The sequence below is a fragment of the Notothenia rossii genome, assembly GCF_949606895.1.
Source record: "Notothenia rossii genome assembly, chromosome: 7".
NCBI classification, from domain to species: domain Eukaryota; kingdom Metazoa; phylum Chordata; class Actinopteri; order Perciformes; family Nototheniidae; genus Notothenia; species Notothenia rossii.
The window spans coordinates 39770530-40347245 of record NC_136905.1 but is presented as its reverse complement, the minus strand read 5'-3'; the positions used below and the strand labels follow the sequence as shown (position 1 = coordinate 40347245).

General features: G+C 42.3%; 14 protein-coding genes and 5 long non-coding RNA genes across 29 annotated transcripts; 12 read left to right on the top strand and 7 right to left on the bottom strand.

The window, feature by feature from the left end:
* The first annotated feature begins 44672 nt into the window (after positions 1-44672).
* LOC307047212 (uncharacterized protein) lies at positions 44673-57860 on the top strand. Of its 2 annotated transcripts, none has more exons than XM_079694006.1 (2): positions 44673-50256; positions 57488-57860. In XM_079694006.1, exon 1 carries the CDS (start codon positions 47377-47379, stop codon positions 49084-49086), a length of 1710 nt encoding a protein of 569 aa, XP_079550132.1. In that variant the 5' UTR covers positions 44673-47376; the 3' UTR covers positions 49087-50256; positions 57488-57860. The 2 variants fall into 2 exon arrangements, with proteins under 2 accessions (XP_079550132.1, XP_079550133.1); XM_079694007.1 differs by having other exon boundaries at positions 57462-57860.
* A 23508-nt stretch (positions 57861-81368) lies between these two features.
* Positions 81369-89825, bottom strand: LOC307045615. The gene is made up of 3 exons (XR_013809958.1): positions 89447-89825; positions 85696-88133; positions 81369-85003 (listed from the first exon to the last, which is right to left on the bottom strand). It is a non-coding gene; the product is annotated as an uncharacterized lncRNA (long non-coding RNA).
* A 13661-nt stretch (positions 89826-103486) lies between these two features.
* LOC307046863 lies at positions 103487-109307 on the bottom strand. Its single transcript, XR_013810252.1, has 3 exons — positions 108815-109307; positions 107935-108021; positions 103487-106429 (listed from the first exon to the last, which is right to left on the bottom strand). It is a non-coding gene; the product is annotated as an uncharacterized lncRNA (long non-coding RNA).
* A 204-nt stretch (positions 109308-109511) lies between these two features.
* On the top strand, positions 109512-117216 carry LOC307046862 (uncharacterized protein). The gene is made up of 10 exons (XM_079693518.1): positions 109512-109661; positions 112500-112554; positions 112638-112756; positions 112864-113275; positions 113443-113665; positions 113960-114133; positions 114281-114492; positions 114563-114648; positions 115298-115407; positions 115956-117216. Exons 4-8 carry the CDS (start codon positions 112892-112894, stop codon positions 114569-114571), a joined length of 1002 nt encoding a protein of 333 aa, XP_079549644.1. The 5' UTR covers positions 109512-109661; positions 112500-112554; positions 112638-112756; positions 112864-112891; the 3' UTR covers positions 114572-114648; positions 115298-115407; positions 115956-117216.
* A 10192-nt stretch (positions 117217-127408) lies between these two features.
* On the top strand, positions 127409-133297 carry LOC307046227 (uncharacterized protein). Its single transcript, XM_079692505.1, has 4 exons — positions 127409-128381; positions 128654-128931; positions 129054-129388; positions 129524-133297. The coding sequence occupies exons 1-4, from the start codon at positions 128197-128199 to the stop codon at positions 130331-130333; spliced, it is 1608 nt and encodes a 535-aa protein (XP_079548631.1). The 5' UTR covers positions 127409-128196; the 3' UTR covers positions 130334-133297.
* Positions 133298-145326: 12029 nt separating this feature from the next.
* On the bottom strand, positions 145327-560740 carry LOC307047028. Of its 2 annotated transcripts, none has more exons than XR_013810323.1 (4): positions 560391-560740; positions 151596-151717; positions 145744-145865; positions 145327-145482 (listed from the first exon to the last, which is right to left on the bottom strand). It is a non-coding gene; the product is annotated as an uncharacterized lncRNA (long non-coding RNA). The 2 variants fall into 2 exon arrangements; XR_013810324.1 differs by lacking the exon at positions 560391-560740 and adding an exon at positions 179382-179809.
* On the top strand, positions 148926-168348 carry LOC307047024 (general transcription factor II-I repeat domain-containing protein 2-like). Of its 2 annotated transcripts, none has more exons than XM_079693731.1 (3): positions 148926-150849; positions 150964-151004; positions 161887-168348. In XM_079693731.1, the coding sequence occupies exon 1, from the start codon at positions 149341-149343 to the stop codon at positions 150847-150849; it is 1509 nt and encodes a 502-aa protein (XP_079549857.1). In that variant the 5' UTR covers positions 148926-149340; the 3' UTR covers positions 150964-151004; positions 161887-168348. The 2 variants fall into 2 exon arrangements, with proteins under 2 accessions (XP_079549857.1, XP_079549856.1); XM_079693730.1 differs by having other exon boundaries at positions 148927-150849; positions 161898-168348.
* LOC307047026 lies at positions 183439-187695 on the bottom strand. Its single transcript, XR_013810321.1, has 3 exons — positions 187207-187695; positions 186330-186416; positions 183439-186104 (listed from the first exon to the last, which is right to left on the bottom strand). It is a non-coding gene; the product is annotated as an uncharacterized lncRNA (long non-coding RNA).
* Positions 189834-193624, top strand: LOC307047022 (zinc finger protein 862-like). The gene is made up of 2 exons (XM_079693728.1): positions 189834-192170; positions 192535-193624. The coding sequence occupies exons 1-2, from the start codon at positions 190938-190940 to the stop codon at positions 193231-193233; spliced, it is 1932 nt and encodes a 643-aa protein (XP_079549854.1). The 5' UTR covers positions 189834-190937; the 3' UTR covers positions 193234-193624.
* Positions 196424-200539, top strand: LOC307047023 (uncharacterized protein; the record flags this gene model as incomplete). The annotated part of the gene is made up of 7 exons (XM_079693729.1): positions 196424-196939; positions 197107-197329; positions 197624-197797; positions 197945-198156; positions 198227-198374; positions 199024-199133; positions 199682-200539. The coding sequence occupies 7 exons, from the start codon at positions 196424-196426 to the stop codon at positions 199991-199993; spliced, it is 1695 nt and encodes a 564-aa protein (XP_079549855.1). The 3' UTR covers positions 199994-200539.
* On the top strand, positions 210289-214023 carry LOC307013038 (G2/M phase-specific E3 ubiquitin-protein ligase). 3 transcript variants are annotated; one of them, XR_013800829.1, is made up of 5 exons: positions 210289-210908; positions 211061-211235; positions 211369-211541; positions 212015-212229; positions 212390-214023. XR_013800829.1 is itself a non-coding variant. In XM_079640272.1 (5 exons), exons 1-5 carry the CDS (start codon positions 210590-210592, stop codon positions 212644-212646), a joined length of 1116 nt encoding a protein of 371 aa, XP_079496398.1. In that variant the 5' UTR covers positions 210289-210589; the 3' UTR covers positions 212647-214023. The 3 variants fall into 3 exon arrangements, 2 of the variants coding, with proteins under 2 accessions (XP_079496398.1, XP_079496397.1); XM_079640272.1 differs by having other exon boundaries at positions 211084-211235; XM_079640271.1 differs by having other exon boundaries at positions 211054-211235.
* On the top strand, positions 221855-222818 carry LOC307047029. The gene is made up of 2 exons (XR_013810325.1): positions 221855-221978; positions 222501-222818. It is a non-coding gene; the product is annotated as an uncharacterized lncRNA (long non-coding RNA).
* LOC307013438 (uncharacterized protein) lies at positions 284498-286738 on the top strand (the record flags this gene model as incomplete). Its single annotated transcript, XM_079640837.1, has 2 exons — positions 284498-284762; positions 285101-286738. Exon 2 carries the CDS (start codon positions 285212-285214, stop codon positions 286736-286738), a length of 1527 nt encoding a protein of 508 aa, XP_079496963.1. The 5' UTR covers positions 284498-284762; positions 285101-285211.
* LOC307013652 (uncharacterized protein) lies at positions 430543-437703 on the top strand. Of its 2 annotated transcripts, XM_079641121.1 has the most exons (7): positions 430543-430970; positions 432482-432676; positions 434046-434206; positions 435032-435844; positions 436106-436173; positions 436675-436718; positions 437594-437703. In XM_079641121.1, exons 3-7 carry the CDS (start codon positions 434107-434109, stop codon positions 437643-437645), a joined length of 1077 nt encoding a protein of 358 aa, XP_079497247.1. In that variant the 5' UTR covers positions 430543-430970; positions 432482-432676; positions 434046-434106; the 3' UTR covers positions 437646-437703. The 2 variants fall into 2 exon arrangements, with proteins under 2 accessions (XP_079497247.1, XP_079497248.1); XM_079641122.1 differs by lacking the exon at positions 430543-430970 and having other exon boundaries at positions 431552-432676.
* Positions 442719-445834, bottom strand: LOC307047406 (uncharacterized protein). Of its 3 annotated transcripts, XM_079694363.1 has the most exons (6): positions 445723-445834; positions 445204-445321; positions 445033-445124; positions 444483-444600; positions 444284-444385; positions 444018-444185 (listed from the first exon to the last, which is right to left on the bottom strand). In XM_079694363.1, exons 1-5 carry the CDS (start codon positions 445813-445815, stop codon positions 444369-444371), a joined length of 438 nt encoding a protein of 145 aa, XP_079550489.1. In that variant the 5' UTR covers positions 445816-445834; the 3' UTR covers positions 444018-444185; positions 444284-444368. The 3 variants fall into 3 exon arrangements, with proteins under 3 accessions (XP_079550488.1, XP_079550489.1, XP_079550487.1); XM_079694361.1 differs by having other exon boundaries at positions 444284-444600; XM_079694362.1 differs by lacking the exons at positions 444483-444600; positions 445033-445124; positions 445204-445321; positions 445723-445834 and adding exons at positions 442719-443142; positions 443370-443546 and having other exon boundaries at positions 444012-444185; positions 444284-444400.
* On the bottom strand, positions 445950-450246 carry LOC307047405 (uncharacterized protein). Its single transcript, XM_079694360.1, has 9 exons — positions 448948-450246; positions 448686-448818; positions 448510-448584; positions 447946-448341; positions 447654-447758; positions 447313-447545; positions 447055-447233; positions 446372-446465; positions 445950-446290 (listed from the first exon to the last, which is right to left on the bottom strand). Exons 1-9 carry the CDS (start codon positions 449014-449016, stop codon positions 446051-446053), a joined length of 1524 nt encoding a protein of 507 aa, XP_079550486.1. The 5' UTR covers positions 449017-450246; the 3' UTR covers positions 445950-446050.
* On the top strand, positions 458710-469087 carry LOC307013397 (uncharacterized protein). Of its 3 annotated transcripts, XM_079640786.1 has the most exons (8): positions 458710-458985; positions 463319-463441; positions 463568-463774; positions 463887-464044; positions 465242-466232; positions 466520-466675; positions 467988-468086; positions 468336-469087. In XM_079640786.1, the coding sequence occupies exons 5-8, from the start codon at positions 466128-466130 to the stop codon at positions 468513-468515; spliced, it is 540 nt and encodes a 179-aa protein (XP_079496912.1). In that variant the 5' UTR covers positions 458710-458985; positions 463319-463441; positions 463568-463774; positions 463887-464044; positions 465242-466127; the 3' UTR covers positions 468516-469087. The 3 variants fall into 3 exon arrangements, with proteins under 3 accessions (XP_079496912.1, XP_079496913.1, XP_079496914.1); XM_079640787.1 differs by lacking the exon at positions 463319-463441; XM_079640788.1 differs by lacking the exons at positions 463319-463441; positions 463568-463774; positions 463887-464044.
* On the top strand, positions 551116-553955 carry LOC307047512 (uncharacterized protein). Its single transcript, XM_079694522.1, has 2 exons — positions 551116-551714; positions 552222-553955. The coding sequence occupies exons 1-2, from the start codon at positions 551150-551152 to the stop codon at positions 553448-553450; spliced, it is 1794 nt and encodes a 597-aa protein (XP_079550648.1). The 5' UTR covers positions 551116-551149; the 3' UTR covers positions 553451-553955.
* Positions 560741-561636: 896 nt separating the features above from the next.
* Positions 561637-563421, bottom strand: LOC307046385 (zinc finger MYM-type protein 1-like; the record flags this gene model as incomplete). The annotated part of the gene is made up of 1 exon (XM_079692780.1): positions 561637-563421. The coding sequence occupies one exon, from the start codon at positions 563419-563421 to the stop codon at positions 561637-561639; it is 1785 nt and encodes a 594-aa protein (XP_079548906.1).
* Between the last annotated feature and the right edge of the window lie 13295 nt (positions 563422-576716).

Sequence of the window (576716 nt, the reverse complement as noted above, 5' to 3'; positions counted from 1 at the left end):
TCAACAGAAAAAGGTTCATCAAATTATAATGCTGACTAATCTGGGAATAATATAACTTTGTGTACTTGTTCTCACACACAGCCAAGTGACTCACAGTCAATATGTCATAGCATCAGTTTTCTATATTTTTCTCAAGATAAAGTATAAACAAACCATGTTTTCCTGATGCACATTGATGTCTACATTGCACTTCACTCCCTTTCACAATCTCTTGCTTTTCTCCAATACCAGCCTGCAGTCATTGCTTCAGGCAGCAGCCATCACACCCTGCTGTCTCCTCACTGACCCCAGCTAAAGTCCATGCTTTGACACCTGTATGCTGCGACACAGCACAGTATCTGGCTGTGATCGCTCCCTGGCTGCTCACAGCAGGCTATTACCCAGCCTAATTACCAGGCAGCCAGCTATAAGTCAACAGTGGCTGGGAATAACCATTCAAGTCCACAAGATAGAGTCTCGCCCGCCCCTGAGCAAACACTGCCATCCATTTTAATAAAGATGTCCCCTCTGGCAACCAGGGGAAGATGATGAAAAAAAGCCCTGATAAGGACAGGTGATCTGAAACATGGACACAGAGAAAGACATCATGAACTTCCTCAATAGTGTCAATAAAGTGACTTTTTTTTGTTTAGTTTTGAGGGTTTTTAATGTTTTGATAAGATCTGGGATCACAGTCAGATGGTTTTAGGTTGGATTGTTGATGGAGTATTTTGTGAGGCAGTTTCCCTAAGCGAAAATACACTGCCTGTCTCGTTACTTGGGCGGTAGCATCTCAGTCTGTAGGGACTTGGCTTGAGAACCAAAGGGTCGCCGGGTTAAAGTCCCCAGTGGACCTGATATAGAGTGCCGACTGGTAGCTGGAGAGGAACCAGTTCACCTCCTGGGCCCAGCAGAACTACGGTAACACTGGCAGCCACTTTGCCCTGACACCTCTCCTCTAATGCATGTGGATAGGTCCTATGTGTGTTCATGTGAGTATTTCCACCTTTGACTAATGTAAATACAAACAGAGTGACTACATTTCCCCACAGGAGTGTCTTTACAACACAAAGAAGTAGATAACATTAAAACATTTGACTTCACTACAACACATCAATTGTTGTGCTGCAAGAAAAATGTGTTGTGCAGCGCTTTGGTTTAACATTACAGAAGGGTGATTCCATTCAAGGTTCAAGGTTCTTTATTGTCAAACTAACATAGCTACAGAGTAATTATGTCGTTGAAAATCTTATGTCACAGGCTTCTCCAGCAATGCAACACAATAATACAGATAAACAGACAATATTAAAGCAATATTAAAGTATATTATATTAAAATAATACAAAAAGAAAAATAGTTCTAAAATAAAGTGAGAAAAAAAAAGTGGAATAGTTCAATACGAGTCTATAGGAATGATATATTTAAGCAATAGCTCACGACAGGCCATGGTATATGCCCATTATATCAAAGCAAAGGGGCGTGGTTCGGCCCGACGCGAAGCGGAGGGTCGACAACCCCCTTAGCATATACCACGGCCTGTCGTGAGCTATCGCTTTTATAAAACGGTTACCAAGTGTGGCAATATGAAAGAAAAATACACACTCTAATTAGGGTCTGAGACCTAGGTCGGCGAAGACCCTATTGAAATCGGTCGCGCAGCAACCGATAAACCTGCGAAACACACACAAAACAGGGAAAACGACCGGCAAAAGCACAGAAAAGGTTCGGAAATCATGACGGGTGATAGGCCGCGTGAGCCCAGTCACGTGGGCGAAGCTGCAACTCGCATGATTGATATCGGTAGGATCAATTTAGTCGCTCGCAATGCGAGCGATAACCATGCAAAACCCACACAAAACAGGGCAAAAGACGGGCAAAAGTGGCCTAAATCATGACAGTAGGTAGCCCACGCCAACCGAGTCACATGGGCGCTCGCGCCATCCGCGCCATCCTAGGCCGTCCATAAACATGATTGATATCGGTCCGATTATTATTATTATTATTAGGGTCTGAGACGTAGGTCGGCGAAGACCCTATTGAAATCGGTCGCGCAGCGACCGATAAACCTGCGAAACACACACAAAACAGGGAAAACGACCGGCAAAAGCACAGAAAAGCCCAGTCACGTGGGAATTTGGCGTTGGAAAAACGCGATTTATCGCGTTTTTTCGTCCTCCGCACTTTAACGAACTCCTCCTAGGGACTTTATCCGTACGACTCCAAATTCGTCGGGTAGCTTTTCGACAAATGGGCGATCTAAAGTTATCACGGAACTTCTTTTCTTTCGCACGGCGCAGCCGTGATTAGGCGCCAAAGTTTGCGTTCGCTAGATGCTAGGCCATCCCTCGCCATGGAACACGATGATGTCATAATTCAAACTGACATGCTCAGAACGCCACCAAAATTCACATGATGATTAACACTGCGGCCTTGAACAGCTCTACGTCAAATCCGATGTTACTTAATATGGCGTTACCATGGCAACGGATCCCTCGCCATAACACACGGTGTCGCTGTAACTCCAATGGACACGGTCCCATCGTCCCCCAATCTTCACTTTTATATCACCGGTGAATGCCTCAACAGCTCTACATGAAATCTGAGATCTCATCGTATGCCGTTTCCATGGCAACGAATCCCTCGCCAAAAAACACGATGTTCTGTTAACTCAATGGAAAATCGTCCAAACGGCACCAGACTTCATATGATGGGTGATGGTCAGGCCCTAAACAGCTCTATGCCAATTATGGGATGTCATCGTATGCCGTTTCCATGGCAACGCATCCCTCGCCATACAACTCTATGGTGTCGTAATTCAATGGAAAATCGTCCAAACGCCACCAGACTTCATATGATGGGTGATGGTCAGGCCCTAAACAGCTCTATGCCAATTATGGGATGTCATCATTTGCCGTTTCCATGGCAACGCATCCCCCTCCATAAAACCCAATGTTGTCTTAACTCAATGGAAAATGGTCCAAACGGCACCAGACTTCAGATCACAGTTAATGGTCCGGCCCTCAACACCTCAATGTAACAATAGTGAGTTTTCCTCAAAAGCTGTTGCCATGGCAACGCATCCCTCGCCGTTAAGCACGATATTGCTAAAACTCTTGTTTAAATGTTCAAAAAGTGTTCAAATTTCACATGTGTGCTAACGGTCAACCCCTCGAGACATATATGTGTCAGTTTTGAGATTTCGTCAAATGTCGTTGCTATGGTAACTAAATGGTCGCCGTGAAACACGGTTCTCTCATAACTCCAGTTAACTTCCTCCAAACGGCCCAAAACTTCACAGGTTTGATAACGATGCAGCCCTCAACACATCTAGGCGTATTATGGGGTGTCATCAAATTCCGTTGCCATGGCGACAGATCACTCCCCATCAAACACAATGTTTGTGATACTGCTGTAACTCCTGTGTACGTTGTCCGATCGGCCTGAAACTTCCCACGTTTGCCAACGGCCGAGTCCTCGAGACATCTGCCTGACGTTGACGTGCAGACAACAGCCTGCGGAGCGTCGAAGACCCGCTCAACGCTGCTCGCAGCTTTAATTTAAATAGTTTTTATTAGTAAATAATGATGTTCAAAATAATAATAATAATAATAATGCATTTATTTTATAAGGCGCCTTTCAAGGCACTCAAGGTCGCCGTACAACAAGGTTAAAAACAATTTTTACAAACATAGTTAAAAGCAAAACACAGTTTAAAAACATAACTACTAAAAACATACAGCTTGCAGCACAGGTCAGCCATACGCTTGCCTGAACAGGTGGGTTTTGAGGTGAGTTTGGAAAGTGGTGATAGTGTCCATGTTTCTAATATCAGGGGGGAGGGAGTTCCAGAGGTGAGGGGCAGAGCGGCTGAAGGCTCTTGACCCCATGGTGGAGAGACTGGCTGGGAAAACTTTGAGAGTGATGGAGGAGGCAGACCTAAGAGACCGGGTGGGAATGTTGACATGGACAAGGTCAGACAGGTATGGGGGGGCGAGGTTATGAATGGCTTTGAAAGTATGAAAGAGGATCTTGTAGTCAATGCGGTGTTTAATGGGAAGCCAGTGGAGTTGGTGTAGTACAGGGGTGATGTGACTGATGACAGGGGTTCTGGTGATGATACGGGCAGCAGCGTTTTGGACCAGTTGGAGTTTGTGTAGGTGTTTGTGGGGGAGACCATAGAGAAGGGAATTGCAATAGTCCAAGCGGGAGGTGACGAGAGAGTGGACCAGGATAGCGGCACTGTGGGGAGTGAGTGAGGGGCGGAGGCGGTTGATGTTTCTGAGATGAAAATAGGCAGACCGGATGGTGTTGTTGATATGGGTGTGGAAGGAGAGGGTGCTGTCGAGGACGACACCCAGACTCTTGACCTGAGGGGAGGGGGAAACCGGGGAGTTGTCGATGGTGAGAGTAAAACTGGGTTGCTTGGTGAGTGTGAGTTTTGAACCAATGAGGACTACCTCAGTTTTATCACTGTTGAGTTTTAGGAAATTTGAGGTGAACCAGGATTTGATTTCCTGTAAACAGGTACAGAGGGAGGGGGGTGGGAAGGTGGAAGAGGGTTTGGAGGAGACGTATAGCTGGGTGTCGTCCGCATAGCAGTGGAAATTGATGTTATGTTTACGGAAAATCTGTCCAAGGGGGAGGAGGTAGATGATGAAGAGGATGGGGCCAAGGACAGAGCCCTGGGGGACACCGGAGGAGATGAGGGAGGGATGGGATGTGAATGATTTTAACTGAATGAACTGAGTACGGCCGGAGAGATATGAGTGAAACCAGTCTAGGGGTGTGTCAGATAAGCCAATGGATGTAAGTCGGTCAAGGAGGGTGGAGTGGGAAATGGTGTCAAAGGCTGCACTTAAATCAAGGAGGATGAGGATGGATAATTGTCCAGAGTCAGCTGCTATCAGGAGGTCGTTTGTGATTTTAATGAGGGCTGTTTCTGTACTGTGACGGGGGCGAAAACCGGACTGGAACTGTTCATAAAGGTTATTGTTGGTGAGGTGTGTCTGAATCTGTGATGCCACTGCTTTTTCTAGTATTTTAGCGAGAAAAGGTAGGTTGGAGATGGGGCGGAGGTTGTTGAAGATGTTGGGATCTAGACCAGGTTTCTTTAATAACGGTGTGACAGCTGCAGTTTTGAGGGCTGAGGGGACAGAACCAGAGGTGAGGGAGGAGTGAATAATGGCAGTTATCAGGGGCAGCAGTGAGGGGAGGGAGGCTATAACCAGGGAGGATGGGAGGGGGTCAAGTTGGCAGGTGGATGGCTTGGAATTCCGGATGATTTTGGATAAATCCGCAGCAGAGGGGAGTTCGAAGCAGGAGAGAGGTAAAGAGAGGGGGGGGTGGGGGACAAAAGGAGGTGGACAACTGGACGTGTGAGGGGTCAGTTGCTGGTGAATGGTGTCTATTTTTGTGTTAAAAAATGACATCAGGGAGTTGCAGTGGTCAGTGGAGTAAAAGTGTGGGGGGAGGGAATCAGGGGGGCGGAGTGATTTGTTGACCACTGAGTGCAGGGCCCTGGTGTTTCCAGCACCAGCAGTAATTTTTGCTGTAAAATATTGGGATTTGGCTGAGGAGAGGGCATCTTTGTATATGAGGATGTGGGTATGGTACATTTGTTTGTGTATGGTGAGTCCGGTTTTGCTGAAAAGCCTCTTCAGCTGACGACCTTCGGCTTTCAGCTGACGTAGGTGGGGGGTGAACCAGGGAGCAGAGTGGGGGAATGAAACAGTCCGGGATTTGAGGGGGGCAAGTGAATTTAACAGAGTCTGGAGACCATTGTTATACAAGAGAACCAGCTGTTCCGGGGTACATGGGGGGGTGATGGTGGGAAAACAGTCAATACCAGTTGTGAGGTCGGTTACATTGATGTTTTTGATATTACGGAAGGACATAGTGCGTGACAGTTTGATTTTGGACAGTGACAGACTTAAATTAAATTAAATGAGCATGTGGTCAGAGATGGGGAGACAGACAGCAGAACAGTTTAGGGGAGTGACACCAGCACAACAGACTATGTCCAGAATATGACCTTTCGAATGAGTAGGGAAGTCAACATGTTGTTGAAGACCAAAGCTGTCCAGGCATGAGATGAAGTCCTTAGTGAGAGAAAGATTAATTTTGTCCAAATGAATATTAGCATCACCTAACAGAATGATATTGGATGAGAGTGAACAAATGTGAGTGAGAAGTGTGGTGAATTCATCAGTGAAGTCCTTGTTAGGTTTGGGTGGGCGGTATATAATGACTAAAATAGTTGGAGTAGGTCCATTTAGTTGTATAGCCACGGACTCGAATGAGCGAGACACTGGCACGGTGACAGCTGAGACCTTCCAAGTCTCGCGGTGTAATATCGCGAGACCGCCTCCTCTGCCGGTGAGACGGGGTTGACAGGTGTAAACAAACCCAGGGGGAATTGACTCGTTTAACTGAGAATAATCATCAGGATGTTGCCATGTCTCCGTTAGACAAAGGAAGTCATACTTGCAGTCACGGAGGAGGTCCTGTAGAAGTAATCCCTTGCCAGTGAGGGAGCGGATGTTAAATAAGCCAAATTTGACGTCGGACTGCTGGTTGGAGAAGCCAACGTTAACCGACCTAGCCAGGCGAGTTAACGAGCTGTGATCCACCTTCCTACGGATGGTTCTCCGAGGGCGACGGCGGGTGGAAGACCAGATGGAGTTGATAGCAGTGGAGTCATCGATGTGGACACTTCGTCCGGCTCCGCGATGGGTGTACCTCCGATGAGGACGGCGGGCGATGTCCGGGAAGTAGTGCAGTACAGGCGGGGGATCAAGCCGGAGGAATCGAAACTGGAGGAGCTCCGTGCTCATATATTGGATCAGAGATGACGCTGGATAAATCACTATGGACAGGATAGTCCACAGGAGCACAGAGCTCACAGCGAGTTTGTAGATCCACATGATGCACGGGCAGATGTACGTTCACCGAACAGCAGTAGCAGTGGCCAGGTAACTCAGGTGAGTAGAACGCCAACACGCTAAATTTGAACAGTCTAGATCGTTTTGACAGTAGCCCAGAGTAGAGACCACCAGTATCCCGTTCGCCACAGATAGGTGATCTGCTGCAAGCTATACAGAGAATCGTAAAAACAATAAAAAAAAGGCAACCGGAGAGCAGCGGCAGCTAGTCGCGCCAGCGTACACTCATGATAAAAATAAAATTTTATAAAATAAAATAGTCCCTCCGTTGCCTTCTGCACAACACATAGTGCAAGGTGGTTGCTATGCAACAACACTAACAGCAAGCGAACATATTAGACAGAGAGCGTTGATCCATTATTTGGCTGTTTATTTACATTAATGTATATGTTGCTGTTTATTGTGCATCCACTGAAAAACTGTCCAGCATCAGTAGCATGGCTTACGTGGTCACTTGTATAGGTTGAGGTTGTTCGAGGCTGTTGCTTGGCGTGGCGAGAATATTGCTCCACTTTCTCCGGTCCCCGAGATTGGGCTTCCAGTAGCTCTGGAGAGAGCTTTCACACCTGTGGCCACTAACGGTCATATAGTCTCTGCTTTGTTTCAAGACCCGCATCAGAAAGCTTTTGAATGGTGGTACTTTTCCAGTTGGTCTACCTGCTCTTCACGTAGCTCTGCATGTCGTAGTTTAGGTGCTTTTTTTTCTGGAGATAGGCACTGCTCAATCCACTCCTCCATACTATAGTAAGACCCCCCCGGAGGTCGAAGTTAATCTTAAATGTTTCCATTTTATGCTTTGTAAGTTTGTTTCGTAACGGAAGGAATTTAAATATATTTATAAAACTGACAAGTCAAATCGAGCAATCTGTTTGGTCGATAGCGTTTTTGCGGACCTCTTTGATTACAGATTTGAAAACATCGTTGCTTGCTTTAAAAGTAGCACAATTCATTATATGTTAAACCTTCAAAAGTATCTAGATATCCCTGCCCTAATGCCAAAGGAACTGCACACTGAATATATTTTTTGCCGTTTGATGTCTATGTCTGGACCGCTGCGTCAAAAAGGAGGGCTTCTGCCCCGTTACTTCTCCGCTGCTTTCTTGTTCAGCCCAACGGTATACTGTTTTTCTCAGACGCGGAGGGATACTGACTTGTTGTGAAAAGTAACTTACAATTCTACCCGTGGTATACGCTCAGTATATCACGGCTAAGAACCAATCAGATTGCTTGATTTGACTTGTCCGTTTTATAATAGATAATAGATAGATATTACTAAGTAGCAGATGAATGTTATGAAATTCTTTCAGCAGTTCAGGTGTTTAACATTCTTATTGCCTGCGGGATGAAGCTGTCCCTGACTCTGGTGGTTTTAGTCCTGATGCTGCGGTAATGCCTGCCAGATGGCAGCAGACTGAACAGTTTGTGGCTGGGGTGATGGGGGTCTTTTATAATCCGGAGGGATTTTTTCCTGAGCCGCTCGGAGTAAAGGTCCTCCATGGATGGCAGCTCCGTCCTGGTGATGTTCTGAGCAGTTTTCACCACCCTCTGTAAAGCCTTACGATTGAGGACGGTGCAGCTGCCGTACCAGGCCGTGATGCAGCCAGTCAGGATACTCTCTATGGTGCACCTGTAGAAGGTCAGGGCACTCTCTATGGTGCACTTGTAGAAGGTCAGGATACTCTCTATGGTGTACCTGTAGCAGGTCAGGATCCTCCTTATGGTGCACCTGTAGAAGGTCAGGATGCTCTCTATGGTGCACCTGCAGTGTGAGAAAAAGTTTTTAGAGAGTACTTGTCCATGGACAAGTGAGTTTGGCAATTTACTTGTCCGAATACATTTTCACTTGTCCAGAATGGACACAAATTGGGGCCACTGGAATCTTCTTCTTCGCCATCGTATTTCACATTTTCCCACGGTTTTTACGACACCGCTCACGTGAGTGAGCGGTAAGATTTTACTGCATCACACATAGGGCTGGGTATCGTTTAGATTTTAACGATTCCGGTTCTGCTTTTCGATTCCAGTTATTTTCGGTTCTCGATTCCGGTTCTTTGAGAGGGTAAAAATAAGTCCCATGACAAACTGGGAGAAAAATATATTTATGAAAACATTAAGTCAAATCTGTATTCCTATTTACAAATCAGTTCATACTGTTAAATGTATTACGGTTATTGAATACAATTATATAAACATAATCTCTGCATTGTTTTGTTAGTTCTAAGTGGTGCAGTTTAAGAATGTACAATTGGCCCAGTCTCCTCTGATGTTACACTGCAACCTGCCTGTGAGACAGAGTCCAACCACACAATCTGTGTGTCCAACACATGTCCTGCAACACACATGCTGCAACCTGCCTGTGAGACAGAGTCCAACCACACATGTCCAACACATAGGCCTAATAATAATAATAATAATAATACATTATATTTATAGCCTATAGGCCTAGCGCTTTTCTAAAACTCAAAGACGCTTACACATGTCCTGCAATACACATGCTGCAGCTGCCCAGCTGTTCACTGTTTGTAAAAGTAAATAGATAGTATTTTAATTTCAATAATTTCTATACCCTGCCTTATAAACAATACTGACATCCCTGTGCTCCTCCGAGTATGGGGGTCCGGGGATATGATTACAGCGCGAGGACACAGGGAGGCTGCTTCACTTCATAAAGGAAATGGCGGTCAATATTAACAACAAAGGAGCTAAAAGTCCTAATAACCTTCATTACGTGTTAGAGAAAGAACATAAGAAAGTTTGACAAAGATGAGGCTGTTAAACGGGCAGTGAATCCGCTGTGTGTAGAAAGAGAGAGAGAGAGAGAGAGAGAGAGAGAGAGAGAGAGAGAGAGAGAGAGAGAGAGAGAGAGAGAGAGAGACGCTGAGCTGCACCATGCAGCGATCAGCTGATCCGGAGCAGAGAGAGGGAGCTGCGGTCCGCGGGGCTCGGCTTCGCCTCCTGTCCTCACAACTCTTATCAATCCCGGGAACGGACAATTGTTATTTGTTCCTACTCGGAACCGAGTTTTGCTTCCCAACCCTGCCACTGTGCTACACTTCCCGCCCCGCCCCTGCACAGAAAGCGGCGAGATGCATTTCATTAGGAATCGACAAACAGAACCGAAACTAACATTTCTAAACGAACAATGGCGGACACGTCCAATTTGCGAATGAGTTCTGCCTTTTGTAAACTGAATCTATCAATAATATAACAATAAATCCGGGCGAAAAACGTCACTTGTCCGCCGGACAAGTCAATTGAAAGATCTACTTGTCCGATATTGTAAATAACACGTCCCGGACGGTGGGACGTGTACTTTTTCGCACACTGACCTGTAGAAGGTCAGGATCCTCTCTATGGTGCACCTGTAGAAGGTCAGGATGCTCTCTATGGTGCACCTGTAGAAGGTCAGGATGCTCTCTATGGTGAACCTGTAGAAGGTCAGGATGCTCTCTATGGTGCACCTGTAGAAGGTCAGGATGCTCTCTATGGTGCACCTGTAGAAGGTCAGGATGCTCTCTATGGTGCACCTGTAGAAGGTCAGGATCCTCTATAATGGTGCACCTGTAGAAGGTCAGGATGCTCTCTATGGTGGACCTGTAGAAGGTCAGGATCCTCTATAATGGTGCACCTGTAGAAGGTCAGGATGCTCTCTATGGTGGACCTGTAGAAGGTCAGGATCCTCTATAATGGTGCACCTGTAGAAGGTCAGGATGCTCTCTATGGTGCACCTGTAGAAGCTCAGGATACTCTCTATGGTGCACCTGTAGAAGTTGCAGAGTATCCTGGAGTCCATGTTGAACCTCCTCAGCCTGCGGAGGAAGAAGAGCCGCTGTCGAGATCTTTTGGTGATGGTGGTGGTGTGAAGAGTCCATGTCAGGTCCTCAGTGATGTGGACCCCAAGGAACCTGAAGCTGCTGACTCTCTCCATCGCAGTCCCATTGATGGCGATGGGGGCGTGTCCCTGCTGCTTCCTGTAATCCACAATCAGCTCCTTGTTTTTGCTGACGTTTAGACGGTTCTACAGACCCTTCTACGGTCTCTTGCGGTGATTAACCCCCTCAACCTCCCCATTTCAAGAACTCAACGGAATCAGCAGAGCTTTTACAAATTCCAGCTCAATCTGATACATATATATGGGCTCTTTAACTGAAAGATATTATTAGAAACAGTCACCAAACATAAAGTAGACACACCATCTGTGGACTTCAGAATGTTTACTATGATAATTATAAGGAGGTTGACAGGCAAAGTTCCTGTAAGGGTAACTGGAAATGTGTGTTGTCTGCCTCTGTATAGTGCGCTCTAGAGCTGTCCCCAGTGTTTCAGAGCACTGTAGGCCAATTTAAAAAAAAGCTTTGGCTATACAAGGTTAAATGCTAAAAATGGACTTATATTTTTTATTCTTAGCACTTTATCCAGTCTTTACGACCCCACAAAGGGCTTTACATACTACAGTACAAGTCATCACTCACCCATTCACACCTCCTTTATACAGAGAAATGTGACATTTTTCTCAAGTAAGCTAACAATCATACACCACATCCATACAACGCTGGCCATGCCAATTGGTTAAGTACAAGATACTTAACCAATTGGCATGGCCCGCGTTGTACACATCGACATATTGAGTTGTCCTCATGAAACCTAAAATAATTGATAGACAGAGTGAATATATACATTTATTCAGTGTTAAAGTCCTTATCTTACATTAAAAACTTTTTTTGGCAGTTGATTTCTGGGGGGTGTATGCAACAGATAGTCAATGTATGTTTCTTTATTTCATACTGAATAATATGTAAAAAAAGGAAAAATATTAGGTCCAATAAAAAAACTTTGCTTCTGGAAGCAGGCCATTTCGTGACGTCACGTGTGGTTCCCGGCTGCCGCTGTCTGGCTCCCTGCTGCCGTCCGGATCGCACAAATCGCTCCCATTTCTCCCATAAAACCTTCTCTTTCGGGAACAAATGAACGGTAAAACCATCCCGATTGGTGTTGCTACACCCGCCAACGACACACCTCTTCACCATGATCCGGAAAAAACAAGACAAACTCGGAGATAAACACTGATACACAAAGTTGACATGCGGCTATACCAGCAATGCTACACTGTGTGATGCTGGGACGGGCTGAACTCACCAGGATTCGCGGAACCACACGTGACGTCACGACACAGCACCAAGCAGCGGCAAGTTTGAATCCAGACTTTTCTGGATACCTCTGAATTTGACCCATTTTCCCGATATTAACAAGTGATTTACAGCAAATAGGAAACGATATTCGATCTATATCACGTGTTACTGGAATAAGACCCAACAAGTTAATGCATTTTGAAACAGTTCTATGATCTTTCAGCTACAGTAAATTACGCAAGATAAGGACTTTAAATGTTGGTTCCTGACTTTATTCACTGATGGGTAACACATATTGGACCCATCGTAATGCACTATGGAAGATCCTTCTCTTTACACTTATGAAACGCAGTGTTTGTTCATCCTGACTGCTGATGGTGAGGAGACAGGCTACAAATTAATGACGTTTGGTATCGCAGTGTATGATGAAAATTGTCTAATAATCCCTATGTCATTTTTAATGAGATTTGTTTCCCTCCAGCAGATACATGATGCAGCCATCACAGGCCTTTATAAACCAGCCAATCCTCATGCATGAGGACAGTCATGTGACCAAAAGATGGCTAAAGCCACCGCACACATCATCAATCATCAGTGGATATAATCATTTCCAACAGGCTGCCGGGTTCTCTCACTGCTGCTGTCCTCCAGGAAGTGGACGTCCCCGCACTGAACAGTCAGAAAGTGCTGGGTGAATCAGTCCTTAATCAAAGTTGTACTAATTAACACTGTGAAAAAAGAGCAGGGCTTTGATAGTACTAAAGTAATCACAAAAGAGCTCACTGATGTGAGTGATGTCGTACAGGAGCTGAATGCTGATAGCATCTCCAACTATCCACCCATGCATTCCTCTGTCTAATCCTATTCTGGTAAATTGGTTAGGGAGTGATGGCTGCATGTAAACCCTTCATAATGCAGCAATGTGCCGATGTGCACAATCATGTTTTGAAAAGTAACAAATCATTTGGATGTAATGTTAGATTATGGTTTGTAGCTTCAAAAACACTATATGTAAAAGTCTGATATTAGCTTCCTTAATATTTTATATCGTTCTTTGGTGTTCTCAGCAATAACTGGCCAAGGTATAATGAATGCCTTAATGAGTACTCTATGTCTCCATATGAGGATTAATAAAGGGACAGATTCCCTCTAGTCTACCAGGCCAAGACTTCCATGTTACCAGAAATTGATCATTGATGATGAATTAAAAAAAACAAATCTCCATGATTTCCTTCATCTTCTTGATAGTCCTCAGATCTATTTTTGTTTTAGGCTTTTACTGCCCTCCTCAGGCCAAAATGTTGAGGCTTATTGCTTCTCAGAGGATGAATCATTTATGTTTAAGACCAAAGAGTTTCCCCTCAAGATAAAACGTTTCCCCTGAAATGTTCTGCGTTCAATGTGTTTCCAATACGAGTTCTAACGATCTCATGCGGTACTAGTTCCTCATCTGTAGAAAAAGGTAAGCACTGATGAGGCAGTATATTCGCTAAATCATCTGCATCCTGGGTTAAAATCACTGATACTTGGATGCCATTTTTTTGTTATGTAAAGTTCCTGGCCATTGTAATAATAATAATAATAATGGGTTCCATTTATAAAGCACTTCATATTTGATTTCAAATCCCGAAGTGCTACAAGCAGTGAGCATGAACAGTATAAATAAACATTACACAACACGGTAGAATTAATAAAAAGCAATACAAAAATAAAAAATAAATAAAAGGGTGATAAAAAAGGTCTAGGCAAAGGCTCTTTTGAAGAGATGGGTTTTGAGGCCTTTTTTAGATAGAGTTGTCGAATCTTGTTCTGTTTTCTGTGACTATCTTCCTCACCCTCTCAAACTTTCAGTTGTGCGCGCTACTAAAGAGACGCGGCAAGTATGACACACAGCCGAGCTTGAGTTAGAAGTAGGGCGACCAGGTGTCCCGCTTTGTGCGGGACTGCACAGCATCTTTATAATTTGTCCCGCGTCCCACACATTGAGACTATGTCCCGCATTTGAGTGACAGTCGCGCAGAAAGGCCGGCTCGGTTCGCTGACGGCCAGCACCGCCCTTTATTATTATATATTTTAAACGGCACGATGTAAAATGACACGTTACGCTCGTGTTGTGTTCAAGGAACCTGTCCTTGGTCAGGAAAAACAGGCAGTCACTTGTTTAATTCTGTTTCGGTCTAGATTTCTTTAATTTGTTGTTGTCTCCTTCTGCTGCGTTGCGTGCATGGCTTCCTTCTGCAGGTAACGGGGAGACGCGCTCTGGCGCTCTCGTTCAGGATCCGAAAATATAATTTAAATATTTTGCACACTTATTCCTTGTGTTCCACTGGTTACGGTACCGCGGGTTGCCGACCACTAGTAAACAGGGGAGACAGAGGGGAGGACTGGTTCAGGATTCAAACTGGCCTATGAGGCGGCAGTGACTGCACATGCCCCCCAGCTCTAACGCCTGAGCTATCAGGTGGCCCTTTCATGTGATTCTTAATAGCTATCATGCATTCAGTTGTCCAAATATTCACACTAATCAACGGAAGATGGCCTTATGACTAATGTCAACTCGTTGAGCTTTAGCAGTATATCCCGGAGTGACATTTTTGTTGAGAAGTGACAACAAAAGAGCACTCTAATGGTCCGAGATTGAAAGGGAAGCTAATGCAGATTCCCTTAATTGGGCTAGAATGGTATACCATGGTATATTGAAATGGTACACATGGCTGATCATCTGCTCCACAGCTTGAATATTGACGTTGCTTATTTTTGAGTTAATTTGTCCAACACCCATTGGTAGCTCTCTTCTGGAAAATCTCAACTTTTGATTGCCAGGAGAACATATGGATTATACTGTATGTTGCTGATACAAAGCCAGCTTAGTTCCTATAGCACAGATGTTCAATTTGATCTGAGGTCATTCCTAAAGCTGTTTTATCCCATTTCTTGTCGTCCAAAGTCTGTATATCCTACACCTCTTTTCACAATAGTATGACTTAATCAGCGTTTGCTGAAAGAGGCTGTAAAATCAAATATTTTTGGAAAGGCTTGTAGGTAAGACATAAGTTTAGATTGATAGTGTGTTTTTAATATATATGATGAACTGAATGTTTTTCCGACATCAGTACCATGAATCCAAAATACGTAAATAAATAATAATAATATCAGTTGAACTTTACTTTGAGGCGGGAATTTTGCTCTGCAGTTTCACAATTTAAACAGTTGTTTAGTGAAATGTAAAACTATCCCCCATGTTTAATCAAAGGTACTTGCATAATGTATGGTATAATGAATTTCTAGGAGCAAACAAAACAATATAACAAAGACAAACAGCCAGACTAAACAAAGTAGGATATTCATTATTTTTGTGTGATTCAATTATAACCGGGTGCCTTTGCATTTGCAGTGTAACAAATTACCTCCCACAGCATAATAAATGCCAGACATAAATCATTTGTCATATTTCATTATGGCACAAATCCGGAATGGATATGCTCTGATTTCCATGCTTTGGACTGATTACTATTTCCACATTTTGTTTCTGTGCAGCGGTGACGGAGGGCATTGTGTTTTTGTGTTCTCGTGGAGTTTTGTTGAATCATATCTAACAGCCAATTATTGCTGTGCCAGTTTACAACTGATAACATAAATGTTTCTATGCGGCATTCACCTTTGAAAACTCCTTGCACTGTCAGGACAACAGAAGTCACTGTGGACTGAATTGTGGATCACTTTTCATTGCTTTTCATTCGAAATACATGAACAGCTCTCACTCAAAACATCCACCCTGCTTTTAAAGAAAAAAAAGTACCAAAACCTGAGACAAATGTGAAATAATCTTCATAAGCCGTTAGTCAGTTACCCGCTCCACCTAGGGTTTCTCCCTGAACATCGATGGCGATATCGTTATCACCTCCACTCACGTCCATAACCTTCATAATCTAAACAGACAAGAAGAGTAGGCTATGTGTCAGACAATAATAGTCAATTCTAATGTCTAACATTTAATGTGGAGAAAGAGATGTCCTGTATGGATTGATTGTGCTTTGATCTGTTGGTAAGGCCTCTGGTTTCCGGTGGGCATGTAAAAAAATGGACAATGCTGCGCTATACTTTGCGGCCTCAACCGGTTGCATAGCGACGCTTATTGTTTATTTAACACTTCTTATCTTGGGCTATGCTATCCGACTCGAAAGATTCTGAGTTCTACTAGAGTTGATAGACAGATAAGTAATTAGACCAGAGACCAGGTGGTTTGAATAGCCGGCAATTAACTGACGAAATAGACGAAACATTAAACATAGACAATGAATATTTTCTGCAGTATGATCAGAGGTAAATATTTCACCTTTCCCTTGTTTTCTGATTTCTGTGAGTAAATGGTATGGATAAAATAAAATAGGTTATTTTAGTTTAGACCGGTCTACTAAGTATTATGTATAGGTTGTTCCTATTTTAATCTCTTTAATATCCTGAGTTAACTCTTCTTCTTTTCCATTTTCACGGGTAAGATATATCTAATTCAATGAAAAAACACAATTGTACCATTAATGAAATCATATGACAAATGAAAACCTAGAGTACAACATATAGCAGGGGTATTCAACAAAAATTCAACGAGGTCCAGTTAGGGAAAATCTCCCCATGCAAAGGTCCGGAACTTCAACATGTCTAACTTGCTTTATGAATTAATGTGATATATATTGAAGTAGCCTGTAGCTTTATCAACGTCTGCATGTAATCAACAACTGACTGCCAATCAAATAAAGAAAGTACAATTCAAAAACAACAATATTTAAGGTCAATTAACATTGAACTATACAGATATACAGTAAATACTGTGTAATGTTCCTCTCGGGCTGCATTTAAAAATAAAATAGGAGAACATAAATAAAATAGCTTTTGAAAATATTTGCATCTTAAAAGTGCTTAATTTTAGATAAATAAAATAAAGTGTAGCAGCAGCTTGAGTTTCCCTTTGTCTGGCTCTGTGCTCCCAGTGGGCAGGATGAACATGAATGAGTCTGTCCACTCAGGGTTAAAAGTTCTCACTGTCCACTTTCCTCTTCTTGGAGAGTGCCATGTGTAATTATTTGTCTCTCCCTGTCTGCCGTTAACACGCCTGTTCACTCTACTCTCCGCTTCTCTCTGCCGCGCTCTCATCGCTTCTTCTGTGCTTCTCTCCCTGTATCGCTCACCCTGTCGGCGGCGATTAAAATAGAATCGCCCCGTCAAAATTGAAATCCCCTGTTAATGTATTGATTATTGGTCCGGGTCCGTATAGGTCGGCGTCTGGGTCCGGATCCGGACCGCGTTCGCCTGTTGCCGACCCCTGATATATAGTGTCTCTTTCCATCCAGGTACAACTTAAATCCAGTTCCAACTTTATAATTTCTTCAGTTCTGATCAAATAAAATAAACTCCAATACTCCTACCACTCTGGCAGCGAGTTCACCTATTGTCTCTTGAGAAACCAGCAAGTCCTCTCACTCGCGCGAAGATCAAAGCAGTCCGTGGGTCTGGCTCGCCATCTTGTATCAGAGCGTGTGTGTGTTGTCCTCTCACTCGCGCAGCACAACTTGTAAGAAATTAAAATCAATATTGAATGACGTAACTCAATTTAAACAGAGTAAGCTTAAAACTTTTATTCTGAAAACATTTCCGGTACAGTTTATTTTGAAAAGCTTTATTGAAAGGCGTAAACATTGTCAACAGTAACCACTTCCGGTTTTACGTTAACGACTACAGCAGTTAAAATGCATTAAATAATAAAAAGTCATGAATGAGTGTATGAGGAGAAAAGGTGTGTGGAGTTATACAATGAACACACAACGTCTAAATCCTCTGTTATGCGCGATATCGGACACAGAAGAAAGAGGAGGGCGGACCCCCATCATCACAACCGCCATTGAGAGGAGGAGCCAAGGAATAGATACAGACTGAGACAGAACGTGATCTCGCTCTCTCTCTTCACGTAGAGATGGCAAATCCGGATCCTTTTATGGACTCGGAGTCTTATGAGTCAGTCATTGAAGAGATCCGGATCATACGAGTCATTTGAGTCATATGAGTCAGCATCACCAAGACAGTAGAAATCCTACCGGTGAAACCGAAAAGTGGTTGTATTTCACGAGCATATTAAACTGACGTTATATTAACCTCCGCTACACAGTGCCTTTTGCTTTAATAAAAAATGTTGATCACCAAAAAAAAGGGTTATTTTGCGATTTGGCGAATCTGAGTCTGCTGTTGACTCAGGCATGGGGACGAGTCTGCTGGATCTCTGGATATGCTGCTATACGGTTACGGCTCTGAGTCCGCACGAGTCTGCAGGAAGTTTCACTGATCCGCGTCCCCTCCCATGAGCCAAACGATAACTTCTGGAAGCTATCCTACTTGCTAAAGGGTTGGCAAATGGACTGGGGTACGATGTAATGTTATTTTACATGTTATAAAGAGAGTAGCGAGTAACGCAATTGATAGTTTTAATTCGTACGTCACACCAGGTGTAGGACTCAAAGGACTCGGGTTAATGGAGAGGGGAGACTCGTCACGACCAGCTCATTTCTAGGATCCGGGTTAATGATCCGGATGAATCAGGACTCGCCTATCTCTACTTCACCGCTGCCGCCTCCCCACCACAGCTTTTGACCCTGTACCGCTCTGTTTGTTTCAGAACCACGTTACTTAATTAAAGTACCAATTTGAACCTTTTCAGAGACTACATTGTCTCTTATTTTAACTTCCTCCTGGACGTGAGAGAACCAGCACAAATCAACAAACTCGATCGATCAACTTTCTTATCCAGTTCAAAAAACCTGACCTGTACGACAGGTCATGAAAGAGTATAAATATAATATAAACAACAATATAAATGATATAATTACATGTTCAAAACTACTGTAAACTTAGCTCTTTTGTCAATACAGCTTACAATGAGGCTCAAAATGGCAGCTTTACTCTCCTCTAATTGTTTCATTTATCCAAAACAAAGTTGGTTCATGTTCTATACCGTTTGGGTTTCCCGACCGTCTGGATGGTATTTTTTATCTTTTTTAAATAAACTTTGAATCACTTTTAATATAATTTACTCCGCTCGTCTCATCTGCTTCTCGCTCCGTTTTCCTCTCTTTTCTCCTGCTACAACACACTCTCACTCCATAATTGTCCAGGAGCGACGTTTGGTCAGGGTCCCATGGCGTGCAGTTGTGACGCTCCTAGGCTCCTTCAGCTTCATAAAGGGAGAACATAGCTTTCAACTGATTGCAATATATTCCCATCTGCGGCGGGATTTGACGCTCATGGAAGCACGGCATTCGTTTGTGTCGGCTGCCCTTAAAGGCAATGTGAGCATCCATTCCCATTGGATAACGGAGAATTGTACACCCGGAAGTAAGTATTCCCCTTACTGTCGATTGATTTTACAGTGATATCTGCACTACTCATCGACTAAAAAACACCAGATTATCCTTGTTAATTACACAACATTGATTGGTTTAAATGGTGTGCAATGCTTTTGTATTTTTCCCCTTCGATTCGGAGAAACAAATATTTTTTCGGAGTAAAGGATGGCAGAAGACACTATACTACCCAGAATCCCCAGCTATCGTTTAGGACTACACCTTGTGCTCTGTTTGACAAACCCCGTTTTTTTTCACCATTCATTCCAATGGCTGGCGTCTATGTCACGTGATCTTCAAATTTCTCCCTGCAGAAAAAAAAAACATGGCCGAACTTCGTTTTATTCTCGGTGGAAAATGCCTATTTTAAAGTTAGTTTGGCCATTAAAATGCGTTTTGATGTCATTTGTTGCGAGAAATATGAGCTTTTATTTCAGATTATGTGTGCAGTGGATGTACATGATCTTTAGTTTGCTAGTTATTACGAAGATTACTTCAGGAAATTGCGTCCATAGAACGTTTTCATTGTTACCAAGGTGGTTGCCATGGGACGCTGCTATCGATATTATTTCTGTTATGTTGTGTAACTGTTTAAAGGTGTTATTTTTATTGCTACCCCCTTTCCCGTCAATAGTGTTGGTCCACAGCGTAAACGTATTAGTTTAACAAAATCCGCATCTGAAGATACGTTATTTTCCGCTGTGCAATTCCAGTCTCACATCTCACATCACATCGTCATTAACAAATAGACCGAAAACATTAGAAAAAAATTAAATAATACTTTATTCCGAGTTTGCTTGCTTTTCTCTTTGAAAGTCATCACATAACGGCATTGTAATACATGGTTCGGATGCATTAAATATTACATATCTGCCGTAGTTCTCTATTTATAGAGCCCTGATGAGAAGACTTCCAGACAAACATGAGGAACTGCCGCCAACACTGAAAACGTGACGTGGATCATAAATATATCAGCAATAACAACATCTTACATTTCTTTTCACACAATACTTCTCTTTGCAGGATCAACACTAATTCGGCTGACTTTTATATTTGATCCAATTGGTAGATAGGCTGTATTTACACCATAAAGGTGCACAGCTGATAGAAAGGGACACCTGGTGGTGAAAGCAGGTTATTGAATTTCATTTTTATTATTCGATATTAATAGGATCCCTATAAAGTGTATTCATTACTCGTTATTCTCTACTAATAGTTAATTAAAGACTGCATATAATGACTATTTTGCACATCCCTTTCAAGATTTCAAGATTTTCTAAGGTTTATTCACAAACGGTGTAGTTATGCAATGAATGAAAAACTTGGGTCGCAGGTTCCTCAATAGTGCATTACAAGACATCTATCAATATTTGTGCATACCTCCAGCAATGTTAACTATGTTGAAGCACTTATTTTAACTGATATTATATATGTGTATTATACTCTTATAGGATGTATATTTAAGTTTATAATGCGCATAAATCACGGCCTGTCGTGAGCTATTGCTTTTATAAAACGGTTACCAAGTGTGGCAATATGAAAGAAAAATACACACTCTAATTTAAACAGTTTTTATTAGTAAATAATGATGTTCAAAATGAAATAGTCCCTCCGTTGCCTTCTGCACAAAACATAGTGCAAGGTGGTTGCTATGCAACAACTCTAACAGCAAGCGAACATATTAGACAGAGAGCGTTGATCCATTATTTGGCTGTTTATTTACATGAATGTGTATGTTGCTGTTTATTGTGCATCCACTGAAAAACTGTCCAGCATCAGTAGCATGGCTTACGTGGTCACTTGTATAGGTTGAGGTTGTTCGAGGCTGTTGCTTGGCGTGGCGAGAATATTGCTCCACTTTCTCCGGTCCCCGAGATTGGGCTTCCAGTAGCTCTGGAGAGAGCTTTCGCACCTGTGGCCACTAACGGTCATAAAGTCTCTACTTTGTTTCAAGACCCGCATCAGAAAGCTTTTGAATGGTGGTACTTTTCCAGTTGGTCTACCTGCTCTTCACGTAGCTCTGCATGTCGTAGTTTAGGTGCTTTCTTTTCTGGAGATAGGCACTGCTCAATCCACTCCTCCATACTATAGTAAGAACCCCCCGGAGGTCGAAGTTAATCTTAAATGTTTCCATTTTATGCTTTGTAAGTTTGTTTCGTAACGGAAGGAATTTAAATATATTTATAAAACTGACAAGTCAAATCGAGCAATCTGTTTGGTCGATAGCGTTTTTGCAGACCTCTTTGATTACAGATTTGAAAACATCGTTGCTTGCTTTAAAAGTAGCACAATTCATTATGTTAAACCTTCAAAAGTATCTAGATATCCCTGCCCTAATGCCAAAGGAACTGCACACTGAATATATTTTTTGCCGTTTGATGTCTATGTCTGGACCGCTGCGTCAAAAAGGAGGGCTTCTGCCCCGTTACTTCTCCGCTGCTTTCTTGTTCCAGTATGAAAAGCAAACTGCAGGCAGTTTGCTGTTCAGCCCAACGGTATACTGTTTTTCTCAGACGCGGAGGGATACTGACTTGTTGTGAAAAGTAGCTTACAATTCTACCCGTGGTATACGCTCAGTATATCACGGCTAAGAACCAATCAGATTGCTTGATTTGACTTATCCATTTTATAAAGATATTTCATCTCCGGCCTTGTCAGGTATTGAACAATCAATAAATAAAGAACACAGAATTATTAAGTATAAAACACAGAATTTGTGTGATTATACTAAATGATTTACAAATAAACACCACGGCATATTTACAACTGTTACACATGCTGATGTAACGCAAATGTTTCCAACTTGGGATCAATAAAGTATATCTTATCTTAAGATGATCGATGGCTACTGCCATATTTGCAAAATGTGCCTCTGAACCTTGACAAGTGCATGTTTTAGGCTTATCAATTAATGTAATGTAATGTAATGTTATCAATTAACAACAGGAGGGGTCACAAACATAAGACCAGCTGTTAAATAAAGCTCTTCTGACCTTAGCTGGCATGTGGGTATATATATTAATGCTGCCCATTATGGGCACAAGCAATTTTCACCCATTTATTAATTATATGTTTTAAATTTGAGTGTTTCCTATCCCCTAAACCTCCAGGGATGTACACAGTATACTGGCAACTTCTTATTATGGGAAATACGAAAACGTCTTTTAAAACTACAACTCCCAGTAGAGACGTGCCATAGATAGAGAACATGTTGCGAAACACAATATCGATAGCAGCGTCACTAGCAACAAGTAACAAGTAGTTAATAATAATAAAAGACATTTAGAAAAAGGCATTTTAAACAGTCATTAAAAAGCAACACAATCTACCTGCATTGCATTACTCTAAACGTGTAATAACGTGCTTTAACCAGTAGGTGGTTTGGGTTAAAAAGCTGTCAAGTTTACAGTGTTAACAAAATAAAATATACTGCTGTTTCTGGTCTAGTTTACGACGGATATATTTAGTTATTGTTTTGATATTTGTAACACAAAAGTGATGGAAAAAACCCACAGCAACACAGAAAAGATGGTCTTAACATTACCCAGCGGTCTAGTAGTTAATAAAAAACAATAATATCAAAACAAAATATTACTACTAACTTTATTGTGAAATTCAAACTGAACGATAAATGAATAGTTTCCGGTCTATTCTGAGCCCGATCTCTGGAGATAAATAAAAATAGTAAATAAACTACGACAGATGTGTAATATATTTAATGCAGCCGAACCATTTATTACAATGCATTCATGTGATGACTTTCAAAGAGTAAAGCAAGCACTGTTGAATAAAGTATTTTATCTTTTACGAAACGTTTTTTTTCATATGGAATGCAGTTGGAGGTCAACCAATCACAGAGCTTGAGAACTAATCACAGGGTTTGTCAAGCAGATCACATGGTGTAGTCCTAAACAATAGCTGGGGATTCTGGGTAGTGTAGTGTTTTCTGCCATCCTTTACGCCGCAAAAATATTTATGTCTCCGAATCGAAGGGGAAAAATACAAAAGCATTGCACACAATTTAAACCAATCAATGTTGTGTAATTAACAAGGATAATCTGGTGTTTTTTAGTCGATGAGTAGTTAGACCCTCCAGAAAAACGCGATTCTGCCATCGCAGAATTTACCGCATAATCAGCAAAATGGCGCAGATTTTTAAAAAGCCGCATATTTATCAAAAGGCCGCATAATCCCCGCATTTTTCCACACAAAGTTGAGGGAAAAAAAGTTGACTCGTCTTGACGTGACGTCATCAGCTCGCGCATCACAGAATGCAAACAACAATGTATAGAGTGAACGTGTGGAGCTCACACGATAGAGAAAACACCAAGATGAAAAAATCTAATCCATCTCATTTACCAACGAACATTTCTACTAAAGACCGGGCAAAAAGTGGGGGGAAACTATTCTGCACCCCGTGCAACTGTGTGTTGGAGCATAAGAGAAAATCGACGGGGACGACCCACTTTGATTCATTCAAACATTCGAAAATGCTTTCTGCTGCTGCGGACAAGAAAGCCAAACAACTCACGTCCAGCGAGGCATCAACCTCCAAAACCCTTTCGAGGGCTACAAGAAACGAAGTGAGTAGCCTACAAGATTGAAGCTGGTCAGATAACGAACGAGTAAATGAAAACGGAATGAGGCGGAGAAGTGTGTGTGTGTGTGTTGGGGGGGGGTGTGTGTGTGTGTGAGATTAAAAAAGCCCAATTGCTTTTACAATAAATAAACATTGAATGTGTTTAATTGAATAGTAAAGGGGTTTAACGTTAGTGGCAGTTTGTGTGTGAGAGAGAATAAATAAGACAGCCCAATATTTAAAAAAATTGTTATTCTTTTTCCCCGCATATTTAGCAACTTTCCGCATATTTCGCAACTTCCCGCAATTTCACCGCATAAAATCACATAAAAACCCCGCATGTTTAATCGCATAATCAAGGATTTTAGCCCGCATAATCAAGCAATTTAGCCCGCATAATCAAGCAATTTAGCCCGCATAATAAAGGATTTTTGCCCGCGTTTTTCTGGAGGGTCTTAGTAGTGCAGATATAACTGTAAAATCAATCGACAGTAAGTGGAATACTTATTTCCGGGTGTACAATTCTCCGTTATCCAATGGGAATGGACGCTCACATTGCCTTTAAGGGCAGCCGACACAAACGAATGCCGTGCTTCCATGAGCGTCAAATCCCGCCGCAGATGGGAATACATTGCAATCAGTTGAAAGCTATTTGCGTCCCTTTATGAAACTGAAGGAGCCTAGGAGCGTCACAACTGCACGCCACGGGACCATACTTGTCAATCCTCCCGATTTTCGCGGGAGACTCCCGATTTCATTGCCCTCTCCCGGTTTCCTCCCGGGGTCATATTTCTCCCGCATTTCTCCCGATTTCTGACAAAATCAGATTTACTCAGGACTGTTTCCACTCGGACTTTAATACAGCTACACCATTGTTTGGTTTCCATGCTAACACGTCTCTTTAGTAGCACGCGCAAATTAAAGTCTGAGAGGGTGAAGCAGATAGTCAGAGAACAAGAATCGACAACTACTCCACTCTCTGCTCACTCCTTTCCTGTAAAATACAGGTCCAGCCCACACATATGCTCCATCAGGGATGGTGCTTCAGGCCGCAAGGCATTGAACTTAGAACTACAATAAGCATGTTAATGTTAATCTAACAGCTCCGGCGATCCACTAGCATTCTGAAATGCTCCCGATTTCTGAGGTCTCAAGGTTGGATATGCACGGGACCCTGACCAAACGTCGCCCCTGGACGATTGTGGAGTGAAAGAGTGTGTCGCCTGCTACGCTGAGTTGCGCGTGCCCAGTGAGCAGAGATCCTTAAAGGAACAGTACCTTGTAATTTGTCATACTACTTTTATTTATTATATTTTTAAAGGATGATATCATTGACCAATTTTAAACGTGTATCTTTTAATTAAATAACTTTTTAATGACTTTATGCTTACTAGTTCTTAATATGGGTTACATTTAGGTGTCTTGATAATGTCACAAACGAGATGAGAACCAAAATGCAACACACGGGGAACCAGGTATAGTCGGCAACCAGCTTTATTGTAGGCAAAGGGCTGGTCGGGGGCAAACCGGCAGACAGGCAAAGGGCTGGTCGGGGACAGGCGTGGGTTCCAGGAGTAAGCAAGACGGGAGACGCAGGTACAGGCAGGGTCAGGGAGCAGACAAGGCAGAATAATCCAGGGACAGGCAGGGTCAGGAAACAGGCGAGGCAGGCTGGTCAGGGTCAGACGAGGTCAAAACCGGGAGAGCAATCTGGAAGGTAATGCGGGAAAGACTGGCATGCTGCAAAGTACGATCTGTCACCAGAGATGGGGTCGTTACTAAAAAAAAGTAATATATTACATATTACTTTTTAAAAAAGTAATATATTACACTACTTCGTTACTGTCTACATACGTTACTTTACTCGTTACTTTATTCGCAGGGCCAGCCCGCCCCTCCCTACAGGCAGATCACGCAGACTGCGGCGCACCTACAGTGTAAGCGCGCCACAGTTTTGCCTCTGCGAGACTCCACTTGCACCCCCAATTACTATTGCATTAAGGAAGCAAGTCTTTCTTTTTATATGCTCTTTAATAAAATAGGCTACCAGCCTACCACAACAAGCTAACAGTAAAACGTAAAGACACTAATTAATGAAACCAGTTCAAGACGCATTATTCTTATTCTTATCATTCTTTATGAGCGCAGTAACGGTAAGGTATCTAATTACTTATTTATTTAGTTTTCCATAACTTAGTAACAGAGATGGTCCAACTAAAGTGGTAGAGACATGGCAGAATTACTACAATGAAGCGGGACATTGAACTGTTCACCCGTGAGAGGGCAATAAAGAAAAGAGAGCGAGCGGCCCCGTTGAGGAAGTTTACAGATGAAAAGACTCAGCCATGTTTATGCGGCACTGCACGTGGAGATGTGGACGTGCAAATCGCGCAGATTACGTAGCCTACATGTATACAAACCTGCGGCGGAAACCCCTCTTGTCTGTCAGTGAGTGTGATTATTTTATAAAAGTAACGAAGTAACGCGTGTCGGGGCAATGTTTGTAACTGTAGTGTGATTACTGAATTATAAAAGTAACGCGTTACACTACTCCGTTACAGACAAAAGTAATATTATTACAGTAACGCGTTACACCCAACTCTGTCTGTCACTGAGGTGAGAGTGAAGTAGGCCTATATACAAATGGAGCTGATGGGTGTAACAGAGTGAGAGAGAGAAACAGGGTGTGACTACCAGGTGACTAAGGAATGCTAATGCAGAAAATAGGTGAGTGAGGGAGCAGACTGTGACAGATAAGCAGGTACAGTAGTCATATCATTAGCTAGAACTAGCTAGATCTGATCGATATGGACATAAACGTGAGTGAAGTCTAATCTGACGGAAGAGAGAGATCAGCTGCTGCTGATGAGTCCACACGCAGCTCCGCATGATCACCTGCAGTGGTGAGCGGAGCAAAACACACACTTCAGGTTAGAAAATCACACTTAGCTATTTTAATTACCTCTCAAACTACCTAAACTAGTTATAGATATGTTTATTCTTTACTGTCGGGTCACTCATTACTGGATCAACAAGCTGCATGATACTGACGGGCTGTCAGGAGAGAGAGAGAGCGCTCCGTTTATTATTCCCGTGTTATAAGTTACTGTACACTTTTGAAAAATGTAGTTGATCTACTATAATTAGTTTGTTTAATATCGAATCATATCAATTAGTTTTAAAGCTCAATAAATAACAAAGAAGACCTTTGACCAGCACTTTGCTAATTTTTCCGGAAGACTTAAACTTTAATGGACATGTTGACTGGCAACAAATTATTCTAATGGAAACTCTGATAACTGGACCCTCTGACCCCCCTTTCCCTCGAAAAAAATAAATTAAAAGAGTTACGTCACAGCGTACACTTCAGCGGAATATCAAAACAACATCCTAGGGTACAAAACGCATCAATGACAGCGACCCTCTACCACACAAAACATCACCTGTAAATAACCCAATTTGTGTTCTTTGAAATTGAAAAGGATATTGCATTGTGTTTGTTACTTTCGTTGCAGTTGTATATATTTCTTAAGTGTACTTTGGCATGGATTCCTATTTTGTATGGACATGCTTTTATTTTGAAGGAGAGTTTACGCTGTTGACATGAAGTTGTTGTTGCTATGGAAACAATGTGACAGAGAAAAGGAGTGGAGATTAACGGAGAAAAGTAATATCTACATATAAAGACGGAGAAAGTAAAGGATAACGTTTATATTTAAGTGTTAGCACCCCCCAAAGAGGCACAAGCTCTTACTGTAGCATTTCCCTCCGAATAAGGGTTGAAGACTTGACTGTTGATATTGGAGATTTCAATAAATTCGTATCATCAGTCAAGACTTCGACCATTATTCAGATTTATATAAACAACTATCATGATAAGGCACCCACAGCCAATTAACAATTAAAAAAGAATTAAGTTGGCACGGTGGCCCACATTGAAAATTACTTAGGCCTACCTTTGATGATCAAATCACTTAAACACAAAGCCCATCCTCCTGTCTTTTTGGATGTACTTGATGGCGGGGTCATGCAGCTGATCCTTTGCCACTCCAATTTATCATTGTAACTCAATCTTGAAAATGACTCGGTTAACATTTTCGAAACGATGTCATTACTATCACTGACGTGAGACATCATTAACACATTTATGCTAATTAGCTACTTCGGGCCTAGTTTGACCCGTTGTTATTATAACATGCATAAACTTCAGAGCGGGCGGAACTTTTCATAAAGTCCGCAATGATAAAGCCCACCCATTTAGGGGGAAGATATGATTGGTCAATTGTACTGTCATTTGACATTACTCTCTCGTTGAGTTACTATAGCGGCCCCTCTGTGAATTTATAGCTGGACCACCAATCAGCTCCTATCTTCACAGTAACTCGCAGAAACGCCCAAAGGAGCTTCTTTCATTTAACCCTTCACATTCCAACAGAACTGAATAGGCAGGTTCAAAGGATTTATTTCTTTGGAAATGTTTAAATACAATTAAATCAAGATATTTTGGTAAAACTAATGACAAATATAACTAAATAAATATTATTTTGTAGAATATCTTAGGCCCTCAGAGAGAGCCTAGAGGGCCCTGACGGCTCGCCACTGCGTTAACCATATCACAAAAACTGCCTTTTTTCACTGCTGCTGAAACTCTCATCCATGTTTTCATTACATTCAGACTTTATTAGTGGAAAAGCATTCTATATGGTTCATCTGCTAACATCCTCAATAAACTACAATATGTCAAAAACTCTCTCACCCCTATCTTCCACCACCTCCACAGGCTGCTCATTACACCATCAACTTAATTCGCCCATGTATACGAGTGAACGTGGATCGCTTTATTTAGTGATCGGATACGATCGGAAAAAAATTGACATTGGCTATTGATAGGTTGTCAAACTTGTCAATCTTATGTTTTTTAAAGTAGGCTAATAGATTAACTGAAGGGGCTGGGACGGGAGAGATGAGTCGTCTCTTCCAATTGGAAAGAGGGCGAGGCCCGCGTCAGAGGTCCACTCATCAGACTAGCTTCGTTTGATGATTGATCAGTAAGTTAGCTAGCGAAATTGAGAAAGGCAAGATGGAGAACAATAAAAAAAAGAAAGGGTGGGGCTGAAAAAGCCAGAATGAAAAAACGAAAATTGCTACAGGAAGATGCTGGACATTTTTCAAAAATCACAGAGCTGTTTAGTAGAAGCGCTCCCGCTCCCAGTCGCAGTAATGAGGAGGAGAATGAGAAGGAAGATGATATTAATATTCAATAATATTAATATTAAATTATAAGGACACAGATTTGTGGCCAATTCACTATTGCATTCATTTTAGTGATTGACATTACTGTGCATGATATTGATATAAAATGTAATTGATTGCTGATGTTCTTCTTATGAAGTTGACCCTGAGGAAAGTGAGACAGCTGCAGGGTCCAGCACAGGAGAACCAAAAGACAGGGAGATGCAGACTGATGAAGTGAGCTTTGATTACTTTGCCCCGGTCTCAGACTAAAGATATAAATAATTTTGTTGCATACCACCCTCAGCAACCCCCAAAACAAACTGTTAAAAATATCTACAACAACAAAGATGGAATCAATAGAAAGTGGCTTACATATTGTGATAAATCCAACTCACTCTACTGTACAGTATGTTTAGTGTATGCAAAGCCATCTGCAAATGACAGCTCATTCATCAAAGGAGAAATGACAGCTTGGAAGCATGTACATCAAAGAATAGAAGAGCACGAGAAAAAACAAGTCCACAGAGAAAGTGCAGAGGCATATTTTATGAAGGCTAGTAAAGCAGAGGTAGCAAGCCTACTCAGTGGCAAAAAAATCTCTCTACACAGAGACCATGTCAGAAAGAAACGGCAAGTCATGGAAGTAGTCAGAGTAATTGGAAAGCGTGGTCTAAGCTTTAGAGGCAAACAATTTGAAGCAGCATACATATGGGAGAAAATTGCTGACCATGGCAACTTCTTGGAATTAATCATCCTGCTCAGCATATACAATGTCTGCCTGCAGGAACATTTCACCCAATGTGTTGAAAAAAGCAAGAAGCTGCATGAGACTGGGTCTAAAAGCAGAGGGTCCTTTGTTACTGCTCTCCATAACTATATTGAACAAAGTGATCAATGTCATCAGCCACTTAATCCAAGAAACCATATCTAGGGAAGTAAGGGAGGCAGGCATGTTTTCTGTGCAGATCGACACCACACAGGATGTTACGTCTACAGACCAGTGTGCTGTTATCCTCAGGTATGTGACAGATGTGGTCCACGAGAGGCTCATAGCTGTGGTTGACTGAGTCATCAAATGGACAATATTTTGTAGAGCTACTGAAGAAAACTCTGGCAAAGGTGGACATTGATCTTCGGAATTGTGTGGGAAACTCAACCGATGGAGCGGCAAACATGCAGGGACAATACAAGGGGTTCACCCCCTTGCTCTCCGCAGAGTCTCCCAACCAAGTGCACATCTGGTGCTACGCACACGTCCTGAACCTTGTGCTAGGAGACACCACAGTCGTTGTGATAGCCAGTGCATCGCTCTTCTCACTTCTGAATGATGTTGCTGTATTCATCAGAGAGTCATACAAGCGTATGAACATGTGGGAGGAAGTGAGTGAAGACACACGAAACAGACGGCTGTCTCCAATCGGGGAGACAAGGTGGTGGGCCAAGGATCAGGCTCTGAGCAAGATATTCGGGTGTTTTGGCAAACCTGACCCTGCCTTGTTTATTGACTTGGTGTCAACATTAACAAGGATTGAAGAAGAGGACTCCATGAATCCACTTGTCAGAGCAAAAGCCAGGGGGTACACAGAGTCTCTCCTAAGGTTCGAGACAATACTGACCGCTCAGATCTTTCTCAGAATATTTGAAATCACGTCACCCCTCTCCAAATATCTCCAAACCAGCGGCATGGACTTATTGACTGCCCATCGGTTAGTAATAGGAACCCAAGAGAGCCTCAACAAGTGTGTCAGGGGTTTTGATGAGGTGAAAAGAGCAGCAGATGCATTTGTGGAGTGGGCCAATGCCAAGCTGCAGGAGAAGGAGAACTGTGAAGTTATGGTCCAAGCTGTGCTCCCAGAGAAACGGGTCAGGAGAAAGAAGGCCATGCCAGGTGAATTGGCTGAAGATGAGCCTGTGTCAGACGATGAGGCAGACTACAGGATCAAGGTCCACACTGTAATTCTGGACACAGTCACAGAGAGCAGTCAGAGTCGCTATGCTGCAAATGGACCACTCTGCGCAGACTTTGCATGTTTTGATCCTCGTAATTTCCCTAAAATAAAGGAAATAGGCCTTCCAGCAGAAGCATTGCAAAAGCTGAGTGAATGCTTGCAGAAGTATGATGAAAGAGCCACTGCTTGAAGGCTGCAGGCTGAGCTGTCAAGCCGAGCCAACTGTTGGGAAAGACTTAAAGGTCCCATGTCATGCTTTTCCGGTTATTACCCGTCCCCTTGTGTGTTATGAAGGTTTTTCTGCATGTAAACGGTGAGCAGAGTCAAAACCCTTAAAGTACACCCTGTAGTGAGTAAAATTCTAACACAGAAAGTACCTCCCCAAAACGCCTCGTTGGTGAAACGTCATCATCCATTTGATTCTTCCGGGTACGTGCTTATACGAAAGCACGTACCCAGAACTAAATGAGCCAATCCGTGGAGCCGTTACGTTACGTCCGCGGAGCCGTTACGTTAAGCCCCCGCTGATTGGTCCAAATTGACCAATCCACACATGCAGCTCTGCTGATCTCTCCTCCCTGGCTGCAGGCTAATAACAGACAGTTGGGATCGCGGCAAAATTCTCTCTGCAGACCCATTCTCACAGCGTTTATCAACCTATAAACCTTTTTCTTACTCAATATCAAGCCACACTTATTGTTTTTATTTCGGCTGTGACTTTGTGTGTGTTCAGGTTGAGTTTGGCTGTGTATCGCTAAACAAGGAAATCACACCTCCACGGAGCTCAACGCGATTCGTACCGACCAATCAGAGCACACTGGGGAGCTGCAGCGAGCCGTTTAGTGGAGAAAGTGAATACTGCTGAATACACATAATTAACAGAGATGCTGTATGCGAAACCAATCTGAGTTTGGAAAATTGCACAGTATTTTTCTATTTTAGTATACCTCAACAATGGAATTATGATCAGTGGAAATGGCCATGACATGGGTCCTTTAAGATGCCCCATTTGGATGCATACAATGTCAGGACAACCGGAGGGGAGGATGGAAGAGAAGAAGACCTGGAGCTAGAGAACAGTTGCAACTACTGCAAAAACTGTGCAATTTGTGTGCATCATGTCTTGTCACAGTACAACTTGCTGACTGATGCCTATCATGTCATTGGATTGGGCTACAAGTTCCTCCTAACACTGTCATTCAGTCAAGTTGCCTGTGAGAGGACCTTCTCCACACTGAAATATGTGAAGAATCGACTGAGGACCACCCAGTCCCAGGAGCATATGGAGGCATTGATGCTCATGTGCAGTGATTGACAGGGTCACAGAGACAAGTGAGCTGCTGCGACACCTGGTTGTGATGTAAGGTAGGACAGTATCTTTGTTTTGGGGTTTCTGAGAGGGTATGTGCCTGTTATATTCCTTGAAGTTGGTTATTTAATACTGGACAAGTGCTCTCATAATGACTATTAGAATCATTTGTTGGTTAGGGGTTCCCAATCCCCGGTCCGCGGACCGGTACCGGGCAGCGGAGGTGTTACTGCTGGGCCGCAAAATAGCTGTGAGTTTATCGTAATATTTGCAGAATTATGAATATATTAAAAAAATATATATATTAAATAAAAAAATTATATATTTTTTAAATTTTGCACCTATACCAGTCATTATTTCATCCAAAACATACAAAATAAATCAAAATTGGTTAGCATAAGGTCTCAGCCTCTCGTGCGCAGACAAAGTTACCGGTGCGCCAATAGGCGGCCCGATTATTCCCCCGTACTTGCTGTATGAAGGAAATACAGTCAGTACAGTGACAAAGGTGCATGGTGTGTGTGTGTGTGTGTGTGTGTGTGTGTGTGTGTGTGTGTGTGTGTGTGTGTGTGTGTGTGTGTGTGTGTGTGTGTCCAACAACGTCATTTGTTTTCAAATGACCATGAACAGTAATTTACACACATCTGGCAAACTTCATTATATATGTGGATGTTCCCAAAAGAAGTTAGTTTAATCTTAATCTCGATGTAGTGCTAAATGCTGTCGGAGAGCACCGGCAGCTCTGTGATCACTTGACACTGCCGGAACTAATGATCCGTCAAGCGAACTATTCCGGACACCAGCACCCGACCAAACTGGGGGCTGATGTCAGTGAGTGTAGAGGTGAGCGCAGGTGCAGAGATGAGTGGACCTCAGCAAACTTCCATGAACCGCTTATTTGCGGGCTATTCATATTTCCAATATCTTCCAATATCATATTTTTATTTGCCATGAAAAGAGACGGTGAGGCACAACCCTAAAAATCTACCAAAAAGGAGCTTTAATCGCAAATAAAATTCCTCGTATATCAAATATGGATTTGTTGCAACGGGCGATTCGTTGGCGCCAAAACCATTGTGTGTGCCGACATGCTTTGTAATGAAGCAATGAAGCCATCAAAACTTCAACGGCACTTGTCAACCAAACATCCTTTTCTGATTGACAAACCAGTTGAGTTTTCTGAAAGGAAAAAACGCGAGTCGGATGGGCAGAAGCAAGTGTTAAAGTCCACAACGTCAACGAGCGTCGCTGCAACAAGGGCTTCATATCTGGTTGCTCACCGAATAGCCAAAGCTAAAAAGCCCTTAACAATAGGAGAGGAGCTGATACTGCCCGCTGCCAAAGACATCTGCCGTGAACTTTTTGGAGAAAAAGCAGCTGGGATGGTAGGACATGTTCCACTCTCGGAGAATACTGTTGCCAGGAGGATCGATGATATTGCAGAGGATATCGAAGGGCAATTGTTGGACAGAATAAAAGCATCTCAATGGTAGGCAATTCAAGTGGACGAATCCACTGATGTGGAAAATAAGGCAGTTGTGTTTATGTGCGCTATGTGCATCAAGACGAGGCGCAGGAAGATTTGCTCTCTTGTCTTTCAAGCTCAACCACCGCCTCCAAAATATTCAGAGTGGTGAATGAATACATTGCAGGCAGACTGGATTGGGCGTTTTGTGTCGGGGTCTGCACTGATGCTGCTGCTGCTGCTGCTGCTGCTGCTGCCGGTTGTCGGGGTTCACTGCCAGGGTGAAAGAAGTGTCACCGGAATGCCTGCATGATACACCACGAGATGCTGGCAAGCAAGAAAATGTCCCCTGAACTGCACACAGTCCTGAATGATGCAATAAGGGTCAATAACCCCATTAAAGCCCATGACCTGAATTTGAGGGTGTTTGAATTATTGTGCGAGGACATGGATGCTGATTACAGACGCCTACTTCTACATACAGAGGTGAGGTGGCTGTCGAAGGGGAAAGCCCTGACGAGAGTGTTTGAGTTAAGAGACCAATTACAGAAATTCCTCTCTGACAAGCAATCACCTTTAGCCGCGCACTTTAGTGACAAGAGCTGGCTCACAAAACTAGCCTACTTGAGTGACATTTGTATGGCTTTGAACCAATTAAATCTGACAATGCAGGGGAGGATGGCTGATACATTCAGGCTCGCAGACAAAGTCGCCGGATTCAAAGCCAAGTTGGGAACCTGGGCACATCGCGTCAACCGTGGTGTTTTTCACATGTTCAGCAACTTATCCAGTTTTTCGGAAGAAGCCGAGGGACTTGGCGAGTTGATACACAGCCACCTGCTATCATTGTCTGATGCGTTTGAACGCTATTATCCATCTGCAAAGGACCCGAGGAATGGCAAAGGATGGATGCGTGATCCATTTCTAAATGGCAATGGTAGAGACCAGCTCCCTTCACAACAAGACGATGAGCTGATCGAGCTAATGAATGACGGAGGACTGAAAACACTCTTTAATTCAACATCGTTGACATCATTCTGGATCAAAGCGTCGGGAGAATACAAGGAGATCGGCACGCTTGCTCTGAAGACACTGCTCCCTTTCCCAACATCATATCTGTGCGAGGCAGGTTTTTCTGCCATGACGGCCACCAAGACCAGACTTAGAAGCAGACTGGACGTGAGGAATACCCTGCGCATATCATTGTCAACCATCACGCCCCGGTATGACGTTATTATGGCTGGCAAACAAGCCCAGGGGTCTCACTGACATTTCAGTTATATCAGTGGTCATAATTTGTTTTAATTGTGTCCTGGTTTTAAACTTTGTTAATATGTTTTGGATGCATATTGTTCTATTATTTATTCAGGCTGTTACATACAATTAGCCACTGTTGCCACCTATATTAGGCTATATTATATTATATGAATATTTGTAAAGCGGTCCTAATTTTTTGTTTTAATTGTATCCTGGTTTTTTAGGCTGTTAAATACAATTAGCCTCTGTTGCGACCTGCTGGTGAGTAAAATCTGTTAAAATTGAAAACTGGCCCGCGATTCTTTTTTAATGTATCTGCCGGTCCTTGGCCCAATAAAGGTTTGGAACCCCTGGGTTAGACCACATGGCATTGATTGAGCGTCAATGTGTGTGTGTGTGTGTGTGTGTGTGTGTGTGTGTGTGTGTGTGTGTGTGTGTGTGTGTGTGTGTGTGTGTGTGTGTGTGTGTGTGTGTGTGTGTGTGTGTGTGTGTTGAAGGATTATTTGAATTATTTGAAGTATTAAAGTAACGTGTTATGGCAGGAAAGTTCAATCTGGTATATTCATTTTAATGTCACCTTATATATATTCATGTGTGTTAAATTTGAAGGGACAAAGTATATTTTTCCTCCCCAATATATTGAGGTGAAGTCTTTGTGTTCAGAGAGTGATGTGAGCAGGGGCCATCCTTATTTGGGGATAGCTCCAAAACTGGAATGTTTCCCTCATAAAAGAAGAGGGTACGTTACACATGCTTAGGACAAATGTGTGTGTTTTCATTGCAGTAAATATATGTGCTACGTGATTACTGTTCAACTATACCTCTGTTTTTATTCTTTCATGTGTGGGTACTAAATGGCTACAAACATTGTGGAGAAATTAGCTTAAACATGTTTTATTACTCTATATGAAATGGAAGCAGCTTTTATGACAGGGACGAGAGAGCTGGAGGAGGGGACATTCTTCTTAAGATTTTCAGCATGTCAATTATCAGGGAAATCTACTTGTTTTAAATAGATGTGTGTGGTTAATTACTTTGTATTAATAATAACAGTATGTGTAAAGGAAGCTGGAAATATGCAATGTGAAACCTTTTATTTGAAGTAAAGATGTGAACAATAGCTCAAATGGCTGGAAAGGCTGCAGGACAAATGAGTGTGTTCTCTATATTAGGCCTGTGTGAAGTTTGACTATTTGAAAAGCATCTCTAATACTGCTTAAGAGCATAGGTAATGTGTTCCTCGTTATTATTGATATGAAAGTAATTTACATGTATTACGTATATTTAGCCAACTATAACAACTATATCTTAAAACATACTTTTAACTTGTGTGTGGTAACCTGAGGGGGGAAGATGGCCACAGAGACAAAGAGCCATACAGGGGATGTGTGTGTGCTGGCTGCAAGATGTGAAATAAGATAAGGAAACTTGTTGTTTAGAGCAGGTTGGTTCCAGACACCAAAAGGTATCTGGTTTTCGATAAAATTGAAAGAGACTTTTTGTTTCCGGGTTTCTTCTGCTGTGTCGCACTGATTGGGTGCGACAGGCCATGTGTTGGTCTCTCCCAATAAGATGACCTCTGGGGGAAAGCACGCACACACCTCCTCCTGTGTTTTTAGTATGAAAGCCTGTGTTTTCCTTTGGTTTGCTCTCTTTTTCTTCAGGCTGACCAGAGAGTAAGACAGGAGAAAGAGCAGGAAGTACTTCCATTGTATTTGTATTGTTACTTTGTACCGTTAAAACAAGATAATTGTTTAACACTTCTGGTGTTTCTTAATCCCTTCTTTTTTACGAATTTACCCAGCTTACCAAACGACACGCGGAGACGAGGTTGGTTTTAAACATCCTCCAAATCTCTAACAAATGGTGACCCGACGTGTCTGAATGGGGTGTTTCAGGGAAGAGACCACCAGCAGCAAGCGGACGAAGAAGTCCAGGGATAGCACCTCGGCCTTTTCTGACAACTAAAAACAGAGCTCTGTAAAATACAAGGTAAGCAGATACCAGTTAGACTCAAAATCTGTGATTTGACCCTATTCCAAATTTTAGAAGTTGTCGGAAGAGTGTACACAGTGTTTTTAGGATAACAATACAAATACGTGTTTTAGTTGTAAAGTAAGATATTGAGTTCCTGCAGCCGGAAGGGTATTGAAGTCCCTGGCTTAAAAAGTGGAGGTACAGAGTCCCCACAGTTATACTGTCTGGAGTAGTTAAATGGTAGTATTGATTCTCCATATAGGACTGACTCAAAATAACAAATCCAAAGCTCGACGGAGCTGGAGATTAGTTATTTATGTTATAAGTGATCCAAAGGAGAGTAACGCAAACTTCAGAAAGTCATTCTGAAGTGACCGGGCCTCACTATATCCTTTGTTGTGTTGGGGTTGAATCTATAAAGCCAAACGTCACGATAAAGAGTTCTGTAAGCCTGGGTTACGACTCCATGTCAGCGTCACATTGTTGAAAGACGGTGTTGAAGCGCGCTGAGAGGCTCGCTAAACTTGTTGGAATAAACATCGGACAATAAAAGCTGAATAGACTGTACGGGGAATTTTTTCTGTGAATATTTACTGGTAACAAAGACAGTAAGTCAGATGAATAGATACGAAGTCATAATGAAGGGAGAATTTGAACGAGAGGAGCGTGAGTTAAGAGCTTACGAGAACAGTGGGTTCAAGCAGAACAATTGAATAAAATGATAGCAGAAGTGTTAATTGTTGAAAGAAGCCCCCCTTCTCCTAAAAAGCCTGAGAGCTGCAGCGGGGGAGAGAGGGGGGTGTCAGTATTTGTCTGTGAGAGCCCCCCCCCCCTTTTTCCTCTCGAGAGCAGCAGCAGCAGCCCGGAGGGTGTCTGCTGGTTTTTTTCTCTAGTGATCTGAAGTTGGAGTGAAATACATAGAAAATGAACCGATCAAGGTGTGATTTGAAGTGGTAGATATATTGAAATAAATAAGAAACAATGATTTGCTGCTATTTAAACATAGTCTTTGAGAACTGATTGATACCGTTGCATTGCGTTGTGAATTTCATGGTATTTATCATTAACTAAGGATTGTACTTAATTATATTCCAAGGGAAAAATTATATTTAATACAGGAACGAAAGAGTAGAAAGTAAAAAGAAGGTTTTTGTACGTTTGTCAGAGGGAATCTGTCAATGTTTAAGCATGACAGAGGTCCTGCACGAGGTTTTGCTCCAGCCATCTCACACGGTTACACAAAGGGGTGATTTATGAGAAACTTGTGGTCAGGAGAAATTAGATGTTTTGGAAAGTAGAGAGAGAGAGAGAAAAAAGTAAGGTTGTTGGTAAAATATAGAGAGTAAAAGTTATATAAAGTTAACTACTATTCGGGAGAATGTCATATTGTTGAATGAGTAACCTAAAATAAATGAAGATGGTGAAATTGTTTGATTAAGGATACAACCGGTAACTACTGATTAAATACACAGTGATGGTGTACATGAACATTGAGAGTAGATTAAGTTGTTTTGTTCTTCATGCTTTTCACCAGAAGTCATTTGAATTGTTATTATTTTTAAGTAGTGTTGTTTTGTGTTATATTTCTAAACTATAATGTACCCACATGCATGTGGTTTCTTTGTCCCAGTTCATTTTAAAGTCAGCCGCCTCATGGCTAAATCTATTTGACCCCATGAGGTCAAGAGTCATTCTGTTAGACCACCATCTTGTGAAAGACAAATCATTGTTCTTTTGTCACATTTTGAATTAGAAAATAGTTCATTTTGTGAGATCAATTTATCTATAAATGTTGTAGTGGGAGTTTTGTGTTTGCTAACATTTTTAGGAACGACAACACCAGGAGATGAGTAAACTCAAGAATCCGTGGAGTGTAAATACATTGAGAAAAACACATTTTGATACTCTAACTCTTTGCACATCATAGACAAGGAATTTAGACAATATAAATAAATATTCACCAAAAGTAATAAGTATCATGGAAAGTAGACATAGGCCTACACTTGAGTCAAATTATATTACTGTGATCTGATCAGTGTGCTCTGCAGGTTTACTATTGTTCTAAGTAACAGTGGGATTTAAAATATTGGAGAAAGTATGGAGATGTTCTTTCGTAGTGTGTGAAATATGTGATGCTTGAAACAGGTATTTCAATTTATAGAAGAAAATGGTTTCCTGAAAGAGTCATGTTGGGTAGATATGTAACAATGGATGAAACAATTTATAGAGGGAGTTTTTGTAATATCATTAGCAGACATTAATGGTGTTGTTTAGATGGCATTTAGCAACTAAGACAGATAGTATGATTAGAAAGAGACAGAGTGGAAAGGGTTGGATTGATTTAATCTCAGTGTGCTAGATTTCTTATGGATAATGCGTCCCGGGACCTGGACTCCCCCTCTGAGTTAGAAAGGCTACGACCCCGTCCCTCCAAGCAGCAAAAGACCTAACCCAACAGGAGACTCCTCCTTCTCCATCAAACAGACAGAGAACCGGAGCTGAACCGTCTCCACCTGAGGCATCCAGAACCAAACCGCTTGCTGACATACAGAAATACTCTCATCAGTCCCTCAGACAGGGCATGAAGCTGAGCCACGAGATTTGGCACAGGAGCAGAGTGGGGGACATGAGAGCAGAATCCGCCCTCCATGAAGCAGCAGAGAGACTGTAAAGGGGAGATGAAATGCAAAGCAGTGCAAAGAACAGTGGCATGATGTGGGCTGCAGATGTGACTGGACCAAAGGCTGCCTAAAACAGTTACAGCGGATGGATTCAAGAGCTGATGGACTGAAGAAAAGACAGAATCAGAGGAGTTGGCATAGTCGATTTGAAGTGAGGAGGTCGGGGTCACGGCTTAAGACAACCAGGGGAGGAGAAAAGGAGAACGGGAATGAGTGAGTTTACACAGAAACACACTTATTCACAAAACGCGCATAGAAGACACCACATTTAAAGAACTTGAATTGACTTGATAAATAAGTAAAGATAAAAAGAGGTATTAACCATGAATTAATCGATTGGTAAATTCAAAATAGCAGTAAAGAGGAAACTATTAAAGAAAAATGAGAAAATCATCCTAAAAACACACTGAGGGTTAAAGGGGGAGACATGAGGGAAATATGCACTACACTTTAAGCAGGGGGTGTTTTGGAGTAGCACAGTGTAGAACCATATTCTTCAATCTTTCCATCATATTAATAAATCATTCTTCAAGAGATTTATATTCATGTGTGAATAAAGTAGTGATCTCATTTGTTACAATATTGATTTCAACATTGTGGCATAGTTATTACCATAGGACGGCTTTAGGATGGAAACTGTTTTTAATCATTGATAGAGTAAAGGGTGATGGTTGCATGTTCGGACACCCAAGGTTCCACACACTGCTAAAGAGTTTAACATTGTTTTTAAGTAGACCAGAATTGAAGATAAATGAATATAATGAGCTATGAAATGCAGAGCTACACAGATCCTAGTAATGTTTTGACTTAAGATAATAGTTATGTACACAAGTTTCTGAATTAAATGTATTAGACATTTTAATACTACTTAGGTGTAAATAAATTGCAGTCGTAGTAGTACTATTATGAAGTGAGTTTTGTACCAAGTTGCAGGAAATGTGGGAAGCAGCCGTCCAGATGACAAGTTAGAGATATCTGACTTAAAGTGTTAATCGTGAATTGATAAATGATGGCGCTCCATATATGACTGATTTTTGTAGACAGAGGATACTGACCTTTGCTGAAATATCAAAGTGTCTGCAGAGCACGACACATGGCCAATGAAACTGAGACCAAATGACCTTTGACCCTGACTGACAGTGTGACTTGAGAAAAGCACTATCAATGACTGACTCTGGGGCTGACCAAACTTGACTTTACAACCTGACAGTGTGAGTGTGAATGAATTTCTGCATGTGATCAGTGCAACTGCATGATTCTAAAACAATGACTAACCAAGCATGTTTTTAGACTAACACATTATTTTGGAGCTCCATGGGAAACACAGGTTTCCTACAATTCCACACATTTGGAAAAACGCACATGTGACCCGTTTCTAATTCCCACAGGAGTTGGCGGTTTGCAAATTTAAAACTCAAACTAAAATCTAAAGATTCTGTTTCTTTTAGGACTGCTAGCTGGATATAAACACTTATTTTCCCTGGAGTGTTTACTGTGAAAAATGATGGATGTACTTTTGTGAATGATGTTTGGTATTTTCTTATAACCACTGGTTACCTGAAGGTTTTCTTCCCATACAGAAGTTTGTTACACATGTGTACATGTGTAAAAAGGGGGAGTGTGGGATATTTTCATTTAGGGACTGGAAGAAACCTGCCGCCCCAACTCAGATGTTCAATCTGACCATTGATTGACAGTTTTAGATTTAACCTGCTCCATATCTGGGGATAAGATAATGTTTGATTAATGTTGACATGTTTCTAATATTGATTGAGTTATAACAGGTAACACAGATGCAGAATCAGTGGCCAAGGGGCTACTGAGAGAGATGTCATTCCAGAAGGGAATACCAGAGAAGTTGACCTGTGATAATGAAACAATTTTGTAATATTTCAACAGGTATTAAAGTAACTGAGGTTTGAAATGTAGAAAGAACATATTACAGCTAAGTTAAAACATAGTAATGTAATGAGATTTAATTTAGAAACATCTTGTAACTAACCTGGTAAAGAAGTAAAAGCCATAGACTTTATTGAGGTAACATTATGGGGGTACATTTAATTTAAAGTCATAATAGAAAGACATTTGATGACAGTATGTTGGATTTCTGTATTCATTTTTCAGCTTGATAATATCTAAGCAGTGACAGGTAGAAGCAGTCTCACCAGGAAATCATTCACTTTGTCAGTATCATGATTTTAGTTGTTTTTAATCCATTACATTAGTGTGTTTCTTTACCAGAGACATTAGCAGTTCATATTATATTTAGATTTTAAATAGGATCTCAAGGATTTCATTTAAAATAACACAGATGCTTGTCAGAAATTCAGAGCTATTGAGATATGTTATTTAGTTCACCTGAAGATGTTGGGGTTTATTTTGTTGACACAGGCCAAGTATTAAGATTCTGAAGCGGCACTGGCAGATAGGAGGTCTGCAACTAATTTAGAAAACCTGTTCACAGACAGCTGTTGTTTTAAGACACCCCACCAACAGGCTCCAAGCAGCCTACCAGTGGTGGGTCAAACACCTGAGGGCCCAGAAGCCCTGAGCGTAGACTTGAGGGGTGGATATCAGATTTCTCCACACAGGTTCCTGACGCCAAAAGGGGGACCCGAGGAGCAGGAGGCCGACACAGGGGAGTTCGTCTGGCTGAAGGTCGTCAGGCCTACGTGGCTCAACCCCAGGTTCTCCGGCCTCTACTGAGTGACCCAGAGGACATCTCATGCCGTCCGCCGAGGAGCAAAGGGGGACATCTGGTACTACTGGAGCCAGTGTGCGGCGAGGAAATCACCGGCTAGGACCGAGACACATCAGGACGGACCTGGCTATCGTTAACGAAGACATCCCTAAAGCAAACGACTCGGAAGCTGTCATCAGCGGACTGGAGGAGAAGGACTTCGCGGACATCCCTACAGCAGACGACTCGGAAGCTGGCGTCAGCAGGCTGGGGGACTTCTCAAGGCAGCAGAGGAGTCTACTTCTCTCTGATCAGATTCATCAGTTCCACCTTTGAAGGAAAGGCCGCATCTGAGGGGGGCCCTGAGGATTCAACAACACGCAAGGATGCTGCTTTCTGGCACTCAGGCAACCACTCTGATAGTTCCTTCACTGACATGAAAAGTTGTGTTCTGTTCCCAAAGGTTTAATGAAGGGGGACAGACACAGTAGCAAAGAATGACAGTAGTTATGTTTCAAATGTCTTATGTGTGTTGGTCTCGTGAGGCGAGACCAAAAGGGGGAATTTAAGGATTATTTGAATTATTTGAAGTATTAAAGTAACGTGTTATCGCAGGAAAGTTAAATCTGGTATATTCATTTTAATGTCACCTTATCTATATTCATGTGTGTTAAATTTGAAGGGACAAAGTATATTTTTCCTCCCCAATATATTGAGGTGAAGTCTTTGTGTTCAGAGAGGGATGTGAGCAGGGGACATCCTTATGTGGGGATAGCTCCAAAACTCTGGAATGTTTCCCTCATAAAAGAAGAGGGTGCGTTACACATGCTTTGGGCAAATGTGTGTGTTTTCATAGCAGTAAATATATGTGCTGTGTGATTACTGTTCAACTATACCTCTGTTTTTATTATTTCATGTGTGGGTACTAAATGGCTACAAACATTGTGGAGAAATTAGCTTAAACATGTTTTATTACTCTATATGAAATGGAAGCAGCTTTTATGACAGGGACGAGAGAGCTGGGGGAGGGGACATTCTTCTTGAGATTTTCAGCATGTCAATTATCAGGGAAATCTACTTGTTTTAAATAGATGTTTGTGGTTAATTACTTTGTATTAATAATAACAGTATGTGTAAAGGAAGCTGGAAATATACAATGTGAAACCTTTTATTTGAAGTAAAGATGTGAACAATAGCTCAAATGGCTGGAAAGGCTGCAGGACAAATGAGTGTGTTCTCTATATTGGTCCTGTATGAAGTTTGACTATTTGAAAAGCATCTATAATACTGCTTAAGAGCATAAGTAATGTGTTCCTCGTTATTATTGATATGAAAGTAATTTACATGTATTACGTATATTTAGCCAACTATAACAACTATATCTTAAAATATACTTGTAACTTGTGTGTGGTAACCTGAGGGGGGGAAGATGGCCACAGAGATAAAGAGCCATAAAGGGGATGTGTGTGTGCTGGCTGCAAGATGTGAAATAAGATAAGGAAACTTGTTGTTTAGAGCAGGTTCGTACCATACACCAAAAGGTATCTGGTTTTCGTCAAACTGAAAGAGACTTTTTGTTTCCGGGTTTCTTCTGCTGTGTCGCACTGATTGGGTGCGACAGGCCATGTGTTGGTCTCTCCCAATAAGATGACCTCTGGGGGAAAGCACGCACACACCTCCTCCTGTGTTTTTAGTATGAAAGCCTGTGTTTTCCTTTGGTTCGCTCTCTTTTTCTTCAGGCCGACCAGAGAGTAAGACAGGAGAAAGAGCAGGAAGTACTTCCTTTGTATTTGTATTGTTACTTTGTACCGTTAAAACAAGATTATTGTTTAACTTGCATTCTGTTGTTTCTTAATCCCTTCCTTTTTACGAATTTACCCAGCTTACCAAACGACACAAAGAGACGAGGTTGGTTTTAAACATCCTCCAAATCTCTAACAGTGTGTGTGTGTGTGTGTGTGTGTGTGTGTGTGTGTGTGTGTGTGTGTGTGTGTGTGTGTGTGTGTGTGTGTGTGTGTGTGTGTGTGTGTGTGTGTGTGTGTGTGTGTGTGTGTGTGTTTTACGGTTGCCCTTTTCTTTTTTCTCTCTTGCTTCTGTTAGAAATTAAAATCAATGTTGATATGGCGTAATTTGAATTAAATACACTATTTGATTTAAATCAGTTTTATTCTGAAAAACCGGAAGTTCTCACTATTAGCTTAACACTTTTATTCTGAAAATTCGTCACTTCCGGTTAGCATTTAGCATCTGGCGGAATCATACGATTTCAAACCATGAACCAAGTTGAAATGACATGTGATGTTGTACACTGAGCACACTGGGATTAGCACTCATTTATTGACGCTGAATAATGTGTAGCAGGGAATGTTTAAATAACCACAGATGCCAGAATGATGCAATTTAGCTACAGAAAAAGGCAGGAATTGCATTGGACCCGCCCCCCGACAACGCCGGCCAATAGGAGAAGACCTCAGATGACAACAGGAAGAGCAAGCCAAGAATTGATCTCTTCGACCCCCTGACCTGAACTGACCGGTCGGATGTGGAGAGCGCCTCCACTCGCACATTTCATTTTGTACACCACCGCATATTTTGTGTAATTAAATGCTGTTAACTTTTATAAGCTTCCCTTGACTCTTTTCAGTCTCTCTTGCCTTCAGGGTTCTAGAATTGCTTTCAATTTGGCGTCCCTGGGTGGACCTGAAGCAGGATAGAGCTGAGTAGAGGGGAAGGCTGCAAGCTAACTAGCATCACACCAGGCTGCACAAAGGGGAGGACAGGCTACAGACTCACTGCTGGAGTTTTTGGCTCGGCCTAAACGAAAGGTGAGACAGTTACCTGTTCAATTCAACAACTGTATAGTTAAATAACTTACATGATTAGGTGCAAGCGTTGGTAGTGATCTGTAGATTGATCTGTGGTGATAATGTGGTGATTGCGAGTGGTGTGGAGATTGTATATAGTGTTTCTATTCATCTCTGTTGTATCCTCGGCGCCGCCCGATTAATGTGAATATTACATAGTATTAAGACCTTCTGGGGAGGTACCAGACTTGATCTGGTTTACACTGGACTGGGTCCATTCATGTTAGTCTATATGTTTGATGTGTTAAACCGGCGTAGTCTGGTTTAATAAAGTATATTGTGTGGAGTTTTTAAGCCGAAAAGTATATTTTTGTGCAATGTTCTAAGCCGAAACGATTGTGTACAAGATTGGTATGAGATCAGCTTTTAAGGTCAGCATCGAAAGAATTTAGAGCTAAGATAAATGAAGATTGTGTTGTTTTGTATTGTCAAGCAGTGTGGTTTTAATCTGCACATGTTGAGTGTTCCCCTTCCCCAGTCACATGAGGTTTATACTATACTGCTAAGCTAGTTAGCTAGCCAGTTGGCATTACTAGATGATGAAGTAGTTTGAGTGAAGATACAACTGGTAATTACTGATTAAATACACAGGGATGGTGTAGATGAACGTTGAGAGTAGATTGAGTTGTTTTGTTTTTCATGCTTTTCAAAGAAAGTCATTTGAACTTTATTATTTTGGGGAAATAAACAGGAAGTAGGTTTATGAACCGGAAGTACTAGTTGATACATTTGAGAGGAGTTCAAAAATAAAACAGCTCCCCTAGCGGACATAATAAGTATTACAGTTAATACATTCTTCACCACACAGATAAAGATTACAGGAGGTTTCTTTGGATTTAAGTAGTGTAGTTGACTCATTTTATGACATTTGCATAATTTCATAAACTTGAGTATACACTGTACACGGTTTATTTAGATTTGCACCATATTCCTATTTTCATATTACTAAGTCAACTCCTGTTCATTTTTATTTCTTTATTCAGATTTTAAAATTTGCATAATTTCAAAATGTTAATTTAATTTGTCTAATTTTGATTTTGATTTTCCAACATTTTTATTTATTTGAAAAAAAAAAAAAAAAAACATTTTAAAGTTAAGTCCAGGTGACATAGGATATCTTTATAAAGAATACAAAGGTACTATTCAGAGGATTAGTTTTTCATCTTTGATAACTTAATAATATTATCCAAGTACTTAAACATGTTGCCAAAAGACACCAAGTTGAGACCAGTCGCAGAGCCAGGCTCAACTGCAGATATCAAGGAAAGGGTAAAAATCAGATCAGATGCTTTAACAGTTTCAAGTAAAAGACAGAGGATATGGAACCAAATGGAGAAACTGTTAGAACAGTGGCAAACGAGAGGATTGATTCCAGCAGATGATCAGCCTGGACCAACGGAAGCCCATAGAAAAGCTGTAGTTGAACATGAGAATGCTGAATATCTACAACAGGAAAAAGCATGGATCAAAGCCGGACAACCCTCTTGGTATGGACCTGAAAACATTGCTATGAACAGAGCTGAAAAAAGAAAAGCTATGGTTGCAAGTCTGGTATTCCATCTGGAAGATGCCAGCCAAGGATTGACAAACAGCTTACATGTGGAAGAACTCAGCAGAAGAATGGAAGAGGAGACCAACAGAAGAATGGAAGAACTCAGCAGAAGAATGGAAGCAGAACTCTGCAGAAGAGAGGAAGAATCCAACAGAAGAATGGAAGAACTCGGCAGAATAATGGAAAAGGAACTCAACAGAAGAATGGAAGAGCAGCTCAACAGAGGAATGGAAGAGAGACGAAAAGCAGATGAAGCACATAATGACATTATTGAAGAGGACGAAAGGCAGTTGAAGCCCATAATGACATTATTGCCGAAAAACAAAGGGAGGAAGATAAATACCAACAACTTCTGGCGGAAAGACGACAAGAAGATGTAAGATTTCAGGACATGAAGGCGGATAGACAACAGAGAGAAAGGAGAGAACAAGAAGAACGAAGAACTCAAAGAAAACGCAGAACAAACTACTCTCCTGACTATTCCGAAGGACAGGGAGGTGAAGATGACGACGGCGGTACACAGTCTGAAACCAGTAGACACTCCCCATACCATGAACAGTCACAGCAACAACGCGGTTTTGCATCTCCTCCTGAGAATAATAGTAGCGACGAAAAGCAACATTACCCTGGGAAATGCCCCAAAACGAGAAGAACCAAGAAAACTAAAAGATCCAAGACCGGTGCACATACCTCCATGCCATTGATAGCGGCTGGAAGAGGAGGATTTCAATACCAATCATGGACTCACAGGGACATGGAAGCATTAGTGGCAAAACTACCTCCACTCACGAAAGGAGGTCAGAAGTGGGTGACTGATCTGGAGAGATACACAGCCCAAGACCACCTGTGCTTGGGAGACATGAGGGCCCTGCTCGGACGGATTGAAGGACGACTGGAAGCAAGAGCAGTAGATTCCGAGGCCAATTGCACGCACGACCAAGATGACACTTCATTCAACTACATCAGGTCGAATTATTGGGCTGCTATTCGTCACATCTACCCGACAACACGCAGTTTACATGCCCTCACCGGCCTGAGGAAAGGCACGGAGGAAAACATGCATGCCTTCCTGAAGAGATGTGAAGGAGTGTGGGAGGACTGTACTGGAGAACGACATGACGTTTCGCCGGCTGTCACAATGCTGTGGAAGGACGCGGTCATTAAAGCCCTTCCCCAATCAGTGCAGGCACGCCTTAGAGATGTGGTGGGGTTAGAAGCTAAAATCCCAGAAGAATGGAGACTACATCTCATTCACCATGACATCAAATGCCAGGAAATAACAAAGGAAGATGATGAAGAAACAAAGAAACTGGAAAAAATACTTTTGAAGATGCAGGTGGCTGAGAAAGATACTGAAGCTAATCAGATGGCCATACTAGCACAGAAGGCAGGGTGGACACCTCCAACAGTTCAAACTCAGGAAGAACCAGAGAATCAAATGCAGAACCAACAAAGCGGAGGAGGAAGTGTATGTCCACAAAACCAAGTTCAGCAGATATCTGTGTATCTTCCTACGCAAGTACAGCCACAAGCACAGCAGTATCTTCAACAGCAGACACCTGTGTATCTTCCTACGCAAGTACAGCCACAAGCACCGCAGTATCTTCCCACACAATTCCAGCAACAGCAAATACCTGTGTATCTTCCTACACAAGTACAGCCGCCAGCTCAGGTATACACTCCCATACAGCATCAACAAAAGGGACAATGGAGAGGAAAGCAACGCTCAAGAGGAAGAAGAGATGGTGGCTGCTTCATATGTGGTGATTGTAGACATTTGGCCAGAGATTGCCCCACTCAGCAATATCCACCACAAGGTATCACCTCACAATACAGAGGAGAACCAATGTTAGATATGAGAAAAATTGAGGCGGAAGCATATGCCAGGGCCATGACGAATATTTCTGTTGGACCAGGGGATTGGGTAAATGTAAAAATCCACAAGATGAAGCTGTTGCAACCTGTATGGAGTGGACCGTGGGAAGTTGTAGAACACACTGCAGATGCACTCCGGATCAAAGTTAAAAAAGGAACATGTTGGCACCCAATTACACAGTGTGTAGCCGCACCGCTACATTTGCAGAAACGGCACGGCAGTTAGAACTGATTTTGGAAAACTGGTTCAAAACAATAAGGAATCGAACATTTTTACAACGACAGCACCAGGAGATGAGTAAACTCAAGAATCCGTAGAGTGTAAATACATAGAGAAAAACACATTTTTATACTCGAACTGTTTGCACATCATAGACAAGGGATTTAGACAATATAAATAAATGTTCACTAAAAGTAATAAGTATAATGGAAAGTAGACATAGGCCTACACTTGAGTCAAATTTCCTTACTGTAATCTGATTAGTGTGCTCTGCAGGGTTACTATTGTTCTAAGTAACAGTGGGATTTAAAATATTGGAGAAAATATGGAGATGTTCTTTCTTAGTGTGTGAAATATGTGATGCTTGAAACAGGTGTTTCAATTTATAGGAGAAAATGGTTTCCTGAAAGAGTCAGGTTGGGTAAATATGTAGCAATGGATGAAACAATTTTTAGAGGGAGTATTTGTAATATCATTAGTAGACATTCATTGTGTTGTTTAGATGGCATTTAACAACTAAGACAGATAGTATGATTAGAAAGAGACAGAGTGGAAAGGGTTGGATTTATTTAACCTCAGTGTGCTAGATTTCTTATAGATAATGCGTCCCGAGACCTGGACTCCCCCTCTGAGTCAGAAAGGCTACGACCCCGTCCCGCCAAGCAGACAAAAGACCTAACCCAACAGGAGACTCCTCTTTCTCCATCAAAAAGACAGAGAACCAGAGCTGAAACAACAACAACAACAACAACAACAACAACAGAACTGCAGCCAGAACTATCTCCACCTGAGGCATCCAGAACCAAACGGCTTGCTGACATACAGAGATACTCTCATCAGTCCCTCAGACCGGGCATGAAGTTCCAAGCTGAGCCACGAGATTTGGCAAGAGCAAAGTGTGAAACTTGAGAGCAGAATCCGCCCTCCATATAAACAGCGAAGAGACTGTAAAGGAGGAGATGACATATAAAAAGCAGTGCAAGAACAGTGGCATGATGTGGGCTGCAGATGTAACTGGGCCAAAGGCTGCCTAAAAGAGTTACAGCGGATGGATTCAAGAGCTGACGGACTGAAGAGAAGACAGAATCAGAGGAGTTTGCATGGTCGATTAGAAGTGAGGAGGCCGGGGTCACGGCTTGAGACAACCAGAGGAGGAGAAAAGGAGAACGGGAATGAGTGAGTTTACACATAAACACACTTATTCACAAACGCACATAAAAGAGACCACATTTAAATAACTTGAATTCACTTGATAAATACGTAAAGACAAACAGATTTATTAACCATGAATTAATCAATTTGTAAATTAAAAATAGCAGTAAAGAGGAAACTATTAAAGTAAAATGAGAAAATCACACTGAGGGAGACATGATGGAAATATTCACTCCACTTTAAGCAGTGGGTGTTGTGGAGTACAGAGTAGAACCATATGCTTCAATCTTTTCATCATGTTAACAAATTATTCTTTTAGAGATTTTTATTCACGTGTGATCTCATTTGTTACAATATTGATCACCATTAAAAGGATAGTTTTAGGAACCACTCTATAAGACACATCTGTATTTGTATGGATCATGTTAAAGGAAGAGCTCGTGCCAAGCCAAATATAGTATTCCAATCTGAAGTGTTGATTTCTCCATTGTAGCATACTTATTACCATAGGAGGGCTTTCAGATGGAAATATGAAATGACTTCTGTTTTAAAATCCTTGATAAAGAAGGGAGTAATTGTTACATGTTTGGACACCCAAGGTTCCACACACTGCTAAAGAGTTTAAAGGCCATGTAATGCATCTAACACAGGTGTTTTTTAACATGTAGTTTAGATATCACCAGAATAAAAATAAATAAAAATGTTTAAAGTTTGGTCATAATTAAATGACATATACGTTAAAAACCGATGTTGGTTCCGAAGTTTGCCGAGTACGCCCCCGATCACTCCCGAACGAGCGGTGACGTCACACGTGGCAAACATTGCCATTTGATCAAATCAGTCCAAATGGCAAGCAACGCGACAACTTCAGACAGCGACAGCGATCATTCAAGCTCAGATTCGGTGGGTTATCTGGATTCAGTTACAGAAGTAGAGAGTGAACCAGCTAGCCTTTCACTTCAAGGCATCTTGCCTTATCAGTACGAGCCTCCTGCCCAGCAATCGAACAACGAGGCAGAAACTTGTGAAAGAGAAGCGGATTCCGCAGCCGGCGAGACTCGAGTCGGCAATACTGAATGGTAAATTCTGTTTTATTTAATTTGACCTGCACTAAATGTCGATCTTAATTTGTCATCTGTTCCTCACACGTCCGGCAGATATTGTTTTTTTTTTAATGTTATGTACAATATTCTGGTGTACATGTCAATGCTGTGAAAGCATGCCCACTGCAGATGAATGTGTATGCTGCAGAGAGATCTGGCAGGTGATGGAACAAATAGACAGTTTGCAACCTACTGACCAGATAGCAGAGTCCTGCATCGGGTCGGGTATCCGCGGGTACCCGACGGGTGACCCGCAAAAAAGGTGATTTGCGGGTGGTATTTTTTCAAACGCTTTTTTCCGGGTTCGCTTCTGGGTAAAACAAAGATGATGCGGGTCCGGTTGCGGGTGTTGCATAATAAATATATTTAAACAATAATAATTTAGTTTAATGTTTAAATCCTCAGACCTCTCCTCCGCGGGACCGAGCATAATCATAACCTCTGCAGCGCATCTATCTGCTGCTGAGCGCACCACATTCTGAATGGCTGAGGTGAAGCTCTCTAGCGGAGAATACACCATTTTCAATAACTCTTCTTCAAGAGCGAAATCCAACGTCTGGGAGGCTTTTGGTGTCAACCTAGATGGAGAAAATAAACAACATCCCAGGCTTTTTGAGCCAAATATGCAACTGCGTGTGTTAATATAATTGCACGTTGTCACTGCTTATATATATGCGGGTTCGGGTCGGGTTGCAGTAAAAAAGGTAAAAATAATAAAGATATTCAGACGTAATTCATTTTTGGCCTTACTTATTTCACTTCAACTTTTATATATTTCAGTCACTAGGCAAGTTCACTGTACTCTGGTGACATTTAGCTCAAGCTGGCATAACACGAGTTTTGTGCACAATCTTCCAGCACCCATGATCAATGTTTATAGCAATCAGGAAACATTCACAGCTCACAACTACACATCGCTTCCCCATCATGAATTGTTAGATAAAAAAAGTTTAGCGAGGTCCGGTTACACATATGTTGAGCGAAAATAGCGGAAGGATACAAAACAAACAATCCAGACGAGGCTGGTGTTTGCCACGTGTGACGTCACACAGCTGGGTTAATGGCTGGCAAGCTTTTCGCTACCGGAGCGGAATAACACGGGAAAGTGGCTCACATTTCATGTTATTTGGGGGGTATTTATGGAAAGAATCATTGATGTTGATATGTCAAATGAAGCAGTGGAAAGTGATGAAGCGATTTATTAACACAGAATAACATTTATTTTGGACATTACGTGGACTTTAACGTTGTTTTTTTAAGTGGACCAGAATTGAAGATAGATGAGCTATGAAATACATAGCAGAGCTACACAGATCCTAGTAATGGTTTGACTCAAGATAATAGTTATGTACACAAGTTTCTGAATTAGATCTATTAGACATTGTAATACTAATTAGGTGTAAATGAATTGCAGTATCAGTAGTACTATAAGGAAGTGAGTTTTGTACCAAGTTTCAGGAAAGATGGGAGGCAGAAGTCCAAAAGGAAAGTTAGAACCATCTTGAAAATCATAGTTGAAATCGTGAATGAATAAGGAATGGCGCTCCACATATGACATATTTTTGTAGATAAAGGGAACCCGCCTATGCTGAAATACCTCTGAAAAGACTCTGCAGAGCACGACATGGCCAAAAGACTGAGACCAAATTACCTTTGACCCTGACTGACAGTGTGACAAAAGCACTGTCAATGACTGACCCTGGGGTCAGTCACCAAACCAAACCTGACTTGACAACCAGATAGTGTGAGTGTGAATGAATGCCGGCATGTGATCAGTGTAACTGCATGATTCTAAAACAATAACTAACCAAGCATGTTTTTGGACTAACATATTATTTTGGAGCTCCAAGGGAAACGAGAGGTTTCCTAAAAATTCCATAAAAAGGGGAAACCGGACATGTGACCCGTTTCTAATCTACTTGATGATATTTTATTCCCACAGGAGTTGGCGGTTTGCAAATGTAAAACTCAATCTAAAATCTGAAGATTTTGTTTCTTTTGGGCCTGAAAGACAGAGAGAAACACTTATTTTCACTGAAGTGTTTACTGTGGAAATAATAATAATAATAATGGGTCTAAAATTGTAAACAATGTTCGTTATGTCCCTAACCAATATTTACCTGAAAGTGTTTTCCCCCTCCCCATTACATGATTTTGTTACACATGAGTTCTTGTGTAAATAGGGGGGAGTGTGTATAATGTATAATGTCAACATGTAAATGTAAAATTCACAATTTAAATTTTTTCTTTAAGGATTGAAAGAAACTTTCCGCCCCAACCCAGATGTTCAAACTGAGCATTGAAGATAGTTTTAGGATTAACCTGCTCCATAGGGATAATATACTGTTTGGTGAATGTTGACATGTTTCTAATATTGATTGAGTTATAACAGGTAACACAGATGCAGAATCAGTGGCCAAGGGGCTACTGTGAGAGATCTAATTCCAGAATGGAATACCGAAAAAGTTGACCTGTGATAATGAAACCATTTTGTAATATTTCAACAGATATTAAAGTACCTGAGGTTTGAAATGTAGAAAGAACATATTACAGTTAAGCTGAAACATAGTAATGTAATGAGACAGAATTTAATTTTGACAACATCTTGTAACTAGCCTGGTAAAAGAAGTAAAGGCCATAGACTTTATTGTTTAGGTTATTATTATCATTATGGGGATATACATTTCATTTAAATTCATAATAGAAAGACATTTGATGACAGTATGTTGGATTTCTGTATTCATTTTTCAGCTTGATAATAGATAGGTAGAAGCAGTATTGCCAGGTGCAATCGATGGGATTTCTGCACACGATCCAAGCAGAGAATGACGTACCTTACAGGACAGACACACTCAGGAAATCATTCACTCTGACATCATCATGACTTTAGTTGTTTTTGAATCATAATGAAATTGTATTACATAACGTTAGTGTGTTTTTACCACAAACAGGAATATTTAATTGTTATATTAGATTTGAGAAAGATTACAAGGATTTTATTTAGTTCACCAAGAAGATGTTTTTTGTTTGTAACATATGCCAAGTAGTAAGATTCAAATATCAGCAGGTTCTGAATTATTATTCCTCTGTCCCAGAACCAACAAGAATGTGGATGGAGAGAACTATATCTACTGGAGCCAGCAGACATTCGTAAATTGCACCAGAGACACAGTAAAAGGATGACACAAACAGTTAGATAAAAACAGACCGATAGAATGGCGCTAGACTTGTTTAAATAAAGAGTAATATTTAGCTATTTTTAGATAGTTTAATCCTTCTTATACTTTGTAAAGGAACAAGTGCCTTTACACCAGATACAGTATGAAGATGATTTATGATGTGAAAGGAGGGCGTTAGACATTTTCCATACCAAGCCAATTGCTGCTATTTTGCGAAGTGACATTAAAGGTTTAAGATAGAAGTTATGCACAAATAAAAAACTTTATATTTATGATGAATATGTATTATTTGTATTTTTGACTTTTATGAGTTATGTACCACGCAATGTTCGGATGAAGAATGCATTGATTTCAATATTATTTATATACCTTAAATGGTATGTAAGGAGGGATTGTTAGAAATTAAAATCAATGTTGATATGGCGTAATTTGAATTAAATACACTATTTGATTTAAATCAGTTTTATTCTGAAAAACCGGAAGTTCTCACTATTAGCTTAACACTTTTATTCTGAAAATTCGTCACTTCCGGTTAGCATTTAGCATCTGGCGGAATCATACGATTTCAAACCTTGAACCAAGGTGAAATGACATGTGATGTTGTACACTGAGCACACTGGGATTAGCACTCATTTATTGACGCTGAATAATGTGTAGCAGGGAATGTTTAAATAACCACAGATGCCAGAATGATGCAATTTAGCTACAGAAAAAGGCAGGAATTGCATTGGACCCGCCCCCCGACAACGCCGGCCAATAGGAGAAGACCTCAGATGACAACAGGAAGAGCAAGCCAAGAATTGATCTCTTCGACCCCCTGACCTGAACTGACCGGTCGGATGTGGAGAGCGCCTCCACTCGCACATTTCATTTTGTACACCACCGCATATTTTGTGTAATTAAATGCTGATAACTTTTATAAGCTTCCCTTGACTCTTTTCAGTCTCTCTTGCCTTCAGGGTTCTAGAATTGCTTTCACTTCCTCCCAGGTGAAATCAACGCAATAGTAAACACCTGGGAGAGGCTGATATAAGGAGAGCCTGTTTTGACCTGTGGGAGCTGCATGTGCCTTGACACTTCTTTTTGTTTACGGCACAGGCAACAATTTTTGACTATACACATTTGCTTTACTTTTTCCTTAATCCCAATTGTACATTCACGTTACTGATGCCTCCATATCCACTTTGACACACTTCACACATGACACAGACATTTTTAAGAAAACTTAAATAAAGGAAAGTTTCATTTTGCACCTTACTCTTGTTGTCTATCTCTTTTATGTTATGGCTTGACTCTGGGGAATCTAGCCATAACAGTATATATAAGCATAGATGTATAATTTATCTGTAGGCTACAAGGGTGGCCTGCACGTGTGGGCGACGGGCCGGTGTGTGGGCCGGTGCGTCTGAACGTCCCGGGCTGAATTTGTGTCCCAGTCCACCCTTGCCCCTACCCGTCGCCTCAGGTCTGCTGATGATCTTACTACAGCCCATCCGGGTTACGCACCCTACACACGGTTCCGTCGCGTGGTTCTACGGAGACGCTTCCCATTCACTTTGAATGGGGTGACGTCACGCTTTGCCAAACTGCATTGTGATTCCGTTGCTTCGTATTGCCTCTGTTGCTCGCGCTGAAAGTTGAGAAAAGTTCAACTTTTCAAGTGTCGACGCGACGGAACCGTGCGTATACACTGTTTTGTCGCGTTGACGCTTGCCGGTGGGCGTATCTGGCTCGCGACCAATAACTAATCACATTAATCTCCCGCCCCGGACACACAAGCACGCGGTCTGATTGGCTAGTGCTTCCGTCAACGCTTGAAAAGTTGAATTTTTCTCAACTTACAACACGAGCAACGGAGGCAAAGCGACGCAACGGAACCACGATGCAGTTCGGCAAAGCATGAAGTCACCTCTTTCAAAGTGAATGGGAAACGTCTCCGTTGAAGCACGCCACGGAACCGTGTGTATGGTGCGTACAAGGCTAAGCTCCAGACCGGGGGCGACAGGGCCTTCGCAGCAGCCCCCCCTCCCTCTGGTACTCCCTCCCCAGCCACATTCGTTATGCCAACCTTCAAAAAAGCCCTCAAAACTCACCTGTTCTCTCTTGCAACCTAAAATTATCTGACCGTGTGTCAAGTTATCCCGGAAGTTTTTTTGTAAAGCGTGTATCGAGGTTTGTATAGTTTTAGGCTGGTGATGTCATTGTTGACATCTGAAGCCTCGCTCCCCGTCCAAACCACGTGACTGGTTCAGGAAGCGGTTCAGATCTTGGCGCGAGCTTGTGACATAAACCCATGGGATTCAATATGTGTGGTTACATTGAGGGGAGCTTTGGTCGTTTCACAGTTTTGGTCCTTGGATAATTTTGCTAGTGGCTAGGATGGAGCCAGCAAGGAAGAGAAGGACTTCCCCTGTACAGGAACACTTTGATCTGGTTTCATTATTACAGAAGCTTTTTCTTTTACTTTTTCTTTTTTATTCAATGTGTTTATTGTGCTCCAAGGAGTTAGATAAGAGACTAAGAGGTACTTTATTTATCCCAAATGTTTGCATTGCAGCAGCATAAAAAAGGCATTGCACATAAGTAGAAATAAACAATTCTCGAATTTAAACATCGCAAAATATAATTATAAGCAATAAAAAGTAGAAAATATACAATAGGGTTACAACAATGATACTATTTTGTAATAATATATTTTTACAATTTAAACATGTTAACTTTAATTAATCATGCAAAGAAAACAAAATTAAAAGATACTGAAAATAAGATCTGCATGAGGCCTTGGTGAATTGTGAAAGTTAGCCCTTTAGTGCTGTGGAGGATGTGGGGTTAGGGAGTTTGTGGCCAAATTAGATCCTACTTATATTCTCCCCAGACAGCAGGTGTGATAAGCATTATGTATAAAACACAATTATTATTATCTTTAAGGAAATTTACAATTAACCAGTGTTTTTTCCCCTTTGGGCTATAAAGGGCATGAAGGAGCCAAAGTGTGTCAAACAAAAGAAGCAGTCCAAAGCTGAAAGCAGAAGGTGGCTGCAGTGAGCCCCGGACACACACTGCTGGAAACTTGGCAAGAGTGGAAAACCCCCTCATGGAGGAATGGGGAATCAAGGACAAGGTGACCGGTTAGATCAGGGGTCTGCAACCTGCGGCTCCGGAGCCGCATGCGGCTCTTTCAGCCCTCTGCTCTGGCTCCCTTGAGCTTAGACAAAAATAAATACAAATATTTGTAGGACTATTTATGTTTTGTTGCATGGTTGAAAATGTTTCATAACTTGTATTTTGAGGTGATACTGTGACCAGGGCCGTATCCAGGATTTCCTAAATACCAGCGATGTGCAGTCAGGGGAGGCAGAGCCTCACCTGTCATACTCCAATGTAACGGAAAAACAACTAAAGAAAAACTAAATGGTAATAATAATAAAATGTCTCCACTAATCTGTGTTGTAAGTGTGATTTATGTATGATTCCAATCGCTTTTTATAGTCAAAATCAGCAAATTTGCAGAGCTCCGCTACAACTACATGGGAGCGAAGAGGAGTGAGGCAGGGACGTGCTCTGACTCACGTAAGCCCACAGTAACTGGCTGGAGCGCGGGTACTAATTTAGCATGGGCACTTATTTTGTGAGCGCGCTCAAGCCTGTTACTGTGTGGTAGAGATGAACTCTGCCTCACCTCAGAATGCGTCACCCCACAGAAACTGCAGGAAAGCGGGCCCTAAGCGCATGCCTGTTGCCATCTCACTGTAGATCAGTGGTTCTCGAACTTTTTTTGTCAGGCCCCCCCTTTGGAAAAAAAAAAAGTCGAGCCCCCCCCAACATAAATAGTCAGGCTCAGTGGCGGTGCCAGAGCTTTGTTTTGGGGTGCTGTGGGGTAGCTTGACATTTCATAGAGGGTGCTCAAACATTTAGGGTTTCCCATTAATGTACCGGTCGCTACAGTGGAACTTTCTACTGCAACAATCCCCACGCAAATACACAATGCACCCGCGACTGTTACAATGAAGGCTCGATAATCATCTCACGGCATATAGGGGTAAGCAGGGGTAAAGCGCTATTTTTATAGGTGGTGTGTGGACTTCACATAGGGGGGTCCGGGGGCAAGCTCGTCCGGGAAGATTTGTTTTTAAATATTGAAGTTAAATGCATCAATCTGGTGCACTTTGAGAGCAAAATGAAGAGATCTATGGACACATCTCTCAACACCCATTTGTAACAGAACTGTAAACAGATTTACATTTTCTTTATGGATATTTTACAAATCACCCTTTTAAACTTTATTCTTGTTTTATTGTCATACAGATGTAGCGATTCATTTCAGACAGTTTGAAACACGAGGGCCGTGATTGGAACGTGATCTACCCTCGCTCAAGGGAAAACCTCCAGTTTGACTTGAGACCGCCCCCGTGATAGATAAATGTAATTATAATGAAGCCAGCTACAATGGATCATTGATCCACCAGGAGGTGCAGTGGGGTTCCACACTGGAGCTCATGTGAAATAAAGTCAGATACAGTACGCTGGATGTACAGCGGAACTTTGTTAAGATCCATATGTCACGGATATCATACTCTGTGCTAAATAAGAGACATGTAATCATTTACAAAACATCACCATGTTGTTATTTAACAAAATAATGTTGTTTAGTCGAAAAAAACGAACAGGAGGAAATGCAGCCCGGCTCTCGATTTTTAATCCTAATTTAATCATCATCTTCACCACGATCATTTATGTTTATGTTCGCCGAATTGACATGAAATCACTGACACATATGAATATACTGTATTCAACTTCATTAAAACGTTATTAACGTGCCTAAACTCAGTAATTCACTAAAAATATTTATATTTTAATGGAGCCTCGTCGGCAGATCAGGATCCCAAAGCGGAGGGATCCTTCACATTGTAAAAAATAGCCTACTGTAAGTTAAGAAATCATTCCAATATGTACATCTTCTGATGTAACAACAATAACATTATAAATAGTAACATAGCTGAACATGGTATTGCACATTTAGCTTTGAGTGTTACTGACCTGAGATGTTAGGTGACTGAGGCTTTTTAACATACAGGGATGCAAACTCATCAGGTATGAAAAAGGTGACAAGGATCCGAGCCCCCGGCTCCCCCACCCCACGGAATGACAGAGGATTTTAGCAGTCAGAACAACTAAAGCAGCAGTGTTAATAATAACAGAAACGCCAAAGAGTCACATCTAATAGAAATATATAAAAGCATTTATTTTAAATTGTGTAGCAGTCAGTTTATAATTTTGGCAGCACTGTTGAGCATTTTGAAAATGTATTTTCATGCCTCTGTGCAAGGCTTAAGTCTTTCTATCTTTATAGCCACATGGTGTAAAGTAACTAAGTTCATAAACTCAACAAGTAGTACTATACTTGGGCACAATTTTGAGATACTTGTACTTTATTTAAGTATTTCAATGTTTTGCTACTTTGTTCTTCTACTCCACTACAGTTCAGAGGTACATGGTGTACTTTTCCTCCACTCCATGTATGTAATACCTTTAGTTACTTTACCATTGTGGATGAATGATGTGAAATATAATCAAGTGTTAATTCCGACTTTAATTCCACCTGGAGTAAATCCACAAGCTACCCTGCAGTATACAAAGTCATTCAAACTAGCTGCACCTTTACCAGCTTTGAGAACACTTTCATGATCAATCATTATAAAACCTATCATATCTATTATTCTGAAATGGACCAATCTGCACAATGACTACTTTTACTGTCGCTACTTTCACTACATTTGGATGAGAATACTTTTCTACTTTTACTTGAGGAACATTTTGAATGCAGGACTTTTACTGTAACAGAGTATTCCTACACTCTGGGACTATTACTTTTACTCAAGTACAAGATCTGAGTACTTCTACTTTTACTCAAGTACAAGACCTGAGTACTTCTACTTTTACTAAAATTACAAGATCTGTGTGCTTCTACTTTTACTCAAGTACAAGATCTGTGTGCTTCTACTTTTACTCAAGTACAAGACCTGAGTGCTTCTACTTTTACTCAAGTACAAGATTTGAGTAGGCTACTTCTACTTTTACTCTAGTACAAGATCTGTGTGCTTCTACTTTTACTCAAGTACAAGATCTGAGTAGCTACTTCTACTTTTACTCAAGTACAATATCTGAGTACTTCTACTTTTACTCAAGTACAATATATACTTATACCACCTCTGTTTATAGCCTATGAAAAAAACTATTAGAAATAGAAGGCTAAAGCTAACGTTAGCAGATAGTGACAATGTATGCTAGCTAGCTAGCTCAACGATTCCTTAAATAATATTGCCACAGAAAAACTTTTCAGTTCACATCACGCTCTGCCGCTCCGACAGGGAGCTCTGCTCTGAACACCTGAACGGCCCATTATAACAGCTGTTCACCAGCGGTCCAGTCTGTGCCACAGTGACTCCGGACGCACAGTTATTATTAACGAACGCACCCGTAGGTAATGTAGCTGCTGAAGCTAGACCATCATCTCGGAGCAGCAGAGCCTTATTATACATCCATGAGCAGAGCCGACAGGCAGGAAGACTCGAGCACACAGCTCGTACTTCATTATAATATATAAAAAAAGAACACCATGCGTGTCATGATGGCACATAACAGCTCACGGCCGCAGATTACTCCGGGTCCCAGACCCCCCCATACCCCAAAAAGATTTTTATTGCAGATCTACATGAATCACACAAACGACTTATTTTGGATTCAAAACGGCGAATTTCGCCGAAAGGTGACAAGTTTGCATCACTGAACATAGACAGAGCACAACTGAAACATAACATCTGAGATGTAACAACATAATACACTTTTTGGGGATGCTTGGGATGTGAGTGAAGGACACGGCTTAGAACGGGCGTGTCGCCTGGCAGGACAGGAGAGTGTGTGCACCAGTCTGCCTTGATCTATGAATTCATGTCCGTGACACTCACTGCTGCCCACAGCTGTTTTATAGAAGGAAATTCCCTCACTTCATGAAAGTGTTTTAACCACACACACCTCTACACACACATGACGGGTGTTATTTTCCCCATAAGGAACAAGTCGCTGCAAATTATCCCGCTTATTACACGGCCACATTCTCAACAAAGTAACGACATGACTCCCAATATTAATTGAAATGCTTTTATGGATGTAGAAAATGTTTTTATTGATTTAAAAAATAGTTGTATGTATTGATTTAAAAAATAGTTGTATGTATTGATTTAAATTGACATGCATCCGCTAAGAAACATAGTCCGTTGTTACCGTTTTTTAAACAGTCCGCAGTCGGCAGTTCTCAGCTATGTATTTACACAACTAATGGCCCATCAACCACAGCTCTCTCCCCCCCTCCCCCCTTGATCTTTCTTCTCCAGCAGCTAAATTAATTGTAGGTTACTCTGAGTGACAAGCTTACAATTAGACACAACACTGTCATTGCAAGTGACCCTCAGTTAGTTGACTTTTATTTTCAACTGCTAAATTCGTTACTGATAAAAAAAAGGGCTTCTACTGTACCTAATTACCTTAACACTAGAACCGCCAGAGGTTTTTGTATAGGCCTACCTAAACCCGTCAAATCCCGCTATTAGAATGCAATTTTTAACAACATAGGGTGCTACATAACAGACTTTCAGGAAAAGTCACGGACTGGGAGACTTTAATATTTTATTGAAAAAAAGTTACATTGCACACACACAACACACATCACACAAATTGACCCGATTGGCGGTTCTAGTGTTAAATAAACTCACTAATTAATGAAACCAGTTCAATACGCATTATTATATTCTTATCATTCTTTATGAGCGCAGAAATAGTCTTAAAATCAGATCAGTTTTTTAAATGAAATCTGACGGCAGGCAGTTAGCTCTGATCACCTATGATAAATGCGCCGCACCTAATCGCTGGCCATTCAGCCACAGACACTGTTCGAAATGGGGGGGAGCTAGGAGGAGCTTGGTTCCCCCGAAGAGGGAGGGAGCTCCCCTGAAGGCTGACTTTTAGATAAATAGGGGGAGCCCAAAACAATCGTGCATATTTGTGTCACAGATTAGAAATGTTGAGTTTCTGTAAATAACAGTTCTTGAAATAAATAATAGTTATTGTTCATTACAGTTTCTGAATATTTGTTTTATATTTGTGAATATGTCTGGGTGTTGCCATCTGTACGTGGCGGCGCTGCATTCTTACTTACGTTGCTATGGTTATGGCGGTGATGCCAGCGCGGTTTTTTAACTCTGGCTTTGTAATAAAAAATATGGCAAAACGAAAACAGCCAAGCGTCACAGCTTTTGGATTCACAAGCAAAGAAGCGAAGGAGTCTAAAAATGAAAACGTGAACGGAAAACAACTTTTAGTTGGCCGGCTGTAAGCGGCGTTAGGGTCGAGTTTGACAGCTCCACACCGAGGGAGAGGCCTGACGATGCGGAGCCTGAAGAGGCTTCAACAACGGCCACATCCGCCGGCATAGTGACACCGTCTGTATTAGTAGAGGAGTGTTTTTATAGCAATTGATCGCATCCGCGCTGCTGCGCCAGTCAACAGAGCTCGCGTGTGACATATTTAGTAGCAGGATGTGCTCTGAAAAATAGGGCTCCCCGAAAGCAAATGGGTAATTCGTAAACTGACAGAGCTCCCTCTATACAAATCAAACTGTAGACGGTGTGAAAGCACCTATTGTTTTAAATAATGGTCGGAATGTGACCTGTGAGCCTTCTGAATTACCGTGGGACAGCACATTCTAAACTAAAATGTTCAATCAATAAAGTAACATTTTATCTTATCTTAATATTAATAATAATAATAAATCATACAGTATGTGTCCGAAAGGGAGCAGGAGGAAGCAAACACAAAAATATACAAAAAATATACTGCATATTAAAGCAAACGATTGTAAAGGTAAAAGTATGAGCATAACAAATAAAGAAGTGTAATGTAAACATTTAGATTATAATTATGATTATTTAATATATAAAGACTATATATTATTGAATTACAAGATTAGATATACTTTAGTTGATCTAAAATATTGATGTGTTCAAATGCTCTTCAAAACACAACTGAAAGTCCATGAAACTTGTCTTTCTGTATTTGTGAACGAAGCGCCATCTCCTGGTTAAAACCTGAAATTGAAAATCTGGCAACGCCCTCTTGGAAAATAGTGGGAGGGCTTAACATTCCTCTATACTGGTCTTTGGCAGGTCGTAGGCAGGAAGCTGTAGGGTGGAGTCTGAAATTCAGTGCTCCATCTGTATAGTATTTCATACCTGTTTTTCATTTACTACTCTTATTTTTTTACAACTATAACGATCATTTAAATGTGTGCCTCGAAAATAATTGCTTACATTAATCGTGAAAAAAACGTTTGAGACCCACTGAGATAACTTAGACTAAAGTTAACTATCTAAACACTGAGAGAGTCCTTTAGATCACTGAGCCTCTCACAGGAGAGGACTCTCCTCCACCTTGTTGTTGAAAAAACTCCTTATATCCGTTAGCGTAGCTCGCTAGCACCAGAACAACAACAATCTCCGGTACCGGTGCGCTCTCTCTCTCTCGCGCACACAAAATGGCTCGTTCCACGCACACACACACACACACACACACACACACACACACACACACACACACACACACACACACACACACACACACACACACACACACACACACACACACACACACACACACACACACACACACACACACACACACACACAGTTTGTATTCAGTCTCCTGATTTAAAATGGGAATTAAATCATTTGAGTGTTCCCAAAGCACCAGTGTTCTGCAGTTTGTGTGGGCCTACTGTACTGTTGCACAGTTTATGCTGTAGAAAATATGTCCATGGGCCTCATTTAAAAAGGGATATACGCTCCAAAAATGGCGTACACCAGTTTCTAGGCAATGTTTGCGATTTATAAAATACTAACTTGACGGGAAAACGTGCGGTCCTCCACGCAAACTCTAACCCATGCGTACGCACTAAGCACTCTCCCAGGTGTGTCCTATTGCGTTGATTTCACCTGGGAGGAATCAAGAGAGAAAAAAGAAAAGGGCAACCGTAAAATACACACACACACACAAACACACACACACACACACACACACACACACACACACACACACACACACACACACAGCCCAACTTTAATGAAACACAGACGTAATAGTACTGTATCATATTATTTTAGAATAAATAATTGTTCTATTTATTTGTTTATTTTATAACCATTTTTCCTCCTGGTCTCTCGCGCCCTCCCTGGCATGCCTCTGCGCCCCGCAGGGGGGCGCCCCCCCCACTTTGAGAACCACTGCTGTAGATAGATAGACATACTTTATTGTCATTTCAACAAGACACAGAGTGTACTATTAAAACGAAATTTCGTTGTACTGGCTTACAGGAACAGGACAATATAATTTTTTTTACATATAAATAAATAATAGTGACGTAGTGCTGATAAAATTAAAGATAAAGTGTGCGTTTAAAATATAAAGACTTACTATACATATAAATAAAATAGACAGAGTATATAGAAAATATGTGCGCTTTACACAGCGTAATGTAATCTCTATGTTACTGGTCTACATTCAGCAGTCTGATGGCATGGGGGAAAAAGCTATTACAGAATCTGACTGTTTTGCTCTTAATGCTGCGGAACCTCTTGCCGGAGGGCAGCAGGGAGAACAGAGCATGGTGAGGATGAGTGGGGTCTTTAAAAATGTTCTGGGCTTTTGTCAGGGAGCGTTTCTGAGCGGTGTCTCTGATGGGAGGGAGAGAAACTCAGATGATCTTCTCTGCTGTCCTGACCACTCTCTGCAGAGACTTCCAGTCTTTGGCGTTGCAGTCTCTCGACCAGATGGAGATGCCACTGGTCAGCACGCTCTCTATGGTTCCTCTGTAGAACGTGGTGAGGATGAGAGGGGGGAGCTGTGCTCTTCTCAACCTGCGCAGGAAGTGTAGGTGCTGCTGTGCCTTCTTAAATAGTGATGTAGTGTGAGTGGACCAGGTCAGACTGCTTGTGATATGCAGGAACAGCATTCGCACATGGGTGTTCTTCTCCTCCAGGTGGGCCAGGCTCACATTGAGCGCAGAGGAGATAGCGTCCTCTGTAGAGCGGTTAGGGCGGTAAGCAAACTGGAACGGGGTGTTGGGGGAAGTATGGAGACGATATGGTTCTTTACCAGCCTCTCAAAACACTTCATCATGATGGGGGTGAGTGCCACAGGCCGGTAATCATTCAGGCAGGTCACTGAGGATTTCTTTGGCACAGGTACAATGAATATGTCTGTGAGGACATGGGCCAGCTGGTCCGCACAGTCCCTGAGCACCCGTCCTGGTATACTGTCGGGGCCTGCTGCCTTCCGGGGGTTGACTTTCCTCAGGGTCCTCCCAACTTCAGCTGTGTCAAGGTGAAGTCTTTGTTCCCCCTGCTTGGGGACAACTTTCATTGCAGTGGTGTTATTAAGTGCCTCAAAGCGACCAAAGTGATTTTTGAGGTTGTTGAGAAATATAGTATTATTTTCACAGGGTGGTGGAGCAGCCTTGTATCCAGTGATCGACTGAATGCCCTGCCACATGCGCCTGCTATCCATGGGGTCATGGAAGAAACTCTGGATTTGTTGGCTATGGGCGAGCTTTGCATCTCTGATGGCATGGTCCAGGTTGGCTCTTGCTGTTCTAAGAGCTGCCACGTCACCAGATCTGTAAGACAAGTTTTGTGCTTTCAGCAGAGCACGAACCTCCATATTCATCCAGAGTTTCTCATTGGCACGTGTGGTGATGTTCTTGAGGACAGAAACGTCTTCCATGCACTTCTGGATGAATGCAGATACAGTCACAGCATACTCCTCCACATTAATCTGTTGGTTGACAGTTGCGGCCTCTTTAAACATGTCCCAATCTGTGCATTCAAAACAGTCCTGCAATGCTGACATAGATCCCTCAGGCCAGGTCCTCACCTGCTTCACCGTGGGCTTTTCTCTGATGAGCAGGGGCCTGTATGCAGGAATTAGCATAACAGAGAGATTGTCTGATGATCCGATGTGGGGGCCGGGTGCTGCTCTGAAAGCCCCCTTAATGTTGGTGTAGACCAGATCCAGTGTATTTTTGCCTCTGATTGCAAACTGCACATGCTGATAGACATAGGCGGCGTGTGAGGCTCAGGTTTGGGAAGGCTAAATAACTTGTTTTACCTGACGCGGCTGCCTGCCTCCGGCGTCTATAGAAAAAAGTCAGTGAAAGCAACGCCTGATCAGAGCTCAGTGTGCGGAGTTTAAATCTATTAAGTATAAAGGAAATACCGTTTAAGATGCCGACGTGTCGTACTTATCATTCATATCACATTATCAATCAGATCATATAATATCATACTATATCATATATTTCCTTATCTGAGTCAGCTTCTCAAGCCGTATCTGGCCGTGCAACACTTACATTGTCACATACTGTATGCAGAAGTATTATTTTAAGCAACAAATTCAGTTTGACGAAACACTCAAGTCAAATGTAATTAAAGTCAGATCCACTCGTGTCTTAGACGGGGCAGTGATATCATAAAACTGTTAATGTACGCATTCAAACACTTTTTCTGTTACCAGCTATATTCACCTTGCAGGTGTGCTATATGTGCTATGTGGCTTGTATCCTGGATTATATGTTTAAGTTATGGGTGTTTAAAGTTCATATTTGTCTAATATTAGTTTACTTTTCATTAAATGAAGTATGACGCTGTGCTGTCAGTAGGCTACACTTGTTCCTGTTTGTGATTGGTCAAATGTTGCTAACCCCGCCCCTTTCACATGAACGCGCTCTCAGCTGGAGAGAGAAACCCTGGCTTGATTTACCGAGTTGATAACAAGCATCGTAGGACCGCTTAGCGAGAGCGCGTTTGTTAGGGTTAGTTAAGATAACTCAAACATATCCAGGGTCTGTTGAGCTGGCTTCGTAGTACAGGGCACAGGTGGCTGCATAGCAGCGCTAATGTCAAAGACACATTATATGTTTCTTCTACCAGGATGCAGTGACACAAATATTTGTTAGTGTGCATGTTGTCGGACGTCCACTGACTAATGTAGAGCGTTCACACAGGATCTGCTGGTCATATGATGTCCTGATGAACAGAAACTCAGATCTCTAGATACCTCATCACACCTCCGCTGCTCCTATACAAGTCCGAGCTGCGGTGGTTTGTTGATACATTTTTTGTGATACATTTTTTAAAATGTATACAACAAATGGTACAATCAATAACATCAAATGCAATACAGTACAAAACAGCAAAAAAAAAAATCTAAAGAAAGAAACAAAACCCAGTGACGTCCCCTTCCCCCCCCCCCCCCCCATCCAGATCACCATCCCCATTAGATAGTTATCCTAATATGCTTTTGAGGTTCACAATGAGCGAAGTCCACATCTCTATCGTTGACTCCTTCGCCCCATGTACCCGGGCTGTTGTTATTTCTAGATACGTTATGTCTTGATATTTTAGAACCCAGACCTTACGTGAGAGGCAATGGGGAGGCTTCCAGCGAGTCGCAACCAATTTGTTTGCTGCTGTAAGCTCGGCTAATAGTGCTCGCCTTTTGGTCAGGGTTAAACCCAGGTTGGACAGGTCGTTTAGGAGAAGTGTAACAGGAGAATGAGGCACGTTAGTCTCAAATATCGGCGAAAGGTTAGAGGCAACCATCTCCCAGAATCTGGCCACTGGCGGATATTCCCAGAATATATGTAGATAAGTGACAATAGCCTCTACGTCACATAGAGTGCAATTTGGATCAACAGTTATTTTCATTAAACAAAGCTTCCTAGGCGTAAGGTGGTTTGCTGATACATGTCGTCTTCTTCTGTTTGCTTTAATCGAGGCTACGTAGTTATGCAGCGCCCCCATCATCAGTAAATGGAAGTACTACAAATAACCCTATTTAGTGCAATTATTTCACAAGTTTTGTTATATACACAGCTCGGAAAACATTACCGAGGTCCGGGAAAGAGAAAAGGGTATTTTTCTCCATGTACTTCCTGGTTCCCAAGAAGACAGGGGACTTCACACCCATTCTGGATCTTCACATGCTGAATCAGTACGTTGCCTGCAAAAAGTTCCACATGTTAATACGTTACTTGAACTGGTACAGCAGGGCAATTGGTGCACAACCATTGACCTGAAGGACGCTTACTTTCATGTCGAAATTGCTCCAGAACACAGGAAGTATTTGTGTTGTGCCTTTCAGGGGATAGCCTACGAGTACAACAGACTACCGTTTGGCTACTCCCTGTCCCCACGCACGTTCAGTGTACACCCCCATCAAGAGCGAGGTGTACGCCCCCATCGAGGGAGAGGTGTACGCCCCATCGGGGAAGAGGGCAGGCTACGTCCCACTCTGTCAGAGATCAGACAGACGTCCCTGCTTCAGGCAGTTTTCAGACTGTGACGGGGGGCAACGATGACAGCCCTGACCATCATGCAGACCTTGGGTCTCATGGCGGCTGCTCACCACGTGGTACCGCTGGGGCTACTGCACATGCGTCACCTACAGAGGTGGTTTGCCAGCCTTCGTTTAGATCCCAAGAGGCACAAACGACATCTGGTGACCATTCAGTGGAGGGCAACCTCCGATACTGGGGGTCCCCAAAGCATTTGCTGAAGGGAAGGGACCTGCCTAGAGACAGCTATAGGTGGTGGCTGGCCTCTGACAGACACCCGGCACATCAACCTTCTCAAGCTACAGGCACTTAGTACTGGTCCTACAGCACTTCAAATCCTTACAACAGGGAAAACATGTGCTGGTGAGGAGCGACAACCGTACCACAGTGACTTACATCAACAGGCATGAGGGTTTTATTTGATCTCAACGACTCATAGTCATGGCATTGGCCAGGTCCAGGGAATGGGCAGATGTTGCACACAGCCCAATTGATCTTACACCTAACCAAGTTGGGGGTTTGCGGTCAATTGGAAGAAGAGCAGTCCCATACCTCATCAGCAGGTGAGGTATCTGGGGATTTTGCTCGATGCAGCCCCCATCAAGAGCGAGGTGTACGCCCCCATCGAAAGAGAGGTGTACGCCCCATCGAGAAGAAGGGCAGGCTATGTACCACTCTGTCAGAGAACAGACAGACGTCCCTGCTTCAGGCAGTTTGCAGACTGAACGTTGGTGCGAGGAAAGGAGTCTAGAGCCTCTGTCCGGTACATTGGGCTCTATTTGATCCTATCTACAGCTACTGGTGGACAAGGGGCTTGCTCATGCCACAGTCAACGTGTATGCAGCAGCCATTTCGTCCTGTCATGAGGGATTTGGCGGCAGACCAGTCTTTATCCAACCCCTTATGAAACGTTTTTTGCAGGGGATCAGGAGACAGCGCCAAGTGGTTACATGTCTCCACCCCGCAATGAGAACTGCCATTGGTGCTGGACGCTTTGGTTACAGAACCGTTTGAGCCTCTGGAGCTCTCCTCCCTGAAGGGTTATACAGCTAGACGGCTTTAGTCTTCCACCCCATACAGGGGTGGAAGGCTCTCCCCACTGGGGTCCGTGCACACTCTACACGTGGTGTGGCTGTGTCGACACTCTTGTTCGACGGCGTGAGTGTGGAGGACATACAGTATGTAGTGCTTCGTCGACGCCAAGCCCGTTCATAAGGTTCTATCTCTTAGACATGTCTGGCTCCTTCTCATCGTCTGTGCATGCTGGGACAACAAAGCAATGGTGAAAAGAGGGGGGCTGTGGGTCAGTAAGCTGCATCTGACCCCCTGGGACATAATACACTTACGTTTTCCCATGCTCCTTAGGGACCTGGGAAACGTGGTGCGCAGTGTGTAGTCACTTGCGCTGACACCTGCAGGGTTGAGCTATGGGCTTATTCAGACCGATTAGGCTCTACCCAGCCAGGTAAGCTGCGGCCCCGACATCAAACTAAACAGCTTTATTCGATTTTGCGTAACTTTTTCTGTGCGTTATATTGTTTTAGGGTGTTGATGTTTCGAACAGATCGGAGTTGGTTTCACTGGCTATGTTTGTTTCTATCCAACTGTCCATGGTTTTATTTGCTGACTTCTTATTTTTCGGCAAAAGTGTAACAGAATGGTGTCGGCCACTCAACTTTATTGTATAAAGTGACATGTCTCTTATATATTGTTTGAATGTTTTGTGTCAGAATGGACAAAAACAATTGGTACTGAGTGACAGAGACACGCAGTAGCCATTAAGCTATCAAAGTGATCGTTCTTTCTTCACAGAAGCTCCCTCTTTATTTTAGTCCTCCGTGGTGTTAGCATGCAAACCTTTACTACCCTCAGTATTTCTGTGGTCCTTTTATTCGTTTCTATTAACCCCACGGTGGGAGAGGAGGAGCAAATAAAACAAGATCTAAAAATAATCGATAAATGTTTCATCAGATTTAAAAGACGGCGTTAGCCTCAGTTTTATGGCTGCTGCGATACAGTTTCAGGGTGGCTAAGTCCTTGGGTTTAAAAGAAAGGTTTATGGTGCTGTAAACATAGCCCAATTCTCTTTTCCATTTCAACCACATAAACGGCTGACAGATAAGTAAATCTACACGGGAGAGTAGGAGCTCTTTGCCCTCGCTCCCTCTCCTCTGCAGATTTCTCGCCACTTTCTGCTTTTTCAGCGTCAAGATCACATGAAGGGTAAACGCCAGGATCAGCCATCAATTTAATTGAGAATTGTAGCAAAGACGAAAAACCCTCAGTAATGAAGTAACCAGGTATGAGCTGAATATACACCGTGGACCATACAAAGACTGTCGCTCCGTCAACCATGATATGCTGTAAAACTCAGCTGATGTAATTGTCAATATTTAAGGATATACATAAATGTGTTGTTTTGGTCTGAATATCAAAATAAATATGAAAATGAAAAGTAATGATTGCTTGCACTCAGCCTCCTATCAACACATATAATCCACATCAATCACAATAAGCAAGATTATATGAAAATATTTTAAATAAATACACCTTCATGCAATGTGCATAGTCGGTTATGCCCACAGACTGATACCTCTCATCCACTTTCCATAACAACACTGCACATATTTTACTTTATTATTCTAAGTACTTGGCAATAGTATATAGTATACTACAAATAGTTTATTTATTATATATCCAGATTACATGTAAATCATTTTTCTATATCTTAACGTATAATAATTTAAATAGTTTTTATCTTACTTTTTATTTTCTTTAACTGTGTTTATGTATGCACCATGTACACCAAGGAAAATTCCTCGTATGTGTAAAACTACCTTGCAATCAGTGGAAAATACCCTTAAGAAAATGTTGAGAAATGACCCCTTAAATGATGATTTCTGGTGATGTTAGAAGGGGGAGGAAGGACAAATTGAGGCTTAAAAATATGAGATCATCCATAATTTTCAGTGTGGTTAGCTATGAATCTTCCAAATACCTTGTCCAGGGAACTCATTTATAACGTCGTGCGTAGGATTCACATGGGAAGGTTGCTTACGTAAATTAAATAGGTACAGAAATGTTCAGATTCACAAAACATTGCATACCGGCGAGGGAAGTGCGTACGGCACTTCCTACGACGGTTTCCCTTTATAAATCACTATCGACTCGAAATGCGGTGCAGCTTTTGCGGGCTTCATGTAATGCCCATATTTGCCTATAAATAGTCAAAGAAACGCCCATTCATTCATTCATTTTGACTGACTGCATGGAGAAGATTGCAGGAAATGACGAAATAACAGCTCAAAAAGACATCTCACACTGTGTCAGATTTTGGTTATTTTGGGGAGGTTGAGATAAATCATATTGTTTGGTGGATGCAGTTTGAACCAGAGTAGCAGCATGGAGGTCGGATCGTCAACAAAATAAATAAATAAGTGGACTGAAAAAGGTTAATGACAACAAAAATACACATAGCCTTCCTCAGGCAGTGTGTTTGTACCGGGGACAGGAGACACCCCCTTGATGAGAAACTAAGAAATGATCGGGGAATTCCTCCGGAGTGGAGTCATGACGACTGGATCTTGTTAACTATGTTCGTTATTCTCGCGACCAGGAGAGAAGCTTTAAAATGAGACTAAATGGAGTCTCTGAGAAGATTCAAATGGGATACTTTAATTAAAAAGGCGCGGTAGCGTTACAGACAGAATATTGTTCTGGTGAGGAGAGAAAAGATGCAGCTCCCTCTCGCAATTGCGGCCTGAAGTATTATTTGAATTATTTGAAGTATTAAAGTAACGTGTTATGGCAGGAAAGTTCAATCTGGTATATTCATTTTAATGTCACCTTATATATATATATTCATGTGTGTTAAATTTGAAGGGACAAATTACATTTTTCCTCCCCAATATATTGAGGTGAAGTCTTTTTGTTCAGAGAGGGATGTGAGCAGGGGACATCCTTATTTGGGGATAGCTCCAAAACTCTGGAATGTTTCCCTCATAAAAGAAGAGGGTGCGTTACACATGCTTTGGGCAAATGTGTGTGTTTTCATTGCAGTAAATATATTACATTACATTACATTACATTTCATTTAGCTGACGCTTTTATCCAAAGCGACTTACAATAAGTGCATTCGACCAGGAAGATACAACCTTTAAGAAAACAGAATCATATAAGTACATCAGGTTTCATAGAGCCAAACATTTCAAGTGCTACTCAACTGGCATTTAGAAAGCCAGCCCTTTATTAGTATATAAATGCTTTGTTAGTAATTCTATCGCTCGAAGTGGAGTCTAAAGAGATGAGTTTTCAGTTTGCGTCGGAAGATGTGTAAGCTATCTGCTGTCCTGATTTCAATGGGGAGCTCATTCCACCATTTTGGAGCCAGGATAGCAAACCCACGTGTTTTTGCTGACGGGAACTTGGGTCCCCCTCGCAGTGCGGGTGCAGCGAGCTGTTTGGCTGATGCAGAGCGGAGTGCACGTGCTGGGGTGTACGGTTTAACCATGTCCTGGATGTAGGAAGGGCCAGATCCATTCACAGCATGGTACGCAAGTACCAGTGTCTTGAAGTGGATTCTAGCAGTTACTGGAAGCCAGTGAAGGGAGCGGAGGAGCGGTGTGGTGTGGGAGAATTTGGGAAGGTTGAAGACCAGACGAGCCGCTGCATTCTGGATGAGCTGCAGAGGTCGGATGGCACATGCAGGTAGACCAGCCAGGAGGGAGTTGCAGTAGTCTAGGCGTGAGATGACGAGAGCCTGGACCAGAATCTGCGCTGATGTCTGGGTCAGCTGGGGACGTATCCTCCTGATGTTGTAAAGCGTGTATCTGCAGCAGCGGGTTGTAGCAGCGATGTTTGCAGTGAAGGACAATTTGTTATCTAGGACCACACCCAGATTCCTTGCAGTCTGAGTCGGGGAAACAACAGAGGTGCCGATGTTGATTGTTAGGTCAAGAGTGGGACAATCTTTTCCCGGAAGGAAGAGCAGTTCAGTCTTGTCAAGGTTGAGCTTGAGGTGATGAGCAGACATCCACCGAGAGATGTCTGCTAGGCAAGCAGAGATGCGTGCGACGACCTGGGTCTCTGAGCGGGGAAAGGACATAATTAGTTGGGTGTCGTCAGCGTAGCAGTGGTATGAAAAACCATGCGGGCTAATGACAGACCCGAGCGAGTTTGTGTACAGGGAGAAGAGGAGGGGACCAAGAACCGAGCCCTGAGGGCTACATGATTACTGTTCAACTATACCTTTGTTTTTATTCTTTCATGTGTGGGTACTAAATGGCTACAAACATTGTGGAGAAATTAGCTTAAACATGTTTTATTACTCTATAGGAAATGGAAGCAGCTTTTATGATAGGGACGAGAGAGCTGGGGGAGGGGAAATTCTTCTTAAGATTTTCAGCATGTCAATTATCAGGGAAATCTACTTGTTTTCAATAGATGTTGTTGGAGATTTGGAGGATGTTGAAAACCAACCTCGTCTCCGCGTGTCGTTTGATAAGCTGGGTGAATTCGGGAAAAGGAAGGGATTAAGAAACACCAGAATACAAGTTAAACAATAATCTTGCTTTAATGATAAACAGTAACGATACAAAATACAAATACAAAGAAATCACGAAGCACTCTGCAGAGTACTCCGGGCTCAGGTTCTACCACCGTGTGAGACAGGTCTCAGGAACGGCCGGTGAAAAACAAGAGCGCGAACCAAAGGAAAACACAGGCTTTCATACTAAAACACAGGAGGAGGTGTGTGCCTGCTTTCCCCCAGAGGTCATCTTATTGGGAGAGACCAACACATGGCCTGTCGCACCCAATCAGTGCGACACAGCAGAAGAAACCCGGAAACAAAAAGTCTCCTTCAGTTTGACGAAGACCAGACACCTTTTGGTGTATGGTACGAACTTGCTCTCAACAACAAGTTTCCTTATCTTATTTCACATCTTGTAGCCAGCACACACACATCTCCTTTATGGCTCTTTGTCCCTGAGTCCATCTCCCCCCCCCCCCCCCCTCAGGTTACCACACACAAGTTAAAAGTATGTTTTAAGATATAGTTGTTATAGTTGGCTAAATATACGAAATACATGTTAATTACTTTCATATCAATAACAACGAGGAACACATTACCTATACTCTTAAGCAGTATTAGAGATGCTTTTCAAATAGTCAAACTTCACACAGGCCTAATACAGAGAACACCCTCATTAGTCCTATAGCCCTTCCATTTGTTTGAGCTATTGTTCACATCTTCACTTCAAATAAAAGGTTTCACATTGCATATTTCCAGCTTCCTTTACACATACTGTTATTATTAATACAAAGTAATTAACCACATACATCTATTTAAAACAAGTAGATTTCCCTGATCATTTGACATGCTGAAAATCTTAAGAAGAATGTCCCCTCCTCCAGCTCTCTCGTCCCTGTCATAAAAGCTGCTTCCATTTCATATAGAGTAATAAAACATGTTTAAGCTCATTTCTCCACAATGTTTGTAGCCATTTAGTACCCACACATGAAAGAATAAGAACAGAGGTATAGTTGAACAGTAATCACGCAGCACATATATTTACTGCAATGAAAACACACACACATTTGCCCAAAGCATGTGTAACGCACCCTCTTCTTTTATGAGGGAAACATTCCAGAGTTTTGGAGCTATCCCCAAATTAGGATGTCCCCTGCTCACATCCCTCTCTGAACACAAAGACTTCACCTCAATATATTGGGGGAGGGAAAAGATACTTTGTCCTTTCAAATTTAACACACATGAATATATATAAGGTGACCTTAAAATGAATATACCAGATTTAACTTTCCTGCCATAACACGTTACTTTAATACTTCAAATAATTCAACTTAATCCTTAATTTCCCCTTTTGGACTCACCTCACGAGACCAACACACATAAGACATTTGAAACACAACTACTGTCATTCTTTGAGACTGTGTCTGTCCCCCAACCTTAAACCTTTGGGAACAGAAAACAACCTCCAATGACAGTGAAGAAACTATCAGAGTGAGAGCCTGAGTGCCAGAAAGCAGCATCCTTGCGTGTTGTTGAATCCTCAGGGCCCCCCTCCTCCTCAAAGGAATACGCCAACAAGGGCAGCTGATAGGGAGGGGGAGATGCGGCCTTTCCTTCAAAGGTGGAACTGATGAATCTGATCAGAGAGAAGTAGACTCCTCTGCTGCCTCGAGAAGTCCCCCAGCCTGCTGACAGCCGCTTCCGAGTCGTCTGCTGTAGGGATGTCCGCGAGGTCCTTCTCCTCCAGTCCGCTGATGCCTGCTTCCAAGTCGTCTGCTGTAGGGATGTCCGCGTTGATGATAGCCAGGTCCGTCCGGATGTCGTCGAGGGTCCTTCCAGGTGATTTCCCCGCTGCACACTGGCTCCAGTAGTACCAGATGTCCCCCTTTGACGAACTCCGCTGTGTCGGCCTCCTGCTCCTCGGATCCCCCTTTTGGCGTCAGCAACCTGTGTGGAGAAATCTGATACCCACCCCTCAAGTCTCTCTCAGGGCTTCTGGGCCCGCAGGTGTTTGACCCACCACTGGTAGGCCGCTTCAGAATTCTAATACTTGGCCTGTGTCAACAAAATAAACCCCAACATCTTCAGGTGAACTAAATAACATATCTCAATAGCTCTGAATTTCTGACAAGCATCTGTGTTATTAGAAATGAAATCCTTGAGATCCTATTTAAAATCTAAATATAATATGAACTGCTAATGTCTCTGGTAAAGAAACACACTAATGTTATGGATTAAAAACAACTAAAATCATGATACTGACATAGTGAATAATTTCCTGGTGATACTGCTTCTACCCGTCAGTGCTTAGATATTATCAAGCTGAAAAATGAATACAGAAATCCAACATACTGTCATCAAATGTCTTTCCATTATGAATTTAAATTAAATGTCCATCCCAATAATGATCTAAACCAAAAAGTCTATGGCTTTTACTTCTTTACCAGGCTAGTTACAAGATGTTGTCTAAATTAAATTCTATCTCAATACATTACTATGTTTTAACTTAGCTGTAATATGTTCTTTCTACATTTCAAACCTCAGTTACTTTAATACCTGTTGAAATATTACAAAATTGTTTTCATTATCACCGTTCACCTTCTCATTCTCATTCTGGAATTACCTCTCTCAGTAGCCCCTTGGCCACTGATTCTGCATCTGTGTTACCTGTTATAACTCAATCAATATTAGAAACATGTCAACATTCATCAAACAGTATCTTATCCCCAGATATGGAGCAGGTTACATCTAAAACTGTCAATCAATGGTCAGATTGAACATCTGAGTTGGGGCGGCAGGTTTCTTCGAGTCCCTAAATGAAAATATCCCACACTCCCCCTTTTTACACATGTACACATGTGTAACAAACTGCTGTATGGGAAGAAAACCTTCAGGTAACCAGTGGTTATAAGAAAATACCAAACATCATTCACAAAAGTATATCCATCATCTTTCACAGTAAACACTCCAGGGAAAATAAGTGTTTATATCCAGCTAGCAGTCCTAAAAGAAACAGAATCTTTAGATTTTAGTTTGAGTTTTACATTTGCAAACCGCCAACTCCTGTGGGAATTAGAAACGGGTCACATGTGCGTTTTTCCAAATGTGTGGAATTGTAGGAAACCTGTGTTTCCCATGTAGCTCCAAAATAATGTATTAGTCTAAAAACATGCTTGGTTAGTCATTGTTTTAGAATCATGCAGTTACACTGATCACATGCAGAAATTCATTCACACTCACACTGTCAGGTTGTAAAGTCAAGTTTGGTCAGCCCCAGAGTCAGTCATTGATAGTGCTGTTCTCAAGTCACACTACACTGTCAGTCAGGGTCAAAGGTCATTTGGTCTCAGTTTCATTGGCCATGTGTCGTGCTCTGCAGAGACTTTGATATTTCAGCAAAGGCCAGTATCATCTGTCTACAAAAATCAGTCATATATGGAGTGCCATCATTTATCAATTCACGATTACCACTTTAAGTCAGATATCTCTAACTTGTCATCGGGACGGCTGCTTCCCACATTTCCTGCAACTTGGTACAAAACTCACTTCATAATAGTACTACTACTACTGCAATTTATTTACAACTAAGTAGTATTAAAATGTCTAATAAATCTAATTCAGAAACTTGTGTACATAACTATTATCTTAAGTCAAAACATTACTAGGATCTGTGTAGCTCTGCATTTCATAGCTCATTATACTCATTTATCTTCAATTCCGGTCTACTTAAAAACAATGTTAAACTCTTTAGCAGTGTGTGGAAACTTGGGTGTCCGAACATGCAACCATCACCCTTTACTCTATCAATGATTAAAAACAGTTTCCATCCTAAAGCCCTCCTATGGTAATAACTATGCCACAATGGTGAAATCAATATTGTAACAAATGAGATCACTACTTTATTCACACATGAATAAAAATCTCTTGAAGAATAATTTATTAATATGATGGAAAGATTGAAGAATATGGTTCTACACTGTGCTACTCCAAAACACCCCCTGCTTAAAGTGTAGTGCATATTTCCCTCATGTCTCCCCCTTTAACCCTCAGTGTGTTTTTAGGATGATTTTCTCATTTTACTTTAATAGTTTCCTCTTTACTGCTATTTTGAATTTACCAATCGATTAATTCATGGTTAATACCTCTTTTTATCTTTACTTATTTATCAAGTCAATTCAAGTTCTTTAAATGTGGTGTCTTCCATGTGCGTTTTGTGAATAAGTGTGTTTATGTGTAAACTCACTCATTCCCGTTTTCCTTTTCTCCTCCCCTGGTTGTCTCAAGCCGTGACCCCGACCTCCTCACTTCAAATCGACTATGCCAACTCCTCTGATTCTGTCTTCTCTTCAGTAAATCAGCTCTTGAATCCATCCGCTGTAACTGTTTTAGGCAGCCTTTGGCCCAGTCACATCTGCAGCCCACATCATGCCACTGTTCTTTGCACTGCTTTGCATTTCATCTCCCCTTTACAGTCTCTCTGCTGCTTCATGGAGGGCGGATTCTGCTCTCATGTCCCCCACTCTGCTCCTGTGCCAAATCTCGTGGCTCAGCCCTGTCTGAGGGACTGATGAGAGTATTTCTGTATGTCAGCAAGCGGTTTGGTTCTGGATGCCTCAGGTGGAGACGGTTCAGCTCCGGTTCTCTGTCTGTTTGATGGAGAAGGAGGAGTCTCCTGTTGGGTTGGGTCTTTTGTCTGCTTGGAGGGACGGGGTCGTAGCCTTTCTAACTCAGAGGGCGAGTCCAGGTCCCGGGACGCATTATCCATAAGAAATCTAGCACACTGAGATTGAATCAATCCAACCCTTTCCACTCTGTCTCTTTCTAATCATACTATATGTCTTAGTTGCTAAATGCCATCTAAACAACACCATTAATGTCTACTAATGATATTACAAAAACTCCCTCTATAAATTGTTTCATCCATTGTTACATATCTACCCAACCTGACTCTTTCAGGAAACCATTTTCTTCCATAAATTGAAATACCTGTTTCAAGCATTACATATTTCACACACTACGAAAGAACATCTCCATACTTTCTCCAATATTTTAAATCCCACTGTTACTTAGAACAATAGTAAACCTGCAGAGCACACTGATCAGATCACAGTAATATAATTTGACTCAAGTGTAGGCCCATGTCTACTTTCCATTATACTTATTACTTTTGGTGAATATTTATTTATATTGTCTAAATTCCTTGTCTATGATGTGCAAAGAGTTAGAGTATCAAAATGTGTTTTTCTCTATGTATTTACACTCTACGGATTCTTGAGTTTACTCATCTCCTAGTGTTGTCGTTCCTAAAAATGTTAGCAAACACAAAACTCCCACTACAACATTTATAGATAAATTGATCTAGCAAAATGAACTCTTTTCTAATTCAAAATGTGACAAAAGAACAATGATTTGTCTTTCACAAGATGGTGGTCTAACAGAATGACTCTTGACCTCATGGGGTCAAATAGATTTAGCCATGAGGCGGCTGACTTTAAAATGAACTGGGACAAAGAAACCACATGCATGTGGGTACATTATAGTTAAGACAAATACCATGAAATTCACAACGCAATGCAACGGTATCAATCAGTTCTCAAAGACTATGTTTAAATAGCAGCAAATCATTGTTCCTTATTTATTTCAATATATCTACCACTTCAAATCACACCTTGATCTGTTAATTTTCTATGTATTTCCTTCCAACTTCAGATCACTAGAGAAAAAAGCAAGCAGACACACTCCGGGCTGCTGCTGCTGCTCTCGAGAGGAAAAAGGGTGGGGGGAACTCTCACAGACAAATACTGACACCCCCTTCTCTTTCCCCCGCTGTAGCTCTCAGCCTCTTTAGGAAAAGGGGGGCTTCTCTCAACAATTAACACTTCTGCTATCCTTTTATTCAATTTTTCTGCTTGAACCCACTGTCCTCGTAAGCTCTTAACTCACGCTCCTCTCGTTAAAATTCTCCCTTCATGATGACTTCGTATCTATTCATCTGACTTAGGCTGTTTCTGTTACCAGTAAATATTCACAGACTTCATATCTATTGATCTGACTTACTGTCCTTGTTACCAGTAAATATTCACAGAAAAAATTCCCCGTACAGTCTATTCAGCTTTTATTGTCCGATGTTTATTCCAACAAGTTTAGCGAGCCTCTCAGCGCGCTTCAACACCGTCTTTCAACAATGTGACGCTGACATGGAGTCGTAACCCAGGTTTACAGAACTCTTTATCGTGACATTTGGCTTTATAGATTCAACCCCCACAGAACAAAGGATTAATGAGGTCCGGTCACTTCAAAATTGGTTTTTGAAGTTTGCGTTACTCTCCTTTGGATCACTTATAACATAAATAACTCATCTCCAGCCCCGTCGAGCTGTGGATTCGTTATTTTGAGTCAGTCTGATATGGAGACTTAATACTACCATTTGACTACTCCAGACAGTCTAACTGTGGGGACTCTATACCCCCACTTTTTAAGCCCGGGACTTCAATACCCTTCTGGCTGCAGGAACTCAATATCCTACTCTACAACTAAAACACGCATTTGCATTGTTACTATAAAAACACTGTAAACTTCGTCTGACAACCCTAAAATTTGGAATATGGTCAAATCACAGGTTTCGAATTAAATCGTGTCTGCTCACCTGGTGGCCTATTGTACAGAGCTCTGTTTTTAGTTCTCAGAAGAGGCCGAGATGTTTAGCCCTGGACTATTCCGTCCGCTTGCTGCTGGTGGTCTCTTCCCCGAAAACACCCCACTCAGACACGTCGGGTCACTATTTGTTGGAGATTTGGAGGATGTTTAAAACCAACCTCGTCTCCGCGTGTCGTTTGATAAGCTGGGTAAATTCGTAAAAAGGAAGGGATTAAGAAACACCAGAATGAAAGTGAAACAATAATCTTGTTTTAATGATAAAGAGTAACAATACAAATACAAAGGAATCACGAAGCACTCTGCAGAGTACTCCGGGCTCAGGTTCTACCACGTGTGAGACAGGTCTCAGGAACGGCCAGTCAAAAACAAGAGCGCGAACCAAAGGAAAACACAGGCTTTCATACTAAAAACACAGGAGGAGGTGTGTGCGTGCTTTCCCCCAGAGGTCATCTTATTGGGAGAGACCAACACATGGCCTGTCGCACCCAATCAGTGCGACACAGCAGAAGAAACCCGGAAACAAAAAGTCTCTTTCAATTTTATCGAAAACCAGACACCTTTTGGTGTCTGGAACCAACCTGCTCTAAACAACAAGTTTCCTTATCTTATTTCACATCTTGCAGCCAGCACACACACATTCCCCTTTATGGCTCTTTGTCCCTGTGGCCATCTTCCCCCCCCTCAGGTTACCACACACAAGTTAAAAATATGTTTTAAGATATGGTTGTTATAGTTGGCTAAATATATGTAATACATGTAAATTACCTTCATATCAATAATAACGAGGAACACATTACCTATGCTCTTAAGCAGTATTAGAGATGCTTTTCAAATAGTCAAACTTCACACAGGCCCAATATAGAGAACACACTCATTTGTCCTGCAGCCCTTCCATTTGTTTGAGCTATTGTTCACATCTTTACTTAAAATAAAAGGTTTCACATTGTATATTTCCAGCTTCCTTTACACATACTTTTATTATTAATACAAAGTAATTAACCACATACATCTATTTAAAACAAGTAGATTTCCCTGATCATTTGACATGCTGAAAATCTTAAGAAGAATGTCCCCTCCCCCAGCTCTCTCGTCCCTGTCATAAAAGCTGCTTCCATTTCATATAGAGTAATAAAACATGTTTAAGCTCATTTCTCCACAATGTTTGTAGCCATTTAATACCCACACATGAAAGAATAAAAACAGAGGTATAGTTGAACAGTAATCACGCAGCACATATATTTACTGCTATGAAAACACACACCTTTGCCCTAAGCATGTGTAACGTACCCTCTTCTTTTATGAGGGAAACATTCCAGAGTTTTGGAGCTATCCCCAAATATGGATGTCCCCTGCTCACATCCCTCTCTGAACAAAAAGACTTCACCTAAATATATTGGGGAGGGAAAAGATACTTTGTCCCTTCAAATTTAACACACATGAATATATAAGGTGACATTAAAATGAATATACCAGATTTAACTTTCCTGCCATAACACGTTACTTTAATACTTCAAATAATTCAACTTAATCCTTCATTTCCGGTGGAGTGCCGGATGTTGTCACATGCTACCCACGTCTGTAAACAATAATGTATTCAAATAAACTGTACCTTCATTTAAGATTCAGCATGGTAGTATCTCGACATCTATAGTTGTAGTGTTAAATCAGTAGGTTTCGGTTTGCACCACTCCACGTCATTTTGCTACTAAATTCACCTCTTTAGGAAATCGTATATTAGCCACATGCTACATGCTAACCGGAGATGAAGGATTTTCAGAATAAAAGCTTAACAACTGGTTGTGCACGAGAATTTCTGTTTTTTTCAGTATAAAAGAGCGTTTAAACTGACGGTATGTTTAAGCTAAATTATACCATCAAAACATTGATTTTAATTTCTAACAGTCCCCCCTTACACACCTAAAAGGTGTGAATAATACTGAAATCAATGAGTTCTTCATCTGAACTTTGCATATTACATATCTCATATTACAAACATGCAATCTAAATGGAATGGTTCAATAGCCCTAACTTTACAAAACTACAAAAAAATACTTTGTTCAAACATAAAAGTTTTTTCTTGTGTATAACTTCTAGTGTTTGCATTCAATATCATTCTTCAAAATAGCAGCAATGGCTTGGTATCAGAACATTTCTTCCTCCCTCCTTTCACAGAAACCGTTCTCATACCACGCTCAGTGTTAAGGCACTTGTTTTTACAAAGTGTAAAGAAACAAACCATTTTAGAATAGCAATGATTTATACAACATGAAATCTACCATATTAGAATAGTATAAAATAATAAAGTCAAATAAAATGGACTATCTTAGAATAGTGTAAAATTAATTGGAATAATAAAAATATACTATCTTGGAATAGTATGAAGTAAATTGAAATGGATTCACTCCATTTTAATTTTGCTCACTTCTTCACATGATTTCATCATTTAAAGAATCACATCGGCTGGACATTCATTGATCAATCTCATCTCCGAACATCCATATCATTTAAACTAACTCATCATTGTCATCAACATCTGTATACGGGGTGGGTCGTCTTGTTCTGCTAGCATTTGTAACTGTCTCCTCATGAGAAATGTACCCTCTCTCCTTTCATACCATTTAAGGTATGAAAGTAATATGTTCTCTAGAAGGGGCCGTTGTGTTCAATCGGTACGTTCTACTCTGGGGTACGGCATTCTAGACAGTCATTTCTGGGAGAAGATTTTGAGAACCGGTGGAATATCAATAACGCATTATACTAATTTATGTTAAATTATGGTCTACTTAAATAGCTATGCTAACCCCTTTAACAGTGTGTGGAACCTTGGGTGCCCGAGCATGTGATAATTACTCCCTCCTTTAACAAGGATTTTAAAAACAGAAGTCATTTCATTTAATGGTTTGTAGTTCAATTCCGGAATTTACACTTATGGCAGGTATGTTTCTCCTTTAAATAACATCTCTAAATGTCAGGTCATCTGGTGAATGGATGACCATTAGGAGCTGGTGGTGCTTGCCTTTTAAAACTCATACTCTGGTGCCGTGCGCTCCCTTCTTTGGCTTGGTACTAGCTCTACCTTTAACATTTTTCATACAAATAAAGATTTGTCTACTCTTATAGAGTGGTTCCTAAAAAAAACTGTAGATTTGAATTGTAACAAATTAAATCTTCCCTGGTTCACACATGAATAACAATCTCTTAAAGAATAATTTGTTCATATGATGAAAAGATTGAATAATATGTTCTACCGTGTGTTTTTAGGGTTATTTAATAGTTTCCCTCTTTCTTTCTTTATAAATTCACCAATTGATTAATTAATAGCTAATAAATATTTTCTTTACGTATCTCTCGTTGGTGAATAAGTGTGTTTATGTGTAAACTCACTCACTCCCGTTTTCCTTCTCTCCTGCTCTGGTTGTCAAGCCACGACCCCCTCACGTTCTGCCAGACCATGCCAACTCTTCCGTCCTGTCCTCTCCTCCGTCCACCTTCTCCTCAGTCCATCTGCTCTTGGATCCTTCCGCTGTAACTCTTTTGAGTGGCCCAACTGCTTTGCATTTCATCTCCTCCTTTACAGTCTCTACTTTGTTGCATGGAGGGCGTATTCTGCTCTCATGTCCCACACTCTGCTCTTGAGCCTAATCCCGTGGCTCAGCTTGGAACTTCATGTCCTGTGGGGGACCGATGAAAGTGTGCCTTTTTATGTCACCTGGTTTTGGTTCTTGGTGCCTCAGGTGGAGATAGTTCTGGATGCAGTGTTGGAGTTGTTGGTTCAGCTCTGGTTCTCTGTCTGTTCGATGGAGGAGGAGGAGTCTTCCGTGGTGAGGTCTTTTGTCTGCTTGGACGATGGGGTCGTAGCAGTCTGACAGGCGGAGAGAGAGAGAGAGAGAGAGAGAGAGATCTCGGGACGCATTTCCTATAGTTAATTCTAACACACTGAGGTACAATAAATCCAATCTTTCCCGTCCCTATTTTACTATCTTTCTTCGATGTTAAATGTCATCTAAGCCCAGTTAATGTCTTCCAATAATTGTACCATATCCCTAAACATTGTTTTCACCCACTGTAACATGTTTACTCCAATTAACTCTTTCAGGAAACCATTTTCTTCTATACATTTAAATCAAGCACCACATGTTTCACACACTATAAAATAACGTCCCCATATTTTCTCCATCCCAATTCAATCCCACTTTTATTTAGAACCTTAGTAACTTTTGTGACTGGACATATCTGCAATGTTGCCACTATCTGCTGGGGAATCTTGTTCAAAGAGTTTGTACATACAAAGCTGTACTTGTGGGTTAGTAGCTTGTCTCTACTGTAATCATTTTCAATAATTGTGCTCAGGTCACCGGTCGGTTGTAAATAAACTTAACAGGGGGTGTTTCTGGTACAGACTAAAACATGGATCCAGTGTATTTAGAGATTCCCCTAATCTGTAAATCCCCATCACTTACATATCCCGATCACTTAAACCCATCTCATCATTTGATACAAGAACTGCATATAGGGTGGGGGGGGGGTGAATCATCTTGATTATAACCGCCTCACCTTTGGGAACGAGTATTTCTAACTCCTCCTCTTGTTGCTCAGCTGATCTTTTGGCTCTGGGGATAAGTGAAAGTCTCTGAAACACAGCTGGAGTCTTGTTAGTGATGTGGGCATTCTATGAGTGAACTAATGGTTCCATGTTTTACTTGATATTGTACTCCCCTTCCAACCAGAAAGGTGCCAAGTGTAATGAGCACAATCGACAATGCTATTCTGACTCTTATCCCTAGGGGACCCCACAATTGGTTTGGCTTTGTTCTTGTCATCATCTCTATTGTATCCCTGGTTGTGTCCGTTACAGAATTTAAATAATGAGTACAAAAATAACATATACAAAAAATTTGACTCTTTTTCAGATGTAAAACAAAAAATAGGTTTTCACATTAATGTACAATCTATAAAAATCTATAGACAATTTGTCTTTTGAGCTGTTTCTATCTTTATCTTATTTCTATTTATTGTTTTGTCCCAGCTCTGCCAAATCAGTCCTAATTCCCAATAATGTTCTGGAAGTTGCCAGTGAAGGGTGACAATGTGTGAGATGGTGTCAATTTGCTCCTTTTTCTTTACCTTTAAACCGGAGCGCGTGTGAAGTTTGTTACAACTTTTCACGCTTCCGTTCACCGGGGATCAGCTCACTGTCTTTTGTGAACTTTCACTCTCACCCATTCACCTGGCCGAACAGGAGTCCCTTCTGGTGTCTCGTCTGGTATCTCTGTAGTTTTCCTAGCCTGTGTAGAGAAAACTTGCATAATATTACTCAGAGTTCTGACATATTCATCCACTTCTATTTGTCTAATATCTAAAACTGGACCACTCCCTCCTTGGAGAAGGCCCAAGCTTCGGCATACCTCTTGTTGTTATGAGACCTATTGTTGACTACATGTTATTATTTATTAAATACAACGTCACTGAAATCAACATATCTGTATAATCATGACACTCCCTCCTTTGAGCATAAAATGCTCAATTAATATTGCAATGATTAACCTATTATGAATAGGACATGTAAAACCCATAACGTTGCATTAAATTAATATAACTTCTCCGTGTACCCACAAGGCGTACAAAAATATCGTATGATGTATGGCTTTCTGATGGTAAACATCTATATTCACTAAAAAATCTGCCATTAGCACAAAAAATAGTTTGCTTCTTTTAATAATGGCTCTTGTCTTGGTATTATGCATCATCGTTGCTGCGAAAAACAATACCCCTTGTTTCGCTAATGCGTCTCAATAATTCTAGGATCAGAGGATTGGTTGACACTGCTGAATTAACATATGATAAAATAATATTTCTCCAAACTGGAGGGAAAATATGAACTATTCTCACAGAGGGTGACCTGCATGAAGGGCTGGTGCCCCTCACTCAAATGAGATATTGCCTTACGCACTACACTATAAATCAGTAAAGTTACTCAAGAATAAATAAATAAAGACTGATTCTTGAAACTGTTGTAAAAACCCTACAACTTCTTCATCCAAGCTCTCAATCAGTGTTATGTTATTTAATCTGCAGCTCATGCCTTAAAACAGATACTTCAGACCGATTATAAAATTGTGTTTATGAGAAAAATGTAATCTGACTCCATAAATCACATAATTGTTTGATGAAAAACTGCACTTCTGGCTAAGAATAAATGAAGTTCCCCTTTAAACACAGCCCCGGTCTTCTGACGGGGTCTATCTATGTACTGGCTGGAAAATGTTGGGCCAGTTTCTGTCGCTCCGTCACTGTTCTCCCGTTAACAGTCACTCTCTAGTTCTGCTGGGTTCTTGTTGACTTCTTCACTGGTTTGAGACAAGGGACCCTATTGGACACCTCCCTTTGTAGCCAGACTTCACCACAGCAGAATCAAGTTTCTGTTTTCAGGTCTGGACAGCTTCACGTCAGGTGTATCGCCGCCCCTTGCATATTTTGGGTGGAAGCCCATCGTCTTGACCTCACTAGCTGTGTGGACACAATAGTTTTCTGTTTGGGGGAACAACATCACTCGTAATGTATTTTCCTTCTCATAATTACAAAAATAGTCTGCTAAATGTTTAAATGTTCTAAATGTCTAAATGTTCTATCTTCCACTACTCTGTGGATGCTTTATGTGTAAATGCAATATGCTACTCACTATCTTTTAAATAACATTCAACCTCTCCCTCCTGTGGTGACATATGTGGCTCTATGTAGCTGGATTTCTAAATACCCTTGTGCTTAAGATGCATCACCTGGCGGTCTGGCCCTCTGAGCTTCCTCATTGTTCTGGTTGCTACCAGGCTGTCAGTGGCATTTGGTTCATGTTTGGCCCACCTGTTCGTCTTTGACATCCCTGGGACCTCCTGCTTCTGTCGTCATCATGGAAACCTCCCCTGGGGTAAATGCATGGATGGCCGTTGTTTGGTGCATTGTTCTGCAGACACTCTCTGGACCAATGTCCCATTTGGCTGCAATGGTAACATCTCATCATCAAAATGTTATGGTGTTTCTTCTATTTGTGTAATAATTCTGTACTACCACCAGAGTGTGCTATTTTCATTTCCAGCTTAATCCACTAGGGAATAGCTGTTGCAAAACTGACTTGTTTTTAACAAGGAGAAACTTATTTTCCTTAAAAATATCTTTCAAATAGGAAGAACACTACACTATGGTTAAACAACACAGCACATAACCGCCAAAACACATTTGCAAACAAGAATATTCACAAAACCGCCAATACACACTTGCAACCAAGAATATCCCAAAACCGGCCAATACACTTTTACCAGCAGAAGTACTTCCAATAGTTCTAACTCTGACAAGAAGTATGATGTTCTTCACAAGATGGAATGCCTAGCCTCAGTGTGTTAAAGCAAACAGAGTACTTCAATTAGCATTTCATGAAATGGCGACTGCCGTGTGGTTCACTGTGAACATGAGGTCAAGACAAGATGACAACTGGTTTTCCAACCATTGACTTGAAGAACAAAGGGATTCGAAAAAACACCTCGTGGCTCTCACAGTGGAGTTTAAGTAATGGCGGGGTGATATTTTGTCTAGTAAATTCAACACACAACACTGTAGTTTAAAATAACATTTATATTTAGTTTACAATGATAAATGGGCCTCATACCCTTACGTCATAGCCCTCTACCCATGTACGTAAATGTTTTGACTTTAAGAGCCAGTATGGTCATCTCTTCTGTTTAAACACGCTATTATGGGACAAAATGGGACGCTATTCAAACACAATCAGAAGAATATCGTCTATCTGACGCACGAATGTCGCTTTTTCTCGTCGTAATCCACATGCAATGTCTTTTTGAAAACAGAAAAAAGTAACCACTGAAAGCTTCAAACTCCTGACTTTTTTAAAAACAGCCTCACACTGTTGTTAACACAAACACTCACTCCAATAACCTTAGCTTCCAACTTTGGCTGTGTCTTTGCCTCAAGCAGTCCCAACTGCTTAATGGCCTAAAACCATTCACGTTAACTTAAAACGTAACAAGAGACACCTATTGAAGTTATTGGCCTCTAGCCGACATGTAATAACAGACAAACGAATAGCATGCAGGGTTAAATAGAACAAAAGAAAATGAACTCACCCTGCCTGTGACAAAGCAACGCCACCGAGAATACCAATGTTGATCAATTTAGGCATGTTTTAACTTTAATTTAGGCAGTCTTTCTCAGGAGTCCAACTTACCAGACAGATACATAATCCTATTGTTCACTATGTAATCTATTGAATATTTTGAATAAACAGGTACTTCTTTACCTTTTTGTATGGGCCTGAGTAGATGTCTGCCAGCATCGTTCAAGCTCCTTTGAAAACTGCAACTGCTCTCCCGGTGGAACGAGATCACGTCGGCTGGGTCACCAATTGTTAAATATGTTCGTTATTCTCGCATCCAGGAGAGAAGCTTTAAAATGAGACTAAATGGAGTCTTTGATAAGATTCAAATGGGATACTTTAATTAAAAAGACGCGGTAGTGTTACAGACAGAATATTGTTCTGGTGAGGAGAGAAAAGCTGCAGCTCCCTCTCACAATGGCGGCCGTGAAGAAGAGACACACAAGTCTCCGTACTTCCCGCTTCCTGGCTGTTCGCTCCTCCTCTCTGGGAGCTGTAGTGACGTAGGGGACTCCCCCCTCGTTCTTCTGAGTCCGATCCAATATTGCGTTATACGGAGGATTCCGACATTTTACATTCATTGCTTACTTCCAAATGCCTCTTCTCCTCATATTCTCTTTCATCACTTTTCATTTAACACATTCTAAACGCTGTAATTCATACTTTAAAAATACTGGAAATACTTCAAGGCATTTTGGTTTCCGGTGGAGTTCCGGATGTTGTCACATGCTACCCACGTCTGAAAACAATAATGTATTCAAATAAACTGTACCTTCATTTAATATTCAGCATGGTAGTATCTCGACATCTATAGTTGTAGTGTTGAATCAGTAGGCTTCGGTTTGCACCACTCCATGTAATTTCACTACTAAATTCACCTCTTTAGGAAATCGTATATTAGCCACATGCTAAATGCTAACCGGAGATGAAGGATTTTCAGAATCAAAGCTTAACAACCGGTTGTGCACGAGAATTTCTATTTTTTTCAGTATAAAATAGCGTTTAAACTGACGTTATGTTTAAGCTACATTATACCATCAAAACATTGATTTTAATTTCTAACAATCTGAATTATTTTTTTTTATTTGGTGGTTTGTGTCCCATTATTATTATTTATAATTATTTATTATTCTCTCCATTCTTCCTTCTGCCAACGGTGTCGCAGTCTCTCGTCTTTCCCGTTGTTGTGCTTAGTGCGTACGCATGGGTTAGAGTTTGCGTGGAGGACCGCACGTTTTCCCGTCAAGTTAGTATTTTATAAATCGCAAACATTGCCTAGAAACTGGTGTACGCCATTTTTTGACCGTATATCCCTTTATAAATGAGGCCCATGGACATATTTTCTACAGCATAAACTGTGCAACAGTACAGTAGGCCCACACAAACTGCAGAACACTGGTGCTTTGGGAACACTCAAATGATTTAATTCCCATTTAAAATCAGGAGACTGAATACAAACAGTGTGTGTTTGTGTGTGTGTGTGTGTGTGTGTGTGTGTGTGTGTGTGTGTGTGTGCGTGCGTGTGCGTGTGCGTATGCGTGTGTGTGCGTGTGTGTCAGTCATACTTGCCGAACCTCCCGATTTTCGCGGGAGACTCCCGATTTCATTGCCCTCTCCCGGTTTCCTCCCAGGGTCATATTTCTCCCAATTTCTGACAAAATCAGATTTACTCACGACTGTTTCCACTCTGACTTTAATACAGCTACACCATTGTTTGGTTTCCATGGTAGCGCGTCTCTTTAGCAGTAACTTTAGACATCGTAAAACAATGTTAAACGAGATTTTATTGTAGATTATACATTTGACTGATACCAACTATATAATATTTACCTTTAATTTTTTTAATGACAATCAAACATGTGGGAAGAGGGGTTGCGGTGCCCCTAGCGCCCCTATGGGCCGGGCGCCTCTATTTCTCATTCTGACATCTATCAATGTGCATATCACCATTCAAACATGTTGAATACAAGTTTTAAATAACCCCCCACACAACACAGTCATCACCTTGAAATGTTGACTTTACTTTATCATTTTACAGGAATAAGCCTAAGGCTCATGGTTTGCCTTAGGTTCAAAATACTGTCGGAAGTTTAAAACACATAAGAACTTCAAGTAATGACATACTTTGTTACAGGGCCGGCCCTAGACATGTTGGTGCCCTAGACGAGATTATGATTTGGTGCCTAGTTAACATTTATTTATTCATGCATTTTTTTAAATATCTCGTTTTAAACAATATTTTTTGTTTACTGTCCTATAGTATACATTGGGATGATTTCAAACCTGTTCTTATGTAACCGGCTGTGTCTGACTCTGCGTTGTGTTGTGTAGAAAGACGACGACCCAGACGTGTAGCTTCATTCAGGATGTACATTTATTTTCACTCCTGACGAAACAGCGACAGAAAGAAAACATTTCTCCAGTCAGTACTCTCTTTAACGTGCCCCTCTCCCACAGAGATCAGTATCAAAAGGGCATAACGTAAAAAGTAACACAACATACCTGACGAAACAGCGACAGAAAGAAAACATTTCTCCAGTCAGTACTCTCTTTAACGTGCCCCTATACAAATTAAACAACACAGAAATACATTGTGAACACCCGTGAGACACTACAACAAAAATAAGTAATAAAAAGTAACTTAAAGTGCATAAAGTCGACACTAAAACACGGAAATTGCTTCTGGCTGAAGAGCCGCCTACCTCTCCCACAGAGATCAGTATCAAAAGGGGAGAACGATGCATGAACCCCGCGAAAAAAAGGGGAACAGTGTCACATACATAAGGAACGTAGGGGTACACGCTAAAATTATAGTTCCACATACTGATGTGAGTCCTACTGCGTCAGGTATTAACACAAGATGAAACAAGAATAAACACAGATTTTGTGTAATTATATAGACATATTTACATAATATATTATATACAAATGAGACATAACTGTCCCTGTTACACTCACCCCGCTAGAATTATGCAAAATTCTGGGTCGCAAAACAATCCACATATAAACACACTGGCCATTACAACAAGCAACAAAACCATATGAAACAGCAATAAGAGCTTCCTACCTAAAGGATAAGAGAATGAGGGACTCGCTTGGGCCCAGCAAGAACCCACAGTACTCTACAGACAAGGTGAGGTGCAGTTTACACCCCACACCCTGGCCAAACGATGTGGATGAGCGAAAAATAAAATAAAAAAAAAGGCTCAATACAGCAGTATATCACCAGAGCACAAATAATGGCTAACACGCCACATTTCACACATTAATAACAGCACGCGGCCTTATCTCAACCCTCAAGAAGGGACTCAAGTTGTGCCATGGACTCAATGAAGCGGCGCACAGGTCTAATGACTCTGCCGAATCGTGAGGTAACCTGGCCATCTACATGTGATGCTTGACGCTTATTGGCAGGGGGCCGTTGTGGCAGAGGAGCTGGGAAAGCCATTGGGGTCTCTACAGCAGTTGCAGGGTCACTAGAAACGGGGGTGACCAACACAGAAGGAGGTGGTGGGTGGTCTGGATGAACAGAGTCATCAAAAGGGGACTGCTCAAGGACCCATGAGGCGGTGCGGCCATCCTCCCCGTCAACATCCGAGAGGGAACCAGCTAGGGATGGCCCAGCTATTGCAGCTGCTGTGTCTAACTCGGACACCTCTGTCCCATGCCAATCAGATGCCGGAGCGGTATCGGTCATGCTAGGGGTAGGTGCGGGCACAGGAGCATCATCTTCACCATCCGAGGCCTCCTCCAGCGGAAGGAAGTTGACTTGCAGCAGCAGGTTTCGGTGAACAACACGCTCATGTCCCTCTGGGTCCCTGATCCGGTAGATATGGAGGGCTGGTTTTGAGGCCACCACAGTGTGCACAACAGGCATCCACTTGTCAGAAAGCTTGCATTTTCCCTTGGCGCCTTTGTTCGCCAGCAGCACCTGGTCACCGACAGACAGAGGTTGGCCCCTGACCCGTTTGTTATACTGGTCACTCTGATGTCTCTGCTCCGCTGTGCAGTTTTTCTGGGCCAGTGCCATGGCACAGTGCAGGTCTTCCAAGAGGGATTTCACGTAGGCATTGTAGTCACACACAGTCACATCATGAAGTACATTCCTGAACAGAAGGTCCACTGGCAGCCTTGGGATTCTCCCGAACATCAAATAGAAGGGCGCGAACCCAGTGGTCTCATGGACAGTGCAATTGTACACGAAAGTCATTGTCTGTATTATCTGCGGCCACTTCTGTTTTGAGCGAAGTGGTAGAGACCTCAACATGTTGCCCAGGGTGCGGTTGAACCTCTCTGTGCCGCCGTTCCCCATAGGGTGGTAAGGTGTGGTGTGGGACTTGTCAACCCCTGACAACTGCAAGAGCTCAGCAATCAGCTCACTTTCAAAGTTTGCTCCCTGGTCAGAATGAAGGCGCTGAGGGAAGCCATAAACACAGAAAAAGTTGTCCCACAGCTTCTTGGCTACTCTCTTAGCTGTCTGATCCTGGCAGGGGAAAGCATGTGCCAACTTTGTATAGTGATCGGTGATCACAAGAACATCCACAGACTTGTTGTGACGGTCTTCAGCTGACCAGAAGTCGATGCACACAAGCTCCAGAGGGGCAGAGGTCTTAATGCTCTCCAGTGGGGCTCTTGCGGAAGGTTCAGGAGTCTTGCTGAGAACACATCTGTGGCAGTGCTTCACATGATTGCGGACATCCTTCTCCATGTCGTACCAGAAGAAACGCTGGCGGGCCAGAGACAGTGTGCGGGGCTGACCTTGATGGCCAGCATGGTCGTGAACACCAGATAATGCATCTGCCTTTAGCGACTCCGGCACCACGAACTGGGACCTCTTCTGTCTAGTCAAGGGATCTTTCGTGACCCTGTAGAGGACGCCATTCAGAAGAGTCAGTTTATCCCACTGCTTCAAGACTCTCAGAGTCGGCTGACTCTCATTGTAGCGTTCCCGTCTGGAAGGCCTGCGCTTCCTGTCGACATAGAGAGCGACCCTGGAAATTACTGGGTCCTGTTGCTGGTGTGACTGCAGCTCAGAAAGAGATAGGGAATGCAACGTGTCCTGGCCAGGTGGTTCAAAGGTGGTGAGGTGATCAACCAGGGAGGCTGCACGCTCCCTAGGAGCAGAGTCCCACTCGTCCAAGGAGGAAAGAAGAGAAGAGACCTCATCCTCAGACATTGAACCTTCAATGGCGTCAGAGTGAGATGGACCCTCCAGTGACTGTGGTTGGCAGGTGAGGCGGAAGGCATCTTGCACAGACCCATCACTGACGTCACAGACCTGGTCCAGTAGCTCCAAGTAGGGTTCACGCAGCAACCGTTCCCTCAAAGGTTTCACGAAAGGGTCTCTGCTGAGGGCATCCGCCACCACGTTCAACCTGCCGGGAATATGTTTGATTTCGAAGGAATACGGAGCCCACTCAGCAACCCACCGCTGCTCACAGGCGTCAAGTTTCGGCTTGGTCATGATATATGTGAGAGGATTGTTATCTGACCAGACGGTGAATCTGTGACCCTTGAGCCAGTGGCTAAACTTCTCACAAACCGCCCACTTTAGAGCCAAGAACTCCAGTCTGTGTGCAGGATAATTGAGCTGGCTGCGACTGAGAGTTTTGCTTGCAAAGGCGATGGGTCTTGCCTTCTCCTCACCAGCAGAAATTTGGGACAGTACAGCACCCAGACCATCAAGGGAAGCATCGGTGGAGAGGATGAAAGGCCTATCAAAGTCTGGGTGTGCCAGCACCACGCTGTTGAGGAGTGCGTGTCTCAGATCATCAAATGCCTTCTCACAGGCAGGGGTCCAATCCTGAGGAGTCAGTTCTCGAAAGGTGCCAGCTCTTCTCCGACCGAAAGAGCCCTTGGCTTTCCTCTTCTGCCCTGCAGTTAAGGCGTAGAGTGGCTTTGCGATGGAAGAACAGCCAGGAATGAAGTGTTGATAATACAGCACCATCCCGAGGAAAGACCTGACCTTCCGCTGAGATGGGGTGCAACCGTCGTCGTTCATGAGATCCTCCTTCCCGAAAGCTGAGATGACCCTCACCTTCTCTTGGTCGACTGAGACGCCACTGCTGTCTATCACGTGACCCAGAAACCCCACAGTCCTGCGAAGGAAGTAGCACTTCTTCTGAGACAGCTTCAGGTTGTTGGCTCTGAGCCGCGAGAAGACAGTCTCCAGCCGTTTCAGGGCTTCCTCCTCGGATGGAGCAAAGACAAGCAGGTCGTCCAAATAACAGAGGAGGCTGGAGAAGTTCAAATCACCAAACACACTCATCATCATCCGCATAAAGGACGCGGGACTGTTGCAAAGACCTTGGGGAAGTCTGTTGTACTCATACAGGCCTAAGGGTGTTGTGAATGCCGAGTACTTCCTGTCAGACTCATGGAGGGGGATGTTGTAGAACCCCGATGTGAGATCCATGGTGCTGAAAAAGGCGTTTCCACCAAGGGCAGCAAGACAGTCGGCCTGGTGAGGCAGCGGGTGGGCGTCCTTGACGGTCTTGGCATTAAGCCAGCGAAAGTCAGTGCAGATCCTTAACTCTCCTGACTTCTTCCAGACAAGGACCAGCGGCGATGCATACTCACTGACTGATTTACTGATGATGCCTTTCAACTCCATCTCAGACAGCACCTCTCTCAGTTTGTGATAGTGTGCTGGAGGGACACGGCGATAGGGTAGCCTGAAGGGGTGATCATCAGTGAGATGAATCCGGTGGACGAACTCTTTCGCTTCCCCACAGTCCAGCTTGTCTTTGGAGAAGACATCCTGGTAAGTGAGCAACAGTTCAGAGAGTCTCTTTTTCCATTCATCTGACACCGCACAGCCTTCGAGGTCGATGTCTGCCAATCCACAGTCTTTAAGCTGCTGAGTGTGGGTAGAGCTGGCATCTGAGTTGGGAGGAGGGTCAGCTGCCTGACTGGTCTGTGGCCTATTCACACCCTGAGAGAGGGGAAGGTCTTCCATCGCGACACAAGTAAACACATCGGCCACTTTAGCATTGCGGCGTAGTGTCACGGGACTCTTGGTTGGGTTAAGGACCTTCATAGGGACCCAACGATCTCCCCACATGGGTGCCACAACCCGTCCCACAATAATGTCTTTGGGGGCTGAACGGGAGGAGGTGGGCTCCACAATGACAGTGCTCCCAGGGGACACAGGAACACTGCCAGGTAGCTTTCCCCACACCAGATACTCCTTCTGTGGTGCTAGAGTGATAGCTTGCCGTAGCTTGACCGTGCCAACCTTGTCAGGCAGTTCAGGACCAGACCAACGAGTGATGCAGCTGAGCAACTGAAGAAACTGCTCACAGTCGGGGTCTGAGGTGTTGGACTGGATGAGCTCCCAGTACTTCTCATCAGACTTCATCCTCTGTAATATGGGCCTGATGACGTTGCTACCAATAATGAGTTCGTCTCTCTGCCCTGGGACAAGGAAAGTTGGCACAATGAATTTAGAACCGTAAACCTCAATCTCCAGGTCATAGATACATCTGGGTTGTGTCATAAGGCCACCACAGCCAACTAGGACCACCTTCTCTGGCACAGGCTGAGGACAAGGGAGGACACCAGCAGCTCTAAGATTGGACTCTGCCTCTTCGCTGAGTGTGCATGACATGCTCCCTGAATCAAGCATCCCCCTTAAAGTTGACTGACCCCCTACTAACACTGGGGTATAAAACAAGTCATTGGCTCCTTCAACTCTATGTGAACCCACAGCAATCACAGTTTTGTCATCAGGAAGATTACTACAGCAGTTCACATATGTTGATCTTAAGTCATTTTCCTCACTGAGGGTGTCACTAGTGCCGCCCATGCTATCCCTCTCACTGCACGGGCGGGCTAGTTTAAACCAGCATTGGAGGGAGAAGGTGGCATGGCTGAGGAAGGAGAGGCCTGTGGGCACTGATTTCTTATGTGACCAGGACTGAAGCAGTTAAGGCATAATCTGTAAAGCCTGCAGTGTGCATGGGTTGAATGGTCCCTGGAGCCACAAACCTTGCATGGAAAGGACTCAGATGCCTGCTGGTAACGGGGTCGACCATTCTGACGGTGGACTTGTTGGTGGTTGCCTGGCTGACCATTCTGACGGTGGGCTTGTTGGTGGTTACCTGGCTGATGGTAGTCTGGCCTTTGACTGGTTGTAAGGGAAGCGTTGCACATAGCCAGAACTCTGTCAAACATTGCAACTACCTGTTGAACACCAGCGTCGGTAGTAGGTGGGTTGACGGTGGTAGGGGCTGGGTCAGAGACAGCAGAGAGAGGCAGGGATAAGGGGGACACTTGGGGACTCACCCTAGCATGGTCTGGCTGAGGCTGACTGTAAGCAAGGGCAGTGGCCGGTAGAGAGTTGGGAGGGGGGTCTGGTTGGTGCGCTAATGAGGCCTGAGACATCCCCAGATTGACAGGGCGAAAAGAATCAGTCACAGGGCTCTGACTATAAACTGACAGACCCACCACATTATGAGACTGCGCTGCTGTTTTTCTCACATTTCTCATATGGGCGTCCAGACGCTCCTGAACCTCAGCCGTGGTCCACCGCTCAGGTGCCTTCAGTTGGAATGATATGGCGAGACTGGGGTCAGGACAGTGATTAATGAACATCAAGACCACTTCTGCACTGGGGTCATCTACACATTTACCTCGCCTCCGGAGGCACTCGTCCGCAGCATCTATTGACTTGTTAAGGCGTATCCAATAGTCCATAGCACTTTCACCAGCACGTGGAACAGTGCCGTAAAAATCTTTCATGGGCAAGTTAGAGTATGACAGCTCACTAAAGTTACCCTTTAATATGTCAAACACAGCTGTGGGCAGGTCGGTCGCACTCAAGTCAGGTCGGCTGCGGATTGACACTTTCACCACATCCCTGGCTTTACCTGTTAGTCTTGACATAATCAGATCAAACCTTTCTACGTGAGTGTCACATTTCACTCTATTCAGGTAACATCTCATCATGTCCTCCCATTCATGAATAGAAAATACATCAGCACGATCACCCCTGAAGTAAGGCGGAGCCTTGGTGTCTGACTGCACCACAACCTTCAATTGAGACAAATCAGCCTGGTGGGACGGGTGTGGATTGGTGGGAGACTGAGGCTGGGCAGCACTGGGCTGGTGCATGGTGCTTGATATGTTCTCACCTATCTGTTTAGCCAAACTTGTTATCATTTCCCCAAAAGCTTCAACAGATACTACTTGTGTAAGTTTACAGTCTGGCTGCATAATAGGTGTGGAGCTTGCAGCAGGTGTTAATGTCGGGTTGAAATCACTAGCGAACCCAAATCTTTCACTACCTTTAAGTCGCTGGCCCCTCCCCAACCCAAATGTGACATCATGCCCACTAACATCCATATTGTTAATGACAACAACAACAAAATCCCACAAAGCAATCAAAACACAGTTTAAAGCCACCCACAAGAGATAAAACACTAAAATAAAATAAAATGATAAAACACAGATAGACAGATATACTCAGTGGTAAGTGTCCTCTCAGACTCAGTGCATCTCTCAATTTGAATATGTACACTGTCCCTTTAACGCACCTGCCGTCGCAGCAAGAGAGGGGGGAAAAAAAAAAAAAAAAGAGGAAAAAAAAAAACACACACTCCAGTCTTTCCTTTTTCCCGCCGGTGGGCAGCAGCTTTACCCCGGGGACCAGACGGCGCTGGTCGCGGATACAACGGGTCGTCACGGCACCAAGTGTAACCGGCTGTGTCTGACTCTGCGTTGTGTTGTGTAGAAAGACGACGACCCAGACGTGTAGCTTCATTCAGGATGTACATTTATTTTCACTCCTGACGAAACAGCGACAGAAAGAAAACATTTCTCCAGTCAGTACTCTCTTTAACGTGCCCCTCTCCCACAGAGATCAGTATCAAAAGGGCATAACGTAAAAAGTAACACAACATACCTGACGAAACAGCGACAGAAAGAAAACATTTCTCCAGTCAGTACTCTCTTTAACGTGCCCCTATACAAATTAAACAACACAGAAATACATTGTGAACACCCGTGAGACACTACAACAAAAATAAGTAATAAAAAGTAACTTAAAGTGCATAAAGTCGACACTAAAACACGGAAATTGCTTCTGGCTGAAGAGCCGCCTACCTCTCCCACAGAGATCAGTATCAAAAGGGGAGAACGATGCATGAACCCCGCGAAAAAAAGGGGAACAGTGTCACATACATAAGGAACGTAGGGGTACACGCTAAAATTATAGTTCCACATACTGATGTGAGTCCTACTGCGTCAGGTATTAACACAAGATGAAACAAGAATAAACACAGATTTTGTGTAATTATATAGACATATTTACATAATATATTATATACAAATGAGACATAACTGTCCCTGTTACACTTATTCATCCTAATAATTATAAAGAAGTGCCTTGGAAATATTTGTTTACATAAATTGGGACCAAACCATTTGAGACCCACTGAGATAACTTAGACTAAAGTGAACTATCTAAACCCTCAAGAGTCCTTTACCTCACTGAGCTGTAGTTATCAGCCTCAATCCAACAACAATCCGCAGTACCGATGCGCGCCTTCTCTCTCTCTCTCTTGCTCGCTCGCACTTTGGCTGTGAGCTGCGGGCGCCTGATAAGTCCACATCCCCCACTTTAATCACTTACAGCGCCCATCTTACAGGGCAAATGCTAAATGTTGACTGCCCGGGGTGCAAAGGCTGTTTAGTTTATTCAATTATGAATGTAAATGTATTACATCAAGGGCAGAAAATTAGGCAGAATAACAATTTTAAATTCTGAATAAGCAGCGTAACTTACATGATCTGTTTGTCGGTCACGATCATCATTTCCAAACTGCATAGTAACAAGTGTAATAATTGCACCACACTAGCACATCTGCTGAAATACTTCACTCAGTCATCGACACTTTAAAGAGCCTGTGACACGAGTTTCCCCCATCATCCAAACCCATCAATCTGAGTAAATATTGTCCCCTTGAAAACCGTTACTGAACTGATTTTGGATATTTGTACTTTGATAACCATTAATCTGCCCTTCAATGTTGACAATATTCTGGATTTTCTCGGGGATTCTTCAAATGTGACGTCATTGCGGGCACAGCGCCCCAGCTGCACCGTTCAGGATCCCAGCATTTGCATGTAAACGCACGATGGCGCACACAGCAGCAAGCTCAGACAGCGATGACAGTTTAATTTTGAACGTGTCTGAGAGCTCATATGAGGCTGAAGGATCGGTTTATTTTGTATCTGTTAGAAGTTTAGGAATTAGGTGCGTCAATATGGGTGATAATACGGTCATGCAGCCAGTGGTGGACTGGGACTAAAAATCAGCCCGGGACTCTCGACCGGCCCACTTTGGTACCGCTAGTAAATTGTCAACGCGGGGAGAGGGGGATGTGCTAGTGACTTATCCGACCGGCCCACTTCGGTACCGGCCCATCGGGATTTGTCCCGATGGCCAGTACGCCACTGCACCCAGCCCAGGGGAGGGAACCTCACTGCGGGGAAACGGTGGACCTAGTGTCCCGATCGGAGTCGGAATAATCATAATAATCATAATCTGTGCATTTTATCCATTAATTTCCCCAACATTGTGGTAAAAAAAACACACGTTTAATCCATGTTGGTGTACTACAACTACAAAAAGCATCGGTTTGTTTTTTCATCAGGAAATGCAGACCGGCTCAAACAAAGGATTTTTAAATCATCCTCCTCACGATCATTTAATGTATTATGTTCGCCGAATTGACATGAAAGCACTAATAAATGTAGTTTCATCCACTTGAGTTTACAACTACAAAAATAATCGGTTTTTATATCACATCCGACGGGAGGAGATTCAGCAGCTCTAACTACCGATTTTTAATCCTAATTTAATCAACATCTATACCACGATCATTTATGTTTATGTTTGCTGAATTGACATGAAAGCACTGACAAATATGAATATACTGTAGTCAACTTCATTAACGTGCCTAAACTCAGTAATTCACAATTTCTACGCATGACAATACACTTTGTCCGTGTTTGGCTCTCTCACCGCACAGTGAAGCATTCCCGCATTGACGTCACTTCCGGCTTCCCCCAAAACTTCAAAATGAGTCGAAGGAATTTCCCCGCGATGTTCGAAATTATTGATATTTATCGGAACGGTATTGCACCTTCTTTTTTAAACTGACGGTTCGAGATTACTAGTAGCCCAATATTTCATTGCACAACAGTTGTTGGGAGGCTGTCACAGGCTCTTTAAAGGTCAGCGGGTTTGGTGGACTCAATCTAATCAAAACCCACGAGCTCTCAATTAAATAAAAAAAATATTACAACTCAATTTTCTATGATTTGTTATTTGTCTTTGTATGGTTGCAATGCTAGTGTCTGCCTTTTGAGTCTGCATCCTTCTAACACTGCTAAACAATGTAGGCCTACAGATGAGACCATATTTTATTTTTCAAATATCTGTCCCTGTTCATAAATATACAAACACTTGAGGCAGCAGTCATAAACAGAAGGAGCTCCTCTCCCTGGTTCCCTTGGAACACATGAATACCTCATTGTAGTTACATTTAGGTCAGCACTTTATTAAGTGTAACAGGTGCAGGGCCAGTCTACCCAGAGGTTAAGGAATTACATTTGTGGTCCGCCCTGAAAGAATAGCAGACAGTTATGATAAGAGAGTGGCAGTGTTTGAATCACTTTAACCTCCAACCACTGCAGAGGGAAGCCTCCAGGCTGCAGGAGGAGGAAGCAGAGACGGAGGAAACAGGTGTAGTCCAGTTTTCCCAGGTCAGGGAACACACCCGCCTCCAATTCATCACCCCAATTACTTCACGATTAACTCCACTCAGCTATTGCAGTGCCACTAGAAGCACGAGATGTGTTATCTGCTACACACAAACATTGTTCATAAAATCATTAACCCTTTTGTGATGTTCCGGTCAAATGGACCCATTTTATATTTAAACTTGTAATGCCCCTACACATTAATGTCATTTGCGTAATACAAATCATTTAAAGGTCCCATGACATGGCCATTTCTACTGATCATAATTCCATTGTTGAGGTCTACTAGAAAAGATTTACATTGTTCAATTGTTACGAACTCAGACACTTAGGATGTAGGACCCAATTGCAAGACCCGGGAGACAGAGGTAAAGTATTTGTAAGATACTTTATTTTCCAAAACAGCATTGAACAACAAAAAAGGTAACTATCAAATCTCTAGCCAAGATGATAAAAAAAAGAGAACAAAAAATGAAAGCGCTCACGTAGTGGGGAACCAAACTTTTCAAGAGTACAAGGAGCATAGACCTGACCATAGCAAGAGACAATACGAACACAGACCTGAACATGACAAGAGACGAAAACGAACTGACACTGAACACTGGAGAGGTTTCTCAATACTCAAATTTCCCCTCCTCGACTCCTCGGTCCTCCGGTAGTGACCCGGAAATGAATTTCAGCGCGCCATTTTGAAGGACATCTCATTTCTCTAAATGCACACAGAGGACCGAGCATCGAGCATCGAGGAGGCTCTCTGGAGGAGCTCTAACCAAGGAGACACTGATGCACCCTCCACGGCTCCTCCACGGATGCATTTCCGGGAACGGTGGAGGCGTGACGCACGGCCGGACTTATCTCAACCAATGACAGCTCTGCATGCATCCCTTGGATATTATTTTAGTAACTGCTTTCATCGCAACGCGATGTTTACAGTGAGAACAGCTGTGAGGTCTTTGCAGAAAGCAGAGCAGTGTGTAAAATATATATCACTCAGTATAACAGGCCTACATTACTTTCTGTATTTATATGCTGTAGTTTAGTAGATATCTACAAACAAAGAGTCGATATTTTTCTAAGACCATTTAGTGCTTCACATAATAAAATACACAACGGCTGTAGCTTATGCTAGGGGTAGTAGGTGTGTGTGGTACAGCTGCAAAAATTACTGATCTTGCCAAGAGTTGCCATCTTATATCTAGCCATAAATTCTTACTGGACTTGTTTTGAGAATAATGTACTATGCAAGAGCTGCTTGTGTAAGATGATGAAGCTTCTTTTAAGAACATTAGACTTCTGAATTCTTATTTGGTCAGCAAATCTTGAAATAAGGTATTTTACAAACAAATTAAGATAAATTACTGTCAGACACAGGTTTGGGTCACTGCCTCATATCAATTTTTTTTTTTTTTTAGCTGTAAGAACTTGTTTCAAGACATGTTACAACTTATTTTAAGAATCACATGGGATCCATTTAAGTCAGATTCATATTTATATCAGATGTTAAATCACAACATTAATTCCCAAAGCAATAACAAATCAAAAATATCAACTTGGAATGGGGCAATATATCGAAATTCAATGTATCACAATAGCTCAATTTAGTAATTATTTCATAGTAAATGATTCTGCTTAGCAAATAACATTGCTACAAAAATGTGTCTCAGAAAAAAACATAGTACCACACTGTCAGACTGAAACTTTTATTTAAGACATTTTATCATGGTTCTATCACATGTCAACCCTATATTGCATTGTCAATCACATTGAGATAATCTAATTGTAATCCCTATCAACTGTATCAGCTCTTCATATACACATCCTTACAATGCTCATTCAATGAACTTTCATTTCAAGGAGAACAAAAGTAGAAATAATAATAATAATCATACTTTCCAAAATCAAAATTCCCTGACTATACTATTTTGCAGGAAAAATAATGTTAGCTCAGTGCATTACTTTATAATGTTTTTCTCCCAACACATGTTTGTAAATAAACAAACAGTCAATACAACAACACAAATAAATCTGTATTTGGCAGAATTCTTTGTTGGATTAGACAAAAAAAGGTAATAAAATAAAATAGTAAAAAAGACATTTAAAAAAACACTTCCTACACATTTTCCTGTGTTCTCTCACTAAGCTAGATTTCACTCAAATTATCATGTTGCATACACAGGTATAACCTTCCAATGCTCATTCAATGATCATCATATTTAGGTTTTAAGTGCAATGACATCCCTAAGGTTATATTTGATCAAAATATACACACTGTTTTCAAAACTCATCGAATAATAGGATGTATAATCAACAAGCTTTTCTGCATCTATCAACTCTGTTGCTTGGGCAAGATTGGCCAATCTTGACAGTGACTTCATATGCTAATAAATCTTTGTTAAAACACACAGTTTCATAAAGCTGATGTTCAAAGCAATACAATGAAGAATCTACGACATAAATGTTTTTTATAAGTCCAAAGATAGGTACTGTATCATTTGCATTAGTTATTATCAGAGACTTTCCGCTGATGTACTTGTTACCATTAAGAATAAGCCACTTGACTGAGACTGCATGTTGTATGCCATCAATTCCCAAGAAATCTCTAATCTTTGCTGTGATGTACTCTTTATTTGTCACTTCTGAGACGGGGCCCAATTCTTTCTCATGTAAAAATATTGGATGCTCAATGCCCATTTCATTTTGACAGCATTCAAGAAGCTGGTTATGGTTCACCAACGATTTACATACATTTTTGAAGTTCAATTTAGATGATCACTGTTTAAAAAAACAGTGCTTTGACTCAAATCTCATGCACATATGCCCTGTCAAAGGACCCAGAGAAAGAATTTGGGTAGGGAGATGCAACATGTAATGTTGCTTAGGCGTTACATTTTTGTCAGGAAAAAGTTGCTTAAACTGTTTTAGATGCTGCTCAATCATTTGTTTAAGTCTTAATACAGTTTGCAGAGATATGACAGGCGCAAAAACTATTTGAACTATCTCAATTAATTCCAAAATAAACTTAACGTAAATATTTCCCTTCATATTGTTCAACAGAAAAGGCATGATCTTTAACAATATCAGCATTTGCCCAGAAGACTGTTTAAGTTTGTTATCATTAGATGACAAGGTATTGACACTGACAGGACAGGGCTTGTCTCGTACATCAATAGATGAAAAAGGAAAACTCGGCATGGCTGAATTGAAAATGTCCAACTCCATTTGTCCTGACAGAATAAGGTATTTTAACACACACTTAATTTCCATGGGTGCAACACCCTCAAGAATTATGTGCATTATGTCCTGTGGAGTTTGCTGAATGAGGTCAAAGGCTGGAAATTCAACCAGCTTGCTTTTTCTGTTTATTCCGTAGGTGGTTTTAAGGGCAGATTTCAAGAACTCTGTGCTGGCCCTTTCTATTTCAATGCACTGTCTAATGTGCTTTTCCACTGTCCTTTTAGTGAAACTTTGTTCGTTAAAATTGATTTGCATGTCCTCAAAGGTACATTCACAGTGCCTGCACTTGCTATATGCAAAATCAACTCCTTCATTAAAGCCAGCGAGCTCATGTTGCGCAAGTGTGTCACCACATAGTGAAATTAAAGCACCAAATAAATCCATTTCACCATTCTGTGTTTGTATTTTGACACCATTGTACAGCAATTTTAAGTCTTTATCAATTCTTTCTAAAACAACATCAACACCACACTGGTCAATATCATTCGCTTTTGCTATAGCAAGGAGTCTAATTGCTGCAAGCTTCGATCTAAACTTGGGGTCTATGTTTCCTAGAGTATAATAAACCATCAGTAATTTGTTTACAGAAGCATGTGACCCCAAGGGGTTGCATATCTCTATTTCATCAGTGTACAAGATCAGCTGCAAAGCAGTAGGTTTTATTGAAAACAGAGGGTGAGATTTAAAAAGACTCCCATCAACAATGTCATACAAAAACCCATCTTTGTTGCAGCTTTGTGGTGCAGTGTTGATTATATCAATGATTCTGGAGTTGGACAACAACTGTTGTAGACTATTAATTAGGGGTATATAGTAAAAACTTTTGTTTTTGATTACAAGAACTCTTGAGTCTCCCTTTTTAACTCTTCAAACTTTTTGAGACACAACTATTTCCTCTGGTTTCACTGGGTTAAAAAGATTCTGAATGGTGCTATCCTGCATGTATGTGGTGGCCATTAGGGTGAAAGGATCCTGAAAATGATCAAATGTTGCCAATGCTTCCTCTTGGAGCTGCGCCGTACTCCCTGAATGACTCTCGAAGACCCTTTTCATTTTGTCTCTCAAGGTATCCAGAAGAGCCGCTTGATACTGTTGGACCCCAGAGACAATATCGTTGACACTCCTCTGAAAGAGAAAATAAAAAAAATTAAATACATCAGAGTATGCATTTACAGTCCGAGTGTCCATAGAGCTCCTGCGGTCACGTGACTTTTGGTTATCAGCCACCATTTTGGCAGTAAACATGACGACCGGCGCCAGCGTTTTCCTACCGTGCGAGTATACATCTCATTTTAATTCAAGTGAAATTCGGCTTTATAGTACAAAATTAGAAAGATTAAATATAAGCAACCCATATAATGCACCCGGTGTGCTTTTCAAGAGCATAACCTCCTGCTCTGAAGACGATGTACCCGACTTGCGCTACGCGGACATCCACAGCTATCTTGTAAGCTTTCCATCAGTGTACTCAGGAGACTCCCTCAGAGCTTACAAAAGCTTGGAGGCTTACAAATGGTGTCAGTCCGGCTTCGTAAACAACATTCAACTGTGGAGTCTTACATCCAAAAACTTCGGCATCATCACTGCAAGGGTAAGTATTAAATTATTCCAGTTTGATAGGCAGTGTCACGTTAGCATTGTTTGTTTATTAGCTTGTCTAGCTACGGCAGTGTCACGTTAGCATGTTTGTTTATTAGCTTGGATAGCTACTGCAGTGCGTCTGAAACTAGTTTGTATTTTTGAACGTACTCAACCAAAGTGGCTGGCGTTTTTAACCTTTATTTATCTATTTTTGAATTTCATATATAGGTTAATCACTCCCAAAGGCTTAATGAAAGTCAACTAAAGCCATGGGTGGTGGTCAGGAACGACGGTGTTGTGCTGGGAGCCCACTGCAACTGCACAGCGGGACTCGGGGAGAGCTGCTCTCCCCGAGTCCCGAGGAATATTTTCAACACGGGTTTGTTTACCACTAGCTTGCTACAAGCTAACTGGCTAGGCTGCACCAGAGCCACACTTGTTGAGTTAAAAAGGGACATCACAGAGTCCGTTAGCTATAATAACTGGGTGCTAGATTCTACTTCGGTAAAAATTAAACTGACCAGAAACTTTTTGTAGCATTGTACTGTATTCCTTCACCCACCTGATATGAAGTGATCACTGCATAAGCGAAAGCAAACGGCCGGGGGTTCCCATCTTTCAGTCTTGTTCAGACGGCTCCTGGCTCTTTTAATCGCTGCGATCCACTTTTCCCTCCTCTCCGCGTCTTTTGGAATGCGATAATAAGATACACCTTTCTTCTTCCCACGCCTATTTGTGCAACCTGGTGCACAGCAGTTATCCACCATCCTCGACAGTCTGCCAGTGCCTGCCAATGAATTTACTGACGCGATTACTGCCAAAATGGCTGCCCCCTTCGTTTCTCGTCACGTGACCAGCATATGTGACATCATCCGCAGGAGCTCTATAGCTAACTAACATAAATAAAGTGCCCCCATGTCTGAAAACAAGGTTGAAAATGACATACAAAGATTATCACCACTCTTCAACCCCTTTGACTACAGGCACACTTACATTCATTATGTCACTTAGCAGACACTTTTGTACAAAGCAACTAATAGATGCAATACCTGGGACAGGTGGCATTTTTCACGGACATTGATGGCAAATGCAACTGCACGTCTGGAAAGATTTCCGCCAGATGTATCAGCTTCTTCCTGGAGACATATTCATAGTAATATTACACAATTAGAAGAAAGACTAGTTAACTCAATTGTTGTATGTTTGAGTAATATTATCATGTAAGATATGGCTTTTAAACCAGCAGCCCCTGTCCAATATGTCTTATTTAAATAGTGTCTGTGAAAATAATTACAGGAAGAAGGTCCTGTGTTCTGGCTAGTGAAAATTGCTATTTCAACCAGTGGCGGCTGGTCCATAGAGGCAGAGGAGGTTGCTCCTCCTCTATTTTTGAGAGGCAAGAGGAAGATCAAATCATCAATCAATCATTGTTTTACTGCTTAAGTTTTCATTGGACAGAATAAAGTAGAGATAAGTAGCCAACTAGTGTAGTAATAATAATAATTAGTATTTATATAGCAATGTCCAGATTAAAAGATTTCCAGAGTAAAAATAAAGAAACCCATATAAGACCCCCCTTCGCTACTAGTAACTAGGTAACTACAATTCTCAGTAGCTTGGCGGTAGCGTCACTATTTCCTGAATCAAGTAACTTTTCAGTAGCTTAACTCTTTTATTGATCAAGTAGTGTGGTAACGATCACTGAAGCTATTTTTTATATGGCTTAACACAGCAGAGATCCCATAGCACGTGAAGGCACCATTAAAGTAGCTTCACATGTAGTGAGCTACTTTTGCGGTGTTTGTGTAACTTAGCTTGCTACATTTGACTGGTTGGTAGCTTCTGTGTAGTGAAGCTCCATAATGGTAGAGTAACTGGTAGCTTAGCTCACTACATTTTCAAAGTAGCTTGCTCAACACTGCATCTTACCTGATCAGGAGGTTGAATCGGGAATTCCTCAAGCTCCTGCTCCTGCTGTGAAGGGACACATGTGCTGACTTGACTGTTGGTCCTTTGCATCCCTCGTGTTGCAGTGGCACAACCAGAAAAAATGGGCATATCAAAATGTTCAAGTCCAACTCTAGATGGTTCGGATGCAGTTGTCATCAACCCAGAAGGCGGGCTTCCATTTTCAAAATACAGAGCATGTCTACGTCTGATGTGGTAGTAGAAAGAGTTGAAAACTCTGTATTCTTCGGTACATCCATTAATTCCACATACAACACGGAAATCTGGACTGCGGCCATGTGCCTTGTTAATATGGCTCAGCAGAGACTTCAATGTTAACGCAAAAAAAACAAAGTAAATCACACACCGCCAATACGCCATGTTCCTCAAAATCTTCTGAACTGAGGAGGAGATGGAAGCTGACAGATTGATGTGACAGACAAAACATCTGCTAAAGGCAAACTTGAACCACAGCCTGCGCCAGTACTGTAATATCTCCTAGTTCTACTTTTTGGTGGGCTTTGGCACGTTGGTTGGGTCAAACCATATTAACAATGGGGGGGGGAGGTCTCTGATATATCATTTTTAGTATGTGCTGCGATATGAAAAATACAAAAAGCATATGTATTAGCAATTACAAACACTATCGTCACCTTTTTCCCCTCAAATGCTTAATTTTATCATCCCTATTTACTCAGATTATTATTTGTCGAAGGAGGAGTTCAACCCACTACTGTATCATTGTCAAGTAGCACGTTCACGAGGTTAGAAAGAAGAGGTCACAGAAGAAGAGAAGAGAAGAGAAGAAGGTCACACATTTGAAGAGAAGGTGTGTATTCATATTATAATAAAAGCGCATTAATTTGTCACGGTACTGTTGGAGATTTAGAGGATGTTGCAAACCAACCTCGTCTCCGCGTGTCGTTTGACAAGCTAGGTGAATTCGGGAGAAGGGAGGGATTAAGAAACACCAGAATACAAGTGAAACAATAATCCGGCTTTAATGATATACAGTAACGATACAAAATACAAACACAAAGAAATCACGAAGCACTCTGCAGAGTACTCCGGGCTCAGGTTCTACCACGTGTGTGAGACAGGTCTCAGGAACGGCTGGTGAAAAACAAGAGCGCGAACCAAAGGAAAACACAGGCTTTCATACTAAAACACAGGAGGAGGTGTGTACGTGCATTCCCCCAGAGGTCATCTTATTGGCAGAGATCAACACATGGCCTGCCGCACCCAATCAGTGCGACACAGCAGCTTTTAGCCAGCACACACACATCTCCTTTATGGCCCTGTGTCCCTGAGTCCATCTTCCCGCCTCCTGACTGCCACACACAAGTTAAAAGTATGTTTTAAGATATAGTTGTTATAGTTGGCTAAATATACGTAATACATGTTAATTACTTTCATATCAATAACAACGAGGAACACATTACCTATGCTCTTAAGCAGTATTAGAGATGCTTTCCAAATAGTCAAACTTCTCAGGCTTACCTATGGCCCTTCCATTTGTTTGAGCTATTGTTCACATCTTTACTTCAAATAAAAGGTTTCACATTGTATATTTCCAGCTTCCTTTACACATACTGCTATTATTAACACAAAGTAACTAACCACACACCTCTATTGAAAACAAGTCGATTCCCCTGACAATTGACATGCTGAAACTCCTGGAATGCGTCCCTCCCCCACCTCTCTCGTCCCTGTCATAAAAAACTGCTTCCATTTCATATAGAGTAATGAAAGATGTTTAAGCTAATTTCTCCACAATGTTTGTAGCCATTTAGTACCCACACATGAAAGAATAAGAACAGAGGTATAGTTGACCAGTAATCATGTAGCATTTATATTTACTTCAATGAAAACACATACACATCTGCTACAAGATTGTGCCACGCAACCCCCTTCTTTTACGAGGGAAGCATTCCAGCGTCTGGCACTATTCCCAAATATGGAGATCTCCTGCTCCCATCCTTCTCTAAACACACAGAATCCACCTCAATATATTGGGAGAGGAAAAGATACTTTGTCCCTTCAAATTTAACACACATGAACATATATAAGGTGACACCAAAATGAATATACCAGATTTTACTTTCCTGTCATACCCCGTTACTTTAATACTTCAAATAATTCAAATAATCCTTCAGTACCAATATTGCTGGGTTAAAAATGCAATAAATATTATGTCTGTTAGCTAGCTAGCTAGCGCTGTTAGCTAGCGCTGTTAGCTAGCTAGCTAGCGGCGATGCTAACGTTGTCGTTCGGGTTAGCAAATCATTATAGACTGCTGAATTAATCCACTAAAATTGTCAGTTGCTTCTTTTTTACACCGGCATAGTGGTACGTTTATTAAATAATGAATTAAAAACGACATGTATAACTTTTATTTGTATCGTGATGTGTTCACCGGTCCCACAACTTCCATTACGCAGTCAAAATGGTAACTAAGAGTGGAAAGTGTTCAGTGTTTTACACTGAACTATTTGACCGTTATAATGAACCATGCGGGTACTACCGGTAGGCCTATAGTGCACACAAATATTTCATGCTTCAGATTGGAACACATTTATACACTCAAAACAGTAAATGTAAGTACAGAAGTATGCAAATTGAGATACAGCAAGGGACAGATAGCTGTTTTGTCAGTATTGACTAAAACCAGTGTGCGAAATATGGGGTCCCTTCGTTCTGAGTCGGAGAGTAGCACGTTTAAGTTCGCGGCCAAATAGTAATTAAAGTAGTTTGTTACTATACAAGTTAAGCGCCTGTAACATCAGTGTTAAATGCGTATGTGCCGGTTGGTGTGTGTACCTTATGAAAGTAAGTGTTTATCGGTTAGCAGACGTAATGAGCAACATTGCAGTGGTCTACATGTAATGCGCACGTTCTATTGTTTACAATTAGCATGCTAAGCGGAGTTAGCTTTATTCACGTCTTATGTTGCCTTACTATGTAATATGGATGAGATTCATGTTGCTTAGTGTAATGCCCCATCCACCGCTTGCTTTGCATGTCCCGCAAACCAACCAGTGGAAGTCAGGGGAGGGCGAAATAGTTTCGGAAAGGACCACTCTACTGCGATGAGGTGGATTTGTTTATCGGCGTTACCATAGCGATCATGACGGTACTGAGCATAAAGTAGAAAGTAGATGAGACGATAGAAGGGTAAGAAACCCATATGAAGATAGGCTTTTTATTTCAGTTATCCTATTTTTGCACCGAAAATATTTGAAAACCATGAAAGTTTAAAAAGTTCAAGATAATGACCACTACACAAGCGAAGTTGTGACACCCCGTGTTCGTTCCCAGCGCCCCCCTAGGTTGTACGAACGCCCCCCACGGGGCGCTGACGCCCCCGTTGAGAAACCCTGTAATATAAAACAACGTGCATCCAAACAACTTTAGCCAATGCAACCTCCTATGTCAGTGTTGCGCAACAATCGGGAGATGGGACCCCCCGAATATTGACGGGTATTTCGCACACTGACTAAAACCATTATTTTTCAGCCTCTGTAGCAGATAAAAACATAAAATGAAAAGCATTTAAGAGCTTAAACCACAAGGAATGATTGTATTCACTGTAATATTCAATCACATGTTTGTAAAGCTGTTTGAAATCAAATTATGATAATTAATTAATATTTGTTCTTCCTACCAGGTTATAGATGGGACAATGGATAAACTGGATGATGTTACAGTGTCAATTTTTAAGGGTATGTCATTTGTGTTTGAATCAAAACGATAAATAATTATTTGGGATTGTAAAATGTTGGTAATGATGCTGCTGTCCTCATAGCTGCTAACATCGATGAGGTGTTGATGCACTCCCTCACTCGTGATGATTTGAGAGACCTTTTTCCTGGGCAAGAACACTTTCTTAGGAGAAAAAGAGTGTGGTCTTTGATCAACCCAGAGGTAAATGGTTACCTACTTTGGTCTAAAGGAAAAGTTGCACAAGACATGTTATTTCAGATTGTCGCCATTGTTTGACTTTGACTGTTTGACATTATCTGCTGTTGTAGGACGAGAATCCTATCTTAAAAGATAAAGATGGCCCTTCTGAAACAGGAACTCCACCTTGTAGAAAACAGTCTCCCCTCAACATCCACTCCTTTGGAGAAAAAACGCCCAAAGATGACCCTACAGCTACCTAGTCCACCAGAGTATGTGATCTACACGGACAGTGAGTTGGAACAAGCTCGTAGACATTACTTTGAGATGGCCCGCACAGGCAGAGAGGGGGAATGTGTAATGTCCAAGGAGTTGAGTTGCAGGCTAGTGAGGAACACACTCACCAGCATGATTTCCATCCTGAGAGCAAGTCCACAAGGAGAAGAGCTTCAGTACCCTTCCAAACCTGAACTCACAGCCATGGCTAAGAAAGTAGTGGAGTATTATCCCATGTTACAAGACAAAGATGAAGCTGTGAAACATGTAAGTCATTAAAATGTGTGGCTTTTTATTTCTTGCACTTTGTTGATTGTGAAGTACTTAATAATTATTTGAATTCACTGTCATCTCTTAACATTTTGAAAAAAAAGTCAAGGCTTCATCAAAATGATTAAGTCATTCTTATAAAGTTACTTTGTTATTTCCCACAGACAACCATTCACAATAAACTTAAAAAGAGGCTTCTGAACGTAAAGTCTCCGAAAAAGAGGCAAGGGCCTGCACAAGAGAGGGGCTGTCCAAAGAAGAGGCGTTGCCTTGACTTGTCAGCAAGTGACTCAGGAAAAGATTATGATGCTGACTCAAGTGACGCAGGTGGATCAACAATTATTTTGGATCAGACTCTTACCAGTTCTGATGAAAATGAAAGTACATGTAAGTAGAATTGCAACTTAATTTCCATTTATATTGTTCTCTACTCGAAAGGCATATCCACACATTGCTGAATGCATAACATCATGTGCAACATAAAAGTTGTTTGTAATGGACAGAGATATTATGGTCATTTTCTGTCATTCATTTTGTAGAGAACATTTTAACCTTAAAGACAGCTATATATAGTTGTGTGAGCATTTCATTGTCGTTTTCTGATTTATTGTTTGACAATTGTGGTAAGGCACAAAATGCATTTTTGAAAGGACAAATAAATATCTAAAATATCTTCATTAGCTTCCACAGTAGCCCGCTCGGGCCGCCGGCTGCCCAATTACACCGCGGACCAGCGATCCAGTATGGTCATCCGTTCTCCCAACTCACACCAGGGAGCCAAAAAGCAGCTGGTAAAGGCCCTCCACGGTACACTTTACCCAGCAGAGGACCCAGAGCCCGGGGAAGAAGAAGAGGGTAAGTCCTGAGTCTTCCAAACTTTTCTACTTGTGTGTTGTCTGAATATTTTTACAGACATCACCCAGCCATAAGAGGGCTGCTTCTAAAGGGAGACCATTTTTGACAGTCTTATGTGCACATAATCATTTTCATTTTTCATTTTAGTGGACAAGGATAGTCTGCAAGCACAGGCCAGGCATTTTAAGACTCTGCATGAGATGTACAAGAATAAAAAACAAAACAAAGATGCTGTCTCTCAACTCCTTGATCTCGAGTTTGAAGCAAGAAGACTGTTCATTGACAGTGATGTCCTGAAAGTGGAGGACAGGCACACAAAGGTCCTGGATGCCTATCCATGCTTCAATGATCTTCAGAATGTTAGTAAACTACTTCCCATTTTTACTTTTCAACAAAAGCTCCAGATTTTAATACTTATTCACTCTGTAGGTGATGTGACTTTGTTGCTAAAGTGCAGTTTTACGGAGTTTCGAAGAAGAAGAAAGCGATGAAACCACCTATGACCCTTGATGGTGGTAAGTCACCTCTTAGTGTCTACAGTGTGTTGGTGAAGATATGACTGTGAATAGGAGTGTGTCATTGATGCAAGGCTGACCAAATAAATCTAAAATGATAATGCTCTGGGGGCATTTTCACACTATTTTGTTATCTTACCATAAGTAGGATCCCTCTATCACACTTTAAGTTCCTAGCTAAAAGTTGTATTTTAAAACCTATTCACAAACTTGCTGAGATCAACTTTTCACTAAGGAATTAGGAGAAATCCAACTGGGTTGGCCCAGATGACATCGCAATTCCTGAAACAGTTATTGGCGGAATGACGGACGGACTTAAAATTTGTGCGTCATTAATGGCGTCTGATGCAACCTCTGCAGCAGTAGCTTACTAAGTCACAACACCAACCAACTAAACAACAGACATCGGCTACCTCCAGGGAGCATGTCATCTGATGCACCCAAAATTAACCTCACAGTGCATGTCTCCTAAACTTGAATAACTTTGACCTTAAGTCAGTTATATATTTATAGACTTTATATGCATTATCCTTTGTTTCATGTGTCTAAACTGTAGTTATGTTAATACAGATTGTGTGAGCAAAAAAAGTTAATACAGTGTCTGTCTTTCCATCCACCTGTTCGCGTTTTCTCTTCTCTCTTCTCATAGTGGAATTCTCGATTGCCTTGTTCAAGGCACTCCCTACACTCTTTCCTTCACCAGCTGCACCGCCTAAGAAATTGGGACATGCCAGTGAGGCATTGATACATGTTCTTCAGGTGAGCAATTGTGTCACATTCAAATCTTGATGTTTTTTTTACTTGTGTCTATAAAGCCATTTACTTCCATGCTTTATCCTTTTTGTAAGTCTATAATGGAGTCGCTTTTCACAATTAGGACAACATTTAACAAAATATGTTGCTGTTTTTTAAGCTGCCTTGTCATGAAAGGACATTCTCTCAGCGGCAATTGATAGTAAAGTTTAAATAATTTAACTTTAAGCGTAAGCACTGTGGCAATTTGGAGCTTGTTGGCACCGTTCCATCCATTGGAAGAAAGCGGCACATCAGTGCAGAGCTGTTTTACTGCTGGTCATGTAAGCCAGCTTTCAGCAGGAGGTTAAGCAATTTGTTTTCATTATTTTATTGGAAGACATGTTTTTGTATTTTCATTAGTACATAAAATGGTGCTGTCTTTGGATTCACAAACTACATGCAAAGCATTATAAATTCAATCATAGATGCAATATATACATAATGGTAGTAGAGGGTCTGCTTTAGTAGTTCTATTTTATGGATGTTTATTAGAGTTTTGCTATCTCCTTTAGCCTACAGAAGATCCCACCGTCTACCTCCAGAAGAGATCTCTGTCCAGCCCCGTCTTACTTGTTGATGACTCCAACTGCCTTGTCGCCATAGGAACCACTCCCATCACTACATTTGCCAAGCAAGACCTGCATGAGGGTTTGCTATATCTAATGGCCTATTACTACACAATACATCTCACTTATCCGAAGTGTGTTGCAACCATCCTTTCTGTTATTCAAACAGAAATATTGAAGGACACTATCCATGACCGAGACGCCACAGCCTCATACAAAAAAGCCATGGCTGAGTGGAAAGCTTTCATTGGGGAGTAGATCTTGGTGGTAGTTAGGTTCCCAACCTGTTTCTACAATGCTCACCCGCAATGTCTGTCGAGGTTGGGAGAGAATAACATCCCAGAAAACAACTCACGTACAAAAACAAAGTTGCAATATTCAGCCCATCATTTCCTTCCAGCCCTCCTTTCCTCAAACTGCAGGTAGCTGCACCTTCAAAGTAAGGGTCACTTGCCATAACCACCTCTCTGTGGGCATTGCCCACATTCAGCCAGCAGGATGCCCACCTTTGTTTTGAAGGTGCAACTAGCAATACAAATGTAATCATTGCACTTTACAAATGATCAGCTGAAAATTGCAACTTTGCTCTTTGTAATGTAATTAAAAAGCCAGAGTCATTTTTAGGTCTATATATTGAGTCGTGCCCATTTGCTGGGCACAACTCATGCTCGCTTCGACATATACAATGTGGGTGAGCTAGGTGGTAGTTGGGCTAGTTATTGTTAACAATTGATACTGGTACCAGTATCTGTTTTTGCATTGATACTTTGGACACAAGAGACATGACTTTCTATCATTCAGTGTTTGATAATTTTTGTTCAACAATAAGAGAAAACAGTAATATTGAAGCTCTTAAGTTATAATTCTTCAGTTTTGGTTATCTAACACAAAGTAATGTTGAGTGGTTTTCAATGTTATAATTTAAGTTTAAAATTATCGTCATGATTAATTCATACGTTTTGTAAAATGCATGCTAGGTTCTTGTTTTGAGATCTGTCTACTTGAATTCAGAAATAAACAAATGGTAAAAGAAAATTTGACAACTTGTTTTGAGTATATTTGGCTTATACCTGTGCATGGAATAAGTGTTTTTCTGCTTAATTCAGGACATTTGCCACTTTTCTAGCATCCATATATTTCTTATTTCCAGAATTATTATTCTTATTTTAAGAATTCTTATTTCACGCATTCTTATTTCAAGAATTGTTATTCTTATTTTAAGAATTCTTATTTCAAGAATTATTCTTATTTCAAGAATTCTTATTCTTATTTTAAGAATTCTTATTTCAAGAATTCTTATTCTTATTTTAAGAATTCTTAATAAGTCTAATTATCTCACTGCACTGGCAGATTATTACACTTGTTTCAAGTCTGTATAAACTCAAATCACATATTTTTTTTTTTTGTTATAAGATGGATGATTTTTGCAGTGCAAGTGCTGTGTTGATTTATTTTAAAGTAGGCCTGTGTATTTATTTGTATTCTCCTTATAAGAGTTCTTTGTTTCTTATTAGAGGTTAACAGTTTTATATAATTTAATAAATAATAAATGCAAAAAAACTGTAGTTTTTGTCTATGATATAACAATAAATACAACTTTATAAGCTATCAATCAAAATGGCTCTTTTGATCAAAAAGGTTGCAGACCCCTGACCTAGGAAGTAAAGGAACCTGGAATGAAGCATAACAGGTGAGTGTCAAAATAAAACAGGAAGTGGGAGAAAAGACAAATAATAACTAAACTATAACATGAAACATGACTAGACTCAAAATTTTTGACGGGACACAACCTTATTAGAAGAGAAAACATTGTTTTGCCTTCTTTTCTTTTAGATGATTTAGATAATCTGCCTACATTGATTTCGATTTTTGTTTAAGATATGTGGTTACAATTCAAGGGTTTTCTTTAATTTAAAATCTCTTAAAGTTACGTCTCTTAATGTGTGCACAAAAAGGACAAATTAATTCATAATTTTTAGGAATTGCTATTGTTATCTACAATTGTACCACTTTTTAAAAAATGTGTGACATGCTTGCAAGTAAGAGATCATACACCATCAGTGTATTTAGTAATCTAAATCAGCCATTATATTTTGATTTAGTTATTACAACAGAACAAAGTTTTATTGTGGTAATTGTTTTGCTGGTGAGAGGAGGTCTCATTCTTTTACATCCCCCTAGGTGACTGAGGAGAGCACACACAGTCACACACACACTCTGAACCACAGAAGTAGCCCCTACACAAGTCTCCACACACACTCCATTAAAACACTAACCTTCCTCCATAATTAAAGAGTCTGCTCGGCACAGTTGTCTGCGAGGCGCGGAGGGAGGGTGGGATGTTATAATGCAGGATTGTAAGTGACAGTTACACTTCCTGCAGCACATACACACACACCAAACACACACACACACACTGCAGCACTTTAAAAGTGAAGCTGGTTATGTACCAACAGTGTGGCTCAACAAACCTCCTTAACAGGACATTTAATGGAGAGCATGGAACATTACGCACGCACGCACGTGCACACACACACACACACACACACACACACACACACACACACACACACACACACACACACACACACACACATAGACTTACTCTTCGTAAAAGTTGAATGGGATCTGTCCATATTCAGTTGAATGATTATGCATTGTGCTTGAACACATACATACATATTTAAATACAAACAGCATTACGGTTCTTTTATACAAAGAAAGAACTCAATCCCAAGATGCTATCAAATGAATGTTTCTGTATTACAATAATTGGTGAAAACGATTACAAAAAATCCTCTGTATTGTTACTTCATATTTTAGATATATTTGATTCATTCAATGTTGCTCGAGTTTTGTTTGACAGATAATATGTTTTTTGCCATTCTAAAATGCAGTTCATCCTAATTTCTCTTCCCTCCATCGCCCTTATTTTGCCTTCCCGCTGTGACCCATTGGTCACCTGAGATCTGTCATCAGGCAGAGCAGTACTTGGTTAAATATTTTCCCCAATAGTTATTGTGAGGATCCAGCTCCTCTCCTTGACGGCCTCTCATCTGCACCTGCTAAACCCGCTTTTCAAATCCAGCATTCACCATTCCGTTGTGTAACAACCTGTGGTAAAACGTTTAGGTCGACTTTGCTTCTTGCATTGTTTTTTGATATTTCCGGTCTGATTTTTGCCGTACTAATCCTGCTCTTTCCCTGTCCAGATATACTCACCTGCTCCTCTGCCAGCCACCTCCACAACCTCCCTTTCTGCTCCTCGCCCCGGCCTGTTCTCCCAGTATTCCCCGGTCCCTGGATTCCCTCAGCTCTGTGTCCTAGATTTCCTCAGCTCTGCCCATTCCCCAACAACGGCCCCTACTCCTTGACCCAGCCCCAGTTTCACAATAAAGCCTGTTGATACTTCTAGTACAGTCCCTGACAACCTTATCTGGAGTTCATTTTAACTCACATGATAAATGCTCCAATGGCAAAATGGACAGCATTTATTTCATCCCACTGTTGAGGATCGGATTAATTTTTGCCTTTTTTCTTATTTATTACTGCGTTGGCTGATGAGGACTTTTTAATGTTCCACACATGCTTGACTGTGAGTACCCTGAGATTACCGTCTCACGGTTGACCCACTAGTTAGGCCAGTGGTTCTCAAACTTTTTCTGTCAGACCCCCCCTTGGGAGAAAAAAAAAAGTCGTGCCCCCCCAACACAAATAGTCACGTAATGGGCCAAGTCAACATTTATTAAAATACATCAATATGAACGTGAGCATTCCTTTGCTAGAACAGTGTTAATAAAACAATGCTTCCCCGGGAATATTTTTTTGAAGTATTGAAGTTAAAAGCATCAATCTGGTGCACTTTGAGAGCAAAATGAAGAGATCAATGAATACATCTCTCAACGCCTATTATGAAACAGAACTGTAAACAGATTTACTTTTTCTTTATGGATATTTTACAAATCACTCCCCTTTAAAACTTTATTATTTTTTTACTGTCATATAGTATTTCATACCTGTTTTTCATTTATTGTCTTATTTTTTTATAACTATAATGATCATATAAATGTGTGTCTCGGAAATAATTGTTTACATTAATCTTGACCAAAACGTTTGAGACCCGGCCACTAGCTCGCTAGCACCAGAAGCTAACAACGATCTCCGGTACCGGTGCTCTCTCTCTCTCGCCACACACACACAGAGAGTGGTCAAAATACTTGAGGCAAGAGGGCGTCATTGCAATGCCAATCTGACCTGACTCCAGACAAATAACGTGAAAGTAGAGCTCCAAAGACTCGAACAGAGTTTATTCCACAAAGTGACAAAATGGTGGTAAGGGTTTAGGATGTTAATGTAACCTGTTTAGGTTAAGAGAAAGAACTTGGTTTTAGGTGAATTAGTACTTTGTCAAAGTGAAGTGTTAATGTTTGTTGTCATGGTGAAAATATTTGGATCCCGAATGCTTGTTTCACCTGCCACAGTGACAGCCTTTATTGTGTACACAGGGGTGCTATTTGCCGGCATGCAAGGCAGGCAACTACTTTGGGCCCCGGAGCAGAAGGGGGCCCCCAAAGAAGGTTGATTAAATTGGTCCACTGCAATGACATGTCGAGTAACCCCCTCAAGGGGGCCCCATGCATAGCGCGGACTCCTCTTTTTGCGGCACTTCGATTTATTTATAAACAACGTAATTCCTAGTTATGTCGCGAGGTGCGTACATGATTTCAAATACCGTGAAATAATCTTTGACGCGTTTGTGTGTATTGTGTTTGTTTCCCAGGGAAATCCTCACAAGAATCACCGGCTGTTATGCCTGCTGTGACGTTAAGTTGCCGCTTGTAATTATGCCTTTACAAGCTTAAAAGTTGTATTTATCATCAAAAACAAGTTTAATTTTCTAAAAACCAAGACTTTGTTTATTTGAAGTCAGATGAAAACAAACTGTCACGGACTCTGCCGTGTTATCTATGATTACTACGCTTTTCATTCATAATTTCAGCCGGAGGGAGGGGGAGTGGCGCTGAGGAACAGCAGAGTGCGGGTTGACAGGTGTCTGTGTTGACATTCCCCTTATTGTGGAATAAGGGGAATGCAGAGACTGGCTACAAGTGTCTTAGGTTCAAGTTAGACAACTAATGTCTGGGTTAGTGTTCATGACTTCACGTTTATGTCATCTTAATGGTTAATCTGAATGCACACACATTTTCCGTGCTTTCCAATAGTTTAAAATAGTTTTATTCCACTGTTAAATAGCTTGTTCAATACAAACATGCCACTTGTAAAAAATAAATAACATTTCAGTGAACTGATATTTGTTTAGTGAGCTTATTAGAGGATGTTCCCTGAAAGATTGTAAAATGTCAATGAAGATGTCAGACTTAGTATATTTGTTAATAATTATATACAACACATGGAATTTTTGTGTGTGTGTGTTCCAAGTGAATCTGTGGCCCCCTGGTGGCCAGTACATCAATTATGTGGCCCCCACCACCATCAAAGTTGCTCATCCCTGGTCTAAGTGATTACTCTGAGAACATTATAACACTTCTACTTTGGGCTTCTATGTACATTTTTTGACAAGAAATGCTACTTTTATTTGAAACAATAAAAAAAAAATGCTTTAACCTGTTGAACCCCATCGACCCGCCCCCGGCCGGAAAAACGCGTCATCTGCAGGAAACAGCGTCTGAGGGCTTCTTAATATTTAATAAACTATGAATTTTTTATATCCATTTTTTTGCAAAAAAACTAGGGGTGCACCGAATGGGAAATTCTAGGCCGAAACCGATACCGAAAATAGGAAACAGTTGGCCGAAAACCGAATGCCGAAAGGCCGAAAATGATTAATAGAAATATATATATATAATGTATACATTTTTTACCAATGTTGTTCAGCTACCTGATTATGGAAAAAGACATGATTATGGCAAAACTTAACTTAAATAGTAATCACTATTATGGGTCCATAAAACATTTATTCAGCACTTTTGAATGCACACAGTACATTAATTCCAAGTCAAGTGCATTTTCTCTGTTGGATAACTACAACAAAGTGCATTCAGAACAAAGCCAAGGTGCATAAACATCTAGGCCAGTAGGCCTGCAACAAAATAGTGTAAATAAAGACTGTAACAGCCAGGCCTTCAACAACAACAAATGCATCTATAAGTGCATGCATACAAATGTGCAAGCTGGATAAATCCACATGAATGTAACTATTTACAAATGAAATTACAATTCAATTTCAAGAATCTGTAAATAAGGCTGTCTGTCCTCATAAACAAAGTAGTAAACATTGTATAAAGATACATAAAGTGAAAACTGGATACAAAAACCACAACCAATTACAAATTAAATTACAATTTCAAGAATCTGCAAATAAGGCTGTCTGTCCTCATGAGCAAAGTAGTAAACATTGTATCATTTAGATACCGAAAGTACAATATATTGAACACTGTGCTGCTGTCATTTCCCCCTAATGATAACCTGAGATGGTGAATTATAACTCACAATGAAAATTGTTCAGGAAAGTGGGTATAGACTAGACATGTAGAACTAGATAAGCTTATGATAAGCCAGCCTTGTCTACTTATTAAGGAAAAGTGGGAGGTTCTTTTTAATGAACAGTAGCTTCTCTGCTTTATCAGCCATAAGTCTGCTCCTCTTCTCATCAAGCACATGAGAGGCAGCGCTGAACAGTCTCTCGCTGTCAGTGCTTGTGATTTGATCTTACTCCGCATATTTGTCCGGGTGTTTTGATTTCAAGCGGTGGAGTTATCCCGAAGTGGTGAAAGTCTTTGCAGTTACACCCCCTCGAGAAATGTCAGCTGAACACGTTTTACAAATCGCAATCCGCGCCTCTTTCTCTGATATTTTTAAATATCTCCAAGCGGCAGACATGTTGGCTGTGAGCCAGCCGCGAGCATGGTCGCGCACCGTGCTTGTCGCCGCGTTTTGATTACGTCATCACAACAACACGTTAGCTTACCAACGTAACCCTGTTCCCTGACATTCGGTGATACCTTTCGGTGCTAAAACCCTTTCGGCCGAAAGCCGAAAGAGCCTTTTTAACCATTTTCGGCCGATAATTTTCGGCGGCCGAATATTCGGTGCATCCCTAAAAAAAAACCACAAAGCTAACGCCGAGCCTCTGAATTAGCAACAAGCGAAAAAACCTTAAGGCCGTTAGCACAGAAATCTAGCTATACCGATCGATATACTTATTGGATCTGCACAAACAAGCTTAGATAACACCCTGAGAGGCCACAGATTATAGAAATATAAGGATCATCACTGAGCGATCAGAACTCGTGACAGGGGAAGCAAATACAGACAACACACGACGTAGCTTTAGGTAGCAAAACACGGAGATATGCTCACCTTATTCTGATCAAAAGTCGTGTTCAATGGCATTAAAACGAGAAAAAAACGTGGCTGAAGGTTAATCCATAGGTTATAGCAATGTGTCTGTCACTTTGAAAAAATTATTGATAATCCATAATTCAATTTGTATGCAAAAATCAGAGAAGAAAAATTAGATGCTAATGGTAGCCACCAGAGGTTAGCGCAGCTTCTGGTTTTTCTACGCGTCTCTCTCACTTCTTATTTGGTAACCTGTGTGTGTATGTGGAACTTTCCCTTGATTCTATTGGCTCTATTGGTTAAAAAGAGACGACAATCAGCAAAATTGACCAAGGGGGGCCAGGGATATGGAAAATCCACCCAAATGACCCCAGAAGTGTTTTTTTTGTGCTAAATCTCTCTAAAAAGGTCAAATGTCACTTGTTTTGCATCGATATTGATACAGGGTAATTATTATATGTTGTACTTTGGATTCCTAAAGCTTTTAGTCTACCATCCCATCATTCAAGGGTGGTTTTCACTATAAGCAAAAACAGAATTTTTGGAAGGACACTATAATTTACAGTTTTTTACTATGTTCAATCTGAATTTTCTTTAAAAATGAAAAACATCTATATTGATTCTGACTTTTCTACATCCAACTCAAAAGTTTATCATTACTTTGAGAAAAAAAAAGATTAATTTCCCCCTTTTAGAAGTGTAGTTTTGGTAATTTGTTCTGGAAATGTCCTTTTCGAGCCTGAGACCTGAAAAACAGGCTTGGGGTCTAACAGGTTAAGGAATATGTCCTGTTTCTTAAGTACTTTTCTAATACACTTACCATGAAAAAGTTTGAGAAACACTGGGCTAGTGGATTGTCAAAGAAAAAAATGTCTATGCAAACGTTATTATTAATAATAATAAAAAATTTTTTTTAAAGTGTAACTTCTGCCATAAAACAGGACACCTTATTTCAGGGTGTCATTTCTTAAAGCGTAAACAACAATTTTCGTAACGCTTTCAAACGCCAAAAGGCATGGGACTCATTAAAGGAGTTTCCCTATCAGACATAGAAATGTCCCAGGAAGATGATGTACCTGATCCCTGCTTCAAACCCTTTATTTCAAAGGGCTTTGTTTCTTTAACAGGGGATCCTAAAGACCAGCTGCTAGTACAGGTACTTAGGGACACCGGAGGTTCTCAGTCTATTATTAGGGAAGGCATCTTATCTTTAACCTCCACGTCATCATGTGGATCAAGTGCTGTTGTTCAAGGGGTAGACATGACACTAGTTGCGGCTCCTTTGCACAATGTTTATATTCACTCGTCTCTTGTCAAAGGATTCTTTAAAGTAGCTGTCCTCCCTGCCTTGCCCATCAAAGGGGTTGATTTAATCCTCAGTAATGACTTGGCTGGAGGCAAAGTTAAGCCAGTACCTGAGGTCATTGATTCTCCTGATCTAAGTTTAGACGCAGATAAATCAGCTGAAGTACCTCCCGAAATCTTTCCTGCTTGTGTTGTTACAAGGGCCCAGTCAAAGAAATATGGAGAGGACTTGTCTGATTCTTTTCTTGCTACATACAGGGCAGTTTCTTGAAGACATGACTGCGACGGACCGACTGCCAGAGGAGGCCCGGTCTGCTGATGCTGGATCACCCAGTAACAGCTCAGAGCTTGTACAACTGCCTGCCACTCGGGAAGAATTCATGGCAGCCCAGTTAAGTGATGAAACACTTTCTAAATGTCTGTCTTCTGTTATCAGTCAGGAAGAGGCCAAGTCAAAGAAGATGGCCTATATTATGGAAGATGGACTATTGATGCGTCGCTGGATTAGTGATGCCTGTGAGGAGTCAGACTCCTTTGCAATTTATCAGGTTGTCGTGCCAACAGCCTATCGTTCTCAGGTGATGTCCTTGGCTCATGATCATCCGTGGTCAGGTCACATGGGGGTAACAAAAACGTATGAAAGAGTTTTAAAACACTTCTTTTGGCCAGGACTTAAGTCTGACGTAGTTCTTTATTGTCGAACGTGTCATGTGTGCCAAGTTGCTGGTAAACCAAATCAGGTGATTCACCCTGCTCCTCTCATTCCCATTCCAGTAATGGGAGAGCCATTTGAAAGGGTGATTGTGGATTGTGTGGGACCCTTGCCAAAAACTAAAACTGGAAACCAGTTTCTCTTAACTGTCATGTGTGCCTCCACTAGGTTCCCAGAAGCCATCCCACTACGGAAAATCACTGCCCCGGTCATCACCAAGGCACTTCTGAAGTTTTTCTCCACGTTTGGTCTACCGAAGGTAGTTCAAACAGGCCAAGGTACCAACTTCATGTCTAAAGTGTTTGCCCGGGTACTTGACACCTTAGGTATCAAGCATGTGACATCCAGCCCATATCATCCTGAAAGTCAGGGGGTATTAGAGAGGTTTCACCAGACTATGAAGTGCACGTTAAGAAAACATTGCCACGAGTCTCATAAAGATTGGGATGACGGTGTTCCTTTAGTGTTATTTGCCGCCCGTGAAGCTGTTCAGGAGTCTCTAGGTTTTAGTCCTGCTGAGCTAGTGTTTGGACATGAAGTCAGAGGTCCTTTAAAAGTTCTTAAAGAGCATTTGATCATGCCAATGAAAAAAGTTTGCAGTATCCCAGAGTATGTCGCCAAACTTAAGGATCGTCTACATCGCTAGGGAAGCTCTGACCTCTACCCAGGGGGAAATGAAGAAACGCTATGACCAGAAGGCCGTAGCACGCTTGTTTCAGCCAGGTGACAAGGTGTTGGTTCTATTGCCTGTACCTGGTTCTGCTCTGTCTACTACATTTTCTGGTCCTTATGTTGTAGATAAGAAGCTCTGTGAAACAAACTACGTCATTCAAACACCTGACCGCAGACGTCCTACCAGAGTGTGTCATATCAACATGCTGAAGAAGTACTGCACCAGGGATGACCAGTGCTTGAATTGGAATAAAAAAGGTGCCAGTACTCTAAATCAGCAACAAGTATTTCGCACAAAGTCATAGTATATCCTATAATGCTGGTGGGTTTGTCTCTTTACTGTTTTAGAAAGGCTCACTGTACTTAAACAAAATGACTCAGGGTGCATCTGAGATTAGAGGGGGTGCAGTGGTAAAGTGCTATTTTTATAAGTGGGGAGTGGATCTGACACCCTCTAGTCTAGGGGGGTCCGGGGGCATGCTCCCCCAGGAACATTTTTTTTAAAATATTGAAGTTAGATGCATCAATCTGGTGCACTTTGAGAGCAAAATGAAGAGATATATGTGACCCGCTCTATCGAAATCAGTCGGAAGTCGCAACGGCTCATTTCAAAATAAACGTGGATTTGAGTAAAAAACTAGTTTTTCGGGGTTTTGGTGTTTTGTTTGATTTCAAATAAACAACGTCTTGGCTTTCAGAATCTGAAACTTTTATTTCCAAAATCAAACGATAAATACATGTTTGAAGCTTGTAATGGGAAGATGACAGCTCTCACGCTGCTCTTCCGCAGCGCTGCCCCCCCTCCCTCCGGCTGACATTATGAATGAAAAGCGTATAGTAATCATAAATAACACGGCAGAGTCCGTGATAGTTTATTTTCATCTGATTTCAAATAAACAAAGTCTTGGCTTTCAGAATATTAAACTTGTTTTGCCAAATTCAGATGATAAATACAACTTTGAAGCTTGTAAAGGCATCATTACGAGCGGAGAACGGAGTAACGTAACGTCACAGCTGGCATAACAACAGCCGGTGTTTCTTGTGAGGGTTTTCCCCGGGAAACCAACACAATACACACAAACGCAAAATACACAAACACACACACACACACACTATATAAACCAACATTATTCCTCGCGACCTTCACCCAGTAAAACGAAAATATTTTTCCTCCGTACTTTGACAATTTATTAGCTGCTAATCAGATCGATGGATTCCAGAGAAGATCAAATCGCAAGACTGTTGAACTCCAACATTGTGAGAGGGACAGCCTCTGATGAGCAATGGGTTCAGCTGATCACTGATTACTTTTTGACGGCACCGGTTGAAGTTGCCCTGTTATCCGGCTCCGATTTAGAGTCAGACAGCCCTGACACTGACAGCAGCCCTCAGACCACGGATGCTGAAGAGGATGAGGACACCACAGAGGAACAACCACTGCTGAACGACCCGGTGGCTGAGACACTTCAGTCCGTACGGCATTATGTGAGCGAGGACAGCGCTCAAGAGATTGAGAGGGCCCATGACTACAGGTGTAGCTGTACATTTAATGATGGAGTTCCCTGTTACACCCGTTACACCCCTGAGGAGATGGTCAAGAGACGAGACCAAATGAATGAAATGACTAATGGTAAGTAACGTTATAACGTTATATTATTTAAATACCTTTGACTGTGGTAACGATGTGTGTGTGAGTATGGGTTAGTGTTAAAAACATAACAACAATTAAAATAATGCTCACATGACCACCTACAACTTAAAGTTGGCTAATACTCATTGAAAAATTATTGTGGTGAACATTTTCATAAATGTTTCAACCCTACATTTTATTCACATGGGGAGACATATTTTTTTGGCTACCCCTTAAATCACATGTGGCCCCAGCCTAATTATCTAAAGATGTGCAGAGATAGGCAGCTACAAATGTATTATCTCATGTGAGAGCAGTTTACTCTGGAGTCACTGCCAGACTAGCCTGTACTTATTATTACCCTTTATAATAGATAGAATATGTGTGTATGGGAGTGTGTTTAACATAATACTATAGGCAATGTGTGGGGGGTGGGCCTGTGTGTTCTGTTACACGTTAAAGATTTAAGTTGTGTGTGATGAGTGATTGACACAACACATTATGTAATGTTATATGATTTTCCAGGTGAAAAGCATTTGGTGCTACTTGGAAAGATAAGCTCCAACATAAACCTCTCCAAAGAGACCGCTTGTGCAAAGAGAGGACACCAAAAGGAGCGGAAACAGCAGAGAACGTCCTATTTCTTAGATGGGCACAAAATCTGCCGGGAGACTTTCAAGTTTCTACATGGGTGAGTTTGATTTTGAAAAGGCTACTTCACTTTTGGTAGTGTTACTATTTTCAAATGAAGTGGTAATAAGCCATGCATGAGTTGAACTGAGTTTGACAATAACTGAATAGAAGCAGAATTTACAGCAATAGTAATACATAAATAAATAAATATATATATATATACATGCTTTTACATAATGAAAAAATACAACGACAATGTATATACTACAATGCATACATTAAATAAAGCCATAAAAAACAATCAAAGACTGATGTTTTAAACCATTCCAGAATTTCTCAAGACAAGCTGACAGGCATCATCAAGTTCTACAAGGAACATGGCTTGGCCCCAAGGATAAGACGTGGTGGTCGTGTGGTGACCAAAAGGGTGTTGTCCTTTGAAGACATCCAGCGAATTGTACGGTTCATTACCAACTTTGCAGATGTCTTTGCCATGCCACTTCCTGGACGGATTCCAGGGTTTAAGAGGACGGACATCAGTGTTCTACCAACAACTGAGACCAAGTCCTCTGTGTGGCGGAAATACAAGGTTCAGATGCAGGAGAAGGGTGGGTATTTTCTTATATTTTAATCTTGTTTTTTTGGGTTTTTTTTACACGAGGAAACCTCAATGGAAAACTAATGATGAGTAATCTAACAATGCTATCTTTGTCTTTAATCACCTTTCCAGGTCACCGTGCTGCTGGCAACAGCACATTTAGGAAGCTGTGGAAGGAGCTGACTCCCAGTGTCATTATTGGGAGGCCGATGACAGACCTATGTTGGTTCTGTCAGAAAAACAACATTGCCATCTACCGCAGCTCCAACTTTCCCGACTGTGTCAAGTCAGCGAAGCTCAGGAAGCAGGAAGAACACCTCCGCACCGTGGGGGTGGAGCGTCAGGCTTACCAGGAGATGGTCGCCAGCTGTAAAGAAACAGCTAGAGAGCTGGGTGTCAAATTAGGACCCAACCAACCCTGTAGCAGAGACATCACCATCCACTACAGCTTTGACTATGCACAGCAGGTGAGGTGTGTGAATGTGATGAATGCTGTGATAATCCAGAATGTTTGGAATGTAACAATATGAATATTCACACATTTTTAGAATTAGAGTATAGATCACTCATTAGTTAATTCATCTGTTGGTCTGGTGTTACAGGTTCACTACCCCAGTGACCCTCTCCAGCCCGGGCCCATTTACTTTATGGTTCCCAGGAAGTGTGGACTGTTTGGTGTCTGCTGTGAAGGTGTTCCTCAGCAGGTAAACTACCTCATAGATGAGGCTCATTGCAGCAGCAAGGGTTCCAATGCTGTCATTGCCTACCTCCACCACTTCTTCTCTCAGTATGGGCTTGGGGAGAAACATGTTCACCTGCACTGTGACAACTGCTCTGGTCAGAACAAAAACAGATACCTCCTCTGGTACCTTGCTTGGCGGTGCATGGTGGGACTCCATGAAGATATCTCCCTCAACTTTCTTATTGCTGGCCACACCAAATTTGCACCTGACTGGTGCTTTGGCCTGTTTAAGCAGCAGTTCCGCCGCACACCAGTGTCCTGCCTGAAGGACATCAGCCAGGCTGTCAGGTCCAGTACCGTCACTGGAGTCAACATCCCCCAGCTGGTTGGCAATGAGTCAGGGGAGACCTTCGTCAAAACAGACGACTGGCACAACTTCCTTGCCCCCAGCTTCAGACCGCTTCCAGGTATCAAGAGGTACCATCACCTACGCTTCACCAGTGCCGAGCCTGGAGTGGTCTACGCCAAGGAGTTTGAAGGTAAAGAAGAAGAATCCTTCATGCTGCTACGCACAGGGTGCTTTACTGACCAGGAGGCACGTCCCACTGAACTGACTCCCCCTGGGCTTGATGAAAAACGGCAGTGGTATCTTTTTGAGAAGATCAGAGAGTTCTGCACTGAGGAAACCAAAGACATCACCTGCCCCAAACCCTTAACACCTCATCCTTAATGAGTGAGAGTGCATAATACATCAACACTATGTAATTCTTCTATAAATGCTGTAAATATATATTTCAAATTTGTTTTAAGTACTGTTAGCTACTCTGTTGATTGTTTGCTATTTTTATATTGTGTAGTATATTTATCTGTTCTGTTGCTTGCTTCTTTCTCTAAATTAGCTTTTGTGCCAAATGATTCTAATGTTGTTAGAGGTTAACATGCAATCAGTTCATTTAAGTATTTATTCATAGTGTTTTTCATAAAAATTGTATATTGATGATTCTGCACGTGGGTATGGGTGTGCACGTGAGTACGGGCGTGCACGTGAGTACGGGTGTGCATGTGGTCTGGGTGTGCACATGGCCATGTACATGGGAATAGATGTGTGCGCATAAGCATGTGCTCAAACAGGACCAAAATACATACATAAATTGATGAACGTGCACGTGAGTTCGGGAGTGTACGGGAGTGCACGTTGGTACGGCGTGCATGTGTATGTGAGTGCCTTTGTTCCATGTATTGATGTATGAAAGTGACAACAAGAGAACAGTATATTGTGTGTGTGTGTGTGTGTGTGTGTGTGTGTGTGTGTGTGTGTGTGTGTGTGTGTGTGTGTGTGTGTGTGTGTGTGTGTGTGTGTGTGTGTGTGTGTGTGTGTGTGTGTGTGTGTGTGTGTGTGTGTGTGTTTTTGTGCAAACAGCTCTAGATGAATTCGTTTTATGGTATGGTTCATTTGAATAAATACCTAAGAAAGTACTGCAAACTTTGAAGGCCTTTTTCTCAAAATCATGGTTCGATGACATTCATTATGTAAAGTGACGTATTTTGCTTAATATTTGGAGGACAAAAACAATATTGATATCATTAGAAAGCTAAGAATCTCATCTTTCCAACAGTGTATCAAACTCAAAATGTGTTTCAGGGTCAATGTGACTGAAAATGATAGAGCAGGTCACATATGGATACCTCTCAACATCCATAATGAAAACACTGTAAACAGATTTACTTTTTCTTTATGGATATAAAAGAAAGTAAAGCTTGACTCCTACTGGCTGGTTAAATGACTCCTCGTCCCTGAGGCCACTACCAGTTTTTTGTGCCATTTTGCTGGATTTATTTGTCAATAGCGTTGCTGCACAAAGTGATAGCCCTCTAGTTTAAATCTACTACCCAAAAAGAAACATATGGAGATGGGTTACTATTTTAAAAAAATTGCAAATCTATTTGGGAACAGTGGGGCTGGGCCTCAAATCCTATAGGGGGGTCCGGGGGCATGCTCCCCGGTAAGATTTTTTTTTAAATGTTGGACTTAAATGCATCAATCTGGTGCATTTTGAGGGGGAAATAAAGAGACTACACCCATATGAAACAAAAATGTATACATTTAAATAATCATACAATCATAAGTACATGGCCATAACCAATAACATACAATATCCAATATGAAAAAACATTGAAACTTGTTTATTTATTTGTTTTTGGTTCATTTATAGTTGTGAGTGTGTCTGGGCTCCTGAATCAGCCTCTCCTGTCTCCCTCCTCTCCCCCCTGCTCCTCTTTGAGGCAACAGCAAAGACTAGTTTTAGCTCTCAATAAGTTTATCTTACCTTTTTTCACCTAGTTAACATTTTGTTTGTATTATTCATGCATATTTTACGAATCACTACCCCCTCAAATGGAAATATGTGTTTACATAAATGGTGACCGAACCGTTTGAGACCCACTGAGATAACTTAAACTAAGTTAACTATCTAAAGACTCAGAGAGTAATTTACCTCACCAGAGCTGTAGTTATCAGCCTCTCAGTCTGACAGGAAAAGACTCTCCCTCCACCTTGTTGTTGAAAAAGCTCCTTATATCCGTTAGCGCAGCTAGCTAGCACCAGAGGCTAACAACAATACACGTAACCGGTGCGCGCGCTTTCTCGCTCGCTCGCGCCACACATACACCAACACACACCCTCCCGAGCTTGAGTGACACACAGAGACCAATCGAGGGCATTAGTATGATCTGTATGAAAGTGGCAATGTCGGCAGGCCACGTCATGTAGACAGCCAGTCACCCTCTGTGAGGCAGAGTCAGACCCACATTTGCGCTGCGTTGCGTTTACAATATATACGTATATTGCCGGCGGCTGAGTACCGGCATTTTAGTGAGTACCGGCACCTTGCCGGTACTCAGTAAGAAGTGCCGGTACTACATGGGTAAAAATCAGAAGTGCCGGTACTGCGTACCGGTGAGTACCGGCCCAATTCAAGCACTGGGGATGACCAAAGTGAGTCTTCTAAAGCTCACCAGGTGGAGACAACCGTCTCTCCTATGGCTTCAGTTTCAAAGGTGAGCTCAAATGAGAATGTGGGGGTGTAACGTGCCAGGCAGGCTGTACTTGTGTGGTTTTCCTTCCCTCCTGTGTTTCTCTCTTCTCCCTGTCTTCTGCACAGCTAATCAGCAGCTGATCGGAATCTGCCTGTGCACCTGAATCTGATGGCTGATTGGATCCTCTCACCCTCAGCTGGCCTATCAGCAGCCAGGGCCGACCATAAAGGAGGCACCCAGGAAGTCTTCTCTCTCTCTCACTCTGGGCCTGTTGCTGATGAAGGAGCCTGCAGTGTTTAGCAACTCATTATCTTTGTATTGTCTGACCTTTTTGAAAGTGTGTGTGTTGAGAGGTGGAGGAGTTAGGTAAGTCTGGGGTACTCTGTACATTTCTCAACACGTAGCTAACTAATGTTCAGACACACTAGGTTAGCGGATTGTTGCCACCCCTGTATATTGTTTTGTCAAATTCTTTGTAGTTTAGTTAGTGAGGGTTTTTTTGTTTGAGTTTTGGTTTCAAAGGATAGATGTAGAGATAGGCCTGGTTTTGTTATGCTTGTTTCTTTTCTTTGGCACAATCCTTTGACTCCTCTTCCTCACCAACCGAGTGTTTCAATTATATGTCTGTTCGATTCTGGGTTTACACAAAATAAACCTTTTGTCAACTGTTACACTGACTCCCTCATTTTTATTGGTTGTATATTATTGTCTCCAGGTCCCCTAGACCTTAGTGGGGACGTAACAAATGACTTTGGGAACCCCTGTTGTAGGTATAGTGGGCGGTTGTTAAAACTGTTTCGCTAATTCAACATCTTTCGTGTTCAGTCAAGTGGTAAAACGAGCCCGTGGGGAGGTTTGAGGGAGGATAAAGCTGATTGCCATGATGTGTGTGACTACGTGGCAGAGAGGCACTGCTGACATGGATATACATTGTGGTTATTCAGCACCTACTGTGTTTTAGTGGATTTACATGGTGGTTCCTTCTCATTGCGTATTTTTGAGACACCTGCAGGTGTTTTTTGCACTTTCCTAAATATAGATTTTATGACCCAAAATACTAATATAGCTAACCACTGATGTAACAAGTGGTGCTGTGTATACCTTTGTAATATTGCTTCAATGCAACATTGCCTGTATTCTGCCTAGGAGAACAATTCTTCCGTCTGCAAACTATCCTCTTTATGTCAGTGGCAGGCTATTGCAGTTGTTGTAACTCAATTTAATTGGCTGCCACAACCAGTGAAGCAAAAAAAGAAAAGGAAATACTTAATCATATTGATCCATTCTTCAAGGTTTGCAATAAAGCTTCAGGAAAAATGCAAAAAGATGACTACGATAACCGAGCCAGAAAAAAAACATCTCAGCCCGTGTTGTATTCTCATTTAAATCATGTTACATTATGTTCCCCTGGAGTTGAAAAACAACAGTTTAGGTCGTAACAGTGTGTTATGGCTTTAGGGGTAATGCGTAGATCACCACCAATGAAAAGTCTTTTTAATGAGAAGGCCTCAGGGGAGCCTCATCAAAAAGTGAAACAATAAGCAGCACCAGCCAGCTCTGAGAGTGTGCTGTCCCAAAGCCTCACCCTGTTTTAGCATCCAAATGAAATCATTTGTCAAATTGTGTTGGCATAAATGGTTATCTTTTTTTGTTACATTGCATTTAGCTGACACTTTTATCCAAAGCGACTTACAATAAGTGCGTTCGACCAACAAAATAAAAACTTGAAGAAAACAGAATCATATAAGTACATTAGGTTTCATAGAGCTAAAACATTCCAAGTGCTACTCAACTGGCTTTAGATAAGCCAGTCCTTTATTAGTATATAAGTGCTTTGTTAATAATTCTATAGCTCGAAGTGGAGTCTAAAGAGATGAGTTTTCAGTCTGCGCCGGAAGATGTGTAAGCTTTCTGCTGTCCTGATGTCAATGGGGAGCTCATTCCACCATTTTGGAGCCAGGATAGCAAACTCACGTGTTTTTGCTGATGGAAACTTGGGTCCCCCTCGCAGTGCGGGTGCAGCGAGCTGTTTGGCTGATGCAGAGCGGAGTGCACGTGCTGGGGTGTACAGTTTAACCATGTCCTGGATGTAGGAAGGGCCAGATCCATTCGCAGCATGGTACGAAAGTACCAGTGTCTTGAAGTGGATTCTAGCAGTTACTGGAAGCCAGTGAAGGGAACGGAGGAGCGGCGTGGTGTGGGAGAATTTAGGAAGGTTGAAGACCAGACGAGTAGCTGCATTCTGGATGAGCTGCAGAGGTCGGATGGCACATGCAGGTAGACCAGCCAGGAGGGAGTTGCAGTAGTCTAGGCATGAGATGACAAGAGTCTGGACCAGAACCCGCGCTGATTTCTGGGTCAGCTGGGGACGTATCCTCCTGATGTTGTAAAGAGTGTATCTGCAGCAGCGGGTTGTAGCAGCGATGTTTGCAGTGAAGGACAGTTTGTTATCTAGGGTCACACCCAGATTCCTTTCAGTCTGAGTCGGGGAAACAATAGAGGTGCCGATGTTGATTGTTAGGTCAAGAGTGGGATAATCTTTTCCCGGAAGAAAAAGCAGTTCAGTCTTGTCAAGGTTGAGCTTGAGGTGGTGAGCATACATCCACTGAGAGATGTCAGCTAGACAAGCAGAGATGCGTGTGACGACCTGGGTCTCTGAGCGGGGAAAGGACAGAATTAATTGGGTGTCGTCAGCGTAGCAGTGGTATGAAAAACCATGCGGGTTAATGACAGATCCGAGCGAGTTTGTGTACAAGGAGAAGAGGAGGGGACCAAGAACAGAGCCCTGAGGGACCCCTGTAGTTAATTGACAAGGGTCAGACTCGGACCCTCTCCAAGTTACCCTGTAGGTGCGGTCTTCGAGGTATGAGGTGAGCCATTCTTCACTTTCAGGTGCTGCATTAAAGTTTCTTCTCCAAGGTTGTCAGTCACTTCAATACATTTTTAAAAAATCTATTAAGAGATGTTTTTATTCTTTAATGATGTAATTCCGGTTCATAAAACCTAGTTTTGGAACTGTTCTGCACAGTTATCTGAAAACGAATCATGTTAATACGAGTGTACCTCCAAAGCTTTCACTGATCATTTAAACATGATTGATGCACTCTTAAGATCAGGTTGACGTACTTCGACAAAAAATGAACCAATTTCTTCTTTTTTTTTAATCCTCTTTACTTTTCTTTAACTTTAAAGGATACTAAAGCTTTTATATAAATCCTTTCACATTTCCAAAACCAAAGAATCATGCAATTTAAAACAAACACCATACTGATTTATTGGAGAAAAAGTGATTTTTCAGTTTGTCTTAAACTAAGATCACAGGCTTTCCATACCTTTACCTGTTTTAGCTATTTAAAACTCTAAACATTTTAAGTTACATTAAGGCGAAAACCAAAACCCCCCTTGATATTGTTTGGCCCAATTCACGTATGTAGGAGTCCTCAGCCGCGTTTACTACACCAGGAAGGAACCTACCAACATCCATGGTAACACAAAGACAAAGAAAATGTTGAATACAAACTAATACCTGTTAACTGTGCTTCAATGTGTGCAACTAAACTAAACCAAACAATGTCAGGTTTAAAGGAAATAAACAGTTTACCAATTTTTTTTGAAGTATTGCCATTTCAATGAAGTGAGTGGTGTTAAATGTTGTGTTGTTGACTGCAACTGGAGTAAGGTAAAACTATGGGATGTGAGTGTTCAGTGCGATTGCTACCATGTGTGGCTGTGGCCATCACAGACACATATTAAAAGTCACTTGATCCAAGTTGCAAGCAGAACTTTTTGATGAATAAATGATCCTTTTCCAGCTGTTATGGTATATTTGTTAAGATATACTTTCATAAACCGAGCCTCAAGCTAATGCCACTCGACTTCTTGACAGATGGTCAATGTAACGTCAGACTCAACACAACAGCAGTGAAATCCTCTGTCTCTAGCAACCAATGCCCTTGTGGAGCAGCTTTCTTTTTTCAAGTGTTTCTGTTTAGACTTCAAAGAGCAGCATTATACAAAGAACCCTCTCAGACTGTGTTGAGTTTAAATGAACAAAAGCCATTTTTCAGAGTCAGAGTTTCCTCCAAGATTAAACTGTCGCACTGAGAGCACAGCGTCCCCTGCATCGCGACTCTCTGCAGCCTCACCATTATAAAACATTTATTTGCAGAGAAACGCAAGTGGATACAAATAATTACAGGGAAGGAACAGTGGCAGTGAGGGAGAGCAGCCCCTGACAGAGGACTTTTCCAATGTATTGCCTTTAATGCAGCATAATGCGGTGTTTTCCTCTCCCACTCCTCATAATGGCTGCCACCTGACTGCTGTATACTCAATTAAAACATAATACAAATTGACTTAAACAGTCAGCACTCAGAGATTAGTGTTCCCAAAGACAATTACATTTGAGAATAGTAATTCATGATCAGTTTTTTTTCTTCATTGCCTGCTGTCAAATTAATTTAGTTATATTTAATAGCATGTCGGCAACGTTACTGCGAGTCACTTACAGATGTTCATAATCATGGAGGTGTCTTGATTGACCTAAGCACATGCAGCGGGAAGCTATTCAGTGCGCTGCAAATGTGTTTGCTAGAGTTGTGGCTATATTATCTGTTTGGCAGTGATTGAGTGTGGCAGTAAAAAGGCAGTGAGAGACACAGGGATGTGGGATGATTGCCGGGTGGCTTCGCAGAGAGCCGAGGTAATTTCCCTTGCCGCCAACCCCGCTCCGCCGTTTGTCAGCCTCCACTTGCGCCGCTGGCAGCTATTGTGCCAACAGCAGTCAATCACACAGCTTATGAATCCGAGCTGCAGTCAATCGCCCTGCTTATGAATCCGAACAGCAGTCGATCGCTCAGTGTAGGAATCCATCAACACATCTGGCGCTTCCAGCTGGTCACATGAATACCTCGACAGGACCTCCTGGAGGCAGGCGGAGATTAATCGCAGTGCATACCTCCAAGACAAATGTTTCTCTGTGTGACTAAAATCCCTTCAATAACCATATCATCTTTGTATTCATAGTTAGAAATATGTACAGATTTGCAAATACGGAATCAAAACTGACTACTATAACACTGTGTGTAGTTGATGCAGTCGTATAATACAGGTTAGTTTATCATAGGTACAGGGGCGCAGCTGCCCTGTGTCAGGGGGGTATGCAGCAACAATTTTGGCGCCCCCCCCCCAAAAAATTTTTTTTTATATATATATTATATATATATATATATAGTAATAATAAATAAATAAGTCTGCTGGACATGGCCTTTAAATAATAAGGGTTTATTTTAAAGCATATCAGCCACTGTAGGTCTACCATCATTAAATAATAAACAAATTTACACATTTACAATCATTATAATCAATGCAACATAAAACATTAAAACATTAAAATGCAAAAGTAAGCTTACAAAGATCCATTAGAACACACTCTGTTAACAACAACCACAGATGTAAATCACTTTATAGCTAACTCTGGTACCTGAACTGTCTTGTACACGGCCCCTGACAAATAAGCTAATAAATAAAAAAAATTAAAAAATGATGTAGCTTATGTAACAATGTTGCTACCTGAGATTGTAGTAGAGCACTCTTTAGTTGCTACTAAATCGTAACATGGCGTGCCTTTGCACTTGCCCATTTATCTAGTATTGCATCGAATGAAACAGTTCGTGCCACACTGTTTTCAATTGAAATGACTGCTAATTGGGTTAAGCGATCATTGCTCATGTTGGAACGAAGGTATGTTTTAATCAGCTTTAGCTTGCTGAATGATCTCTCGGCAGAGGCAACTGTCATAGGCATTGTCAGGAAAACTCTCAGGGCTACTGTCAGATTTGGGAAAACCAAATCAAGGTTCTCCTTTAGGAGGACATTTAGTTTATCCAGAGCCTTTTCATGCCCCCTAAGTAGACGGCTTGCTGGGTAAATTTCCTGAATGATATCCCTTGAAACATCATCGGTAGCCAGTGCATATCTTGTCACTGATTCCTCCAACTCAGCTTTTGTCATGTGTTCCATTTTGTAAATGAACTTAAACTTTTCGGACACAAGCTGAAGATTGCAAAATCTGTCAGACAACTCCTGAATTACAGTGTCAACAATAACATTAAAAACCATGCACCTAAAATGGGTCTCAGGTTCCTGTTCAAAATGGCCAGTGCTTGAATCATCTCCATGAAATCTCTTTTGCTTTCTGCAACGTCTTTCCTTAAAGTCAGGGGAAGCATCCATCTCAATGGCTAGTCTGCGTGCAATGTCAAGGGATTTCTGAAACCCCTCCTCTCTATACTTACAGAAGAATTCTTTCAGAGAATCGATCATCCTTATGGCAGTGTCCATCGAAATGTTCACTGCTTGCATTGCCTTGCTAACAAACGTGATCTCTGACAATAGATCATACCAAATCAAGAGGCACATCAGAAACTCCATGGTAACAATCTCGCCAGAGAGCGACTTTGCCTCTGAGACTGTTTTGCCGTCTTTTTCCACTTCCTCAAGCTTTTCCAAAGCGTCAAGAATCCCCCCTAACTGGAAACGCACAGCATTGACAGAGTCTATTTTCGCCTCCCACCTGGTTTCACTGAGAGGCTTTAGAGTAATGTCCACAAACTCTTTGAGGATATCCCACCTCTTCACCGAAGCTGAAAAAATGGTGTACAGTCTCTGGATAGTGCCAAAAAAGGTAAGACACACTCTGTTTGATGATGCAGCATCACATAGGAGAAGGTTGAGACTGTGGCTACAGCAGGGGATAAATAGTGCCTCTGGACACTTCTGCTGCACCAAGGCTTGAACACCTTTGTGTATACCTCTCATATTCGAGCCATTGTCATAACTCTGTCCCCTACAATTCTTCAACTCCAACCCCAGGCTATCCAGCACCCCAGTCAGTGTTTCTGTGAGACCTTTACCAGTTGTGTCCTTCACAACTATGAAGCCAACAAAAGACTCATTGATGGTGGCTTTCTTTTTGTCGTCCGTATGAACATACCGGATTATGACTGAGGCCTGCTCCTGCTTTGAAATGTCAGGAGTGCAATCCAACTCCACAGCAAAGTACTTGGAGGCTTTGACCTGGGCACAAATTTTACCAAGTACACAGTCTGCAATTGAATCTAAAAATTCATTCTGAGTGCACCAGGAAAGATATCCTGTGGTTTTTTTAGCCGCTACCTTTCTAAGATGCTCTGCTAGTGTGACATCATATCGTGCTATGACCTCAAGGACACCCAGAACATTTCCATTTTTAGGATCTCCTAATGTAGCATTCTTCCCCCTCAGTGGCAAGTTCCTTTCTGCGAGAAAGAGTATGCAATCGATCACTCTCGTTAACACGCTTCTCCAGTGTGCCTTTTCAGCTTCTATGGCTTTTTGCAAGGTACTGTCAATTGTCTTAGCAAGGCGTAAGCGAGATGTTAATTCTTTCCACAAAAGATACGCGTTGATGTGTAAACCACTGGTTTCATGGTGCTGCAGCGTTTTTGAAAGACTCTGCCAGTTATTATATCCCACCACAAAGCGTGTGTCAACAACGCTAGCTCCACCGAAAAGTTTACACGCAAAACAATACACCTTATTCGTACTTTTAGAATACAGTAACCAATCTCGTGCAACTTTCTCTCCATTTGACATTGTGCGAAAACAATACGCTTTCGAAAAACACCTTCTAGACTTCTCTGATCTTGGATATGGCCCATCAGGACATTTGTGTGGGCCATTTTAAACAACACACTGCCTAAATGAGTCCCCAATCTGATGTGGTGGTGGCCAGTCTGATGGATCTTCTGAGTAAGGCCTTGACTCAGCCCTCTCCTCTTCACCTCTCTGTTCCACAACCTCATCTTCACCTCTCTGTTCGACATTCTCTTCCACCTCATCTTCACCTCTCTGTTCCACATTCTCTTCCACCTCATCTTCACCTCTCGGTTCGACATTCTCTTCCACCTCATCTTCACCTCTCTGTTCCACATTCTCTTCCACCTCATCTTCACCTCTCGGTTCGACATTCTCTTCCACCTCATCGTCACCTCTCGGTTCGACAATCTCCTCAAATTCCACCTCTGTGGTGAGTGGCTCTCCATCTCTGTCTGCACTATTATCCCCAAAAAGGACACAGTGAATAGGTTGGTCAACAGAACTTCAAACCATACTGGACATTGAGTTTTGTGTGGTCAAACTAATAGAACTCCTACTACCTGACATCATCACTGGTCTCATCTCTACTTGATGCCATCGCCGACCTCATGTCTGTCTCATTCACTCCTTGCCTGTGTTCTTTTCCACTAAGATATATTGTCAAACAAACATTATGAAATAGATTTTCCATATTAGTTTTTCCTTATTAATAATATTAAAATAATATTAAGAAATGAATCTGTTGGTATCAAGACCCCTACACTTACACCTAATGTTAGACCTACCTGTTGCCTTCCCCTGTCTTTCCTGAGCCACCATCCTCACACCTGAATAAAATGAATTCACTGTTAAAGCAGCTGTCTAAATTAAATTATTATATCAGCCCAGTGATAAGGCAACTTAATAATAAAAAAAACAACACTATTATGCCGTGTAAGGTTGTGCTGCTGTTGAAAGTACATTCACATTTTGGATTTTAAAAGAACAAATAAAAAACACTATTATGCCGTGTAAGGTTGTGCTGCTGTTGAAAGTACATTCACATTTTGAATTTTAAAAGAACAAATACGGAGAGCTACTTAGCACAGACCTGTAAAGAGATGTGACCCTGTAATAACAGCTTCTGTGTCACCAAACAGATGTATAGCCTGTATGTCTGACAGCACAGCTAACATAGACAGCTAATGGCAGCACAACATATTTAAATGATTCCATGGTTAGCTATGTTTTCCAGCTTCTTGACATTTATTGTGCATGCTACCTTATATTTACCAGTTGTTATTTTACCTTAATACAATTTGGACGTGACATGCATGGGGTTTAACCAAAATCTAAATGTAGCTATCAGAAACATCGGTTTGCATTAAAGCTAGCCGTAAACCACACTTCAGCTGCTAGTGTTAGCAAACACTAGCCAATCTGAGAACAGTCTGTTAACATGAACTGACATTTGCAAGCCTCTTATTTGGTAGCAAATGTGTGCATGATTCCATGATAAACCAGAGTTATTGCATTAGTTATGTTTTCCAGATTCTTGTCATTTATTGTACATGCTACCTCATACTTTCCATGTCAGCGCTGGCGCAGCAACATTGGTTTGCATATTCTAAGCTAGCCATAAACCCACCCACCTTTGGCTGCTACATGCCCAGTGTTAGCATACGCTAGCCAGTCAATATTTCCAAGCACAGACAGACGTCACACTTTAAATCATCCTATTCCTACCTGTTGCCTTTCAACATCCACTTATTTAGCTGTTGTCGCATCCCTTGACACGCCGTCTCCTTTTCCCTCTTTCTTTTTCTATTTTCTGCCCCCGACCGCTTTTTTGGTTTATCCATGATTTCTTTTTGACGTTAACTCACAACGAGCGCCTGCTCCTCAGTGTTCACGGCGTCCCTGCTCGTGCTCCCTCCTCTATGTCAAAATTCTATGATGGAATCTTATGAGATAGGGCGCCCTTCTCTAGCATATTACTCCTCTAAAATGTTTTAAAACCTTAAGGAAATGCAGAAACTATTTAGAAACATAAAGAAAATACCATTTTATTTTTATTTAATTTAATTTTTTTTTTTTACCATCGCTTGTTGGGCGCCCCCACTGGTGTGGCGCCCCTATGCGTCGCATATAGTGCATACCCACTTTTTGCGCCACTGCATAGGTATATCAGTCTACATGAGTTCCCTCTGTGTGTTCTGCACCCCCTGTAGAGAGCACGTTCTGAAATGTGCCAATACAGTAGGTCATGTTGAGGTGCTGAAACACACATCTGGATATTATGTAATTTTATGCAATGATAATATAAAGGTTGTGAATATTGAAGTCTTTGTTTTTTCTTTTCCATTGTCCTTTGTATGACTTCTGGAAATTATTCAAGTATATTAAGCTCTCAGTATATTATTAGACGTTACGGTGATAGGTGTTTGTATGTGCAAAAAAGCATGTAGCCTACTATGTGTTTGAGAGCTTTGGTTGCAAAAACATCGGTACACTGCAGAAATTCCCTTATTAAATGTAATTGAAAACTATGTAGATTTAAGCTTTCTTCTCTTGAAACAAGCTAATGTGTCTGCCAGTGCAGTAACTCAGTATCCGAGTGTCCAGCTACTAAAAGTCTTATATATATAAAAAAAAAAAGGATAATTTCTCAAAGCTTGGGGACGAGTGACTTCAAATAAGATGTGTTGCTCTACCAATACTCCTCACAGAGAAGTGCTGTATTCTTACATGGTCTTGCATCTTTAAAAGTACATCTTAGACTCTTTGGAACTGTTCTTTTCAAAGACTCGTGACATGATTGAGGTCTAAAATGCAATACCTTACAGCGTTTTTTCATCAAAATTCCCAACAATACCAATAACGTATATATAATAAATGTCATTTTTATTTATAAAATCCAATACAATAAAACATTTTAAATAATTAAAATCAATACAAAAAAAAGAATTTTTTGTAAAGGTCCCATGTCATGCTTGTCCGGTTATTACCCGTCCCCTTGTGTGTTATGTAGCTCTTTCTGCATGTAAACAGTCTGCAAATTCACAAACTCTCATCGTACACCCTGTAGCGATTAAAGCTCTAACACAGAAAAGACCTGTCTATGCTGCCACAGAACACCCCGTTGGAGATCTTTCTTTGTCCATTTTTTACTTCCTTGTCACAGTGACGTAACGACGACCAAATGGACCAATCTGTGGAGCTCCTCACCCACACACACTCACTCAGCCTTATTTGTTCTCAGGCTGTGAGTGTGTGGCGAACTGTGTGGTGAACTGTGTGGCGAACAGCCTGGCTGTGAGTATATGTGTCTGCTCAAGCTGAATTCCGCGGTGTCTCACTGTCTAGCAGAACCCACGCAGCAACCAGGAAACGACACCAGTAATACAGCTCACACTGTCTGCTCCTCGAGCCTCAAAGGGCGGAGCAGCGAGCCCCGCAACGTCCCGCCACCACGGCACCCAGACCCCACGCAGCATTCTCATCTGTTTGTCATTACTGGTGTCATTTTCTGGTTGCTAACGCTATTGTAATCACTGATGTTCCGCTGTAACGGTGGTGGACTCATCAGAACAGAGTTGACCAATCAGAGCACATTGGGCTCATAGGAAGGGGGGGGGGGGGCAGGAGCTCCAACAAGCCATTTAGGACAGATAGACCCTCCAGAAAAACGCGGGCAAAAATCCTTGATTTTGCGGGCTAAAATCCTTGATTATGCGATTAAACATGCGGGGGTTTTATGTGATTTTTAGATGCGGAAAGTTGCGAAAAAGAATAGATTTTTTTTTTAAATATTGGGCTGTCTTATTTATTCTCTCTCACACACAACCTGCCACTAACGTTAAACCCCTTTCCTACTCAATTAAACACATTCAATGGTTATTTATTGTAAAAGCAATTGGGCTATTTTAATCACACACACACACACACACACACACACACACACACACACACACACACACACACACTTCTCCGCCTCATTCTGTTTTCATTTACTGGCTCGTTATCTGACCAGCTTCAATCTTGTAAGGCTACTCACTTCGCTTCTTGTAGCCCTCGAAAGGGTTTTGGAGGTTGATGCCTCGGTGAACGTGAGTTGTTTGGCTTTCTTGTCCGCAGCAGCAGAAAGTTTTGAATGTTTGAATGAATCAGAGTGGGTCGTCACCGTTGATTTTCTCTAAGACTTATGCTCCAACACACAGTTGCACGGGTGCAGAATAGTTTCCCCCCACTTTCGTGCAAGACATCGGGGTACTGCTTTAGCAGAAATGTTCGTTGGTAAATTAGATGGATCAGATTTTTTCATCTTGGTGTTTTCTCTCGTGTGAGTTCCACACGTTCACTCTACGGTGTTGTTTACATTCTGTGATGCGCGAGCTGATGACGTCGCGTCATCAGGGGTGCTGCCAGGGATTTTGGGCCCCGTGAAAAGATATCAAATTGGACCCCCCCATCACCAGGCCCAGGCCACGCCAACCAAGCACAATTACTAACCACACCTCCAGAACCCAACCCACTCATGTATGCTTTAAATAACTCCACCTGTACAGGCTTGCATCTATCTTGTAGTCCAATACTAACCGCACAATATTTACTGACACTGAGCTATGAAAATATAACACTGTGCAGACGTGCAACATTCTGCTGCAGTAGAATTCACTATTTGATATAACACTAACATTCCTGACAATAAATATCAATATTCATCTTTTATGGTGTACATGCCTAACAATAACATTTATGAATGGAACATTCTCAACATGAATGCATAAATCCAAATAAATATAACTTAAATATACATGACCTCTTAAATTAAAATAAAGTGAACATTACCACCAACAAAATCATTTATAAAATGCTATAACACAAAAAATAATATAATCAGCAGATTTTTTAATTAAATATACATACCAACTACAAAATATGCAGGTATTAAAGTGGAATACAATGGAAATGGAAATGAAAAGGCCTTATGGTGGTGCCAAATCAGAGCCTATTGCCTTTTCTCAAGTCTTTTTTTTACAGCTTCTTCACTTTGTCTGTCCTTTTCCTCACTTTGTCTGTCCCTTTCTGTACACCTTCTCTTGTCTTCACTGGAGCCTTCATCCTCCTCATCTACACTGGTACTGCCACTGGCACTGTCACTGTCCTTCACCTCTTCCTCCACTTCCACACACCTTCCTGACAAAACTGAAAAGGGCCCTGGCTCTGTAGAGTGTACATGACAAATGTTGGTGATTAACATTTTATTTACCTAATACAGACTGATCACTCAATACTTCAAACATCCTAAATAGACTAAAAGCAGTTTTTTGTCTTATATAGATCAGTGGCTATGTGGGAAAATACTGTGTTTGAAATGTATGATTTAAATTAGATGTTAGCTTTTTGTTTTGATATATATGTGTTGTATTCCAGTCTCCCTTCAGATATGTTAAGTGGCATGTCATTCAACACAATGCTGCTCACCTCCTTCAGTTGGGAGAAAAGCTGGTTCAGGTTCAGCCTTATAGGCAGTGGCGGAGCCAGGATATTTTCAGTGGGGTGGCCAGGATGGAACCAGTGATCATTTTGGGGTGGTATTGCAATCACTATTATATGAACATAAAAATACAAACAAGGGATTATTTAAGGCACCTACAACACACCCCTACATTATTTGGGATTAAGCTAGTGGTGGAATAGATCAAATCATATTCAGTATATCTAACTATTTTTTTCCGTATTCCCGCAGGCAAAGTATCAACGAAGCTTGCATTATACAAATGTAGTGCAATATACAGACTGTTTAGCTTATGGTGATCAGCAGCCCTATGAGCTCATTCTCTCAGTGTATCATCAGGAATACAGAGACACACACACATCATTTAAATAAGAGTTTTAAAATTCAATTATTGGTTAAGAATAAACATATTAAAGTAAATAACAATAAACTATAGCCCTTTACCCTGTAAGGCCCCCGGTTGTAATCTTACAACATTACTTTAAGCCAGGTGTCTCAGACTCCAGGCCCTGGCCCGCGAGACAGTTTCTCATGGCAGGCGCGCCGGATTCATTTTAGAATTGGGGGGGCCAAAAAAAGTGCGTGTGTATGGCCCAATCCCAAACTACGCCCTAGACACTCCCCCTCCGTGACGGAGTGAACTCCGTGGAGTGACACATGAGGCTCCCTCCTGTCAGATGGAGGGAGTAAATACAGCGGCAAGCTTTGGGACAAACTCCCCTCTCTCCGGCAGAAACAGGAAATGCCGTAACGGCTACAACGGTTTCAAATCAGCATCTCTTTGACAACAAATGTAAATGAATAACTCAAATAAAACTCCAAACATCTTTAATTGTGTTACTTTTTTGTAAAGCTCTTAGTTTTAAACCTGATTTTTATAAGCTTCTTAGTGTTTGCAACAGTCTGTAAATATACACAATTTTATAATAAAATGCACACATTCACCTTTTTCTAGACTAAACACAGGTATGATCCTAAGTAAAAAAAAAAATGAGGTTATCATGAGGTTGTTAACATCGCAATTTATCACTATCGTTTAGTGGTTTTGCAAAGAATTAACCACTCTGTTTTTGTACCATTCTGCGTTGAAGTACCTTCTCTTTGCCCAAATAATCTACTAGCGGTCTCCTTTTTTCTGATAGTTAGCTGTACAGCTTTAACCGCCTGTATGTCCCGACAGCAAACCTCCATGCAGTTGGAACCAGCCTGTTTCGGTTCAACAACGGCGGCGGTGGGGTCGGCGGCGGTTTTGACAGTTTCTGCGGCCGCAGACTAGAGCTGCTGCTTTTGGGTTCATCTGGCTTCGCTGTTTGAAGAAGGTCCAGCCTCCGGAGATGTGGTAGTCAGGGATGTGACCTTCCAGTTGTTAAATTTAAGTTTAGATTGACCGTATTTAGTTTTCTTCTGCGCTGGTTCTTCTGACATGTTTGCAAGTGTATATATTCTTTATATCTCTAGGTTAACGGCTGACACACACAGCAGAACAACGTAACAAATAAAGTAAACAACGTAACAAATAAACAAATCTAAGCTTTTTTATTGGTTGTAATTTACATGGATACATTTGAATGGTGTGACAATGTCCTATTTGATTGGGTTAAAATGTACATATTCTTCCTGTTATGTCTGCCTGCTTTATTTTACCTAATGCAAAGTGACCTGCTCCATCGAAATCGTTCGCATTGACCCGAAGACACATTTTGATTCCTAGCTTTCTAATGAGATCAGGATTGTTTTTGTTCTCCAAATATTAAGCAAAATATGTCACATTATATAATGACTGTTACAGAGTCATCGTTTTGAGAAAAAGGCCTTTAAAGTGTTTCTCTTCTCTGGAATCCATCGATCTGATTGATTATTAGCGGAGCAAATGATCAAAAATACTACGGAGGGAAGATATTTTCGTTTGGATTACTGCACTCACGGGAAACACCGGCTGTTGTTATGCCTGTTGTAACGTTAAATTACTCAGTTCTCCGCTTGTAATTATGCCATTACAAACTTCAAACCTGTATTTATCATCTGCATTTGCCGAAACAAGTTGAATATTCTGAAAGCCAAGACTTTGTTTATTTGAAATCAGATGAAAACGAACTGTAACGGACCCTGCCGTGTTATCTATGATTACTATGCCTTACATTCATAATTTCAGCGGGAGGGAGGGGGAGCGGCGCTGCGGAAGAGCAGAGTGGCCAGTGAGAGGCGAGCTGTGGTCTTCCCTTTACAAGCTTAAAAAATGCGTGTAGCTAATGAGATTGAATATATATAACAATACAAAATAACAAAATATACACAGCTAGATCAGATCGCGTTTTAGATGCGACTTTAGAGTCGAGGGGAATTATTGAAACGGGATTTGTACAGTGTTCCGCGCCGCGTGTATATACGTGTGTGTTTGTGTATTTTTGCGTTTGTGTGTATTGTGTTTGTCTCCCGGGGAAAAGACTCACGAGAAACACCGGCTGTTGTTATGCCTGCAGTGACGTTAAATTACTCCGTTCTCCGCTTGTAATTATTCCGTTACAAGCTTCAAAGTTGTAGGCCTATTTATCATCTGAATTTGCCGAAACAAGTTTAATGTACTGAAAGCCAAGACTTTGCTTATTTGAAATCAGATAAAAACAAACTGTAACGGACCCTGCCGTGTTATCTATGATTACTATAGGCCTATACCTTACATTCATAATTTCAGCGGGAGGGAGGGGGAGCGGCGCTGAGGAACAGCAGAGTGGCGAGTGAGAGCTGTCATCTTCCCTTTACAAGCTTCAAACATGCCTGAAGCTAGTGAGACTGAATATAACAATCAAAAATAACAAAATGTACACAGCTAGATCAGATCGCGTTTTAGATGCGACTTTAGAGTAGAGGGGAATTATTGAAACGGGATTTGTACAGTTTTCCGCGGCATCTGCTGCTGCGAAAATGTGGGGCAGGGCTGAAAAGTGGGGGGGCCAATGGCCCCCTGGCCCCCCTGCTTCCGGCGCCCTTGTCTCATGGCCCCTTTGTTGATATCATGTAATAGTGTTAATCTGGCCCGCGCGTTTACGTTTGCGCTTTATATTTCAATTTTATTTTTTCCGCTGCTGCTGCTGCTGCTGGCAGGGAACTGCTGCGCGGAGTTCCCTCGCCCCTCCCCCCTCCGAGGGAACTCCGCCACACGTCAATCAAATGCGCGCAGCGGAATCAATCCAGACGTGATCCAAAAGTGACACAGAGTGGAAGCAAAATATATCGCCATGTCTTCATGAAAACTTTCAGGGAAAAGAAAAATCGATGATGACCACAGAACATTTCAGGAGAAGTGGGAGACTGAATATTTTTTTGTTGAGAACAGGGGAAACGCAACGTGCCTTATATGCAAAGAGAAAATCGCTGTATACAAGGAGTATAACGTCAAACGTCACTACTCAACTAAACATGCAGAGTCTGCAAAATACCTAGGAGATGAGAGAGAGAAAAAAGTCACAGAGCTAAAAAAAATTCTATGGAAGCAACAAAATCTCTTCAAGAAAGGAAGCAATGAGGCTGATTTAGCAGTCGAAGCTAGCTATGTGGTGAGTGAGATGATTGCTAGAGCGGGAAAGCCGTTTACGGAAGGCGAGTTTGTAAAAAAATGCATGTTGCAGGCTGCAAGTATAGTCTGTCCGGAAAAGAAGGGTCAGTTCAACAACATCAGCCTGTCAGCTAACACAGTGGCAGAGCGCATTTCTGACTTATCAAGTGACATATATGAACAGCTGTGCGACAAAGCCAAACTTTTCCGTGCATACTCTGTGGCTCTTGATGAGAGCACAGACATCACTGACACCGCTCAGCTCGCAATGTATGTCCGTGGTGTTGATGACAATTTTGAAATGACAGAGGAGTTGCTTACAGTGAAACCAATGCATGGCCAGACCACCGCTCAGGAGATATTTCAGCAACTGTGTGATGCCATTGCGGATATCGGTCTGCCATGGAAGAGGTTTGTTGGAATTACGACGGACGGAGCGCTATCAATGACAGGGAGAAAAAACGGGCTGGTGGCACTTGTTCAAAGAAAACTGGAGGAGGAGGGTGTGGAGGAGGCTATTGCTCTGCACTGCATTATCCATCAGCAGGCCCTTTGCAGCAAATGCTTGAAGTTTGACAATGTGATGTCTGTCGTTGTGAAATGCATCAACCATATCAGATCCAGGGGCTTAAAGCACCGCCAGCTCCGTGCTTTTTTGGAGGAAATTGAGTCAGAATATGAGGATGTGCTCTACTTCACAGAGGTACGTTGGCTCAGCAGGGGAAACGTCCTGAAGAGTTTTTTTGAGTTGAGAACAGAACTGAAAGTATTCATGCTGGAGAAGGGTGGGATGAATGTTCCCGAGCTGAGTGATCCCAAATGGCTCATGGACTTAGCTTTTCTTGTTGACATCACGCAGGAGCTGAATGCTCTGAATAAGAAGTTGCAGGGCCAGGGCCAGCTTGTTAGTGCAGCATATGACAATGTCAGAGCATTCTCTACAAAACTGATGTTATGGAAAGCCCAGCTCCCTCAGAAAAACCTCTGCCATTTCCCAGCATGCAAGGCTCTCATGGACAGGGACACAGCATTCAGAGGTGAGAAGTATATTGATGCCATTGTGAAGCTACAGGAGGAATTCGATCAGCGGTTTGCAGACTTCAAGACACACAGAGCCACTTTCCAAATGTTTGCAGACCCCTTCTCCTTTGATGTGGAAAATGCCCCTGGTGTGCTTCAAATGGAGCTCATCAACCTGCAGTGCAATTCTGAGCTCAAAGCCAAGTTCAGGGAAGTGAATGGGAAAGTAGACAAGCTTGGACAGTTCATGAGAGAATTGCCCCCCTCCTTCCCTGAGATTTCCAGGATGTTCAAGCGGACCATGTGCCTTTTTGGGAGCACATATATGTGTGAACAGCTCTTCTCCACCATGAACTTCAATAAGTCAAAGTACAGGTCCAGACTTACTGATGCACATCTTCAAGCCATACTGAGGGTTTCAACTGCTTCCTCCCTCAAACCAAATGTGGCTCAGCTGTGTGAGAGGAAGCGCTGCCAGGTCTCTACCAGCAAGGAGTAGGTAAGAAAGAGCAACTGTACATAGTTATGTTGTGAAGAACAGTTCATGTTAAGAAGATGTTGAATAACTGTTAATGTTGTATTTTTTAATAAATGTTTTGCGGAATATTTGAAGCGGCCCAGACTTGCCCAGACTCTACGTCCAGCGGTCCCCAGGTAAATTGAGTCTGAGACCCCTGCTTTAAGCTATCCAAAAAAGTCAGTAAATGTTTTTTTTTTTTTTAAAAGACTGAATTTACATCGTCAAAAGGTCCTTTTGTTCAGCCTCACAATGCTATTGGGTAGTACATGTGTTTATAGGTCCTGCCCTCTGGAGCATACATATAAGACTAACATTCCTGACAATATATCTCAATAGTCATCTTTTCTGGTGTAAATGCCTTTTTAATAATAACATTTTTGAATGGAAAATTCTCAACACGAATGCATCAATCCAAATAAATATAACTTAAATATGTGGGAAAATACTGTGTTTGAAATGTATAATTGAAATGAGATGTTAGCTTTTTGTTTTGATATATATATATATTGTATTCCAGTCTCCCTTCAGATATGTTAAGTGGCATGTAATTCAACACAATGCTGCTCACCTCCTTCAAAGTGAAATTAAAAACCTCTGCATTTTCTATATAGATATTAACATTACTTAATGTCAGCTTCGTAAAAAAAAAAACATAACAAATATTATTTACAATGGACTACGCTTAGCTAACAGACTAATTTCCACCACTCATGGACCACACTCACCTTTTCTCTTGAAATGCTGGGTGACATACTGACTTCCTTTAGTCCCTCTCTCTTTTCTTTCTCTTCTTTCTTTTCTTTTTGAAAGCCTGACTTTGTGAGTCATTGAGACATGGTGTTGTACCCTTAAAAAGAGAAATAGTGAGTGAGAGAAGTGAAGACATACAATCACACAGCTCCCGCCTTCACTCGTCTGAATCGAGCCATCTTTAAAATGAAGCTTGTACATTTTCAATGAATACACTCAAATTTCAGGACCAATAATTATGACTAAATTCTCCTTTATCTTTAGCTCTTTAACAGTGGTAAAAAACATATGTAAGGACATCTGAATGCAACAGTGCCTAGCTTAGCTGCTAATAACATGACAAACGGTCAGATTCAGCGGTACCACAAGGTATACAGCAGCTAGCTTCAATGACCACACAGTTAGCCAGTTAGCAAGAACCTTCAAACAATACAACAAAGTGCAAAATACACACTTTCCTCTCACAACGAACCACGGTGATGTAATACAGATGACATATATAACATGGGTTGATAGATGTATAGTGCTTTGTATACTGTAATTACCTTAAAAAGGGAAATAGTGAGTGAGAGAAGTGAAGACATACAATCACGCAGCTCCCGCCTTCGCTCGTCTGAATCGAGTGAGGAAGAGCGCAGTGATCCCTCCCACTGGAACCCCAAGGCATTACCAACAGATTAACGCACAATCAGCCCATACAGTAGGATACATCTATCTCTCAGAATAGACTAGTCTTGTCGGTCGCAATGGCACACACGTAAGTATTAGCATCCCTGCTCACATGCTAGAAAGTGCCGTTAGGAGGCGGAGGCGGGACCAAACCATTACATGTAAATAGAGGGGGGTGTACAGAGGCTTTGGATAATTAACTTTTGGAAGAAAATAAGTTAAATGAATTGTAAGTTTAGTGAGTACATTATCAATATAACGTTATATTAATGTTAATTATTGATGAATGATGAAAGGTTACTTAAACATTTTTTTCTTAATGTTCTAAAATTGTTTTCACCCCGTGGTGAGGGTGTTTGGGGCGGCCAACAGGGTGGCCAGGATTCAGCTGGGGGTGGCCATGGCCACTCCCAGCCACCCCCCAGCTCCGCCACTGCTTATAGGGGGACAGTGCTGCTGAGCCTGAAGATGGATATCTTGGTCCTGGCACCAGGGGGAGGGACAACTGATTTAGTATGAATAGCTGATAAACATGTACCTGCATTTAATGTCAGCTAAAAGAGCAGTGAAATGAAAAACCTCTGAATTTTCTGTGAAGATATTAACAGTAGCCTACTTAATGTCAGCTTAGTCACATGCTTTCACTCTGCTAGAAAAGTGCTGCGTTTGGAGGCAGGAGTCTTAGGACCAAACCATTACATGTAAATAGAGGGGGGTGTACAGAGGCTTTGGATAATTAACTTTTGGAAGAAAATAAGTTAAATGAATCGTAAGTTTAGTGAGTAGCCTACTACGCAATATAACGTTATATTAATGTTAATTATTTATGAAAGGGTACTTGACATTTTTTTTCTTAATGTTCTAAACATTTTGGGGCCCCCTGCTAGTCATGGGCCCTTAGAATCGTCCTAACCTTTCACCCCCTTACGGCGCCCCTGCGCGTCAAGACGAGTTAACTTTTTTTCCCCTCAACTTTGTGTGGAAAAATGCTGGGGATTATGCGGCCTTTTAATAAATATGCGGCCTTTTAAAAAGCTGCGCCATTTTGCTGATTATGCGGTCAATTCTGCGATCGTAGAATCGCGTTTTTCTGGAGGGGGTCGGCAACAGGCGGACCGCGGTCTGGATGCGGACCCAGACGCCGACCTATACGGACCCGGGGCTATAATCAATACATTAATATGGGAGAACCGAAGAGTGTTCGTTTTGGGGGGGGGGGGAGACTGACTGACGGACAACTTCTCACTTCAAAAAAGAAGAATAAATCTAGACCGCAAAAATAATTAAACAAGTGAGTACCTGTTTTTCCTGGCCAAGGACAGGTTCCTTGAACACAACACGAGCGTAACGTCTCTTCACGTGGTATATGTCTCGTCTGAAAGGAGTGCTGACAGAGAGCACCGGAACGCCGCTCCAGCCCTTCAAATATTGCAGTACCAATAAGGAGCAGTACACATGCCGCAGTGTTTGCGTGGCTGTGTCTTTAGTTATAAGCACAGTGGCGATCTGTTGTTATTAGCATCTGGTTAGCTAGCTATGCTAACGAATTTAAAGAGCTTTTCTACAACCAGGTGGAAGAGAGCTCTCTCCTGAGATGCTCAAATAACCTCAGCTCAGTGAGGTTAAGGCACACCTTGATATCATCATTATAGTTATTAATGAGACTAAATTAAAAACAGGTATAAAATACTATATGACTAACAAAAAAGTTGTTAAAAATAACAAGAATAGAGTTTAAAAGGGGAGTGATTTGTAAAATATCCCAAAAGAAGAATCTGCTTACAGTTTTGTTTCATATGGGTGTTGAAAGATGTATCGATCTCCCCATGTTGCTTTCAAAGTGCACCAGATTGATGCATTTAACTTCAATATTTTTAAAAAAATCTTCCCGGGGGAGCATGCCCCCAGACCCCCCTTGAGGAGGTTAGGTCCCCCCACACTTAAATCATGTTCACATGGATTGGATACTAAATACATTTGCACACAGCTTGTGTCCATATCTTTCTGTTTTTGTGGTCATGCCAAACCGTGCACATGCATGGATGCGCGAGTCATGGTGAGATATCTGGATTTAGAGGTTGCTTTTTCTTTGCACAACATGAAAGAAAGGCCAAATGAATGGGCTTTGATTTTAGTTTTTTTAACCAGAGGTTGAGTTCAATAATTTGTACGACCCTCGAAGGATGTTGTAAAAATGTAAAGGAAAAAGGTTCCCCCCCCTGCTGTAAATAATAATAAAAACCCTTGATTTATAACTTAACATCTCTGTCTCCTATTGATCTGAGTATATGATAAAGAATAGCCAGTTAATTGAAGCATTATAGCACAGGCCTTTGTCAGATGGTATATTATGCTGTTTTTTTTCTGCTTCGAATAGTTCTCTCTTTTTTCACCATACCTGTGTTTGCATCACTGTAACCAATGAGCACCTGCATGTGTATGAGAATGGCCCTGACACCATTTCAGCCCAGATTTACAAACTCCTGGCAGGACAAGCTCCAGCTCAATTCTCGCACTGAATTAAACAAAGTGAGTGAGGGACTGCAATATAAGAGGGAAAGAAAGAGAAACTTTAAAACTGTTCAATTGTTATTATGTGTAAAGACTGATATTGTTCTATAATTGTCTGAAACTGTTAAGTCATGATGTGAAACAGTTAACAAAGAAAAAGAGAAACTCAAGATGCTGCTACACTTTATTTTATTTATCTAAAATTAAGCACTTTTAAGATGCACATATTTTCAAAAGCTATTTTATTTATTTTCTCTATTTCATTTTTAAATGCAGCCCGAGAGGAACATTACATATATCCACAGTATTTACTGTATATAGAGTTCAATGTTCATTTTCAATAAATATTGTTGTTTTTGAATTGTACTTTCTTTATTTGATTGGCAGTCAGTTGTTGATTACATGCAGACGTTGATAAAGCTACAGGCTACTTCAATATATATCACACTAATTCATGAAGCAATTTAGACATGTTGATCTTCCGGACCTTTGCATGGGGGGATTTTCTATAACTGGACCTCGTTGAATTTTAGTTGAATACCCCTGGTCTAGACAGAGAGTGAATACACATACTATACAGCAGGGGTGGGGAACCTCCGGCCCCCGGGCCGTATACGGCCCGCGAGACCATTTGGTACGGGCCTCGAGGTAATTTATAAACACACGCAAAAAAGAAAAAAAATTAAGAAATCTAGACCGCAAAAAAATTAAACAAGCGAGTGCCTGTTTTTCCTGGCCAAGGTCAGGGTCCTAGAACGCAACACTAGCCTAACGTGTCATCACGTGGTATATGTCTCGTCTGACAGTGGTGCAGTTCTGACGGAGTGCACCAAACGTCGCTCCGGCACTTCCAAAAATTGCAGTACCCATAAGGAGCCGTACACATGCCGCAGTTTTTGCGTGGCTGTGTCTTAGTTGTAAGCCCAGTGGCGATCTGTTCATCCGTCATACTGATCATACAGTCAATAACTTTGTTGTTATTAGCATCTGGTTAGCTAGCTATAACGAATATAAGAAGCTTTTTAACCAGTGAGGTAAAGGATCTTTATATGATCATTATAGTTATAAAAAAATAAGAGAATAACGTAAACAGGTATAAAATACTATATGACAGTAAAAAGGTTAAAGACACCTGTGAATAAATGTGTAGGAAAATGATGAATACACTAGACTTTCAAAAAAATATACAGAAATATACACTACAGTGACATCTGGCGTCGTTTTTGTAAGAAATGTTCACTTCCGCATAAAAAAGCCTCGGCACGTGACCTCCCGCGTGTGACGTAACACGGGGGACACAAGGGGGAGAGCGGCCGGTGTAACGTATTAATAAACATGGATCCCAATGCTAGATCGACACAGAAGACACAGAAGAAGTTGAACATGAATATTTGAATGGATATGACGGACCACAACCTTATAATTATGAGCCTGCTAGGCGTCCAAGAGACCAGGAGCAGAAGATTAGAAGAAATAACGGCCATTGGAGAGAAATGGAGCTGTGGTGTGAGGAGAACCAGTGGAGAACTGGGCAGCTATCTTGGTGAGTGACCGGCGTTAGCTACAGAATGTTAGCTAACGTCACATCACAACATTGTGAAGTTAGCTATCATATATCAGGCTATAACTAACGTAGCATTGACCCTTACGCAAAGAAAATATATTTCCCCATATATTAACTGTCAATATTGCATTATTTTGTTTTCTGATTTACTGGTTGATTGAAAAGATTTAATAAAGGAAATCTTGCTGTTGGCTACACCAACTGATACTGATTAATAATCAACATGAAAAACATATGTATTCATATCTACAAAATATATTGAAGATATATAGAATAATATATTGTGTTAATATATTACAATATATTGATATATGGAATAATATATTGTGTTAATATATTGTGTTAATATATTACAATATATTGATATATGGAATAATATATTGTGTTAATATATTGCAATATATGGGATAATACATCAGTAATTGCCGCTTTCCATATATTGAGTAATATATGTAAATATATATAATATATTGGTTGTGTATATATGTGAACATATACTATATATTAACATTTATATGGGGACATGTATGTACTCTATATTCAGATTTATATGGGGACATGTATGTAGTATATATTCACAATTATATGGGGACATGTACTATATATATTCACAATTATATGGGGACATGTATGTACTATATATTCACAATTATATGGGGACATGTATGCGCTATATATTCACAATTATATGGTGACATGTATGCACGATATATTCAGATTTATAAAACGGACAAGTCAAATCAAGCAATCTGATTGGTTCTTAGCCGTGATATACTGAGCGTATACCACGGGGAGAATTGTAAGTTACTTTTCACAACAAGTCAGTATCCCTCCGCGTCTGAGAAAAACAGTATACCGTTGGGCTGAAAAGCAAACTGCCTGCGCGTCGGGCAGAACCACCCCCCTTAGCTGTGATATAATGAGCATATACCACGGCCTGTCGTGAGCTATTGCTTAATTATAAAAGACCATGTACGTACCATATATTCTGAACATGAGTGCAATATATGTTCACAATGAGGAGAAATGCATGTTCTGATAAAAAAAATCTTTCATTTAATTTCCAACCTTTATTTATGCAGGTGAATCCCATTGAGATCATTGATCTCTTTTTCAAGGGTGACCTGCTGCAAGTAGGTTCCACATGAATACATATAAACATAACAGAAAAACAAAAAGGACATCATACAGCATATTTACAGCGACTACAGTTTACATAGCTAGTAACATTTACAGGTTCCAACAGTTAGCATCTATCCTTGCTTTAAAAACATTTAGTGGAACCAAATTGCTCGGTTTCCATTCCTTTTGCAGACTGTTCCAAGTTAGCGGAGCTGCGCATCTAAAAGCTATCTTCCCTAAGACAGTCCTAGCAGTTGGCACATTTAATAAAACCACAGCATTCAATCTCAGGCAGTAGTCACTTACAATTCGCCGTGAGATCAGGGAGCAGATGTAGGATGGAAGTTTCCCTAACATGGCTTTGTATATAAAAATGTACCAGTGACTGAGCCTCCGTACAGTTAGTGAAGGCAAACCTGCCCTTGCATACAGGGTACAGTGATGGGTTAATACTTTACAGTTTGTCACAAATCTCAGTGCACTGTGATACGCAGCATCTAACTTGACCAGGCAATTGGCAGGTGCATTCATATAGATCAGATCACCATAGTCCAGCACAGGTAAAAAGGTCACAGTGACTAGCCTTTTCCTGGCCTCAAGCGAGAAACAGGACTTGTTTCTGAAAAAGAAACCTAGTCTAACCCTCAGTTTTTTAAGCAGGTTATTGACATGAAGTTTAAAAGTGAGACAATCATCAAGCCAGATACCAAGGTATTTGTAACAGGTAACCACTTCAAGTTTTATTCCTTGCGTAGTTACAATATCTAAAACAGGCTCTGGTGTCTTTTTAGCTTTTGAAAAGAGCATTACCTTGGTTTTTATCAACATTTAAAAGAAGCTTAAGCGCTGAGAGCTGAGTCTGAATAATGAGAAGCTTAATTTGTTTTTTTCTATCAATGTGTAACAGTTATCAAAATACTCATTAAAAGGACAAGGAAAGAATAAAAGAAAAGGCGTATAAACAACACATTATGTAATGACTCAAGAACATTTTCATGTAATTATGTAATAAAACCCACATTTTGTAATAATCTGCTGCATTGTGTAACAGCCTGAACGCAATATAAAATACATTTCCCTGCATTTTGTAATAAATTATTACATTTTTCAATGGTTATTACAAAATGCATGAGTTGCCCTTTTAAAAAACTGTAATATTCATTATGTAACCATAACCAAACTGTAAATGTATCCCAAAATTGATGTTGATATACATGTTGGCTAATGAATATGGTAACACTTGATCTAGTTTTGGCCAATGAAAGATATTCTACTGAAATATTTTTAATCTATGAGTAAGGATGATTCATGGTTGAATAAATAAATAAACAGTTGCAATGTTATTGTTTGCAACTCATTTTGTAATAACCACAGCAATATGTAATAATATATTTCAAAATGTGGCGACATGTACAGTATTATATTTGCATTGAACTTGTTTACTACATAATGGGCAAATTATTGCAAAAGGAGGTGTTATTACATAATGAAGGGAAAATGTATTACATTTTGTATAGGTATAGTTAATAAATGATGCATTGTTATTTCATACAGGGCCAAAAAGTGCAGTCTGTTATCCTATTTAACAATCTTGTTTTTTGTTTCACCTGGTGACAAATTTAAACATGAGCTGATCACTCATTAAAACAAGGTCCGGAACAGGGCCAACAAAACAGTCTTGTACCCTATTTAATCGTCCATCTTATTTTTTTCGTGCCTTAACTCACAAATTATTGTGTTAATGGATGTTCTTATATCTGATGTCTTGGTCCCTGGATGGTGCTTTACTACAGCATCTGTGGAACAGAACAATTACAAATAATTTAATTACACAAAATATGCGGTGGTGTACAAAATGAAATGTGCGAGTGGAGGCGCTCTCCACATCCGACCGGTCAGTTTAGGTCAGGGGGTCGAAGAGATCAATTCTTGGCTTGCTCTTCCTGTTGTCATCTGAGGTCTTCTCCTATTGGCCGGCGTTGTCGGGGGGCGGGTCCAATGCAATTCCTGCCTTTTTCTGTAGCTAAATTGCATCATTCTGGCATCTGTGGTTATTTAAACATTCCCTGCTACACATTATTCAGCGTCAATAAATGAGTGCTAATCCCAGTGTGCTCAGTGTACAACATCACATGTCATTTCACCTTGGTTCAAGGTTTGAAATCGTATGATTCCGCCAGATGCTAAATGCTAACCGGAAGTGACGAATTTTCAGAATAAAAGTGTTAAGCTAATAGTGAGAACTTTCGGTTTTTCAGAATAAAACTGATTTAAATCAAATAGTGTATTTAATTCAAATTACGCCATATCAACATTGATTTTAATTTCTAACATAGCCAAATAATGGATCAACGCTCTCTGTCTAATATGTTCGCTAGCTGTTAGTGTTGTTGCAACCATCTCGCATTATGTTTTGTGCAGAAGGCAACGGAGGGACTATTTTATTTTGAACATCATTATTTACTAATAAAAACTATTTAAATTAGAGTGTGTATTTTTCTTTCATGTTGCCACACTTGGTAACCGTTTTATAAAAGCAATAGCTCACGACAGGCCATGGTATATGCTCATTATAATGATAATGATATATAGATCGTGAGCTATTGCTTAAATATATATGCATATATTACGGCCGACCGGCTATTTGAAGTGGAATGTAGCCCATCCACGGCAGACAGCCCAAACAGTAATCGAATCCGCCACTTCCGCTGACAGTGGCTGACCTCCGTCTTCGCTAAACATAACTCTCTAAAACGTGTTAACGTTCTCATTGGACACATTACGTGATCATCACCAATCAATCTCACAGATTTCGGAGAGGCCCCCTCCCTCTCCAGCAATAGATTGATCTGATTGGCAGATTCAAATGGCGGTAATGCACCTACAAGTTAGTTTGCCAACCGCCAATAAACACGAAAGAAAAAAAGAAGAACAGATTAAAATCTGCGTTGCCGCTTCTGTCTGTTGATTCTGTCAAGTGAGTGTCAAAGAGAAAGCATGCTTTCAGCAGGTGCTTCGAAACGGAAAATTAAAAAGAAACGAGAGGAAAATACAGCACGAGAGTCAGGTATGTGTGTGAGCATTTCAAACTATTTTAATTTGAAATCCAGTTACTTTAGCCGGACGGCTCAGATGATTGGTCGTGCTTTTTACAGTACTACGGCTTCCACAGATGACATTTTGTTATGGATTTTTTGTCAAAGCACTTAAAGGTGGGATAGGTAAGTTTGAGAAACCGGCTCGAGATACACTTTTTGTTATATTCCATGGAATGCTCTTAACATCCCGATAGCATGTCTTAAGTGCTTTGACAAAAAATCCATAAAAAAATTTCATCTGTGGAAGCCGTAGTACTGTAAAAAGCACGACCAATTATTTTAGCCGGCCCAGCTAAAATAACTGGATGGCCTTCCTGCCTGTCAGCCTTCCATCTGTGCACAAACTTATCTCGTGCCCTCATTGGTCTTGTGCGCGTTCGTGTGTGTTGGAGGAGGGGCTCTATAAGGAAGTGGCAGATTTTCTCCCGTTGTGTATTTTCAAATTCTAGCGATCTCGAGCCGGTTTCTCAAACTTACCTACCCCACCTTTAAAGATGAATTCAATTACATTTAAAAAAGTTTTAAACAGAACTGTTACAGATGCAGATGTTTGGTCCAAATTCCATAAAATATACCAACCACTAGCGCCACACTCAGACGAAAATGTACAAAGCCTATTCTTCCACTATTTGTATTCCCACATTATTCACCAAGCCAGCCCATGCTTTAATATAGATATTATGGATATTGTTATAATTCCTGCTGTCTTTTGTGAACTATACCCGCGGTCAGAGAGCGGAGATGTTTACCCTTAACATTATGTAATATGACGCGTTTGACGTATGACCTTAAAAAAAAGCAGTTTTTAAGAGCAGAGCTCAAAATTGCTCCTTTCCCTCTGAATTCCTGCCCTTATGTCTCGTAAAACATATTAAATCCTACATTCACCTTTTTAATTGTAATTTTCAAGCAAGTTTCAGGGTTCTTACACCTTTTCCAAAGTCAAATTCAAGCACTTTTCAAGCATTTTCAAGGTGGATTTTCAAGCTTTTCAAGCAGCGTACAGCTGTTGTAAATTACATATTTATATGTACATACTTATACTCAAATTATTATTTCCCTACCTCACATTAAATCAGATGTTCTTAATGCTATAAACAACCAAATGTGTGTTTCGTAATAGTATTCTACATAAGGATGAAAAATTAAAGATAAGAAAACAAAGTTTAATATTGTAAAATGAGTGACCCATATCATATATAGTAGACTGGGCATCCCATATAACCTGGCTGAGCCAATATAAAACAATCAGCCAACTAACTTTTCAATAAATTCTTTATTAACATTTTTAACATTTTTGAGGTCCTTTTTAGGGTGGCAGTGAACATACGGCTCTCCCAGGTTAGGACAAAACCATTGTCCCCCTCGTCAGTCCTCTGCTTGCATCTGCACGTAACATTGTTTCTACACGGACCACTATTGCGGTAAGCATGTTGTAACTTCCGGTTGTTGTTGTCATCTCCGGGTATCCCGTGTGCCTGTTCTGTTGCTGATAGCTTATTATCTTAACTTAATCGATCGTTTTAAAACTCTTGATCACGGCAACTGCCTGACGTTGTAATCACACGTTACTACAGCTTAAGCACTCACAAACTCTCCTTCTCTTAGCGACTGTAACTCCACAGTTGCCTACACTCTTTTCGGGTTTGCTAACGGTAGCTACTTTAGCTTGATAGCTAGCCATGGCTCTTTCCCCACCCTCGGGTGCTATTTCCTGCTCTAACTGTCTCATGTTTGGTTACTCCCCTACCTCCTTTACTGGTGCCGATACATGTGTTAAATGTAGTATAGTTGTTAGGTTGGAGGCGGGAATCATAGCCATAGAAGCCCGGCTCCGCATCTTAGAAAATAACTCAGCTACAGTAAAGCCCATGTTAGCCGGTGCGGACCGGCAAAAGGTAGCTCCTCTTAGCCGTCCCCCGGCAACTCCCGAGCAGCAGGGAGAATGGGTGACTGTTCAGAAGGGGCATAACGCGAAACCCGCAGGTCCCCACCAACCTGTTCACGTATCTAACAGATATTCCCCACTCAGCGAGACACCCGCTGAGAAGCCAACTCTGGTTATTGGTAGCTCTATTATGAGACACGTGAATTTAGAGACCGAAGCGTCCACAGTCACATGCATTCCGGGGGCCAGAGCGGGCGACGTTGAGGCGCATCTTAGACTGCTGGCTAAAAATAAACGTAAATACAGTAGGATTGTTATTCACGTCGGTGGTAATGATGTTCGTTTACGCCAATCAGAATGCACCAAACTTAATGTGGCGTCGGTGTGTAGTTATGCTAAAACAATGTCGGACACCGTAATCTTCTCTGGTCCCCTCCCCAATCTGATCAATGATGACATGTATAGCCGCATGTCATCATTTCAGCGCTGGTTGTCTTGGTGGTGCCCAGCAAACAATGTGGGCTTCGTGAATAATTGGAAAGCCTTCTGGGGAAAACCTGGTCTGATTAAGAGAGACGGCATTCATCCTACTTTGGAAGGTGCAAATCTCATTTTGGCAAACATTTCAGGGCTCTGTGGACTTAATCCATGACAAACTGGAGTTGAGACCAGGAGGCAGAGTCGCAGTCTTACACGCTTCTCTGCGTTCTCTCCTAGGCAGTCATCCATAGGAATCCCGAACCCAATAAAATACCCAATATTAACGGTGTGTGTGTCTGCCCAAGGACAATTTAAGGTAAAACCTAATAGAGGTGTCATACATAATAACCTAATAAAAGTAAATGTAACAACTACTACAGTGCAACAAAACAGGAAGATTAAATGTGGTCTCTTAAACATAAGATCTCTAGCATCTAAAGCAATACTGGTAAATGATTTCATATCAGATTATAATATTGATATATGCTGTCTCACTGAAACTTGGTTGAGACATGAAGAATATGTCAGCATAAATGAGGCCACTCCACCCAGCCATATCAATACTCATATTGCCCGAGGCACGGGCCGAGGAGGTGGAGTTGCAGCAATCTTTGACTCAAGTTTACTTATCAATACTAAACAAAAATTAAATTATACCTCCTTTGAAAGCCTCATTTTCAGTCTTACGCATCCGACCTGGAAAACTTTGCAGCCAATCTTATTTGTTACAGTGTACCGTGCACCAGGTCCTTATTCAGAATTCTTATCAGAATTCTCTGAGTTTTTATCAGCTTTGGTACTTAAAACAGATAAAGTAATTATCGTAGGTGACTTTAATATTCATGTTGACGACGATAAAAATAGCCTTACTGTTGCATTTAACTCTATATTAGATTCTGTTGGTTTCTGTCAGAGTGTAAATAAACCAACCCACTGCTATAATCACACTCTTGACCTTGTTCTGACTTATGGTATTGAAATTGAGCAACTATTAGTCGAACCGCATAATCCTGCTTTATCCGACCATTTCTTAGTAACTTTTGAAGTACTGTTACTAGACTACAAAGCATTAGCCAAAAGCTCCTGCAGCAGAAACCTATCTGTTAGTGCTATAGCCAAATTTAAGGAAGAGATTCCACCAATACTTAACTCGATAGCATGTCTGCATGTAGGGGAGGAAACTTATACAAAATGTACACCACCCCAAATTGATCATGTTGTTGATAGTGTTACCGATGCGATGCGAATAAAATTAGACTCTGTTGCTCCTTTGAAAAAGAAGAAAATAAAACAACATAGATTAGCTCCATGGCATAATGCCGAAACCCGCAAAATAAAGCAAAAGTTGAGACAACTTGAAAGAATATGGCATTCCACTAAACTTGAAGAATCTCGTTTAATTTGGCATATTACACTCAATGAATATAAGAAAGCACTGCGTAAAGCGAGAGCAGCATACTACTCTTCATTAATAGATGAGAATAAGAATAATGGAAGATTTCTTTTCAGCACTGTAGCCAGGCTGACAGAGAGCCACAGCTCGACTGAGCCTTCTATTCCCATAGCACTCAGTAGTAATGATTTTATGTGCTTTTTTAACGATAAAATTGTTACTCTTAGAAACAAAATCAATGACCTCTTGCCTTTAACCAGTATAGTGTTATCAACAGCTCCCGAAAACGTGAGTTCTAATATTACACTAGATATTAAACTAGAATGCTTTTCAGCCATAAACCTTGAACAATTAAATTCAATGATTCTCTCTTCTAAGCCATCAACGTGTATCTTAGACCCGATTCCAACTAAGCTGTTAAAAGAAGTTTTTCCACTAATTAGCACTTCTTTATTAAATATTATGAATATGTCTTTATTATCAGGCTATGTTCCACAATCATTCAAAGTAGCAGTGATAAAACCGCTTCTTAAAAAGCACAACCTCGATCCAGAGGTTTTAGCCAACTATAGACCTATTTCTAATCTTCCGTTCCTCTCAAAGATTCTTGAGAAAGCAGTCGCAAAACAGCTGTGTGATTACTTAAAAAACTATGATTTATTTGAAGATTTTCAGTCTGGCTTTAGAACACAACATAGCACAGAGACAGCTCTGGTTAAAGTCACAAATGACATTCTAATAGCCTCTGACAAGGGACTTGTCTCTATTCTTGTCTTGCTCGATCTTAGTGCTGCATTTGATACTATCGACCATGATATCCTATTGCAAAGACTAGAGCACTTAGTTGGCATACAGGGAACTGCATTAGGCTGGTTTAGGTCCTATCTATCTGAACGCTCTCAGTTTGTACGTGTCAACGATGAATCTTCCATGCAAACAGGACAGCAGATAGCTTACACATCTTCCGACGCAAACTGAAAACTCATCTCTTTAGACTCCACTTCGAGCGATAGAATTACTAACAAAGCACTTATATACTAATAAAGGGCTGGCTTTCTAAATGCCAGTTGAGTAGCACTTGAAATGTTTGGCTCTATGAAACCTGATGTACTTATATGATTCTGTTTTCTTAAAGGTTGTATCTTCCTGGTCGAATGCACTTATTGTAAGTCGCTTTGGATAAAAGCGTCAGCTAAATGCAATGTAATGTAATGTAATGTAATGTAATGCAAACCAAAGTTAGCCATGGAGTGCCACAGGGCTCAGTGCTTGGACCTATTTTGTTCACCCTATATATGCTTCCGTTAGGCAATATTATAAGGAATCATTCTGTAAACTTTCATTGTTATGCGGATGATACTCAACTATATTTATCAATCAAGCCTGATGAAATTAATCATCTAAATAAAATTCAAGACTGCCTCAAGGACTTAAAAACGTGGATGACCTTACATTTTTTGATGTTAAACACAACCAAAACTGAAGTTATTGTACTTGGCCCGAAGAATCTACGAAACAAATTATCTAAAGATATATTAACTATGGATGGCATTAATTTGGCCTCCAGTGAGACTGTAAGGAATCTTGGTGTTATATTTGATCAGGATTTATCCTTTAACGCCCACATAAAATCAATTTCAAGGACCGCCTACTTCCATCTACGTAACATTGCAAAAATCAGGCATATCTTGCCTCAAAACGATGCAGAGAAACTAGTCCATGCATTTGTTACTTCAAGGCTGGATTATTGTAACTCCTTATTATCAGGGTGTACCAAGAAGTCAGTCAAGTCGCTTCAGCTGATTCAAAATGCTGCAGCTCGTGTACTAACCAGAGTTAGGAAAAGGGACCACATTACTCCTGTTCTGGCTGCCTTACACTGGCTCCCTATAGAACACAGGATAGCATTTAAAATTCTTCTTCTCGCCTACAAAGCCCTTAATGGGCAGGCGCCATCTTACCTTAAAGAACTCATTATACCCTATTGTCCTACTAGGGCATTGCGTTCCAAGAATGCAGGGTTGTTGGTTGTTCCTAGAGTCTCTAAAAGTACAATGGGAGCCAGAGCCTTTTCTTATCAAGCTCCACTTTTGTGGAATCAGCTTCCAGTTTGTGTTCGGACGGCAGACACCCTATCCGTTTTTAAGAGTGCGCTTAAGACCTTCCTTTTTGATAAAGCTTATAGTTAGGGCTGATTAGATTCAGCCCCTAGTTTTGCTGATATAGGCTTAGTTTGTCGGGGGACATCTTACTTATTCCTTCTCTCTGTCTATACCTGTGTACTCTCATGTTCCGATTAACCCAGCTTCCCCAAATTTCTTTCTTTTTGGTGTCTATATACGCCGGGATCCGGAGTCATGGATGATCCTGCGGTCCTGTGTCATGGATTGCGAGTCCTGGATCTTGAGTCCTGGCTGTGGTCCTGGATCATAAGTCCTGGATGGATATACTCATGGATTCATCTTCCTATTATACACACATGCATTTCCAAACATTTGGACTACCTATGTTGCAAATGTATTATCTTTTCAATTTACACACGGCATCTATTGCACGTCTGTCCGTCCTGGGAGAGGGATCCCTCCTCTGTTGCTCTCCCTGAGGTTTCTCCCATTTTTCCCTTTAAACTGGGTTTTCTATGGAAGTTTTTCCTTGTACGATGTGAGGGTCTAAGGACAGAGGGTGTCGGATTGTCATACTGCTATTCTGTACAAACTATGAAGTCCACTGAGACAAATGTAACATTTGTGATATTGGGCTATATAAATAAACATTGATTGATTGATTGATTGATTGATTGAAACACAAAGCTGATTTAAAAAAAAGTGTGCGGAGAGATCCTCTTTCTGTGTAAGAGTTTTGGAGGTTTCCAGGGAATTTTTTTCAGAATATGAAACTTTTATTGCCAAAATCTCCCGATAAATACATGTTTGAAGCTTGTAAAGGGAAGATGACAGCTCTCCCTCGCACTAATGCTTTTACGTAGCAATGCTCCCCCCTCCCTCCCGCTGACATTATGAATGTATGGCGTATAGTAATCATAGATAACACGGCAGGGTCCGTTACAGTTTGGCATAACAACAGCCGGTGTTTCTCGTGAGTGTTTTCCCCGGGAAACTAACATAATACACACAAACGCAAAAATACACAAACACACACACACACACACTCGCGAGCTTCCCCCAGACCAGTAATACAAACGAAAATATGTTTCCTCCGTTAGAAAGCTAGGAATATCCTCTTTCCAACAGTGTATAACTCAAAATGTGTCTTCGGGTCAATGTGACTGATTTCGATGGAGCAAGTTTAGGCACGAAAAATACTACCAGTAGAAATACATTGCTTTTATGTGCTTCATCCTCTGAAAACCACAGGATGGCGACTGTCGCACATACTGACATAAGTACGCTCCTTTTTATTATTGTCACCTGCATAAGCAATTATCCCACATCGAGTTCGCTAACGTTACTAGCTTAAACAAGTGTAACATGCAACGTTAGCCTAATCCAAAATGCTCTACTACGGCTTCATATGGCTCGTCAGCGCAGACTCTCCATCGCGAATAATTGAAATTCTTTGTGGCAAACTGTGCAGAAGGCGAATCGTTGGGTTGATCCTCGTTTTAGCCACAGCTTGTATTGCTTTTCGGATAGCCAACGCTCGTTAAAACAGCAACCTCCTGGCATACTGTCATTCTCTCATTAGAATGCCCAGGTCACACAAAATAAAACACTTGCAGGTCGCGCGCATAGCGCGGGAAGGCCGGAGCGGAGCTGTTTTATGTAGAAGCGAAGCAACTAAGCTCGCTCCGACTTCTTTATTTTCTTAATCTAAAAAGCGAACTATTCAGTCAGACAGCAATTTATTGTAAAAGTAAAGCATTTACAATTTCAAGCACTTTATCTCAAATCCAAGCACCATTCCCAAAATTCAAGCACTTTTCAAGTCATGAAAACACCTCGTAAAAATTCAAGCATTTTCAAGGATTTCAAGCACCCGTACGAACCCTGAAGTTTAAGCATAAATGTAGAAAAAAAAAAACCTGCAAGATGCTCTTTAACTTCAACATTTAAAAACAAATCTTCCCGGGGGAGCATGCCCCCCAGACCCCCCTAGAGGAGGTTAGGTCCCCCCCGCCCAACTTAAATCATGTCCACATGGAAACTAAATACATTTGCACACATCTTTGTCCATATCTTTCTGTTTGTGTGGTCATGCCACAACCGTGCACGTGCATGCATGCGCGAGTCATGGTAAGATATCTGGATTAAGAGGTTGCTTTTTTTGCACAGCATGAAAGAAAGGCCAAATGAATGGGCTGTGATTTTAGTATTTTTAGTACAAGGACATAAAAACAAAAATAAATAACGGATGAATATTAAATAGTATTGCTAAGAAAAAGGGGGGGAGGGGGGGATGCTCTGCTGAGAATTAAGTTTTGGGTTCTTCATCAATAGTAAGGGTGTCAATGTGGTTCAGAAAAGGCTGCCAGGTATTATGAATTGTTGTCAGGGAGCCCCTCAGGGAGAACCTAATCCTCTCAAGCCTGACGCAACTCAGGATTTCGTGAATCCATGTATTATGGGTGGGAGGGGAGAAATGTATGTATGCAGAGTGGTAAATGCGATAACTCGTTGTGTGGTAATGGGTGCATTGGGCATCAGAGGAATTCCGAAAAGGGCAGTGAGGGGGCTAGGGTCCACTGTCTCACCCAAGACCTCCCTAAGTGAGTCAAATATTGCAGACCAGAACTCTGATAGTTTAGGGCATGACCAAAACATGTGCATGTAGTCAGCCGGAGAGTGTTTACATCTGTTACATTTGTCAGACCTGTCAGGGTATATCCTGGCCAGTTTAGCGTTTGTGTGGTGTACTCTGTGCAGAATCTTGCACTGCAGTAAACTATGCCTTGCACATATGGAAGAGGAGTGTAACAGGTTTAATATACGTCCCCACTGATCATCTGACATGTTAATCCCAAGGTCCTGGTCCCATACAACTCTAAGGGAATTTAAGCAAGTAGGATTTATCTTTAAAATGTTTTTATATATAATGGAGATGAACTTCTTTGAATCGGTCTTAAGTGATAGGAAAGAATCAATTATCGAATCAGGAGGCCGACCTGGAAATTGGGGATATTTCTTTTCCACAAAGTGCCTGATCTGAAAGAATAGGAACAAGTGAGAACTTGGAAGGTCAAATTTGTGGGCTAAATCTGCAAACGAAGATAAAACACCACCAGCATAAAGGTCAATAATAGACCGCAGGCCTTTGTCTGACCAAGTCCGGAAGACAGGATCCGAGCACGACGGGAGGAAAAGGTGATTGCGATAGACCGGGGCTAGACCTGATGACGCTTGTAAGCCAAACTGCTTCCTAAACTGACCCCAGATCTTTAAAGTGTTAGTTACGATCGGATTGTGAGCAACTTGTTTAACTGGAAAGGGCAATTGAGAACATACCACCGACCAAAGTGGGAGAACCGAAGAGGAAGCCTCCCTCTGAGCCCATCGAGGGTGTTCGCCCTGTGCCAAATTAGTGTTCCAAAAAAGAAGCGTATTAATATTACATGCCCAATAATAATGGCGGAGATTAGGCAGCGCCAGGCCACCTTCAGACTTGGGGAGTTGAAGAACTACTCTTCTAATACGAGCCCTCTTGTTGCACCATAAAAAATAATTAATCGGCTGGTCGAGTGCTGAGAAAAAGGATTTATTAATAAATATTGGAATGTGTTGGAAGGAATATAAGAATCGAGGTAGCACCACCATTTTTATCAAATGAATACGTCCCATTAAGGAGAAAGGCAAGGAGGACCATCTAGCTAAGTCTGCTTTAAAGCGCTCTACTAATAGACTAAGGTTCTTTGCAAAAAGCTCCGTTAACGATTTAGTTATATGGATACCCAGGTATTTGAATCCCTCTGAGACCTTCTTAAAAGGAAAGAGAGCTTGGGGAAGTTTATCAGCGAGGGTGTTAACAGGGAAATATTTGCTTTTCTGGAGCTGGAGTTTGTAGCCAGATAGCTTCTGAAATTGCTCTAAAATGCTTAGAATTATAGGAAGGGAGGACGATGGGCTGGAAATGTACAGTAAAAAGTCATCTGCATACAGAGAGAGCTTATGCAAAAAACCGAAGCGCGTGATGCCCCTAAATCCTTCCTCACTACGAAGCCATAAGGCTAGACGGCGAGCGCAAATAATGACGGAGACAGAGGGCAACCCTGCCTATTTCCGCGAGAGAGCGAGAACGGACCAGACTTAACACCGTTGACGTTAACTGAAGCTACCGGAGATGTATAGAGGAGTTGAATCCATGAGACAAAGTCCCTGCTGAAACCAAATTTGTTAAGTACATAGAACAAATATCCCCACTCTACTCTATCGAATGCCTTTTCCGCATCCAAAGAGAGAACTACTTCAGGGGTACTAGTAGAGGGAGAATAAATAATGTTAAACAACCTCCTGGTATTAAAAAATGAATGTCGTCCTGAGATAAAGCCTGTCTGGTCGGGGTCGATCAGGCCCGGCATCACCCTCTGGAGACGACTAGAAAGAACCTTAGTCATGATCTTAAAGTCTACGTTTAAAAGGGATATCGGCCTGTAACTGCCACACAAGAGTGGGTCCTTATCTTTCTTCAACAAAAGAGTTATTGATGCCTCAGACAAAGTAGGCGGTAACTGGCCTTTCAGAAAGGCATCATTGAATACTCTCACCAGGATCGGGGCAAGTACAGAACAAAACGTTTTAAAAAACTCTGTGGAGTAGCCATCAGGACCAGGCGATTTACCGCTCTGTAAAGATTTGATAGCCTCTGTTACTTCAGAGACGGTTAACGGAGCTCCCAGATCACCAAAGCCTCTTCCATCAACTTGGGGATAAGCTAAAGTGTCTAAGGGGTTAGGGCTGTCCCAATCCTGTGGAGAAGATTCTGAGGTGTATAATTCAGAATAGTAGTCTGAGAAGATAGTATTGATTTCAGCAGGGTCTGTTGTAATATCACCTGTTGGCGACTTCACTCTAGGGATTAGCCTGGAGGCACCGGCCACTCGCGATTGATATGCAAGCAGTTTGCCTGCCTTATCTCCCTGCTCAAAAAATCGTTGCCTGGTTTGCAGAAGTTGCCTCTCGATCTTACTAGTTGATAACAGATCATATTGAGATTGAAGCTGGAGACGTTTTTTATACAAAATAGAGGTGGGATTAACCAAGTATTGGCTGTCTACATTTTGGATATCAACTGAAATCTCTGTCAATTTGGATTGTTCCGATTTCCTGAAATGTGAGACAAAAGAAATGATCTGCCCACGAAGATAAGCCTTAAAGGACTCCCAGAGTATATCACTACCAATATTCGGAGTGTCGTTTATCTCAAAGAAAAAATGTGATTTGTGTTGCCAGAAAAGCCTTACATTTGGCTTCGGACAGCAACTGAGGGCTAAATCTCCAGAATCTAGAGGGTGGTCTACCATGGGGAAAATTGATTTCTACAGAAGTGGGTGCATGGTCGGAGATAACTATGCTATGGTATTCACAGGAAAGAACGATATGTAATAGTTTATCGTCAAGTAAGAAGAAGTCTATCGGTGAATAAGTGTGGTGGGCATGTGAAAAGAAAGAGAAAACTTTACTGGAGGGAAACTTAGTCCTCCACGGGTCCCTCAATCCCAGCTGGTCGGCATGAGTAGACTGCTTAGTGGACGATCTATCAAGCTCTATATCCTGGACCAGGTTAAAGTCACCTCCAATTATAATTTGATGCTCATTGAGATTAGGTATAGAAGTAAAGAATTTGGATATGAATTTGTCGTCCCCCCAATTCGGAGCATATAGCGAGGCCAGGACCACAGGAGTATTCTGTAATTTGCCAGATACTATAACGTGCCGGCCGTTCGGATAAGATATAGTAGTGTTTAGGTCAAAGGCAATATCCCTGTGTATAATAATAGCTGCCCCTCTAGCCCTCTCGGAAAACCTCGAATGAAACAAGTGACCCATCCATGGCCTTTTGACACGAGACATTTCCGCCGTACGGAGGTGTGTCTCTTGTAAGAAGCAGATGTCTCCTCTAAGGTGTTGCAAATGTGAAATTACCTTGTTGGCTTTAGTGATATTGTTCAGCCCTTTAACGTTCCAGGAAGCAAACCGGATATTTCTACCACTCACTGACATAGTCCTTTAAGTCGTGGCATAACCTGAGCAGAGACTAAAATAAAAGGGGAGGGGGAGAGAGAAAAAAGAAAAAAGAAAAGAAAAAAGAAAGAGAAAAAAAGAAAAAAAAGGGGGGGGAGACAGACAGACAGACAGACAGACACACACACACACACACACACACACACACACACACACACACACACACACACACACACACACACACACACACACACACACATCAAACCCCACTCCCATTGGGAGCATCAAACATGTGTATCTCCTAGGATAGAAACCTTCCTGACGTGGGTCCGTCCTATCCTTCCCCTACTTAACCGCCGTTCCCTCTACATTGAACAGTGAACACATTCTCCATAAAAAAAACTTAATTTAGCCGGCACAACCTACATCAACCTGGCAGAATAACACAAATTATCTGAGCACAACCTGCTAGTCACAAACGTATGTAAAACGTGAGACTGACATTCAACTTACAGTGCAATATTTAGAAAGAATGACCAGTCTACGTAAACATTAGCTTACAGGGAATCCTTTGTAGAGTAGTATGATTAGTTGCTGTACAGTTCAGTGTAGCAATAGTGCAGCCCGGGCTAAGCTAACGAGCAGCTACGTTAGACCACTCAGTATATAATGTGGTAAGCTAGCAAATGGGCCATAGCTACTGTGTTTTATAGCAGTGCAAGCTACCTCTATTTAGCGGCAATATACTTCTTAGCTTCCTTGACAGATGATAGCCGAACTTTGTCTCCATTCTCCGCCGTAATCATCAGCTTGGCCGGGTACTGGAGAGCAGGTCTGAGTCCGAGTGTTACAGCTGCGCCATTACCTCCCGGTACAGCGCACGCTGCATTACAACCTCGGGAATATAATCTTCGTAGAAGGCAATCGGTTTCCCCTCGTACCGTAGATCCGCTCTCATTTTCCGGGCTTCACGGATGACTTTTTCCTTGGTCTGGAAGTTGTGGAATCGGATGATGACCGGCCTCGGTCTTTCCCCAGGCTTTGGCTTTGCGGCAAACGACCTGTGAGCCCGGACCAGTTCAGGAGAAGAAGGCAGGATTTGGTTCCCCGGAAGCAGAGGTAGTAGGTCGGAAAAGAAGGCGGTTGGTCTCGGGCCTTCAATCGACTCAGGGAGACCAATGAAGCGGATATTCTTGCGGCGGCTGCGGGCCTCGAGGTCTGCCGTTTTCGCCCGCAGTTTAGCATTGCTAGCGGCTAGCTCCGCGCACGTAGCTTCCAAAGTCGACAGGCGCCCGTCGACCAAATCCGCATTCGACTCCAAAGAGGAAATACGCTGCCCGTGATCGGAGATAGTCGCATGAATCAGATCAACTTTGGACTCGAGTGCGGCGATGACTGTTTTGAATTCCGCTGAGAGACACTTTATGGCTCTCCAACAAACTGGTTAGTGCCGCCATGCTAACGTCGCCAGCGGCGACATCCTCCGTAGGCATGGAGTCTTTCTTGGCTTGCTTTGCGGGCTTAGATGGCATGTCTCCTAGAGGAATAAAGTTGCTCAGTCGTTATGCATCGACTAGTGCAAGTGTGAAGTGAATAACGAGGTTTTTACACAATAAAAAAAGTTGGAGGCGAGGGAGCGGAGGAAAGCACGTTTGCTCCTCACTCTTCATTTCCGGAAGTCACGGATGAGTACTTTAAAGTGACCTTTTCAAAAAAGAAAATCGTGATTTTAGTATTTTTAAGCAGAGTCAATCATTTGTACGGCCCTCGGAGGATGTTGAAAAAATTGAAATGGCCCTTGAGAGGAAAAAGGTTCCCCTCCCCTGCTATACAGAGATGCTGTATGAGAAACCAATGTGATTTTGGAACATTGATGTCACGGTTTTAAGTTTGTGTGTCTGGTAGTGGCTGTTTTTCTGTTCTCCTTGTCATGTTTTCCTCCCTGTATATTGTCTGGTCTTTTTTCCCTTTGTTTTCCTGTCTGTCGTTAGTTTTCCCTGGTGTGTCTAATTTCCTGATTGTTTTCACCTGTCACCCCTTCTGTGTCTCCTGTGCTAATCAGCGTCAGTCCCGCCCCTGATTATTCCCACCTGTGTCTTGTTACCCTGTGTTTAAATTCCCCTGTCTCCCAAGAGGTTTCTCAATACTCAAATTTCCCCTCCTCGACTCCTCTCCTCGAGACTTGGTGCCGCACACAGGAGATGCGAGCGGAGGACTGAGGAGGGGAACCGAGGAGAGAGGAGTGGAAGCAGCAGGTGGTTAGAGAAATGAGAACTCCTCTCCTCTGAGCGGTCATTTTAAAGAGACGTCCATTAATGATGACAGGAGGTACAGCAGCACTCTGATGGACAGATGTGTTCATGACCACTTATATATATTTACTTTTAATTCATTGACAGTGCGGTATAATGAGACAATAACAGGCTACAGATGCGGACATATACACACACACATATATTTATATAAATATGTACAATTTCAGAATCAAACAAGTATGAGAGCACTTTCATAATAACGAACACAATCAGAGACTGGATATATCCCCCCCCCCCTGTGGGGAATTGAAATTACGGGCCAAAAGTTGTACAAGTATTAAAAGTAAGCATTGGAAACCAAACCAACTGAGACCCGTCTGTCCGCCGCATCTACGCACTGTACCACACACACACTGTGCCACACACACGCATTATGTCACGGAGAAAGACACCGTTCTTTGCTTCACCTGCTGCAAAGCCATAGAGAAGGGCTTAAGACATAATGACAGAAAGACAAGTTCATTTACAGTAGGAGGCTTTTGTAACTGGCGTAAAGCAACCACAAAGTTTAGCCAGCACGAGTTGTCTGACATTCACTCAGAATCTGAGAGAATGCTTGCTCTCAACAATACTCCCATTAATGCTCTACTGTCGGAGATTGTTGAGAAAGAGCAAAGAACGGCCAGAACAGTCCTAGAGCTAATATTCAGATCAGTAAGATTCATCGGCAGCTTAGGACTATCATTAAGAGGCCATAACAATCAAGATGGGGTGCTATGGAAACTGATGATGGAGCGTACATTTACATTGCCAAAATGCCAGGAGTGGCTGCAGCGAAGAGACAACTGGATGTCCGACACGGTACAACATGAAATACTGGAGATATTCGCCCATGCTGTTCAAAGAGAAATCGTGTCCGAAGCGAGAGAGCATTCTTTCTATGGTCTTACTGAAGATGCGACCACTGATATAAGTACGTCAGAGCAATTTTCCATTACTTTGCAATACGTGGATTAAAAACTTGAGGCAGTGAATGCTTTCCTTGGATTTTACAGTGCACCGGATTCAACTGGAGAAACACTTTTTTCTTGCATGAATGATGTTTTTTTACGCTTGAATTTGCCACTGGAGCGTCTCAGGGGATTTTGCTTCGATGGTGCTGCGAATATGTCGGGCCGCATTTCGGGTGTGCAAGCCAAACTAAAAGAGCAGTGTCCATCTGCACTATACGTGCACTGTAGTAACCATGCACTTGATCTGGTATTACAAGAAGTGGCGAGGGAAGTTCGTGTTGTTGCAGACACATTAAACTTTGTACGGAGTGTCTCAGTGGTGGTCGGGGAGTCATCAAAGCGCAAGATGCTGTTCCAGTCCATGTTTGGTGATGATGAGGCGGTTTGCAACTTGCTGTCATTATGCCTGACTCGGTGGGCCGTACGCACAAGGGCGATTTCACGGGTTGTCTATACAGCCCTTCTGCAGACACTGAAGATGCTTGAGCAAGACAAGACAGTCAGGGGAGATACTCGGGCAAAAGTATCTGGTCTATACAAACAAGCCACAAAAGCCAAAACATACTTTGGCCTTTTGAGGCTCTTTTTGGACCATGCGAGACCGTAGCCAGAGCTCTCCAAAGTGAGAAGGCAAGTGCGAAGGGGGCACTGGAGTGTGTGAGTGCGCTACGACAGCGCATGCGTGGACTGAGAGAAGATGGATTTATCGAGGAGATGACTGCCAAAGTGGCTGCTTGTGCAGAAATAAACAACCTGAAAATGCCCCTTCCTCCACGAACCAACAGAACCCATGCCCGATTAAGAGATACGGAGGAGACAGAGGCCATCGTGACTGATGTAGGAGAGCAGCAGTGGCGGCGTGAGTTCTATGAGGCCTTGGATCTTGTGACAGCTGAGCTGGATCGCCGATTCGACCAAGAAGGCCTACAAGTCGCTGCCCTGAGAGAGCAAACTGTCATCAATGCCGCAAACGGAGAATAATTAGGCATGAGAGAGATCACTGCTGCACAGGTGCCCGATCAGTTTGATAAATCTCGTCTACATATGCAGCTCACATTGCTGGGTAACCTCTCCAAGACAAAAGGACTCAAGACAGCTCAAGATTCATCGGAGCACTGCATCCTCAAACAAGGGAACTCCTGTGTGTGTGTGTGTGTGTGTGTGTGTGTGTGTGTGTGTGTGTGTGTGTGTGTGTGTGTGTGTGTGTGTGTGTGTGTGTGTGTGTGTGTGTGTGTGTGTGTGTGTGTGTGTGTGTGTGTGTGTGTGTGTGTGTGTGTGTGTGTGTGTGTGTGTGTGTGTGTGTGTGTGTGTGTGTGTGCTCACGCTCTTGTGCGTGCTCTATATTGCCCGTAATAGTGTTCACTGGAGTCCACTGTTATGCCACTGTGTACCGGTACCGAAGTGGGCCGGCATATCATGACAGCAGGTGCAGTGTGCAGGGCTGTGTTAATTTATGTTACTGTTAGCAATAGCATTAGTTGACTGAGAAAACCGTCAAGAAAAAAGTTTAGCAATGTTACGACTATAACTATAATATGCCCACAGCTGTGATTGACAACCTGGACAGCCAGTCAGAAGCTAGAATGCTAACCTAGAGAGCCAATCAGAACCTAGAACGGGCTGCAGGGCTGGCCAGACTATTATATTGTGCATAAAGTTAGATGCATTAGGATAGAATCATATGCTCATGATATTCCAAGTTAAATTATATAATATTAATATTATAATTTTAAATAATTATATTAAATAATATTAATATTCAGTAATATTAATATTGAATAATAAGGACACAGAGATGTGTGGCCAATTCACTATTGCATTCATTTTATTGATTGACATTACTGTGCATGATATTGTATTCCTTGAAGTTGGTTATTTAATACTGGACAAGTGCTCTCATAATGACTATTAGAATCATTTGTTGGTTCGACCACATGGCATTGATTGAATGTCTGAGCTGCATGTGAGTTGGCACTTCTTTTTGTTTACAGCCAGGCACAGGCAAACATTTTTGACTATACCCATTTGCTGACTCCTACATATCCACTTTGACACACTTCACACATGACACGGACATTTTGAAGAAACCTTAACTAAAGGAAGGTTTCATTTTGCACCTTACTCCTGTTGTCCATCTCTTTTATGTTATGGCTTGACTCTGGGGAATCTAGCCATAACAGTATACAGTATATGAGCATAGTAGATGTATAATTTATCTGTAGGCTACAAGGGTGGCCCGCATGTGTGGGCGGCGGGCCGGTGTGTCTGAACGTCCTGGGCTGAATTTGTGTCCCAGTCCGCCCCTGACCTGTGTGTGTGTGTGTGTGTGTGTGTGCGCGTGCTCACGCTCTTGTGCGTGCGCTATATTGCCCGTAATAGTCTTCACTGAGTCCATTGTTATGCCACTGTGTGTGTGTGGTTTTGCCCCCGCCCCCCCGCCGTGCTGTCCGGTGCGTAATTAGCACATCGGACAGCACCTCAGCACCCCCACTCAAAATACCTTCCCGCGCCTCTGAGTGTGCCTCTTGCAGAGCATCTCCTGGAGAAGGGTCTGACTATTGTGGGAACGTTGCGACAGAACAAGCCAGACATCCCTCCAGTGATGAAGGCTTCCAAGTCGAGGGAGGTCCACAGCACTGAATTTGGATTAGATGGCAGCATGACCATGATCAGCTATATCAGAAAAAAGGGAAAGGCTGTTCTGCTTCTCAGCACAATGCACCACAGCAAGATGGTGGATGAAAACAGCCAAAAGAAAAAAACAGAAATAATCCTCTTCTACAACCAGACCAAAGGAGGTGTAGATACCGTTGACCAGATGGTTGGCTACTACACCTGCAAGCGCCAGACACAGAGGTGGCCCATGGTGCTGTGGTACAACATGATTGATATAGCCACTCTAAACGCCTACTCATTTTTCAGGGCTTAGCACCCTGAAATTTCCACAGGTATCACCAACGCAAGGCGACATTTCCTCACAGAGCTCTCAAAGGAGCTTGTGACTCCTCACATGAAAAGTCGACTGGAAGGTACCCCGAACCTACCGACCTACATCACTGAAGCAATGGGAAGGTGTGGATTGACAAAAGCTGCAAACCAGCAACAGGAGAGAAGCACAGAGGGCCAACAGAAGAGAAAGAGGTGCCAGATGTGTCCAAGAAACAAACATCGCAAAGCCACCAATTGCTGTTGGAAATGCAGTACCCCAGTGTGCAATGGTCACAGCCAAAAGCAAATAGTTTGTGACAACTGCACACAGTGAATAGAGAAAATACGTTTGTGTGGGCACATGTGAGAAGACAGTGTTCTGGTCTTATGTATGTTCATTCTCTTTTTTGTCCTCCAGACAGATGGACATACTAACAATAATTTTTGAAGATTTTTGATGTTATTTCTTGTGAATTTCTTTTATAAAAAGTTATAAATAAGCATGTTAAATGTAAAATCAGTCTTTTGTTGAGCCAAATATAATAAATATAATCACCTTTAACCAAAATTAAAGACATTTTTTTAATTCATTGCAAAAACACATTGATTCTAATTGGGGTAATTTTTGACCCCACTCATGGAAGAGTGTAGGTATTGGTCGTTCATGCATCCAAGTTAAGCCTACATTCTTTTGTGTGACTGTACCTGCAGTGCCTCCCTGATTCCATCACTTTCTCTCTCTCTCTCTTTCTCTCTGCCTGTCCTGTCTCTTTCTGACCAAAGCTGAGCTTCGACTGACGTAGTCTTTTCATTATATCTGAGTCCGTGTAAAAAGAAAACAATACAATGTTATATCTCCAATGTTTTACTCAAATTGAAATGAAAGAAAAGCATTACAACGTTTGTTAAAAGGTAATCCTTCTGACATTGGGTGAATGTAATTAACTTTAGCTCTCTAGCTAGTTTATTCACGCAATTTAAACCAAAGTATAGCCTATAGCTGCAATATAAGTTAGTGTGCATGTTGTCGGACATCCACTGACTAACGTAGAGCGTTCACACAGGATCAGCTGGTCATATGATGTCCTGATGAACAGAAACACAAGCAGCCCGCTGGACTCAGATCTCTAGATACCTCATCATTCCTCCGCTGCTCCGGTTCAAGTCTGGGATGCGGAGGTTTGTTGATACATGTCGTCTTCTTCTGTTTGCTTTAATCGAGGCTACGTAGTTATGCAGCGCCCCCATCGTCAGTAAATGGAAGTACTACAAAGAACCCCGTTTAGTGCAATTATTTCACAAGTTTAGTTATATACATACACAGCTCGAAAACAATTACAGAGGTCCGGACCTCGGTGACCTCAATGGTGGATACGGGCGGCCATGCTACTAATAACAATAAACTGTGCCAGGTGTTTATGCACAGTAAATAGGCTCAGCAGCAAACACACCTTTATTATATATCTTCCTGAGACCCACTGCATTCGTCTGCCATAAACACTACGGAAACCTACATGTTAGTTTTGGCCCATAGTGGACTCCATTTTGTGTTGTGTAAAATGGGGGGGAATTAAAAGTTAGCAAATCCCCATGTCCTCCTCAGAGGACATTCATAAAAACATTTAGTTTTAGGTCAAATCATATTTAAAATCATATAAATCATATTTGTGTATGTGCCCCTGCCATTCCCCCACAAGGTTGCAACATTGTTGATAAATTCAAACACTGACACCTGTCTGCTCTCACATTCCCGCATTATTGTCTTGCAGGAACCAATCTGAATCTTTTTCATATTCTATCCCAGCTGCAAATTTGGGGTGGGACACAAATAAAGCTTCGCCAGTTTATAACCGATGAAACAGAATAATCACTTACATGTGATGTATAGGATGCTACACAGGTCACTGTAAAGATAAAGTGTCAGAGAGGAAATAAGCAAGATACAGGATCTGTTTGATTGCCATGTAGGTTCTCTTTTATTGCACACTCAAGACATAACAGTAGTAAATAGAAGTTCAATTTTTTTATGTAAATAAAATAGAAGTTGTACATGTAAGTTAACATTTTCAATATCAAATAAAGTGTCAGTTGTATCAAGACAATATAATAACAGTAATAACAATAATATAAAATAAACTGTCCCAGGTGTAGGGATAGGCTCAGCAGCAGACATTGTTAACAGTGGCAACTATAGGGAGGAAGACCTGTTGGCTTTCACTAGCTGGGAAAGCACATCCAGAAACCCATTCTGAAAAGAGGTTTGTCGCTCATCCTGGCACTCCTGGCGCCGCTCCGACAGTTCATCCTGGCGCTCCATCTGCCGCGTCAACACTTCAGCCTGGCGCTCCATCATCATGAGCATCTTGTCCTCCGTTTCCTGGGCCTTGCTTAACAGCGCCATCTGATCCTCGTGCATCGACTCTTTGACCACGGCACGCCGGTCCTCCATCGCCTCGACGGTGTCAAAGAAATTCTCCTCCCGTGCCCGCTTTCCTAAGAGGAAAAATAAGCAAGATACAAGATCTGTTTAGTCGCCATGTAGTTTTACAACATACTAGGAATGTGTTTACTAGTCAACATTGGACAGAGTGCAGGCAGGGACAAGACAGTTTACACAATGCAGGTGTATAGTAGAAGATAATATAGGATCAAATAGCATAAAATATATATATATACACAGAGTGTGTGTGTGTGTGTGTGTGTGTGTGTGTGTGTGTGTGTGTGTGTGTGTGTGTGTGTGTGTGTGGCTGCCGCTCAAAGTGCCCTTATTTATTGTTTTGTATTTTTGAAGAGTGCTTAATGTATGCTTGAACTTTGTTTAATTTTGTTGAGTCAAGTTTTCTTACCGGAAGTCATGTGACCTCTAGCCCGGATGTTTACACAACACACTCTCACTCCATAAACGTCCAGGAGGGACGCTTGGTCAGGGTCCCCGAGGCGTGCAGTTGTGACGCTCCTAGGCTCCTTCAGCTTCATAAAGGGACGCAAATAGCTTTCAACTGATTGCAATGTATTCCCATCTGCGGCGGGATTTGACGCTCATGGAAGCACGGCATTCGTTTGTGTCGGCTGCCCTTAAAGGCAATGTGAGCGTCCATTCCCATTGGATAATGGAGAATTGTACACCCGGAAGTAAGTATTCCCCTTACTGTCGATTGATTTTACAGTGATATCTGCACTACTCATCGACTAAAAAACACCAGATTATCCTTGTTAATTACACAACATTGATTGGTTTAAATTGTCTGCAATGCTTTTGTATTTTTCCCCTTCGATTCGGAGAAACAAATATTTTTTCGGAGTAAAGGATGGCAGAAGACACTAGACTACCCAGAATCCCCAGCTATCGTTTAGGACTACACTATGTGCTCTGTTTGACAAACCCCGTTATCAGTTCTCAAGCTCTTTGATTGGTTGACCTCCAACTGCATTCCATATTAAAAAAAACGTTTCGTAAAAGATACAATTATACTTTATTCAGCAGTGCTTGCTTTACTCTTTGAAAGTCATCACATGAATGCATTGTAATAAATGTTTCGGCTGCATTTAATATTACACATCTGTCGTAGTTCTTTATTTTTATTTATCTACAGAGATCGGGCTCAGAATAGACCGGAAACTTGGTCCAATGCAATTCCTGCCTTTTTCTGTTGCTTTAAGCCCTCTGCTCTGGATCCATTGAGCTTAGACAAACATAAGAAGGAAATAAAATAAAAGTATTTGTAGGACTATTTACATTTTGTTACATGGTTGAAAATGTTTCGTATCTTGTATTTTGAGGTGATACTCTAACACATAAATAAAAAACAAAACGGTTTTAATTAGGTCAACTAAAATATGCGTCATATCCTGCTGCGGTCCCGCGCCAGTGCCTTTTCTTACAGGTGAATAACCTGACCCCCGGCTCGATGAGCGAACTATGGATAAATCAAAGAAAATAATTGGGGGAACACATGGGTTTAATTCTGCGTGGACAGAGTTATATGCTTTCAAGCAAACGATGCTGGTTTACCAGTATGTTTGATATGTAGAGAGAAGTTGTCAAAGATGCTGCAGCCTTTACGTATTGGAGGAAAAACACGGAAGAGGAAGACAGCTGACGATCTTCAGTCATAATTCAATCAGTTAACTCTTTTTAGGTTGCAGCTATATGTTTTATTTATTTCAAAGTGGGTCACATTGTATTTATTTTAATTTTTTTCTTCAAATGTGCAGAGGGCTCCCCATATCTGCAAAAATTACTGATCTTGCCAAGAGTTGCCATCTTATATCTAGCCATGAATTCTTACTGGACTTGTTTTGAGAACAATGTACTATGCAAGAGCTGCTTGTGTAAGATGATGAAGCTTCTTTTAAGAACATTAGACTTCTGAATTCTTATTTGGTCAGCAAATCTTGAAATAAGGTATTTTACAAACAAATTAAGATAAATTACTGTCAGACACAGGTTTGGGTCACTGCCTCATATCAATTTTTTTTTTTTTCTAGCTGTAAGAACTTGTTTCAAGACATGTTACAACTTATTTTAAGAATCACATGGGATCCATTTAAGTCAGATTCATATTTATATCAGATGTTAAATCACAACATTAATTCCCAAAGCAATAACAAATCAAAAATATCAACTTGGAATGGGGCAATATATCGAAATTCAATGTATCACAATAGCTCAATTTAGTAATTATTTCATAGTAAATGATTCTGCTTAGCAAATAACATTGCTACAAAAATGTGTCTCAGAAAAAAACATAGTACCACACTGTCAGACTGAAACTTTTATTTAAGACATTTTATCATGGTTCTATCACATTTCAACCCTATATTGCATTGTCAATCACATTGAGATAATCTAATTGTAATCCCTATCAACTGTATCAGCTCTTCATATACACATCCTTACAATGCTCATTCAATGAACTTTCATTTCAAGGAGAACAAAAGTAGAAATAATAATAATAATCATACTTTCCAAAATCAAAATTCCCTGACTATACTATTTTGCAGGAAAAATAATGTTAGCTCAGTGCATTACTTTATAATGTTTTTCTCCCAACACATGTTTGTAAATAAACAAACAGTCAATACAACAACACAAATAAATCTGTATTTGGCAGAATTCTTTGTTGGATTAGACAAAAAAAGGTAATAAAATAAAATAGTAAAAAAGACATTTAAAAAAACACTTCCTACACATTTTCCTGTGTTCTCTCAATAAGCTAGATTTCACTCAAATTATCATGTTGCATACACAGGTATAACCTTCCAATGCTCATTCAATGATCATCATATTTAGGTTTTAAGTGCAATGACATCCCTAAGGTTATATTTGATCAAAATATACACACTGTTTTCAAAACTCATCGAATAATAGGATGTATAATCAACAAGCTTTTCTGCATCTATCAACTCTGTTGCTTGGGCAATATTGGGTACAGTGACTTCATATGCTAATAAATCTTTGTTAAAACACACAGTTTCATAAAGCTGATGTTCAAAGCAATACAATGAAGAATCTACGACATAAATGTTTTTTATAAGTCCAAAGATAGGTACTGTATCATTTGCATTAGTTATTATCAGAGACTTTCCGCTGATGTACTTGTTACCATTAAGAATAAGCCACTTGACTGAGACTGCATGTTGTATGCCATCAATCCCCAAGAAATCTCTAATCTTTGCTGTGATGTACTCTTTATTTGTCACTTCTGAGACGGGGCCCAATTCTTTCTCATGTAAAAATATTGGATGCTCAATGCCCATTTCATTTTGACAGCATTCAAGAAGCTGGTTATGGTTCACCAACGATTTACATACATTTTTGAAGTTCAATTTAGATGATCACTGTTTAAAAAAACAGTGCTTTGACTCAAATCTCATGCACATATGCCCTGTCAAAGGACCCAGAGAAAGAATTTGGGTAGGGAGATGCAACATGTAATGTTGCTTAGGCGTTACATTTTTGTCAGGAAAAAGTTGCTTAAACTGTTTTAGATGCTGCTCAATCATTTGTTTAAGTCTTAATACAGTTTGCAGAGATATGACAGGCGCAAAAACTATTTGAACTATCTCAATTAATTCCAAAATAAACTTAACGTAAATATTTCCCTTCATATTGTTCAACAGAAAAGGCATGATCTTTAACAATATCAGCATTTGCCCAGAAGACTGTTTAAGTTTGTTATCATTAGATGACAAGGTATTGACACTGACAGGACAGGGCTTGTCTCGTACATCAATAGATGAAAAAGGAAAACTCTGCATGGCTGAATTGAAAATGTCCAACTCCATTTGTCCTGACAGAATAAGGTATTTTAACACACACTTAATTTCCATGGGTGCAACACCCTCAAGAATTATGTGCATTATGTCCTGTGGAGTTTGCTGAATGAGGTCAAAGGCTGGAAATTCAACCAGCTTGCTTTTTCTGTTTATTCCGTAGGTGGTTTTAAGGGCAGATTTCAGGAACTCTGTGCTGGCCCTTTCTATTTCAATGCACTGTCTAATGTGCTTTTCCACTGTCCTTTTAGTGAAACTTTGTTCGTTAAAATTGATTTGCATGTCCTCAAAGGTACATTCACAGTGCCTGCACTTGCTATATGCAAAACCAACTCCTTCCTTAAAGCCAGCGAGCTCATGTTGCGCAAGTGTGTCACCACATAGTGAAATTAAAGCACCAAATAAATCCATTTCACCATTCTGTGTTTGTATTTTGACACCATTGTACAGCAATTTTAAGTCTTTATCAATTCTTTCTAAAACAACATCAACACCACACTGGTCAATATCATTCGCTTTTGCTATAGCAAGGAGTCTAATTGCTGCAAGCTTCGATCTAAACTTGGGGTCTATGTTTCCTAGAGTATAATAAACCATCAGTAATTTGTTTACAGAAGCATGTGACCCCAAGGGGTTGCATATCTCTATTTCATCAGTGTACAAGATCAGCTGCAAAGCAGTAGGTTTTATTGAAAACAGAGGGTGAGATTTAAAAAGACTCCCATCAACAATGTCATACAAAAACCCATCTTTGTTGCAGCTTTGTGGTGCAGTGTTGATCATATCAAAGATTCTGGAGTTGGACAACAACTGTTGTAGACTATTAATTAGGGGTATATAGTAAAAACTTTTGTTTTTGATTACAAGAACTCTTGAGTCTCCCTTTTTAACTCTACAAACTTTTTGAGACACAACTATTTCCTCTGGTTTCACTGGGTTAAAAAGATTCTGAATGGTGCTATCCTGCATGTATGTGGTGGCCATTAGGGTGAAAGGATCCTGAAAATGATCAAATGTTGCCAATGCTTCCTCTTGGAGCTGCGCCGTACTCCCTGAATGACTCTCGAAGACCCTTTTCATTTTGTCTCTCAAGGTATCCAGAAGAGCCGCTTGATACTGTTGGACCCCAGAGACAATATCGTTGACACTCCTCTGAAAGAGAAAATAAAAAAAATTAAATACATCAGAGTATGCATTTACAGTCCGAGTGTCCATAGCTAACTAACATAAATAAAGTGCCCCCATGTCTGAAAACAAGGTTGAAAATGACATACAAAGATTATCACCACTCTTCAACCCCTTTGACTACAGGCACACTTACATTCATTATGTCACTTAGCAGACACTTTTGTACAAAGCAACTAATAGATGCAATACCTGGGACAGGTGGCATTTTTCACGGACATTGATGGCAAATGCAACTGCACGTCTGGAAAGATTTCCGCCAGATGTATCAGCTTCTTCCTGGAGACATATTCATAGTAATATTACACAATTAGAAGAAAGACTAGTTAACTCAATTGTTGTATGTTTGAGTAATATTATCATGTAAGATATGGCTTTTAAACCAGCAGCCCCTGTCCAATATGTCTTATTTAAATAGTGTCTGTGAAAATAATTACAGGAAGAAGGTCCTGTGTTCTGGCTAGTGAAAATTGCTATTTCAACCAGTGGCGGCTGGTCCATAGAGGCAGAGGAGGTTGCTCCTCCTCTATTTTTGAGAGGCAAGAGGAAGATCAAATCATCAATCAATCATTGTTTTACTGCTTAAGTTTTCATTGGACAGAATAAAGTAGAGATAAGTAGCCAACTAGTGTAGTAATAATAATAATTAGTATTTATATAGCAATGTCCAGATTAAAAGATTTCCAGAGTAAAAATAAAGAAACCCATATAAGACCCCCCTTCGCTAGTAACTAGGTAACTACAATTCTCAGTAGCTTGGCGGTAGCGTCACTATTTCCTGAATCAAGTAACTTTTCAGGAGCTTAACTCTTTTATTGATCAAGTAGTGTGGTAACGATCACTGAAGCTATTTTTTATATGGCTTAACACAGCAGAGATCCCATAGCACGTGAAGGCACCATTAAAGTAGCTTCACATGTAGTGAGCTACTTTTGCGGTGTTTGTGTAACTTAGCTTGCTACATTTGACTGGTTGGTAGCTTCTGTGTAGTGAAGCTCCATAATGGTAGAGTAACTGGTAGCTTAGCTCACTACATTTTCAAAGTAGCTTGCTCAACACTGCATCTTACCTGATCAGGAGGTTGAATCGGGAATTCCTCAAGCTGTTGCTCCTGCTGTGAAGGGACACATGTGCTGACTTGACTGTTGGTCCTTTGCATCCCTCGTGTTGCAGTGGCACAACCAGAAAATATGGGCATATCAAAATGTTCAAGTCCAACTCTAGATGGTTCGGATGCAGTTGTCATCAACCCAGAAGGCGGGCTTCCATTTTCAAAATACAGAGCATGTCTACGTCTGATGTGGTAGTAGAAAGAGTTGAAAACTCTGTATTCTTCGGTACATCCATTAATTCCACATACAACACGGAAATCTGGACTGCGGCCATGTGCCTTGTTAATATGGCTCAGCAGAGACTTCAATGTTAACGCAAAAAAAACAAAGCAAATCACACACCGCCAATACGCCATGTTCCTCAAAATCTTCTGAACTGAGGAGGAGATGGAAGCTGACAGATTGATGTGACAGACAAAACATCTGCTAAAGGCAAACTTGAACCACAGCCTGCGCCAGTACTGTAATATCTCCTAGTTCTACTTTTTGGTGGGCTTTGGCACGTTGGTTGGGTCAAACCATATTAACAATGGGGGGGGGGGAGGTCTCTGATATATCCTTTTTAGTATGTGCTGCGATATGAAAAATACAAAAAGCATATGTATTAGCAATTACAAACACTATCGTCACCTTTTCCCCCTCAAATGCTTAATTGTATCATCCCTATTTACTCAGATTATTATTTGTCGAAGGAGGAGTTCAACCCACTACTGTATCATTGTCAAGTAGCACGTTCACGAGGTTAGAAAGAAGAGGTCACAGAAGAAGAGAAGAGAAGAGAAGAAGGTCACACATTTGAAGAGAAGGTGTGTATTCATATTATAATAAAAGCGCATTAATTTGTCACGGTACCAATATTGCTGGGTTAAAAATGCAATAAATATTATGTCTGTTAGCTAGCTAGCTAGCGCTACTAGTGAGCTAGCGCTGTTAGCTAGCGCTGTTAGCTAGCTAGCTAGCGGCGATGCTAACGTTGTCGTTCGGGTTAGCAAATCATTATAGACTGCTGAATTAATCCACTAAAATTGTCAGTTGCTTCTTTTTTACACCGGCATAGTGGTACGTTTATTAAATAATGAATTAAAAACGACATGTATAACTTTTATTTGTATCGTGATGTGTTCACCGGTCCCACAACTTCCATTACGCAGTCAAAATGGTAACTAAGAGTGGAAAGTGTTCAGTGTTTTACACTGAACTATTTGACCGTTATAATGAACCATGCGGGTACTACCGGTAGGCCTATAGTGCACACAAATATTTCATGCTTCAGATTGGAACACATTTATACACTCAAAACAGTAAATGTAAGTACAGAAGTATGCAAATTGAGATACAGCAAGGGACAGATAGCTGTTTTGTCAGTATTGACTAAAACCAGTGTGCGAAATATGGGGTCCCTTCGTTCTGAGTCGGAGAGTAGCACGTTTAAGTTCGCGGCCAAATAGTAATTAAAGTAGTTTGTTACTATACAAGTTAAGCGCCTGTAACATCAGTGTTAAATGCGTATGTGCCGGTTGGTGTGTGTACCTTATGAAAGTAAGTGTTTATCGGTTAGCAGACGTAATGAGCGACATTGCAGTGGTCTACATGTAATGCGCACGTTCTATTGTTTACAATTAGCATGCTAAGCGGAGTTAGCTTTATTCACGTCTTATGTTGCCTTACTATGTAATATGGATGAGATTCATGTTGCTTAGTGTAATGCCCCATCCACCGCTTGCTTTGCATGTCCCGCAAACCAACCAGTGGAAGTCAGGGGAGGGCGAAATAGTTTCGGAAAGGACCACTCTACTGCGATGAGGTGGATTTGTTTATCGGCGTTACTATAGCGATCATGACGGTACTGAGCATAAAGTAGAAAGTAGATGAGACGATAGAAGGGTAAGAAACCCATATGAAGATAGGCTTTTTATTTCAGTTATCCTATTTTTGCACCGAAAATATTTGAAAACCATGAAAGTTTAAAAAGTTCAAGATAATGACCACTACACAAGCGAAGTTGTGACACCCCGTGTTCGTTCCCAGCGCCCCCCTAGGTTGTACGAACGCCCCCCACGGGGCGCTGACGCCCCCGTTGAGAAACCCTGTAATATAAAACAACGTGCATCCAAACAACTTTAGCCAATGCAACCTCCTATGTCAGTGTTGCGCAACAATCGGGAGATGGGACCCCCCGAATATTGACGGGTATTTCGCACACTGACTAAAACCATTATTTTTCAGCCTCTGTAGCAGATAAAAACAAAGTGAAAAGCATTTAAGAGCTTAAACCAGAAGGAATGATTGTATTCACTGTAATATTCAATCACATGTTTGTAAAGCTGTTTGAAATCAAATTATGATAATTAATTAATATTTTTTCTTCCTACCAGGTTATAGATGGGACAATGGATAAACTGGATGATGTTACAGTGTCAATTTTTAAGGGTATGTCATTTGTGTTTGAATCAAAACGATAAATAATTATTTGGGATTGTAAAATGTTGGTAATGATGCTGCTGTCCTCATAGCTGCTAACATCGATGAGGTGTTGATGCCAGGGCTCGAGCTTAAGGACCTCCCGTCGTCCCGGGGACGAAAAAAATAGGATCGGGGACGATTAAAAAAAATGTTGGGACGGATTTGGGACGAGAGTTAAAATTAAAATATACCCTGCTAACTCTACTACGAACGGCGATGAAAATGAAACTGACTGCACGTTTTGTTTAGCACACAGTTATTAAAACCTCCTTGTCAACATATACACACGCACAAAGCATTTAGCAACCCGCAAAATACACACACTCACACACACACACAGTACGTAGCTACAGCTGTCAGCCACCCGCACAGCTGTCTGTGATGCCTCGAGCTCAAACACACTCAGAACGTAGCTTGACCCGCGAATTCCTGGCCCGCGAATTCGCGGGTCTAGCTACGTTCTGAGTGTGTGTATTTCGCGGGTTGAGTGATGTACAATAATAATGGCATCCCGTGGAGGAATTCTGCAATTTTTTACCATTACATCGAGAAAACGCACAGCAGAACCAGACCCTGGAGCGCCGGCCTCAGCCATAGCTGTAACGGGGAATTCAACCCAAGTCAATGAGGTAAGCTTGCTCTTATTAATGTTAACGTTACCAGTTAGTTAACTAACGTCAGACTGATGTATTGTTAACGCTAGCTAACCAGTCAGTAGCCATTTTACACAGTGATATGACGATAACGTTACCTTAACTATGAGGAGTCAAAACTCCGCAACAGTTCAGATCATGTTTCTAACTTTAACCACTTATTTATTTAATTACTCCTCTTCATCCCCTATGGGTAATAAGGCTGAGATGAGAACTCTCCATCGCATTTATTTCTTAGCAATATGCTGCGCCTCTCCCCATGTAGGGATGGGTAGTGTGCGAGGGGGCGCCGCGGGGCTGTTTACACACACACACACACACACACACACACACACACACACACACACACACACACACACACACACACACACACACACACACACACACACACACACACACACACACACACACTAATGTAGGCTGCACACTCAATTGTTCAACTTTTACATTTCTATTTGCAGGTTGCCTCAAATGCCTCTAGCTCAAACAAATATGAGGCAAAAAGAAAACGCAAATGGTTGCCGGAGTGGAAGAAAACCTTCCCATTTGCTGAATTTGATGCAGAGACAGGCATGATGTTCTGCAAAAGCTGTCGTGCTTTTCCCAGTCTTGCGAAGGGGAACAACCTTTTTGTTGGTGTGGATGGTGGCAAAATCCGGATAAAAACACTCCAAGAACACAGCAAAACGACATCACATTCTGACTGCGAAGGTGCTCAGGCTGCAAAAGTAAACCCAAGCGGAACACCCATGGCTTGTGTCCTACAAAAGATGTCAGAGAATGTCAGAGAAAAGATGACAAAGCTATTTAATATAGCTTACTTTGTGGCAAAAGAAGAAGCCCCCTTCACCATGTTTCCAAGCCTAGTTGACTTGCATCTCAAAAATGGTCTGGACCTTGGTGACACTTACAAGAACGACAATGCCTGTCGCACCTTTGTCCAGGCCATAGGTCAATCTATGAAGGATGACCTGGTGGAGAAACTAAAAAACACACACTTCTTCTCTGTCATGTCCGATTCCAGTGTTGACCGATCCGTGAAAGATCAGGAGATGGTCTACTTGACATATGTGGAAGATGGCAAACCTGTCAATCAATTTGTGGACATTGTTTCATTGGAGCATGCCCACAGCCAAGGCATCCTTGACGCAATACTTGTTGGTTTGAGGAATGTGGGCCTGACTGAGCAAGACTTGAAATCCCGGATGGTTGGCTTCGGCTGTGATGGTGCATCTGTGATGATGGGAGTTCACAATGGAGTGGCAGCCAAGCTGAAACAAATGTGTCCCTCAATTGTACCAATCTGGTGTGTGGCTCACAGACTGGAGCTGTCAGCGCTTGACAGCATCAAATCAGTGCCTCTGCTGGCTGAATTGAAGGAAACACTGAATGGTGTTTACAAGCACTACTCCCACTCTGCAAAAGCTTCCCGTGAGCTCCATGCACTTGGGAAAGTTATGGGCATAAATGTGGTCAAACCAGGTAACATTGATGGGACAAGATGGCTTCCACATATGTCCAGGGCCCTTGAAGGTTTGGTGAAAAACTTCAAAGTTACCATGGTTCACTTTGAGAACCATGCTAGTGATCCGAATGACAGGGAAGCTAGTGCCTTAATGAAAGGGAGAGCACGTGCCATTCATCGGTCCCTGACACAGTACAAGATGGTGATGTTCATTCACTTGGTGTTGGACATTCTTCAGGAGCTGAAGCAGCTCAGCCTGCTGTTTCAGAGGGATGGACTGACCTTGCAGATGGTCTCTGATGGACTACAAACAACAACATTGTCACTTGTAGCCATGCAGGTCAGTAAAGATTTTTTTGATTAATTGTTGAACATTAACAATTGAATATACAAATTGGTAAAACTGGTATTTATATAATCCCTAAATATGAAAAACTATAAAGATATTGTCATTTGTGATTATATTATTGAAAAACTGTGGAAGCATTTTGTGCTGTTATTATAGAATAAGAAATATTTTAAATGTCAATAATGTACGCCTGGAAGTCTAGACATTATCAACATCATCAGAGTAAATATTCTATATATTACACACATTTCAAATATTAATTATTATAGTCACAATATAACATACTTTAAAACATTTTCATTTTATGGATTACAATGAGTAAAATGTTTTTTCTTTCCTTTTATTACAAACCTAGACAGACCCAGGCCCAAGGCTCCAGAAGGTACTTGATGAGGTTGGACCTGGAAACACCTGGCAGAATGTCCAGCTCAACAGGAGGGAAACGGACAATTCCACCTTCAACTCACTAAAGCTCCGCCTCATTAACGACCTGTGTGGGTTTCTGTCAGCACGCTTTGGGAATCTGGAGACAGGGATTCTGAAGGCAACCTCCACCCTCTTTGATCTGTCTAACTGGCCAGAAGACACAGCTGAACTGGCGACATTTGGCAATGCGGAGCTCATTGAATTAATGGAGCATTTCCAATCCATCCTTGCAGAATGCGAGGACTTTACGTCTGGAGAGGCAGCTAAGAGAGAGTGGCTTGACCTGAAAGTCCTCGTACAGCGTCACTACAGGCACATTGAACCCCAGGTGCTGTGGCAGAGGCTACTTACGGGTGCTATTGGAAGGGAAGACCAGTTTAAGCAAATGAAGGTCATAGTGGAGATCACACAAGTGCTCCCCATGAGTTCATCTTGCTGCGAGCGTGGATTCTCCAGCATGAAGAGAATTAAGTCAGACTGGAGGTCTTGCTTGTCTAACGAGATGCTTAGCTTCCTCCTGCACATCTCAGTTCATGGCCCTCCTGCACAGCAATTCAATGCAGAGAAAGCGGTCACCAAGTGGTGGAGTAGTGGCTGCAGGAACAGAAGGCCCCAGTTCCAAGAATAATTAATGTGTCAAGGTCTCCTGACTGTGTTACAGTCATCCTGGTTACTGGTTACTCTGGGTTCTGTCTTCAGGACAGAGTGTTGGATTTTTGTTAATTGGATGGGACTTGACTGGATTACATTTGGAGTAACTTTCTTGTTTGTGTATTTTTAAAATATATTATTTTTTTATGTGTTTGACTGATTCACTAAAATAAAAAGGTTGATGAATTATCATCTAATGATTTGTATGATGTTGTATTTATGTTAAAGGTCACTTTGAATGATTTTAACTAATGATAATATAGAAAAACTAATATTTTAAATTCGGGACGGTCCACATTAATTTCGGGACGGCTTAGATTGTATTTCGGGACGGTTCCGGGAGGATGGGGAAAAAAGTTAGTCTAGAGCCCTGGTTGATGCACTCCCTCACTCGTGATGATTTGAGAGACCTTTTTCCTGGGCCAGAACACTTTCTTAGGAGAAAAAGAGTGTGGTCTTTGATCAACCCAGAGGTAAATGGTTACCTACTTTGGTTTAAAAGAAAAGTTGCACAAGACATGTTATTTCAGATTGTCGCCATTGTTTGACTTTGACTGTTTGACATTATCTGCTGTTGTAGGACGAGAATCCTATCTTAAAAGATAAAGATGGCCCTTCTGAAACAGGAACTCCACCTTGTAGAAAACATAGTCTCCCCTCAACATCCACTCCTTTGGAGAAAAAACGCCCAAAGATGACCCTACAGCAGGGGTGTCAAAGTCAAATGCATCAGAGGGCCAAAAAAAAAAATTTGCTACAAGCCGAGGGCCGGACTGGTTCAATTTTTATTAAAACATATTAAAATGATTGCACATAACCTATTGAACCAAGACCTAACACAGTGCATCGTATATTATTTAATGATTAAATGAATGAAGCAATATTTTCTTATGGCTCTGTCATTTATTTAAAGGGAAAACATTTTCAACAGGCAAACAGCAAAAAAGTTAATGTCCTTCAAAAATAAAATATGCTCCTTAATATCGAGATAAATGCATAAATGAAATTGCATGCATTATAAACTGAAAATGCAATATTGTGCTGCTCCCATGCTTTCAAATAGTAAAATGAGAAAATAAAAAAATAAAAATAAAATCAGTTGTATTCTTTCTCATGGCTCTTATCTGCAATCCATTAACTGAAAAATAAATATAAATAAATAAAATACAAAAATCTATGGCACACAGACAAAACAATACTTCTTTCAAAGAAAAATCATGTCTTGTAGAAACAAAAAATAAAAATAAATAAAAATTTAACTGAATTAAAAACTAAAAATAAGTTAATGCTCTGTGATGCTCACTTGTCTGAGGCTGAGCCTGATACTTGGTGGTGTCCCATCTTTTGTACAAGTTCATCAATGTTCGGGGTCAGGCTCTGAGCTGAGGAAATCCTCAGGATTGACTCAAGGTGTGTATCAGTAAGACGGCTCCTGTGTGATGTTTTGTTTAGCTTCATCAAAGAGAACATTTGTTCACACAGGTATGTGCTGCCAAACATAGAGAGCGTCTGAGCAGCTTGGATGCGCAGCTGAGGCAATGTGTCGGGGATGAAACGTGCAAACTCAGCAGCACCCACTCTCTCATATTTTTCCCTCAGTGTGTCATTGCACTGGAGCTCAATCAACTCCATTTGCAGGTTTGTTGGTGCGCTTTCCACGTCAACTCCAAAAGGATTGGCGAGCAGTTCAAACCTGCTTTTTTGAGCTTCAAAGTCAGCAAATCGGCGTCGGAAGTCGGCGGCAAGTATGTTGAGTTTATCAGCAAACTGTGCACTCGGGAACACAGCGGTAGAGAGCTTCTCTTTCATTGTCTGGCAGCTGGGAAAGTGGCTCAAGTTTTCTTTCCGCATCTGTGTCTCCCAAAGGATCAGCTTGGTTTTAAACGCCTTCACTGTACTGTACATATCAGAGATGACACGCCCCCGTCCCTGCAGCTGCAGGTTCATCGCATTCAGATGGCTTGTGATGTCGCACAGAAACGCCATTTCACACATAAATGTTTCATCTCGGAGCTCTGTTGTGTCTTTCCCTTTGCTTTCCATGAACAGACAGATCTCCTCATGCAGCTCGAAACATCTTTGCAGCACTTTTCCTTGGCTTAGCCATCGCACAGCCGTGTGATAGGGCAAGTCACCATACTCTGTATCTAACTCGCCCAGAAATGCCTTGAACTGGCGGTGATTTAAACCTTTGGCCCTAATGAAGTTAACTGCACGCGTTATGATGCTCATTACATGATCCATTTTCAAGGCTTTGCCACATAACGACTCCTGGTGTATTACGCAGTGATAAGCTGTCAGCTCACCTGTGACGTTTTCGTCCCGCATCCTCTCACGTATTCTTGCCACCAATCCACTCCTATGTCCACACATCGCGGGTGCTCCGTCTGTTGTCAATCCCACGAGTTTTCCCCAAGGCAGCCCCATCTCATTTACACATCTGGATACCTCTTCATACAGATCTTGTCCTGTAGTTGTGCCATGCATAGGACGTAATGCCAAAAACTCTTCTGTTATGCCCAGGCTGGAGTCAACTCCACGAATGAAAATTGACAGCTGGGCAATGTCACTTGTGTCGGTGCTCTCATCCGCAGCAAGTGAATATGCGATGAAATCTTTTCCCTTTTCCACAAGCTGTTCTTTTAGATTGGTGGAAAGCTGGTCTACACGTTCAGCAACGGTGTTTCTGCTCAGGCTCACGTTTGAAAATAGCTGCCTTTTGTCTGGGCACACCGTGTCACAAACTTTAAGCATACAGTTTTTGATAAACTCTCCCTCTGTAAAGGGCCGGGCTGATTTTGCAACTTCTTCTGCCACAATAAAACTAGCCTTGACAGCAGCCTCGCTTTGTGATTTGGCTTTTGTGAACAGAGCCTGCCGGGACTTAAGACCTCGTTTTAATTCTTCCACCTTCTGTAGCCTTTGTTCCATGTCCATATTCTTGTCTTTGTCTTTGTGTTTCTTAGACGTTTCATGGTGCCTTCTTAGATTATATTCTTTCATTACGGCCACACTTTCTCCACACAGAAGACACACAGCTTTGCCTTTTACCTCCGTGAACATGTACTCTGCCTCCCACCTGGCTTTAAACCCCCTGTTCTCACCGTCCACCTTCCGTTTAGCCATTATTGGGGAGCGGGGTTGCTGAAAGTTGACATCTGCCCTGAATGCTGATGACTAACGAAGCCGAGGCCCACTTGCGGCGCTGCAGTGAGTTCGCGGGCTACCGTTGCATTGTGGGAAATGTAGTCTTGGTGCGTGCAAAACACAAGCAGGCGGCTGTGGCCTGCGGGCCGGTTCTAATACTAATCAAATATCATCCCGGGGGCCAAGATAATTCATTCGCGGGCCGGATCTGGCCCGCGGGCCTTGACTTTGACACCCCTGCCCTACAGCTACCTAGTCCACCAGAGTATGTGATCTACACGGACAGTGAGTTGGAACAAGCTCGTAGACATTACTTTGAGATGGCCCGCACAGGCAGAGAGGGGGAATGTGTAATGTCCAAGGAGTTGAGTTGCAGGCTAGTGAGGAACACACTCACCAGCATGATTTCCATCCTGAGAGCAAGTCCACAAGGAGAAGAGCTTCAGTACCCTTCCAAACCTGAACTCACAGCCATGGCTAAGAAAGTAGTGGAGTATTATCCCATGTTACAAGACAAAGATGAAGCTGTGAAACATGTAAGTCATTAAAATGTGTGGCTTTTTATTTCTTGCACTTTGTTGATTGTGAAGTACTTAATAATTATTTGAATTCACTGTCATCTCTTAACATTTTGAAAAAAAAGTCAAGGCTTCATCAAAATGATTAAGTCATTCTTATAAAGTTACTTTGTTATTTCCCACAGACAACCATTCACAATAAACTTATAAAGAGGCTTCTGAACGTAAAGTCTCCGAAAAAGAGGCAAGGGCCTGCACAAGAGAGGGGCTGTCCAAAGAAGAGGCGTTGCCTTGACTTGTCAGCAAGTGACTCAGGAAAAGATTATGATGCTGACTCAAGTGACGCAGGTGGATCAACAATTATTTTGGATCAGACTCTTACCAGTTCTGATGAAAATGAAAGTAACTGTAAGTAGAATGGCAACTTAATTTCCATTTATATGGTTCTCTACTCGAAAGGCATATCCACACATTGCTGAATGCATAACATCATGTGCAACATAAAAGTTGTTTGTAATGGACAGAGATATTATGGTCATTTTCTGTCATTCATTTTGTAGAGAACATTTTAACCTTAAAGGCAGCTATATATAGTTATGTGAGCATGTCATTGTCGTTTTCTGATTTATTGTTTGACAATTGTGGTAAGGCACAAAATGCATTTTTGAAAGGACAAATAAATATCTAAAATATCTTCATTAGCTTCCACAGTAGCCCGCTCGGGCCGCCGGCTGCCCAATTACACCGCGGACCAGCGATCCAGTATGGTCATCCGTTCTCCCAACTCACACCAGGGAGCCAAAAAGCAGCTGGTAAAGGCCCTCCACGGTACACTTTACCCAGCAGAGGACCCAGAGCCCGGGGAAGAAGAAGAGGGTAAGTCCTGAGTCTTCCAAACTTTTCTACTTGTGTGTTGTCTGAATATTTTTACAGACATCACCCAGCCATAAGAGGGCTGCTTCTAAAGGGAGACCATGTTTGACAGTCTTATGTGCACATAATCATTTTCATTTTTCATTTTAGTGGACAAGGATAGTCTGCAAGCACAGGCCAGGCATTTTAAGACTCTGCATGAGATGTACAAGAATAAAAAACAAAACAAAGATGCTGTCTCTCAACTCCTTGATCTCGAGTTTGAAGCAAGAAGACTGTTCATTGACAGTGATGTCCTGAAAGTGGAGGACAGGCACACAAAGGTCCTGGATGCCTATCCATGCTTCAATGATCTTCAGAATGTTAGTAAACGACTTCCCATTTTTACTTTTCAACAAAAGTTCCAGATTTTAATACTTATTCACTCTGTAGGTGATGTCTGAGCTGCGTCGCCTCCTGGATAAAGACAACCACAAATACATAGCAGAAGTAAAGAAGAGATGGGACGACTTTGTTGCTAAAGTGCAGTTTTACGGAGTTTCGAAGAAAGCGATGAAACCACCTATGACCCTGAATGGTGGTAAGTCACCTCTTAGTGTCTACAGTGTGTTGGTGAAGATATGACTGTGAATAGGAGTGTGTCATTGATGCAAGGCTGACCAAATAAATCTAAAAGGATAATGCTCTGGGGGCATTTTCACACTATTTTGTTATCTTACCATAAGTAGGATCCCTCTATCACACTTTAAGTTCCTAGCTAAAAGTTGTATTTTAAAACCTATTCACAAACTTGCTGAGATCAACTTTTCACTAAGGAATTAGGAGAAATCCAACTGGGTTGGCCCAGATGACATCGCAATTCCTGAAACAGTTATTGGCGGAATGACGGACGGACTTAAAATTTGTGCGTCATTAATGGCGTCTGATGCAACCTCTGCAGCAGTAGCTTACTAAGTCACAACACCAACCAACTAAACAACAGACATCGGCTACCTCCAGGGAGCATGTCATCTGATGCACCCAAAATTAACCTCACAGTGCATGTCTCCTAAACTTGAATAACTTTGACCTTAAGTCAGTTATATATTTATAGACTTTATATGCATTATCCTTTGTTTCATGTGTCTAAACTGTAGTTATGTTAATACAGATTGTGTGAGCTAAAACAGTTAATACAGTGTCTGTCTTTCCATCCACCTGTTCGCGTTTTCTCTTCTCTCTTCTCATAGTGGAATTCTCGATTGCCTTGTTCAAGGCACTCCCTACACTCTTTCCTTCACCAGCTGCACCGCCTAAGAAATTGGGACATGCCAGTGAGGCATTGATACATGTTCTTCAGGTGAGCAATTGTGTCACATTCAAATCTTGATGTTTTTTTTACTTGTGTCTATAAAGCCATTTACTTCCATGCTTTATCCTTTTTGTAAGTCTATAATGGGGTCGCTTTTCACAATTAGGACAACATTTAACAAAATATGTTGCTGTTTTTTAAGCTGCCTTGTCATGAAAGGACATTCTCTCAGCGGCAATTGATAGTAAAGTTTAAATAATTTAACTTTAAGCGTAAGCACTGTGGCAATTTGGAGCTTGTTGGCACCGTTCCATCCATTGGAAGAAAGCGGCACATCAGTGCAGAGCTGTTTTACTGCTGGTCATGTAAGCCAGCTTTCAGCAGGAGGTTAAGCAATTTGTTTTCATTATTTTATTGGAAGACATGTTTTTGTATTTTCATTAGTACATACAATGGTGCTGTCTTTGGATTCACAAACTACATGCAAAGCATTATAAATTCAATCATAGATGCAATATATACATAATGGTAGTAGAGGGTCTGCTTTAGTAGTTCTATGTTATGGATGTTTATTAGAGTTTTGCTATCTCCTTTAGCCTACAGAAGATCCCACCGTCTACCTCCAGAAGAGATCTCTGTCCAGCCCCGTCTTACTTGTTGATGACTCCAACTGCCTTGTCGCCATAGGAACCACTCCCATCACTACATTTGCCAAGCAAGACCTGCATGAGGGTTTGCTATATCTAATGGCCTATTACTACACAATACATCTCACTTATCCGAAGTGTGTTGCAACCATCCTTTCTGTTATTCAAACAGAAATATTGAAGGACACTATCCATGACCGAGACGCCACAGCCTCATACAAAAAAGCCATGGCTGAGTGGAAAGCTTTCATTGGGGAGTAGATCTTGGTGGTAGTTAGGTTCCCAACCTGTTTCTACAATGCTCACCCGCAATGTCTGTCGAGGTTGGGAGAGAATAACATCCCAGAAAACAACTCACGTACAAAAACAAAGTTGCAATATTCAGCCCATCATTTCCTTCCAGCCCTCCTTTCCTCAAACTGCAGGTAGCTGCACCTTCAAAGTAAGGGTCACTTGCCATAACCACCTCTCTGTGGGCATTGCCCACATTCAGCCAGCAGGATGCCCACCTTTGTTTTGAAGGTGCAACTAGCAATACAAATGTAATCATTGCACTTTACAAATGATCAGCTGAAAATTGCAACTTTGCTCTTTGTAATGTAATTAAAAAGCCAGAGTCATTTTTAGGTCTATATATTGAGTCGTGCCCATTTGCTGGGCACAACTCATGCTCGCTTCGACATATACAATGTGGGTGAGCTAGGTGGTAGTTGGGCTAGTTATTGTTAACAATTGATACTGGTACCAGTATCTGTTTTTGCATTGATACTTTGGACACAAGAGACATGACTTTCTATCATTCAGTGTTTGATAATTTTTGTTAGAGAAAACAGTAATATTGAAGCTCTTAAGTTATAATTCTTCAGTTTTGGTTATCTAACACAAAGTAATGTTGAGTGGTTTTCAATGTTATAATTTAAGTTAAAAATTATCGTCATGATTAATTCATACGTTTTGTAAAATGCATGCTAGGTTCTTGTTTTGAGATCTGTCTACTTGAATTCAGAAATAAACAAATGGTAAAAGAACATTTGACAACTTGTTTTGAGTATATTTGGCTTATACCTGTGCATGGAATAAGTGTTTTTCTGCTTAATTCAGGACATTTGCCACTTTTCTAGCATCCATATATTTCTTATTTCCAGAATTATTATTCTTATTTTAAGAATTCTTATTTCACGCATTCTTATTTCAAGAATTGTTATTCTTATTTTAAGAATTCTTATTTCAAGAATTATTCTTATTTCAAGAATTATTATTCTTATTTTAAGAATTCTTAATAAGTCTAATTATCTCACTGCACTGGCAGATTATTACACTTGTTTCAAGTCTGTATAAACTCAAATCACATATTTTTTTTCTTGTTATAAGATGGATGATTTTTGCAGCATTTCCACCGGGTAAACCAGCTTTTCTGAAATGACCGCTCGAAGGCCTCTGTCCCAATTTTCCTGGCAGGAAAACTTATGTCTGGTCGACACGGCTCATCAAACCCCAAAACGTTAGGTGTCGGGTCTAGCTTGTCAACTGCACCACCTGCCGATGTGTGGCCATGGCTAGCGTTAGCCACAGTTGAACTGCTAGCTCCTGTTTCATCGGTGCTGCTGCTCGGAGGCTGGTGCTCGTTGTTGGTGGTTGTAGACAAATGTCCTCCTGCCCCTGCATCTTTTAATTCAATATGTTTAGCAGATTTAGCGTTGTTAGAGAGAAAAAATTCTGATATCCGTTTTTGCGCCATGTCAGTTACTTGTGTTGTTGTGTGTCACGTTAAAAGTAGCCGACTAAAAACTATCAACAAACTTTTTTTCCACATCTTTTTTATTTTTCTTCCCTGAAGCAAAATAATGTATGATATAGTTTTAAATTATTATTTGAATAATAATATATAATATAAAATATAATCTCAGGCACAATGAAATGAAATAAATATATATAATACAAATAAAATACATTTGCAGGCAGGGGTGCTCCGCTCCCCCTCCCTGCCGCTAGGGGGTGCTGCAGCGCCCTCAGCACCCCCCTTCCTGCGCCCCTGGGCACACTGGTGAAGAAGTTGTCTGTGGTGATGTTGCGACCTGTGTGTCTGAACCCATTGCACAACTGACGGACAGTGTTTTCCCCTACTGTAGATTCTTCTGGACTTCTTCCCCTGGTTGTCTCCCTGTGTGCACAATTCCATCAATTGCATAAGGGGTGCGTGCATCACAAACCCAGAATATCTTTATGCCGTACTTGGCAGGCTTGCTTGGCATATACTGCAAAAACTTGGTCCTCCCTCGAAATGGTACAAGTTTTTCGTCCATTGTGACACAATCACTGGGGATGAATTTCTGCCTGCAGTTGACCAGGAACAGGTCCCATATGTAGCGGGAGGCTGTCATGTGGTCTGTTTCCAGTCGGGAGGCTCTGGTCCTCTTGTCATCAAAGCGCAGCAAACAGCGAATATCTTCGAAACGTCCAATTGACATTGTGGCCTTGTACAATGGGTTGTGTAGAGCAGTGGTTCTCAAAGTGGGGTCCGCGACCCCCCGGGGGTCCGTGGCACTCTGCCAGGGGGTCCGTGAAAAGTTTTCAGAGTCATTCATTTAAATTATCATGATATCATTTTTTTTTCATTTTATTTTTTTTTTACAAAAGGCTTCATAGTTCAACAAATAATATTTTATTTTTTTAATCTAAAATGGTTCATAGATTACGTTCTAATCTAACACATCTATATATTTAAAAGTCAAGCGCGTCACCCGTTACCATGGAAACAACAATATAGTACGTAACTCAGAGAGCGCCACTGCTAGCATCATAGAGATATAACACGGCTAGCATACTACGAAGACTGACAGATTTTTAAAACGACCGGTTACGGCTACAAATGAAGTAAATGAAAAACAAAAAAAAGTAAGGAAATACGTTGAGGAGTATCTCTAATATGGATTTATTGAAGGTGGAAGGGAAACCGAAATGTCTGATATGCCTGCGGTGTCTTGCCAATGAGGCGATGAAGCCTGCCAAATTGAAGAGGCACCTCGAGACCAAGCATCCAGATTATGTAAAAAAAGACCGGGCTTTTTTTGAGAGAAAGGGCGAGGACTACCGCCAGCAACAACAACGGATGGTCAATGTTACGTCTATTTCTGCTAAAGATCAGACGACGAATTTAGGACATGTCTGCTGATATCAAATCACAACTGCTGGAAAGACTGAGAGGGTCTAAATTCGCGGTTCAATTGGATGAGTCCACTGATGTGTCCGGCTCTGCGCGAATCATCGCACTGGCGCGAGAGGAGAGGGAGAGACGCAGAAGTGAGACTGACTGAGATTACTTAGAGCAACATGCATGGGAATAACTAACAATATAATACATTTGTGTATATTTCTCGCTATTCAGATGGTCTGCTGCCTGGTGCTGCTGTTGCGCAATGTGCAGTAGTGTCCTCTTTTCGCACCATGACATTATCAGTTATGAATTTGTTTTTCACTGCTTGAGAAAATGGACTTGTGGCTGAGAGCGTGTGAAAAATGTCAATTGTGTGAGAGTTGGCAGCCCTGTGAACTCGCTTGACATTATTATGTATGAAACTGCCAATCAGATGTATTTACTTATTAATCGAAGGTGCCGGAACGCTGTTCTGGATCGTTCCCGCCCACTTTAACCTGTGTGTGTGTGTGTGTGTGTGTGTGTGTGTGTGTGTGTGTGTGTGTGTGTGTGTGTGTGTGTGTGTGTGTGTGTGTGTGTGTGTGTGTGTGTGTGTGTGTGTGTGTGTGTGTGTGTGTGTGTGTGTGTGTGTGTGTGTGTGTGTGTGTGTGTGTGTGTGAGAGCAACAGAAATGTCAGATACTGTATGTTGCATTTATTGATTTAGTTTGATATGTGTGTCTTAAATTGCAGAGAGAAGCAATCAGCTTCATGGACTGCCTTGCATCAATCCAATATTGTCCAGAGCTGGCTGCCATTACAAGTAGTGGTTTGGGTTTGTAGCAATGCAGTTGCAGTTGTTTAGCAATTTACTTGATATATGTTGCAATGCAGGCATGTGTTCAATTGTTTATAGCCTGCATTTATTTAGTTATTAGACTTTATAAATCATTTAATTTTAACTAAGAGTGAAAGACTTGATGTGTTATCTTTATGTGTGTGTGTGTGTGTGTGTGTGTGTGTGTGTGTGTGTGTGTGCGTGTGTGTGTGTGTGTGTGTGTGTGTGTGTGTGTGTGTGTGTGTGTGTGTGTGTGTGTGTGTGTGTGTGTGTGTGTGTGTGTGTGTGTGTGTGTGTGTGTGTGTGTGTGTGTGTGTGTGTTCTGAAATGCACTTCAAATGATCACTTTTCTCTTGATTTCCCTTTGATATTTTGTTTAGGTACAGTGTTACTTGCAGCTAATTGATTGATTGTTTTATGGGTATTCTGTGTTGAGAATTGAGATGTTGCAAATATTTTTAATACATATCTAATATATTTCTAATACATTTCTCTTGTGTTGTTCTTTCACATAACTAACACTATAGAAGTGTAAAAAATAGGCTACGTCAGATTATTCCAAGGGACATACATGTCAAGTAAATTTTTATTTATATAGCCCAAAATCACAAATCAGAATGAGGGAGTCCATGGTGTATTCTCTATCTAGTAAGGGGTCCTTGGCTGAAAAACAATTGAGAACCTCTGGTGTAGAGGACTCCCAAAGAGCACACGGATTGGTACATCCCAGTTTTTCTCACTTCCTGCAAGAATAATCAATCCAATGAAGGCCATGAGCTCCTGGTTGCTTAGATTTTTCCACTCTTTTCCTCTGTTTGTTGCGACTCTTCTTCCCTCCATGTTTGTGCATCTCAACGCCTCTTCTAATATACTATCAGTGATAAACAGCTTCCATGCATCTATTGGAGAGACGGTGCTAAACCCAGGTGCAGGCCCTGACCGACTTCTCAGTAAATTGTGGCTTGGTGTTTTAGCCTGGGTGGTAGGTAACTCTGCCCAGTAAGAGCCCTTGCGTCTCATTCTGTTGGACACAATATCCATTTCCTCTTCGGAGGACTCAGAGGACTCCTCCGTGTCTGACTGATCTTGTTCGGCAGGGGCAGGTTGGTTCCCAGACGGCCTGACATGTCCAAGTGGACAATAATCTGGATCCTCTACATCTGAGATGTCAGATCCCGAGTCAATCCCACCGATGGGCTCTTCATCCCATCCGTTCAGGATCATATCTCAAGCAACGTCTTCGGGTATCCTAGCTGGCCTCCAAGTAGCCATGATAGTCTAGATAAGAAAAACATAAAAAAGACAATGTTTGAATGACACACAAAACTATAAATCAATATGTAGCTATCGAAGTAAATGTCTGCATTTATATGTAAGTAAAGGCACAGACATGCATATGAGGGGCCGTACAGGCCGTAATTCATACTGGTCCTCTCACGCACATACATTCTCCTTTTACATACATATATTTTCACTCTTACATACATACATTCTCCTTTTACATACATATATTTTCACTCTTACATACATACATTCTCCTTTTACATACATATATTTTATAATATATGCATGTCTGAAGACAATATATGTATGCAAGAGAAGAATGTATGTATGTATGAAGACAATACATGTATGCAAGAGAAGAATGTATGTATGTGAGAGAGAAAGTATAGTGGAAACGGAAGGAGTATGGTTGAAACGGAAGGCAGGTCATTCTCGCGCTGTGATTGGCTCAGAAGGTCGAGCGGGGCGGGCTCATGTTCAGAACTTCGGATTTCAAATCAACATAACATGATGGAGGGAGATGAATCGCGTAGATTGCAGCAAGCATTAGGGGTTTTAAGGAACATTTTGTCAACCCCTGAAACTGTCACATCTCTGTCATCGTCCCTTGAGCGGCAGAGGACAGGCTCACAGGCACAGGAGCAGCACGTTACTAATAACATTTCTCACAGCGCGGTGGAGAGTGAGCTGAGAGAACGTTTCAGACCTGCCAACTCCCAAGTCGCTTCGGCAGGCCAAGCAGATGAAGGAGGACAAACTGGAGGATCTTTGAGATACCAAACTCAGCTCCACTTTGGGAAGTGGAACTCGCGACCAAGGAAAAGGCGAGAACAACGTACATTGTAACTTAAATGGAAGTTGTCAATCTACTAAATTTGAAATGTATGTTTGCTTATTTAGCAACACACTTTAGCATGCTAAGTGGCCGTACACATGCTGCATCTTTTACCGCCTGGTAAACGTGAGGCGCGTCGCTCGGGCGCGTCGGCGGGTGCCAACTTTCAAGGCCGCTGAGGCAGATTGTTTTTAGGTGTTTATAAATATATTGTCCGTGGAACAGCAGTGTTTTCCCTTGAAAACGACGTTTCTGTCTCTGCTCTACCCACATAATCACACCAATGTGTGTATGACCACCAGACTCTGGGACAGTTTCATCCGACAGGCCATAAGACTGTTAAACACCTGAACTAAGAACATCCATAACATTCACCTGTGTGCAACTTACAAATTATGTATCACTTGTATACTCTTATGGCACTATTTTATTGTGTTTAGTTGCTCTATTGTATCTGTGTTATTGTGTTGCTCTGTTGGAGGAGCCTGTGACCTAAGATTTTCATCGACATAACTACCCTGTAGCTATGTACGCATGACAATAAAAGCCTTGAATCTTGAATAGACCTTAAAGGCTTTTATTTCCGATTAATACAATGACAACTAATATACAGTGATGCAAATTAGTCGCTTTTCGGCGCCTCCCACTTTTTTAACGCTGCTTTGGGTGACTTGTGTAATTCGTGGAGAACCGAAGAGTTTTCGTTCGTCAGTCCGTCCGTTAGTCCGTCCGACTGACGGACAACTTCTCACTTCAAAAAAGAAGGAGAAATCTAGATCGCAAAATAATTAAACAAGTGAGTGCCTGTTTTTCCTGGCCAAGGACAGGTTCCTTGAACACAACACGAGCGTAACGTGTCTTCACGTGGTTATTTCTCGTCGGAAACGAGTGTAGACTAGACTAGAGTGCTTACGGAGAGCACCGGAACGCCGCACCAGCTCTTCAAATATTGCAGTACCCATAAGGAGCCGTACATGCCGCGGTGTTTGCGTGGCTGTGTCTTTAGTTGTAAGCACAGTGGGGATCTGTTGTTATTAGCATCTGGTTAGCTAGCTATGCTAACGAATTTAAAGAGCTTTTTCTACAACCAGGTGGAAGAGAGCTCTCTCCTGAGAGGCTCAAATAACCTCAGCTCAGTGAGGTTAAGGCACACCTTGATATGATCATTATTATTAATGAGACATTAGAGATGAAATGAAAAACAGGTATAAAATGTATATGACAGTAACAAAAAAGTTGTTAAAAATAACAAGAATAGAGTTTAAAAGGGGAGTGCTTTGTAAAATATCCCAAAAGAAGAATCTGCTTACAGTTCTGTTTAATATGGGTGTTGAAAGATGTACCCATAGATCTCCTCATGTTGCTCTCAAAGTGCACCAGATTGATGCTTTTAACTTCAATATTTAAAAAAAAAATCTTCCCGGGGGAGCATGCCCCCAGACCCCCCTAGAGGAGGTTAGGTCCCCCCAACTTAAATCATGTTCACATGGATACTAAATACATTTGCACACATCTTGTGTCCATATATTTCTGTTTTGGTGGTCATGCCACACTGTGCACATGCATGAATGAATGCGCGAGTCATGGCAAGATATCTGGATTAAGAGGTTGCTTTTTCTTTGCACAGCATGAAAGAAAGGCCAAATGAATTGGCTGTGATTTTAGTTTTTTTAAGCAGAGGTTGAGTTCAATCATTTGTACGACCCTCGGAGGATGTTGTAAACATTGAAAGGAAAAAGGTTCCACACCCCTGCTGTAAATAATAATAAAAACCCTTGATTTATAACTTAACATCTCTGTCTCCTATTGATCTGAGTATATTATAAAGAATAGCCAGTTAATTGAAGCATTATAGCACAGGCCTTTGTCAGATGGTATATTACGCTGTTTTTTTTCCTGCTTCGAATAGTTCTCTCTTTTTTCACCATACCTGTGTTTGCATCCCTGAATATAACTGTGTAACACTTGTACACATGTCAATCGAGATGTGTAGAAAATTGAAGTATTTTTTTCTTCACACGCTTTTAAATTCCATGGACAATGACAAGTATGCTACTGTAATATTGAGCTACAACTTGATGAACTAACGTTACTAAATGTTGGATGAATGTTTAAGTTTACATATTTCTAACTATCACGCTAATGTTTTTAGCTTGCTATGCTGTTGATTAGTACCCAATCTGTTTAAGGTGGGGAATATGAAATAATTTCCCTTGCTAGCAGACAGCTAGTCAGGCATACATATTGATGAACTTAATCTTGCTAGAAAAGGTTAATCAAAGTCTATGTTGTGTATGGGTCAATATCTAAAGCATTACAGGGCAGGTGAGGACACATGGCTGACACACTTCGGTATTGTAAGTTAAGAAGATAATTAATGTATTACTTCCAGCTCCGTCTAGTTTTGTCTTTCAGTAGAAAGACAACACTTTATTTATGATATATGACATATCGCTTTGAGCACCAGGAAAAGCGCTTTATAAATGTAATGTATTATTATTATCTTTTAATGAATATAAAATAAAATATCTGCTTTGTTTTGTAGTGCCAAAACAGTTTATCATGACACTTTCAACAAAGACATCATCCTTCTTCCGGGACCATCCAGCACTGCCGTCATAAAGCATCGAACAAAGCAACAGTTGCATGAACAAGGACATATATTGAATGGATTTGAATTCCAGAAATCCTGGGACCACAGGACTGTCACTGATCAAATTAGGGATGCCTTTGGAGAAAAACTCTCAGCTGATGTGAGATAAGCACTTTAATGCAATCATCCAGTCCCAGTCCAAACTGTGATATAGTGATTCTATACAAATGAAAAAAGGACCTAACCTATTAAGCCAGTTATTCATACTAGTACATTTGATTTTGTGGCATCACTTACGTTCGTTCTCATTTATTTTTCTGACTGCCATCATCAAAGAGGAAATGGAAAACAGACGGTCAGAGGATCCGTTTCAATCTGTCTTGTGCATTTTTTTACCTTTTGTCATTTTACCCACTGCTTTTCAGCCTAGAGCTTCTTATGGCATGTGGCAACAGATTGATCAAGCCAAAACTGCGTGCTGGACAGGAACTGGATGCAAATCTCATACATAAAGTGTATAAATCGAAAGCCCTATACATCAGACCATCAAAGTCAATTTTGGTATGTGATATCACATTTGAATTAACCTGCAGAACATTGTAAAAATAATAACCCATAATCGGTGTATAAACATGCCTGAAGATTAAATGTTGTCAGTTACCTCTGACATTTGAAATGTATGTTCTTCTTGAACTTTAATTTCAGCTTTGTAGTCATGAAAATGTTTACTAGCTATGTGTTTATTTATTTTTGTACTTCTATAGACTAATGCAGAGTTAGAATGCCTGTTTTAAATGTTATATCCAAGCATAGAAAATTGACTTAATTGGCAGCTGCCTAGTTGGACTAACAGAGCTAATAATAGAAGGGGATACTGGTACTCGTCGGGAGATGTCACTTTTAAAGCATGGACAGTAAAAGCAATTGTTAGCAATATAATCATTAATCCAAGTGTTTCCAGATACTCTTCAGTGTACAGTGGAAATGTAGTATATCTGAAAATTATTTGTATGTCTTTCCAAGGATGAGGTTACAGGCTATAGCAGTGAGGACAACATTTGTACGGAAAACACTGGTTCAGCAAGGCAGCTGCGCTCCTCATTTCAACCACGAGATAGACAATCAAATGCGTCTTCAGACAGTTTCAACAGTCCAATGACTGCCTCCCCACCAAACTGTACTTCTGCAGTTCAACCTTTTGCCTCATCACTTGGGTGTGGAACGTCATTCACTCAAACTCCTGCCTTGACCTACCAAAGCAGTATTTCACCCTACCACAGCAGCACATCAGCGAGCAGTTATTCTACTCAACTGCCAGTATGCTCGCTGGAAAGCTACCCTTCCAGCAGTCAGCCTTCTACATCATCATTTGGAGGAACAACTTCTGTTGATCCAGCTCCGGGCAGCACTCCAGCAAGCCATTGTCCTGTGTTACCCTCTACCTCAACACACCACCAATCTGCAATCTATGATAGCTACCTTACAATAATGTCTGCATTGTCTGACGAGTCTTCTGATGAGGAATTGAACCAGGCTATACTAGCAAGCCTGCAGAGTGAAATGTTAGTACAAAAAAGATCTCGGAGGGCTTGCAAAAAACACTGGTCGGTGTACAAAAAGTACATGTCAACACTGTTTTTTTAAATTACTCACTGTCGGAGGGTAGACACAGTTCCGCACTGTAGGTTTAACCATGTGGTATTAAATAATGATAAATTACATCAAGATTTATGACATAATTTATGACATTATGTGCGGATATTTGAATCCCCTGTGCGTTAGAGCTCTATTGTTGTCCAAAAACTATTAAAAACACAGTAAGTCACACCGCTCCACTGAGTGGCACATTCCTTCATCCCTGGTGCGAGCGACTACTTTAGTTTGTTTAGAAATGGCTCCTCAAGACTAATAACAGCAATAAGATTGTTACTCTCAAGAGAGAGGTTACTTGAATGGCAGATGCCACTGAGCATTCTCAGGAACGCAGTTTAGTTTGCAAGCTTATGATACATATCACCACCTATTGACTTTCTACTATACTAGTATACTTTGTACGTGACAATTATGTACTGAAGTTCAAAATTGTCAATGATCATGAACAACACACACACATAATGCCACTTGCTCAAAACTAGTGTGTGTGCCCTAACTTTTATTTATCTTGCTACTTCCAGTATGGCTACGGGATGTTTGATGCCGGTGAGAGATATTTTGCAAGATCTTGCAACAAAAATAAATTATCAGAAGAAATGCAAGTTCAACATCAACCGATCCACAGTCCTGGATGGAGCCATCAGGGGTTTTAAACGAGGGACATACGATCCATGTCACACTATTTCTGTCAGGTTTTCTGATGATATGGGAGTACCTGAAGAGGCTGTGGACTTGGGTGGACCAAGAAGAGAGTTTCTAAGACTTCTAATGGAAGCTTTGCCCAAATCTCCGATGTTTGAGGGAGAAGAAGGCAAACTGAACTTGGCCTTTGACAGTAGTGGTATGTATTGATTGTAATCTCACATGATAAACTCCAGATAACCATTTATTACATGTATGTCACTGTTTTATATGATCTTAAAGGCATTTTTCAAGTCTCTATACGCATGCATTGTCAAATATATAATAATTTTCATTTCTTCTAGCCATGAGAGAGGACCGGTACTTTATTGCAGGCAGGGCCATTGCAGTAAGCCTTGTACATGGCGGTTCTCCCGCAGGCTTTCTGTCCCCAACTCTCTTCTCTTGCCTTGTTGATGGCCCAGAATTGGCTAAGCCAGTGTTGGAAGATGTTGCGGATATTGACCTGCACGAAAAAATTAAGAGGGTCATTTATTTTCCTCAGTTTTAGACTATGTTGTGCTGTAAGTGTGTCTGTTTCTACACTAGTAGCTAGTGCAGAGGGGAATATGTTCAAATGTTGGCGCTTTCAAATGTTGTTTTTTTGTATTTATTGGAAGGTCACGGAGGGTAAATCATTGGAAGATCTGCTAGCAACAACAGAACCACTTGAGGAGTATTTGGCCAATGCTGACTGCCTGAGGCCGCTGCGGAGGTTGGAAGACAAGAATCTGCTTGTAGATGACATCCTGATGTTCCAAGTGATACACAGAGTGCGTGGTCCTTTTGAGAGGTACATTTTTATCCTCAGTTTTTTGCCTCTCCAATAAGGAATTGAAACCCATGAAGATTGCATTGTGTTCAGGGTTTTCTGTCGGCCATTTCTGTTGAAGTGTATGCGATAATTTCCCGACTAAACCGCACCGTATATAAGCCACATGACAGTATTATGTTACATCATCGTGTCACATAGGCTAAAACTAAATGCCAGGTGGTTGTGGTGCGAGCGCTTCTAGCCATTTAAAAGTTGTTGTACAAAGTAGTTGTGGGCTTGGGTTTTGTGTTAGAGCAATAATACTGTAAACCCTCCCCGCATGCCTACATACACACATGTATTTTTCTCCTGTTTGAACAGCATCTAAGCAAGTCATTTTTCCTTGCCATGACGTTTAAAAAGGACTACATGTGAAGATGTAAAAGCTTCTTTAGTTCAAACTTAAGTTGCCAATCAAAACACTTTAAAAAGCAAGTGTGATTTTTACTCAGATTTCGGGATGGACTGAGAACACTTGGTGTGCTGGACAAAATCCAAGCTCACCCGGAGAGTTTTCGCCCCCTTCTATGCTGGTCTCCTACAAACCTCACAGCTGACCTGCTTGACAGCCTCTTCACCATCCGCCTATCTACAGTTGGCAGCAATAGAAGGAGTGCTGAAGAAGTTGTTGTTCCTTTCTGGAGAGACTACCTAACAGATGCAGAAGGTTAATGTATAATTGTTTAAAGCGTTTCTTGTATGAACTGAAATATCTCCTCGCTTGTAATTAACAATGCACTGCATCTTGACATTGTATCAGTTAAGTGCAGTGTTCATTTTGTTTGTTTGTGTTCTTTTTAATTTCCGATGTATTGACTTTTCTCTAGATCAAGAGGGAACACAGAAGCTGAGGACAATTCTTGCCTTTGCCACTGGAGCCAATACTGTTCCACCAATTGGCTTTGATCCACCACCTTCAATTGAATTTCTTCACCAAAATTATGACTCAGGAACCACTTTTAAACTTCCCATTGCAAACACCTGCATCAACTGTTTGAAGTTGCCACTGCACAGCTCTTACATAGACTTCCAGGAAAATATGGATTTTGCACTGGGAAATACCCAGGGTTTCGGCATAGCTTAATTCATGGGCAGGCCTCCATCTCAGTATTCTGTTTAAAGGTCAAGTTCACACTCAAATAAATACATTTTAGTTCAAAAAATCCCAAACAGTTATTGACACGTTTTTATTGTGGATATCATTCCACAGTGTTTTGCTGGGAACATCTTTTAAAGTACAGTTCAGATTTTGAGAAAGTTCAATAAAGGCAAATTCAACTTTATTGAGTAAACTTCAATTGGCTTTGGAACTTGGTTCTGTATTTTTAGCCAGGAATAGGTTGCCAGTCATTTTGCAATCAAAGTTTTAAAAAGAAAAAGGTTTTATAAAGATGTACAATTGTTAGGTTACTGTTTAGGTTCATGGTTGCAGTTTTCTTCCAATTAATGGATCCTTGCTGTGTATAGGATGTTAAGACCTTTATGTGCATTTGTGAGCTCAAACCTCCATGTTTAACATTTCCAGCCATATGTCTTACTTTAAATATTCAAAGAAATTGTTACCAAAAGTAGTGAAACACGTGTGAATTGAAACCACATTTTATTAAAGCTTTTGGCTCTGGAGAACTTAATAAATTGACTGAAGTATTAATTATTTTAACATTTTATGTCCTTTGTCAAATACAATGATACAGCATCAGTGGAATATCTGAGAAGTCAGTAGGAGCACAAGAAGCAACACAAAATCAGCACACCATAGAACAGAAGAGGACAAAAGCTGAACTTTTTTTCCCATTACTCCACTGAAATAAACGCTTTTTCTTTTTAAGCAGTGTATGTTAAAACTCACAATATGTTTAAGTGTCTGTGAAATAGATTGTCGGTGTGTTTTGCTTTGCTTTACACTGCTAAAGGCCGTACATATCCTGTGTGGACCTTTTCTATTGATGTGAATGTGCTCTTAAATAGGCCTATCTGTCGAGGGGGGTTTTGTTTCTTTTTGGTACGCCATTTGGTTCTATGATTTTAGGTATGCCTTTCTTCAAGAAAATACACAATGTTGCAAAACAAATATATACCATGATTCCCATCATCTTCAAATGGATCAAAAGTCTGTTGAAGTGTATCCATTGTTGGGTCACTGATGGTAAGGTTAATAGATGGAACAACAACAACATTGTTAGTCTGTAACTCTGGGAGTGGTCTGTTGTCATCAACACCAAAGCCACTGTCTATATCATAAATACCATTCATACTTGGGTTATGCGTTCCTGCATTGTTGACTATGCCTCTTTGCCACAGCTGAAGAGGAGTTTGCCCCCGTTCTGTTGAAAGACCATGGTTATTCCACTGGTTCTGAAACTCAGTGGCAGCCCTTTGAACCCGTGGCAAATAAATATAGTGAAGACAAAATATATGGAGCTCATTAAGTGAATCTAATACACCGTGCTCCTCCATAAAGTTGAAAAGATTAACAAAATGAAATGAGACTACTCGATTTACCTCTGCCCATAATCTCTCAATTCTTTGGTTGTGCACACTGACCCGCCAGTAATTACACTATGTCTGTTTAATCCTCTTCTGTAAAGCATGAAACGGGCAACACCTGTGTTTTCCAGTCCATGATCACATCTCACCCTGGACCGTAGTCCAAAGTTCTGAACACCGTCAATGAATAGTGACAACACACTAGAGGCTCTGTTGTTGTCAAGACAACCAAGGTATATGATGGTTCGACTGAAACCATCAACACAGCCGTGGAACACCATTCTCCATCTCACAAGCTTGTGGTTTCCATCTATGTGCCTAAAAGAAATTAAAATCAGAGTAAATCATGAGTGGGAAAACTATAACTAGGCCAAGGTTAGATATGCATAAATAATTTAAAACTAAGAGAAACAATTCTTAATAATGACCTCTTGTGCTTTTGATGCTTAGTCCATTTTGCTGTACACTCAAAGCTGTGAATGCAGGACTTATACTTGTAATCAAGGGTTTACTTTTTACATTTACTTTCACTCAAAGAAAGGATATAAGTACTTAAGGATTGTAAGAAACTGACAACTGAGTTTGTGCTACTTGATTCAACCAAAGTTGTTCTATTGGGAATTTACTCACCATAATTGATTGGGGGTTGGAACACTGTAAATTCGTCGACGTATTGCATGGCGTCTTCTGAACGACCGTCCAATGGGGTCAACTTCTTGCAGACTCTGTCTAACACGCCACCTTTGAATGTGCAACCCACGTGACCTCAAGCTCCCATGCACATATCGTTCACCTGCATTTGTGGTGCACTGAAGAATTTCACCAACAACTCTGTTCAAGTTGTCATTGGATAGTGTTGCATATGTCAGTGGCTGAACGCCAAGCTGCTGTCTATGCCTGTAGAGAGTCCGACAGCTTACCCCTAAGCATGTTGCAATGCTTTGCCAGTTCATTCCAAGGGATACCAAAGGAGATATTTGCTCTCCTAAAATGCTGTATCGAGGTCTGCCTTGATGTCTATTCATGACAGGTGGAGGCAACAGTGCTAAACTATTCTAAGACCTGGTTCTTTGTCTGGTTTCATAAGCTGTCAGCAAAAAATGAAGACATCCATGCAAGGACTCTAATGTATTGAATACCTCTCTTGAATCTTCAGCAAATCTTGAGATTGACAGAAATCCAGATAAGGTTTCAATGTGGTCACGAAGTTCTCCATACATCCTCTCATGAACAAAATAATCTGTACCTTCTCTTTGTATTCGTTCAATACATTCCAAGATATTATTAAAATAATGTCTAATTTGATTTTCATTGCTACTTACTCCCAAAATGAAAAACTGTACTTGCAAAGAAAACAGGATGACTTTGAATAGCATCATTGTATTGTATAGCTATTTAAAATCAGGTTAGGATAAGCTGAGCAAGTCACGCATGTGTATTTTCTGGTTTGAGAGTGACTTCCTTCTTAAGGCGGGACTTCCTGTGTCAGTAGGTAATGGATACCAAAACGGATGAGACCAAATACATGCGAGTGTCAAGTATGTGTGTAAGTGACAATGTATGTATTTGAGAATATGATATATGTTTATACATGTGAGAATATAAATATATATATATATATATATATATATATATATATATATATATGTAAAAGTTAGAACTTTTTTATGTGAGAGTAATATATGTGTGGAGGACGTGTATGGAGGTTATTCCCTATCTTTATTCAAGAGCGTGGTCTTTACATTTGAGAGCATAATTTATTGATTTCACGTTCAGATGTATTTATTTCCCTCAAACCCTGTCCTCAAATAGTCAACAACCCTGTGAAAATCCCTCAACCAATAGGAGGCCAGGTGTCCTTGCGGGTGCGTTCGCTTTACTTATTAGAGCGTCCCGTAAGGGCGGTTACTCTTTGGTTTATAAACTCCCGCCCTCCACGGCTTTATTGCATGTACTTCACTTGTTTCATTTACAACTTTTGGGGTAAAAAAGCACAGTTAAGTTATATATATATATATATATATATACCAGCACAATCCGTGTATATATCGACTAGGGATCATTTGTTTTTCGGAAGTAAAGTAAACGGAAGAGCGTCTGGGAGGCGTTTTTGCTTTTTACCTTACTAAATGGTCTCGTCTCCATTTATCCATTTATTTTATTGTATATCCTTGAGGCTGGGGAAGATATATCAGCATGTAGTTCAACATGCAAATGTTCTAATGTACAACTTTACAAGTAAGTATAAGTATGGACAAGTAAATACAATAAGTTTAATAGGAGGATGTGGATTTATTGTTAGATTAACATTAACATGCTTATTGTAGTTGTAAGTGCACTGCCTTGCGGCCTGTAGCACCGTCCTTGATGGAGCATATGTGTGGACTGGACCTGCATTTTACAGGAAAGGAGTGAGCAGAGAGTAGAGTAGTTGTTGATTCTTGTTCTGTTTTCTGTGAATATCTGCTTCACCCTCTCAGACTTTGAGTTGCGCGCGCTACTAAAGAGACGTGTTACCATGGAAACCAAACAATGGTGTAGCTGTATTAAAGTCCGAGTGGAAACAGTCGTGTGTAAATCTGATTTTGTCAGAAATCGGGAGAAATGCGGGAGAAATATGACCCCGGGAGGAAACTGGGAGAGGGCAATGAAATCGGGAGTCTCCCGCGAAATCGGGAGGGTTGACAAGTATGACCCACACCGAACCCAGATGACTGGTTTCAGGGCCAGGATAACTAAGTCCACGTCTGAAAAAATAACCAGCTCACTGGATTGCACTCGACTGTAGACCACTTGGAGTGGTAGAAGATAAGGGGCTGCAAAAGGTACTACAGATTGAATCGTCTGACACAATATATGAGCTGCCATGCAGAAAGACAGTGACAAAAAGAATCCAGCAGCTTTATGACAATGAAAAGGAAGATAAAGAGAATTTATTGGAGAAAGCCGGATGTGTTGCCCTGACTGGGGATCATTGGACATCGGTAAGCAATTCAAATTACCTCTGTGTGACGGCACACTTTATTGACATCTTCTCACTGTTCTCAGGTCAAATATTTATATGTGATTAAAAATGCGATTAATTTTGATTAATTAATTACAAAACCTCTAATTAATTAGATTAATTGTTTTAATCGAGTCCCGGCCCTAATTTCAATGTTGATGAACTTCATACTGTTCATTCATAATCTGATTGTCTTTGTAGCTCACTGTTGAAATAAAAAAAAACATTACAATTGACCTTTCGCAAAGCCACGCCCCTAAATGCCCGTTGTCCAACATATTCGATCACGTGCGCGGCTCCCTGTGGAAGTCGGACAAGCTTAGCGTTCAAATTCATTGCGAAAATGGTGAAGCGTTTTGCTTATGGTCTTTGCAAATCGGATAGCAGATATCCCATAAGCTTAGAGGGGGGGGGGGGGTGATATTTTACCCGTTTCCTAAACCCAAAACCCGAGATGCCGCCAGTGGATAAACAAATGCGGCAGTCCCCATGCCCAGCTGAATATGGCGAATATCAACTAACACAAATACGTTTGCTCTAAGGTAAATACGTGCTAACGTAGCTAGCTAGCAAAGATTACATTCACAAATTAACTAACTAATTTAATTAACTAATTTCACTAATTAACGTTAGCTAAAGTCACACGACTACAGCTGTAAACTGTGTGCTTATAGGTCGTTTTGACCATGTATATCACTTGATGCATAATAATGTCTGAACAGCTGAGCTCCGTTATTAGTCTACCTGTGGTCAAAGTACAAACAAGAAAGCCAACAGGCAATCATTCATTTATATTTCGCTTTAATCTTTGTAGCATTTTGTTAATGGAAAGCCTACTGCCGACTTCCCTAATCCTGCTGCACAAGTGGGCACCCCGACCCCCACAAAGGAACAACAAGGTGGATGCAGAAAGCCACCAAGGAAACGGTAGTTAACTTTAGACAAACTACAACATTTAATGCCTCTTGTGATTGTATTGTTTTATTCCAAAATAATAATAATAATTCCGTCGAATTTGACATACAGCTCATGTGGTTTTTCACTCTTGCACTGCGACCTGTATGCAAGTGCCTCTATTGATGTTGTGCCTCCCTCTTTTCTAATGTTTATACTGTGGATATAACCCTCCATAGCGTATTGTAGCCCCTTTTGTCGGGACCTGGAGGATATTGCTGCGTTATTGCTCCAAAATGAGTCTGTTAAGGCGACTCCGACGTTACGGAGACCCTCCATTATGGCTTTGTTTAACGCATCTGGCTCTCAGCTTGTCGGACTAGCAACAGTAACCAAGGGGGGGCGTGGCTTTGCGAAAGGTCAATTACAAAATCATTATATATACAGCCCCTAAACACACAAACACACCGCTTTCATATATAACACACTTGTTCTGCAATAATATGTTTTATGTTTCCTGTAATTTTTGTTAGGAAAGGACATGCCGGAAAGACTCAACATTTTCTCCTTCTCTGAGGATCAAGAAGAACATCCAAGAGGAAAATTAAAAGCTGACGCTATGAGATTTTAAGACCAGTACACTAAGAAACTACTTTTATTGTAAAAACAGTCAGCTGATCGAATGCACCTATTTCCACATCTACACTCCATCAGCTAATTATTTCTATTTGCCTCGCTTTATGAGCTTCACATCACTTGTGCCTTGTACCGCAGAGTTTGCAACGTCACAAATAAATAGGGCCAATCTTCAGTCAGATGTGAATGTGTAATCTAACATTTTCAGTAAGAATAATGGACAAAAGGAGTGCAAATAAAAATACAATTTATTGAAATGTGAACCAAAAGTTAATCAAATGTTTTAAATTAAACGCACATATGGACAGAAGGTGTAAACCTATTAAATGTATAAGTAAACACATTTAGTCAAATAAAGTGACAGACTAGGCCTGTGCAGTTGGTATCAGCTTTGCCCGGCATGGGCTCCTCAATCAGTCCCTCCCCCCAGTCCCCCTCGCAGAGGAAAGACCCTCAGTCCTCTCCAAACCAACAGACAGGACGTCCATCACACGGAGGTTTCTCCCTGAAGTCTCTGCAGCTCTATGGACACCACGCTGTCTCAATCCGTCCACACTGAATATGAGAGGGGGAAAATGAAAATAACAAATGCTTTAGACCAGGGGTTTTCAAAGTGTGGGTAGGTGAGCCTCCCCTCAGAGAACATAAGAACAGCCGCGCCCCCCCTCCCAATTATTATTGCTGTTATTATTATTATTATTATTATTATTATTATTATTATTATTATTATTATTATTGTTGTTGTTGCTATAATGCAGAGGTATTCAATTGCATTTCAAAGAGGTCCAGTAAGAGAAAATGTAATTAAATGCTCTGTTTTCGCTGTCCACCTTCCGCCATTTGAAATTACTCCGACTGTTTCTCTCCTCTTGTCTCGTCTCTGTGTGTGTTTGAATCTATCGTGCTGACTGCACCGATTTGATTGGCTGAGTAGCGTCACCTCCTTAAAACATTAAACAATAACTTTTTTAAACCTTTTTATTTTTATGTTTTAAACATATTGTATAAAACTCCCCCACTACTTGGACTATTCCTTGCACCCCTCTAGAATAAGCCCGAATGGTCTCAACCATATTGCATCAGTAACGTGCACTTGTTATTATAACAAGATCGCAAGGACGCTGGTAGCGATCAGAAAATTGAGTGTTGTTCAGTTTGTGTGTGGTGGAACATGCGTGTCCGTGCATGAAAATATACCACACACCCAATTACAATTGCATGTTCAATTCACTACCCTGGAAGTTAATACAGTTGTTAAAGTTGGAACAGCCTGTGGACAGCCGTTCTTCCTTGCATGTCAGTCGCCGACACCTTCTTACAGAGGACAGGCACATCTAGCTGCAGCACGACCTGTATATTTCCGCAAGCCGTGTTCTCAAGATTTTTTTTTTTTTAACAATTTCAACATGGTGGATAAATCCTTATATGCTCCCGGCAACACACTGAACGTCAACTTTGCCTCCTTATTACACTCACCCCTACTTTAGTGGGAACAATGAGTCTGCGTCTTTGATGCACAGAGGAATTAACGCAATCATCCTCTGGCTGCGGAAAACCTGCACTCACACAGGTAGGTGGAGGTGAAGGGAATGAGCACTTTTACAGCCTTTTTGGCGAGGTGGGGGAACTCGGTCTCCACAGACAGCCATAAGTGGGCAAGTGTCACTTTACTCATCTTTTTCTCGTTCTTTTTTGTCTCACGCTGCGCCTCCCCTGAAGTTCTCTGGCGCCCCCCAGGGGAGGTGCGCCACATACTTTGAAAACCGCTGGTCCAGAGAATTCACATCACATGTCACAGCAGCCAGAGGTTCGGACTGCACGGGAGAGTTGCCAGATCAATTCTGAAGAACTCTACCCTAGACCCATGTATTTAGCTAGTTCAGAGAGAATAATCAACATTGTGCATAACAATATATAATCATAACACCTCTATCAGCTGACGCCAACAGGCATGAACAGGGAGACAAAACACTGAGAGCACAGCAGCCAACGTTACAGGTGCGTGTGCTCAGTCAGGACAGTTTTAACTGATAAACTGGGTCAAAGTTATGGACCTTGGAAAATATTTCCCAAACAGTGATGACTTCCAAAGAGAAAAGCATGCACACTCGGAATAAAGTATTATTGTATTTGCTTGGCACTTCCGGGTATTTCTCCACTAGTTCTCCATGTTCACAATACTGTGTAACTGTCACGTTTGAATGGACGAAATCGTGACATCTTCACGTCTCCCAGCATGCTAAATCGTCACATGTTCACGTCTTGCCCTGATACCGGGTTGAATACAGCAGTGTTATCTAATCCTGACCCTCAGTGTATATTTTTGTGTATTTTGTAGTTAAAAAAGGTATAAAGCCCACATCTGAAGGCATAAAATGTTTTTATACCTTAAAGATCTCCTACCATCAAACAATCAATTATTCAAAATACTTGAGCGTGGAGTCCCAAATGTTCTCAGAATCTACACCTGAAAGAGGCTTCTGCCGGACAGAGGTGAGCAATAAACTTTGTCCTATAAGATCTGTCGTTTTTGGAAAGTTCCTGACCCTGACCAGCTATGGGTGTCCCTATAAGTTAATTTCTTAATAGATATCAATAGCAATGAGGAAAAAAAACAGCCTTCAAAGTTGGGTTGTTGTCTTCGGGTCAAATCGGACAGATTTACTAGTTGTATCAATCATAACTTGTATCAATCACGACTGTATTGAACAATATGGTGAGTGCCTTACTAACACTGTAAATGAGGAAACAGATGTTTATAAACAAACACTTTTTTAATTTTTTTTATTTCAAATATATTTATATATGATTTATTTATGAGATTTTTTAAATGAACTAGTTCGACAACAGAACTTCATAATTTACAACACAACAACGAAGATTTAGGACACTGTCATGTTTATATTCATGTGCGGTTCCCAGGATGATGGCCAGGTCTTTTTGCTGAAAGAAAAACAAGGCAAAAAAAAAACAGTTAGACCTTTTTTTTCAATTTCTGAAATATGTTGAGTATACAAAATCCTTTCAAATGTCTTCTCAACCCTAAGAAGGGCCATACACATAACGGTCTGTTTTCAAATCCTGGATGCTAGGCCTGTCGGTCGGGCCCATAGACTGTATATATATAAATGGACGTAGGGTCCATGACGTCACCCATAGGATTCTGCAGAGTTGCCGAGAAGCCCTTAGTAGGCGGAGTCGGCCACTAGCGGCTCGACAGTGACGTCAGAGTTCAACTCCCGCCTACTCCAGCCTGCTTCAAATAAGGGCAAAGAGGCGGAGCCGAGGCGGGACCTGCTGCCACCGAGCTGAAAGTTCCAGAGCTAGCTGAAGCTACCAAGCTAAGCTAACATGCTCCCCATCTGCACACTGCCGTGGCATTTTACGTTTCTAAGGTAAGCGGACATGAAACTATTCAGCAAAACTATAAATAATAATCTAAGTTATTGAGTTTTTAGCATAATACTTCAGAATTTCAAAATCCCTTAACGTTTGTATGCATTTGTGCTAAATTCAACACTGGAATCAAGCAAATATTAATATGTTTGCATGACATTAGTTATTTATATTTTGATATCACTTAATTATACGTTTAATACATTTAAGTCAAGCTAAGGTACATGTGATGGTAGCTAGTTAGTGCTCTTACCTGTGAGGCCTCCTCCAAACAGCATAATAACCAGACTGTATCATTTAAACTAAGTACCACTTCTAGATCCTTGACTTTAGACAAACAATTCAAAAGACAACATGTATTTAAAGACCAATCTTTATTTGAATGTGCCTCTTAACCTGATATATTATTTATACAGTAATATTATTGACAATCTAAAAAAACTGAGCAACTCAACAGTCAACTTTATGTTTCTTATTGTCTAAAGCATTTGTTATTTTCATTTTCCCTCTCTCATATTCAGTGTGGACGGATTGAGACAGCGTGGTGTCCAGAGAGCTGCAAAGACTTCAGGGAGAAACCTCCGTGTGATGGACGTCCTGTCTGTTGGTTTGGAGAGGACTGAGGGTCTTTCCTCTGCGAGGAGGACCAGGCCTGATGGAGGAGCCCATGCTCGGCAAAGCTGATACCAACTGCACAGGCCTAGTCCGTCACTTTATTTGACTAAATGTGTTTACTTATACATTTAATAGTTTTACACCTTCTGTCCATATGTGCGTTTTATTTAAAACATTTGATTAACTTTTGGTTCACATTTCAATAAATTGTATTTGTATTTTCACTCCTTTTGTCCATTATTCTTACTGAAAGTGTTAGATTACACATTCACATCTGACGGAAGATTTGCCCCATTTATTTGTGATATTGCAAACTCTGCGGTACAAGGCACAAGTGATGTGAAGCTCATAAAGCGAGGCAAATAAAAATAATCAGCTGATGGAGTGTAGATGTGGAAATAGATGCATTCGATCAGCTGACTGTTTTTACAATAAAAGTAGTTTCTTAGTGTACTGGTCTTAAAATCTCATAGCATCAGCTTTTAATTTTCCTCTTGGATGTTCTTCTTGACCCTCAGAGAAGGAGAACATGTTGTGTCTTTCAGGCATGTCCTTTCCTCACAAAAAATACAGGAAACATAAAACATATTATTGCAGAACAAGTGTGTTATTTATGAAAGCGGTGTGTTTGTGTGTTTAGGGGCTGTAGATATAATTATTTTGTAATGTTTTTTTTTATTTCAACAGTGAGCTACAAAGACAATCAGATTATGAATGAAGTTCATCAACATTGAAATATATGTTATCAAAATAATATTTAACTGTTATCAAAATGTAGTGCAACTGTAGAAGCTTGCTCTGTTGTCTCACTGAAAGACTAACTTTTACCACGTTTTTTAAACACAATATTGAGAGATAAATAGTAGCAGTTCTCACTATGTGTTAAATATATTTGCCTTCAATACATTAAATTAGAAAGCTGACATCTAAATGTAACTTTTTGCATGGAAAAACCCCTCAACTTCACTGGTGTGTAGGTGATCTAGTATTGTTTAATGGAATGTATATCAGTGTATTAAAGTCAATACTTCATTTATTTAAACCAATATCTTTCTTGATTCTTTATACAGTATGAAAAAAATAGTATTTGTACCTGTGCTGAAGTTCACTGCTGTGAGGAGTCCAGTTCTGTCTCTCACTCTCTGTTCCAGCCTGTCTGCATCACCTGGACACCTTAAACAAACAGATATATATGTAAAGTACCATGTGTACAAACAATATAACTGATTATCTTCTGTTGAACATGTTGGATTGTGTATTGTCCGAGTCAGGGTCCTTTTTATTCTACTGTAACTTTGGAAGTTGTGTTACCAATGCTTACTGTTTATTATTTGATACCAATTTGGTAATGCAATTAATAAAAACAACAATGTTTGGGTTTGTTCTTCAGATGACTGTGATGTTAACGTGTAAGCTCAATAATCAACTCCAGCTCAACCAACCATATTATAATATCTAAGTAATCATCTTGAAATATGACATGTCAAGGGGAGAACACTGAGGCATGAACTCAATTGCACGACTCAAAACTCAGACTCAGATAGCGTTTCAAAATAAAGACTTTACTGGAATTTGCACAGTAATAAAACAAGGAAAACAAAACCACTCTTTCGAGGAAAACTATAATGCGATCTATAGCATAGGTCCGTGAAAGGTCCGTGAAAAGGTCCGTGAGGTAAGCCGATACGTGGTCTTCGTGAGACAACGAACTGACAATTAACAGGAGGGAGCTAACACAATATATACACAGGTAAAGGGGACACAGTTGGAAACAATCAGGGCGGGGAAAATAATCAAGGACGCAGGAGACAGAAAAGGGGCGGGGAGCGTGGAGGCCTGAAATGAGAGGAAGAAATAATTAAGGGTATAGACATAAAGCACAAGACAAAGGGACATGACAACTCTAACATAAAGAATAAACTTTCACAATAAGTTTCTTGGACATGACAGTACCCCCCCTTCTAGGGACGGCTCCTGACGGCCCAGGCTCCTCTGAGTTGAGGCGGTCAAAATCCTCAATGAGGCTTTTGTCCACGATGAAGCGGGAAGGAATCCATTGCCGCTCCTCAGGACCATAACCCTTCCAGTCAACCAGTAACTGTCGCCCTCTACCCCTTTTCCGACTAGCCAATAGTGACTTGACCGTGTAAACCGGACCTCCATCGATCATCCGGGGGGGCGGGGGGGGTTTGACGGTGGGAACCATAGCGCTCTCCTTCAATGGTTTTAATTTCCCTACATGGAAGGTGGGATGTACCTTCATGGCCCTGGGAAGCCGTAGTCTCACTGAGACTGGGTTTATGACCTTGGTGATGGGAAAAGGACCCACAAACCGGGGAGCCAGTTTTCGGGAGAGTACGTGGAGGGGAAGGTCTCGTGTAGAGAGCCAGACTTTTTGGCCTGGCTGGTATACAGGGGCTGGTCGGCGTTTTCGGTCTGCTGCTCTCTTAACCAGTTGTGAATTCCTGCAGAGTATCTTCCTAGCCGCAGCCCACACGCGCCGACAACGCCTGACCAGAGCGTGGGCAGACGGGACCGTGACCTCCCTCTCCGTGGCTGGGAACAGTGGCGGCTGGTAGCCATAAACACAGTGAAACGGGGACAGGCCCGTGGCAGAAGTAGGGAGGATGTTGTGTGCATACTCAACCCAGGTGAGGTGCTCGCTCCAGGAGGATGGATTCTGGGACACCAGGCAGCGCAGGCAGGTCTCCAGTTCTTGATTTAGGCGCTCTGTCTGGCCGTTAGACTCCGGATGATATCCAGACGAGAGACTGACCGTGGCACCGATGAGGCTGCAGAACTCCTTCCAGAAGCGTGACACAAACTGGGGGCCCCGGTCGGAGACAATATCCTTAGGGAAACCATGAAGCCGAAACACATTCTGCATCATGACCTCCGCCGTTTCCTTAGCTGAGGGCATCTTTGGCAGAGCAATGAAATGTGTCATTTTGGAAAATCTGTCCACTACCGTGAGAACTGTGGTTTTACCTCTAGAGAGGGGCAGGCCAGTGACGAAGTCCATGGAGATCTCTGACCAGGGCCTGTTGGGAATAGGGAGTGGTTGTAATAACCCTATTCGCGACCTGGAAGAGGTCTTGTTTCGAGCGCAGATAGGGCACGCCTCCACATACTCCTTCACCTCCTTCTCCATGGATGTCCACCAGAAACGTTGTTTAACAATGAACATAGTTCTCTTGACTCCGGGGTGGCAGGTGAGCAGCGAAGTGTGAGCCCAGTGGATCACCTGTGGTCGCTCGGCCTCCTGAACAAAAATCCGGTTAGGCGGGCAACCCCTTGGTGCAGGAGCTCCAGCATTGGCACGTATTACCTCCTTTTCTACTGGCCAAGTCAGCGCTCCTACCACCCGGTTCAATGGGATGATGGGTTCCGGCTCCTTGGCTGCAGGCACAGGGTCAAACAGACGGGACAGAGCGTCAGGCTTGACATTCTGAGACCCCGGCCTGTAGGAAAGAACAAAGTCAAAACGGTTGAAAAACAAGGTCCACCTAGCCTGGCGGGAGTTCAGTCTTTTGGCCTTTCTGATGTACTCCAGGTTCTTGTGATCGGTCCAGACCACAAAAGGATGCTCGGCTCCCTCCAACCAATGCCTCCACTCTTCCAACGCTAACTTCACGGCCAGCAACTCACGGTTTCCCACGTCATAATTTCTCTCTGCCGGGGAGAGCTTCCTGGACAGGAAGGCGCAGGGGTGAAGTTTGTTGTCCTTCTGTTGTTGCTGGGAGAGGACCGCTCCCACCCCCTCGTTGGAGGCATCCACTTCCACCACGAACTGGCGAGTGGGATCCGGCATGGTAAGTATGGGGGCAGTGGTGAACATCTTTTTCAGCCGAGAAAAAGCCTCCTCAGCCTGAGGAGACCACACAAAAGGCACCTGAGGGGACGTGAGGACATGAAGAGGGGCTGCAATAGCGCTGAAGCTCCGCACAAAACGTCTGTAAAAATTAGCAAAGCCTAAAAACTGCTGCACTTTTTTGCGAGAGTCAGGGGTAGGCCAACAGGCTACTGCGCTAACCTTCTCTGGGTCCATCATGACCTGACCTGGGGAAATGATGAAGCCCAAAAAAGTGACTGTTTCCACATGAAATTCACACTTTTCAGCTTTGACAAACAACTTATTTTGGAGCAGTTTCTGTAGAACCAGGCGGACATGTTGTTTGTGGGTGTGAAGGTCAGGGGAGTAGATCAGAATGTCGTCCAGATAAACAAAAACGAAACGGTTCAGAAACTCCCTCAACACGTCGTTGATCATAGCCTGGAAGACTGCAGGAGCGTTTGACAATCCAAACGGCATGACCAGGTATTCATAATGTCCTGAAGGGGTGTTAAAACCCGTCTTCCATTCATCGCCCTCCCTGATCCTGACCAAATGATAGGCGTTCCGCAGGTCTAATTTGGTGAAAACCTTGGCTTCCTGAAGCTGCTCGAAAGCGGACGAGATGAGAGGGAGGGGGTACCGGTTTTTAACCGTAATGTCATTTAGAGGTGAGTAGTCGATACAGGGCCTAAGAGACCCATCCTTTTTGCCCACGAAAAAAAACCCTGCCCCTGCTGGGGATGAGGAATGACGAATAAGCCCTGTCTTGAGGGAGGCATCAATATAGTCCTTCATGGCCTCTTTCTCAGGTCCTGAAATTGCATAAAGTCGACCCTTAGGAATGGGAGACCCGGCAATCAAGTCAATAGCACAGTCATAGGAGCGGTGAGGAGGAAGAGCCAGAGCTTTGGACTTACTAAAAACTTCACTAAGGTCGTGGTAGCAGGAAGGAACTGAAAGTACATCCGGAAGATATATTTTTGGGACTGTATCCTGCCTAACACTCCCAGTGTTACATCCCCTGTCAATCTCTGCTACCTGCTTAAAACAGAGATCAATGCAATTCTTTCCCCACCCCTCCACCCTCCCAGATTGCCAATCTATGTGAGGGTTATGAAGTTTCAACCAGGGAAACCCCAAAATGAGTGGATGTTGGGCTGAGTTAAATAAGTGAAAAGACATTGTCTCATGGTGGTTATCATTACATCTTACTTCTAAAGGCTCCGTTTGGTGAGTCACTTTAAACAACAGCCGCCCATCGAGAGCACTCGCTTCAAGAGGCTGGGGTAGAGGTTTAGTTTTTATGTCCCATTTTTTAACTAAACCCCAATCCATAAGACTTTCGTCCGCCCCTGAGTCAATGAGAACACCATGAGTAACTACATTGTCTCTGATTTTTACCTGGATCTGGGTCAGGGTGCGAGGAGGAAAGTCAGAGGAAGAGATCCGGCTCACCAACGTACTCCTCTTCATTGGTGAGCCTCCTCTTTTACCGGACAAGCCGCTTGTGGGCGTCCGCGCTGCCCGCAGTAGAAACACAGACCTTCCTTGAATCGACGCTGACGTTCTGCCAGCGACAGCTTGGCGCGGCCCAACTGCATTGGCTCCTCCACGGAGCCAGGGGGCGCTGTTGTCCGGAACGCAGGTGGTGAGGGGTGACGGGGCCTCCAAGAAGAAGTAATATCCAGCGGCGAGCGTCTCCTCTGGAGAGGTGGATCAACCGCATCCTTGGATTTATTCCTTCTCCTCTCCGTCAAACGATTGTCTATACGTAAAGCCATGGATATGACAGAGTCCAAATCAGCGGGCAGATCGAGAGGCGCCAGCTGGTCTTGTAAAGAATCCGAGAGACCGCTGACGAAAGCGTCAAACAATGCAGCGGAGTTCCAGCCGCTGTCGGCTGCCTTAGTCCGGAACTCGATGGCGTAGTCAGCCACACTCCGCTGATGTTGTCGCAGCTTGATCAGAGCCCGAGCTGCTTCCCTGCCCGGCGTGGTTTGATCGAAGGTCTTCCTCATAGTGTCTATGAAGTTTTCCAGAGACCCGCAGATAAGCGAGCCTCGGGACCATTCTGCCGTGGCCCACGCTGCTGCTCGGCCGGAGAGATGAGAGATCATAAAAGCCACTTTGGAAATGTCCGTGGGAAAAGCAGCCGGTTGGTGGTGATAGTGTAACTCACACTGCACGATGAACGGCCGGCAGCCTTCGGAGTCCCCGGAGTACCTTTCGGGTGGAGCCAGACGCATGGAAGCACTGTGCGGCTCAGTAACCCGGTTGGGATCGAATCCGGTCACCGCTGGAACCGGAGGAGTCGTAGGAGGAGAAACAGCCTGCAGGTGAGTGAGCACACGCTGAACCTCTGCTGCCAGTAGATTAACTTGGGTCGTCAACGATGTTTGTAGTTCCCCCTGGCTCCTGGTTAGATCCTGCACTCCCTGCTGCATGGTGGCCATACGCTCCTCTTGTTGCCCAAGACGTTGGCCCTGAGAACGGATAGCGTTCTTAATCTGATCTGAGTCGGCTGAGTTCATTTTGATGGTCAGTTCGTACTGTCAAGGGGAGAACACTGAGGCATGAACTCAATTGCACGACTCAAAACTCAGACTCAGATAGCGTTTCAAAATAAAGACTTTACTGGAATTTGCACAGTAATAAAACAAGGAAAACAAAACCACTCTTTCGAGGAAAACTATAATGCGATCTATAGCATAGGTCCGTGAAAGGTCCGTGAAAAGGTCCGTGAGGTAAGCCGATACGTGGTCTTCGTGAGACAACGAACTGACAATTAACAGGAGGGAGCTAACACAATATATACACAGGTAAAGGGGACACAGTTGGAAACAATCAGGGCGGGGAAAATAATCAAGGACGCAGGAGACAGAAAAGGGGCGGGGAGCGTGGAGGCCTGAAATGAGAGGAAGAAATAATTAAGGGTATAGACATAAAGCACAAGACAAAGGGACATGACAACTCTAACATAAAGAATAAACTTTCACAATAAGTTTCTTGGACATGACATGACATGAATAATTGTAATATACACACATCTTATTGTGAGGTTGATTTCACATACACTACTTCGACATTAGCTTGTCTACATACTTGAGCATAGCCAATTTAAATTAACCTTAGTGATGCATACAGTTCACTACCTACATAATAATCATCTCTCTAAGTTACAACGATGACCTTATTTTATCAACCTCAAACAGAAGCCGTTTGTTGTACATTATTATCTCACTTAACACTTAACACTTGTCTATTTCGTTTTAACCTTTATAAATATAGTCTATGATTTTAACTTGGAGGCTACTATTAGTATTGTTAGCACCGATGTAGCTACCACTCGCTTACACGCTAACCCAAGCCTTAACATTAATTACATAGCTGATTAAAGTCATTAACACATAAATAAGTACTCAAATTTCACTTACCGCAAAACTGCATTAATGCGCCGTCTGTTTCAACCACAGAGCGAGTCACAATAGTCCGATATATAAGCATGAAGAACAAACAAACACGGCCGGGGGCAAGTTGTGTTCCCTGGATGAGCTGAACAGGCAGAATATGGAGTCAGATTTGGGTCAATATTCTAGCGCGCAAAACAAGCTACTCACGAGCGGAAAATGTGCTTTTACACGCGCATGAAATGACCCTCGCGCGCAGATTAAACCCCCACGAGCAGAGACAGCCCTCTTGCTCGCTCGCGGGAGTGTCAGCCTCACTCGCTCGCGGAGTTTCTGACACTTTGGGGTGGAGCCACTGAACTTTGATTGGCAGCTGCCAGGAAACCTGGAGTTGCCAGGTTTGATAAATGCCTGAACTACCAAGAGCCGAGGAGTGACAGCAGCAATATCAGTTGGACGAGTTGGGCTTCCTGGCAGCTGTCAATCAAAGTCCAGTGGCTCCGCCCCAAAGTGTAAGAAACTTTTCACGCGCGCGCAGACAGACTCCGCGAGCGAGTGAGGCTGACACTCCCGCGAGCGAGCAAGAGGGCTGTCTGCGTGCGAGGGTCATTTCATGCGCGTGTAAAAGCACATTTTCCGCTCGTGAGTAGCTTGTTTTGCGCGCTAGAATATTGACCCAAATCTGACTCCATACAGAGTCCCAGTTGCTTCACGGAGCAGCTAGCAGAGAGACAAGAAGCTAGCAGTAGCAGTCACTTCACAGAGCCGTCACTCAATGTGACCACGCCCTAATTTATGCAAAAACTTTAAGACCTAATATAAATAAAAGGGTCGTTTTAGAAAACAATTCACTCACAGATCCATAATCATGAAGGTGGAATCTAACTATATTCATAATAATATTTATTGCATCCATGGGTAGAAACATGTTTTTTTCTGCTGTAAAGTTCGGCATTTTAACATGGGGGTCTATGGAAATTGCTCCTTTCTGCAGTCAGTCCCTATCGGCCAATATATGAACTGCAGTGTGTGCCACTTCCGTATTGGCGTCCCGGCTCTTCAATAGAGTTTGGCGCTTGGTCGGGCCTTTAGTGCCTACTCTTGTTCCGACTTTCCAAGGAAACTGAGGGTAATCCTTATGCTGCTAAGCTTCCATAACCAGCTAACTCACCACCGAAACGTATTCAGCGTGTTGTTTTTTTTAATGTTATCTGTGGGACAGCAGTGTTTTAAACGTTGTTTACCCCAAACCATACAGCATTATTTTAATTCTATGATAAGCAGTTCACCTGATTCCTTCAACAATAATGATGACCATAACTGCATATTGGACATTGTTGACATTCAAGCTGGTCACAATTTAGCATGTCATTTAAGTCTTTGTAATTATTTAGTAAAAACACACTTAACAGTAGATTTAGGTGTTGACAAAGCTACATCCCTCTTAAGGCTATCACCAATGCCACATATTAAAAAGGGCCCAATAGTGCTTTTTGGGGTTTTCCATTTCCAGTAGTGTGTTGATTTTGTAATTGTGAATGTAAAGGGACTGCAAAAGCTGAAAGGGGACCTATCATGCAAAATGCACTTTTGTACGTCTTTTATACATGAATATGTGTCCCCGGTGTTCCAGGGAACTCACCAAGTGTCAGAAAACACAATCCTCTCTATTTTCCTCCTTAGCCAAATCTCTAAAAAAGGGGCTGCAACGGATCTGAAAAAAACGGATCCAGATTTCAACACTTTTCTACGTCACAAAGAGGTGCTCCGCTTATTGGTCAACTCTCCACCTATCAGGGGAATGAGCCACGGCCACGTGCATTGCCAAACCTCTCATTCGCATATACTGTAGGACGGATTACCGTCCATTTGACTATTCAAATGTTAACGAAACGGACAGACTTCCGTGCACATCAGCGGCTGTCGGATTAAAACAGTTTAATGCACTTTTAACACTCACATACCCAGGATTCCTGCTCCTTTCCTGGGTTACAAAGTGAGGTGACGCAGCCTGTCCTCTGGGTGCGCTCTGTGGGGGGGGGGGGGGGGGTATCGCAGCCTTCTACTCTCTGCCTGCCTGCCGCTGCGCTCTGCCTCTATCCACACAACTTTTCCCCGCTTTTCAGAGACTTATTGCTGGGTCAAACTCTAAGTTACAAACTGTACACATTGCATTCTTGCTAATTAGCCAAAATATGAACGGAATAAGTAGCAAGCATCGTAACAAACAGAGTAAAATAAATAGGGACAACAGATTGTCAACCATACTCATAAATGCAAAATTGGGGGGTGGGGGGTGGGGGGGGGGGTTGCTAGTGGATCGCCGGAGCTGTTAGATTAACATTAACATGCTTATTGTAGTTGTAAGTGCACTGCCTTGCTGTCTGTAGCACCGTCCTTGATGGAGCATGTGTGGGCTGGACCTGTATTTTACAGGAAAGGAGTGAGCAGAGAGTAGAGTAGTTGTCGATTCTTGTTCTGTTTTCTGTGAATATCTGCCTCACCCTCTCAGACTTTGAGTTGCGCGCGCTACTAAAGAGACGTGTTACCAGGGAAACCAAACAATGGTGTATTAAAGTCAGAGTGGAAACAGTCGTGTGTAAATCTGATTTTGCCAGAAATCGGGAGAAATGCGGGAGAAATATGACCCCGGGAGGAAACCGGGAGAGGGCAATGAAATCGGGAGTCTCCCGCGAAAATCGGGAGGGTTGACAAGTATGTTGTCAACTAACCATTCAGAATGTCCAGCTGCAATCGAGATGTTTGCACCTCCACCAAAACCTCCGCTGCTTCAGGGTCAGTTTCTGGATCAAATTGATAATATACTTGAACACATGCATTGCTCTGAGATGACATGTTTATTCCACACTCGTAATCACAGCAGACATGGTAACGTGACTCTCGCCGGATCATACCCCCCTCTTCTGCAGGGGGGCGTGGTCAGCTACTGCTCAGAATTTTCAAAGACAGGCTTGGAATAGAGCGAAAATTAGCGAAACAAGGCATGGCTAAAAAATGATCTGTTTGGTATTTTGAAAAATAAAATGTATAAATATACTTTATATAGGTATGGTCATACACTATATCATTTAAATATAGCATGATAGGTCTCCTTTAATAGAAAAAGTTCCCCCGAGTTTCTCTCCAACACACCTGACTGAAACTAATTCCTACATTAAACGTAATAGACTAAGGGGTGGGACGTATCCAAGCGGTTGGCTCTGGTTTCAGACAGAGGGTGAAAAGAGGTGCAGCAGCACAGGCAGTATGAGAACAATAAAGAGCTTTTTGAATATTTAAGCAGGAAAAACGTAATACTAATGAACCTGGAAATTAACAGACTATGTCCTCTTTAAGTTCTCTTAGTCTATAATTACAAAGCAACCCTGATTTCTCGGATTTCTGAACTTAAAATGGTGCAGGTGCTTATTACATGAACTTAAATAACTCCCAATTCATGGCAAAACTGACTTCTTAAATAGATAGATAGAGATGTATTGTCTCCCTTGGGAGAGATTTGCCTTGGGCAGTCGAGAGAATACACATAAACACAGGTATACATATAGAACAACCAGAGTCACAGATACACTACAAAGATCACATGGCATACATAAGGTATACAAACATACAGGTGTACCCGTTACACTCCATTATTAATTAGGCCGAACTGTCAATTTATTGACAATTGAGTTAAACAAGAAATCTGAACTTACCATCCAGGGCAGGGCAGCCAATGGACCAGCACTTCTTTACAGCCCTTTGAAACAGAATAGAGGACAAAAACTAAATATTAATTATTTTAATTTATAATTCAATACTTCATTGCATTTCATCCCCCAGGATTTTAAAATGGTAAATGTTTGGATTAATGTAAGACCTCCCAGAGAACAGCTCAACATGTAATTGTTGAATTTCTGACAAAATTCAACAATTTGAAAACTATTATGTTTGTTGTGTTGAAGGTCCATACCTGTTATGTACTTCATGCAAACAATATAGCTACTAGCCTTAATTTCACGTGTCTTTGACACAGATTGCACTGGAAACGCGTCCAGTTTGCTGTGATATTCACACACTGTAAAGAAACATGAAATTAAATTGTCCATAAATCCAAAACTTGATATCATGTATGGTCTTGCAAACTTTTAAGTTGGGTTTTCAAATTGAAAAACACCATTTGTAATGCCTCAAACAAATGCATGTCATACTTTTCCCATACTTTATATGACATAATGTATCTCTTGGGTACCACAAAGGACCACATAGTGAACCACAGATTATCTCCATGTGGCACAAAGCTTTTTTTAGGAATCAAAAGAACTGGACTAAAAACATTCAATTAAAAACACATCTTCAACTACTACTATTATGTTAAAAGTTGTATATATTTTTTATTACAGATTTGTAATGCCTGTATTTTTTTCATACCTTCCTCCTTGTTTTGTTTTTTCTTGCCTCGCTTATTTTTTGCTGATATTTTAACAGCTCTCTTTCTATAAAGAGAAACAAAAAACAAGTGTTAATTGCAATAGTCATGTGGTGTGTGCTTTGCAAACCAGGGAAGTACTTGCGAGAACACTTACATTTTAAGAAAAAGTTGTAAAAGCAAAGAGTGAGAAATCTTCTGGCTTAGAGGCCAGTTGGTGGTGCTACTTTTTTTGTTACACTGGCACTTTTTTTTAACCGTTCTGTATCTCATATTGTATAGTCAAGATTTCCCTCATTGTTTTACATCATATATTCTATATATAAGCCCATGTTTGTATCATGTAGTTAACTCTGTGTGTTGCTGCTAGCATACATAACACCTGACGTGGAAACGTTACTCGTGGATGGGGGGGCAACAGAGCTACTAGAAAGACAGTCGAACCCGTTGCATTCCTCCGTCTGAATGTGGTGCACTTTTGCTAAATGTTTAGACATGAATGTATCATGCGCCCTTAGATGCTAAAGTCTTATTGCACTTTTGGCAACGAGCATTGTCCACATCGAGACGGGTAAAGTTTAACCACACCTCGGAGCGCGTTCTCTCCGCCATCTCCGTGTGTGTGTGTTGCTGCATGTAGCAGCTGCGTGTGTATAAACTGCCCCGCCCCCTCGCAAGCAGGCGGGGGAGAGAGATCTCTCGCCTGGGTTGGAAAGATCGAAAATACTAAAAAGACGCATTTTGCACGTTTTTTGCGTATTAGAAACGGAGTTGGCGACACTAAAACTGCAATATAATGTTTGTGTAGCAAAAATAGACATGACATCTTTTTTGCATGTCTCCAGTACCGATAAAAAGACCGTTAACGTTAAAGAATATTAAAGTTTAACAAAGAAAAAGGAATAAATGAATTGCCCAAAACCAATTTAGGTTGTCTAAAATATTATCTGACTGACATTTCTATCTGATCCATCTGCATAGGTACACAATACAGGATTAAACTTAATAAAGAATCATGAATGTGCTGTGAACTACCTTCTACAAAGCCTTCAATAGGCAAACCATTTTTTCCAGGGCCACATGGGCTACCAGTGGCAGCTCGAAGGGGCACTGGAGCTGGGCCGTCCACTTCTTATTTTTATTGTTGTACTTCCCCCAGAAGAGGAGAGGAAAGTACCCAAGGGCATTCAGTTTTTCGACCTTAAAAACAAAGAAAAACATATAGACAAACATCACACAAATAGATACAGACAGAGATAGATTTTCCAGGCAGTGTTAAAAAGGCAAGACTTTAAAAAAAGAGAGTTGGCAGTCCACTCTCTTTAGAGAACCGCAGTGACGCGTCGTAAAACCCGGAAGTAAACTTCTTCCGGTTCCTTCTTGAAAAACCAATGCAAATTCTCCATAGGATTTTGGAAAATAGCTCGAAATAAGGTCTGTGGTTGACACACATTTAAGAGAGGGATCACGTTTTGTTCAGCCGGATAATCTCCACATGTCAACCCTACTTTTATAATTTCTGAATCATAAATCTAGTCGCCAAAAGCGAAATGCTAACGTTATGCTATAAACGAACTACAAGCCAGTACAGCAGCAGGGTCGCACGACTTCAACGTCACGCCAACTTAAGATCGTTTCAACTGACTTGCACTGAAACTGCACTTTGAACACTTTAAATTAAATATATTAACATTTTAAACTGTATACCCCGGTTATCTAGGCCCTTTTTGTTTTGTTTAATGTATACCAAGTTTATCTAGGCTCTTTTTGTTTTGTTTTATGTATAGGCTACATGTCACACTGTGGGAAACGATATTTCGATATTTCTGGATGTATAACACATGTAGAATTTTTGACAATAAAGCTGAATTTGACTTTCGCGTGCTTGCATATTTTAACAAAGCTTTTCATTTTAGCCACACTGAATTTAACTAGAAGTCATGGCTGTGTCAATTACTAGTCTGATATCATTATACAAAGATGACAAGAACAGTGTAGACAGAGGAGAGAACCACTACAAGTCAGGACACGTAACATTGCAGCCTAGATGAAGGTGTGCTTACCGGTGTTGTCAGGGCTAGCATGAGGGACAAGGTTTATAGTGTCGGTGAGTAGTAATAGCAAGAGTACCGTTAACCTAGACTTAATTTATTCACATTAATTCCCATCAACAAATCAATTGTATGTGTCACATGAAATCTTTATTAGGCAAGGCAAGGCAAGTTTATTTATATAGCACTTTTCAACACAAGGCAATTCAAAGTGCTTTACAAAAAATGAAAGACATTAAGAAAATGGCATTTAAAATCAGTCATTAAAAAGAAAAGCTAATAAAAGAAACATTAAAAGAAAAAATACATGGATAAAAGTTACAGTGCAGTCTAAGATATTAATAGTTCAATTAAAAGCAGCGACAAAAAGAAAAGTCTTCAGCCTGGATTTAAAAGTAGTAAGAGTTGCAGCGGACCTGCAGGTTTCTGGGAGTTTGTTCCAGATATTTGGAGCATAATAACTGAACGCTGCTTTACCATGTTTAGTTCTGACTCTGGGGACAGAAAGCTGACCAGTCCCTGAAGACCTGAGAGATCTGGATGGTTCATCATTTAGCAGGAGGTCAGAAATGTATTTTGGTCCTAAACCATTCAGTGCTTTATAAACAGCAGCAGTATTTTGAAATCTATTCTTTGACACACAGGAAGCCAGTGTAAAGACTTCAGAACTGGAGCGATGTGATCCACTTTCTTAGTGTTAGTGAGGACTCGAGCAGCGGTGTTCTGAATCAGCTGCAGCTTTCTAATAGGTTTTTTAGTGAGACCTGTGAAGACACCATTGCAGTAGTCCAGTCTACTGAAGATAAAAGCATGGACATATTTTTCCAAATCCTGCTGTGACATTAGTCTTTTAATCCTAGATATGTTCTTTAGGTGATAGTAAGCTGATTTAGTAACTGTTTTAATGTGACTGTTGAAACCAATAACTAATTTAACCCGCTTACAAGAGAGCCCACCTCCGAAGATCGTGACTGGCTGAGGGACAGACTCGGGGGCAGGTTTTCAGGAATTTCTTGGCTTCTCTCCCCCGAGCCAGAAGCGGAACACTACAGCTTGGAAACAGTTACTGTTCCTGAAATTATCAAATCTGTTGGGCATCAGGGACCTGAGGAAATGGTGGCAAGCATGGCATTGTCTGAAGAGCAACAGAGGGCAATTCAGGTGGCTACCACTGGTCAGCGAACCAACCCAAACTGGCATTTGTTCAGGAAAGGAAGGTTGACTGCCAGCAACTTTGAAGCTGTCCTGAGGTCAAAGCGTGTGACTGCTTCCTTTATTGCCAAGGTGCTAGGGCAACAACAGGCCCTTGATGGTGTTTTGTCTGTACAGTGGGTGACTATGAATGAATGTGAGGGCGTCAGGGCATTCACCACTGCAACTCAAGGAAGGAGAAACATTCAGCCTGCGTGAGGAACATCCTTACTGGCACCAAGCGCAAGGTCAGCTTCACCTCACTGCAAGGAAGAAGAAATAAACAAATTGTGAATTGTTTTTAATTTACATTTACTCGCCTTTGCAATGTTGTGGTTGTTAGAGTGTTAGGTTTCCTGTCAGCTCGTCTGTTGGGAAGATATAAAATATTAGTTTCATGGAAGTCACACCGTCACATATACTGTAAGAGCATTAAGACATACAGTACATAGGCTAAAACAAAACATCTACAGATATAACCTTGCACTTTGATAAGTCTCGTGAACATTTTCACTATTTTGACATTTTTATAGATGAAAATTGAACTAAAGAAATAAATGGTAGATTAATCCATATTGAAAATAGGTGTCAGCTGCTACACTAATTATAATAGTTATATTTCTTAATTAATTAAGATAAGATATTACTGTATTGATCCCAATTTGCGAAATGTTTGTGTTGCAGCAGCATAACAAGAAAAACAAAATATAAGTTGTTCTATACAAAAGTATGTGAGGGATAGAATATTAAATTGAATATAAATGTAAAATGTACATGTGATTTTACGTCCAAGAGAAGCTATGGCGCCGAGAGTTCTCTGCCAGCCAGAGGTGATTTGTTATTAGTTCAATATGTCAAACAGATTTCCCTGACTACAATCTTTAGTTACATGGTGAAACGTTATGCTGCTTGTACTAATTAGACTTATCATATAAGCCACACAGGTTTTAATAGGATGTATTCATTAGGGCCCGAGCCCGGATGTGCTAGGACCCAACGGTGTCCTACAACAGAGTGCGAGGAAACCTATTGTTATTGGTGGAATTATTATTATTATTATTATTTTTAGTCACCATCTTTCCTGTTTTTGAGGCCTTTAGGATGCTGACAAAGTTGTATAATTTTGCACGGACGCCAGGACCGGTAAAAATTGCAACATTCTGGAGTCAATGGGTTAAAATATTCCAACGTGCTCAATAGCGCCAACTATCAAAATCCCATTTCGGAATACATTTACAAAGTCGCACGGTAACTCCGAATGACCTGAAATTTTGCACACATATCCGGGTGGACCTGCTCTAGAAATAATCCTCTTGGAACCCTAAGCTCCGCCTACATTTTTTGTCTTCTAAATTAGCATAATGTTCAAAACAGTTAAATATTCACTTAAATTTCAATTTTCAGTTTTTCAACACCAAACTTCATATCCAGCATCGATGGAGGGTCAGACACATTACCGTAGAAAATGAGCATGTTAGGATAAGCACACCAAAGCATTTTCATTTTGGACTATAGGGGGCGCCAAAAACAGCACCAATTTATAACTCAAGAGCGGATGGACTAATCTTTTTTATTTATTTTTAGATATACTCTCAGGGTGACTACGAACTCAGATTTAAAGTGTCGCAAAAAATGCAGAATGTGGGCGTGGCCTATACTTTTTATTTTTATTGCAATAGCATAAAATGAGCTTCGGACGCAAAAATTGGGACACACGTCAGAGCCCACGAATTTTTCAAAAAAAATGTTCACTAGCGCCCCCTATTGTGTGGTAGTCACATATAGCTTCTCAAAACTTCACGAATTTTGGCACAGACATTCCTCATGGAATTGCGGTCATATTTGTAAATAGATTCCATTAGCCCCGCCCCCCAGGAAGTCGGCCATTTAGAAAAATGTGCGTTTTTCATGCATTTTAAGCACATTCTTGCGAACTCCTCCTAGGGGAATGATCGGAAAAATTCCAGTCCAGGACACGTTCAGCCCCTATCCAATATGATGCTAAATTGAGAAGAACATTTTTGATAGCTCAATCGTGGAGGTCTTAAGCTAACAGCGAATACAAACTTTTGGACGATTTACATGTCGCAAATGACTCCAAACTACTCCAAATTACTCAAATATAGTTTTTCCAATATTCACGAAACGCTATATATACATTACTATTATGATTGCACACATATTTCAAATTGCCTTCCATTAGCCCCGCCCCCCAGGAAGTCGGCCATTTTGAAAAATTTGCGTTTTTCACGCATTTTAAGCACATTCTTGCCAACTCCTCCTAGGGGAATGATTGGAAAAATTCCAATCCAGGACAAGTTCAGCCCCTATCCAATATGATACTTAATTGCGGAGCACATTTTTGAAAAATCCCTCGTGGAGGTCGTAAGCTAACAGCGAATACACCATTTTTGACAATTTACATGTCGCAAATTGCTCCAAACTGTTTGCATATAGTTTCTACGATATTCACGAAACGCTGTATACACATTGCTATTATGATTGCACACATATTTCAAATTGCTTTTCATTAGCCCTGCCCCCCAGAAAGCTGGCCATTTTGAAAAATTGGCGTTTTTCATGCATTTTAAGCACATTTGTGCTAATTCGTCATAGGGAAATGATCGGAAAATTTCCAATCTAGGGCAACTTAAGCGGATATCCAATGTGATGCAACATTGCGAAGGAATAGTCGATCGCTTGAACATGGAGCTCGTAAGCTAATGGAGAATGTACCATTTTTGACCATTTATATGTCGACCTTAAAGGGGACCTAAAAACAGGGCTGCAACGGATTTGATGCATGTGGATTCTGATTTGCACCTCTATGATTTCACTCCACCTGAATGGTCAACTCTCCACCTATCAGGGGAATGAGAGGTTGCAGTGGCATGGCAACAGAATAGCAACAGCATGGCAACAGCATAGTAACATGACGCTTGTGCCTCGCCCCCTCCTTTGCAGGGGGGGGGGGGGGGGGGGGGGTGTCAGCTCCAGCTCATGCAAAGACAGAGCTGGAGTGAGGCAAAATGAGGCATGGCTAAAATGCATGATCTGTTTGGTATTTTGAAAAATAAAACTTATAAATATACCTTATATACAGTTGCAAGAAAAAGTATGTGAACCCTTTGGAACTACCTGGATTTCTGCATAAATTGTTCATAAAATGTGTTCTGATCTTCATCTAAGTCACAACAATAGACAAACACAGTCTGCTTAAGCTAAAACCACACAAGCAATTATATGTTTTCATGTTTTTATTGAACACACCATGTAAACATTCACAGTGCAGGGTGGAATAAGTGTGAACCCTTGGATTTAATAACTGGTTGACCCTCCTTTAGCAGCAATAACCTCAACCAAACGTTTCCTATAGTTGCATATCAGACCTGCACAACGGTCAGGAGGAATTTTGGACCATTCCTCTTTACAAAACTGTTTCAGTTCAGCAATATTCTTGGGATGTCTGGTGTGAATCGCTCTCTTGAGGTCATGCCCACAGCATCTCAATTGGGTTGAGGTCAGGACTCTGACTGGGCCACTCCAGAAGGCGTATTTTCTTCTGTTGAAGCCATTCTGTTGTTGATTTACTTCTGTGCTTTGGGTCGTTGTCCTGTTGCATCACCCATCTTCTGTTGAGCTTCAATTGATGGACAGATGGCCTTAAATTCTCCAGCAAAATGTCTTGATAAACTTGAGAATTCATTTTTCCGTCGATGATGGCAATCTGTCCAGGCCCTGAGGCAGCAAAGCAGCCCCAAACCATGATGCTCCCTCCACCATACTTCACAGTTGGGATGAGGTTTTGATGTTGGTGTTCTGTGCCTTTTTTTCTCCACACATAGCTTTGTGTGTTCCTTCCAAACAACTCAACTTTGGTTTCATCTGTCCACAGAATATTTTGCCAGTAGTGCTGTGGAACATCCAGGTGCTCTTTTGCAAACTTCAAACGTGCAGCAATGTTTTTTCTGGACAGCAGTGGCTTCCTCCATTTTATGACCAACTTATGCAGAAATCCAGGTAATTCCAAAGGGTTCACATACTTTTTCTTGCAACTGTAGGTATGGCCCTACAATATATTATTCAAATATAGCATGACAGGTCCCCTTTAAGCTACTGAGACCCGCCTGTCTGCCTGCACCTTCAACTCTCACATGCACACACACACACACACACACACACACACACACACACACACACACACACACACACACACACACACACACACACACACACACACACACACACACACACACACACACACACACACACACACACACACACACACCGTACAACAAGCACAAACAGCTCCTAAAGCATAACTACATATCAGGCTACAGCCCTTGTATATTTTATTATGTGAAGCACTATATGGTTTCATGAAAAATATCTACTGTTTATTGGTAGATATCTCCTGAAGCCTACAAATAAAGTGTGAAATGTAGGCCTGTTACATATATTATTGAGCGATATATATTATACACACTGTTCTGCTTTCTGCACTGACCTCAGCAGCTGTTCTCACTGTAAACATCGCCTCACAATGAAAGTATAACCTAACATCCAGGGGAGATGTGATTAGTGAGTAAACAAACAAACAAACGGTAAAGGGCAGAAAGTCTGATGCACATTTGATCATCTTGAATAACTTATAATCACAACTGGAACAGTTTGCAGAGCTGTGCTTCGTTGACATCCAGCCATGCGTCACGCCTCTTTTAAACATCACTGTTCACTGAAATCGTCTCCGGAGAATACTTCAGTGTACCCTCGGTTATAGCTCCTCCAGAGACCCTCCTCTCTCCTCTAAATCAGTGTATCCTCGGTCACGGCTTCTCCAGACAGCCTCCTCGATAATCGATCCTCGACGAGCCTTTAGAGAAATTAGTTTTCCTTCCAGACGGCGCGCCGACATCCGTTTCCGGGTTGCTGCAGGATGACCTGGGAGTCTGGGACGCAAAATTAGAGAAATGACAAACGGCTCATTTCCGAGTACTCGCGCGTCCTGGCTTGACGCCAGGACGACCGGCCACCCTCCCCGACAGGCGCACGGACGCGAGGGCCCGCTCATCACTGCGTGCACAAGTGCGACCGCAGTTTTAATTATCTTTACTTATGTTGCAATCTTTTCAGCAGCCCCATCTCTAAAACGGCGATACAGTCACTACCCATCATTTACATTTCACCGTGACATGGACAAAAATGTAACGTCAGCTTACCTCATGGCACGAATCCAGACTTTCCTTTGGAAAACATTGGCCGGGAAACGATAGAACAAGCACGTGTCATGCGAAGACCTGTGGCTGCAACCCGGAGCAAAGCAACAAACCATTGCGTAGCTAACTAGTAGCGCTAGCTTTAGCTAACGTTAGCTAACGAAACGAACTGCCGAGTAAAATTGGAAAACACTGGTAATTAATTATTCTATAATTTGTAAAACTATGGTGTTAAAAACGACAATTTCGAAAATACAGATTCTAATGGTCAGATATAGATATACAGATACTAAAGATAGGCAGGTACTTGCTTTCAAGCAGAACACAGGGGAAAACAAACTTACCGGGAGTGTTTACGTGTTCTGCGTAATGATGTACAACGGCCTCGACAATTTCTGTAGTCCTATTCGGCCACTCGGTAACAACCATCGTTTTTCAGACACGTAAACTCTTCAAAAATCCCCAGTGGGGTCACTGCTGACGTATCTAATGTCGTAGAACAAAACGTGACCTATCTCTTAAATTTGTGTCAACCACAGACCTTATTTCGAGCTTTTTCCAAAACCTTATGGAAAAAATGCATTGCTTTTTGAGGAAGGATCCGGAAGTGCTAAAAATGCTAACTTACTTCCTCGTTTTACGACGCGTCACTGCGGTTCTCTATAGTGTGTCTTAATCAGAGAGAACCATCAGAGCAACACCACTACTATTTTCCAAAGAGACAATTGTGTTCCTGTTCTGTTTTGCCATTCATTAGCATCTGCCATGAAGTTATATTCACTCTACCACATTACAAGTGAACCAAAGGAGACACCTCTTAACCACACCGCATTGGCCGTCGGCCATGTTTTTGTGGTGTGTCCCGCATCATTGGCATTTTTTGCTATTCCCAACAACCTTTGCTGATGATTCAACATGTTGAATTAGCTGGAGAGCTGTCTGCAAAATAAGCTAGTTTAAGGAAATCTGTGCACAAGAAGAAAAACGGACTTGAGGAAAACTAACTACTACAGTCCAAAGGCTCACACAAAGTCTTTTAATTTCTTATCTCATCTGGTCGTTCTGTTACTCAGATATTCCCAACATGAAGCTGAGTGGAGAGTGTTGTGAAAATGTTTTAAAGAGTGTATCAAAAAAATTGCCTTTATTTCTAAAGCCTAGTAGGTTTTAATTTGTGTGGTATTTGACCTTCTGGCTTAAACGTAGGAAACGTGAGGATACCATACGTCACTACTAGTTATTTGATGTTGGTTGGTGAGTCAGAACATTTAGTCCAAAATTGCTTTGGGGGGGATGAATGGCAAACAATGTTAACAGGGCTAAAGTCAATGTATCGTTTTTTATATTTATACTAGCTAATTATTGAAATATTGCAAATGCATTTGGGTTAATAAAATCTTGACACATAATTGAATGACATTTCAAAAGTTGTTCCTTCCCTGTACAATATGGATTCAATTAATATTTCTCTAATGTTGTGGGACAGTAACCTTCAATGGCTGATCAAAATAAAATAAAATGTTTATTACCACCAGGGCAGAATTATCGAAGATATTCGATTGATTTCTCGACCAGTGTACTGTTTGGGTCCAGTCTTTTGCTTTCTGCCGGAAATCCTTCATACGGGCCGTGTGCCTTGATTTCAGCTCCAACATCTTCCCACGCTGAGGAAGTGAGAGGGAAAGAGGGAGTAGGAAGGACATACCGTGGGGCAAAAAAGTATTTAGTCAGCCACCAGTTGTGCAAGTTCTCCCACTTAAAAAGATTAGAGAGGCCTGTAATTTTCATCCTAGGTATACCTCAACTATGAGAGACAGAATGGGGGGAAAGAATCCAGGAAATCACATTGTAGGATTTTTAATGAATTAATTGGTAAATGCCTCTGTAAAATAAGTATTTGGTCACCTACAAACAAACAAGATTTCTGGCTCTCACAGACCTGTAACTTCTTCTTTAAGAGCCTCCTCTGTCCTCCACTTGTTAACTGTATTAATCGCACCGGTTTGAACTCGTTATCAGTATAAAAGACACCTGTCCACAACCACAAACAGTCACACTCCAAACTCCACTATGGCCAAGACCAAAGAGCTGTCAAAGGACACCAGAAACTCCAAGTTGCCAACACAAAGAGGACATTTCGTTAGATCTGAGATGCACATTTCTCTGACGTTTGTTTCTCTCTGGGCTACAATAAATTGGGTAGATGAATTGCCAGGGTCAGAAGACCCTGGTTTGGGTGGGATGTTATATTGTTTTCTTTTTGTGTTTTGCGTTTGTGTTACATTAGTTATAATGTTAAATAATAAAAGCAGTGACAATCCGTTTTGTGTATGGGGCCAAAATATACAACATATTAAATATAATCCCACAGATATGCAGCAGTCGGCATGCAAAACATGAAAATCTATTCTTGGAATATTAAAGGCTTGGGAAATCCCATAAAAAGGAATAAACTACTATCTCTTCTTAAAAAAGACAAAGCTGATGTGGTCTTCTTACAAGAAACCTTTCTCTCAGATACTGAACATCTTAAATTGAAAAGTGATTGGATAGGTCAGGTGTATTTCTCATCATATAAAACCCATAGTAGAGGGACAGCTATTGTGATAAACAAAACTTGCCCATTTGAATTAGAAAAATTAATTACGGACCCAAATGGTAGGTTTGTTTTGGTTGTTGGTACTATTTTTGGAACCCCAATCACCTTTTTAAATATCTATGCTCCCAATATAGATGGACCAACCATCATGTCTGACATGGTGCTGCTCTTCAATGAAAACTGCAAAGGATTAGGAGTGATGGGCGGCGATTTTAACTGCACTCTTAACCCTACATTAGATAAATCTAACCAGTCCAAGAGCCACAATCTTAAATCCTCAAAGGTCCTTCAGGGGCTTTGTGCAGAATGTGGCCTTATTGACGTATGGCGTCAATTAAATCAAGATGTCAAAGATTACACTTTCTTTTCAAATGTCCACAACTCTTATTCTAGAATAGATTATTTTTTTATTCCCTCAAAATACATGCATAGGGTAAAAGAATGTAAAATTGATTCCATTAATATTTCAGATCATGCAAGAGTTCATCTAACTATTCACTTGGAGAGTGGAGAATTGGTATCCAGGCGCTGGAAATTTGATAACTCCTTACTTAGAGACAAAAAATTCAAATTAAACATGCGAATGTGGATAAGGTACTATATAAAAGAAAATAATGACCCCTCTATAGATCCGAATATTATTTGGGAAGCTGCGAAAGCTACTTTAAGAGGACTTATTATCTCATACACATCTTTTAAAAAACGTGAAAATGTTAAGCTCAGACAAGAACTTGAAAGAGAAGTAAACAGATGCGAAGTACTTCATAAATCCGCATCAACAGATGAAAACTGGAAACAATTAAACACAGCCAGAGCTAAATTAAATATTGACTTAACAAATGAAATCATAACACAAATGAATCTTATCAGACAAAATAATTATGAATTTGGCAATAAACCAAGTAAACTACTTGCCTATCAATTAAAGAAGGAGCAAGCAGAAAGGGCTATAAAGGCAATTCGTCTGAAAGACGACAAGATAACCTACCACCCAAAAAAGATTAACAAGACTTTTTATGAATTTTATAACAAATTATACAAATCTCAATGTGATTACTCACAAGATGAACTGGACAATTATCTCCATAACATTAATTTACCTACATTATCTGATTTAGATCAAGAGTATCTAAACTCATCAATTACAGAAGTAGAAGTTTTGGCTGCAATTAAATCTATGCCTATAAATAAAAGCCCAGGGCCAGATGGCTTCTCTGCAGAATTTTATAAAGAGTTTTGGACTGAACTTCAACCTATATTTATGTCAATGGTTAACAACTTCTCTCACAACAGAACACTTCCTCAATCAATGAATCTTGCATATATTACTGTACTACATAAAGATGGGAAAGACCCCTTGAATTGTTCTTCATTTAGGCCTATAAGCCTCTTGGATCATGATTATAAGATTATCACCAAATTATTAGCAAAACGATTGGAAATTATTTTACCTAAACTAATTAGTCCTGATCAAACAGGTTTTGTCAAGGGCAGATATTCTTCTGATAATATAAGGAGACTTTTGAATATTATAAACCATTTGGACACCTGTCAGAAGCCATCTCTGCTTCTTTCTTTAGATGCCGAGAAGGCTTTTGACAGGGTTGAGTGGAATTTTCTTTTTGCTATCTTGAACAGATTAAATATGGGCTCTCGATTCATAGAGTGGGTCAAATCAATTTATAAAAATCGTAAAGCAGCAGTTATCACTAACTGCAGTTCCTCAGATTTTTTTTCACTAACAAGGGGGACAAGACAGGGATGTCCACTGTCACCTTTGCTTTTTGCAATTGTAATTGAACCACTGGCGTCATGTGTGCGAGACAACATAAGTATTAAAGGAGTGAAGATTAACGATGAACACAAAATGTCTCTGTATGCTGACGATATCATTCTTTACTTAACAGACCCAGAAAATTCAGTACCACATCTGCTCGACACGATAGAGCAATTTGGAAGATACTCAGGATATACAATTAATTTTAAGAAATCAAATGCTTGTTTCTTACATATGACGCCAACAGCAAATCTGGAAAAGTCTTGTCCTTTTAATTTGTCACCAGGTGGCTTTAAATACTTAGGAATAAATATAACACCACACCTGGATAATCTGTTTAAAGAGAATTACAATCCGCTCATTGACAAAATCAAACAGGATTTATCCAAATGGTCCACATTACCAATATCACTGTCATTAAAATCAATGTCATAAAAATGAATATTCTACCGAGATGTATTTTTCTTTTTCAAATGTTACCATGCTATTTATCCGCTGATTATTTTAAATCTCTCAATAGACACATCTCAAAAATATATCTGGTGTAATAAAAAACCAAGAATCAAGTTAATTACTCTTATGAAACCAGAAACCATGGGGGGTCTTGGTCTTCCCAACTTTCAACACTACTTCTGTTCAGCTCAATTAAGAAATGTACTATCTTTGTTTCTGGGAAGAAAGGATTCACTATGGGTTCAGATAGAAGCCAGTGTCTTTGACCCGCTGCCAGTGGAAACTCTTATATTTGTTAAAGACTTCAATAAGGTGAAAAATATGGCCAAATGTTTTACAGTGGTCAATACACTTTTAGCCTGGAGGGACTGTACAAAAAAAGTTCATGTTAACTCAGGTATTACAATCTTTTCTCCTATTTTGAACAATCCTGATCTTAGCAAATATTTGTTGTCAATCAATATAAACAAATGGACGAAATCAGGTATAAAGCAATTGAAACATTTGTTTCACAAAGATATAACATTGAAATCATTTAATGATTTAAGAGCAGAATATGACATTTCAAATAAGGATTTTTTCAGATACCTGCAAATTAGGAACGTGATCCAATCAATTATTAAAAGCAATACATTGAGATCGGGATTGTTGGAAGAGGAGGAGATATTGATGTCATCGAGCACAATCAAAGGTAAAATTAGAGAATTTAATGCAATTTTTTCTAAAAGAGCTCAGTCATCCTTTCCAACCTTAAAAAAAATCTGGGAAAAGGACTTAGGGATACAGATAGATGAAACTACATGGCTGAATATCTGTGAAAGAACACATTTTCCATTCACAAGCAATAAAATCAAAGAAGCAAACTTTAAATTTCTCAACAAATTTTACCTCACACCCAGAAAGATGCATAACATTTCCAAAGAAAACTCTCCAAAATGTCCGAGATGTAAAGTAAAAGAAGGAACATTTATGCATCTGTTTTGGGACTGTGATCTCTTGAAACATTTCTGGGATTCGATTCATGGGCTCACAAAAGCCGTTTTAGGAATCGAAATGAGCCAAAATCCATGTTTTTTCCTGTTAAATGATATGCCAAACTTTAAACTGAACCCCAAACATTATAGAATACTAATCACAATAATCATATAATTTGCCAAGAAATGTATACTTTTACTCTGGAAGAATGAACGTCCTCCAACATTTTAACTTTTCATTGATCAGATAACACATTTTTTACCTCTGGAGAAAATGACTTTGGAAAAATATAATCATGGACATATCTTTCAAGCTCTGTGGTTGCCATTGTTTTCATATTTGGAAAATATATCTGAGATATGACCAGTGATGGAATGGTGCATTCTGTGGCTATTTTTCCTGACGGCCGGAAATACGAGTTGTGTTGTCATTGTCTATATTGTCGATGTATTGTATAATTAATTATATAATTATTTGTTTGTTTTACTTTGATGTGGGCTTATTATTATTATTATTTTTTTTTTTCGTTTTATGTTTATTTTCATTTTCATGGCTCTGTTGTTTGAGTTATATTGAGAAGCATTTTATTTTTTTATTTTTTTTATAAATGTTTTTGGTTTCGTTAGTGTGGGCATGTGCGGGTGGAGGGAGGGAGGGAGGGAGGGAGGGGGGAGTGTAGTGAGTGTACTGTGATATTACAATCTATGAAATGGCATCGATTATTGTACACTATAATGAAATAAAAAGACTTGTAAAAAAGAAGAAAAAAAAAAGGACACCAGAAACAAAATTGTAGACCGGCACCAGGCTGGGAAGACTGAATCTGCAATAGGTAAGCAGCTTGGTGTGAAGAAATCAACTGTGGGAGCAATTATTAGAAAATGGAAGACATACAAGACCACTGATAATCTCCCTCGATCTGGGGCTCCACGCAAGATCTCACCCCGTGGGGTCAAAATGATCACAAGAACGGTGAGCAAAAATCCCAGAACCACATGGGGGTACCTAGTCAATGACCTGCAGAGAGCTGGGACCAAAGTAACAAAGGCTACCATCAGTAACACACTACGCCGCCAGGGACTCAAATCCTGCAGTGCCAGAAGTGTCCCCCTGCTTAAGCAAGTACATGTCCAGGCCCGTCTGAAGTTTGCTAGAGAGCATTTAGATGATCCAGAAGAGGATTGGGAGAATGTCATATGGTCCGATGAAACCAAAATAGAACTTTTTGGTGAAAACTCAACTAGACGTGTTTGGAGGAGAAAGAATGCTGAGTTGCATCCAAAGAACACCATACCTACTGTGCAACATGGGGGTGGAACCATCATGCTTTGGGGCTGTTTTTCTGCAAAGGGTCCAGGACGACTGATCCGTGTAAAGGAAAGAATGAATGGGGCCATGTATCGTGAGATTTTGAGTGACAACCTCCTTCCATCAGCAAGGGCATTGAAGATGAAACGTGGCTGGGTCTTTCAGCATGACAATGATCCCAAACACACTGCCCGGGCAACGAAGGAGTGGCTTCGTAAGAAGCATTTCAAGGTCCTGGAGTGGCCTAGCCAGTCTCCAGATCTCAACCCCATAGAAAATCTTTGGAGGGAGTTGAAAGTCTGTGTTGCCCGGCGACAGCCCCAAAACATCACTGCTCTAGAGGACATCTGCGTGGAGGAATGGGCCAAAATATCAGCAACAGTGTGTGAAAACCTTGTGAAGACTTACAGAAAACGTTTGACCTCTGTCATTGCCAACAAAGGGTATTGAGATGAACTTTTGTTATTGACCAAATACTTATTTTCCACCATAATTTGCAAATAAATTCTTTAAAAATCAGACAATATGATTTTCGGGATTATGTTTTTCTCATTTTGTCTCTCATAGTTGAGGTATACCAAGGATGCAAATTACAGGCCTCTCTCATCATTTTAAGTGGGAGAACTTGCATAATTGGTGGCTGACTAAATACTTTTTTGCCCCACTGTACTTACTTTTTCGGATAGAAAGACAGTTATAAACAGTTGGGAAACAAAGTATTGCTTATTTATTTATTTTAACCATATATATATATATATATATATATAGGCCTATATATTATAATATAATACTTCCCAAAAAAATGAATCGGAAAATCAATTAAATTCAACTGATTGTACAGACTGACAAAATATGCTACCGAGTAAATGTACCGGATCATTTATTCAGCAGGCTAACCAAGTTAGGATATCTAATTAACAGTATACTGAGGGGCCACATTCACTTTATCTAACTATTTGTAGCAATTCATATTTTAATTGACACTATGAATGTCCAATATATGGCCACATATATAATCATAATAAAATATTATTCCTTTTTTTAAATCAAAATATTGTTATTTAAAAGAACCAACAGTCAAACTTTTCAATGGTAAAATGTAATGTTCTAAAAAACATCTACTGTGATGCACATTTGTGGACTGACAAAACTCTTTCCGGCTTTTGTTAGAAAAAACTTAAAGTCACCACTTTTTTCGCCACTTTTATTGTATTGGATTTTGCAGAAAACAATGAGATATTTATAGGCAAAACTAACTGCCATTTATGTATGAAAAATGGCTTTGTCCGAGAGACAGTATAATAGACTGTATTATGAATACTTTAGTAGACATATAGCCTATAGTTATATTTACCTTTGTGCATCTACGATTTGCGCAATTAGATTTTTCCAAACAATGGGGGCACTGTCTTTTTGTGGATCCACTTGGCATCGTTGCTACATTATGAACAAAACAAAAACATCACATGTATCACATATAGTTATTGGCATGACACAAAACAAAAATTCTTCCATATAACCATGTATGATTACTTAAGTCAAATGATATAATCCAAATGATGTTGATTGTATTCAACTTCAAAATAATGTTAAGCGTGATATCAAAGTGAAATTAGTAGCACTTTAAAATTCACAAATTCCAGTGTAATATCATGAAGTAACTTTCAATTTCTGGTAATAGTCAGTACGTATTGTGTAATCTTTTTTTGTCATGATAAGATGTTTTCTATTAGCTATCATCATAAACCCCAAATCATGTTTGTTCATAAAATGTATCTGTTATTGCGTGATATAATGCATGTTTTTTGAGATAGAGACTCTACTGTAGTCAAACTAGTACTTAATATTAAATTGCTCTTATGTTCCTGAAGTAAATATTCATATATTCAGTTTTATTCATAATTTTATTTTCGATTTTTATATCAATACACATTTTTTTATATTTCTATTATTCAGATACTCTTTTGAGCTACTGTTGATATGAATATATTTGATGTTTATGCTAATTATTTGTTTTGTATTTTATATTCCTCCTAAATATTTTTTATTAATTTGTAATGTCCAATAACACTGGGCTGTAACAAAATAATTTCCCAATTTGGGATGAATAAAGTATCTATCTATACACTATTCGTTTAGGTTAAAAGCACGACATGTGCATATGATTTAAATTATAAATTAGATATCCATATAGGACTACTCCTAAACTCACAGTTTATGTGGACCGGATCGTGTATTGGCTAGCAACTAGTAATGTCTGTTTAAATATCAATGGGACAAATATCTGAGCAGACCTCAGATTGGCTCGAAGAGTGAATATAAGCTTAAAACCCCGAAATACTGATCTGGATTCAGTAAAGTATTACTTACGATAATCACATTAAAGAGGGATACCAAGTGACATAATAAGACTTACAGATGTATGCATTAAAATGCCTTTTCCCCCAAACATGATTTAGGAGAAGTACATCGCCACTCATTTGGGATTAAATCAGGTTGACAAATGCGTTTGAAGCGGGTTCAGTCGGCTGCATTACTTAATAGCACTAACACAGTCTGTTCATGTGTGGTGCCGTCACAGGCTAAGTAAAAGAAAAATGAAGAACCATGTCATAACATGATCAACTATCTTATTATCGATTGATTTTAAACTGCAACAGCTCCGTAAAATGACAGACGTTAGCTAAGGCTAACATCAATGATGCTAACTGAGCAGTTAACGGTTTACCTAGCAAATAATTTGGACGTGTAAGTTTGTATGTCGACACATGGTGCTGTGTAAAGTGATGCAAAAGCTGAAATCATTTAAAAAAACACTGTAAATGTCTTTATTACATTACAGAAAACGGGTTTACCTCGAGGAACTTCGTGTCAAGGAGGGTTCAATGTCGTTGTCTTCTTCTTTTTTTAATGGCGAATCGCCTTCTCGAATTGGACTGCGCTGCGTCCAGTGGACCTTTAACGAAACGTGCTATGTGGGAAACACCATATCCCAGCGTGCATTGCAGCTACAACATCCAAATCATCAAGCTTGAACCGGGCCTACGTCTGTTTCCGGTGACTTTATTTAGAAAATCCGTTCCTGACGGACGGCTAAAAAGCCCAATATTATAGAATTAAACGAATAAATGTTGAGTAAATAACAGTGTGTTATTTAGAAAAGGATAACCAATTCGAAGGAAAAAAAGATAAAAAACAATACAGATTTCAGTATTTTGAGGCTCTGAGCCCCATTTATTTTCCTCTCGGATGGCAAAAAAAGTCAGACATTATACGATTACAAATAAAATCAATAATCGTGGCTTGATATTGAGTAATAACGTGTTTTTATGGACCACACAGCTTCCGGTCTTCTCAGACACGACCGTATCCATTTGCGTCTCATATGCATGCAAAACTCGGACTCAGAACTCAATGGGAATAGTTGGCGTATGATAGGCACGCAAAATCGGACTTTAGCGTATCTATTGCACGTATTTTCAAATGTGTAAAGTCGTGTTATTTGTACCGCAGACTGAAGAGAGTGGGTTGAAATAACAGTGTGTGGTTTAGAAAATAATACAAAATTAGAATGAAAAAACGATGAAACAATACAGATTTCAGTATTCTGAGCCCCTACTCTCCCCATAACTGACAGCAACAAAAGTCCTACATGATTCAATTAAAATAAAGAAGTAAAAACAATATGTGTGTTGAGTTAGAAAAAGGTTGATAAACGCTGTGAGAATGGATCTGCGGGTAGCATTCGTTCGCGATCTCAAGTCTTCTACAACATACGTTTAGGGAGCTATATAGAAGCCTATGGACATCCCGGAAAGTTGAAAATGTACGCTAAGGGCCGGCCCCTTGCGTTGGAAATAGCTGACACAGGGGACTTGACATAACGTCAACATAGGCGGACCTGGGAGTGAGGATGTGTTGGTTTGCTACCTTCTTTGAGAAGCATTACGTTGGCTAAGTTAACCTAACCGTGAGACTGTTTGCTTACTGGTGGCTAGGGTGGCCATTTCCATAACACCAAAAAGGAGGACACTTTGGGATTATCTTTTAGTTTTTATCCTGGCTTCACTGAATCCTTCACACTCAAAACACAATAAGACTCTAGTGTACTAACCACAAGTTGAATGTCTCTTTACGATACTTTTGCCCTTTCCTGGCTGCTTCCAAGAGTTTTTTGTTTGTAAGGAGTCTCTGGTACATGTCTGTGCACTCAAATGTGAAGTTGACACAAATTTGCAGCTCTGCCTTGACACTGTCCACATCCAGACGATTTCTCTCATTTCTCCATGCTGAGGTCATCATTGAGAACACACGTTCTGTATGTGCATTGCTACATGGGATGGAGAAGATGTAGGCGCTGATCTTCCTCAGATTCACAAGTGGGACTTCTGCTTTGGAAAACAGTTTCAGATACCGCTCCTCACTGTGGCACCCTTCCATTTCTGAAGAGCTGAGAATAGCTTCCACCATGCCATATTCCTCATAGAGTCCATCCATGTCAATGTCTTTCAGGCTGCAGGCTTGGACTGCATCACTGTATTCTCCATAGGACACAGCAGTTGTGAGGCCAAGCTTTGACACTTTACTATGAAAGCTGTTCTCAGAGAAGTCATACCTTTCACTCACGTATTTCTTGGCTCTTTCATAGAAAACAAGAAAATCAGCCTCACATTTCTTAGCCAGATCAGGGGTTAGCTGCTTGAGTTTGTTGTTCACAGCAAAGCCAAAAAATGTGTCCTTTAACCTTGTCTCAAGTTTCCCTTTCAGTTCAGTCATTACCATAAACACAGAGGTTATGCTGAATGATTTGGCCTCAAGTGCTTCAATGCAGTCTGAAAACACTTTCAGAATGTGACTGAGGAAGAGAAAATACATCTCAGATACTTCGTTGCCATCCTCTCCAAAGCATTTCCACAAAATCTTGGAGCATTCCTCCTCACTTAGACTCTGAAAGTAGCTGGTCAGGGGTCTCCAACACTTCAGGATTCTGTCAATAGATGGCAGCAGAGACAACCATCGCGTGACAACGTGCCGCAGCAGATTGCATTCCTCCACTTCCACAAACTCGCAGAATTCCTTCAACTGCGCCGTTCTGCTAGCTGAGATGCTAAAATGGCTATAGCCTACACCTTAAGCACAACATTTTCAATGTCAATATCCAAGTTGCTTGCTGCATATCTTGTTGCATTGTGCAGAATATGGGCTAAACAGTTTGCAGCGAGCACGTCTTTTTGAGCCTGTTTCAGTTTCTGATAAACACTGTTGTGTTTTCCATAGTTAACGCTGGCGTTGTCTGCTGCATATGCTGACATTTTTTTCACATCTAGTCCAGACATCTCCAGTTTATATAGCAGCTGATTTGTTATAGCTTCCGACTTTTCGTTGCTATCACTGTAAAAATCCAACAGTGCATGTTGCACGCCCTCCTCAAAGTGAAAATATCTCAGTACAATGGGGAAACACTTGATCGTACCTTTGTTTGATGCATCACTTGCCACTGAATAATGCAGTTCATTTTCTTTTATGTAATCCACATGCGTCTGGACAGAGTAGGGTGCTAGGATATTTTCGCACAAAGCTTTGGCTTTTGTTTTTCCACAGGTCATCCCTTTTGCTATTGATGAGTCGTTGTAGATTGTGCGATCAACTTTTATTCCACAGTCTACACTCCTGTATGACTGGTGATGCTTGACGGCATGATAAACTTTACAAAGTTCTGCTGCGGAGATTTTGTCATCTTGAGGCGATGAAGCTTCACGGAAAAACGATAAAAGTGAAGAGGCACCTGTGCTTTGATTGTGCTTTTGTGCTTATCTGTGTTAGCATGTCTGTCGACACCTTTTCCTTTGCTACTTACCTCCACATCGCAACGACACAACGTGCAAAAAGCATGGAAGTCGTCCTTTCGGCTTTTTGTGAGGAATCCATGCTCTTTCGACCATTCAGGATTAAATGAAGTCTTTCGTTTCGGCATTTCTGCGGTTTAACCTACCGCTAATGAAGAGTTTATCGCCGGCCACTAGAGGGCAGTGTCACTGCTGTCGCTGCCCGGTTATGCCGTGCTCTGACCCGGAAGTGCCGAGCGGCCATTTTAGTTCAAACATTGTTCATGCACTCCGCCTCGAGTTGAGACGTTCGTCCACTCATTCATGTAAGACTGTTTCCACTATTATATTATACCATATATTATACTATATATATATTATACTATTATACTACTATACTCTGTTTCGTGGTATATATTTGTGTTGATTGAATTGCATGGATGTAATACTTTGTCAGCTTATCTTGCTGCATTATTCTGTTTTAGGGTGTCGTCATCCTTGTCAATAAATCACCGAAACTGACATTGAGGAGTGTGTTTCTTCATGACGACACCATGGTCGTTGTTGGATGCCCTGTCCCCGGCTGCGAGTTCAAATCCGATGACTTGTCTGAAGCACTCGTCATTGCTATATTGACGATTCATGGATGTAGCCACCAGCACGCAGCGCCTGTCATGGCCGCGCCAGCCCAGGCCCCAGCCCCTCACGGCCCGAGACTCGATCGGCCCAAAGTTGATGTGGGCGTGTCAATAGAGGAATGGAACGTGTTCATCCGCCGTTGGAATGTATTCCGCGCCGGCTCAGGCATAGGGGACGCACAGGCCCCCTTCCAGCTGTTTCAGTGCGCTGGGCCTGTACTTGGAGACAGCCTGTTGAAAGCCGTCCCCGACGCCGCTTCCGGACCCTTGCCAGACCTGATCACCGTCATGCGTTCCCTAGCTGTCATCCCAGTTGCTACATGCGTCCTGCGCACCGAACTACTTCAGTTACGCCAGGAACGCGACGAGACATTCCGCGCATTCGCTGCCAGAGTGCGGGGTAAAGCAGAGACATGCGCATATAATGCGGTATGCGAGTGTGGTAAGGACGTGGACTATACCGACCACATTATCCGCGATGTGCTGCTCAATGGCATCTATGACTCGGACATACGCCGCGAGACGCTAGGGACAACTGACGTCCTGGTCAAGCCAGTTAATGACGTGATTGCACTCGTCAAGAACAAAGAGATGGCCCGTAACGCTCTCCCGTCGTCCTCCCTATCAGCCATGTCGTCATTCCGGCGCTTGAAGACGACTCCACAGGCGAGCCCCGCCCCGAGCCCCGCGGACGGGGCTAAACGTGCCTCGTGTCCGGAATGTAAGAACGTCTTTAACGTCTTCACGGAGGGGCCTCGCGGGTGGAATCCTAAGCCTCACCAGGTGTGCATCGGCTGCTACAGGGCCCGCCGACAACAGAGGCGTCAACAGCCGTCATCCGACAGTCAACAGGCCGCCATGGGGTCGGAGCTGGTATCCCAGGTCTCGTCGGTGCAAGCTGGAGCCCGCCCTGGCCGACGTCGCGGGAGCCTTCGCCGACGCCGCGCCCCTACGTCGCACGGCTGTGTCGACAGGCCTTCACCTATCATACTCGAGCACCACATCTTCTCCAAGGGCGAATGGAGGCGAGCCAGGCTGAGAGACCACCCCCGGGCGTTAATCACCATCTCGATGGACATGCCAGTCGGGCCGAGGGATGGCACCAGCAACCGGGGCTCGGCCGACGGAGCTCGAATATCCGCCGTCGCAGACACTGGCGCGCAGTCGGACCTTTGGTCTCTGGAGGAGTTCCTGGCCTGCGGTTTCGCGCAGGACGACCTGCGACCCGTCAGCCTCAGCCTGTTGGCCGCCAACCGCTCCCCTATAGCCATCGAGGGAGCGTTCTTCGCTAGGCTCTCGACGACCTGCAGCGGGGGCCGTACTACATCCTGCCGTTCCATGGTATATGTGAGCAGCTCAGTCCGGGCCATGTACCTCTCCTACGAGTCGTTGCTCAACCTCGGCCTCTTGCCCATTAACTTCCCGTCGGACGACGTTGCAAGGGGGCCCAAGGACAGGCGTAGCCCTGACACGGCTGACACGCCAGTCCAGCCCCTGTCCATCAATGCGACGAGGTCAACCAACGGCGGCTGCGTGGGGCCAAGTGACCCCGGGGACGCCCAATGCTCATGTCCTCAGCGCACGGTCCCCCCGGCGCGCCCCGCAGCACTGCCGTTCCCTTGTACGCCAGAGAACAATAACCGGATGAAAGGTTGGCTACTCGGGAGATATGCCTCGTCGACATTCAATACTTGCCCCCATCGGGAACTACCATGCATGGAGGGGCCGCCTATCGAGATGCACGTGGACCCCGCAGCTACGCCTAAGGCATGCCACACCGCGGCTACAGTGCCTCTACACTGGCAGCGGAGGGTTCACGATGACCTCCTGCGGGACGAAGCCCTTGGGGTCATTGAACGCGTGCCGTACGGCGAGCCGGTGACGTGGTGCCATCGTATGGTAGTCACTCGGAAGCACGACGGTTCCCCCCGCAGGACCGTGGACCTCTCCCCCCTCAACAAGTTCTGCCAACGTGAGACCTTCGCCACTGAGTCTCCGTTCCACCTCGCACGCCGCGTCCCGAAGGGCACCTGGAAGACCGTCAAGGACGCCTGGAACGGCTACCACAGTGTTCCCCTGCGTGAGTCGGATCGCCACCTCACTACCTTCATCACGCCCTTCGGCCGTTGGCGCTACACCAGGGCACCACAGGGTTTCCTGTCGTCAGGGGATGGCTACAACCGTCGGTTTGACGCCGTCCTCTCGGACTATGAACGCAAGGAACGTTGTGTGGATGACACCATCCACTATGACACCGACCTGGAGCAACACTGGTGGAGGACCATCGACTTCCTGACGCGTGTCGGCCGATCGGGGATCGTGCTGAATCCGGACAAGCTTCAGTTCGCGGAGAGGTGCGTCGACTTCGCTGGCTTCAGGGTGTCGGAATCTACCATCGAACCGCTCCCAAAATACTTGGACGCCATCCGGGACTTCCCCACCCCAGGCTCCACGACGGACATCAGGAGTTGGTTCGGCCTTGTCAACCAGGTGGCTAACTACGCCCAGTTGCGTGACACGATGGCTCCATTTAAGCCGTTCCTCAGCCCACGCTGTGCGTTCCTATGGTCCCCCGTTCTGGAGGAGGCCTTCCAGACGTCCAAGCAAGCCATAATGGAGGCCATCCGCGAGGGCGTGGAGATCTACGACATGCAGAAGCGTACCTGCCTCCGCCCTGACTGGTCCATGCGTGGCATTGGCTACTTCCTGCTCCAGCAACATTGTCACTGTGCCTCGGGCATACCGGACTGCTGTCCAGGAGGGTGGAGGGTCACCCTCGCGGGCTCGCGTTTCCTGTCCCCTGCGGAGCAGCGCTATGCAGCCGTCGAGGGAGAGGCCCTAGCTGTGGCATGGGGCCTGGAACAGACGCGGTACTTCACGCAGGGGTCCGACAACCTCGTCGTGGTCACCGACCATAAGCCGTTGGTGAAAATCTTTGGCGACCGTACGCTGGATTAGATCACAAACTCGCGTCTGTTTAGACTGAAGCAGCGCACCCTCCCATGGCGCTTCGACATTGTGCATCTGCCTGGCAAGAGCAACTATGCCGCTGATGCCACGTCGAGGCATCCTTCCCCCTCGGGTTCAGCGAACGGCCTCTCATTGGGGCTGCCGAGCGGGCCTGACGCCATGGAGTCAGCACTCATGGCCTCCATCCGCGACGACGCACGGGAGCTCGGAGCCGTCTCTTGGCCCCTCCTCGCACGGGAAACAGCGGCTGATGGATGCCTCGGCCACCTCCTCCAACTCATCGAGCAAGAGGGTGGGATTGACGTTAACGACCCTGCCCTGGCGAGTCTGTCATCGGTCTGTGAGTCCGTCTACGCCCAGGACGGCGTCCTGCTCTATCGGGACCGCGTCGTGGTTCCCCCATCCCTCCGTGGGAGGGTCCTTCGGCATCTCCATGCCGCTCACCAGGGGACCTCAGCCATGGGGCAGCATGCCCGAGCCATAGTTTACTGGCCCGGGATGTCCGGGGACATTCAGGCCACCAGGGACGGGTGTGCAGACTGCAACCGCAATGCTCCGTCACAGGCGGCTACACCCCCCCGGCCGTCCCCACCCCCGTCCACGCCATTCGAGGCGGTGTTTGCTGACTTCTTCGACTATGGGGGCCGTCACTACCTAGTTGTCGGGGATCGGCTCTCGGGCTGGGTAGAGGTCCTGAGCTCTACGGCGGGTACTGCCCTGGCGGGCTCAGCTGGCCTGGTCCAACACCTCCGGTCGTTCTTCGCCACCTTCGGCGTACCGGAGGAGCTCTCGAGCGACGGTGGTCCGGAATTCAAGGCGAGCCACACCGAGGACTTCCTCCGCTTATGGCACGTCGAACACCGTGTGTCTTCCATTAGCTTTCCGCAGTCGAATGGGAGGGCGGAGGTTGCGGTTAAGACTGCTAAGCGCCTCTTGATGTCCAACACCGGCCCGTCGGGCAGCCTTGATCAGGACCGCTTCCTGCGCGCTATGCTGCAGTTGCGTAACACGCCTGACCCCGACTGCGACCTCTCGCCAGCACAGATCATCTTCGGCCGCCCACTTCGTGGCTCGCTCTCCTTCGTGAACCGCCTCGAGAAGTTCTCGAACCCGCATATCCGCCTGCTATGGCGCGAGGCATGGGCGGCGAAGGAGGACGCCCTTCGGACCCGTATGTCCCGTACCACCGAGTCTCTGGGGACTCACTCGAGACCGCTCCGCCCATTGGCACTCGGCGAAAGGGTATTCCTCCAGAACCAGCAAGGCCCGAGCCCCCACAAATGGGACAGGTCGGGGATCGTGGTGGAGTCGCCGGGCCACGACCAGTATCGGGTTAGGGAATGTTCCGGTATTTGGACAACATTAACATGGGATCACTCCGGTCAATGTACGTACTTCGTCTCACTGGAATATTAATGGCCAGATTGAATACAACATCGACCCAAATTCTCCGGTCAATGATAGGAGAGTTTTGAAAGTGACAAAACACTGTTCCACACATTTAAAAACACTTAATCAATGTTTACCCAGGATCCATGCACCTTTCCTGGCTTGTAAAATGTGGTGATGCGCCCTGGAGGTAGCGGGTAGGCTCTGTGCGTGGTGCTGAACCCCTGCCTGTCTATGTGGAGTACAAAAACAAACAAAGACAAACACCTTTAAGGTCACCAGGGTCGTGAGGTTCTGGTTCTGGCGGTGTGCATGGAGGGGTTTAGTCCGAGTGAGGAGTGCTCGAGCGTGGGAGGATGTGTAAGGCAGAGGAGGGGAACAAAAGGTGTGTGCAGGAGCAGGGAGAAAAGAGAAAATAAAAAGACTCAAAGTGTTCCACCTTCCAGCAGCAGCAGCAGCAGCAGCGGGCCCGCGGTGCTGAACACCTGCCTGTCTATGTGGAGTACAAAAACAAACAAAGACAAACACCTTTAAGGTCACCAGGGTCGTGAGGTTCTGGTTCTGGCGGTGTGCATGGAGGGGTTTGACCTGGCTCCCCGACACAATGCACATAGTCTGGAGCAGCGGAGCAGCGGCTGGGCCGTGTTCCCCCTTCTGTCCATTTGCCTATCAGTTTGTTAACGAAGTGGACAGAGGCTGTTTTTCGCCCCTAAAAGTGACTTTTAATGGTGTTTTTTGTATTTAAATGATGGGTCTTATCGTTCTCCAGGGTCCCCGACACAATGAAACTAGTCTGGAGCTCGCTGGGGTCCCGCAAAATGCTTTAATCACGATTTTGTCCATTTCCCCATCAGTTTGTTAACGAAGTGGACAGAGGCTGTTTTTTGCCCCTAAAAGTGACTTTTAATGGTGTTTTTTGTATTTAAATGATGGGTCTTATCGTTCTCCAGGGTCCCCGACACAATGAAACTAGTCTGGAGCTCGCTGGGGTCCCGCAAAATGCTTTAATCACGATTTTGTCCATTTCCCCATCAGTTTGTTAACGAAGTGGACAGAGGCTGTTTTTTGCCCCTAAAAGTGACTTTTAATGGTGTTTTTTGTATTTAAATGATGGGTCTTATCGTTCTCCAGGGTCCCCGACACAATGAAACTAGTCTGGAGCTCGCTGGGGTCCCGCAAAATGCTTTAATCACGATTTGGTCCATTTCCCCATCAGTTTGTTAACGAAGTGGACAGAGGCTGTTTTTTGCCCCTAAAAGTGACTTTTAATGGTGTTTTTTGTATTTAAATGATGGGTCTTATCGTTCTCCAGGGTCCCCGACACAATGAAACTAGTCTGGAGCTCGCTGGGGTCCCGCAAAATGCTTTAATCACACTTTTGTCCATTTTCCCATCAGTTTGTTAACGAAGTGGACAGAGGCTGTTTTTTGCCCCTAAAAGTGACTTTTAATGGTGTTTTTTGTATTTAAATGATGGGTCTTATCGTTCTCCAGGGTCCCCGACACAATGAAACTAGTCTGGAGCTCGCTGGGGTCCCGCAAAATGCTTTAATCACGATTTGGTCCATTTCCCCATCAGTTTGTTAACGAAGTGGACAGAGGCTGTTTTTTGCCCCTAAAAGTGACTTTTAATGGTGTTTTTTGTATTTAAATGATGGGTCTTATCGTTCTCCAGGGTCCCCGACACAATGAAACTAGTCTGGAGCTCGCTGGGGTCCCGCAAAATGCTTTAATCACACTTTTGTCCATTTTCCCATCAGTTTGTTAACGAAGTGGACAGAGGCTGTTTTTTGCCCCTAAAAGTGACTTTTAATGGTGTTTTTTGTATTTAAATGATGGGTCTTATCGTTCTCCAGGGTCCCCGACACAATGAAACTAGTCTGGAGCTCGCTGGGGTCCCGCAAAATGCTTTAATCACGATTTGGTCCATTTCCCCATCAGTTTGTTAACGAAGTGGACAGAGGCTGTTTTTTGCCCCTAAAAGTGACTTTTAATGGTGTTTTTTGTATTTAAATGATGGGTCTTATCGTTCTCCAGGGTCCCCGACACAATGAAACTAGTCTGGAGCTCGCTGGGGTCCCGCAAAATGCTTTAATCACGATTTTGTCCATTTCCCCATCAGTTTGTTAACGAAGTGGACAGAGGCTGTTTTTTGCCCCTAAAAGTGACTTTTAATGGTGTTTTTTGTATTTAAATGATGGGTCTTATCGTTCTCCAGGGTCCCCGACACAATGAAACTAGTCTGGAGCTCGCTGGGGTCCCGCAAATGCTTTAATCAGGCGTTTTAACACTTTTCCCCACGAAAACGATTTTTAATCATTTTTTGGGGGCTATATAAATCAAATTCCGGTTAATGCCGAGCACAATCGTACCTTTTACTATTTTAATGTATTTGCATGATATATCTTTGGGCTATAAAAGCGACATGTTTGGATGACTTTGTCAGTTTATGGAGCTTATCCCACAAATCCCGGATGATCCGGGCCAAATTTGGGAGCTCATAGGCAGCCTGCCATAGGCCCCCACCCGTGGAATGAAAAAAAAATGAAAGAAAACGGTCAATTATATGTTAAAATAATCAAAAAATGAACTTTTAAAATTACATGGGAGAGGGGATCTGAAAAATTGGAGAAGGGGAAAAGTGTTCGGCGCTTCGGGACGAAGCCCCGAACACTTTTCCCCTCCCCCGTTGCAAGGTACAACGGAGAGGGGAATCCAGACTTCCCCTCCTCCGTTGTAAAAAACCGTTCATGTTTTACAAGCTACCTTCTGCACGAAATCGGAAACCCGGTTTTTGAGAGGACTCAGAAAAAAAACGGCTGTGTAACTTCATGGAGGAATTCATCCGCTGTATGTGCACTTTGGCTCGGATACATTTTGTTGCCTGGAGACCCCCCAGCATGGTTCTTACCAAACTTAAAGTTTTTGAACTGGGCTCTGGAGGAAGGTGAGGGGAGTTGACAGGGGACTTTATCCGCCTTATGGGGCACTATTCTCGGATACATTTCAACACTTTTAGCCCTTTTTGATGGTTCTCCAAAAAATAACTCTGACTTTTTCAGAGTGTGGAGGAAGGTAAGGGGAGTTGACAGGGGACTCAATCCGCCTTATGGGGCACTATTCTCGGATACATTTCAACACTTTTAGCCCTTTTTGATGGTTCTCCAAAAAATAACTCTGACTTTTTCAGAGTGTGGAGGAAGGTGAGGGGAGTTGACAGGGGACTTTACCCGCCTTATGGGGCACTATTCTCGGATACATTTTTTCATTTTCACCCATTTTTGATGGTTCTCCAAAAAATAACTCTGACTTTTTCAGAGTGTGGAGGAAGGTGAGGGGAGTTGACAGGGGACTTTACCCGCCTTATGGGGCACTATTCTCGGATACATTTTTTCATTTTCACCCATTTTTGATGGTTCTCCAAAAAATAACTCTGACTTTTTCAGAGTGTGGAGGAAGGTGAGGGGAGTTGACAGGGGACTTTACCCGCCTTATGGGGCACTATTCTCGGATACATTTTTTCATTTTCACCCATTTTTGATGGTTCTCCAAAAAATAACTCTGACTTTTTCAGAGTGTGGAGGAAGGTGAGGGGAGTTGACAGGGGACTTTACCCGCCTTATGGGGCACTATTCTCGGATACATTTTTTCATTTTCACCCATTTTTGATGGTTCTCCAAAAAATAACTCTGACTTTTTCAGAGTGTGGAGGAAGGTGAGGGGAGTTGACAGGGGACTTTACCCGCCTTATGGGGCACTATTCTCGGATACATTTTTTCATTTTCACCCATTTTAGATGGTTCTCCAAAAAATAACTCTGACTTTTTCAGAGTGTGGAGGAAGGTGAGGGGAGTTGACAGGGGACTTTACCCGCCTTATGGAGCACTATTCTCGGATACATTTTTTCATTTTCACCCATTTTTGATGGTTCTCCAAAAAATAACTCTGACTTTTTCAGAGTGTGGAGGAAGGTGAGGGGAGTTGACAGGGGACTTTACCCGCCTTATGGGGCACTATTCTCGGATACATTTTTTCATTTTCACCCATTTTTGATGGTTCTCCAAAAAATAACTCTGACTTTTTCAGAGTGTGGAGGAAGGTGAGGGGAGTTGACAGGGGACTTTACCCGCCTTATGGGGCACTATTCTCGGATACATTTTTTCATTTTCACCCATTTTTGATGGTTCTCCAAAAAATAACTCTGACTTTTTCAGAGTGTGGAGGAAGGTGAGGGGAGTTGACAGGGGACTTTACCCGCCTTATGGGGCACTATTCTCGGATACATTTTTTCATTTTCACCCATTTTTGATGGTTCTCCAAAAAATAACTCTGACTTTTTCAGAGTGTGGAGGAAGGTGAGGGGAGTTGACAGGGGACTTTACCCGCCTTATGGGGCACTATTCTCGGATACATTTTTTCATTTTCACCCATTTTTGATGGTTCTCCAAAAAATAACTCTGACTTTTTCAGAGTGTGGAGGAAGGTGAGGGGAGTTGACAGGGGACTTTACCCGCCTTATGGGGCACTATTCTCGGATACATTTTTTCATTTTCACCCATTTTTGATGGTTCTCCAAAAAATAACTCTGACTTTTTCAGAGTGTGGAGGAAGGTGAGGGGAGTTGACAGGGGACTTTACCCGCCTTATGGGGCACTATTCTCGGATACATTTTTTCATTTTCACCCATTTTTGATGGTTCTCCAAAAAATAACTCTGACTTTTTCAGAGTGTGGAGGAAGGTGAGGGGAGTTGACAGGGGACTTTACCCGCCTTATGGGGCACTATTCTCGGATACATTTTTTCATTTTCACCCATTTTTGATGGTTCTCCAAAAAATAACTCTGACTTTTTCAGAGTGTGGAGGAAGGTGAGGGGAGTTGACAGGGGACTTTACCCGCCTTATGGGGCACTATTCTCGGATACATTTTTTCATTTTCACCCATTTTTGATGGTTCTCCAAAAAATAACTCTGACTTTTTCAGAGTGTGGAGGAAGGTGAGGGGAGTTGACAGGGGACTTTACCCGCCTTATGGGGCACTATTCTCGGATACATTTTTTCATTTTCACCCATTTTTGATGGTTCTCCAAAAAATAACTCTGACTTTTTCAGAGTGTGGAGGAAGGTGAGGGGAGTTGACAGGGGACTTTACCCGCCTTATGGAGCACTATTCTCGGATACATTTTTTCATTTTCACCCATTTTTGATGGTTCTCCAAAAAGACAAGTTAGTCTTTTTTCTTCCCCCTTCCTCTTCTGATTTCTCACTGATCGAATGGCAAACGCGACCCGCCATCGGAGGGCCTCCGCCGGCCCGGCCTCGTGCCGGTGCTCTGGCGGTCGGTTCCTCCGAACTGCGGGTTCGACTCTGATGGCCGGGAGGGACGAGGGAAACGTCGGGGGGTCTGCTGGAGGCTCCTGCTGGAGTCTTGCGTTCACTGGGACCTGGCTCGAAAAACTCGAAACCCTGACTCCAGTGCGGTGTTGCGGCCATGCGCCTCCGGGTACCAGACTCCCCTGCCTCCTCCGTGTTGCGTGGGCTGCGTGGGGGTAACCCTGCGTGTCCGTTACCCTGCGTGTCTCTTACCTCCCAGGCCGACCGATATGAAGCGTTTCCAAGACGAACCGTCTGACTCAGGGGTCCCACCACAGGTTCCGTAGCGGGGTGGAAGTTCCACCTCCCCTCTTTGCCGCGGAATGCAAAACAAACACCTGTTTCTCTCATCCTCCACTGTGGCATAGCGGCCTTAGTCGGCTGCGGCATTCAGCAATTGGCCTTGCTCCGGGCACAGGACCCTACTTCATCAAACTACCTATTTGATCCTGCGTAACAACCACATATATGCTTGTCTGCAAAGACATTGATCGAATGGCAAACGTGACCCGCCATCGGAAGGCCTCCGCCGGCCCGGCTTCGTGCCGGTGCTCTGGCGGTCGGTTCTTCCAAACTGCGGGTTTGACTCTGCTCCTGGGAGCACATATGCTTGTCTGCAAAGAGGGACATGCCTGGTCCCGCCCAGGTGTTCTTCTACGGCTAGTGTCCAGCCAGCTGCGGTATCATCAACTTTGACCCGCCATCGGAGGGCCTCCTCCCCGGGTCCAGCTTCCGGTGCTTGGCGGTCGGTTCCTCCAAACTGTGGGATTGACTCTGCTCCTGGGAGCACATATGCTTGTCTGCAAAGAGGGACATGCCTGGTCCCGCCCAGGTGTTCTTCTACGGTTAGTGTCCAGCCAGCTGCGGTATCATCAACTTTGACCCGCCATCGGAGGGCCTCCTCCCCCGGGTCCAGCTTCCGGTGCTTGGCGGTCGGTTCCTCCAAACTGTGGGATTGACTCTGCTCCTGGGAGCACATATGCTTGTCTGCAAAGAGGGACATGCCTGGTCCCGCCCAGGTGTTCTTCTACGGCTAGTGTCCAGCCAGCTGCGGTATCATCAAATTTGACCCGCCATCGGAGGGCCTCCTCCCCGGGTCCAGCTTCCGGTGCTTGGCGGTCGGTTCCTCCAAACTGTGGGATTGACTCTGCTCCTGGGAGCACATATGCTTGTCTGCAAAGAGGGACATGCCTGGTCCCGCCCAGGTGTTCTTCTACGGCTAGTGTCCAGCCAGCTGCGGTATCATCAACTTTGACCCGCCATCGGAGGGCCTCCTCCCCCGGGTCCAGCTTCCGGTGCTTGGCGGTCGGTTCCTCCAAACTGTGGGATTGACTCTGCTCCTGGGAGCACATATGCTTGTCTGCAAAGAGGGACATGCCTGGTCCCGCCCAGGTGTTCTTCTACGGCTAGTGTCCAGCCAGCTGCGGTATCATCAAATTTGACCCGCCATCGGAGGGCCTCCTCCCCGGGTCCAGCTTCCGGTGCTTGGCGGTCGGTTCATCCAAACTACGGGTAATCCTGGAGCGGACATAAACAAAGAATGATATTTTACAGGACATGATGGATATGTGTTTTTTCCAGGCTTTTTGGAAATAAACCAAATGTGATTTTGCAGTGCATGATATAGCTCATTTTACCCATGTGATGTTGTGCAGTACATTACTGAGCTCATTTAACGATATTGGTCTACCAGGTGAAGTGGGATGCTGCCATTTCCCAACTGGTCTCCGGAGGAATATAAGGAGAGTTGACAGGGGACTCTGCCCAGTGCTCATGAACCAAATGAGGGGTGTGTTAGAGGGGAAAGGCTCTGGCTGTTTCTGCAGCCTCTGCATCTACCTTCTCTCCCCACCCCGATACCAGCGCGTGCCTGCTGTAAAAGGCAGGTGCACGGGCTCTCACTTCCACTAACTCTGAGCCTGGCTCCCGAGCAGCACGTTCTCCCCGGCAGTCCGCCAGCAGATGAAAAACACCCACCTCTCCGCCTCTTCCGAGGGACGAGGGAACCGCGCGGGGGGGTCTGCTGGAGGTTCCTGCCGGGTGCTCCGTACTGCGTTTCACCGGGACCTGGCTCGAAAAACTCGGAACTCTGACTCCAGTGCGGTGTGGCGGTCTCGCCCTGGCCGTCCACCGTGCGCCTCCGGGTACCTGACTCCCCTGCCTCCTCCGGGGGCAGGTGCGAGGGGTTCAATGCCTCCTCCCCCCGCTGCGGCGAAAGCCGGAGCGGGACGGAGCGCCCGGAGGTACTGTTACCCCCACGTTTTGTACCCAAAACTGTCTTGTGAGTTCGTGGCAGAACCATGAAACAAAAAACAATCAATGTATCGGACCCATCGCCAGTCGCGTTGGTGCGGAGGTGGGACCATTTTAACCAGGTGGTAACCCAAGTCCTCCCCTTGGTCCGTGTTCCCTGCATTGAAGCATCGGACCCATGGTTGCAATCAGCAGTTGGCTAACGCATATAAACGGAGAAACAGAAAACCATTTAAATAGAATTCATTGTGTGTGTTTTTGGAAGGATGTTGACCGAATGCCCGGTGTGCAGCCTCCGCTATCTGGCTTTGAATAAGCACCTTAAGCACAAACATGCAGTGCGGAACCTGGATGAAAGAGGCATCATTCTTAAAATGGCCAGTGGTAGAATAAATGTTCGGACCAAACCCTGTCCCATCACAGGGTGTTCGTATGCTGGGAGGAAACTACACCGTCATGTAACTCGTGACCACCCTGAGTTCTCCCGAGATGAGGCACATCAGGTCATGGCAAGGCTGAAGCATAGTGTGGCCCTGCAGTTGCTCCATGACCTCCGAGAGACTAATCCCATCATTGGAATGGCTACATCATTGGATATAGACAATGAGGAGGAATACCCGGTGCACCCTCCACCCTTCTCCCCACATACCGAGTGTGACGAAGAGGACTGCATGCAGGTGAGGCTGGACAATGTGGCATTGAGGGCTCAGAAGGATGCCCTCATTGATGAGGTGAAGACCCTGCGCTCCAGGCTAAAACAGGGTCTAAAACCCAGGAAGCAGAATGCCACTGCTGCTCTGCTTGAGGAAGACGAAGAATGTATACGATTTAAGGGCGTAGCAATCCCAAGTACCCCCGACATGAACTCAGTAGCCTCCGGCAGCAATACCCCTCTCAAGACCCCGGTGAAGACTGTCATGCGGTCCATAGAAGCCTCTGCGAGTGAGACCCCCCTCAAGTCTGTGATGCGGTCCCCAGAAGCCTCCGGAAGCAAGACCCCGGTGAAGACTGTCATGCGGTCCGACAAAGCCTCCGGTAGTGAGACCCCGGTGAACACTGTCATGCGGTCCCCAGAAGCCTCCGGAAGCAAGACCCCGGTGAAGACTGTCATGCGGTCCGACAAAGCCTCCGGTAGAGAGACCCCTCTCAAGTCTGTGATGCGGTCCCCAGAAGCCTCCGGAAGCAAGACCCCAGTGAAGACTGTCATGTGGTCCCCAGAAGCCTCCGGTAGTGAGACCCCAGTGAAGACTGTCATGCGGTCCATAGAAGCCTCTGCGAGTGAGATCCCTCTCAAGTCTGTGATGCGGTCCCCAGAAGCCTCCGGAAGCAAGACCCCGATGCAGACTGTCATGCGGTCCGTAGAAGCCTCCTGTAGTGAGACCCCTGTATGCCAGAAGACCCGTGCGTCTGTCTCCAATAAGCTGAAAGCTAATCTGGCTAAGGACTGGCCCTCTTCCCAAAATCAATGGTGCACTGGGAAGGGACTGCGGAATACCATGCGTGAAATCACGTTGCCTAAAAGCATGGAGACGTACATTCAGACATACAGAGGTCATTGTGAGGGTCTTGCACCGACAGTAAAACGGAAAGAGAATTGTATGTCCAATGTCAGCCGGATAAAGAACTTCATAGTATTCATGGCCCATGGTTTTGACCGGCTGTCAGACTGGCTGTTTCTAAAAGACACAAAGAGGGTCCGTGGCTGGAGCAAGTATATTTCAGAGTCGGGCCGGACAGTCACAACATCGCTGTTGTTCCTGAAGACTGTGAACCATTTCCTGAGGTACTTGTCTGCATCAAAGCTCCGGGGGTGCAGGCTCACCCAGTCTGATATGACCAACATCATCAGAGAGGTGAAAGCCAACATTAACGATTTGAAAAAGTCTGTCACTCTCCACCAGTTTAAGGTGAAGAGGGACAAGCTGGATCGTCTGCCGAGCCAGGCGGAGCTTCTCGCCGCCATGGCGGCCGCTGAGAAGCGCATCCCTGATCTCCTTGACCTGATGGCTAGCAATCCGACCACAATGACCCAGTACCTGCTATATGGCTATCTAACCCTCCATTGGAGCCTCCTGTATGGCCACCGTCCGGGTGTGTATGCAAACATGACCAACACGGAGGTCTTTGAGGCGGACAGAAGGGGCACTGCTGAGGGCTACATCATCCACGTGCAGGATCACAAGACTGCCAAGACATTTGGTGAAGCACAGCTGGTGCTTACAATAAAGGAGTTTAGCTGGGTCATGCGGTGGATGGGGATAAAAGAGGGCTTGTCGGGTCCTCAGAATGAATTCTTCCTTTTCACATCGGGGAAGCAGGCTTCCAAGAACCTGAACGCTCACTTGAAGAGGGCTTGGGCTGATGCTGGGCTAGAAACAGCCGTCACCTTCACCATCTTGCGCACTGCCCTGGCTGACAATATCAAGCATCACCAAGATCCAGAAAGCAGGTCGATTCTGGCTAGGTTTATGTGCCACGACGTAAGCACTGCAGACCGGTTCTACGCGAATACGCCTGGAATAAAGGAGGCATTGAAGATCCGCTCCATGTTCAGGGCGGCGGCAGCAGCTGCAGCAGCATCATCATCAGAAGGAGGTCTACCACCGTCAGCTACCTCCGAAGAGGATTCAGGGGCGGAGAGCAGCGATACCTCTTCTTCAGGACCGATTGGTACTCCTGATGAGGGGAAAGGGGCCGTGGACTCAACCTTTTTTCCCCGGTGCACTGTACAAGTTAGACGGCTAATATGGCCCCCAGGCCCCTGTTAATCATGTTGTTATTATGTTTATTTTGTATACTGTTTTTGTAAAAGTGGTGTGATAATTAAATAAAAAATAAAAAAAAAACATTAGTATAACCTTGAAGGTTCCCAGGGGCAAATACAGTGCCTGTCATTTTGCAGGATATAATTTAACATGTAACCTCTCCTGGAAATGGACATACTCTGTGCATTTCCAGGAGAGGTTCCATGTTAAATTATATCCTGCAATATCCTCCAAAGAAGGGGTGGTAGTGTCATGAATAAGGCCGAATATGTATGCCGATGTGCGGACGGTAAAGCACCGCAAAATCCACCCCTTTAGGGTAACCAGGGGCATGAAGTTCTGTAGGGTGTGAACATCTGGGTTTAGTCCGAGTGAGGAGTGCTCGAGCGTGGGAGGATGTGTAAGGCAGAGGAGGGTAACAAAAGGTGTGTGCAGGAGCAGGGAGAAAAGAGAAAATAAAAAGACTCAAAGTGTTCCACCTTCCAGCAGCAGCAGCAGCGGGCCCGCTCTGTCCGTGGTGCTGAACACCTGCCTGTCTATGTGGAGTACAAAAACAAACAAAGACAAACACCTTTAAGGTCACCAGGGGCGTGAGGTTCTGGTTCTGGCGGTGTGCATGGAGGGGTTTAGTCCGAGTGAGGAGTGCTCGAGCGTGGGAGGATGTGTAAGGCAGAGGAGGGGAACAAAAAAAAACGAATACAAATAAGTTAAAGTGTGAACCTCCAGCAGGGCAGGTGCTGCTGCTGCTGCTGCTGCTGTGAAGGAGGACGAATATTGATGCTTGTGTTCGGACGGTAAAGCACCGCAAAATCCACCCCCCCTTAAAGGTGACCAGGGGCATGAGATTCTGCAGGGTGTGAACATCTGGGTTTAGTCCGTGGGGGAGTGCTTAAGTCCGGGGGCCCGGGGTCTCACGGTGCACGAGGTTATGGAAGTGCAGCAGGGCAGGTGCTGCTGCTGCTGCTGCTGCTGCTGCTGCTGCTGCTGCTGCTGCTGCTGCTGCTGCTGCTGTGAAGGAGGACGAATATTGATGCTTGTGTTCGGACGGTAAAGCACCGCAAAATCCACCCCCCCTTAAAGGTGACCAGGGGCATGAGATTCTGCAGGGTGTGAACATCTGGGTTTAGTCCGTGGGGGAGTGCTTAAGTCCGGGGGCCCGGGGTCTCACGGTGCACGAGGTTATGGAAGTGCCACTGTTGCCGGAGGTCCTTAGTCCGTCCTTTGGGGCTCTGTCAGGGGCTACAGAGAGGTGGTTTTCCCGGTCCCTCTCCTGGAGGTATGAAATAACCTGAGGTCCATGTGAGGGAGCCGTGCTGGAGCTGCTTAGTCCGTCCTTTGGTGGTCTGTGAGGGGCTAATGAGAGGTGTTTTCCCCGGTCTATTTGATGGAAGTCTGACACGAGCAGAGTGTGCATGCTTTGAAACTAATCCACCCACACTTAGCATGCTATTTTAGGGTATAAATCGTACCTTGTCACCATGCACTGTGCTCCCTGGGACGACGCGCCCTCCTGTGGGGACACATGAGAACTGCACTCAAATCACTTTGTGCTTTTTAAACAGTTTAACATATTTTTTTCCACATTTAAAAAACGCTTTCTGCCCTGGAAATCATTTCTAATCATTATTACCGTTATGGAGGGGCTGCAGGAACACTTTCCCCGCCTTGCAAACATTTATTCCTGGTTCAAATAATCAATTTGTTCCGCCTGCTTTGCGTCAGCACCTCTGCGGCTGTCGGATTAACACAGATGAATGCACTTTTAACACTCACGCAGCCAGAATTCCTGCTCTTTTCCTGGGTTACAAAGTGAGGTGACGCAGCCTGTCCTCTGAGTCTCCCCGCCTCTCATAGACTTATTTCTGGGTAAAAAAAGCCATGTGCTCCGCCCCCTGGATCTCTGCATGTGTGTGCCTGTGAGTCTGTGGCTACTGTCCACATGCCCGCATTAGGAGGCACTATTTTCGGATACATTTTCTCATTTTCACCACTTTTCATGTTTTTATTATGTATATTGTTATATTATTATTATTATTATTATTGTATATATGTATAATGTGTATACTGTTTTTGTAAAAATCATGTGATTATTAAATAAATAATAAAACATGAATATAACCTTGAAGTTTCCCAGGGGCAAATACAGTGCCAGGTGTCAGACTATTTAAACAATGTTTACCCAGGATTCCGACACCTTCCCTGGCTTGTAAAATGCGGTGATGCGCCCTGGAGGTATCAGACTATTTTAAACAACTTTTCCCCGCCTTTCAAACACTTGTTCCTGGCTTATAGCCTGTCATTTTGCAGGATATAATTTAACATGGAACCTCTCCCAGGGGCAAATACAGTGCCAGGTGTCAGACTATTTAAACAATGTTTACCCAGGATTCCGACACCTTCCCTGGCTTGTAAAATGCGGTGATGCGCCCTGGAGGTATCAGACTATTTTAAACAACTTTTCCCCGCCTTTCAAACACTTGTTCCTGGCTTATAGCCTGTCATTTTGCAGGATATAATTTAACATGGAACCTCTCCCAGGGGCAAATACAGTGCCAGGTGTCAGACTATTTAAACAATGTTTACCCAGGATTCCGACACCTTCCCTGGCTTGTAAAATGCGGTGATGCGCCCTGGAGGTATCAGACTATTTTAAACAACTTTTCCCCGCCTTTCAAACACTTGTTCCTGGCTTATAGCCTGTCATTTTGCAGGATATAATTTAACATGGAACCTCTCCCAGGGGCAAATACAGTGCCAGGTGTCAGACTATTTAAACAATGTTTACCCAGGATTCCGACACCTTCCCTGGCTTGTAAAATGCGGTGATGCGCCCTGGAGGTATCAGACTATTTTAAACAACTTTTCCCCGCCTTTCAAACACTTGTTCCTGGCTTATAGCCTGTCATTTTGCAGGATATAATTTAACATGGAACCTCTCCCAGGGGCAAATACAGTGCCAGGTGTCAGACTATTTAAACAATGTTTACCCAGGATTCCGACACCTTCCCTGGCTTGTAAAATGCGGTGATGCGCCCTGGAGGTATCAGACTATTTTAAACAACTTTTCCCCGCCTTTCAAACACTTGTTCCTGGCTTATAGCCTGTCATTTTGCAGGATATAATTTAACATGGAACCTCTCCCAGGGGCAAATACAGTGCCAGGTGTCAGACTATTTAAACAATGTTTACCCAGGATTCCGACACCTTCCCTGGCTTGTAAAATGCGGTGATGCGCCCTGGAGGTATCAGACTATTTTAAACAACTTTTCCCCGCCTTTCAAACACTTGTTCCTGGCTTATAGCCTGTCATTTTGCAGGATATAATTTAACATGGAACCTCTCCTGGAAATGGACATACTCTGCGCATTTCCAGGAGAGGTTCCATGTTAAATTATATCCTGCAAAATGACAGGCAACAACTCTCTTCCAGACGTTTAAAAACACTTTTCCGACTATTTTAAACAACTTTTCCCCGCCTTTCAAACACTTTTTCCTGGCTTATAGCCTGTCATTTTGCAGGATATAATTTAACATGGAACCTCTCCTGGAAATGGACATACTCTGCGCATTTCCAGGAGAGGTTCCATGTTAAATTATATCCTGCAAAATGACAGGCAACAACTCTCTTCCAGACGTTTAAAAACACTTTTCCGACTATTTTAAACAACTTTTCCCCGCCTTTCAAACACTTTTTCCTGGCTTATAGCCTGTCATTTTGCAGGATATAATTTAACATGGAACCTCTCCTGGAAATGGACATATTCTGTGCATTTCCAGGAGAGGTTACATGTTAAATGATATCCTGCAAAATGACAGGCTACAACTCTCTTCCAGACGTTTAAAAACACTTTTCCGACTATTTTAAACAACTTTTCCCCGCCTTTCAAACACTTTTTCCTGGCTTATAGCCTGTCATTTTGCAGGATATAATTTAACATGGAACCTCTCCTGGAAATGGACATATTCTGTGCATTTCCAGGAGAGGTTACATGTTAAATGATATCCTGCAAAATGACAGGCTACAACTCTCTTCCAGACGTTTAAAAACACTTTTCCGACTATTTTAAACAACTTTTCCCCGCCTTTCAAACACTTTTTCCTGGCTTATAGCCTGTCATTTTGCAGGATATAATTTAACATGGAACCTCTCCTGGAAATGGACATACTCTGTGCATTTCCAGGAGAGGTTCCATGTTAAATGATATCCTGCAAAATGACAGGCTACAACTCTCTTCCAGACGTTTAAAAACACTTTCCCCGACCATTTAAACATTATTTATGGCTTGTAAAGTGCGGTGATGAGCCCTGACAGTATCAGACTATTTAAAGGGTTACCAGGAGCATGAGAATATCCTCCACAGAAGGGGTGGTGGTGCCGTGAATAAGGCCGAATATGGATACCGATGTGCCGACGGTAAAGCACCGCAAAATCCACCCCCTTTAGGTTAACCAGGGGCATGGAGTTCTGTAGGGTGTGAACATCTGGGTTTAGTCCGTGGGGGAGTGCTTAAGTCCGGGAGTCCGGGGACTCACGGTGTGCAAGGTTATGGAGGTGCCCATGTCAGGGACACATGCTGGAGGTCTGTGGTCCGTCCTTTGGGGGTCTTGGAGGGGCCACAGAGAGGAGATTTCCCCGGTCTCTGTCCTGGATGAGTGAAATAAACAGAGTCTCCATGTCAGGGACACATGCTGGAGGTCTCTCTCCCGAGAGTGGACGTCCATTGCCTGTAAATTGGTCTAACATTAGGTCTGTCACTTTGGCTAACCGCACCACTGTCTGTCGTCTCCCGCAAGTGGACATCCATTGTCACTTTGGCTAACCGCACCACTGTCTGTCGTCTCCCGCAAGTGGACATCCATTGCCCCTAAATAGGGGAGTGCTTAAGTCCGGGAGTCCGGGGACTCACGGTGTGCAAGGTTATGGAGGTGCCCATGTCAGGGACACATGCTGGAGGTCTGTGGTCCGTCCTTTGGGGGTCTTGGAGGGGCCACAGAGAGGAGATTTCCCCGGTCTCTGTCCTGGATGAGTGAAATAAACAGAGTCTCCATGTCAGGGACACATGCTGGAGGTCTCTCTCCCGAGAGTGGACGTCCATTGCCTGTAAATTGGTCTCACATTAGGTCTGTCACTTTGGCTAACCGCACCACTGTCTGTCGTCTCCCGCAAGTGGACATCCATTGTCACTTTGGCTAACCGCACCACTGTCTGTCGTCTCCCGCAAGTGGACATCCATTGCCCCTAAATCGGGTCAGGGTTGACGGTTCGGGACGTCTGACACTGCGCAACCGGCGGTTCCTCCGTGCCTACACGCCGGCCACACCCTGCGCCCGCGAGCAGTCGGCTGCGCCGTCGCCGCCGCCCGCTGCCCTGGGTCATCAGCCCCCACCTATCCACCCGGGCTGGGCGACGCCCCAGGGGATTGCTCAGCGGCCGGCTGTCGGGCCCCGCGACTCGGCTATTGGCGCTTCCCCACCGACGCCTGCTGATGGGGCGTCCTCTGACCTCGCTGTTCCTACGGGTGCCTTCCTGGGTGCACCGCTCCCGGTGCCGCAGTCGCCGCCGACGCTGCCCCAGCCGACTCGGCCGGGCCGCTTGAGGAGGCCGCCTGCACGTTACGAGCCCGAGTCTGGCAGCTGGATACGGGATGTAGACCGTTAACCTATTCCGGCCCATAGCTTTCCGGTCTGGGGGGGATGAAGAGTTTATCGCCGGCCACTAGAGGGCAGTGTCACTGCTGTCGCTGCCCGGTTATGCCGTGCTCTGACCCGGAAGTGCCGAGCGGCCATTTTAGTTCAAACATTGTTCATGCACTCCGCCTCGAGTTGAGACGTTCGTCCACTCATTCATGTAAGACTGTTTCCACTATTATATTATACCATATATTATACTATATATATATTATACTATTATACTACTATACTCTGTTTCGTGGTATATATTTGTGTTGATTGAATTGCATGGATGTAATACTTTGTCAGCTTATCTTGCTGCATTATTCTGTTTTAGGGTGTCGTCATCCTTGTCAATAAATCACCGAAACTGACATTGAGGAGTGTGTTTCTTCAGCTAACTAGGCGGAGTTGGCTCATGAGCTAGTCTGCTAGCGCTAACGTCACTCTGTGCCACAGTGCCATGCCGTGAACGTGACGTCAAGAAGCACATGGCTAATTGTTTACGTTTATTAACCAATGAAATACAAGATATTTATTTGACATCACATTCAGCCAATAATTTGTAAGACCACAAGTCTTACAGGGATATATACTTACACATAACTTATTTTTTGTATTTCTTTGTATAATTGTCTATTTTTTTTTTATACCCTAAAAGTATAAAATGGGGATCACCTCAAAAGGAGGACAAATGAGCGTCCGGCTCAAGGCTGTGCCGGCAGACGGACACAGACATTGAAAACCGGACTGTCCGACCTAAAACCGGACGGATGGCCACCCTACTGGTGGCCCTTGGCTGCGTCTTACAGGGGTTTGTATTAATGTTAACCAACCAGATTCTGTCAATGACTTTACGCAGAAGGGAGTTCCCGGTAGCTTAACTTTGTATTTGTCCATCTACCTGTTAGTTGTGCTGGCTATTTATTAAGCAGCCTACCGACATAGCCAACTTGCTAATTTTAACAAGCTAATACCGGTAGCACTAGCAGCTAGGATAAGCTGATATAAATGGTGTCAACAACACTAGTTTTTCAACCAATGACTGTTCGTGGATGTAGTGATAAAAACACTTTTGATTGTGCATCAAGTGTAATGTTCTTATTTGTTACAAATAAGACACCGTCTTGAATCTTTAGACCAGCTTCACTAGCCACTTTATTAGCCAACAACCAGTACCAACTCACATCTTGTTCTACTCACTTCTATGTCAATAGATGTTATACTGCCACCTAGTGGTAAGTAACATATATGCATTGTAACTATGCATAAACATCTATCATTACATCAAGTGTTTCAATGGATTTACAATGTCACCATAACATACTTTACAAATCCACAGTTCTTTGCAATCGTAAACGTTGTGAATGTTTGCAATTTATACTTTGTTTAATCCTCTTTCTAGAGCAGACAGTTGAAACAATGGATGCTGAGCTGAGGGGTCTCTTAATTAAGCGGAACATTTCTGAGGAATTTATCCAAAAGCTGGTAAATGAAAAGGTAAGCCTTTAAATGCCATATGTAAATATGTACCCGTCCCCTTTATGTGTGTTGTTATTCTCAATTCTTTCATTGAAGTGTACTGCTTGATTTTTTTATTTGATTTATTTCGAACAGGTAAAACAACAATACAAAAAATAATAATAAAAATGAAAAAAGAAACAAGAGAATTATGCACTTTACAAACTTAAAGGTGGGGTAGGTAATTTTGGAGAAACCAGCTCGAGTGCGCTATAATTAGAAAATACACAGCTGGAACAAATCTGCCACTTCCTTACAGAGCCCCTCCTCCAACACACACGAACGCGCACATGACCAATGAGGGCACGGGATAAGTTTGTGCACTGATGGAAGGCTGACAGGCAGGTAGGCATACTTGCCAACCCTCCCGATTTTCGCGGGAGACTCCCGATTTCATAGCCCTCTCCCGGTTTCCTCCCGGGGTCATATTTCTCCCGATTTCTGACTAAATCCGATTTACTCAGGACTGTTTCCACTCGGACTTTAATACAGCTACTAGGCATGGGCGGTATCATTTTTTTCATACCCATAGTTCATAGTCCCAATTTAAGGCGTCATTTCTCCCAAAAAAAAAGTTTTTACTCACTATATCAACAGCCCCACCAAAAATATTTTCCACCAGCCGCCACTGACGGTATGACTTGGGTCGACTTGAGTGAGGTGGCGTTCGGCGGCAAATAGATGTTTCGAACGGTATATTATATGTTGGGTGTAAAATGCAGCCCGAGCCGGTAGACGCTCGCAAAGTGCCGCGACGTGACACATTGTGCAAATGGCACATTTTGAGATCGGATACAGGACGCGTTTGTAGATGTCCGACGTTGTTTCCATAGTGAGCTAATTTAACAATATATCATCATACATAAACATTTTACGGGAGTAAATACTTGACTTATTGAATAAAGTTGGCTATATTCACTAACTAGTTTGGCAATATTATTCCGTGCATGTGTTAAAAACCTTATTTCCATTTGATTCATTGGATTACTCGCGTGAATGTTTAGCAAGTAAATGCTTTCGTTTTTAAAACCGTCCGACCTCGACTACAAAACCATCAACCAGTTGCATAGGATTAAAAAATGTCAACACTCACTCACCCCGTCTTAAACATTCCCAAAGAAGTGCCTCTGTCTCTCGTTGTGCTGGATGAAGTCACTGGCGACGAGTAAACCCAAAATAGTCCCAAACAGGCGCAGAGGCATTTTTCTTTTTTACTAGTTGTCCGAGTTCGGGGCCGGCAAATGCTGCCGCCATCTTGCTCAGCTCAGCTCTGTGCTGAGCTCTGAGAGCGGGAAAGACGGACTGCCCTCCCCTGCCCTCTGCTGGCGCGTGCTGTGCATTACAACCAATGTCGTCCCTGTCAAAACTCCGTGTCAGTGTAATAGAATGAAACGCATCTGTGATTTGGCGCACAGTCTGTGACGTCACGGTATTGAAAATCATACCGACGGGATTTCGAAATACCCTGGTATACCGTAATACCGTCATACCGCCCAAGCCTAACAGCTACACCATTGTTTGGTTTCCATGGTAGCGCGTCTCTTTAGTAGCTACTATTTAGTAGCGCGTGCTAAATTCTGAGAGGGTGAGGCAGATAGTCACAGAAAACAGAACAAGAATCAACAACTCTACCCTCTGCTCACTCCTTTCCTATAATACAGGTCCAGCCCACACATATGCTCCATCAAGACAGTGCACTTACAACTACAATAAGCATGTTAATGTTAATCTAATACAGCTCCGGCAAACCACTAGCACACAAAAATAATTACATTGAATGAATGAATTGCGTATGACCTTTCCATGAGGTGAAGAACAAGTCAAAGAACTGACAATAAATATTTTTGTTGAATCCAGAAAGCACACATTTTAGCCACAGTTAGGGTTAGTGTTGCTTACAAAAATCAAAATGGATTTTCTTTTTTAATGAAATTATTTTAGCAGATTGTTGGAAATGTAGCAATACAAATACAATTGGTAAGGTGTTGAACATTTTAGGAGAGTATTCCCAATTGAAAGTAAATTTGAACTAATGTGGCTCAATGGTTTTAAGAGTCAAGTCATTCACAATTCTATTATTTATTTCGGCACATTAATATGTAATTATAATCATGCTCCCAACGATTGTTTTTGTCTTTTTTTCTCCGGATTGATGCATCAGTAATACCTGTGATGACGGATGCTGACCTGGCAAAGTACATCCCTAAAACTGGAGATAGAATAGCTACTATTGCCTTCTGCCGGCATAACAATTCATTGCTTGACACAAAGAGCAGGAAAGACACAATGCTCACAAGGCTGCGACAGAGATTGGTCTCTGGTGAGGCACCAGTACCCGCAAAAAGAAAGCAATGGGCAGGAAATACAAGTGCTAAAAAGCAAGAGAGACGGGTTGAACTTGGATGGATGGATTTCGATGGAAAGCAGAAACGGTACAGACAAGTGAAGGCAATCAATGGTGGAGGAACAAGACACCTGACACCAAGGACAAAACAGTAGTGGAAATCAAAGAAATGGCTGAAAACTTGTTTTTCCCAGATGGTTTTTCAAAAGGAAAGAGAAAGCTCTCATATTATTCAACTGAAATTGAATCTTCTCAGGTACAGGTCAGCAGTTCTAGCACTGTGGATGACTTGTATGATGAAAGCAGAGGAAAAATCCTTAGATTGTACCTTCCTACCAAAATAAGAAAAGCGGAGCTGTCCTCAGATGAAGAGGAGGCAGAGATGCAGTTAACCTCAACCCCAGTTGTAGATCTTACTGGAAGTGAGCCACATTATTCAACTGATGTACAGGGGATCGATGACATGGTTCATCAAGATAATCGATCTTGAGATTATTATTGGGGCTATGGCAAATGATGGTGTGCAGTTAGATGACACACTACCGTGGAATGACCAGCCACCACATGGATTGGGCGAACCGCAACCTGCTCCGTGGAATGACCAACCACCACATGGATTGGGCGAACTGCAACCTGCTCCGTGGAATGACCAGCCACCAAATGTATTGGGCGAACTGCAACCTGCTCCGTGGAATGACCAGCCACCACATGGATTGGGCGAACCGCAACCTGCTCTTGTTACAGAGCCATGGAATGACCAGACAATGGATGAACCTGCTCCTGTTACACTGATTATCAGGAGGGGGCATTGTCTCACTGACCTTATCAAAGCCTTCACAAACCCAGACATTTTAAACACTGAGGTGTTTATAAAGATGCGTCTACCCAATGGTAAACTTGAAGAAGGAGAGGGAAGTGGTGTGACCCGGGACTGCTTCACTGAATTTTGGACAGACTTTTATGAAAGATGCACCTTGGGAGGGAATGTAAAAGTTCCCTTTATTAGACATGATTATCAGTCTGAAGAGTGGCAGGCAATTGCCAGAATCTTAGTAGTAGGGTGGAGGATTGCTCGCTATTTCCCAGTGAAACTGGCAGCACCATTCCTTGAAGAGGCACTGTACGCCACATCCACCGGTAGCTTAAAGGACACCTTTTTGCAGTACGTGTCTGAACAGGAGAGAGAGGTCCTTGTTAAGGCTTTGGAAGACTTCAACTCTGTTGACACTGATGCACTGTTTGATGCCCTTGAAGCACATGAGTTCCAGCAGGTTCCTACCAAGGACAATCTGATCCCACTGCTTTCACAGATGGGACACAAGGCTCTCATACAGGTACCAATGTATGTAATCAAGTGTTGGCGTCCCATTGTGGTGCACTTAGCAAGTGTGTTGCCACAAGATGCCCTGCATCATGTTATACAGCAGAAAACACCAACTGGAAAAGCAGTGAAGGAGCTCCTTCAGTTCCCAGATGAGATGACTCCACCCCAGACTGCAGTTGCCCGCTACCTGAAGAGATATGTAGGTGAAGTTGATCTGAGCACCCTTCAGCTTTTCCTCCGCTTCTGCACTGGTTCCAATTTAATGGAGCACACTATTAAGATACAATTCATCGAAACCTCGAACTTCGAGCGAAGACCACAATCTCACACATGTGGCTGCCTTTTAAAACTACCTGTAGGGTACCACAATTATCCAGACCTCCACAGTGATTTTAATAGTGTACTTACAAGCTCTGTATGGGTGATGAATATCATCTAGACAACAAGAAGATAGCGTGTATAGGTTGCACCCACAATTTCTACTGCAGTTATGGTTTTGAAATGAACATTTAAAGACAGGAGATCATTTTCAAGGTGCAAAAGGCTTTCTGTCAGCATTTAACATTTTCTTAGCTCAGCGCTAAGTTTATACAGCATATGCACTTTGAAACTTTAATTGATAGAGAAAAGTGAAGGACTGTGGGTCTGACTGTTTACATAAATGTGGGACGTTTTCACTATAGACTCAAGTGATTTGGTATTGAAATGCTGTTTAAAGTACTGAAGGCAGTACTTAAGCATACTATTTTCTTAGGAATTGGTATTACAAATGTCTTATATTGATACTTGAAACTGCATGGATAATGTGGTTGTGGTGGTTTGTGTGATGGTCCTTTAGCAGAAATGAACTGCAACTCTTGATTATCTGGCGCAGTTGCCTACTGAAAGAATGTAATAGTTTCCCGTTTGTGCTGATTGAATACCTCACAAACTCACACAGCATTCCACATTTGATAATACGTCTTTACTCATAGTCACAGTAGAAGTAATGATATCAAAGAAGATACATTTTCTGATACAAAGGAGTCAATGATTGTGTTCAATAGGCACACAACAGCTACTAGATAGCTGTATGCAAAAACATAAGCTGAGCTAAGTAAATATGCATTTATGTTTGATTGCTAGGGATTAGCATATTATGTTTTGCCTTCATTTGAAAATCCTTGCACTGCATTGACATGATTTTTGTTCAAATCTGCATGTTGATTTGGAATAGAGTGATTCCAAAGGGCAGAATAACTATTGAAGGATGTTTTATTTTTATAGAATATTTTACTCCAATGTCTTAATTGTTGTTCCTGTTCCTGTTGTACACAGGTCCTATTTTAAGAGTCTATTCATTTGACTAATCTGGTCTTTCTGTTTAGCATGAATGTATTTTGACCAGGGTAAACATTTAATAAGAGTTTATGGGGGAAAGTTTAAAACTTCAACGTTTACTCAAGTTCTTATGTCAGTGCCTGTTTATTGGTAACATTCAAGTTCGCCTAAGTAGGGCTTAATGTTAAAACAAGATGCATAAAAAAGCACTCCCTTTTGTATTTGTGTTGGTTTTGTTAATTTTATTTTTCAATCATGTAACATTGTTACTAGGGGTGCACCGAATGGGAAATTCTTGGCCGAAACCGATACCGAAAATAGGAAACAGTTGGCCGAAAACCGAATGCCGAAAGGCCGAAAATGATTAATAGAAATATTATATACATTTTTTACCAATGTTGTTCAGCTAGCTGATTATGGCAAAACTTAACTTAAATAATAATCACTATTATGGGTCCATAAAACATTTATTCAGCACTTTTGAATGCATACAGTACATTAATTCCAAGTCAAGTGCATTTTCTTTTCTCTGTAGGATAACTACAACAAAGTGCATTCAGAACAAAGCCAAGGTGCTTTAAAACTGCATAAACATCTAGGCCAGTAGGCCTACTACAAAATAGTGTAAATAAAGACTGTAACAGCCAGGCCTTCAACAACAACAAATTCACCTATAAGCTTGGTAACCTAACGTGTTGTTGTGATGACGTAATCAAAACGCGGCGACAAGCAAGGCGCGCGACCATGCTCGCGGCTGGCTCACAGCCAACATGTCTGCCGCTTGGAGATATTTAAAAATATCAGAGAGAGAGGCGCGGATTGCGATTTGTAAAACGTGTTCAGCTGACATTTCTCGAGGGGGTGTAACTAGACTTGCCACCCGTTCCTTGAAATACGTATTTGTTACGTAATTGGGAATTAAATGTTGCGTTCCGTATTGAACCAATACGGAACGCAGTTTGTCCCGTATTTTCACAATCTGTCCCATGCACGTCTGTCACACACACACGTGAACACTGAACTAACAATAATGAACAAAATAAAGGACAGGAAATATTAAAAACAGCAAAATATGTTGGCGGGAGGTGCGCAAGACCTTCCGCGGACTCTCCTCTCTGCTCTGCCTCTGTGCCAAATCCTGTCTGTCTGCCTGTCAGCCCGGCCCGGCCCCTTTGCGCTGCCTGTCGTCGTTACGCTCGTTACGTTACGTCATTACGCCGCTCTGTCGCGGCGTGATTTTTAAAAACAAATGCAAGATGTCTTCAGATATGCCACCTCGTCCTCAAAAGAGGAAACACCGACAACAGAAATACAGACGAGAATGGGAAGAGGCAAACCAGTGGCTTGATAGGGTCCCTGAAGATGACTACAAGGCAAATTGCAAAGCATGTCGCAGAACATTTTCAGTGTCGCACGGTGGGCTGTCTGATGTCAAACAGCACGCAGCCGGGGATCTCCACTCAAGAAATATCAGAACACAAAGGAGCCAAGCACCAGTGTCACAGTTCTTCATAGCTGAAACATCTCCTGAGATTGATTCGGTATGATATGGGACCAGGGGTGGGTAGAGACTCTACCCACCCCTGGTCCCATATCATACCGATATGATTTTAAAGTCTATTAAATAAACGTGTATTTAATATGATCAATATAGAATGAAATGTAACCATAAAGAACATCTCTGATTCAGAATCAGAACTCTTATGTTGTTATGCTAATGCTGCTCATTTGAAATTATTCCTAATAGATTAACAGCAAATAAATACTGTGAATAAATAGGCCTACTGTGAATAAATACGATTGATTGATTGATAAATAAAATAAATAGTGACAACAATATGAAAGTAATAATCTGACATCATCCCATTCCTCCCTCTAGATTACTGCAGCTGAGGTGACACAGGTATACCACACAGTAAAACATAACCTCAGCTACAACAGTGCTGACTGTGGACACAAGCTCAATCGAAAGACTCTATCTGATTCCAAAATGGTGAAGAAGATGACTTTGGGGAGAACAAAGCAAGAGGCACTGGTGAAAGACGTCCTGGCCCCGAAGGCAGTGGGTGATGTTCTCAAGATCTTAACATCACCACCCCTCCCATTCTCCATACAGACCGATGCTTCCAATAAAGGGAACAGGAAGATGTTTCCCCTTGCTGTCCAGTACTTCACTCCAGAGTCTGGTGTCACCAACAAAATGCTGGACTTCATAGAGAATCCAGATGAGTCAGCTGCTGGGATTGTAGCTCTCCTGGAACAATCCCTTGAGAAATTTGGCTTGTCAATGGATCAAGTGACTGCATTCAGTGCTGACAACACAAATGTCAATTATGGTATTCACAACTCTGTTTTCACCAACCTGAAGAGAAAACAAAACGATCTGCTGCGAGGAAACTGCCATGCCCACATAGTGCACAACACAGTGAAGCACGCCCTTGCCAAGCTTACTGTAGATGTGGAGAATGTTGTGCTGAAGGTCTATGGCCACTTCTCCATTTCAGCAAAAAGAAGAGAGTCACTCAAAGAATTTTGTGAGTTTTGTGACGTTGAATTCCAAGAGATCCTACGACATGTGACAACCAGGTGGCTCTCCCTCAATCCAGCCATCCATCGGCTGATGCAGACCTGGACTGCACTGAAGTCGTACTTCATCAGTCTAGGAGACGAGTGTCCCAAGCAAGTGCAAGCTTTGTTAAAGCTCAACAGAGACTCAACTGTGGAAGATGAAGACATTGTGGAGAGTTACCTTCTTTTCTGCAACAATATACTCTCCCTCTTTGAGGAAGTAGTAAAGAGCCTGGAGAGCAATAGAACCACCTGTGTTGAGTTGTATTCCATCATGGATGAATTCAGGCAAAAGCTCATACAGAGACGAGACGACCAGTTCTATGGGTACCTAACAAGGCAAAAGCTGCAGCGCCTCCTCCCTCATGACGCACACATGGCAAGGGCCGAATTCACTGCATTCCTCAATACAGCCATTTCATATGTTGAGAAATGGTTCGACTTCTCCGAAGAGAACTGGTTCTTCTCACTGCAGCCTCTCTTACTCCAACATGGCAACCTGACCTTTAATCAAATTGAGAAGGTGGCTACCAAACTCAACCTCATCAATAAATTGAAGATGAATGAGCTTTACGATGAGTGCACCACAGCCAATACAATCCTGAGGAGGCTCAGAGAAGAATATTCTGATGCATGGAAGTCCAAGGGTGTGGCTGCGAGGTGGATGGCTGTGTTTAAAGAAGTGGATGTGCCCAACATGCTCTCCATCATGAGACACATCCTGAGCATCCCAGCATCCACTGGATACGTGGAAAGGATCTTCTCCAGAATGACCAACAAGTGGAGTGACTGCAGGAGCAGGTGCTCAGTGGAGCTCATCAGGAGTGAGCTCCTCATTACTCTGAACTTTGAGCAGACCTGTCCAGAGTTCCACACCACAGCTCTGAAAGACAAGGAGCTGCTCAGTGCTGCAAGAAGTAACAAGAAGTACTCCTGGAAGAAGAAGTGAGGAAGAGAGGGGACTGTTTAAACCTGTTCTAACAAAAAAAAGGACATAAAGGAGTTGAGGGAAGCTATGCACTTTATTTTTTATCTGTTTATTAGTTTTATGTTATGCACTTTCTTTAGGCGTATCTTGACTCCACTGGTGGCTCCCAGTTATGAAGCAGAGGGTATGCGGCCAGGTTCAGACTTGGCTCAGGGAGTGATGTTATCAATCTTTTCATTTGTCATTTTGTTCAATCAGTTAATCATAACAGGTTCACAAAAGTGTTTCATTTTAAGATGATTCGTAAAAGAGTCCTCAGGCAGGCTTTGTTACAGCTCTTACAGCACTTTATATGCATATAATACAGACTAGCATATGCTCAAGTTCAGCCTAGGTCAGTCTAATCACCCGTAACAAGTTTACAAGTGTGTTTCATTTCATTGTTTTCTGCCTTAAGTTTAATTGTTCCCAAATGTTACACTTAAAGCACATTCTATTGTAGCTTATTTAATTTAGGTGCTGTTCTGTTTCAGTTAACGTGCCCTATGCAGGCAGGCTTTGTTTAATTTACTATGGCTATGCTCAGGTTCAAATGTTACACTTAAAGCACATTCTATTGTAGCTTATTTAATTTAGGTGCTGTTCTCAGGTTCAGGCTAGTTCAGCCTATGCACAGTATGTATTTAAACATACAAGTTTACAAGTTCATTGCTAATAAAGCACTTTAAACTAAGTATGACTACAGTAAATGCTTTCTTGACTACCCCTTCCTTACTGACCACCAAGTGACCCCAGGGCCCAGAGGCTATTATGGTATGTGAAATCATGTCAATTATTTAAATCAAAGCATTTTGGTTCATATAAAAAATAGATATATTTCTATGCATTTCAGGAGTTTCGGACACCCGCGCGGCGTGAGGGGTGTTCCTTATTTCTATTTCTGAAAGGTGGCAACCCTAGGTGTAACTGCAAAGACTTTCACCATTTCGGGATTACTCCACCACTTGAAATCAAAACACCCAGACAAATATGCGGAGTATGATCAACGTAACCCTGTTCTCTGACATTCGGTGATATTTTTTCGGTGCTAAAACCCTTTCGGCCGAAAGCCGAAAGTGCCTTTTTAACCATTTTCGGCCGATAATTTTTGTTGGCCGAATATTCGGTGCATCCCTAATTGTTACATTGTTATCAAATACTCCTTCACTGCAAGGTCAGTAATGATTAATTTCTATGTTTGTTTGTTCCACACAATAAAAGACGATTATTATGTGAAGCACATGGAATAAAGATGTATCATTAAAGTAAGATACATTTTCTGTTCACTGTATATGACTTTACATGAAATATCAAAGGTGAATTAATGTTTACAATACATGTCACACATTGCTAGATACATTTACCATATATACATACATATAAATGTGTATATCCTAAACCATCCAAAAGTATATAAAGGAGTCAAAATTAGCACAGTCTTAAACAGCAATAAAATGCAACATTAATTCAGCAGTAATATTAATCCAGAAACATCATATATAATAATAAAACACTGACAGGGAACATTTTATTGCACGGTGACTACTTTTACTTTTCATACTGTTATTTACATTTAGCTGATAATACTTAAATACTTTTAATTATGTAAGGTTTTAAATGTAGGATTTAGTGGAGTATTTCCACAGTTTGGTAGGGTTTTTACTTCAGTAATGGATCTGATACTTCTTCCACCAATAGCAGAAAGAAAACTGCAACATTAATGCAGTTGCTTCCTCAAATACTTCTGAGCGAATGATATCCCTCAATGATAGATATAAGTTAAGTGCTTGTGACCTACTCATTGGGGACCCCATGCCTGATTCTTCCATTATGATTGTGCACAAATCAAACATGTCCTCGTCACATGGAACTGAAGTTAGGAACTTGCAGCTCTCTTTGCAAGTGGGTAAGTCTTCACTGAATGGAACAAGAAGGTCATCTGCACCCCACAAATCAGGTGCCGTATACATGATATTAGGTATTCCTGCGGGGACATTGGCGTTTGTAGAGGGCCTGATGCGATGTGTGTTCCAAACGTGTCTTATCTCATTCAAGCCCTCCTGCAAAAAGAAATGGAAAGGGGGATACATTGTATGTACCATATGGAATAATAGCAAAAAACAAAGTTATCTGATACTCTCGTTGCCAACTGCACACACATCATTCAAGCATAGCTCCGACATAGGGCTTTTATTTCAGAACAATGGGCAGGGCTTTTTGTTGCGCGTTGGCAAGAGATTATTAGATTTGAACCTCACAGCATGCTGTACGCTATCTGATATATAAAAGATGTAGATATCAAACAAAAATTGATCGCTATAATAGAGCTGTATTAACAGATAATTGGCGTTATGGGTTACATCAAGGTACATTCTTCAAAATCACAGGTCTAATTGTGCTGACAATTAAGCACAACTAAACTATACTAATGCTGTCAAAATGATGGCGCTAACGGCGGTAATTAATGTTTTGAATTAATTGCGTTAAAATATTTAACGCATTTCAATCAATCAATCAATGTTTATTTATATAGCCCAATATCACAAATGTTACATTTGTCTCAGTGGACCTCACAGTTTGTACAGAATATCAGTATGACAATACGACACCCTCTGTCCTTAGACCCTCACATCGTACAAGGAAAAACTTCCAGAGAAAACCCCACAGTTTAAAGGGAAAAATGGGAGAAACCTCAGGGAGAGCAACAGAGGAGGGATCCCTCTCCCAGGACGGACAGACGTGCAATAGATGCCGTGTGTAAATTGAAAAGATAATACATTTGCAACATAGGTAGTCCAAATGTTTTGAAATGCATGTGTGTATAATAAGAAGATGAATCCACGAGGATATCCATCCAGGACTTATGATCCAGGACCGCAGCCACGACTCAAGATCCAGGACTCGCAATCCATGACACAGGACCGCAGGATCATCCATGACTCCGGATCCCGGCGTATATAGACACCAAAAAGAAAGAAATTTGGGGAAGCTGGGTTAATCGGAACATGAGAGTACACAGGTATAGACAGAGAGAAGGAAGAAGTAAGATGTCCCCCGACAAACTAAGCCTATATCAGCAAAACTAGGGGCTGAATCTAATCAGCCCTAACTATAAGCTTTATCAAAAAGGAAGGTCTTAAGCGCACTCTTAAAAACGGATAGGGTGTCTGCCGTCCGAACACAAACTGGAAGCTGATTCCACAAAAGTGGAGCTTGATAAGAAAAGGCTCTGGCTCCCATTGTACTTTTAGAGACTCTAGGAACAACCAACAACCCTGCATTCTTGGAACGCAATGCCCTAGTAGGACAATAGGGTATAATGAGTTCTTTAAGGTAAGATGGCGCCTGCCCATTAAGGGCTTTGTAGGCGAGAAGAAGAATTTTAAATTCTATCCTGTGTTCTATAGGGAGCCAGTGTAAGGCAGCCAGAACAGGAGTAATGTGGTCCCTTTTCCTAACTCTGGTTAGTACACGAGCTGCAGCATTTTGAATCAGCTGAAGCGACTTGACTGACTTCTTGGTACACCCTGATAATAAGGAGTTACAATAATCCAGCCTTGAAGTAACAAATGCATGGACTAGTTTCTCTGCATCGTTTTGAGGCAAGATATGCCTGATTTTTGCAATGTTACGTAGATGGAAGTAGGCGGTCCTTGAAATTGATTTTATGTGGGCGTTAAAGGATAAATCCTGATCAAATATAACACCAAGATTCCTTACAGTCTCACTGGAGGCCAAATTAATGCCATCCATAGTTAATATATCTTTAGATAATTTGTTTCGTAGATTCTTCGGGCCAAGTACAATAACTTCAGTTTTGGTCGTGTTTAACATCAAAGAATTTAAGGTCATCCACGTTTTTAAGTCCTTGAGGCAGTCTTGAATTTTATTTAGATGATTAATTTCATCAGGCTTGATTGATAAATATAGTTGAGTATCATCCGCATAACAATGAAAGTTTACAGAATGATTCCTTATAATATTGCCTAACGGAAGCATATATAGGGTGAACAAAATAGGTCCAAGCACTGAGCCCTGTGGCACTCCATGGCTAACTTTGGTTTGCATGGAAGATTCATCGTTGACACGTACAAACTGAGAGCGTTCAGATAGATAAGACCTAAACCAGCCTAAAGCAGTTCCCTGTATGCCAACTAAGTGCTCTAGTCTTTGCAATAGGATATCATGGTCGATAGTATCAAATGCAGCACTAAGATCGAGTAAGACAAGAATAGAGACAAGTCCCTTGTCAGAGGCTATTAGAATGTCATTTGTGACTTTAACCAGAGCTGTCTCTGTGCTATGTTGTGTTCTAAAGCCAGACTGAAAATCTTCAAATAAATCATAGTTTCTTAAGTAATCACACAGCTGTTTTGGTACTGCTTTCTCAAGAATTTTTGAGAGGAACGGAAGATTAGAAATAGGTCTATAGTTGGCTAAAACCTCTGGATCGAGGTTGTGCTTTTTAAGAAGCGGTTTTATCACTGCTACTTTGAATGATTTTGGAACATAGCCTGATAATAAAGACATATTCATAATATTTAATAAAGAAGTGCTAATTAATGGAAAAACTTCTTTTAACAGCTTAGTTGGAATCGGGTCTAAGATACACGTTGATGGTTTAGAAGAGAGAATCATTGAATTTAATTGTTCAAGGTTTATGGCTGAAAAGCATTCTAGTTTACTATCTAGTGTAATATTATTAGAACTTACGTTTCCGGGAGCTGTTGATAACACTATACTGGTCAAAGGCAAGAGGTCATTGATTTTGTTTCTAAGAGTAACAATTTTATCGTTAAAAAAGCACATAAAATCATTACTACTGAGTGCTATGGGAATAGAAGGCTCAGTCGAGCTGTGGCTCTCTGTCAGCCTGGCTACAGTGCTGAAAAGAAATCTTGCATTATTCTTATTCTCATCTATTAATGAAGAGTAGTATGCTGCTCTCGCTTTACGCAGTGCTTTCTTATATTCATTGAGAGTAATATGCCAAATTAAACGAGATTCTTCAAGTTTAGTTGAACGCCATATCCTTTCAAGTTGTCTCGACTTTTGCTTTATTTTGCGGGTTTCGGCATTATGCCATGGAGCTAATCTATGTTGTTTTATTTTCTTCTTTTTCAAAGGAGCAACAGAGTCTAATTTTATTCGCAGCGCATCTGTAGCACTATCAACAACATGATCAATTTGGGGTGGTGTACATTTTGTATAAGTTTCCTCCCCTACATGCAGACATGCTATCGAGTTAAGTATTGGTGGAATCTCTTCCTTAAATTTGGCTATAGCACTAACAGATAGGTTTCTGCTGCAGGAGCTTTTGGCTAATGCTTTGTAGTCTAGTAACAGTACTTCAAAAGTTACTAAGAAATGGTCGGATATTTAACGCATGTGCAGAATGGCCCGCCCCATACATCCCACCAGTGGCAGCGCCAGGGTATGGCTGGGGTAGGCTACACCCATACCAAGAAATGGCTTAGCCCCACCATGAAAAATGATATTAAAGTAAGCAAAATAAAGTCCGCCAACACGAATTGCACAGACAGCAGTTAGTAAGATTGATTTCAGTAGCCACTTGTCTGGAAATACCGAAGACCAGAAACGGTTTTGAAAACTTTTGTCACGTAATGATCGTCTTCTCAATAGAACATCTTTGATAATGTCTTCTGGCCAATCAGAATCAAGATAACGGCGTGGTGTTGTTGCAGGAAGTCCCGACGGAGAATACTTTTGCTGTAGTACAGGGGTGCAAATAACCGGTACGCAGGTTATGTGTGTAATCTGAAATGCGTACCGTCACTTATGTCACAAAGCGCATTTGCGTACCGACGTACTTGTGAAGCTTTTCCAGAAGGCGGTTAGATCACCGGACGACAGAGTCGGTCTCCGTGTGCACAGACAGGGCTGCTGTTAACGTCGGTCTGTACAACGGAATTGTGCCAAAACTACGCCAACCGGCTGCGGAGGGAGACTCCCCCCCCCTTCACTGCAGAACTGCGCTAAAACAGCTGATCACAACGTTCACACTCTGTGGTCAAGAAGTAGTCCACTAGCCCCCCCCCCCCGTCGACTTTCCTGAAGTACCCCCCGTTGATAGAAATCAGCACGTAAAGAATTAAGACCCCCACGGTTTGATGATCAATAGGTGTGTGGGCTGTCTTTAATTTTGACACACAGACATTTTTTATAATAAACATACATACTGTATGTGAAATGGATATATCCGCCTTCTTTCATTTATCTTTCCATCCCCACAACAATATAGATAAAGAAATGGCATATTTTGGACATACCGTAATTTTCGGACTATAAGCCGCGCCTTTTTTCCCATTTCTCGACGCTGCGGCTTATATAACGGTGCGGCTAATCTATGGATGTTTACAGCTAATGGCCACTAGGGAACCTCCTAAATCTATGGATTTTATAGGTTACAGTCCACCACCTTTAACTCTATGGGCTCTATGGCCAGTCCGCACCCCCCACCTTTAAGCGGCGGGCTCCAGCAGGAAAAACTGGAGGCCGGAAAAGAGTGAGACAGGTAGCGCGCAAAAGTAAAAGTGGAACCGAGAGTGGTACGAGAGACAGAACGAGAGCAAGACGGACAGACATTACGAGAGTGAGACAGTTTGTCCCCGTACCACTGGTTGAAAACCACTGCTGTAGATCACTGCCGGTACGTGCGCTGGGAGCGCACCGTTTAAGTTTGAAAGTTGAAAAGTTTGTGTGTCTGAAACGCTATGTGATACAGTACAGTTTACACAGCACAGTACATGTTCTGTAGCTACTATTGCACTAAATGCTAACACTTGAATATGTTATGCAAATATGCAACTTGTTTGTTGAAATGTTAATAAATGGGAGCTTCCTCAAACAGCCATCTCTTTCCCGACAATCCCCTCTGTGCAAGAACCCTTACATATGGTAATTAAACATTAAAACACCTGCAGCTTATAGTCCAGTGCGGCTTATATATGTACACATCATTCAATTTAGCTGCTGCGGCTTATATTCAGGTGTGCCTTATAGTCCGAAAATTACGGTAGTTCGAATGGTGATTAATCCTGATTAATACATTTTTAAGCTGTGATTAATCAGATTAAAATGTGTAATCGTTTGACAGCCCTAAACTATACATAACATAACTTTGTGTCAATTCCTTCATCGTAATAAATCCTACATGCATGCGTCTTAATTAAAGTATACCCAAAGTGCGTAAAGACTCACACAACTCATTCAACAACACCGTTAGCTAAATAAAAAAGGCCTATATGCCAGCTGTAAATATACGTTATCAAAATGTTTTGCCAATGTCTATATAGCCTATTTATATATAAGTTAATCATGTTTATGCATTAACATTGGACATTGGCAGGCTATGATTGTCTGGCAAGTTGTCAGAAAACATGTTGTCAGAAAACTGTTGTGTGATTCGTTACGAAAGTTGGGCAGAGTGTGTTTCTATAGCCTGTGTGTTCAACGTAGGTTCATCTTGATGATGAATTTATATCAGGTTGATTTTAAAGGTTGTTCTACAGTGGGTGTATTTGGCAGATCATTGCTGCCTATCAGTGCGTAAAAGTATGTGGATGGCTGTGTAACCGCGGCCGCGCACACGGCCTAAAGTTTAGCTGTTCTACTGATCAAATTGGCCCTTTAACTCAAATCGATCGAACAGCAAAAACTCCACAGATTCAATTTAAAGAAATACGATACAGTTGGCAGTCAACAAAAAGGCTTAAGACAAGGATTCTCTCCCAACAGTATGACATTTATTATCAATGTCAAACACATTTACAGACAATACTTTAACAAGTAAAAAAGAACAACAATTTATTATGAATTCATCTATTATGCTATTTAAAATGCTATCCAGCGTATAAAAATCGACTAAATGAGCGCAGATAGTTACTGTTGGGAGGGGGAAGCAAGCAGGTCAAATCTAAATATTACTCACCGCCACTCACACGTGCCCTGTACAGACACAGCAACTGAAAAGAAAGTGATAAATTAAGAAAGGTGCAAAATTAACTAAACACCCACACACTTACAGTAAGGGGCAGTGAAGTGTTTTACCTGAATGATTGCCATGAAGCACAACTGGACAAGTGCTTTGTCCAGAAAATCACCGGTGAAGAGCCCTTCATCATTGAGTTCTCCCAGTTGCTGGATCCAGTATTGAACCCCTTCCTTTCTCATCACTGCCCACCAGCTCTCTATTCTCTGATTTGCGGTGCTAGCTCCTGTTATATAACTCCTTTCTCCTGCTCTGTCATCTTCATCGTTTCGCCGTAAAAACTGTTGGATGTCTCGTAGTAGAACATTATCTGTGCCCATGTCAGTGCGTAAAAGCCTTGGGTAACCTCTGACATCCTCTATTGCTTCGACAAAGTAGCTTCCAATTACTTTTGGGTCGCTGTTGGTGAAAGCTGCTTTTAGCCAGGTAATCCGACGGGAATATCCATCTATGCATCCATTAATGCATATTGCATAGGGCTTGAGTTTGTCGTAGCCATCTACGTGCCATATGAAGATAGGCCCTTGTGAAAAATACTTTCTCCGGCTGAGACGTCTTTTCAGGCGAGCTTGAGAGTTGACTGGGTCGAGCAGAGAAAGAAGGATCCTCACGTCTTCTTTCCGGATGCGGATACCTCGCTCCAAAAGCTTTGCATACATCCAGCGATATCAATGAAGTTGTCCAGGCCTCCCAATTGACCAACTATATAGTCGATAGCAACGTCCAAATCAGAATATTTCCAACGATTTAATCCACACACTTTCAATATTCTCCTTAATGTACTTTTACTAACAATTATCCCTTGCAAAGCAAGTGTTGTCAGGATGTCTTGATAACTCATCCCAAGTCCAAAGTAAAGCTTAATTAAAGCGTCTCGATCCATAGCTACAACCATTGACAAGTGCGTGGTGGCTCGAATGAATGACGTGCACTGCCAGAATTCTGTAATGTAACGCTTTTAACGAGTTAATAAAGCGTGGTCTCGTTGTATTTAAAACGTGGCCACGCTTTATTAACTTGTGCGCACTCTTTATTAACTTGTGCGCACGCTTTATTAACTCGTGCGAACGAGAAAGTAAAACGTGGCCACGTTTTATTTATTTTTCTCTCTATGAACCCTCCAGGGCTCCGTAGTTTTCTCCATAGATGATGCCCAGTAGTACCAAGATGGTGCTGGCATGACAAGGGGATCTGGAGGGGATTCAGAAGCTAACAGAATTGAAGGTTTGATAACTATTAATTTTAAGATAATTAACTCTTTCCCAGCCAGTGCATTTTTGGGTATTTCTATTAATCTCTGGAGACTCACAGAATATTTTTTGATATGAATATTTAAATAGTGATATTAAAAGGAAGGTGATAAACTCCTTTTTCAGCCCCAAAACAGTTATTAGCCTATTATATCCAAACTTCAATGTTAGAAATCAACCAGAAGAGTAATTTCACATGCTTGCATAAGAAGTCTACTCAGTCATTCTAACAAAGTTAGAAAAGCTAGAGTTCTCATTCGTAACACTCCGTTCGATGTCTCACTATGGGATGCGCCTCATCGCGGAGCAAACAGAAGCATCAATCTCATTACGCCAATCCTGATTGGCTGGTGATCTTGACGTCAGCGTCAGGGAATCTAACCCCTATAAGTAGCTTGCGCTACGCCGCATGCATCTTTCAAACACCTCTTCTCGCTTCAGAGCACATCTCTACTGGTAGCCGGGCGAGCTCACACAGTCCACAGACGGAACCAAGCTATCCAAGCTAACTTCGGTCGACGGGCGCTCGCCGGCTACTTCTATATATACTTCTGCAAGAAGACTGTTAATACTAACACACCAGTTAGTGTTGCAATCTACCTCACCGTTTCTTTCTTCGGAATTAAAGGTAAGGTTTTGATTTTTCAAGCTGGTAACACACCTGTTACTAACTTGCCTTTCCTCACTACCGACACCAAGGTAGCGGGTACGGTTTTTTCTTTTTCTCTCTCACACCAGAGGAGGGGAAGATAAAAAGGGTATTAACACACCAGTTAATATTCTTTGAGAATAAAATTCTACACCTTCGTTTTTTCTCCGGATTAACGACAGGTGGGGAAGGATTTTTTTCTCAGCAACGTACCTGTTACGAGCGGGTCCTCTCCACTCCGTCACCACGGCGACCGAGATGGACGCTTCTCTCCCTCACACCAGAGGAGTCAGGGACTCGGAGGCTCGGCTCTGCGGCTGCGGGTTGAAGATATCAGGCACAGACTCACACCAGGTCTGCTCGTCCTGCCTCGGGCTGGAACACGCCCAGGAGGCTATCGACAACCCCGGCTCGTGCGGACATTGTGCCCGCTTCATCATCAAGAGCCTCCGCCGACGGCTAGCACACCAAGCTAGCTTGTCGGGTCAGGACTCCCTCATGTCCTCTGATTTACCGGACGGAAATCAGGACACGGGGGCGTCCGCCACAGAGATGGAGCCCCGCACTGTGTCGGTCTGGGGCTCATCAGTAGTGGCAGCTGCAGAACCGGAGCCCCGCGCCGTGTCAGGCTGGGACTCGGAGGCAGCGAGGGACGTGCGAGCGGAGCCCCGCGCTGTGTCAAGCTGGGGCTCCCAACTGGACCTCACCATGGTCTCGCCCGCGAATGATGTCCTGGAGTTGGACTACATGGAGGACGAAGAGGATGAAACCTCTGGATTCCTCCTGTCCGACTCTGATGAGCAAGACGATGATGTCTTCGTGTCATCAGCTCAGGCTGCAAAGCCGGGAGCGATGGCTGCTCTCCCGGGCGATAGCACACCAGCTTCGCCCTGTCTGAGTATGGACCTGCAGGCCGTGTGTCAGCGTGCCGCAGCCAGACTAGACATCCCATGGCCCGAAATGGCCAAGGAGACCTCCAGGTCCCGTTACGAGGGGAACAATTTGCCCCAAGCAACGAGGACAAAGAGGCAACTCCTGCCGGTCTTCCCGGAGATGTTGGATGAGGTGTCGGTCTCGTGGAGAGACCGGCCCTTCAGCAACAAGGCCCCAATCCAGGGTGCCTCCTCCCTAGACTGCGACGGTATGGAGAGGCTCGGCCTGCTCCGAATACCGCCGATGGAACCGCTGGTGGCAGCTCACCTCCTCCCGAGGATGGCGACTACACCGAGCAGGAAACCCACGCTGCCGGCAAAGGCGGACCGGTTCCAGTCAACCATGACTGAACGGTCCTACAGAGTTGGCCCGGAAAATCTCCGGCTCCGGCTGCAGCCCAGGCGCAGCCAACCCGGAATTTCGGCCAGCAGGCGAGGAAGAAGAAGCGGGCGGCCTGACAGCCTCCTCTTCTTCCCTCGGTGACGGAGCTGGAAGGTCCCCCAGCTCCAGATGTGTTCCCGCTGCCTCGAGAGATGCCTCAAAGCCATCCTCAAGTGCACCAAAACACATGTCACAATATTGTTCTGTTTTCTCGGATAAAGCATTTTCCACTGACGCATCCAGGCCTCAAGCTGAGGGCGCAGCTCAGAAAAATGAAAGAGAAAACAATAAAAACAATAAAACCAATAAACAGCCCGCCATTTGTTCCCCTTTTGAGAGCAGCTACGGCCTCTCTCAAAAGGCGGACGATGAACGGGTCTGTGAAGGCACCGCCGCCACGCGCATGCGCAGTGACGACTGGGGCTGTGAGGCTACCACCGTCACGTGCAGGCGCAGTGCCGGCTGGGGTTGTGAAGGCACCTCCGTCACGCGCATGCGCAGTGTCGGTGGGGACTGTCAAATCGGGGTACCACCGTGTTCAGACACTAGAGGGCCCCATAACACAACAAATAGAGACTCAGAGGGCAAAAGACGTGACATCTCCGCTGGCTCTAAGGAGCAAACAGTGGAAGATGCTCACAACGTCTGCTTGGGTGTTCAAGACAGTTACACAGGGCTACAGACGCCAATTCGCTGTCACCCCCCCTCGCTTCTCGGGCGTTCTGTATTCACAGGCCCGAGGGGAGTCAGCCCACATTCTGGAAAGAGAGATTCTCTCACTTCTAGAAAAGAAGGCTATATCTATAATACCCGCCGAGCGGAGTCAGAGCGGCTTTTATTCCAAGTATTTCCTCGTTCCCAAACGGGGAGGGAACGGAATTCGGCCAATACTAGATTTGAGGGCTCTGAACAAATATCTAAGAAGATACAAATAAAGAATGCTCACTCACACATCTCTGCTGCGTCTCGTGCGACAAAACGACTGGTTTACATCAGTCGACCTGAAAGATGCGTATTTCCACATCCCAGTATATTACCCACACAGGAAATATCTGAGGTTCACATTTCAGGGGATCTGTTACGAATACAGAGTACTTCCCTTCGGTCTGTCTCTCAGTCCAAGAGTGTTTGTACGATGTACGGAAGCCGCGATAGCCCCGTTAAGACAACAGGGTATTCGCCTGGCAACCTACCTAGACGACTGGCTGCTTCTCGCACAGTCGGAACAGGAGGCTATTACGCAGACAAATGTCCTCGTAAAGCACCTGCTCAACCTGGGTTTCATAATAAACACAGAAAAGAGCATGTTGTGCCCGGCACAGACTGTACTCTTCCTGGGTTTACACCTGAACTCGGTGCCCAGCCCGCCTGTCAGCGGAAAGAGTGAAAGCTTTCAGAGCTTGCCTCGCTCATTTCCAGCTGCGCAAACATGTTCTTTTCAGATCATGCCTGCAGTTACTGGGTCTCATGGCGTCAGCCATCCTGGTTGTACGACTGGGACGGTTACACATGAGGGAGTTTCAGCGCTGGGTAGCCGCTCTAAAACTAAACCCCGCGCGTCATGGCGCGCGGAGAGTGATGGTTACTGTGAAATGCGTAATGGCACTGCGCCACTGGCTGCACCCGACTTTTCTGGTACGGGGCGTGCCTATGGGTGCTGTCCTTTCACGGAAGGTGGTCACCACAGACGCATGTCTGACAGGCTGGGGAAGTATTTACGAAGGTCGTCCGGTGAGGGGTCTCTGGAGCAGAGACCTCCAGCGGTCGCACATAAATTACCTGGAGCTTTTAGCGGTGTTCCTCACCCTAAAACGCTTTCTGCCTTTTCTCAGAGGACACCATGTCCTCGTGAAGACGGACAATACGACCACAATATCGTATATAAACCGACAAGGGGGTTTGCGCTCTATCCAGTTACACATGCTGGCACGCAAACTGATCTTGTGGAGCTGCGGCCGTCTCCTCTCTCTGAGAGCGACGCACATACCGGGTGTGATGAACCTCGGGGCAGACCTGCTGTCCAGAGGTGTACCACTATATGCAGACTGGACTCTACATCCAAATGTTGTGAGCCAGCTGTGGGTGCGTTACGGCCGAGCCGCGGTAGATCTGTTTGCATCAAAAGAAAATGCTCACTGTCAGCTTTTCTTTTCAATGCGGGATCAAAACGCACCATTAGGCGTGGACGCGCTCGCGCACATTTGGCCTCCGGTCCTCCTGTACGCGTTCCCACCCCTGGCGCTGATACCCCCAACTCTGACCAGAGTGAGGGAACGGCGACACACAATGATCCTGATAGCTCCGCACTGGCCTGCAATGTACTGGCTGGCGGAGATATATCAGCTGCTGTGCGGTCAGCCGTGGCAGCTCCCCCTACGCAGGGACATACTGTCTCAGGCGGGGAGGACGATCTTTCACCCACATCCGGAGTGCATGGCCCTATGGGCCTGGCCCGTGAGTGGTATAATCTGAATGCAGTGGGTCTCCCGCAGAAGGTGATAAACACTATTCAGAGTGCAAGAGCTTCCTCCACTAGGTCTCTTTATGACTGTAAGTGGAGGGTGTTTGAGGACTGGTGCCTTCAAAAAGGGCACACCTCTTTTCAATGCCCTGTGGGAGTGATTTTATCATTTCTACAGGACCTAATTGATAAACACAGAGCTTTCTCCACGATCAAAGTCTACCTGGCTGCTATTGCTGCATGCCATGTGGGTTTTGAGGGTAAGACGGCCGGCCAACATCCTCTGTTCTGCCGTTTTATGAAGGGAGCTCGCAGGCTTCTTCCTGTTTCCAGGTCACTGGTGCCCTTATGGGACTTGACAGTGGTTTTAGATGGGCTCACTCGAGCCCCATTTGAACCCCTGGAAGAAGCTGACATGAAGCACCTGTCACTCAAGACAGTGCTGTTACTGGCCCTGGCATCCGCCAAGCGAGTCAGTAACATTCATGCGCTATCTGTACATCCTTCATGCACTCAGTTCGCCCGAGGGTTAACGAGAGTGTTGCTGAAGCCCAACCCTGCCTTTATACCTAAGGTGGTTGGTTCATGTACCCCCATTGACATTGAGGCATTTCCTCCGCCACTGTGTCCCTCCGGGGAACAGCAGCCGAATTTGCTATGTCCAGTCCATGCTTTACGCACTTATATGGACAGATCAAAAGAGTTTCGTCATAATGACCAACTCTTTGTGTCCTGGGCTAACCCTCAGAAGGGCAAGCCTGTTACTAAGCAACGGCTCTCTCACTGGATTGTGGAGGCAATTGCTTTGGCTTACACGAGTCAGGGTCTGCAGGCACCTTCAGGTTTGCGTGCTCATTCGACTCGTGGTCTGGCTACATCCTGGGCTTTGTTCAGGGGTGTTTCCATCCAAGACATTTGTGCAGCGGCGAGCTGGTCCTCGCTGCTCACTTTTGTCCGCTTTTACAGATTAGACGTCTCTGCTCCCAGTGTGGCCCATGCAGTGCTGGGCCCCCTGCTGAGTTAGAGCTCTAACTGTTAAATTCTGGTTTGGTTTGGTGATTTTCGAGATAAGCTCGTCTGGCAATACGGGAGCTACAATATCCCATAGTGAGACATCGAACGGAGTGTTACGAATGAGAACTATAGGTTACTTACGTAACCCCAGTTCTCAGAGTAACATGAAGTGAGATGTCTCACCAGACGGCCCTCCTTGCTATGGTGAAGCGAGAAGAGGTGCTTATTTTGAATGATGCATGCGGCGTAGCGCAAGCTACTTATAGGGGTTAGATTCCCTGACGCTGACGTCAAGATCACCAGCCAATCAGGATTGGCGTAATGAGATTGATGCTTCTGTTTGCTCCGCGATGAGGCGCATCCCATAGTGAGACATCTCACTTCATGCTACTCTGAGAACTGGGGTTACGTAAGTAACCTATAGTTTTTCGCCGGACAGGATCATAACATTTCCGTCACAATCCATTATTACCCCTCGGTTTGTGCACAACTCTGACGGGGGAGGGGGAGCACGCTTTTGAACTGTCAACGGGGGGGCCCTCCTGAACTGTTAGCGCCGGTGTTATGTATGCCCACTGCACCTCGCGGGAGCTCGCCACAGCGTAAAGCACTCACAGACATTTCAATGATTTGTACGACAAAGTTAGGTTTGGAGACAATATCATCTCCTTTTTGTCGGGCATGCATAACACAGGAGCCTCGCTGCGGGGAAGCTTTGGCGCTGTTCTGAGTTTGTTATGATCTGCTTTCAGATTTTTCCTTCATTGTTAAAAAAAAACGGTCATAGACGGAAAATATTCGGTTAACTCTGCCAGAGAGAGAGCAATAATGATCAAGATATCCCTTAATGCTGGACATCTAAAATGTTTAGAGATAAAACTAAGCAATACCCATGGCTAATATGCCAAAACAAAACACTTGGTTGTCTAACTTGCCAAAAGATAAAAGCAGTTGGGCCAAATGCTGGTGGGAGCCAGGTGCATATTGCTGACGAGTGGTCTAAAGTTAAAGTGACAGCCTATGGTGCAACCAGAGCAGCACAGCTGCAGTCTCTTCGGAAGAAGATACACAAGCATAGCATGTCAGACTATCATCAAACAGCTGAGAAAACCATGGAAACGGCAAAAGAAAAAAGAATGGAAACGTTGACTTTAGATATGCAGAGGGATTACTTCTTAACTACTGATCGAGTATTTTGCACAGTTTACAAGATTGTGAAATCCGCAAGGCCTTTCACTGATCTACCAACTGATATTGATCTGCTGATATTGATCTGCAAGTCATGAATGGACTTGGCATGGGAAGAACTTTACATTCAGACTATTTCTGTGCAACAATCAGCCGACAGCCGGATGAATGATTTCCAGTTTTTCTTTGACAAAATATACAGTCTCTACCATGCATCCGCCAAAAACCGCCGCGAGCTCACTGAATGTTGTGAGGACCTTGCGTTACAGTGTCTGAACATAGGGAGAATTCTCAGCGCTAGATGGGTGGCATCCAGTTATAGGACCATTAAAGCTGTATGGCAACAGTATCCAGCGCTCCACAAGCTCTTTTCTGATGCCTCAGTTGATCCTGAAAGAAGATCAACAGAGAGATGCATATTCAGTGGTTTAGCAAATCGCCTCTCTAATGCAACCTTTGTCCAGAATCTTGGAGTCATGTATGATGCTTTAGAAGAGCTGTCGGAATTCTCACTCTCCCTTCAAGACAGAAACATGACGCTCCCCAAGGCCGAAGCAAGTCTCAGTCGGCAGGTCCTCGTGTTAAAGTCAATGGCAGAGCAACCTGGACCAAGGGCAGAGGAGACTCAGACAGCAGGGGATTTGAAGCTATTCAAAGGAGTGCCACTGACAAACAGTGTTGGGCAAGTTACTTTTTAAAAGTAACTAGTTATAGTTATAGTTACTGCTCTCAAAAAGTAACTAGTTACTTTATTAGTTACTAAATTTTAAAAGTAACTAGTAACAAGTTACTTTACTTTACTTTAAAAAGAATAACAATACATACTACAACAAATACTGACTAGTTCTTTGAAGGCAACAGACTTGACCGTTGCGATGGGCAGTATGTCCTCAACAACATACCTGGCAATCTATTTAGTTGACTCTTGGTGTCATGTTGCGATTTGAAAGAATCGTTTTTTGGCTGTTTAGATGGTGTTGCTCCATCTGGGTCACTGCCGGTGGTTGAGACGGTGGGGTCTTTGGCGACTAGTTTTATAGCCCCATGTACATTGGTTAGGTGCTTCAGGAGATTGGCATTGCTGTTATTCGATGTGGACAATGCTTTCTGTCCTGCACACAGTTTACATTTGACCGTAATATTTTTTGCGTCCTTTATCCCCACAAATTGAAAATAGTGGTTATATCTCCAAGCTGTAAATGCGCTGCTGCTCTCGCTGATACTTGCATCTGCCATTGTGTGTGTCCTGGTGGTGAGCGTTTCCGTGTGTGTGTTAGCATTAGCATTAGCATTAGCAAGTGTTCGTGTGTGTGTATTTTCCCCATAAGGCAAGACCCGCCCAACTCTGTCTCTGATTGGCTTACCCTGAAATGTTACCCCGCGTTAACCAATCATCACTCCTCTCTGGTTACTTTCACTTTTCAATGGTGCTGTGAGAGGACATCGCTGTATTCGCCTGTAAGTTACATCCGCAGGGAGATTCGGTTCAGTTCCATCACATAATGTAACGCAGTAACGCACCCATTTAAATCACAGTAACTATAACGGTTTTACTTAATGTGAGTAGGTAACTAGTAACGCTATTAGTTACCACAAAAGTAGTTGCGTTACAGTAACGCATTGCTTTGTGACGCGTTAGTCCCAACAGTGCTGACAAATTATTCAAGGTACAGCAGAGAAATAATAATTCAAGGTACAGCAGAGAAATAAACCACCAACGGTTTTTTTCATGCCTTGGCTGCTAGTATTGAGACGAGAATGAGTTGCCTGCCTGGTAAACAGAGAAGCAAGGAAGAATACCAGAGCTTTCTTAACAACGTCAAAGTGCTGCAGCCGTCTAGCTGGCCAGATGCGTGTGGGGTTCGTTATGCTGAAAAGGAAATACAGGAACTCTGCTCCTTTTTCAAGCTTGATAATGGCAGACAAATTCAGAGAGGGATGAGGGAATATATTGACATGGTCAGACTCAAAGCTGTTGATGAAATGATACCACCAGAATAGCTGAAACCCCTCCTTCAAGCAGTGAACACTCCACAGCTGAGTGTGAACGTGGGTTTAGTCAGATGAACATTTTAACCACAACTAGAAGCTCCCTAGAGGTAAAAAGCATGTCAGCCTTGCTTTTCATCAAGTGTGTTGGCCCTCCACTGAACAAGTTCAGACCAGATGTGTATGTCAAGACTTGGCTTCAAAGCCAATGCTTAGCTAACAATCCGAAAACAAGAGCCAGAAAAATTGAGACCAAAAAGCATGATTATGAAAATATTTGGAAACTTCTATGAGATGGGGGAGAGTGGATTAGGCAGCCATTGACAAAATTGGTCCTATTTTGTATTATCTGTATAATCTTTTAATATATTTTCATATTTTGTAAACAATTTCAATTTGCACTCAATGCCCTGTTATAAAAAGTAACATTGGGAATGTTAACATAAAATATTTGTATTTGAACTGCAATAAAATGATGACGGAACCATATTTTTCTAATTTTCTTCCTCAATTTCTTCATGAAGTGTTTAATTTACATAATGATTGAATTAATCACGATACAAAATTAACCGTTTAGATACCAGTTTTGATCGTATACAGTATACTACTTTTTTGAAAAAATACACACTATATTATCTCTATGCTGGTTGGTCTCCCACGCTCTGCGCGTTATCAGCACAAATTATGTCCCCATATGATAAAATCCACCATCCCCCCTGATATATTTTTACAACTTGAGTACTGCAAATACGGGTAGCATATCTAATACATATTTTAGTGATTTGTGTCTCTTCTGTAGGACAAATTAAATAACAACATCCAATACAAAAGTTGATCTGAAATAAGCTTAAATACCATAAGGAAATGAATCCATCAATTATTATTATTATTATGATTATAATTATAACTTCAATTAAATGTTATACCTGGAAAAACAAATACAGGACCAAAAATAATACATAGAAAACTATAATTAAAGAGATGAATGGAAGAGATGGACGAAATCATTTCAATTTGAAACTAAATCCCAGGTTTGAAGGGATTTATGTTGAGGGAAGTCCAGTGACAGGGGATAAAACTGCACGCACCAGAAGTAAAGGGCGTTGTTTATGGTGACGCTTGGAGTGAAGGAGGACATCCCAATGAATACCTCAGGACTCCTCAGGAGTCCTCAGGACTCCTCCGTCCTCGCGTCTCTTCCTAGTGTCTCTCGCTCGCGTCTTACGGAGGCGGAGCTAAGACGCAAGGAAGGGACGCGAGTGAGGGAAAGGAGGAGGTGAAATATTCAATTGAGATGAGCCTCCTATCCTTGTGTGTGTCTCCCGCTCTCATCAGCACCAGCCCCATCCCTGATTGTTTCCACCTGTGCCTAGTTACCTCTTGTTTATGTTCCCCAGTCTCCCCTTGTCTTGTGTCAGTTTGTCTTGTCCTCTCTCCATGCCAGTAGTCAGCGTACCAGCGACTAGTTATTTTGACTCAAGCCTTATTCATGCTCCTGAAGTATTTTTTAAGTTTTGTTCCTCACTTTGTGAGTGATTTTCTTTTGTGCCTTTTTGTAAACCTTTTTCACCTCGTCAAGAGTGTCGATTCTTATTTGTACATCCTATTTTTGGAATAAAGTACTTTTCGCATACTTTACCTTTGTCTTCCGGGACGTGCATTTGAGTCTTGTACCTTGTGTTTCCAAGTTCGTGACAAAGACATAATGTTAGCAATTGACATAATAATAATAAAAAAGCTTTATTAATATATCCCTTTTCATACAGCAAATGCAGCTGAAAGTGCTTCACACATAACACATTAAAACCAACATCAAGGAATTCCCCTCAGATCTGATGTTAAAAACTTCTTTTAAACCATGCAGCAACATAAAATAGTGTTTTAACGGGTTAAGACACAAGGGGGTAAAAGTTATGATAATAAAACAATAAAATAGATGATGATTCTTCTCTGTAATACAAAGGAAGACAAAAGACAAAATTAATTGATAGATCAAAATAGAATAAATCAAATGTAATAATAATACAATAATAATAATGTAAACTTAATGATAATTATAATAGAGGTTAAACTCGTCCATTACAATGTTTTTTTTGCCGAGAGCAAATCACAAGTAACTCATAAACCCGCAGGATTATTTTAATGAGCAACTCCAAAGCAGCTGAGAGATATTGCTGCCCTCCAACAGTTTAATCTATTAGCCTGTTGCCACAATGTAACTTCCCCATTGCATCAATAAAAGGTGTGGTTACACATAACGCAAGGCGTACTGTGAGGATGTAACAAAAGACATACAACTAAAACAGAAAGCTCAGTGAAACATCTCCTTTCAGCTTGGTGTTAGGTGACAAGGTGTTATGTAAATTGACTGACCACTCCAAACTATTTATATTTTATTTGTGTTTGTGGTTGCACCAATACACCAAAGCACAGTCCTTGTTTGTGCACTAAATTGTGTTTGCACTGTTTGTACATTGAAAAAAGTGAAACGTTGAGTGTGTTATGTTATTTAAACGTAACACTAACACTTTCAACGAACCTAATACAGTTATATGAAATATGTTGAAATAATACATTTCATTAAAGGTCCCATGTCATGGCCATTTCTACTGATCATAATTCCATTGTTGAGGTCTACTAGAATAGATTTACTTTGTTCAATGTTCCAAAATCACATTGGTTTCTCATACAGCATCTCTGTATAGTATGTGTATTCACTCTCTGTCCTACACGGCTTGTTGGAGCTGCTATGAGCCCACTGTGCTCTGATGTGTGTTTATGTGTTACAATGGCATTTGTTAGCAACCAGAAAATGACACCAGTAATGACAAACAGATGAGAATGATGCGTGGGGTCTGGGTGCCGTGGTGGCGGGACGTTGCGGGGCTCGCTGCTCCGCCCTTTGAGGCTCGAGGAGCGGACAGTGTGAGCTGTATTACTGGTGTCGTTTCCTGGTTGCTGCGTGGGGTCTGCGAGACAGCGAGACACCGCAGAACTAAGCCCGAGCACACGCACGCACGTGAGTGTCCTGTGGTTCTGGGGCAGCAACAGGTAACAGGTATTTTCTGTGTTAGAGTTTTACTCGCTACAGGGTGTACTTTGAGGGTTTGTGACTTTGCAGACCGTTTACATGCAGAAAAAGCAATATAACACACAAGGGGACGGGTACTAACAGGAAAAGCATGAAATGGGACCTTTAAAGTCAACATTTTAGTTTTTCAGTGTGACATCTTTCCAGCACGTGATCACAAATATAATCATGAATTTTTATTTTTTTACAGATTTACCAAATAAATCCTGAATAAAATGTTAATAATGTTTAGAGACCTGTAGGTGTCAGTGATTCTGACATTTTACCAAACAGCTGGAAGCAGAACTGTCGGGGAACATGAAGTATACAGAGGAGGTTGACAGATATGCTCAGAGCAATAATCCTTTTTGATCTCTGATTTTAAGATATCCTCTCTCTAGGATATTACTGCAGTTTATTAGACCAGATACGGTTAGTGATAAGGAGTCAAAATTAATATAAAGTGTGTTGAAATGCACCAAACATACACAAAGTCTGTTTAATGTTTGCATCACTCTGTAGCTTACAGCAGATAGGGCTCAGGCTCAGTATCCTGTGGCCTGATGCAGTCTGTGCTAACACTAAATCAATAAGCGATGGATTGAATCTATTAACCGTGGAATAAAAATAACAAAGTCCCTGGCTCGCATATCACTTTCCCTTACTCAATTTCGAAACAATGTGTGCAAACCTCCCCTGAAAACAACACGGGATGCTCTGAGCTTGATTAATCAAGTATTAAATGGGAATTATTTAAGCTAATGGTCCATTAGTAGCAGCTTGACACACTGCTTACTCTCTCTCTCTCTCTGTTCCTCTCTGTGATGGACAGGGAGGGTGGGGGCGGGGGGCTGCAACACAATCTAATTAAAACAGAGGAATAACAAAGGAACTCTGTCCAGGGAAGAGAAAAACAATTCTGCTATAGAAAATGTATTTCCTCAAAATCATCTCTCACTATGAATTAATTATAGGATTTAAATCAAAACTGAATTAATGGAAAAGAAAGTAACAATCACCTTCAACGGAAATATTTCAAGCGAGAATGGGATTCAAACTGAGGAGGCAATTTAATTGCATGATTTTTTTCTGTTCCCCTTAAATTGTAACTTACTATGTCGACAGTGTTATGTTTTCACCTTAACACAAAGTCTAAAACTCCAGTTATGATACTAACAGCAGCTTAAGTAATTTATATTGTCTCACTGTAGTTTGGAGAAAACAAACCTACACCTAGAACTTAATCTTAAAAGGTAGAACATTTCTTAGTTTTGACAGAATGTAATAGTTGTGATTGTGAAAAAAAGCCTCATGAGGCCAAAACACATGACTGTATTTTGATGGTAGTGTTTTAAATGTATCTCACCAGGGTTTAATTGATTATCTGTAAGAAACATTCATATTATATATCTATCGTTTGTGCAGAAATAATCAGTTTTGAGAAGAGGCAAAGTTGTTTTGAGTGAAGGGTTTGATTTGATTTATTTTATGGTTGTACAGTGTGAACAGGAGGGGACTGAGTATACAGCCCTGAGGAGCTCCTGTGTTTAACAGTAGAGTGGAGCAGATGTGACAGACTGAACTGACTGGGGTCTGACAGTGAGAAAGTCATATTCAGTTGTAGAGGGGATGGACAAACTTGGTGGTTGGTTTGCCAATCAGTTCCATAGGGGGTTGTGTTGAATGCTGAGCATATATAAACAAACAGATGCATGTTGATGTGTGATATGCAGTCAGTTCAATACTGGTACTACTCAAGTTGTGGGTTTCAAGTATTATCTTGTAGTACAAATTCCTTAAAGAAAGCCTTTAACAAGCAATCAAAATGTTATTGCATTATGGGAAGTAAACTATCGGTGTTTTTGGAACTCATAGTAGGGAGCAAAAATGATGATACCTCAGCCTTTTGCTGTTTTGATTTGAAACCATTATTTCAGTGACGTGCGGTGAGGTTCATGGCTGGTGGGTCCGTGTACGTTGTGTCAGTTTGATTTTTCCTTTAATCCAAAAGCCAAAAAACGAAAATACCAGCCTTTTTTCGTTTTTGATCTAAAACGAAAAAACGGGAAACCAAAGCCGTTTTCCCGTTTTTGTTGTCTGAATCAAAAGACGGATAACGAGAAACAGTGCAGTGGGTGTTTGCACAAATATACATTGAATATATTGCTAAATGCTAAACAGAAGACAGTCTGTCTGACTGTCTCACGATCAGTCTATCTGGTTGTCTGTCTTGCATTGTCAGCCATGAATTCCTATCTTATAAAGTATGAGCATCTCTCTCTTTGAGGTTACTGACACTGCTGAATTGATGCGGCCGTATTTCCCGTTTTGCGTGGTCAAGTCAGCATCGAGCTGGGTTTTTTCTTCAAAACTATATTAAAACAGCTTGGAGGTTGAGGATTGATAAATACTATTCAGAGTGATCCCCTGTCAAACTCCCCTCTTGAGGACAATAATGCATGTTTTCTGCTATCTTTGATGAGAGATACAATTATTTTCTGCCATAAATTCTTAATTACATTACATGTTAGACGCTTTTATCCAAAGCGACTTATATACTCAATACTGTGGGCAATCCCCACAGGAGCAATTTTGGGGTGAAGTGTCTTGCCCAGGGACACAACGACATGCTGACTGCAGTGGGGTTTAAACCTGTGACCATCTGATACCCAGACCAAGGCTCTATCCACCACACCACACACCTCCCTGAGTGAAAGTGATACTGTTTGACTCAGTATACTAATTTAACTACACCAACAAGTACTTTTTCAGGTATTTTTTTCAAATTCCCCTCCTTAGTACAAGAATGCATCTTAAATAAAAATGTGTCATTAGACTTATATTGTTGGACAGAGTATTTTAAGAGGATATGGTAGATATGATATCAGCACTACTTCCAGTCAGTACTCCAGCACCAGCTTTTACCCCTTGGGAAATATTTAGAGAATATCCTGGATAGCTGTTCTATCCTTCAGCAAAGTGACACACCCTGTCACTCTTGTTGGCCTCTTATGATGATGCTGTCTTAACCTTTAACAGCCAGCGCATTTGGTAGAGCACATTTTGTGTCTTGATATCTTGTTGAAAAAAAAAATGAAAGACACATTTGAGTGTCAGAGCACTTACTGAACAGAATGATATAACTTGATGCACAAAATATTTTTGTAACAAGGGTGTAATTATTTTTTTTGAAAATATGCTCAACCAACCGGTCGAATTGGCCTTCATTTTGTAAACTAGCAATACAACTTTTTCAGAGTTTCATAATATTTTCCAATCAAATATGGTAAATAAATAGCTAGATTCATGGTCATATTACTAAATCTAGTACTGCCTTATGAGTCTCAGAGTGCAAGAGTTATAATAATTTATATAGCACCTTTCATGCATGGCACTCAGCCCAAAGTTGCACACAGATGAGCAAGTTAGGCCAACACAGGATATAGACATTTGCTGTTAGGCCAGTGGTTTCTTGTTAGGCCAATTCAGCATATACAGTAAGATGAGCAAGTATTTTTTCTATTATGAAAAACACTTTACATTACTTTTTTACAATTATAATTAAGTTTTATGAATATATCTTGTTGTATATATTGCTCATCTTCCATAAAAGAAAAACATGAATTTGAGTTTGGGTTTTATTTGAGTTTGATGCATACAAATAGTGTACTGTACGATGATTGTTGAAAATGCACTTTTACCAAGGCCAGCACGACCAGTTGGTAGAGGCTCATAAAAACAAAACGGTGTGGTCAGAAAAAAAAAAAAAATGTTATTTGTGTCATATTTGATTAAAAAATTGCAAAGAAATAATTTGTCCATAGATTTCTTCTTGGTCTGGCAATTAAAGGGTTAACATATGATTATTTCTCTGCCCCTATTCGTTCCTTGCAGATTCTTCAGTCTCATCAGCCTCATCTTTCCATCTGTCCCAGTCAACGCATCAGCCTCCAGCACACTTTCAGTGTCTGGCTCCATAGATATTGTCCTTATCAGAGTTGGGTGTAATGCGTTACAAAGTAATGCGTTACTGTACTAATATTACTTATGCAGGTAACGGAGTAGTGTAACGCGCTACTTTTATAATTCAGTAATCACACTACAGTTACTAAATGGTAAATTGACTGTACTTACATAGCGCTTTATCCAGTCTTTAAGACCCCTCAAAGCGCTCTACATACTACATGTCATTCACCCATTCACACAGAGCAGTGTACCTTACTCTAGGACCTAACATTCACACACATTCACACAACGTTGGCCATGCCATCGGGAGCAACTCAGGGTTAAGTAACTTGTCCAAGGATACATCGACATGTTGACTGCATGGGCTGGGATCGAACCAACAACCTTCTGGTTGAAAGACGACCGCACTCCCTCGCAGCCGGAGTCCCCCACTAAGATACGCGTTACTTTGTTACTTTTATAAAATCAGTCATAATCACACTGACAGACAAGAGGGGTTTCCGCCGCAGATTTATATGTACGTAATCTGCGCGACTTGCGCGTCCACATCTCCAAGTGCAGTGCTGCATAAACATGGTTGAGACAGCGATAACTTTCGAGGGCTGGAGGCAGGGGCGGACTGGGACTACAAATCAGCCCGGGACTCTCGACCACTTCGGTACCGCCGGCCCACCGCAGTGCCGCAAGTAAATAACGCTAGTAAATTGTCGACTAATAATGAAGAAAATTAACACATTTGTTGCAATAGTAATTTATGCACTAACTACATTACTACTTGTAGCCTACTACAACATTTGAATCATCAGTTCTTCCTCATTTTCCTTAATTGTTCATATTTAGTTTATTAAAATAATGATATTGTGGTCATTGTTAAAAAATGTCTGCTATTATGAGTATTATTATTTGTATAATGCACTTTCTGCCTTCCTGTCATTAGGAGTTAGACATGTAATGGCTATGTAATTGATTTGATTAGAACCTTCATTATTCTAAACAGCTGGGACATTTCGCCAATACCTTTTATATTGTTGCATTGGTATACAGAGCCGACAGAAGACCTTTTATATTGGCATCATATTGAGAGGTGCAGCCAGTGACGCGTCCTAAAACCAGGAAGTAAGCCGCTGGTTCCCTCGACAAAAAGCAATGGGATTTCTCCACAGGGTTTTGGAACATACGTAGCTGGAAATAAGGTCTGTGGAAAACAAACCTGTTTGATAAATGCACGTTTTGTTCAGCCGGATAATCTCCACATGTCTACTCTACTTTTATAATTTTTGAATCATAAATCTAATCGATAGATTATAAAAGGGTTTTAGGACGCGTCACTGCACCACTAGAAAACAATTCCATCGATCAAGCTGCCTAAAACTTTCTCTCCCTCTTCTTCTCATGCTCCCTGTCACTCTCCTTTAACTCCTCCGGTGACTTTCTTTTATTTGAAGATTGTTTTTTGCCCGGCGATTGGCCGGTTACCGCTGGTATTAAAAACATTTTTGCGAATGGTTAGGTCGCGCAATAGTCTGTAGTGAAGGAGCGCGCTCCCGCTCACGGGAGCCTGCTCGCGCTGCAATCCGCAGCAAACAGCCGTTTGCTTTTCACCCAACAACGACAACCGACTCACGGAACGCTATGTTGTAGCGTTGATAAACGAAACAATTTAACTAAATTGCTAGTCAAAATACTAATACCACAGGAAACATTTTTTAAAGCAATATTTTTAGTGGCCCGAGCGGGCAAGTGGAAAGTAGTCTACGTTATGCGGGCCCGGGGTGTCTAAATAGTGCTTCCGGGCCAGCGGGCCATTTATAATGTCCGGCCCACATCGTCCGACCGGCCCACTTCAGTACCGGCCCATCGGGATTCGTCCCGAACGTCCCGATGGCCACTCCGCCCCTGGGTGGAGGTATGCCCATTATTTTGAGTTTGTTTGAAGAATAGACAGGAAGCTGACGGTGAGGTGCAAACTGTGTCCAGGCCAGAAGCTTTTATCCACTGCTGTAAACACCACGTCAAGCCTCAACAAACACCTGCAAAGAACACATGCTAAGGTGAGGCTAATAGCTAAGGACCCCCGAACCCAGAGTGAGGATGTTGTGAGTGCGCCGCCGCCGACCCCGTAGCAACAACAATTAGAATTTGGAGGACCGGTAACCAAAGCAGAGATGGACAGGCTTGTAGCATCCTTCCTAGTAGAGGAAATGTTGCCCATTTGCACAGTGGAATCACCATCGTTGAGAGATATACTGCGCACAATACAGATAGCAGGAGACAGAGGACAGCCATGGTCAGATAGGATAACATTCAGGAGCTATCTGGATCAGTCTTATGCAACAATGGAAACTGAACTAAAGAGAACATTTGAAACTTTAGCAGTCTGCGTGATCTGCCTGTAGGGAGTAATATGTAATATATTACTTTTTTTTTTAGTAATGACCCCATCCCTGGTCCTGATGCTGTACAAGGGTGATGACCAATGATACAAAAATCCCCCCTGTAGAGTCTGAGTGCCCCTGACCTCTAAACGTCACTTGTTAGTTGCTTTTACCTTAAAGCGACTTACATACACTCAATACTGTCGACAATCCTCACAGGAGCTATTTGGGGTGAAGCCCAGGGACACAACGACATGCTGACTGCAGTGGAGATTGAACCAGTGCCCCTCTGATCCGAAGATCAACGCACGATCAGCCACAGCCTCCCTAGCCATATTATGTCTGTCATTAATATTACATCACCCCTTATAACCATTTTCTTCCCTTTATTCTCTTTTCTCTTCTCTTGACTGAATTAAAAAGTCCAGTCTTTAAGTAATATTTGAAGTCCTTCTCCTGCACCTTTTTAAAGCTATGTTTGCATTATGTATTCAAAGGTCACTTATTTAAATAAATCAATATCTGAGGTTAGCAAACATATACTGCCTTTATCTAGAGCAGGGGTTCCCAAACTTTTTCAGCATGAGACCCAAAACAGAAATGTTGGGGTCCTAAGGGACCCAAGCTCAAAACATTTCATGATTTTCCATAATATCTACATTTATAAACAAAGAATGCAACACACCATGAATTTAAAATGTAAATGAAAATATGTATTTAATTATAAAAGTGCATCGCAGCAATTAGGTTTCTCACCATAACAACCTTCCCTTTGAGCTTGCCCAGAAAAAATAAGGATCAAAGCAGAAAGACGAAACATGGGAAGTACAGTCAAGTATATACAGTACAAATCAGATTTTAAATTATACAATTATCAAAAGTGCAATATTAAGTTTGTCACTAGCTCAAAAACTATGTACACACAATTTGAAACTATTTTAAATGAATAAAGAACAAACATGTTGTAAACAGAAAGGGACAAAACACTAACTATAGGAAGTGCAGTCAAGTGTATACAGTACATCACAGGTGAAACCACATTTAAATGATCAGAAGTGCAACATTAAGTTTGTCACTAGATCAAAAACTATGTACAAACATTTTTTAAACACTTTTAAATGAACAGAGCTGTTGTAAAACACCCTGAGAGACAAATAAACTCCAACACTTGGCAACTGATTAACCTTTTTTTTTGTGGAGGCTGACTTGATAGGATGCCCTCAGTTCCCTTTGAATGCCTGAAAATAACAGAGAAGATATTATCATTAACATTGCTCGGTTATTGGGTGATTTTTAACACCAGCCGGCGTACGCTGTATACCCAATGTGGACCTGGCAACCGCATTTATAGCGCATTACATATGTACTTGTTAGACGCTTTATCCAAAGCGACTTACATACTCAATACTGTGGGGAATCCCCACAGAGGGATTTTGACAGGGTTGTTGCACAAAAGATCCAAGTGCGCACAGAAGAAATCTGAGAGCAAACATGTCACGAGCGCACAGAAACAGCCTGAGTGCGAGGAGAAGGTTTTAAGCTGGAACACAGGAAACCTGTAAACGCAGCAATATATCTGAGTGCAAGCGTACAGTTTGAGCAGAAGCAGAGCAAATCTAAGCGCAAGCAGGCACTATTTGAGAGTGAGGACAGGGTTTGAGGGAAAGAAATACATATTCTGAACGTGAAATCAATAAATTATGCTCTCAAAGTTAAAGACCACGCTCTTGAATAAAGATAGGGAATAACCCCCATCATACTTGCCAACCTTTAGACCTCAGAAATCGGGAGCATTTCAAAATGCAAAATTGGGGGGGGGGGAGGGGTGCTAGTGGATCGCTGGAGCTGTTAGATTAACATTAACATGCTTATTGTAGTTGTAAGTGCACTGCCTTGCGGCCTGTAGTACCATCCTGGATGGAGCATATGTGTGGGCTGGACCTGTATTTTACAGGAAAGGAGTGAGCAGAGAGTAGTTGTCGATTCTTGTTCTGTTTTCTGTGAATATCTGCCTCACCCTCTCAGACTTTGAGTTGCGCGCGCTACTAAAGAGATGTGTTACCATGGAAACCAAACAATGGTGTAGCTGTATTAAAATCCGAGTGGAAACAGTCGTGTGTAAATCTGATTTTGTCAGAAATCGGGAGAAATATGACCCCGGGAGGAAACTGGGAGAGGGCAAGGAAATCGGGAGTCTCCCGCGAAAATCGGGAGGGTTGACAAGTATGACCCCCATATGTATTCCTATGTGCATCACACTGCAGCAGCTGATACTTTCTCTCGCTTTCCTTCTCATACTGCCTGTCACTTTCCCTCTAATCTTCCTGTGGTTATTGTTTCTCTGTTTTTATCCCGGCCGTTTTAAAAACATTTTAGGCTAGTAAAAGTTGAAACACCGCTCTATGACGCTGCAGAATGTAGTGGACGCGCGAGAGCGCGCAGCTGGCGGTCCGCTCCGGGGCTCAGTCTGCATTTCATCCAACTTTGCATTAACGAAACAATTTCACAACAGACCCTGACAAACTCACAAACACACAAAACAAATGATTAAAATGAGTGACTTACTTTTCCGCCGTCAAAACACTGCTTCTTGAAAGACTCTTCTTTGCAGATGAAAAAATCCTTCGATTTGTCCCGATGCAGAGGATGTTTTGTTTGGAGACCTCTCCACATAAAACACACTGAGGCCGTTCCTCTCCTTTTCTAACAGCTTTTGTGAAGCCAACGTTTAAAAACTCCTCTTTGTATCGTCTTTTTGCCATCACGATCGGGATTAATCAACAGACAATAAACAGACAGAGCGAAAACTTTCGCGGGGGACGTGTCAGAGCTGATACAATCTTTTATTTGTATTTAGAAAATTAAATCATTCAATATACAATGCTATATTGCATAATTTCATTTTCAAAATAAAAATAAATTACAAAAATTATAAAAAAATTGTATTTGCAACGCAGCCATCAGCTCTGACGCTGTGTGGGTGTAGCAATGCATTTAACTGGCGACCCAATCAAAACGGGTCGCGACCCTGAGTTTGGGAAAGGCTGATCTAGAGAGCCAATGACACCAATGAAGAATTGCAAATCTTTTCATCTGATGTATTAATAAAATTGCCATGTGTTTTCAAATTGAAAATAAGGCACTATCAGCCCAGAACATTATACAATATATATATATATATATTTTAAAATGGACCCGTAAGGTTTAATCAATGTTAAATATAAATCTTTTGTCACAATTCTTGTGTTGTGTCACGTTTTTAGTTTTGTGTGTCTGGTAGTGGGTGTTTTTCTGTTCTCCTTGTCATGTTTTCCTCCCTGTGTATTGTCTGGTCTTTCTCCCCGTGTTTTCTGGTGTGTCTAATTTCCTGATTGTTTTCACCTGTCATCCCTTCTGTGTTTCCTGTGCTCATCAGCGTCAGTCCCGCCCCTGATTGTTCCCACCTGTCTCTTATTGTCATGTGTTTAAATTCCCCTGTCTCCCAGTGTTCAGTGTCAGTTCGTTTTTGTCTCTTGTCATGTTCAGGTCTATGCACTTTGTCTATTGCCATGGTCAGATCTTTGCTCTTGTTTCTTGCCACGGTCAGGTCTATGCCTTTTTTGTGCTCTCGTAAAGTTTCGATCCTCACTACGTGAGCGCTTTCTTTTTGTTCTCATTTTTGTTATCTCAGCTAGAGAGTTGATAGAGACCATTTTTTGTTGTTCATTTTTGCTGTTCTTGGAAAAATAAAGTATCTTACAAATACTTTACCTCTGTCTCCCGGGTCGTGCAATTGGGTCCTACCTCCTAAGTGTCTGAGTTCTTAACATCTTTATATAATATCAATATTAGTCAATTTCAGGAGTGGTGTTTGACATAGTTTACGTTCAATTTCAACTATTTTAGTCTTATATTGACTCAACCTTTTTAAATAATTTACTTTTAATACGTTTTTCTGAGAAAAATGTACTAAAAAATGGAAAAATATCTGGATCTGGATGTATTTTCTCTCACTTTGTAATTACAAAGTCAAATCTATAATACGGCTTTGGACTTCACTCACCAAAAAACTTTTTTTTGCATTTCTACTATTTGGATAAATATCTTTCGAACTAAAAATATCCTATTATTGCATATGGTGTGAATATGTATACCCTGCTCACTCATTATTTTAGGTACAATTTTAAATGTAATGAAAAAGCCAACTCAATAGTGTGTTAAAAATAGCCTTTAGGATATTGTAAAACAAAAACAGCTATATAATGTATTCTTAACCCTCCTTTATCTTTAAATTTACTTTACACCCTTTATCCTTGGTGGTCATTTTGACCCCAGGAGTTTAAAGCTCAAGAAAATGATCATATTGAAAATTGTTTCCAAAATGTATGTTTCAAGTACTTGATTTTTCTTAATTGACTATCTAAATATCCATTTAAATAAAACACTACCCCCACCTCCCCCTCCACCCACAGCATTATACATCCATAATTCCTATTATGTGACCATTGTGAAATATATAAATCGCCATAAAATCTCACTGATTGACGTAATATTTTAAAGGATGATCTTTTTGCTGTTGTTAAAGGATCTATTATTTCCAAGTACAATTTTGGAATTTAAGAAATGTACAGTATATTATCAAGGATAGGATGCATTGTGTTTGAGGTCAATATGGAAATATTTCCTTCCAGTGTCAGCATTCCAAAGGCATGCCATTGCCTCCCTTTTTTGATTTCTGCACTCCTGCCAAAATGAACAACCCAATGTGGGCTTGTAAGTGATTCCCACCCAACTCCTAACTGTCCCCATGCATGCACCTCACCTTTAAATTCATAATCTCAAGTATATTGTCTATCAATACTCTATTGATGGTGTTATGAAGAGCTCAATGCTGACTTCAGGTCTTAGACATGGCTGACAGCGTATCTTGTCGGGCCTGGAGCCATTTTCCTTACATTAGCAGCACTAAATGTACCCGGTTTTTCACGTGGGGAGCGGGACCAAGATAACTGTCCATTTTTGGAAAGTAATGTTTCTGCTTGTGTTTGACAGACAACAGGAGCATCTGCATGGGGTATTCAGGGTGGACTTGACAGAGGGTGACAGAGGATTTCTCTGTACAAAATAAAAGTATTTTATAGTCTTTGCAATAGTAGTCTAACTACTGAGTCCAAATGATCAGTCTTCTCAAGAACTTAAAAGTATTTGTATTGCTCGTCACATATAGCAGCAAGACAAGCATTGTTGTACTATGGAGGGTTCTTTGACAGGAGAGTGTCAAGAAGTACACAGGAAAAGTATTTCATAGAATTTGGGATAGTTGTAACTACAACTGATTCCAACTTCATCAGTCTTATGAAAAAAGTATGGCCAAAAATAATGTTATCGCTCATCAAAGATAGCAGAAGCTTGTCATTTTTGCACTGTGTAAAGGCAAAGAGTTAGAACCTTTATTTTGAAGAGTACAACGCAAGCATAGGGCAAACTTAATGTAATTGTAAAACCATTGTGCCACTGAAAAGACAATAACAACTCAGGAGGGAGCCAGTCTCGATTGAGGCATCAGCTCTGATCTGCGGCCACTTCCCCCCCAGAAACTGTATTTAAGTCTCATCCTGCTCACTGACCTGCCAGTGTGCAACTCGATTTTGACAGGATAACAACTGGTAATTTTTAGAATTGTGTGAGTAACATTCTGTGTTTAGACTTCTCTGCTTCAGTGAGTGTACTCTGTATAAATGCTCTGTAGTTGATCTGACTGAAATTGTGATTTTAAATCTCAGAACTGCTACAGTATCTGTCAGGCAGAAACTTGGGACAAGTAATTTGACTGAAACCCTAAAACTGAACTAACTGACTGCTAGGGTTAAACTTTGATTTAAACATTTGTAGAATACTAAGAGGTTTATTGAGTAGGTGTAACTGTATTAAGGGTTAAACTCATAACTTTATAACTTAAGGTTTAATGTAATTGTAAAACCATTGTGCCACTGAAAAGACAATAACAACTCAGGAGGGAGCCAGTCTAGATTTCCTTTTGAGGGCCACCAGCTGCAGAGAGTTAACTAATTAAAGGGGCGTGGCCCAACAGCTGTGAGAACTCAGCAATCAGGTGTCAATTTTAGGTAGCACTTTCCTGGAGCGTCAGCGTCAGACGAAGACTGACGGGAGTCACGAGGGAGGCAAAGAGGAGACAAACCCTACTTTGATTGAGCTAAGTATTGCTGGTGTTTTATTTTCTTTTCTTTAGTTTTTTAGCCCCTCATGCTATAATCATTGTATTTTCTCCATTCCTGTTCATGTGTCTTCCCGCAATTATCAATGGCCCCGTGTATCTCCTAATCGATATAACCGGCCTGCTCTCGTCTATCCCACATGCTCCACCGAGATCCAACATCTAGTTGCAGGTGGCCTGTGGAACTGCCAGTCAGCTGTTCCTAAGGCTGACTTCATCTCTGCTATGCTTCCCTGCAGTCTCTGGATTTCCTTGCTCTCACTGAGACCTGGAATACTCCATCCAACACATCCACTCCAGCAGCTCTCTCCACAGCATATTCCTTCACCCACACACCCAGACCCACTGGCAGAGGAGGTGGCACTGGTCTCCTGCTCTCTCCCAAATGGAGCTTTTCCCTCTTCAAGCTACCTAACTTCACTCCTTCCACCTTTGAATTCCATGCCGTCACAGTAACCCATCCTATACAACTAACCATTGTTGTTCTCTACCGTCCACCAGGCGCCTTGGGAGACTTCTTGGAGGAGTTAGATAATCTCCTCTCACACATCCCTGAAACTGGCCCTCCCGCTGTACTTCTCGGAGACTTCAACCTCCAGACAGGGAAGATATCTGAACTAACATCTCTTTTAACCGCCTTTGCTTTCTCACTGTCTCCATCCCCACCAACTCATAACGCTGGCAATGTCCTTGATCATATATTCTCAAGGAACTGCACTACTTCTAACCTCTCTGTAAACCCGCTTCACAAATCCGATCACTTCTTCATTTCATTCTCTCTACCCCTTTCCAAACATAACAAACTAATCTTTTCTAATTCTGCACCTGTCCGCCGTAACCTTCTCCCCCTCTCCCCCTCTACCTTTGCCTCATCGGTGCTCTCAGCCCTCCCTTCCTCTGACTCGTTCCAACTCCTGCCTCCAAATTCTGCTGCAGAAACTCTCCTCTCTATTCTCTCATTCTCTCTGGACTCTCTCTGTCCTCTCACATCTTGGCAGGCTCGCCAGTCCCCTCCTGCTCCCTGGCTAAATGACGCACTGCGTGCTAATAGAACCATCCTTCGGGCAGCAGAGCGGAAACGGTGGAAATCCAAACACATGACGACCTCCTAACCTATCAGGCTCTCTTCTCCTCTTTCTCTGCTTCGATCTCTCAGGCAAAAAGCACTTTCTTTCAAGATTAGATCCAATCTTCCTATTCCAATCCCAAAAAACTATTTTCCATCTTCTCCACCCTCTTGGACCCCCCCAAAGCCCCTTCCCCCTCCTCCCTTCTGTCAAGCAACTTTGTTAACCACTTTGAAAAAAAGGTTGATGATATTCGCTCATCTTTTTCTGACTCACCTTTACTCACCGCTGGGTCACCAGACCCTCCCTTCAACCCACACACTGACCTCCTTTCCCTCTCTCTCTCCAAGTGAGGTTCTTACCCTCATTACTTCTGCCCTTCCTACCACCTGTCCTCTGGACCCTATCCCCTCAAACCTCCTTCAAACTAATGCTCCTGATATTCTACCGTTTCTCACCCATTTCATCAACACTTCTCTAACTTCTGGTCACTTTCCAAACAGTCTCAAGGAGGCAAGAGTAAACCCTCTCCTAAAGAAACCCACTCTCAACCCGTCTGATGTTATAAACTACAGGCCTGTCTCTCTCCTCCCGTTCCTGTCTAAAACACTTGAACGCGCTGTCTTTAAACAACTCTCCTGTTATCTCCATCAGAACAACCTTCTGGATCCGCACCAGTCTGGTTTCAAGGCAGGTCACTCAACAGAAACTGCCCTCCTTGCTGTCACTGAGGAACTGCAAATGGCTGAAGCAGCCTCCCTCTCCTCTGTCATCATCCTTTTGGACCTGTCTGCTGCATTCGACACGGTGAACCATCAGTTCCTCCTTCGCACTCTCCAAGAACTTGGAGTTTCAGGCTCTGCACTGTCCCTCCTCACCTCATACCTCAAAGACCGCACCTACAGGGTTACTTGGAGAGGGTCGGAGTCCGACCATTGTCACTTAACTACAGGGGTCCCTCAGGGCTCTGTTCTCGGTCCCCTCCTCTTCTCCCTGTACACAAACTCGCTCTGATCAGTCATTAGCCCGCATTGTTTTTCATACCACTGCTACGCTGACGACACCCAATTAATTCGGTCCTTTCCCCGCTCAGAGACCCAGGTCATCGCACGCATCTCTGCTTGTCTAGCTGACATCTCTCAGTGGATGTCTGTTCACCACCTCAAGCTCAACCTTGACAAGACTGAACTGCTTTTCCTTCCGGGAAAAGATTGTCCCACTCTTGACCTAACAATCAACATCGGCACCTCTGTTGTTTCCCCGACTCAGACTGCAAGGAATCTGGGTGTGACCCTAGATAACAAACTGTCCTTCACTGCAAACATAGCTGCTACAACCCGCTGCTGCAGATACACTCTTTACAACATCAGGAGCATACGTCCCCAGCTGACCCAGAAAGCGACGCAGGTTCTCGTCCAGACTTTTGTCATCTCACGCCTAGACTACTGCAACTCCCTCCTGGCTGGTCTACCTGCATGTGCCATCCGACCTCTGCAGCTCATCCAGAATGAGTCTGGTCTTCAACCTTTTAAATTCTCCCACACCACGCCGCTACTCCGGTCACTTCACTGGCTTCCAGTAACTGCTAGAATCCACTACAAGACAATGGTACTTGCGTACCATGCTGCAAATGGATCTGGCCCTTCCTACATCCAGGACATGGTTAAACCGTACATCCCAGCACGTGCACTCCGCTCTGCATCAGCCAAACGGCTCGCTGCACCCGCACTGCGAGGGGGACCCAAGTTCCCATCAGCAAAAACACGTCGGTTTGCTATCCTGGCTCCAAAATGGTGGAATGAGCTCAGAGGCGCGGGAAGGTATTTTGAGTGGGGGTGCTGAGGTGCTGGACTCCAGTGAACACTATTACGGGCACTATAGAGCACGCACAAAAAAACTCCCTACACGCAAACACACAGTAAACCCGCGACTGTTACAATGAAGGCTCGATAATCAGCTCACGGCATATAGGCAGGGGTAAAGTGCTATTTTTTACGAGTGGGGAGTGGACCTCACCTCCTCTAGGGGGGTCCGGGGGGATGCTCCCCCGGGAAGATTTTTTTGAAATATTGAAGTTAAAAGCATCAATCTGGTGCACTTTGAGAGCAACATTAAGAGATCTATGGATACATCTCTCAACACCCAGATGAAACACAACTGTAAGCAGATGTTCTTTTTCTTTATGGATATTTTACAAATCACTCCCCTTTCAAACTGTATTCTTGTTTTACTGCCATATAGTATTTCATAACTGTTTTTCCTTTATTCTCTTATTTTTTTTATAACTATAATGATCATATGAAGGTGTGCCGCGGAAATAATCTTTTGAATAATTTTTGACCAAACCGTTTGAGACCCACTGAGATAACTTAGACTAAAGTTAACTATCTAAACACTCAGAGAGTCCTTTAGCTCACCTGAGTCTCTCAGTCTGACAGGAGAGCTCTCCTCCAGCTTGTTGTGGAACAAACAGCTCCGTATGTCCGTTAGTGCAGCTAGCTAACCAGATGCTAACAACACGGTCCCTGCTGCTGGCACCGGTCCCTCTCTCTCCCCCTCTCTCACACACACTAAATGCGCTATTTCCGCACACACACAGAGCCGCGAGCTTGAATGACACAAGCACTTTTATTTCCATGCAACTCTCTGATTGGTCTGATGTCTTGCCCCTGTTGCATTCACTGAACACGGGAAATTACAGTCCTGCCGTCCTTTCTAGTGTCTTGATGAGGTTCACGTAAAGCACGGTTAATGTATTATATTATTGAGGTAGAATTGTCCGGGCCTACAGAAAAAACATTCGGGGCAGGCCAAAATATTATTTTACCAACAATGTGGAATTTATTGGCTACATATTTCACAGATTATGCACAGCGGGAGCAGCAATAACCGTCAAAATAATAATTCAGACATGGGAGCTCCGCACCCCCTGCCTGCCGCTAGGGGGTGCTGCAGCGCCCTCAGCACCCCCCTTCCCGCGCCCATGAGCTCCCCATTGACATCAGGACAGCAGAAAGCTTACACATCTTCCGGCGCAGACTGAAAACTCATCTCTTTCGAATCCACTTTGAGCGATAGAATTATTAACAAAGCACTTTTGAGTAGCACTTGAAATGTTTTAGCTCTATGAAACCTGATGTACTTATATGATTCTGTTTTCTTCAAGTTTGTATTTTGTTGGTCGAACGCACTTATTGTAAGTCGCTTTGGATAAAAGCGTCAGCTAAATGCAATGTAATGAAAATAAAAACTAGCTAATCAGAAGCAAGGAGGCACTGGAGACCCACCCACCTATGGAAACGAAAAATTGAGTGGTATACTTGTTTTAACAGTAAGAACAGAAAAAAGAAAAAACGAGCTGAATTGCCGTTTTTCCGTTTTGGGGTAAAATTGAAAAACAAAAAAACAACCCGTTTCTGTTTTTTTTTTCGTTCCAATTGAAAAAAAAAGAACGGTTAAAACGTACCTTCGTCGATGTGAACAGAACTGTCACCCTACTTTCACCGGCACCTGGCAGCAAGCGGGAGAACGATATCTCATACAGTCGACCCCTAAAACAGTTCACACAGTAATGGAATAGTTGTTAAGCATTATTTTGTATTTAACTCTACATTATGAATTTGATGTTTGTCTAATAATAATAATAACTTGAATTTATATAGCGCCTTTCATAACCTCAAGGTCGCTTTACAAAGAAACCTACAAGGACAAGACATAAGAAATAAAAAACATAAAACAGGGGGCAGAACAGATGAGTTTTAAGGGTTGATTTGAAGATGTTGAGAGAAGGGGCGTTGCGGATTTCTGCAGGGAGGGAGTTCCAGAGGGTGGGGGCAGCGACACTGAAGGCACAGTCCCCAAAGGTGCGGAAGCGTGAATGGGGAATGGAGAGCAGGCCGGAGTCTGAGGATCGAAGGGTGCGGGACGGGATGTATGGGTGGAGGAGATATGTGAGGTACTGAGGGGAGAGGGCATTGAGGGATTTGTAGGTGAGGAGGAGGAGTTTGTAGGTGATGCAGGACTTGACCGGGAGCCAGTGGAGGTTGAATAGAGTGGGGGTGATGTGCTGCCAGGGCTTGGTGCGTGTGAGAACCCTGGCAGCTGAGTTCTGTATGTACTGGAGCCTGTTCAGGGTTTTGCTGGGAACCCCGGACAGGAGTCCGTTACAATAGTCCAGGCGTGAGGTAATGAAACAATGAATTAGCTTCTCAGTAACAGAGTCGGAAAGTGATGGCCGGAGTCTTGAAATATTTCTGAGGTGGAAGAACGCTGATTTTGAAACGGATTTGATGTGGTTTTGAAATAAGAGGGTTGAATCCAAGACAACACCAAGGTTGCGGACCTGAGGGGATGGGGAGATGATGGAACCGTCGATGTTGAGGAGCAGATCTCCAACCTTCCCGAGCAGTGCCGTCGGGGCCACAACCATGAGCTCAGTTTTATCACTGTTTAGTTTGAGTAGGTTGGTGGTCATCCAGGTTTTAATTTTGTGTAGGCAGTTGATTAGTGACTGAGGGGGGAGATGGGCAGAAGGTTTTGTGCTGATGTACAGTTGGGTGTCGTCGGCATAGGAGTGGAAACACAGACCATGGCTGCGGATGTATATTGTAAAAAGAAGGGGACCGAGCACCGAGCCTTGGGGGACTCCATGGTTGACAGAGGCACAGGGGGAGCTGCAGCCAGCGTGTGTGACAAACTGTGTCCGGTCCGAGAGGAATGAGTGGAAGAAGGAGAGGGCGGAGTCAGTGAGGCCAAGGAGTTCAGGTAGTCTAAACTGCTAAGAAGCTGACAGCTGAGTTAGAACAGAAAGACATGCAGGCCATAATCACTGCTGGACCCGCGTAAGGCTTACATCGGGGGTACTCAAACTTTTTTGTTCAAGGTCCACTTGTGAATTGTATACAAGGTCAATGGTCCGGATCAATGCCAGTAAAGTTGAAATTAAGAAGCAGTTTCGGCATGCCATGGGGCCCCCTTGAGGGGGTTTCCCGATATGTTGTTGCTGTAAATTAAAGGGTGTTTCATGTCGTCATTGCTGTAGACCTTCTTAATTTTTTTTATGTTTTTTTTTTTTAAATTAAGTTTATTCTGGTTTGTATCTTTTATTTTAAATGTATTTATTTATTTATTGTATGTTTTGTTAGCTGAGCTGTGTGATTTTATATTTGATGTATCTCTCTGTACAGCACTTTGGTCTGGAGGTTTTAAAGTGCTATATAAATAAAGTTAGTTTGGATTAATCTACCTTCTCTGTACACACACACACACACATTATATTTATTTATATATTTATTTGACAGGGACAGTGCACATTGATTGACATTTCTGTAATACGCCAGAGTTAGTCAAAGGGCTATTTTTCGTCTGTAGTCCATGGACAGATGTTGAAAGTCATCCTGAAAACAAAAATTCACTTCAAATAACAGGTAAATACAATCAGTAAAACAACATTCAACAGAGATGCTTATATTATGATAAAAGCATATATAAAAACATAAAGACAAAACTAAAATACATATTCACAAAGCAGACAGATAGCAACAGGTCAAGGCACATGTACAAACAGAGCGTTGTAAAGTGCAGATTGTGTCAGTGTTGACAGAGCTGACTTTCCACTAACCATGTTTTTAAGTTAGATTTAAATGAACTGCAGGTGTTTTGTTCTCTAATCTTTACTGGGATTGAGTTCCACTGTTGTGCAGCTTTAAAAGAAAAAGAACATTGGCTGATGGAGCTCTTCCTTAATGGAACAACGCAGTCTCCTCTTGTTGCAGCTCTTGTTGACCTAAACTAACTGTCCATTAGTTGATTAATAAACATACACACAGTATGATGGCTTGAACTAGTGGGACAAATGGTACTGTTTGTCTGTAGCCAATGCCTTGAACCTCGACAAAATTGGCATTAGAAGCATTAGAAAGTCAAGGTAAACTTGTTGTCTGAAATGCGTGTCACGCTCGCGCACACAAGTAAATATATGCACGTTCATTCTCACAACGCGTCAGACACAAGAAAATATACATTTACATCAGAATCAGTATTTTCTTTTATTTATTATGGGACACAGGTTTTGGTCCGGATTGACTTGCAGTTCGGTCCGGATCCGGACCTTGGTCCGGAGTTTGAGAAGCCCTGGCTTACATGAACTGAATTGAAACACTGTCCATTAGTTGATTAATAAACAAGACATTCACGTCAAAGTTTTAGGCATTTTCATTTGTAGCACGCTGTAAATATAGACTATGAATGAACACATGCAATGTGGAAACACACATAGGTTTATTCTCAATCAGTGACGTGCGGTGAGGTTCATGGCTGGTGAGGCACTGACTCTTTCAGAGTCAGATTTACAAATATTATATTTTTACCTTAATCAAAACATTTGGTTATTTTCAAAAGCTTTTTTAGTCTGATGCTTAGATTCATTTTAAACAGACCGTTCAACAAAAGGATACCCAAAATCTAAACATTGGATTGTTCTTTCTTTGTAAGATCCCATTTTCATTACAATTGTGGTCTTACCTCAACTTGAAGATTAAGTCCATGCTCTCCTTCTGGACAACAATCTCTATTGGTTTTTTGTAAAAGTCCTCCTTATCTTCCTGTAGTTTCAAAAGTCTAGTTTGTTGTTTGTGTCTACCGTCTCTGCGTAGAATAACAGTAGCAACAAGAACCTGTGGGCTCACATGCGCCCCCTTCAGTGCGGCAGAGGTTATGGCTGCCTCTCCTGCTGCTTTTTTCATTGCCGTTATATGATGAGACCAGCGAGCCTAAATATCAATACGTTAAAAAAGTTATTTAGAGACTATGGATGGCGAGGATACATTTAATAAAGGGATCTACAAACATTACATTGGTGACCTACAGTGAGATGGTAACAGGCATGCGCTTAGGGCCCGCTTTCCGCCAGTTTCTGTGGGGTGACACATTCTGAGGTGAGGCAGAGCTCATCTGTGCCTCACTTCACCCCACAGTAACTGGATTGAGCGCGCTCACAATATAAGTGCCCGTGCTCCAGCAAGTTACTGTGGGCTTACTAGAGGCAGAGCTCGTCCCTGCCTCACTTATCATCGCTACCCGTAGTTGTAGCGCAGTTCGTCAAATTTGCTGATTTTGACTCTAAAAAGCGATTGGAATCATAAATAAATCACACTTACATCATAGATCAGTGGAGACATTTTATTATTATTACTATTTAGTTTTTCTTTAGTTGTTTTTCCATTACATTGGAGTATGAAAGGCAGGGACGCCGCCAGGGATTTTGGGCCCCATGAAAATATATCACATTGGGCCCCACCACCAGGCACAGGCCACTTTGTTTATAAATTACCTCGAGGGCCATACCAAATGGTCTAGCGGTCCGTATACGGCCCGGGGGCTTTAATATAATAACATTAGTATTAATATCATAACCTAAATGCTGGTTATTAACATGTAGTTGACCTAATACAGACTCACTCAACGCTTCAAACTGTCTATCATCCAAATAGAATAAAAACGTTTTTGGTTTTATATAGATCATTGGCTATGTGGGAAAATACTGTTCGAAATGTATAATTAAAATTAGATGTTAGCTTTTTGTTTTGATATATATATATATATATATATAGTCTCCCTTCAAATATGTTAAGTTTCATGTCATTCAACACAATGCTGCTCACCTCCTTCAGTTGGGAGAAAAGCTGGTTCAGGTTCAGCATTATGGGGGGAAAGGGCTGCTGAGCTTAGAGATGGATCTGTTGGTGCTGGCACCAGGGGGAGGGACAACTGATTTAGTATGAATAGGCGCTAAAAATGTGCCTGCATTTATTAAAGGTAAGGAGGTGAGAATGGAGTGAATGGCTCGAGTGCGCTAGAATTTGAAAGTACACAACCAAAAAAAATCTGCCCCTTCCTTCAGACTTCCTTACAGAGCCCCTCCTCCAACACACACAAACGCGCACATGACCAATGAGGGCACGATATAAGTTTGTGCACAGATGGAAGGCTTACAGGCAGGTAGGCCATCCAGTTATTTTAGCCGGGCCGGCTCAGATGATTGGTCGTGCTTTTTAAAGCGCCACGGCTTCCACAGATTAAATGTTTGTATGTATTTATTGTCAAAGCATTTAATATATTCATTGCTATCGGGATGATAAGAGCATTCCATTGAATATAACAAAAAGTGTTTCTGAAGTGAATTACCTACCCTACCTTTAAATGTCAGCTAAAAGAGCAGTGAAATGAAAAACCTCTGAATTTTCTGTAAAGATATTAAAAGGTAGTCTACTTAATGTCAGTTTAGTAAAAACAAAACATTAGCTCACAGAATAATTTCCACCACTCATGGACCACACCTTTTCTTGTGAAAAACTGGGTGACATACTGTCGCCCTTTAGTCCCTCTCTGTTGTCTTTCTCTCCTTTCTCTTCTTTTCTTAGAGCCTGACTTTTTGAGTTGTTGAGACATCGTATAACACAACTGTAGGCTAAGTACTAGCATCTCTCCTCACATGTTTTCACTGAAGTGCCGGTGCCGCACCGCGTTTGGAGGCAGGACCAAACCATTACATGTAAATAGAAGGGGGTGTACAGAGGCTTTGGATAATTAACTTTTGGAAGAAAATAAGTTAAATTAATCGTAAGTTTAGTGAGTACTTTATCAATATAACGTTCTATTAATGTTAATTATTGAGAATTGATGAAAGGTTACTTAAACATTTTTTCTTAATGTTCTAAACATTTTGGGGCCCCCGTCAGTCACGGGCCCTTAGAATCGTCCTAACTTTTCACCCCTTTACGGCGCCCCTGATGACAGGTAAGGCTCTGTCTCCCCTGACTGCACGTCGCTGTTCTCAATACTCATAACAGTATCAGACACAATGACTTTACTGAGAGTGAAGATGACATGAACATAGTTACTGTATGGTCCATCCATCCATCCATCCATCTTCTCCCGCTTATCCGTGGTCGGGTCGCGGAGTTAGCAGTTCCAGCAGAGAGCCCCAAACTTTCTTTTCCCTGGCCACATCAACCAGCTCTGACTGGGGGATCCCAAGGCGCTCCCAGGCCAGAGAAGAGATATAATCCCTCCATCTGGCTCTAGGTCTACCCCTTTGTCTCTTCCCAGCTGGACGTGCCTGGAACACCTCCCTAGGGAGGCGCCCAGGTGGCATCCTAACTAGGTGCCCGAACTACCTCAACTGGCTCCTTTCGACGCGAAGGAGGAGCGGTTCAACTCCGAGTCCCTCCCGGATGACCGAACTTCTCACCTTATCCCTAAGGGAGACACCAGCCACCCTGCGGAGAAAACCCATCTCGGCCGCTTGTACCCGCGATCTCGTTCTTTCGGTCATGACCCATCCTTCATGACCATAGGTGAGGGTAGGAACGAAAATGGCCCGGTAGACAGAGAGCTTTGCCTTCTGGCTCAGCTCCCTTTTCGTAACAACGGTGCGGTAAAGAGACTGCAGTACCGCTCCCGCTGCTCCGATTCTCCGACCCATCTCACGCTCCATTGTTCCCTCACTCGAGAACAAGACCCCGAGATACTTGAACTCCTTCACTTGGGGTAAGGACTCATTCCCTACTTGGAGTGGACAGTCCATCGGTTTCCTGCTGAGAACCATGGCATCAGATTTGGAGGTGCTGATCCTCATCCCAGCCGCTTCACACTCGGTTGCGAACCGATCTAGTGAGTGCTGAAGGTCGCAGACCGATGAAGCCATCAGAACCACTCATCTGGAAAAAGCAGTGGTGCAATCCTTAGTCCACCGAACTGCAGACCCCCTCCCCCACGACTACGCCTCGAAATCCGATCCATGTATATTACAAACAGGATTGGTAACAAAGCGCAGCCCTGGCGGAGGCCAACCCTCACCTGAAATGGGTCCGACTTACTGCCGAGGACCCGGACACAGCTCTCGCTTTGGGAGTACAGAGATTGGATGGCCCTGAGTAGAGACCCCCTCACCCCATACTCCCGCAGCACCTCCCACAGTGACTCCCTGGGAACCCGGTCATACGCCTTCTCCAAGTCTACAAAACACATGTAGACTGGATGAGCGTACTCCCAGGCCCCCTCCAGGATCCTTGCGAGAGTAAAAAGCTGATCCGTCGTTCCACGACCAGGACGGAATCCGCATTGTTCCTCCTCAATCTGAGGTTCGACAATCGGCCTGACCCTCCTTTCGAGTACCTTAGAGTAAACTTTCCCGGGGAGGCTGAGTAGTGTGATGCCTCGGTAATTGGCACACACCCTCTGATCCCCCTTTTTGAAAAGGGGAACCACCACCCCGGTCTGCCACTCCTTCGGTACTGTTTCCGACTTCCACGCAACGTTGATGAGACGTGTCAACCATGACAGTCCCTCAACACCCAGAGCCTTCAGCATTTCTGGGCGGATCTCATCCACCCCCGGGGCTTTGCCACTGTGAAGTTGTTTGACGACCTCAGTGACCTCCCCCCGGGAGATTGGTGTCGATCCCCCTTCATACTCCAGCTCTGCCTCTAACATAGAGGGCGGAGTTGTCGGGTTCAGGAGTTCCTCAAAGTGCTCCTTCCAACGCCATAACACTCCATCAGTTGAGGTCAACAACGTCCCATCCTTACTGTACACAGCTTGGATGGTTCCCTGCTTCCCCCTCCTGAGGTGTCGGACAGTTTTCCAGAACAACTTTGGTGCCGCTCGAAAGTCTTTTTCCATGTCTTCTCCGAACTTATCCCACACCCGCTGCTTTGCCTCGGCCACGGCTGAGGCTGCTGCCCTTCGGGCCTGTCGGTACCTTGCAACTGCCTCGGGAGTCCCCCGGGATAACAAATCCCTGAAGGCCTCCTTCTTCAGTCGGACGGCTTCCCTGACCACCGGTGTCCACCAGGAGGTTCGAGGGTTACCGCCCCTTGAAGCACCTAGGACCTTGAGACCACAGCTCCCCGCCGCGGCTTCGGCAATAGAGGCTTTGAACACCGACCACTCTGGTTCAATGTCCCCAACCTCCACAGGAATGCCCGAAAAGCTCCGCCGGAGGTGTGAGTTGAAGGCCTCCTGAACTTGGGCCTCCTCCAGACGTTCCCAGTTCACCCGAACTACACGTTTGGGCTTACCAGGTCTATCCAGAGGCTTCCCCCGCCACTCGACCCAACTCACCACCAGATGGTGATCAGTTGACAACTCCGCCCCTCTCTTTACCCGAGTGTCCAAAACATACGGCCTCAGGTCCGATGATACGATAACAAAATCGATCATGGACCTTCTGCCTAGGGTGCTCTGGTCGTGGTACACTTATGAGCATCCTTATGTTCGAACATGGTGTTTGTTATGGCCAATCCATGACTAGCACAGAAGTCCAGTAACAAACCACCACTCCGGTTCAGATCAGGGGGGCCGTTCCTCCCAATCACTCTGCTCCAAGTGTCTCCATCATTGCCCACATGTGCGTTGAAGTCTCCCAGCAAGATGAAAGAGTCCCCTTCAGGAGCCCCATACAGGACTCTTTCCAGGGTCTCCAAGAAGGCCGTATACTCTGAACTGCTGTTGGCTGCATAAGCACACACAACAGTCAGAGTTTTCCCCCCCATAACCCGCAGGCGTAGGGAGGCAACCCTCTCGTCCACTGGGGTAGACTCCAACAACGAAGCACCCAACCGGGGACTTGTGAGTATCCCCACACCCGCCCGGCGCCTCACACCTTGAGCAACTCCGGAGAAGAATAGAGTCCAACCCCTATCCAGAAGTAAGGTTCCAGAGCCGACGCTGTGCGTAGAGGTGAGCCCAACCAGATCCAACTGGTAACGCTCCACCTCCCGCACAAGCTCCGACTCCTTCCCCCCCAGAGAGGTGACGTTCCACGTCCCCAAAGCCAGCTTCTGTCGCCCGGGTCTGGTCCGTCGAGACCCTCTGCCTTCACTGCCACCCTTCTGGCAGCGCACCCGACCCCATCGCTGTTTCCCGTAGGTGGTGGGCCCGCGGGACGGAGAAGCGGAGGTGTTGCCCACGTCGCCTTTTCGGGCTGTGCCCGGCCGGGCTCCGTGGCAAGCCCGGCCACCAGACGCTCGCCGACGAGTCCTCCTTCTGGGCCTGGCTCCAGAAGGGGACCCCGGGCTTCCTCCGGGCCGGGTATCCTCACTTCGTGTGTCGTCTTTCATGAGGTCTTTTGAACCAATCTTAGTCTGGCCCCTTGCCTGAGACCAATTTGCCATGGGAGACCCTACCAGGAACACAAGGTTCCAGACAACACAGCCCCCAGGTTCATCAGGGCACACAAACCTTCTACCACGGTAAGGTGCTGGTTCTTCAGAGAGGCTGTATGGTAAGACAAAATATTGCATTTACCTCTTCATCTCTCTCTCCAAAATTGGCCTCCATTGTTGTGCACAACGAACAAAGTGAAGTGACGTACTTCCGGTTCAACATGAAAACATTCCCAGTTAAACATGCAAAAACAAATTGCTAAATAAAAAGATAAAACACTGGCATGTAATTTACGTTAGGATAAATAGAATGGTTTTGAATAATAGATGAGATTAAAATCTACGTCACTTTACAGCCCCGGCAACTTTTGGGGAAACAAACGCTGTCATTTGAATGGCGATCAAGCCTGAAGCCTCAGAGCTCTTCTTTTACTGTCCTTTCTTCTTAGAGGAGGTACAGAAAAACGTAACTCTGGATTTGTTTTAATGTTTGAGGTGCAATAAACGACACAGCAGCTTTTTGGCATGATAAAACTATAATTTTCTGCCTCGCTCATGAGAGTAACAGCTGGCAAAATTACGGCCTCGCCAACACATTTTAATTCAACCATATATCGAGCCCGATTGTCGATTTCAAATGTGTGCTCTAAAATGATCATTATTATAAGAAAGACAATAAATGTCAAAGATATGTAGAAAATAAAGGTATTTAACAAACGTAACGTGGGAGAAGATATGTTTCTAGAAGATATGTAGAAAATAAACGGGACTTGAGAGGGAACTCGAGAGGTGACTTGAGAGGGGACTTGAGAGGGAACTCGTGTCGGTCGGTACGCCGAGAGGGAACTCGTGTCGGTCGGTACGCCGACAGGACACAGGGAGCTGGGGTCAGCCGGAACGCCGACAGGACACGGGGAGCTGGCGTCGGCCGGAGAGCCAACAGGACGCAGGGAGCTGGAGTGGGCCGGACCATCGACACGACACGAGGGGCTGGAGTGGGCCGAACCACTGACATAACACGGGGGGCTGGCGTCGGTCGGGGAGCCAGTACTGGAGCTGAAACTGGAGCCGGAACCATGGCTGCTGGGGCGGGAACTGGGGCCGGAACCATGGCTGCTGGGGCCAGGACTGAGGTTGGAACCATGGCTGATGGGGCTCAGGCTGCTAGCCTGGACTTGCGACTCCTTCTCTTAGGAGCCTTTTGGAGGCTCCGTGGACTTCCAAAAGCCAGACGAGTACCATAGAACGGCTCCTGGATAGGAGCAGGAAATGGGGAAGAAGCAGGGGTCGACTCCAGATGGAACACACCGAGATGTATGGTGTCAGGCTGGGAACCGGGTGGCAGGGGGCCAGCATGCCTGGGACTAGCAGGCCGGGAATCACACGCCGAGAGGAAGTCCAAAATCCAGCCAGGTAAGAACTTCACTAAACATGGCTTCTCAGTAGCCATCTGGTGCGCCTCTGCCAGAGTAGCCTCTCTCTGCTGAACACCGGACACTCCCTTCCACCTACCATAGCAGCAAGCCAAAGAAAAGGTAAAACTAAGTAATTCCACCTCAAATGGATCTGCTGGGCCCATCCTTGGTTGGATTGCTCTGTCAAGGTTGAGTGAAGCAGGCAGGACCCAAACGCAGATATAAAACGAAAATACCTTTATTTCAAGGCTAATGCAACAACAGAACTCTTCCCAGTGAACATAGAAGACAAACAACAATCCAAAAATGACAGATAGAAAAAACAGAACTTAAATGCACGCAAGACTAATCACACAAACAAGACACAGGTGAGGAGGGAGGAAAAAACACAGGGGCACAAGGTGAACACAATCATAAAATCAGACACAGGAGGGCAAACACAGAGACAGGAATCAACAGACAAGACAGGGGGTGAACACTTTTCAAAATAAAACAGGAAACCAGAGACAGACAAAACACAACAGAGACAGACCGTGACAGATTGTCCGTCAGTCTTTATCCTCCGGGCAGTACGCTGAAGTTTCCTTAAGCCGCTCTCCAATACAGCGGCGAACACGGCGTTTCAATGTTTCCTTTTAATTCCACAGATCGATCCTAGGAATCTCCGTATATATCCTCAATTTTCATAGTTCCACGCTGTGGTACAAGCCTTTTTTGTTGACTTAATATTGCGGCAGTAATCTTCCAAACAAAGTGCCGCGAGGGACTAAACAAGAGAAAAACATTGTGGATGCGCAAAAACTGAGTCTTTCCAACAGTATGCGTTTGACCTTTTATTTCCAAAGCAAAACATTCAATAGTCCATACCCGTATGCGTGTATTCTTTTATGCGTGCGTGCGGTCACACAAATGTTCCTTCTCCAGCTCACTCCCCCTCCATCTATCACAAAGTGCGCAGGTAAAAGCAACCGGATATAACCGCAAACGTCACCACACCAATCCAATGACACGCCCACCACCTATAGTGACTCAAAAACATGTACCGCAATAAACACAGAAAAATACTTAAAATGTGGCTCCTACACACCATGTTTGAACCAAGCGGCAAACTCTGTGGAAGAGCCGGGACGACAATACGGAAGTGGCACACAATTCAGTTCATATATTGGCCGATAGAGACTGACTGCAGAAAGGAGCAATTTCCATAGACCCCCATGTTAAAATGCCCAACTTTACAGCAGAAAAAAACATGTTTCTACCCATGGATGCAATACATATTATTATGAATATAGTTAGATTCCACCTTCATGATTATGGATCTGTGAGTGAATTGTTTTCTAACACGACCCTTTTATTTATATTAGGTCTTAAAGTTTTTGCATAAATTAGGGCGTGGTCACATTGAGTGAGGGCTCTGTGAAGTGACTGCTGCTGTTAGCTTCTTGTCTCTCCGCTAGCTGCTCCGTGAAGCTACAGGCACTCTGCCTGTTCAGCTCATCCAGTGAACACAACTTGCCCCTGGCCGTGTTTGTTTGTTCTTCATGCTTATATATCGGACTATTGTGACTCGCTCTGCGGTTGAAACAGACGGTGCATGAATGTGGTTTTGCGGTAAGTGATATTCGAGTACTTATTTATGTGTTAATGATTTTAATCAGCTACGTAATTAATGTTAAGGCTTGGGTTAGCGTGTAAGCGAGTGGTAGCTACATCGGTGCTAACAATGCTAATAGTAGCCCCAAGTTAAAATCATAGACTATATTTATAAATGTTAAAACGAAATAGACAAGTGTTAAGTGGGATAATACTGTACAACAAACGACTTCTGTTTGAGGTTGATAAAATAAGGTCATCCTTGTAACTTAGAGATATTTTATTATGTAGGTAGGAACTGTATGCATCGCTAAGGTTAATTTAAATCAGGGCCGTATTCATGGAGTCAACATTGGGGGGGACCAAAAATTCAATAAAAGTTGGAATACTAATTTCCTGCCATTCTAAAGGAAAATACATAAAACATCACTAACACATTGGATACTTTAAAACCTGTTAAACCCCATGCCCCTGCCCGTGGGGGAGCGGGCGGGAGACCTAACCTCCTCCTCTAGGGGGGTCCGGGGGCATGCTCCCCCGGGAAGATTTTTTTTTAAATGTTGAAGTTAAAAGCATCATTCTGGTGCACTTTGAGAGCAACATTAGGGACTAAATTTATGGATACATCTCATCAACACCCATGTGAAACAGAACTGAACAGATTTATTTTTTCTTTATGCATATTTTACAAATCACTCCCTTTTTAAACTGTAGTATGAGTTGGAATGATTTCATACCTGTTATTCTGTTATTCTCTTATTTTGTATAACTATAATGAACATATAAAGGTGTGCCTTGGAAATACTTGTTTTGCATCAATCTTGACACAGGGTACTTATTATATGTTATAGTTTGGATTATAGTTTTACTATCCCATCATTCAAGGGTGGTTTTCACAATAAGTAATGGTTTATATTTTGCACAGACACTGTCATTTTTTTTTTTATTACTATGTTCAATCTGAATTTACTTAAAAAACATCTATATTGATTCTAACTTTTTCTACATCAAACTCACAGGTTTATCATTGCTTTTAGAAAAAAGATTATTCATTTAACCATTTTTAGAAGTGAAGATATAGTCAATTGTTCTGGGAATGTCATTTTCAAACCTGAGACCTGAAAAACAGGCTTGGGGCTTAACTGGTTAAAATGTTTTACCATAATGTCTAATTGTGCATTGTATTACATCGCCCTATTTTATCTAGTTTAGCTTTTCTTGTTTTGTTGTCTGTAATGGCAGAGATTAGGGATGAATAAAGTACAACTATAACCATAATCACATTAAAGCATTTCAATCCATAGAAAGGTCTGTGCCACGCAATTTCAGTAGAAACAGGAACACTTTATTGCCCTTTTGTTTTACAGCCACGACTCGCTCTAGCTGCTTGCCGCTCATTCAAAATCAAAAAGACCCCCAACTTCCTCCCAGACACCCGCCCAACCCTCAAGTAAAGGACCCAAAAGCTTTTTTGCGCTTATTGTTGGCACTGATAAAAGGCTGGCATATTCCTTCAAGGTCCAGTCTGTGCAGTTTCTTCTGGTGCACATGACATATGGCCACATTATTCAGCCTCGTTTGACTCATCGATGATCTAAGCCATGTCTTAAGCCTCCTCAGGGCACTAAAACTCCTCTCAGCCTCTGCAGAAGAGGCAGGGACGACCAACAGAAGCCTTACTAAAGCTTCCACCGGACCGAAGAGACCTCTCACCTCTGGCACCATTTCCTGAATAATGCTAGCAACATCTGAGCTTGTTTCATAGGTGTAATTAGCCCCAAACATGGCCAGCTGCACCTGCAGTAGTCTTGAATTCAATTCAGGATACTCTTCTACCACCTTGTCCATGTCTCCGTGTAGCAGCACATTTTCAAGCTGCTGCAGCTTGTGGAATCCAGCTTGTTCAAACCTCTCTATGAATTGAGTATTCACTGTGTCCAAGGCATTGTAGAATTGGACTTTGTACAAGGACTGGGCATCGGGAGGGATATGGGCTGCAGCCTGACCGGTGTAACGCTTTGTAGGTTTGCGGACATGAGGGATCTGAATTGTTTGTAGGTCCAACTTTGTTGCCACAGCAGTTGCTTTCGAGAACAATACATCAAAATGCTCCTCCGTTCGTTTGACCTGCATGCTTGTTTTGACATGGTCTACAACCTCCAACATGCCTGAAACGGTCTGTTTCCTAAGCTGCAGGGAGGTGTTCAGGCACTTCAAATCCCCAATCAGGTCTTCAGCCATTAAAAGGCCGAGCACAGTGTTCCCTTTAAAAAATGTTCCATGAAGACCATTGGCGTTGGCTGAAGTTTCAGGTGAGCTGCATGATGCCATTTCTTCAAGGGCCATCAGCACTGACTCATACTGCTTGAGAACTGAGCGGATGGCAGGGGTACGTACAGTCCACCTGGTGGGACAGAGAGGCTTCAATGAGGTGAAAGTTGAACCATGCTCTGATTTTGCAATATTCTGGAAAATCAACTTGAATCTCCCAGATTGATTAAAGAAGCCCCCCAATTCATGGACCAGACCCATTGCATCTCTTACTAGTGGAGAGGCTCTACAGGCAGCCTGCGTAATTAAGTTCACGCAGTGGGGACCACAGTGACAATACACAGCCAGCGGTTGTTCTTTCCTTAAAATGGCTTGTACTCCCTGCAATCGTCCAGCCATGTTTGCGGCACCATCATAAGTTTGTCCTCGGAGTTGAGACAAATTGGCTATGCTCAAGTATGTAGACAAGCTAATGTCTAAGTAGTGTATGTGAAATCAACCTCACAATAAGATGTGTGTATATATTACAATTATTAATGTCATATTTCAAGATGATTACTTAGATATTACAATATGGTTGGTTGAGCTGGAGTTCATTATTGAGCTTAGACGTTAACATCACAGTCATCTGAAGAACAAACCCAAACCATTATCTTTTTATGAATTGCATTACCAAATTGGTATCAAATAAACAGTAAGCATTGGGAACACAACTTCCAAAGTTACAGTAGAATAAAAAGGACCCTTACAATTACAAAATAATTATATCTACAGCCCCTAAACACACAAACACGCCGCTTTCACAAATAACACACTTGTTCTGCAATAATGTGTTTTATGTTTCCTGTAATTTTTGTTAGGAAAGGACATGCCTGAAAGACACGACATGTTCTCCTTCTCTGTGGGTCAAGAAGAACATCCAAGAGGAACATGAAAAGCTGATGTTATGAGATTTTAAGACCAGTACACTAAGAAACTATTTTTATTGTAAAAACAGTCAGCTGATCGAATGCATCTATTTCCACATCTACACTCCATCAGCTGATTATTTCTATTTGCCTCGCTTTATGAGCTTCACATCACTTGTGCCTTGTACCGCAGAGTTTGCAAGGTCACAAATAAATGGGGCCAATCTTCAGTCAGATGTGAATGTGTAATCTAACATTTTCAGTAAGAATAATGGACAAAAGGAGTGCAAATACAAATACAATTTATTGAAATGTGAACCAAAACTTAGTCAAATATGTTTTAAATAAAACGCACATATGGACAAAAGGTGTAAACCTATTAAATGTATAAGTAAACACATTTAGTCAAATAAAGTGACAGACTAGGCCTGTGCAGTTGGTATCAGCTTTGCCCAGCATGGGCTCCTCCATCAGGCCTAGTCCTCCTCGCTGAGGAAAGACCCTCAGTCCTCTCCAAACCAACAGACAGGACGTCCATCACACGGAGGTTTCTCCCTGAAGTCTCTGCAACTTTCTGGACACCACGCTGTCTCAATCTGTCCACACTGAATATGAGAGGGGGAAAATGAAAATAACAAATGCTTTAGACAATAAGAAACATAAAGTTGACTGTTGAGTTGCTCAGTTTTTTTAGATTGTCAATACTATTACTGTATAACTAATATATCAGGTTAAGAGGCACATTCAAATAAAGATTGGTCTTTAAATACATGTTGTCCTTTGAATTGTTTGTCTAAAGTCAATGATCTAGAACTGGTACTTAGTTTTAATGATACAGTCTGGTTATTATGCTGTTTGGAGGAGGCCTCACAGGTAAGAGCACTAACTAGCTACCATCCCATGTACCTTAGCTTATATAATTAAGTGATATCAAAATATAAATAACTAATGTCATGCAAAAATATTAACCCTCGAACCTCCTGGTGGACACCGGTGGTCAGGGAAGCCGTCCAACTGAAGAAGGAGGCTTTCAGGGATATGTTATCCCGGGGGAGTCCCGAGGCAGTAGTAAGGTACCGACAGGCTCGAAGGGCAGCGGCCTCAGCCGCGGCCGAGGCAAATCCGCAGCAGCTTGAGTTTCCCTTTTTCTTTGTTAACCGTTTCACATCATGACTTAACAGTTTCAGACGATTATAGAACAATATCAGTCTTTACACATCATTCAATTGAACAGTTTTAAAGTTTCTCTTTCTTTCCCTCTTATATTGCAGTCCCTCACTCACTTTTAGCCTGGAACGATATTTTGATCCTGGTGGACTGATCATATTGGGCTCTGAGACTGCTTATTTTTTGTGACCTCAGTTCTGACTTGAGAGGGATTTTTGGTCAAACACTTTGTGTTTTGTCTCATAGTGGCCTTTTGGCACTTTTAATGAGCGCCACGGTCTCTGAACAAATGAGACACACTGGCTCTGTGCTCCCAGTGTGCAGGGTAGGTAGATAGATAGATAGATAGATCTTTAATATTGTCATTGTACAGGTACAACGAAATGTTCATTCTTGAACATGAATGAGTCCGTCCACTCAGGGTTGGAAGTTCTCACTGTCCACTTTCCTCTTCTTGGAGAGCGCCATGTGTAATTATTTGTCTCTCCCTGTCTGCCGCTAACAGGCCTGTTCACTCTCCTCTCCTCTCCCTGTATCGCTAATTATTCTCTTCACTCACTTTCCTCTCCGCTTCTCTCTGCCGCTCTCTCGTCTCTTCTTCTGTGTTTCTCTCCCTGTATTGCTCACTCGTCTCTTTTGCCCCCTGTCGGTGGCGGTTAAAATAGAATCACCCGATTTTCTTGTTGCCCCATTAGATCGACACCTCTTTTAGCAGAAACAAAGGCTACATTAATGTATTAAATCGATGTTAATCCATGCGTATGGATGTGGAATTAACGGACGTGACGTTGTGCGATTGAGTTGCCAGGCAACAGCTTCAGTTCATGTTAATTTACAAACTCTTCAACTACAACCTAGTTATATTTAAAAACATGTTAGAAGGCCTCACAAAATACTTTAATGCAAATTAAAATGTAAATGTGAAGGAATGTGTGTATAACAAAATACATCGGTGATAAACAAAACCGGAAACTGACGTAGGCAAGATCCTCAGCTCGATAATTGGATGGTTTAGCCGCAATGCATGCTGGGATTTGGTGTTTATGTGATGTGAAATCTGAAAACGTTTTTTAAAAATAAAATAATACTTTATTCCGAGTATGCTTGCTTTTCTCTTTGAAAGTCATCATATAACGGCATTGTAATACACGGTTCGGCTGCTGTAAGGGGGTGAAAAGTTAGGACGATTCTAAGGGCCCGTGACTGACAGGGGCCCCAAACATTTTTAGAACATTAAGAACAAATTTGTAAGTAACCTTTCATCAATCATCAACAATTAACATTAATAAAATGTTAAATTGATAATGTACTCACTAAACTTACGATTCATTTCACATTTTTTCTTCCAAAAGTTAAGTCTCTGTACACCCCCCTCTATTTACATGTAATGGTTTGGTCCTGCCTCCAAACGCTGTGCGGCACCGCACTTTCTGGCAGAGAGCAAGAGTATTAGGTGTGATTTGTGCCAATGAAACAACTCACTGAGCTCACTAACGTGGCGATCGTCGCCTACCATGCCATGAACTATGCCGGGAGAGAAGTAACGTGACACTCTCGTCGCCACCCCTCTCGTCTGAGAAGCTACGTGACGTCTGCGTCTGAAGTTACTTTACTTTGACCAAATAACCCAGTAATGTTACAGACGCAGTTGCTGTTCAAGCGAGACTCTATTTCAATATAGTTTTGGTATTAAAATAATGTTACACCCCTTGTATGCCCTGAACGCAAAAACAACCACAGACAAGAATATATATTTGTAATTATCAAAATGATAACAAAGGCTGAAAAAACAGGAGAAGCCTGTCTTCCCTTGGTCTCCAGGAGAAAACGCCACTGTATATCACCAAATTTTCATAGTTTTGTGTGTAAAATAGATCGTTGCAGTGAACACGACTTTATGTATTTTTTTATGGTTTATTTGATATGGAGGGATGCAAGAAGTTCAGAGAAGAAGCAACCCTTATATATTGTTTATTTTATTTCGTTTCATTTTGGCACCATGGTAGAGGCAAATATAGAGTTAATGTGCGGAGATTGTAATGTCCCGTTTACTAAAATATGTATTGTTTTATGATGTTTAGTTGACAAAATCGTCACTGAGCTACATTTTGCTGCACTCAAGCATCTGAAGACAAGAGTTGTGTCCCCCTTTGGCCACAAGGGGGAGTATATATATATTGTATAATATATATATTTTGTATAGATGTTGCAACTATTCAGAGCTTTGGCAATACTATATGTAACTGAGGTCATGCTAATTGAATTGAATTGAGTATACCTTTAAGTGGGCTTTCAGGAGGAAACAAAGGTTCGCCAACACATTACTCTACTGCTGAGAAAGGATGTACAAAGACGTGAAACGATGTGCTGCAATATCTGTGTATTTTTGAAGAATGCCAAGTAAAGGAAGAAAGTAATAACTCGCACTGAGTCTTATTACATCACTTTATTTCCTTATTTTTCCCCTTCATTTGAGAAACACTATCCAATGATTTATTATGCTTGTGTTAAACACACACACCATTACTGAATTAATTCTAAAAACAAGAATAACCTATACAACAATAGGTAGACCCTCCAGAAAAACGCGAGTCTGCGATCGCGTAATTTACCGCATAATCAGCAAAATGGCGCAGATTTTTAAAAGGCCGCATATTTATCAAAAGGCCGCATAATCCCCACATTTTTCCACACAAAGTTGAGAAAAAAAAAAGTTAACTCGTCTTGACGTGACGTCACCAGCTCGCACATCACAGAATGTAAACAACACTGTATAGAGTGAACGTGTGGAGCTCACACGATAGAGAAAACACCAAGATGAAAAAAATCTAATCCATCTCATTTACCGATGAACATTTCTACTAAAGACAGGGCAAAAAGTGGGGGGAAACTATTCTGCACCCCCTGCAACTGTGTGTTGGAGCATAAGAGAAAATCGAAGGTGAAGACCCACTTTGATTCATTCAAACATTCGAAAATGCTTTCTGCTGCTGCGGACAAGAAAGCCAAACAACTTACGTTCACCGAGGCATCAACCTTCAAAACCATTTCGAGGGCTACAATAAACGAAGTGAGTAGCCTACAAGATTGAAGCTGGTAAGATAACGAACGAGTAAATGAAAACAGAATGAGGCGGAGAAGTGTGTGTGTGTGTGTGTGTGTGTGTGTGGGGGGGGGGGTGAGATTAAAATAGCCCAATTGCTTTTACAATAAATAAACATTGAATGTGTTTAATTGAATAGTAAAGGGGTTTAACGTTAGTGGCAGGTTGTGTGTGAGAGAGGATAAATAAGACACACCAATATTTAAAAAAATTGTTATTCTTTTCCCCCGCATATTTAGCATATTTCGCAACTTTCCGCATATTTCGCAATTTCACTCAATTTCACCGCATAAAATCACATAAAAACCCTGCATGTTTAATCGCATAATCAAGGAATTTAGCCTGCATAATCAAGGATTTTTATCCGCGTTTTTCTGGAGGGTCTAAATAGGGAGCCCTGGCTCAAGGACGGACAAAACAAGGACACCACACATGATTATTTTCCAATTACAGTATATTTATTTAAAGAGAGTAACTAAATTGTGATATCAGTTTAATCAGTAATGTGTGTGTCGTGTATGGGTGTGTGATGTGTCAGCAGGGCCGGACTGGGACCATAGGTCAGGCCGGGAATTATACACCCAGCCAGGACATACCAGTTTGTTTTGGGGGCGTTTTATTGGATGTATCGTCCCTTGTGCTGGACCCTGAATCTTGACTTGTCTCGTCAACCTCCTCAGCATCGGCTGGTACTGAATAAGAACCAGCATTTGGATGGCTTAAACTCTGATCAATAACTATAATAACTTATTGAGAGAACATGAACATAGCTTGCTTATACTGTTGGCATTACATTTCCTTTGGTTTTGTTCAGTGTCAGTCATAGCTGAAACAGTTTTCTCTGTACCTGCCAGTTCTGTCCACTGAGCTCTGCATCTCTCCCTCAGGGTCATCACCATCAGCATCGTCTGATAGTGGAACTGAATAAGGAGAACATGTAATCATTACATTTACAACTATGTATGAAATAACATTATTCAAGAACATATATTATACAACACTTATTTTATCAATTAGTTGACCCTGTATTTGCATGGCCTGATACCACAATGATTGTCTCCCCTTTAGACAACATAACCATCTCAAGTTATTCACTCACAGTATGAGAGGTTTGTATACAGTTAGCTGCAGTCTAACGGTTATATTACATATATTTGCCTCTAGTAACATTAAGGACATGTTTAGGTTTTGTGTAGCCTTTTCGTCTCCAGTCACACAGAGCCTGCCACTAACTTAGCATTGGACTGAGAAACTGTTTTGTTGACAGTCGATGTGCTATCAGGCTACAATATAGAAAGAAAAGTGGCTCATATAGTGGCACTGACACTAGAAAAGTGGATCACATCACTCCGGTTCTGAGATCATTACACTGGCTTCCAGTCTGCCAAAGAATTGATTTTAAAATACTACTGCTAGTTTTTAAATCACTAAATGGCTTAGGACCGAGGTATATAGACGACCTACTCCATCACTATGAAGCATCCATGAGTCTCAGGTCTTCTGGTTCGGGTCTGCTCTCTGTTCCGAGAATAACCACTAAACATGGAAAAGCAGCTTTTAGTTATTATGCCCCAATAATTTGGAACAAACTGCCTATATCATGCACGTCCACTGAAACACTTCCTATTTTTAAATCCCCACTAAAAACGCACCTATTTGCCGCTGTATTCTGTAACTGCTGTGTTTATTTATTTATTTTATTTCATTACCTTTGCTTATTATGCCTGTTTTTAAATGCCTTTTTAATAATGTATTTGTTCTTAAATGTATTTTGCTTTTAGTCTGTAAAGCACTTTGAATCGCTACGTGCTGAAAAGTGCTATATAAATACAATTGCCTTGCCTTGCCATAATGTTCACTCACTTACTTTCTCTATACCATACGGGGGTTGTGAATAAATCAATGATTTTAGCACATTTCGCTGCCTTTTTGTTGCAGGATGGGGGTCCATTCTTCCACAATAATTAACCTTGCCGTCAGTTTCAGTCGGTCCAGTCCACACTAATGTAAACAGCAGCGAGCTGGTCTCGTGAGAAACGGAGAGTGGAACAACCAATCACATCTTCAATATTCTCCTGAAATTTAAATGTGCCCATTTGCTAGTCTGACAGGTGCGTGGTTCTCACTGCGCCTCATAACGGTGCAACTTTGAACAACTTCACAAATATATGCCGCATTAATGGATTTGGCCTGCAGTCACCGCATCTGGGCTGAATTAAACACATATTATTTTAGTCCTGTGTGTTTTTTAGATGCCATGTCAGCAGGCCACATCATATTATGCCAACGTTGCGTTCACAAGACATACAAGCCACAAACTGGCAATCGAAACATGCTATAACCTGAGGGACAGTGAATGAGACACACAGACACAGACACACACACCTTGAGGGAGGGAGGACAGTTGATCGCCGTGCAGCAATCAGCTGTTCCCGAGCAGAGAGAGAGAGAGAGAGCTGCTGGACACAGCTCTTATTAATCCCTGTACCAGATAACCTACTATACAATGCTAACGGAGGCGAGACGTACGTTATTCACACGCTTATCCACACGTACGTTATTCACACGCTTATCCACACGTACGTTATCAACACGCATATCTAAGATAGCGCTTTCTAAGCTACGCCGCCGCCACGTGAGCGCGTACTATGAGCGCACCTATGATACGTCGTCGTGACGCCGCCTGTATTCTACGTCAACCCATTCAAAATTGATGGAGGCATTGGCGCACGTTGACACGTTAGTTCTCCGCTCAGTCAGCTTAGTTCTCTGTTCTTTGTCTCAAGCATACTTGCCAACCTTGAGACCACAGAAATCGGGAGCATTTCAAAATGCAAAATGGGGGGGGGGGGGGTGCTAGTGGATCGCCGGAGCTGTTAGATTAACATTAACATGCTTATTGTAGTTCTAAGTGCAATGCCGTGCGGCCTGTAGCACCATCTTTGATGGAGCATATGTGTGGGCAGGAAAGGAGTGAGCAGAGAGTAGAGTAGTTGTCGATTCTTATTCTGCTTTCTGTGATTATTTTCCTCACCCTGTCAGACTTTCAGTTGCGCGCTACTAAAGAGACGCGTTAGCATGGAAACCAAACCATGGTGTAGCTGTATTAAAGTCTGAGTGGAAACAGTCCTGAGTAAATCTGATTTTTGTCAGAAATCGGGAGAAATATGACCCCGGTAGGAAACCTGGAGAGGGCAATGAAATCGGGAGTCTCCCGCGAAAATCGGGAGGGTTGACAAGTATGGTCTCAAGTCACACCCCATAAGATAGCACTTTCTAAGCAACGCCGCCGCTACGTGAGCGCGTACTATGAGCGCACCTATGATACGTCGCCGTGACGTCTGACGTCTAACAACGTCGTGACGCCGCCTGTATTCTACGTCAACCCATTCAAAATTGATGGAGGCGCTGGCGCACGTTGACACGTTAGTTCTCCGGTCAGTCAGCTTAGTTCTCTGTTCTTTGTCTCAAGTCACACCCCATACAAGAGCATGTGAGGAGCAGGGATGCTAGTACTTACGTGTGTACGATGTCTCAACGACTAACAAAGTCAGGCTTTCAAAAAAAAAAGGAAGGAGAGAAAGACAAGAGAGAGGGACTAAAGGGCGACAGTATGTCACCAAGTTTTTCAAAAGAAAAGGTGGGTGTGGTCCATAAGTGGTGGAAATTAGTCTGTTAGCTAAGCTTAGTCCATTGTAAATAATAATTGTAATGTTTTGCTGACATTAAGTACTGTTAATATCTTCACAGAAAATGCTGAGGTTTTTCATTTCACTCCTCTTTTAGCTGAAATTTGATAAATGCAGGTACATTTTTAACAGCTATTCATACTAATTCAGTTGTCCCTCCCCCTGGTGCCAGGACCAACAGATCCATCTCTAGGCTCAGCAGCCCTGTCCGCCCATAAGGCTTTGCAGTCTTGCCATGCAGTCCATTGAAAGCCAGTTGGCTAGAAAGCTGGACTTCAAGGACTTGATCAGTGACTTTGCCTGTAAGAAGGCTAGGCGCTGGGCTCTTTGTGAGTAAGGCTGAGCAAGGGCTCGTAATAACTGTTGAAGGTCAAGGCTGTGGTAACGATATTGGATCACTACACAGAAGATGCATGATGAGAAAAAGACTGAGAACAGGTAGGCTCTGATTTAGCACCACCATCAGTCCTTTTCACTTCCATTTCCGTTTTGTTGTCAGTAGTAAGATTCATCCCGCTCTCGTCTCATTAGTATGCATAAAAAGGTGACAAGTCACACCTCCCCCCATTATGCAAATGAGCTAAGTCCCGCCTCCCCTTTGATTGAGGTGTGAGATCTCAAGTAGGTGTGATATCCCAAGTAGGTGTGAGATCCGTCGATAGGAGGAGGTTGATGTGTATTCACAGGTGTGAAAAGCCCCCACTGTTGCGCCTTATGGTGTATCATAAAAAATGTTTCAATCACATTAGTATGCATAAAAAGTGACAGGTGGGCCCGCCCCCAAGTCTATTAAAACAAAATGCCGCTTCCACCACATTAGTATGCATAAAAGTGACAGAAGGGCCCGCCCCAATTATGTGATGTCAGAAGACCGAGGGGGTGGAGTGAGATAAAAAAAAAAGAACCCCGTGCAGATAAAAAGCCAGTCATTTCCAATCATCAAGTCATCTTTCCAAAAAGAAAAAATGGCCAAGAGACGCCTCGATATGGGTTTAATCAGCGAGACGCCTGTGACAACTTACCGCCATCCGTCCGGAGCGCCAATCAAGAAACGGATGCAGTATCTGTGCCGGGTTCAAACACCTCCGGTCGAAGATCTTGAAGAGAAATGGCTTCTGGAAAATGAACATGTTTGGGGATACGTATTCAACTATATGGCGAATGAACTGCATTTTTTACAATCTGAAGAATGGAGAAACGTATGGACCACACAGTGTTAAAGCGACGTTGACCTCAACAGATTGGGCTGTGTTAACTCTGGTGTCTTCCAGAGATCTCCACGCAACCATTGTATCGGAAGAAGTAGTGCATCAAGAAAACACTGTGGAACCAGCGGTGTACAAGATATGTGCAACAAAAAGCAAAGAAACGCAAACAAAAAGCGAGATCAAAGAAGAGTTTTCACCGTTACCCCCCAATGGGGAGGAAGAAGAAGGAAATATCCCCCCGCCGCCAGAAGTGAAAAGAGTCCTGACAAGCACCGTCTGGGAAACTAAAAGCGGAACATCTGGGCGATGGTATCACCGCGCAAGCCGTTTGCTGACGCAGGGGGGAGGGGTTCTCTCTAAAACACAGTGTCCTGCCATCTCTCTCTGTTTCTGCTGATGTGTAAAATATACAAAATAACGTTTTATATACTTACTCTCTTGTTAAAAGGTGATGAAGTTTGTAGCGTAAGCCAGCCATCAGTGTTCTAGTTTTAAGAATCGAAGGATCCAATGTATTTTTTAAATGGAGCAGAAATAGAACTAGTCTCCCAGTGCAAGTATCTTGAACAGAGAGTGTCATATTGGACTCGCACTTGACTTTTTAAGAAACATATCCAGAAAGTATCCAATACCATTAAATTCAACTTGCAACATTTTAAACAAATTAGACCTTTTTCTTAACTGTCAATGCTGCAAAGTCATACCTCCACTGTATGATTCTATCCCACATTGAATACTGTTTTACAAACTGGTCGTTTGCTTGTGCCACACACCTGAAACCCTTAGAACAGCTGTTCAAGAGAGCTATCCAGGTGTTTGACAGAAAGCCACAGTCATACCACCACTGTACCATCCTTGAATATGCTGCTCATGCTCTTTCTGCATATCATGTATTTATTTTTGCTGTATGTATATATATAAATGTCATGTTCTTATATGCTGTATGTGACGGGACTAGAGATGGAAATTAGCTCAGAGCTAAAATCCGGCTCATTTACACTTGTAAGCATTATATTTGTTTTAAAGTGTTCATCAATGTGCACTACGGTAGCCCTGAAGAAAATTAAACATTAAAATATGTTATCGATGTCCCCATTCCCAGTTTGTTTTGGGAATAATTGTGATGTTTACTATGTTTTTGGTAGCTCTTAACAAAACAGATTTTTTGTAAAAGACTGCGACTCTAAAAGGCAAGTTTGTGATTTTAACACTGTTTCGATGAAACAATACATTATACAATATCACAACTTTTTTGCCATATTTTTAACACAATCTTTTTTGTTGTTGTTGTAGGGCTTCAAGATATTTTGCATGTCATGCATAAACACGGTGTCATCTTTTCCTTGAAACTGACGTGCTGCCCGTTTTACAAAACAAGTTATTTTTCTGCTTCTTCATCCTCTGAATTTTCCTCCCCCGTCCTTCTTCCTTCAGCCAGCACAACAAGAATCAAGGTGGATCTGTGAAATGAAACACCTCTTCCCAAAGCGTGACTTCCCTATTGAGAGCATGCGTCTAGGGCAGTAGGGTCTAAACCAATTGGCCAGATATACTAACATGCAGAACGTATGGTATGTTTGAAGACTAACCATTTATCCAGTTCAAGCTGTCTTTAAGATGTGACATTGCGCTCTGACTATCCCCCGTAAAATAGTGACAAACTATTACTTATTCTTAAATTTGACCTCTTGCTGCTTGGTTGAAAATGATAGATGAAAAAATAACTTAAAAAAAAAAAAGACTCAAACAGCGAGGGACATTATACTGGTGAAAAAACTCTCAACGACGATGTTCAGTAAACGATCAGTCAAAATCGAAGGATCCAATGTATTTTTAAATGGAGCACAAATATAACTAGTCTCCCAGTGCAAGTATCTTGAACAGGGAGTGTCATATTGGAACTCGCACTTGACTTTTTAAGAAACATATCCAGAAAGTATCCAATACCATTCAATTCAACTTGCAACATTTTAAACAAATTAGACCTTTTCTTAACTGTCAATGCTGCAAAGTCGTACCTCCACTGTATGATTCTATCCCACATTGAATACTGTTTTACAAACTGGTCGTTTGCTTGTGCCACACACCTGAAACCCATAGAACAGCTGTTCAAGAGAGCTATCCAGGTGTTTGACAGAAAGCCACAGTCATACCACCACTGTACCATCCTTGAAAATCACAATTTCTTGAGTTTTTGACATTTTTATGTCTTTTAAAAGTATGTGTTTTTAAAAAAATAATATTTACATGGGCTGGCCCCCCTCCCCTTGGGGGAATTCATCCACAGAAAACACACTGGATGCAGCACTAGGTCAGAAACCAGAGGAGACTGTGAAGTCCACCACAGACGGACCACCTTTGGACAAAATGTCCTCTCCATTAAAGGCAGCTCATTGTGGAATAGCCCCCCCCAACTGAGATATGGGATTGTCCCACTCTCAATAGTTTTAAAGGTCAACTTAAAGAATGGTTGAGCAACAAACAGACGTGTAATCACCGCTAAATAAATGCACTTTAACACAGGGGTATCTCCTCTTGCACTTTATGTAGCGCTTTTATCTTATCTTGCACTTTATATATCATAGCTGCTACATTGTAATGCCATGTGGTAAATGCTTTTATGCTGCTCATGCTCTTTCTGCATATCATGTATTTTATTTTTGCTGTATATATATATAAATGTCATGTTCTTATATGCTGTATGTGACGGGACTATAGATGGAAATTAGCTCAAAGCTAAAATCCGGCTCATTTACACTTGTAAGCATTATATTTGTTTTAAAGTGTTCATCAATCTGCACTACGGTAGCCCTGAAGAAAATTAAACATTAAAATATGTTATCGATGTCCCCATTCCCAGTTTGTTTTGGGAATAATTGCGATGTTTACTATGTTTTGGTAGCTCTTAACAAAACAGAATTTTTGTAAAAGACTGCGACTCTAAAAGGCAAGTTTGTGATTTTAACACTGTTTCGATGAAACAATACATTATACAATATTACGACTTTTTGCCATATTTTTAACACAATATACTTGTACCTTTTTTTTTTTTTGTGGTTGTAGGGCTTCAAGATATTTTGCATGTCATGCATAAACACGGTGTCATCTTTTCCTTGAAACTGACGTGCTGCCCGTTTTACAAAACAAGTAATTTTTCTGCTTCTTCATCCTCTGAATTTTCCTCCGCCATCCCTCTTCCTTCAGCCAGCACAACAAGAATCAAGGTGGATCTGTGAAATGAAACACCTCTTCCCAAAGCGTGACTTCCCTATTGAGAGCATGCGTCTAGGGCAGTAGGGTCTAAACCAATTGGCCAGATAAACTAACATGCAGAACGTACGGTATGTTTGAAGACTAACCATTCATCCAGTTCAAGCTGTCTTTAAGATGTGACATTCGCTCTGACTATTTCCCGTAAAATGGTGGCAAACTATTACTTATTCTTAAATTCAACCTCTTGCTGCTTGGTTGAAAATGATAGTTGAAAAATAACTTAAAAAAAAAAAAAGACTCAAACAGCGAGGGACATTATACTGGTGAAAAAACCTCTCAATTCTACAGATGACTCCCCCTCCACTCAACGCAATAAGTCCCTTCCTCCACTCAGCAAAGCATCTAAAACTAAGGACCCCACTAAGACGACAGTTTGAAAACTAGCTATGGATCTGAGAAAAACCAAGTCTCCCCCCGCGAGTTGCAGCCAGGAACAAACTCCTGGACTACCATCATCACCACCATTCTGGACACCCGAATCTTGCAGTACTACTGCTGCTTATTTTGCTCCTTGGGCCAAGACGTCTCTGTTTATGGACACAGTGAAATCAGTGTTGGTTGATATTGTGGAGGGGGTGATACATCGGTACAGAGAAGAAATATGCAACGGATGCCGAGTCAGTCACCCCGGCCAGAGGCAACATGATTGTCTGAATGACATGCCCGATTTTTTCTTCAGAAACAATTACAACGCGTTAATGAAAAGACTCTGGCTCACCGACTTCATTACTGAGATCGACCAGACTCTTATTGATAAAGAAATTTTCACGGATGATTGGAGGATCCAAGGCGCTTCAGAGGCTTCTCTGCACAATCTCAAAAATTGTAGACGCCTCAAGGAGAGACTTGAAAAGATCCATGCAGAGTTGGATGGAGAAGAAGAAGACTCATAACCTGCGGTTGGTTGAAGCCAGGGATTTTTTCTTTTTCGATACATTGACTTTTTCTTTAAAGTAAAATAAAAATGGGGAACTACTATGCAAAACGCTCGGTATATATTGATCAGAATGTAGTCAATACCCTTTTAATAAGTGTGGTGATGAGGACGATTGAAAACAGAGTGAATAGTGATCCCCGTGTAAACAGAATGGCTGAAGTTTGTAAACTAGAAGACATTTTGGATATCATTCGTTCTGGCAGTACTTTTCCTGGTCATTGGGAAACGATTGTAAACGAAACATTTAAAGTGGTCCTGGAATCTTCCTTTTCCGAAACATTCTGTAACATTACCGAAGAAATGAAACAAACATCAAAAGTGTATCATGTGCTCTCATTGTATGCTCTGTTTGTAGATGTAATGCATCATTGTGTCAAAAACAGCATACACATGAATATTTTGACTGAAGTGAAAAAACTCCATCATGATATTTCCAGTAATCTGGGGAATTCTAAGATGGAGACGGTACTGGGGATGTTACAATCAGTATAACTATTGATTTTGTGTGTGAAAATGTTTAAATGTGTTTTCAATCGTCCTCATCACCACACTTATTAAAAGGGTATTGACTACATTCTGATCAATATATACCGAGCGTTTTGCAGAGTAGTTCCCCATTTTTATTTTACTTTAAAGAAAAAGTCAATGTATCGAAAAAGAAAAAATCCCTGGCTTCAACCAACCGCAGGTTATTAGGCTTCTTCTTCTCCATCCAACTCTGCATGGATCTTTTCAAGTCTCTCCTTGAGGCGTCTACAATTTTTGAGATTGTGCAGAGAAGCCTCCGAAGCGCCTTGGATCCTCCAATCATCCGTGAAAATGTCTTTATCAATAAGAGTCTGGTCGATCTCAGTAATGAAGTCGGTGAGCCAGAGTCTTTTCATTAACGCGTTGTAATTGTTTCTGAAGAAAAAATCAGGCATGTCATTCAGACAATCGTGTTGCCTCTGGCCGGGGTGACTGACTCGGCATCCGTTGCATATTTCTTCTCTGTACCGATGTATCACCCCCTCCACAATATCAACCAACACTGATTTCACTGTGTCCATAAACAGAGACGTCTTGGCCCAAGGAGCAAAATAAGCAGCAGTAGTACTGCAAGATTCGGGTGTCCAGAATGATGGTGATGATGGTAGTCCAGGAGTTTGTTCCTGGCTGCAACTCACGGGGGGAGACTTGGTTTTCCTCAGATCCATAGCTAGTTTTCAAACTGTCGTCTTAGTGGGGTCCTTAGTTTTAGATGCTTTGCTGAGTGGAGGGAGGGACTTATTGCGTTGAGTGGAGGGGGAGTCATCTGTAGAATTGAGAGGTTTTTTCACCAGTATAATGTCCCTCGCTGTTTGAGTCTTTTTTTTTTTTAAAGTTATTTTTCAACTATCATTTTCAACCAAGCAGCAAGAGGTTAAATTTAAGAATAAGTAATAGTTTCTCACCATTTTACGGGGAATAGTCAGAGCGCAATGTCACATCTTAAAGACAGCTTGAACTGGATAAATGGTTAGTCTTCAAACATACCCTACGTTCTGCATGTTAGTTTATCTGGCCAATTGGTTTAGACCCTACTGCCCTAGACGCATGCTCTCAATAGGGAAGTCACGCTTTGGGAAGAGGTGTTTCATTTCACAGATCCACCTTGATTCTTGTTGTGCTGGCTGAAGGAAGAGGGACGGGGGAGGAAAATTCAGAGGATGAAGAAGCAGAAAAATTACTTGTTTTGTAAAACGGGCAGCACGTCAGTTTCAAGGAAAAGATGACACCGTGTTTATGCATGACATGCAAAATATCTTGAAGCCCTACAACCACAAAAAAAAAAAAAGGTACAAGTATATTGTGTTAAAAATGGCAAAAAGTCGTAATATTGTATAATGTATTGTTTCATCGAAACAGTGTTAAAATCACAAACTTGCCTTTTAGAGTCGCAGTCTTTTACAAAAATTCGGTTTTTTTAAGAGCTACCAAAATATAATAAACATCGCAATTATTCCCAAAACAAACTGGGAAATGGGGACATCGATAACATATTTTAATGTTTAATTTTCTTCAGGGCTACCGTAGTGCACATTGATGAACACATTAAAACAAAAATAATGCTTACAAGTGTAAATGAGCCGGATTTTAGCTTTGAGCTAATTTCCATCTATAGTCCCGTCACATACAGCATATAAGAACATGACATTTATATATATATATACAGCAAAAATAAAATAGATGATATGCAGAAAGAGCATGAGCAGCATAAAAGCATTTACCACATGGTAGTACAATGTAGCAGCTCTGATATATAAAAGTGCAAGATAAGATAAAAGCGCTACATAAAGTGCAAGAGGAGATACCCCTGTGTTAAAGTGCATTTATTTAGCGGTGATTAAACGGTTTGTTGCTCAACCATTCTTTAAGTTGAACTTTAAAACTATTGAGAGTGGGACAATCCCGTATCTCAGTTGGGGGGCTATTCCACAATGAGCTGCCTTTAATGGAGAGGACATTTTGTCCAAAGGTGGTCCGTCTGTGGTGGACTTCACAGTCTCCTCTGGTTTCTGACCTAGTGCTGCGTCCAGTGTGTTTTCTGTGGATGAATTCCCCCAAGGGGAGGGGGGCCAGCCCATGTAAATATTATTTTTTTAAAAACACATACTTTTAAAAGACATAAAAATGTCAAAAACTCAAGAAATTGTGATTTTCAAGGATGGTACAGTGGTGGTATGACTGTGGCTTTCTGTCAAACAACTGGATAGCTCTCTTGAACAGCTGTTCTATGGGTTTCAGGTGTGTGGCACAAGCAAACGACCAGTTTGTAAAACAGTATTCAATGTGGGATAGAATCATACAGTGGAGGTACGACTTTGCAGCATTGACAGTTAAGAAAAGGTCTAATTTGTTTAAAATGTTGCAAGTTGAATGTAATGGTATTGGATACTTTCTGGATATGTTTCTTAAAAAGTCAAGTGCGAGTTCCAATATGACAATCCCTGTTCAAGATACTTGCACTGGGAGACTAGTTATATTTCTGCTCCATTTAAAAATACATTGGATCCTTCGATCTTGACTGATCGTTTACTGAACATCGTCGTTGAGAGTTTTTTCACCAGTATAATGTCCCTCGCTGTTTGAGTCTTTTTTTTTAAAGTTATTTTTTCATCTATCATTTTCAACCAAGCAGCAAGAGGTCAAATTTAAGAATAAGTAATAGCTTGTCACTATTTTACGGGGGATAGTCAGAGCGCAATGTCACATCTTAAAGACAGCTTGAACTGGATAAATGGTTAGTCTTCAAACATACCATACGTTCTGCATGTTAGTATATCTGGCCAATTGGTTTAGACCAGGGGTTGCCAACACGTCGATCGCGAGCTACCAGTAGCTCGCGGAGGTTTTCCGAGTAGCTCACCAGAGGGCGCTAAAGTGCAGTTGACATGTTGAGACATATTTATTTATGTAGTATATTTTGAGAGTAAGAAAGATAGAGAAAAAGAGATGTAAGATGCAGTCATGACAACTGAGGAAGGTCCGTCAAAGAAGAAATCTAAAATATACTACTTTCATGACGAGTGGGAACATGAATTTTTATTTACGAGCATCAAAGACAAGTGTGTGTGTTTAATTTGTGGCTCGAGTGTTGCGGTGGGGAAGAAGGGAAATGTCGAGCGGCACTTCACAAAACTTCACGAAAACTTTTCAAAGGAGTATCCCGCCGGCAGTTGCCTTCGCGTTGAGAAGGTACAACAATTAAAAGCTACGCTACAAAGGCAGCAGTCATTGTTCACGAAGCCTGCCAAGAAAGCTAGCCTAGCTACAGAAGCATCGTTCCGAGTCGCTCAGTATTTGGCAAAGAACAAAAAAGCTTTCACTGATGGCGGTGTTCTTAAGGGAGCGATGTCTGTTATGGCAGAGACTTTGTTCAGAGACCACAAGAGCAAGTCGGAGATAATGTCTGCCATTGACGATGTGCAACTGGGAAACAACACTGTGGCGAGGAGAGTGTCGGCGCTGTCAGTGGATGCCATGGGACAGTTGGAGCGGGACATGGTCAGGTGCAAGTGGTTCTCCATACAGTGCGACGAGTCGGTGGATGCGAGCGACACAGCTCAGCTGTCTGTGTTCATCCGGATGGTGTTTGAGGATTTTACGGCGAAAGAGGAATTTCTGACACTGCTTCCACTCAAAACAACAACAAGAGGTGTGGACGTGTATAATTCTATTAAGAATTATTTCATAAATAAAGGCATGCAAATGGAGAAGCTTGTATCCATAACAACTGATGGAGCCCCGGCTATGAGAGGTCGCCACAACGGTTTTATCGCAAATTGTAAGTCAGATCCATATTTCCCACGTTTCCTGAGTTACCATTGCATCATTCACCAAGAAGCACTTTGTGCCAAAGTTATGGACTTCAATCACGTCATGAAACCTGTGATACAAATAATAAACTCTATCCGAGCGAAGGCAAAGCAACACAGGAGCTTCAACGTTTTTCTTGAGGAACTGTCAGCTGAATATGGAGATCTCCTTCTCCATGCTGAGGTGAGGTGGTTGAGTAAAGGGAAAATCCTACAGCGCTTCCTCTCCTTGCTGAATGAGGTAAAGCTCTTCATGGAAGAGAGGGGGGAGGACACCTCCATCTTATCTGATGCTGGTTGGGTACTTGACCTGGCCTTTTTGACTGATCTGACAGGAAAATTAAACCAGCTTAACCTCCAGCTACAAGGCAATGGCAAAACAGTATGTGACATGATTAGTGCTGTAAAGGCCTTTAAAGCAAATCTGTGTCTATATCTCCAGCAAGTAAAGGGAAATAAATTGCAAGATTTCCCCTCTGTTCAAAAAGTACTGCAGGAGAATAAAGCTGCTGCTGGCTTTCTTGACTTATCAAAGTACTGTGACTGCTTAACTAAGCTTGGGCAGGAATTTGAGGACAGGTTTCTTGACTTTAAACAGCTTGAGCCCTGTGCAAGTTTCCTTGCTAACCCATTCAACATCGTGGATGTTACTGACATGTCTGAGCAACTGGCCAGCCTTTTCAGTCTCAGTGCTTCAGAGTTGGAGCTGGAGATAATCAATCTCCAGAATGACATTCAGCTGAAAGCACATCAGATGGACAAAGATTTCTGGAAGCTATTGGACCCAGAGAAATTCAAAAACATTCAAACTGCTGCACTGAAACTGTCCTGCTTATTTGGGTCAACATATCGCTGTGAATCAGCATTCTCTGATATGAACTTTATCAAATCCAAATTCAGGACAAGACTTACTGATGAACACCTCAATGACTCAATCAGAGTGAATTTGTCAGGATACACACCCCAGTACAGTGCTCTGGTGGATGCTATGCAGTGCCAGGTGTCACATTAGCTGAGTCAGGAGAAAGACATGTGGTGGCTGTCCATTTCCAGCCGCCTCCTTGGGGATGTTTTCCCTTTGCCTGTTGTGCGGGCGTGGTGGCTGTCACTCTGGCTCCCGGCTCACCTGCTGCAATCAGCTGTTCACCCTCACACCTGATTCTCATCAGCCATCTACAACGGCATATCAGCAGAGGCTCCACAACCTGTCGGCGCCAGATCGTTGTTAAACCACAGTGGTAAACCTCCAGGCTACTCAGCATTATCAGCTACCTTATTTCTGGATGTTCTGACGCTAACGTGTTTTCTTCCTGTGCTCCAGGATCATTCTCTGACCGCCGTGTTGTCGTCACCAGCCTCCACTTCCTCGCCACTCCTGCCGGATTATCCTTCCCGCACCTTTTGTTCACTAATAAACCCTTTTTGAACACTCTGCCGTGTCCTGCGTTTGGGTCCTCTCAGATACCGTAACAGAACGATCTGGCCAGCATGGACCCAGCGGACACAGGCCACCAGTCCAAGACTGCGGACGAACTCAGCCAAGCCCTGGCCAGTCAAGGCGCTCTCGTGGGGCATCACGCTGTGGTTCTCCGTGAGGTAGTGGAGACTCTCCGGAACCTCTCCGCTAACGTGCAAAGGATCGGCCCGCAAGTAGAACTGTTCACCACACAGTATTCTCCTCCGCAGCCCGCTGCACAGCCGGCAGCCCCTCCTCCCGCTCCTGCCGCACCTTTCTATCAGCTACGAGAGGCCGTCATTCCCACACCGGAGCGATACGCTGGAAATTTGGGGATTTGTAGAGCCTTTTTGTTCCAGTGTACGTTAGTTTTTGAGCAGCAGCCCAGTACTTATCATACAGATGGGGCTAGGGTAGCATACGTAATGAGTCTGTTGAAGGGGAGTGCTTTAGATTGGGCTACAGCTGTTAGGGAGAGCCAGCCACACATTTGCTTATCATTTGATACTTTCATTTCCGAAATTAAAAAAGTTTTTGATCACCCGGTACGAGGGAGGGACGCTTCCAGGCGCCTTCTTTCTCTCCGGCAGGGCTCCCGTAGTGTAGCCGAATTTTCAGTTGAGTTTAGAACAGTTGCTGCAGACTCAGGCTGGAATAACGAGTCATTGCAGGATATTTTTCTTCAGGGGCTGAACGAAGCAATTAAAGACGAGCTAGCTGCTAGGGATGATCCAGTTAGCTTGGATAATTTAATTGCCACAGCTATCAAGATTGATAATCGCCTCAGAGAGAGACGTAGGGATAGGAATAGCCGTCACCCCAATCCCAGCTACTCCTCACCTGATCCCCAAATTGGGACTGCCACTGCCCCAATCTCCAAAAGGTCAGGCTCGTCAGTAGGTGTGGGGATTCTGGCGAGCCCTTCCTCCTCTCTCAACCCCCGACCCAGAACGCAGCTAGAAGCCGTGCTTTGCTGCAACCAACAGTTCCTACCTCTGCTCGCTTTAGTGGACTCGGGGGCGGACGAGAATTTTTTGGACATTAATATTGCAGTTCAGGCAGGAATTCCCTCCGAAGTGTTAGATTCACCTCTTAATGCTAATGCTCTTAATGGTAAATTCCTGGCCCAAGTCACTCACCGCACCTTGCCAGTAAACCTCATTCTGTCTGGAAACCATCGTGAGGTTATTCAGTTTCACCTAATTTCCTCACCTCATGCCCCCATAGTGTTGGGCCATCACTGGTTAAGAACACACAACCCCCAGATTAATTGGGTAACTGGCAAAATCCTTAGTTGGAGTTGTTTTTGTCTATCCTCATGCCTGCAGTCTTCCCTACCGCCTGCAGAGACCGCCACTCCACCACCCAAGATCGAGCCGCCTGACATGTCATCTGTCCCCACTGAATATCATGACCTGGGAGAAGTGTTCAGTAAACAGCGAGCTCTTTCTCTTCCCCCTCATCGACCCTACGACTGTCCCATTGACCTTCTTCCCGGGGCCCCTCTGCCTTCCTCCCGTCTGTTCAACCTGTCTCGCCCTGAGAGGAAATCCATGGAGAGTTACATCCATGACTCCCTGGCTGCCGGTGTCATCCGCCCATCCTCCTCCCCGGTCGGAGCTGGTTTTTTCTTCGTGTCCAAGAAGGACCGCTCACTGCGGCCCTGCATTGATTACAGGGGTCTTAATACCATCACTGTAAAAAACAGATATCCATTACCCCTCATCAACTCTGCCTTTGAACCCCTCCGGGAAGCCACAATTTTTTCCAAACTGGATCTCCGCAATGCCTACCACCTCGTCAGAATCCGAGAAGGGGACGAGTGGAAGACGGCCTTTAACACACCACTCGGTCACTTCGAGTATCTGGTAATGCCTTTTGGACTGATGAATACCCCAGCAGTTTTCCAGTCGATGGTTAACGATGTGCTCCGTGACCTCCTCAACCGATCAGTTTTCGTCTACTTGGATGACATCCTTATATTCTCTCGTAACCAGGAGGAACACATTATCCATGTCAGGCAGGTGCTGCAGAGACTCCTGGAGAACAGACTCTTTGTGAAGGCGGAGAAATGCGCATTCCATGTCAACACAGTCTCATTCCTGGGCTACATCGTTGAGGGAGGAAAGATTAGGGCCGACCCTGAGAAGATCCAAGCAGTGGCAGGGTGGCCAAAAGCAACCTCAGTGAAACAGCTTCAACAGTTTCTTGGTTTCGCCAATTTCTATCGGCGCTTCATCAGAGACTACAGCAGAGTGGTGGGCCCTTTAACCAGACTCACTTCCCCTACAACTGGCTTTTCCTGGACCCCAGAGTGCGATGCAGCCTTCTCGGAGCTAAAGAGACTCTTCACCACTGCCCCTGTGCTCATCCACCCTGATTCCTCTCGCCAGTTCGTTGTGGAGGTTGATGCCTCCAACACCGGGGTAGGCGCAGTTCTTTCCCAGCGCTCGGAAAGAGACCAAAAATTACACCCTTGTGCATTTTTCTCCCGCCGCCTCACTCCAGCTGAGAAAAACTATGACGTGGGTAACAGAGAGCTGCTGGCTGTCAAACTTGCCCTAGAGGAGTGGAGACACTGGCTGGAGGGAGCTGAGCTCCCTTTTATTGTATGGACAGACCACAAAAACTTGGCTTACATCCAAACTGCCAAGCGCCTTAACTCCCGTCAGGCTCGATGGGCTCTGTATTTCGGTCGCTTCTCATTCACCCTTACCTACCGCCCAGGGTCACGGAACCTCAAGCCGGACGCTCTCTCTCGCCAGTTTGCTTCCGAAGAACCAGCTGCCGGTCCAGACACCATCCTGCCTGCCTCCTGCGTGGTAGCGGCTGTTACTTGGGAGATTGAGTCACTTGTTAAGGAGGCTCAGCGGGCGCAGCCTAACCCAGGTAACTGCCCAGCTAATAATCTCTTTGTGCCTATCTCTGTCCGCTCCAAGGTCCTGCAGTGGGCACACGCCTCCCGTCTCTCGTGTCATCCTGGTGTCCATCGCACACTGTTTATCCTCAGACAGCGGTTCTGGTGGCCTTCCATGGCTCAAGACACCAGGGTCTTTGTTGCTGCCTGTACAGTATGTGCCCGCGCCAAGTCCTCCCACCAACCTCCCTCTGGTCTGCTTCGCCCGCTGCCAGTACCTAGTCGCCCTTGGTCGCATGTGGCCTTGGATTTTGTTACTGGACTTCCACTCTCACAAGGTAATACCATCATCCTAACTATTGTGGACAGATTTTCCAAGATGGTACACTTTGTTGCTCTCCCCAAGCTTCCCACAGCCCGAGAGACTGCAGATCTTCTGGTCAACCACGTTGTTCGACTACATGGAATCCCCACCGACATCGTTTCTGACCGGGGTCCCCAGTTCATTTCCCACGTTTGGAAAGTCTTCTGTCGGGCTCTGGGAGCATCGGTGAGCCTGTCGTCGGGTTATCATCCTCAAACAAACGGGCAAACGGAACGGGCCAACCAGGACCTGGGAGCGGCTCTCCGCTGTGTGGCTTTCAGGAACCCCTCTTCATGGTGCCCACAACTCCCTGTCAAATGCAGCCACAGGTATTTCACCTTTTCATTGTGCCATGGGTTTTCAACCACCCCTGTTTCCAGCACAGGAAGAGGAAGTTGCTGTTCCTTCCATTCAGACCCACCTTCGACGCTGTCGTAAGGTGTGGAAGGACACCCGAGCCGCCCTGCTCCGTTCCGCTGCCCGCAACCGCCTCATCGCAGACCGTCACAGGACCCCGGCCCCCAACTACTTACCAGGTCAGAGTGTTTGGCTTTCCTCCAAAGACCTCCCACTCAAGACAGAGTCTAAAAAACTCACGCCACGTTATGTCGGCCCCTTCATCATCGACTCTGTTGTTAACCCATCTGCAGTCAAGCTCAAGCTTCCCCCACACATGAAGGTTCACCCTACTTTTCATGTTTCTCTGCTAAAACCTGTTGCCAGCAGCCCCTTGTCTCCTCCAGTGACTCTTCCCCCACCCCCCCGCATCATCGATGGTCACCCAACCTACACCGTCAGGCGATTGTTGGACGTTCGTCGCCGTGGAAGGGGATTCCAATATCTCGTGGATTGGGAGGGCTATGGCCTGGAGGAGAGGTCTTGGGTTCCCCGGCGAAACATCGACGACGCGTCCCTGGTACGGGACTTACACCGGGATAACCCTGGTAGACCTGGTAGACCAGGTAGGCCGCCTGGAGGCGTCCCTTAAGGGGGGGGTACTGTGGTGGCTGTCCATTTCCAGCCGCCTCCTTGGGGATGTTTTCCCTTTGCCTGTTGTGTGGGCGTGGTGGCTGTCACTCTGGCTGTCACTCTGGCTCCCGGCTCACCTGCTGCAATCAGCTGTTCACCCTCACATAAGACAACAATGCAGTGACAGACTGAATGTTTGAAGACATATGTTTGCTTGATGCAAGTTGAGAAAAGCACAAGCCATATTCCCCTTTTACATGTGAAACAAATTTGTGAAATGCTTGAAATAATTTAAATTATAGAGCTAGAAATGTTATTATTACAATTAGGAACTTTGCACTCTTATCTGTAAAACTGTTTAATGTAGTTATTGATGTTAAAGCAGAACTCAGTATTGCATGGTGATTATTTGTCTTTTTTTCTCTTCATGAGAAAGTCAAGTTTATTCATGTTAATGTTAATGTTTCTGCTCTTGAGTCACAAATGTGATATGTGCACTGAAATCTATATAAAATAACATGAGTAGCTCTTGGCCACTTTCTTTTTTCGAAAGTAGCTCCCGGTTAGAAAAAGGTTGGAGACCCCTGGTTTAGACCCTACTGCCCTAGACGCATGCTCTCAATAGGGAAGTCACGCTTTGGGAAGAGGTGTTTCATTTCACAGATCCACCTTGATTCTTGTTGTGCTGGCTGAAGGAAGAGGGACGGGGGAGGAAAATTAGGAGGATGAAGAAGCAGAAAAATAACTTGTTTTGTAAAACGGGCAGCACGTCAGTTTCAAGGAAAAGATGACACCGTGTTTATGCATGACATGCAAAATATCTTGAAGCCCTACAACCACAAAAAAAAAGATTGTGTTAAAAATATGGCAAAAAAGTCGTGATATTGTATAATGTATTGTTTCAGCGAAACAGTGTTAAAATCACAAACTTGCCTTTTAGAGTCGCAGTCTTTTACAAAAAATCGGTTTTGTTAAGAGCTACCAAAAACATAGTAAACATCGCAATTATTCCCAAAACAAACTGGGAATGGGGACATCGATAACATATTTTAATGTTTAATTTTCTTCAGGGCTACCGTAGTGCACATTGATGAACACTTTAAAACAAATATAATGCTTAAAAGTGTAAATGAGCCGGATTTTAGCTCTGAGCTAATTTCCATCTATAGTCCCGTCACATACAGCATATAAGAACATGACATTTATATATATACATACAGCAAAAATAAATACACGATATGCAGAAAGAGCATGAGCAGCATATTCAAGGATGGTACAGTGGTGGTATGACTGTGGCTTTCTGTCAAACACCTGGATAGCTCTCTTGAACAGCTGTTCTAAGGGTTTCAGGTGTGTGGCACAAGCAAACGACCAGTTTGTAAAACAGTATTCAATGTGGGATAGAATCATACAGTGGAGGTATGACTTTGCAGCATTGACAGTTAAGAAAAAGGTCTAATTTGTTTAAAATGTTGCAAGTTGAATTTAATGGTATTGGATACTTTCTGGATATGTTTCTTAAAAAGTCAAGTGCGAGTCCAATATGACACTCTCTGTTCAAGATACTTGCACTGGGAGACTAGTTCTATTTCTGCTCCATTTAAAAAATACATTGGATCCTTCGATTCTTAAAACTAGAACACTGATGGCTGGCTTACGCTACAAACTTCATCACCTTTTAACAAGAGAGTAAGTATATAAAACGTTATTTTGTATATTTTACACATCAGCAGAAACAGAGAGAGATGGCAGGACACTGTGTTTTAGAGAGAACCCCTCCCCCCTGCGTCAGCAAACGGCTTGCGCGGTAATACCATCGCCCAGATGTTCCGCTTTTAGTTTCCCAGACGGTGCTTGTCAGGACTCTTTTCACTTCTGGCAGTGGGGGGGTATTTTCTTCTTCTTCCTCCACATTGAGGGGTAACGGTGAAAACTCTTCTTTGATCTCGCTTTTTGTTTGCGTTTCTTTGCTTTTTCTTGCACATATCTTGTACACCGCTGGTTCCACAGTGTTTTCTTGATGCACTACTTCTTCCGATACAATGGTTGCGTGGAGATCTCTGGAAGACACCAGAGTTAACACAGCCCAATCTGTTGAGGTCAATGTCGCTTTAACACTGTGGGGTCCATACGTTTCTCCATTCTTCAGATTGTAGAAATGCAGTTCATTCGCCATATAGTTGAATACTTATCCCCAAACATGTTCATTTTCCAGAAGCCATTTCTCTTCAAGATCTTCGACCGGAGGTGTTTGAACCCGGCACAGATACTGCATCCGTTTCTTGATTGGCGCTCCGGACGGATGGCGGTAAGTTGTCACAGGCGTCTCGCTGATTAAACCCATATCGAGGCGTCTCTTGGCCATTTTTTCTTTTTGGAAAGATGACTTGATGATTGGAAATGACTGGCTTTTTATCTGCACGGGGTTCTTTTTTTTTATCTCACTCCACCCCCTCGGTCTTCTGACATCACATAATTGGGACGGGCCCTTCTGTCACTTTTATGCTTACTAATGTGGTGGAAGCGGCATTTTGTTTTAATAGACTTGGGGGCGGGCCCACCTGTCACTTTTTATGCATACTAATGTGATTGAAACATTTTTTATGACACACCATAAGGCGCAACAGTGGGGGCTTTTCACACCTGTGAATACACATCAACCTCCTCCTATCGACGGATCTCACACCTACTTGGGATATCACACCTACTTGAGATCTCACACCTCAATCAAAGGGGAGGCGGGACTTAGCTCATTTGCATAATGGGGGGAGGTGTGACCTGTCACTTTTTTATGCATACTAATGAGACGAAAGCGGGATGAATCTTACTACTGTTGTCCATTTACACTTTAATACCCGCTTATTTTGTAGTTGGTATGTATATTTAATTAAGAAATCTGCTGCTTATGGTTTTTTTTGTTATAACATTTTATAAATGATAATATTGGTGTTAACGTTCACTTCATTTTAATTTAAGAGGTCATGTATATTTAAGTTACATTTATTTTGATGAATATTCCATTCAAAAATGTTATTAAAAAGGCATGTACACCATAAAAGATTACTATTGAGATATATTGTCAGGAATGTTAGTGTTATATCAAATAGTGAATTCTACTGCAGCATAATGTTGCAGTAGAATTTGCAGTCTGCACAGTGTTATATTTTCACCGCTCAGTGTCAGTAAATATTGTGCAGTTAGTATTGGACTACAAGATAGATGCAAGACTGAAGAGTTATTTAAAGCATAAATGAGTCGGTTGGGTTCTGGAGGTGTGGTTACAGCAATTGTGCTTGGTTTGCGTGGCGGTGGGGCCCAATGTGATATCTTTTCATGGGGCCCAAAATCCCTGGCTGCGCCCCTGCATATCTGCCGTAGTTCTCTATTTATAGAGCCCTGCTGAGAAGACTTCTAGACAAACAGGAAGAACTGCGGCCAAAACTGAAAACGTGACGTGGATCATAAATATATAAGCAATTAAACAACATCTTCAATTTCTCTTCACACAATACCTCTCCTTGCAGTATCAACACTAATTCGGCTGACTTTTATATTTGATCCAATAGGTAGATAGGCTGTACACCTAACGGTGCAGAGCTGATAGAAAGGGACATCTGGTGGTTAAAGAATTGTATTACTTTATTATTAGATATTAATAGGAGGATGTGCAAAACAGACAAACTAATAAGGATTAATTTAAACATTAAAGAGTACTTTAGGTTAAGGTCTTCTTTTGAATAAGAAAAAAGCTTTGGGTGTATTGAAGAAGAATATGGAGGGATGAAACCCTCTTTTATGATCACATATGCAGAGCACACAGCACACACAGTGACATTTGTATCTACAGATAAATATTAAGCCTGACAAAGTACTTAACGTCTAATTGCTTTCCTGCAATGTTAACTATGTTTAAGCTCTTATTTGTTTATTATTACACTGATATTATACATATGTATTATACTCTTATAAGATATGTAGATAGTATAAGAAATGTGCAGAATGACAGTTTAATGGTGGAGGTGTACACACATATTGATAGATGTCTTGTAATGCACTGTTGAGGAACCTGCGACCCAAGTTTTTCATTCATTGCATAACTACACCGTAGTTGTGTATAATATGATATGTCAATAAACCTTAGCCTAGAAAATCTTGAAATCTTGAAAGGGGTGTGCAAACTGGTCATTATATACAGTCTTTAATTAACTATTAGTAGAGAATAACGAGTAATGAATATACTTTATAGGGATCCTATTAATATCTAATAATAAAATTCAATAACATGCTTTAACCACTAGGTGTCCCTTTCTATCAGCTCTGCACCGTTATGGTGTAAATACAGCCTATCTACCAATTGGATCAAACATAAAAGTCAGCCGAATTAGTGTTGATACTGCAAGGAAACGTATTGTGTGAAAAGAAATGTAAGATGTTGTTTAATTGCTTATATATTTATGATCCACGTCACGTTTTCAGTTTTGGCGGCAGTTCTCCTGTTTGTCTAGAAGTCTTCTCAGCAGTGCTCTATAAATATATAATATAAATAATTACGGCAGATATGTAATACTTAATGCAGCCAAACCGTGTATACAATGCCGTTATGTGATGACTTTCAAAGAGAAAAGCAAGCACACTCGGAATAAAGCATTATTTTATTTTTAAAAAACGTTTTCAGATTTCACATCACATAAACAAAAAATCCCAGCATGCATTGCGGCTAAACCATCCAATCATCGAGCTGAGGATCTTGCCTACGTCTGTTTCCGGTTTCGTTTATCACCGATGTATTTTGTTATACACACATTCCTTCACATTTACATTTTAATTTGCATTGAAGTATTTCGTGAGGTTTTCTAACCAGTAGCGTAGGCAGAAATGTACTTTAGGGTGGGCCTGTAAAGAATAAGAGTGGCCAGATTTTTTTTTTACAACAATCCCCGCCGGTACCGTGGTCAGGGGGCTGGAAATTCTGGCCATTTATTTATTGATGAGAACGCATAATATGGTTTTTACCTATACATTCGGATCAGCAGTTCAGCACCTGAACTGTTGTTGGGTGAGCCTAGTAAAGGATGTCGCATCGCGTTCATCTTCAATGAATGGACCAATGCAATAGTCTACCAAATAACCTTGAGTTGCACTAGCTAGGCATATTTTCCCCTATTCTTGTGACAATGTTTTCTGATACTCAACATACAAAAGCTGTTACTTTTCCTGTCTCTCTGTAATCCCATCTCCAACACAAATAGTCTACTCAAGCACACTATTAGGTTGACAGACACTTACATTTTGATGTGCTCTGTAGTATACAATCGTTCCCTGCTTGGATATACCTTTTACGAAGCAGATTTTGAACTGCCGCGGGCAGAGCACTAGCTTTTTTGCTGTAGCGGCCGGGTTGCTGCCTTTCTCAGCAGAGTGCTAAAGCCCTACCTGTTACACGCGCAAGTAATTCGAGGAGGCGCGAGTGACAAGTGTTGAGCTATTGCTGGGGACAATTCAGGATTCTTGGATACTGGTGGGGTCATGACCTTGCGTCCACCCCCTAAACGACACGATGAAACCCAACCTCGAAAACCCTGTTGAAGTTAATGAACTGTAATGGACTGCAATAAATCAACATGCACTGACTATCAACTTTATCTTCTGTCTATTTAATTGAAAATTACACCCAATACAGGAATGAACAAACAAAGATTCTCAACATTCTTTGACTTATTAAATTAAGATTTGAACAACACAAGGACAAAAGTATAAATTAACTGAAGATTTGAACACAATTATAAAACAATAAACTCTCAGGACATGAACACACTTACAGCAAACAATGGAAAATGTAGTGCTAGAGGACTATGCATCAGATAGTAATTGTTCACAATGTGGGTTGAAGCCTGTCAGCTTACTATAGGGAAACATCCCACAATCCTGTCATAGACTGGATTTTTTTATCCCTAAATCCCGAACGCCAATCGCCGGACCTTCTTGGTGGCAAAATCTTTTACGAGCTCTTTGAAATCAAGTGACAGAGCCAGCTTGCTTTCAATCGATAACATTTCAAGGCTGTTCAACCTCTCTTGCGACATGGTAGATCTTAAATGGCTCTTGATAAGTTTCAACTTACTAAATGATCTTTCACCACCAGCTACTGTAACTGGGAGCGTCAAGAAAATTCTGAGGGCAATGCAAACGTCTCCTAAAATGCTCTGGAGTTCCATCTTGTATATTGCATTCAGTAGATCAAGAGAGCTACAATCAGGGGGGAACGTGGCAGAAAATATTTTATTGAGATGCCTTATCTCACTCTCAAACTGATCTGTGAGATCCTCTGAGTATTTCTCCCTCAGTGGCTGACACACATAAGCCATGACACTGTCACTCAACTTCCCAATTTTAAGTATGGCAGCAAATTCTTCAACAATATTTGCTGTTGTTTGGAACTGAGTGTCCAAGTCACTTATGATCTGGTCCATGGCAGTGAAAAACACAGTGTTACGGAATGTTGATTCTGGCCTATCCTCCTGACCTGTTCCTTCAGCAGTTTCATCATGAAACCTCTTCCTCCTCCTCTCACGGCAAAGTTATTTTTTGAAATGAGGTGGAACCTCCATTTCCTTAGCTACCATTGATTTCTCAGAAAGAATAGCATCCCATCCATTTCTGAGAGTCTGCATCTCATCTCTTAGTGCAGCAACATTACCTGCCTCCACCTCTATTGAGATTTTCCCTGACTGGAGTATCACATTTCTGTCATCAATAGATTGCAATACTTTCACCCAAATGGTGAGAAGGACAATGGCATCAAATGACATGAGGTAGTTCCTCAGACCAACAGCTTCAGATCTGGCTTCACCTGGCTTCAATGACACCAGGTAGGTGCTTTGCTACAGGTTTCACAGCATCAATTCTCGTACTCCAGCGAGTGTCAGATAGCCTATATACAGAGCAACCTGTTTTCTTTTTGTATATAGACCAACGAGATGGACTGGCACTTACAAATGTGTAGAGGCGGTTAATGTAACCAAAAAAGTTGGACACTTCAGGGCTCGATTCTGCAGCATGCACGCCTACCAGATTCAACGTGTGGGAGGCACAAGGTGAGAAAGTAGCAAGATTATTCTTTTTCAGTAGTTGGGCTTGGACTCCCTTGATTTTCCCTGACATATTCACCCCATTATCATACCCTTGCCCCCTGCAATCACTAATGTCAATCCCTAGATCCAGAAGCAGACTCTCCATCATGCCTGCTATTTCACATCCTGTTTTTCAGTTGAAATCTTTGAATTCAATAAATCTTTCAGTGATCTCCCATTCGCCTGTGTCTTCATTATAATGTACATATCTTATGAGCACAACATTTTGCTCGCTGTGGGAAATATCAGGCGTTGCATCACAAATGATTCCATAGTATATGGCATCCTCCCTTTTCGTCAGAATGGTTTTTAAAACCTTTCCCCCACACAATTCAATAAACTCGTTCTGGATGTCTGGGCTCAGATAATGAGTTAGCTGGCTTCCTTTTTTGGATGTCCTGATTTTGTCTAAATGGTCTTTCAAGAGTGGATCATATCGTGACAAAAGTTCTAGCGTACCTACAACATTTCCATTGTGGACATCGCCCAAAGCATGCGTTTTACCTCGGAAAGCTAAATTCCTCATTGCCAAGTGCAGAGTGACATCAAGGAGTCTCTGCAAGATAGCTTTGTTTTTCTCAATTTCAGACTGTAGCTCTCTCTGCAACTGATGATCAACGCCACATGCAGTCATAACCGAACACTGTAGGTGTTTCCATCGCAAATAACAGTCCCTGTGATTCCTACTTGTTTCATGGCTTGGGAATTTATCATACATGCGACGCCACTCGACGTCACACATCTTGTATCCCTGGTCAATACTCAAAGCACTAAGAGAGGGTATTTTTTGCTCCTTGGAGAAAAGAACACATGGTATGCAGAACAGTGCATTTGCACTTTCACTGTGAATCAACCAGTCCCTTTTCACTTTTCCTCTATACCCTTATCTGCTTTGGTGTATTTCAAGTAATCTGGAAATCTCTTTCCCTTTGAATCATGTGGAAATTCTTGATCTGTTTCTCGCATCGCTAATTTCTTTACAATAGTTGCCCTGTTCTTGTCACTCATCCTAGCTGGGAACAACCCTGGGTCAAGTGATAGCAGATCTTCTACCTCAGACACCACTACAGGTGGCTCAGTATCTGTGGCATCCTGTGTCGGAGCCTCACTTTGTCCCTGACATTGACTGTCCATAGCTGCTTCCTCCTCATCTGTGCTGCTTTCATGGTCCTCGACCTCTTCTTGTACTGGTACTTCTGCCTCTTCACCTCTGCTCTCCTCGTTGGCTGCCTTGCTCGAGGGCCCTGGCTCTAGAGTATCCATAGTGTACATAATTTATAAAATGCCCTATAATAGTAATAACACAGTACAGCTCGAGCTATCTCTTAATTGTTATAATAATAATAATAATAATAATAATAATAATAATAATAATAATCATTTGTATAGATATGTTCCAATTGCTCAAATCTAGCTATAGCTACTGTAACAACCTCAATTTAATGTGCCAGTGGTCAATGGTATTGCAATTACTGGAAGAACTAGAGTAACTAAATGTGAATATTACCTAAAGTTGTATTCAATGCATGGTAAGCATATTTAAAATATGTTTGCTAACCCCAAGCCCTGCTGCTTTACCTCCCTCTCCTTCAACTGGGAGCTGGCCTGAGGGAAGGGGTACTGATCCAGAAGCCGCATCTGTGCATTAGAGCAGATGTGATTAGCATGTAACATTATACAGGTTAGGTTAGCTAGCCATAGCAAAAGGGCATAGCTGCTGGATACAAATTCACTGGGCTCATCTACACTCATCTCATTTTTGATAGCAACAGGTAGCTAACGTCAGCCACAAAATGTTGGCCAAGCTGTTATGGGCTTCAAAACAAGTTCTGTGAATAAATACCTTTCTTGTGAAAATACTTGGTGACTAGCTGTCGACCTCTTTTATTATTTTTGCTCTTGCTGACGTTTTTTCTTTCGTTTCTTAGCTCCTGATTCATGAGCTGTAGAGGACATTTTCCTCTCAGTCTGTTCAAGCTGCAAGCTGCTGGTGCGCTGCTGTGCCGCCTAGTTATAGTTGAAAGTGGGGGTGCAAGATTAGTAACTGGCAGGCAACGGGTGGTTTGGAGTGGGTCAGGCACCACCACCTCGATGGCAGAATTTTTTTAATTTAAAGAACACCTGTACCTGCAATTTCCTGCAATATAGAGCACAGAACCGTCTCAAAATCCTATGGGATCCATAAGGATTCCTATAGGGTTCCAAAAACGTATGGAGATTCCTATAGCATTTTTTGACTAGGGATGTTATCCTACACTTTAAGCTGTCTGTTATCCCATTACCTGTAACTCTTGGGTCTCTTTCTCACTTCCTCTGCCTCCTCCCTGAGTCTGCAAAGTCACCACATCATTCTACATTAAGGAGAGCAATACACTTATGAGTACACTGAACCGGTTTGAATAAACAATCACAATCTCGAAATGCGGGGGGGGGTCACAATCTTTGGAAACTTAAAAACTCGCTATTAAGTGCCTATAATCAGCACAAGTTCTTTCATTGCGTATTATTAATTTGATTGAAATTACATACTCATGTTTACAGTGATATATTGGGGGGGACATATCATATTTTTCATATGATCAAAAAGTGGGGGTGCAAAAGCACACGTTTGCTCCCCCAAGGTCAATTGTGGGGATGCACCTGCTCCGCTTGCTCCATTGCTCCGTAGGGAGGGGTGCTCATTCTGTCAAACAGAGTAACAAGCACCTGTTTGTTTCTTTTGTGACGTTTTTTTTTAATACGCAATTATACTTTGGAGTCATCTACATTAACTTACTTTAGGCTAATAATAAAACCATATTAATAAAAAGATAATAATAGTGTTCTCTGCACCCCCCTCCCCCCAGTGCTTGGCCCTTGGAATCATCATCCTAACCCCCCCCCCCCCAGCTACGCCCCTGACCGTGGCAGATTAATTTTAGAATACTTTTGGAATACTTTCTTTTTCCATAACAGATGGGTCTGTTTTGGTGAACAGGAGACATGTATTTTACTGTTTTAATGGCTTATTAAGAGCTCAAACACAACATCTTGGTGTCATTCTGGACAGCTCTCTCATTTGCACCCCACATAAAAAACATCACTCGGACTGCATTCTTTGTACTGTCTTAAAACCTTTCCTGAAAATATGTTATGAATTGTAAGGTGTCCTTAGGTGCTTTGAAAGGCGCCCCTAAATAGAATGAATTATCATTATTATTATTATTATTATTATCTGAAACGATGTAATAACTTAAAAAACTTTTTCCAGTCACTTGCCCCATGCATTCAGCCGCAGCAGGCCATTCCCTTTGATTTTATCACGTTATAAATGTCATAATTTCGACAATAAAGAAATGCTACATAAACGTTATCTTGCACATTTTATTTAACCATCTCCGTTTCTAACTTTCAATATATTTTAAAAGAGATCTCTCCTCCGAATTTTTTTTAAAGTTTTCCACGCTTCTCTCGCCATACTTGACAACCGTTCTGGCCGAATCCTCTCAGCTAGGCTCGCTCCCCCCGTCTCTCAACGAGGCAATAATTACTCTTATATCTAAAAAAGGGAAAGACCCTACTGAATGTGCCTCTTACAGGCCTATCTCATTGCTGAACACAGATGCTAAAATCTTAGCCAAGGTTCTGGCTCGCAGATTGGAAGGTGTCATTCCACTAATAATATCATCCGATCAGACTGGCTTTATGAAAAACCGCTACTCCTTCTTCAATGTCAGGCGTCTCTTTAATATAATATATTCACCAACTGGAAACGTCCCAGAATGTGTTGTGGCTTTGGATGCGGAAAAGGCGTTTGATAGGGTCGAATGGATGTATTTATTTACAGTTTTAGAGAAGTTTGGCTTTGGGTCATCACTTATATCTTTGGTTAATCTATTATATGCTTCTCCCACCGCCGCAGTCCAAACAAACGGTACACGCTCGCAACCTTTTGCCCTGGGCCGCGGAACACGCCAAGGTTGCCCATTGAGTCCAATCCTTTTTAATTTGGCTATTGAACCGCTAGCGATTGCTCTCCGCAAAAGTGCAGACGTTGCCGGTATCTCAAGGGGGGGCTCGGTGCATGAGGTGTCTTTGTATGCAGACGACCTTTTGCTATATATTTCAAACCCAACAACCTCTCTGCCAGCAGCAGTATCTCTGCTAGAGCAGTTCGGTTCCATATCTGGTTACAAGCTAAATTTAAACAAAAGTATTCTGTTTCCAATCAATAGTGAAGCACTCCACTTAGACTACAAAGACTCGCCATTTAAACTTGAACGTGAGCAGTTTACTTATCTTGGAGTGACAGTTACACGAAAATGTAAAGATCTGTTTAAGGAAAATTTCATGACCCTATTCGGCCAGGTGAAAACGTTGCTACAGCAGTGGTCTCCTCTCACAATGTCCCTTGCCGGACGTATAAACTCCATCAAAATGAGTATACTCCCGAAATTCACATATCTATTCCAGATGGTGCCAGTGTTGAAGGATTATTTGAATTATTTGAAGGATTAAAGTAACGTGGTATGGCAGGAAAGTTCAATCTGGTATATTCCTTTTAATGCCACCTTATATATATTCATGTGTGTTAAATTAGAAAGGACAAAGTATCTTTTCCCTCCCCAATATATTGAGGTGAAGTACTTGTGTATAGAGAAGAGATGGGAGAAGGGGACACCCTTATTTGGGAATAGGGCCAGACGCTGGAATGTTTCCCTCGTAAAAGAAGGGTGTGCTTACACAGGCTTGAAGCAGATGTGTGTGTGTTTTCATTGCAGTAAATAGATCTGCTACATGATTACTGGTCAACTATACCTCTGTTCTTATTCTTTCATGTGTGGGTACTAAATGGCTACAAACATTGTGGAGAAATTAGCTTAAACATCTTTCATTACTCTATATGAAATGGAAGCAGTTTTTTATGACAGGGACGAGAGAGTTGGAGGAGGGTGCGCATTCCGAGGAGTTTCAGCATGTCAATTGTCAGGGGAATCGACTTGTTTTCAATAGAGGTGTGTGGTTGGTTACTTTGTGTTAATAATAGCAGTATGTGTAAAGGAAGCTGGAAATATACAATGTGAAACCTTTTATTTGAAGTAAAGATGTGAACAATAGCTCAAACAAATGGAGGGGCTATAGGTAAGCCTGTGAGAAGTTTGACTATTTGAAAAGCATCTCTAATACTGCTTAAGAGCATAGGTAATGTGTTCCTCGTTATTATTGATATGAAAGTAATTAACATGTATTACGTATATTTAGCCAACTATAACAACTATATCTTAAAACATACTTTTAACTTGTGTGTGGCAGTCAGGAGGCGGGAAGAAGGACTCAGGGACAAAGGGCCATAAACGGGATGTGTGTGTGCTGGCTACAAGCTGCTGTGTCGCACTGATTGGGTGCGACAGGCCATGTGTTAGTCTCTGCCAATAAGATGACCTCTGGGGGAAAGCAGGCACACACCTCCTCCTGTGTTTTAGTATGAAAGACTGTGTTTTCCTTTGGTTCGCGCTCTTGTTTTTCACCGGCCGTTCCTGAGACCTGTCTCACACGTGGTAGAACCTGAGCCCGGAGTACTCTGCAGAGTGCTTCGTGATTTCTTTGTATTTGTATTTTGTATCGTTACTGTATATCATTAAAGCAGGATTATTGTTTAACTTGTATTCTGGTGTTCCTTAATCCCTTTATTTTCCCGAATTCACCCAGCTTGTCAAACGACACGCGGAGACGAGGTTGGTTTTCAACATCCTCCAAATTTCCAACAAATGGTGACCCGACGTTTCTGAGTGGGGTGTTTTCGGGGAAGAGACCACCAGCGGCAAGCGGACGGAATAGTCCAGGGCTAAACATCTCGGCCTCTTCTGACAACTACAAACAGAGCTCTGTACAATAGGCTACCAGGTGAGCAGACACGATTTAATTCGAAACCTGTGATTTGACCATATTCCAAATTTTAGGGTTGTCAGACGAAGTTTACAGTGTTTTTTATAGTAACAATGCAAATGCGTGTTTTAGTTGTTAAAACCGGATATCGAGTTTCGGCAGGCCAGAAGGGTATTAAAGTCCCTGGCTTGGAAGTGGAGGTATAAGAGTCCCCACAGTTAAAATCGGATATCAAGTTCCGACAGGCCAGAAGGGTATTAAAGTCCCTGGCTTGGAAGTGGCGGTATTGAGTCCCCACAGTTAGACTGTCTAAGAGTAGTCAGTTGGTTGTATTAAGTCTCCATATAAGACTGACCCAAAATAACGAATCCACAACTCGACGGGGCTGGAGATGAGTTATTTGTTATAAGTGATCCAAAGGAGAGTAACGCAAACTTCAGAAAGTCATTCTGAAGTGACCGGGCCTCACTATATCCTTTGGTGTGCTGTGAATATTTACTGGTAACAAGGACAGTAAGTCAGATCAATAGATATGAAGTCTGTGAATATTTACTGGTAACAGAAACAGCCTAAGTCAGATGAATAGATACGAAGTCATAATGAAAGGAGAATTTTAACGAGAGGAGCGTGAGTTGAGAGCTTACGAGGACAGTGGGTTCAAGCAAAAAAAAAATTGAATAAAAGGATAGCAGAAGTGTTAATTGTTGAAAGAAGCCCCCCTTTTCCAAAGGAGAGGCTGAGAGCTACAGCAGGGGAGAGAGAAGGGGGTGTCAGTATTTGTCTGTGAGAGTTCCCCCCACCCTTTTTCCTCTCGAGAGCAGCAGCAGCAGCCCGGAGTGTGTCTGCTTGCTTTTTTCTCTAGTGATCTGAAGTTGGAGTGAAATACATAGAAAATTAACAGATCAAGGTGTGATTTGAAGTGGTAGATATATTGAAATAAATAAGAAACAATGATTTGCTGCTATTTAAATATAGTCTGTGAGAACTGATTGATACCGTTGCATTGCGTTGTGAATTTCATGGTATTTGTCATTAACTAAGGATTGTACTTAATTATATTCCAAGGGGAAAATTATATTAAATACAGGAACAAAAGAGTAGAAAGTAAAGAGAAGGTTTTTGTAAGTTTGTCAGAGGGAATCTGTTAATGTTTAAGCATGACAGAGGTCCTGCACGAGGTTTTACTCCAGCCATCTCACACGGTTACACAAAGGGGTGATTTATGAGAAACTTGTGGTCAGGAGAAATGAGATGTTTTGGAAAGTAGACAGAGAGAGAGAGAAAAGTAAGGTTGTTGCTAAAATATAGAGAGTAAAAGTTATATAAAGTTAACTACTATTCGGGAGAATGTCATATTGTTGAATGAGTAACCTAAAATAAGTGAAGATGGTGAAATAGTTTGATTAAGGATACAACCGGTAACTACTGATTAAATACACAGTGATGGTGTACATGAACATTGGGAGTAGATTAAGTTGTTTTGTTCTTCATGCTTTTCACCAGAAGTCATTTGAATTGTTATTATTTTTAAGTAGTGTTGTTTTGTGTTATATTTCTAGACTATAATGTACCCACATGCATGTGGTTTCTTTGTCCCAGTTCATTTTAAAGTCAGCCGCCTCATGGCTAAATCTATTTGACCCCATGAGGTCAAGAGTCATTCTGTTAGACCACCATCTTGTGAAAGACAAATCATTGTTCTTTTGTCACATTTTGAATTAGAAAAGAGTTCATTTTGCTAGATCAATTTATCTATAAATGTTGTAGTGGGAGTTTTGTGTTTGCTAACATTTTTAGGAACGACAACACCAGGAGATGAGTAAACTCAAGAATCCGTGGAGTGTAAATACATTGAGAAAAACACATTTTGATACTCTAACTTTTTGCACATCATAGACAAGGAATTTAGACAGTATAAATAAATATTCACCAAAAGTAATAAGTAAAATGGAAAGTAGACATGGGCCTACACTTGAGTCAAATTATATTACTGTGATCTGATCAGTGTGCTCTGAAGGTTTACTATTGTTCTAAGTAACAGTGGGATTTAAAATATTGGAGGAAGTATGGAGATGTTCTTTCGTAGTGTGTGAAATATGTAATGCTTGAAACAGGTATTTCAATTTATGGAAGAAAATGGTTTCCTGAAAGAGTCAGGTTGGGTACATATGTAACAATGGATGAAACAATTTATAGAGGGAGTTTTTGTAATATCATTAGTAGACATTAATGGTGTTGTTTAGATGGCATTTAGCAACTAAGACAGATAGTATGATTAGAAAGAGACAGAGTGGAAAGGGTTGGATTGATTCAATCTCAGTGTGCTAGATTTCTTATGGATAATGCGTCCCGGGACCTGGACTCCCCCTCTGAGTTAGAAAGGCTACGACCCCGTCCCTCCAAGCAGACAAAAGACCCAACCCAAAAGGAGGCTCCTCCTTCTCCATCAAACAGACAGAGAACCGGAGCTGAACCGTCTCCACCTGAGGCATCCAGAACCAAACCGCTTGCTGACATACAGAAATACTCTCATCAGTCCCTCAGACAGGGCATGAAGCTGAGCCACGAGATTTGGCACAGGAGCAGAGTGGGGGACATGAGAGCAGAATCCGCCCTCCATGAAGCAGCAGAGAGACTGTAAAGGAGGAGATGAAATGCAAAGCAGTGCAAAGAACAGTGGCATGATGTGGGCTGCAGATGTGACTGGGCCAAAGGCTGCCTAAAACAGTTACAGCGGATGGATTCAAGAGCTGATGGACTGAAGAGAAGACAGAATCAGAGGAGTTGGCATAGTCGATTTGAAGTGAGGAGGTCGGGGTCACGGCTTGAGACAACCAGGGGAGGAGAAAAGGAGAACGGGAATGAGTGAGTTTACACATAAACACACTTATTCACAAAACGCGCATAGAAGACACCACATTTAAAGAACTTGAATTGACTTGATAAATAAGTAAAGATAAAAAGAGGTATTAACCATGAATTAATCGATTGGTAAATTCAAAATAGCAGTAAAGAGGAAACTATTAATGTAAAATGAGAAAATCATCCTAAAAACACACTGAGGGTTAAAGGGGGAGACATGAGGGAAATATGCACTACACTTTAAGCAGGGGGTGTTTTGGAGTAGCACAGTGTAGAACCATATTCTTCAATCTTTCCATCATATTAATAAATTATTCTTCAAGAGATTTTTATTCATGTGTGAATAAAGCAGTGATTTCATTTGTTACAATATTGATTTCACCATTGTGGCATAGTTATTACCATAGGAGGGCTTTAGGATGGAAACTGTTTTTAATCCTTGGTAAAGTAAAGGGTGATGGTTGCATGTTCGGACACCCAAGTTTCCACACACTGCTAAAGAGTTTAACATTGTTTTTAAGTAGACCGGAATTGAAGATAAATGAGTATAATGAGCTATGAAATGCAGAGCTACACAGATCCTAGTAATGTTTTGACTTAAGATAATAGTTATGTACACAAGTTTCTGAATTAGATTTATTAGACATTTTAATACTACTTAGTTGTAAATAAATTGCAGTAGTAGTAGTACTATTATGAAGTGAGTTTTGTACCAAGTTGCAGGAAATGTGGGAAGCAGCCGTCCCGATGACAAGTTAGAGATATCTGACTTAAGGTGGTAATCGTGAATTGATAAATGATGGCGCTCCATATATGACTGATTTTTGTAGACAAAGGATACTGGCCTATGCTGAAATATCAAAGTCTCTGCAGAGCACGACACATGGCCAATGAAACTGAGACCAAATGACCTTTGACCCTGACTGACAGTGTGACTTGAGAACAGCACTATCAATGACTGACTCTGGGGCTGACCAAACTTGACTTTACAACCTGACAGTGTGAGTGTGAATGAATTTCTGCATGTGATCAGTGTAACTGCATGATTCTAAAACAATAACTAACCGAGCATGTCTTTAGACTAATACATTATTTTGGAGCTCCATGGGAAACACAGGTTTCCTACAATTCCACACATTTGGAAAAACGCACATGTGACCCGTTTCTAATTCCCACAGGAGTTGGCGGTTTGCAAATGTAAAACTCAAACTAAAATCTAAAGATTCTGTTTCTTTTAGGACTGCCAGCTGGAAATGAACACTTATTTTCCCTGGAGTGTTTACTGTGAAAGATGATGGATATACTTTTGTGAATGATGTTTGGTATTTTCTTATAACCACTGGTTACCTGAAGGTTTTCTTCCCATACAGGATTTTATTACACATGTTTACATGTGTAAAAAGGGGGAGTGTGGGATATTTTCATTTAGGGACTGGAAGAAACCTGCCGCCCCAACTCAGATGTTCAATCTGACCATTGATTGACAGTTTTAGATTTAACCTGCTCCATATCTGGGGATAAGATACTGTTTGATGAATGTTGACATGTTTCTAATATTGATTGAGTTATAACAGGTAACACAGATGCAGAATCAGTGGCCAAGGGGCTACTGAGAGAGGTAATTCCAGAATGAGAATACCAGAGAAGGTGAACTGTGATAATGAAAACAATTTTGTAATATTTCAACAGGTATTAAAGTAACTGAGGTTTGAAATGTAGAAAGAACATATTACAGCTAAGTTAAAACATAGTAATGTAATGAGATAGAATTTAATTTAGACAACATCTTGTAACTAGCCTGGTAAAGAAGTAAAAGCCATAGACTGTTTAGATCATTATGGGGATGTACATTTAATTTAAAGTCATAATAGAAAGACATTTGATGACAGTATGTTGAATTTCTGTATTCATTTTTCAGCTTGATAATATCCAAGCAGTGACAGGTAGAAGCAGTCTCGCCTGGAAATTATTCACTTTGTCAGTATCATGATTTTAGTTGTTTTTAATCCATAACATTAGTTTGTTCCATTACCAGAGACATTAGCAGTTAATATTATATTTAGATTTTAAATGGGATCTCAAGGATTTCATTTATAATAACACAGATGCTGGTCAGGAATTCAGAGCTATTGAGATATGTTATTTAGTTCACCTGAAGATGTTGGGGTTTATTTTGTTGACAAAGGCCAAGTATTAGAATTCTGAAGTGGCCTACCAGTGGTGGGTCAAACACCTGAGGGCCCAGAAGCCCTGAGCGTAGACTTGAGGGGTGGGTATCAGATTTCTCCACACAGGTTGCTGACGCCAAAAGGGGGACCCGAGGAGCAGGAGGCCGACACAGCGGAGTTCGTCAGGCCTACGTGACTCAACCCCAGGTTCTCCGGCCTCTACAGAGTGACCCAGAGGACATCTCATGCCGTCCGCCGAGGAGCAAAGGGGGACATCTGGTACTACTGGAGCCAGTGTGCGGCGAGGAACACTGCGGCTAGGACCTTGGAGGACATCAGGACGGACCTGGCTATCGTCAACGCGGACATCCCTACAGCAGATGACTTGGAAGCAGGCATCAGCGGACTGGAGGAGAAGGACCTCGCGGACATCCCTACAGCAGACGACTTGGAAGGAGGCGTCAGCGGGCTGGGGGACTTCTCGAGGCAGCAGAGGAGTCTACTTCTCTCTGATCAGATTAATCAGTTCCACCTTTGAAGGAAAGGCCGCATCTCCCCCTCCCTATCAGCTGCCCTTGTTGGCGTATTCCGCTGAGGGGGGGGGCCCTGATGATTCAACAACACGCAAGGATGCTGCTTTCTGGCACTCAGGCTCTCACTCTGATAGTTTCTTCACTGTCATTGGAGGTTGTTTTCTGTTCTCAAGGGTTTAATGAAGGGGGACAGACACAGTATCAAAGAATGACAGTAGTTTGTTTCAAATGTCTTATGTGTGTTGGTCTCGTTAATGCGAGACCAAAAAGGGGGAATTGAAGGATTATTTGAATTATTTGAAGGATTAAAGTAACGTGGTATGGCAGGAAAGTTCAATCTGGTATATTCATTTTAATGCCACCTTATATATATTCATGTGTGTTAAATTAGAAAGGACAAAGTATCTTTTCCCTCCCCAATATATTGAGGTGAAGTACTTGTGTATAGAGAAGAGATGGGAGAAGGGGACACCCTTATTTGGGAATAGGGCCAGACGCTGGAATGTTTCCCTCGTAAAAGAAGGGTGTGCTCAGTGCTTACACAGGCTTGAAGCAGATGTGTGTGTGTTTTCATTGCAGTAAATAGATCTGCTACATGATTACTGGTCAACTATACCTCTGTTCTTATTCTTTCATGTGTGGGTACTAAATGGCTACAAACATTGTGGAGAAATTAGCTTAAACATCTTTCATTACTCTATATGAAATGGAAGCAGTTTTTTATGACAGGGACGAGAGAGTTGGAGGAGGGTGCGCATTCCGAGGAGTTTCAGCATATCAATTGTCAGGGGAATCGACTTGTTTTCAATAGAGGTGTGTGGTTGGTTACTTTGTGTTAATAATAGCAGTATGTGTAAAGGAAGCTGTGAAAAAAAATGTGAAACCTTTTATTTGAAGTAAAGATGTGAACAATAGCTCAAACAAATGGAGGGGCTATAGGTAAGCCTGTGAGAAGTTTGACTATTTGAAAAGCATCTCTAATACTGCTTAAGAGCATAGGTAATGTGTTCCTCGTTATTATTGATATGAAAGTAATTAACATGTATTACGTATATTTAGCCAACTATAACAACTATATCTTAAAACATACTTTTAACTTGTGTGTGGCAGTCAGGAGGCGGGAAGAAGGACTCAGGGACAAAGGGCCATAAAGGAGATGTGTGTGTGCTGGCTACAAGCTGCTGTGTCGCACTGATTGGGTGCGACAGGCCATGTGTTGGTCTCTGCCAATAAGATGACCTCTGGGGGAAAGCAGGCACACACCTCCTCCTGTGTTTTAGTATGAAAGACTGTGTTTTCCTTTGGTTCGCGCTCTTGTTTTTCACCGGCCGTTCCTGAGACCTGTCTCACACGTGGTAGAACCTGAGCCCGGAGTACTCTGCAGAGTGCTTCGTGATTTCTTTGTATTTGTATTTTGTATCGTTACTGTATATCATTAAAAGCAGGATTATTGTTTAACTTGTATTCTGGTGTTTCTTAATCCCTTTATTTTCCCGAATTCACCCAGCTTAGCAAACGACACGCGGAGACGAGGTTGGTTTTCAACATCCTCCAAATCTCCAACAGTGTTCATCCCCAAATCCTTCTTTGTTTCCTTAGATTCCGTTTTCTCCTCGTAAAAATGGCAAAACAAGAAACCGCGAGCTAATAAACTACTACTGCAACGACTCAGGAGGGATGGGGGCATGGGCCTTCCGAACACTCGCCATTATTACTGGGCTGCTAATATTCGCTGCCTCACCTTCTGGCGCCACTTCTACCTTCAACCCAACAGGCCAGCGTGGACATCCTTGGAACTGGAGTCTTGTGGTGATGTCTCAGTTGTGTCTCTCCTCGCATGTACTGGTTAAATTATTTAAAGGGAGACAAGTGTTTTTCTACAAAAGCTAATACATGCTGTGTTTGTGTGCATCAATCAATGTTAGTTCATTTAAAAGATAAACAAAAGTAATGCAACAACCATTGTACCAACCATATATTTTCACAGCACCTTCAGCAAAGCAAAGAGAACAATTATAATAAAATTCCTCATACTGAAGCTTTGTACTTTATGATTTGAACTGATTAGAGACCAAAAGCTCCTTACTTTAAAGAGATGTGCATTTATTCAGAGGGAACATTCTTTCACATTTTGCTAATACACTTACATAACACATCAGCCAGCTCAATTAGCCCTCCTGTCACAATGACACTAATGCCTCACACATTGATTTCACTCACAGACCCATATTTTTTATGAAAAATGACTGACAAATCAATTCAAAGCCCTACTCGAAAGCTTCTGTGTTTTTCCTTCTGCAGATAATGGACTGCAAGGTGATGCTGGAAGAAGATTTCTGGGATGATCTGTTGTTGGAGGCAACATTTTAACATGGAGGGCAGGCTGCCTGGACATACAGTGAAACTGGGTGGGTTTGCAGATAAGAAAAGCGAACAACAGCAAAGGAAAATAGAAAAGTCTAAATATAATTGGTGGAGGGAGGCGGGGCGATGTTCCTGTGATGTGTGATAAGAGGAACTGGCTTTAAAGGCTTCAGAATTCACCTGCTTGAGGGCAGGTGAAGGTCTGGAGAAAGGGTTTAGAATGAAGAAAGCCAAAGAGACTGATGTTGGACAGTAGCTTCACAAAGAAGGAAACCGTGAGTGGAGAAAGTGCAATATGTTGGATGGGGAGTGGTAATTGGAAGAAAATGAAACAGCAAAGGATCAGGATGTCACGGCTGAAAATAGAAGTTAAACAACGTAGGCTGTCTATCAGCTATAGCTTCTTCATTATACATAAAGTTAAACAATATTCGCCGCCGCCTGAAAGGCACACTGTTGCACCCGGTCGGCCTGGCGGGCGACATACTCTCTGGGGGAGCTCAACGTAGCGCGCTGTCCTGTGGCGACGGAGAAGGGGACCGCATGCTCGGCCGCCAAACCAGCCCCCTGCTCCGACTCTGTCTCCCCCGTCCGGGGGAGAGGAGGGAGGGGAGAACCGCACGGTGAACCATGGAGGGAGACAGGGTAGGAGTCGACCGACTCCTGCTCGGCACTCGGCTCCAGGGACATTCTGCCGTCCACGTGCTCCTGGACGGGCCAATCGTCCTCGTCGGCCGCAGCAGCTAGAGCGTCCGCTCTTCGCTTCCTGTCGGCTGATGGGAGACGGGCACAATGTGAGCAAGCGACCTGCTGGCTGAAAGCCGCGTCCGCGTGCTCTGGCCCCAGGCAGGATTCGCACATTGCGTGCTGGTCATAGCTCATGATATATCCTGAGCCACATGAGGGACAATTTCGGACGCAGTTGTTGCTCATGTTTAATGGTTCTGTGCTTCAGTAACTGCCAAGGTTTGCTGAAGAAAAGAGGGAGCAGATTGCCGGGCCTCCTTCCTATTTATACCGGAAGGAGGCCCGAGGGCGGGGCCCACCTTGCGGGTGGGCGTGGACTACAAGTGTTTCAGTGCTGCGCGGGTGCACAGGGGGATTACCCAATAGCGATAGCCTTAGAGGGCGAAGCCATATACGAAATAGAACAGACAACAAACAAAAAGGAAAGCAGAAGGAGGGAGTACTGCAAATCCTTACAGTCAGATTCACGATGGACAGTTTGAAAAAATATCTAAATAAAAAATCTCAGAACCAGAGATATTTTCTTCTTTTATTCCACATATTCCTCTTGTTCTTTGTCAAAACCTGGTCAGTAAATGATTCACAAAGCATAACTGAAAACATATATGTTATAACTCTAATTGCATTTTATTAATTCATGAATGACTGAATGGTATATAAATGTTGAAAGTTATAGAAATTAGTTGGACACAATGGCCAGAGTTGGGTTTCTGTTACGAGTCAAATCAGTAAGATGTGAAAAGGACTTCAGTTCAATCAGGAAAGACGTGATGTATGAAATACAGGTTTATTACCGGGACACATGATATGAGGGAATAGTGATTAACGGGTTACAACAAGTGAATGAAATGGTGTTTGGCGATTAGGCCCCGGTTTGCAGGATGATCGTTCAGGAGGGGAAAACCGCTCCGATGAACCCCCCGGTCTGGTCTGATGGGAGAAGGTTTTTAGCTTGGCCCTGTATTAGGAGACAGGAGACAGGAGGCAAAGGGGTGGAGGAGGATTGTGCGTTGACACCTGAAATGACAACTGACAGAGAGGGAAGAGCAGATTTAAAGCGGTTAGCGGGTGCGATGATTGGCTAGCTGGGGAGTAACGCCCCCGATCACTTATTGGGAGAGGAGAGAGTATTGAAATGATGTGTAACACCAGAGGATATTGGTCTTCCTAATTGAACTTGTGCTAAGCTTAATTTCTGCACATTTAATGTAGGAGGCTGGGATAACTTAATAACATCAAAAGTGTTAGAATTAAAAATAAGCTTTTTGCAACAGCGAGAACACAGGATCAAAGTGATGAATCAATGACAGAAGATCAAGTCTAGAGGCTAATAAACAGCCAGGGTGTGACTACACTCTGCAACAACACGTCATCTGCTAATTATAAACTGTGGTCCTCTAATATACTCTATGATCCAATCCATCAGGGCTCATCACCACACACACACTGTATTTCCCTGCAGTTCACACTGAGAGCTTGAGTGGTGTTAGTAATTACACATGGTACCATACACACACACACACACACACACACACACACACACACACACACACACACACACACACACACACACACACACACACACACACACACACACACACACACACACACACACACACACACACACACAGTATATTGAGACATACACACTTCATCCTCTGCCTGACTGATCAATTTTCTGACTGCTGATAGTGCCCACAAAAGGTCAAATGCTGACCTGTACCTTTACTTTCAGGTAACACAAATCTCCACTGAACAGCTTCATAAATGTGTGTGTGTGTGTGTGTGTGTGTGTGTGTGTGTGTGTGTGTGTGTGTGTGTGTGTGTGTGTGTGTGTGTGTGTGTGTGTGTGTGTGTGTGTGTGTGTGTGTGTGTGTGTGTGTGTGTGTGTGTGTGTGTGTGTGTGGCGTAGCATTACTATACTTGTGGGGACCTAAATCTGTTTACACAGTCACATGTGGGGACTCGCTTCCCTTATGGGGACAAATTGGAGGTCCCCATGAGGGGAATCATTAATTTTAGGGTGAAGACTTAGTTAGGTTAAGGATTAGGGTTAGGGTAAGGTTAAGGGTAAGGGTTAGGGTTAGGCATGTGTTGGTTATGGTTAAGGTTAGGATAAGTCTCCAGGAAATGCATGTAAGTCAATGTAATGTCCCCTGAAGTGATGTATACATGGTATATGTGTGTGTGTGTGTGTGTGTGTGTGTGTGTGTGTGTGTGTGTGTGTGTGTGTGTGTGTGTGTGTGTGTGTGTGTGTGTGTGTGTGTGTGTGTGTGATCCAGCACTTCAGGAGAGCGAAGCTGGCAGGCTCATTATCATAGGCCCACTCTAAAACAGATAAGGTAGGGATATGGGCCTGAAATGATGGGGCCTGAGTGGGCTTCTAATGGCTGCGGCGTTTGCCAGGCTACCCCTGTAAGTGGATTTCGACTGCGATCTGCTGTTTGTTTATTGGAGTGCCTGTTGTTCTGGATGCACTCCATAGAGGATACAAATTGCATTATTCACGGCAGGCAGGCTGGTAATGGCAAGGATGAATGATGGCCCCTATTTCTCTTCCGACAGAAAAGGTCGAGAGAGGAGCTCTATACAATTACACACAATTTTGTGTTCGATCAGTGGATATCTACGGGTGAAACGCCACCACACACTGCAGGCCTGAAGGAGGAGTTCAGTGCTCTGAGTCCGACTCTCTGAGATCTGAGGGTATGAAGTGCAGCATTACTAAATTAATTTGCCTTTGCTAAATTGTATTATGAACACAGACCTCAGGGGACATGTGCTTTTTTTGACCTGACCATTGATTTTTCTTAGTCAGTCAATTTAGATTCCACAAACAACGAGCCAACAAAGCAAATGGAAAGAAAATGCATGATCTACAGTATTTCTGGACTTTGTTCTTGCTGTCATTCTTCTACATTACAGAGTGCATAGACAGTGACAAGAATGATGCATCATCCATTTCTATTTGGATAAGAACCATATGCTGGATTTCTAATACAATAGGACAATAACTGCCTGTTATTAAATATCTGATACCTTCCAGTCAGAGAAATCCACGTCTGATGTGATGGATGTTCTTTGCTGCAAATACCCATTTAGAAAAAATTACGATGATGGTTTAATTTTTCAGTTGTGATGCCAAATGGTTTTAGTGTTGATTGAACAAAGGTGAAATCATCGCAAGTATTTTTGTTTGACTTAAAAGTTCTAAATTAGGTGAGAAAATATATTATGTTTACTTTGTTGGCACAAAATCATGAGCGTGTTAGCATACAAATATTTCTGAAGCAGCACAAAAACACATACAAAGTATGCAGATGTTAAGGTTCTGTTTTTCAGATGTTGGTAACCAAATATAAATATTGCACTGATTAAAATGTTGACTTATTGACTGTGCTAGGTGAAGATTTCGGATACATTTTTGTGGCAACTCAACAAATCATCGAGTTGCATATTCTGGATATCTGTACCAAATGTAGCACAAACAAAAAAACATAGGACTTTGTATACCCAAGGATTTCTCCTCCTTAACATAAGCACTTGATGGGTTTCTTCAGAGTGCTGGACAATGCAAAAGTGACCTTTGTACTGTATTATGATCCCTTCGTTCTTTAATAGAGGAGTTTTTACCAAAAAGTTATATTTTGATTTCATCTGACCATATGACATTCTCCCAATCCTCTTCTGGATCATCTAAATGCTCTCTAGCAAACTTCAGACGGGCCTGTACATGTACTGGCTTAAGCAGGGGGACACATCTGGCACTGCAGGATTTGAGTCCCTGTTGGCGTAGTGTGTTACTGATGGTAGCCTTTGTTACTTTGGTACTAGGTCGCCCCGTGTGGTTCTGGGATTTTTACTCACCGTTCTTGTGATCATTTTGACCCCACAGGGTGAGATTTTGCGTGGAGCCCCAGATCGAGGGAGATTATCAGTGGTCTTGTATGTCTTCCATTTTTTAATAATTGCTCCCACAGTTGATTTCTTCACACCAAGCTCTTTGATCTTGGCCATAGTGGAGTTTGGAGTGTGACTGTTTGAGGTTTTGGACAGGTGTCTTTTATACTGATAACGAGTTCCAACAGGTGCCATTAATACAGTTAACAAGTGGAGGACAGAGGAGGCCACTAATTCTTTAAAAATCAGACAATGTGATTTTCTGGATTTTTTTTTTCTCATTTTGAGGTATACCTAGGATGAAAATTACAGGCCTCTCTCATCTTTTTAAGTCGGAGAACTTGCACAATTGGTGGCTGACTAAATACTTTTTTGCCGCACTGTATATATATTACAGAACAATGGTATACAGTAATACAAAAAGCTGAAGATGTAATGAACGAATAATAATTATTTTTATTCTTAAAATCAATGTGGTGTACGTCTTTGAAGTGCCTTTAACCTGTTAAGCCCGAGAGACCCCGGTACCGGGGCCCTCCCGCAACATCTTGCAGGAAACAGTGTCTGAGGGCATCTTAACATTTAATAAACTATGAATGTTTTATATCCATGTAACGGGAATAAACTCATCTAACAGATAATTAAAAAATGTCTTTAAAAAAATAAAACACAATGCTAACGCTGAACCTCTGAATTAGCAAGGAGCAAAAAATGCTAACACATTACTGCACCGAAACTCACTCATAAAACCTTATTATTTATCCTTTTTGCACATCCAACCCATCGATTCGCATCGTGAGATGACACAGAATCGATGGGTACATACATTATCACTCCATGATTAGAACTCGCGACTTTATAAACAAAAACAGACATCAAAACATGTGGCGCTAGGTAGCTAAAAAACGCTAACATGGCTTACCTGTGTCGTTGTCTGGTCAAAAGTGGTCTTCAATGGCATTAAAACGATCAAAACGCTGCTGAAGTTAATCCATAGGTTAATCCAATGTGTCTTTGTCCCTTTGAAATGATTTCTGATAATCTATAAGCAATAAACCTGCTTTTCCGTTTCCAGATGTCAGAGGGAGAGATAGGTTCACTCTGATGCAAACCTGCATGCGCAAAGCCGCAACCTTTTTTCTTTTTGACCATGTGTGTGTGGGGAAATTCCCCTTCGATTCCATTGGCTCTAGCGGTTATAAAGAGATTTCATTCGTCAAAATCGACCAATGGGGGCCAGAGAGATGGAAAATCCACCCAAATTACCACAGAGGTGTTTTTTTATGCTAAATATCACTAAAAAGGTCAAATGTCACTTGTTTTGCATCAATCTTGATACAGGGTACTTATTATATGTTGTACTTTGGATTCCTAAAGCGTTGAGTCTACCTTACCATCATCCAAGGGTATTTTTCACTATAAGTAAAAAAGAAAAAAAAACAGGCTCAGGGCTTAACCTTTTTAGCCCTGAGCCTGTTTTTCAGGTCTCAGGCTCGAAAAGGACATTCCCAGAACAAATGACCATATCTTCCCTTCTAAAAGGGTTAAATTAATATATTTTTTCTCAAAGTTATGATAAACCTGTGAGTTGGATGTAGAAAAGTCAGAATCAATATAGATGTTTTTTATTTGAAAGCAAATTCAGATTGAACATTGTAAAAAACTGTAAATTATAGTGTCCGTCCAAAATTTATTTTTTACTTATAGTGAAAACTACCCTTAGATGATGGTAAGGTAAACTAAAAGCTTTAGAAATCGAAAGTACATCATATAATAAGTACCCTGTATCAAGATTGATGCAAAACAAGTGACATTTGACCTTTTTAGAGAGGTTTAGCAGAATAAACTCCACCTCTGAGGTGATTTGGGTGGAAATGGGGGTTTTACCGTTTCTCCGGAACCCATTGGTCGATGTTGGTGTTTGACATCTCTTTCTGACCCTTAGAGCCAATAGAATCGAAGGGGGAATCTCCCCACTCACACACGGTAAAAAAAAGGTGGGGGCTTCGCCACGCAGTTTTGCATCAGAGTGAAAATATCTCTGGCTCTGACATCTGGAAACGAAAAGAAGGTTTATTGCTTGTGGATTATCAGAAATAATTTCAAAGGGACACAGACACATTGGATTAACCCAGTGGTTCTGAAAGTGGGGGGCACGCCCCCCCCTGGGGGCGCAGAGGCATGCCAGGGGGGGGCGCGAGAGACCAGGAGGAAAAATGGTTAAAAAGAAAAAGATAACATTTTTAAAAAAAATCATAATTTGAAAGATTATTGATTCGAAAATAATATGATGCAGTACAGTACTATTACGTCTGGGTCTCTGTGTTTCATTAAAGCTCGGCTCTGTGTGTGTGTGTGGAACGAGCCATTTTGTGTGCGCGAGCGAGAGACAGAGAGCGCACCGGTACCGGAGATCGTTGTTGTTAGCTTCTGGTGCTAGCGAGCTGTGCTAAAGGATATAAGGAGTTTTTTCAACAACAAAGTGGAGGAGAGTCCTCTCCTGTCAGACTGAGAGACTCAGTGAACTAAAGGACTCTCAGTGTTATCTCAGTGGGTCTCAAATGTTGTGGTCACCATTAATGTAAACAATTAATGTCTATGTGAGGTCCACACACCACCTATACAAATAGCACTTTACCCCTGCTTACACCTACAGTATATGCCGTGAGCTGATTATCGAGCCTTCATTGTAACAGTCGCGGGTACACTGTGTATATGCATGGGGAATGTTGCAGTAGAAAACTATGGAGTCAGATTTGGGTCAATATTCTAGCGCGCAAAACAAGCTACTCACGAGCGGAAAATGTGCTTTTACACGCGCATTAAATGAGCCTTGCACGCAGACAGCCCTCTTGCTCGCTCGCGGGAGTGTCAGCCTCACTCGCTCGTGGAGTCTGTCTGCGCGCGCGTGAAAAGTTTCTCACACTTTGGGGCGGAGCCACTGGACTTTGATTGACAGCTGCCAGGAAGCCCAGACTTGCCAGGTTTGATAAATGCCTGAACTATCAAATAATTTGATATAAAAAAAATGACACATTAATTCTAGGAGTGTAATGCTTTAACAAACACTATAGTAATAATATGCATTCATTATGACAATATCATACTATTACTATAGGAGTGTTCTATAGTGTGTTCAAAAAACAACTACATAAACACTATATATTATACTTTGGTAGTACTATTTAAAATAATATAGTCTTAATACTCCTTTTATTTGTTTTTAAAGCACTAAATGGGCTGGCTCCGGCTTATATAGCTGAACTCCTCCAGCGCTACACCCCAGCCAGAGCCTTAAGGTTTGCTGACCAGCTACTGCTGGTAGTGCCCCAGACCAGGCTCAAAACCAGAGGGTACCGAGCCTTCGCAGCAGCTGGTCACAGGCTCTGGAACACTCTGCCCCTCCATATGAGGTCGGCCCAGACTCTAGGTTTTTTTTAAAACAAAACTAAAGACTCACTTCTTCTCCCTGGCATTCTAGTCCGGGCAGAGTATGACTACGGACAATTCCCTGTGTTGGAGTTTTATATTTGTTGTGGTAATTTATTGTCTTCTGTTCTTTGCGAATGTAGTAATGTGTTATTTATTATTTGCATGTACAGCACTTTGGTCTCGACCAAAAATCGTTTTAAAATGTGCTTTATAAATAAAACCTGATTTGATTCGATTAATACGGAAACACCCAAAAAATACCTATGGTAGTACTTTTACAAACACTATAGTAATAATATGCATTCACTATGACAATATCATGATATTACTAGCAGTGTTCTATAGTGTGTTTAAAAAACAACTATGAAACACTATATACATTATACTATAGTTATATTATTTAAAATAATATAGGACTACTACAAAGATCTAGATACATAGCATTACTATTGAAATATTATAGGGCTACTGTTGCTAATAAAATGGCACTACAGAAAAAACTATAGTAATACGATAGCAGGTGAAAAATACTACAGAACACTACAAACTTACTATAGGACACTATACAACTCTTACAGTATACTATAGTAATACTATAGTTCATTTATAGTTCATTTCGTAAGAGGTGCATACAGCAGACAGTAGCTAGCAGGTTTCGACAGATACAGCCCACTCAAAAATATATTGTTTTATATAAAATTAATTAATATATATACTGTATATATATATATATTAGCTGTACACTTTACGAATATAATGGTTTTGGTAATGTTAATGGACATCTTTACCATTCAATCTCGTCCAACTGATATTGCTGCTGTCACTCCTCGGCTCTTGGTAGTTCAGGCATTTATCAAACCTGGCAACTCCAGGTTTCCTGGCAGCTGTCAATCAAAGTCCAGTGGCTCCGCCCGAAAGTGTCAGAAACTTTTCACGCGCGCAGACAGACTCAGTGAGCGAGTGAGGCTGACACTCCCGCGAGCAAGAGGGCTGTCTCTGCTCGCGGGGGTTTAATCTGCGCGCGAGGGTCATTTCATGCACGTGTAAAAGCACATTTTCCGCTCGTGAGTAGCTTGTTTTGCGCGCTAGAATATTGACCCAAATCTGACTCCATAAATACTCCACTGTAGCGACCGGTACATTAATGGGAAACCCTAAATGTTTGAGCACCCTCTATGAAACGTCAAGCTACCCCACAGCACCCCCAAAATAAATCTCTGGTGATCCTGACTATATGTGTTGGGGGGGCCCGACTTTTTTTTTTGACAGAAAACTTTGAGAACCACTGGATTAACCTACGGATTAATTTCAGCAGCGTTTTGATCGTTTTGATGCCAATGAAGACCACTTTTGACCAGACAACGACCAAGGTGAGCCATGTTGCCGTTTTTAGCTACCTAACGCCACATGTTTTGATGTCTGTTTTTGTTTATAAAGTCTCGAGTTCATATCATTGAGTGATAATGTATGTACCCTTCGATTCTGTGTCATCCCACGATGTGAAAAGATTTGTTGGATATGCAGAAAAGATAAATAATAAGGTTTTGTAAGTACATTTTTTTTAGCATTTTTCGCTCGTGAGGCTCAGCGTTAGCATTGTGCGTTTTATTTTGAAAAATATTTTTAAATGATCAGTTAGATGACTTTCTTCCCGTTACATGGATATAAAACATTCATAGTTTATTAAATGAACATGCCCTCAGACACTGTTTCCTGCAAGGTGTTGCGGGAGTGCCACGGTACCGGGGTCTCTCGGGCTTAACAGGTTAAAAACGGTGGCGGTCTGGTGCTCCTCCAGCACAGTGTGCAGGGAGGGAACTAAATCCACCAATCCCCTGAAAATGCCAGGGTTGACTGAAGAGTCTGTCTTGTCATGCCCACGCAAAGCCAACTCAGAAGCCCCACAAAACGTCATTATTTTGGATGTAATATGCCTGTTTTTATCCACCTCCTCATTGTGTTTCCTCACCGCAATCCGTTCATATCTTGAATCAGCAATTGGCTAATCTGTTGCAGAGACCCTCCGTGGGGCGATTTCTCCATTGCCCCAGAACTGAACTTCAGTCAAACAGTGTACTAGGAAAAACATATATATTGCGCAAATTATTTTTAAATCATATATTTTTTTTTATCAATATGTTTATTGATTTTCAGCATACAAAAAAATCACATACATAGGACGAAGACATAGAGCTTAAAGCAATACATACATATACACGGGACAACTACAGATGTAGCACCTCATTTCGGACAGTTTGAAACGCGAGGGCCGTGATTGGTACGTGATCTGCCCTCGCTCAAGGGAAAAACTCCAGCTTGACTTGAGACCGCCCCCGTGATAGATAAATGTAATTATAATGAAGCCAGCTGCAATGGATCATTGATCCACCAGGAAGTCCAGTGGGGTTCCACACTGGAGCTCATGTGAAATAAAGTCAGATACAGTACGCTGGATGTACAGCGGAACTTTGTTAAGATCCATATGTCACGGATATCATACTCTGTGCTAAATAAGAGACATGTAATCATTTACAAAACATCAACATGTTATTTAACAAAATAATGTTGTTTAGTCGAAAAAAACGAACGGGAGGAAATGCAGCCCGGCTCTCGATTTTTAATCCTAATTTAATCATCATCTTCACCACGATCATTTATGTTTATGTTCGCCGAATTTCCATGAAATCACTGACACATATGAATATACTCTATTCAACTTCATTAAAACATTATTAACGTGCCTAAACTCAGTAATTTACTAAAAATATTTATATTTTAATGGGGCCTCGTCGGCAGATCAGGATCCCAACGCGCAGCGGAGGGATCTTGAGCATGAAGGGTGTTATTTTCCCCATAAGGAACAAGTCGCTGCAAATTATCCCGCTTATTACATGGCCACATTCTCAACAAAGTAACGACATGACTCCCAATATTAATTGAAATGCTTTTATGGATTTAGAAAATGTTTTTATTGATTTAAAAAATAGTTGTATGTATTGATTTAAATTGACATGCATCCGCTAAGAAAAATAGTCCGTTATTACCATTTTTTAAACAGTCTGAATGAAACGGCAGCTCTCAGCTGTGTATTTACACAATTCAATTCAATTCAAAACCTTTATTTATTCAGGTGAAAACCCATTGAGATCATTGACCTCTTTTTCAATGGTGACCTGCTGCAAGTAGGTTCCAACATGAATACAAACATGACAGAAAAACAAAGAGGACATCATATGGCATATTTACATTGACTACAGTTTGTATAGCTAGTAGCATTTACAGATACCAACAGTTTCCGATTGGATAGCATCTATCCTTGCTTTAAAAACATGTAATGGAACCAAACTGCTCAACTTCCATTCCTTTTGCAGACTGTTCCAAGTTAGCGGAGCTGCGCATCTAAAAGCTGTATTCCCTAAGACAGTCCTAGCAGTTGGCATTTAATACAACCACAGCATTCGATCTCAAGCAGTAGCCATTTACAATACGCCGTGAGATCAGGGAGCAGATGTAGGATGGAAGTTTCCCTAACATTGCTTTGTAAATAAAAAGATACCAGTGATTGAGCCGCCGTACAGTTAGTGAAAGCAAACCTGCCCTTGCATACAGGGTACAATGATGGGTTAATGCTTTACAGTTTGTCACAAATCTCAGTGCACTGTGATAGGCGGCATCTAACTTGATCAGGTAATTGTCCGGTGCATTCATATAAAACAGATCACCATAGTACAGGTAAAAAGGTCACAGTGACTAGCCTTTTCCTGGCCTCAAGTGAGAAACAGGACTTGTTTCTGTAAAAGAAACCTAGGCTATCCCTCAGTTTTTTTAGCAGGTTATTGACATGCAGTTTAAAAGAGAGACAGTCATCAAGCCAGATACCAAGGTATTTGTAGCAGGTAACCACTTCAAGTTTTATTCCTTGCCTAAAACAGGCTCTGGTGTCTTTTTAGCTTTTGAAAAGAGCATTACCTTGGTTTTATCCACATTTAAAATAAGCTTTAGTTCAGAGAGCTGAGTCTGAACAGTGTTAAAAACAGCCTGTAATTTAACAACCGCCTCCTTAATGGAGGTACCTGCACAATACATCACGGTATCATCCGCATACAAATGTAAAGTAGCTTCATCCACATTTTCACCTAACCTGTTGATATATATGGAGAATAAAAGTGGACCTAAAACAGAACCTTGTGGTACACCATTAGAAATGTTTAACCACTCAGAAGACAGCCCATCAAAGTGAACACATTGGGACCTTTCAGAGAGGTAGTTCACAAACCACCCCGCTGCATGGCTGGATATGCCAATACTGAGTAGCCTCTGCTTTAAGATCGATGATCAACGATGTCAAACGCTTTGGAAAGGTCAATAAACAGAGCTGCATAACTCTGGTTATTATCTAAAATACTAGTAATGTCATTCACCACTTTCATTGTCGCAGTGATGGTGCTATGTTTCTTTCTGAAGCCTGACTGATGTTTAGACAGGATATCATTTTTACATAAAAACTCCTTTACTTGTTCACTCACTCGTTCGAGCACTTTAGCCAGAACTGACAATTTAGAGATTGGCCTATAGTTATTTAAAATAGTTGCCTCCCCTCCTTTCAATAAAGGCAAGACATAACTAATTGCCCATCAACCACAGCTCTCTCCCCCCATCCCCCCCTGATCTTTCTTCTCCAGCAGCTAAATCAACTGTAGGTTACTCTGAGTGACAAGCTTACAGTTAGTGATGTAACAACACTATAAAAGCTGGTGGGTTGAAAGCAATACGGGAGGTAAAAACAACTAGAATAATTGTGATTTATGTGGCTTTTATGTTTTAGGTATAAAATGTTATATAATTCAGGCTTATAATTATTAGGTTTTGTGCGCTGTGATGATTTGGCTGTTCCTTTAGTAATGAATATTAAATGTTGTGAGGAAATCTTTACACCAATAATTCCAATAAGTAATCCAAAATGTATTCACTTCAGGTTTACGAAAGTAACTGTAATCAGATTAGTCGTTTTTCAAATGTAACGCGAGCTGAATACAGTTAGCCTACTTGATTTTAGTATTCTGATTTATGTATTCCGTTACAACCCAACCCTGATTAGGACACATACTGGGGAGTTCAGAATGGTACTGGATTTTGATTTATTGTATTGGCTTCATATCGCAATAGCCTATATTCCAGAAGTCTGAAATGCAAATAAATTCCCACATTAGGGCAATTCACCATACAGTAGAAGAAATAAAAAGAGGAAACAATTGTATATGTCTACCATTTATTTTTACGAGTGTAATATTGTTAAGATATGTCACAGATAGGATCATACATTTACATAACATCGCCATGTTTTTATTTAACAAAATATTATATCGTAAAAAATCTGAATCTTATAATATATATAAACATATGCATAGGCTACCTGCGGCCTATCTATGCCTATCTGCGGCGGAAACCAGGGCGAGGTGTTTCTGGATCCGTTTTCCGTGGGCTCCTCAGTCTCTTGTTTACCCGGTTCCTAATTTTATGCCACTGGTCCGTGGTCAGGCCTGGGAACCGACGGGAGACACTGGACTCAAGTGTCTGCCTTACATTGAGGGGAAGAGGCATTTTCCCTTTGCTCCCGCTCCAGTTAGTTATTCTGACCATGTTCTCATATGTTTCAAATGGCAACATGGCCATGAACATATCCCCCGCAAATTTCTCAGGGCGACGCTGTCCCTTTTGGAAGCAGTCCTCGAAGAACATGTCCTTGCGATCCGAGGAAACTGCCCTGGTGATGGTGGGCGCATCAGGTGGGCGCGCATCAGGTGTGGGCGCATCAGGTGTGGGCGCATCAGGTGTGGCCGACGGTCGTGGTGTTGCTGCGGACCCCGGAGTGACCGCTGGATTGGCCGCTGGATTGGCCGCTGGCACTGTCCGTATGGGAGCGGCCGGAATTGGCACATCTGGCTGCATAGGCTGTGGGTCTGCGTCTTCCACATCAAACCCAAACAGTCGCCTGGGTTGGTAGGCGCTCGTGTTCAGCTGCTGCAGTTCCAACCTCATGGCAGCCCGCTCCGACTCTGCAGTCTTCTGTGCCAACGTAATGTCAGCCCGCTCCGACTCTGCAGTCTTTTGTGCCAACGTAATGGCAGCCCGCTCCGACTCTGCAGTCTGCTACATAATCCTCATGGCATCCCGCTCTTGAGTCAGGTCGGACACTTGTACCTCCGTGGCGGTCAACCGGATTTTAAGTGCACGAATTTCTGCGTCACCCAATCTAGCCGTGCACGAAGCAGACGCCGGGAGCAGAGCAAGTGTGATGGCCTGATAGGAAACAGAAAAAACAATATGAATACGAGTGGTCACATGGAAATAAACAATATATTGTATAGCCGAGAAATGGTGTAAGTATTAATGATTGACAATGAGGGCCAATAGTAAGTACCGCTTTATTTTTAACAAGTCTGACTTTGCTTGTTTTTTTTGGCGCAGGAGACGGCTTCACTTTTTTTGCAGCCACCAGCGGGGCGGACTATAGGAATTAGGAATAAAGAATATAACACAATTAGACATAAGCACAAGTGAAATTAACAAATAATCACACATACAGTAGGTCTAAAGGGCAGAGTATAGGTTAGGCCTATTTACAATCTGTCAGCTCACCTGTGCAAGACGTTTTCTCCGGGTCTGGTAAAAATTGCTGGAATCCATTCTTCAAAGAAAGAGGTTGTGCGTTCTTCCTTGATTCACAAAAACGACGTTGTGCCAAAAGCAAGTTATGCACTCTATTTATCTGTGAATCGTACATGGTGTTCGTGCACCTGGATTGCTATTGGTGCGTCTATAGACGCACCAATAGGATAGCTGTATACAGCCGCACCTACTTTTGTCGGCTACTAATTTGCGTAACCGGCTTATTACGTATTACTATTACAGCAAGGATGACACGCATCAACCGAGAGAGGTCCCAGGAGGTTCGTGGAATGCGGGCAAATGGAAAATCAACAAGAGAAATCCAAGAACTTTTTGCAAGCCTTGGCATAGAAGTTTCACAAAGCACTCTGCGAAACCACTTTCAGGAGAAACCACCCCGCCGCTCAGGTCCAAGAAAACTCCAACAGTAAGTAGCCTACCTTATTTAATAGTATAGCACGTATTGTAAAGAGCTGATACTGTATGTGACAGTTCTGCATTTCCCTGATGGCTTTTGTCTTTTTCTTTTATAGCAATATCGTGACTGCGATCAAGAATGCGGCAAAAGCTGACGACGAGACCACGGCTCATGGTGTAAAGCGGAAAATTCAGGCGGACTTTGGGGTTTCGCTAGGACTAAGCAGCATACGCAAGGCCAGGAGAAAACTTGGCTGGAAATATGGCAGGACCCGTTTCACTCCAATGATCAGAGCTCACAACAAAGAAGCAAGGCTGAGACAAGCCCTCCAGTGGATCGAGTCTGGGGAAACGTGGCATGATGTGCTTTTTACGGATGAATCCACAATAGCTCTGGAACACTTTGCAAGGTTCAGTTTCAACAAGAAGGACCATTCTGTTGCAAAGCCTCAACCGAAACATCCAATAAAGTTGCATGTCTGGGGATTGATTTCGCGCCACGGTCCAGGCCCTTTGGTTATCTTTGAAGGAATCATGGACAGAATCTACTTTGAAAACAGTATCATCAAGGAAGCTGCAGGTCCATACATCAGGGAACATTTTGGGTCAGATCACCGCTTCTTCCAAGACAATGACCCGAAACACAGCGCGGCTGCAGCTGGAATTGCGGCGGAGGGAATAAACCGGGTTAAAACTCCACCCGAATCTCCGGATTTGAATCCCATCGAGTTGGTCTGGCACTTGATGAAAGACTACATTCGGAAGGAGGCTAAACCAGGCTCGAAGCAGGAGCTGATGCAAGCGATAGAGGATTTTTGGAAGACAAGACTGACCCAAGACACCTGTAGTCGACTGATTACAGGCCTCAATAAAGTTCTGCCATTGGTTGTGCAAAATAAAGGTGGACATAGTGGAAAGTGAAATTGTCATTGTTCAATAAAAATACAAAATAATGTATCTGTGTACGTGTTTTACTGTACTTATCTGCATGCACTTATCAAGCATTTAATTAAAGAATGGTGATATACACAGTGATAGATGTTAAGAACTAACGTTTATAATAATAAATAGCCTAGTATTTATCCATATTCATAATAATATTTATATCTTCAACTTTTACTTAAAAAAGGGCTTCTACTGTACCTAATTACCTTAACACTAGAACCGCCAGAGGTTTTTGTATAGGCCTATCTAAACCCGTCAAATCCCGCTATTAGAATGCAATGTGTAACAACATAGGGTGCTACATAACACACTTTCAGGAAAAGTCACAGACTGGGAGACTTTAATATTTTATTGAAACAAAGTTACATTGCACACACACAACACACATCACACAAATTGACCCGATTGGCGGTTCTAGTGTTAAATAAACTCACTAATTAATGAAACCAGTTCAATACGCATTATTGTTATTCTTATCATTCTTTATGAGCGCAGAAATAGTCTTAAAATCAGATCTGTTTTTTAAATGAAATCTGACGCCAGGCAGTTAGCTCTGATCACCTATGATAAATGCACCACACCTAATCGCTGGCCATTCAGCCACAGAGCTCCCTCTATACAAATCAAACTGTAGACGGTGTGAAAGCACCTATTGTTTTAAATAATGGTCGGAATGTGACCTGTGAGCCTTCTGAATTACCGTGGGACAGCACATTCTAAACTAAAATGTTCAATCAATAAAGTAACATCTTATCTTCATATTAATAATAATAATAAATCATACAGTATGTGTCCGAAAGGGAGAAGGAGGAAGCAAACACAAAAATATACAAAAAATATACTACATATTAAAGCAAACGATTGTAAAGGTAAAAGTATGAGCATAACAAATAAAGAAGTGTAATGTAAACCTTTACATTATTATTATGATTATTTAATATATAAAGACTATATATTATTGAATTACAAGATTAGATATACTTTAGTTGATCTAAAATATTGATGTGTTCAAATGCTCTTCAAAACACAACTGAAAGTGCTGGAAAAGTTGTCTTTCTGTATTTGTGAATGAAGCTTAAAATCAGACCTGTTTTTGAAATGAAATCTGACGGCAGGCAGTTAGCTCTGATCACCTATGATAAATGTGCCACACCTAATCGCTGGCCATTCAGCCACATAGCTCCCTCTATGCAAATCAAACTGTAGATGGTGGGAAAGCACCTACAGTATTGTTTTAAATAATGGTCGGAATGTGACCTGTTATGGGATTAGTTTTAGAAAGAACTGCACCAGCTTCATCCACGCTGGCGTTACTGTTATCACCTGCTCAGTGTCATTTCATTTGACAAAATGTCTTTACATATACATGTAATAGATTGTATTATTATCCACCTTTTTGTTTTATGTCCTTTTATTTAAAACATTCTTTGAGACTTAATCTTCTGGTTCAAATTTCAATAAATGTAATTTGTATAATCACTCTTTTGTCTTTATTCTACATGAAAATGTTAGAGATTCCATTCAAATCTGTTGATTATTCAGATCTTCCTCAGGCTAGGAATAGTATGTTGAGTTTTTAATGCTAAATGTATATCATGTTCTCACAGGATATAGAATGAAACAACACAGTTTGTATCCATTGTGTATGAATGCTTCAGCTCTTCAGACCAACATAGTGAGATGTGAGCATGTTCCTAATTGTGTTGGTATGCAGCCTAGGTCTGCTCTATTTAATAAAGCAAATCTGCACTTTTATATTGCAGAATTTGTTAAATTAAAGCAGTCTTTAATTGTTTGTCTAAAAATAGCAATATATGCTTTTGAAATGTAACATGTCTTTGAAAAAATAACAGTATACAGTTTATATTGTGTATCACCTTTAGCTTGAAAATACATAGATGTGTTTTTTTAATCTAATAAATAGACAGACAGACACTTTATCAATCCCAAATTGGGAAATTATTTAACAGCAGCAGTGTGTTCAGGTATTACAATATTTAAAGTTGAAATAAAGTATGAACTACACATCACAAGTATAATGCACAGCAATCCATAAGATAAGTCCGATATGTTCATGAAAACTCCCCAGGAGGCACCGACACTAACGTGGACGAGTGGACTCCGGAGTTTGCTGCATGAGTTGCACTGTATGATCTATGGTGTAGTGGGCTTTCACTCAAAAACTGAGTAGCCAATGGGGACGCACCCCTGAAAGTCCCGCCCACCTGGGATGTTTGTGTCAACATCTCAAACAAAAAATGAGGGAGCGCAAAAGAGAAAGCTGCAGAGAGAGCAAAAGTCTGATCATTGAGAAAGAAGAAACAAGAACTGCAAACAAAAACCTATGTTAAAACAAAGAAAAAAGACTTATAGTTTACATGATTACACAAATGATTTGTTTGCAATTTATATTTTATTTTACTTGACTTCGTTTTTTTTTCTTTTAAACTCATAGTTTTGCTTTATTCTGAGAAAGTGTTGCTTTATCTTTATGATACAAAACTAATCCCATAACCTGTGAGCCTTCTGAATTACCGTGGGACAGCACATTCTAAACTAAAATGTTCAATCAATAAAGTACCATCTTATCTTAATAATATCTTCATATTAATAATAATAATAAATCATACAGTATGTGTCCGAAAGGGAGCAGGAGGAAGCAAACACAAAAATATACAAAAAATATACTGCATATTAAAGCTAACGATTGTAAAGGTTAAAGTATGAGCATAACAAATAAAGAAGTGTAATGTAAACATTTACATTATTATTATGATTATTTAATATATAAAGACTATATATTATTGAATTACAAGATTAGATATACTTTAGTTGATCTAAAATATTGATGTGTTCAAATGCTCTTCAAAACACAACTGAAAGTCCATGAAACTTGTCTTTCTGTATTTGTGAATGAAGCGCCATCTCCTGGTTAAAACCTGAAATTGAAAATCTGGCAACGCCCTCTTGGAAAATAGTGGGAGGGCTTAACATTCCTCTATACTGGTCTTTGGCTGGTGGTAGGCAGGATGCTGTAAACTGGAGTCCGAAATTCAGTGCTCCATCTGTACATTACTTTACATTAGGGCTGTCAAACGATTAAAATGTTTAATCAGATTAATCACAGCTTAAAAATTAATTAATCATGATTAATCACCATTCAAACTATGTCCAAAATATGCCATTTCTTTATGTATATTGTTATGGGAGTGGACAGATAAATGAAAGAAGGCGGATATATCCATTTAACATACAGTATGTATGTTTATTATAACATTTTTCTGTGTGTCAAAATGAAAGACAGCCCACACACCTATCAATCATCAAACCGTGGGGTCTTAATTCATTACGTGTTGATTTCTATCAACGGGGGGGTACTTCAGGAAAGTCGACGGGGGAGGGCTAGTGGAGTACTCCTTGACCACAGAGTGTGAACTTTGTGATCAGCTGTTTTAGCGCAGTTCTCCAGTGAAGGAGGGGGGGGGGTCTCCCTCCGCAGCCGGTTGGCATAGTTTTGGCACAATTCCGTTGTACAGATCAACGTTAACAGCAGCCCTGTCTGTGCACACGGAGATCGACTCTGTCGTCCGGTGATCTAACCGCCTTCTGGAAAAGCTTCACAAGTACGTCGGTACGCAAATGCGCTTTGTGACACAAGTGACGGTACGCATTTCAGACAGGGATTCTTGAGATGAGGGACAAAACATGTCCGCGAGATAAAAGTCATTGTAATTCTTAAAATGTGTTTAAAAAATGTCCAATAATTGGATTAAACAATAAAACAAGAACTTATTTATACCACAAAATGTGAATTAATGCTTTTTTACACATATATTTTATTTTACATCACCCAGTGTGCTGCCTGAACCTAAAAATACCCTTGTCCGAAAGCAAGTTCCATGACTTTACAATACTTAAATAATTGTTAAAAGTCAAATAAAACAAACACAATAGCTACTGTGATCATGTATTTTAAGTAATTATTCAAACTATATAGAAATGTACAATTTAAAAAATATATTTAGGTACTTTTTACGTGATTGAAATCGCGTCCGGAGTTTCTGTCAACACCATAAGATTTTTCTAAAAATGCAAAAAAACAGGAATTATATTGGCCAACTCACACTCTAAGAACCCCTTTTCCACTTCCTGTTTGGTGGACATGCCATGAGGCCACTGCTCTGGTAAGTAAATATTTCTCATATTTTTCCTTAATTATCTTCTTTTACAAAACCAGCTATGTCACAACCATAGAGTGTCAACACCATGGTTGATAAAATTCAAGGTTTATGTGATTTTATTAAGAAATACAAGTTTAATCTAACTTTATTGTTGAGGCCACTAGCAGCTAGTGATAAACAAGATGGCTTCTGCAAAGAAATCACATGTTATGATGAAAAATTGAAGAATTCGTCAACTCCGTAAGACTCCATCAGACGTCAACTCCGTAAGAAATGTTGTCTTATGGAGTTGACCACTTACCTTATGGTGTTGACAAATGGGATTTAAATGTATCATTTGCCCATTTAATTCAATTGTATACATTAATCATGTAGTTGTATTACTTCCTATTTTAATAATATATCTTCTGTGCATTTAACATTTAATGAATATCATCATTTCTATTGTAATGCTGAATTCAGTCTGTATGTAGTCTGTGTGTGTGTGTGTGTGTGTGTGTGTGTGTGTGTGTGTGTGTGTGTGTGTGTGTGTGTGTGTGTGTGTGTGTGTGTGTGTGTGTGTGTGTCTGTGTGTGTCTGTGTGTGTGTGTCTCTGTGTGTGTGCTCCTGTCTGTGTGTGTGTGCTCCTGTCTGTGTGTGTGTGCTCCTGTCTGTGTGTGTCTTCCTTACTAACTACAACATTGTACATTTGTACATTTCAGACTAGATTGGCAAAAGGGAAGCTTTCAGTAGAAGAGCGAAGGAGAAGGAACACAGAGTATCAAAAAAAATGGAGGGAGAAACTTCACAGCCAGCCAGAGATAAAAGAGGAGTTTCTGAGAAAGGAAAGGGAAAGATGGGCAAATAGAGTGAAAGATGGAAAAGTAAAGACCATCTCTGATCTGCGCAAAAGAACAGTACGGAGGAGAAGGAAGGTCTGGAAACAAGCACAAAGAGAATCAAGGGAGCGTAGGAAGAAAGCACAGGAGATTCAGCAGAGTCTGAACACCCCACCAGAGAGTCCTTTGGACATTAGTTTTGAGCAACCAAGCAGTAGTAGGCAACTACTTGCTGGAGAAAGATTGAGAAACACAACAAGACAAAGGCATTACAGAGAGATTAAGGCACTTAAAGGCAAACTGGAAAAGGTGCAGAAAGACAAGGACAAGCTTAGGAAGAGATTGAAACGCGGGAAGTTAGATTCATGTCAAAGCACAGAAGATTCACCTCGGACCCAAACACAGTCTATGCTTCAAGGAAGCAAACTCAGAAACCCTTTAATCAGGAAAACACTACTCTTCCACCATGTTTTGAGTAAAGCGCTAAACAAAAATGTACACCACGCTCAGAGAAGAGGCAAGCTCACACCACGGCATCCACACATTACATTGTCTGGCAAAATCCTCAAAAAGTATCGCCTGATGCATCAGGTTCGTGAATTTGGCCTTAGCTACAAAACACTCAGAGAAAACACACCAATCCAAAGAAAGCCCAGTTACCTCCAGACGATCTCCTCAGTGGTTCACACATTTTTTGAAAACAATGCAAGAATCACGACAGACAAGCAAGACACCATCACAAGAAAAAAAGTGAAACGTCAAAGGATGGTAATGACAGACACAATGCAGAATCTCCACCAGTCATTTACTGAGCAAAACCCCAGCATTCGCCTGAGTTATTCCTCTTTCTGTGCACTACGTCCCTTCTACATAACACCACCCAAAACCTCAGATCGAAACACTTGTCAGTGCCAGATCCATGAAAACGCCAAGCTCATGCTTGATGTTTTGAAATCTTTCCAGGCTGTGTCAACCAGCAAGCTTAAAGAGAGTTTTCAGCTTGTCTGTTGTTCTCCACCAAGTGAATCGTGTCTATTGCGCACCTGTGCAAGATGCCTTCACAAATCATCAAGTCTGCCTTTAGAGCAAGGGGAAACAAAAGTGGACTGGAAGCAGTGGGAACGGGTCGAAGAGCAAACAGAGGATGGAGTTCACTTTCACACCAGACTACAGAAACGTACGGGTACTCTGTCGGAGCTGATGGATCTCTACCAAGACAAATTAAGAAACGAAACAACCACCCATGTCCATCTTGTTCAAAATCAATCCAAAGAGTACCGAAACATGATTGAAAATTGCAATGAAAGAACAGTGATTGTGCATGTCGACTTCTCTGAAGCCTGGAAATGTAAATACAGCTCCGAAGTACAATCCTGCCACTATGGCCAAAATCTCCCACTGATAACGCTCCATACAGGCATGTTTTACACCAAGCAAGAAAAACAAGCTTTTTGCACAATTTCCGAGTCCAAGCGCCAAGACGCAGCAGCAATATGGACCTACATGGATGAAGTTCTGAAGGACATTCATACCAGATTCCCCCACATTGACACAATTCACTTTTGGTCTGATGGTCCAAGTAAACAATACAAAAACAAAAAGAATTTTCTCCTCCTCTCCACCATCCCTCCTCGACTGGGGTTCAAGAATGTAACATGGAACTTCTTCCCTACATCCCACGGAAAGGGCGCCCCAGATGGTATTGGGGCAACATTTAAGCGGTGTGCTGACAGAATGGTTCTTGGAGGAGTGGACATCGTCAATGGCATGACTTTTCATCAGCTTGTGTCCAGCAGGCTAAGTGGAGTCCACCTACACTATGTCAGCACTGATGATTTCCTGGCTTATGATGCTGTCCTCCCCCAGTCCCTACGACCCATCTCAGGAACAAGAAAGGTTCATCAAGTGGTAGCTCGGGGCAATACGATCTACTGTAGGCATAGTTCATGCTTTTGTAATGAGCCACAAATCTGCCGCTGTTTTAATCCAGTTGCACACCACCACAATCCAGTTGCACACCACACCACACCACACACACCACAGCATGCAGATGAGCATCGGGCTGTTCAGAGTCCTCTTGCCATGTTAGTGGAGGCAATGGAGGAGGAGCCGACCACAGCACCTGAGGGCTTAATGTCAGCAGTGGGGCCGAGTGACATCAACACAGAGGATTGGCTTGCTGTGGTTTATGACTACAATTGGTGGCTGGCTAAAGTGCTTAAAACAGATCAAGAACACGGGGATCTTCAAGTGGATTTTTTCCACCCTCATGGGCCATGTAGTCATTTCCAAAGGAAACAAGGGTGCCAGGATGTCTGCTATGTTCCATCTACTGACATCATAGTCAAAATTCACCCATCATTACCAGTCCGCACAAGCCGCACAAGGGATATCTACCAGCTCTCCTCAGAGGTCATGGACTTCCTAGATGAGGACCTTTTCAATCGGTTGTTGCCAGGTGTTTAAATTCATGCCATGATATAAGATGAGTTCAAGATTTACAGAGAATTTTCCATTTCCAAAGGCTGAATTAATGAACATTCTTAATGTTTTTCTCCATGATCTGTAAATTTGATGAGTTTATGGACTGTTCAAGAGATCCAATATGAGTTTATGGACTGTTCAAGAGATCAGATATGAGTTTATGGACTTTTCAAGAGATCCGATATGCCTACTGCCAAGTTCCTGTTTTTAAAGTGGGTGTGAGTGCAAAAATAAGGATTGATATTAAATGGCCTTTTATCCTGAAATGTTGAAAAGTTGAGTTTTTGAAGTTCAATGGCCATGTTAAATGAAGTTATCTCCAGTTCTCTTCTAATTCGTCAACACCGTAAGATGTGCGTCAACACCGTAAACAGATGGTCAACTCGATAAGATGAGTTTTCTGTTCATTTTTGTTTTTAAAAAGATATTTTATTACATTTTCTCACATTATCTCAATAAAAACACTGCATTTCCAAAATAAATATGTAATTTCTGTATTGCTGACTAACATTGTTTGTTTTTGAGATTAAAAAATAAATGTGTTCATGTATATTTCCCCAGTTATAATAATTGGCAGCTTGATAATATATATATTTTAAAGTAATAGTATTAGTTTAAAAACATGGATTGAATAACACAGATTAAAATAACCCCCAGTAGTCAAAATAACTGCAATAAGTTTATTCAAAATACATATTTCTATGTTTCTTTGTGTCTTACGGTGTTGACAAAATCCCAGGCTTGTCCAGCAAACATGAATTTTTTTAAAAAAATGTTAAACCTGGGAGATTGTATTTCAACAGCATCAAAAGGCCAGCACCTGGGACAAATATAATATATAGATATATTTTGGAAAAATCAACATTTTATTTTTAGAAATTAAAAACCCATTTTGTCCCTTGTCTCAAGAATCCCTGCATAACCTGCATAACCATAACCAGTTATGTGCACCCCTGTACTACAGCAAAAGTATTATCCGTCGGGACTTCCTGCAACAACACCACGCCGTTATCTTGATTCTGATTGGCCAGAAGACATTATCAAAGATGTTCTATTGAGAAGACGATCACTACGTGACAAAAGTTTTCAAAACCGTTTCTGGTCTTCGGTATTTCCAGACAAGTGGCTACTGAAATCAATCTTACTAACTGCTGTCTGTGCAATTTACTCCACGCGTGTTGGCGGACTTTATTTTGCTTACTTTAACATCATTTTTCATGGCGGGGCTAAGCCATTTGTTGGTATGGGTGTAGCATACCCCAGCCATACCCTGGCGCTGCCACTGGTGGGATGTATGGGGCGGGCCATTCTGCACATGCGTTAAATGCGTTAAATATTTTAACACAATTAATTCAAAAAATGAATTACTGCCGTTAACGCGATAATTTTGACAGCATTACTTTACATTAAAGAAAAACAACAACACTAAATTAAATTGGTAAATATATACAACAAGGGCACTTTATTTAATACATCGGCAACAATCCAGCTTTCCAGCAATAGGACCGTATTTCTGCAGAGGCTATCACAGTAATTTAAATTTTAACATATTATATCATATTGTCCTGCCCTCGGTTCATTCAGAAATTGAGATAGGTATACTTTATAAAACGTCCCCAGACCTTCTGAAGTAGTTCTTGTTTGTCTTTGAGAATGTAAGTGATTTTTTCTAAAGGCAGACATAGAGACATTACATGTCACTTGTTAGACGCTTTTTATCCAAAGCGACTTACATACTCAATACTGTGGGCAATCCCCACAGGAGCAATTTTGGGGTGAAGTGCCTTGCCCAGGGATTTTAGCCGGGCCGGCTCAGATGACTGGTCGTGCTTTTTACAGCGCTACGGCTTCCAGAGATACATTTTTGTATGTATTTATTGTCAAAGCATTTAATATATTCATTGCAATAGGGATGTTAAGAGCATTCCATGGAATATAACAAAAAGTGTTTTCTGAAATAAATTACATACCCCATTGAATTATGACTGGAGATCGTCAGCTGTCTTCCTCTCCATGTTGTTCCCATTGTTTCTCGATACGTAAAGGCTGCAGTGCAGCACCTTTGACAACTTCTCTCTACATATCAAATATACTGGTAAACCAGCATCGTTTGCTGTGAAAGCATATAACTCTGTCCACACAGAATTAAATCCTGTGTTCCTCCGGTACTTTTCTTTGATTTATCCATAGTTCGCTCATCGAGCCGGGGGTCAGGTTATTCACCCGCAGGAAAAGGCGCTCGCGCGGGACCGTAGCAGGATGTGACGCATATTTTAGTTGACCTAATTAAAACCGTTTTGTTTTTTATTTAGGTGTCACAGTATCACCTCAAAATACAAGATACGAAACATTTTCAACCATGCAACAAAATATAAATAGTCCTACAAATACTTTTATTTTATTTCCTTCTTATTTTTGTCTAAGCTCAAGGGAGCCAGAGCAGAGGGCTTAAAGGGCCGCATGCGGCCCGTGGGCCGCGGGTTGCCGACCCCTGCCCTAACCTCTTCCCAGAATTCCTTTATTCTTAGACATAACCATAGACAATGGAACAGTGTGCCTTTTTCTTCACCACATCTGGTGCACGTGTCTGGGATATTAGCATTGAATTTATTCAGTTTTTGTGGTGTAATATACACTCTCATTAGCCAATTGTATTGCAGAAGCTTTAGACGTGTATTACCCGTCTGTGTTTGGGCCGCCTTACAAGCTGTGCTCCACTGTTTCAATGTTAGATCTTCCTGTCAGTCAGTTTTCCAGGCATTAAGTCTAGAGTTCGAGGATTCTGGGGAGAACGCCAGCAGGAGATCATAGAATTCAGATATGATGCCCTTCCCAAAGGGGTTTTTAATTAAAAATGTCTCTAATATAGACAGAGGAGGGGCCATCATGAGTCGTTTTTAATTAAAACTTTCTCCAATATAGACAGAGGAGGGGCCATGTAACCCACTCAAATAATGCAGTGAGTTTTTGACCTTGTAATAAACAGCAGCTCCCACTTGGGGCAGTGCTGGGGCAGCAGAGTCTGCATATGAGGGAGGAGAGGAAGAGCAGGCCAGGTGTGGTTGTTAATGAGGCTCAATGAGTGGCAGCTGAGTGTGGGCCCTGTGTGTAAAAGTGTGTTCGAATTGTTTGGTGAGGTGTTTTCTTTGATGCTGCGGGGAACCAGGAACTAGCAGAACCGACGAAAGAACGCCAGTAGGAGATCATAGAATTCAGATATGATGCCCTTCCCAAAGGGTTTTTTAATTAAAACTTACTCCAATATAGAGAGAGGGGCCATCATGAGTCGATCCTGATTCGCTCCAACAAAGCTCCTGAGTTGCAGATATTTAAAAAAATGTTTACGAGGGATATCGTATTTACTGACAAGTTCCTCAAATTATAAAAAGTTCACATTATAACTTCCAAACATGCCTTTTAACTGTCCCAACCCCTTTCAATCATATTTTACACATATTTCTGGAACAGCCTGGACAACTTCCTTCCTAGTCCTATTCAGTCACATGTTAACAACCATCGTTTTTGAGACACGTAAACCCTTCAGAAATCATCAGCGGGTTCACTGCTGATGTATTTAATGTCGTAGAACAAAACGTGATCTGAAATTGCATTGCTTTTTATTGAAGGAGCCGGACGTGGTAAAAATGCTAACTTACTCCTGGGTTTTTTGACTCTGGCAATCCCCACAGGAGCAATTTGGAGTGAAGTGTCTTGCCCAGGGACACAACGACATGCTGACTGCAGTGGGGTTTGAACTTGTGACCCCCTGTTCCGAACACAAACGCACAACCCACTGCACCACAAGTGAAGCGACATCCATTTGTGATGACGCCGCACAGGTGATCGTCTGACAGCAGCCAGCTCTGTCCCCGTTATATTCACAAACACCCCCACCTCTGTTAGTACACATTTACTGACATAAACATTTGTATCATCTGTTGTGGACCCAAATAAATTAAATTAAATAAGAATTCATTCTCAAAAAGATAAACGCCAGTCTTAAAATGTATAAACGAACAATAGTTTGATTAATATTGATTTGAGTGCACAAAAGAATGACAATTATTGAGAGAAGAAAAAGAGATATGTTATTTATCAAAACCCAGTTAGATTAACATTCATTGGATTGTCCACTTTGTTGTTCAGATCCATCCATCTTCTCCCGCTTATCCGTGGTCAGGTCACGGGGGTAGCAGTTCCAGCAGAGAGCCCCAAACTTTCTTTTTCCTGGCCACATCAACCAGCTCTGACTGGGGGATCCCAAGGCGCTCCCAGGCCAGCGAAGAGATATAATCTCTCCACCTGGTCCTAGGTCTATCCCTTGGTCTCCTCCCAGATGGACGTGCCTGGAACACCTCCCTAGGGAGGCGCCCAGGTGGCATCCTAACTAGGTGCCCGAACCACCTCAACTGGCTCCTTTCGACGCGAAGGAGGAGCGGTTCAACTCCCAGATGACTGAACTTCTCACCTTATTCATGCGGAGAAAACCCATCTCGGCCGCTTGTATCCGCGATCTCGTTCTTTCGGTCATGACCATCATGTTGTTCAGATATATCACATATCTTTAACTAAATTATACATGAGTTGAAACAAAACACGGTATAAACTGAGGAGTGACTCCCGTGAGTTTCATGTGTTATTTTCACTCCGCTGGTAAACCGCTCTCATGTCAAGAAGCATCAGATCAGTGCATGCGCTGCATCGTCCAATCAGTGAGCGATACACAGTAAGGGGGCGGGGCGAGTAGCTGAGGATTTCACCGGAGGATGGTCTGGTTGTTCCTGACCATCTGGTCTGGTTATCGCTCCTCCGTTATCGCTCCTTGTTCCTTGGTCCTCCGGCACAAATAAGGCCATTGGGACGCTGCTCAATATGGCGCAGAAAAATCAACTTCCGGTGATACCGAGGACTGAGGAGCGAGGAAATGAAAAACAAGAGAAGTGAGATCCAGCCCGGGTTTATGTACTCAAGAGCCAGGACATTTTGGCCTCATACGCCACTGAGCAACTTTCATAGGACTGAACATTACATTATTGTACATTACAGCACAGTAGAGTTTGTATGTTTGGTATCTTGCAGTAGTGCAAAACAATGTTAAACTGCCACAACTTGGTTGAATTGAGCTGTTTTATTTGTTAGCCAATAATCATTTAAAAGGTCTTACATTTGGAATAACATAAGTCCTGTGTGGAAGATGATGATGTCCATGTGGCAGGAGCGTTATGTGAGTAAAATGAGAGACTTCCCAATTAGACAAATGTATTATTTATATACATCTTAAAATGTGTCATGAACTTGTTTTTGTGTTTCCCATTACATTTTTAAAAATCTGTTTTTAAGTTTGCTCTCCTTATGTCATGTCTAATTTTATTTCCTGTGTTTTCCTGCCCGTTTGATTGTCTGTCCTGGGCTGCAGTCGAATAGTCCATTTAGCTTAGGAACCTTCCTAACCGAGTGAAATGACCCGGAAGTCCCTCAGTGGCAGCCATGATAAGTGCCGTTCGAATTCTCTACATGATAGGAAAGGAGATTTCAAACTTCCTTTATAACCTCCTTTAGGTCAGGAACCACTGGACCTCCCTTACCGAAAGGAGAGGAGAAAATGCTGCCCCACAATGCCTTGCAGCCGCAGCATTTGCCGTCACACAACAGTCGGCCGTTCACGGAAACAAACGATTATGACGGAGAAATGATATCACAAAAGTTACGGTGCTTATTAAGCAGATTAAAACGTATGTGGTAAGTTGCCAAAGTGCTTTGTTTAGAACGTTCATCAGTATTATAATCAAAAAGAGAAATATGAATGTTAGTTTTTACCGAAATTATCAAATAAAGTCAACATTTCACAAAAACTTTGTTTTTTAAATGTGGGAATTGCTGTTCTGTTTAACCTTGCCTTGCCCTGTCCTATACCAAAGATCATTATTCAAGATATGAACATTAAGACAAAACTTTGATAATATAATCTTTTTATATCTTCTGTATTATTTGTCACAATAAATCAACTGTACATACTGCTCATCTTCAATACAAAATAATACGTAGTTATCATCCGGTATTGCAAACAATTGCTAACCCGAGGTGACTGCTAAAACTGGAAACAAGTTAAACAGCTTTCCTGCGGGCGGCCATCTTTTTCTGGCTTTTGCAACTGGAACACAGTCAACTTGGGTGTGAAGTCACTCCCAGTTCTGACGTAATGGAACGCAGCGTATTTTACATTTATATTATTCTACTTGCTCAATTAAGACCCCCCATTAGCTTACAGCTTCAGTCAGTTTTGGTTTTGACTGCTTCCACATATTGAGGGGATATTTATTAATTTTTAATGGAACACATTAAAATCAGGCTCAATGTCGGATAACCATTTGTCATTTGGACTGAGTAGGCCCCCATCTGAAAACCAGACGTGTGGCCAAGATAATTATTTACATTTGAACCACACTCAAGGTAACCTGACATGACAAGTCATCAGATCTCAGTACTAGCCGAGCACATGTTCACTGCCAACATTACACCGTGTTAACCTGCAAGTCCCCGAACCCAAAACCATTACCCCCACATCCCCAGCGTCCTCTCAAAGCAGAAATGACTGCCGAATGTGAAAGTCCTTAACTGTGTCAACCCCACAGTTGGGAGGTTGGATATAGCAGGCAGGGGAACATTATCATTTTACAGAAATGTATTGATTTATGGAGTTCATAATCTGCAGTGGCACAGAGGGGGAAGATGTGGCTCATTCCAGCTTTCTGAGGCTTACACTTTAATGAAGTCATTTATCTCTGATCTGAAGCTATACGCCATCCATCCATCGACACAAACACGAGTAGCAGCCTCTTGTCCTCTGAGAACATAGCAGGGTCAGCACAACTGCAATATGAAGAGCATAGAGGACCCCATGCGTTTTGATATCTGCTATTAAAGTTGACCCTATCCAAGTAAAGTTATATTTGTAATAAGATGTTGTAGTGCAATCTCTCACTGGTTTGCTTTTGCATTGTGGCAGCCCGCAACATGAAGATTTACCGGTAGGGTAACTTTAAAACTGGCTAATAAATAGCAGTAGATAGCAAATGTTTATTATTACAGAAGCTACCTATTATCATTCGCCACTACAGGCAATAAGTCCACCTCACACAGAAGCAGATTTCACTGCAAAGTCAAACGTTAGGGTTCGAAAAGGGCTATGAGAGAATGGGGCACAGCGTTTTCTTTTATCTGGGTTACCTCATCTTTTTACCATTTTCTTCATTACACACTTTGTGCTCTATCTGGTGCCCCAGGTACTCCCAGTCCAAGAAGCTTTTGTGTGATAAAGAAACGAATGAATTTAGAAAATCTCACTCACACATCTTGTAAACCTCTGGCACCCACTGTATCCTGCACATCATGAATAATGCATGCTATTCCTAGTTCCCCATCTTGTTCTCATATGACCTATAGCCAAAATGATTATGCAGATTGAGGCATATAAATATATAAATAATCAAATGTTATAAATGGTCACCTGGGGCATGGACGACTCCTGTGCATTTGTCTGTGGGGGACAGAATGAGACAGTGCTTCCTCATGTTATTTCCATTCTTTTTTTTCTTTAGAAGAAGTGATTGGCCTGAATTAACACGCTAATGTGGTGGCTGTTGTTTGCACAGCCATTTAAAATGTAATTATTTTCAGCCTGGCAGAATGGGGATGGCAGCTGGGGCCTGCAGACCATGGATTAACTTGCTTCAGACACAGTCCTGCAGTTCCAGCACACACACACACACACACACACACACACACACACACACACACACACACAGTATATGCACTGTTTGCCATTGTAGTGTCTAATCTCACTTACAGTTGGTTTTGTTTATTCTAAGCCTTGCATAATTGTATTGTTGTTAAGTTAAAATTGCCCAAATACAAGCACACTAGGATTGTAAACAAAATTCACATGACTAAAGAATGGTGCAGTAATGTATTATCGGCTGGATGAAATGCTATTTGATACTCTTGGTACCTGTCCTTGTGAATAGGCTTGTAAATTGTACCCCTGTAATTATGTTGTATGACGTCCTTTTTATGTTTTTCACGTATAACCAACGTGCTGCAGGTCTCTCTTGAAAAAGAGATTGTTTATCTCAATGGGATTTCACCCAAATAAAGGCTACAAACAAACACTCTCTTGGCTGAAGTCAAGGCAAGCAGCAAAGCTGTTTTCAATGATAGCGCCTTCAGGGAGGAGAGCTCCAGAGGCTCAAATGGTTCTGTGACCAAAGCCTCGAGCACCAACGGCAGATCCCATTGCGGGGTGGAGACATGCACCACTGGGCGCTGTCTCCTGACCCCCTGCAAAAACCGTGTCATAAGCGGCTGACTGATGAGCGGAATCCCAACCACTTCGTCCTGTAACAGGCTGTGGTGGATCCTGCTTTTGCTGCCTGGACAGTCTGAATAACCTTGTCAGACTGTCCACCCCGTCTCAGCTTGTCCCTCTCAGGAGCCAAGCCTGGAGAGATTGGCCCAGAGTGGGTAACGCCCCTATTGCACCTGCTTCCTGAGACAATGCCCCCCAAACCTGAGGAGCCGTCCAGGGCTGGCCCACCATCATCTGTGTCACCTCCGGGTACCACGGCGCCGAGCTACCAGGGGCTACCTGGATGACTGACAATCGTTCTCATCTCACCCCCTCCAGGAGGGGGAGAATGAGACACAGCGGTGGAAAGGCGTAGAGTAGCTTTCTTGGCCATGGCTCGTGTGCAAACGCGTCCACCCCCAAGGGAGGATTGTCCTGCCGAGCCAGGGAAAACCATAGGGTACAGTAGCTGTTGCACCGGTTGGTGAACAGGTCCACTTACGCTTTCCCAAACTGGGTCCAGATCTGCTTCACCAAATCCGGGTGAAGCATCCATTCGTCTGGCAGGGACCCGCCTCTCGACATGAGGTCGACTTGGAAAGGAACTCGAGCGGGGACTCGAGAAGGGACTCGAGAGGGGACTCGAGAGGGGACTCGAGAGGGGACTCGAATAGGGACTTGAGTCGGTCGGTACACCGACAGGACACAGGGGGTTGACGTCGGCCAGAGAGCCAACCGGAGACGGGGAGCTGGAGTCGGCCGGTACGCCGACAGGACACAGGGGGTTGTCGTTGGCCGGAGAGCCAACCGGAGATGGGGAACTGGAGTCGGCCGTTACGCCGACAGGACATAGGGGGTTGGCGTCGGCCGGAGAGCCAACAGGAGACGAGGTGCTGGAGTCGGCCGGTGAGCCAGTACTGGTGCCGAAACTGGAGTCGGGACCATGGCTGCTGGGACCGGTACTGGAGCCGGAACCATGGCTGCCGGGGCCGGTACTGGAGCCGGAACCATGGCTGCTGGGACCGGTACTGGAGCCGGAACCATGGCTGCCGGGGCCGGTACTGGAGCCGGAACCATGGCTGCTGGGACCGGAACAGAAGCCGGACCATTGCTGTGTGGGCCGGTACTGGAGCCGGAATCATGGCTGCTGGGGCCGGAACTGGAGCTGGGACCATGGCTGCTGGGACCAGAACTGAAACTGCGACCATGGCTGTGTGGACCGGTACTGGAACCGGAACCATAGGCTGTGTGGGCCGGTACTGGAACACGGAACCATGGGTGTGTGGGCCAGTACTGGAGCACGGAACCATGGCTGTGTGGACCGGTACTGGAAACGGAACCATGGCTGTGTGGGCCGGTACTGGAACACGGATCCATGGCTGTGTGGGACGGTACTGGAGCACGGGCTGCCATCGGGCTGGCCTCCTGGCCTTGCGTCTATTGGAGGTCTTTTGGAGGCTCCGTGGACCTCCAAACGCCAGGCGGGATCCCAAGAAAGGGTCTGAGGTTGAGTTCCTCAACCATGGCACGTTTTGTGCATCCATTTGTGCCTTTTTGAGAATAGCCTCCTTGTCCCTTCTAGCCGAGGTTCTACTCCACTCAGCATAATAACACTGAAGAGTGTACTCTAGGGAGATTAAAAATGAAAAACCGCTGGTCGGTTCATTCTGTTACGATTCGGGAAAAGGTAGGACACAAATGCAGTTAAAAAGGGAAGCGGGTTTCAAAACAAAAGCGAGCTTTATTTAAATAAAGCTGTTGGCATGAAAAATCAAGAACAAAAAAGCGTGAATCATAAACAGGTAGCATGAGATAAGTGACAAACATGGAGTGAGAAAACACAATGAACCGAATTGGAGCACAGGGGAAGACAAGACTAAATACACAGAAGGGTAATCACATGACAAGACACAGCTGGGAAGGGGAGGCAGAAACACAAGGGCAACAGGTGAACACAATGAGATAATCAGACACAGGAGGAAAAACACAGCAAGGAAAACAAGAGACAGGGAGAACAGAATAGCAAAATAAAACCCATTACCAGACAGACAAAACTAAAACCGTGACATAACACTAAGATAAGGATACTAAGAACGGCTTAGCTAATTTCCCATAATTTTAATGGTGCTAATTTGTTGACATTTAAATAAATATTACAGACATGATGAGGCTTTGCCTCAACGTTTCTGAGAAAGGGAACAACTCTTAAACTCCATGCTTTATACACATCTGAAATGAACAGCACAGGTTTGATGACTTGGGTAACAGGTTCACTTGGTTACATTATGTAATTGCTCTGGGATGCCTTTATCCAATCAATCCAATCATTTTTATTATGAACAGAGGAAAGAGATGAGACATTACACACCCCAAAAACATCCAAAACAACCAACAATTTTTTTTCGGCTCCACATAACCCTTTCTCTGACATTTAGTTTGATTTTTGGGGAAGGGAACACAACCATAGCCTTAAAGCTTCTGCATGTAGGTACCACAATACCAATAATATCAAGTAATTGCACTAAATAAATACTAATATCTGACAGTGATGCAAATGATAGTATATAGTTTTATACCACTTTCAGATTTAAAATATCACCCCTGCTCCATGATGCTGGATTTTTCAGATATACTCCTGAGCCGTGCTCAACTTTGAAAACCCTCTGATACGGACATGGACGAGAGCCTGTACTGGTTGACAGTGAAGGACCTCTTGACACCGTTACCTACAAAGTGGGTGCCCCAACAAGGCATTGTTCTATTTATATCTCAGCATGTTTTCAGCTCTCATTTGCAGCCACATTTGTACAAACGCCTCCCTTCCAATAAAGAAAATTAAACTGCCATACGTGTTTAAAAAAGAGCGAGAAAGACTTCTGGTTCAATTGTATAAAGGAATATGTAATTCTGTCTGTGAGAAAAGAAGCTACTGGGTCACCAATCTCTAGATGAACCCAAGAAAGGAAATGTATACCTATGAGCAGCAGAAAATAATATCCTGTCCAAACGTGCCATAGAGCAAGAGGTGAGATTCAAAATTACTTTATTTCTCTCCCCAACAGTTATCAGAATTCCCTTTATATTACCATGTTCTGAAATTCTATTTAATACTGTCCTTATTAACTCTTCATAATGTGCTTTTAAATGGATATGTTTGTGACTCCACAGTTCATAAATGAGGTTCAGATTATACATGAATGAAGCCAAACTACCAGATAAAAGCAATCAGAATCAGAAGCAGGTTTATTACCAGTTGGGTTTACACGTACGAGGAATTTGACTTGGTGTTGTGGTGCATAAAAACAAGAATTAAAAACACAGATAGAGGTCTAGAAAAATATTAAAAATAATAAAAGATGTATAGTAAAGAAGCATGCTGGAACGTGGCATTTCTCCAGTCAGGTGTTAAAGGTGTCTGTAAACACCAGAGACAGCTGATCAGCACAGTGGTTCAGGGTGGAGGGGGAGATATTGTCAGGGCCAGCCGCTTTTCTGCTACTGAGTTTTCTGAAAAGTTATTGGTCTAATTTTGCAGTCAGTGAATGATAACGTGAGCTAGCCAAATGCAGCATTCTTTAATTCCAGTCAGTGAGACAACAAAACCCTGTCAAAAACTCATGAAAGTGAGTAGTGTACGTAGTATTCAAAGTGTAGTCTATTAGATGGAAGTTTACTATAAAAAGTATCTGAAATTGCATACAGCATTCGTGCCTCTGTAGGGTTAGTGTGGAACTGTTTCTCTAGCTGGTGGGATAATGGTTAGCCTCAGGTCGACACAGTCACAAAGGCTGGCTATTAGCCTCTCCTTAAGTGTGTTTGGCTTTATATCAGCCTCGCTCATGTCACATTCTCTACCTGTCCGCCAGATGCCTGACAGTCACCTGACTCTCATTCAGCTGCTCTCCTGTTTCCACTTTACCTCATCAGCCCTGCAGTAACCACTTTAACTTCCATTTCCATCAGCTGTATTCCCCACCCACCTGCCCTACTTCTCCCCACGGTTCTTTTACTCTCCCATCACGAGCATCAATTGACATGTCAGAGCAGGTACGCAGCAGTAGAGTGAGCAACAGCTGTGGGGTTTATGTACACAACCATGGTTTAAAACGGATTAATAATCTTGTATTGAGGGGATTTAGGAAAACAACAATATCACTATAAATACATTCCAAAAATGAGCCCACACAATTTGAATAACAAACTTGAGCAACAAATACTTACGTTTCAAACAACTTTCAGAGGTTAAAAACCCACTCCCTTTTTCTGCTCCTGTGCTTGCAATAATTATGCATGTTCAGTTGTCCTTAAAGGCCCTGACACACCAAGCAGTCACCAGAGAACTCGCTGACGCCGACTGTTGCGTCGCCGTGTTCTCCTGCGTCTTGGCCATGTGTCGCACTGGAAAACACAGCAAAGACTGCAGCCAAGCACGTACGAACTGTGCATGCGTGAGTGGCAATAACTCTCCTTACCAGCAGGCGGCGGTAGTGTGTATTCGTCATTCAAAAGAAGCAACAACCGGAAGACAGAGAAGAAGAACAGACTACGTGATATAAACAAACAACAAATAGCGTGTGCGTTCCATTTTCACTCTCGTCCATCGAAAACATGTTTCGTGCGGTACCGGAACTATCAGCCATTGGAGTGTTGCTTGTGGAAGACATTCTCAAGCAACCGTTTCGCTTCTCATGCACTGATTCGCTAGCTGAACAGCCAATCAGAGTGATGTATTTGTCCGACTGCCTGTGGCCGACGCACGGCCGATTCAACATGTTGAATCGGCCGTGAATAAGGCGTGTCACGGCCGACGGTGCGGGACACACCAAATTGAGTTTGGGCGACAGGGGACGCTTTGTCGTCCGACTAACGAAAACGGCCGATTTAGGCCTGGTGTGTCAGGGCCTTTACAATAACATATTATTACTTACATTTCAGGTGAGCCTACTTTTGATTTAACTAAAACCCTGTTTGTTTAATTTCTCTCTGATTGCTTGTGTCTCGTACCTTGTCACCTTGTTGTCCCACATCTTCCATAGCTGTAATCTCCTGGCAACCCCCCCCCGCCTCCTTCAATTATTGTGAAGCCCATCGGCAGAGGTTAATGGTATTTCCCTGCAGTTCACACTGAGAGCTTGAGTGGTGTTAGTAATTACACATGGTACCACACACACACACACACACACACACACACACACACACACACACACACACACAGATCCAGAATAAACTGTATGCATCAATACTTTATGCTTTCTTTTCACAGCTTTATTATTTATAATGTTATACACATTTGTCTAACTCACACATTTATCATGACAAAAGCAGGGGCTTCTCTTTAGATGAAAGGCTCACACCAACACTATAGAGGTTTCTCAATACTCAAATTTCCCCTACTCGATTCCTCGACTCCTCGGTCCTCCGGTAGTGACCCGGAAATGAATTTCAGTGCGCCATTTTGAAGGACATCTAATTTCTCTAAATGCACACCGAGGACCGAGGATCGAGCGTCGAGGAGGCTCTCCGGAGGAGCTATAACCGAGGATACACTGATGGTTCCTCCACGGCTCCTCCGCGGATGCATTTTCGGGAACGGTGGAGGCGTGACGCACGGCCAGACTTATTTTAGCCAATGACAGCTCTGCATGCATCCCCTGGATATTATTTTAGAAACTGCTTTCATCGCGTTGCGATGTTTCCAGAGAGAACAGCTGTGAGGTCCGTGCAGAAAGCAGAGCAGTGTGTATAATATATATCACTCAGTATAACAGGCCTATTCTCTTTATTTGCTTTAGTTTAGTAGATATCTACAAACAAAGAGTCGATATTTTTCTAAGACCATTTAGTGCTTCACATAATAAAATACACAACGGCTGTAGCCTGATTATGCTTTAGGAGCTATAGGTTTGTCTGGTACAGTGTGTAGGTGTGTGTGTTGTACAGTGTGTAGGTGCGTGTTGGACAGTGTGTAGGTGTGTGTTGTAAAGTGTGTAGGTGTGTGTTGTACAGTGTGTAGGTGCGTGTTGTACAGTGTGTAGGTGCGTGTTGTACAGTGTGTAGGTGTGTGTTGTAAAGTGTGTAGGTGCGTGTTGTACAGTGTGTAGGTGTGTGTTGTACAGTGTGTAGGTTTGTGTGTTGTATAGTGCGTCAACGCACTCTGACTCCATAACGGCCCGTCTACAAAGCGGCGTGCGTTGAAAGCTTCACCATTCACTTTGAATGGGGTAACGTCACTTTTCGCCGAACTGCATTGTGGGAAGTGACGCGGAGCTTTGCTGGCGTGGCTCGCTGCAAAAGTTGAGCAATGTCCCACTTTTGAAGCCTCGGCAGAAGCGTCAGCCCATCGAATCATATGCCAGTACAAGCTCTAGCAAATCAAACCGCTGCTTGTGTGTCAGGGGCGGGAGATTCATGTGATTTGTTGTTGGTCAAGTTTCAGACACGCCCGCCGGCAAGCTTCAACGCACTCCGCTGTGTAGACGGGCCGTAAACGTCCAGGGGCGACGCTTGGTCAGGGTCCCCGAGGCGTGCAGTTGGGACGCTCCTAGGGTCCTTCAGCTTCATAAAGGGACGCAAATAGCTTTCAACTGATTGCAATGTATTCCCAACCGTGGCGGGATTTGACGCTCATGGAAGCACAGCATTTGTTTGTGTCAGCTGCCCTTACAGGCAATGTGAGCGTCCATTCCCATTGGATAACGGAGAATTGTACACCCGGAAGTAAGTATTCCCCTTACTGTCGATTGATTTGACGGTGATATCTGCACTAATCGTCGACTAAAAAACACACATTTAAAGAGCAACTTCCAGGTTAAAGACACCTGCGAATAAATGCGTAGGAAAATGATGAATACACTAGATTTTCAAAAAGATATACAGAAATATACACTACAGTGACATCTGGCCTGGTTTTTGTAAGAAATGTTCACTTCCGCATAAAAAAGCCTCGGCACGTGACCTCCCGCGTGTGACGTAACACGGGGGACATAAGGGGGAGAGCGGCAGGTGTAACGTATTAATAAACATGGATCCCAATGCTAGTTTCGACACAGAAGACACAGAAGAAGTTGAACATGAATATTCGAATGCATATGACGGACCACAACCTTATAATTATGAGCCTGCTAGGCGTCCAAGAGACCAGGAGCAGCCAAGGATTAGAAGAAATAACGACCATCGGAGAAAAATTGAGCTGTGGTGTGAGGAGAACCAGTGGAGAACTGGGCAGCTATCTTGGTGAGTGACCGGCGTTAGCTACAGAATGTTAGCTAACGTCACATCACAACATTGTAAAGTTAGCTATCATATATCAGGCTATAACAAAAGCAGCATTGATAATATAGTAACGTTACTGGCAGGACTGTTGATACTGATCCATAACAGAAACGAATGCGCAAGTATCAGCCGTATCTCGCGTTATCTAATGCAACTCCACACTACGGTGCTGTGTACCGGAGGAGAGACGCGAGATACGGCACGATCTGTCGGAGAAAGGTTGTGAAGCCTCCGTTGATATGTCGTTGCAAATGGCTTGATGGAAAGCAGGTGTGTAGTTGGGGAGGGTGCACAGCTGATTGAAGCAGGTGAGTGGAGGTTGAGCCGGGAGCCGGGAGTGACAGCCACCATGCACACACAAACAACACAAACAGGGGGAAACAAACAAACACAAAGGAGACGGCTGGAGCAGTACAGCCACCAAAGCATTACCTAATGCAACTCCACACTAGTCTTACGGTGCCGTGTACCGGAGGGGAGAGAGAGAGAGAGCAGAGAAGGGGTGGGGGGAGAGAGAAGTAATACGGTTTCGTGATAAAGCTGTTGAGAGTATGTGCTGCAGGGAGGTGGATGCACAACGCACCCAGGAACGAACGCTAGCTCCGGTCCTTTTTACTGTGGACTTGATGTCCTGACAGGCTGGTATTTGTGCAACCTGCACAAACACAATAGGCCTACTGCACCATGATTACAAATGGTGAAATACAATGTAAAACTACCGGAAAATACCAGCTCCTTAAAACACAACCGCTCTACTCAACGCAACTCTACTATCCCCGCGGTCAGAGAGCGGAGATGTGTCCCCTGTGTGATGTAATATGACGCGTTTGACGTATGACCTTAAAAAAAAGCCGTTTTTAAGAGCAGAGCTCAAAATTGCTCCTTTCCCTCTGAATTCCTGCCCTTTGAATCCATCCATCCATCCACCTTCTCCCGCTTATCCGTGGTCGGGTCGCGGAGGTAGCAGTTCCAGCAGAGAGCCCCAAACTTTCTTTTCCCTGGCCACATCAACCAGCTCTGACTGGGGGATCCCAAGGCGCTCCCAGGCCAGAGAAGAGATATAATCCCTCCATCTGGTTCTAGGTCTACCCCTTGGTCTCTTCCCAGCTGGACGTGCCTGGAACACCTCCCTAGGGAGGCGCCCAGGTGGCATCCTAACTAGGTGCCCGAACCACCTCAACTGGCTCCTTTCGACGCGAAGGAGGAGCGGTTCAACTCCGAGTCCCTCCCGGATGACCGAACTTCTCACCTTATCCCTAAGGGAGACACCAGCCACCCTGCGGAGAAAACCCATCTCGGCCGCTTGTACCCGCGATCTCGTTCTTTCGGTCATGACCCATCCTTCATGACCATAGGTGAGGGTAGGAACGAAAATGGCCCGGTAAACAGAGAGCTTTGCCTTTTGGCTCAGCTCCCTTTTCGTCACAACGGTGCGGTAAAGAGACTGCAGTACCGCTCCCGCTGCTCCGATTCTCCGACCCATCTCACGCTCCATTGTTCCCTCACTCGAGAACAAGACCCCGAGATACTTGAACTCCTTCACTTGGGGTAAGGACTCATTCCCTACTTGGAGTGGACAGTCCATCGGTTTCCTGCTGAGAACCATGGCCTCAGATTTGGAGGTGCTGATCCTCATCCCAGCCGCTTCACACTCGGTTGCGAACCGATCCAGTGAGTGCTGAAGGTCGCAGACCGATGAAGCCATCAGAACCACATCATCTGCAAAAAGCAGTGGTGCAATCCTTAGTCCACCGAACTGCAGACCCCCTCCCCCACGACTACGCCTCGAAATCCGATCCATGTATATTACAAACAGGATTGGTGACAAAGCGCAGCCCTGGCGGAGGCCAACCCTCACCTGAAATGGGTCCGACTTACTGCCGAGGACCCGGACACAGCTCTCGCTTTGGGAGTACAGAGATTGGATGGCCCTGAGTAGAGACCCCCTCACCCCATACTCCCGCAGCACCTCCCACAGTGACTCCCTTGGAACCCGGTCATATGCCTTCTCCAAGTCTACAAAACACATGTAGACTGGATAAGCATACTCCCAGGCACCCTCCAGGATCCTTGCGAGAGTAAAAAGCTGATCCGTCGTTCCACGACCAGGACGGAATCCGCATTGTTCCTCCTCAATCTGAGGTTCGACAATCGGCCTGACCCTCCTTTCGAGTACCTTAGAGTAAACTTTCCCGGGGAGGCTGAGTAGTGTGATGCCTCGGTAATTGGCACACACCCTCTGATCCCCCTTTTTGAAAAGGGGAACCACCACTCCGGTCTGCCACTCCTTCGGTACTGTTTCCGACTTCCACGCAACGTTGATGAGACGTGTCAACCATGACAGTCCCTCAACACCCAGAGCCTTCAGCATTTCTGGGCGGATCTCATCCACCCCCGGGGCTTTGCCACTGTGAAGTTGTTTGACGACCTCAGTGACCTCCCCCCGGGAGATTGGTGTCGATCCCCCTTCATACTCCAGCTCTGCCTCTAACATAGAGGGCGGAGTTGTCGGGTTCAGGAGTTCCTCAAAGTGCTCCTTCCAACGCCCTAACACTCCATCAGTTGAGGTCAACAACGTCCCATCCTTACTGTACACAGCTTGGATGGTTCCCTGCTTCCCCCTCCTGAGGTGTCGGACAGTTTTCCAGAACAACTTTGGTGCCGCCCGAAAGTCTTTTTCCATGTCTTCTCCGAACTTCTCCCACACCCGCTGCTTTGCCTCGGCCACGGCTGAGGCTGCTGCCCTTCGGGCCTGTCGGTACCTTGCAACTGCCTCGGGAGTCCCCCGGGATAACAAAACCCTGAAGGCCTCCTTCTTCAGTCGGACGGCTTCCCTGACCACCGGTGTCCACCAGGAGGTTCGAGGGTTACCGCCCCTTGAGGCACCTAGGACCTTGAGACCACAGCTCCCCGCCGCGGCTTCGGCAATAGAGGCTTTGAACACCGACCACTCTGGTTCAATGTCCCCAACCTCCACAGGAATGCCCGAAAAGCTCCGCCGGAGGTGTGAGTTGAAGGCCTCCTGAACTTGGGCCTCCTCCAGACGTTCCCAGTTCACCCGAACTACACGTTTGGGCTTACCAGGTCTATCCAAAGGCTTCCCCCGCCACTCGACCCAACTCACCACCAGATGGTGATCAGTTGACAACTCCGCCCCTCTCTTTACCCGAGTGTCCAAAACATACGGCCTCAGGTCCGATGATACGATAACCAAATCGATCATGGACCTTCTGCCTAGGGTGCTCTGGTACCACGTACACTTATGAGCATCCTTATGTTCGAACATGGTGTTTGTTATGGCCAATCCATGACTAGCACAGAAGTCCAGTAACAAACCACCACTCCGGTTCAGATCAGGGGGGCCGTTCCTCCCAATCACTCCCCTCCAAGTGTCTCCATCATTGCCCACATGTGCGTTGAAGTCTCCCAGCAAGATTAAAGAGTCCCCTTCAGGAGCCCCATACAGGACTCTTTCCAGGGTCTCCAAGAAGGCCGTATACTCTGAACTGCTGTTGGGTGCATAAGCACACACAACAGTCAGAGTTTTCCCCCCCATAACCCGCAGGCGTAGGGAGGCAACCCTCTCGTCCACTGGGGTAGACTCCAACAACGAAGCACCCAACCGGGGACTTGTGAGTATCCCCACACCCGCCCGGCGCCTCACACCTTGAGCAACTCCGGAGAAGAATAGAGTCCAACCCCTATCCAGAAGTAAGGTTCCAGAGCCGACGCTGTGCGTAGAGGTGAGCCCAACCAGATCCAACTGGTAACGCTCCACCTCCCGCACAAGCTCCGACTCCTTCCCCCCCAGAGAGGTGACGTTCCACGTCCCCAAAGCCAGCTTCTGTCGCCCGGGTCTGGTCCGTCGAGACCCTCTGCCTTCACTGCCACCCTTCTGGCAGCGCACCCGACCCCATTGCTGTTTCCCGTAGGTGGTGGGCCCGCGGGACGGAGAAGCGGAGGTGTTGCCCACGTTGCCTTTTCGGGCTGTGCCCGGCCGGGCTCCGTGGCAAGCCCGGCCACCAGACGCTCGCCGACGAGTCCTCCTTCTGGGCCTGGCTCCAGAAGGGGACCCCGGGCTTCCTCCGGGCCGGGTATCCTCACTTCGTGTGTCGTCTTTCATGAGGTCTTTTGAACCAATCTTAGTCTGGCCCCTTGCCTGAGACCAATTTGCCATGGGAGACCCTACCAGGAACACAAGGTTCCAGACAACACAGCCCCCAGGTTCATCAGGGCACACAAACCTCTCTACCACGGTAAGGTGCTGGTTCTTCAGAGAGGCCCTTTGAATTATTATTTGAATTATTTGAAGTATTAAAGTAACTTGTTATGGCAGGAAAGTTAAATCTGGTATATTCATTTTAATGTCACCTTATATATTCGTGGGTGTTAAATTTGAAAGTACATTTTTACTGTTTAAATAATAGAGAGGCTTTTCATATATTCCTGAAACAATGTCCCACTACTTAGTAATAATAAATTAAAGCAATAGTCTTTTCTTCCACTTTTCATGTGTAGTCAAAAGGGTGGTTTTATGACCTTTGACATCTGCTTTGCAGTTCCCAGCAAGGAAGGGGCCCTGAGTGTCTAGCTTCCTCTGCTAATTGCTAAAACCCGTATTGATTAGCCCAAAGGGAGATGTGCCTCAGATACAAGACAGATGAAGCCTTGTAGAATTAAGGATTTATCTCCTACAGACCCCAAAAGAGGCCTTGAGACTTGAGTCACCCAAATGAGATAAAGGTCCTTTTGAGCTTATCAATAAAATGTATTCATTCCTAGTAAGCTGACTTTGGGGTGAAGGGAAGTTCAGGGAAGCCATTAAGCGATAAGAACAATTAACTTCTGTGTGTTGAAGATGTTTAGGGGGAATGAGTATGTGTCCTGTCAAAGAGTCCTCTGTCATGACTCCAAATCATTGATTGGGGGATCTGCCTAAGGGCAGAGGGACAGAAACACACACACACACACACACACACACACACACACACACACACACACACACACACACACACACACACACACACACACACACACACACACTAGGGGTTTCACCAACTAATCGACTAGTCGACTAGTCGACTACCTTTACCACTAGTCGGCGCTGTAGGCCCTAGTCGACTAGTCGTGGAAAAAAATGGAGGTAAACGAGGTGCTGCAAAATGCTACAAAACACGTCCGACATTCTTATGTATGGCAGTACTTCAACGAAGATGTATCCAACTCCACAGTGAAGTGTCAGTTGTGTACAGCTGTACTGAAGTACAATAAAATGCATCTGCTATGCGCAACCATCTGAAGATGAAACACCCGCTGCCGACAGCTAGCACTAGCAGTAATGCTAGCACCAGTGAGCAACGGACCGGCGTCAGCACTGAACAGAGGCAAACGAACAGCAAGAAAACACGGGTCAACAGTGATGCGGATGATGAGCTACGGGATTACTGCCAGCGGACACCGCATATCCCCACAATGGATAATCCACTGGAGTGGTGGGCAGAAAACGTGCACCGCTTCCCCCGCTTTCGAGGAGCTACCTGGCTATTCCAGCCACAAGCACCCCGAGTGAGAGGGTTTTTTCCCTGGCAGGCAACACTGTCACCCGAAAGCAGTCAAGCCTCCTTCCCTCACATGTCGATGCGTTGGTGTTCAAACCAAAAATATGGAAAGGTGGATGTTATCGTGGAGGACAGCGAAGTGTTGCGCAATGCGCTGTTGCGCACTGGATTTACGTGGCATTTATGTAAACAAGAGTTTTTTGCTGTCGATTTTGGTGAGTCCAGTGTTTGTTATTTACTCAGCCATGTAACACAAATTAAAATGCAGTGTTTAATGTTACTGTATGAGTTCCAATAGAAAATACAGTTGTAAACCTCTCTTTGTGTGTCTCTATTATGACGTAACGACTAGTCGACTAGTCGACTACTATTTTGAAAAACTAGTCGACTAGTAAATATTGGTAGTTGTGAAACCCCTAACACACACACACACTTACTTGCTTACAAGTGTAAATGAGCCGGATTTTAGCTCTGAGCTAATTTCCATCTGTAGTCCCGTCACATACAGCATATAAGAACATGACATTTATAAATATACATACAGCAAAAATAAATACACGATATGCAGAAAGAGCATGAGCAGCATATTCAAGGATGGTATAGTGGTGGTATGACTGTGGCTTTCTGTCAAACACCTGGATAGCTCTCTTGAACAGCTGTTCTATGGGTTTCAGGTGTGTGGCACAAGCAAACGACCAGTTTGTAAAACAGTATTCAATGTGGGATAGAATCATACAGTGGAGGTATGACTTTGCAGCATTGACAGTTAAGAAAAAGGTCTAATTTGTTTAAAATGTTGCAAGTTGAATTTAATGGTATTGGTCACTTTCTGGATATGTTTCTTAAAAAGTCAAGTGCGAGTCCAATATGACACTCTCTGTTCAAGATACTTGCACTGGGAGACTAGTTCTATTTCTGCTCCATTTAAAAATACATTGGATCCTTCGATCCTTAAAACTAGAATACTGATGGCTGGCTTACGCTACAAACTTTATCACCTTTTAACAAGAGAGTAAGTTTATAAAACGTTATTTTGTATATTTTACACATCAGCAGAAACAGAGAGAGATGGCAGGACACTGTGTTTTAGAGAGAACCCCTCCCCCCTGCGTCAGCAAACGGCTTGCGCGGTAATACCATCGCCCAGATGGTCCGCTTTTTGTTTCCCAGACGGTGCTTGTCAGGACTCTTTTCACTTCTGGCGGTGGGGGATATTTCCTTCTTCTTCCTCCCCATTGGGGGGTAACGGTGAAAACTCTTCTCTGATCTCGCTTTTTGTTTGCGTTTCTTTGCTTTTTGTTGCAAATATCTTGTACACCGATGGTTTCACAGTATTTTCTTGATGCACTACTTCTTCCGATACAATGGTTGCATGGAGATCTCTGGAAGACACCAGAGTTAACACAGCCCAATCTGTTGAGGTCAACGTCGCTTTAACACTGTGGGGTCCATACATTTCTCCATTCTTCAGATTGTAGAAATGCAGTTCATTCGCCATATAGTTGAATACGTATCCCCAAACATGTTCATTTTCCAGAAGCCATTTCTCTTCAAGATCTTCGACCGGAGGTGTTTGAACCCGGCACAGATACTGCATCCGTTTCTTGATTGGCGCTCCGGACGGATGGCGGTAAGTTGTCACAGGCGTCTCGCTGATTAAACCCATATCGAGGCGTCTCTTGGCCATTTTTTCTTTTTGGAAAGATGACTTGATGATTGGAAATGACTGGCTTTTTATCTGCACGGGGTTCTTTTTTTTATCTCACTCCACCCCCTCGGTCTTCTGACATCACATAATTGCAACAAGTCCTCCAACTAATACGACCAAATAGGTCGATTGTTTTCCTCGTTTTCCGACCCATTAATACGACCCAGAGCAGCGTTTTCAATCAACGGGTGCGTCAGCCTGTATACCTTTACGACCCACGGGCGCGTTTTAAATCAACGGGAGGCGGCGTAATGACGTACAACGTCCTCGACAACTTCTGTTAACAACCATCGTTTTTCAGACACGTACACTCTTCAAAAATCACGGCTTTCTGTCGTAGAACAAAACGTGATCCGCCTCTTAAATTTGTGTCGACCACAGACCTTATTTCGAGCTATTTTCCCAAATCCTATGGAGAAATCTCATTGGTTCTGACGCGAGGGAACCGGAAGTGGTCAAATGCTAACTCACCGGGGTTTTGGACTCGTCACTGCATCAGACAACATCCATTTATTTCCCAGACAAGCTAATAAACGTGAGTAGTCAGATATCAAAAGTATATTCATTTTGGGATATGTATTATGTTGTTTTATTTTGTCGTCTAGTACAGTGACTAAGATTACTATGTTTACCTAGGAATAATGATAGCAAAGCTAAATTAGCCAAAAGTAGAATCAGCTAACGTTAACGTGAGCATGGAAGTTATGTGATCCATCGGTTCATGCGGTTGATCCAAATGTTATCAAACGTCACATTCTTTATAACTATATTAAATACTATTTATCTATTAAGTGAAGAGTGACCAGGGGTGTAATACTGCCGGAACACCGCTCCGGCACCTAAAACGGGGATGGTTGTTAGCATCTGGTGCTAGCTAGCTATGATAACGGATAGGCTAAGAGGCTAATGTACCTAATGTAATGTTTACACAGTTAACTTTAGTCTAAGTTATCTCAGTGGGTCTGAAACAGTTTGGTCACCATATATGGAAATACATATTTCCAAGGCACACTTTTATATTATTGTAATGTTCCACAATAGGAGTCGGAAATTCAAGTTCTTAGGTTCAATAGCTCCTTTGGTAGTATACAAATACAGGTTCATAGGTCACAGGTTGCAGATCGCAGGTTCAACGTCACACAGCACCCTAAAAAAAATCGAATGAATCTAAAACATCGATGAAATCATTACAATTCATACTATTGGACATACAACAAATGCATAAAAAAACAAAACAGTAAATAGTTAAATATGCACAAAGATACATTTAAAAAAAGTATTATTCTTATCATTTTTTTTATTATTGAAATGTATACAGTTAAGTTTCATATGGGTGTTGACAGATGTATCCATAGATTTAGTTAATTTTGCCCTCAAGTGCACAAGATTGATGCATTTAACTTCACGGGGGCCTCCGGACCCCCCTAGAGGACATGAGGTCCACCCCCACTTAAAACATATTCACATGGATAGGATACTAAATACATGTGCACACTTTTTATATAGTAACCTTTGTACCTCAGCAGGAGGGAGTTAGTTTATAAAGGTCCTTCACTGATCACTTAACTATCACGCAGCTGTGTGCAGCATTTACTGTAAGAATCACACATTTATTCAATAATGCAGACTTAATAAATGACCATTCTTTGTTGATTCTGGCTGGAGTGTTAATTGACAGTAGTTACATAAGCTTCAAAACAAGCCACAACTGCGCGTGCACACGTGCAGAACTTATAGAATTAGCAATACACCCCTGCTAATGATGATTTTAGTATTATTTTCTGTGATGATGGAGCATCAACTTTTGGATCAACCAGATTAGGGTTGTCCATAACAGTCAATTTAAACATGTGACTGACTCTGTATAACATTGTTTTCCTTACTCTTGTGATTTTTGTTCATCCTATCTAAAAGATAAAAAAACATGAGTTCATTGTTTTAACAAGATTTTTCACGATATAATAAAATACATGAATCCTGTAAACATTTGTAGTATAGTATTCTTATTTTTGGTATTCCCTGACATTATCTGTGTTTCTGTTACAGATGCCTACTCAAAAAGTGTGCCAGACATGCAGGCAAAGCATAGGAGTAGCAAGTAAAAAATGCAAACAATGTGGTGCCATCCAACCCTACAAAGAGAAACTCTCCAAGCAAAAAGAAAAGGTTGCACAGGAGTGGAAGACCACGCAACAGAAAAACCACAGTGTCAACAAAGTGTATGACTCGACACATTTACTGGTAGGCCTAAGCTTTTTTCTCTTGCAGATGTCAGTTATCATAAAAAAGTGTGTAAATAATCCCTGATCTTAATCTTTTTATACAAATTGTTAAATTACTGAATTGATTTATACTTTCCAACAGTCGCCCTCATTTACTTTTTAAAAATAATCCTAATTTCTTAAGTAAGTTTATGTGAGAAGTACAGACTAGTGCACGATTACTGCACTTCATGTAATGTGTTAAGCAAAATTGTTGTCACCGTTGTATTTAAAGCTGTAAAGGCATAACACATTTTTTCGAACTGATGTTAGATAGTGTTTGTACTTGCAAGCACCCAGTTTTAGTAAAACATTATTTCTTAACCAGAAGTAACATAGTTCAGGCCAGTGGTAATTCCTAGAATCAGAGCTTCAATGTACATGTTTTTCTAATTATATCTTACAAAAAAACCTGCATTTTGGTGTTTTATATTTTATTTTGGAACTTCATGGTATGGAAAACACATAATTATGTGACTATGGTTTCCAAAAGTAAAATAAATGAAATATCATATACATTTTTGAATAAATGGTAAAACCAAGAATGTCACAGAATCAAAACCAGCCCATATTAATATAGTGCTTGAAAGACAATCAAGACCTGGAAAGAGTTAGTATTAATAAAGAGGCCCTTAAAAGCACTTTCATTAAGCTTACCAGAGTCTCTGACTTTGAGCCGTGTTCGAACAGTCATTTCAAAATTCCCCTGTAACACCAGCTTTACATCTGAAGTGCTGTTAATGCGGAACTTTGAACCTGAAATGATATAGGTTATAGCTTGCTGACATGTTTCAAAGCTAAATGTAGCTTATTCAGATATCTGAATGTGAGAATTAAATGGACAAATATTAGGCATGCCAGAAACTGACCATGATCAAAATCGGACAGCCCTGGCGAATATTAATTGATTATTCGCCGCCGAATTGAAACTAAGCCAGGAAAAAAAAGAAATACATAAATAATAATAAAAATATATATAAATAAAATCGAATTTTAAAAATAATTTTCGATTATGGAGACTGTAACGAATATTCGAAAAATAGAATAATCGCTGGCATCCCTAACCCATATAAAAATAACTATGCCCATGTAAAAAAAACTCAAAGTGAACCCGAGCTCGATAAACTTCTTTTTGTTTTACAGTTCTTTTTTAGGGGCTCCCCTAAAAGGGGTCTAAAATCACACCTGGTTAATTGTGGGGTGCCTTCCTCAATGTGCACACGTATCACATCAGTGCATTTTTCACTTATGCAAAATAAATGGAGTTATAATGGCTTTAGGTGTGTGAAAATGTTTAGAACTGTTGTGTACATAATATTTCTTGTTTTTTTGTGTCCATTGTGTTCCAGCTTCACAAATGGAAAATGTTAGATCGGCGTCCCATCCTCCTTCTTGCCAAGAGAGGCACAAATGGTTTTTGCCGATTGCATCTGTCCATGGCAAATCGAGACAGAAGATGGTAACAATGCACTTGTTACCATAAAGAGGATTTACGAAAGCCTAATTAATGGTAAAGTATACAAATCTGCATGCTATATTTCAGCAATTTATCTGTTAACATGTTTTGTAAATTAGTTGCTCAGTTATCTGGTTTTAAATGTAAAAAAATGTGAATCACTGTTTACCAAGTAGTACAAATATGTCGTTATGTCTTGTTTTGTCAGTTAAAGGGCCCATGTCATGCTTTTCTGGTTATTACCCGTCCCCTTGTGTGTTATGAAGCTTTTCCTGCATGTAAACGGTCTGCAGAGTCACAAACCCTCAAAGTACACCCTGTAGCGAGTAAAACTCTAACACAGAAAATACCTGTCTATGCTGCTCTTTTTCAATTTTTTTCTTCCTGAGTATAGTGACGTAACGGGCATAGTGACGTACCGGCTCACACACACACACTCACTCAGCCTTATCTTTTCTCAGCCGAGGCTCCGCGGATCTCCTCACGCACACACGCACACACACTCACAGCCTGGCTGTGAGTGTGTGTGTGTGTGTGTGCGCTCAGGCTGAGTTCCTCGCTGTCTCGCAGACCCCACACAGCAACCAGGAAACAACACCAGTAATCCAGCTCACACTGTCTGCTCCTCGAGCCTCAAAGGGCGGAGCAGCGAGCCCCCCAACGTCCCGCCAACACGGCACCCAGACCCCACGCAGCATTCTCATCTGTCTGTCCTTACTGGTGTCATTTCCTGGTTGCTAACAAACGCCATTGTAACACAGAATCACTGATGTTCCGCTGTTTCATTTTTAGCTGTAATTACTCAGATTATAAATGTATATGGCGGATTATACTTGGTCATTTACTCACCATGCGTCTACTTTTTTTTCTTCTCAATAGTGACTTTGGCAGTTGAACCTGAGGGCCCTTGTACCACACAGGCAGAAATGGCCGCAGACCCAGGATCAGACTTGTCTGTACCTCTTACCACCGAGACTGACACTGAGTTCACTCTCTTCCTCACTCCTGTGTCCTCCGGCCTGACTCCTGCTCTCTCCTCCGGGCTGACTCCTGCTCTCTCCTCCGGGCTGACTCCTGCTCTCTCCTCCGGGCTGACTCCTGCTCTCTCCTCCGGCCTGACTCCTGCTCTCTCCTCCGGGCTGACTCCTGCTCTCCCCTCCGGGCTGACTCCTGCTCTCTCCTCCGGCCTGACTCCTGCTCTCTCCTCCGGCCTGACTCCTGCTCTCTCCTCCGGGCTGACTCCTGCTCTCTCCTCCGGGCTGACTCCTGCTCTCTCCTCCGGCCTGACTCCTGCTCTCTCCTCCGGGCTGACTCCTGCGCTCTCCTCCGGCCTGACTCCTGCTCTCTCCTCCGGGCTGACTCCTGCTCTCTCCTCCGGCCTGACTCCTGCTCTCTCCTCCGGGCTGACTCCTGCTCTCTCCTCCGGCCTGACTCCTGCTCTCTCCTCCGGGCTGACTCCTGCTCTCTCCTCCGGCCTGACTCCTGCTCTCTCCTCCGGGCTGACTCCTGCTCTCTCCTCCGGCCTGACTCCTGCCCTCTCCTCCGGGCTGACTCCTGCTCTCTCCTCCGGGCTGACTCCTGCTCTCTCCTCCGGGCTGACTCCTGCTCTCTCCTCCGGGCTGACTCCTGCTCTCTCCTCAGTGTCTTCCTCACAGAAAAGAAGACCAACGAGGAATAAAGTGGCAATTAATGGTATGTGCGGGTTAATTAGTAATTATCTTATTTACATCGACTGAAACTGTGTTTGATTTTGCACATTGAATTAGTTAAAGAGAGAGAAAACAATCATCGGTACAATTAGAATACACCACCTTTTGTTTTGTTTAAGACTTTGCAGTATCAAAAGTCTCAGTGCCATTTTGAACAGTTTAATTGAGCACAATGTGATGTTAGGCAATGTTTAGGAGGTTATTGCTGAACTTCAACTTATTACCATCTTTTAATTCCTTGCAGAATGTCCCATTCATCAAGGGTCAGACACTTTCCCCTACAAAAAACTACTGAGGGAACGAATCAGGGAGGTTTGTTTAGAAAATATTTTTAAATAAATAAACAATGACAATAATGTTTCCGTGGAACCAAGTCTTATCTTATTGGATTTTCGTATACTTTGTTTAAAAGGAGTGTTTCAGTCTTAAGCATGACTGCTAATGTAAATATTGAAATTACAGTAACAATAATTTATTATTAATTTAAGGTTGAGGTACTTGTGTAATGCTTCATGTCGCATTAATGCATCATGTCCAGCCATTTATTTATATATTACATTTTTTCTTGTAATCCTTTGTAGGTGAATTCCTATTCTTGGCAGTACAAATATTTTTTTAAATAATAATAGTATTCCAAAATATTAAACTGATGGGGAAAATGCTATTGACTATGTTACAGTCCTTCATATGTTTGAGTTAATCGTACCTACTATTATTTCAAATTATCATTTGATTTCACTGGACTTTTTGTATTTACATGTATGACATTTGAAAAAAAAGAAGTTTACCTAAAATCTGTGTTTCTTTACTCAGGGCCATACCGAGGTGTTGGTGCAGTGGCAGTCTTGCTCTGGATGGTATGTATCTAATCTGAAGTTTCCTTCAGTGTAGCTGATAGGTCTGGCAGAACAGGGGCCAGAAAGTAGTCTTACCAACCAACTTCATCAACCCTGAGATCACTAACTTAAACATTTTGGGTTCCTCAGCAGTAAATTGAATTTAGTTGATCACATGGGGGTGGGGAGCCATGTCATCAATGGCTCTATCAGACGTTTGCGCCATAAAGTAAGACATCCAAGTTCTCTGCCCTTCGTCATTCAGACATCGCGCCCTAGAAACGCTGTCTGATTGTAACACATAAGCAGGGAAGTAGCCTACATTGAAATAGAAATTAAAATATACAATAGAGTTTATCATTGATCAATATCACTAAAGGTTAAATGATTGATATGTGAGGCTGGATGGTATTTGATCTCTTTTGTAATTACTGACTTGTTACATTTGTTCTTAACAATTATACTATAAGTATAGTTAGTAGTAATAAGTAGTATTATTTCTGTGTGCAGTCTTGCAGGCAGTTGTCTAAGTTTAGTGCTGTATGTTTGGGCATTGATAAGACAGCAAATTCAAAGAATTGGTCAAATGAAACATTGACTTTGAAATAAAAAATGTACCTTGTATTATATATGATGTACGTGTTATATATAAATATATACATTATACTGCACTTTCATCATGATATTTTTGAGTGACTTAGTATATCTTCTCATTTGAAATAGCATTGTCAACATACTGTAGAACTACATATTCCAAAAAGTAATACTTTTTGCTGTGTCAGTATTGTCATACTGATATTCTGTACAAACTGTGAAGTCCATTGAGACAAATGTAACATTTGTGATATTGGGCTATATAAATAAACATTGATTGATTGACTGTTTCTGTTTTACAGTGGGGCGAAGTGGAAAAATTCCTGGGAGCCAAAGGAAAACTTTTCCAGTTAAATATGGCTGACTTTTTTTTTTCTATTTTGGAGTAATAAAATACATATAAAAAAACATCTATGTAAGTGTTGTGCCTATTTGTGTTCTTATGTTATCAGTGAGCTGAAGCCAAGACAAATACAAATATGTTTTAAGTGTATCCATACAAACTCATTCTCTAAAACTGTCATGATTGGTCTGTTGTGAATGACACCCATGAGGAAAAAGGTCCTATACATTATATCACGTCGGCAGGGCTGTGTGATGTGATGAGGCCCTCGCGAGCGTCGACGGGGGGGTGGTGTGTAAACCCTGGACACACCAAGCCGATTACAGCTAGTGGAGCCTCGCAGCAGAAACTGTGGCGCGCTCAATTGCGCCGCATTTGCGCATCAGATGAGGCTCCCTCCACAAGATGAGGGCGAGAGGCAGACGCAGTCTGTGTGATCGGCGTGTATGGAGGGGCGGGCCTGCACATCGGCATATCACAGACTGGTGCATACATTGTACAGGCGGCAATTTGAAATGGAACGCAGCCCACACACGGCAGACAAACCCAAACACTTTTGGAACACGCCACCTCCAGACACATTAACATGCACTCCCCTAACTTTCCCCTAATCTGACATTGTATTTCATTCCATAACATATAAATATACTGTTCACCCATGTGAAACACACACACTGAAACCAAAATAATTTACAAACATGTGAAAATCTTTCATATGCGATGGAAACTTCTGAAGCAATGGAAACAGGAGTCAGAGAGACACGAGGAGAGCAGGAACTTTGATGGCAAACTGATGGTTTATTCACAAGACATGTTGTGTGCCACGAATTGACACAAAAGATGCCAAACCAATTCTGAAGATCTCTACCCCAGACCCATATTTAGCTAGTTCTGAGAGAAGAATCAACATTGTGCATAACAAGATAAAACCAACACCTCTATCAGCTGACGCCAATAGGCAGGAACAGGGAGACAAAACACTGAGAGCACAGTAGCCAAGGCTACAGGTGCCTGTGCTCAGTCAGGACAAGACCTGGGGGGTATACCACGAAACTGGTTCAACCTAACCTGGATATGTTTGAGTTAGCCGGTTGGCCTAATCCAAAACATACGCCCTCTCGCTAAACGGCACTACGACACGGGTTATCAAGTGGATCGCTCAAGCCAGCCGTGCCTATCTAGTTAGGTGCGCGTTCACATAAAAGGGGTAGTATTTGGAGCATTCGACCAATCACAAACATGGAGAAGCGTACTGACAGCGCAGCGCGTATACTTCCTGAATGAAAAGTCAACTATATAATTAGACAAATATGAAGACTTTAAACATCCATGACTCAAACACTTTATCCAGGATAAAAGCCACATAGCTGCACCTGCAAGGTGAACACAGCTGGTAAAAGAAAAAGTGTTTGAATGCGTACATTAACAGGTTTATGATATGCCCCGTCTAAGACACGATCTGACTTTAATTACATTTGACTCGAGTGTTTCGTAATGTGTTGCTTAAAATAATACTTCTGCATACAGTATGTGACACTGTAAGTGTTGCACGGCCAGATACGGCTCAGCTGACTCAGATAAGGAGATATATGATACATTATGATGTGATGCCGCGGACTGTACTGTTACTTTGATCCAGTTACTTATGTTGTGGCAGATATTTAATTAAGCTTTCTTAACGCTAATGTTATAATAGTCAGATTGCTCTGAAGATGGGAGGTGATATTCTATTAATGTTCACATTCACACGTGAACACGTTTGGTTCTATGCAAACTCAGTAATATCCATTGTGATACAGTTATAAGGCCTTCACAAGAGACTGTCAGTGGAGATTAAAGGGGATCAGGAGCTCACGTCTTCTCAGAGTCCTTGGTATCTGGCTTGATGATTGTCTCACATTTCTAAACTTCATGTCAATAACCTGCTTAAAAAGCTGAGGGTTAGCCTAGGTTTCTTCTACAGGAACAAGTCCTGTTTCTCTGCTTGAGGCCAGGAAAAGGCTAGTCACTGTGACCTTTTGACCTGTGCTGGACTATGGTGATTTGATCTATATGAATGCACCTGCCAATTGCCTGGTCAAGTTAGATGCTGCGTATCACAGTGCACTGAGATTTGTGACAAACTGTAAAGCATTAACCCATCACTGTACCCTGTATGCAAGGGCTGGTTTGCTTTCACTAACTGTACGGAGGCTCAGTCACTGGTACATTTTTATATACAAAGCCATGTTAGGGAAACTTCCATCTTATATCTGCTCCCTGATCTCACGGAAAATTGTAAGTGGCTACTGCCTGAGATCGAATGCTGTGGTTTTATTAAATGTGCCAACTGCTAGGACTGTCTTAGGGAAGACAGCTTTTAGATGCGCAGCTCCTCTGTCTTGGAATAGTCTGCAAATTAAATGGAAACTGAGCAATCTGGTGCCACTAAATGTTTTTAAAGCTCGGTTGGATGCTACTCAATCGGAAGCTATTGGTACCTGTTTATGTGGATAGTTATGTAAATGGTGCTGTATGATGTCCTTTTGTTGTTCTGTTTATGTTTTTATGTTTCGTGTGGAACCTACTTGAGCAGGTCTCCCTTGAAAAAGAAATCAATGATCTCAATGGGATACACCTGTATAAATAAAGGTTTGAAATTAAATGAAATGAGAGTCATCATCATCATGTTCTCTCTGCTGCTGCTGCTGGCAGCTGGAAGTGAGTCAACACTTATTATACTGCTGTTTAACAGGATAATCTGTCATATAACTTTTTTTTGTATTTGTACAGGTGTGAAGTGTGAACAGTTGACACAGCCAGCTTCTGTGACTGTGCAGCCAGGTCAACGTCTGACCATCACCTGTCAGGTCTCTTATTCTGTTAGTTAATAATAATAATAAAATTCAATAACATGCTTTAACCACTAGGTGCCCGTTTATCAGCTGTGCACCGTTATGGTGTAAATACTGCCTATCTACCAATTGGATCCAATATAAAAGTCAGCCGAATTACTGTTGATATTGCAAGGAGACATATTGTGTGAAAATAAATCTAAGATGTTGTTAAATGGCTGATATATTTGTGATCCACGTCACGTTTTCAGTTTTGGCGGCAGTTCTTCCTGTTTGTATAGAAGTCTTCTCATCAGGGCTCTATAAATAGATAACTACGGCAGATATGTAATATGTAATGCAGCCGAACCATGTATTACAATGCCGTTATGTGATTAGCTCCAAAGAGAAAAGCACGCAAACTCGGAATAAAGTATTATTATTTTTTTTTTAAATGTTTTCGGATTTCACATCGCATAAACACCATTTCCCAACGTGCATTGCGGCTAAACCATGAATCACCGAGCTGAGGATCTTGGTTATGGCTAGAAAGGATCCGTCTTGTGTAAAACTCTCGCGAGAGTTCGGCTGAATGTCACGTGGCTGAATGTTTACGTTTGGCAGGCAGCCTTTCAGTTAGGATCGTTAACATCAGTTGGCCACAGCAAATGATGGTGAGAAGCTAAACTATCTATTAATTATGTCAATGACAGGGAGTGTGATCGTTGAAAAGCGGTCTTGCTGGTGTTCAAAGAAGAATGACAACACTGTAGATCACCAACACTATGGTTTATTTTTTATTCACAGGCAAGTCAACGTTGTCGCAGTAAAAGTCCCAAGATAGCTCCTGGTGCAATAAAATGTTCCCTTGCAGTGTTTTACTATTATGTCTGATGTTTCTCTATTAATATTGCTGCTGCATTAATGTGTATGTTGCATCATGTTACTGCTGTAGATGTGTTTCCGAGCCGCTCCGATTACAACGAGAGTTACAACGAGAACGTGACGTCATATTTACAATAGAAGGATCCTTTCTAGCCATAACCGAGGATCTTGCCTACGTCTGTTTCCGGTATTGTTTTTGACGGATGTATTTTGTTATACACACATTCCTTCACATTTAAATTAAAATGTACATTAAAATATTTCATGAGGCTTTCTAAAATGTTTTAAAATATAACTACGGTTCGAGTTGAAGAGTTTATAAATTAACATGAACCGAAGCTGTTGCCTGGTAACGCAATCGTGCAACGTCACGTCCGTTAATTCCACATCCACACACATCGATTTAATAAATGAATATAGCCTTTGTATATGCTAAAAGAGGTGCCGACCAGCTGGGGCAACAGAAAATTGGCGAAATTGAGTGTGACTATTACAAATGAAATCATTATTATATTAATATTGATAATAATAACAACCGACCGTCGGGGTAGCATTTGCTTGGCATTTCCGGGTATATCTCCACTGGTTGGGCCACGTTAACAATACTGTGTAATTGTCACGTTTGAAGGGACGAAATCGTGACAGCTTCACGTCTCCCATCATGGTAAATCGTCACATGTTCACGTCTTGCCGTAATACCGGGTTATGCTGACCATGTCCATGCCTTTATGACAACAGTGTACCAATCTTCTGATGGCTACTTCCAGCAGGATAACTCACCGTGTCACAAAGCTCAAATATTCTCCAACTGGTTTCTTGAACATGACAATGAATTTTACTCAAATGTCACAGTCCACAGTCATCAGATCCAAATCCTACAGTGCACCATTGGGATATGGTGAACGAGAGATTTGCGTCATGGATGTGCAGCCGACAAATCTGCAGCAACTGTGTGATGCGATCAGGTCAATATTGAGTGAAATCTCTGAGGAATGCTTCCAGTACCTTGTTTAATCTATGCCATGAAGACTTAACGCAGTTCTGAAAGCAGATGGGGGTCCAACCCATCCTAGCAAGGTGTACCTAATTAAGTGGCTCGTGAGTGTATTACTTAGCTCAATTTGTATTGTTAGTGTGTGTCTGTAGGAGTAAAGTCTAGACACATTCTTTGGATGTAAGCATTGGCTAATTAAACAGATCATGATTAAATGACATGATGATAATAAGGGTGATCACCAAAACCTTATACCAGGGGTGGGGAACCTCTGGCCCTCGAGGTAACTCGGATCTGAAGGTGACTGATAACTGCTAATGGCATTTACTTGAATACCAGACATAGTAAATGCAAAGCAGGATCATATAAAAAAAAAGGTAATAAACAAGCCATTCAATCGTAATACTCGTTTTAATACGTTGACATGCATACAACACAATAGACTTGTTAAGTCCTGTTCGTTGTCCTGTTTGTTGTCCTTATCACCGTCCTGTTAGTTTTCCTCATCACCGTCCTCATCACCGTCTTGTTCGTTGTCCTCATCACCGTCCTCATCACCGTCTTGTTCGTTGTCCTCATCACCGTCCTCATCACCGTCTTGTTCGTTGTCCTCACCACCGTCCTCATCACCGTCCTGTTCGTCGTCCACATTACCGTCTTCAATGTCTTCCTCCATCATGACAAAAGACGAGTCCGAGCCAATACAGCTGTAGGTGCTGGTGACTCTGCTCAGTTTCTGCTCCAGAAGATATTGATGGTGTAAAATACAGCAGTGCAGTCCCCTGTATCCCTCTTCTGTTATATCGCTTGGAGAAACTAAAATAAAAAGACAAAATGACAGTCTATGTAAGGCAACTTTTAGTTAGCATTGATGTTGGTTCCATATAAGCAATTTGAATGTTTAACTCCGAGGCTGTATATTAGCTAAAAAGATTTGTGATTCAGAAAAAATGCAATCATTACAGATGCTATTCAGTGATAGACATTTGACACTGGGAGGGGGGCAGTGGCAAATGTTATAAATCGGTATTTGTGGAACATACTTTGGTTTCTGATGTCGTCTTTTGTCTGATGAAGGAGGCGGTCCAGTTTGTCCAGTGCCTGCCTCAGATTTTGACAATGCTGGGTCATCTCCTTCACAATGATGACTTTCTCCTCTTCCATACGCCTGACCAGCATAACCTGGTCAAAAAGTCGCCTCTTTGTGCGCAGGTTCACCACTATAATGGAAAAAACACAAAATATAACAACCACAATGGTAAGGCTAATAAAACAAATAATATCAGTTTGTATTCAATCTTTTTTAATTAAATTGACCAAAACCTTAAAATCTGGTTAAAAAAAATGCAACCTCGCCGCTTGCTGAATTTTTTCAATTCTGTCTATGTTGGCAGAATTACATTCAGTATGTCTTGAGATTCAACATTAGTATGCAGTTCAGGGTGGTCAGGAAGGGTTTTACTGTTTCCATAGATATGCCTGTCCCAGTGAGACTAGACTATTAAGACTTGATAGGGCAACATCATACAGACCTTTCAATATAATTATTTTAAAATGATTTGTTGTGATCATGATGATTTGTGACACCTATGTTGATAGCTCTGTGTTACATTGGTGATTGTATTCTAGTACTTCAACTGAATTTATGGAATATCTAGGGCAAACAAAAACAAGTTGTTTCTTACCATCTCCTTGCGCCTCCCAGGGCAGAATGACATCCTCAGACAGACCGCATGCTGCTTCTGTGTCAATTTTCTCTGAACAGGCATCAATGGTGTTGTACTGCAGTATCCTCTCTCTGAGTTTCTTCTTGAGCTCTGTCAGTCTTCTCCGTTTGCGTTGCCTTGTTTGGTTGCTGTCTGTAAAGTAAAACAAAATACAAATAAACTAATATTAATAATACAAACAACAACAACAAGAAACAAATATTGTTTCTAGATAACGTAATAATAAATACCATTTTGTCGATAGAGGTCGTGTTTCTTTCTTCGGAGGGAATAAATAATTTCATCTATTTCTCTCTGGAGCTCCTCTTGGCTACTCTAGGCTCCATGTTTCTCTTGAAAACAGAAACAACAAGGTGTAATCATAAAACATGAAGCCAAATGTTTGGAAATATGGAACCAAATCTATACCACAGTGATCATATAACATACCAGTGGCTGCCCATTGCTTGACCTCCAACACCCACTGCTCCGTGTCCTCCAGGGAGATGTTCAGCTCTTGCTTGAGACTCTCAAGATTGTCCACTTCAGTTTGTGCTCTCTGTGTAGTCTGGTTAGAATGTTTAAAAGGAAAAAGTGAATATGCGTTCCAGTTGGTTGAGAAGGTTGTTTTTTACTGAATTCCTTTATGCACATTAACTGACCAGACAACAACATGAAATGCTAAACACCTTCTCTTCAAGGTTGGCAAGTATCACCTTAGTGTCCCTTTTTTTTCAAGATCAAGCAGGATTAACATTATTATTATTATTATTATTATTATCCAGAAATTCAGATGAATCAACCTATAGTGCTTTATTAAAAACAAACAGAACAGAGACTCTCTTGGCAGAACAGTGTGCCATGGCAGCACCATCATAATGAAATGATTGCAGAATACATTCAATTCAACAACATGTAGTTAAGGATGGTGTTAAATTACTACAACAACAAACTCGGATAGTCTTAATATACATTTTGAAATGCAGCATGGACGTCTTACTTTGACAAATCTCTTTGAGAGTGTCTTGTGGAGATTCTCCACCTTCCTGTGGTTCCATTGCATAGCCAGCACGGTTATCATATCTGCTCTAGCTGTAAACACAAAAACATGAAAATTCATATGAGCTTTACATGTGGCACTACTTAAAACTATTTGTTTTCCTCTACCAACCTGATTTGGTCATGTATTTTGTTGTCAGAGCTGCCCTTGAGAGGAAGCTGTTAACCTGTTCCACTTCCTCGCCAACAGTATTTCCAGCACCTTCCTGGCTTCTGCCACCCCACTTCACCTGCTCAGAATCATAAACAATGAGATCTAGCTATTTAGTTCAATATTATAATTTCTTGTACTGTACATCTTTAGTTATCATCAGTGTCAGGAGCAATTTCAGAAAGTTAAAATGTTCTGATATTGAATTATGCTTTGAACTACAATGTCACAACTGCAGTTATTTGAAGCTCTATTCATTCATTATTTCTACAGTGCGGATATATTTACTAAAATAAACATAATGGGTTTTGGAAGCCTATCCTTGTGACAGTCTGTTTTGTAACAATTTTGTCAACATTTGTAACTATTACAATTATTCCACAGGCTTGAATAGAATATACTACATGATATTCTTATGTGCACTACAATTTCTAAAACATTTGAATCTAGTGACACAAATGTTTAACTTGCATACTGTACCTCGCATTTGCCTGTGTGGGCCTTGGCGTGCATTACAGAGAGAAAAGGTTTCATCTCTGTAAGTGGTTGGAGCTCAGGCAACTTTGCTGCCATCTTCTCCAAATAAGGCCAGTACCTGTAATGACAAAATCAATTAGCTTTTCCAGTTGCATGATGGCATAATAGTAAAAAGATAAACCAGGTCCTTAAAATTACCAGTACAATCCTTGTAACCAACATCAGCATTTATCCAAATGAATGTTTTTTTTGCTTTACATCTACTGGATGTGCAAGAATTAAATAGATAACACGTTTCCCACAAACACTTCCAATTTTGCAATAGTTATAACTATCTGCAGGCAACATCCATACAAAAGAATGTTGCATTCGCAACTTCAGCCAGCTCCTTCTGCAGGAACATTGGGTAGGCATATATTTCACCACGGTAGTGATTTAGGCCTTGTAGTAAGATGCCATGTCTGCACACAGCTATTTGCAGTCCTTCCTCATCCACCTTGGCCCTGGAATTGTGTGAGGTTTCTCTGCAAGCTGTGAATGTTGCCGGTCCACAAACATCACGACCACTTTTCTGAAATCGACACAATCTGTTACATTTAACCCTGTGCTAAGAAAAATAAATAAAGGGTTAAGGGATTGAATAGATTCTTACAATCGTCATCTGGCTCCTGATTTTGTCGACAAAGGCAGACACTTTACTGTCCTGGGCAATGAACAGTCCATCAAATAGAGACGGTTCATCTGTCCTGCGAAATTCGAGAAAGACATTGTAAGCAACATTATCATACATACATAAGTTTGATTGTGTCCTCTATTTAATGTGGCCAATTTGCTTTTGCCATAACATTTTCATAAATGTGGAAAAGGTCTTTGTGAATTTGATCTGTAATTCTGTGTAAAGTCTTTTGCCACCATTATTTAACATTAGTGAAAAGTTTACTGACTTCTTGTAAAAAGGTAAAAATAAAAGTACATCCTTTATATTGATGGGCATGGAATAGGGCAGAGGAAGGCATAGAAAAAGGTTCCTGGGCAATTTAATACATTTTTCATGAAGCGATTATATCCAAAACTGGTTCTTAGCTCCAACATATCCAACTAACGTCAACCATTTAACATTTTAAAGTTGAGTTAACTTTACAGGCGTCATATATAATAATTTTTATGAATTGGATTTATATAATTATGTGTAATTTCAAACCAACTATTGTTTTCTGATGGTCTACAAACTTTGGAAAAAGAAATTGCAGAGTTGGGGAAAGTTAGACATTTCAGCAAAGACATTCAGCTTAGTCAATAAAACAACAACTAAAATGAGAATATGATTTCACTGACCCTCTGGACTTCTTGAAGCGATAATGCTTTCTATTGCCATCTACAGCAATAGCCAGCATGTCAGGTGTGCATGCTGGGCATTTAAAGGGCTCCACCAGGCATAGATCTTCTTGTCTGTAATTACAGAAGGCAAACTCCCGAAAGACTCTGTGGAAGATATCGCTACAGATTCTGCCTGTCTGGAAAAAAGAATGGTATTCATTTGGTTAATTAAAAGTTTGGTATTCAAAAATCTTGAAAACCACATTTTATTCTTACCCTTCCTGTGGAAAACGATCGATGTTCAAGCATTTTTATAAATACTTGCTGGGATAATGCTGGGCTGGCCAATTTCATTTGCTCGAATGATGTGAACACATCAAAGTTAAAAATAATTTTGCAGCTGTCGGTTGCTGGCCAGTATTTGTATCCCAGCAAGTCACCTATGCTCGGGGACCATTTGGCGGAACAAATTGGGCAGCACACAGAAGGCAGACGAACGTTGTATGGACCTGAGAAAAAATATAAATGTGCAATTTGACAGCTATCTATGCAATGTAGGACAAAAGTATAATAGTAATCCTGTATTTCTGCTTGATCGTCTTCTGGTGGCAACAAACCATTGATAGTCACCAACACGGTCTGCTTTCCTGGGATGATGGTGAAATCTTGGCTTGGACCACAGAAGCAGATTTGGGATGGCGGAGGAATTGGAAGCAGACACACTGCAGCAAAGACAATTTCAGAGATTCATATGCATGTTAGGACATGTTAGGAAATGTAGTCAATACAAATTGAGACATTTTAACTGTTAAAGCAAACTTCCGACATGGTGAAAATGATGCCGCTGTATATGTAGTGCACATTAGGAAACCATGGTAAGGGAATATGTAATACCTTATTTGAACCCACCTTGTTCACAGAGTCCATATTGGCCACTTTCATCCACAACCACTAAGGATGTGGGAGGAATAGGTCTGTAAAACCCATCAAACATGGCTTCCCTGTCATGGAAAACATGTTTACCATGGATAATAGGGTCACATGCCGGACAAAGAAAGGGAGTTCCTGGTGGAACACAGTCCAAGCACCGGACCACAGCATCAGCAGTTTTGCATTGGAGACAGGAACGTGTAGTGACAATCTCTGCAGCCAATTTCAAATTAAGGAGCTCTGGCATTGCAGCTCTGAATTTTTGTTCACGTTTCAACTGTCTTTGGGTCCATGTTGATGCAGTGGGTGTTTCTTCTGATGATGCAGGGACAGTGAGAGAACCCAACAGGTTTCTCAGTGTCTGAAGATGTTGATCTAAAATAACAAAATATAAAACAAATCATGGAATTTAGTTTAATTTAAAAAAGATATTCCATACATGGCTTTTCACTTTACAATGTATCATGAACAAAGCTATTACATACTACAAACAATTACCTACATTTCAAGTTGAAGGATAATTTAAGAATTCATTGTGCATACCAAGACTTGGGACCTGTAGAGGAATCTCATGTGTCTCCTCGACCTCTGGGGACTTCTGAGAGCTGGAAGGTTTAACTGCATAAAACAAAGTACGAATTTATGGGAAACATTATTGAGGACCGACCAACGACATTAAAACTTAATGAAACACTAGAACTAGATTATATTTTACAGACCAGATCGATTCTTATTCCAATGTTGGGCTATAATGTTCCCATCCAGGTCCCTCTTCCTCCACGAAACATTTGATCCTTGCGTTATTTTCTTTGGTATCTTCTGTATCTTCGGTTTCTTTGGTTTCTTTGGTATCTTAATATATAAATATATAAAAGAGATTATATATTTCCCTTAATTGTTGCACACACATCTTTGTAATGTGTGTGTCTGTTATCATTTGAGTAAATGTTATAATACATTTTTGGATAATGTTGTACTTGCCTTATTTGCCAACTCATCTGCGAGGGCATTCCCTATCTCTAGCCATTCATTCAGTTGCTTGGATGCCATTTTTAAGTGAGGATAAAAAGGGCAACAACAAACAAAGGATGAACTGACATACAGGGAGGGAGAAAAACAAAACAAAAGACAAGAAAACGAGAGGGGTGAAAGAGAGTAGGAAGAGGAATATGGCTCTGAAAAGAACCGTTGATTTTTTTATGATAATAGGCTACTTCATATAATTGAATTGATAGATGACCTGAAAAAAACCAAACAGATGAACTCAGATTAGCTGTGCTACCATGTAATTTAATTGTTGCTTCATAAATAAGCATTCGCCAAAATAAAACTACAGGCACCAAAATCAATCAAGTCCCAGGTAAATCAGTAATTACAGGGAAATATATTTCTCTTTTTAACTAGATGTGATGCTTTCACAAAACTTAAGTTGAATTAGCGAATGTTTAAAGTAGTAAAACAACTATGACCTGATGATATTCAAGTGTTGAACTTACCCTAACTATCATTAATGCAACATGTTAGGTGACATTTCGAAGAAAGAAAAAGTGTGTGCATTATAAAAAGCGCCATGTAAATGTCAACTATTATTATTATTATTATTAAAGTGCCATTTCCTTTCGCATTGTTTACGTTCATATCATGTCCTGGTCTGGTTAGCTGAATATACATACTTTTGCCATTGTTATGTGTTATGTCACGTGCTACCAAGGGTTTTGTTTTTAGGCAAGATTTTAGCTCCTTTTGTGCGAAGGAGAAAACTCTCCCTACAACTTGTTGTAGACGAACCTTCTTATATTGCAATACATATCCGTTAGCGCATATAAGCTAAGCGCTAAGCGCTAACCTTTACAGCCATGCTATTGCTAACAACATGCATTCGCCTATACTGCCTATGCCACGGGCCAGCCCTAAAACGTAAAACTGAAATATCGTGGTTAAACATGCTTAGTAGAAAAACGACAGGATTAATTAAAAGCGTAAACAAATCAAATGAAATACAGAAATCAGATTTACCACTTGTAAAGCTCTGACGCTCTTTAACAATCCTTCTTCTTCTTCATCTTCTTCTTCATCTTCATCTTCTTGGCTCGTCGCACTTTTATTGATGCGCAAGGTTAAAGTTCACGGGATTACGATCGTGACAAAACGTGACAAAAGGTTGTAATAAACTGCTGCTAGAAATGAATAATGGGAAAGCTACGTGGCTATGGGTCGTAATATCGTGATCAACACTGCTTAAACAATCGACCTATTTGGTCGTTTTTTGTAGGAGGACAGGCTGCATAATTGGGGCGGGCCCTTCTGTCACTTTTATGCATACTAATGTGATGGAAGCGGCATTTTGTTTTAATAGATTTGGGGCTGGGCCCACCTGTCACTTTTTATGCATACTAATGTGATTGAAACATTTTTTATGATACACCATAAGGCGAAACAGCGGGGGCTTTTCACACCTGTGAATACACATCAACCCCCTCCTATCGACGGATCTCACACCTACTTGGGATATCACACCTACTTGAGATCTCATACCTCGATCAAAGGGGAGGCGGGACTTAGCTCATTTGCATAATAGGGGGAGGTGTGACCTGTCACTTTTTTATGCATACTAATGAGACGAAAGCGGGATGAATCTTACTACTCATGTGTGTTGAATTTGAAGGGACAAAGTATATTTTCCCTCCCCAATATATTTAGGTGAAGTCTTTGTGTTCAGAGAGGGATGTGAGCAGGGGACATCCTTATTTGGGGATAGCTCCAAAACTCTGGAATGTTTCCCTCATAAAAGAAGAGGGTTCGTTACACATGCTTAGTGCAAATGTGTGTGTTTTCATTGCAGTAAATATATGTGCTGCGTGATTACTGTTCAACCATATACCTCTGTTTTTATTCTTTCATGTGTGGGTACTAAATGGCTACAAACATTGTGGAGAAATTAGCTTAAAAATGTTTTATTACTCTATATGAAATGGAAGCAGCTTTTATGACAGGGACGAGAGAGCTGGGGGAGGGGACATTCTTCTTAAGATTTTCAGCATGTCTATTATCAGGGAAATCTACTTGTTTTAAATAGATGTTTGTGGTTAATTACTTTGTATTAATAATAACAGTATGTGTAAAGGAAGCTGGAAATATGCAATGTGAAACCTTTTATTTGAAGTAAAGATGTGAACAATAGCTCAAATGGCTGGAAAGTCTGCAGGACAAATGAGTGTGTTCTCTATATTGGGCCTGTGTGAAGTTTGACTATTTGAAAAGCATCTCTAATACTACTTAAGAGCATAGGTAATGTGTTCCTCGTTATTATTGATATGAAAGTGATTTACATGTATTACATATATTTAGCCAACTATAACAACTATATCTTAAAACATACTTTTAACTTGTGTGTGGTAACCTGAGGGGGGGAAGATGGACACAGGGACAAAGGGCCATAAAGGGGATGTGTGTGTGCTGGCTGCAAGATGTGAAATAAGATAAGGAAACTTGTTGTTTAGAGCAGGTTCGTACCAGACACCAAAAGGTGTCTGGTTTTCGTCAAACTGAAAGAGACTTTTTGTTTCCGGGTTTCTTCTGCTGTGTCGCATCATACAGTGGAGGTATGACTTTGCAGCATTGACAGTTAAGAAAAAGGTCTAATTTGTTTAAAATGTTGCAAGTTGAATTTAATGGTATTGGTCACTTTCTGGATATGTTTCTTAAAAAGTCAAGTGCGAGTCCAATATGACACTCTCTGTTCAAGATACTTGCACTGGGAGACTAGTTCTATTTCTGCTCCATTTAAAAATACATTGGATCCTTCGATCCTTAAAACTAGAATACTGATGGCTGGCTTACGCTACAAACTTTATCACCTTTTAACAAGAGAGTAAGTTTATAAAACGTTATTTTGTATATTTTACACATCAGCAGAAACAGAGAGAGATGGCAGGACACTGTGTTTTAGAGAGAACCCCTCCCCCGCGTCAGCAAACGGCTTGCGCGGTAATACCATCGCCCAGATGGTCCGCTTTTTGTTTCCCAGACGGTGCTTGTCAGGACTCTTTTCACTTCTGGCGGTGGGGGATATTTCCTTCTTCTTCCTCCCCATTGGGGGGTAACGGTGAAAACTCTTCTCTGATCTCGCTTTTTGTTTGCGTTTCTTTGCTTTTTGTTGCAAATATCTTGTACATCGATGGTTTCACGTCTGGAAAGTCTGCAGGACAAATGAGTGTGTTCTCTATATTGGGCCTGTGTGAAGTTTGACTATTTGAAAAGCATCTCTAATACTACTTAAGAGCATAGGTAATGTGTTCCTCGTTATTATTGATATGAAAGTGATTTACATGTATTACGTATATTTAGCCAACTATAACAACTATATCTTAAAACATACTTTTAACTTGTGTGTGGTAACCTGAGGGGGGGAAGATGGACACAGGGACAAAGGGCCATAAAGGGGATGTGTGTGTGCTGGCTGCAAGATGTGAAATAAGATAAGGAAACTTGTTGTTTAGAGCAGGTTCGTACCAGACACCAAAGGGTGTCTGGTTTTCGTCAAACTGAAAGAGACTTTTTGTTTCCGGGTTTCTTCTGCTGTGTCGCACTGATTGGGTGCGACAGGCCATGTGTTGATCTCTCCCAATAAGATGACCTCTGGGGAAAGCACGCACACACCTCCTCCTGTGTTTTTAGTATGAAAGCCTGTGTTTTCCTTTGGTTCGCGCTCTTGTTTTTGACTGGCCGTTCCTGAGACATGTCTCACACGGTGGTAGAACCTGCGCCCGGAGTACTCTGCAGAGTGCTTCGTGATTAGGTGAAGTATTTGTATGTTTGTGCCATTAAAGCAGATTATTGTTGAACCCTTATCCTGGCTGCTTTGAATTGTTCCTTCTTTTGAGAACCCGCTCATATAAGAAAGGCGCGGAGCAGAGATTCTGCCCCAACAGGATGTGACCGGCATTTTAGCTAGGAGCGCTGTGGCTGCCAGACGAGCTGTGGCTGCCGGCCATGCGCGCTGTGAGGGGCGGGGCTGACACACAGCCAGGTCAGTACACTCTGTGTGCACGTACAGCAGCAGCCTAGCAGCCAAATTAATAATATAGTGATAAGCGGGAGACAACGTGTGACTTACTCGCGGGGAATTTAAAGTGAAATGGAATTGTTTACAAAACCTACACATCTCGATTCTAAGGTGTGGCAGTATTTTGGATTCAAGCCAAATCAACGAGGCCAACCTACGGACTTGAATGAGCCGGGCGGTGTGTCGCATTGGTTTAAAAAAGGTAGCGACAAAAGCAGGCAATACCACGCATTTTAAACTACACCTAAAACACAACCACTCCATTCCGTTTTCCCAGCTGGTAGCAAACACGGCAGCTGGAGATGGAGAGCCCCCACCTTCCCGACAGTTTACAATCAAAGATGCATTTGCCCGACAATGCAAACATGTTGGTGTTCCTTGCTCGAAAACTTTGAAAAACAGATTTGGATATGGCCTGTTGAGGCATCTGGGTCTTTGTATGGACAGTGGACTGTACACATGACTGTTGTTTTAAGGAGATTTGTTTTGCTTGTGAGACAATGTGTGCTCATATTGATTTATTTATATATATATTTATATATATATATATTTATCTATCTATATAGAGTTGGATAGATAGATGGATTGAGAGCTCTGTTTTCCAGCCTGAGTCTATTTAATTGATTGTTTTGGTTGTGTGTGATTTAATTAATTTATTATAATTACATTAATTTGTTGTATTTATGATATATCATTTATATATTTTAATATTATTTCACATTTCATTTGCAATGTTGAATGTTCAATAAAAAGTTCTGTTTGAAAGGATGTACTAGAATTATTGTGATATATTATCAGTATGTCAGTGGTCTAAAATGGTCTTACAATGGTGCCGACAATATTATCGTTTATCGCAATAATTTCCAGGAACATTTATCGTCCAACAAAATTATTTATCGTGACAGGCATAGGTGTGCTTACCAGGGCTAGCATGAGGGACAAGGTGTATAGTGTCGGTGAGTAGTGATAGCAAGAGTACCGTTAACCTAGAGTTAATTTATTCACATACATTCCCATCAACAAATCCATTTTATGTGTCACATGAAATCTTTATTAGGCAAGGCAAGGCAAGTTTATTTATATAGCACTTTTCAACACAAGGCAATTCAAAGTGCTTTACAAAAAATGAAAGACATTAAGAAAATGGCATTTAAATCAGTCATTAAAAAGAAAAGCTAATCAAATAAACATTAAAAGAAAAAATACATGGATAAAAGTTACAGTGCATTCTAAGATATTAATAGTTCAATTAAAAGCAGCGACAAAAAGAAAAGTCTTCAGCCTGGATTTAAAAGTAGTAAGAGTTGCAGCGCACCTGCAGGTTTCTGGGAGTTTGTTCCAGATATTTGGAGCATAATAACTGTACACTGCTTTACCATGTTTAGTTCTGACTCTGGGGACAGAAAGCTGACCAGTCCCTGAAGACCTGAGAGATCTGGATGGTTCATAATTTAGCAGGAGGTCAGAAATGTATTTTGGGCCTAAACCATTCAGTGCTTTATAAACCAGCACCAGTATTTTGAAATCTATTCTTTGACACACAGGAAGCCAGTGTAAAGACTTCAGAACTGGAGCGATGTGATCCACTTTCTTAGTGTTGGTAAGGACTCGAGCAGCGGCGTTCTGAATCAGCTGCAGCTTTCTCATAGATTTAGTGAGACCTGCGAAGACACAATTACAGTAGTCCAGTCTACTGAAGATAAAAGCATGGACAAGTTTTTCCAAATCCTGCTGTGACATTAGTCTTTTAATCCTAGATATGTTCTTTAGGTGATAGTAAGCTGATTTAGTAACTGTTTTAATGTGACTGTTGAAACTCAGGTCAGAGTCCATGACTAGACCTAGATTTCTGGCTTTATCTGTTGTTTTGAACATTGCAGACTGAAGCTCAGCGCTAACTTTTAAACGTCCTGCCTTGGCTCCAAAAACCATTACCTCAGTTTATCTTTGTTTAATTGGAGAAAGTTCTGATACATCCAGTCATTGATTTGTTCAATGCACTTACTCAGTGTTTGAATTGGAGCATAGTCTCCTGGTGAAATGGTTACGTACATTTGTGTCATCCGCATAGCTATGGTAACTTATTTTGTTGTTCTTCATTATCTGAGCCAGTGGTAGCATGTAGACGTTAAAGAGAAGAGGCCCCAAGATTTCAAATATTACACACCAGAAAACACAGAAATAGCCATGAAATAAACATACAGTAGGCTATAAACAATTAAAATGATAATTGGGAAGGCATTACAAATGTAAATATATTTTAACTAATAAAACAATCCCACCACCACAGGTATCTACAGGAGAAGAGGGAATTCTCTCCACAAAATGTGAATGCCCATGTGGAGGATGGAAATACAGTCATGCGGCTGCATGAGCCATCTTTGCCATCCACAATTTCAGCTGCACTGACACCCCCTGTCAGTGGAAGAAGCCAAAGGCAGCTAAACGTATGCATTCAGTGGAGAGGATTTTGCAATGTTGTGGTTGTTAGAGTGTTAGGTTTCCTGTCAGCTCGTCTGTTGGGAAGATATAAAATATTAGTTTCATGGAAGTCACCCCGTCACATATAAGAGCATTAAGACATACAGTACATAGGCTAAAACAAAACATCTAAAGATATAACCTTGCACTTTGATAAGTCTCGTGAACATTTTCACTATTTTGACATTTGTATAGATCAAAATTGAACTAAAGAAATAAATGGTAGATTAATCCATATTGAAAATAGGTGTCAGCTGCTACACTAATTATAATAGTTATATTTCTTAATTAATTAAGATAAGATATTACTGTATTGATCCCAATTTGGGAAATGTTTGTGTTGCAGCAGCATAACAAGAAAAACTAAATATAAGTTATTATATAAACAAAAGTATGTGAGGGATGGAATATTAAATTGAATATAAATGTAAAATGTACATGTGATTTTACGTCCAAGAGAAGCTATGGAGCAGAGAGTTCTCTGCCAGCCAGAGGTGATTTGTTATTAGTTCAATATGTCAAATTGATTTCCCTGACTACAATCTTTAGTTACATGGTGAAACGTTATGCTGCTTGTACTAATTAGACTTATCATATAAGCCACACAGGTTTTAATAGGATGTATTCATTATCTTTACTTATGTTGCGGTCTTTTCAGCAGCGCCATCTCTAAAACGGCGATACAGTCACTACCCATCATTTACATTTCACCGTGACATGGACAAAAATGTAACGTCAGCTTACCTCATGACACGAATCCAGACTCTCCTTTGGAAAACATTGGCCGGGAAACGATAGAACAAGCACGTTTCATGCGAAGACCTGTGGCTGCAACCCGGAGCAAAGCAACAAACCATTGCGTAGCTAACTAGTAGCGCTAGCTTTAGCTAACGTTAGCTAACGAAACGAACTGCCGAGTAAAATTGGAAAACACTGGTAATTAATTATTCTATCATTTGTAAAACTACGGTGTTAAAAACGACAATTTCAAAAATACAGATTCTAATGGTCAGATATAGATATACAGTACAGATACTAAAGATAGGCATGTACTTGCTTTCAAGCAGAACACAGGGGAAAACAAACTTAGCGGGAGTGTTTATGTGTTCGGCGTAATGACGTACAACGGCCTCGACAATTTCTGTAGTCCTATTCAGCCACTCGGTAACAACCATCGTTTTTCAGACACGTAAACTCTTCAAAAATCCCCAGTGGGGTCACTGCTGATGTATTTAATGTCGTAGAACAAAACGTGATTTATCTCTTAAATTTGTGTCAACCACAGACCTTATTTCGAGCTATTTTCCAAAACCCTATGGAAAAAATGCATTGCTTTTTGAGGAAGGAACCGGAAGTGCTAAAAATGCTAACTTACTTCCGGTTTTTGGACGCGTCACTGCGGTTCTCTATACTGTAGATGCAAATCCATGTTCGAATCTGCAGAGAGAGTTAACGTTAGCTCTCAGTAGAAAGTGACGGAGGTGCCGTTAAGGTGCATTCAGGCGCGATTCAGTAAAATTGTGTTTTGGGCAAAAATGCATTTATAACGTCAGCAAGATGTATTCAATGTAGTTCAGTAAAATGCAGTCTTTAGCGAGAAATATCAATAAGTAAAGTTGTATTAAGGAGATGTTTTACTTCAACATAAAGTAGATATTAGACAGTATGCAAACGAGATAAAGGAGTGTATATTGAAGTAATTAGGATCTGCTGTTTAGAGAATCATGGAATTGTACTGCTATCTAACAATACCATCCTTAATAAATGCCTTCCTTATAAATGTATATAAATACAGTACCGTTTTAAATCATACTTGTGTTTTAATTATGTTTGATTCCATTCATTGAATTAAATATATTTTAATGAATTCTACTGAAATTATTGTTACATTGTCATCATGTAACTATTTTGTTCTTTTATTTGCCACAGATGGGATGGCAATGTAAAGTTTGCAGTACTAGTGTCACCACTCGAAGTGATATTGTAAAACATTATCGACTCCATCATGGAACCTTTGGACCCTATCATGCCTTGCCCTGCGTTTATGTAGACTGCCCATGCTCTTTTAAAAGCTGGAATGCCCTGCACTGTCACTTGTCAAGAAACCACGTGGAAGTTGAATCGCTATCACAAGAAGTCATTATGTCCTTCACCTGCTAATTATGTCAAGGATCTGTATTTTCTTCTGAAAAAACATATTTTGAACATATAGGCCATCATTTGAAAAACAATGAGACTATAGACTGTGCATTCACGGGTTGCAACCATCAAACAAATGTTTATGGGACTTTTCAAACCCACAAACATAGGAAGCACACTCCTCATACATTGCACGACTTCAAACCAGGAATTCTGTCCCAAGAGCAGTGTAGGGAAGAATTTAATGCTGAAGATGAGAAAGATGTCAGTGACGATAATAATGCATTAACGAACTCGGATGTGCCGTTTGAAGAAGAATCTAATGTGCTTATTGAGCATATAGCTGCCCTATTGTTAAAATTGGAAAGTGTCCATAATGTCTCTCTACAGTACATTGATGAATTGGTAGAGGAGCTTCACTTCATCTCAAATTCTGCATCAAAAGCTGCCTTAAAATAAATAATTGTTTCGCATTTTCAGAGGAATAACCACAGTGTTAATGACAGATTTGTTGATTCTCTAGTGGAGGAACTGTGCACATCCAATCCACTAAGTACAGCATTAAGTGCTGGTGGTCCTCTTTCCTCATCACTTAGAAGAAGACAGCATTTCAAAGAAACATTTGATGTTGTTGAACCAGTTGAATACATCCTGGAACCAAATAAAAAGAGAAGTTTCCAGTATGTACCTATTCTTCAATCTATAAATCAGATTTCAAAAAATGACCACCTGAGAGAAAAAGCTCTGAGTACAGAACAGAACCATTCATCCTCTACGACAGTGGTCGCCAACCAGTCGATCGCGATCGACCGGTCGATCGCGAGTGTGCTGCGGGTAGATCGTTGACCGTAAAAAAAAAAGTAACAAAAGAAAGAAAAATACAATTAAAATAATAATGTTCGAAAAATACGTTTTTAGATGTAAACCTATCATCCACCACCCCGTTAGCAGGTGCCACTTGATTGACGTATATTTGAGACACCTCAATAATATAACACATTAACCGTGCTTTACGTGAACCTCATCATGACACAAGAGACGACGGCAGAACTGTAATTTCCCGTGTTCAGTGAACGCAACAGAGGCAACACACCAGACCAATCAGAGAGTTGCATGGAAATACACGTGTGCTTGTGTCATTCAAACTCGGCTCTGTGTGTTTGTGGCGATAGCGCATTTAGTGTGATAGAGAGGGAGTGAGGGAGAGAGAGGGACCGGTGCTAGCGGGGACCGTGATGTTAGCATCTGGTTAGCTAGCTGCACTAACGGACATAAGGAGCTGTTTCCACAACAAGCTGGAAGAGAGTCCTCTCCTGTCAGACTGAGGGGCTCAGGTGAGCTAAAGGACTCTTGAGTGTTTAGAACAGTTTTGTCACAAATTATTCAAAAGATTATTTCCGCGGCACACCTTCATATGATCATTATAGTTATACAAACAATAAGAGAATAAATGAAAAACAGGTATGACATAGCCTACTATATGGCAGTAAAACAAGAATACAGTTTAATGTGATTTGTAAAATATCCATAAAGATAAAGTAAATCTGTTTACAGTTCTGTTTCATCTGGGTGCTGAGAGAGGTATCCATAGATCTCTTCATGTTGCTCTCAAAGTGCACCAGATTGATGCTTTGAACTTCAATATTTAAAAAAAAATCTTCCCGGGGGAACATCCCCCCGGACCCCCCTTGAGGAGGTGAGGTCCGCCCCCCAATAGCACTTTACCCCTGCCTATATGCCGTGAGCTGATTATGGAGCCTTCATTGTAACAGTAATTCAGATGCAATTAGCCTATATAAAAGGCCTCAAATTGGAAGCATTGTCTGGGCCGTCTTTTCCACTCAATTTTGCAATAGGTAGATCTCGCCTTTCACCTAGGCAGAGGTCGGTGATCTTGGGCTTAAAAAGGTTGGTGACCACTGCTCTACGACATACGGTTCATATCAGGACGGTACATTGTATAAAGAGAATTTGTTTTTTTCTGAAGAACCAATAATTAAACTTGTACTGTACGTGGACGATTTTGAGATTTGCAATCCACTTGGAACATCGAGAAGAAAGCATAAAATGACTGCTGTATACTGGGTCTTGCACAACTTCTCCCCTTCTCGTTCTACTCTCAACTCAGTATACCTAGCACTTTTATGCAAAGCAGTCGATGTCAAAAGATTTGGCTATGCTACTGTGCTTGAGCCTTTACTAAAATACATTGCTATCTTGGAAAATGAAGGCATCTTTATTTCCAGTATTGGGACAAAAGTGAAAGGCACTGTTTTGAGTGTAGTTGCTGATAATCTTGGGGCACACTCTATCAGCGGACTTGTGGAAAACTTTTCTGGCCCATATGTATGCTGGTTTTGTCTTGGCGAGAGATCCGAATATCAAAACAAGGAGATGAGATCAGGTGCTTTTCCAGCTCGCACCAAAGAGAAGCATGCCACTCATATAGTCAATGTTGAAGGAAACCCTGATTTAACACACTGCTACGGAGTTAAAAAGGCTTGCCCATTGACTGAAAAATTTAGCCACTTCCACTGTTTAACTGGCTACCCGCCTGATGTGTTGCATGACATTTTTGAGGGCATTGTTCCCTTGGAATTAGCTCTGTGCTTTAGTCTCTTTATTTCCAATAAATATTTGACTCTCAGTGAACTTAACAGTGCTAGCAAACAGTTTCCATTTAAATGGGCTGACAAAACTGATTGTCCACAGTTACTTCCTGCAACGTTCTCAAAACGCAAATCAATAGGGGGGAATGCCCATGAAAACTGGACTCTTATAAGACTACTGCCTTTCATTATTGGCCACAGAATACCACAGAATGATCCAGCATGGCTTTTGCTCATGTCTCTAAAATATATAGTTGAACTTGTTGTTGCCCCAATCCATGATGATGAAAGCATTGCTTACCTTGTGTAGAAGCCAATTGACATCTGTGGGTATAAAGGTAGGAACCTATGTTTGGTGGTGAGAGGTTCCGCCGGAAGGCCATACAGTTTTTGACCACACACGGAGAACACACACACAGAACACACACACACAGAGAACACACACACACGGAGAACACACACGGAGAACACACGCACACACACACACACACACACACACACACACACACACACACACACACACACACACACACACACACACACACACACACACACACACACACACACACACACACACACACACACACACACACACACACACGGAGAACACATACACACGGAGAACACACACACACACAGAGAACACACACACAAACACGGGATTACAAGCAAAGCAAAGGTATGGTGTGAACGGTAATATTGTGTGGTGAATATGGAAAGAAGCAAGTAAAATGGAAACCAGTAAAATGGAAATAAATGGACTGTTTCAAACTGGAAACTTGGTTTCTGACCTTTATTCGGCAGCAATCTTGTGTGCGTCAATTACACCCACAAAGCGGATCCTCAGAGGCTTAAAGCGTTGGCTTAGCCTCTACACCTTGACTCAACAATTTGTGAACACCGACACAGGTTCTCTGAAGTATTTCCAGAGCGAAGATTAATCCCGAAGCATCACTTCTTGGAACACTATCCTGCTTTAACCCTGCTGTTGTCCTGGGGTCATTTTTGACCCCAAAAGGAAATCTACTGCTGTCAAAAATAGGTTTTTAATTCATCAAATGGTCTGAAAATTATAGGGGTTGTTCAATACTATGCTCTTAACGATTAAAATACATTTGAAGTAATTTCATTTAATTATGGGTGTTTTATTGTATTGTATAACACCTTAAGCCCTCTGGGGTCAAAAATGACCCCGCAGGACAAAGTGGAGCAATGGGGCACATTTTTTTAGCATAATGCTGCAACAACTCCCTGCCTGCTCCTCGGAGCACACACACACACACACACACACACACACACACACACACACACACACACACACACACACACACACACACACATACACACACACACACACACACACACACACACACACACACACACACACACACACACACACACACACACACACTTTTGGTGTATAGGATCAAGCACTTTTTAGATCAACAAAAATCATAACCAAAAAAGATAAACGAAAAACAAATAGGCCTTTTCTCACGGTTGCTCGGGCATTTCACCTTTTAGTCCCTCCCTCCTTACGGCACACACACACGCACGCACGCACGTGCACACACACACACACACACACACACACACACACACACACACACACACACACACACACACACACACACACACCTTTGATATATTGGATCAATCAATTGTCAAGTCAAAAACAAACAGGCCTTTTCTCACAAATGTTGGGGCATTTCACATTTTATTCTGAGAGAGACAGGCAGCAAAATGAGGAGGCAGAAACATTTGACTGTGGAGGAGGTTCATGAGCTAATCTTTAACCGTGTTATGGAGGAAAAATCAACCGATGAGGAGGATTCAGGGTCAGAAGAGGAGGAAACTCATGAAGAGGTGATCGATGTAAGTTACAGACCAAATTCTTCCTCTGAAGAAGCCCCCACATCGCCCACTTCTGAAATGGAAGAAGGTTTTGAAATGGAGGAAAATGAATATGAAGAGGTAGAATCAGAAATGGAAGAAGTGTCAGAAGTGGAGGACCGCACTTATTTTGAGGAAGTGGAAGAATCCACTGATGGGGGAGGAAGAATCTGAGGAAGAGTACCCAGCTGAGATGGAAGAATATTTCCAATCTAAGAATGAAAAAATGATCTGGTCTTCCATCCCTCCCAGTGACGGACGTCGCATGGTAACAGCAGAGAAAGCAGAGAGAGACAAGCCGCCAGGGTCCAACCCTGTATGCAAGGTCTCGTATTGAGGACATAAAGTCCGCTTTTTATCTGTTTCTGCCCAAGGCCATCGAAGAGTCAGTGCTGAACATGACTAACAAGGAGGGGCAGCGTGTTTATGGGAAAAAATGGAGAAAGATGGATCAAATGGACCTGCAGGCATACGTGGGTTTGTTGGTTCTAGCTGGAGTGTACCGATCCAGCAAGGAGGCTACAGCAAGTCTATGGAATGCAGAGTCTGGTAGGGCAATTTCCCGTGCTACCATGACACTTAAAATGTTTAATAAAATCTCCAGAGTCATAAGATTTGACACAACAAAGACACAAGAAAAGATCGCCGGGCACGAGACAAACTTGCTCCAATTTGAGACGTTTGGGACACGTGGGTGTCTCTCCTGCCAATGATGTACAATCCAGTCACTAATGTGACCGTCGATGAGCGCCTGGTCCCATTCGGAGGTCGCTGTCCATTCAAACAGTATATCCCAAGCAAACCAGGGAAATATGGGATAAAAATATGGGCAGCATGCGATGCCAGGTCAAGCTATGCATGGAATATGCAGACATACAATGGCAAACCTGCTGGTTGGATGTCAGAAAAAAATCAGGGCATGCGAGTTGTCCTTGACATGACAGAAGGCCTCCAGGGAAAAACGATAACCTGTGACAACTTCTTTACTTCACATGCCCTTGGCCTGGCGCTGCTGAAAAGAAAGCTGTTCATGGTGGGAACAGTAAGGAGAAATAAACCTGAGCTTCCCCCTGCACTGGTGTCAAAAGCGGACAGGGCTCGTTTCTCATCGAAGTTTGCTTTCACCGAGACCCATGCTCTGGTGTCCTATCTCCCCAAAAAACAGAGAAATGTTCTTCTGATGAGCACTCTGCATCGGGATGCAGCTGGGAGCGACGGGGATGACAAAAAGCCCAAAATCATCGAAGATTATAATCACAACAAAGGGGGTGTCGATAACCTTGACAAGGTATTTCACATTTATTATTCATAATGTTAATAATATTATTTATGGAAAGGAAAATGCATTGAATTTGTGTGTAGGAAATAAACATACATTTCTGAATATGTTTTGGTTTGTTTATTTTGTTTCAAGGTTACCAGTGTGTACACGTGCAAAAGAATGACAGCCTGTTGGCCCCTAGCTGTCTTCTTCAACATTCTCGACGTGTCTGCATACAATTCCTTTGTCCTGTGGTCTGAGATCAACACAGCCTGGAATCAGGGGAAGTGCAACAAGAGGAGGCTGTTCCTGCAGGAGTTTGGACGACAACTTGTGATACCTCACATCCAGCGACGCAAGGTCAGCATTAAGCTTCATTTCGGTTGCTCTTCCTTCTGTAGTGTCCTCAGAATTTGTACTTTTTGTATTTGCACTGTGATTTATTATAATAAAGTTTGACTTGACTTGACAGGTTCTTCCCCGCACGCCAGCCGCTGCCAGTTTGGTTATGGAGGTCCAGCAGTTCTGCTCCAGCTCTACCTCTGCAGCAGCTACCCGTCACCCAGCTCCCACTCGCCCAGCTCCCACTCGCCCAGCTCCCCCTCCTGACCCATCACCCAAAAGGAGCAGGTGCAAATTCTGCCCTCGTCAGATTGATGTCAAAACCAAGAAAATGTGCCAAAGTTGCAATGCATTGCAAAGATCACACCATTATTACCTGCCCTGCATGCAACTGAGGGCACATTAAATGTGTAACACAGAAATGCGTGAGGTTTCCACTTTAAATTCTTGAAATAAGAGTCAAGCAAGACAGGGTCAAAAATGACCCCAGAGGGCACAAGGTGTGATTATGTGTTGTCATTAAAAATATATAAATTATTCAAAAAGGGCATCCTTACTAAACTTTGACATATACCAGTCTGATAAGACAAATAGTCACAATACAATATGGTCAAATTAATTCATTGTTTCACTTTTTTTTTATTATCAGAAAATGGTATAATTTCATATAAATAAGGGTCTATCAGCACTAAATTCCAAAACTGAGGGAGAAATGTGTGGTAATGGGTTGTACTGAAGTAGAACTAAAGGTGTAACACAATATTTATTCACATTTTATACTTTATGCGTTAAATGTCAAACAAGCCAGATGGGGTCATGTTTGACCCCAGAGGGCACAAGGTGCATAGTAATCGGGAGGACATTACAAGGGTTTTAATAAAAGCTTTTGGACCAGTAGTAGCTTTCTGGACAATGAGATTTGAGGCCAAGCACAGCTACTTCAAACGAATTGTGAGGCATACTGGCAACTTCAAGAACATAACTCTATCCTTGGCTACGAAGCATCAGCTCATGATTTCCCACCACCTGCATTCCACAAAAAGAGTGGCTGCCTTGAGTGTTGTAAAAGTTACATCGATGCCCTTAGATGTTCTGCATGCAAATGTTCAGGAGTCTATCAGGCGTCTATCTCCTTTTCAATCTCATGTTCAACTGGCCAACACAGTCACCTTCCAGGTAACAAGGTACTCAAAAGGCATGATTGTGGCTCATGGTTGTACTGCTGGTCTTCCTGATTTTGCAGAGATTGTGCAGATTACTTTACTTGGAGAAAGTGTATCTTTCATTGTAAAAACACAGATATCCTGGTATGATGAACACTATTTGGGATTTCATCTAGAGAACACAGATCACGTAGCTCTTATCAAACAACAAAACCTTGTTGATATTTGTCCTTTATCTGCCTATACTGTGGCTGGAAAGCGCATGGTGACATTGAAGCGTTACATCTGCCTCAAATGCAAAATGTCCATTCTTGTGTTCCAGACATGGAAGAAACAAACGTGCGATCACGCATCCACATTGACCATGAAGTTAGGAAAATGACCCTCGATGATGGCATACCTTCAACCTTGGAGGAGTTGATTTGTGCTGTTAAGGATGCCTATTCCATAACCACGGATATAAGTCTTCAGTACAAAGATAATGACTTTGATGACTTCTTCACACTAACCTCAATGGAGGGTTTAAAGGATAAAGACACACTTAAAGTTGTGCACTTAAGTGTACCAGACTGCATTATGCTGACTCTTGTCCCTCAAGAGGGTACCCCTGATACCTCTAATCTGTCATCTGTCTGTGATAGCCATGCTGTGAGTTCAGAAGACACTGGTATTCTGAGTCCTTCATCCTCAGAAAGGTGACTTCCATGGCCTACTGTATTTTCAATACCGACTTTCTCACACAACACTGAGCTGGCCCCGAGACAAGGCAATGAAATGTATTCCCGAGAAGGTACACCATTGACGTCCCCAAAGTTGAAACATGACATTTTGGAGCACTTGGCAGAGGCAATCTTCACCCACACTGCGTATCCCAATGACGCACAGAGGTCTGATGTAGCCCAAGCCTTGATCGCAAAACATCCATGCTTAAAGGAGCCTGGTTCCTATAATGGTTGTTACGGATGGCAGCAAAGTCTAAAGTACAAAGTAGGAAACTACCGGACAAAACGAAAAGCCTTGGGAAGTCCTGAACTCCTGGTAAATTCCCTAAACCACAAGAACCAGTGTGACAGACAATCTGCAAAGAATGTCAAAAAACCAAGGAAAGCAGAAGTAAATTATCTCCCCCCACACCCAGTTGGAGAGACAGAAGACTCTCTTGAAGCTGCAAGACTTGCCCTCATTGAAGCGCGAAGAGCATTAACGATATGATGTCCAAAACCTACAGCTGGAGGAGACAGGAACTGGTAGCCAAGTCCCGGCAGGTGGAAGACTTCAAAGAAAGATGGCCTGCACTCTTCCAACCTTTCCAGGTGAGACTGAAGAAGTGTTCTTACAGTATTTGTTACAACACATAATGATAATCATGTTAACATTGTCAAGTTTCCCTCAATTGTTAAACAATTACCTCACTAGGAATTTTTTTGGAATAAATATGAGTGTTTTTTGCATTTAATTTGCCTAAATGTTCACCTTTTAGATTTTGGCAACATATTGTAACCGACAAGTTGACCCCATTCATTTCTACTAAACGGGCTTCTGTATTTTATAACATATTCATTATGTCTCTAATAATCTCCCAAATTAAAATGTGTTGCAGATAAATGACGAGTTCCAAAGATGCACCGCGGTTCCACTTGAGTCAACATTTATGTTCCAGCTGGACAGGTACACGCCAAAGCTTCTGGAGCTGTTCAATGCAAAGGGAGGAGCAGTTGGTCAGCGCATTAAAGATTTGTTGAATGCACTGATTCAGGTGAGTTAACAGTGGTACATACTAAGTGTTTTGTTTCTTCTTCAGTCATCTTGCCTGAAATCAGTTGATCTTTTAAAATACATTTTTTTGTAAAAAGGACCAGTGTGTCAGATCCACTGGTAGCCAGAACTGAGGTGGCACTCAATAACCCACTAAACAACTAAACTGACAACTAGATTTAAAATGTTTATCACATTTGGTGTAATTTCCTTTATGAATATATATTGATGATACACTTTTTTTATTAAAATGAGTCATGCTCTTCTGAATGTAAATCAGCATTTAATTTCTTACAAAACTTTTAACCCCATAACAAAACCTTAGATGTTCAGATGTGCTCCCCGACACACTTTACACTTATTCTGATTAACTACAGTCAGTAGGGGCTTGGACTGTGAGCCGTAGGGTCGCCGGTTCAAGTCCACGACCAGACCTAAAAATGGAGTGTGACTGCTACTTGGAGACGTCCCAGTTCACCTCCTGGCCCCTGCCATGGTGCCCTTGAGCAAGGCACCGGACATCCCCCCCCACTCCCATTGCTCCCTGGGCGCTGTACAATAGATGCCCACTGCTCCTGGTACTAGGATGGGTTAAAACTAGACAAAACATTTCACTGTGCGTGCTGTGTGCTCTGCATGTGTGACCATTAAAGAGGGTTTCATCCCTCCCATTCTATTCTACATTTACATGCTATCATGCTTTACAGGATACCAGAATAATATTAATACATTATATTGAGATAATACACCAGTTGTATGTATATACAAATATTTCTCTATTAGATGGTTATTTGTAAGTGTTGCAGCCACAGATTAGGCGGTCACCAGTTTTCTTTCTTTCCTCGTCACAACTTTTTTGTTCTACGAGTAAAACTTTGAACATGCACGTATATTCTCTTGCCTACACTGCTCTGCTGCAGGTACACTTAATTCAACTTACTAGCCTAACTCCGTACTTATTTACAACCACAGAAGAATAATTATTCTTCTTATGCTTCTTCTTCTCTCTTGACGCAACCTTATGGCGAAGGCTAACAACAGCATTTCCAAATAAAATACTGCTTAGCAAGAACACAATATCATAACATGTACATGTGTGACATTAGAAATAATAAAGAACAACATTAGAAAATGTATTGTGGGGTTGCTTCTTACATGTTGTACACAGTGGAAATAAACATTCTGGTCAACTTAACATCAGGGATCTTCTTAATTAACATATATCTGAATTAAGCTGTCACATAAACACAAGATAATTGAAAATAAATCGTTAAAGATTGGTTGAAATAATCGTCTGTTCTTATTTATTCTAGGACCCATGTGCTACTGTCTGTAAAAAGAGAGAGGTGACCTTGAGATGCCTCATTGAATATATGGGAGAACGTGGAGAGGAGCTAATCTCTGAGCATGAGGTGAGGTTAAAAATAGGTAGTTTGACATTTTATGAACTATATCAATATCATAACTGGGAAATTCTTGCAAAACAGTCTTTTCTGTAATCTCTTAAACCGCTTGTAATGCACGTGCATTGCACCTCTGTTACCAGCTAATGTAAACTGGTTGTACTCGTTGTAACTTCAAGACGGATTTTTTCGTTGTTGAGGAAAACACATGGTGTTTCCTGATTTTTACTCAATTTAGTGTTTCGTTTGTATATACAGGGAGAAGCAGAGGTTGAAGTGCAACAGAGGCTCATGATGCACAGCATGAGATTATACGTTGCCCATGAGCCAGATGCAGTTGGGATCATCATCGAGGGCATGCCAGTGTTGGCTGATGTGGGCAATGTTGCCAGAGCCTGCTGCCACCTTCTTGGACTGACCTATGCTCTAAATCTGTAATATCCTGCAAAACTTGCCAAAACCTTTGAAGTCTTTCAGAGACTCTTCATGGGACTGGACACCCTTCAGCCAAAGCCATCTTCAAGTTACATCAGCCTAAAAAACAAACTGGTCTAGAGCTGTTGACTCAGCTGATGGCTGGCAAAAGCTGTTGTTCATTTGTGATCAACGCTGTATTCACAATGTTTCTGAGCTGTGAGTGCAATCTTGTAAATGTATGTGTGGTTTTATGGACTGATTAAGAGCGATCCTGCATTCTGTAAAGTTACTTTAAGAAAGTCACCTCTACTTCTCTTCAATCTGAAATCGGATTATTGGCATACTCAAACATTTTATCAAAGTAACAGTTTTTAGAGTATGCACTTTTACATGTTCCAACATCAACCAGAGAGGAAAGACTTCAGGAGTTCAGCTAAAACATGCACATTTGTTTTGTTTTAAACCAGGATGTTATTAATCGTGTCCTTTTTTTTATGAGCCTTTTTAAAAATAGAAAAACTGTTTAAAAGCTCAGATAATACTTTTATAACTTGTAAGCAGCACTTTAAAATAAAGTCACCTTACCCATTTGAAAGCACTTTCTGCTGCTTATGTTAATAAAATGTATTAACATTTCCATAACGGTCTCTTTTTTAATTTGTTTAATCTGCAATGTTTCAATGCTATCAAATATTCAAAGGGTTGGATTGAAATCAGGAAGTTTTTCATATAGGTTCTGGCAACTCAATTGTGTTTTATAATTTACTTTATTTATTCTTGTCTTATGTGGTTCTTAGCAGATTGTTATTTGCATTGGTTTATGTTGGCTTTTAATTGTAGGCTCATCTCATCTTTTCACATGCAGACAAAATCACATTAGTGAGTTTACTCAACTCCTATAATTGCTTGGAACCACTTGACACATATTTTTTAAGTTTTAGCAAAGTAACACATTCTTGAGTAGAGGAAAACTTTAAAAGTACGTTTCACCAACTCAAAAAATGCAAAAGTTGACTAAACTCTTAAAATAGCTTGGAATCGCTTGACACATATTATTTAAGTTTTACCAAAGTAACACATTCTTGAGTAGAGAAAAAAAAAAAAAAAAGTACTTTTCACCAACTCAAAAAATGCAAAAGTTGACTAAACTCTTAAAATTGCTTGGAATCGCTTGACACATATTATTTAAGTTTTACCAAAGCAACAGTTTTTACAGTGTATAGCTGCCGGGTCCCGCATGAGCTCAGCCCCCCTTCTTTCTTTTTTTAAGCTTTATACCCCAAATCAGCACTTTTGAAACAGGAAGTGAAATAGAGGGATATGAGGCATGGCTAGAATGGGTGATCTGTTTGGTATTTTGAGCAAAACACTTCATATACATGTTTTTTATAAATTGTTATATATCTGAGACCTATGCTATTGCCTAAATAGCATGATAGGTGCACTTTAAATATTTTACCAAAAATATAGTCTGTTTTGCAATTTGTCTTGTTCGTTAATTAATGGCATTCTATATATTTGACAGTATATTTTTATGTGTTTGTTTCAGTAAATGACAATTACCTCTAATTTGACTGCACACTATACTCATTTAGTTTTTTAGAAAGCTCCTCTAGATCCAGGTAGTTCATGTTTTAATGACCAAACTGATCTAAATGTGTAAAATATATTCCAGTTAAAGGATTACTAAAACAATTTACAATCTTAGAAGAAAGAAATGCTACAGGTAAATTAATTGCATCATATATGTTTTGGAGAAAAACATTAAAGACCAACAAATACATGAAAATAAGACTTCTACTCAGACAAGCAAAATGTGTTATCAATGTTTGTTGGGGCACCGTTTTAGTAATCGCTTCCATCATATACGGCCCATCACATTTATTCCTGTTTAAAATACTATAAATCTTGTTTACACCTGAAGTTTAAGTTAGATATTGTCTAGTGCAGGGGTAGCCAACAAGGTGCCGCAGGCACTTAGTCGCCCGCAGGGGCAGCGTGAGTCGCCCGCAGGTCATGTTCTAAAAATAGCTCGCCAAACAAATCCAAAATGTAAAAATTACACAAAACAAAAAAGCAAATGTAAGAATATACCCCATGCATAAACGAAACCTCAATCATAGCGAACTCTATCTACTTACTACCAGTGTTGGGTGTAACGCGTTACAAAAGTAACGGAGTTACAGTAATATATTACTTTTTGCTGTAACGAAGTAATGTAACGCATTACTAATGACATGTGGGTAATATATTACCCGTTACAATGCTCAGTAACGCAGTTACAACACATTTTAACCCGAAATTAAATGGTGTTTTGTTTTTTAAGAATGTACTAACATAGTGAGACATTCCGACACCGGACAAATTGTGCGGGTAGATTAGTAAACCTGGTGTTTACCCTTCAGGTTTTGCGTCGAGATCTTCGGGGAAGTTGAACGTTATGCAACCATTCAAAAAAGAGAACCTAGCGAAAAATACAAACAACAAATTGTGTCAGGTGCGCGTGACCTGCTCCGCTGCACGTGCATCATTTCCAAAGTGCTTCCACAGCAGTGACACACATCTGATCTGTGGATAATCATTTATAAGAAAATGGTTAAAGCAACCATCACTAAACGCCAGCAACACTGCATCTACTGCAGACAGTAGCAACAGGTCAGATGCGGACATCACGTTACCCTCCGTTGTGGACACGAGCTTACTCCCGCCTGACTCGCCGGCCCCGGAGCAGCAGTCTTCGTCGCCCGAAACTACGCCGCCCCTCTGCGGCCCGCGGGTGCCAGGTATATCTAAACAACTACCCGCCTATACAGTGGGGTAAGGCGGTCATTTTGCAGCTTGTGGTATAAAAATAGACAATGGCTAGAATATTCATGTGAAAATAGTAACATATTCTGACATGCCTGGAGAAATGTTGGGTCAATACAATAGCACAGATGCCTTCACCACGAATGGCTACAAAAATATCTCATATCCCAAGCTTATTATCAACGAGCTGAGGTTGCAGCTGAAATGTTCTCCAAGTCACAAAGTCAACCCCACATGATGATGTGATACCAGTTTTCAAGCACAGTAAATATTCTCTTCCCAGCGTATATGATGGGACCAAGGTGATGATGTAGTAGGCTACATGATTTTAATAATACTTTTGCCTTTCAATGTTTGCCATTTCAAACCATGAGCATGGTTTAAATAATATTTGCCTTGATTTACAATATGTTAACCTTCATTATAGTCCTTGACAGCGTGTCACATGTTAAGAATTTACAATCAGAATCGAGTATTCAACTAAGCCGTGTAATACAAGTTGTTAGTAGCCTTAAGGGCCTACACAGTTGTTATGCTATACCACATTACCCTTCACTGGATGCATAATGAGCTGCACTACACTACATTTTAGCATTTAAAATACCTAGCTATTCTTTTGCGGTTATTTTGGTGAAAGTAACTAAAAAGTAGTGTAACTCTTTACATTTCAGAGACAGTAATATTGTAATGTAACTTATTACTTTCAAAAGAGAGTAATAAGTAATATGTAATATATTACATTTTGGAAGTAACTTGCCCAACACTGCTTACTACAACTCTATCTATCTAACACCCCTCCTCCCCCCACAATGAATATCGACCAATCACGTTCTTGCTTGATTTGCGGGACCAGCGTTGCAGTCGGGAAGAAAAGCAATGTGGAGCGGCACCTCACACTTCTTAAGGAGTTTGACTCTACCCTTGATGCACACACACGCATGGCGTAATTTCCACTGGGGACAGGGAACATGTCCCCTCCACTTTTCCAAATCTCGTTTGTGTCCCCCCACTTTAAAAATATGTTTATTATTTTTTAACGCAAGAGGAGCACACAGCCTCTGTGAGCGAGCGAGATAGAGAGAGAGGGAGAGAGCACACCTTTATCTATTTAATATAGCCTATTTGTAAAAAATAAAGTAAGAAATCATTCCAAAGTGTACTATACAGGACAGAAATATAAAAAACAGTTTAAAAGGGGAGTGATTTGTAAAATATGAATAAATAAAAAGAAAGAATGCTATAGGTAACATAAGATAAGAATAAACAAGTTTAAGTGATTTATTATTGGTTGTATTCATATTCTAAAATGTTTGGATAATTGAAAAGTATACATCTCTCTTTCATCTGAGTGTTGAGAGATGTATCCATAAATTCATGTTGTGGTCAAAGTGCACCAGATTGATGCATTTAATTTCAACATTTAAAAAGAGGTCCATGTTATTTTAGTAAACACTGAAAACGGGGTTCACAGACCCAAACAGCAAACAAAGGTTAAAGGTAAGCATATAATAATGTTAAAATGTGCTAAATATGTACACTGCAAAAAACAAAAAAAAGAGGAGTAAAAGTAGCTCACGACTTGTTTTATTTTTTGAAAGTAGCTCTCGTCCTAAAAAAGGTTGGTGATCTCCTGGTCTAGTGCAAAGCTTTTTAGCCTAGAAGAGAACATCTGTTTACTTCTGCAGATGTGGCAATCAGCACGCTGCCTCAGCAGTACACATCCAATGGGATTCAGAGAGTGACAGGACGTAGCAGTAACAACATTTACTGTTGAGAAGACTAGTGTCAAAGCTGGTTAGGTAAATGTAACTCCACTTCACACACACTGTGATTAATGTCATTAGCTGTCGTTTGTGGGACATCAGAGAAGTAACTATTTAGATTCAAGTCTGATGTGCTGACCTGCTTACATGTAAGGTGAATTAACTGTAAAGTCAATTAGAAAAGTCGTGAAATCACTCCGGGCGGTGCTGCCACGTCATACGCGAAACATCAATTTCTTCAACTCAAGCGATACATTTGCGTCACGTTGTCTCGCAATAGTCAATCAGCGGTGATTATCTCAGCCTGTCGTCTCTGACATTGTTGAGCTTCATCATATTTTTTCAGAAGCTGGACAAAAAACTGTGTTTATAAATGTATAATATCTACATTTGTTGGTATCTACATGGAGAGATTACAACTGGAGTATCTAGTTTTAACAGTACAAATGTGAACACTTTCGTAAAATACTGTGATGTAAATGTCCCTGCATGGGCACTGATTAACTGAACTGAAACAGGTGTGTTAATCAGCGGAGGGACTCACAGCTGGGAAACTGACAGCTCAGAGTGAAAAGGCAGTGGAGAACTGTGAATGGGGGTTGGAGGACGCTACATGTGACTCTGCACTCTTTTGGGTGGGAGGGTGTCGTTCGCAGCGGGTAGAGCTGCCGGCGACGAAGACAGCCAGATAGGAAAGACGTTCGAGTGTCAGGATCGGGAGGCCTGTTACCTCCTATAGATATTCAGGGCCGGGGTTTTAGTGAGTGCGAGCCGCGATCCCTCCTTATGCACGGCGGTGCCCAAGCAACACGGACACCAGCTGTGACTTAGTTCACGTCGTCCGGCGAAGCCCATCCCCGGGGGGTTGGACGGCGTCCCAAGCGTAGACCCCAGGGGAGGGTCTCGCCAACTGGTGAGTTACGTATACTCATTTATATTGTTGTATGTCGGATTTTAGAAGTATTTTACAGTGTATGGAAGGAGAGCAGCAGGGGAGAGGCTACCACGAATTGGAGCCCTCGCCCTAAATTGTTGGTTGTTTGAACATGCACGTATATTCTCTTGCCTACACTGCTCTGCTGCAGGTACACTAGTCTTTTCTCTTGTTCTTTTGATTGCTGTCGCCTCCTGTTGGTGAAAAGCCTGAGAGAGGAAGCCCCACTGGTTGTGCTGTGTGTGTTCATAATTGCCTAGTTGTGTGCCTCCGGCAGAGGGTGTTTGCATGCCGTGTTCTTAGTGTGGTGTGCCGCGTTAAATGCTAGTAAAACTAGCCCTGCTGAAGTGTATTTAAAAGTGGACTCCATAGTCTAGTGGGGGTTTCTGGTGCCCCTTGGACTCGCTTCCTCTTGTTCTCTCCTCTCCTCGTACCAGTGAACTGTTGTGGGTAAAATAAAGATTGTCCTATATTTTGTACAAAGCTGCCTCTGTATTTATTAGAAGGTTCTGACAAAGTGGTAGTGTTTCCTGCCACACCTGAGCGAATCCAATATATATTACATTGGTGGCAGTGGTGGGATCTAACAGGGAAATGTCAGACCCGGAAAATAATCCACCGAGACCTGCAGAGGCAGGTACGAGTCAGCCACACGGTGCCCCTTTGTATAATGGAAATGGCCGGGCTGTGACTCCGCGGCCAATCTTTATGCCTGAAACTTTTGCTGGTAACACAACGGGACGACAATGGTCAGATTGGGCTGAACAGTTTGAAAAGGCTGCTGATGTTAATAATTGGGATGAACCATTAAGACTAACATTTATGAGTCTCCTTCTGTCAGGCAGGGCACGTGAAGTTTACAGTGGGTTGTCAGCAACGGCTAAAGTTAACTATATCTTGTTGAAAGAAGCGATGGGAAGATGTTTGGACCCGTGTGATAGTGACGACTGGAACAGGGCTACATTCTCTTCACGCCGGAGGTTACATAATGAAACTGTGCGAGAATTTGGCATTGCGCTGCGGCGGTTGGTTGTTGGAGCGTATCCCACGGCAGACCTTAACACACAAGATCTGTTGGTCAAAGACCATTTTGTTGCACAGGTGGGAGGTGGAGATTTGCGCGTTAGCCTTCGCAGCGCCAAGCCTGCTACACTGGATGATGCTATTAATCTTGCAGCCGAACTTGATCTTATCAGAGGCTTAGAGAGTGGTTACACAGCCCCGGATTCCAGAGTGCGCGTGGTTGCGGAGAAATCTGCCAGTGATGAGCAGGTTGATGCACTTTTGGGGGTTGTAGAGGGTTTGCGACAGGAAGTTAAATCACTGAAAGTTTCAGTACAGGGTCTAGTGGACCCAATGCAAGCTGTCCCTGTAATACCAGGGGTAGGCCCCTCCCCTCACCGAGGTCAAACGCGTGTTCCTGCACCCAAGCAGGACATTGAGCGAATGAGAGGATGTTGGGACTGTGGCTGTAATCGTCACATAAGGCGGGACTGTCCTTATCTACAGGGAAACTAGAGGGGGCGTGCACAGAGTGCCAAATGTCCGCCCCCCCTGCTTTATCCAATGAGGTCCCTGATAGTCGAAAGGGTGGTTCTGGCTATCTTAAAGCTAAAATAGGTGGGTTTGACTGTCATGTACTTGTAGATACTGGAGCCTCATGCTCTATAATTCCTAAGCAGCTGTGGCTTTCTGTTACTAAAGGAGGGTGTGATTTGGGGAATTATACAGGCAGGGCTACGGCAGCAAATGGTGGGGGCATGCATATTGTGGGGTGCTGGCAGACTATATGTCAATTTGATTCCCTTGCGCTTGTTGCAGAGTTTTTAGTCTCCGATATTCCCTCAGAAGAGATCCTGCTTGGGTTTGATTTCTTATCGCAATATGGAGCTGTGGTTGATCTAGGGAAAAAGACTTGCCAGATTATGGGCAAGCAATTTCCCCTGGTTGATCTTAACCCATCATTAAAGCCTCAAGTGGTTACTGTGCAGTCTGATACCATTGTTCCCCCACGTAGCGAGGCCATAATTTGGGGTCAGGTCCAGAGTGGGTGGGGGGGATTATGCGGAAGGGATGCTGGAACCCTCCACCTCTCTCCCTCGACACTGTGACATATTGGTAGCCCGAGTGGTTTGCAAAGTTGAACAGGGCCTGCTGGCAGTACGCGTTATCAATGTAAACAATGAAGCGCGAACATTAAAGAAGGGCATGAAAGTGGGCACGCTATTCACCGACATTGAGGTGGGGGATGAAGTGAAGCAGTGCGAAGACGGTGATAGCGGAGACGTACATCAGTCTTGGACAGTAGACATGCTTATGAAACAGTTTGTTTCATAAGCTGTACACAAACTCGCTCGGGTCTGTCATTAGCCCGCATGGTTTTTCATACCACTGCTACGCTGACGACACCCAACTAATTCTGTCCTTTCCCCGCTCAGAGACCCAGGTCGTCGCACGCATCTCTGCTTGCCTAGCAGACATCTCTCGGTGGATGTCTGCTCATCACCTCAAGCTCAACCTTGACAAGACTGAACTGCTCTTCCTTCCAGGAAAATATTGTCCCACTCTTGACCTAACAATCAACATCGGCACCTCTGTTGTTTCCCCGACTCAGACTGCAAGGAATCTGGGTGTGGTCCTAGATAACAAACTGTCCTTCACTGCAAACATCGCTGCTACAACCCGCTGCTGCAGATACACGCTTTACAACATCAGGAGGATACGTCCCCAGCTGACCCAGACATCAGCGCAGATTCTGGTCCAGGCTCTCGTCATCTCACGCCTAGACTACTGCAACTCCCTCCTGGCTGGTCTACCTGCATGTGCCATCCGACCTCTGCAGCTCATCCAGAATGCAGCGGCTCGTCTGGTCTTCAACCTTCCTAAATTCTCCCACACCACACCGCTCCTCCGCTCCCTTCACTGGCTTCCAGTAACTGCTAGAATCCACTTCAAGACACTGGTACTTGCGTACCATGCTGCGAATGGATCTGGCCCTTCCTACATCCAGGACATGGTTAAACCTTACACCCCAGCACGTGCACTCCGCTCTGCATCAGCCAAACAGCTCGCTGCACCCGCACTGCGAGGGGGACCCAAGTTCCCGTCAGCAAAAACACGTGGGTTTGCTATCCTGGCTCCAAAATGGTGGAATGAGCTCCCCATTGTAATCAGGACAGCAGATAGCTTACACATCTTCCGACGCAAACTGAAAACTCATCTCTTTAGACTCCACTTCGAGCGATAGAATTACTAACAAAGCACTTATATACTAATAAAGGGCTGGCTTTCTAAATGCCAGTTGAGTAGCACTTGAAATGTTTGGCTCTATGAAACCTGATGTACTTATATGATTCTGTTTTCTTAAAGGTTGTATCTTCCTGGTCGAATGCACTTATTGTAAGTCGCTTTGGATAAAAGCGTCAGCTAAATGCAATGTAATGTAATGTAATGTAATGTAATGGAAGAGAAGGGCTTTTCCCCTGGGGAGCTTAGTGCAATCAGACAGTTACTGCACCACAACACCTCTGTGTTTAGTCGTGGGGAGACTGATTTAGGCAGGACTACCTTGATCTTGCATGAGATTGACACAGGGGATGCCAAGTCTGTTAAGATGCTCCCACGAAGAATTCCCCTCCACTTGCAGCAAGAAGTAACTGAAAATTTAAAGCAAATGCTGGACAATGGTATTGTTCTTCCTTCCTGTAGTCCATGGGCAGCACCTGTGGTGCTAGTGAAAAAGAAGCAAGGGGGGCTTTGGTTCTGTGTTGATTATCGGAAACTCAATGATGTTACTAGAAAAGATGCCTACCCCCTTCCCAGAATTGACAATGCCTTGGATAGTCTTGGTCATGCTTGTTGGTTTTCCACACTGGATTTGGTGAGTGGCTATTGGCAGGTGGAAGTAGATCCTAAAGATCGCCACAAGACTGCCTTCATCACACGCCAGGGGCTGTTTGAGTTCAATGTCCTGAGTTTTGGTCTTTGTAATGCACCCAGTACCTTCCAGAGGTTGATGGACTTGATTTTCCCAGACTTGCAGTGGACTACTTGTTTGGTTTACTTGGATGACATTATTGTGTTTGGCCGGACTTTTCAGGAGCATTTGACCCGCCTGGATGGCATGCTCCAGAAGCTCCGGCAGGCCAATCTTCAAGTGAAACCATCCAAGTGTAACTTGTTCTCCACGCAGGTCCATTACCTCGGCCATGTCATATCTGCAGGGGGGGTGATGCCAGACCCTGCTAAGATAGAAGCAGTTAGGGGGTGGCCTGTTCCAAAAAACCAGACTGAGGTTCAGAGTTTTTTGGGGCTAGCCTCTTACTATAGGCGTTTTGTAAAAGGTTTTGCGGACATCGCTCGCCCCTTGCATCAGCTCACAGAGAAAGGGAAGCGTTTCCGATGGAGTGAGGACTGTCAAAGTGCTTTTGACCGACTTAAGGCTAATCTGATCACGACCCCTGTGTTGGCGTATCCTGACCCCAGTAAACCGTTTACCTTGGACACAGATGCAAGTGATGTTGGAATTGGGGCAGTTTTGTCTCAGGAGGAGGGACGGCTGGAGCGAGTTATTGCTAGCAGAGCCCTTACAAAGCAAGAACGTAAATATGCAACTACCAAAAAGGAGCTGTTGAGCATGGTGACCTTTACAAAGCACTTTAAACACTATTTGTTAAGTAAAGAGTTTGTTTTGCGAACCGACCATAATTCTCTGCGTTGGTTGCACAATTTTCCGGGCTTGGAGGGACAGTTAGCTCGCTGGATTGAACAGCTAGCAAATTTTCAATATAAGATCATCCATCGTCCAGGCAAGCTCCACAGTAATGCTGATGCTCTTTCCAGGCTACCAGCTTTTCTAGAACAAATGCCACATTGTGATCAGAATCCCTCCCAGGGAGGCATAAGCATGGTAACCCAATATGTGGGTGCAGTACAAGAGACCCCCTCAGCTTCAGCGCCATGTCAGGCAGAAGAGATGGATGAATTGGCTCAGGCCCAAATGACACCGAGTTGCGGCGGATAATTGACTGTAAAAAGCGGGCTGACAGTCGTATGCCAGAAGACCCTGAACTTCAGAGATATTCCCCTGTGTGGAATCAGCTTCAAATGCAGGGGTCTAGACTAGTGAGAATTCCACCTTTATACTCTGATGCTGCGTCACAAGTGCAAGTCATCCTGCCTCGGTCCATGGAGCCGAAAGTTTTGGAACAGCTGCACAATGTTTCTACTGGAGGTCATTTGGGGGTGCAGAAACTCCAGGGAAAGGTTAAGGACCGCTTTTATTGGCCAGGATTGTTTAGAGATGTTACAGTGTGGGTCAAGGAATGTGTGGATTGTGCTTCGCGTAAGACTTCAGGAAGGCTACCATGTGCTCCGTTACAGCCATCAGTTATGGCTAGACCATTTGAACGGGTGGCACTTGATATTCTTGGTCCTCTCCCAGAGACGGCTAGTAAAAATAAGTACATTCTGGTTGTTGGTGATTATTTTTCAAAGTGGACAGAGGCTTTCCCACTCCCCAATCAGGAAGCACGCACAATTACCAAGGTTTTGGCAGAAGCATGGGTTTGTCGCTTTGGTGCCCCACGCAGTATCCACTCAGACCAAGGACGCAACTTTGAGTCCACACTCTTTAAGGAATTATGTGAACTGTTGCATATCCATAAGTCCCGCACATCCCCATATCATCCCCAGTCGGATGGGCTGATTGAGCGTTTTAATCATACTCTTTTGTCCATGCTGGCCCTGTTTGTGGAGGATAATCAGTTAAACTGGGACACTCTGTTGCCTTCTGTGATGTTGGCTTACCGCAGCAGTGTACGTGCTAGTACCTCTTTCACTCCATATCAGGTCTTATTTGGACGGGAAATTGTCTTGCCTGTTGACATCATGCTAAATGTGGACAACCAAAAGTAATTTGCTTCAGCGAATGAGTATGTGTCTAAACTGATGGAGACGTTGTCTACTGTAATAGAGGCAGTAAGAAGCACCAGGCTAAGGCATCAGAACAACAGAAAACATCCTATGACTTCAGGGCTAATTTCCAATATTATTCTGAGGGGGAATTGGTCTGGGTGCGGAATAAGGCCACGAAGCGTGGGTTGTCTCCGAAATTGCAGAGGAGGTACAAGGGTCCATTTAGGGTGGTGGATAGGGTGACCGAAGTGCTTTATAGGCTTGTGCCAGTAGAGGGGGGTCTAGAGGGTGTTGTCCATTTCAATCGACTTAAGCCCTTTACCTCTTCTTTAACAGCACCATCACCTCCAGCTTCTGGGTCCAGAGTCGTGGGACAGATGAGTCCCCAAGCGGGGACCAGTCGGCGTCCTCGGGTCCAGTTCGGTGCCAGTTGGGTGCACTTTCGCCAGCCCACCCTGGAGGCCCCTGCAGGAGGGAGGACACCACTAACAAGTTGGGAGGACCGGAACCCTGTGCGGGAGGACCGGAATCCTGTAGGGGAGGACCAGAACCCTGTGATTGAGGACAGGAACCCTGTGGTGGGGGACAATGGACGAATTGCAGGAGCCTCGCAAGGAAACCTATCCGCCGAGGGACCAACCTCTCTTACCGGGGGCCTGCCTGGTCCCCCAGTGACTTCAGACGCGGTAGCTGTGTCTGAGTCTCCAAGGGAAGAGTCGGTAGCACCGTCGACAGGGGGTGGACGTTCGGGCCGACAGCGGAAGCTACCGGTGTGGTCTCGAGATTACGAAATGGCACCGTAGTGACTCGAGGACGAGTCTTTTTGGACAAGAGGGGGGAAAGTGTGATGTGAATGTCCCAGCATGGGCACTGATTAACTGAACTGAAACAGGTGTGTTAATCAGCGGAGGGACTCACAGCTGTGAAACTGACAGCTGAGAGTGAAAAGGCAGTGGAGAACTGTGAATGGGGGTTGGAGGACGCTACACGTGACTCGGCACTCTTTTGGGTGGGAGGCTGTCGTTCGCAGCGGATAGAGCTGCCGGCGACGAAGACAGCCAGACAGGAAAGACGTTCGAGTCTAGATAGTCAGGGCCGGGGTTTTAGTGAGTGCGAGCTGCGATCCCTCCTTATGCACGGCGGTGCCCAAGCAACACGGACTCCAGCTGTGACTTAGTTCATGTCGTCCGGCGAAGCCCATCCCCGGGGAGTTGGACGGCGTCCCAAGCGTAGACCCCAGGGGAGGGTCTCGCCAACTGGCGAGTTACGTATACTCATTTATATTGTTGTATGTCGGATTTTAGAAGTATTTTACAGTGTATGGAAGGAGAGCAGCAGGGGAGAGGCTTCCACGAATTGGAGCCCTCGCCCTAAATTGTTGGTTGGGTCATTGCAGTGTGGGTGTGCTGTGTGTGTTCATAATTGCCTAGTTGTGTGCCTCCGGCAGAGGGTGTTTGCATGCCGTGTTCTTAGTGTGGTGTGCCGCGTTAAATGCTAGTAAAACTAGCCCTGCTGAAGTGTATTTAAAAGTGGACTCCACAGTCTAGTGGGGGTTTCTGGTGCCCCGTGGACTCGCTTCCTCTTGTTCTCTCCTCTCCTCTTACCAGTGAACTGTTGTGGGTAAAATAAAGATTGTCCTATATTTTGTACAAAGCTGCCTCTGTATTTATTAGAAGGTTCTGACAAAGTGGTAGTGTTTCCTGCCACACCTGAGCGAATCCAATATATATTACAATACTTTGAGTCAAACAGCACTGCTTATGACAGCAACCAAGTTAGCCACAGCCAGCTTAACAACACAATAGAAGCAGCAAGCTATTAGCAAGGAGCTAACTGCATTCTACTCTACCTCATCAGCCAACCCAGTCTCATGGTATTTCGTGTTCACCAACACGTTTTTTAATCTATTGATTCGTGTTCACCAACACGATTTTCTCCTTTTTTTCGTGTTGCACAGCACGATTTTAAAAGCAATGTATTTCTACTGGTAATGTGTTTCGTGCCTGCAGCACGTCTTTTTCTCCGGTCGGGTCGTGGAAGACCGGAAGCTGTATGGTTCATAAAAACATGTTCTTACTCAATATCAAGCCACAATTATTGCTTTTATTTTAAATCGTATAATTTCGGTCTTTTGTTTCCTTTTCTCTGAGGAAAATAAATGGGGCTCAGAGCATCAGAACACTGAAATCTGTATTTTTTAAATCTTTTTTTCCTTCTAATTTGTTATTCTTTTCAAAATAACACACTGTTATTTACTCACCAATAACACACAATTATCCTTGCTTTTATTTATTGGTTTAATTCCATAATCTCGGGCTTTGTTGGCATCCTTCAGGAACTGAATTTCAAAATAAAAATAACCGGAAACAGATGTAGGCATTTCGAGCGCTTACCCAAGATCCTCAGCTATGGTTTAAGCTCGCTGATTGGATGTTTTAGCCGCAATGCATGCTGGGATTTGGTGTTTATATGATATGAAATCCGGAAAACATTTTAAAAGAATAAAATAATACTTAATTCCGAGTGTTCTTGCTTTTCTCTTTGAAAGTCATCACATAACGGCATTGTAATACACGGTCCGGCTGCATTACATATTACAGATCTGCCGTAGTTCTTTATTTATAGAGCCCTGATGAGAAGACCTTTGGAAAAACTGGAAGAAAATGCCGCCAAAACTGAATACTTAACGTGAATCATAAATATATCAACAATTAAACAACATCTTCAATTTCTCTTCACACAATACGTCTCCTTGCAGTATCAACCTTAATTTGGCTGACTTTTATAATTGATCTAATTCGTAGATAGGTTATATTTACACCATAAGCACAGCTGATATAAAAGGACTTTGATTTTCTTTGAATATAAGAATGTAAATACTGAGTCTGAAATAGTATAGCAATATGCTATAAAATTATGTGAAAACATGTATAAAACTACACATCTTCAGATGTTGTACATACAGAAGTGTCCTACACTGATAATACAAAGTTATTATAGCTGTGTGTACCTTGTGTTCACCGCCTAGTGGTTAAAGCACGTTATTGAATTATTGTTTTTATGTGTTATATTTGATTAACAAAAATATTAAGAGTACATACTTTCATAGGGGGAAAGTAGAAGGTCTGTGATAGAAATATAGAATAAAAAAAATCAAGAAGATACTGTAAGTGATCTCTACAATAAAACAGTTTAGTGCCAGATGTACAAAGACATTAATAGGAGGATGGGCAAAACAGAAAAACGAATTAACCTTTATTTAAACATTAAATAATACTTTAGATTAAGGTCCTCTTTTAAATAAGAAAAAAAACTTTGGGGGTATCTACAGATAAATATTAAGCCTGACAAAGTACTTAACGTCTAATATATTGCTTTCCTGCAATGTTAACAATGTTGAAGCACTTATTTTAACTGATATTATACATATGAATTATACTCTTATGTATGTAGATAGTATAAGAAATGTGCAGAATATGACAGTTTAATGGTGGAGGTACAAACCCATGTTGATAGATGTCTTGTAATGTGCCGTTGAGGAACCTGTGACCCAAGATTTTCATTCATTGCATACACCGTAGTTTTGTATATGATATGTCAATAACCTTTGAAAATCTTGAAATCTTGAAAGGGATGTGCAAAATAGCCATTATACAGTCTTTAATTAACTATTAGTAGAGAATAACGAGTAATGAATATACTTTATTACTCGTTTCCATTCATGTCAATTGCGGATAAATGTTTAGTCTTCTCAAGCACCCACTATCAAATATCTCTCCTGATTGTTGGCACTTGGCAATCAGGTTAACCTCTGAATTGTGGAGTAGAATTACAAAGTAACAATGAGCTGTCATGTGGGTATATATTAATGCTGCGCATTATGGACACAAGCGATTTTCACCCATTTATTAATTATATGTTTTACATTTGATAACACCAATGTGTTTAATACTGGCAACTTCTAATTGTGGGAAAAACGAAAACGTTCAGTAGAGACGTCCCATGGAACATTTTGCGAAACACAATAGCCAGCATGTGTAGTTCTGGGGGGGGGCGTTCGATTCCAGTTTTGGATAGTCTGGCGTGGTTTTGTTCCATTTCAAACAGCTGTTTGACGCTCGGCGTAACCTTGGCGCACTGCCACTCCAACATCCAATCCCAGCGCTTGAAGATCAATCACGGGGACTGTAGTCCTAAACAATAGCTGGGGATTATGGGTAGTGTAGTGTCTTCGGCCATCCTAAACTCCTAGAGGCCTACGTCTGTTTCCGGTTATTTTTATTTTGAAATTCAGTTCCTGACGGACACCAAAAAAGCCAGAGATTATGGAATTAAACCAATAAATAAAAGCAAGGATAATTGTGTGTTATTGGTGAGTAAATAACAGTGTGTTATTTTGAAAAGAATAACAAATTAGAAGGAAAAAAAGATTTAAAAATACAGATTTCAGTATTCTGAGGCTCTGAGCCCCATTTATTTTCCTCACAGACGGAAAAAAAAGTCAGAAATTATACAATTTAAAATAAAAGCAATAATTGTGGCTTGATATTGAGTAAGAACATGTTTTTATGAACCACACAGCTTCCGGTCTTCCACGACCCGACCGGAGAAAAAGACGTGCTGCAGGTACGAAACACATCACCAGTAGAAATACATTGCTTTTAAAATCGTGCTGTGCAACACGAAAAAAAGGAGAAAATCGTGTTGGTGAACACGAATCAATAGATTAAAAATCGTGTTGGTGAACACGAAATGCCATGAGACTGGGTTGCATCAGCATGTTGCTGCACACAACTCACCTGAGGCCTGTACTACGAAGCCGGATTTTCGCTTAGCGAGCTTACTTCAGGGAAAACTCTGGTTTTCCGGTCCTACGACGCTGGTTCTCTTTTTAGCGGGCTAAATCTCCATGGTAACTTATGCTGAGCGGCTAACCAGGGGGGTATACTACGAATCTAGTTCAACCTATCCTGGATATGTTTTTTGGAAACATGGAGAAGCGTACTGACAGCGTAGCGTCATACTTCCTGAATGAAAAGTCAACTATAATATTAGTCAAATATGAAGAAGTTAAACTCTAAACATCCATGACTTAAACACTTTATCCAGGATAAAAGCAACATAGCTGCACCTGCAAGGTGAATACAGCTGGTAGAAGAAAAAGTGTTTGAATGCGTACATTAACAGGTTTATGATATCACTGCGTTGTGGATCTGACTTTAATTACATTTGACTCGAGTGTTTCGTCAACTTAATGTGTTCCTTAAAATAATACTTCTGCATACAGTATGTGACACAGTGAGTGTTGCACGGCCAGATACGGCTCAGCTGACTCAGATAAGGAAATATATGATACATTATGATGCATGTGATATGATGTGATATGAATGATAATGGGACACATCGACGTCTGCACTCACAGTGCCGCGGACTGTAGGCTACGTAATGTTACTTTGATCTGGTTACTTATGTTGTGGCAGATATTTAATTAAGCTTTCTTAACATAATAGTATAATAATAGTTATAATAGTCCGATTGCTCTGAAGATGGGAGGTGATAAGATAAGATAAGATAAGATAACACTTTATTCATCCCGAAGAAAATTGTTGTGCCAGAGTAACAAAATACAATAAACGCAATAAACACAGCAGTAAAACTGTACATTAAAAGCATACTTGTCAACCCTCCCGATTTTCGCGGGAGACTCCCGATTTCATTGCCCTCTCCCGGTTTCCTCCCGGGGTCATATTTCTCCCGCATTTCTCCCGCATTTCTCCCGATATCTGACAAAATCAGATTTACTCAGGACTGTTTCCACTCTGACTTTAATACAGCTACACCATTGTTTGGTTTCCATGGTAACTCGTCTCTTTAGTAGCGCGCGCAACTCAAAGTCTGAGAGGGTGAGGAAGATAGTCACAGAAAACAGAACAATAATCGACAACTATTCTACTCTTTGCTCACTCCTTTCCTGTAAAATACAGGTCCAGCCCACACATATGCTCCATCCAGGACGGTGCTACAGGCGGCATGGCATTGCACTTAGAACTACAATAAGCATGTTAATGTTAATCTAACAGCTCCGGCGATCCACTAGCACCCCCCCCCCCCCCCCCGCCCCCCATTTTGCAATGCTCCCGATTTCTGAGGTCTGAAGGTTGGCAAGTATGCATTAAAAGTGCAGCAAAAAGAGCAATTAAACATCCACATACAACATGAAACGTAGAAACATAGAAACATAGATGGTCACACAATCAATGCAATTATTATTAGCAGTATTTAGTAGTTAGTAGTGCAAAAAAATAAAACGTAGTGGCAGTTACGTAATTGCACGTTATCATAGCATTATTAATAATACTAATAATATTATATTGCACATAGTTATATATATAGCAGCGAGTGTATTGCAATGATGTTAATTTTATTGATATGTATATTGCACATAGTGTTGGTGTGGAAGTTCTAAGTGCCCTTTACTTAGGGGTGAAGGGTTAAAGAGTTTGATTGCCACTGGGAGGAAAGACCTCCTGTGGCGCTGTGTGGTGGTTATCGGTGATCTCAGTCTGTGGCTGAAAGTGCTCCGGTAGGAAACCAGTGTGGCATGCAGGGGGTGAGACCCGTTGTCCAGAATGCCGAGAAGTTTCCTCAGCATTCTCCCCTCCGACACCACTGCCAACGACTCCTGATCCACTCCCAGGACAGAGCCTGCTCTCCTGATGAGCTTGTTGAGTCTGTTGGCATCAGCTGTCTTCACCCCGCTGCCCCAACACACTACAGCAAAGAAGATCACACTGGAGACCACCGAGTCATAAAACATCTGCAACATAGTGCTGCAGACGTTAAAGGACCTGAGTCTCCTGAGGAAATACAGGCGACTCTGGCCTTTCTTATATAGGGCGTCAGTGTTTTTACTCCAGTCCAGTTTAGTTTATATATATATATATATTCTCTTCATTTTCACGTTCACACAGTCGGTGATTTTTGCCGGCCGTCTTTCCTGCAACGGCAGTTTAAACTGTATTTCTTCCGCACACTGAGCTCTGATTGGTCAGCAGGCGTGGTGCTTTCGCTGAGTTGATCTTTTATCCTGGAACATATCCTGCTTCGGAGCACAGACTAGGTTCCAGGATAAGTCACCATGGAGATCTAGCCCGCTAAAAAGTGAACCAGCTTCGTAGTACCGGAAATCCCAGAAGTTATCTTGCTAAACGAAAATCCTGCTTCGTAGTATACCCCCCTGGTCCGGAGCAGGTTATGTTGCAGGCTAAGGGATCAACTCAGTGAAAGCTCCGTCTGCTGACCAATCAGAGCTCAGTGTGTGGAGTTTAAAGCTATCAAGTCATATTACAGGTTAAAGGAAATACAGAAAAGCTGCAGTTGCAGGAAAGACGGCCGGCAAACATCACCGACTGTGTGAACGTGAAAATGAATAGAATATCTCCTCCCATCTTCAGAGCAATCTGACTATTATAACATTAGCATGAAGAAAGCTTACTTAAATATCTGCCACAACATAAGTAACCAGATCAAAGTAACATTATGTACAGTCCGCGGCACTGTGAGTGCAGACGTCGATGTGTCCCATTATCATTCATATCATATCACATCCTAATGTATCATATATCTCCTTATCTGAGTCAGCTTCTTGAGCCGTATCTGGCCACGCAACACTCACAGTGCAATGTGAGTTGTGAGTGCACGGTGCAACTATGTGGCTTTTATCCTGGATAAAGTGTTTAAGTCATGGATGTTTAAAGTTTAACGTCTTCATATTTGTCTAATATTATAGTTCACTTTTCATTCAGGAAGTATGACATGCTGCACTGTCAGTGCGCTTCTCCATGTTTGTGATTGTTCAATGTTGCTAACCCCGCCCCTTTTATGTGAACGTGCACCTAATTGGATAGGATACGGCTGGCTTGAGCGATCCACTTGATAACCCGCGTCGTAGGAACGTTTAGCGAGAGCGCGTATGTTTTGGATTAGGCTGCCCGGCTAACTCAAACATGTCCAGGTTATGTTGAACCGGCTTTGTAGTACAGGCCTCTGGCATCACGATACAACAACAAAGATTGCACACTTGCTTTTTTCAGTCACATCGACCCGAAAACACATATTGAGTTACATTCACTGTTGGTAAGAGAATCTGAAATCTTTGTTGGTCTATAATAAAGCTTGTTAGCAGGCTGTTCCTCAAAACAAAACAAAAAAACAACAGTCAGCACCTTATTGTTTACTGGGATCCATCTGTTGTTTTGATTAGTTTAACACAATTTAAGCTAGTAACATAGAGGACGAGGATGTGTTTTTTTGGGGCAGATGTGGGAAAGTCGCGCGAAAGAAAGTTTGTGAGTGTGCGTCACACAACACACACCGCTTGTTATAACTCACCTACTTAAGTTGCTCCATTTGCTGTTTTCCATTGTACCTTTACAGGCTTCGAGGCAGGCGCGGCTTCAGGATGAAATTACTGAGGGGGCTGTTAAAAAATCAGAGGGAGCAATGATAATGTAATGAATTGACACACCAAGCTTTTTTCCTTCTCACTGCTCTACAATCTCTTTGCTTCTTTATTTTTATTCCGGATTTACCCCTCTCGTTCTGTTCTTTTCCTCTAATCTTTAATCATAGATAGTAGATAGTTGATAGATAGATGGCTGCACTTTGGTTAACTGACCCAACCAAATTGATTGCCTCAATTTATAAATGGACAGGCTCTGTAATTATAGCATAACCTTTTCTCCTCTATCCCTTAACTCGTCTTCTGTCAGGGTGGTGGAAGAGGTAGGACCCAAAAGCAGTATTAACAAAAAGCGAGCTTTAATTTACAAAAAAAAACATAACTAGGGCCAAGAAAGGGTGGGTGGAGGGGGTCTGGAGGACGGGTCTCGGGCGGATGGCCCGGGGGCAAGGCAGAGACCAAGGAGGGGGTCTCGGGCGGAAGACCCGGGGGCAAGGCAGAGACGAAGAAGGGGGTCTCGGGCGGACGGCCCGGGGGCAAGGCAGAGACCAAGGAGGAGGTCTTGGGCGGACGGCCCGGGGGAAAGGCAGAGTCCATGGTGGGGGTCTCGGGCGGACGGCCCGGGGGCAAGGCAGAGTCCATGGAGGGGCGAAGACCACAGTGGGCGAACTCAGGGGGCCGAGCATGAGGGCGAAGGCAGCGGCAGGAAGAGTCAGGGGGCCGGGCCCAAGGATGAAGACCGCGGCACTCAGGGGGCCGGGCTCGAGGGTGAAGACCGTGGCTCTCAGGGGGCCGGCCTCGAGGGCGAAGACCGCGGCTCTCAGGGGGCCGGGCAGGAGCCGGTGTCGACCGGACAGAAACCGGAGCTGGTGGGACAGGTGTCGGCAAGAGGACAAGGAGTTGGCAGGAACCCCAGCGAGACAGGTGGTGTCGAGGCCTCCAACGAAACAGGACATGGGGCTGGCAGGGCCTCCAGTAGAAGAGTAGTCGGCGGGACCCCCAACGGGACAGGACACAGGGCCGGCAGGACCCCCGGCAGGAGAGTAGTCGGCGGGACCTCCAACGGCACAGGACATAGGGTTGGAAGGACCCCCGGCAGAAGAGTAGTCGGCGGGTTCTCCAACGGCACAGGACACAGGGTTGGCAGGACCCCCGGCAGAAGAGTAGTCGGCGGGGCCCCCAACGGGACAGGACATAGGGTTGGCAGGACCCCCGGCAGAAGAGTAGTCGGCGGGACCCCTAACGGGACTGGACATGGACCCTGCAGGACCCCCAGCAGAACCTCCAACGGCACAGAACATTGGGTAGGGACTAGAGAGGGGACTCGAGAGGTGACTTGAAAGAGGATTTCAGAGGGAACTCGAGAGGGAACTTGAGAGGGGACTCAAGAGGATACTTGAGAGGGGACTCAAGAGGATACTTGAGAGGGAGCTCGAGAGGAGACTCGAGAGGGAGCTTGAGAGGGAACTCGAGAGGTGACTCGAGAGGGGACTTGAGAAGGAACTTGAGACTTGACTTGAGAGGGGACTCGAGAGGGGACTTGAGAGGGGACTAGAGAGGGAACTCGAGAGGGGACTCGAGAGGTTACTTGAGAGGGAGCTTGAGAGGGAACTCAAGAGGTGACTTGAGCGGGAACTCGAGAGGTGACTGGAGAAGGAACTTGAGAGGGGACTCAAGAAGGTACTTGACAGGAGACTTGAGAGGTGACAAGAGAGGGAACTCGAGAGGGGACTCGAGAAGGCACTCGAGAGGAGACTCGACAGGGGACTCGAGAGGGAACTCGAGAGGTGACTTAAGAGGGAACTCGAGAGGTGACTGGAGAAGGAACTTGAGAGGGGACTCGAGAGGAGACTTGAGAGGGGACTCGAGAGAGAACTCAAGAGGAGACTTGAGAGGGGACTCGAGAGGTGACTGGAGAAGGAACTTGAGAGGGGACTCGAGAAGGTACTTGAGAGGAGACTTGAGAGGTGACAAGAGAGGGAACTCGAGAGGGGACTCGAGAAGGCACTTGAGAGGTAACTGGAGAGGGAACTCGAGAGGGGACTCGAGAGGGAACTCGAGAGGTGACTTGAGATGGATCTCGAGAGGGAACTTGAACGGAGACTCGAGAGGAGACTTGAGAGGGAACTCGAGCGGTGACTTGAGAGGGAACTCGAGAGGTGACTTGAGATGGGACTCGATAGGGAACTCGAGAGGAGACTCGAGAGAGGGCTTGAGAGGGAACTTGAGAGGTGACTTGAGAGAGAATTCGAGAGGTGACTGGAAAGGGGACTCGAGAGGGAACTCGAGAGAGTGCTTGAGAGGGGACTCGAGAGGAGACTTGAGAGGGGACTCGAGAGAGAACTCGAGAGGAGACTTGAGAGGGGACTCGAGAGGTGACTGGAGAAGGAACTTGAGAGGGGACTCGAGAAGGTACTTGAGAGGAGACTTGAGAGGTGACAAGAGAGGGAACTCGAGAGGGGACTTGAGAAGGCACTTGAGAGGAGACTTGAGAGGTAACTGGAGAGGGAACTCGAGAGGGGACTCGAGAGGGAACTCGAGAGGTGACTTGAGATGGATCTTGAGAGGGAACTTGAACGGAAACTCGAGAGGAGACTTGAGAGGGCACTCGAGCGGTGACTTGAGAGGGACCTCGAGAGGTGACTTGAGATGGGACTTGATAGGGAACTCGAGAGGAGACTCGAGAGAGGGCTTGAGAGGGAACTTGAGAGGTGACTTGAGAGAGAATTCGAGAGGTGACTGGAAAGGGGACTCGAGAGGGAACTCGAGAGAGTGCTTGAGAGGGGACTCGAGAGGAGACTTGAGAGGGAACTCGAGAGGGGACTCGAGAGGAGACTCGAGAGGGAACTCGAGAGGGGCCTCGAGAGGAGACTCAAGAGGGGACTCGAGAGGGGACTCGAGAAGAGACTTGAGAGGGGACTCGAGAAGAGACTCGAGAGGGGACCTGAGAGGGAACTCGAGAGGAGACTTGAGAGGTGACTTGAGAGGGGACTCGGCTAGGAACTTGAGAGGAGACTTGGGAGGGGACTTGTGTCGGTCGGTATGCCGACAGGACACGGAGAGCTGGCGTCGGCTGGAGAGCAAACAGGAGACGAGGTGCTGGAGTCGGCCGGTATGCCGACAGGACACGGGGAGCTGGCGTTGGCCGGTACGCCGTCAGGACACGGGGTGCTGGCGTTGGCCGGTACGCCGACAGGACACGGCGAGCTGGTGTCGGCCGGAGAGCCAACAGGAGACGAGGGGCTGGTGTCGGCCGGTACGCCGACAGGACACGGGGAGCTGGCGTCGGCTGTAGAGCCAGTACTGGAGCCGAAACTGGAGTCGGGACCATGGCTACTGGGGCCGGTACTGAAGCCGGAACCATGGTTGCTGGGGCCGGGACCATGGCTGCTGGGGCCAGGACTGGGGCTGGAACCATGGCTGCTGGGGCCAGGACTGGGGCCGGAACCATGGCTGCTGGGGCCGGAACTGGGGCCGGAAACATGGCTGTGTGGGCCGGCACTGGAACCGGAACCACTGGAGCACGGGCTGGAATCTTGGTCTTGCGTCTCCTAGAGATTGTTTGGAGGATCTGGGGGCCTCCCAAGGCCTGGTCATACCCCTGGAAAGGGTTAGAGGCTTCGGACAAGTCCTCAGGACAACTTGTGAAAAGTTGTAGCCACTTAGGCAACATGCTCCTGAGCCAGGGCTTGCGAGCAACCTCCTGACGTGCCTCCTTCAACGCAGCCCCTCTACCCCGTCTAGATGAGGCGTTATTCCAAGTGTAAAAAATTTACTCCAGAGAATACCCAAGACATTCCGCCTGTAGAGCAAAATAATCAGTTTGCTGAGTCCAAAGTTGGTCGGTTCATTCTATCAGGGTGCGTGGAAGAGGTAGGACCCAAAAGCAGTATTAACAAAAAGCGAGCTTTAATTTAGCTAATTAAGCTAATGACAAAAGAAAACAAGAGACAAAGTTAGCATTACCAAAAACAGGGGAGCACAAGTAAATAATCCAGGACCCAAACATGGAGCATGACATGAAGGGAAAGACTAACAACAGGGAGGAGGACCAGACAAAACACAAGGAGGAAGACAAAACACTGAATGAACAGACTTACAAAACCCATAACCAGACAGACAACACTAAAACCGCGACATAAACCTAGGTGTGACACCTTCCTATACAGATTTACTTACCTCTAGTCAGGTCAGGATTACAGAAACATTAATCTGGTTGATTTTTTATTTTCAGGATTGAATGTTCAAATCAAGGCCTAAAACCTGGCATTTCATAAGAAAGTGACTAATATATAAACCAAATGTAATTTTGGATCAAATACTACACCAAATGGACAGACACAGATTACAAATAAAAATAAAGTCCCCTGGTTTGTCTCTAGAGTCTAACTGCCATGAGAAAATCAAATCAATGTTCCACAATCCGTCACTAGATGTCGCTCATTGTACCAACACGGTTGATATAATACATAACATATTATTATTCTAGTAGAAGGGCTCCCTTTGGAAAAAACCTGATCCATACAGGCAGCCCTAAATAATAACAAGTAACCGTCATGTGTGGTGCTATCTGTAGTTGTCTGTCTTATTTTTTGTTGATGTCATATTGTTTTCACCAGGGCCGGCCCTTGGCATAGGCAGTATAGGCGAATGCTAAGGGTGCATCAACCAATCGGGAGCACCGAAAATTGGTGAGAAAAATTACATCATGTATTTTTTAGCTGCCCGGATTATAACAGACAAAGACTCACTCTGAAAACTGCACTGGAACAACATAACATTAAGGACATAGATTTCAAGTCAATATACGAAAGTAAATCAAGAAATGAAGTAAACAAGCTGATCTTCAAGTTCCTCAAAAACACTTGTCTGAGGACAAGGATTTAATATAAACATTTAATAAGTCAACAGAAGGTGGCGTTATATGCTCCAAGTGGAAGCGATTCGCCATTAAAGAAAAAAGAAGAAGAAGAAGTATTAGAAGAAGAAATACGCTAACGCTACAAACAGGCAGAACACTGCTACTCTGTTTTTACTGACATATAACATTTGATTTCACCTTGCTCTATTTTTTTTAAACGCACGTTCAAAAACGGGAACATTTTCGGGAGTTTCAACCGGGTACCAGCCACCGAAAACGGGGACGTTTTGGTCACCCATCCGACTGTGTTTACAGCTAAGCACACACGCTAACATTAAGACAACAAGTTCACTTGGGGTTGAGGCTTTTTTACACGTTGCTTGACTGCCTGCCCATATCTGATCTAAACATAGTAACGTGTATTGGGGAAAATAATTATTTAAAGTTATTTAATAATTGTGACATTTATTGTACTTTTTGATGGATGAATGATGCTCAAAGTGAGGGCAAAGGATACAACTGAGGGGTAAAGTAACGTGTTATAGCAGAAAGTTTAATACAGTGTATTTCTGGTATATTCATTTCAATGTCACCTGATGTATATGATGTGTGTTAAACTTGAATGGACGAGTCAATTTTTTCCTCTTAATTATAGAGAGGTTTTTTTTATATATATTCCTAAAATTATGTCCCATTTTAAGTAGAGGTAGATTAGCGCAAATGGTCTTTTCTTCCACTTTTGTGTTATAATCAAAAGGTGTTTTTTTGGCTATTTGTGAGTAGGTAAGGTACAGTACAACCTGTGATTTCTGCCTTGAGTAAAGTGATTACCCGTTGATAAGTATTTTTCAGAAAGTCATTTTGGGCTTTCAAGGGCGGTTTGTATGATCTGGAAACTTAAATTAATAAAAGGAGGAAATGTTATGTCAAGTCTTGGACCTTCTCAATATAACTATAATTTAATTACAGTTTCCAGATATTAGAAGAGGCCCATGAGTCTCTTTGCTAATTATCAATGGTCTTTGCAATTAACAGCAGATGTACCCATGTTAAGTAAATTGGTAAAGGTCAGAGGAACTCCAAGAGAGGTCTTCCTCAGATATAATACAGTTAAAGTCTTGTTAGTTAGTGGTTCATATCCAGCATGCATTAGCTATGAAACGATAAGGATGTTGGTGTGTTGGAAATGTATGTGCGCTCATGTGCAGACGTATACAGTATATAGTTTGTTAATTGGATAATTCATATCCTGCAAGACTCCTAAAGAAGCCATGAGACGATTGGGTCACACACAGTTAGAGAGACAATGGTCCTTCTGAGTTATCAATAGATGTATTCATTCTAAGTGAGCTGACTTCTAGGTTGGAGGAAGTTCAGAGAAGGCCTTAGGGTATAAGAACAGTTAACCTTTGTTAGTTAACTAATCATTGATCAACTATACCTGTTATGTGCAACGATATAGTGAAACATCCCTATAAGGACACAGGCACGTGTGTGTGTGTGTGTGTGTGTGTGTGTGTGTGTGTGTGTGTGTGTGTGGGGGTGTGTGTGTGTGTGTGTGGGTGTGTGTGTGTGTGTGTGTATTACTTGTATTAGCCAACTATAAACAACTATATCTTTAACATATCTTCAAGATGCCAAAAGTATGTGAAACTGTGTGTGTATTAAACTGATGGGGGAGGGGGCCGGAGAGAAGGAAGTCTATGCAAAATGTGTGTGTGCAGGCTGCCAGATGTAAGTACCGGACACCAAATGTGTCTGCTTTACCTCAAACTTAAGAGACTCTTGTTTCCGGGTCGCCTCGGCTAGCTCGCGCTGATTCGCTGCGACAGGCCATCATTTTTGTATCTCCCAATAAGATGACCTGTAGGGAGGAGCAACCGACACAACTCCTCCCCACTTGTGTGTATAAATATTATGATATTCTTATGCTCGGGGCTCCTTCTGACTGACCGTCCCGATATTATATCGCACGGTAGTAGAATTGAGCCCGGAGTACTCTGTATCTTGTATTGTTGTTTTTTACCGTTAAACTCAGCTTATTGATTATGGGTGTTCGAGTCCTTTTTCTTGTGGCAGACTACTCATCAACGGACGGCGCGGAGCAGAGGTGAACCTTCCAACCACTCGATTGGGTGGTGCTCCAACAGGGGGCAATGCCCCCTTTTGCCCCCTCGTGGCGCCGGGCCCGCTTCGAGGTCATATTTATCATGTGAATTTGGCAATAATATTTATATATTCTGAAAGTCAAGATTGTATTTGTATTAACACACTACATCCGACAGATTTTGATAGATCCGGTCACATTATAGCTATACATTAACTTTACATAGCTAAGTTAGCATTAAGCTGAATGTTTGTACATGTGTTTATTTGTTTTTTATTAACTAAGCTTTATTGTGTGTTGTATTGAGCTAATGGCTAACATGAGGTTGTTTCTCCAGTTAGTATCTAGTCGAATGCAAACTCACCATCTTCTCAACTTGGTTACCATATTGGCCTTAAACATAGCAATATACTCATAAAATGAGGACTAAAATCTCTTGTCCTTTGATTTCTACACATATGTTTCCAATAGCTGTGTCTTTTCTAAACTGTCCTTTATTGTCGTCTGCTGTGGCCTTTTCTCTTTCTGATGCTGGTGTGAGAGGCTGAATGGTGAAAAATACTGATGGCTAATGGAATGTCTGAAAGACTAAAAGTGGTGACTTACAACTGTGTCTGGTAAAAACCTTAAAAAAAAAACAAATGTAATTGATGATTAGAAATTAAAGAAAACTGTAATTTCCTAGCTGTCATTCATGACTCTTAATCATGAGTGATACTATAAATAATGGATGCATCTGGATGTAAATATTTTCTGGCATATTCAAAGACAAATCAATTCATTAAACTAAAACAAAGACACTATGCACTGTCAGCCTTGGGGGGCTAAAAGTGACAGGAATACTTTTGAAGGTCTTATTAAAAATGACACCTGTAAAATAGAAATATTAAGTCTATTTTCCAGCAAAAGAAGGTTGGTTCGCAGTAGATGACAGTAGATGGTGAGGAGATCAAAGCAAATGGAATGAAAGCTGTGTCAACAAGCAACACTGCAGCGTTTATCTATTAGAGAATACGTTATTTTACTCTTTCAGACAAAAGCAATCCATAGTTTCCATCACAGTGGGAAGCAGAACTGGCATTTGACAGCATTAACAATTAATGTGTGAGGATAGTGCAGCTCTCCATCAGTCTCCTGTAAATAGCTGGCATGTGGAGAGCTCCTCAGCAGATGTGATACAAGAATTGATTAGCGTCCCCTGTTCCTCATACTTGTCCCAAGAAAGCTATTATCCGCCAAGCTGAGCTCGAAAGAGGTTCCAAAAAAAGAGCAGAAAAAAAACTTCACCATATCAGTGTGTGTTCCAGCCAAAAAAACACATTATGGTTCCTGCTTGCTCAAAATAGCAAAGCTGTGTTGCTATTATGCTTTAATTACAATATTCCTAATAAGATAGTTGGTGAGATATCGCTGCAGTTCTCAACATTCAGCCACAAAAAGGCTCAAATGGGGTTGAATTTGTTTAGTTTACTATGTACTAGGGCTGCACGATATTGAAAAAAACTGACATCGTGATTTTTTCCCCCCCCTTCGATATATATTGCGTTTTTTTAAACTATATTGTCCTCTGTGCCTCGCTCATTTTTTACTGGTGTTTCGATGGTCTGCAAACTAGCGGGACGGGGCCTGCTGTGATCTGATCAAGAATGATTGTGATTGGTGGTTTGCTGTGCATGCAGAGCCTGTGTCGGTAACAGATGTGTTCGGGGTACCATATGTGTTCGGGGTCCGTCTCTTACCAGTGACGTCACGACGTAACGACGTAATGATGTCAATGACGTCACGCATTGTGATTGGCTGTACGGTAATTTACCCACGCTGTCTAGAGTATAGAGGGGTTTTTTGATCATTAAATTACATTGCATTTAGCTGACGCTTAAGTGCATTCGACCAACAAGATAAAAACTTGAAGAAATACAATAAAACTTGAAGAAAAAAAAAGACGAATGAGGAGAAAAATAAGATAAATCGAAGGTAAGAAGTATATAACGTAATATGGTAGGTAATATGTTCAGTGCCGTTGGTACGTTAGTTCAAACAGTAACAACGGACTATTTTTCTTAGCAGATGCATGTCAATTTAAATCAATACATACAACTATTTCACATGTACAATATTTTCTTAGCCCTAATACTTAATTCTACTTATTTCGTTTTGATTGTTATATTTGATTATATTATATATTATCAAGAAATTATATATTATATATCAATATGATATACTTTTCTATATAATAGATTATCAAAACAATTATTTATTAAATAAGGGATAATGTGCAGCAATCGAATCCATAAAGACAAAGTAAATCTGTTTACAGTTGTTTCATATGGATGTTGAGAGGTATCCATATATCTCTTCATTTTGCTCTCAAAGTGCACCAGATTGATGCATTTAACTTCAATATTTTAAAAATATCACTCCAAAGCGAGTGCTTGTTCTTCCTTCTGTCTGTCTGTATCTGTGTATTCTCATGTTCCGATTAACCCAGCCAAATTTTTCTTCTTTTGTTTCTTGATGTGATCTTGAGTCGAGGCTGATCCTCTTGCTGTGGTCCCGCATCCTGGATCCTATATCCTGAGTTCTGGATTAAGTCGTGGACTTCGGGTCGTGGCTGAACCTGTCTCTGCGGTCCTGCCTGGGTCTCGTCGTGCTGCCTCCCTGAAGGCTCCCACAGGATTGTTGACATCTTCGTGGACTCATCCTCTTATTAGAGACACATGCATTTCCTAACATTCGGTCTACCTATGTTGTAAAATGTATTATCTCTTCGATTTACACACGGCATCTATTGCACGTCTGTCCGTCCTGGGAGAGGGATCCCTCCTCTGTTGCTCTCCCTGAGGTTTCTCCCATTTTTCCCTTTTAAACTGTGGGTTTTCTCTGGAAGTTTTTCCTTGTACGATGTGAGGGTCTAAGGACAGAGGGTGTAGTTTTCTTCTCATACTGATATTCTGAACAAACTGCTGTTGTATTAGCTGTAAAATGTCTTTACTGTAGGGTATTTTTATTATTTGTACAGCACTTTGGCTCAACCAAAAATCGTTTATAAATGTGCTATATAACTAAAACTTGATTTGATTGATTTGATTTGATTTGAAAGGGTGTGCGCCAAGGTTCCATATTAGGACCAATAATTTCACCATATATGTAAATAATCTCTAATCATTTTTCAAATGCTGCTTTCCATTTTTATGCAGATGATACTATTATTTATTGTTCATCCTCTTCTATAGAGCAAAGTCTTGATTTCCTCCAGTCTGCCTTTGATGTTATTCCATCCCATTTATCTCAACTCAAGTTAGTATTAAATGCAGACAACTCCAAACTGATATTCTCAAATGGCAAAAAGTTAACTTCTTTTCTCCCCAACATTTGTACTGTTCAAGGGACTGACATTGACATTGAAAGGGTCACTACATACACATATCTAGGTTTTATTATTGATCAGAACTTATCTTTCAAGTCACACACTGAAAATGTTGTTTTAAAATTAGGTTTCTCCTTTCAGACAAGGAAACATTTGATCTCTGCAACGTTTTCACTAGTATTGGATTCTGGTGAACTGCTTTACATGAATGCCTCTGACCAGTGCCTAAAGAGTTTGGATACTGTGTACCATTGTGCATTATGTTTTATTACATATATATATATATATTGTGAGTTTGGAATAAATATGCACTTTATGAAAATTATTAGTTGGTTACTGTTAGTAAAAGCAAGTAAGGTTAATACTGGATGTTTGTTACACTTGGATATGTTTTCTGTAATACTTGTAACATAATTATTCTCCAGTTTATGCATTTGAGTGACTTGCAGTTAATGCTCGACATTCAATTCAAAACCTTTATTTATCCAGGTAAAATCCCATTGAGATCAATGATCTATTTTTCAAGGGAGACCTGCAGCAGTAGGTTCCACATGAAGACATAAAAACATAAACAACAGAACAACAAAAGGACATCACACAGCAAAAATTACAGGGATTAAAATGTACATATATATCCATATGTACAGGTACCAACAGCATCTGATTGTGGAGCATCCAACCGAGCTTTAAAAACATGTAGTGGTACCAGCTTGGTAATTTTACATTCTTTTTGCAGACTGTTCCAAGTTAGTGGAGCTGCACATCTAAAAGCTTTCTTCCCTAAGACAGTCCTAGCACTTGGCACATTTAAGAAAACCACAGCATGAGATCTCAGGCAATAAGTACTTTCAATTTGCCGAGAGATCAGGGAGCAGATATAAGATGTTACTTTATCCAACATGGCTTTGTAAATGAAAATGTACCAGTGACTGAGCCTCCGTACAGTAAGTGATGGCAAAACCGCCTTGGTTTACAGTGTACAGTGATGCGTAAGTGCTTTACAGTTTGTCACAAATCTTAGTGCACTGTGATAGTAAAACCTTATTGTGGTCTAATTATATATCCAAAGCAGTCAGAAGTCAGAAAATCTTTAGTGATGTTTAACCACTCAGAAGACAGCCCATCAAAATGAACACATTGGGACCCTTCAGAGAGGTAGTTCATCTTCTACATATAATAACGGACAAAGTAAAGAATGAAGTGTAGGCTATGTTTAAATGTTCGGAATTTGACCGTGTATGATGGTCCTCTTGAGTTGCCGTACAGCCAATGACGTACAGCCATTGCTCCGTTTTCATGTTTTTTTAACATGTTTTTCACAAACATTTTCACACGCTAGGAGTATAGGAATACTTCAATTCGGTTCGTCATGATCTGTAGATTGGATTTGCCCCCGAGCACCCCTGGGTAAATTACCATACAGCCAATCACAATGCGTACAATGCGTGACGTCATTGGTAAGAGACGGCCCCCGAACACATATGGTACCCCGAACACATCTGGTACCGACACCTGCATGTCAATCACTCAAGTACCCCTGACATGAGAGCCGCGCAAGTTTTCCTTTTGTAGCAAGCAGCCACAGCAGCCCTGCTGCTGTACTGGCTTGTAGTTCGTTTATAGCATAAGGTTAGCATTTTGCTTCTGGCGACTAGATTTATGATTCAAAAATTATAAAAGTAGGGTTGACATGTGGAGATTATCCGGCTGAACAAAACGTGATCCCTCTCTTAAATGTGTGTCAACCACAGACCTTATTTCGAGCTATTTTCCAAAATCCTATGGAGAATTTGCATTGGTTTTTGTCGAAGAAACCGGAAGAAGTTTACTTCCGGGTTTAAGGACGCGTCACTGCGGCTCTCTAGTGAGAGTGATGCGAGCCAAAACCGGAAGCTGTATACACTCTGGTGGCTACCATTAGCAGCTAACTTTTGTGCTCCGATTTTTACATAAAAATTGAATTATGGATTATAAACAATTGCTTCAAAGCCACAGATACATTATTAACCTATGGATCAACCGATTCAGCTGCGTTTTTTCTCATTTTAATGCCATTGAACACGTCTTTTGATCAGATTGACAGCTACGGTGAGACGATCTCCCGTAAAAGCTCCGTAAAGGTACGTGTTGTGATGTCTGCTTCCCCTGTCGCAAGATCGGATCGCTTAGTGATGATACTATACTTAATTAATCTGTGGAGTCTCAGCTTTATTGTATGTGCAGTTTCGATAAGTAATAAGGGTATCTTTATTTTGAATTGTGCTAAAGTGCGTTAGCATTTAAAAAAAAAAATGAATAAAACCGCACGTCCCTGCGGTGTGAATATCGCGCATGCGCATATCGCGTTTATCGCCATGACACTATATATCGTTCAGCCCTACTATGTACAGCATAGACAATTAGAATGATGATGTTCATCTCACAAACCTATATCAATGTGTCTTTTTGTAGATTCCAGATGCAATCATCAAAACGTTTGTTTTCATATCCTATACACAACTACGGTGTAGTTATGTAATGAATTAAAAACGTTTGTTGCAGGTTTCTCAACAATGCAATTTCAAGAAATAGAACAAATAAATACAAACACAAAACAATAAAACTAGTTGTTTTTTTTGTAGTGACAACAAAGCAATAATGATCTGTTCAAAATAGCTCAAAGATTTGAAAATAAGTAGATTTTTTCCTTTATCAAGTGTAAGACGATCACATTTAGCCTAGATTAACATAAAGACTGGGAGCTGGGGGAAACAGCTTGCCTGGCATATTTAATAATATCCTTTGTTTAGTTTTAAATGTAAAAATGTAAATGTTTGGTCGTGTGGTTACAGAAGATACAACTTTTTGGGAACAATAGTGTTACGGTGTGTGAAGCAGACAGGACCCAAATGCAGATATAAACTGAATCACTAGTCCACCAGGGTGGGTGGAGGGGGTCAGGAGGACGGGACTGAGCTGACCGCCCAGGGGCACAGCAGAGGATGAGGAAGGGATCTCGGGCGGACGGCCCGGGGGCAAGGCAGAGTTCAAAAAGGGGGATTCGGGCGGACGACCCGGGGGCAAGGATGAGTTCAAAAAGGGGTACTCGGGCGGACGGCCCGGGGGCAAGGCAGAGTTCAAAAAGGGGGATTCGGGCGGATGGCCCGGGGGCAAGGCAGGGTCTAAGGTGGGGGACTCGGGCGGCCGAGCATGAGGGCGAAGGCAGCTGCAGGAAGAGTCAGGGGGCCGGGATCGAGGGCGAAGACCGCGGCTCACAGAGGGCCGGGATCGAGGGCGAAGACTGCGGCTCACAGGAGGCCGGGCTCGAGGGCAAAGACTGCGGCTCACAGAGGGCCGGGATCGAGGGCGAAGACTGCGGCTCTCAGGGGGCCGGGATTGAGGGCGAAGACCAGGCAGCTCCAGAGGCCGAGCAGAGCCCGGTGTCGGCCGAACAGGAACCGGAGCCGGTGGGATAGGCCCCCCCATGGATCCTTCCATGGGGGATAGGCAGGATCCCCCATGGAAGAGGACCAGGTGTTGGTAGGACCCCCGGCGAGACAGATGATGGTGGGGCCTCCAATGGCACGGGACATAGAGTTGGCAGGACCCCCAGTAGAAGAGTAGTCGGCGGGACCTCCAACGGAACAGGACAAGGGATTGGCAGGACCCCCGGCCGAAGAGTAGACGGCGGGACCCCCAACGGAACCTCAAATGGCACGGGACATAGAGTTGGCAGGACCCCCAGTAGAAGAGTAGTCAGCGGGACCGCCAACGGGACAGGACACAGGGTTGGCAGAAACCCCGGCAGGAGAGTAGTTGGCGGGACCCCCAACGGGACAGGACATAGGATTGGCAGGACCCCCGGCAGGAGAGTAGTCGGCGGGGCCTCCAACGGGACAGGACAGGGAGCCGGCAGGACCCCCAGCGGAACCTCCATCGGCACAGGACATGGGACTTGAGTGGAGACTCAAGAGGAAACTTGAGAGTTGACTTGAGAGATGACTTGAGAGGGATCTTGAGAGGGAGCTTGAACGGAGACTTGAGAGGGAACTTGAGAAGGGACTTGAGAGGGGACTCGAGAGGGAACTCGAGAGGATACTTGAGAGGGAACTCGGGAGGAGACTTGAGAAGGAACTTGGGAGGAGACTTGAGAGGGGACTCGAGAGGGGACCAGAGAGGGAACTTGAGAGGGAACTCGAGAGGATACTTGAGAGGTGACTTGAGAGGTGACTTGAGAACTGTCTTGAAAGGGGACTCGAGAGGTAACTCGAGAGGAGTCTTGAGAGGGAACTGGAGAGGAGACTTGAGAGATGACTCGAGAGGGAACTCGAGAGGAGACTTGAGAGAGGACTTGAGAGGGGACTTGAGAGAGAACTTGTGTCGGCCGGTATGCCGACAGGACACGGGAAGCTGGCGTCGGGCGGACAGCCAACAGGAGACGAGGTGCTGGAGTTGGCCGGTACGCCGACAGGACACGGGGAGCTGGCGTCGGACGGACAGCCAACAGGAGACGAGGTGCTGGAGTCGGCCGGCACGGCACGCCGACAGGACATGGGGAGCTGGAGTCGGCTGGAGACGAGGGGCTGGAGTCGAAACCATGGCTGTTGGGGCCAGGACTGACGCTGGAACCATGGCTGCTGGGGCCAGAACTGGGGCCGTAACCATGGCTGCTGGGGCCAGAACTGGGGCTGGAACCATGGCTGCTGGGGCCAGAACTGAGGCCGGAACCATGGCTGCTGGGGCCAGAACTGGGGCTGGAACCATGGCTGCTGGGGCCATAACTGGGGCTTGAACCATGGCTGCTGGGACCAGAACTGGGGCCGGAACCATGGCTGTGTGGGCCGGTTCTGTAGCCGGAACCATGGCTGCTGGGGCTCGGGCTGCTAGCCTGGCCTTGCGACTCCTTCTCTTAGCAGCCGCCTGAATACTCCGTGGACCTCCATAAGCCAGACGACTTCCGGAATACGACTCCTGGACAGGAGCAGGAACTGGGGCAGAAGCACGGGTTGACTTCAGACGGAACCCACCGAGGCGTATGGTGCCAGGTTGGGAATTGGGAGACAGGGAGCTAGCATGCCTGGGGCTAGCAGGCCGGGAATCACATGTTGAAAGGAAGTCCAAAATGCAGTCAGGTAAGAACTCAACAAAACATGGTTTCTCTGCTGCAACACGAACCGACAAAGACAGACAGAAAAACCAGAACTTAAATACGCACAAGACTAATCATACAAACAAGACACAGCTGAGGAGGCAGGAGAAAACACAGGGACACCAGATGAACACAATCGGAAAATTAGACACACCAGGGAAACTAACGACAGGGAACCACAGACAGATCAAAACAAGACAAAACACAACGCAGACAGAAAACCAAATACAGATCTAGACAAGACAAAACACAACACAGACAGATCGTGACAAATAGCCATTTTCTTATCATGCTATACAGGACTGTCTCAGAAAATTAGAATATTGTGATAAAGTTCTTTATTTTCTGTAATGCAATTAAAAAAACAAAAATGTCATACATTCTGGATTCATTACAAATCAACTGAAATATTGCAAGCCTTTTATTATTTTAATATTGCTGATTATGGCATACAGCTTAAGAAAACTCAAAAATCCTATCTCAAAAAATTAGAATAGTTCCTCAGACCAAGTAAAAAAAAAAGATTTATAACAGCAAAACACAATCAAACATTTGAAAATGTCCATTAATGCACTCAGTACTTGGTTGGGAATCCTTTTGCACGGATTACTGCATCAATGCGGCGTGGCATGGAGGCAATCAGCCTGTGGCATTGCTGAGGTGTTATGGATGCCCAGGATGCTTCAATAGCGGCCTTTAGCTCATTAGCATTGTTGGGTCTGGTGTCTTTCAGCTTCTTCTTCACAATACCCCACATATTCTCTATGGGGTTCAGGTCAGGGGAATTTGCAGGCCAATCGAGGACAGTAATGCCATGGTCAGTACACCAGTTACTGGTGGTTTTGGCACTGTGGGCAGGTGCCAGATCATGCTGGAAAATGAATTCCTCATCTCCATAGAGCTTTTCAGCAGACGGAAGCATGTAGTGCTCTAAAATCTCTTGGTACACAGCTGCATTTACTCTGGGCTTGATGAAACACAGTGGACCAACACCAGCAGCTGACATGGCTCCCCAAACCATCGCTGACTGTGGGAACTTCACACTGGATTTCAAGCAACTTGGATTTTGCTCCTCTCCAGCCTTTCTCCAGACTCTGGCGCCTTGACTTCCAAATGAAATACAAAACTTGCTTTCGTCTGAAAAGAGGACTTTGGACCACTGTGCAACTGTCCAGTGCTTCTTTTCCTTAGCCCAAGTCAGACGCCTCTTCCGTTGTCTTGAGTTCAGAAGTGGCTTGACCATGGGAATACGGCTATTGTAGCCCATTTCCCGGACACGTCTGTGAACAGTGACTTTTGATACCTGGACTCCAGCTTCAGTCCATTGTCTTTGAAGCTCCCCCAAATTCTGGAAGCGACTCTTCTTCACAATGCTGTTAAGGCTGCGGTCATCTCTCTTGGTTGTGCAGCGTTTCCTGCCACATTTCCCCCTTCCAACAGACTTTTTGTGGATGTGCTTAGAAACTGCACTCTGTGAACAGCTTGCTCTTTGAGAAATTTCTTTTTGTGTCTTACCCTCCTGATGGAGGGTGGCAATGACGGTCCTCTGGACAGCAGTCAGATCAGCAGTCTTCCCCATACTTGTGATTTAGTTTACTGAACCAAGCTGAGTGTTTTTCAAGGCTCAGGAAACCCTTGCAGGTGTTTCGAGTTAATTAGACGATTCAAGTGATTCGTTGAACACCCTACTAGTATACTTTTTCATGATATTCTAATATTTAGAGATAGGATATTTGAGTTTTCTTAAGCTGTATGCCATAATCAGCAATATTAAAATAATAAAAGGCTTGCAATATTTCAGTTGATTTGTAATGAATCCAGAATGTATGACATTTTTGTTTTTTTAATTGCATTACAGAAAATAAAGAACTTTATCACAATATTCTAATTTTCTGAGACAGTCCTGTATATACTGTACTTGTTGGGCACATTGTATCGATGTGAGTTGTTATGCTTTACACATGCTTAACATTTCATGACTATATTGACATGGAGATAATATTATTATAACTATTTTTTGTTTTCAGGAATATTATATGAAACGAAATATTCTTATTTTAAGTTCCATTGACAAACATTTTATAAGCTATATCTCATGCTCTTTGTTCCAATTGCTCAGAACCAACTAGAACCTTGACTTGAGACAATTTTTTCACACAATACTGAAAATGATTTCCTCCTTTTTACTTTACAGTGTTGTGTTTCCGACACATTTAACATGAGGTGTAAGGTCCTAAATGTGCAAATGCTTTAACCCTTTCAGCATGCATTTTGATTGTATTTATACAGAATCTTTGCAAGACGGTTGTATGAACTTTTTTTCTGTAAAAGCTGCCTGCCGATGTTTAGAGGTAATTAATCACAGAGATTAAAGAGGCTGAAATGTCAAGAGTTAAGGCTAAAATAAATGAATGGATGGTGCATGTAAACACGGCAACAAAATGCTAAGGAAAGTGATGTGCTTTCCAGTAAAGGGGGTGCCATCTGCTTGGTTGCAAGACTGTCCATCACAGAAAGAGTCTATCACACAGGCCGACTATGACGAGCTGCAGCAGCAGATGGAAGAGAAACACCTAAACAAACGGCAGTGAAATGCAATCAGACACTCTACTACAACAACATACTGTATATTAAGCAGCAGCACGATGTACGCAGCTCCACAATGACTCATCTGGGCTGTCAACACTGGGCAGGAAGTGTATGCGTGGATATACAGTGATAGCGGGGGTACATGTGTGGTCTGTGATGCATATAATGAAATACTCCGCAAACGCCGTCCTCCACACAGAGGCTCTGGCCATACGTTTTTAGTTAATTCTATGTCTCCACACTCCATCCCGTCCATTCAGTCCTGTCACACGCCCACAATACGCCATCACAACAAACAACACATGAATCTGACCAATCTCCTTCCACTCCCCCGGCAGAGTCCTGCACGGGTCTGATTTTCAAGACCCGCTCCCGCCCCGCACCCGTGACGTGCAGTACCGAACCCGCCCCGCTACCCGCACATATTGCCAATTAGTTCCGCAACCCGACCCGACCCGCCGGCACAAGATCCGCAACCCGACCCGAACCCGCATATATATAAGCAGTGACAACGTGCAATTATTAACACACGCAGTTGCATATTTGGCTCAAAAAGCCTGGGATGTTGTTTATTTTCTCCATCTAGGTTGACACCAAAAGCCTCCCAGACGTTGGATTTCGCTCTTGAAGAAGAGTTATTGAAAATGGTGTATTCTCCGCTAGAGAGCTTCACCTCAGCCATTCAGAATGTGGTGCGCTCAGCAGCAGATAGATGCGCTGCAGAGGTTATGATTATGCTCGGTCCCGCGGAGGAGAGGTCTGAGGATTTAAACATTAAACTAAAATATTATTGTTTAAATATATTTATTATGCAACACCCGCAACCGGACCCGCATCATCTTTGTTTTACCCAGAAGCGAACCCGGAAAAAAGCGTTTGAAAAAATACCACCCGCAAATCACCTTTTTTGCGGGTCACCCGTTGGGTACCCGCGGATACCCGACCCGATGCAGGACTCTGTCCCCCGGTCCACACAACCCCTCCCAATGCAACATCACCTCAGAGCAGCCCCGCTCACAATAAAAGCCACACACACACACACACACACACACACACACACACACACACACACACACACACACACACACACACACACACACACACACACACACACACACACACACACACACACACACACCTGGCCGAGCTTGAATGACACAAGCCCACGTGTATTTCCATGCAACTCTCTGATTGGTCTGGTGTCTTGCCTCTGTTGCGTTCACTGAACACGGGAAATTACAGTCCTGCTGTTGTCTCTTGTGTCATGAGCTTCACGTAAAGCATGGTTAATGTATTATATTATTGAGGTTTCTCAAATATACGTCAATCAAGTGGCACCTGCTAACGGGGTAGTGGATGATAGGTTTATATCTAAAAATGTATTTTTCAAACATTATTTTAATTTTATTTTTCTTTCTTTTATTACTTTTTTTTTTAACGGTCCGCGATCTACCCGCACCACACTGTCGATCGCGATCGACTGGTTGGCGACCACTGCTCTACGGCATACCATCCAACCGCCTCAATAAACTCCAACATATCCAGAACTCTGCTGCCCGCCTCCTCACCCACACCTGCTCCCGAGACCACATCACTCCCGTCCTCCAGAACCTCCACTGGCTCCCTGTCCGTCAAAGAATCATATTCAAAGTCCTCCTCATTACTCACAAAGCCCTCAACACTCAGGCCCCCCCCTACCTCACAGACCTGCTGCACCACCACACCCCTTCCCGCTGCCTCCGCTCATCAGAAGCCAACCTCCTATCCATCCCCACCCACATCAATCACCGGACCTGGGGGGACAGAGCCTTCTCCGTTGCTGCCCCCTCCCTCTGGAATTCACTCCCCCAACCCATCAGAGACTGCACTGACCTCACCACCTTCAAAAAACTAACCTCTTCAATCTGGCTTTTAATGTATGATTGTTTTTGTATTATTTTACTTTAACTTTATATTTATTTGTTGTTCCAGGGCCGGCCCTAGACTTTTGGGGGCCCCCCTCACTGTAGCGCGTTCTCACTACACACAACACAGAACCAACTTTTGTCTTATGATGTTAGCATAAGCACACATATTGTATAAATAAGCATGTAAACACTGTGGACCTAACGTCCTCTAGGGGGGTCCGGGGGAAGATTTTCTTTTTAAATATTGAAGTTAAAAGCAGCAATTTGGTACAATTGGAGAGCAAAATTAAGAGATCTATGGATACATCTCTCAACACCCATATGAAACAGAACTGTAAGCAGATTTTTCTTTATGGATATTTTACAAATCACTTAAACTGTATTCTTGTTTGGTCATATAGTATTTCATAATTGTTTTTCATTTATTCCCTCTGGCTGTCCATCTCATAATGTTCACATAGAAACTAGCTGTCAATAGGAATATCATTCCGGAGAATTATAATTTCTTGCAAAAATCTGTCACAAAAAGAGGTTGCACATTTAAATTCAGGTGTTGTTATGGCAACGTCAGTGACCAAACAGCCACCTTTACTGCTGCAAATACGTTCAAACATGCTGTTGACACGTAGAGCAGTGGCAACTATGCCACCATTTCAGTTGACTTTTTCTCAGAAATACTGTCACATAACATCCATATATTTCAGTGCTAGGTTGATGCTTAGCTAAGCTAACTATGAAACACTTTCACTGACAGGACTCCGGATCAACTGTGTACTGTAAGGTAGCTTCTAGCTTCATGTCGAACGTTAAGTCAACATTTCCCAGAGAGCTTTCTTTGAGATCACCAGGTAACACTAAAAAACATTACATTTAGATTGTATCACAAAGTGTTTATTTAAAGGAGACCTATCATGCTATATTTAAATGATATAGTGTATGAACATACCTAAATAAGGTATATTTATACATTTTATTTTTCAAAATACCAAACAGATCATTTTTTAGCCATGCCTCGTTTCGCTAATTTTCGCTCTATTCCAAGCCTCTGTTAGAAAATTCTGAGCAGCAGCTGACCAGAAGAGGGGGGCATGAGCCGGCGAGAGTCACGTTACCATGTTTGCTGTGATTACGAGTGTGGAATAAACATGTCATCTCAGAGCAATGCATGTGTTCAAGCATATTATCAATTTGATCCAGAAACTGACCCTGAAGCAGCGGAGGTTTTGGTGGAGGTGCAAACATCTCGGTTGCAGCAGGACGTTTCTGAATGGTTAGTTGAAAACATACTTGTCAACCCTCCCGATTTTCGCGGGAGACTCCCGATTACATTGCCCTCTCCCGGTTTCCTCCCGGGGTCATATTTCTCCCGCATTTCTCCCGATTTCTGACAAAATCAGATTTACACACTACTGTTTCCACTCGGACTTTAATACAGCTACACCATTGTTTGGTTTCCATGGTAACACGTCTTTTTAGTAGCGCGCGCAACTCAAAGTCTGAGAGGGTGAGGCAGATATTCACAGAAAACAGAACAAGAATCGACAACTACTCTACTCTCTGCTCACTCCTTTCCTGTAAAATACAGGTCCAGCCCACACATATGCTCCATCAAGGACGGTGCTACAGGCAGCAAGGCAGTGCACTTACAACTACAATAACCATGTTAATGTTAATCTAACAGCTCCGGCGATCCACTAGCACCCCCCCCCCCCAATTTCGCATTTTGAAATGCTCCTGATTTCTGAGGTCTAAAGGTTGGCAAGTATGGTTGACAAGCTTTTGTCCCTATTTATTTTTACTCTGTTTGTTACGATGCTTCCTATTTATTCCGTTCATATTTTGGCTAATTAGCAAGAATGCAATGTGTAAAGTTTGTAACTTAGAGTTTGACCCAGCAATAAGTCTCTGAAAGGCGGGGAAAAGTTGTGTGGATAGAGGCAGAGCGCAGCGGCAGGCTGCGTCACCTCACTTTGTAACCCAGGAAAGGAGCAGGAATCCTGGGTACGTGAATGTTAAAAGTGCATTAAACTGTTTTAATCCGACAGCCGCTGATGTGCACGGAAGTCTGTCCGTTTCGTTAACATTTGAATAGTCAAATGGACGGAAATCCGTCCTGCGAATGAGAGGTTTGGCAATGCACGTGGCCGTCGCTCATTCCCCTGATAGGTGGAAGGTTGACCAATAAGCCGAGCATCTCTTTTTGACGTAGAAAAGTGTTGAAATCTGGATCCGTTTTTTCAGATCCGTTGCACCCCCTTTTTTAGAGATTTGGCTAAGGAGGGAAATAGAGAGGGTTGTGTTTTCTGACACTTGGTGAGTTCCCTGGAACACCGGGGACACATGATAAAAGTATCATGTATAAAAGAAAAAAGGTGCATTTTGCATGATAGGTCCCCTTTAATATATCTGGCTAGCTATAGCTACTTGCTAACGGTTTAGCCAGTCTATGGGTTTAGCTTACCCCCGCGATTCAAAGTAACGTCAACGTAGCTGTAATTTATGCTTTGCTTACATGTTCGCATAACTTGGAAGTTTACTGACATTTACATACCTTGTTCACCTGGCTCAACTGGTGGCCACCACTTGAGCATTTTCATATTTTTTAAGAAAAAAATGTCTTATGTCCATCTTCAAAAAGTCTGAGTCCGACTGACGGCTTATTTTAAACATTGTTACAGCTCACAGGATAGGTACCTGTCAGCCCATAAGACAGATGTTTATTTCCATTCAACTCTCTGGTTGGTCTGGTGTCTTGCCTCTGTTGCCCTCAAGACCCATCTGTTCACCAAGGCCTTTGGCCCCTATCTATTTGTTGTTTTTGTCTGTCTGACTGGTTGTCTGATTGCCTTTTGTTTTGTTATGTTTGTTTTGCCCTGTTCTTCCTTGTAAAGCGACCTTGGGTCCCATGAAAGGCGCTATATAAATCTAAGCTATTATTTTTATTATTCACTGAACACGGGAAATTACAATCCTGCCGTCCTCTCTTGATTCATGATGAGGTTCAGGTAAAGCACGGTTAATGTATTATATTATTGACTCAATAATATAATACATGACTTTGAGAGTAGGCAATCTAGGCATATTAACACAAAGAATTAAACATACTTATCATGGCGACGGTGTACTGAGATTTATTTTTATCTTTTTGCTAGGGGCCCCCTTAGTGGCTGCGGGGCCCTAAGCGGCCGCTTATGTCGCTTAATGGGTCGGGCCGGCTCTGTGTTGTTCCTTTCTTTTCTTTTCACTATATCTGTAAAGCGTCTGAGCACCTGTAAAAGCACTTACAAAATAAATCTATTATTATTATATGTATATCCAATAACAGATGATGCAAAATGATGATGAAAAATTAAAATACAAATGTTAGACCATCACACATCTACAAACAAATAACTCCACATAAAACATCTGAAAAGAGAAACTAAACAACCACAAAGACCAACACAATGACCAATAGGAGACCTGAAACCACAACAAAGACCATTCATGCAACCTTTCTGAATCTGATACTGAAAGTTGGCTGCAACTAAGGCCTGATCATACTTTGATGCAGTTCTGCGTGCCTGTGTTCATTAATGCTAATGAGGAAGCACAGTGAGATTTGAAACAGGTTTAATCTGTGTTTCAGCTCTGTTTCAGCATTGCCCTGCATGTGTAAATCCAGTTGTTCTGTCACCTCTCCAACTGACTCACCACTGTCTTCCTCATTAAATCCCATAAACACGGAAAGCCAGGGATTAGTCCCAGCTAAATACACTAAGCTCATTTGATAATCAAGGCTTCTCCCCAATCTCCACCAATTAACAATGGATGTCACAAAATGAATCTACATGAATGACTGTGAGTCAGGGACGTGCACAGGTACGGGCTATTGTTGCCGGGGCAACGGCCCGTTTTCCCTTTTTGACTGACCTGCCCCTCTGGAAAGAGCGAGAGTTTTTTTTTCTCTTTCTGTTGTGCTCGAATCAACATGATAAGCCCACAATTAGTATTGTAGTGTCTCGCTGCGGGAAACACACCAGCTTCATTTTTCTTCTACTACTTCTTCTTCTTCTCCTTCTTCTTACATGTAATTGCCCACATGGTAAACTCCCTCGACGGGGCCGCTCGCTCTCTTCTCTTGATCGCCCTCTCTCAGAGAACACTTCACTGCCCGCTTCTTTGTAGAATTTCTGCCATGTCTCTACTTTAATTTGACCATCTCTGTTATCAAGTTATGGAATACTAAATAAGTATAGATACCTTACACATTACTGTGCTCATAAAGAATGATAAGAATAAGAATAATGTGTATTGAACTGGTTTCATTAATTAGTGAGTTTATTTAAGGTAATTATAGAAGCCCTATTTTATCAGTATGTCTGCAATGCTCAAACTACATTTAATTGCCCCATTTTTTCTTTAGTAGTTTCCAACATTAGATATTTTGATGAGATATGGACCGCAAAACAAATCATGTCCCTGGTTTTCATTTTAAAAATCAAGTCACTGAATGCAAGTAGTTGCCTTAGCTTATTTTGTTATGAGATGATGATGTGAATTACTGTTCAAATTAGTTAATGTGATAATCGTTTTGGTCTTATATTTTTTTTCGGGGGGGAGGCCCTTTTTCCAGTTTAGAGCAATAGCCCCTCCAAATGTCTGCGCACGTCCCTGCCGTGAATATTTGTCGGTGTTATCAGCGTCCCATGAATGGATTTTGTCTCTGCATTTCATGGCCTTTGTGGCATAAACTGTTTTGATATCATTCCAGAACATTGATAAGCAGGTGGTTGAATATCACCACAGGGTTCCTTTCAGACTGTTCACGCTTCATACTGAAAATGTTTCACTCTGAGTGAAGTCATCATATCATTCTACCTTTCGAACACCAGGCATTAGTGATGTTACGTTCTTGAACGATCCGATTCTTTTGAACGGCTCTTTGGTACGAACAAAGGCAACCGAGTCGTTCTTTTTATCGTTGGTTCAATGCCTATACCCCAGGCTCACCAAGCTCATGGCGGAAAGGCTTTGCATTGTGGCAACGTCGGGGATGTTAGCCTTTGCTGACCATTTACAGGCACAGAACCTATAGAATACACTGCAGGAGAGGGAACACCCAAAAAAGCATAATAGGGCCCCGTTTGGCACTTTATAGAAAACAAGAGACATAAAGCTATAAAAAAAAACGTTTAATTAGTCATTGCCATGACATTTAAAATCACAACATGTAGTTTGCAGGCACATAATTATTAAACTAGAGAAACATATCCTTGTTTATGGCTTAAATTATATAAAAGTCTATATTGGAGGCAGAATACAAAATAATATAATGAATTGTGTCACATATAAAACATTCCAAACGTGGTAGAGAGGAGGGACATTGAGGTAAGAGGAGCAGAACAGGAGAGGTTAGATCTGTGCAGAAGCCCTCAGTGTAACAGGATCCACTTAATTTCAATTGGAGCTGAGTGATAAATAGGGGTGCAACGGTATGCATATTCGTCCCGTACCGTCACTGTTCGGACGTCACGGTTTGGACGTCACATGCAGTCACACGACGAATACGCCTTTTGGGAAAAAAGTCTGTGAGACTCATTCAGGGCAGTATCCATTATCCTATTTATAATCCAGTGGGCGGTATTGCGCCTAAAAGCTGTTTGCCAGCCGCCCTTAAACAACAAATGAAGAACTAGAAGAAACACAACAACAAAGCGAACAAAATACAAGAAGAAGAAAAGTTAGTATGGTGATTTCAGATAACACACAGGAGCTAGAACCCATCTGCTTTTTTTAAATCAGCTGTGTGGGAAAATGTCGGGTTCCCTGTGGACTTCAATAAGGATGGAGTGCGAGTGGTGGATTGGACGAGGACGGTGTGTCGGTGTTGTTTGATAGCGGTGCGGTATGCTAATGAATAAATAAAAACAACAAACCTGGAATTATGCATTTGGGAGTTTTTTTTGCTTTTTCTTGTTGTACCGAACCCGTACCGAACTGTGACGCCCAAACCGAGGTACGTATCGAACCGTGACTTCTGTGAAACGTTACCCCCCTAGCGATAAACAATCTGAATAATGTTCCTGAAGGGTTCTAATCTCTTTAGGATGGAGAAAGCTGGAGGATGGAGGGCAGGACGGGTGAAGAGGATTGTTAATTTCATTAAAACGGTGGATGGAGGAGTGGAGGAGTCTGGAGATCCAGCCCACAGGGGAAAAACCCTCGCTTCTGCTTTATCCTGTTATTACACTGTCTCCCACTGCTTAGCCTAATGCTTAAACCAGGGGTCTGCAACCTTTTTGACCAAAAGAGCCATTTTGCTCCTTTTTCCCCAAAGATTTTTTGTCTGGAGCCGCAAAACATATTTCATAGCTTGATAGATAATAAAGTTGTATTTATTGTTATATCAGACAAAAACTACAGTTTTTTTGCATTTATTAGGCTATTTATTACATTATATAAAACTGTTAACCTCTAATAAGAAACAAAGAACTCCTATAAGGAGAATTAAAAATAATACACAGGCCTACTTTAAAATAAATTAAACACAGCACTTGGGGAGTCCTCTGCACATTTGAAGGAAAGAAAATATTATTAAAATGGGCCCACTTTGAAATAAATAAAACATATAGCTGCACCCTAAAAATAGTTAAAGGTAGGGTAGGTAAGAATGGAGAAACCAGCTCGAGTGCGCTAGAATTTGAAAATACACAACCGGAAAAAATATGCCTCTTCCTTCAGACTTCCTCACAGAGCCCCTCCTCCAACACACACGAACGCGCACATGACCAATGAGGGCACGAGATAAATGTGTGCACAGATGGAAGGCTGACAGGCTGACAGGCAGGTAGGCCATCCAGTTATTTTAGCCGGGCCTGCTCAGATGATTGGTCGTGCTTTTTACAGCGCTTCGGCTTCCAGAGATTAATTTTTGTATGTATTTATTGTCAAAGCATTTAATATATTCATTGCTATCGGGATGTTAAGAGCATTCCATGGAATATAACAAAAAGTGTTTTCTGAAATAAATGACATACCCCATTGAATTATGACTGAAGATCGTCAGCTGTCTTCCTCTCCGTGTTGTTCCCGTTGTTTCTCGATACGTAAAGGCTGCAGTGCAGCACCTTTGACAACTTCTCTCTACACATCAAACATACCGGTAAACCAGCATCGTTTGCTGTGAAAGCATATAATTCTGTCCACACAGAATAAAATCCTGAGTTCCTCCGGTACATTTCTTTGATCTATCCATAGTTCGCTCATCGAGCCGGGGGTCAGGTTATTCACCCGCAGGAAAAGGCGCTCGCGTGGGACCGTAGCAGGAGGTGACGCATATTTTAGTTGACCTACTTAAAACCGTTTTGTTTTTTATTTATGTGTCACAGTATCACCTCAAAATACAAGATACGAAACATTTTCAACCATGCAACAAAATATAAATAGTCCGACAAATACTTTTATTTTACTTCCTTCTTATTTTTTGTCTAAGCTCAAGGGAGCCAGAGCAGAGGGCTTAAAGGGCCGCATGCGGCCCGTGGGCCACGGGTTGCCGACCCCTGGCTTAAAATCAATAATTCCTCCTAGAGCGAGACACAAAACCACATCGGCTCAGGTGTGTTCACACTGTCCCTGAGTGTATTTTTAACTCAAATACATTGATATTAGTGTCCAATATCAGTGGCGGAGCCAGGACATTTTCAGTGGGGTGGCCAGGATGGAACCAGTGATAATTTTGGGGTGGCATTGAAATCACTATTATATGAACATAAAAATACATCTCAATAGAACATAAGGGATTATTTAAGGCACCTACAACACACCTCTACATTATTTGGGATTAAGTGGTGGAATAGATCAAATAATAGTCAGTATACAACTATTTTTTTCTTATTCCCACAGGCAAAGTATCAACGAAGCTTACATTATGGTGGAATAGATCAAATAATAGTCAGTATACAACTATTTTTTTCTTATTCCCACAGGCAAAGTATCAACGAAGCTTACATTATACAAATGTAGTGCAATATACAGACTGTTTAGCTTATGGTGATCAGCAGCCCTATGAGCTCATTCTCTCAGTGTATCATCAGGAATACAGAGACACACACATCATTTAAATAAGAGTTTTGAAATTAAATGATAGGTTAAGAATAAACATCTTAAAGCAAATAACAATACACAACAGCCTATAACCCTGTAAGGCCCCCGGTTGTGATTTTACAACATTACTTTAAGCTATCCTAAAAAAGTCAGTAACGGGTAATATATTACCCACATTTCATTGGTAATGTGTTACATTACTTAAAAAAACCCACAGATTCATGGGTCAGCCTACACAGCTGCAGCTGAGAGAGTATTTACTTTCTGCTCATTTAGGTACACCAGAGTGCACTCGGACAAAAACCTTCTTAAATTCTTCCATCAAGATTAATTCCCTCAGAGCAGTATAATCCACGGCTTTACAGGAAGCAATTCGTTTTGAAAACATCATTCCCTTTTCTCTGGCAAACTCCACATGTGTTTGATTAGGACCCTTCCTATGGTATCTACATTTCTGCCGGTAAGCTTCCGGTACGAGTTCATACACTCTGAGGATGGCAGTTTTAACGGTGTCATAATCAAGACTTTCCTCCAAAGAAAGAGCAGCCACTGCTTTCTGAGCTCTCCCGTGAATTTTACATTGCACCAGGAGAGCCCACGGTTCAGCCGGCCACTGCAGCGTTGCAGCAATGCGCTCAAATGCGCGTCCACTTCAGTCTCCCTAAAGGTTGGCACTAATGAGAGATATTTACTCATTTCAAAGGCGGTTGGATGAGGGCCTACGGTCGGGACATAAGCGCCAGATGTGTGCAGTTGCGAGTCCAACTCCAGCTGACGCAACCTGACTGCTTTGTCGGCCTCTATCTCCAGCTTCCTTACTTCCAGCTTGAACTGTATCTGCCTGCTCTGCTCTTTGTCTGTTGCCTCCAGCTGAAGACGAGCAAGACGGACCTTTAGTTTAGCCCCCTCTTGGGACTCCACTGAACTACCAGGGGATAGTGCTTCATGGCAAGGCGACGCGAGCGGTGGTATAAACCGCGTGTCGTCCTCACTGTCCCCACCCTCTCCCTGAGCAGCTGAAGGCTCCGCCTCAAGCTTATGCGCCTTCTGTTAACGTATCAGACAGTGCAGGCAACACAAGATTACCCCGTTCCACCAACTCATCCACAATGACAGCCTTCAGATCTGCTTTTAATAACTGCTTTGCCCCTGTGAGACTGAAGTGTTGCGCAATCTCTAACAGGTCTTCCTTACGAAACTGATCTAGCTGCTTGACTGAAGGACCGATTAAAAAGGACATCAAATTAAACGATGCCATACCCAGGTGAACTGCACTCGAGGTTTTACCCAATTGCTACCACCAAACCCACTTATAACCCCAGGATTCAGATGAATTTATCCCGGACGAGCCCCCATGTATGTTACGAACCCACTAGGGATGAGGAAGGCAACACACACCAGATGGTTTTGGTAATTAAGTATAATAGGGTTTAATGGAATAACATTACATTACATTGCATTTAGCTGAAGCTTTTATCCAAAGCGACTTACAATAAGTGCGTTCGACCAACAAAATACAAACTTGAAGAAAACAGAATCATATAAGTACATCAGGTTTCATAGAGCTAAAACATTTAAAGTGCTACTCAACTGGCTTTAGATAAACCAGTCCTTTATTAGTATATAAGTGCTTTGTTAATATTTCTATCGCTCGACAAACAGGTGTACAACAAAAAGAGGGCAAATATAGCCTAAGCCAAACTAAAGAGCCAAAAGGGCACAGGTAAACTGCTAAACAGAAGGAGGACTCTAAAAGTGAGCCTAAATTCACACCTGACGACACTACTAATTACTACTAATCACTGCTAATGGGAGAGGCTGCAGGGAAAGGCAGCTAACACAGGGAAACCAAAACACGCTACTCTAAACACATATACCGCACGCTATTCTAAGCATATAAAACAACACGCTAACACACAACACTAAACACGGATCACACAAGTTCTGACAGTTTAACTCTAACGTGTCCACGACACAGGAGCAAAAATGAGTGAGGTGTCTGATCGCAGCAGAGCCTCCAGAGTGATAGCTGTCCCCAGGCTTTGTAGCGTCATCTCCGGCAGGTGTGCGCTGGGATGGCTCGGGGATTGGAGCGCGTCGGGCCCGGCATGCTCCAATCAGTATCTTCAGAGGCGGAACCAGGAGTTGGTAGCCAATGATGTTGAAGCAACCATACAGCTCATTTACATAACAGGATAGCCAAACAGGATTAACAGGACCGGAGAGGCGACAGCGGTCACAACCACACACACTCAGATGACCCGAAATGTTCCCACAGAGCTGATTCAAAAGAAGCAGGTGATTCTTCTAGCTCCTGTGTGTTATCTGAACTTGCCATACTAACTTTTCTTCTTCTTGTATTTTGTTCGTTTTGTTGTGTTTTCTTCTTATTATTCTTCATTTGTTGTTTAAGGGCGGCTGGCAAACAGCTTTTAGGCGCAATACCGCCCCCCGGATTATATATAGTGTAGTGGATGGCAGATTTTTTTCCCACTCGTAAAAGAAAAGGGGTATTCGTCGTGTGATTGCATGCACCGAACCGTGACGGTAAGGGACGAATACGGATACCGTTACACCCCTATTCTCTCGCGTTAAAAACGTTGACGGTAATCACACAGGTCGGCACACTTGTAAAGCCTTTATTGATGTGAAAAGATATCTGCTTGTGGTGTGCCCCAAATGTGCCCCCCCTGCTGTTTTGCCCTTCTCGGGGGGAGAAGAAGTTACTCTCAAATGCAAAGATTCTTTAAGTCGACCGAACCAAAGGAAGAACCATTAGTTTGAATCTTTCTCTGATCAGGAGCAATGTGCACACGTACCTTGATGGGAGGTCATTCCTAATGTCTCAGTGCAAGAGTCAGGAGAGTATTGGTTTGCAGTATTTAACCAAAACCCTCCTAAAGCACAGAGATTCCTTTGGGGTTCACTCAACCTTCTTTTATTACTCTGTTGTGGCATCAGCCATTTTCTATGGTGTGGCCTGCTATATTCGTAGTTAGGAATTAGTTCTTTATTCTGTAATTTATTTTTGTTTAGTCTTTAGTATGGAGGACCTGGTAGTTCATTTTTAGCGGCTTTATTTCTGAGTTTAGTTTTTGAATTTATTTTAGTTGAGGGGGGGTTTCTGATTTCATGCCGCATCTCCCCCACATAGAGCTTGTGGCAGGGGTGGAGTTTGGAGAGGGGATTTATGAAGTGATGTATGTGTTCTGTGATGTTGTAGGTTTCAGACCCGCAGTCACTGACGATGGGAGTAGTTATAGTCATGCCGCATTCGTCTCATTAGTATGCATACAAAAGTGACAGGTCACCAATTATGCAAATGAGCTAAGTCCCGCCTCCCGTTTGGTCGAGGTGTGATATCCCAAGTAGGTGTGATATCCCGAGTAGGCATAGCCGCGGGAAGTCATTTTGCTCAGGGGGTGCTGCCAAAAGTGGGGAGGTTGGCCGCTTAAAAAAAAAGAAGAAAAAAGGAAGTGCCGTGCCGGCCCGGCTGTCAGCGATACGAGCAGCATAAATTGTTTGTTAAAGGCGAGACACGGCAGGCAAAAACATCGTTTTTCATGCACTGGTACATTTTGAGATGTTGTGCTATTTTGATTCCATAACATGTTTTCTTTCAGGCTTTTGGAAGGAAAACGTACAAAATACACACTTAAGTGTTTATTTTACTATAGTTTGTCTATTTCCGTCTGTATATTTCTCCTAAATTCACCAAAAGTTAGCATTCTAACGTAACATAAAGTACCGCGACCGCTGTTAGCACCATTTCATCAGAGATATCATTGGAAAGCTCCGTCTCTCCTGCACAATCTCATCAGATCCAAATATGGTCATTTCCTTTGCATGAGCAACCAATCGTAAAAGTACAAAAGGGTCTTAAACCAAGAAACGAAATCTCATTGGCTGGTGTCAACTTTTGACAACGTGATTCGTTCAGATGCGCCACGTGGTGTGCTAAAACACTTCCGGGTTAGCTTTCCGCTAGAAATTTAAATCTCAAAATGGCAAAAGAACGGCAAAAAAACGTTCACAGAGAAGACAACAACAATTGTCACTTGCACGAAGCAAGATTATACAAAAAACAAATGACCCCGAACATGAAATACATTCACGGAGAGCGTCGAGGCGCAAGCTGTCATCCAAAGAACAGGAGGGTTCAGCTAGCGCCACACTGCAATCTGTAAAGGTCGTTTTCTCAAAATGAGTTTTTTCTCCTACTCTCCGAAATGTCCACTTCAGTTGCCCCATGGAGCTACAGGGTCCTGCAGTCGGCCTGAGGCTGTAAAAGTATAGAAAAGCAGCCAGGGGGGTTGCGAGGTGACTATGTATTAGAGAGCCTGAGGAGACACATATAACCGCCCATGCCTGACTGTTTATCTGTGCATTTTCAACTGTACACAATACAACACAAAAATGCCCAGTGCTGCTAAGAAATAAGTTCAGAAAGCTCTGACTCCAGTGGAACACTGTTAGAGTCAAAAGTAACTCTCAATGTAGTCAGACAGAGTATGCAGATTCGGGCTGATCAGAACAAAGAAAGCACCTTTTGCCTTCCTAGTCAAAAGTGTTGATTAAGTTAGTCTGCACACACTCCCTTACTGTCACCCTTACCTCTTCCTATGGCTGTGTGTGTGTGTGTGTGTGTGTGTGTGTGTGTGTGTGTGTGTGTGTGTCTGTGTGATCCTGTCCTCCTCCCCCCTTCCTGCCAGCTTATCAGTAGACAGAGGGGGATGGAATTTAAAAACAGTTACCTTACACTTGTATTGTTCTCTCAAAAACACAGTGAGACTGTCTCCCCCCTTCCTGCCATCTCTCTCTGTTTTTTGTTGTTGTTTTAATGCCAGTAGACAGAGTGGTGGAATTAGTTTAAAACAGTCACCTTACACTTTAGTTGTCCTCTCAGGATTTAAGGTTTTTTAAATGATTAGTGTTAATTAAGGGCTATTGTTATTTTGGTTTATAAGGGGATAGGAGTTAAACTGTAAAAATGCAAAGGATCATTCTAAGAAGAGTGAGAGGGCTAATGAGCCAGCACCATACTTCCTCTCTGCGTTTTCTTGACCTGGATCTGATCTTGAAAAACTCTGGTAAGTACTTTTTATTTATATTTTATAATATCATGTAATTATTTAATGTTGCTTGGTGTGTGTTAAACAACCTCTGTGCATCTGTTGTATTTATTTTGTAACAGGACTATGGCTCGTAATGGTTTAGAAGCTTTGGGAAAGTACCCCTCTATGTACAAATAGTGTGGTGTAGATTTTTAATCAAATCTTGTTTGTGTTTGTCTCAGTTCAGGAAAGTCTGAACCAAATACAAATTGGAATATTAGAGAGGATTAACTCTTTTGGTGGAACCCCATATGATTAATTCCCTGTGGAAAGTGAGTATATGTGTATTTAAAACTTTATGTGTTTGTATCTAGCTTATTTTTAAAATCAAATGTTTTTTTTTTGCTGATGTGTAAAATATCCAAAATAACGTTTCATATACTTACTCTCTTGTTAAAAGGTGATGAAGTTTGCAGCGTAAGCCAGCCATCAGTGTACCAAAACCTCCCCTCTTTCGAGTTTACACTCAGCCTACCTTCTGCAACAAGTGCTGATCTAAGTTCGATTTTCAGTGATCCTCTCACACACCATCCCTCAGAGAGCCAGACAGACTCGTCCCCCTGTAACGCCCCCCCTTCAACAGGTCTGATGCTAACCCCCCAACACAACTAAGGAACTCATTTTATTTTAATGGCCTAGGCAGATTTTGGCTTTTTTTCTCTTGCCAAGATACTTTTAGACACACTTTGAGGTATGCAAAACCTTAAAACTGGAAAATGAAGTACATTGTTGTCTGATTAGATCTTTTCTTAAAGACTGTTTCTCTAAAAGGTATGTTTGTGATTTTAGCACTTTTTTTACTGACACTCGGCAGATTTGTGTGTAATTCTCTCACAAAGGAACTGTAAGATACACTTTTTATGTATGCAAAACCTTAAACATGAATACATTTTCTTTAAAGGTACTTTTGATTTTAACACTATTTCAATGGAACATTCCAGTTTTTGTTGACATCAATGCTTTTTTCTCTTTTCTTGTGTTACTAAGATACTTTTAGACAGACTTCGATGTATGCAACACTTAACAACTGGTAGAAATATGAAGTACTTTGTAAGGAATTTGGTTTCTTTTTAATGGCCTAGGCAGATTAGGGCTTCTTTTTTTTTCTCTTGCCAAGATACTTTTAGAAACACTTTGAGGTATGTAAAACCTTCAAACTAGAAAATGAAGTACATTGTCTCATTATATTTTTTCTTAAAGACAGTTTATCTAAAAGGCAAGTTTGTGATTTTAACACTTTTTACTGACACTGGGCAGATTTGTGTGTAATTATCTCACAAAGGAACTGTAAGATACACTTTTTATGTATGAAAAAACCTTAAATATTTTTGAAAATAAAATACTTTTGTCTGAATACATTTTCTTTAAAGGCACTTTTTGATTTAACGCTATTTCAGTGGATCAATCCAGTTTTGTTAACATCAATGCTTTTTTTCTCTTTTTCTTGTGTTACTAAGATACTTTTAGACACACTTTGATGTATGCAACACTTAACAACTGGTAGAATATGAAGTACTTTGTGAGGAATTCGTTTTCTTTTTAATGGCCGTTTTTTTAAAACACTTGTTCAGTTAAACACTTTTTTTTTTTTCTGATAACCTTACATATTTTAGTTATTTTCTGCTACCAAGATACTTTTAGATACACATTGATGTACGCAAAACTTAACAAAGGGTATAATATGAAGTACTTTGTAAGGAATGGGGTTTTCTTTAATGGTTTCAAAAACTTTAGAACGGGGTAAAATGTTCATACATTTGTAGTGAATTGAGTTTCTTTTTTTGATTTTCAACATACAAAAATGACTATATAAAATGACTAAATGACATAAATGACATAAAATGACATAAAATGACTAAATACAAAATGACTTTTCCATATATATATTTTTTCTGACAAACTATACTTTTGACTTATTCTGTAAAATCATGACAAACTATTACTTATTCTAAAATTTGACCTCTTGCTGCCTTGTTGGAAATGATAGATGAAAAAGCTACAAAGCTTAAAGAACTTTTTAAAAAACTCTCAATTCTACAGATGACTCACCCCATTCATCGCAATAAGTCCCTCCCTCCACTCAGCAAATCATCTAAAACTAAGGACCCCCACTAAGACAACAGTTTGAAAACTAGCTATGGATCTGAGAAAAACCAAGTCTCCCCCCGCGAGTTGCAGCCAGGAACAAACTCCTGGACTACCATCGTCACCACCATTCTGGACACCCGAATCTTGCAGTACTACTGCTGCTTATTTTACTCCTTGGGCCAAGACGTCTCTGTTTATGGACACAGTGAAATCAGTGTTGGTTGATATTGTGGAGAGGGTGATACATCGGTACAGAGAAGAAATATGCAACGGATGCCGAGTCAGTCACCCCGACCAGAGGCAACACGATTGTTTGAATGACATGCCCGATTTTTTCTTCAGAAACAATTACAACGCGTTAATGAAAAGACTTTGGCTCACCGAATTCATTACTGAGATCGACCAGACTCTTATTGATAAAGACATTTTCACGGATGATTGGAGGATCCAAGGCGCTTCGGAGGCCTTTCTGCACAATCTCAAAAATTGCAGACACCTCAAGGACAGACTTGAAAAGATCCATGCCGAGTTGGATGGAGAAGAAGCAGACTAATAACCTGCGGTTGATTGAAGCCAGGGATTTTTTCTTTTTCGATACATTGAATTTTTCTTTAAAGTAAAATAAAAATGGGGAACTACTATGCAAAACGCTCGGTATATATTGATCAGAATGTAGTCAATACCCTTTTAATAAGTGTGGTGATGAGGACGATTGAAAACAAAGTGAATAGTGACCCCCGTGTAAACTGAATGGCTGAACTTTTGCAAACTAGAAGACATTCTGGATATTGTTCGTTCTGGCAGTACTATTCCTGGTCATTGGGAAACGATTGTCAACGAAACATTTAAAGTGGTCCTGGAATCTTCATTTTCCGAAACATTCTGTAACATTACCGAAGAAATGAAACAAACATCAAAAGTGTATCATGTGCTCTCATTGTATGCTCTGTTTGTAGATGTAATGCATCTTTGTGTCAAAAACAGCATACACATGAATATTTTGACTGAAGTGAAAAAACTCCATCATGATATTTCCAGTAATCTGGGGAATTCTAAGCTGGAGACGGTCCTGGGGATGTTACAATCAGTATAACTATTGATTTTGTGTGTGAAAAAATTTAAATGTAAATAGGAAATTTTTAAAAAATAAAAAAAGTGTTTTTTACATTTTAAAAACTGTTGTCTTCATTATAGCAAGGGGAGCGTGTCTGATACATGTGTATTACAGTCCTTAACATGCACAGTTGTCTTCATTATAACAAGGGGAGGGTAACAGGGAAGATGTATGATACATGTGTATTGAAACGTGCGTATTATACCCCCACAGAAACACAGAAACACGGAAACACAGAAAACACTGAAACCACTGAAACACTGAAAAAACACAGAAACACTGAAACACTGACACACAGAGACACAGAACCACGGAAACACGGAAACACAAAAACACAGAAACACATCTTGTTCAGATAAATCTTTAACTGCAGACACTTATACTTTACATAAACCTTCCAGGATTAATTTAGTCAGAGTGTTTGTACTTTTCCCCCCTTTATCTTTGTTTCATTTTAAAAAGTCAAATTGTATCAGCCTCCCATCGACTTTTTAAAATACAGATTTTATTCAAAAACTATACTAGCACACAAGCCTGTTTTTTTGTGTTTTCAGTGTTTTTGGTGTTTTCTGTGTGTCAGTGTTTCAGTGTTTTTTAAAAATGTGCTATTTACATTTTAATTTTTTCACACACAAAATCAATAGTTATACTGATTGTAACATCCCCAGAACCGTCTCCAGCTTAGAATTCCCCAGATTACTGGACATATCATGATGGAGTTTTTTCACTTCAGTCAAAATATTCATGTGTATGCTGTTTTTGACACAAAGATGCATTACATCTACAAACAGAGCATACAATGAGAGCACATGATACACTTTTGATGTTTGTTTCATTTCTTCGGTAATGTTAAAGAATGTTTCGGAAAATGAAGATTCCAGGACCACTTTAAATGTTTCGTTGACAATCGTTTCCCAATGAACCGGAATAGTACTGCCAGAACGAACAATATCCAGAATGTCTTCTAGTTTACAAACTTCAGTCATTCTGTTTAGCGCCTTGGATCCTCCAATCATCCGTGAAAATATCTTTATCAATAAGAGTCTGGTCGATCTCAGTAATGAAGTCGGTGAGCCAAAGTCTTTTCATTAACGCGTTGTAATTGTTTCTGAAGAAAAAATCGGGCATGTCATTCAGACAATCGTGTTGCCTCTGGCCGGGGTGACTGACTCGGCATCCGTTGCATATTTCTTCTCTGTACCGATGTATCACCCTCTCCACAATATCAACCAACACCGATTTCACTGTGTCCATAAACAGAGACGTCTTGCCCCAAGGAGCAAAATAAGCAGCAGTAGTACTGCAAGATTCGGGTGTCCAAAATGGTGGTGATGATGGTAGTCCAGGAGTTTGTTCCTGGCTGCAACTCACGGGGGGAGACTTGGTTTTTCTCAGATCCATAGCTAGTTTTCAAACTGTCGTCTTAGTGGGGGTCCTTAGTTTTAGAAGATTTGCTGAGTGGAGGGAGGGACTTATTGCGTTGAATGGGGGGAGTCATCTGTAGAATTGAGAGTTTTAAAAAAAGTTCTTTAAGGTTTGTAGCTTTTTCATCTATCATTTCCAACAAGGCAGAAAGAGATCAAATTTTAGAATAAGTAATAGTTCGTCATGATTTTACAGAATAAATCAAAAGTATAGTTTATCAGAAAAAAAAATAACATATGGAAGGTCATTGTGTACAATAGTATGTTGAAAATCAAAAAAAGAAACTCAATTCACTACAAATTAATGAATATTTTACCCCGTTCTAAAGTTTTTGAACCCATTAAAGAAAACCCCATTCCTTACAAAGTACTTCATATTATACCCTTTGTTAAGTGTTGCGTACATCAATGTATATCTAAAAGTATCTTGGTAGCAGAAAATATTTTAATTTCAAATATGTTTAAGGTTTTTTCATACATAAAAAGTGTATCTTACAGTTCCTTTGTGAGAGAATTACACACAAATCTGCCCAGTGTCAGTAAAAAGTGTTAAAATCACAAACTTGCCTTTTAGATAAACAGTCTTTAAGAAAATATATAATGAGACAATGTACTTCATTTTCTAGTTTGAAGGTTTTGCATACCTCAAAGTGTGTCTAAATGTATCTTGGCAAGAGAAAAAAGCCAAAATCTGCCTAGGCCATTAAAATGAAACCGAATTCCTTACAAATTACTTCATATTCTACCAGTTGTTAAGTGTTGCATACATCAAAGTCTGTCTAAAAGTATCTTAGTAACATGAGAAAAGAGAAAAAAGCATTGGTGTCAACAAAAACTGGAATGTTCCATTGAAATAGGGTTAAAATCAAAAGTACCTTTAAAGAAAATGTATTGTACTTGGGGGCGGGTCCACCTGTCACTTTTTATACATACTAATGTGATGGAAACAGCATTTTTTTCTTTTTTTACGCCATATACACATCACCCCCTCCTATCGACGGATATCACACCTCGACCAAATGGGAGGCGGGACTTAGCTCATTTGCATAATTGGGGGAGGTGTGACCTGTCACTTTTGTATGCATACTAATGAGACGAATGCGGCATGAACATAACTACTGATGGGGCGGCCGACCGGAACCACAGAGTGGACCGTCCACATCTCCACAGACTTGTGGATCTTGGGGAGCAGGTAGAAGAGGCGGGGCCTGGGCTCCTCCAGACTATCCAGATATTGTTTTTGTTTTTTGTTGATGGTTTTGTTTCTGTATAGTGTTTTTGTATTGTTCCTATCTAGTGTTTTTGTTTCTAATTGTAGTGAGTGTGTCAGTGGTCTGTAATATGTGTTGTTATTTAATTGTCCCTGTATGACTATTTGGCCCCCCTTATTTGCTGGTTTAATGACTATGTGTTGGCTGTTACCTAATGTTTTAATAATAATTATATGTTCCTGGCTAATATTGGGTGTACTATGTGGAAGGTTGTGCCAATGTCTGAGTGGGTCAAGGTTTGATGAGTTGTGTTATTTCAGGTGTTAATGTGTCAGTGTATGGTTCCCAGGTAGGCGGTCCGGCAGTGTTTCCGCCAGACCAGGGCTGAGAGGGCGTCCACCCCGAGAGCGGGGGGGGGGTTGTTTTGAATTTTGACTTGAGCCGTCCCTTATAGATAGGCCTACTGTCTTTTTACGTTAGTGAGCCGGATCATTTGGCTCGGCTTTCTTAAAGCGCCGGCTGTTTCGGCTCCCAAACGGCTCTTCATGTTACCACAGTTTACCACGCAGCCTCAGTTTCGCCGCTGCAAGGCTCTGGTGCTCGCAGCTCACGCGCGGGCTCCACTAAAACCCCCCCGCTCAGCGCGTCCAAATTGCGCACGTTCCGTGTTGTCCTGTAGCAGGCACCTTCGATGTCGGGGAAACGATCTTCAATACTCCGAAAATAATCCCACCAGACAACTTTGCCCCTCCAACAGTGGGATGTCCTTGTCCTTTTTCCTTTTTGTAATTTCAAGCGATAAAAACTCTCGATCTTCTCTCAAATTATCAATATTTTTCGGACGCCCTCGGCTCGCGTTCAGGGCGTCTTGAGCTAAATAAGGGCCTCAAATGACGGCAAGACGGCCCCCTGGCGGAAACGCTGCGGTCCGGTGAACGGGACAGGCGCCCGCCCCTGGCTCCCCAGGAAGTGGGCCCTGAGCGTGATACGCCTGTGGAAGGCTCTCTAGGGTTGGGGTTCTTGTGTGGCTGGCACAGGCTTCCTCCATCTTTTTGTTCATTTTGGCCAATCCTCCAGACTTGTAACATTTGAGGTACAAGAAGGAATACAGGTTCAAAGCAGTATACAATGTTTAGTTTTTGGATTAGCTAAGACCCACGTCAGAAATGATCATGCTTGTCACATGTCTATTTCCATAGAGGCCAGTTTACTGGGGTGGGGTTCGATTCCCTGCGGTGTCCTGCTGGTTTCTTTGGTATGTACAGGAAAGACCAAACAATTTTTACTATAATAATGATAATTATAAACAGGGGTGCACATTTTTTTTTGCCCTGGTTCTCAAAGGAGCACCTGGAGATGTTGCTTGGTGCAACTTCCTGATATCCATTGTTGCAGATAAATATAAATGATAATAGCCAAACTAACCTAGCAAGAGTAAACTGACAGGCTGTTGTGCTGCATCTCACTCAAAACCCCTCAAGACTCAACCCAGCGAAAAACCAGTCTCGCGCGCAGCCTTTCATTCAGAATTTCATAGCAAAATAAAAAATATATATTAAATTAATCTTTCAACATAGTTTAAAACAAAAATAAATATTAGGACAAAGCCCTACAAATAACAACAATAAATATAATAATAAAACAATTAAAATGTTGTATTCAGCCTTGATTAAAACAGCGGGCCCAAATCCTAGATGGGCGGGTCCAAATCCTGAATGGGCGGGCCGCCCATGACGCCGGGTCTGCTGATAAGTATCTCAGCACTTGTCTCAGTTGTACTGTAACTCAGGGGTCCCCAACCCCCGGTCCGCGGACCGGTACCGGGCCGTGGAAGTGTTACTGCCGGGCCGCGAAATAGCTGTGAGTTTATCGTAATATTTGCAGAATTATAAATATATAAAAAAAGTTTATACTTTTTGTTTTATTTAATTTTAACATTTTTTTTTTATACCAGTCATATTATTTCATCCAAAACATACAAAATAAATCAAAATTGCTTAGCATAAGGCAGGGGTCGGCAACCTTTTTCATATGAAGTGTCATTTAAAAAAAAAATGTTTATCAGCGTGCCAACGATCGAGAATTATCAACAGGGGGGGGGGGTTGAGGAGCTTGACGCTCGTCAACTATCAGTCTTGCTGCGGGGAAGCAGTCTGTGGACATCATGTCAGCGCAACTTACATGATGTCGAATTTAACAAACACATTTAAACAATTGGTTTAAACGGCATAATAATAAGGGTGATCGTCCGTTCTGTGATTTTCCAGAGCACACATGTTATGATATTAGGTTCATGCAGAGTGAGATGAGGTCGCTGTCCCTTTAAGAGAGAGAGAGAGAGAGAGAGAGAGAGAGAGAGAGAGAGAGAGAGAGAGAGAGAGAGAGAGAGAGAGGGGTGTGTGGCTTGTGCATGCGTGTTTGTGGATGGTAGAACGACAGTGAGGGAACGTGTATGTTTCTGGAAGTGAAACGAGGCAGCAGAAAAACAGAGATCTGTGATGTATTTTGTGAAACAGAAGAACAGCTAAATAAATGCAACGGCCTACCAAGAAGAGCTCGCCTCTCTCCAGTCATTTAAGCTAAAGTTGGTTATTGAACCTGAAGCTTGTTGCTTCTGCCCTCCTCGACTACGGTCTGGGAGCCGACAGGAAAGTTCAACACACAGTTGGCCAGTCCGCCCCTTTGTAGCATATTATTTCGATGAGAGATGAGCAGATCGCCACTGGGCTTTCAACTAAATACACAGCCACGCAAAAACTGCGGCATTTGTACAGCTCCTTATGGGTACTGCAATTAGTGAAGTGCTTTCCTCCGTGGTGAAACGATCAGCACTGCACCACAGAGGAAAGCGGCAGAAAGTCACCTGGAGTGAAAGAGAGCGGGGCTGCGTTACGTGCATGGCTTCCTTCTGCAGGTAACGGGGAGACGCGCTCTGGCGGCGGTCTCGTTCAGGATCCGAAAATACAATTTAAATATTTTTGCACACCTATTCCACTTATTCCTAGTGTGCCACTGGTTACGGTGCAATGCTGGCACACGTGCCAGGGGTTGCCGACCCCTTGCATAAGGTCTCAGATAAAGTTACAGGTGGTGCGCCAAGTGGAGCACACAGGAGACAACCGTTTAATCGCAGACTGTTATGTTTGTGGGGGAATGGCAGTGCATACATTATTTAGATATATTTTTGAACTCAGACTTCATTTTAAGGACATTGCGGCCAGGGGTGTAGAGCTATTTGTTTTATTTGTAAAGCCTCCTTCACTTCATGAAATGGCTGCAGCATCAGGAGGCAGCCCCTGAGAAGTGCAGCATCAGCGCGTACACACCACCTTCACTGTGTTCCCCACTGCAGGCTGCTACGTTTCAACCACACACACACACACACATCGAACGGACCGATTATTCCCCCTATTACTCGTTGTATGAAGGAAATGTCCGGTCACAAAGGCGCATGAAGTGTGTGCAGCGACGTGCAGTCAGGGGAGGCAGGGGAGGCCCTCACCTGTCATAATCTGAGTTCAATGTAACGGAAAAATAACTAAAGAAAAACTAAATAGTAATAATAATAACATGTCTCCACTGATCTGTGTTGTCAGTGTGATTTCTGTATGACTCCAATCGCTTTTTATAGTCAAAATCAGTAAATTGGCCGAGCTCCGCTACAACTACATGGGAGCGAAGAGGAGTGAGGCAGGGACAAGCTCTGCCTCACGTAAGCCCACAGTAACTGGCTGGAGCGCGGGCACTAATGTAGCGCAGGCACTTATTTTGTGAGCGCGCTCAAGCCTGTTACTGTGGGGTGAGGTGAGGAACAGATGAGCTCTGCCTCACCTCAGAGTGTGTCACACCACAGAAACTGGCTGGAAAGCGGGCCCTAAGCGCATGCCTGTTACCATCTCACTGTATGTCACCAATGTAATGTTTGTAGATCCCTTTATTACATTTATCCTCGCCATCCATAGTCTCTAAATAACTTATTTCACATATATGATATTTAGGCCCGCTGGTCTCATCATACAACGGCAATGAAAAAAGCACCTGGAGAGGCAGCCATAACCTCTGCCGCACTGAAGGGGGTGCACGTGAGCCCACAGGTTCTTGTTGCTACTGTGATTCTACACAGAGACGGTAGACGCAAACAACAAACTAGACTTTTTCTTTTAAACTAGAGGGAGATAAGGAGGACTTTTACAAAAATGATTGTTGTCCAGAAGGATAGCATGGACTTCATCTTCAAGTCAAGGTAAGACCACAATTGTAATGAACATGGGATCATCTTACTAAGAAAGAACAATCCAATATTTATATTTTGGGTATCCTTTTGTTGAACAGTCTGTTTAAAATGAATCGAAGCATCAGACTAAAAAAGCTTTTGAAAATAACCGGACATTTCGATTAAGGTCAAAATATAATATTTGTAAATCTGACTGAAAGAGTCAGTGCCTCACCAGCCATGAACGTCACCGTGTGTGTGTGTGTGTGTGTGTGTGTGTGTGTGTGTGTGTGTGTGTGTGTGTGTGTGTGTGTGTGTGTGTGTGTGTGTGTGTGTGTGTGTGTGTGTGTGTGTGTGTGTGTGTGTGTGTGTGTGTGTGTGTGTGTGTGTATATTCGGTGTGTTTGTGTGTGTCCAACAACGGCATTTGTTTTCAAATTACCATGTACAGTAATTTACACACATCAGGCCAACTCCATAGGTATGTGGGTGTTCCCAAAAGAAGTTAGTTTAATCTTAATCTCGATGTAGTGCTAAATGCTGTCGGAGTGCACCGGAACGAACGCCCCGGTATGACGTTATTGTTGCTGGCAAACAAGCCCAGGGGTCTCACTGACATTTCAGTTATATCAATATGTGTACAGTGGTCCTAATTTGTTTTAATTGTATCCTGGTTTTAAACTGTGTTAATATGTTTTGGATGTATATTATTCTATTATTTGTTCAGGCTGTTACATACAATTAGCCACCTATATTAGGCTATATTATATTATATATTATATTAATATTTGTAAAGCGGTCCTAATTTTTTGTTTTGATTGTATCCTGGTTTTAAACGTTGTTATGTTTTGGATGCATATTGGTATTTCTTGAGGATGTTAAATACAATTAGCCTCTGTTGCCACCTGCTGGTGAGTAAATATTCAAATAAGTTAAAATTGACAACCGGTCCGCGAATTCTTTTTTAATGTATCTGCCGGTCCTTGGCACAATAAATGTTGGGAACCCCTGTTCTAGAGTACCCTGGAACCGAGGGAAACTCTGAAAGAATACCCCCATTGGCTACGAATCAATATGTGATTGGTTCATCAAACTGTCAGTCCAAACGTACGCTCTCATTCAGTGCAACGGCCAGGGCATTCTATCAAGGATCTAGAATACCTTGGTTGAAGGATATGCTACCCAGAGACCCAGAACAAGATCTGATAGGTTGCGTTCTTTTCTAACACAAAACCACCGAAATGCGTAGTGCATGGTCCGAGAAGGACAAACAAATCAACGTAACACTGTAATATTACAGATCAACAACACAGATACGATTCTCATTTATTCATTTGATATACATTTTATTTATATAATTAAATTGATTTTTTGTTTGTTTTATCTGAGTGTTCCAGGGTATTCTCTGAATACCTTGAAGGACCTGACGGTTTGCCACTGGTTGTCTTACATGACACACTTAAATCAAAAACATCTTATTGATATTTAATTTCTCTTTAATTTGCTTTGCATCTGATTTTGAGGTAATCCAAAAGTACGAGAAAGTAATCAGGTTACATTACTTTTATATTTAGATTCTCAGATTAGGTTACTGATTACATTACTTTACAGGTAACTGGTAATTGTAACGGATCACATTTGGAAAGTAGTATTCCCAACCCTGCAAATAAAAAGCATTAAAGTAGTCGTACACTGGGAAAAAAACTGCTCCTAAATCAAGTAAAATAATAATAATAAATAGGTGTTTCCTTCTGAAATATGTTAAAAAATCTGCCAATAGAACAAGTGAAAGTAAGATGTCTTGAAATGAAATAGGATATTTAAATAAATCAGATCTTGTAATTAGCCAGGAAAACATATTTATAACTATATTCTACCAGGATCAGGAAATGTTGTGTTACAGAATAAGTCAGAAATGCTTCAACGACACTTCAGATGATGCATTATCTGAAAACCAGACCCTGCATCTCACTGCATGGTTACTTCTCAAGTTATTATGTCTTATATCATGTGTTAAGACATATTCTGACTAGAAATTAGATAGTATAATTGGCAAGATTGAGTTTTTTCAGTGTATTATTTTTTAGTGTACCACAGTATCGTGACTTCACAGACTTGTAGTCACCAGGGAGAGATCCTGCTGTGCTGCTAAATGCTGCTCACCGAACTAACCTCAGGCTGCTTCCACGCAAATGAATACGCTGTCTCCTGTTTGAGACTAAAGGCACATGAGGGCAGGCTATTACTGCTGCAGGATTGATTTTGGTCGTCGTAGTTTTATAAAATAGTCACTATAGATCGAGTAGATTATGGAGATTTAGACAATTCTTCATGTAAACCTAGAAACTAGTGTGATTTAGTTAAATACTTTTTCATTCTAAAGTTCTGACTAAGCAAGCCAATCAACGTTTAGCCCCGCCCCCTTTTTGCCATCTAGCAGGTAGTGACAACGCAGTTTTTTCTCTTGGACTCAGGGACTCAGCAGCAGCTGTGTGTTAATTATTTGAAAAAAATAACACTTAAAGGTCCCCTATTATACTGTTTTTCATCAATATATTATAGGTCTCAGATATATACAAAACATGTCTCTGAAGTGTTTGGCTCAAAATCAAGCCCCCAGGAAGTGCGCCGGACTCTGTGCCCAAAATTCGTAGTGTCCAAACGGCGGTACTATAATTTCCATATCAGTCCATGACGTCACAGGGCCCAGAAATACTTTTTCCCATTGACTAACCACGGTGGCCGGCAGGTACAAACGCGGAACAACGGCCAAAAACGCATACATTAGCAGGAAACAGCTGCAAATCCTGAAATGAAAAACAAACAAATCCTGAAAACAAATACAACAGAAAAACGCTCCATTTACAGAAATGATGAAAACTAAATACAACACACAAACCCCGAAAACAAACGGAACAAAAAAATGCTGCACGATAAAGTCCAAAGCATACAAATCCCAAAACACATACAAAAAAATAAATAATCCGGAAGTGCTCCAGGCCTCTACGTGGAACAGATTGATGTATGACCAGACATAGAGAGAACGAACAAGAGTGCTGCAAATTGAAGCCGTAGGAAACAAAGTTGATCGAAGTGGAAAAAGTCGACATATAAGAAAGTAAAAGAAGAGTTTGCAAGTCAAGAGACAGCACTGTGCACCTACATGTAACTCTTGACATCATATAGATATATTATAGGTGCAGAGAGGAGTTGGTTTATTGTGCCCCAATGTAAATCCTAATGTGAGAGTTAAAGGACGGTCAACAATATAATGTACCTTGGTCAGCTTGGATTTATCGTGGCATTTATTCTTAATTAAAGTGAATTTATTTGTATTTCAGTCATTTGTGTGTATGCAGGTGTGGGATTTTCCAAAAGTGAGCACTCCACGAATGGACAACAGTTTTCCAGGGTAAAATAAAACATTGTCAACATATTATTTTGTGCCACAAGAGGCAGAATGTTTTAACAGTACAGTAGTTTGAATATATTTGTTGTTTACCTTTATCAGACCTCTCAGGCACCCACAACCAGTGTCTGATCGGGTAAGGCTAATTAAAAATGTAATTATACCATGTAGGTTTGAATTTGTGAACATGAAATCAATAAATGCCTTTGTGTACACTTGTTTCCTGGGTAAAAATAGGATGGAGCACCAACCCCATTCCAGGAAGAGGTCCAGTCTGCCCCGGGTCAGAACAACTTCTATAGGTAAACGATGTTGACAGTTGCATCGTGACACAGTTGTGTGGTGTGTATCTTTATTTTTACATGTGTTTGTTTGTATAGCCTCCAATCACAGTGGGTAACATTGCCAGGAAGCAGAACAATTATACTTTCATACATTTCCAAATGACACCCAGAACATCTTAGTGAAGACGATACAAAAAACACCCACAAATATTTTTTAAAGATCAGATATTGTTTCTTGCATTCATTTCAAATGTTTACAAGGATTGTGCAGGAGTATGACAAAAGTACTGTTGTCAGTTTAGAACCCAATGTATTGGAAAAAAAAACAGGAAGAGGATCGACATCCTTTTGTAAATATGACTGTCATGCATATATTGTGTATTTGAAAATAATTATTCAACTGTCTTCTCACTGCAGCAACTACACAAATGTGTATGCACCTATCATTATTGATAGCCAGTCTGAGCCAGAAGACAAAATGGAGCAACGGTATTCATTGTTACTATTACCACTTAATTTGTCTATTCTATGCTGTAAATCTTATTACTAGCTTCATCATTTAATATTACAATACATCACTTTGTCTTTCCCAGCACAGAATACCAGACTGTGGAGGATATTGTTGCAGAACTCTCTGCAAAAATGACAAATACATCTTGCAGCAGGTTCAATATTAATAGAGCCAATGTGTGGGAATCCGCGGCTTCAAAGGTGCCTCATACGACCCCTCTCATGAGATGTCAGTTAAGTTCACTGATGATGAGGGACAAACTAAGGATGGAGTGGAGACTGGTGGTCCCAAGCGTGAGTTCCTGACCCCGTCCACCCAGTAAAAAAATCCCCACTACACCACTGCTCCTACTGTACATATTTCACATAAACAATGAAAAAATGTGTCCTTCATGCTGATAACTAGTGTATGCATCTGCCAATAAGTATTCTAAACAGAGTAGTGTGTTGAATCCTTATTTCTTGAATTTGAAACAGATACAATACAAAAAAGTGAACTTACTGTTGTGTTCAACTTCTGCCAAAAACTGTACATTTTTGCCACAGGAGCCACAGAACACTTGAACTGTCCCCAGATGTTGGCAACAGAAAGGACAAAACATGGCAGCCTGAAAAGACATACATTGATGTAGTAAATCCATTTAATTAAGTCAATCAAAAACACAGTCTAAACAGTGGTTAGCTAAATAAATAGAAAGATACATCATGTTTACCGTTGAATCTGTTTTGTCTCTCTCTCCTTGAATGTCTATATTTGTTCTTGAGCATGTCTAATGCACACTACTCTCCTGTCATTACTTTGTCCCTCTTCACATGTTGTCACTTCTCTTTCTCTCTCTCTCACAATTCAATAGCTTTATTAGCATGACCAAAGTTACAGTCAATTGCTAAAGCTCTGTATAGTTGCAACATCTATACACAAATACATACATATAAACAAACTGCTAAGAATTCAAATATCCTTTTTCCGCGTTACTCACTATGGCCCGTGTTATTTTCCTGCACTTGATTTGTAATCTCTTTTAACAATGTTCTTCCTTCACTTTATCTTCTCTTCACGTGAAGCTCTCCTCAGCTGGTGTAGTAGTTAGGCACGCTAACGCTAGCTATATAAATATGACGCACTATGTATCAAAACAAAACAAAACTTACCTTCTTATATCTTTCTCCACTTAAATGAACTTTCTTTCCTCCCGATGTCCATCACTCTTGTTCGTTCTCTCTATGTCTGGTCATACATCAATCTGTTCCACGTAGCGCGCCCCCTTGAGGCCTGGAGCACTTCCGGAATGTTTTTTTAAAAAATGTGTTTTGGGATTTGTATGTGCTTTGGACTTTGCATATTGTGCAGCGTTTTTCTGTTGCGTTTGTTTTCGGGGTTTGTGTGTTGTATTTAGTTTGCATCATTTCTGTAAATGCAGCGTTTTTCTATTGTATTTGTTTTCAGGGTTTGTTTGTTTTTCATTTCATTATTTGAAGGTGTTTCCTGCTAATGTATGTAGAATGACATTTGCACCTGCCGGCCACCGTAACTAACGTCTGAAAGAGACGTCTGTAAATCAGCGGATACTTTTTTTGAAAACTAAATAAACTACCCAGTATGAACTATTGTATGGCCCTTATTAGAATCATTAGGTCCTTAAAGTTGTAAAATGCACTAAAAGCCGAATCTAGATTTATTTCTCTCTCCATTCATTCTAGTGAGCCGAGAGTGGGAGGTCGGGGCGGGGCTTAAGGGGCAACTCAACTGTGCATGCTCTGTAAGCGCACATACGGGTTATTCTGCTCTGACAGCCAGGCATGATGGGTAATCTGCCATTCATGTTCTTATTATACGTCCATGGTAATCTGTGACGTTTCACTCTCTCAAAAATTGGGCCATTTTGCCTTCATGCGCCAATGAGCAGCTCTCATAGGAAAGAATGAGACCCCGCCTCGGACGCTGTATCCCATAATCCCCTCTGTTTCAGACCTGTTTCAAAGGACCTGTTACTTTAGATGAAAATAAGGAGCCACAAACAACACAAAAAACAAACAGACACATTATCACCAAATAATAAACGTTTTGTTTGACATGGTGCTAAACTTAAAATCAAAATCAGTAACATTGTTTAACTTTCACACAAAAAAAACCCTCACAACTGAGATCAGGAAAAACATCTCTGGAAAATAGTCATTGTCATTTGGAAACTTCAGTCCATTCCAGTGAGCAGCGATCAGTGCCTCTGCAGGAGGCTGCTCAGACGTGAGGCCAGGCCTGCAGTGTTGTCCAGGCCGGGGCCATACACCTCCACCACCTGGCCCAGCGTGAGGATCCTCTCCTCACAGAGTCTCTGATGCAGAGAAGGCCCAGCACCTTGAAGAGACCTCCATAGAAATCCGAGAGATTGTTCAATTGTACTCCTTTCAGGTCCATCTGGAACAGCGACTCAGCCAGACCCAGCCCACCACAGCGCTCCAATAAGGCCCGAGCTACAGGTCTCCGGACCAGGTCAGCACGTCCAGTCAGGAAACTCTGGAGGAACCGGAGCCTGAAGGCAGCCCCTCTGCCTGCCAGGTGAACCAGGCCATGTCCCCCCTCCTCCTTTGGAAGGAATAGGACGCTCTGAGGGACCCAGTGCATGCAGTCCCAGAAGAAAAGCACCACAAACAAAGATGCTCTCTTAGCATCCCCTCGAGAAACCTCAATCTTTAAAGAGCCCTGCTTTATGACACTCATAATGATATTTTAATTGCATAAACAAAACCCTGGCTGAAGAAAAATAAAAAAGAGAATAAAAAAATAAAATAAAATAAAATGTACTTATTCATTATTCTTTGCAGTTTCCTCTCTAATCCTCTGAAGTATCTTCTTTAACCGAGCCTTCTCTGGGCCGCTGAAGAAAGGTTCCCCTAAGGCTTCTTTGCGCCGCATGAGAACCCTGGCAGTATTGTGAAAAATCTGCAAATCAGCAAAAAGATTCTCTAACTTCACCCGCTTCCACCCCTTAGTTTCCGCCAGAAAGGATCTGATCCTCTGGAAAGAGTACTCCTCTCCCTTTGCTACCTCAACGATGTCAAAGAATGACTCACTGTCACTGTCCTCTGAGTCCTCTGAGACTCCCTCTGGCTGAGAGGAGGAAACCAGTGACTCCTTCTTTGACACCTTCCCTTTTTGTGCCACACTGCCTTTGCTCACTTGTTCGTTTTTCCTTTTAACAGGTAACCTTAATAAATCCTCATCCATTACCACATCCTCTAGAACAGACTCAGCCACTCTGGCTGCAGTGTGCTCACTATCTGCTTCCTGCGTGACCTGAGTGTCCGTATGTGTGATATTGTGTGTACCAGCTGCCTGTGTGCTTTCTACGAGTGAAACCGTTGGCTCTGCCACGGAGCGACTGACCGGCGTTTCCGGCGCGGGCCCGGCCGTGGACAAAGCAACCGGCAGCGTCTCCGCAGCGGGCGCGGACCCCATCACCGGAGGCCCGGCCGTGGACAAAGGGACCGGCAGCGGCTCCGCTGCGAGCGCGGACACAGTGGGCGCGTCACCCACCCTCTCCGGGCACGCGCGGATCAGGTGTCCTACCACTCCACAGCCATAACATCTGAAGATGTCAGACGTAACATGGACAGTATACACAAAATCATCAATTTTGAACGTGAGAACCAGATTCAGATCCTCTTCATCATTGTTCAGGACCATAAGCACCTGTCTCCTAAAAGACACAACGTGCTTGAGGTGCGGGGATTTACAGCCCAGGGGGATCAACTTAATGGGAGACGCAAGCTGCATGTTTCGAGCCAGCTCTCTCTCCAATAACTCGTTTCTCAGAAACGGGGGCACATTAGAGATGATGACTTTTTTAGCTGGAGTGACAAGGGGTAACAGCATCCCTTTAATCACTAGCCCGCTCTCCACCAGCTGGTTAGCTTTCTCACTGCAGTCTAAAAATATGACCACTGCACTGTTCATGCGGGAGGCAGATTTGACTCTGCCATATCCCACCACAGCCAGACCACACTCCTCCACCGACACACTGACAGGTGGAGAGAGCTTGATGGCGTGTTGGCGAGTCAGCTTCTCTAAACCAGCGCAGCTGCCACGGAACACCATGCCGGGCGGTGTGACTGCAGCTGCAATCGCTAGACAAACAATTACGGCCAGTCAACACTACAGCTTAAAAAAAAAATTGGAGCTGGGCGTGTCTGAAGCTTGGGGATTTTATTCGAGCACCGCGACCAACAACCAATCACATGAATGTCCCGCCCCGGACATACAAAGCAAAAAAAACCGGTTCTTCTCCACTATTGCTAAAATGGCCGGTGTTGTAGCAAGGGTAAGAAGGGCAAGAAGGGTAACATGTGTGTATGCAAGGTTGCATAAAATGTATACATTGTCTCGCAGGAAGCCATTTAGTGTGCGTCACTGCTGGGTACATCCTATACTCCGAAAACGTTTGCAACGGGGGGAATACCACGTTCTGGTCCAAGAGCTCCGTCTGGATGAAAACCTCTTTCAGAAGTACTTCAGGATGAGCAAAGACGTGTTCAACGAGTTGCTCGGAAAAGTGGGTCCACTGATTACAAAGGCTGACACCCATCTGCGTTTGTCAATCGGACCCGCCGAGCGACTCGCCATATGCCTACGGTACGTTTTGTGTGTTTCTACTTATTTCATCTGACTCTGTATAGAAGGAGAGATAATGCATGAATGAAGTCTGTGATTTAGTTCAGATGGATAACATTAATTAAGATAGCTAGGTAAACACAGTATGTGGGGGGAGGGGGGGGGGGTTGTGTGTGTGGTCTGTGTGTGTGTGGGGGGGGATCTGTGTGTGTGTCTGTGATCTGTGTGTGTGTGTGTGTGTGTCTGTGGTCTGTGTGTGTGTTTATGTGATCAATATGTGATCTGTGTGTGGGGGGGGATCTGTGTGTGTGTGTGTCTGTGATCAATGTGTGTCTGTGATCTCTGTGTGTGTGTGTGTGTGTGTGTGTGTGTGTGTGTGTCTGTGATCTGTGTGTGTGTCTGTGGTCTGTGTGTGTGTGTCTGTGATCAATGTGTAATCTGTGTGTGGGGGGGGATCTGTGTGTGTGTGTGTGTCTGTGATCAATGTGTGTCTGTGATCTGTGTGTTTGTGGTCTGTGTGTGATGGGTCTGAATAAATATATTTTTTCTCAGGTACCTGGCAACCGGTGACTCGTACAGGACCATAGCATTCAGCTATCGGGTCGGGCATGCAACAGTGGCTGTCATCGTGAAGGAGGTTGTGGGTGCCATCTGGACCGCCCTGGTTGAGGAGTACATGCCGGTACCACAGATGGAGAACTGGAGAGGCATCGCTGCTGGGTTCCAGGAGTGTTGGGACTCTCCCAATTGTGTTGGTGCCATTGATGGGAAGCACGTAGTGATCCAGGCTTTGGCAAATTCTGGGTCCCTCTACTTCAACTACAAGTGCACCTACTCCTTGGTACTACTGGCTGTCGTGGATGCCCAGTACCTCTTCAGGGTAGTGGATGTCGGAGGTTTTGGAAGGAGCAGCGACAGTGGGAGCCTGAGGAATTCCGCTTTTGGAGAGAGCCTCAGAGATGGCAGTCTGCAGTTACCACCTGACACCGTCATCCCAGGAGCAGAGCGGCGGGGCCTTCTCCCCCATGTCTTCGTTGGAGATGAGGCTTTTCCGCTGCTGGACAACCTGCTGCGTCCATTCCCTGGACGTCACCTCACCCGTGAAAGGAGGTTGTTCAACTACCGCCTCAGCCGTGTCAGGTTGGTGGCTGAATATGCGTTTGGCATCCTCTCATCCCAGTGGAGAATGCTCAGGCGTATCATCACCACCAGCCCCGAGGTAACAGAGTTGTGTGTGAAGGCCGCCTGTGTGTTGCACAACTTCCTCCGCAGGAGGACGATAGGAAGACCATCACGCACACCTATCGCAAAGTCCACGGGTGAAGCTACTCCAACCCTGTGTGATGCACCGAGGATGGGCTCCAACAATATCACACGCAGATCTATCCAACAGCGGAAGACCTTCAGCTCCTATTTGAATGAGGAGGGTGCAGTGCGATGGCAGCATAGAGTGGTGTAGGGTCACCATTGTCTCCAAACCAAAAGCTCTTTTAAGAGCTACCCATATTTTCTTTAAAAAGCAAATATTCCAAATGAGCCATTTTAAAATCAACCATTCCTAATAAACATGTTTCCTGAATTGATATTATGATATGACTAACAACCTTTTTCCTTCAGTCCGGTTTTTAGTGATAAAAATTACATCAGGTTTTCATCTGAAAAATTACAGAAGACAGCACATTATATATCGACATACATGAAGCTTCTGGTATGTTGCAACTGACAAACCACATGAACAAGTCAAGACACAGTATAGACATAACATACTTTAAATAACTTTTATTTATGTAATGTTGTGAGTGAAGTGTGTGATGAATGTAAAAACATGTCATGTGGATCAGTATCAGTATCAGTATGTAACTAGAGAATGCAATTCCTGAAGAAATTGCTAGTGGGAATGCTTTATGCTGAAAATCTGACGCTAAACTGCTGTGCTGAAATGTAATGTGTAAGAAGGAAAGAGAATAATTTAGATTGAAATGATACATGAACACTGGGGGCTTGAATGTGTGATGAGAGAAGAAAAGAAAGTGAAAAGGCTTGGAATAGCAGCAGAATATTTGAACCGCAAACTTCACAACTAACTTGATGGCGAATAATCTTTCGCCATGCCAACGGCATTTGATGACATCCAATAATAAGCTTAGATGCGTTGATGGCTGCAACGTTACCAAACCTGTGAAGTTTTGGGCCATTTGGTGCATTTTCACTGAAGTTATGAGATAACCGTGTTTCATGGCGGGCATTGTGTTCAGTGGCGGAGCCAGGAAAATGTTCAGTGGGGTGGCCAGGATGGGACCAGTGATCATGTTGGGGTGGCATTGAAATCACTATTATATGAACATAAAAATACATCTCACTATAAAATAAGGGGCTATTTAAGGCACCTACAACACACCTCTACATTATTTGGGATCAAGTGGTGGAATAGATCAAATAATATCCAGTATATCTAACTATTTTGTTCTTCTTCTCGCAGGCAAAGTAACAACAGAGCTTACATTATCCAAATGTAGTGCAATATACAGACTGTTTAGCTTATGTTGATCAGCAGCACTATGAGCTCATTCTCTCAGTGAAAGAGACACATCATTTAAACAAGAGTTTTTTAAATTAAATTATTTGTTAAGACATACATCTTACTTTTTCATGAACATTAAGTGCAAGAGGGTCGCAACTTTAACAATTAAGGCATTTAATTTACATTTTACCTACAAGACATTTATAGAAACAGTGGAATACCCTGGATGTGATTCACTTGTTTCACTTAAATTACCATAACAGTCCTGAACACAGCCAAATAAGACAAACAGACAGAGGTCTGCATTGCAGGTACACACACTGCCACACACTTAAGTGTTATAACTGATAATTGAGAGGGGGGGAATGTTTAAGTATAAACATACTAATCATTGTGCCTTCAAATCTAGCATTATATTGTACACAAGTATCCCTAAAAACAAGTAGTCTAAGTAGTCCAACAAATGAACCCTTCTGAACACTGGCTCTTGGCAGCAATTTTACTGAACAGCGTACACTGTTGGCTAATTTGAACATCACATTCCCGTATAACATTGTAAATGAGCTTGTAAGATATTTGTGTTGAATCAACATTGACACAGTAACACATATTGTAACAACTGTTTTCTGTTTCTGTCAACATGCCTTTTTCTGTCATACTCAGTCCAGGCACATAGGAACTGATCATAATACAGAGTATTATATGACAGTCATGTCCTGCAAGATGCTGTAACCTTGGCTAATTTGGTTTTTAATAAGACAGACATTTCAAATGGCAAGGGAGTTTCTAAAGAGATTAACAACGGTTCTGTCTCGTTAGCAACGACAGTGTGAAAGTAAGCCAGCATGAAGAATACCATCAACATAAGACTAAAGCAGCTTTGAAAAAAAAATCTTGAATCTTCAAAGTTTGTATTTATAAATGTGGGATTTTGATTGTTTTTCCTTGCTAAAATAAACTAGCACCTTTTTCAGAAAAAATGATGTGCCATAATCTTCCATTACCACACATCCTTGATGAGTGTGTGACCTTAAATAATTATTTATGTGAGTACAATCACTCCCATTTAACTGAGGGAAGAAATAATTAACTCAATGCACTTGTATATGAACATTAAGTGCAAGAGGGTCTAACATTAACAATTAAGGCATTTAATTTACATCTGACATATAAGACATTTATAGAAACAGTGGAATACCCTGGATGTGATCCACTTGTTGTTTCACTTAAATTAATATATCGATGGAGACAGACCGGAGACTTTGGAGAGCTGAATCAGTGGTCATTTTGTGACACCTGAACAGCCACTGCTCCTTCTCCTCACATTCAGCTTACAACAGCTGTATTCTGCGATTGTTGTGGTTTGCAGCAAAGCGATTCACAAATTCCTCTAAGTCCAGGGACTTTGCTCATCTGGACTCCACACTTAAAACCCCCAGATTGCTAAGTCTATCATCATCCATGGTAGATCTCAAGTATGTCTTTACCAACTTGAGTGTAGAAAAGCTGCGTCCACAGGAAGCAGTACTCACAGGTATGGCAATGGCAATTTTGCACAAGCGGAAGAGCTCATGGAATACCTCTTTAAAGGGTTCAATGATTTTTGTGAGCTCTACTATGCTAGAGGGCTTCTGCATGCCAGATGTTACTTTCCTCGATAGGATTCTTTTCATTTGGTGTACCTCATGTCCGAGGTCATCTATGTTGCATTCATAAATAGAAGCAAATGCAAATAGAGCCTGCTCTTCGCAAAATGTAACGCTTGAAGGATCCAAGGCTTGGATCCCCATCATTATTTCACAATTTGGATTTGAGAATCGTCTATTTAGCTCACCGAGCATATTATCAAGCACAGGGTAGAAAATTCTGGCACGAAAAGTGTCCTTGGTCTGCTCAGAATGCGCACCCACTGAGGACATGACAGTATGTCCATCTAGCATTCTGCTTTGTTTTGTCTTTCTTTTTGGAATAGGGTCTGTCTCAACATTGCATTTTGCACTTGTATTTAAGACTTCTTTCCAGATTCCTTCAAAGTAGGTTTCATCCCTGTTGTCTTGAAAACGTTTCACGAGGGCTTCAACTAGATCCACAGCTGAACACAAATCAAGAGTGGGAGACTGTAGAAGGTCAGAGAGATATCTTGCATCTCCAAAAACCTTAGTGCATGTCACTAAAAGGCCAATAAACTGCAGGTCAATTTGAGCGAGCAGGCCACGTGCATCAACACTTCTATCTCCGCTGTGTTCTGCAGCTATTTCCTCAAGCACACAAATAATAGCTGGTAGTCTATCTAAGACGGTACGGCAAGTTATATGCCGGCAAGCCCACCTTGTTTCACTCAACCGTTGGAGCTCTTTCGGAGCTCCGGCATACATTTCTTTCTCAATGTTAAGCCACCTCGTGTGAACATAAGAGCCAGACACAAAGACATAAAGTCTTTGCAAAAACGCAAAAAAGCATTCAGCTTGCGGGACTGCTTTAACTGTGTCAACTAGAACCAGATTAAGGCTATGTGCATTACAATGGACATAAAACGCCTGCTTTGCAACCTCCTTAATTCGAGCTTGAACGCCGGAGTGCTTGCCACTCATGACAGAAGCACCGTTGTATGCTTGCCCAACCGGCTTACTTTTGTACTCCAGGCCATATCTCTCAAGGACCTCGATTATTTTTTCTGTCAGTCCTGCAGCATCAAGGCGGTCTGCAGGCTCAAAGTGCAAGAAGCTCTCTTTTACAGCTCCTTTATAATAATATCTCAGCACTAAAGAGATCTGTTCCTTTTTTTTTGTATCTTTAGTTTCATCTGCCATTAGGGAAAATACCTCACTTTCCTTGACCTCGTTAATGATGGAGGAGCGTACCATTTCAGCTAATGTATCCAAAATCTCATTCTGAATTTGGTGGCTAGTGTATTTTGCATTGCGAGGCCCTGTAAGTTTATTTTTGATAACTGTGTCATGGATAGCAATCACATCTAATATAGCCAAGAAGTTTCCCCTGTTGTCTGCATCTCTTGTCTCCCTATGACCCCTTTGTGAAATGTTTTGGGTTGCTGTTAACAGTAAAACTTCCGCTACACTTTTTATATAGGTATGATTTTCTTGTATCTGCTTACTATGTTCTTTAGTCAGGGTACTCATTAAAGATGCATTCACTTTGTCTCCTCTCTCATATTCCTTCCAAGCCACCATTGCATTTGTGTGAGCCTCTCCCTTTACATGTTTAGTGAAAACCTCCATCTCTGAATTTTGCCTTTTTCCAGTTCTTAAATCCCAAGGCTGAAGTAAAAACTGAATCTGTGTTTGGGAGGCCAAAATGCCTGCATGCAAAACAGTGTGCAGAGTCCTGGATCTGAGAATACTCTAGCCATGAGTGAACATTGTACCACGAGGCTTGAAAGTTTCTTCGTCTGTCGCCCTGGAGTGTCCTGGGAAAGAGTTTTGGGTGTGGCTGTACTAGTTGATCGGCTCTTGATTTGGAAATGTCTGTTTTAAAAAAAAAAGCAACTTCAATTATTCAATTACAGCAGAGATTAATAACAATCAAGGTCGGGCCAATCAGTTTAACCATTTTCTCATTCTACATCTAATATATGATCCAGGCACTTACATCTACTGTCACCTTACTTTACTCCGATAGAGGTGTTTATATGAGTGGTGTTTATCAGACTTATCCATTCATTATCAGGCTTCATTAAAACATTGCCATTGTATCAGATTGGACAAAACTAAAGTACAATTCAAATATTCAGTATTTGTGAAAGAGTCTGTATAACTGGAGGTCCACTTGGGCCACTGGTGATTAAATCATTTTCCAACAGGTTATATAATGACAATTCTACAGTATTTGAGTTGGGGTCTTTGCAAAAACAACTACAAAATAATCTGTGTCAGACTTTAAGGTGGTGAAACTATTTACTTAAAGCTTTGAAAATGCATTTTCAACATGATGTGAATATAGATAGAACACACTAGTGGACAATATCAATGAAGGTAAGACAGTAGCCAGGTGTATGAGGGAGTCTGTATTCCTGGAGGTCCACTTGGGCCAGGTCTCACTGGCGACTCCTCTCCCTTGCTCTCTCTGTCTGTCTGTCCTTTCTCCATCTGACCCTGTCTTTCATTCTCCTGTGCCTCAGCTGGTTTATTCTTATTGAAGAAGGATGCTATGTCAGCTCTCTTTCTCTTCATTATGATTATCTGACTCAATACGCAAAATGCAGAATATATCAATCTTACCACCATCATTATAACAAGTCCTAGCACGAGCAAAGGTGACTCAATAAATGCGTTTATGCAGTTGCATGCTCAATTTATCAAGCCATGTCTAAAAAAGTAAATAATATTTTGATAATTTAGCTATTATAATCGAGTTATAGCAATAGGTTAAATTCACAGCAAATAACTGTATCCTTTAACAGAGATTCAAAAAATATTCAAAAGCTAATTTAGTTTAGTTGATAAGACACGTTTGTGTACCATCTCATGCTACATGCTACAGGCTACATGAGTAAGCTACTTACTGAATGTACTAATGGTAAACAACTGTATCCTTTAGCAGAGCTTATCATTTGTTTACTACTTTATATAACTTTAAAAACAAGCCTCTACTAGGATGCTAGTCACTTTCCTTGATAAAAAAAATATTCAAAAGCTAATTTGACTTAAATTGATATGACACGTTTTTGTGCCATCTCATGCTACATGCTACAGTAAGCTACTTACTGAACTTTACTAATGGCAAATAAATAACGTCACCTAAGAATTTGTACAATGCATAAAAACTCTAGCTCATACTTTGCTTAATATATACAGTTAAGGGTGGGATAATCAATGTTACAAAACCAGTCACAAAGCAATCTGGCCTCTGATATTAATATTATAGCTTACCTGTGGTTAACTTGCCAGCCGAAGATGGCATGTGCGCCTTGAGAACGGCACCTGTTGTCCTGGAGCAGTAAGGTGCGCACACTGCGCAGTGTGCAGGTCGGATGTGATGCAGCGAAAGTGTTCCGGCAGTGCTCTGGTATATTACAGGAATGGTTCCGAACCGCACGGGGAAAACTAGTGAAGGCATTGACGGGCCGGCCCGGCTACGGGGAAAACTAGTGACAGAGGCTACGGACAGCTGTGATGTGGGTGTGGTTGAGGGTGTTTGGGGTGGCCAGGATTCCCCCCACCTCCGCCACTGATTGTGTTGCCATGGCAACGGCATGTCCCATAGATGTCTGCACGGCTGGACTGTTATTACACATGTGAAGTTTGAGCACTTTTTGAACATTTTCATAGGAGTTATAGCGACATCATGTTTTATGGCGAGGGATGCGTTTCCATTGAAACGGCATATGGTGAGATCTCAGATTTGGGGTAGAGTTGTTGAGGCAAGGACCGGTGATATACAAGTGAAGATTGGGGGACGATTGGACCGTGTTCATTGGACTTATAGCGACATCATGTTTTATGGCGAGGGATGCGTTTCCACGGAAACGGCATATGGTTAGATCTCAGATTTGGCGTAGAGCTTTTGAGGCATGGACCAGTGATATACAAGTGAAGATTGGGTGACAATTGGACCGTGTCCATTGGACTTATAGCGACATCATATTTTATGGCGAGGGATGCGTTTCCATGGAAACTGCATATGGTGAGATCTCAGTTTTAGCGTAGAGCTGTTGAGGCATGGACCGGTGATATACAAGTGAAGATTGGGGGACGATTGGACCGTGTTGATTGGACTTATAGCGACATCATGTTTTATGGCGAGGAATGCGTTTCCATGGAAACGGCATATGGTGAGATCTCAGAATTGGCGTAGAGCTGTTGAGGCATGGACCGGTGATATACAAGTGAAGATTGGGGGACGATTGGACCGCGTCGATGGGATTTACAGCCACATCGTGTTTCATGGCGAGTGGTCCGTCGCCATGGCAACGGCATTTGATGACACCCCATACTACGCTTAGATGCGTTGATGGCTGCATCGTTACCAAACCTTTGAAGTTCTAGGCTGTTTGGAGTATTTTCACTGAAGTTATGAGAAAACCGTGTTTCAAGGCGAGCATTGTGTTGCCATGGCAACGTGTGACGGCTGTTGCCTCTCCGGTCCTGCTAATACTGTTTTTCTATCCTGTGATGTGAATAAGCTGTGTGATTGCTTCAAGGTGATTGGCTACCAACTCCTGGTTCCGCCCTGAAGACACTGATTGGAGCACACCGGGCCCGACGCGCTCCAATCCCCGGCCCAATCTCAGCGCACACCTGCCAGAGATGACGCTACAAAGCCGGGGAACAGCTATCACTCGAGAGGCTCTGTTGCTATCAGACGCCTCACTTATCTTGTTCCTGTGTGGACATCTAAAACCAGTAGCTTATATTTGACTCTTCTGTAGCGTGTGTAGTTATGTGCTTAGAGTAGCGTGTGTAGTTATGTGTTTAGAATAGCGTGTGTAGTTATGTGCTTAGAGTAGCGTGTGTTGTGTTTGGAGTAGTGTTGCTATTTTCCCCTGTATTAGCTGCATTTCCCCGCAGCCTCCTTCTATTAGCGGTGATTATTAGTGATCACAGCTGCGTGATTAGGCTCACCTTTGGAGTCCCTTTTCTGTTATCCAGCAGTATACCTGTGCCTTTGTGGCTTCTTTTGTTTGGCTTAGGCTATTTTTGTTCTCCTTTTACTTTACACCTTTTGTTGTAAACCATTAAACCCTATTATAATTATTACCAAAACCATCTGGTGTGTGTTACCTTCCTCATCCCTAGTGAGTTTGTAACACAACGGCATTTGAAGAAATCTCAAAACTGTCCCGTAGATGTCTTCACGGCTGGACTGTTTGCACACTGCTATCTGAAGTCTGCTGCTCTGAGCATGTCAGTTGGAGTGATGATATCATCTTGTTCCATTACACAGGTGTTTATAGTTGAGCTAACGAGCTCTGTAGAGATCAAAGGCTTCATTGTTCTGAATGAGAGATAAACCTCTTACATGTGAACGTTTTGTGGAAGAACCGTAACAAATATCTTTGAAATTTCAAAACGTGAAGCATGTCAAGGAAGTTGAGTATCTGAAGTGTAGTTTCGGGTTAATAATGTGGCCTTTTTGGCAGTTTAACTAAAGGTTTGCGGCTGCTGCCGTGAGGAAATATCTGCCTGAAATTACAATGGGGCTAATGGAGGAATGTTGAACGTTTTTGTCACTTCATGCCCTCAAAAATCATTTTGTTTAATAATTTTTTGCTTAATTATTTATCATTTTTCAAGCTACGAGATGTTTTCCTACGTTTGTCATGATAAATGATGTCTCAGGAATGTAGGGTTTGGGAATTATGGCAATTTAAAAAAAATATATGAATGCGAATTTCAAGCTGTCCTCCACTCTAGCTGTGACATGACACACTCTAGTTAATGTTAAAATGTGAAGAAAACCTCTAAAACAAGGTCTGAACAATGTTTAATATCTCTAAAAGTAAGAATCAGATTTAAAAGTTGTTTTACACGAATAATGTCAGAAAGATGTGTAACATTTTAAAGTTGGAATGAGGTGTCTGAGTGAAAGTATGAATGAACAGTTAGCAGTTGAATTGCATGAAGATTTGTTGAAGTCTGAAGATGTTCTCCATTGACTTCAATGTTAAACATTTGATGTATTATGGAATGTATCGCTGGAATGATGAAAGTTATGAATGAGAAAAGTAATAGCCATCGATTCCCGACCGAGCTGAACGTTTTGATGTTTGAACGGAGTTTCTGCAATGTTCAATGCGGGAGGAGAAGCGCGGCAAAATACCGGCGGAATAATAATAAACTTTTTGTTTATTATTCCGCCGACTTATTTTGCCGCTCTTCTTTTTCGCGCTCAGAACAATGAAGCCTTTGATCTCTGGACGCCTCGTTAGCTCAAATATAAACACCTGTGTAATGGAACACGATGATGTCATCGCTCCAACTGACATGCTCAGAGCAGGAGACTTCGGATAGCAGTTTGCTGACAGTCCAGCCGTGAAGACATTAGAGCCATATGAAATCCGCGTTCACGGAATCGCGGACGGAATCGCGGAATTGACCAATAAAAATGGAATCAACTGTAAAACGTGGAATATTGCAGAATTTGCCATAATTTGGACTGAAATTCCGTTTTCGGGAGAACGATGGAACGTTTGGTGTAAAGCAAAAATGACCGGGACGCTAACACGTGTGACAACGCACACGTCACTTCCACACTGCTTCACAACAACACAGCAATGTCCAAGCGTGTAGCTGCTTCGGTATCAACATCATCATCTAAAAAGCTACGAAATTCCACACTAAACCCTCAATTCAGAGCACAGCAGTATCCGAATGATTTTTATGCCTCCGGCGATAAGTTATTTTGTAAATATTGTCAACATACCGTGGATTGGACCCGCAAAAATACGTGCGACGATCATTTAGTCTCGAAAAGCCATGTCAGAAACAAGGGAAAACACTGTGCTTCCCAAAACACACCTGCACTTCAAACTACAATTACAGCAAGTACCTCGTCAGCAGATTCGAGACGAGAGTTTGTGCAGGACTTTGTAGCTGTTTGCGCCGAGTCAGACATCCCTTTAGCAAAGCTGAAGAAGCTGCGACCATTTCTAGTTAAGCACTGCAAGCAGGGAGGAGCGTTGCCCGAGAACGAAACAGCCCTTCGTCAAATCCATCTGCCCCGTGTGTTTGACCAACATATAACGGCTGTTTTGGAGAAAATCCGTGGGAAGAAGTTGTCGGTGGTTGTTGACGAGACGACCGATACCAGGGACTGCAGTGTTCTAAACATCGTCATTGGTGAGCTAATGAACAGCCTATTAACATGTCGTTTAAATATCCTAATTTTTTTTACATGCTGCAGTGTGCATTGTCAGCATGCAAAGTGTGATGACGATGATCTCTGCCTGGTGATCACAATAGATACAGCTAGAGGGCGAGGCTAATCAATGACACTATTGTGATTAAATAGCTATGTACAGTAGTCCTACATTTAGGACTATAGATGGAAATTATAGCTCCTTGCTAAATCTGGTGCACCAGTCTATTTTTTTAATGCAAATGATTGTCAGTGCACACTGTCCTTTTATAAACAAAATAAACTAAAGGTGCATACATTATGCATTACTGTATTTCATCACAATAGAATAGATACTATAGCTAGGCTACTGACATTGTGATAATGTCAGTAGCTAGCTGTATCTATTGTTTACACTTGAAATGTGTATTTTTATTTTGTGCATTTTTATTTTGTCACAATATTATTTGGCTTAAATATAATAATCTTTGTGTTATCTTTCATTGCAGGTGTTGAAAACCAGTACTATCTGGTGGATGTAATTTTCATGGATCGATGCAACCACTCAACAGTTGCCCAAGCCATCATACGCTCCTTCCACAGCAATAATCTGGAACTGAATGATGTCTGGGCAGTGGTCACAGATAATGCCTCCTACTGTCTGAAGGCATACAGGGAGATTCTAAAAGGAGTGATGCCCAACAGTGTCCATGTAACGTGCCTCTGCCATATCATAAATCTGGTGGGTGAGACCTGGCAGCACTACAGATACTTCTCTGATGCTGCATCACTTGTGGCAGCGATGAGATCTGTCTTCTGCAGGAAGCCTGCTAGAAAGAGAAGATGGGTGAGCTTCCTCATCAACAAGGAGTTTGTGCACACCAAGGCTCCTCCTGAATCAGTGGGCTCCAGATGGAATAGCTGGTTTGAGGCAGTGCAGTACCACGCAGAGCATGTTCATCTGTACAGAGAATTTTTGTTGGAAGAAAATTCATCAGCCCAAGCAGTCACAAACATCCTCAGCCTGCTAGAAACAGAGGAAAAGATGCAGGCCCTCACTGTGAAGCTAACCTTCATCGCAGAAGGCTGCTCCAAACTGATGACAGCTCTGACTATCCTAGAAGGAACCCATCGTACCACAGCAGTGTCTGCATACAACATCATGGAGGACCTGGGCTCTTACCTAGTGAATGGAACAGCAAAAACATGCGGGTTTGGTGCCAAGACAGATGAGCTGCTGAGAAAGACGGGTGTTCGAGAGAGGAAGCAGGTTCTTGACGATCTCCATGATGCCTTCCACTTGGCCTTCACAAAGTTCTCCAAGCACTGGGACACGCACCCAGCCAGAGAGATCTACAAGCTGATAAGAGTGTTCGATCCAAGGCAGGCACCAGCCATGGAGAAGCGGATGGAAGCCTACACAAGACTGATACCCATGGCAAACCCATCACAAGAGCTCAGTGAGCAATGGATTGCCTACCAGCACTCCAGGGAGCCCTTGGCAGCTGATGTCACTCTTGCTGATTACTGGAGGGGCATGAGTGTGAGATTCCCAAAAGTTGCAGAAATGGCAATGTCCTACATCTACTTCCCAGTCAGCTCAGTTGACTGTGAGAGGAGTTTTAGCAAGTACAAGACTCTCCTTACAGACAAGCGAGAGGCACTCACCGAGCTCAACACAAAGAGGCTGACCATCATGTACTTCAATGGAGATGTCTCTGATAGATGGAAGACTTAAATGGACAGACAGGAGCTAATAAGGAGTAGTAGTACTAGTCATACTACTACAGGGAAACAGAAACACGTTTTATTGTTTTAGTTTCAAGTTTTCAACTAAATTCAGGTTACTAAGTAAGTTGTTGCATATTTTCTGATGCATTTTTTCATTTATAATGAAAAGCGTAACAGTTTACAGTTATTGTGTTTACAGTTATTGTATTGAGTGTTTTGTTTACAGTTATTTATCTTTTTTACTTGAAGCACAGAGAGAAAAGTTTGCTTAAAATGTGTTAACTCAGAAGCGAGAAGCCAAGGGAATGTTTTGTTTAGAGTTTTTTCTTTACTTGAAGCTTATAAGCACTTTAAAATTGAACTGTAGCACTTAAACATTAAAAAAGACTGTTATATCTTATTGAATTGTGGACATTTATTCATTCCCACTTATTAGACACTATTTCTGATGGTAAAATTAGCGTAAAAAGCAAAATACAGAATTCTGAAATATTAAAACGGAAAAAACGGAATTTGGCAAATAATAAAACGGATTTCATATGGCTCTAGAAGACATCTACGGGACAGTTTTGAGATTTCTTCAAATGCCGTTGCCATGGCAAAACAATGCTCGCCATGAAACACGGCTTTCTCAAAACTTCAGTGAAACTGCTCCAAACGCCCCAAAACTTCACAGGTTTGGTAAGGATGCAGCCATCAACGCATCTAAGCATATTACGGGGTGTCATCAAATGCCGTTGCCTTGGCGACGGACTACTCGCCATGAAACATGATGTTGCTCTAAGTCCAATCAACACGGTCCAATCGTCCCCCAACCTTCACTTGTATATCACCGGTCCATGCCTCAACAGCTCTGCGACAAATCTCAGATCTCACCATATGCCGTTTCCATGGAAACGCATCCCTCGCCATAAAACATGATGTCGCTATAACTCCTATGAAAATGTTCAAAAAGTGCTCAAACTTCACATGTGTGCTAACAGTCCAGCCGTGAAGAGATATACAGGACAGTTTTGAGATTTCTTCAAATGCCGTTGCCATGGCAACACAATGCTCGCCATGAAACACGGCTTTCTCATAACTTCAGTGAAACTGCTCCAAACGCCCCAAAACTTCACAGGTTTGGTAACGATGCAGCCATCATTGCACCTAAGCGTATTATGGGGTGTCATCAAATGTCGGTGTCATCAAATGTCGTTGCCATGGCGACAGATCATTCGCCATCAAGTTAGTTCAGAAGTTTGCAGTTCAAATATTCCGCTGCTTTTCCAACCTTTTTACTTTCTTTTCTTCTCTCTTCACACATTCAAGCCCCCAGTGTTCATGTATCATTTCAATCTAAATTCTTCACATTTCAGCATAGCAGTTTAGCGTGAGCTTTTCAGCATAAAGCATTCCCACTAGCAATTTCTTCAGGAATTGCATTCTCTAGTTTAGTGGGAATGCTGTTAACAGTATTCCAACTAACTGTTCTTCTATGCACGGAAAGTTTATTATTCCGCCGACTTATTTTGCCGCGCTTTTTCTCCCGCATTGAACATCGCAGAAACTCCGTTCAAACATCAAAACGTTCAGCTCGGTCGGGAATCGATAGCTATTACTTTTCTCATTCATAACTTTCATAATTCCAGAGATACATCCCATAATTCATCACATTTTGAACATTTGAACTTTAACATTGCGCAGCTCGTTAAGGCAGAGTGTGTGATGTCAGAGTTAGAGTGGAGGACAGTTTGAAATGTGCCTTCATATATTTTTTTTAAACTGCCATAATTCCCCAACCCTACATTCCTGAGACACAATTTTTCATGACAAATGTAGGAAAACATCCCGTAGCTTGAAAAATGACAAATAATTAAGCAAAAAATAATTAAACAAAGTGCCTCTTGAGGGCATGAAGTGACAAAAACGTTCAACATGTCTCCATTAAAGCCCATTGTAATTTCAGGCAGATATTTCCTCGCGGCAGCAGCCGCACACCTTTAGTTAAACTGCCAAAAAGGCCACATTATTAACTCGAAAGTACACAAAAATTACACTTCAGATACTCAACTTCCTTGACATGCTTCACGTTTTGAAATTTCACACATATCTGTTACGGTTCTTCCACAAACCCTCATATGTAAGAGGTTCATCTCTCATTCAGAACAATGAAGCCTTTGAAGTCTAGGCACCTTGTGAGCTCAACTATAAACACCTGTGCAATGGAACACGATGATGTCATCACTCCAACTGACATGCTCAGAGCAGCAGAATTCAGATAGCAGTGTGCAAACAGTCCAGCAGTGAAGAAATCTACGGGACAGTTTTGAGATTTCTTCATATGCCGTTGCCATGGCAACACAATGCTTGCCTTGAAACATGGTTTTCTCATAACTTCAGTGAAAATACTCCAAACAGTCCAGAACTTCACAGGTTTGGTAACGATGCAGCCATCAACGCATCTAAGCGTAGTATGGGGTGTCATCAAATGTCGTTGCCATGGCGAAGGACCACTCGCCATGAAACACGATGTGGCTGTAACTCCCATCAACACGGTCCAATCATCCCCCAATCTTCACTTGTATATCACTGGTCCATGCCTCAACAACTCTACGCTAAATCTGAGATCTCACCATATGCCGTTTCCATGGAAACGCATCCCTCGCCATAAAACATTATGTCGCTATAAGTCCAATGGACACGGTCCAATCGTCCCCCAATCTTCACTTGTATATCACCGGTCCATACCTCAACAGCTCTACGCCAAATTTGATATCTCCCCATATGCCGTTTCCATGGAAACGCATCCCTCGCCATAAAACATGATGTCGCTTTAACTCCTATGCAAATGTTCAAAAAGTGCTCAAACTTCACAAGTGTGCTAAAAGTCCAGCCGTGAAGACATCTACGGGACAGTTTTGAGATTTCTTCAAATGCCGTTGCCATGGCAAGACAATGCTTGCCTTGAAACACGGTTTTCTCATAACTTCAGTGAAAATACTCCAAACAGCCCAAAACTTCACAGGTTTGGTAACAATGCAGCCATCAACGCATCTAAGCGTATTATGGGGTGTCATCAAATTCCGTTGCCATGGCGACAAATCATTCACCCTCAAGTTAGTTCAGAAGTTTGCAGTTCAAATATTCTGCGGCTTTTCCAAGCCTTTTTACTTTCTTTTCTTCTCTCATCACACATTCAAGCCCCCACTGTTCATGTATCATTTTAATCTAAATTCTTCACTTTCTTCTTACACATTACATTTCAGCATAGCAGTTTAGCGTCACATTTTCAGCATAAAGCATTCCCACTAGCAATTTCTTCAGGAATTGCATTCTCTAGTTAATTCTCCAGCTCTGCTGCCTCCAGGACCGCCTCGTGTATGGTCAATCTGAGCCTCAGCCTATTTCTCCTGCTGATCAGCCTCATGGTGGGCAAGAGACTCCGGAAAAAGAGCAGGGCATCGTCCTCCTCCACCACTGGTGGTGGGGGTGGTGGTGGTGGCATATCCAGCATTGGACCTACGGTCAAAAGCAGATTCTCCTTCCCCTTATCTTTTTCCCCCGGAATGGGACTCTCGTCTGTGCTGGCTGACTGTCCGGCTGACTGGCCGGCTGACTGGCTGGCTAACTGCCCGGCTGACTGGCTGGCTGACTAGCAGGCTGACTGGCACCTGGCTGGCTTTCCATGCTGTCATCCAGGCTCTCTTCCAGGCTGTCTTCCTCTTCCTCTTCTATGGATGTGGATGGAGGCAGGGCTTGCCTGGGGAAATTGCTGGACGTCTAGCGGTCAAGCATGAATGGCTTTAAAAAGCTCATGATTGCCGCGAGACGCCAGGGCTTAGATCCCCCGGAATACCCTGCCCCGCTCCTTTTCCCTTCCTTCTCTAATATCCTCTCCTTCCTCTATCGGTCCCTGAGGGACTTCCACCACTTTTTGCACACCTCCTCTTATAAAATGAAATGAAAGAATACAGTTAATTTCTTGAATTTAAGAAAATGATTCCTCCATTAATGAAAACCAAATCCCTTTATCACTGTCAATTGCATAAAAGGTTTTACATGTCACACTTTATCAGAATCAAAATCAGAAACAGGTTTATTGCCAGGTAGCTTTGCACATACTAGGAATTTGACTTGATGTCATGGTGCATATATAAAAAACAAGAAATCTAATATAAAACACAAAATGTTTTACACCGTAATAAAATACAGTTAAATTGCAAAAAGATAAAAAATTAAATAAATCAGTAATTTAAATGGAAATAGAATGCATTTTTGCATATATATATATATATATATATATATAATTTAACTGTATTTTATTACGGTGTAAAACATTTTGTGTTCTATATTAGATTTCTTGTATATATATATATATATATATATATATATATATATATATATATATATATATATATATATAGATTGGTTTGATATATATATAACTAAGAAATGTGAAAGCCGAATATGAGCAGAAAGGAGTATGACATTGTGTGCATTAATGTAACGCAATATACAGGGTTCTTACACCTTTTCCAAAGTCAAATTCAAGCACTTTTCAAGCATTTTCAAGGTGCATTCTCAAGCTTTTCAAGCATCTTACAGCTGTTGTAAATTACATATTTATATACACATACTCAAATGATTATTTCCCTACCTCACATTAAATCAGATTATCTTTATGCTATAAACAACCAAATGTGTGTTTCGTGATAGCATTCTATATGAGGATGAAAAATTAAAGAAAAGAAAACTAAGTTTAATATTTCAAAATGAGTGACCCATCTGTACGTAGACTGGGCCTCCCATATAACCTGGCTGAGCCAATATAAAACAATCAGCCAAATAACTTTTCAATACATTATTGATTACTATTTTTTAGGTACTTTTAGGTTGGCAGTAAACACAAGTCAGAGGTAAATGGTGTACTTTTCCTCCTCTACATGTATTTAATACCTTCAGTTACTTCACAGATGTGGATGAATGATGTGAAATATAATCAAGTGTTAAATCAGACTTTAGTTCCACCTGGAGTAAATCCACAAGCTACCCTGCAGTATACAAAGTCATTCAAACTAGCTGCACCTTTACCAGCTTTGAGAACACTTTCATGATCAATCATTATAAAACATATCATATCTATTATTCTGAAATGGACCAATCTGCACAATGACTACTTTTACTGTCGCTACTTTCACTAGATTTTGATGAGAATACTTTTCTACTTTCACTTGAGGAACATTTTGAATGCAGGGCTTTTACTGTAACAGAGTATTCCTACACTCTGGTACTTCTACTTTTACTCAAGTACAACATCTGAGTACTTCTACTTTTACTCAAGTACCAGATCTGAGTACTTCTACTTTCACTCCAAGATCTGAGTACTTGTACTTTTACTCAAGTACAATATATGAGTACTTATTCCACCTCTGGTAGCGTATTAGCCTGAATTGTAGCCACAAAATCACGCAGAGCTGCATAAAAATAGACTTACAATGGTAACAAGTGGAAAATAATATTTACAAATGTGTACAATGATTTGTAGGTAATTTTGACTACTCAAGACACCTGACTTATACATATTCAAAGGAAGACTGTGTTCATTCTACAATTACATGGGATTAACACTAGCACCGCCATCGGGTCAATTTCACCCACAGCTGTTTTTTTTTTATTGTATGTAACTTTTTTTCAATAAAATATTAAAGTCTCCCTGTCCGCGAATTTTCCTGAAAGTGTGTTATGTAGCACCCTCTGTTGTTAAAAAATGTCAATATGAAGTCAGATTGAAGAAATCGCCCAAAAAATTGCCATTTATACCTATTTCCGCCAGCGGGTCATATTGACCCCATCCCTTTTCACGCTATTGATTTCGTGTGTAAACCATAGGTGTGAACCTATGGTGTAAACATAAACATGACGTGTTGCTATAGCAACACCCTTTGTCTCCTGCGGTTCCTTATAGATTGAGAGATAGATTGAGAGAGAGGGAGAGAGAGAGAGAGATATAAAGATAGATATAGATAGATAGATATTGATAGTGACAGTTTGTAGTGAAGGAGCGCGCTGCGCAGCAAACAGCTGTTTGCTTTTCACCCAACAACGACAACCGCCTCACGAAACGCTATGTTGTAGTGTTAATAAACGAAACAATTTAACAAAATTGCTTGTCAAAATACCAATACCACAGGACCATTTTTTTTTTTAAGCAATATTTTTTTAGTGGCCCGAGCGGGCAAATTGAAATTACGTTATGCTGGCCGGGGTGTCTAAATAGTGCTTCCGGGACAGCGGGCCATTTATAATGTCGAGCCCTGTATATCATATGAAAAGCTGAGAGTCCACAGATTCTATTGGTATACGTTTCATCCCTGTGCGATCAAAAGAATATTAAACTTGTTTCGGCAAATTCAGATGATAAATACAACTTTTAAGCTTGTAAAGGCATAATTACAAGCGGAGAACGGAGTAATTTAACGTCACAACAAGCGTAACAACAGCCGGTGTTTCTTGTGAGTGTTTCCCCGGTACACAAACACAATACACACAAACGCAAAAATACACAAACACACACACACTCGCGAGCTTCACCCAGACCAGTAATAAAAACTAAAATGTGTCTTCGGGTCAATGTGACTGATTTCGATAGAGCAAGTCACATTTGGTTTAGGCACGAAACATACTACCAGTAGAAATACATTGCTTTTAAAATCGTTCTGTGTCGAATCAATAGATTATATTTTGTGACTATAACACAAAATGCCGTGAGACTGGGTTGAATTACAAGTGAGTGCTTCATCCTCTGAACACCACAGAATGGCGACTGTAACGCACATAACATAGGTACGCTCCTCTGAAATGATTGTCCCCTGCAATTATTATCCCTCATTCAGCTTGCTAACGTTAGCTTAAACAAACGTAACATGCAACGTTAGCCTAATCTAAAATGCTCTACTACGGCGTACCTTTCATGTGGTTCGTCAGCGCCGACTCTCCCATCGTTATTTTTTTCAAACTTTGCAGGAGGCTACTCGTGGGCTTGACCCTCGTCTTATCCATGGCTTGTATTTGTCTTCTGCTAGCCAACGCTCGTTGAAACTGCAACCTCCTGGCATACTGTCATCTATCACTTATCAGAATGCCCAGGTCACACACCTAACAAAAACACTTGCAGGTCGCGCGCATAGCGCGGGAAGGCCGGAGCGGAGCTGTTTTATGTAAAAGCGAAGCAATTAAGCTGGCTCCGACTTCTTTATTTTCTTTTAATCTAAAAAGCGAAGTAAAGCATTTACATTTTCAAGCACTTTATCCCAAATTCAAGCACTTTCCCAACCTTGAAAACACCACGTCAAATTTCAAGCATTTTCAAGGATTTCAAGCACCCGTACGAACCCTGAATATAGTCTATGATGTGGCAGAGGTAAAGTGTCAGCGGATGATAAACATTTATGTGATTAATGTCTATGGTGCTATTTTATGCTAAATATAGTGGCTAATGGCTATGCTTGCTAGCTATGTTAACACTACGTACACTGGATATAAAATCACCAAACAGGCGAAAACCTACCAGTTTCACTCACTGTCTCTGCCACCCAGGGCCGGCTCTAGACAATTTGCAGCCCTAGGCGAGATTTTAGCTGGCGGCGCCCCCCCCCCATAGAATATATAAAGAACAACAAATTAAAAATCTCTACAAAAGACGAATACACTACAAAAACAGAAACTTATTGACATAGGCAAAAAGGCTTACCAATAACCAATAACCTACCATAGCCAATAAATGTAACTTATTTTATTTTTGTTGTTCATTCATATCTTATTTGACCTAGTTAACACTCATTTATGTATTCATATATTTATCTCTCCAGTTTTTAAACGATATTTTTTGTTTACTGTCTTATAGTATACATTGAAAACACCAACCCCCCCACCCTACACACAAATACAAAAACCACACTTGCTTTAGTTATAATTCAACAAACATCTTTTAATAAACAAGTAGCTTCCGCAGAAGGAGTTATAGAAATATTTTAAAGAACACTTAAGAACACACGTATTGTAATAATAAATAAATAAAATAAAATAAATGAAAAAATATTAACAAATACATAAAAACGATTTATACAAAAAAAGAACAATTACATTTCTGTTTTTGAACACACATATTGTAATAATAAATAAATACCTTACTGACTTGCTTGACTTAAACACTTAGAATTGCACTCGTCTTGACTTCTTTGCTGCATAGTCATCGATAACATCCTCATATGACAGCTGACGAGTAACATCACTGTTAATGCTGATGATGGCAAGTCCACTGAGGCGTTCTTGGACCATTGTAGACCTCAGGTAGGTTTGAATTAACTTCAGCTTTGAGAAGCTTCTTTCTGCTGAAGCCACTGTCACTGGCATAGTGACTGCGATCCTGAGAGCCACCCACATATTAGGATAAACCTCCCTCAGGTTCTTCCTTTCCAAGAACACCAACAGTTCCAGGGTGGTCATTGTGGGTGAGGGGAGAGTTGGAAAGTTCATCAGCTCCAGTGCCAACTCTTTTCCATCTATGTCTGACTGTCCGCCAGAGCTCAGGGTGTTGCTCAGTGTTTGACACTGCTTTGTCAGCTCGTTTCTGGGCAGTTTGGGGAAGTTGACAAGCACCCCAAACTTTGCCTGAACTTCTTCCAGGTGTTCAAAACGCTCATTGAGGGAAGTGATGCAAACATCAACCACCCTGTTGAAAAATGTAACTTCCATCTTTTTTAGGGCATTGGCCATTGGCTCATCAGGTGCTTCATAAGAGAACTGCCTCTTGGTTGACCTCAGCCTCTTCTCCTTGAGGACAGCATCCACATCCATGTCCTCACACATGTCTTTAGCACTGATCTGAGCAGAGGCAAATCCAGTGGCTCTGTAGTCTTCCAGGGTGGCCTTTGTCTTTTTCAGGAGGTCAACTGCGATGTCAAGTTGCATTGACACAGACTGCATGACCTTACTGACCTGTTTGACTTTACTGAGGATGTCGTACCACACCACAGTGCAAATGGAGAAGCGGTAGGACCCCACTTCCTCAGCCAAAGACTGTGCCTCTATTTTGATCATTATGTCAGTGGCCTTGTCCCTCACCTCCAAAAGTGCATCTCGAACATGTTGAGCCTGATATCGCACAGCTTCCACACTGTTGACCCGGCTCTCCCAACTGGTTTCAGACCATGATTTCAAGGTAGTGGTGACATGGCTCATCAAAATGTCCCAGCGCTTTGTGGATGCTGAAAACAATGTAAAAAGCTTTTGGAGGTAGCCAAAGTATCCAGTGGCATCTAGGGAGCTTTTCGCTGCATCAGCTAACACCAGATTGAGAGTGTGTGCGCCACATGGCACGAATAGTGCCCTCGGGTTTAGTTCAAGTAACCTGGCCTGAACTCCTTTGTTTTTCCCTCGCATATTGGCACCATTGTCATAAGACTGTCCCCTACAGTCCTCAAAGGGGATGTTCAGTTCTTGGAGCCTGTCCAGGATGAGGGATGACAAACTCTCGCCAGTTGATTCCTCAGCGACAAGGAACCCCATGAAGTGTTCCTTAACTTGTGGCATCTCCTCCATTGTAAAAATCCTTAAGATGACTGATAACTGCACTGTGTGGCTAATGTCAGGTGTGCAGTCCAGAATGATGGAATAATATTTAGCCTTCTTAATTTCTTCAATCATGTGGGCACTGATTCTCTCACCGATACATTCAATGAGTTCATTTTGAATATTTTTTCCGAGATATGTGGTATGGCTTGCACCCCTTTTGACTTTAGCAACGTCTTCTTTCATTACAGGGTCAAACATTGCCATCAGCTCCACTTCTTTAAGGAAGTTGCCATTGTTGGGTTTGTTGAGTGTGTCACATGTTCCCCTGAGGCCCATGTTTCTCTCAGCTAATGATTGAATGATGGTGACCAACCTTGTTACCACCTCACGCCATCTCTTCCTTTCTATGTCTGTAAGCGCCATCTCAGTCCTATCAATAGTTTGCGCCTTTTGTAATCGAAACTCTAACTCTTTCCATGATTCCATGTGTTTAGTATGTTCTGGAGTGTTCTCGTGTTTTCAGTAATTTTTCCAGTCATTTAGTCCTGCACTGATTAATTTGTATTCCTTCTGGGAGAACAGCTTGCAGCAAAAACAGTAAAGGCTGTCGTTTTTCTGTGAGTACAATAGCCAGCTTCTCTTGATTCTTTCCCCATTTACCAGTTTTCTATAAAAGTATTGGTGGTGGCAGCTTCTCCCATCCTGTCTTCTTGGAAAAATGAAGTGTGGTTTTGCCTGATAGGGTCCTCTGCTCACAAACTCTGTTCTTACCTTATCAGACATGGATGGCCAGTCGGCAGGGTCAACAGCTGCTGCCTTTGTGGCGTCACGTGCTGCAGACTGTGTTGTGGTACTCGGGATCAATGTTTCCCCTGCAGATTGTGTAGCAGCAGGTTCACTTGGGACAGGTAGTGATATGTTTTCACCTGCAGACAGTCAAACATGCATGGATACAGTCGGACACCCACTGTGTGTGTGTGTGTGTGTGTGTGTGTGTGTGTGTGTGTGTGTGTGTGTGTGTGTGTGTGTGTGTGTGTGTGTGTGTGTGTGTGTGTGTGTGTGTGTTTTACATTAACATGTACATTATTAGTAAGAGAAGTACTATTGTAATGTGCAATAATAAACTGGACTCACGTGCTGCAGACTGTGTTGTGGTACTCGGGACCAATGTCTCTCCTGCAGATTGTGTAGCAGCAGGTTCACTTGGGACAGGTAGGGATATGTTTTCACCTGCAGACAGTCAAACATGCATGGATGCAGTCGGACACCCACTGTGTGTGTGTGTGTGTGTGTGTGTGTGTGTGTGTGTGTGTGTGTGTGTGTGTGTGTGTGTGTGTGTGTGTGTGTGTGTGTGTGTGTGTGTGTGTGTGTGTGTGTGTGTGTGTGTTTTACATTAACATGTACATTATTATTAAGAGAAGTGCTATTGTAATGTGCAATAATAAACTGGACTCACGTGCTGCAGACTGTGTTGTGGTACTCGGGACCAATGTCTCTCCTGCAGATTGTGTAGCAGCAGGTTCACTTGGGACAGGTAGTAGTGATACGTTTTCACCTGCAGACAGTCGAACATGCATGGATACAGTCAGACACCCACTGTTTTACATTAACATGTACATCGTAAGTGATATAGGTGCTATTGTAATGTGCAGGTGTGAACATGTGTATGAACTACCCACTACCCTAATAAACTCAACAGGCAATATCACAAAAAACTTGACTGAACTCACCTGCTACAGGCAGTGATGCAGTAGACTCAGGTTGTGCAGTGGTGGGAGTGAGATTACCCAGATATTTTAACAATGCACCTGGAAATTACACAGAGAATAATGTAGTAGGTATCTATCTGCAATAATACTGAGCAGTTCAGACTAGCTGACATAATTTCCTGTGCCCAAATATGCAAAATATATTTTTTAAGTGATAACCTAGCTAGTTAATGATTTAGCAGAATTATTTTGTGTCCATTACCATTTGTAAGCTAAAGATGGAACAAAATAGATAGCTTTAATAATAATAAATATATATAAAGAACACAAGAAAAACCACACAGTGCAGTTGGTGTAAAAAGAGCTATCAAGCTAGATGGTAAAGCAGCTCATCTGCTAGCTTCTATCATACTATATATCAGCTGCTATCATTAGCTAACGTTAGCTAGCTAGCTTTATACCGTTGCTTGAAAAATGCCAATAAACACAAACAGTCATCAGACATACCTCTGTTTTCCTGGAGTTTTTCCTCCTCTCTCTTTCTTCGCCTTTTCCAATGCGCCCCAGACGGCTTTTGGTTGGGGTTGCCCCGCTTCATGTTGTGACAGTGAAGTTCTAATTCTCGTTCAAAACGCGAGCGCGCGTGACACGTGAAACACAAATGGACAGAACCAAAGAAAACATAGAGAGGGGTGGTGCAGTGTTGGGGCACCCCTACGTTTTATTTTTCATATTCTCAAAAAAACAAATGAATCCGGATCTGAGCGGCGCCTAAAAAAAAGGAATCTGGGGGGCGCCTACAAAAATAAAAAAATATACATAGGCCTATTAAAAACATTGTTTTTTTTTAAATCTGGACTGCACCCCTGCGCTCCCTCTACAGTTCAGCGCCCTAGGCAAACATTTATAACGCCAGTGCGGCGGGCCGGCCCTGCTGCCACCTCCCTCCATGACTGGTTCTTCCGGTTTGTATGCCGGTAGGTGAAGAGGGTCTGGTCATACAAAACCGGGTGATTTGCTACGGCGATAATTAGTTTCTCCTCCATCTTTTTTTGAAATATAGAAATGAACGGCGGGATATCCTCCCAGCTTAGACGTGGTTTGATTGGCTAGGGCTTGAGCTGTCAGATTTTCAGAAACAGGATTTGATTGGCTGGCGCTGGCTACTCCGGCGTCTCCGGCTGCAGAAGTTGAACATTCTGCAGCCGGAGACGGCAGTTTTTGAAGCAGTCGAAGCTGTAGTGTGGACGGGCCGTTAGGCAAACAATTCACCAGTGCAACCAAACAAAACCACCAACAAAACCCAAAGTCGGTGAAGTGATGCACAAAGACATCAACTATCACCCAGAGAAAAGTGAATTGTTAACAATGGTTTGAAAAGTTGCAAACTTTAAACAAACGCTCTCCGCTACGCTCACCGGTAGTGATGGCAAAATGAAGCTTTGAATGAAGCATCGAACCACTTGGACAATTGTGTCGGAAATAGGTTCATTTCTCGAAGCTTCAGTTACAGCGACCTCTCCTGGCGAAGTGCAAGGCTGCAGTGGGTTTAACGCATCTTTGCCTTGAAAAATATTCGATACACACACACACTAAGACTGAATATCATATTCTATTAGCAATTAAAGATTGATAATAGTGTGTATTGGGTTATTGAGAAGAGACTAGAGAGTGCTTGACATTTTTTTGGGCGGAGAGGGCCTTTTATCAGTTATTAAAGTATGAAAGTTGAAAAGCAATGATTAAAAGTTTAACTATTCCGAGCTTTGAACCAGCTGCGCGGAGGATATCGCCGCATCCTGGCCGCCGGCTCTATCCACTGGGCTATCAATTCCTTAGACCATCAAAGCGTTTTTATATTACTCATTGTCTTTTTGTTCACAACTTCTCCACATTTCGAAGTGTTTCATGATCCAGAACGACCTATTTTTCTTCCTGGCTTGCTCTATAATGATCCAATTCAAATGCAATGCCAACAACAACTCAACAGCAACAATGCAAACTACGACAACAACCCACACATTGCGCATTGTTTAGAGCGGTTATAAAGTGTTGAAGCGCTCAAATTTGAAACTGTTTCAACCTGTCACCTGTCAGAATAGAGACGAGGCATTGCATTGAATCACCTGATTGGACGGCGAACCAGTGAGTCGATTCATTCAGGAAATGAAGCAGTTGCTGGTTCGGACGTCACATGTCACGTGATTTGAAGCAGTTGCTGCTTTGGACGTCACATGTCACATGATTTGAAGCAAGCTTCGAAGCACTGCTTCTATGGAATAGGAAGTCCGGGGTTGAAGCTCCGTTCGAAGCTTCAGTGTCAAACTGCCATCACTACTCACCGGTCCACTCACAACGAGAGAGAGAGAGAGAGACTTTTTGACTTTTAATAAAACCTTTAAGTCATTTAAAATAAAAATCTTACAAATTCATCACATTCATGACACTTTTTTCTTTTTTCTTTTTAAATAGTCATATCAAAGCAGCTCCACTGTACCATCTTCCCTTGCCGTACATAGAACGTGTCTTACTCCCCAAAGAGTCCTGAAAGCAGGCAGGTTGTTGGTCACACTGTAAAAGGCATGTTCCACTTTTAGCCGAGCAGCCACCAAACCCTTCACACTCTGAACAACATCTGTCCAGCCCTGCCCTAGCATCTGGCTCTTCCTGGTCCTCCAAATTGCTAGCTTAGTAGTTGCAAAAAATAGCATTAATCAGAGAGAGAGTTACTCCTCTTTTTGCCACATATTTAGGCCCATATACAAAGAGTGGAAGTGAAAAAACCTCCCCTAACCCTTCCACCCATCCTTTCAGTAGCCCAAATAAGCCTATAGCCACGTGCAATAAACTACCAGGTGCTCAACTGTTTCACTCTGCTGGCAAAAAGGGCACTCCTCCCCAGCACTAGGATCAAGGTGAGCTCAGTGTCTGTTTGTAGCTAATCCTCCACTGGAGGTCAGCCATCCGTTTTTCAACAGGACGCTTATGGACCATAATATCCTTATATCCACCTGCCTAATGTTTACATTAGCAAGCATTGATGGACTTGACACAGCTGGTGGAGATACAAAATGTCCTCGAACAGCAAAATAAATCGGGTGCATTTAAACATTTCAAACAATGTGGAAAAATAATACACAAAAAGCATTGCATCATGCTTCATGGCAAAGAATATGAAAAAAAATGTTTTTACCATATTTACTACAGTCTTTTGGACTTGTCATAGTAGTAAAGGCCCATGGAAGCAGGTGTAGAAGCACATCATACACTGTCAGCTTCAATACAAACAGCTGACATCCAATAGAAAATTAATTGTCTTGACGTTTGCTTTTGTAATACTGAAACACTTATGTCTAAAACAGTCTCTGTTGGGATTGTTAGATGTCTTTCAAATCCTGTTTGGATGGCCACATGGCATATTATTAGATATGTAATATTTTGTTTATTCTGCTCTGTCCTAAGGTACCTGATTATGTAATCCCCTCCAGTGATGCCTGTTGTACGCTTCTAATACCCTCCTCCCTTACTGGGCAGTGTGTGTTTGTTTACTTGTGGACGTCAGCGGTTATATCTAGAATGGGTGTCAAGTTTGATCTGAAACAGATAAACGGCTGAAAAGTGAGTTTTGGACAGCCATTAATATCAGCAGCCTGCTAAGTCATACGGAGACACTGCTATTGATCATGTCCATAATAACCCTGCTAATTATGATGTGATTATCTCTATGGTGTAGGAAGGAAAATAACAATCCAGCTGAGAGGACTCTTCTTTTTGTCTAACAGTTGACAGAAATGGAACAATCATGCCATGACACACTATCCGTCTAACCCCCCTCCCCACGGAGAATAAATCCAGTCTCACAACAAGCATTGTGGAGGGTTACATTGATGGAAAGAGTAAACTGATGCCAGTCTCTAGTTCTTCATTCACTTCAGAGAGCTGCTTGTATTCCTGTGGGGATCCTGGATGTTCCCTGCTGGCCTCCCGGTCACTCAGCGTCCTGCTCCTGGGAGTCCGCCTGCTACACAGCCATGACCTTGCTAATAACAACATATACTGTACTGTACCCACTGCTCACAGCCGATGTACGGTGATGTCCAGCTCCAGATCTTCCCGTGTTCCTCGGTTCTGTGGCATCTCCTCATTAATAATTTGTGACTTTGCATCCTGTGCACAGAGTGACTTTTCTTGTTACCACAGAGGAGGAAGAGGCTAAAACTTTCATGACTTCTCAATTATTCACGCCACTGTTGGATGAAAAAAACAGCAACATCTTGAAAAATATAATCTATTAAGGATCTAGTGGACTAGTGGTGGGAGATAAAATGGTAGGAAAATGTTCATATTATCTTAATTTGCTCTGTTGGCCCAGTGTTGGAGGATAGTTTCGTGATTGGCTTTAAGAGTTCACAATGCATCCTCTGTGGTCACAATATGTCTGTATTCCAACTCTGTGTCTGAAGTAGAAGATTCTACACTGGCAAAACTGAAACGTTGACTTTAATTAAATGTATTATTTCTACAAATGTTACATAACTGTATTACGTATAGTCCAAACGGCACCAGTCTTCAGACTATCATTAACGCACCGGCCCTGAACAGTTCTGTCGATTATGGGGTGTCATCAAAAAACACATCCCTCTCCATAAAACACAATATTGCTATAACTCCTGTGTAAATGGTCAGAAAGTGCTCAAACTTCACATTTGTGATCACAGTCCAACCCTGAAGACATCTAGATGCCATCTCCATGGCAAACCATCCCTCGTCATAAAACACGATGTTGTCGTAACTCATAGCAAAATCGTCTAAATGGCACCACACTTCAGATGGTGGCCAATGGTCCGGCCCTCAACATGTGTATATCGAGGGGTGAGAACCACAGGGGCACACGTGACATTTTGGTCAAAAATGTGTTATATCAAATGAAAGCTCTCGATGAGCTCTTTCTACTGCCAAAAGGGTGCATGTGAATTCTAAACCAATCCAGAGGTATTCATCAAAAACCAAAATACCTAACACAGAACACACTGAACTATTTGGGGCCAAAAGGACGTAAGTGCACTTACGCCCTTTTGGCCCTGAGAAATGTATTATGGGCAAAGCCTTTGGATAGCACTTGAGTCAAAATGGCTGACACTGCTGAAGAAGTGTTGCTAAGAAGTGTTGCTCAGCTTATTTCAAGATGCAAAAGAGCTCGATGAAGAGAATGAAATAATCCAGGATTCAAAGTCAATGCTGAGTGACAAGGGAAACTTAGTTTCTGAATCCATCTTCAACATAGAATTCAACTAATCAGAGATCAGCACATGCATGTTCCAGTATCTGTCAACTCTTTCAGGTACTGAGCATGTGGTGCTGTACTCTGACACATGTGGTGGGCAGAACAGGAATGCTGGTTTTAGTGCCATGTGTCTCCACTCAGTCAACACCTTGCCCATCTCCATTATTGACCATACATTCATGGAGTCTGGACACAGCAAGATGGAATGTGACAGTGTCCATGCAGCCATTGAGACCGCCAGAAAAAAAGGGCCTGTGTACAGTACTACACTCTTGTGAGGATGGCAACGGGGAACAGGCCATAGAAGGTGATTGAACTTGGGCACAGTGACTTTCTGGATTTCAAGTCCTTCTCACAACACACTAGGGCTGCTCGATTATGGCAAAAATCATAATCACGGGGGGGCACGTAGGAGCAGCGACATGTGAGGACGTAGTTTTCTAAGCTATGCTTGGAAGGAACATTTAAAAAGTTATTTTTCGCCTCTTTTCTCGCTCCCGTGGGGCAAATGTGTCTCAAAAGTGTTCAGCTATCTAAAAGTGACCGTGTTTTGATTTGGTTGTACATAAAACTCTAAAAAAATGCCGAAGAACCAAAGACCGAAACCAGGCCCAAACGCCGCGGATTTGCCTGAGGAAGACACGGCCGGGTTGGTGGAGCCGCTGTCGGATACACAGACAATCATGGCCGCCCTAAAGCGGACTGAGCAGTGTGTGCTAGCTAAGATCGACTCAACGGTGGCGGCGGCTGTAGGTGAATTCCACACCAAAATAGACAATCTGTCGAGGGACTTAAGATCAGAAATCTTCAATGTGCGCACAGAGTTTACTAAAGTTGTTGAAGATGTTAGGAAGGAGAACGCAACTTTCGCAACGCGCATTGAAGTCCTTGAGGAGGGGGCTAATTGCTATGCTAACCGGGTAGTGGAACTCAAGGCTAAAGTTACTACGCTGTCCTCACAAGTAAACAGGTTGGTGGACAAAACCGAAGATCTAGAGTCTCGACAACGGAGAGATAATTGTCGACTAATCGGTGTGGCGGAAGGGACTGGGAATATTCGACCAGAGAAAGCCATAGCTCAACTACTGCAGGAGGCTTTGAGCCTGGATTACACACCGACGCTTGACCGTGCACATAGGGGCTTGCAGCCGAAACCAGCGGATGGGGATGCCCCGAGGCCGATCATCATTAAATTCCACTACTTTCAGGAGAAAGCAGATATTATACGGAAAGCCATGGGAGAGGGGCCCATCTTCCACAACGGCAAGTGGTTCTACATATATCCGGACTACACGCTCTCGGTGAGGAAAAGGAGGGCGGCCTTTACTGAGGTCCGGGGGCCTGGTGTGAAGTATGGACTTGTGTATCCTGCCACACTTAAAATCACAACCTCAGCTGGAGAGCAAAAGTCATTTGAAGACCCAACCAAGGCAAAGCACTACATTGAGACGGATTTGCACCCGCGGGGCCCGGAGGGAGAGTGATAATCAATATTGGGGCCATGACAGGTACTGTTGGAGCTGCAGGATAATGTCACAGCCTGTGTCACAACTACTACATTTTTGATTGTTAACTACACTACAGTTGGTTGCGCTATATGTGTGGACTATGGACGATGAGTCAGGGAAATTACAACAATGCAGATGTTCTTAAAGAGCCTGTGACACGAACCCAACAACTGTTGTGCAGTACCACAGCATTGTGCTATCAGACCATGGTCCAGTACAAATGGATATGATGTTTCCTGGTAATATAGCAGCCCAACGCACCTGGCGTCTAGACCCCCATTTGCTTTCATATGAACATTTTAAAACTTACCTCAGTGGCGAGATTGACCTTTTTCTAGAAATTAATGACACCAAGGATATTTCGAGGAGTGTTCTATGGGAATCCCTAAAAGCTTACATCAGGGAACAGGCTATTTCATACACTGCACATAAAAACAAAGAGCGATCTAAGAAACTTAAAGAACTGACACACAGCATTGCCGATGTTGACAGACGGTATGCTCTCCTGCCCACGGCAGATCTTTTTAAAGAAAAAGTACTGCTTCAATCTGAATTTAGCACACTTTCGACGTGGAGAGCTGAAAAAAATATTTTAAAAACTAAACAGGTTTACTATGAACATGGGGACAGAGCAGGGAGACTCCTCGCACTTCAGCTCAAGCAGCAGGCGGCTGGACAGACAATCCCGAGGGTCAATACTGGTGCCGATTCGACTTTGCATAATCCCCAAATAATGAATGACCAGTTTAAGCAATACTATTCTACTTTATATCAATCAGAGGTAGATGTTAACTCGTCTGAAATTCAGTCGTTTCTGGATTCCTTACATATCCCAAAACTCTCACCAGTGCTCCTTAGAACAGCCATTAACGGTTGGAGAAATAGAAGGCGCTATCAGACTGTCTAGTACAGGGAAGGCACCAGGTCCGGATGGGTTCCCCATCGAGTTTTATAAGGATTACTCCTCAAAACTTGTGCCGGTTTTAAAATCTGTTTATGAAGAATCACTGGTTAATGGTAAATTGCCACCAACACTCTCTCAAGCGACAATTTCAGTGATATTGAAAAAAGACAAGGATCCCTCACAGTGTAGTTCCTATAGACCAATCAGCCTTCTTTGTTGTGATTATAAAATATTGACTAAAGTCCTTGCGCAGCGATTAGAAGCCTTTATTCCTACCATTATTGATAAAGACCAAACAGGTTTCATCTCTGGGCGACATTCATTTTTTAATGTACGGCGGTTATGTAATCTATTACTGTCCCCTAAATCCACAGTACGGCCTGAAATTATCCTGAGCCTTGATGCTGAAAAGGCGTTTGATAGGATTGAGTGGAACTATCTTTTTGCTGCCTTGGAAACATTTGGAATGGGACCTGTTTTTTGTAAATGGATTAAGACAATATACTCAGCTCCTACAGCCGCTGTAAAAACAAACAGTCTTATTTCCGAATATTTTATGCTCTACAGAGGAACAAGGCAGGGATGCTGCCTGTCACCCTATTTATTCGACATTGCAATTGAACCCTTAGCAATTGCTATCAGAACGGACAATAGGATTAAGGGCGTTTCCAGGGGCAACACAGTGCATAAAACATCTCTATATGCGGATGACCTGCTTTTGCAAATATCAGACCCAATAGAAAGCATGCCATGTGTCCTCTCCTTGCTGAAGGCATTTGGGAGCATTTCAGGTTACAAAATTAACTTGTCAAAATCTTTACTGTCTCCTCTCAATGACTTGGCAAGACTGGAGGATTATGGTCATCTGCCCTTTAGGATTGAAAATGAAAAATGTACCTACTTGGGTATTGAGATAGCAGGCTCGGTTAAGGATATTTTTAAGTACAATTATAAATCTATCTTGGAACGCACCAAGAATGATGTAGATAGGTGGTCGAAGCTACCTGTCACATTAGCAGGGCGGATAAACGCTGTGAAAAAGACAATATTGCCCAGATATTTGTACCTGTTTCAGATGATTCCGATTTTCATCCCAAAATAATTTTTTGCCTAACTAGACAGCCTTATATCTGCGTTTATATGGAATAAGAAGCCTGCACGCACAAAGAAGGCAAATCTGGAGAGGGTCAAATCTGAAGGTGGTTTGGGTCTACCTAATTTCCTATTTTATTACTGGGCAGCTAACATTCACTCACATACTGGATTACCACATTTGCAGACAAGGAGGGCCCAATATGGGCTACAATGGAGTTGGAGTACACACTCCCAGTTTCGCCAATCTAATTTTTAACTGCCCCCCTTCCATTGAATGTTAAAGTAAGTGAGTTTAACTCAAACTTAGTGGTCCAAAACGCAATTAAGATCTGGGGTCAATTTAGGAAACATATGAATCTGGAAAACATATGCAGTTTCTCGCCAATAATGTCTAATCACCTTTTTACACCATCCCGTTTGGACATGGCATTTGCTGTTTGGCATAGAAGTGGCTTGGTCTATTTTCAAGATCTTTTTAGTGACGGCAGTTTTGCATCCTTTACACACTTGTGTAGGGATCACAACATACAAAAATTTCACTTTTTTAGATACCTTCAGGCTCGGTCTTTTGCGTCTAAACATTTTCCAGGTTATCCATGTCCACCCTCTAAAGATCTAGCTCACTCGGTTCTTAATGTGAATCCATTTAATAAAGGGGCTGTGTCGAAAATATATACATTGATTCTGAATACCTGCCCTCCCACATGGGACAAAACAAAAAAAGCATGGGAAGAAGATATTGGTGATTCTATCTCAGAGGAAGCCTGGGAAAGCATTGTCTCACGTATACACACCTCTTCTTTCTGTATTAGACATGGATTAATCCAATTTAAGGTAGTTCACAGGCTACATTACTCCAACGACAGACTATCTAAGATCTTTCCCAGTGTCGCTCCAACCTGTCCCAGGTGTCATTATTCTCCTGTTTCCCTGGGCCATATGTTCTGGTCATGTCCGTCAATAAGCAGTTTCTGGGCTTCTGTGTTTCGGTCACTCTCTGCAATATCTGGCAGGACACTATCTCCTAATCCTCAAACCGCTATTTTTGGAACTGTTGATACTGGACTAGGGTTCTCCTCTCTCCACAAAAATGCGGTTGCCTATGCGTCGTCGCATGCCCGCCGTCTCATACTCCTAAATTGCTATATTCACTGGATCAGGGAAGTGATGCTTGGGCTAGACTTGGAGAAATTGAGATATGCAGTGCGCGGTTTAGACAACAAATACGACAAAACTTGGTCGCTATTTATTACCCATGTTAGAGGCCTATCCCTCACCTGATTCAATGTACATTTTTCTTTGACTATTGACCTGGGAACTCTGGGGTCCTTAACTGTGGGCTTGAAGTTGTTACGTACCTTGTCACACTAAGGGTGTAGAAGGCTGGCAATAAGAATAGCATAAACTAAAATGCTTATTTGGGTTATGTGTGTGATGTTTTATTATATCTGATTATCTACTCGTACACTGTCCATTATCGTCATTTTTGTGGTATGTTCTTATTTTGGTCTACTCCTTATTATTATTATTTATTTATTTTGTATTCTTTTCATTTATTTTACTTGTATTTATATATATATATATTTTTTACATTTTATTTCTATGACCATTCGTGTATTTGTGTCGTTTGTTTGTCTATTCACTGGGGAATACCACCTGGAGGGGGAGGGGGGTGGGATCTGGGGTGTTTGCAACTTATTATCATAAATGTCAGACATACTATATTTGTGAAAAACTGAAAAATAAAGTTGTTAAAATGTGGAGTGCTTATTAATAAAAGAGGAGAGACTTTACAGTGAAGTCTCAGAAGACATCAAAAAATAAATGAATAAATAAAAAAATCATAATCACGATAATTTTGGTCAATATTGATATCACGATTATTAAATACGATTATTCATTGGCTTTGAAAACATCCATTTATTGAACTTAAAAAATAAAAAATAATAATTTGAACAGTATCTTTTTAACAGTTGATTACCCTGAACTTTAAGTATAACTCAACTGCAAAGTATTCAACTGAAGCCACATCTTTTTAACTTCCCCACAGCATTTGTCATATAGGGCAGGCAGTGCAGATCTGGTGAAATGATGCCGAGATAGCATCGCGTAACGCTTGTCCATAGTGTTAGCCAGTTGCTTAAACCCCTGGTTGCTAACCGTGCTAACTGGGCACATGTCTTTAGCTATGCAGAATGTGATGGCATGTGTTATATCTTTGTGTCTTTGCGAGCTGGTTGAGTAGGACGTTGCACTGTAAAGCGCGTCCATAATTGATAACTGTGCAGTGGCGTAGCTGAGGCCCCCGCACCCCCCGCAGTGCGGGGGAGCCCCGGACATTAGGGGGCCCCACCCCCACTGTAGGCTATCCTCTTAGATCTCGTAACGCGGGAACAGGGCGCATAGGGCGGGGCCCCCCCCTCCCTGCTATGTTTCTAGGCACCCCGTCCCCGTCATATTTACGCTGCCTGTAGTAGTACAACAGTGTATCATTATAATTATTTGCTGACCTGCGATAGGGCTAGCCGGCTGATAACTAATGTTCATTGGCAGGCTGGGCAGCGTTCAAAACAAAGCGGGAAGCATTGCTCATATAAATAACGTTCATTAGTTGCGTTGCCGGTAAACATGAAAAATGAAGAGCCACTACCCAAGCGGTGCTCAGAAAAGCAAAATGAGAGCGAAAGCCGAACAGGAGAGGGCAAAACTACCTAAAATAACGTCATTGTTCCGGCAGGCAGCAAATGTAGACGTAGACTCTAACGTTACTGCAGATAGACCGCTAGCAACCCCCCCCAGCCACCGGCCGTCAGCTCCGAGTCCAGGCAGACAGCCCAGCAGCCCCGTTACAGCCGAGCCAGCTAGTCGTGGCTCGCGCTTCGAGACAGGTTAGACATTAGAATAATAGAAAGTTTTATTCGCCATAACCAGTAAGAGTATGCTACAGGTTACATTGGAATTGGAATCTAATTCGTTCATTTTTGCAGGTCAGCAAGAAGTCAGCTGTGCCCCCTCCGAGGCCAGTTCAGACATAGCCAAGGTTGCCCAGCCAGCTAGCCGTGCCCCGACAGTGACAGCAGCTCCCACCCACCCTAGGGACACGTTGGCCAGCGACAACTCTGTGACTGAATACCCTACTGATAGGGGGAAATTCCCTGTAGATTTAGAAGACGATGATGGTAAACGGTACATTCTGAATAACGGGCCATGCAAGCCTG

Excerpts from the sequence above, each read along its gene's own strand:
- LOC307047212 (XM_079694006.1), top strand. The coding sequence starts at position 47,377 with ATGAAGGCGGATAGACAACAGAGAGAAAGGAGAGAACAAGAAGAACGA.
- LOC307046862 (XM_079693518.1), top strand. The coding sequence starts at position 112,892 with ATGGCCCTTCTGAAACAGGAACTCCACCTTGTAGAAAACAGTCTCCCC. Across the intron at positions 113,276-113,442 it reads AAGATGAAGCTGTGAAACAT|ACAACCATTCACAATAAACT; the intron begins GTAAGTCATTAA and ends TATTTCCCACAG. Across the intron at positions 114,134-114,280 it reads GCCCGGGGAAGAAGAAGAGG|TGGACAAGGATAGTCTGCAA; the intron begins GTAAGTCCTGAG and ends TTTTCATTTTAG.
- LOC307046227 (XM_079692505.1), top strand. The coding sequence starts at position 128,197 with ATGTTATATGATTTTCCAGGTGAAAAGCATTTGGTGCTACTTGGAAAG. Across the intron at positions 128,932-129,053 it reads GGTTCAGATGCAGGAGAAGG|GTCACCGTGCTGCTGGCAAC; the intron begins GTGGGTATTTTC and ends TCACCTTTCCAG. Across the intron at positions 129,389-129,523 it reads GCTTTGACTATGCACAGCAG|GTTCACTACCCCAGTGACCC; the intron begins GTGAGGTGTGTG and ends CTGGTGTTACAG.
- LOC307047024 (XM_079693731.1), top strand. The coding sequence starts at position 149,341 with ATGATTGCTAGAGCGGGAAAGCCGTTTACGGAAGGCGAGTTTGTAAAA.
- LOC307047022 (XM_079693728.1), top strand. The coding sequence starts at position 190,938 with ATGATGTTCTGCAAAAGCTGTCGTGCTTTTCCCAGTCTTGCGAAGGGG. Across the intron at positions 192,171-192,534 it reads TGTCACTTGTAGCCATGCAG|ACAGACCCAGGCCCAAGGCT; the intron begins GTCAGTAAAGAT and ends TTACAAACCTAG.
- LOC307013038 (XM_079640271.1), top strand. The coding sequence starts at position 210,590 with ATGGCTACGGGATGTTTGATGCCGGTGAGAGATATTTTGCAAGATCTT. Across the intron at positions 211,542-212,014 it reads GTGCGTGGTCCTTTTGAGAG|ATTTCGGGATGGACTGAGAA; the intron begins GTACATTTTTAT and ends ATTTTTACTCAG. Across the intron at positions 212,230-212,389 it reads CTACCTAACAGATGCAGAAG|ATCAAGAGGGAACACAGAAG; the intron begins GTTAATGTATAA and ends ACTTTTCTCTAG.
- LOC307013652 (XM_079641121.1), top strand. The coding sequence starts at position 434,107 with ATGGTTTTTGCCGATTGCATCTGTCCATGGCAAATCGAGACAGAAGAT. Across the intron at positions 436,174-436,674 it reads TGAGGGAACGAATCAGGGAG|GGCCATACCGAGGTGTTGGT; the intron begins GTTTGTTTAGAA and ends TTCTTTACTCAG. Across the intron at positions 436,719-437,593 it reads TGGCAGTCTTGCTCTGGATG|TGGGGCGAAGTGGAAAAATT; the intron begins GTATGTATCTAA and ends TCTGTTTTACAG.
- LOC307047406 (XM_079694361.1), bottom strand. The coding sequence starts at position 445,815 with ATGGCAGCAAAGTTGCCTGAGCTCCAACCACTTACAGAGATGAAACCT. Across the intron at positions 445,125-445,203 it reads AAAATACATGACCAAATCAG|CTAGAGCAGATATGATAACC; the intron begins GTTGGTAGAGGA and ends TTGTGTTTACAG. Across the intron at positions 444,601-445,032 it reads TCTCAAAGAGATTTGTCAAA|ACTACACAGAGAGCACAAAC; the intron begins GTAAGACGTCCA and ends CATTCTAACCAG.
- LOC307047405 (XM_079694360.1), bottom strand. The coding sequence starts at position 449,016 with ATGGCATCCAAGCAACTGAATGAATGGCTAGAGATAGGGAATGCCCTC. Across the intron at positions 448,585-448,685 it reads TTGGAATAAGAATCGATCTG|TTAAACCTTCCAGCTCTCAG; the intron begins GTCTGTAAAATA and ends TGTTTTATGCAG. Across the intron at positions 446,291-446,371 it reads TCAGGAGCCAGATGACGATT|AAAAGTGGTCGTGATGTTTG; the intron begins GTAAGAATCTAT and ends TGTCGATTTCAG.
- LOC307013397 (XM_079640788.1), top strand. The coding sequence starts at position 466,128 with ATGATGTCCAAAACCTACAGCTGGAGGAGACAGGAACTGGTAGCCAAG. Across the intron at positions 466,233-466,519 it reads CACTCTTCCAACCTTTCCAG|ATAAATGACGAGTTCCAAAG; the intron begins GTGAGACTGAAG and ends AATGTGTTGCAG. Across the intron at positions 468,087-468,335 it reads AGCTAATCTCTGAGCATGAG|GGAGAAGCAGAGGTTGAAGT; the intron begins GTGAGGTTAAAA and ends TTGTATATACAG.
- LOC307047512 (XM_079694522.1), top strand. The coding sequence starts at position 551,150 with ATGTCCAAGCGTGTAGCTGCTTCGGTATCAACATCATCATCTAAAAAG. Across the intron at positions 551,715-552,221 it reads TGTTCTAAACATCGTCATTG|GTGTTGAAAACCAGTACTAT; the intron begins GTGAGCTAATGA and ends CTTTCATTGCAG.